The sequence below is a fragment of the Oenanthe melanoleuca genome, chromosome 2, assembly GCF_029582105.1.
Source record: "Oenanthe melanoleuca isolate GR-GAL-2019-014 chromosome 2, OMel1.0, whole genome shotgun sequence".
Taxonomy (NCBI): Eukaryota; Metazoa; Chordata; class Aves; order Passeriformes; family Muscicapidae; genus Oenanthe; species Oenanthe melanoleuca.
Genome location: NC_079335.1, coordinates 114,287,749 through 114,781,586, shown reverse-complemented (window position 1 = coordinate 114,781,586; position 493,838 = coordinate 114,287,749). Strand labels below are relative to the sequence as shown.

Below are 493,838 nucleotides of genomic sequence, written 5' to 3'. Positions count from 1 at the left end.
TGTACACCCTCACAGCAACTGGGGTGAGACAACTTCCTTCCATAAAGCAGAAGTGTTTTAGCCACAATCAGTGAAATATTACATCAAAGTTATGTTAGTGGTTTGTAAGGTTGTAGCTTTCCAGAGTGCCATGGAACAGTTGAAATCTCTCCTTTATACTCATCTTTATGAGACTCATTGCTGTCAGGTTTAAGTGTTTGGAAACCACCAAGGAACTGATAAAGGAATTGTTTTTTGACACCACCACACTGGAGACAAAGCAGCATGCTCTGTCTCTGTCAAAGCATACACATTCTGAGAGCACACTGGACAGGGAACTGTCAAAGGGTTTCCTCAAATGAGACACCAGTTCTGGGCTCCTCCACCCAGACACCAGTTGCTGAGAAATTTATCTCTCTCCTGCTGTCAAATATTCTATTGGAATTCGACAATTTATATAGAGGTTGCTGAGGAAGAGTTTGTGGCGGGGGGGAGGGGGGGGGGAGGGAGGAAAGGGAAACAAAGTGCATAGTAAGGAAAACTTTTTTTAACATGAAGTTACAAAGTACAAAGAAGACAGAGCTTTGTTCTCAACTCTCTGCTTTGCAAGCTGAGGTCAGTTTAAGCTACAAAACAGGTCTAACAGAGCACAAAGCTGGGTGAATTGGAACCACATTCATTGTATTTCTAAAGAAGAGGTAAGACTACACTTTTCACCACACATAACATTCTCAAAACTTACACAACATTTGAGTCTTATTGACAGAGAGTGCTGCAGGGGCACTTAGCCTGAGACTCTGGGAAGGAATGAATCAGGTTTGGGGTTTCTTCTGAAGGTTTTCAACAGACCTGGGCTGTGTATTACTGGGAAATGTAGTACACAGAAGGGAGAAGGGATTGCAGGTGTGGTATTGGGCTAAACTCTGGGCTTAGTGAGACCTTGGAGAAGTGCTGGGAATACCTGGAGTAATAAATAGCTGGACTGAATTACAGAATCATAGAATAGTTTGGGTTGGAAGGGACCTTTAAAGGCTATCTAGTCCAACTCCTCTGCAACCTCCCTGCAGAAGCCTGTCTGACCATCTACTTATCTCTTTTATTGACAAGTACAGAGTGAATTTCTGCAGAAAAGAAAGGGAAAATATTGCAGTGCCAATAAACCCCCTACCCATAACCTGGGACTGAAAGCACAAAAGCTCTTTGAGGAGGAAGGTAGTTCACAAACACTTAGGCAAGAAGAATGCCATCTAACTGGATCTTCAAAGCAGAATTACATTGCTATCCCTACAGCTATCTAAAGGGAATGAAGAGACTATAGGGCTAATAGAGATAAGGGAGAGAGCATCAATGTGCTTTATGTTCTTTAGCTGTAGAGATTAATTCCTTGATTAAAGATAATGGTTAAGATGCAGAAATCTGAACCTTAGGGAATTAAGATTATTGCTGAATGCTCCAGGGCCTGCAGATTCAGGACATCAGTGGATCTTATAGGGGGGCCATACTTTACATTATCTTTCTCCAAAGGTGTGGTGTTCTGAATATAACTATGCTGATGCTACTGGTAGTGCCAGGACTGGGCATTCACAGCCTGAAGGACATGGATTATTGCAGGATGCTTTAAGGACTCCAGTTAGGAAGAAAGCTTGTCTCAGATGGAGCAAGTGCTTTGTAAGCTACAGTAGGAATGAACTGCTTATAAGTAGAGAAACTGTCAGGGTTCAGTTTGCAGCAGATTTGGGGATGGCACAAACCAACGTTGCCACTGGAAGCTGCTTTCATTGCAGGGCTTGACAAGATGCCAGTCTAAATATTCTCTCTTTTTTTGAAAGTATGAGAAATTTGTTACCACTAAAAGGAATATTAGAATGAGGAGTAGGGTGAGCTATAAGATTTGGAACTGCAGATCTTGAAGAGCATAAACTGCTGCCAACCATATTTGAAGATACCTTAATTTCGGTTCTACTGTAGGGCACATATGATCAATGTGCATAAAAACCATATTAATTACCACATGCTGCTGCCCAAGAACTTCAGGAGATTGGCCTCCATAGGTATCCATAACATCCATAGCTAACAGTTAGGATTAGGTTAGTAATCCAAATATTGAGGAACCAGTATTGTCACTGCAAACTACACAGCCCTCAGTATTAGGAATAGGGATTATGTCAATAAGGGGCTGTTGTTCATGGTGGGTTTTTTTTTGTTTCAGACATGAGTGTCACAGTTACAATTAAAGTAGGAATTAGGGACAGACCTTGGAAATCTAAAGCCTTAAAGACTGAGTGGTTCCCAAAGTTATGAAAACTGCAGCATCTTGGTATCACTAATGATCAGCTCCATCTCTCCACACAATGTGTGGATTCTCTGGTTAAAAATAGGGATATTGGATGAACAGATGACTTTGCAAGGCCTTCAGAGCTAGGAAGGGCACTGGTGTCAATAGTCACCATATATAACCATATTTTTCTGATCTGCTGAATCAATATGACCTTAGTTTTATCTTCAGATACTATAAGGGTGAAAGAGAAGACAAATTTTAAGAGTTTGGGATTCAAATTATCAGACTGAGTTTGCTGCTGGACATACAAATGTTAGAATAGGGCTGGTGTCAGAGGCTGGCTGGGAAACAAAACTTTGAGGAGCTGTGTTTATGGTCTGTTTATGGAAGTTTTGGGTCTTCCTTGTAGTTATGGGTGTTTTAGGTAAAGTTTCAGAATCTGCTGAGTTCTGAGACAGATTTATTCATGCAGTTGAACTACCCATTGAATGAGAATGAGCACTAGCACAAAGCTAACACCTTGCATTCTTCTACAGCACTAGCACCCTTCACAGAGCTACCTCAGGGCCCATGTAAATAAGCATATTGTCTGCCCTAGTATTGGAGGTAAGATCAGAAAACTTAAGACTACAACTGTGTCAGTCAATAAAATGGAGTCAAGGCAATCATGCCGTATTCATATTACATTGTATTTAAATGAGGTCTTCTCAAGGGCCTACAATGTCACCTGTGGCCTTTGAGACTCATTTTTTTTCTAGAGGCACTGATTCAAAAATTGTGCAAGGGCCCATTATAAAAGGGTTGGAGTCCTCCCTGTGGTTATTATGGTAAACACTAAGATTGGAGATGCTGCTAGCACATGGAAATCTAAATCTATGAGAAGCTAAGTTACTGGCTAAGTTACTGCTGGCTTCTTCTGAATTGGCAGCTTGACACAGTTGTTTGTGTGGTCTTTTCCTATACACAGAGGTCCATTAGTTTACATTAACATAACATTTAGGCTCTGAGATTTAGGAGTTCCAAGAACTTTTTTATTTTTTTTTTTTTTAATGCTGAATATGCCAGCAGGTATCATTGCAGCCTTTTTCAGTTGTATATCAAGGCAGGGTTAAGAGTTTAATTGAAACTTGAAGATACAAACATTGAATATTGCTAGGAATATGGAGAGCTCTGCTCTGCTCTTTTCAGTTAGAGTGAACATGTCCTTGGCTTTAACATTAGTATTTGAAAAACCCAAGTTTCAATCATCCAGTATATTTCCTGGATGGTCTGGGGTTTCAGGGTAAATGAGAGCTCTGATAGCAACATTCACTAGTGTGTGTTATGCTTCTGGTGGGTCTTGGTAGAGTTGTAATTGCATTTAATACCAGCTTTGGAAGCCAAAGGGTTCCATGGTGTTGGGAAGGCTGATGCCTGCAGTGGACCACACCTCTCTCGTCCTGCCAGTAGACATGGATCCCCTCAACACAATTAGATAAGGGTGTGGTTTAGCAATCCAAGTTTTCCAGAGCTCAGTTTCAACATGAGCACAGTAGGGTCTTCAAAGTGTGGAAAAAGGACAGTGGGAACTGCTAGAAACACTATATATTTTTTTCGTTCATTGCAGTAACAGTTAGGGGCTGTAAATAAAATTAGTTTGAGGACTGACATTAAAATCAGTCTTTGAGAATCTGAGTCTTGAAAATACCTGGATATTTCTGAATTTTGGATGGCCTGCAGGATTATGAAGAAACTTATGTCAATATGGTCCAACTGTACCCAAAAGGAGCATGTTATAATGTAAAAAAAGGCCATACCCTTTTATTTTGCAATGTACTGGGGCATCTGCTAGAATCCTGCACAGACACTCTAGCTGGGACTACAAAATCCAGCCTCCTGCAAAGACAGGACAGAATTTAACTGCAACAGTCTTATTAAACGAATGTGCTATCCAACTTCCAAGCACTGAAATAGCCAATATGTTATTTACTTTTCTGTTTAAATAAACACTGCAAATACATGTATACTGAAAGAATGCAACAAGTACTGTTGCAGCAAGAAAAGGAGAGAGTGTGCATTTTCACTGTCAGAGTTGTTTTTGTATAAACACTAACCTTAGTGACAGTCTTGTGGAACAGCATGTTGTGACTTTCAAAAGCAGAGCAGGTTTTGCTCTCCTCCTGCACCACCACAGACTCATGCAGGCAGCATCCTCCCACTCCCATGTCTCTTACAACCTGCTTTTCTCTTTTCAGTAGACTCTGCTTTTAGTACGCTGTCAAAAAGGAAAAATCTCTTGCTCTAAGTCTCTTTGAAATGGGTTTATCAAAAAAACACACTGATTTGATGTAAATTTGTCATTTTGTGAGCTAAGAGGTCAGCTGTATGGTAATCAAAATAAAATAAATACTAAATGTTTTGTATGAGCCTTTTTGCAGAGTGAAAGTTACAAAAGACAACCAATTTGGGGGTTTTTGTGTGTGTGTGTTTTCTTTTGTGAAAGAGGCATTTAAAAATAAAAACTACCTTTATTTCTACATAAATTCCCTTTTTCCCAGGCACTCCTCTGGGACACAAGATGGGGAGAGACGCTGGTGTTCTCTTTCTCTACAGATACAAGTGAGCAGCAAAGCAGTAGGTCATAGTCACAAGGAGAAACTCGACCCTGTGGTCTGCTGCTGTCCTTGGCCCAAGAGAGCCTGATGCCCTCGTGCTCTCTGTCTTGGAAAATGTTAGTTGCTTACTTGTTAGAAGGGAATGTAAAGGCCATCCTTTATCACTGGAAGTTAGTACTTTTTTCCATAGAAGAATTTTTTGCTGTTGATTTTAGTTAGTATGATAGTTTGAAGTACTTTCAAGTGTATGCTTCCCTATCCAAAAGCCTTTACCTTTGAAGAGGGCAATCTACAAGAGTAAGGTAAGTGCCTGCCCCAGGCTCCTCTCCCTCAGCAATCTGCATTCACCAATTTCCATAGCTCTTATCTTTATGGACTATTCAGCAAAGCTGCAAGTAGCAGAAGTTGATCTGCAAAAGAAGATGAGGCTGAAACATCTTGAGGCTTTCACAACACTTTGGCATCATCATAGGCATCCTTGAGTGGCTGACTGTGTAGTTGATGGGTAGGGCGTTAGGAATCAAAAGTGTATTAGTGGCATAGTTCTCCATAGAATAAATCATCACTTTTAACATACAGTGTGGCACAAGCAAATATTTTTTCTCCTTTCCTGGTGAATAAAAAAAAACCACGAAGTCGTTTGTATGGCCGTATATCCATCACCACACAGAAAGTCTAAGTCCCAATACTAAGTCAATTTAAATACAAGTGTCCGACTACACCGTGTGACCCACAGCGCCATTCAGTTTTTTAAGGAAGGGCAGTTAACCACAATTCTATTTTCTTTAAGGCTATAAAATACCGACCCACGCACATCCATCACGTGCACAAACAAAAAGCAGTGATATTTTGTGCTGGCAACACCGCATCCATCCACCGGATCTCACAGCGCTCCCTGCTCCTCTTCCTCTTCCTCCTGTCTCTGCACGGCCGTGTTTCCCTGCAGGTGACACCGACCCCTCCCTGGGCTGGGGCGGGGCAGGACGGGGCCGGGCAGGTGAGCGGGAGCCGCCGGGCCGGGGCTGGCCGGGCCGCCGCTCCGCCCAGGGGGCGAGCCCGGGGCCGGCCGGCACCTGCCGCAGCCCCGCACAGCCCTGGACAGCCCTACACAGCCCCGCACCGCCCGGCACAGCCCAGCACAGCCCTACACAGCCCCGCACCGCCCGGCCCGGCCCTCCCCCGGGCGGCAGCGCGCTCCCGCAGCGCCGCGGGTCAGCGTCGCCTCCCGTACCTGTTGCGCAGGGAGCCGGCGGGGCGGGGCGGGGAGAGGAGGGAAGGAGGAGGGTGGAGCGAGAGGAGCCCCATCGCAGCAGCCCCATCGCAGCAGCCCCAGGACGCGCCGGGCTCCCGGCCCCGTCTGGCGGGGAGGCGATAGCCTCAAGGTACCGGAGCTCGGGTCTGCTTCTGGGTGCTGGGGTGGTGAGAGCGGGAGCGGTGCCGCGGCCCGGCTGCGGGGCGTCCTTCACCTGAGGCGGTGCGAGCGGCGCTCCCGGGCCGCTGGACGGGGCGCAGGGCGCTCCCCCCGTCCTCACCGCCCCGGCAGCGCTGGGCTCCCCCGGGGAAGCGGCGGGGCGCCGTGCCCGGCTGCCAACCCGCCCTGCTGCCAACCTGCCCTCGCCCTCTTCCCCCCGCAGGAGCCCGAGATGGCGGACAGCGCCGCGGCCACCGCCGCTCCTCGGCCCGGCGTCAAGGGCTCGGCCGGGCCCTGGTGGAAATCGCTGACCAGCAAGAAGAAGCTGAAGGAAGCGGCGGTGGCCCCGCCGCACCCCGCGGCCAGCGAGAGCCCCGCCGACACCCCCGGCCCCGACGGGCGGGAGGAGCAGCCGCCGCCCCTGGGCAGCGCGGACGCCGCGGGGAGCGGGGCCGGCAGCCGGCGGAGCCTCCGCGTGTCCCACTCGGGCCGCTTCAAGGAGCGGCGGAAGGTGCGCACCTCGCTGCTGGCCGACAGCCCCGAGGTGTTCGACGGCGGCGGCGCCCCGGGCCAGGCCGCGCAAGGGGCCGAGTAGCCCAGCAGGACCCTGCCGAGGAGCTGCCGCTGGATGGGTGACAGCCCCACAGCTGGGCTTTCTCCCGAATTTGCCCTAAACCAGGACGAACCCGCGGGTGGCATGTGGGCAGCGCTCCCGATCCCTGGCTGGACAAGCGGGGAGCCCGGCACCGCTGCCAGGCCCGGCAGTCGCGGGCTGCGTTACGTGAACACCGCCAATACCAATACGGGACCGTGTGATTGTCTTTTTTAAAAACCACCAATAAACACCCCACTCCCTGTGCTGTGGTGAGCGGACTCAAAGGTGCTATCCCAAGGCCGATGGTGGGTCTGTGAACCTTCCTGCAGCCCTTGCCAGGAGCCGACGTGCTGACTCAGGCCTGCGACCCAGCTCCTTCTGGCTCTCCAGCCGAGGAGGAGCTCTGCTGCTTTCATCTCACTCTGTCTTATCCAAGGAGGGGGGGGAACAAAGTGCTCTTATCTAATTTCAGGGCTGGTATTCTGTGGAAAAGGCTGGTATTCTCCCTCTGCTTACTGGGTAATACTGAGCAGGTGTTTCAGAGACTGGTCCCTCATAGCTCTGTTACAGAGGGAGGCCCATGTTCTCTAGCAATTCTTTACCCAGGGGCTATGTGATTTTTGCATAATGGGTGATAACTGGTATAATGAAGCGCCAATGAAGAAATTGTGGGGTAACATTCTTCTAGGAGATGAGACCAGGCCTGGAGAGCACAAGCAGGGTGACAGTTCTGATGTAGAAATAGGCTCAGGTACCACTGGAAGTGTTTACTGTTTACTGTGTCTGAGGCTTCTGAAGCAAGGTTAAGTGTCCCAGGATTTCTTCTGATGGTGAGATAATGTGCTTTCACTAGAGTGAAAAATCTGCTCCCTCTAAGAGCTCTTGGGTTTTTGGACTAATAAATATAAGCCAGAATTGTACTGGTGTTGTGCCTTACAGAGCAAAATCAATTAGAAATACTTGGCAATTACACATTTCTTGATAGTAGATGACATACAACAAGTGACTTATTTATTTTAAATGCATTTGCAATATACTTTATATTGTTAAAATGGTTTTAGATTTTTTCTGGATACAAGATACTACGTAGTGGCAAGCACTGAGAATGATTTCCTAACAGTCAAGTATTATGCAGTTATGATTTTATTTGGTTGTAACTAATCATTTGAGGTCAATTAAAAAATGAAAAGTGACTGGAAAGGAAATAAGAACTGAGTTCCAGTTAAAAATATGGATTAAACCAGCCGCTGACAATCACTGAAATGTTGCACTAGATGCTGGGCAAGTGCCCCATGGTTCAATGTGCACAATAATATGTAATGAACCTTGAAAGCTCCTGTGCAATAAACTCAGACAAGGTAGCTGCTGAGGTGCTCTCTGGTCATTCACTCCTTCAGACTCTGGAACCCAAGGACAAAGGGACTGTAGCATCAAATCTATTTTCATGAATTTTTTTTTTTTCCCCACACAGTGTGTAGATACATGCTTTTTAAATTTAATTTAGCAAAGCTACACGGTACTGGATTTGGACTGCCTTTTTATGTTTCTAACTCCATGCTGACCAAGCAAAGATCTGGGGTGGGGTGAGGGGAGCTCTTTAAGCTTTCTCCTCAGAGGTGCTTTTCTTATGGGAGCTCTTTTCAGTCAAGGGATATCTAAAATCCTTTTCTTAAAAAGAAGCAATCCGAGCAAACTAGTCATGGAAAAAGGGGGGTGAGAGAGACAGGGGCAGGTTTAAAAGCTGGAAACAGAGAGGTGAATGAAGAAAAACCATATTCCAGCTACAGTTAAGCCAGGATGGGAGTGGGGGAAAGCAGGCAGAAAGGGGTGGCTGTGCTGCCAGGGTTGTCATGCTACCTTTGGAGGGCAAACTGCTCATGTTTATTACAGGCAGAAATCGTCTGCCTCTGTTTATGTATGCTAAGGTCCAAAGAAATGTTTTTGTATGTGTGTGTGCCCAAAATGGAAGAACAAGTAAGCAGAAATTGCACTGATGCACTTCTTAACTCCTGGTTTGGTGTGAGTTCTGCGAGGGTCAGATCCTCAGAACTATCCAGAGGCCGAAGAATGAATGCAGACTAATGTTTCATATATCTCATGTAAATGCTTTTCTGCATTTTTAATCATTAAACTGTTGTGAAAATGCAGCTTCCTTCTCTCTTCTGTGCCTCAAAGCTGCCTTACTCTGCAGTGAACCTCTGTTTGCTCTTTGGAAATGCCTCAGTTTTGTTTATTGCAAGTCTACTGAGGCACAAGAAACATCCAGGTTGAGTTTCATTTGAGAAGTCTGGTGTGCTGTTCAGATGGCTGCTGCTAAGATTCAGTATCTGGCTAATATGTGACTAAATATTAGCCATGCCTTAATCCTTGCATATGACACTTTCATTTTGGAAATTTGGTTGGAATACAAAGTCGATAAATGCACATAAAATACTCAGCACTCCTCCATCTTTATCCTGACCTTGAGCTGTGGGAAGGAGACGTAATTCTATCTTCCTGCTCAGCCAAATCCTTGCTTCAATGAATATGATAGCAGCCACTGAAAAACTAGATCCATGAGAAAACGGGCTGGCTGCCTCGTCTCACTTTCCCTGCCCTCTGTGCTCAGCAATACCTGCACTTAGTGCTCACCCAGGTACCAGGGCCACGAGGAGGGAGAAGGCTCTTGGCCATAACCTGTAGCACAGAAACAGCCCTCTTGTTTCTCAGCCAGAGCACCAAATAAAGCTTAAGTAGTCTGTACACATGTAAATTAATGAAGTTGATACAGAAAAAAAAAAAAAAAAAAACAAAAACCCTGGCATTTTATGGAGCACCAGAATTACTGATTTTTACCCTTGAAGTGGAAATTCTTATATAATTAACAATACTTGTTCTGTTATAACAATAGTGCATTTCTGAGCATTGGATTATTAAAAGGCAGTTTGCACTCTTAGTATGGGTATTTTTCTCATCTTTATAAAGATCATGGAACAGAAAGTAAGTTGAGGAAATAGGGTGACTGAGAAAGTACTTGCTGTATATTTTTAGAAGTAAACACTGACATATTGACAAAATAAATGGAAATAAGCACATGAGGTGAACCTCAGCTATGTCAGTTATAGTGCAATTTTCTTAATATTATCCCAGATACTAAGGTTTGCTGGTTTGGGGCAAAAAAATAAATATTTAGCAAATAGAATGAACTTTTCAAATAAACCTGCAAAGTATAGGCTTGCTTATTCCTACCCTTGCCAAAACTAAAAATAAATCTCTGAGTGGTTGCCTGGTGAATCATTCCCTGCTATTGTAGGTTGTTCAGTCTGGACCTCAACAAAGATTATAGGGAGCACCTGCAGAAAATGGTCCTAAATTGGAAACGCTGGAATAAATGTCTTGAAAGCCTTAAGACTTCTAACCTCAGATGTTATGTCAGGGTATGACTTAAACTGAACTGGAAGATTGGAAAGGGAACCTTATTGTTTGGAGGAATAGAGGAGTCTTCACTATTTGGAGGGTTGTTTTTTTTCTCTTTTGTGAGGGGAAGGGGTTGTAGGGTTTTTTTGTTTGGTTTGGTTTTGATTTTTTGTTGGTATTTTTGGTTTGTTTGGTTTTGGGTTTTTTGGGGGTTTTTATGCTGGTGATGGTGTATTTTTTGTTGGTTTTTTTAGTTCTCTCTTTACTCTAAGAGCACCAGCAAATATATAATTTTATATTTAAAATATCAAGTTCCTTGTCCCTGAGCAAGATAACCTCATATGAAGGCTAAAATCTGAAGGACAGAACTCCTGGCCTTGGCCTGGTCAGGGCAGCTGGATGCTAGACCTTAAAGTCCATGTTTAATTTGGCTCATTTAAACAGCTGATATCAGAAGAAAAGCTGTTTCAAATGCAGGCACAAACTGGAAGCTCATTTTGCTGCCTTTTGGGATTCTATCTGGTAGGAAAAAACAAAGAAACCCAAACCTGGCATTTTCTAAGATGTCTTTTAAAAGCTGGGGCAAGGGAGATTTGGTTATAGAATGATATTTGAGACCATATAATTACACTATTTTGAAAAGCCAACCTTTCCCCTTCATCTCTAATTTATTGTAAATAAGATCAGAAACCTGCTGGCTCTGATTTTTCATTTCAGGATACAACAAAAGAGAGAAAGTTGCTCAATTTTATAGATGCCAGAAGTAGTGGTTTATCAGTTTTATCCTTAATGACACATCTGAAATTCACAAGTAGCTGTAAGAAACAGTATTTGAATGTAGTCTTCAACTAAAGTGTATTGATTAACAGCTGCAATTTATGAATTTGATTTACTGCCCATTTTGTCTAGATAAAGCACTCTAATATCAGATAATACATGTTTTGGGGATAGCAAGTGGCTTTCCATGGTAGCTATAAGGCATGATTTTAACAAAAAATCTATCCTGGTGAGTAATCCTCATCAGATCTAAACACCATGTTTCTTGTGAGTAAAATGAGGTCAAATGGTTCTTTTCAGATGTTTTGTGATGTGGGAAATAAGCTTGATTCACAGACACAAACCTGTGCATGCTGTGAATCTCCTGCTGCCTGTTTGCAATGTCTCAGGTCTTTCCCCTCATCCAAAGTTGTTGTTCTTCCTGGTAGTTCCTTTTACATAAGGAGGTAAAGAGAATTACTCTCCCCATTACTGAAAATGAGAACCATACCTTTGTATGCCTGTTGAAGTGAAGAATTAGAGGTAGTGTGCACTTGAACTTTGGTGACTCACCTTTTTCCCACTGCTGACTTAAGTTGATTTTGCTTTCTGGGTCTTTGTTTTATCCTTAGTCTGTAAATGTTTGAGCAGATAAACCATCCACTGATCTCTCAAGAGCTCTCAGTGACAGGAGAGTGGGCAGCACTTCAGTGGCCAAGGGAAAAGTTAAAATAGATCTGTTTCTGGGCTCTTTCCCACTGAATTTTATGAACAGGAGCAGAACTGAGCCTTAGTCTTGATTCTGGAACTATGACTACCTGGGAAACAGAAGGAGCCTCATAGTCTGTGCATTCTTAGTTGTGTTTATCTTGGCATGTGCTTTCAGTGACAAGTTTCCAAAAAAAAAAAAAAGAATTGGTTCACATCATTGGGTTAAACATCACTGTTTAACATCTTTGGGTTCAGGACTAGGAGCATAGTGTAAACTTCAAAGAGAAATCCTGCCAACAGTACTTCTAGAAATGCTGTAGCTCAAACCTCTTCAAAAAGGGGAGGAAGAGGAGAAAAAGTATAGTCTCTGACTTCTCTCTTCTTATGTTCTTTTCTTGTTATACCAGTGCTATAATAATCTCCTTGCTAGACCCTAAAACAGCTAGAGAAGTAGAATTTATGAAATAGGCAGATGTACAGAATATACAAGAACAGCATTTTACACTGGCATACATTTAAGGAAGAGACAAGCCCACGGCTAGATACTGCACTGAGCATTTAGAGAGGTAGTTTAATTCTTCCTGCAAGGCTGGCAAGTTATGGTTTGTTCCTGGCTCAATTCTCCACTGGCTAACAATAGATAGGAAAGTGCCTCTAGGTAATATATTATCTATCACTGGTGTTAATTAACATCTGCTGAATTGCCTCTGAAATGGCAAAGAGTGAGAAAGTGAAGAATCACATCAGAACAGAAGACATTGCTGAGCATGACTGAAATCACATAAGCTTTAGAAAGCTAAGGCCCCACTTTAAATGATAAGTTGAAACACTTAAAATATTACCTGTTTTTGTTGATGACAGCTATTTTTTCTTAATCCATATATTTTTATTTTTCTGCTGTATTAGTTTACCATACAGATACCTTTTTAATGAGTGTCCTTACACACTATGTATTACCTCTGTAGTTTTATTGATTGCTTTTTTACTTTTTTTCTGCTGAAGCAAGAATTTGGCTGAGCTTGTCACCTGCAAAAGGTTTCCACAAAGTTAGAAGATAAATCTATGACTTATGCATAAACCTGAACTCAAATTCGTAACCTTACAGTTGTGGAGTGCTCTGGAGAAGTGAGCTCACCTGAAGACTTATCCTTTCATCTTCCTGAAGAAAGGCATGTATCATCCCTACTTTAAAGAAAGAAAGTGCAGGAAATAGGGCTAAAGTAAAGCTTCTAAGTACGTGAACAAAATTATGCATCTAGTCTGAGAACAGAAATCAGACTTTGCCAAAAGCACCTAAGAAAACCAAGGTGTAAAAAGTGGAGGCAAGAGTGTGAATGGGCTTTCTAAAGTTTTAGATCTCTGAGAAGAACCTTTGGGTAAGTGGGAGTTATAATATGACTTAAACTTAACACATCACTGCACAGTGACTTCCAGGACATGGCTGAGACATCAACTAGAACCAGAGATGGGCAGAAGTGGAATTGCATTTGTGCCACTGGTGTCCCACTTGTACACATAGGAAAAACAATTTAGTTATACCCTAAGATGTGCAGGTACACTAGTGTGATTGTGTGGGAATGTGTCTCCCCTCTTGCAGCTGCAGATTTCAAGTGTGGTCAAAGGGTCACATTGACAAAAGCATTGAGGTGTCTGGTTCCATCTACTTCAATGGTGTCTCAGTACCCTTGTGTCTCTAATCTTCAGTAAAACCTCATAAAAAAGAGAGTGTAGTTAAGCAAAGCTGTCAAAATTGTACTAAGATGAGACGATAAAAAAAGAAAATTCCTGGTTTATTTACCTATGCAAATGGAGTTAACAATGCAAAAGAGCTGCCTAAAAACACATGTATTTTTATTCTGTTTTATTTTCAGCTGTTTGTGCTGAAGCAGTGTAGCTGCTTTCTCCCCTCCTCCCCGGTATATTCTTGCTCTCCAGCTGCTATTTGATCTTTTCCAGTCAACTTGAAATTATTCCTTACAGAACCTCAGCCCCGTGTAGCATTTCGGCAGGGCCATTGTTCTTTTGTCCACTGCCTGTAGATCAGCTTTTGCTGCTAAACAGCTTCTTTATAAAGCCCAATGAAACCTTCTCTCGTGCTTTTGTTTGCATTGAGAACCAGACCAAAGCTTGAAGAGGGTTATAAGTCCTGAGGTGTGCAGAGCCCCCCCATCCCTCCCTGTGTTTTGGTGTTAGTTACTGCTTTGACCTTTACCTGTTTTGCTTTGCCAGGCAGGATGGGACACACCCTCACACAGCACAATGCAAACCCATTTAATTAAGAGCTATTCAAGTTCTTTTTTTTTTAAATATTTGCTTCAACAAATGCCCATGTCAAGCAGCAGTCATACGACACCTTTTGAAACCCTTTAAACCAGAGTAGAAACCAGCAGCACAATTTTAACTTGGTTTTGGGTCTGAACCATCACTGTAAAGGTTCTCAGGGATTGTTCCCAAGGCTGGGGAAAAGTCAGTTTCAAAGGCTTTGCTGCTCCTTTATGACATTTGTGTGTTCTGTAAGTTTCTACAAGTGATACCAAAAAGTGCCTGCTATTAGGGAAGAGGCAAAAATGGCAGCACGAATTTGGCTTGAGATTGGCAACTTCTGCCTGCAAATGCCCAGTGAGCACTAGCACGTGGGATATTTTCAGGATATACACCCAGCCTTTGATATCTGTGTAAGATGCCAGCTGCCAGAGTGTGTGAAGGATTTGCTTTTGGACATGTACCTGTGCAAATCAGCATGCAGGAAACATTTTGAAAATGTCCTTCCTGTCTTGTTTGGGATCTGGGGCATCCCTGCACATCACCTGTGACTCCTCAGTGGCACTGGGTCTGAGGAGGCTGAGTCTACCCCATGTCTCCTAGAGCACCTTGGCAGTCCCTCAAGAGGAAAGAGAACTTGCTCAACCAACAAAATTGGAAGTACCTGAAGCTACTACCTGAGGTGTTAATGCCACAGGCATCCTGGAGAAATAACTCTTCATCTTCTTTGCCAAATCAAAGCTGCTTGTGGGAGCTGTGTTTCTGCTGCCTATTGCTGTGACAGCTTTACCTCCTTCTTTCATCTGTCATTAAGTAGCATGGCAATATCATTTGGAAATGTTTGACAGATTTGAGAAGGGGTGTGGTTCTCTGAAGGCTCGACTAAGGAGAGAACTTGGAGAAAAGTCATTTTTATGTGATAAAACAGAGATGATTTATGGGAAGGGATTCCCTTAACTAAGGCCTGTATGTCTTGATGAACATAACCATTAAATTCTTGTGAATATCAGTGGCAGGATCTTATCTGAAGGTGTAGCTGACTATGGGGGATGGATCTATGTGCCCTTACACTCTGGTAGGAAGTGATGTATGCTCTGAAGGACTTTGAACCTGAGGTTCTTCATCCTTTCCAATGGATGAAATCTCAACATGTAGAGAATGGGAAGACACATCACAAATTGGTTTTTAAGACAGTCACGTTGGCAGTCCTCTTTTTATGCTTATGGCAATGTATCACCCATGTGTCATTGTAATCAGTCTTCCTTATGGCTGCTCTGTTAGCCTGTGCTGTTAATCTTCACCCTGAACCTGCCCAGAGGCTATTAGAAATATGCCAGAAGATGAAGATGCCTTGTGGTATCAGGTAGTTAGAGAAACCTGCCCATCCAATAGACAGGGAGGATTTATGGCCCCAGGGATCTCTTGTGACAGAGGTAGGTCTGAGTCCCCTCAGTCATGAGGGAGACATAATTGAGGGAGCCACTTTCTTTGTAAGTGCTCTAAATGTCAGGTTAGGTATCTCTGTGCTCTTGATGGGGCTCAAAAACTATTAGGCAAATTCCAGTACAAAGACTGGGCTATAACCCTGCAAAGGGAATTTCTCAAACAGTGTTGATGTCTTGTCAGAAGTGGGAGAGCATAGCAGAAGAGTTATCCCATGTTCACCCTGTTCAGAAGATGAGAGGGGAATATTTCCTATCAATTACTGTCAGAGGACCTGGATTAGATGGATGTTCAGTCTGACCTGGTAAAAACCTGTATCTGGTTAAAGAAAAAATGCAAATAAGCTCTATGTCTTTGTGGAAGAAATGGTGCTGGCACGTGAGCTCAAGAGGCAATCCTAGGCTCTGGAGATGGCCTTGGTGAAAGCATGATCCAGCAGAAAGGCATTACACAAAGTACCCATGGCTGTTCTTAGAACTTTCACCTGAACCCAGCACCTAAGCTTTCAGTTTGGAGTGGAGTCCAAAACTGAAACTCTTGAGGGAACATGGCTTTGCTATCATACCAGAAGTAATTTGCACCAGAACAATGACTCTTTCTGAAGGACTACAGGAAAGGTGCATTTGTCAGTGCTGGTTTCCTTCTGGTTCAAACCTACCTTTTGCAACTCCTACAATGAGCTCTAACTTTGCCATATTTTATCTAATTGTGGCTGTGCTTTTTCACATCATGTACTTGTTCACATGCAGATAGTATTTCCTAAATGCTATTGAATTGCTCTGCATGGGAGCTGCATGAACAGAAGGGATGGCTTTCTGATCCTAAGGGTGAACAAGTTCCTGGCAGGAGCTCCTGTGCCTGCACTAGAACATGAAGTTTCTTTAAAATGCTTTGTCATGTTCAACATTTTAAAAAAACCAAAACAAACCAACAATAAACACAAAAGACAGCTCCAGGCATATGCAGGGTGAAATGGCATGCAGGTGTTTATGGCAATTAAACTGTCCAATGTTCAAACAATAAAATATTCAGAATTACACAGTAATAGACAATGTCCTGCCTGCTACAGGGAGGGGCTGATATGGGAGGCTTTTCACCCACATCCTTTGGGAGGTTTCATCTCCTTCCCAATGGAGACACCCAGGTCTGTCATCTCCAGCATTCGCTTTGCAGTGGAAGGTAGCTTTTACACTCATCTATTCTTTCTGATGACTCCATATTTTCAACTTGTATACCAACAGAAATATTTTTTTAAATCAGTTATGTTGTAACCTTGAGATGATCTAGAGTGCACCCTGGTAAAAGTTTAATCTGCAAGAAGAGTGAGAATTTTACCTGTACAATTCCAGCCATGTGAAACTGACTCTTTCATGTGTACATAAAATTGCTTAACTCAATTAAACATAAATTGATCATTTCCTGAGTTGGCACATGGTAGCTTCTTGTAGTTTATTGTCATAGTTTATGTTTTTAGGTCTTAGCTGTTAGAGCGTGGTGACAATAATGCCGAATTTGTGAATTTAACCCCCTATGAGCCATGCATTTAGGACCTGGAGGTTTTTTTTAAGGAACTCCTCTGCAGCCAGGGCTATTGTAAATTGCATCACCAAGTCGAGGCAAGGAAATCAACTGATCGACTAATCAACTTATTAGTAACTTGTAGTAGCTAATTAGTAACAATTCTAGTAACTACTGAGATTTTAACCTGTAGGAATCGTGAATCACAGATTCAATCTGCCACTCATAATTTTTTTTTTCTCACCCTCCTATGAGTTTGAAAACATGCAGTTTACAAGCTTTATTTGTTGGGCACTGACAATAACTGCTGCTATTGATTCTGGTTCTCTGTCAGCAGTGATCCTGTTGGGAGGATTTAAGCTTTCCATAACACTTAAACCTTTTGCTCTTTGCTGTATCAGTCTTCACACTCACTCTGCCCTCTGAGGTCTCGAGAGGCGTGCTGAAATTGCAGACTGGTATGTCAAGGGAAAACACAACCAGGAGGTTCCAAGAGGTTTTAATCAGGCTTTTAATTATGTTAGACATAAATATCCTAAAGCTTTGATGGTGCAAATGTTAATTTTCATGTGTGCAGGCCTTCCTCTTGACAGTGATGACCCAGCTATGGACACAACTTTCACAGATTTTCTACAGCTGTCTGCTATTCACAACTAATAACACACTGTAGGATTAGATTAATTTGGCTTAAATTTAAGAGTACTGTGTATAACTAAATCAGAAGTAAGTCAGGTCTATAATTTTATTAGATTCCTTGGGGAAGAAGACTTAATCTGATGTTCTTAATACTTGAGGAAAAGTATGTCTGGGTGCTTAAGGCATTACAAAGGATGAATGGTTCACTCTTGCCAGAAGTGGTGGAGGGCTTTAAAAAATAGCACATAGGCCTCTCACCAGTCCAGTGTATTGACATGGTTTTGTCTTGGGCCTGGAGCAATCTCAGTGGGCACCAAAATAGTTTTTAGTCTCTCTCTGCCACCTTCCCTAGTAGCTCCATTCACAAAGTGGGGTTGCTGCTGTCCTCTGCTCAGCTGCTGTGGGATAGATGAAAGGTCCTTGACCCTGTATTCTCTATGTAAGGCTTTTTAATTTTCCATTTGCATGTGCTGAGTAGCTCTGCTTTTTGCTGGCTTAGGAAAGTTGATCAAGGGATGTTTCCCACCTTACATTCATGCACCCTGCCAGCTGGGCTGGCACAAGACCCATAACCCATTGACAATATGCTCCTGAAAATGTCCAGGAAGGCACCTGGAGGGGGAAGCCAGAAATCTGCAGGTCAAAATGTGTGTCTCCCCAGCCAGAGCATGGGGAATACAGTTCATTCCCTGTGATTTTGCCATGAGCCCTAGAAATGCTGCTGGTTTGAACTGTAAATTGTGCCAGAGCTAGAAGGCTGAAGGAGCAGGAAGACCAGCAGCTGAGGATCAGGACATCATGTGCTCTGTGTTGGCCACAGATGCAGCAGGGTAACCTGCCAGAAAGGAACAAGGCATGACAGTATACTGTCTTGAGAAGTGACATCCATCATGAAACAGGTTTGGATGTAAACATTTGCACAAGTTGTGTTCTGTTTGAAGGGAAAGCAGTCTGCTTTGGTGTGGTAAGAAGAGCTCACTAACAAGCTGGGGGCAGGGTTGACTCTCATTCTGTCTTTTATTGTTATTTGCATTATTAGCATGACACAATGTCTATTAACAAATCCTTTATTGGCATTTTAAGTAGTAATGTACTAAAGCTAATCCTGATCCGTGGCTAGTGGATGAAAGGACATTCAATTTCCCAATTGAAAAAAGCTGCTAAGGACAGAAAAGCTTTCCTATTGTACTGGTGATACCTGATACACAGTGGAGTATAGCAACAGTCCCTTCTGGCCTCAGAGACAAGAGAACTATTATGAGTTTTTTCTGCTTTTATTGTCCAAGATTTATATGCAGAGACATCTTGATTTCCTGCTGCTTTGGAAAACAAATAATTACTGGTAGATACATGGGGAGCTTTACTGGACCATAGGACTATATGGCTAAAGCAATGTTTTAACTTCAGTGTGCAGCAATCACCATATGTATTTTAAAATTATACATACTTGACTGCAGCATCCAGAGCTGCTGAGTGTAAAGAAAGACATTTCTTTTAATTCTGATGTGTGAAGACTGAAGCTGTAAGTATGACATGGATTTGAAAAGTTGTCTTCCACAACAATCAAAACTGAGTGGAATGATTCCCTTGTTACTTGGGCAATAAATTATTTAATTGCAAAAGGAATAGTCCTCTAATGAATCAATAATATTTTAAAAAACAGAACTTTTAAAGAGTAATAAACATTGAAGTGCTGGAAGTGGCTCTTGGTGAAAAGGCACTGGAGAGCAAGGTGACAAGACTATTGATTATTCAGAAAAGTCAGAGTTTAAACTACAGTCTCAAGAGCTGATAAATAGAGTGACAGATAAAAGCCAGTCAGTACAGTAATGGGTCCAAGGAAAATAACCCTTGCAATGGTAAATTCTCCAGAATTATTACTGTGCAATAAAGAGAGGCTGAAATCGTTGTGTTGGCTTTTTCAGAAAGAACACCAGTTCAGTACCCTGTGACAGTCCAGAAAGGTAAAGCAAATGTTAAGATTTATCAGTAAAGGAACAGAGAGCAAACATGAAAACTGCAAGTTCATCATGTGACCACAGTGTGACTGTCAAAGGCAGTTCTGGTCCTTATTCTAGTGAAAAGATGGCAGGACTACAACAGATGTATAGAAAGGTGAAGAGGCTTTGGAAAAGTTTGGAAAGGTTTTTGTTCGAGATGAGATTAGACAGATTTGCTAATAGTAACATAACAGACATAACACACCTATACAAAATCAAAAACAGCAAAGAAAGGTGAGCAGAGCACCATTATTTTCTCTCTATGCAAAATCTTGGGAAAGCTGGTTTAAAGCAGTTGGGAATTATTTTTCACAGCCAATGGATTAAGATGTGCAACTCCTCACCATAGGGCATTGTGGAGACAAATGTGTAAGTTGAGGAATATGTTATGAATAAATTTGCAGATTAAACAAAAAGCCTTCAGAACTATTAAATACAAAGATATGGATTAAATCCCTCTCCTAAGTAGACCCTAACTAGTCTGGTAAGATCTGTGAGGATATACCAGAGGAAGTATAATTGTGCATTTGCTTTATTCTTGCACTCTTTTCCTAAACATTTACTGCTGGCTGCCACAGAGCCTGGACAGGCTGCCACCAGCCTGGACAGACCTTTGCTCAGATCCAGTGTAGCTGCACTTGGGTGCCATAAATCTGTCTGTTTGAGAGGCAAATACTGAAATTAAGTTTGTACATCAGATAGTGCTGGAAGATACATGCTCCCTTGTGAGTCTATAAAAAGTATACAAGCCATCTATCATTCCCTTGTAAATATATGGCAGGGAGCTATTTTAAAGCACCATGATGTGCTTGTTATCTATGCTCTGTCAGACTACTGATACCAACTCAGTACTGTTATATTGCCACAGATTATGTTATTTTCATAACACAGGTCATGGCAGAGTCTTGGCGCCAGAACTTTGGATAGTTTAAAAGGTTAATTCTCTGTTACAGTCAAATAGTTGCTTTGAGATCAGGGTCTTGCTACCAATGAGTCTGGTTTAACAAATTCTTGTGCAGGATCTTAAAAATTAGACTGCAGATCTGAGGTGCATTGGAGTTCACAGTTTTAGATTAATCTCTGAAAATAAATCAGACTTCAAACAACTAAGAGTTTACCAAATATTACCAACCTCAATGAATTAACAACCCTAACCCTTGTGTTAGAGAGGGCTGAGAAAAAGATTTTTTCTGTGATTAGAGAGAGATCCAGACTAAAGAGTGATTTATCTTTAACAGAGATCTACCACATTTTCCCATTTATGTAGTAACATTCATTATATGAGGAACTCAAAGTGCTTTACAAACATGAGTTACCTGATGGCTGTGAGTACACTGGAGTAGCCTCATTTTTTAGAATGAGAAGACTTCCGTGAGGAAAATTTAAATGGTTTTCAAAAATTTCCCCAGGAAAAAGGCACCAATAAAGTTATTTTTGTGAGGACAGCTTTCCATGTCTCTGCTGTGCTGTATTTTCACACTGCTTTTATATGTTGCACTTTGAATTAAGGAAAGATTAAATACTTACTGAAGGAATACCTGAGAGTCCAGTAGTTATTAAAAAAAAAAAAACAACACCACCTTCCTGTAGCTGTGGTTGAGTTCAACTGAACTTCACTTTCTATAATCCTGTTCCTGTTGGCAAACTTCACTTCTGCAACTGCATTTCCCATGAGCTCATTACTCACAACAATGCCACCCTCTGAAATCCTAAGCACTAACTAAGAAATCACTCCTTTCTCTGGCATATTCCCTGCAGGTTAAGTTCACATACTTTCAATAGCAAAGGCATTATTCACTGATCAGCATGCATTCCCTCTCTGAAAGGGGAGACAGAGTACAGCATTTTGGGGAAGCTGGAAGCTGGCAATTCAGGTGGAGCAAAGCTGGTGTCTGCTGTTGCCCTTTGCTATAGGAATGGATGTTTTAGTTCAGCTGGAGGATCAGTAACTGGAGATGTTTTAGCAAACAGGCTTTAGGGTTGAAAACAATGAATTATTCACATTAAACAAAACAAAACTAAACAAACAAAAACCAACAAAACCCCACAAAACCCAACAAAACAACCCCATGACCAGAGTTTCAGTGGAAGCCATCTGTGCCCCTGTGAAATGGCTTTGTGAATGCAAACAGTGAATGCAGAAGAAGGGCAAGAAGGGAAAGCTGGAGGAGAGCATGGAGGTAAAACTGGTCCTGATGAGCCACATAACTTCACTTGTCATCTTCACAAAAGTGGGTGGGAAATGTGGCCTCCTGGTAAATGGATGGGATATTTCCAAGAGAAATTCAAAGGCAAGTAAAAACAATCCTGGAACAGCCACGTTCTGAGCTGGTGGCCCTGGCAAAAATTCTAAATTCTGCCTCTCTGTTGGCAGTTCTTTTTCTCAGGAAAAGCTGGGCTCCTCTTTGAAAATACTTTAAATTACTTTTCAAGCTGTGTACCCAAACCATGAGTCACTTCTTTTTGCACTAGTGATCAACTCATGCTCATGTATCTGTTTAAATGCCTTGGTGTTTTCTGTGGAATATTCTCCACAAAGTACCAAGATATGTTTCAATATCTTCTATTTTAATTAAGAACATTTCAATGAAAAGAAGAAAGAAGGCTCTCTCAGAGAGAGACAGAGCAAAGTGTGGAACTATTCCGCTTTAAAGTCCTTTTTCTTCCATGGTGTGACTGCTGTATGATCTCTGTAAAATTAAACATGGAATGACTCCTGTGAGTAGACAAAATGTTTAGAAATTAGTCACAGTATTTTCAAGGAGTTACAAACAGCACCCTTTAGGATTAAAAATCCTTTATTAAAAACAATGGACCACTTATCTTAAAACCTTTCACATAATCCAGAGGCCAAGCAATGTTTCACAAATGAGCTTTATAGAATTCTTATTTAATTTTTTTAGAAGTTAATATGTTTTAGACATCCAACTTCTGCTGTCATCAGTGGGAAAAAAGTATGGAATTCCCCTAGCTGTTCTTGAAATCTTTCTAGGTTTCAGCTGACCTCAAATGAAGCAACCTGCTGTTTTTAAGGAACTGAAGGAAGACAGGGAGGAGGTTAATCATTAGTTTAGGGGAAATTGTCATTAGGCACCATGGGAATATGGCTGTTAGGAAGATTTGCTCTAGTATGGCATTTAGCAGGAAGGTAGTGCAAAGACTGCATACAAATGACAGGCTGTGGTAGCAGAACAACCAGGGCAGCAAGAATTGCTGCAGTCTGGATGAGCTGCATCACAGAAGCAGCTCAATGAAATGAAGAATGACAGTAATTTACCAAAGAGTCTATATCCTTAATGAGCATGAGATCCCTGTAATTTTACTGACAAGGCATTGGATGTACTGTTCTCCAGTTTATTGCAGAAACAGCAGGAAGGCTCTTTGAAAGCAAAACATCAACAACAAAAAAAACTGTAGAAAAGTAATGATTGTTTCATGTGTCCAGGCTTCTGAGTCCTTTTCTTCCTGAAGGTACATTCTGACCCCTGTGACCAGGAATGCCATGCTGATACTTGAAGTGCCTTAAACACCCCATGACTTGTTTTATACCCACCAACAATGCTACTAAACTGTTGCAGAGAAGGTATTGAATCAAGGACAGTGTGGCCTGGGAAACAATGCTTCAAATCTGTTCTGCACTGATGAGATTGCAGTTGGAGTATTCATCCAAGTTTGAATCCTTCAGGCATTAACAAATAGGGAGGGTAAGTAAAAAGAGTTTATGAGAGGTACTTAATATGCATGAGCAGAAGCCTAGAAAGCATGATTTATGTGGACAGACAAGAGAAATTAGAGGGTTTTAATCTAGAAAGGAGAAGAAAGAACAGGAAACATAATGGTCTTGAAACACCTATAAAATTGCTGTAAGAAAGAATAATCTGCTTCCTGTGTCCTTGGTAGCTAATGCAAGGAGTAATAGGTCTTGACTTCAAAGTGGAAGCTTAGGCTTGACATTTGAAAAAGCAGAGGTTGGAAGGCTTGCCTTTGCTGTACACAGCTTTAAGATAAGGGCCTCTTAGAAATATAGCTAACATTGCCTTGGGGCAGGAGGCTGGAGCCAGGGATCTCTTCCAGCCTTCCAAGCAGTTGGTTGTAAAGGGAGAAATAGTGGCTGTCTGTCTCTGATGGCTGTTTTATGGACACAAAAGGAGCATTCCCACCAAGGAAAGAAATTTATATGAAGCTGATCATGCATAAAACATTTGTTTGGTCCTGGGAAACATGCTGAATAACTGCAATCCCTGTATGGACCTAGGATATTTTTGACACCAGCAAAGGCCATAACACCTTCATGATACCTGGCATGTACTATGGGAAGGTAGAGTAATATAAAGGAAAGCCTCTTATTGGGAATGATGTTGGGTCTTTCTCAGCAGTAAGATTTGTAAGGGGTTGTAAATGCCAAAACTCAGCCCTTTCCACAATGACTCTGAGGATTGCAGCCATCTGGCCTTGGAGAAGCTGAAGCCATAAATGACTTCTGCAAAGAGCATGTTAAGAGGAACAACCAGTCGTTCTGATGAAGAAGCAGGAGATAAAATCTCAGCAAGAACCAGTGAGCACTGGTGTTTCCAGGGTCCAGAGCAAAGCAGCGTGGGAGGATTCTGAGTTTCATGTGTTTTACTCTCCCAGTACTTCTCACACTGTGCCCACACAAACATTTACCTTTTCTTGCCTCAGCTGGAGCAACTCATTTCCTAACCAAGTAAAAATGTTGTTTAGAAAGTTTGGCCTGCATCTAGAGAGCCCTAAAACAGGCATGAATCAACACCAGGGAATGTTTCAGTTCAGCCCCTTGCAGCAGTCCCTGGATGTTTCATTTAAACAGCAGGAAACACAGTGCCCACCCTGGAGCTGCACAAATCCAAGGAGACAGCAAATATTCACATTCCCATCTGTCAGCAGCAAGCACAGCCTCGGAGCAGTAAATCTGCCAACTTAGGTTAGCAATTTGCAATAAAAATCCAATTATTAAATAGCAGCAAAAGTCTTTGGCTGAGGAGTTTCAGAGCATGGAGCAAGAGCTGGCATTTGCTGGCCACCCATTTGGTTCTTCAGGAGATTCATTTGTTCATCTAATGTGGCTGGGTCTCCTTATAGCAAGATGAAGACAAGCTTTCACTGCTTCCTCATAAACAGATTTCACAGACTTTGGTTTTTGTGGGAGATGGACTGCAGGTTAAAAGTTGTCTGGCTAAACCTGTGCCAAAACTGTCAAGCAGGAGGGAGACTGCAGAAGAGCATGTTTCTGGAGCAGGAAGACATGGGTGCAGGTGGGTGCTCCTTAGAGAGCACAACCTCTGCAAGAAGAACTTGCACCCTGCTGCCCTCACTGTTGCTGATCAGGACTTTGTCCATCTTCCTCCTAGACAGAAGGATTTGGCCATGTCCTGGTGCTCATTGACCTTATAATCCTCCAGAGCTCCCTGAAAGGAGTTTGTAGCCAGATGGGAGTCAGTAGTCAGGTGGGATTTAGTCTCTTCTCCCAGGCAACCAGCAATAGGACAAGAGGGCACAGTCTTAAGCTGCACCAGGGGATGTTTAGGTTGAGTATCAGAAAAAAAAGTTCTTCACAGAAAGGGTGATTAGACATTGGAGTGGGCTGCCCAGTGAGTTGGTGGAGTCACTGTCCCTGGAGGTGTTTAAGGAAAGACTGGATGTGGCACTCAGTGCCATGGTTTAGTGTACATGACAAGGTGGTGTTGGTTCATGGGCTGAACTCAGTGATCTCAGAGGTCTTTTCCAATCTAATTGGTTCTGGGATTCTCTGATTGTGAGGTAAACTCATGCCTATATCCTCCCTGCCCCTTGACAGGACAATGGAGATGGCACAGTGGAGATGGGACTAGTCTTCCCCTTTCAAAGTTGTTTAGATTTCAGTTTTAAAGCCTGGATGGAGAAATTGCAAGGAGAAGAAATTGATCCCTAAATATCTTGATTATAAAATATGACCAGTAAGGTACAGAAACTGTTATGTGCAGAAATATTAATGGAAAAAACCTAGGTATTTTATCAATAATCAATACCAACAAAAAATAAAAAATTTTAATAGTTAATACTTGACGTGTCCAAAATCTCACTGCTAGTAGGAAATTACCATGGTTGCATTGCCAGTAAAATCTAACATGAATTGGCTCTTATTTCCATGTATTTTAACATTTTTCATCAGTGACATGGAAGAAAAAAGTAATTCCCAGTCTTAACAATTACTGAAATCTCGAACTTACACAAGGAGATAGTGGGTAAAAAATGAAGATGTGTCATGCACAAAGACCAGTCTTTGGGACTTCTGGTCACATCAAACAATACGTAGAAACAAAAACAAATTCCTACAGAAACCATAGGGTGATCAGACCATGAAAGGCAAGCCCCCTTTGCAAGCTTTCAGTGGCCAAAGTATGTACCATAAACCTTGATGTGTGAGCAGGAGAATGGTGAGAATGAGAGGGGAAGGCACACTGCCTCCATCATCCCACTGGTGTAGCCACTTCTAAAGGAACATCTAGTTCATTTGTCTGCGAATGATTAGAGAGAAGACTGATCATGTAAGATCATACAAGAATGATTAAAGCACTGGAAAATAGACCTCAGTGTGAGACAAGAAGAGTTCAATCTATTTAGCTTAACAAAGGAGCCACAGCATGACAAAACCTTGATCTCAGTCTCCTTCATCTCGCAGACAAAGATATAACAAGATCTGGGACAGGATGGCAGCAAACCCAGATTATAAATAAGACATAATTTTTTATAAAATCGTTGCAATTTTAAGGTAGTAATAAAATTATTTATAGGTAAAAGGCTTTAATTCAAGCAAGAAAATATTTGTCAAAACCTCCAAATTCATGGTGTATGTGAAGTCAGATCCATTAACCAAAGTAATCCCTCAACCCAGATAATCTATGGGTTACTAAGAAAATTTCCCATGACTATTTTATTATTTCATTATATGTTACAAGTATGTGAAGAGGCTTTCAATAAAATCCACATTTCTTTGTAGTCAATAGTATGTACCTATATTTCAGAGAGTAAGTGTCTACCCCAAAGAGGTTGTAAAAGAATTTGTTTTATGCCCTATTTTGCAGATAAAGTAATTTGACCAAAATCAGACAGAGATTCAAATAGATTTGAATCTATGTAGTCCTTAGTGCTACCTTAAGCAAAATGTCATCCACACCTCACTGGGACATCTGCCAGTGTTTTGTGCTTACAGAGTGAGTGCTCTTCCTGAGGTCTCTGCAGTGCCTACGTGCTGGTGGCTCACCCTCTGTGCCACACAATGGTGATGGAGGAGTGCAGGAGGAAAGGGAATGTCCACATAGTTCTTAGGGGAGGCACCTCGACCATTGCTGATGGAACAATACTGATGGGATTTCTGGATCAGTTTTCTTTCTTTTTATTAGAGCCTGCAGAGGACAATAAAGTCAGGCTCACATAATGTGAATCAGCTATTAACCTGTCGGTGCCAGAAGCAGAGATATAGAGCGCTGTGCATGGGAAGTGCAGGTCTGCCTTCCTGGTGTGCACAGAGCTGAGGACACTGCAAGATTTGTGCTGCTCTGAAAGCGTTTGAAATGCAGCCTAGCAGCTGCATGTCAGCCCACTCTAACCACAGCCACACTCTGCTCGTGGGAAGCCATTGCCCCTGAAGGATTGTGTCCTGGCTTTGGATTGCACTGCAGGCTGCCCAGGTCCTATTCCTACTGTCTCCCCCAGCTCTCCCTGTGTCCTGTTCTTCTCCCCCTTTAGAGAAGGGAAGTAAATTATTCTTCTCTGCTTTTGTTTTAATTTTCTTTTTTTTTTTTCATCCTGCATTTTCAGACTGCATTTCTGATGAAGCTCAGCACTTTGAGAGGAGTGCTTCTGAGTGGGGGTGGAAACAAAAAATCCAGGAGTTCCATTTGAAAGATGGAAGCCCATTGTCAGAGAACTCTGGGGACTTAAAGTCTGTAGGAAAGAAGCACCCAGACTCAGTGGCTATTCCTTTGGTGGTGACATCCCTATTTCTCTTGGCTATGTATCATGCAGAGTGAGGAAGAGAAGCCTTTCCCTGTCCAGTGCCTCCAAACATGCTCATGAATTCACGTGGTCAAACAGTGCCTTTCCCTTCATCCTGAAGAGCCAGCTGATGCTTTCAGGTGTTTATGCAACACTGCCATTGCTAGCTAATACAATGGAAATTCTGAGCAGCAATTAAATAGCAATTAGTAAGCTGTATGCTTCATTATGGTCATAATTCCTTTCCATTTTGCTAAGTGACAGCAAGAATGTCTTGGCCAAAAGCCAAGTAATTGCTCAGAAGGGTGATTCTGCATTTCCACAGCACCCAGAGAGTTAAACTTCCTGGAGAAATTCACAAGCCAGCAATGAAGATGTAACTCTGTGAGATACATGGCAGGAATGACTGCTGTAATAATGTTACATAAGGACAAACATTTTGGAAACAGTTTGGCAAAGGAGCCACACTCCTCTGTCTGGTAGCTACACTGAGGGCTTTTCACGCCTTTTTTATTGTTTCATACTTTAAACACTTCTTATGAACTTGAAAAACTATGACCCTCATTTTCTTATCTCATTAGGATAAGCAAGAGATGAAAGTTGTGGAGATCCAAAGACCCTTGTCCATTTGGTCCTGTTGATCTCCCCAGCATGTCCTGTGACTGAAGAAGGCGTATCTCGAGCTGCTCAGCTGTAACTAAGCTGACTAAATGAAAACAAGAGAGCTAAGGGTAGTCAGGTGTGGTGCCAACCTTTGCTCATGTGCTTTTGTTTGCAGTTGGCAGAGTCCAGGCTCAACTTATCTCATTCCCTGAAATCCATATCTCTATACGTAATTGTTGTCAAAAGGAAATGGGCATGTCTTGTGGCTTCTGATTGAGTTAGGAAAAGGTGATGGTCACCTTATATCTTTTGTTTTTTTGTTTTTTTTTTCCTGCAGGACTGCAGTGCTATACAGTTTGTTGTGATTGGAGTTTTAAAATGCTTGTTAAAAACCTCCACAGAAGAATTGATGTAAATAAGAGACTTCTATCATATCTCTGCATCAATCAGAATAATCCTCAAACTACAAAAACTTTTCAAATAGATGCAGTAAAATAATGCACCCATCTACGAGGTGTCACTTTAGTAAACTTTCTCAAACCTGGGAGATTTGTCAGGGGATGCTAGTTTTGTAGCCAAATTCTGGTTTTGTATCTAACCCATAGCTCCTTAGAAAAGCTCATCTAAACTTCAACTAATTAAAAGAAATTGGAGTATACAGCTATGTTTCTATACAGACTGTGGCATTTTAAGGCTATTAGATAAAACCATTTAGAAATATTGTTTTTGGACAATACAAACCCTCAGTATATCGAAAAGGCTAATTACTAGGTTTCTCAAAAACATTTCTCTATTTTTATTTGTCCTGTTGCTCACTGTGCCTCCTCCTTTTTTGCTTCTGAGGGCATGATAAAGGAATTGGTGTATCTGCAGATCCACAGTTGGTAGGTCTTCATTAAATGGTCACTTCCTAATCTGGACAATAATCAGAGAATGAGATGAAATGTATTTTGGGCAGGTGCTCCACTCTTACTGATAAATGCAGAGAAGGATAATAAAGAACATGCACATCAGCCCTGCATGTACTGAAAGTATGGCAAAAAACAGAAGAGTTTTGAATTTAGGAAGCAGCACTGTTTGGCAAGACCAGTACAGTATTTCAAACTCTATAAAAGAAAAGACGTTCACAGGTAGATTAGCTAATGTAACATTGCATTCCTAGAGAGCTAGGTGAGTCTAAATCTTCATTTATTCTTATAATAAATAGGCAATATTTGGGATTTGCTGACATGACAAAGTCACTTCAGAGTGCAAGCAGAAAAGTTTTGCTTATGTGTGTGTGACAGGGACAACAGAACCCTCAGCAGTGGTTGAAATTCACTTTGGAATACATGCCAGTCAGAAAGGATTTACACCTAAAACATTTCCTCAAAGTTGTGAGTTACATCTCTTTCTATATCTGTAGAAAGACCTTTGTTTCTTCTGAGAAGTCATAATAAACTCTGTAATACTTGAATTCTTTGGCACAGGTGACATTGCAAAATGATGGTATTGTTTTCAGCACGGCCTGATCTTCTGAGACGTCTTATGCCTAAAAAACAGACTCTAGAATATTGTTTTCCTCTAGATAGACTTTATGACTCCTATTCTGATGTATTAAAGTCTTATCTCTGAGTTTTCCTTTACTTATATCAAAACTAAAAGAACGAAGAAGACACTTCTAGTTTCCATAATTTTTAAGAGATCGCCACCAAGTGGTAAAAGGGAATTATTACCATTTTCCAGCCCCCGTAGGCAGCAGGTGTATGGCACCGCTTAGAAATGATTGTGCCGATCAAAATATCGCCATAATAACACATGCAAAGTAAATATTAAGGATCATGCAATCAAAGGTAGTTCTTATTTTAGAGTGAATTAATCAAGGAGGTAAACCATTTAAATGTAGATGACATAGCTTTCACTACCATGCCCTGCTCTAAAAGAAAGAGCCCTAAGTGGGTAACTTTTTATTTGAGCCACTGACATTGGTTATTACAAAGACAAGAACCACCTGAACTGCACAACTCTGACTTATCACCATTCAGAAAACTCAATAGAGATGATTGCATTAACACATCTACCTTTTTAGCTGGCTGGGTTTCAAGCAGCTAGGTCTCTTAAAAATTAGCACGCTATTATTTAGTCACAATTTTTGTGGCCTAATAAATGTTAATTGTAAACTCTGTGATTGCAGGGAGAACAGGATCACTCATAGGGGATCCTGGACAAGAAGCTGGACATGAGCTAGCAGTTTGCCTTTGTAGCAGGAGTCCAACAGTATCCCAGGCTGCAGAGAGAGTATCCCAGGAGAGGCTGAGAGAGCTGGGACTGTTCAGCCTGGAGAAGAGAAGCCCCAGCAGGGGTTTCTCTTCAATGTGTCCAAATAACTGAGCAAAGGGTACATGAAATATGGATCTCTTTGCAGTGTTGTCAAGTGACAAGACAATGGGCATAGACTGAACCACAGGAGGCCCTGTCTGAACATCAGGAAACACTTCTCATATCATAGAATGGTTTGGGTTGGAAGGGAGCTCTGAAAGATCAGCTGGTGAGGCGTGAATCATCACTGTGAGGATGACCTGCATTGGCACAGGCTGCTCAGAGAGGTTGTGGAGTCACCATTCTTGGTGGCATCCAAAGTTATCTGGGCATGAGCTCTGCTTCCATTTACCACACCACATTTACCAGAGTATTGCTTGAAGTTGAATTTCTTGATTCACAGCAGGAAACTGTTGACTTGAAAGCACTGAAAGAAGGGAGAACAGGAACTTGATGTGCTACATCTGCATAGAGGTCAAAATATAATTTTGCAATTACTTTACCTATTCTTATTTGTTTGCCATTTCAAAAGTATTTTCTGTATTCTATGACAGAAGCCAGAAAAGCACACAAAATAATTACCATCATTGATTCTTCTGCAAAATCAACACATTTTTATATCACTTTGAGGTACCTAAATTCTTGGGATCACAGCTAGCAATTTTTTTAAAGTGAAGTCATTTTCAAATAGTATTTTCAGACCACCTCCATTCTGTGTTTCACAGTACTGTTGGAGGGCTCTGCAGTAATAAGGCCTTCAGTGGTCCAACATTATTTGCAATTTATAAAAGCCGACCAGCTATGCAGAAAAAAAATATAATCTTCAAGAAATTTGTATTTAGGTGCAGCTACAGACCCTATAACCAGAGGTGGCCAGCTCCTAGTCCATGGAGTTCCCCTCCCATGTTCCTGGACTTCATGAGAAACCATTTCATCCAGAACTTCTGCAGGATAGGTTCTGCTATCTAACAAAAGCAAGGGCATTTAGGATCCTGTCCTTTGCAAAATTCAGTTCTTGCATAATCACTAATCCTCTCCTGCATACCCCAGGTTTTTTAAATGGCACTTACAATGTGGGGGATAAGTCTCTAGTTCCACGTGATTTACTAAATAAAAATAAATTTTAAAAAAGCCAGACTGACTCCTTTCTGGGCTCTTAAACAAAGCAAGTGTTCTATGTCTCCAGTGATCCATGAGCCATCATGAAATGTTCCTGTTGGTGATTCATTGCACTGTGACCAAACACATCACCAAATGCAACCAGCTCCAAAGACAAAAATACACACACACACACAAGACAACTTTTCACTCATTCTCTGGAATAAAGAGCCTCCTACCAACTATATTATACTCTGTTTTGAGCCAGTGATCCAACACAGACAACCTTGTCTTGGGAGCCTTGGCTTGTGTTTCATCAAACCACCAATACTGCTTAAAGGCTCCCTGTTGAGCGAGAAGGACCAAGTCCCTCTCAAGAGAAGACTCAAAAGAAATTTTACTGAAAGATTGTTTCATTTTAAAATGACTTTATCTTTCAAGACTAATTGTATTCTTAAGTCTAATTTATGGCAGTGGCATTGAAAATCAGACCTGTAAAGGAGGTTTAGGTCCAGTCACTCCATGGATATTGGAGACTGTTCTCAGGATGTGGCCACTACAGCACAGTCACACTGTTACAACATGTACAATTCATGTCCTGAAAATAGTGTGGCAAAACTCACATACCCAATGTTTTATCATGCGTGTAGTTATACAAACATTACTCAGGTTTGAAATATGTTCATAAGACCATGTAGCTAGGTATGTGTTTGTTTAAAACCTGGGAGGAATGCCAGACCTATATTTTCCTGCTTCCTGTTGATTAAAGGAGCAGGGTGCAGTTGAAATTTGTTGTGCAGTGAGCAGCATGGAGTGTGGGAAATGACGGCTCCACCACTCACAGGAGCCCCATTCTTCCTTTGTGCATACAAATCTGTGAGAATTATATTGGATTATGACAACAGCCTTGGTCAGGTCATGAATACTGGTTGGGAATAAATTCTAAATTCAAGGGACTGGGTCAGCCTTGTTTTAGCAGGATGATGGTTAGCATGTTAATTATATTTGGTTTTAAGCTCATACAGCTTTAGCAATGTGAATACTAGAGGTCAACTGGGCAACAGTAAGGAATAAAGATGCAAAGCACCTCAATATCAGTGTGTTATCTATTCTCTACTCACGTAGCTGTTGCTGGATTAAAATACCTGATTTATGCACCTTGTAATAATTACATCTTCAAATTGATCACACAATTGCAGTCCCTTGATTAGTGTAAAACTTTACTTGGTGAAGGCACATTCAAAGTTAATGTCCCAGTGTACTGTGTGGACAGCTTTGACATGAAAGGTGCTGATCTTGGCTGCCTGGGATGTGGTGGTGTCTAATCATATTTACTGGCCATCTTCTCAGTCACATCAAGGTCTCACATGCAATTTCTTTTTTGCAATGGAAGCCTGTGTGCAGGCGGCTGCCTTGACTGATACGTTGAAGAATGAGCCTCAGACCTTGGGGAAAACAAACCTCAGGGATCCACGGCTGCTACAGTTTGAGCTGAAGATCCCTGACATGGTAGCTGTGAGCTGTAAAATGCCTCTGTGCATCAGCACAGATGGGATCTGCATCACACACCACCAGGGGCTTGCACTGCACTTCAGCCAAGTCTGGCTACCTCAAGCAGATGAAATTTGGCCGTGGGGCTGAGCAATGAACTGTTGTGTTTAAACTCCTACTGGTTTAATGAATAAACAGCTATGAACACCACTATCAAAATGGTCTCTTAGTCTCTTTGCCTTTGTCTCATTCCTACAGTGATGGCAATAGGAGTAGTGTCAGTTTGTGACTTGTAACCTCTGTGATGTGACAAGGTTATTAATCCTTCTGTCAGCTTAAGCCACACTGAGAGACTGAAGCAGAAAATGGGGATCAGCTCTCTTCAGCAGCACCCTCCTGTGTTTGGGTGCATGTATACTCTGCTACAGCAGTGGCAGTGCTATTTATGCCAAACCAAACCTTTTACCTTTTTACATAATGATATATATTAGTGAAAATTTAACATATTTTGTGTAGACTTTATTTCTCTGTTGCAATAAAAATGGTTACCATTTTGGCAACTGTCTCAGAGTATAGAAATCTGCTCATGGGTCTAAGGAAATGTTTGGTTGTTCACTGTGTGACTCCCTTGATTATAATGTGTTTATACAATTTCATTGATGTTAAGGTAATGAAATAGTGAAGTAGGCCAACTGTCTTCTCTTCACAGACCCAATGCTGCAATGAACAATCTGTTGAAGACATAAAAACTCTTACAGAAAGTAATAACCTGACTGCACACATTCAGAGCAGATTTTGTAGGTGTCCCATGATCACTCTAATCTCCTTTGAACATGTGGCAGCCTCCTGGTGACTTGGCAGGATGATTGTGCTGCACCCAGTTCCACCAGCCTTTGACAGGTGGTCTTGTTCTTCATTTTGGAGGAGGCTACTAAATATCTGCTGCATTTCACTACATAATAAGGGAAAATTATTCCTAGAGTTATTAGCTTCAGGGAAGACCCTAAGATACAAAAATTTTACCCACATTTTCCCCAAATATAGCTCATTTTTGGAAAGAAGGTTGAGTTTGGACATTATTGAGTTATTGAACGTTGGGATTGCTTTAGTTCCACTTATGTGTGTTAGTTGGACTGAAAATGTGGATAAGACAAGGTTTGTTCAAAAGCAGTTCTGTTGATTTGTTTCAGACCTGTTATGTTTCATGACATGAGAACTGAGCACTCTCAAATGAGTTCTTCCCACAGGTCCACCCTGCCCTGGCTGCTCCCCAAGGAATTCTACACTCCAACTCCTGGTTCCCCAGGGTCCAGCTGCCAAGCCACAATTGCCTGCTCCTAAACTGATTTCAAATCCTATTTTTCCCAGGAACCAAATTCATTCCCAGCCTTGCTGAGCCACAGAGCTCAGGCTGACACAAGATTTATGCCTAGCCTTTCTTTATTAAGGCAGGATAACAAACAGAAATGGTTTACTGTCAATCGAGCACTGGTCAGTCGTCCAGCTCCTGGAATCCCATAATCCCCAAGCTGCAAGTGTCTTCCTTATACATTTATTTAATTTCTTGTATCTTGCAGCATATTGTTGGATATTCTCTTTTGCCACTCCCATTCCAAAGGGTTACATACTTTTCCCAAGCCCTAAGAAGGCACACAAACTCCAAGCCTCAGCAATGACAGGTACTCAGGTCAGACTGGTTTTTTTTCAAGGCTGTAGATGGGCTTGTCCCAGTCCCTGGATGGACTACAGACATTCTGCTCGTTTGTCTGGTATTTGAGCCCTTAGCAGTCATGCTCTTCTCTTTACTTCAGTTGCTCAATTGTAATAATTAGACTTGCAGCTTTCCAAGCCCCTGTTGCATTGCATTAACCTCTGCCTGGCTGCAGTCTGCAGCTCCAGCATTTGCAACACAAATGCCCCTACAAGGGGCCTGCAGCTGTGGCAGTGCCTGCCAGAGCTGCCCCATAACCAAGGTAAGACTGCACCAAGGTGACCCCAAGCAGCAGTTGCAGACCCCAGTCCTGCACCTGTTATTCCCTTGGGTGTATCCATTACACTTCTCTCTTCATCCATCACTTTTGACCAGGCCTTTGGAGTCTCGTGCACCAGCAGTCAGGTGAGTGGTCTGTTCTACAGCAGCCATTTATTTAGAAGGGGATTCTCTGCCTTTGTGTACTTGTTTGCATCTACTCTTGTCCTTGCTCTCCTCTGTACCAAAAACCTTCCTCTAACCAGCTTGTAGTGTTTAGTGCAGGCCAAGAGCAAAGTATGATAAGTTATCTGCAGCAACAGCCAATTAAAGTGAAGTAAAACAAAGGAAAGATTTTCAAGGTTAAATATATAGTGGGAGGTGATTTAATTGCTCACAGGGTAGGGGGATTGAGAGCCCAAATAACCAAATCAGTGCAGCTGGAATAATGACACCCAGCAGCCTCCCAGGAAAAAGGAGAGATAAGTCTGTCATGAAAGAGGCTTAAGATAACTCACATTATATCGCATTTGCTCTGGGCTAAGCCTGCACACAGGACAGTTGCCATGGCTTAGCTGATGTGCAGTAACTTCTTAAGCTCTCATACCTCAGTCACATGTGTGAGCCCTAAGATTGTAGAAACACCAGCTAGATCAGATTGGCAGAGTTCCATAAAAACACACAGAACTTAGAAATGCAGGAAAAGAAAACCGAAATTTATTCAGGAAAACAAATCAAGCCACTTCCTTCAGGATCTGGGTTTTTTTGTAGACTCAGTTCAAATTCCTGCAACACCTTAACCCTGCCCTTGTGTGACATATAAGAAAGGAACCACTACAAGAGTGAAAGTAAATGGTGAGGTTGTTAACATAATGTAAAAGTAAACATAAATTTCAGTTGTGCGCTGAACAAACTGGGTGAGAAGCAGAATGAGGAAATGGGTGTTTTGGTGAGAATAAAAAATAAATCTACGCTTTGGGAATTAAGAACAACATCCAGGTTTAGTGACAGTCATGGAAATAACACTTTTTCTCAGCCTTTCCCACAGGGCTTGGTCATAGAAGTCAAATGTCCTTTAGGTCAGAGAGCAGAGAACGGTGCAGCTCCAGGCTCTCGTGTGTGCCTTCCAGGGCCAGCTCCCATGACCTGAGTTAAACAAAGTGGATAGTTTCAAGAGCAGAAGTTCAAATGCTCCCTAAATCAATGACCAAGGCACTCTAGTACAACATCAGACTTAAATACAATTTTTTGCTCCAAATCAGGCAAGGAATGGATCTGAACATCATCTTCCTGTACCTGAAGTGAGAGCTGTGTGTGAACTTAGGTCAACTATAAACAGACTTTAGAGACTATAAGAGCTGTGCTACAGGCAGCAGACATCCATGGTCCTGCTTCTTATTTTGTCAGAGCTGGAGCCTGAAAACCTAATCAGGGCAGGGAATGAGACATTTCAGCATATAATAAGAACAAGCAGCTGTCATCCCCACCCCTTCCTCTGGACGCAGCGAGTCTGTCATTCATGAACTGTCCTCCCACTTTCTCCACTGTCCTATCCTTCCCCTGCCTCCCTTCCTCTCTTCCTGTGGTAGAATGAACCTAGGCTTTAACTGCAGGCAGGAAAATTAATCTTTTCTGATGCTGCTGAGATGCCTTAAGCTGAATCTGGTGTAAGCACAGCACTTTTGCCTAATAAATCTCTTTTTGTTCCAACCTATATATACAAAAGCTAACAAAGAGATGTACCGTTTGCCAAAAAAAAACAAAAACAAAAACAAAAACAAAAACAAAAACAAAAAAAAAAACAAAACAAACAAAACAAAACAAAAAAAAAAAAAAAAAACCAAAAAAAAAAAAAAAAACAAACAAAAAAAAAATTTTGTTTAATTCTCAGGATATTTACAAACTGAAAAATGAAAAAAGTCTTGTTTTCCAGTCCAATCAAAACGATTTTTCTGTCTTTTCTTCAAGAGACAAACTAAAAACCATAAAATCTTAGGAAGGTGTTAAATAAATGAGCAATCTGTTATAAATCAGAATGAAAGAGACATACATGACCTCAGAGATGAGTATTGAAAAAAGATCTATGAAAGAGAGATTACTAAGTACATTAAAGCAGTAGCTGAGGTAGAAGCCACTTGGTGTGAAACCTGTGATTTCAGCAAATTCTGCATCAAAATCCCTTCCTTTTTATTGAGCCTTCCAAAAACTGTCCCCCAGCTGGAGAAAGGGCTGGTATGCAATACACTGGAGAGTCCTAGAAGGCAAAGAAAAGGCAGAAATAGGCTCTTAAGACAAAGTGTTTGCCTGCTGGGTAAAAAGAAAATGGCATAACCGAGGAAGACATGGTGACCTTGTTGCCTGGAAACATTTAAAATGTGTTTTGTTAGTGGCTTTCCAGTTGGCTGGGATAGACTTGGCAGTGCAGGACAAGCCAGAGGTGTTGGCTGATTGCAAACAACCTGCCTGCAGCTCATTTTCTGCGGGGTCATTCTGCCCTTTGTGTCGAGACTAACTTGGCTGTGAAAGGTTCTGCACCACGTTTGCTGCTCCAGAGCACCTGTGGTGTTTAGCACCTGCCCTGCTGCAGGGTTTTCTAAAGGGGAAGGGGACTGCAGGCTATCTGAACAGCTTTAGGGGAAGGCTTTCCCATTCCACAGCCCCCTCATGCTGAACACCAGAATAAGCAGCCTGATTAGTGCTGAGCTGCTCCTCTGCACACTGTCTTTTAGAAATTATTTCATCTGGGCTGGTTCTGTTTATTCATCTAGCTTTTGAGCTGAAGAACATGCTATGCTTATGAGATGAGTTGACTGGGCAGTTCTGGATACTGCAACACTTTCTAAGGGGACAAATATTCTTGTATTCTTTTGCTGTTGTACTATCAAGAATCCTCAGACTGTTTTCTCTGATCCTACCACAAAAATCGTACTGCAGCCTCAGATAAAAAATGTGATATCTGCCTTGGTACATTTAATCTCCTAGTATTTTTAAGAATGTGTTCAGCTTTGACCCATTTTACCTCAAAATTTTCTTTACTTATAAGAGTTTATCTGAGGATGAACATAGTGACTTGATCAATGTGTGATTAAAACCAAAAGACAAAACACAGTAATAGCACTAAATAAAAAGGAGTTCAATGGCAAGTTTCTGATAGAGAAAGTGGAAAAAAATCTTGCCCCAAATTCTGTTCATAGGTTTTCTACTTGTGGGATTTCTGCATTTATATAAATTACCATCTCCTCTGCAAGAAATTATTAATCTTGTTTTTCTGGGGAGTGATGAAATTTGTGGTGTTACTCATGCTGCCTTCTACTGAGGAGCACCAATACTTGTGGTTATTTGGGCTAGGTAACCACAGGTGGGGAAATCAGAGAATGAGAGCTGGGTTGTATCCTTGGTGTTTTGTCACCTTAAAGCTGATGGTAGCAAACTTTGCAACAGCAGTTTTCAGGTGTCAAAGAAAGTAAGGAGTCTTTGTCAGCATCAATAAGAACTGCAATGAGTCTCTCTCAAACTCACACAAACTCGAAGGAACCCTTCCATCCTGTAACATCATTGAGTTCACAGACTAGACAAAGCCCACAATTTTATCTTCATCTCAGTGTCTTGAACAGATGAGTTGGCAATTAAGCCTTTTCTATGCCCTACAGGAGAAGTGGATGCAAACAAGAAGATGAAAAAGAGTGTTTTTGATGCATCATGCCTTTTGTAACTTGCAGGACAGTTACTGCAGGCAATTGAACTATTTCTTTGGAGAGTTTTTTTCTCAGATACTTTTACATCTGGCTTTTAACACAGAATTCATTAGCACTTTAAGTCATAATAATGGAAAGTGCATTGAGATTCTGAAACAAAAACAGTTGTTATTGCAAAGTATTAAACATTGAGCAAAAGAAGCAGCTCCTCAGTGGCATGTAACAGTTACAGCTTTTATTCCACAAATCACTTAAAGCCACTTATAACTACTATTATTAGGTATAAAAGCCCACTTGGGTTTTATGGATGCTGGAGAACTGAGACAAAAAGATTGCTTCAAAGTGAACAGTGTCTTGATCATCATAAATTTTTTGGCTCCTGATCAAACATGGTCATAAGAAAAATGGAGATTCTACCAGTCTAGTTGAGTAGAAAAAAAAAAGTCTGAAGATTTAAATACAATGTATCTACAAAGATTTTATTGTAATTAGAACATAGCAGAATAACAGCAGCAACCTGCAGTGATATCATCAAATCAAGGCTGTTTCTATGGGAACACCACCAACTCCCAGAAATTATCGTGTCAGTTTGCCATAAATAGAAAAAAAAATAAGAAGGGGATAAAAAGGAGGAAAGAAAGAGGGGAAAAATATTAAAGAAGAAACAGAATGAAGAGAGTTAAGTCCTCTTCTTTGATACTTATTGCCAACATATTGTCAAGTTTTTTTCTAAAAAAAATGTAGTGAGACAAAAACATCAGTTTTGCTGCTCCTGCCACCCATTTGAGGCCTTGAACACCTTTTCTGAAGACTTTCTAAAGTGTTTTGTGGAAAGAAAACACATGCAATGCATTTTTCTATACTGATCTCCCTACTTCCTGCATTTTCTACAGCACGAGCAAACTCAAGGTTGGTGTGGGAGAGAGAAATACTTTTGATCATAGATACTTGCTCTGTTTCCTCATTCTGATTCTTCTCCTAGCTCTGTAATTTGAAGGTCTGGCCTGAAAGGGATACAACTACAGAGAAAGAAAAGTAAGCAATGAACACACAAACAGAAATTATTATTTCCTTCCATATGCTTATCTGATTGTCCCCATTTCCCAGCAATCTCCTTTCCAATAGCTACCTCCATCCCAGTCCCTTCAGTAAACAAAGGGAAACCACTTAAGTTCCTCCCAGGAGTACCTAGAGAAGTCCTCCCCTTCAGGACTCCAGTCCAGCAGCATTTCTGCCCTCTGACACTCAGCGAACTTGTTTCTCTGGCTCTCCTCACCATTGACACAGGCTCCCTTCTGTGCAGCTAGTGCCTTTCCAAAGAGCAGCCCAGGCCAGGAGGAACAGATTCCTGGGGCTGTTTTCCCAGCTGTGAAACTCTCTTGCTTATGGTTTGTGACTACTATTTTTTCCCAATTGCAAGATGTCTGTTCTATTCTCAACCCTTCTCATTAATTTCTCCCTCTCCAGCCATTCCTCCTGCAATTATCCATTATAATCTTCTTGTGTTCATGGCCTATTGTTGTTAGTAATATTTCTTGAATGCCACACCATAACCTGTATTATTTTCTTTATATGAGAAGAAATCCTCCACTTAGAAGTAGCCCATGATAATAAATTATTATTGAATTTTACTTCATTGAATGACTGAAATAATAATATCACTTTGAGCAAAATTAGACAGGGATAGTAACTGCTGCTGAGAATATTGATAGTGAACTTGATGATAGTCCTTCAAGTGCAATCTTTCCTCCTTAACCACTTGATTGAAACTTCTATCTGCATATATCACAGCAGAGGGCACTCCCTTCTTCAGATCCCCACAATGAGTCTAAAGTACTGTAAGTGGGCTGAGAGAGGTAGTAACTACATTTCAAAGAGAAAAATGCTTTTAAACATATATTAAATGCTTGATTCCACCACTTGTAATGAATATGTGTGAGGCCACTTGTTCCTACAGGTATTAATGAATGTTTTCCATCTGCAGCAGAACATAAAATTTCAGCTTTTGTTGTTAAGTGCTGAAATGCTGAATTGGCATCATAGAATGGCTTGGGTTGGAAGGGATCTTAAAGATCATCCTGTTCCAACACCCTGTCATGAGCAGGGACAGCTTTCACTAGACCAGGTTCCTCAGAGCCCCACCCAGTGTGGCCTGGAGCACTCCCAGAGATAAAGTATCCACAGCTTCTCTGGGCAACCTGTTGAAGTGCCACACCACCCTCACAGTAAACAATTTCTCGGTTCCAAAAGAGAAATCTTACTTCCAAGCAAGGCTATACTTTTCTTTAGACACAAAGGGCCAAATTATTACTTCAAAGAAAATCGGAAGGATTTTCAATAATATATCTACATGTCTAAGCTGAAAATTAACTTATGCAAACAAATCATGAGCCCTGCTGGCTGCATGCCTCCTACCATCCAACAGCACAGACTAGCCCCTCTCTATGAGCATGATTTTAAGGACTGAGGAGTTGAACAGTATTTCAGGTTTGTCTGGAAGTGAGCTAGACAGAGAAGAGAGCACTCTAGACAGAGGCAGAGTACAAGGAAGTGCAATAATTTGCTGAGAACAGCCAGTTATGCCCGAGTTACTGTCAGGAGCTGTGAGGACAATCTGGTCACTCGTACTCAAGATGAGCAGGTGTGGACTCTCACCTCACTTTGAGTACGCTGAGTTGCACATGAAGCATTAATAGCCAAGATGTAGGAGACTTCCGTTTGCTGTTCTGGGTAAACTCTGAGCTAAGCCCTCTACTTGACATCAATGCTTAAAAATAAGAAGTGTTCAGAACAATAGGCCCTCGATGTAGAGAAACACTCATGCTGCTTCTCTGCTACAGTGTGAGAGCTGAAGCAAAGGCAATTTCAGGGGGCGGGGTGGCAAGGAGGGGAGGGATAGCCGGGGGAGGGCGGGGGGGAAAGTCTTGCAAAGATCACAAAGTATCTTTCTATTTCAAGAAAATGGCAAAGGAAAGCATCCTCTTCAAACGCTCTATTTGTGCCTCCTAATTATAAACTTCAAGTAGGCTCCCCCTGGTGGGGATGAAAAGGGCACGCTCTGTAAAGTGAGAGCCCGAAATGGTATTCTGATTCTTGCCCTATTTCACTTTTCACCCTAATTGCAGACTAGCACCGGGCATGCTTTCAGCTCATTATTCTCTACAGAGGCCTGCTAATGGTATTTCATCTACTGCCTAATTCTACAGCTTTAACATGGAAAAATTTCTTTCAAATTCAATACCAATGGGAGCAAACTGTAGGTCTGCCTCTCTGCTTTTTGTTTAGCTGTTCAGTAACTGGATAAACATTAACCAGCTGGATAGTGCAATTATAATTTTTTTAAGGTACTGTAAATGCTTGCAACAGCATAGTATCTGGCAGCCTCACAAATATTAATGAATGCATTCTTGTTCCACTTACACTATTAAAAGTGATTAAGGACTTTCACAGAGGTCATGCAGAAAATGAATGGCAGAACCAAGCACCGAGGAAAATGCAAAGTTTTTTCCGGAGAGATACTTTTTAAGACATCCCACGGCACAAACAGAAATAAGCAGAAGATATGCAATTAGAGAAAGAATTGACATTGGGCACTAATTATTTACTAGGAGCCTGTATGTACTCAGACATTTCCAATGAACTCAGCAAACAGCTTGCTCAACAAGATCAGGAGTAAAGGTTTAGGATTTGGATTAAAAACACAGAAAAAAAAGTAAATGCTAATATTCCCCTCTTGGGAAATCATCTCCGCTAATTATTTGTCTACAGCTTTCCTCAATATTGCTGTCTAAACTGCATTTGTAAACATGGCTCCATTGTTCTGTAACAAGAAATTCATGTCCTTTTAGGTATTTCTTGCTGAACTGTATTAGAGAAAATTAAAGTTTTGAGCTATTATTAATTCTCTGTGGAAAACACTTCATTTGTACCAATAATAAGGGAAAAGTAAATATTTGGAGACAAATATATGGGAATTTCTGTGTTCAGACATAGAAAGCCTCCGTTAATTGTGTTAGCTCTTAAGCTAACAAAGTCATCAAACACAATGGCTCAGGCTATTATTGTAACAATTTTCAAATGCTGAAAGCTATCAAGAAGTGTAATCAAATGGCACCCTGAAAGGAAGAAACTTTTTTTTTTTTTTTTTTTTGCTGTTAAGCTTGTAATCTTCATGCATTTTAATGCAAAACTATTTTTTACATCAGTCACAAATGCCTTGACCTCTGGGTATTTTTTCTTATATTTTAGAAGTACATGCATAAACAAAGGCAAATACAAACCAATTTGTATTTTTGACATGTATTTACCCTCGATCAAAGGTTTTTGTTTTTTTTATTTATGTGTTAAAGTTATGTATTTTTTGTTTGTGCTCAGTGGTGACCAGAAAGCTTTACATGAGCTTCTTACTCAAAACACCAAGGCACAAATGCTGTAAGAAGATTTTCAGCTTTTTCTTATATTGTCTGGAGGGGGGAAGAAGTGTAAGTACTTAGGATAAGTATAAGCACTTCTTTGGCAAGTATTTGTGTTGACACATGCCAGCAAAGCCTCACAGATTGTTGTTCTCAAAATCAGCAACCATGCCAAATAGTTCTGGTTCTTTCTCTGTTGAGGACACACTATCTCCTTTTCATTGGTTTCATTTATTTCGGGTATTTTTCATTTTCTTTTATGGAATTCTGAGGAATCTTAAGGTGACAGTGTCATAAACACGCTTTTAATGCAGAAAGGTATTTTGAGCTAAAAAAATGGTCAATTATATATTTGCTAAAAATGATCAGCATCTAGTATTGAACAAGTTATGAACAGGAGGAAACTCCTATGAAGTAATACGTGGGTTTTTGTTCTAATTTGTATTTATTTGTTGTAAGAAATGGTGAATCAAAATGAAATTTCTCTCAGTCTCCATCAGATATTATAGCAGCTCACCACAGGCCATTCACATCTCTCCTGTCTTTAATGGCCATGACTTTTTTGTATAGAAGACAGAGATTCTCCTTCCTCCTGTTTTAGGTTAGGTTTCTCCTGACATTCATTTGTACTCTTGTTAGATGATGCTTTTGTCACATTTTAGAAACTTTAAGCTTGTAATGAATATGGCTTTCAGCGGAAGGGCCAGGATCAGAAATGGAAAGGGTGCAAAATTTCTCATAAGTCTGACAAGGTTGAAGATACCTTCAGCTGGAGTTCAGCTGTGCAGGACACAGCAAAGGAAAGAAATGTAGGAGAAAAGTACCAGGAGTAGCAGGTGCAGGAGAAAAGTACCAGCTGTCTGTTCTGGAATACAAAGATGACAGGCCAGGGCTGTTATGTTGCTCAGCACAGACTCAGAAAATCTTCTCCAGATCGACCTCAGAGACATGTTCCCAACCTGTGACAAAACCCCTAAAAAACCCTAACAGTTGCTTGTGAAAAGGTATCAAGGAACTACAGAGAACCAGTAGCCTAAGACACATACAAAGATTCTCCTTTTCTAAAGAAATTGATGTATTTTTTGATACATGTTAAAAGTGTTTGTCAAGAGTAAATATATAATTGTGATACACAAGATCATTTTTAATAGTTATTCAGGCAAAATATATGGAAATAAAATTGCATTTATGTTTACACATTTAAAACATATCAATGTTAGCTACAAATATGTTTTAGGCACATTTTCAGTATTTGAAATACTTCAAATAATCTTAAATTTGTAGATAATAAAACCCAGGAAAAGCACATCCTATATGATAACATAGAGTCAGTTTTGTCCCTGCTGCATTACCCTTTCTGTGATCTTGGATACAACTGGGAGGAAGACAAGCAGAAGGAGAAGGAGGAGGAGGAGGACTGCACGTGGAGAATCATAAGAAATTAGTGTTTCAGTGCACTGGCCTTCACAGAACTCTTTGAAATTAGTGCAGAAGTCTTTGGCCTCTTCCACTGCCATTTGTGTGCTCCAGAAGAGCCTTCCTTCCAATTCAGCACTGGAAAGAGAGCACTTCTTTCCTTTTTCCTTTTCATCTACATCTCCCAAAGACAAAGCAGAAAGAGGAGACTTTCATAACTCCTAGGCATAAAATCCAGTAGGATTCTCTAAATGAAATATAGTGTGTGACAAGTTTCTGTAACTAGCCAAGAGGTGGTAGTACCTTCTGCAGTGTTTTAAATGTGGGTGAACTGTGTACCACAGGAAAAGCTGATTGTTTCAGATCAGACCAGTGTACAACTTTTGTGTTGGGTCAGTTCAACCCCATAGGTGGAAATGGTTGCTGCTGCACTGGACAAATTCTGTAGTCATTATGTGGACCTTGTTGGGAAGTGAAAGAAATTAAATGAAAGAAAAGTCATAGAAATGGGACAAAACAAATTTTTCCTGCTGCTCTTGCAGCCTGTTCCTCTGAAGCTCCTTTACTATCTAATCCAAAAGATGGACAAAGTTCATTTCAGCATTAACAATCTAAAATCAAGTCTCAGCTGAGACTAATTTGCATGAATGATGAAAGCAGTTTTCAAGTGTGGTATTATATATTTATTTTTTTTTAAGTAAATGCTGACATTTTGATTTTTCTGGAGCACTACTTATGACCCTCATGGCTTTGTTTTGTGCTATGAAGTTCAAACTAATGACCAGCTGTAAATGGGTTTAGAGCTCCCTGACCACTGTGGAAGCAACTGGGGCAGATGCTTAGAACTGAAAATTATTTAGTCTGGCAAGCAATCAGGAGGATATTTTCAGAACAATAAATCAAACTCACACCTCTGGAAAGACAGGACATGAAGATGTAGATCACTGATTTTTGTGCCCCTGCCCTGATGAGCAGAAGTGCCACAACAGCCCTTTGTTGTCTTTCCACCAGTCTCAGGTTGACATTGCCATCATTCAGGTCCAAGTGACATTGATTTGTCTGGATTGTTTATAAGAAAGCAAGGCAATGAAAAACACCATTTTACATTTCTACAGCTAAACAGGTTTTCCAGAGAAATCCAGTAAAGATGGGCCTGCCTCTCAGCCACCTGAAAACATCATCTAAATGCTGCTGGGCAGACCAGAGCCCACATTATTATTTTTAAGTTCCTGAGATGCAAACTCGGGGTGCCCCATTCCCCCAGCTGTCTGGGAAGCTGCTCCCCTGCAACTCCCTTGCCCTGACAGAAACATGGAAGGCTCATTAGGGCAAGACCTTAATGTTCCCATCTATGAGCAGCCTTGGAATTAATCCAGAAGAAAACCAGATGATTTTTTTTTTCTCCAGATGTTTCTAGTACAAAAGCCAAGGGCACCCAGCCATCTCCAAAGCCCTCAGGGCACTGCAGGGCAGAGGTGGTTGGGCTGGGGATGTGTTTGGGCAGGGGGCCGGGGTAGTGCCACCTTTTTCCGTGCCATGGGGCAGCGTTGTGGCATCCACGTGGGCTTTTAAAAATAGCTTTGGCTCTGCCGAGGCAGCAGCATGTGGGAGGGAGGGTGCGCCGGGCTGCAGCTGGACTTCACCCTCGCACCAAAGCGGCCCGCTCCCAGGGGTGGGGATGGAAAGCGGGGCCCGGGGTGGGCGGGCTGTGTATCTGCGTGCCTGTGAGTTAAATTACCACTTTTAAAAATACGGCTTTATTTTTATTCCCTGGTGAAGACCGGGGCGGGCTTTTTCCCCTCAGGATCCTGAGATCGCTGCGCTCCTTTCCCCGCCCCCCGCCAGGGCAGACGGGCGGCCGCCGTACCTGGCGCCCTGGGCCCGGGAGGAGCCGCCCCGGCCCCGACGGCACCGGCGCCGAGCAGGTGGGCGCGGCGGCGGGGCTGGGGGTCCCCGGTGCCACCGGCTCCCCTCACAGCTCCCCTCACAGCCGGGAGCGCCGGTCCGGGGCGCGGCGGCGGGGCTGGGGGTCCCCGGTGCCCCGGGCTCCCCTCACGGCCTCAGCTAGGCGGGAGCGCCGGGCCGGGGCGCGGCCGCCGCCTCCCCTCGGTCCGCGCCGGGGCTGCCCCGGTGCCGCGGGGCAGGAACGACTCGGCGGGCAAAGTTGGTGCCGCGGTTCGGCCCCGGGCCCGGGCTGAGCGGGACACGGCACCCCCGGGATGTGGGGGCTGAGCGGGACACGGCACCCCCGGGATGTGGGCGCTGCCGGCGGCGGGGGAGGAAGCGTGGCCGAGATCAGGCACGGGCGGTGTGTGCGCGGTGCTGCTCCTCTGTTTTGCCTCTGTTTTGTCAAGCAGAGGAGCACGGGTTGTTTTCCGGCCGCCGTGGATAGCAAGAAGTTCTCGTCCTTGAAGTAGATGCGCTGGAATAGGGCAGCCGAGAAAAGGGGACTGAGTGATTGTGAAAAGTACCGTGTACTAAATACTTATGTGCATATTGGAGGGGGAGTGCTGAAGAAATGTTGGAAAGAAACTCTTAAAGGTTTAATAACAATTAACATGGATAAAATTGAGACTAAAATCTAGTGACTTTCGCATCAGCCTGTTGGCGCTAATACAGAGCGACCGGGAATGTGTTGGTAAAGGGTAGCATGCGGATTTTTTATTTCTCTTTGGATGTGCTCGGAGTTTGCCAAGGCATAGAGATGATGGGTTATGTGACAGCCTGCATCTCTGGGGTTGTGGAGGGGGGCTGGGCTTGTGTCGCTGAAGAAATTCAGGAGTTTGAGAATAGGGAGGACACGAGTCCAGCGTGCCTTTGTTTTGTTTGGTCCTGAAAGTGGAATATTACTAAGAGAGATTTCTGAAAGATACAAAAGTAAGTCTGACTTAGGAGAGGAAAAACTGATATAAGATAAAGTTTGATGCTTTCCACACAGAACGGTCTGTGTGCAGTCTGGATTTACGGGCTAAAGTCTGCAAGTGCTCCTGCTGACTCAGACAGTGACATATTGCTGGAATTGCGATAGCAGTGATACCTGTTACAGTGCACGCTGCATGAACCAAGTCGTTGAACTGCTTCCTGATACAATCAGTGCTTTCCGTCTCTCCATCTGTATATGCAGTACAAGTTCCTGTCTGTTTCACAACGTGTGCTTGTATAATCAGTGTTAACATCCTCAGTTCGCGTTCTTTCTACTGAAGGACGAGCCATGGGGCAGATGATCAAGGAAACGAATGCAACTTTACTGCGTGGTGGCTGGGTGGCACTTGTGTGCTGGGGATGGTTCCCGTTCACTGCGTGAACCTGCGACCCAAAACCGTGTCCCCGCTGGAATGCGCGGGCGGTGCAGACGCTGCTGCCACCACCCGCGGCTCGTACGGGACATTGCCCTGCGTGCAGAGGAAGGGTTGAGTCTGCTTTGCTCTCAGGTACCGGCTTCCATGTGCAAGACAACATATGAGGAGCTCAGTGTGGGACCCTTAAAGCAGATTGTGTAAGTGTGGGTTTTTTTAATTGGTAGACTGCTTTGGCTGTTTTGCTGTAGATGATGACAAAATCTGGGTTAGACTCATAACCAGAAAAAATGCTGTGGGAGTTGATGTTTTTCCTGTAGAAGATGCAGGTTAGGGATTGGGACTTGCAATTTAAGTAGAAAACTTTTTTTGTCTTTTTTAATAAAGGATATATATTCTCTAAAGACAAGGGTGTATAAATAGTTTGACCAGCTTTGCATACAGACTTTGGTTGCTTAGGGGCAGATGCAATGTTTAATTCATTAGCTGCAGTGCTCAAGTTATTGCTGGTTTGGATCTATGCCTGAAAATAATTGAGATGCACTTGAAATTCAGATTCTTTGATTGCACTGCACTGGAAAGGGCAAGATATGACTGTATTTATCAAATCATGTAGTATAATACAAAGCAACTTCCTCTTTTTTTTTTCCCTCTTATTCCTTCCACACCTACAAGAGGAAATATAAATAAAGATCCTGTAACATCTCAATTTCTGTTACTGCAGTAGGGGAATGTACAGTCAATGTTTGGAGTCTGTATATAACAACTACTAAATCTGAACTTGCAAACAGTATTTAGATAGTTTGTTTTTTTAAACAGTAAATCAAAACATATCAGTGTCACTTCTCAGCAATCCCACCATAAAACTCAGCACTGTTTGTTGAATGTCCTAACAGGATAGAGCCAGATGCCAATAGATGATCTTTATACTTAATAATTTTATTGCTTGATGAGGTCAGTATTTTGGGAAACTCATCATTCTCTGAAAAGAAGACCTTGAACAGAAAATAATATCTGAGTCATAACAAACAGAAAAATATTTGCACATTTTAAGACAAATGTTGAGAACTTCATAGCAGAATAACACAATTTACCGCTCTACATCTAAAAGAAATATAAACTTGTGTTAAGTATTAAGAAGTTTAATATTAATAGTTTAAAATATTTTAGCTCCAAAGGGAAGCAAAGCAGTGAAAAGTCTGATATCAAATCTCTTTGTTTGTAAGTCATAACTCACCCATAAGAATTGCATTATTTTTTCAGAGGCATTTGCTTTTTTGGATGCTTTTCTGCTCTGTTCTGTGGGTCTGGGACAAGTTCTGTTCAGTCATGCAAAGTAGGTGAGACTGGACAGGCTCAGCTCAGCTTTCTTGCCCTGTAAGTTACTGATCCTGTGTGTGTGGGAGCATCTGCTGCATTATTACTTGGGTATTTTATGCAGTTTATTTAAGTTCTAATAAATGAGATCTCAGATGAAAAGTTGAAGCTCTGGGGAAATAATAGTAGGCTTTGCTGCACCAGAATAAAGATTTCTATCTTCTTCAGAGTTTATATTAAATTAGTATCTAAATAAGCATAATAATCAAGCGAGATACCCAGTAAAGTCTTTTATCTAGAAGTCTTTAGTACTCACATTACACTAAGTTACCAGTGGCTGCTATGCAGTTTTGAGATGCAGATTTCTGGACTGCCTTCAACACAGTTCTTATAGATCTTCCTCAATTAGTCTGTGTTCTTACACAAAGTAGTTACTGTCTTTGAAAGACTGGAGCTTTCTGAAAATGGGCTTATAGTAGCAAAACCTTAATGGTACTTCACAGTTGCTTTTTTATCTGTGGTCATTCTGCATCAGGGTTGTCTAGTGGCTTTGTAGCCAGGATTAACAGAGATATAAAGAGTGCAATATTTGCAAACAGAATAAAACATCCTTGGGACATCCAGATTGGAAAGAAAGAAACTGTATTTTCAGACATTATTGTATTTTTTTTAATACCCCCACCTTAATATGACTTCTGAGTATCATGAAGTGGACTCATTCAGTATTACATACATGACATCTGTAAAGCTGTCTTTTGATTGCTTTGAAAGAATGTGAACAGCTAAAGGGTTTTCACAAGATGTGAAAAGCATGTTTTCATGTCATGGTAATTGAAACAACAGCTGAAACTAATTTCACTAGCAGAAATATATCTGTCTCAAATAAGATCATGCATGGAGAGCCTAATTCTTCATAGCATTGACCCTGTGTCATCTTTCACCGTTATTACAATAGATACATAACTCTCTGTGGTGTGAATGGTGTCACTCTGCAGCCAGCCTAGGCAGAGCAGAGCAACATAGCAGCTATGTTACAGCTGCAGTGCAAGTGCTAAAGTGAAAAGTGGAGGCAAACTGGGCCAAAAGTCCCTACATGATTAAGTTCACTGAGCATAAGAACAGAAAATTCAGCATGAAAGTGCTTGCTCAGTCTTGACCCTGCTCTTACAAGTGTGTCAGAAAACTAAACAAACTGTGTCTGCTCTGCAGCTTCTGTGTAATGGATATTCAATATCCTCCATCTACACTGGTGGCAGCTGCCATGCCTGCCTTGATAAATGGAAGTGTTGGCTAGAAATTACAGTGCTTCTGCTTCATTCATAAGAGAGGGGTAAAATGAGCAAAGTGAATGAATAGGTTTAGAGATAGTGACTCCTTTGTGTTGGTCCCTTTCACGAGCCATACACAGGTCTCTAAATGACTACTGTACCATTTTACTTTTTCTAGTTACTATATCATACTTTCCTCTTTAAAAAAAAAAAAAAAAAAAAAAAAAAAGCAAAAAGAAAAAAAAACCAACAATAACAAAAAAAAAAACACCATAAAAAAGAAAAAAAGAGGAGAACAGAATATGGTACTGCATCACAGAAAGAAGTCTTGGGGTCTTTTGTTCTTCTTTCGTACCCTGTTGTTTTAAAGCTATTATGTTATTGCTTTCCTAACTGGCATAGTTCTGTGTGAGAGAAAAATATGTATGCAGCAACACTACTGATGTGTATAAAATAGTCCTGACAGGTTTTTGGCTTTTGTCCAAATCAGTTACACATTTTTTATATGCTAAAGAAGGAAAAATAAATAATGTTATATCTGTTCAAAATCTATAGATCTGCTGTTAGGTGAGTTGACACATAAAGAAAATCATGAGGCACATAAAAGGCAAGCCAAGCTTACATACCAGGAAAACAGACTGGGGTTTTAGCAACTCACTTTCAGAAGGAATGTTTGCTTCTCTTGGGGATATGTAAATCACTGCAAAAATATGTCAAATTCTGCCTGGGATTTGGACAGAATGTTGCTTTTATTGGTCAGTTGTGTGAGTGTGAACAGCTTAACACGTTAGGGATGTTACTTCTGTCGATGCAGATTGTGTTTCCTGGAGTATTTTCAGAGTTAAACTCTAAAGAACTGATTGTAGTTCTACTGAAAACAAAGGAAAATTTGGCATAAAAATAAAAAAAAGAGTTGGATTAATCCCTAGATTAATAAATTGGCAGAGGGAGTGGAGACTATCTCTGTAATATACTGTGTGAGTGATAGATGTGGGGCCTAGCAGGGCATTTAATGCAGAATGAAAGCCTTTTTTTAGCCTTGAAATGACTAAGTAGCAAGGAAATTATGCAAAAGCGGATTGTAAAAAATATCCTTGGATCAAGTGATCATGAGTTTACATTGATTTAACGGTAGGATAAATGATGCAGTCCCATGTGGGGGTACTTGGGCTTGCTCTGAACAAGCTGTACCAAGAGCTGCAAACGCCTGGAGTAGTTGCAAAATGAGTATGCTGTGGTTACTTTGCTCCTTTCCTCTGCCCAGACTGTTTGACCTGCCCATATTTCTCTAATACTTCAATGTTTTATCCAATCCATCAGGTGGGGCTTTGTACATTTGCACTAATACTTACCAGTTCTAGTCAGGATATACATCCTGATATCACCTAGAATCACATTTTCTATGTTTTCTCAGAGCTGGATTAGCTTAGCTCTGCATTTCTTCTGTTTTTCTCAGTACTGGTAGCCTGTGCTGAACCTTTAGTATCATCATGCAGAGTAACTTACTTTTGCTCCATGTCCATGTTCCCAGGACAGACAGCTCTGCCTTTTAAATGAAGTGCCTCTTTTTCCTTGCCTTGCATCAACAGCAGGCAAAAGGTGCAGTGAATGGGGAAAAGGCAAAGAAAGTGGAGAGTGGGAATGGAGAGGCTGGTAAACCACTAGGAAAGGGGAGAAATATTCACAAAGGGAAATAAAGAAAGAGGATGGGCCAGATCCAGCCTGGTTAATGTGAAAGCTGAAGTCCAAAGCCAGCATAAAACTTTCCAGAATTCATGGAAACAAGTGGTCGTTAACCTGCTTGGTCTGATGGCAGCAGACACTAATTGCTCTGAAAGTATACTTGGGAGCTGCTCAAAGAAAACCACTTTTCTCCTTTGTCCCTATGATAGACACAAATACAAAAAAAAATATTCTATTGCCATTTAATTCCTAGAATCGTTTTCCTTCTCCATCAGGCAGCTAAGTTAGTTGAGTATTTTTGAATCCCTGATGTTCATTGCTTATGCCATGTGTACAGGTAGGTATCAATCACAATTCCCTCTCTAAATATAATGCCTTTCCCAAGGAATTACAAATGAAGACTTTTAATAAGTCAAAGGGCTGAAACTAAAATTTAATAAACTCATATTGGTTTTTTTCTCAGCACTTTTTTTTTTATTAGCAATTCAGAACTAGGCCTACAAATCACAACGACTTTTGTCAGGAAGTTTTTTTGTTGCAATTGCAAATGACTGCAATTTGTTGCTCATTGTACAAAATAAAATCATTGTCCTGAGTAAATGGATGTAAGATTGGAGCTAGATACCTTGTGCACTGCCTTTAAAAACAGCTAACAATTTTCTGTACAAGAAAGCATTTCTGCCTTTGTGCACATAGGAAGTTTGATGTCAGCTTTGACACTTAAGAGAGAATAAGAACATATTGCATATTATTTTTTCAGAGCAGTGAGTTAGTTAAAATAGAAAGATGAGATATTATGGTAGCATAGCAAGGCATTCTTATTAACATAGGGGTTTATAGTTATGTACTTGTAAGCATGGAAGCCTTATCCTGGTGTAAGCAACATCTGAGATGAAGCTATCAATTGTGTCCCTGAAATGGGACAGCAGCTTCAACAGGATTGACAGAAAAGGGCATGAAAATGAGAAGGAATGATTAGAAGTTATAGTTTAATTTGTTAGGCCATTAGGGCTAACATTTTTACCACTGGAATGGAAGTTAAGTAATCACAATTTTATTGAAAACCAGGATCAAAGCTTCCCATTCTTTCTTTGAGGTAAGGATTTCTCTGACAACTTATTGCTGCAAGTGACCAAATCATTGTATTTTACATCCCTTGTGAAAGACCATCTCCTTGGCACATGCAGTGACCACAGTCCATGCTGGGGCCTCAAACTGTATTGTAGGAAAGCATGGTGGATATTGAATTGCAAAATTTATATTTCTTGCATTTACAGTATTAGACTGTTTCTTAAGCTGATAGCTATCAGCCTGACATGGCATGCATACAGGTTTCTATAAATTTATCTTTCAAGATGTAAAGCTGTGAAAATAGGACCTCTGAAAAAATATCATGTGGTTGAAAGTGGAAATTTCAGGATTATTTAAGAACTGGATTTTTAAAGTCCTCTAGTCTTCCAATACCCACATTTGCAAATTCTTTTCACTTGACTGGCATTTTAAAGCAAGGTTTGAGCTGTCTGCAGCAAATATAGAAAAGCAAGATGCTGGATACTGCCTTGTTTGCATTTTCCATTTTATGCCAGCTACTTAATTGGAAAGCAAAACTTTCTTCTGTTAAGGGAATTGGTTAAACAATGTTTGGAATTTTTTTTGTGGAAACTTTTCTGTGTACAGATATATTTTTCAAATAACTCTGCATTATAAAAATGATAGTCAGTAAATATATTAATAACTATAAAGGAATATATCATTAATAATTATGTGAAAACAGACAAGTAGCTTCTTAGCAGAGGCTGCAAAACTTGCATATGTTAACCTGAAATTACCTCTACATAGAGAGATCAAGTGCTGCTCACACTGATACTCTTGAGGAGTACAAGAGTAAACAGCTGTCCTCAGAATCTGGCCATGACCTTGAACATCTACTGAGCTGCACTTTCCTTAGCTTAGGCTAATGATTAACTTTGCTATTGGCTCTATATCAAATTCACCATTGTTTGTATATCTGGCAATGAAACAAGCCATGTCTGTCTTTGTGTGGATGATGAGGTATTCATTTCAAGGAAACGCTTTGTATAAATTGTTTCCTTTGAAAAGTTATGTCTTTGTGCAAGTCCTAATTACTTCTAATTTACCTCATTTGTCTTTTGACTCTCTAACTTCAGGTTAACAGTACTATAGGCACAACATATTTCTTCTTGGTGTGTGTTGTTCTTTTCTCTTGCTCCTTATTTAAAAGAGGATGATGAATTCTCTTATTCTGCTCCCCTACCATCAGTCTTCTATGACAGATCCCCATGGAGCAGAGGAAGCTACACCCTGAAATAGCCATATGCAGGGATGTGAAGTCATCTGTGCAGCTTTGCCTCTGAAGGGAGGTTTGTCAAGGCATAGCAATGTAATTTCTGGCCTCAGCACCATAAGGAACCCAGGAGAGATCTGCCCACAGCACACATGGAATTCAAATTCCTGTAGCCTCTGCTGGGTCAGCACTGGACAGTTTGTGACAATTTTATCAGGTTTCTGACAGAATAAGAGTCATGGTGGGGTTTTTTTCAGGCAGAAAGGGGAAGCAGCCCTTAACTGCATTAAGCCTGGTGGAAATAGTCCAAGCTGAGGGGAACTTACAGTCCTTGGCTTAAATTCAGGATACTGTTATGTGCTGTGAGACAATCCTACAGACCCTGTAGAAGACAAATGCTGCTTAGAAGTCTTTAATGGAGAAAGAGCCCTTCATTAAGGTTTGCATATTCCAATGGAATTGAAAAAGTCAGATTCTGCCTTAAGTTGCAGTAATGTAAATGGTGACTGAGAGCAGAAATTTCTCCCAAGTTGTACACAATTCAGGTGTACAGCTGTTAGGAGATAATGAAAGGCTGGAGATTTCTCAGTCAGCTGGGGGAATATACATGTGAAAGTCTTTATATATTAGTAAGATGGGTATGTATATGGTTATTTGCCTTCCTCCTGTAAATGAAGGTTCTAACAGTTGCACACTTTTGCACAATTCTTAAAAGTTTCAAATGCAGCAGAGACTAACAGTTATTTTGTGAATGGGGTTATTGCAGGGTGAAAAAGAGACAGGATATTCAGAGGCTCTACCTTGATTCTTTCTTGTTGGGTTCTCTAAACACAAAAAGTCATTCACACTCTAAAAAGAATAAAATTATGTAGCATCCAATGCTTAAATATCAAATTGTTTTATTCTCTTAAAATTGAATCTATACAAGCTCATTCCAAGTTTTTCCCAAGTCTTTTCCAGTTGCATGATAGTGACAGCAGGAAAGTTGATCTGTGTAACACACATCTACTGTTCTCTGTTTTTAATCTTCTCTGTAGCTACATGTGTTGTACTGTCTTTAAAAGATCTGTGGAGTTCTCATACCAGTGATTTCAGCTGTCCTTCAGTGATGTTTTGCAGGAACAAATGGGCACAAAATTATGCTGATTTTCTACTTTTGAGATCATGAAAGTTGAGCAGATGCTTATTGATGTTGTTTTTTCACAGATAATTGTGAAATTATTTGACTTTTCTGTTGAAATATAAGGACTTAAAAGCTATAACTCAGAACAGTACAGTTAATGAGGAAATCATATTTGATTATATAAAAGTTGATTAAAAGATAAAACCAGCTTGTGGTCTACTTTTCTCCTTCAGTTTTTCATCAAGAAAGTAAGACCAATATTATAGATAATCTCTCCTGCACACCTTTGAAATATCAACCCCAGCCTTTCCTTTGAAGGAAGAAAACCTGTACATTTCCTCAAAGCTGAATTAATTACTTCGGAGTGTGCAGGTGCAGTGATTGCATGTGCAGTAGTAATGAATCTGTTATTTTGCAGTCCTTTCTCCCATTTGTTTATAAGGGTCAGATTTTCAATTCCAGCTGTGTTGTTTCATGACTATACCACCTAAGGACATTGACCATTTAAAATACACTCCTATTTAGAGTTTAGTGCATTAATGCACATGATGCATATTTAAATAATTGTGATTCTTTTCCCTCTGTGTTTTCCCCTTCTAGACATTGCACTAAATTAAAGGTACAACTCTTTCATGCCCTCCCCTTCCTTGATAGGTGAAGATATTTCAGAACAATTTTTGCAGGCACACATGTGGTGGTTCTGCTGAATGTCAGTGTGGCAGGAGACGTGTGTGAGCTGCTGTCCAAAATCCACTGTTTCTTAGCGTGGCTCTCTGCTCCCAGCAGGATTTAGTTTTAGTCTGAGCCCTGCACTGAGGCTGTGGCAGTGATGCTTCAGGAGGAGACCTTTGGGAAGCACTTGGGTCAGAGTTGGTACATGTCTGGTAGCTGAATAAAATTAGAATAAAGCTCAGGCAGAAAAGCTTAGGCAGAGGTTTTGAGTTTCCCACAGGCAAATCCAGCACAAGGTTGAGAGAGCAGTCCGTGAAGATCTGCACCTCCTCTGTCTTGTCTGACACTTCAAATTAAAGTCTGGGTGAAGACTTTATTTGGGCCTTCAGAAATCTGGAGCTTGAGTTCTTACATTGACGACTGCAGTCTTGTTCTTAAACCCAGCTGCTATTCAAGCACAGGCTGTGAGAACATGCAGAGAACAATCTGTGACACCTGAAATTACCAGGTTCAGAATTATCCTTACCAACAGAACAAAAGAAGACCAATCATTTTGAGATCAGAGAAGAGTAATAATGTTCTCTGACTGATGAGAAGTTCACTGACTTTTTGAGTTGTTTTACTTTTCACAAGGATAACAAGTCCTTGCAAATGTACTTTTGAATTACAGTGCTTATATTCCACAAAGCTGATGTTAAGCAGTAGGAGAAACTATTTTGCTTGGAACAAGGTAGAGTCATCTGCAGTGGAATGCAAATGGGATCAAACTAAGAGAAGGAGAAATTAGGCTGGGTGTCAAGCAATCTGAACTAAGAGCTTCCCAAGGGAAATAATAAAAGCCACATTATTTGGGACACCTAAAATTAGACTTCAGAAAGCACTAAAAAAAAACGTTAAACCTTGCTTTGGTAGGGAGGTGGACTAGAAAAGGCAGGGTTTGGGATTTTCTTCTCTTTTTTTTTGCAATAAATTCTACAATTGTTGGGCTTAATTCTGTTCTGTGATATTTAAGTCAAGGTAAGATTTACATTGCTTATTGCCTTAGGAAACTGAGGTTAAACATATAGGCTTCTCCCTTCCACCTATTGCCAGCCTTTTGAATGGTGTCTTTTTATTTCTGTCCCTTAGGGAGAGTTCAGACCCCTCTCTTCCAGTTATAGGTATGTATATTTAGAGGAGTGGAGAAAGGATCCTTAAGGCACATGTGCCCTTTGTAGCATTTCCCTCTTGCCTGGCTCTTACCAGACTCTAGAACTGATCAATATGATACTCTATTTTTGTTTTGTTATTAATTCAGAATTTATTTAGATTATTATGTGAAATCCATAAACTCACCATGTTCTGAAGCTGTTTTGTGAAATTACTGAGCATGGTTTATATACATAGATATATATGTATGTATATATTTGTGTATATATATATGTTTGTGTGTATATATGTAATATAATGAGGGAGAGGCAAATTAAATACAACCTTTAACCAAGGAACAATGTGTTCCTTGTAATATGTGTTGTTATATTGAAAGTTTTGCAGCCTTCTCCATAATTTTCTTCCAATACAGTGCATGTGATATTGCTGCAGTAATACAAAAGAGGTTATCATAGCCAATCCTACATATTAAAAAGTGAAGATTGTGAAGTTAGCCTCTGAATTTGTAAAATAAGAATTTGTGAGGTAAGAGACTAAAAGAAGGCATGTCAGCAGGATTTTCTGAAAGATGGTTCATTCGTGGAAGGTTTGAAACTGTGTGAGAGGAAAGCTATATGGTGTCTCCAGTATTTCATTCAAGGGCTGTGTGTTATAGCCCCACAGAATGCATTTTTCCCTGATGCCACTGGACAGGAGGATATGGGAGTGGGTTACATGGTGAACCCTTCCTCTGCACTGAGTTTTGGGTTGTAGATGGTCACACAGTTTCTAGTCCTTGAATTAAGGCTGCATCATTTGGAGGAACAGGTGCTGGGGCAGGGACTGGTAGAGAGGCAGATAGAAAAGTCATCTGATGGCATTTCAGATTGTGACTTTTAAATAGCAGGAGCTGATTCCCATTTCCTTTCTCCCACTGCTGCTACCTCCTGCTGCCATTCATGTGGTCTGCCACAGGAGCGTGGGTTGTATTTTTTTTCCTAATTTGACTAAGAGCATATTCCCCATTCTAAATCCTTAATGAAGACAAAAGGCCTGTATTGCAGGGTAGGAAGATACTAACCCGAAACATATTATTAGCTGGGAAGACTCATTCTCCTTATGTCCATGTTTTTGAATGGCTTAATTGAGGAAAAGAGATATCTTCTGAAAATGGGTTTTTGAATAGGGTGGAATGGTGGAGATGTTGTGATGCCAGCTTTCTTGGAAAGCTTCATTAAGAGATTATTAAAGTGATTGGAACCGATTCTGTTACAGATCAGGGTGCTTTGCTATGCCAGCCCTTTGCATAGCAATCTCTCAAGGGAGAGAGTGTTTCAGAGGCTCTGTGTGTTTAATTTTTGAGTGATCTCTCATTAAGTATTTTGCAAGATAGAAAAGGAGGAAAATACTCATCAGGATATTGTTCATGTACACTAGGTAGGAGGTGAACAAGTCTGTATGCATGTTTTAATTTCACTGCCTCTTCCAATCTAACCCTCTAGCAAAACAGCCAGATATTCCCCTCAAGACTGTAACTTGCCCATTTTTGTGTTGTCTTCTCTCCTGAGCTTTCCCAGATTTAACTGTCATGCCTCCTCCCTACACAGATGATTCTGGAAAAGCATGGAGTGCCTGCTTTTAAAAATGAAGGGAGAAGCAAGGGGAATAGGGTCTGGGAATTGTGGTATTTTCAACTTAACATCAATTTCTAGTAAAACATTAAAATGTGAAAAATATTTTTAAGACCTTTCAGGAGTCAGGGAAACAAATTATGACCTAGAGAGATGTATAATGAGTAAATGTGAGAAACCAATGTAATTTCTTGTTAAGACAAAGCCTTGCAGAAAGAAAAGACAAAGCATATGACTTATTTTGTGTTATTGTAGGACTTTTGACACTGTTTCATATGATGTTTTGAAGAGTCTCAGAAAATAATTGTGGCATGATGGATGTAGAGCAAGATGTAAAACTAGATGTGTTCAGAGCATTTATCCAAGTGTCACTAGCAAAAGATTTCAAGTATGGCTTGCAGAGGGCTCTCTTTGGCACTGCCTAGTACTTTCATTTGCAACTTTACTAATGAAATACAGGGGTTTCTTGTTAACTTTAATGATGACTGAGTCATGCTGAGGGCTGGGCTAGGTATGAAAATTAGTGATGCACTGTCATTCTGCAAAAGATTTTCTTTAAAAAAAACATATAGCTTTTGTTGGAAGATATGTGCCTTTTTGTCAGTGTATTACTAAAGAATTGTGAAAATTAACATTTAAAAATGGCAGGAAAACCACTTGATTTTAACATTTGAGATGTCTGAACCTTGATATATCATTTTGTAATAGAATCATTAATTTGTGGAATTATTTCTTTATTTATTATTAAATCATGAGGGGTTTTTTCCCCACTTTTTTTTTCCTTTAAATATTGAGTAAGTCCACTGAACCTTAAAAAGTCCCTTACTCTCTCCTTAGATCAGCAAAGTTCTGGCTTAAAGTCAACAGAATTTTTTGTCCCAGCAGGAGTGTCTGCATGTGGTCAACTGTGATTTGTTCTCTGCAGAGTTGCATTTCAGGGCCATGGGCTAGGTTAAGGCAGGATGTAATAGTTGGACAGGCTAGGATCTATGCATTTGGTACTCATGGCACTGATCCAGATCTGTGAGCTTGCTCTTTAGATGTATGTTGTCATCATAACTGTAATGAGGCTGTTCATACAGTACTTTTGGAAGCAGTGCACTATAAAAGTCTTCAGTCTGCTGAGAGCTCGATATTTGGCCGATCTTCAGCTTGCAGTGTATAAACATATTCATCTCTGTTTTTTCTTTTTATTCTTCCACTTTTCCTTCTCCTCCCTTCTTTCTCCTCAAGGACATAGACTTTGGCTGTATTTTTCACAACTGCTGAAGCTAGAAATCCGAGCGGATGCCTGTGCCACCGCCGCCACCACCTCCTCCTCCACCACCTCCACCACCTTCTGGAGGGCCCCCTCCACCACCACCACCACTGGTAAGACTGACTTTTATTTCTATGGGCAAAAGCTTAGCTTGTAGCAGCCAGCTTAGAGCCCACAGGATTTTGGCATGGATATTCATAGCAAATATCTGGGGCAGATGTTTGTTTTGCTGGCGCTGGTTCTTCTGTTCATTACAGCAGTGGTCTCCAAAGTGGGGTGTGTGGGATGATCCATTGGTGTGTGGGATGAAAATACTGGAACCTTAGTCATACAAGTGTATACTTTATAAAGAAATAAACCTATGTATATTGGCATGCGTGCTCAAAAATTTTATTGCTAGGAGTCCATGATGAAAAAGTTTTAAGATTATTAGAGTGCATATGTTGAGAATATAGCATTTGTGAATACTTTTCCAGCCAAAGGGAATTCATTTTTGTATTGGTAATATACAGATGGTAAGTATTAATTTCTCCATCCTTCTTACAGCTCCTATTAAGACTCACAGTGTTCAGCCGTACATTTTGCCCTTTCTAGCACACTGTGTCTTCCTGGGGATACAGCACAATATTCTTTTGTACATGTGCAGGAACAATTACAGCTTGTACCAGATCATTACTGTATGTGTCATGAAGTAGAACATGTGCCTTGCCAGCATGTTTGCAATAAGAGAAGGATGCTCTGGGTGAACTTTCAGGGTATTAATTTTCATACCTTCACAATCAATTCTTGTACCTATGGTAAAACCTGTTTAAGTAAATCCTTGAATTCTATGATTAGTTGATCATAACCTGTTTCTGCATTGAAATTCTTAGGCTTTTTTTGAAAGAGTGGAACCTGGCACAGTTGTGTTCAAGTCATAAAATCTCTCCTGACTTTTTTTCATGTATTTTTCTGTCACTGCTATGTTTAGTTGCAGAGTATGTCAGTCTCTGTAGCAAAACAGTACATGGTACTTCAAATGTACTTCAAAGTACTTCAAGTTTATTTTTTTTTTAAGAACTACATTCTCCCTTGCATTTCCTGGCACCTCTGCCTGTTTTGTTCCCAGGAAGGTTGGTTGATTTTGTTTAGTATTGCTCATAATGCTCTTATTTTATCTTATCTTTTTTCCAGAAGGAGTTTTCCTTTCAAGTTTCTCTCTGCTACTTTACAGGCTGAACCATTTTGTATAACTCCCCATGAGTTAAGGAGATGAAGAGGAGGAGGATAAAGAAAGCAAATGAAATAAGCAGTGTTTGATTATTTTCAGCATTCAGTTTCAACTTTGGCACCAGTTTCCAATTAGCAATTCTTCTGGGCTGGTACACAACCTATACTTAGATGTTGAAATAAGTGGGCTGCATATTGCGAGCAGCTTAATGCTCACAACTGCAATTAAAGTCAACAGAAGCCACAAATGTTCCTATCCTAATAAATTTAGATCAGTAAAGTATCTAGAGACATTTTTAGATTCCTCTAACATATGCCAATTGTAAATGACTTGAGAAATCTAAAAGGATCGTTACGAACAAGTTTAGGATTTTTTGTTTTGCCTTCCCTTTTCTGATGATAGGGTTTTGATACAAGAAGGCTTGTTTTCCTATTGTAGTTGGATCATTCTCTTTCAAATGGGGTGATCTCTGTAAAAAATATGTAGAATTTAGAGTCAGCTCAATCTTGGTGACATGACACATACTAGATGTGTTTCTAGTTAATATCTGATATTGAAGCCTTGCTTTTAATAAGTCTTGATACTAAAAAGAGTATATGAATCAACACGAATAACTAATAAAATAGCGTGGCAGGACATTGTTTTTTCTGCAACAGCAAAATTACTTTTCCCTGTCAACACTGAATGAAAGACAAGATCAGGAATCTGCTTGGTGAGTTCAGCAGAAGCAGAGAGTAGGAGGCAGCTCTCCAGCTGGTGCCAAGTTACTCAGTTATCTCTGAGTTCAGGAGTCTGCAGAAACTTGCTATAGACCCTATTTTCTTTTACTAGAAAGCCCTTTTCTAGAAATTGGCATTGGTCTTTTACAGTTGCTAAACTGCCCAGCTGTTGTTACAGCTGCCAGATCTACAGTTGGGGGATGGAAGAAGGAAAAATTTTAATAGGCATATAGCTTTAAGGAAAACCTTCAAAGCAAATAAGTTATTATTTGGCCAACAGCTGGAAAAGTTCCAAAGTAAACATCACTGTAATTTTTATTATACTGTTATGATTAAACCAGGGTAAGATTTGCATGTTAGCAATTAAAAGTTAGATTTTAATTTTGCTGTTGATATGCGGGTGAGCCACTAGTTTAACTCATGTGATTTATGTTAAAAGAAAAATATCTGCGTGTAGGTGGGGGTGTTAGAATCCTGTTGTTTTTCAGGGTGCTATTGCAGGGGTACCATAGACTTGTCTTGCTTTTCTAGTCATGGATGAGAGCTGTACTTTCCTCTTGTTTTCACTACCAAGGGATTTTTTAGCAGAAGTAGTCACCACATTATATTTTTCTCTGCACACTTTCTTTGCGAATATTGTGAGCCGTGTTCCCAAATAATTTTAAAGACCTTACTTCACAGCTTTTTTGTCCTGTTAACTCCTTCTCAATGCAGAAGAAAGTTCTTTCCTAGTGTTTTTTGGCCTTCTTCCTACTGTTTTCTATGACTTTTGGACTTGCTGATGTTCTGTAAGTACTTGTAATGAATTTTGTTCACAAAAGTTATTACAAGACAATACAAAGTGATTTGGAGATGGTATTTAACAAATGCTAGAAGCTTCCTGTGCCCAACCAAAAAGCTACTGGCTGTTAGAGCAAACTTAAAAGGAAACAAATTCCTGGCTTTCTCAGGAGGGATGTCTGCTGTAGAAGATGTAGGTGGCTGAGTCAAAATGTAAATATAGCTAATTAGATTAATTGAGCATGTCTTCAAATGCCTGCCTTCTGGGGGTCATAGAGATGACAGGGGTGAGTAGGCAGGATAAAGCTGTGCCCTGATGTATTTTCTGGCACTGAATTACAGAATTCAATTGTCTTCTTGTTGCCTTTTACTCTACACCTTAACTAAGCACACTTAGATAGGAGGTATAGGGTGTTTGTTCTAAAGCTCTTTTAATTTATATACATGTCATGTAAGGTAGAGGTTTTTAATAGAGTTTTTGTTGGTGGTCTTGATGAAGAGGGTGGTAGGTTTGGAATTTTATAAAGCTTTCTGCTCATGAAAAATTTTATTTTATACCCCCTCTATTTCTTTTACCACTCTTGCCTTAAAGTTTGGCATATGAGGCAACCAGGTTAGTTTTGGTATTTTCTAGAGTAGGTGTCACCACTGAGACTTATTAAAATTTTTCTCTACTTAATTTCCCAAGAAAAGGATCAAGAGAGAATTTTGCTTTGATAAACCTTGTTCACTTATTACATGCATTGAAGGCTGCTTACTGCTGTGTACCCTCCATACATATGGATTTGTAATGTCAAAATCAGTCATCACCTATTAAAATGTTAATATTGGAGGAAGTGTGGATGTGTATCAGCCCTGCTGGGTTGTGCCTTACTCAGAGATGTTTGTTTAATGATTCATATGTTTGTGGAATTTAAGAAAATACTTCTGCTCTCTTTAGAATTGTTATGATTAAAGTCTTAGCATAGAAATTAACCCCTAAAATCACAATGGTTCATATGATTAAAGCTTATAAAGTAGTACCAGGTGTTTATTTGCTACCCTGTGGCACAGTAGAAACTAGGATAGCAGGAGGAGAAAGTAATATGCTTACTTTGGTGATAGAAATGTGAAGCTTCAAACAATTATGAATGCTAGATTACATGTAAATTAATCATAATGATTATCTTATTCTTATTTAGTTAAAATTTAAAAACAATTAAAAACAGAATTACTGTTGTAGATAAACCTGTCAATGTTTTCCAAGTTTGTTATTCTCTACTTATTTTCTACTCTTGTAATAGAAAACTCAGAAAAGCAATTCCTCACGATATAATGCTGTGATAAAAGCATAATTTACACAGAAGAAGGATTTCCAAGGTTCAGAAAAACATAACCTGATAATTTTCCTTGGGGGGACTTTTTTTCCCCTCCTTCATGCAGTTGTTAGATTGAAAACCTTGCTGAGCTGTTTCCTTCAGCCTGCACAAGAAATTCAGAGAGCTACAGTGTTCATCTGAAGTTGTGTGGGAGTTGGTTTTGCTCCTATGACATTTAGCACTACTGTTCTTTGGAAGGAGAACAAACAACATACGTAAAACATCTTGGCTGAAGATAATGATGATTTATGGTATTTTGATTTGGTCTTACCCAATATAGTATGAGCGAATATGTGCATATGAGCACTCACATGCATACATTTTTGGTCATGCTTGCTAATTATTTATTGTAAAAATTAAAATAATTTCTCAAGTTTTTATTCAGATTCCCTAAACATGCAAATGTAATACCAGAAGAACAGAATTGTTCATGGTGCCAATTTTGAAGGAATATGTTTATTAAAATTTTATCTGAGCTGTAAGGTCATATTTTGTACTTTGTCATGAGTCTCTAGGCCAGAAGATAGTAAAGGACAATATTTATTGCTGATAAGTAAAGCACACCAGAGTGAGAAAAAGTGCAAACTTGGTAATCTTGTTGGTGACTGACTGATCATATAGACTGTGCTAAGGGCTGAACAAAGCACAGCTGAAATTATTGAGTGCTTTGTTCCAGACAAAATAAAGGATACTGATTTATAGTGTTTTAATAATATATAATATCTCACACCAGTCTGCTTTCATAAAGAAGTGAGAAGCAATCATATAGAAAAAGAATGCTCTTTGTGTTGTTTGACTTAATTTTCAGCTGTTGGAAAATTGGGGTTGCATAGCTATGGCATCTCAAATTGTTGCTGCTGTAGCCTTCTACTCTTGTAGTCAGCAAACGCAGAAAGGGTAAGTGGGAGCTGTGAAAGGTGGGGAAGATGAAGAGAAAACATAAATACTAGGCTAGCATTGCTCTGTCTCATCTGGACAGGTACAGGGGCATGGACTGCATAGTTCCTAGGTGCTAATCTTCTTGAATTCTTCACTTGAGAACTCTTATGTCATCGTTTTAAATGTATTTAGATTATGAGTTCTGTTTTGCAGGTTTCTTCATAATGTCTTGTGTTCTGTGTGTCTGAAAGGAATGGAACACATTTGAAGAGCATTCTCTCTCTTTGTTTTTCCTCTATATAATATACAAGTATGGAAATTGCAGAGTAGAGTTACCACCTGTAAATGATCCAGCCTGAGTACCAGAAGCAGCCTAGCTGCAGACAACTAACAGGTTAATTTACCATTCTAATCACAAAGTAATAATGCACTTAAAAGTCAGTACCCCATCTCTCATGTATGCAGTGGCTACACATTAAATTCCATCTGTCAATTAATATTATACTTTTAGCCTTTTAATTAAAAGATAACTCAAAATTATAGCAACGCTTCTGTAGGACCTCTCTGAATGGCTGGAGGGTGAGTGCAAGAAATGCTACTTTCTCATTATTCTCTCTTGGGTTAACCATAATTTTGTGTGGATGCTCAAAGGCAATTCAGAATGATGAGTAGCTTCTACACAGGTAACTGGGTATGAAAAATAGCCTGGTGTTCTTAGAGAGAGATTTAATTGTGATGTGTATATGTTGTTCCATACTGAAATTGTTGTTGCCACTACTCCTTGTATCCCTTGTCATTCTGGGGACTCTGCTATGGTAGACAGAGAGAATAAACAGTGCTAGTGTCACCAGCTCCCATTGTGATCTTTCCAGCCTTGTGGTGTTTGATGTTTTCATTGCAATGCCAGGCCCTCAGATTTTCTTGTTTATGTAAGAGTTTTCTCTTTCTTTTCATTGATGCAGAGGCTGTCAAGGGACTTTGAATCCCAAAAATTTAGAAATCAAAAAATGAAGTTCAAAATTATTTTGAAGCCAGTCTCAGGGTATTTTTGATATTTGACTTGTGATCTTTCTGGACTGCTGGGAAACACTTTTGAGTAGTTTAAATTTTATACTGCCTCCATTTTGGTGGCTTCTGTTTCTGCATGTTTTCTTTTAGTATAAGAACAGTCAGAATTTGCATTTAAAATGTGGGTGTCAAAGTTAAATACCTACAGAAAAGCTCGGCAGGTATAAATGATCCTACTCATTCTGTTGCATTTTTTTGTATTCAGGTACAGAAATCTAGCAACCCACACTGGAAAACCTTAAGTACACCCTAGTGAATAAGCCCACTGCTCCATTTGAGGCAGGAGCAATTGAACCCTTTAGTATACAAGATTTTTACATTCTCTGATACAGCGTTGCTAGCATAAGGTGCAGAGGGTTTATTGGGTGCGGTGGCATTGATTTCTGGTGGTGTTTGAAATGAGCGCTGGGAACACAGATTTAGAAGAAAGTTGCTCCTGCTATGCTGGTTTTTGTGTTCTGTTCCCTGCCATTGTGTGCTGGTAACTTCAAGCAGGTGCACAGCAGGCACCAGGCTCTGCTGACACTGAAAGGCATCACGATTTGGGACTAAAGCCAGGACTAGAAGGTGGGGGTAGTGCCAGGAAGGGATCTGTAACAACTTTTCCACTACTTCCCTTGCTGGGAGCTGAAAAACAAGGTCAGTGCAGATACAGCCTATCTAAGTACACACATTGCTTGATGACCTTTTCAACCTGGCAGGTTCAGACTGCAGAACTTTGTGCCATGGAGACTGAGATCACGGTTAATCAGTACTGAGCTGGGTGTAGGTGGAATTGTCAAGTGCTGGTCCTGTCATTCTCTTGAAACAATTATTTCATTAGCTGCCAGGAAGCTATTTGGCAGGTCCCCTTGTGTGGGTTCCCTCAGAAATGTTGGCTGGAGAGTGAACCCTCGCATGGGAAGCATTTGAAGCTCAGCTTGCTAGAAGGCTGAGAGAGTGCCATGTTTGCCCGGGCAGACCAGGTGCCAAGAATTAATTAGTTTTGTTCTATGCTACACAGCAGAAACACAAGAAGGGTCTCTGATCTTGCAAATGACTCTGCAGGTGGAGTCTTGCACTGTGGTGGGGTCTCCCATACTTAAAAAGCTTTAAATCAGAGATCAGAGCTCTCTTATGGACAGAACCAAAACTGTCAGGTACCAGATCTCCCAAGCTTCTTTAGCAACAAGAAGTTTAAAATATTTAAAATACAAAAAGACATCTACTTTGCTGTTGACATTTCTTGGATTTTTCCTTAAACTGGAAGGGGGAATTATTTTGATTATTTTGTTTTGTATTTGACAGTGCATGAGTGAAACCACACCTGATGCTTATGTAATGAAAACACAAGAAGGATGACAGTGTTTTTCTCTCTGATACTTCTGCTTGTGATGTTCTGGAAACTGCATTTATTATTTTAAAAAGCTCCTTTTTTATTGCTACTGCTTTTTTGGCACATTCCTGGTGGAGACTTTAGCTGCTGGTTTGAGAATTATTTGTAAAAGCAATGCTCTTGCCTGCTGGGCAAACTGTTTCTGCTGCAAATGTAAAATCATTAATTCCTGGCATAATTCTAAACTAGTAATAGTGGATTGATCTTGGAATCAAGTTCCAAATTTCTCTGGGGTTTCAGATTTCCTGCTGAGCTACAAATGGATAGATGACTTCTATAATCTTGTGCTATGTCAAGGAAGGACATGCTGGTCAATTTACAGTGAGATTTCTGGTCAACTTCCATATTTTACTTTGTCCCAAAACAACTTCATTCTTTTAATAAAAAGTTATTACATTGTAGTTTGTTAGACTGTTCTGGCATCTTACTGGCGATATTACTTTTTTCTGTCAGTTCTGCTTTTGAAAAGGATGCAGTCTTTGGGGAGCTGAATTCATTAGTCCTGATGACTACAGGAATCTCCTTATGGAACCCTTGTTGTCAGCAGCTTGTTGTTAAGTGAAAGGAAGCTAAAGAGTAAGTTGCTTGCAAGCAGGTCTCCCCTGTTCTCCCTCCACTCTTTTTTTATCATCAGTGGTCCCAGAAGGGTATTTTAACAGACTCCTGCCCTTTGAGGCCCCTTGCTCAAGGCCTGTGCCCTTACAGACTGTTGTGAGCACCAACCCAATGCCTGACTTTCCTTCAAAGGAGTAGGAGATTTATGGCTGGATGGGGACCCAGTCATCATCTCACCCTTCATGCTTCCCTGCTTGGAAAGTCTTGTGGCACCATATGGGTGGTAAGAACACTCATCATCCTTCCTCAGATGTTTACTAACCACAAACAAGCTGTGTTTTTCTCTCATACTCTCAGCTATCTCTGACATGACGCACAGACTGCATTAGGCAGCTAGCTTCACCTTTTTTATCCTCTTTCCTGAAAAATCTCTATTTGTTTACACCAGACTTTCAGTTATTGTTAATATAGAAATAATATTTGGAGAATTTTGTTGTATTTCCAGTGGTTTCTGCTTTTTCTTGATGCTTTATGCATCCTTTATTAAGGGTTTAGATGTTTTAGTTGTCTCTCATTATTGACAAACATTTTCTTTGGCCAGACCTGGCACCATCACATGACTGACTGTACTGCCTCCACAGGTCTTGTTTGTTTTTCCCTACCTGCTGTTTTAGATGCTGGTTTTAATTGTCCATCTCCATGTTTGTGGTTTTTTCTCTTGCACTTTTTAAGTTGGGTCTCTGAATCATGACAGATTGGATGCCAGAGAAGGCCAGGATTGGCTCAGGAACTGTTTTTTAAAAATTTTTTTCCCTGTAAATATTTGTCTGTGATCAAATATCCTGTATTCTAGAGCTTTGTCTTTGTCTTGCTGCACTGTGTTTCCTTTCCTTAAAAACCAAACCGGAGGTGTTTCATGCTGCAGTGATGAAAATCACTTGCCTCAGCCTGGATCTGTGCAGGTTTGCTGAGCATGGCAGAGAAAAATAAGAAAGCAAGGGGTGTCCTCAAACTCTTTTGTCACTAAAATAAGTGCTGCTTATGCCTTCTGCCAGTACCTGTGCTTGATCTCTGCATTGAATCTGGGGGATTTTGTCTATGGGGGGAAAAATTGGTAATAGAAGAGAGGAAGGTTAATTTCCACCCGATTCATAGAAATTACTTATATTGTCAGCAAAAGAGAGAGCTCTCCTTCTGCCCACAATAAAATTCTGATGTCAAATGTATTGATTGGTCTTTATCATGATATGTCTCACAAAATAATTAGGAAAAGCTAAATATATTTTTTACTTTTTTTGTTTTAGTTTTTTAACTAGTACAGATAAATAAATGATTTTGTACACAGGTGTCTTTTCCCATAAAACGTGACCAGGAGAAGGAATCTACTGTGATGATACAATTCATTGCATATTAAGAGTGTAAATACACAGTACTAGTAAGTTCTCTGAGTAAATGCATGTAGTGCCTTTGGATGGAATAATGCTTTATTTTATCTTACTTATGGCTCCTATCTAATTTAGAATTTTAGTACTGCATCATCTTTTCACATCACCTGATGAGTTTACTCTGAAAGAAAGGCCCATGACTCCCTGGCTATTGGATTGTCCAGAAGACTAGAGGTACATTTTTCCTGCAGCTGTCCTGTGTATGTAGATCTGTATTACCCTGAAGTACTTGACAAATGCATTAAAGACCATATTTAAAATCAAAGTAAATACTATTAAATACTATAAAAGCTATTTATGGGACAGTATGTAAGAACTGTGACTGAACTACCTGTCCAGAGGATTTCCCCTTTTCTGTGAGCAGGGGTACTATTTAAAATCTGAATGTTATAATTAGTATTAATATAAACTTTTTCAAATGGCTGGTGCCTTCTGCATTTACATCACTTTAGTATCTGAGCACGTCTACCTCTTAAATATTTTAAGTGTTGTAGGAGCCCAGAGGGTAGGTCGATGCTCCCATCTGTCTTGTAGGATGTAATGTGACATTCGAAGGTGATGCAAATATCACAGCAGAGTGTATCCAGAAATGGAGCTCACTGCCATGCATTTCAGTCACTTTTCCCTAGAAAAAGACTCTCCTTAATTTTTCTGGTACAACTCAATTTAGGTTTATTCATGGTCAAACCTGGGGTGGTCCATGTATAGAAAGTGTAAAAATAGAGAGTTGCTCTTCTAAACTAAACAATCCACTTTCACTGAACTTGTAACTGTAAGAAGCTGTTACAAACCATTGGTTGTGTCCTTCCACCACAGCTTACTGCACATCACCAAGTAGCTCTGCACAGGCCCTGGTGACTTGTGCTTCACAAAAAGTACTTCTGTCAGAGAGGATCCAGCCTTGATCTGAAGTATTATCTGGAGACTGATAACCTGGTGCTGTCTGTAGCTTGTCTGTTTGCATCTCACATTAATTCACCAAATGTCTGTCTCTGCCGCCTGAGTCCTCACCACCATTCCCAGTACAGGGTGCCGTGTGCAGGCAGATCACCCCTCAGCTAGACTTAAGAGCTGACAATCCAAACAGAGCTGCTGAAGTCTGAGCTGTTGCCTCCAGTGTTTTGAACATTGCTTTGGTCCAAATGTAATGTTAAATATCAGGAAACCAGAACAGAGCTTGTGATTCCATTTTTGTTCACACTGCTTTTTCTAAAAGGATGAGATATACTGGAGGAGTGTACTATCCCTCCTTGCTATACTTGCTAATTTGGGCTTGCTACTGGAGCCCCCTTCCAGGTTCAGGCTTGTGGGATAGAATGCAGACTTTAGTTCCATAGATATTATTGGTAATCCAGTCACTCTCAGTTTTACATTTGACATTTTTATATGGTGCTTTTTTTCTTTTCTCCTTTCCCCCCTCCACCTCAGCAGTGGGGAAACATGTTTTCATTTGTTGTTCTTTTCAAACAGCCTCAAGCTGCAGTGATTTAGATCTCTTTCTCTCTCTCTATATTCATGCTGTCCTCATTCATATCTCCACTAGTCTTAAGTTGCCAGCTTCAAATTCTGAAAAGTTATTTCCAGCATTGATGATTTACAGCCTGAAACATCAGTCTAAAAAATATTATTTGATGGCATTTTCCTATTTACAGGTATTTTGAAGACCTGACAGATAGCCTAAACATTAGTCCTATACTTTACTGCATATCATAGCTGAGTGTGTAATTTAGGATACTGAAGACAAAACGTGGTGGAGTTGGGTGAGATGAAAAGGAAGTAATCCTTATGTTCAGGCTATTTACATGCATGGTTTGTTCCATTCTGTTTCTAAGTATGTACTAAACGTGACATTCTTTGTGTCTGAAATAGTAGCAGAATAACCTAGTGGTTGCTAAGGTAATGAGAACCCACCATTACCTTTCCAGTTCCTGTAAATAAAGTATGGAATTTAATTTCATTCTGTGTTACCTGAGGCAGATCAGGCATCTGATAAAACAAATGATCTTCACATTCTTCTCCACTTCCCTTCTGATTTTCATTGAAATACCGAGATGTTTCTCTTTTTGTAAATAAATGAGGCTGCCCTGCCGATGGTGGAGTAGAAAGTAGCCTAAGAATTACATCTTTTGTCTTGCAGCTGTTTTCCCTCTGTGACTTAAAATGTATTTGTCTTCCTGCTGAAACATTTCTATTGCATGTGATCAGGGCTGAAGATTTGACAGCCATAAGAGTTCCTCTTTCTGTTTTTTCTCTTGATGCAGAACCTACATGTTTATTATCTGTGCTTGTGCTATGGATTGCAAGCACAGTATGAGTGTGAACCCAAGATTTATTTCTTCATCAAAGAAAGGAAGGTTCTCTCAAAAAACAATATGGTAAATCCAGGAATTTGCAAATGCTAGACACCAACAGATGAGTGGGTGAGATACTTACTTACCTGGCAAAATTATTCTTGGCAAGGATTATCACTGGCCTTAGGAGTGCAGGCAGCAAACAAGAAATCCAAAGGAGCTCTGATTGCTGTGCAACCCGGTAACATTACACCCCAGACCATCTTGACTTTGTAGAAAAAGAGAATCCATATCGAGCTAATCAATCATCCGAGTCCACCAGGCAGGACATGAACGATTGTATCTCTTATGTACATGAGGAGGAAGAAGAAACAGCTGGGGCATGGGATGGAGCTCTGCTTGGAGTAAGGGAATCTGTTGTAAAAGAGAGGCATTATGGAATGGCAGAACAATATTCCTGCTCTTATATGACAAATTTTTGTTATGCTGCTTTATGGAATGGCAGAACAATATTTCTGCTTTCTTATGCGACAAATTTTTGTCATGTTTGTGTTGCATTGATATCAAGCCATGGGTCACTTGCCACAGGTGGGTTATTTTAGCCTAACAGCTGTCTGGATATCAAGACTTTATATTCTAACAGCCTGTCTGCCCAGAGAAGTAGATCTGGAAGGTGAAGTGGACAGCTGGCATAATAAATGGACACTTGAACCCGGAAATGAAAGACAGCTGCTGGATCTAATTTTAAACATAGCTCTTGACCAGATCCCTCTGTATCCTGCTTGTCCTGCTACAGCAAAGTCATTAGTGGGAGTAGAGAGACAAGAAGTTGAAGATACTGATAAAGAGCTTTTGTGAGGAAGGGAATCACCCTTGTTCAAGTTATGGTATTTCCATTTTTCACAGTAAGTACTGTCAGCTTCCAGAGAAGGGGAGTGGAAATGGTTTGTGGCTGGTGCATGGTCTAACACTGCTGACACGGGCCGCTCTTCTGGGACCTCATAATGGCCAGTGGGACTCTCTGCTCTGCACGTACGAGCGCTGTTTCAAATGAGGAAAATGTAATAGAGTGGGTGTTTTCCTAACATTTTAAAATAACACATGGTTACATAGCCAGGTTGTAATTCCGAGTTTTTACATCAGGGCTCGGGAATGCGGCGGCGTTAGAGGCGGTCTGGAGCTCCATCTAGCGGGGCACTGCAAATCCCGCTGGCTGGACTTGGATTTTTTTAGCAAGTACGAAAATAACCACAAGTAATACCGTACTGATAGAATTCTTCACTTGGGATTAGCGAGTTAGGCACATTATTAATCCAGCAGCTGGTTAAGTGTTTTCAAGTTCCTGTTTTGCTTTCAGAATGCCATTATCAAGCTGGGATGGTTTTGGGGGATTTTTCAACTGTGACCGTATTGTTCTGCTTTATTACAACTGTGATACTAAAATTAAGGGCTGTGGAAACATTTCTGGAACTCGTTCTCTTTAGAGAGTTAGCTAACCTCTGGGAATTTTGGAAGCAAGCAGACCATTACTCCTCTGATGTGAAGATTCCCCTCTACCAGGCAGCTCTGTTAATCGCAATAGGTTTAGGAAAAACAGCTTTGCTGTTTATCATCTGCTTTTAAAAAGTAAAACATCAATTTTTAAAAATATATGTTTTTTTAATATATATAGCAAGAAACTTGAAGAAGTAAGAATAAAGAATAAATTTTGTTTGTTTTATTACAAAACTTCAAAATGCAACTTGACTTTATATCTACCAAGCTTAGTTAGGATAGAAATGTTACTAAAATATGAAAGTATTATTCTAAAGGCATCTACTTAAACTGCTGTTAATCTCCAGTACAGAGAGAGATCACATTAATGATCACATTCAAATATATGTGCAGCATGCATTTATCTATCTGTTTTCCTAAGAAAAGTGGATAAAACAGATATTTATTATAATTTGACATATAAAAATTTTGGTGTAAAGCATTGTAAATGGCATGATAAGAGCTGACTGAGGCAGTTGGTGCTGGAGCTATGGGACAGAGGCCACAAAAGGCCAAATGAGGTCAGATTTCATTTAAGCATGCCTCCTAATTTGCTTTCAACCGTATTAGCCCAACTAGTATTAGATTTGTGTTATATTTAAACTTTCAGCTTTCCTTCCTCCTGCACAACCAAATGCTGTTCCTGTTGATTTGAATCAAAGGCTTGGGAGTGACAGCTGCCAAGGAGGGCTTATTTCAAATCTTCTATCCCACGTTTGCCTCTGTATCCTTTCTAAACATGCATTTTTGTCTGCACCACCCATCTAAAGCTCTTCTTGTCAACAGGCAAGCTCAGAGATACCAAAATTGCGAAAGGAAGACCAAAAAGCACGAAGTGCACTCTTGGCTGATATCCAGCAGGGAACTCGCCTGAGGAAAGTGACCCAAATCAACGACCGCAGTGCACCACAGATTGAAAGTGAGCATGTGCTCCTCAGCAAGGCCCTGGGGGAGCTTTGCTGAAGGCTCGGGTGTGGGTGGAGGCCAGTTGGACAGTTTCAAACTGAAGGGCAGCTTTGCAGGTCAGCAAAGGTCTGCATGGCTTTAGGATGCAGAGAGGGGCACTTTCTAAATGTGCATCCTGCTCTGAGATCAATGACTGTTAACACTTCTTAGAATGTCTCCAACCGGTTATCACCTTAACAGGCATTCCTCGTTCCAAAATAAATAATGAATGATGAAATCCTCGAGAGCATTTTTATTAAAAACTGGGAATTCTTTGCTCTAGCAGAAGAATTGTTCTTCCTTAGATTTAAAAGAAAAAAAATGCAGAAAAATTCTGGAAGCATAAATTCAATATTAGGCCTAACACAACTACTTCTTGACATCACAATTTGTGTGAGATTGAAGAGTACCAGAGGGTGCTGTGCTCCAAAGTATGGGTCAGAGAGGGATGGCAGTTCCTGTAGTAACAGTACAGGGAAAAGCTTGGCCTGGGCTGTTTCTTGGTACCAGGCCTTAGCAGTCTCAGGGCAAGGATGAAATGATTTTCTGATATACCCTGGGTTTTACATTCTTTTGAACAGAACCCAAAGGAGCAAACAGAGATGGCGGTAACACAGCTGTTAATAAAGGTGGCTTTCAGCAGCCTCTGGGAGGTTTATTTGCTGGTGGTTTTCCTGTTCTCAGACCAGCAGGCCAGAGGGACATGACAGGTAAGGGCTTCATTTGTATCAAAGCATAGCTGGGTGGGCAGAAATTTGGGATTACTTTACTGATTGATTTTGTTTGTTTTATTTTTCTGAATGCTTAGTTCATCATGTGACCATGAAGGGCTCAATAAATAATGTGATTGAAGTCACCTTTCTAGATCTCAGGTGCCTTAATCCTTTAAAACATAAATAAAAAGCTATCTCTACACTTGTTAAGAAAGATTAAATAGATCTCTTTAACTGAGCTTTTTGTTTCAGTGAAAAGTTTTAATTGAATACAGTATTGAAATCTGAGTTTATCTGTTTCAGCACAAATGGCAAAGTTATATTTCCTTCCCTCCACTAGTGTGTATTTCTGTGATATAGTCTTGTGTATTACTTTAAAGATTCATATTTAATATTTTTGCCCTCTGGATTTTATAGAGCATCACTTTGATGCAGCAAGATAACTTACTGATCTGAAAAAGAAGGGTATTGTTACTTCACAATGGCAGGAGGAAGGCATGTGTGGGAACCCCACTGCTGCTTTCACCTCAAGAAAGTGCCAGAATCAGCGAGGGGTGACTTTTATAGTCACAGTAATGACCTCTGGCACTGCTGGGCAGCTGGTGCCTTCTCAGGCAGCACAGAGCAAAGTCGGTTTTTGCAGGGAAGGACAGAACTTGGCTCTACCTGAAGGTTTTTTGCTCCCAAAAGACAAGCCAAAGATGCATAGCACTATGTGATGGGGCTTTTGATATAGCTTCAGTAACTACTTTGAGTTGTTCTTAAAACTATGGCCATACCTATGAGGCTATGTGAGTGTCAAATGTGATGCCTTTTTTGACATCTTGCTTTGTGATAAATCCTTGACATTTACTCAGGAAAAGACATTTTGTAAGTTCAAGAGTCTTCAGGCATTTGCTGTTAAAAAGGAAATACCAGAACCTGTGCCTTCCAGAAAGCCTTTGAGGCATTGCTTTTAAAAACCTGGCTTTTATCCACGGAGTTGAGGTTTCTGTAACACTTGTGTGAATTTTTTGATACTTCAAGTACTTAACTTGAAGGAAGTGTGTCAAACTCTCGTGTACTTTTCACGGGTACATTTTCTCAATGTCCCGTTGACTGTAGCAAGCAGGACGAGGCCGGTGTGAAGGGCTCCAGACTCTGCAGAAAAGTTCCTTCCCCTTAAACTGTGTCATTCTGCAGAAGCTGAGGAACGGGGAAGGGAGTAGGGTGTCTTCAGACAACTAAGCAGAATCCCTGGTGCCCATTGGAATACATCACCTCCTAAACCCCTCTACAGCGTGGGCAACCAGTTGGATATGAGGTGTTCGGGGTGAATGAGTTTAATCCCTCCGGGTTTAATCCCACTGGGGAGGGGAACACTAAGAATTTGCTCCGTCCGCTGCTCGGTCTGAGGAGTGGGAACGCAATGCCGGTGTGTAACATGTGTTATCTGGTTTCCAGCAGGGAGGCCTGGGCAGCTGTCCGGAGGCCGAGCAGCATCCCCCAGACCGCCGGCACCGCCGAGCGGCGGCGCTGCCAAGGCGGGCAGCAGCCCCTCGCACCCGGCCGAGGGCCCGAGGGCCGCGGCCCCGCCGGAGCCTCCCGGCACCTCCCGAGCCGCGGCGGCAGCGGGCCCCGCTCGGCCCAGCCTGCCCGCGCCCCCTCCACCGCCCCCCGCTTCCAGCAAGCCTTCTCTCATCTTCCCTCCTCCGCCCCCTCTGCCCCCTCCGGCCGATCGCCCCGCCAAGGGGCCGACCCCCGGCGCGGCGCCCCCGCTGCCGCCCCCTCAGGCTGACAAACCCACCAAGCCCCAAGCAGGCCCTTCGCTCCCTCCTCCTCCCCCTCCTCCGCCGCTGCCCCCCGTGTCCCCCTGCGGGCTGCCGGGCAGGGCCGCCGAGCCCCCTGCGGCCGCCGCTCCCGCCGAAGGCCGGGACTGCGCCCTTCCCACACCGCCTCCTCCGCCGCCCCCTCCGCCGCCACACGCGGCCCCCAGCAGGCTCTCCTTTCCCCCCTCGCCGGCCTTCAGCGCCGCCGACCTGCCCCCGCCGCTGCCCCCCAAGGCTCCCCACCCGCTGCCGCAGCTGCACAAGCCAAGCAACATCCAGTCCCTGCCGCTGCCGCCCACCCCCGGGCCGCCCCAGCCCGCAGCCGTGCTGGACACCAGGAAGAAGAGACCCGGCAGAGGCGCAGGTGAGAGCGGCACCTGAAGGAAGGAGGCTTTTCCCTCTCTTCGGCTAGCGGGGAAAATCATTGAATGATTTGGCTTGGAATGGGACCTTGAGGATGACTTAGGTCTTCAAGGCCCCCTTCCAGCCCAAACCATTGTATTGCACTGGTGACTGGAGAGCGTGGAGGGACAGGGGTAAAGAGCACACATGGGAGGAATACCTGTAGGTTTCACGGCTTGTGATGAACACCCAAAACATCCAGCTTTTTGAGATGTCAGGCAGATCTTAAGGGGCACATATGCCTTGTAGTTAAACTGCCACTCTTGGAAGCAACATGCTGATCACTGGAGGCAAAGCCACTGGGCTGCTTCTTGCTTTTGTGTTGGTATTGGTACTATTGGTACTCCAGCAGTGTGGTACCCTGTCAGCTGGAGAGCAGAGTGCACACCACGATGTCTGCCAGGTCAGCAGCTGCTCATGTGCCAGGCTGCCCAGGACATCCCTCTACAGCTCTACCCTTGCAGGGGCAATATTGGCAACAGCTGGGAAACACTACAGGAGATAATGAAACAGTGATGGGGCAGCTACCAGCCATAGGTGAGCAAAAACAAATCTGGCTGCAGTCTTCTGTTCAACAAAGAGAAGCAGCCAGTGCCTCCTGTGATCAAGGTGGCTGGGCCAAAGGTTTCTCCAGCTACTGAGAAAGTGGGGGTTTTATCCAATTTTTATCCAATTTCCTTGAGTAGATGATAGAAGGAAATTTTATTAGACTCCTCTAATGTAATGGAAATAATAAAAAAGATGAGTCTAGACCTGTGTGGGTTTGAGAAATGGAGACAGCTACTTAACAGGAACATCTGAAAGAGAATGTTCTGTACCCTGTATTTTAGCAGCCATATGTCAGGAGAAAGATTACTGGCTCCCTTTGAGAGCCAGGGGAAAGGCCATGTAAGTACAGCAGATCAGATCAGGTGCCTTGTGGTAGTGATTAATGCTGCTCAGAACTCTCTGGTGAACTGTTACTATGTCGAGATGCCCATTTCTCAAGGTAGTTCTATTTGTATGTTTTCCATGAAATTCCCCTGCCTGTCCCTTGTTATGTAGGAGGATAAGCAGTTTTGAGAGGCTGCCAGCTTGGAGGCCTTGAGCTCCTTCCCCCTCACACAGCTCCTGTGGTAGGTCTTCCAGATGTAAATTTTGATGGCAACTCCTTTCTACTCCTCAGGGAAATGCACAAGACTAATGGTAATTGCATTGCATAGCTGCCAAAGTGTCAGGAAGTTTTCTTTTAGATATACCACCTAGTGTGGTTGTTTTGTTGATTTTCTTTTCTTTAAAGAGACTGTTTGTTCTTGTGAAAGTGGAAGGATAATCTTCCCTTCCAGACTGGACAAAACCACACTTCAGAATGTCACATTTTCCTTAGAACTGGAAATGGAAAGCCCCAGCCTATCCCCATAGTGACTTGAATTTAATACTTGATGCTACAAATCTGTGGTCAGGCTTGGCAAACAACAGCTATGGTTATGTTTGCCCCAAATACTGCATTCTTTCTACACCCCTTCCACTTTTGTGTGTAGTTTACTGTTGAGTTTAAGTCATGATGATGTTTATATGCTGGTCTCCTGGTTTTTTTATTAAAGGAACTGGTGCTGGGAAGTTGGTCACACCTCCACAGCCACCAGCAAGATCCCCAACAACTGAACTTACAAGCAAGTCTGGAGTCTCAGCCTGGGCTACAGCTCATGACCCCTACACACCACTTAAAAATGGAAATATGCACATCATTGGTAATATAATTAAATTAAATCTCTTGGCCTTAGTTAATAATGTTAGTACAAAACCCTGTGTGTGTCCCAGACCTCAAAAGCTCACTCAGGACTTTGTCCTAGCAATAGCAGTATAGTTACAGTATAATAGAAACATTTTTGTATAACATTATACAATGATAGAAAATTAAGGCTTTTTCACAAAGGATTTAAATTCAGTCAGTAGAAAAGCAAAGGATGCACTACCTGCAGAGTTACTTAAAAATATGAGAAGTTTCCATAGTGTGCTTATATTACCATTCTTAAAACTAGATCATGGACATTTAGAGGCTCCTATAGGGCAAAGACCACTAAGAATTATTTTTGTGATCTGGTGAATTGACTGTTCATTCTTGTTTACAGCTACATGTCTTGAAAATGACCAAAAAATACCTCTATTACTACAATACCACCAATGCAGAAAACTGAAATGGCAGACAGAAGCTTAATTTCAGTTTTAATAGCAGGCAGTGATTGCAATTAAGGCAAAAAACTTGAATGGCTCACAGGAGTGCTCATCAAAATGATTTATATGGAATGAGCCACTATCAATTCCAGGGGAAAATGAACCAGCATTTTTAACTGGAATTATTTGCAGCAACATTGTTGGGGTTTCTTGATTATTTTTTTTTTTTTTTAAAGATTCTCTCTAGCAGCAACTAATGTTTATTTCCCTGAAACTTCTCAGATGACTTCGAATCGAAATTTACTTTCCATTCTGTGGAAGATTTCCCTCCACCTGATGAATTCAAACCATTTCAGAAAACATATCCCAGCAAGATACCCAGAGGTAAGTGTGTAAACATGAAAAGATCTGATCATTATCAAGAGGTTTAAGAATGGGGATGAAAAATAAAGAACTGAACCAGCGTTAACTGGACTGCTAGCATAGGCACAGAGAGGAATGGGATTTGTCACAATTACAGGGCAACAGGGACCAAAGATATAATGAAAATCACTTAGTTACTTTAGAGTCTTAGCTAACAACAAATTATGTGGCTGGACATGCAGCTTGTGTTTTTAGATTGCTAAATTTGCAAAGCCCGTGATGTTAAAAACAATCATGTTGTAAAAAAGACTTGGGCAGCTGCTGAGTTTGATGTTTTTTGTTCACTAACTTGTGAAATCACAGAGAAAGATTATTTGATCCATGTCTTCCATTATGTATTTTGATTTAAATCCTATCACACACCTGAATTAACAAAGAGACTAATTAGTACCTGAACCTTTTCAGGAAAGTGATAAATGGTTGAACCTTGCTTTATTTTTTTTTCTCCCTTCTTAACTTAGGAACTTAGAATGAGGTCACTCTTGTAAGAGCAGTTCACTTATCCAGTTTTGAAAATGAGTAGTTGAAAATGGAAAAAAATCTCATGCCCATATTCTTCTTTTTTATAAAACCCAATTTTCTGTATTATTATATCTCCAACTTTAATTAACCTTTTGTTCTGTTTCCATGCTAAGGTACTTTGTATGACTTTTCATAGCAGCCTCAGTCAGGCTAAATTGTCTGCTGTATGTTCTGACTTTTTACTGAAGGGCTGCAGAACACAAGCAATATGTGAATGTATGTATGTAAACATATGTATATATATGCATATGTATGTATATACCAGGGGAGCAGATAAATGCAGCATCTCTGCTATATATTTGCATCCAAAATACCTATTTAAAATCTGTCCTATCTATTTACAGATCCCTCTAAAAATCCTCCATTAAGAACACACGTGAGATGAGAAGAGTCTTCTGGTGCTCTCTGGACTAGTATTAAAAAAGAAGATCAAGATAATGTATAAAACAGAAGGGGTTCCTGTTGCAGTGATTGATTGTACTTGAGTCACAAGAACTGCAATATTAACATTTCTATAAACTGTAAAACAATATAAATTATACCTTTTGAACTGGCCTACATACTACAGGAATGTTAGTACAGGCTTTTAAATTACTGTATATAGGTGAATATTTTTTAAGCAAAGCAGCATAAAATTTAAATTCTTTGTAGTGTTGAAAGAATTCTAATTCTTATTGTGCTGGCAATGTTACCTCAGACTGTTTTGTGCTATGTGCCCATAGTTCTTTTTTCCCCTTCCATCATAATTTTTGGAAATTCTCTAGTTATTATTGAGGCATTTTTTCAATGAATTGTCAAACTAATATATTCTCTTTAGTCTGTTTTTATGTTTCTTCACTTCTTTCATTCTGCCTGGCCACAGATTGCAGCAGGATGTCCCTTTCATGAAGAAATGGGCCCACAATCCTTTTCTCATGAAGCATGAAGAGGAGATGACAAGGAGCTGTGGCTGCTAATGAGCCTTCCTCCTAATGATTACATATCCTTATAGGATAGTGTTTGAAGAAGCCCAGCTGTGTAGGGTGGTTATGGACTTGACAAAGATGACAGAACCTTTCCAAAGCGGAAGAAAAGGAAGTTGCTGTATTGTAAGCAAGAAAAAGAAATGGTGTGTGTGAATACAGTGCTGTGATGAGTTTGTGTAAGGACACATGTCCTGTCTTTTCCCGCTGGCAAAGGGGATATTTACCATTTCTGTGATAGATTGCCTTTACCCAGCAATTACAAGGCCTTTGGATGAGGGGTCTACATTTTAAACAGGCAACTGCTATTCACCAGCAGTGAAGGGTCATTGTCCAAAACACACCACGTGGAACACTCAGCCCCCAAAGTTGTTGTTGTCTCAAATGGAGTTGAGAATAAAGTAGAAAATAACAACTTAGTGGACAAGACTTGAACTACTGCTTTTAATATTCAGACCTTGGGTAAGGTCTTCAGATCACAGATGTTCAGATCTGCTCCTAAGATACTTGTTTCTAACAAGAATTACCCTTATTCTTGTGCATTGGGAGGAGTGGTGCCAGGTCAAGGAGGTGAATTCTTCCCCTCTGGGCAGCACTAGTGATGCCACACCTGATATGCAGCCCTGTGTGCTGTGTCCAAATTCTGGGCTCCCCAGTGCAAGGAAGACATGGTTGTGCTGAAGAGAGTCCTACAAAAGGCCACAAAGGTGATGAAGGGGCTGGAGCACCTCTCCCATGAGGAAGGGCTGAGAGAGCTGGGTCTGATCAGCCTAGAAAAGAGAAGGCTTTCCAATGTAAGCAAATATTTGAAGGGAGGGTTTAAAGATGGAGCCAGACTCTTCGGTGGTGTCCAGTGACAGGAGACCAGAGGAAATGGGCACCTGCAACACAGGAGGCACTGTCAGAACATCAGGAAGTGCTTTTTGACTGTGGGGGTGACTGAGCCTTGGAACAGGTTGCCCAGGGACCTTGGAGTCTCACTCCTTAAAGATACTCAAAAGCCATCTGGACTTTGTCCTCAGCACCTGGTACTAGGTGATCCTGTTTGGCCAGGTGTTAGACCACAGAACCTGTAGCCATCCCTTTGAATCCCAACCACCCTCTGATTCCCCTTTTTACAGCTTTTCTGCATTCCCAGACGTCGGTTACAACAACCCAAGGCACTGCTGGGGGCAGAGTGGCTGGAAATCTGTCTGCCACTAAAGGACCTGAGTGTGCTGACTGACAGTAGCTACACATGCTGAACAGGGGCCAGTGTGTGCTCTGGTGGTCCAGAAAGCCAACAACATCCTGGCATGAGGAGGTTCAGAGAGGACCTTACCGCTCTCTATAGCCCCAAAGGATACTGTACCCATGTGGGGGTCAGTCACTTCTCTCAAGTAACAAGTCAGAGGACAAAAGGAAATGTCCTCAAACTGTGCTAGAGGAGGTTTAAATCAATATTAGGAAAAACATCTTCACCAATAGGGTGGTCAGGCATTGGAACAGGCTCCTCAGGGAAGTGGTGAAGTCACCATTTAATACCTACAGGTATTTAAAAGACTTGTAGATGTGGCACTCAGGGTCATGGTTGAGTGGTGAATGTGGCAGTGCTGGGTTAACAGTTCCATTACATGATCTCCAATATAAATGATTTCGTGATTCACCAGCCTGAAAAAGAATACTGCAGTTCCAGGATGAGTCTGGTGCTAACAGCCAGGCTATTTCAGTTATGGCAATAATTTATATAATTGCCATCAATTCCCCTCAGTTAGAGGTGTAATAATATTATAGATCACTGATGATCTTGCCCCATGGTGTTGCCTTTAAACAAAACTATTTGGAAAAGACAGGTAACTGCATCTTTACATCCTTGCTTTTCTCTTTGTTCTTACAGCAGCTCAGTTATGCTGCAAATATTCCCATACACATGCAGTTTCATGGTGTGAGATTGTGTAGGGGTAAGAAGCTCTTCACCCACAGGACTCCAAGAAAGCAACATTTGTCTTTTCCTAGCCTATTATAACTTGCTGTACATTATGTGAAAAGAAAGAAGAAAAAAAAATGGTGATACTTTGACCAATACTTGTCAGTAGTTATTTGATAAATATGCATGAATATAGTAACAAGCAAGAATCTACATTGCTACTTAAACAACTGGAAAAGTTGAATACTGTTTTTAAAACTATTTTGTTATAGTACAATTAAAAGTGGCATATTGTTGGCTCTCATTTATTCTGAAATTTGTGTACTGCTCTGTAACAAGTACCTTCCTAAGGATTTTAAAACTACCTAATGCTGGACTACCTGCCAGCAGATATATAAAGAAGAGGAAAATTTTACTCTATTTTTTATTAATGGTTTGGGTATTTTAGAAATAAACAACATCTTTCAGGGATGAAATTAGAAATCCTCTATTTGCTAGCATTTCTGAAATGTTTCCATACATTTGTCATTCAAGATCCATTGAAGCTTCTGGAGATACAGAGCATCACAGTGGCTGTCATGCTGAGGCAGCTGATCCCACAGGTCCCACTGTGTCCTTCCACTGAGACACCTGTGTTCAAGACCACTGCAAATATCAAGACCATGCAGTTGCTCTGGTTTCTACTAACTGCACCCAACCATGTTGCTGTACCACAGCTGATTTTTAAAATGCACTATACAACTGAAACAACATCAACATACTATTAGAAAATTACTACCTGGATCACTGTGCTCAAAACAATTTATTCATTCTGTCATATAAGCAGTTGCACATAAGGATATAAACGCCCATGAGATAATTGCAAGTGTTGCTTTCTTCTTTCTTAAGAAAAAGGCAAATAAAATATATGATGTTTTTAACAGGAACACCCACTTCTTTCATCTTGCCTCCCTCCCAACTCTCAAAGATTAGAGATCCAAGTTGTGCAAAATAGCTGTGAGAAGTGGTATTTCCCAATTTTTCCAGTCCTCTGGCTGGGGCAATCATTTTTTTATCTCTGATCCCTGGTTGTTCAGAAATACCCATCTACTCCTATCAGGAGTTGTGATATTGTGGGAGATCCATTTACTTCAGTCATAGGCAGCTGGAAAAAGCACATTCCACTTTCAGTGGCCTTCATCCCCCACAAGGTTCTCTGAAATCAAATGTGCTTCTTGCAGTCAGCCCCTCCTCTGGTTACCATACAGAGCAGCTAAATTTCAGGGTTTACTTAAATATTTTCTTCTCCTATTGTCTACGCTTTAAAATACTTAGATACAGGAGTTGGTCCTATGATGGACAGTGTGGGAGGATTTTATTGTGAATGAGATATTATTAGGTAGGCCATAAGGGAAAATGTATTCTTCCTGTTTTCTGTAAGTGAAAATGCCCCATGTTTTCTTGTCCAATTACCATTTGTCATATAAGGCAATACCAAAGTAATGAGTCTAAACGGAACAATTTCATTTAAAAAATCCTGAGAATGCAGTGTGCCAATATGGCAATGACTATTTCCCTGATGCACAACTCTTACAGTTTCAACTTGAGGTGTTTCTGCTTTCTAAGGAGCTTTTACTTCCTCAATACAAAAGCACGTAGTTCTTCACCACCCACTTTCCCAGAAGTGAAGGATTTTAACTCCATAAGTTAATTTCCACTTATTAAAGACATGGACATCTTTCATCCCTCTGTATGGAAAAAATCCACCAACCCTCTTCACTGGACACAGTGTTTACTGGTTTAATTCTCAGTGTTTGCCCTATCCCACTTCCACAAGAAGAGAAGGCAATGAAAAGCAGGCCTGCCTGTAGGGCTGTGGAGGAAGGGAAGCATGCTGCAGCACTGCACTGAAAGTAAGGAAGCACAGGACAGCCATTCCTAAGCCTAGCCAGTTGGATTGCCACACCCACCAGCAACTCGCTGGTGCTTAAAGGATTCATCAGCCATGTATGTCACAACAGAGATTACTAGGAGCTGTTCAGCACTACAAAGGCAGAAAGCTGATGAATAACCAGGCATTTATTAATGTCCAGCACCTATTTCTTTAAAAAATTCTGAATCTGTAGCTTTTATATAAATCAGACACTTATTAATTGCATCTTAAGAGCCAATATGTGTAGATCTCTACAGCATCCAGGCTGGCTCTGCACTTCAGTACTCAGTTCTGGAGCAGCAGCCAGGTGCACTACAAACATAAGCTGGCTGAGGGCAAAGGCAGAACTTAAACTGGGGACTTAATTCTGATAATTTGTACAGGCATAATGTCAGGTGCTGAGTTACTGCAACCAGATACAGCCTATGAGGCCAGCACAACAAGGTCAAGAACCAGGACTTACCTTCCTGGCCGTCTCAAACCGTGATTTCAACTCTACCATTTCAACTCTGTATGAATTAGCGAGAAGAGAAAAATGCAAGTCAGCTTTGCTGCAAGCCTAGTCCTGAGCAACAGAGGGAAAACCAGATTGCTTTCAATGACAATATGGCAATTAGCCTGATGAAGTTAAATCTTTACTTTAATTGGTTGCCCAACATACATGTTTTAACATTCTGTACTAAATTAGCCAGCATGCACACAGTAATTGGACCAGTCAGTGACTTTCTCCTTTCACTATATACATACACAAACGGGAACACCACAAGATTGGACGAAGGAAAGCAATTTGTTAACCGGATACAGCTAGCAAGTAACATTTTATCCTCTAGAAATGTTTTTTCCTGCAAAGTCACAAGTGTGAAGACTTTCTTTCAAGGCTTGAAGAAAATTGCAGTCTTCCAGTGAAAAGGCTAACAATAGCCATTGTAGCTGAAATGAGATAAAATTTGTTGAAAATCCATTCCAAGCAAGAGTGAAATTGAAAAAAAATCACCTGCAATGCAGCAGAGGGAAAAGGGACTTTGGAGACAAGCTGAGCAGGTGGAAAGTGAGTGTGAACCCAATTCTTAACATCCTCAGCTTAGTGTAAAAGAGGAGGAGGTTCAGAATTGGATCCAACATTTCACATTCACTGGTAGAGTAATACCTAAAAATTGTTTGCTTACTTTATTTGAAGAACTTTAGTTCTGTGTCAACACAGTCATAGAAAAGATCCACTACTTCAGCTGGATCCAGAATCTCTGTACGAGAAAGGATATCTTCCATTGCTTCTAAACCTTGTTTTTCAAGGTCTAACATAATCCTCATCAGTTTCTGGCCTTTATCCTAAAGGTATGAAACAACCAAACTCAGTTAACCAGCAAACAGGCTCATTAAAGCATTTTACTGTTTCTCTTTGTTATAGAGATATTTTCAAATATTTTTTAAAATTAAAAAGCCTTTTTTAAGTACTAACTATTTCTTTTATTAGTTATTTTGGATGGCCAAAGGCTTAAAGTACCAGTCCTAGACACTTTGTACATAAAGAAAAAGAACCAAAAAGGAGTTGCCAAGTTTAAAGCAAAGAAGGAAAAGGGTGAAAGATGGATAGAGGAAAATTATATAAGGCTTGTACATATAATAGAGGTAAAGCAAGCTCTTAATTTTGCAATCCCATTAACAGAACTATATGAGAAGACTAGAAGCCCTAAGAATTGTGCAGGTTGTCATATTTGCATATGCATTCCTCAAATCAACACCTGCAAGATGATGAAGAGATCTGAAATGATGTGTCATGTAACAGTATTAAGACTCCAGAGCCCAGGGAGGTTTTGCATGCCATTCTGTCTTACTGCTCTTTGTGTTTCCAGAAAATTTTTTCCTGGAAAAGGTGTGATTTCATTTTATCCAAATGTTACTTAAACTCTACCCTTTTTTTTTTTTTTTTTTTTTTTTTTTTGTTATGGAGAAGTGCTGCTTGTTTGGCTTGCAGCTTTCAAAACTGAGTTTCAGGAGGGAAAAAAGTCATTTAGAATGAGTGGTGGTCCTGAGTTTTTCAGGATTTTTCTCAGCATTTTGTCCAGAAAGAGCAGAGCAACTCATCTAAGGTTTAGGCTCTTGGATGGGCAACTTTTACAGCATGAAGCCTGACTAGAAACTGCATCTCCTGTTCTACCACAACTATGGGTGTCACATTGTGGGGACTTTAACAGGCAAGAGTCCACAAGATGCTAAGATGCCTCTTCTAGGTCTTCCCTAAATCAACATTTTGCAAAATGATATGAGAGCCAGCTGCACATTAAAACTATGTTACCAGAGGCCACGGATTTTAAATTACTCAATTCCAAGAAATAAAAAATCTAGCCCAAACTGCATTTAAATAATGTTTGTACTAGCAAATGTTATCACAGCTTCCTTAATCAATAATGGGTAGGTCTGAATGTTGTTATGGTCGTAGCAAGATTCTGACTCATGCAAATACACACAGAGGTAAATTGTAGAAAAGGAATTCCTTTTGAGGAAATTCAACACAACTATGTGAGGGTCTTCCACAAATTGCCTGATTACCAATAAAAGCCTGACAGGTGTGCCTTGGTGATCTTTCTGCTTCACTTCCTCAAAAACACTTATCCAGTTTACTGTTGTAGTTGTAATTGCAGATGTTGAAAAGTTAATGAACTACCTGCCAAAAGTTGTATCTCAAGCATTTGGAAAAGCTATACAGAATAATCCCCTTCCTGACTTTACTTACTCCAAAATTATTTGCATAAGAGATCCTCAACACTAAGTTTATACAATGGAAGGTTTTCAGCCCTCAGGTATGTACTGCATGGCACTGCAAAGTGTTGTTCCTTCTCATATGGCATTTTCAGTTAAATCTTAAAAAATATCAGAAATGCATTGAATTGCAAAATGCAAGGTTTCCAAAACTGTCATGTGAAAATTATTCCTTCAAGAAAAATACTGTGTAGCTCTTAATCCAGCACATAATTTAAATTACAACACTCCTGCCCTCATCCTAGCACATAATTCTAATACTATGTTGTACTAGTATCCAGTGTTCTAATCACTAAAAAGACTACATGCACAGTGGGGATTGAACAAGATAATCAGCTTAACAGTTTGACTTTTCATTTTGTAAAAGTAATGGAACAGAGCAACACTCTCAGGATAACAAAAACTATGTAGAATAGTTTGTCCTTCAGAGGGCATCATTATTCCAGCTAAACTCGCAAGGATTTTAAGAATATTCAGAGAATGTTTTCCAGTGAGGGACTATGAACTAAGTTCTGGAGTTAGGAACCTACATTGACTTCAATTCTTTGATCCCAGATCCCACAGCTCTTACCTGATCGTTCTCCAGGAGAGATCGGGCCCATTCATGCGCCTTGTACAATTCATGCCTACGATCAGGTTTCTCCTGGAATCGAGGTATCTTTTTAGCAGGATCTTCATTGCCAAAAGAAGGAGACTGTACTTTTGGTACTAATTTTACATCATCGACAAAAATAAAGGGTTTAAATATGGACCTGAAAGAAATGAGAATTACTGCTTGGAGTAATAAGAGAGATCTCATGTGTTACTGAGATGTCCACCAGGCTGTTTTGAAGCAACACATACAGAGCAGTGCAGGTAGTTCATCTACACTGGCATGGGTGAGGTTAGAGACTTGGTACTGGTCACAAGCAAAACAAATCTGGGTTTGACAATTATTGTAAAAGTTTATTACCCTTTTTTTTTTTTTCAGATTCTCTGGTGTCCTCATGCCAGTTCTGCCACTTCTTTAGAAAAGTAGCACTGATTTCCTCCTCCCAAGTTTTTTGTAACAAACCTCAACATTTGGCCTCACATCAGTTTTTCTCCTGCGTTCCCACTGGCATCTCTCCTCCTCCTTCACAGGAAAGATTACATATCTTGCTCAATATCAGTGGATTTTTCATATAAAGAGCAGCACTTTAGAATTTTACATCATGAGTTGGGGGAAGACACGGCTACCAATATTGTGACATTTCTTAAACAACTTTAACACTGAGTTTGGACCTAAACTCCAAACCGAGACAACAAACAAACAAACAAACAAACAAAAAAAAAAAAAAAAAAACAAAACAAAAAAAAAAAAAAAAAAAAAAAACAAAAAAAAAAAACCAAAAAAAAAAAAAAAAAAAAAAACCCAAAAAAAAAAAAAAAAAAAAAAAAAAAACAGTCAATACAGTATCTTCATTCCTAAGAAGCTGAAAGTAGGTTTTAGCAAGTTCATGGAACAACTGCATTCCTTCTCTTTAGATACAGAACAACAAAAGCACCCTTCATTCTGCAGTGAAGGACCTGCCAAAAGTGCAAGACTTCTGCAACACACAACGAATAACCACTGCCTGTGAACAGTCAGCAGGTTCAGTGCTGCTACCCTTTCCATCACTGTCACAAAGCCTTGCTGACTAAGAATTTATGTGACTCACTAGCCACATTTAAATAATTCTTACTTAATGCATTACACTGTAGAATAAAGCAAGAAATGTCTCTAAACAAGGCTTTTAAACCAGGTTTTCCACCTTCAAAAGGACAGAAATCCCAACTAAATAATTTGAAGTCTTGCTCCTTGTTATCACAAAAGATTTGCATCAAGTCAAAGAAGGGTTTGCGTTACCAAGTTTAAAATGGACAGTTAACCCTGAAAGTCTGACCTGCATAATGCAAGGTGGGTGGAAAGTCCCTTTGGCATGGATGACTTCCATAGCCCTCAGTAAAACCTAATGATTACTGCTGGTCTTTCTACAGGAATGACTGTCAGCTATTCAAGGGCATCATTTTCTTCTCCCCAAAACCTCTTTACCTCAATGCAAGTGGCTGATCTCCTGAATAACTGCAAGTGGTTTAGTTTAATTTCTGTGAATCCCAGGTGGATTCTGTTTAAAACACAAGATAATTCATTAGTTCTTTGATGATCTGGCCCATGAGTTCTCTAATCTCCTCAGCTACATTCAGCTAGAGAGGACACCATGTAAACCAACTGGAAACTGTCCCTCCAATATAAAACATGCGTGGGATCCCAGCAACTTGCTGATATTTTGCTGTGGTAATGTTTTCATATCATATGAAGCTACCTAGAGTACACAACCCCTCTTTGATAGGCAAAACACTTCATTTGTTTGAGTGAGTTTTGCACCCACCTGTTCAAGAGAGATGACTTGGGAAGTCCTCAATTTTATCATCTCAACAACTTTCCAACTGGAAAGCAGCTACACTGGAATTCCTGTCTCCTAACTAAACTGCATTTCCCCTAGAAGCTTGGTAACACAGGACTGTCAGATTGCACATCACAGAGCACTGACTGCATTTCTGGTTAGAACATGCTCTTGAAGTGTGTTCCCAGTTTGGGTGGCAGGGTTTGTTTATCACCTTCAACCCATCCCCTGCTCTGCACCCCAGGGACCCCAGGGCTGTGGCTTACCTTGAAGGGTCTGGCGTGCCAGTGAAGTAATGAATACAGGGAAAACTAGGGTCCTGAGGCAGAACAGACACTATGCTAGCTGTGGTAAGGAAAGATTCAGAGTCCACACAGACACCACTGTCCTTGTCACGCAGGACATCAATCATAGCTTGTGCAGAAACGTCACCTGTATGGAGGGGGGAAAAGATTCCTGAGTGTTCAATGGCTTGGAGCCCAAGTAAGGATTTTAGTCTGAACAAGCTTTGGCCTAAAGTGGCCACTGACACTTGACATAGGCATGTCACAAATCCCAGTTAATAGCTTCTACTTAAACAATGAACATTCAGAAGGAACGTGTCTAGCTAGTAAATTAGAAGGTAAGAAGCATTAATTAGGCATGGCAATTGCCAGGTAGGGAGAAATGCTATTTAAAAAGGTAGTTTTTCTGGAAGAAGACTGTAAAACTGCTTTAGCAGGCACTATGAACAGACTACTTACATAAAACATCCATTTTCCTCTACTCAAGCAGGGCAGAATGAGAGCACCCTCTTCTTCCACTTCTCAATTTTGATTCTCTCTCAGTCAAAATTTTGAAACATCATCTTGCAGTCAGAGAATGTTACAGCAGCAGACCCAGACACCAGGATTTTTCTCCCAACTCCTGTCTTCAAGAATCCTCTATTCTCACTGTGTTTCCTGCCTGTGTTCATCGCAGCTTTCCCCCCACAGCCCCTCCATGTTTTCTCACATGCTCCTTTGGCAGGTCAGCCTTCTTCCCCTGCACCTTCTCAGACTCTGCAGTGACTCAAACCTCCATGCACAGGTGCCCCAACACACCAGGAGACACAGAATGACTCAGCAGCCTGCAAGATTTTCAGCCATAGCCTTCTGTCTGTAGGGGCCCTCTGGGTTTTTAGTGCCATAATCCAGATTTATTAAGATCTTTTACCTGTGGTCCTTCACAGTTCCTGTATGTGCCTCAGACACAAACCACACTCCCTGCAATTCTCCAAGAGCAAGAACTCTGCAGTGCAACAAATAATGTCACCTCTACACTCTTCAGAACATTCACCCACATGTGAAAATGCCAACAGTCTAGTCAATTCACATCTGTAGTAAAGGGCTTTTTAGGAAATGATAATTTGTGCTACTTTTCATGCATGAAAGAGCAGATATATGTCAGCCATGCACTGCTGCAGGCTGGCCATTTCAGAGGGATTTTGGCCAGCTGCAGTGAACTGAAGTCATTAATAAATTTGGATCTTGAAATAAACCTTTCCTTTGATTGCAGAGAATAGGCACAAGGTCTGTTCCAGGACCTTTGTTCTGTTCAACAAAGAAAAAGGGACTTCAGTTTGCAACTACTCTTCCTTAAACTATGCTCTTGAAACTTTTCCCAAAAGGTTAAATCTACATTTTTCCCCAAAATGCAGACTCCACTGAGCTCAATCTTTGATATGTAAGGCCATTTTTTATTTTAATATTATAATTTTAGTATTAGGTAGGGCCACTAAAATTAAGGAAAGCACAAATGCAATGGCACATCAAGCACATAAGAACACTGAAGGAAGTTATTTAGCAATTGCAATCCTGTTTTGAAAGCTTGAGGGTGACATTAAGAGCTTCATCCTAAATTGTGGCAAGTTTAGGGTCAGTCTTTAGTACTGGTCTTCCTTCCTACACAGTTTCTATGTACAGGTGTTCTCAACCACATGTAGTTCTGGACAGAATGCCTGAAAAGGAGGCAGCAGTGACTAAAAAACCCAGTGTGCCCACAGAAAGATAGTTCAACACTTACCACCTTGCTTTTCTAGGCTCTCCCTGCCAGAGCAACAGGCTAAATGGTCATCAGCAAGAGAAAACACTTCAGAAAAATTGAAGTCTGAGTCTCCATTCCACCAGCCTTGACTTTTCACATAATTCCTTAGTTCAGGATGCTCAGCATCAATTTTTGTAGTTAATGAAAGCTGATTGCAAATGCATTTCACTCCCTCTAGAAAGAGACACATATTAAAAGAGAGCATTAACACAGTTTTTCTGGGAGAAGCTGAGAGGAAAATGTCATATCAATTAGGAAACAAATTAAACCATTGGTTAGTAAGTACATTTGGCATGACTGTGTAACTATACAATTACACATACACAGAATTACCAATCACTGCAGGTTCAGAGCTCAATCCTCTGTGCCCTACTGAGACACTGACACTTGTGATTAACAGTGGGATTTAGACAGAGTGCCAGTTTCACCTCACACAAAGCAATAGTGGTATCCAAATGCCAAAGGCACATGCCTGATCTTTTCTCCAATGGCATATTCCACAGACACAAGAAGGTTTGAGATCTGACTTGATTTCAAAATATATTCCAGCATAGAGCTGCATTTAATGAACCTGCCTTGCCCTTCAACATGAGGAATTGGAAAATGTTTTTAAAATCTTAGCAATTGCTTTAGGCTTCCCAGTTCAGAAGCAGTTTCACTGTAACTGCAAGATAGGTTTAAATTAAATTTTTTTATCCTAAATTTTAAAATGGCATGAAGTAAAAAGAATGTGAAAGTAGCCTTCAAAGAACACTAAACAATTTTTAAAGTTCCTTTTATCTAAAATAGTGCAGTGCTTACAACCATATATCCACAGCATGGCAGTGGTTCCTGCAGATATTCCTCAGAGAGAATAAAGCAAATGTATTGGAAGCCAGAGAAAGAGCTGATAAAGTAAAACTATAAACTAAAATAAACACAGATTCTGGAATTTGGCACAAATCATTTCCTAGACAGAAGCAAAATCAGTAGTTGTGCAAGTTTTTAATACTGCTTTCCAAAAAAGTAAGCTTGCTTTTGTAATGCCTCATGCATGCAATTTAAATTATGGGTAACAACTTCAAGAAATTCTGTGCATCATTCTGCAAAAAAGTCCCTGTCATCCAGTTCTGACTTACACTAGAGACCCTGACAGCTTATTCTGACTCACACTTTCAAGCAGCATACTTTGCAGGGAATTTTCTTAACTAGAGTAATGAGGATATTTGTATTCATGTCCAGCTAGGCAAGCCACTCTTTAAGAGCTCTTTAAATATTACATTTATTAACTCATGCAAAATAATATTTCATGGGTTTGATCCACCACAAAAAAAAAAAAAAATCATCAATCAAATAATTTTTTCCACTTAGGAACATAAATAGAAAGGATTTTGAAGTGCTTATTCTCAAATGTATTGTCAGAGAATTGCTTGACAAATACCCACTATAAGCTTTACAGTCGTGCAGCAGTAATATTAAAACACTGAGGATAGTCAGGAAAAAGTATGTCTTCACACTGGGGAATGACACATTTTCCCCATTTTAACAGCATTTGTGCATTCATTTGAAAGCTTAAGAGGCACACTTATGGTTGCAAAAAAGAACCCCCTGAAAAAAATATGAAATATAGAGTTCTTACAGCCAGCAGCCTTTCCTTCTGGCAGGCTGCAGGAGATGGAAACTACTTATCTGCAGCTCACAGGGACCTCCTGAAGAGCAAAGTGCTGGTAAAAACCAGGACAGAGCTGCAGATTCATTTCAAAAAGCTGCAAGCAGCAGATGAAGGCAACAGTTTATTTGCTGGGAAGAAGGACGTGAAGGTTGTGTGTTGCTGATGCAGCTAAAACTGATAAATAAAACCCACTGCTCTTCAAATATCAGGCAGGCAGGCCAAGAGAAGAAGGCAGGCTGTCACTGCATAATCCCAGGAGTCAGCTGCTTTCCAGGATTGGAGATTTATCAGGACAGCATTTTCAGCCTGCCCTCCTCTCTCTCTGTTTGGTGTCTGTTCGTGCCAGATAACCTGCAGGTATCCTTAAATCACAGGCTTTTCTTGGGAAACCACCACCCTGTGAAGGTCACTGATTCCTGTTTGGTGGCAGGGGTGACAGGAGGCCATCACACAGCACTGCACAGCCTGGCGTTATTTCTGTGCTCCTTCCCATATCTGCTGTCTCCTACCTTTCATTTAGGGGGAAATGAGGAGAGAATTGCATGGATCTGTCATAGCTCTGAATTTTCACTTCATTCAAACATGAGTACATTTTAAAAAGTTCTACTCTTATGGAAATAAAAATCCCTTCAAAATCAAAATGAGAATAAGTTAAATACAGGCCTTAAACAATCATATTACATTAAGGCAGTCCATATATGCTGGAAAAGTTTTAAATTAATTCATCCATTGAGCCAGTAAATTCCAGAAGTTAGTTTTGCAGCTCTGGCTTTGCACATACAGGAAAATAAACAGTTTACAAATTTAAAGAGCAGAAAATTATTGTTTTGCACTATCATTTAAAAAACAGGGATATGAAGGGAGTATATCTATTTCAGTAAAGGAACCACCACCAGCAACCCATTCAATTTATCACCTAAAAAAAGCCCTTTTGCCAAAACTATCAATGTTTATCCTTTCCTCACAATATTTTAGATTTTCAAGTAATAATTTGGGCATTAACTCCATCCAAAAAACCATCTGACATGTTCCAAACAGAAAATAAATATTGGAAAATACACCTATCAAATATAAAAATTATGATTATTACATAGTTTATGCATAATGCTAAGTTACATCAGCCAATGCAAATCAACACATTAAAAAAGTCGGAGTAGTACAAATATAGAAAACTAAAATTGGTGGTTTAATCAAACACTTGCATTCATTAGTCACTTATTTAAAGTTGATTACTTTAAGACCAATTCTTCCAAGACAGCTCTTTACAGCTATTTTTAATAGGATTTGCTGTATGTTCTAAACTAACCTGTGATTTTTTCAGCTGCCCAATACTTTCCAGAAGTCTCCAGAATCCAGGCTTCATTTCTGTCCACAATCAAAAATGCACTTTGGAAAGTATGGCATGAACTCCCATCTTCATAATAATTTCCACCTTGTCCATGCTCTTCCAACAGAGCAACTATTACATCCAACGCTTCTTTAGCTGTTGCACCTCTTTCTAGACCAAGTCTATAAGAGAAGGGTGAAACAGATTCAGAGAGGAATGAAACAGTGAGATCTCCTTAAGTTATTACTTTTAAACATCAGCACCCCTCTGGGTTTAAAATATTGAAATGTCTGGTATGCCTAGCATGAGAGTTCTTGCTTTAATTAGTTACTAGAATTAAAGGATGGGATATTGAGTTATTTGTTTCTTGTCTTGATTTTCTATACTGCTTCTTTACTCTCAAGCCTATCATAGCTGGCTTTTAGTTTTTTTAAAAAGAGTCTAATTACCAACCAATGATCTCAGGTGCACTATTTACATGCAATGTTCTATTTATCTCCTCCTCAGGCAGAATGCATTTGAAGGACAATTTGCAAGTTTGTTTTTTTAAGTAACAGCTGTACCAAGTTAACTTTTCTGTACAAGGGTGGGAAATTGTAAATTAATATGACCAGCTATCAAAAAAGGGGAGGAGTATTCAATATTACAACCTTTCTGCAACCTTTTTTTCTCAATGCTCTGGTTGGCCATGGAAATTAGGAGTTATCCTTAGATGCAAACTGTATGCTGTAAAGACAAGCATTTGAGCACAGTCATACTTCAGAGTTCCTGCAGAGGCTTCCCCAAAAAACTATCTGAATACCAGGTATGGCTTTTGTCAGAAGTAAGGGCAACCATGTGTCTGAAAGAAGAGAATTTTAAAAGGAGGTTCAAGCAAAGCAAGAGTTTATGGAAAAGTAAACTGAGGTGTGGTAACAAATTTTACAAAGCCATAGGGAAGGATTGTATCCTGCCTTGAATGAGTGGCATTAAATAATCCCTTGATATAATTTACAGCCCTAATTGAATCAGCCACAAAAGCAGTAATCAGAAGTTGAAATCAGACCTGCAAACAATTTCACTGGTTCCAAAATCCAATTACTGGTAATGAGAAAATGCAGTGTTTCAAACAACAGCATATCCATGCCTCTGTCCTTTGGGAGAATTACCTGGATCAGTCCAAAATTTCTCTCTGTTGTTTTGTCACCTTGATATTTTTCTTCTGTATTTGTCTTTTCTCTAACCACTCTATGGACAAAATATTTGTGACAGATGAATAACTCCAAGAAAATCACTTTTTTAGATATGAGTACTATCTATGCTAGCTCTCTCCATTTCTCTTGAAATCACATGACAAGAAAACACTACTCTGTTTCGTTCCTAAAAACTACAGTAGACAAACCAGGTCCTGATAATTTGCATACAGGTTTTTTGATCTCAGTACTTCTCAATCTGATCTCTGCACTGGCTCTGCTTTGTTAAAATACCTGGCCAGCATTTGCCTTGACTTAGGCTGAATTATTGAAAGCAGTGTTTTCATCTCACTCAGCAGCATCTATTTATCACTTACTGACAAAGAAGAGCCAAGAATGATAAGGCTTAACCTAAAGTGACAGTTCCTCCACCATCATCTTCTTACTTTGCATTCATAGGGTCTTTCCTCTCATCTTTTCTTGTTAGCTGAACTTGTTTTGTACTGGTGACCCCAGTTTTAGTCCCCCTGCATTTATGCTTTTCCTTCATTCTTTTTATCACTGGTGCAATTGATTTTTCAGACCAGAACAGCTATGCCAGTCTTGGCACATACCACAGTTTAAAAGCCAGTCCAAAAGCATGTCTTATTTATTCCCTAGGAGCAGCCCCTGCCACAGGTAAGGGAATGGGCTGAAAACTACCTTGGTGACCATACAGCCACTAGATTCAGTGATAATCTGCTCCCTTCTCCCCAGTTAATAACCAAAACCATTAGGTTATAATTAGATCTAACCTGCCAAGAGACATAACATCCCACTAAAACTTTAACAATGTCTCCCTGAAATTTTCCATTTAAGGTGGTTACAGTCTAGCTTTCACTCTCAAAACCACAGCAGGGATTCAGGCTGAAGAAGTATTCTTATGTATTTTTTTTTTTTATAAATGGCTCCAATGTTACATTTATTTTATTTCCATTAAGTAAAGGTCTAGGCTCTGCTTTTGTTTGGCTGCTGCTATCTGTCAGTCACAAGGGACAGGGAAAAAAAAAAAAAAAAACAAACAAAAAAAACCCACCAAAACAAACTAAACCCAAGGGAAAAAAACCAGCATCCTACAAAATGACCACATAACTCATTTCTACAAAATTAAGTCTTGTCAGTTATCTCAGCATCAGTGGCCTTGGCAACCACAGCATAACTCTCTCCCTAACACACTTCAGAGTACTCTTCAAGGTGAGCTGGAAGAACAGTTAGAAGCAATTTCAACCCCAGATGACAGCTTGAATTAGTTGTTAATAAAATTTCAGTGATTTAGTACAATCCACTGCCTAAGTACCTCCAATATGCTATCATACTGTCAAAACAATATTATCTTAAGCTTTTCAGCTTCACCTATCAATTACATTATGCAGGCTTTCCAAATTAACATACTTGATGACATTCTACCTTATTCAGTTTTGAGGTCTCTAAGGAAAGAAATTGGTAAACAAATTAATACCATTTTAAAGAGCATTCTTGACTCCCTGCCAAGACTGGCATCTCTGTGTGGCTCTGAAAAACTTATTGCACCTGTGATGAAAAGAAGAAATTAACAATACAAACACATAGGGATTAAAACTAAGACAAAAAATGCAAAAATTAGGATGTAATTTACAGGTTTCTCCATATTTACCTTTTGTATGATAATGCTGTCCTAACTTTAGTTTAGATTCCTTAGTAATTTGTGCTGGAGCATATTTTCTCCCAGTTTTTCTGTATGTTTGTGACCAGGTCCATGTTCTCCATTTAGATTAACTGGGATGGGGACCAGCCTTAATGGAACAGGACCAACTTCCAACCCTGAAGTCCTTTACACAAACTTTCTTCTGCAGGTGAGAAGGAGGAGAGGGAGGGGAGCATCTACAGCTGATGATTACTTGTAATTTATGGCCACTGCCTCCTCACTTTGGTATGTCCTGATTTGATAGTGTGGGTAAATCTAAGCTGTTGGATAACAAACACATTTGAAAGGTAAACAGTCCTTTGAGACTGCAATAACTGAGTAAGAAATAAGAACTTGACATTTAAACCAATGGTTTGTTAAAGTTTCAAAAGGACTGTAGTAGGATGGAAAAGTCATCTAAGTCCTTTTCTTCACAAAAGGTTGTTCTATACTTTCTTAAACAACCCCTCACATCTACTCAACCTCCCTTGATGCAATTAAATTTTCTAGTTCCCTCAGGTATAGCTCCTCCACAGACTCCTTCAGTATACACAGGGCTTAGATAAAATACCAAAGAGAAATATAACCCAAATTCCCTCATGATTTTCTCATTGGTCAGATTCTTCAGCTCTCTGATCACATTCCCAATTTCCACTGCATTCTCTCCAATTGGCCCATTTTTCTCCTGATTTATGGTAGCTGGAAGCAGACACTATTTGTGCAGAGACATCTTAGAGAACAGGCACCTAACAACAACTTCCTCTAACTCATGCTTCCCAGCTTGTTCATGAAAATAACTTCTAAGGTTTTAACATCCTCTTAAAAGTCAAGGTGTCTATTCCTATCCTTTTATATGTTAAAAATATGTTAACTCATTGCAGGAGTAAACTAGAATGGTTTGACAGGATTTTTCTTGACTACCAGTTACTATTGTGCATTTATCAACTCCTTGATATTTGAGGTTTTCCCTTTCAGGAGCTGAGGTTAAGGTGGTTTGCAACAATTCTTTTTAACTATATTAAGCATAGCCACAACATTTAACTTTTTCCAGTCATCTGACCCTCTCCCATTTTTCACTTGGCCTCAGGAAAAATGAGAATTCACCTGTAACAGCTTCAGTCAGCTCATTAAGTATCCTAGGGCAAAGTCTAGTAGGACTATTTTGTCTAAGATTGATTTACTTAAATATGCAGCTGTTGTCCTCTTCAGTCTTTAAATCAAGTTCATTTGCTTCGTTTCACTTTGTAATAAGTTTGCACGTCCTCTCTTCTTTCATTTTCAGCTCTCATCCCCCACCCAAGCCTCCTTTAAATTCTCCTCACTGCAGGATCAGCATGCAGGCTGAGCCTTGCAGTGCAGCACGAGCCTTTTGGGCAGACAGCCATCAGTGAACAGACTCACAGGAGCTGGTGTGCCAGCATTTGGATAAGGGCAATGGTTTCCATTGGAATGCATGGGCTGAAGGAAGGCATGGTAGTTTTCTTATGCCTACAGTTGGCTACAAGCCCAGAATAAGCTTTTTGGGTCAGAGTAGATTGTTAGTGGGGGAGAACGAAGGGCACATCAGCAATCTGATATTACAAATTAGTTAGCAGTTCCTGACTAACAATGTAATCACATCTCTTACCCTGTCAGAACAGCCACTGCTGGACTGTAGGGTGGGTAGACAAGGTAGACTGAGTGAACCCACAACAGACTGGTACATTCTTGGGAGCTAAATTCAGATTGCAAGTGTTTTAACTCTTCACTCAGCTGTACCTAGCCTGCTTATATAGTTTTAAAATCTCCTTGTGCCAACACCAAAGAGCTGTTACCTGGGACCAGCATCATCTAAGGCTGCCGGTGACGGGCTGGTCACAGCTCAGCAGGACACCCACCTGACAAGATCCATGCCAAGCAGGGCTTCAGACTCAGAAGCTGGCTCCCTGGTCAGGACAGCCTCGTTGGCCACACACACCCCGTGCTCGTTGGCCCCCATTTCTGCCCCCCAGAGCCAGGAGGGTCTGCTCAGCACCACGGCGTGAGTCCTGGGCACCTGCTGGATCTCGATGTACGTGCACTGCAGGGAGGGGGAGGGACAGGGTTAAACTTCAGCTGCTGCTGGACTCAGCACAAGACTTCAGAGTTCAGAAAGGACACACGTTATTTAAAAGATCCATGTTTTGTCAATGAACAAGGAACTTTTATAAACAATGTTTCAGTGTCACGTTTGAACCTTCACATCCTTATATTGCATAAGCCTGAGAAAATACATGTGCTGGTGCTTGCAGGAGAAAAGCAGGACCCAAATGCTAGAATCAGAAGACAGCAGGAGACAGACTGTACTGTTATATCAATAAAACACAGATCATACCTGTACACAGTAACAACATCAAACCATTCTACCACCTCCCCTAAGCACCATCTCCAGTACTTTATTACATACATAACATACATTAGAAAGCTTCCTCCTCTCCTGCAGCTGCCCCCAACACAGAGACAACTGGCAGAAAGAGGAAAAAAAAGCCTTGAAAAGATTGAGTGGCATAATAAACCACTTTGATAAAGTCACAGAAATAAAACATGGGCATTACTGTGTCTTAAATGACTGTTTTTACTATTTCAAATGGTCTTCTTTAATTAGACATCCGTGAATGTACTCTGACAAGTCAAAAATACAAAGGAAGGCTGGAGAGAAGTCATTGTAACTGCAAGGAAGAAAGAAATTATGTTACCTTTCAAAGATATTTACTTGCCTTCAAAACAAGCGCTGTTTTCCCAGGCAGCATGGATGAGGGCAGGATTCACCTTTGGTTTGTCAAACCAAAGAAATGGACTTTACATTTTGCTGTTGAGCTCACATCAAGCTTTTAATGGATCAAACTTGGCAGAATTTGCTTTTGAGAAACCTAAAGTTGTCTGGATTTCTGACAGGTCCAGCATTCCTGTTGTAACATCTTCCTTACAGGAAGTAATCTGCTACAGTTTTTTGGAGGAATATCTGATCAGGTATATCAAAGTAAATAGGATCATCAGAATGGACTTGTGGACTAAAAGTTATTTGCCTTGTTTTCCTGGCTGTGTCTATATTAAAATCTAAAGCCAAAAAAATTAGTCCAAAATTATTAGAGCATCAAGAAGCTTTGTTTTTTTCTATCCTTTGTTCCTGCCTTTAAAGATTATACAGCATGATCACCTTCAGCCTCCAATCCTGAGCAATGATTTTTACAGTAATAGCTCCTCTAGCATGCAATTAAAACATATAATAGACTATCTTTGCTCAGAAATGGGATTTTCAGAGTGCTTCATTTTGACCATGCAAGAGGATACAAGAAACAAGCTTGCCACCTTTATTAGGTAGTGTGTGCAAATAGGTCAAAACTAAACAAAACAAAAAACCAAAACACCACAAAGCAGAGGGGCAGTGAACTCTTTCAGTCTAAGGACAGACTTAGGTAAGAAGATGCAGTCAGGAACAAATACATGCTGTATTTGTAGAACATCCCTAATATTTGACCAGGCTGTTTGACCAAATTGCTTTTATAGTAATACACTGTGATCTTTTAGAGGCAAATTCCTCATCTATCAAGGTGCAACAACATTTGGCACTGGCCAGGAGCTAAGATCTGACTAATAAAAACTCTTTATACAGCTCACCCTTTGCTTCATTGCATAACCAAGCCATGCCACAATTGACATTTCTTATTAAAACTCCCCCTTCTCCTTTTGAGCTGTCAGCAAACAAATCTCATTTCTGACCTCCTGCACAGTCTCATTTCAGAGCCTCAGGTCAGTGCTGTTTGGATAAGCATGTGTGTGAACAGAGAATAACTGTATTTGCTGGATGTGCAAAGGGGCAGCTGGAGCAGCAAGAGAAGGGAGATTATATGTGAAGACAACACCAGAGCAGCAATCAGACCCCAGTCTGCAGCCTCAGCCTTGTCCTAGGTGGTCAGCTGGCTGCAGCCATCCTGCAGAGCCATGCATGAACCTTCTCAATTCTACAGCAGAAAGCAAAAACCCAGACACAGCATGGAGACTTCGGTACTCCATACACCCACACTTGCACAGCATTTTCTGGTTGAATAGCCCTATTATACAAGCTTGCTTACACTGACTCTTTGATTTTTTCTAAGGAAAAATGATAACACTCTGAAAAGTGATAGTTAAGCTGAAAAGATGCTGAATGCCTTTCCTCTGCAAAACATATTTGCAAGGCTATCCTTGCTGCCTACCACTTATTTATTGGTGCCTCATTCCAAAAGCAAGCACTACCAAAGCTGCTATTCATTGCTAAGATCTTATTGTCAATGGTAGCAGTTGAGAAAAGGGAAAGGGAAATTGATTGTTCCTGCTGGATGAATCCAGAGTATTCTGAAAAAAATCTGGGGTTTTTTGTAATTATGTAATCAAAGCAAGCATCCATAGGTGACACTACACACCTCAAAATACAGCTGCCACCTTCAATATTGCTTCTTTGTGACCCCTATCCCTTAGAAAAATGAACATGGAGCATATTTCATGCTGTATTCATTTTCCATACAATAACTCGGGTATATAGATGATATTCAAGCCTTGCTTTATTTATATAAATTGTCTCAGAAGACCTAAATAACAGAAAAACCATTTCAATCTGACAGTTGCTGACAGGTCTTGTAAAACTACTATTGACTTGATTCTTATTCGTTTCTCATGGTTATTGACACTGCTGAATAAGTCTTGATGACATTTTACCTTCCCACTACAATTATTTACTCCAGTAAGCAGAAAGGTAAGCACTCAAAGGGATTGATATATTAAGGCAGGAGCATAGTTCAGATTTATAACAGTAAGTATGAGCTTATCAAAAATCTAGGGTCCAGAGGTGACAGTAGATAATTAATTTTCAACATAAAACTCTCACTTCATAACTTCACCATCCCCTCCTTAAAATAACATCAGAAAACTCTTTCCCAAGAAACATGAGGAACTGGGCTATCCACTTTAGCCAAGACACATCAGTTGTAAAGGTAGGTCAGCTAGAGCCAGACACAGGATTTGCAACACAGCAAACCTCTGCTTCTTGCTCCACAGAAACCGGGACATAGCCTTGCAACAGCTAAAGCACAGAAGGAAATAGAGGGGGGAAAGACAACACTATCCATTGATAAAAACCTCACTGGCCACTAGATCCCTAGAAACAGGAGCTCGGATGATGACAGGATCTCAAAAGCAGGAAAAAATTCCAACATCCCTGTCTCCCTCTCCTGCCCCCCACAGACCTGGCAAATCCCTCCAGCACAACAGCAGAGCAGCCTGTTCCACTGAGCACTGTGCCAAACTAGGCAATGGCAAATAAAAGAGACATCAGGTGCTGCTGTGATCCTGCTGGCCACTAACCCTGTCTTCAAAATTCCTGAAATATCCAGTCTCAGCTGGACTAACATTTTTCTTTGAGTATGAATGCTAAAAACAGAAGAAAACTGACAAATTTGGTGGCAAAGGCTGAGAGTGTGTGGTGTCAGGCTCCATTGATTTTCTAGAATTCAAGCCCTGAAAGTGGCATAGCTGGCATCTTGCCCTGTGACAGTCAATTCCCATTAGAAAATATAAAACTGAAGAAGAGAGACCTCACACACAAGAGATGCAGCCAACAACTTTAAAGAGAATTGTGCAGGCTGGGAACTAATGATACTTCTTTTATTTCATTTACAGTATCAAGAAGAGAATCTTATCAAGGGAGTTCTAAGAATAGCACAAGGCACAAATGTATCCACCAGCCTAGCTAGGGCATGCAGATAAGTTGGAGGTATTCCAAAACCAGACACCACAGTTATAAGCACAAGAGATTTCTTCTTCCATTAATGAAAAGAAACTATTGTGCACTTTCTACTGTACTAAGGCTGCAGAGGCCCAATTCCTAGCACTGTCAGTCAGGTCATTATGAAATATCAATGAAATCACACGGGCTTCAGCCCTGGATAACAAAGGCAATAGTCAGGGAATGCTTTGGAAAGAAATGATCTTTGAAAAGGGGCATTAAGATTTCAGATTACAAAAGAGATCCCACCCCAACCCCCTTCCCTGCCATCACATCCAGGCTCAAACTTGGCATTAACTCTTTGCTTCACTACTTCAAGCACTGACATACCATTGCACATATCTGAAAACAGGTAAAATATTTGTATGAATGCAGCAACTCAGTAAATTGCACCATGGCTGGTTTTTTAACCCCTTCCAAAAGAGGGATGCAGAATATGTGCTGAGGTAGTCTCACAGCCTGCTGCCTCCCTGGCCATCATTGAGACTGACAGCCTGGCTGGAAATGTACAGACAGGTGATCCCATAGGTGACATGGGCTGCCTGGGCTTTCCCACCATGGTGAAGTGGAAAACTAGAACAGAGATGTTCAAGGAAGCCCCTCAGACTGTCTAATGCAGATGTGCCTAGGAATGAGTTTACAGACAATTCTTTTGCTGCTTATTTACAGAAGCAAATTTAGTGGAGCTGAAAGAAGTGGGAATAACCTCTACTTGGAAGGAGAAACACACAAGCAGTAGTACACAATACAAAAGAGGTGGTTAGCCAATGCTACTACCACTGCTTGCTGGCACAGTAAGCAGAACTAAGTACAGAGTGGAAGACACCTGGATGACTTCACCACACCCATTAAACATGGCCATGGCATCTCCCCCAGCAGCAAAACTTGTGCCACAGTGGAGGGGACAGCCAAACACCAGGACAAACCCTGGGTACCTCTCAAGTAGTCAGCCCCAATTCCAGAGGTCACACAGTCAAACCAGAGCAGAGAGCAGAAGTCTCTCCAGCAGCAGGATGAATCCTCAGGTAGCCAGCTCTAGAAACACACACTGTGCTACTACTTGTATCCTCACACTGTAGCCAGATATAAAAACATTTACTAACTGTGCAAACAGAGAAAAAAGCCATTTTCTGCCACAGTAAAGTGTCTCTTCTTATTAAGAAGTTTTTTTTTCTCTTTATGAAGATCCTCATGCACTTTACATATGCTTTGTATTTGCATATTGTTCCCAGCTGTTTGTATTCCTTGCAACCAATAACTATAAAATTTGAATCTTATCTCTAGCAGTGTGTAAGGATTATAGATTTTATTCTAGGGGGAAAAAAATAATTAGAGAAGCTAGAAAAAGCCAAACATTTCCCCTGACAAAAAGCAAAACTATCTGCACCCTCTGACTGACTCTAACCTGCTCTATCAAGCCATGAAGGAGCCTCAGGCATGTGAGCCATGGAAAAGTGCACAAAATGAAATTTAAACATCTTTAAACAGATCAAATACCACAGAGTGCAGCAAGGCACCCAAGGCTGGGAACACTCTCTGGAGACACTATATGTCAGAGAAGATTTAGCAGTCAAGAATTCACCTCTTGCTTTTCAAGATACAAATTTAGCAGTCTCCCGGGTGATAGGCAAAAGTAAAACTGAAATGTGGATGAAGTTTATTAACTTAATGTTTTAAAACAGCAAGAAACAGATTTCAAAGAAGTCACAAAGAGCCCATCACTTGGAACTCTTGGATATCCTGGGCATTTGAAATGCTTGCTCACTCATAGATTTTGACACAATTTTGGGTCGAGATGGAAGACTTGGTAGCTTTTTGCCCCATACAATTCTAATACTCTCCCCTCCTCTTCCTATCTTCTACAATAAAAAAGGAAAATTAAAAATATAAGAACAAAAAAGAATAGTTCAAGCTAACCAGTTTTGCTCTGGTAGCAGAAAAGAACAAACAAGCAGCACTCCTACAGTAAAAACAGGCTTTGAGAGGGCAGAAACATCCAAGAGATTATGGCTTCTACCTCTGAACTGCTGCTGGGCTGTGCACTGTGCTACAAAGCAAAGTCAAACACATTTGTTTAAAGGCCAGTGGCCTGCAATGGAGCAGAAGAGAGAAAATGCTCACCTTAGCCAAGCCAAAGACTGCTGAAGGCAGCAACCAGTTTCTTTTCTTAGCTGCTGTCTGCCTGCATAGTGCCTGTCCTTTATCTGTGTGTGAAGTCTCAGGGTGAGCCCCAGGAAGATGGCTTGGGCAAAGAAAACCCTCTGTGTGTGTGCAGGAGCTCTGTGCCCACCAGCCAGCACAGAGGCAACAATGCAGCTTCCTAAGCCACCTCTGAACTGCAGATCTCCAGACTACAACCTCATTTATCTACAGAGAGCAAGCTAAATGCTCCATCATAGGCACAAACTCTGCTGTGTTTGTCCTGTCTGACTAGGAATGGTGAATAATGCAGCAACACACACACACACAAACACACACAGAACTTCTTCCAAAGCAGGAAGAAAAGTTTGTTGAAAAGCCATTGCACTTATATAGGATAGATTGTGCAATGCAGAACAGAAAAGGCTCATTGGCCCAAGAAGGCAACACCTCTTTGAAAACATGCTTTGTGCAGGTAGCACACAGCTCTGTGATCAACAACAGGTGTCAATCTGTGTTATTCATTCTTCCTTTTCTTGTTTATCTCTGAGAAAAATCCCCAGGCTGGGAAAGATCCAAGCTGGAGCTGAGAAAGCCAACAGCCTGGGAAAAATCTGAGTTGGATTTTTCCTCAAGTCTTCAGCAGTGTGCACAGTGTTTCATCAAGGTTTCCTGCCAGGCACCACTTTCCCATGGAAGTGTCATTGGGGGTGCTCAGGTTTACATCCACACCTGCAGCAATGTGAGCTAGCAGTGACCTGGAGGATTCCTGAGCAAATTCTCAGTAGACCCTGCTGCTGGTTGACCTCTGTTACCAGATTCTGAGCACCTTGCCCATGACACACAGCAGATAACCCAAACAGCTGGCAAAAAAGGGAACCAAAGTACCCCAGAACTGAACTGCAGCACTGGTGTGATGACTCCTGATTAAGTTACAAACACCAGGATTAAGATCACTGGGTGATAAAAAGCCAACTTTAATACAGTCAAAGTCTGCTTTCCAAGCTTTGTACTGCCAAGCAACACCAGGCAGGGACCCACCAGTTTCCTTTATGTGAGATTTTATGTCTGCAGTCCTCAGACCAATGTATAGAAAAAATCTTACTGCTCCTCTGAAAACTCAGAGCAAGGGGAGATAGAATAATATCCCTTTAAAAAACCCAAAAAAACAACAGAGAAAACAAAAGAGTAACTAAGGCATAACTATGGCATAATGTTTTAGAGAACAAAAAAATTCCTCCTACCCCACAGAGGGCTGGCTTTTAGCCCAGATCTGTGTTTAATACCAACATACTAGAAAAATTTTGCATAATCCACAGTTCTATGGACTTCTTTGCTAGTCTACCTTTTCTACTTTCCCCTCCCCATTCCTCCATATGAAATTGCATGGTGTTAGGATAAAAGAGCTTTTACAACTCTATAGTGAAGCAAGAAACCATGACTATCTTGAAATCATGAATATAAGGTTAAGTTAGAGGAGAAGAAGGTAGATCTAAAAGTGAAAAGAAAATCCACATGGGAAATTCATCCACAAAAAGTCATTCAGCCAAGACTTCTTCAGAAGAAGGAAAACCACAGCAAGTAATAGGTTAATAGAAAATAAATCTAGTAAGTACAATCTACCTTAAAAACAAGATAGAGGGGTTAATTTTAAAGAGCATGTGGAAAGAATTCTCACAAAGGTGACAGATTTTTAAAATCCACATCTGAGAAAAAAAAGAATACACTTACTTTTAGCAGAGGAATTTTAAAAAGGACCTTATTTATGCTTAGGGAAGCAATACTTCACCTGCACACACAAATTCACTAGGCTGATCATAACAAGAAGGAAGAGGGCTGATCAGCATCTGCCACTGCAAAATTGCAATGCAAGGGAAGAACAAACTTTTGAGAAAGTTGTCACACACATGCACAGAAGGGACCTTTAATGAAAAGCCCCATTGTTCAGGGTCTTGGGAACCTGCTGACATGGAGGGAAGGAATTATGTTGATGAGCTAGCTGCAGGGTTACTTGGACACAAAGACCAGGCTGAAAATGACTTGTAGTATTCACTGAGTTCCCCTGAGCCCCTGCCACCAACCAGCTGAGAGCTGTACAGCACAGCCTGCCTGATCCCTTTATGGCAAGGCTCTCACTGAACTACTGTGCCACTTTTGGTTACACTGTGCATTGTCACAGCTACAAACAGGAGCAGCACAGAACAGAAATAGGAAATAAACAGGATACAAACTCCCTGATGGAGTTCTGTAGAGCAACCCATGTCATTGCAACCTCTTAACAGAAATTCAGGACATGAGTGACAGTCACAAACAGGTAATCACAATTTGATACACAATATGTGCAAAAAATAGAACATGATGAAAACCAAATCCACTATCATTGTCCAGTGAAGGTAAAGAAGCCAAAGCAAATATACAATATGGAATGGAGAGGAAAGCTGCTCATTTGGAAAAAAGAAACCCAAAACATTAGGATGTAAGAGAAGAAAAATCTTGTCAGGGGTACAAAGGATTACTGACTTAGAAAAGCTGTAGTGGGAAATTGATCAACTACATTTTTCCATTTGTAAATATCGTACATTTAGTTTCTTAGTGCCATTTAATTAGTTTGCCAAAGTGCAAGGGAAGGAAAGCTGTAGTAAAAAAGAAAACCTACACCAACAATAATTGAAGTGTTGGCAGCTTTCACGAGCTTTAAAGAACAATGTATTAACCCTGACTATGTCAAAGCTACCTACAGAAGCCTTGACACTCCTCTCCACTCTCCCAGCAGTTAATTACCTCTGACAAGTTTGCTTAAAAGGTAGTGTTACATGCCTAGTACTTAGCTAGGCAAAGCAGCTGAATTCAAGCCTCTCCTTAAAGCTTTTCTTGACTTTGAGGTACCACTCATTACCAATACACAACAGCCCTTAGACCTAACAAAACAATTAAAATCAGTTCTGTGTTTTCACCAGCTTACTCAAAATATGCATGAGTAAAAAAAGAGGAAAATGCCTTAACAATACTTAGTGCTGAGTGTGATGAAGCTGCAGTGATAAGCAATTACCTGCACTATTTCAGAGAAAATGAGGTTTTTATCCTGTTCTAGGACAAAACAGGAAGAATTTTGGCAAACATCTGGAGGCTGTATGTTGCTGTACACAGCTTTACTTGAAAATCTGCAGGCTAGCTAATCAAGAATTATGTAGCAGCATAGACCACCAGAAACCAAAGTATCCATTAATTAGGCCTTAAGCCCCTACTTCAGAAAAAAAAAATGGCCCTCTCCAGTTTGTCATCTAAAAGTGCATCTTCACCACACTGCAAGAAACTTTACCTTGATTTAAAACAAAGAATTCAGCATTTAAGGAGAATGCTTGCATTGTCCAAGGCTTGCAATGCCTTGTTGGCAGACTAAATGTACAAACTGTGTTGTGCAATGAAAAGGAATTATGCTTCCTGCTTCTAAAAGGTCAGGCCAAAGAGTTGAGTTTGTGACTGAATTCTAAAAAAAGGCATTAAGCTGGTTAATCATGGTATGAAAGAGGAATCATAATAGATTTTATATGGTTTAATTGTATGCTTTAGCAAATTACGATGGTTTCATCAGAGAGTAAAATATGGGGCAAAGAGACCAAAAGAATTAAGAACTCTTATAGTGAATTCATACAAATTATTCTCCATTAAGGGTACAAAACAAAGAAGCTTTCCAAAGTTCTTCTTCCCCAGTAACAGAATATTTATTTTTTTTTTCATTTCCAGTTCTATGAAGAGGTGTTTTAAAACAAACTGCTCTGAAGATTTCTTCTTGTCTTATTGTCACATTCGTGTTACATATGCCAGCACATGTCTACAAGGTGCTACAGCACTTAACTGCACATAGTGCTCCTGGGGGAGGGGATTTCTTTATACCCAAAATTAAACCATTTAATAATGCATAACTTGTACTAGATGTTGGCAGCAAAAAGAATTAAGAGAACATTAACTGCTAGAAAGAAAAGCACCAAAACCTCTGAAATCTGGAAATCATCCCATTCGAAAAACAGAATTAAAACTAGCCCTGGCCTTTGGATATCTTCTGGGTAAGTGATAACTAGATCTGTTTGGAGGAGAGACATCATCCTGGTGCAGAACAGCTCCTGTCCTCAGCCCTCTGCAGAGCCACAGGGGCAGGAGGGAGCTGAATGCAGGGAACCCCACAGATTCTGCTTTCCCAGCTGCAGCCAGAGCAAGAACATCTGGACTCTGAAAGTCCTGGCAGTGCAGCATCAGTGCCCAGCTTCAGGACTCCACACCAGCCTGGATTCAGAGGAAAGCCACAGCACTGAAAACTGCCCATGATGCAGGTGCCCAGCTGCAGATCATGCCAGCAGAGCCAGAGGCATGAACAAGAGTTAAGTCTGGCTTACAAAGCTTGCACACATTCTCCTCCTCTCACATTCCCTTATTAGAGCACAAGCTCCTCAAGTCCCAGATTTCTGGCTACCTGTTTTTCAACCTGTGTAGCATAGTCAGGCCCCATCACTGCCAAACAACAAACATGAATGAGAATAATTCATTTGGCATGTGACAAACTCTGAAAATTTGCTTCTAGTTCCAGTTAGCCAGGATATTTTTCCCTTGAAAGGAAATCAGTTGACTACATGGTGCAGGAATCTGAGATGTGAACACTTGTGCCTGACTGCTGGAAAGAGTGGAGGTCATGGATTTTTCCCCAATTAAAAAAGTTACATTGTTTCATTTTCAGACTTTTAAAAAATCTTGTCTTTGTCTTCTCAAGAGATTTGAGGACTTTTAAAAAATCTTGTCTTTGTCTTCTCAAGAGATTTGAGCAAAGCAAGCAAGGACTCACCAAGCTGATGAGGAAACAAGGCAGTATTCATTTCTTCCAATAACAGTGATTTCTCACAGTTTGAATGCCACAATCCAGCCTTACCTCAACTTTGCTCCCTGGCTCATGCTCTGCAGCAGCAAAGTAAACCACCTCCTGGACTTCATCCCTGGGCCGTGCTGAGTTCTTCCCAAATACCACCAGCCCATCTTTAGAACACGGGGGGAAGGCTACAAAACAGTAACTTGGAGGAGCTGCAGCCATCCTAGAAAGGAAAGAAAGCATAAACAAAGAAATCCAGTGGGTTTTTTAATTTATAACTGCATACATTAGAGAATCATTCAGGCTACTGGTACTAACTGTAGCTAAGAGGGAATGCATTCCCTCTGCCAGCTGATGGTCCAGTGGTAAGGGAAGAACAGGCCAGCTCAATGGAAACTTATCTCAATTTAATTTTAAAAATATAATAATTTCCATCATTTTTCACCCAAGCTCTGTGAAGGCATAAATAGGAAGAAAGGCAAGAGAACTGTGCCTTAATGAGTCTGCTGAGTCCCCACTGAAAGAAGATACTCTGCACTGGAGCTGCCTGGGAATGGATGACCTAGATGTATTCTGCTGACTCAGACAAGTGCAGAGACACGGAATAACTTTAAATAATTCATTCCCTCTGCTCACATGCACTTTAATATTTTTAAAAAGGGAAGATAAAACGTGTTTGAGGGATTCCTGAGAGAGGACAATAGCATAACTGGAAACAGAACAAAAGTACAGCACAATTACATCAAAAACTGTCAGTCAATTTATCTACTCAGATGGGAGAGAGACTGAAGCACTAATTGCACTTTATTTTCTCTGTGGTTTGTCTGCATTGCTGCTTTTACCTGAAGTTAATTGATTGTTGTTTGCTTGTTTATGTAGGCTAATATGAAATGCTTATAGAATAATTTTAAGTGTTTGCAATGACAATATATTAAGCAAAAAATACAAACTATTCAGGACTATTGCACTACTGTAGCTGGTCTTGTGTACATTGCTACATCTGACATTTTTTTACACCATTCAGGAAAACTTGTGGTACATATGCCTACAAAAGAAAAGTGTAGGATGTTTATCACTTGTTAAAAAGGTACTCAACACAGATATCTGAGATTTCTTCACAGTTATCACCACAGCAATAGAAACTCAGCTCCCAAATAAACCAACAAGTTCCTTTGTCTTCTACAATATCCTGAAGAAGTAAATACACTTGCACAGATTCACACTCCTTAGAAACAACCAGCACACGAGTTTCTCCCCCAAATTCATCTGCAAGACAATGCTGGACATGGGGGAGTGTGCAAAGCTGCTTTTTTACCATTAGCTTGCCATGCTTCAAACCATACAAATTTTGCTTTTTCTTTTTTTTTTATTTTTTTTTTTTAAGCAGTGCCACTTGAATACATACTTCTCACTGAATAGCAGAAAATAAAAGAGAGGAAAAATTCCTTTTGTATAAAGACTGTAATCCATGAAATGGTAATTGTTTGCCTGTGGACTATGAACAGATCATACAGATGTTCAACCTTGCAAAAAAAGGTCAAATAGATCCATGTTAGAAGTGCCCTCTACCAACACAATGCAAGGCAATGAATTGTCCAGGGAACTCACACAATCTTTCCATTTAGGTAAAATTATATTCATCCACTTGAGCTGAAAATGCATTAGGAAACAAACAGAAGATAAATTTGGTGTGCTAAAAGATGAGTTACCTGGGGCAGATGGGAACTCTCAGAGTGCTGGAAAGCAGTTTCATTGAAATCACAAACACAGAAATGCTCATACTTGGAGCAATTCATAGCAAAGTACATATACAAATGTACATACATATAAAAGTATTTTATATAATACTAATTTTTATTAAATTAATACCTAAACATATTGGCATATAGGCTTAAAAGGATGGGAAAAGTTGCAGCATTCTGTTACTGAGCAAATATGAAGGTATGCAAGGCAGATATTTATATATCTACAGTCTGAGTAGATAGGGAAAAGAATTAAAAGCTTGTAGTATATAATGCCCTTCAGAATTCTGAAACCTCCCTGAAATAAACAGTCCCAACTATACGTGTGAGGTTTTTTTTCCTCTTAAATATGCCACAGTTACTGAACCTAAAACAAATTGCCATTTTGGTAATGCTTTTTAAGTATGAAAGTATGAGTAAGTGTATTTGTGGGATTTTTTTTTCCTTAAATATACCAACAGTTACTGAACCTAAAACAAATTGCTATTTTGGTAATTCTTTTTAAGCATGAAAGTATGAGTAAGTTCCTCTATAACTAGAGTTCCCTTCAACATACAATGTATTTCATAAGCATGAGCAAGCTGCCCAGTAACTAGAGGTCATTTCAACACAGTGTATTTCTCACAGGGGAGTAAATAACAGTCAAACTATGTCAAATGTTTCAGCCTTATCCTGAAAACACGACTGTCAGTGGAGGAGTTTGCACTAGGATCTCAGATCACATTTTAGAGAAGGAAGCCATCTAGCAGTCTACTGCAGTTTAAATCTACTCAGTTTGCTAGGTAGCACTTTTTCCTGAACCTCATTTGGTTCATTTTGAATATGACAAGGATGGCCATTTCTCAGATATACTCACAACCTCTACTTGTTCAGAACTCTACTGTACTGTATCTTCCTCCATCATGTAGCTCAGTCTGTTAGCAGGAATTTCTACTTGCCTACTTCATATTCTTATTTTCTTTATTCAGCTTCAGGTTGTCCTCATGCTCTTTTTCACATATTTTCCACATCTGTGCCCTCTTACATGGCTCAATACCAAACAAACATCTTTCACCCACAGGGGGAAAAGAACACTCCTTCATAGCATCTCTGATAAATCAGCCTGACTTATAAAACCACCTACTGTTATAATTCCTGCACATTTTTCACAGAGAGCTTGTTCCTCCAGTGAAAGGTAATCCTGAAACCTTAGAAAACACAGAGAATGACTGCAAATAGATCTCAAAGAACAGCTTGCTGCCCATTCACACAGCTCTTTCCCACAGAGCATGTTCAGCATGCTGGCCTGATTTTCTCAGCAGATCATAGCTCAGACCTACATTCTGGTGTAGATAGATCATGTCTCAATTGCAAACCACTACACTCATAGCTGGGCCCCTGTAACTCAGGGAACAGGGACTGTACACACCACTTCAGCTATATCCAGCATCCCCCTGCATATGGAAGCCCTGGAAGCAGAGCTCTACATTATGCTGTGCCACTACATCATCACTGCTGCACTTGCAGGGAGTGATCAGCCATCAAGCTTGGCCAACCTCAAATCACTGCAGGCACAAAGGCTGAAAAAAAGACTTCTGAGCAGCAGCCACAAGCTAATATACTCCTCTTGCTATCTTTTTATTTACAAAAACATGCTACAGCAGGGATGCAATATTCCACCTGGTCATTTTTTTCCCAGTCTCCTGACACTATAAGGAAGGCTTGCTTAACAAGTTCCTTTATTAAGATCTTTTCTCATTGTGATAAGTCCCATTTAACACCTGACAAGCCAAATTAATTGTGTGAATGTATCACCACTACTGCCAGTGGTAAAACAGACAGTACTGAGTTCATAAGCATTTTAGTGCAGAAAGAAAGGAGCAACAACCTTTGGGCAATCATAGAATCACAGCTCTAAGTGCCATATCCAGGGGTTTCTTGAGCACCTCCAGGGATGGTGAATCCATCTTACAGATGCTGACACATTAAAGCTCACGAATTCCAATTAGAACAACTTGTACTATTAGATATCTACCCACAATTAGAAATTTGAAGTGCTCAACACAGAATAAAATTGCTATTAAATCTGTACATAGAGGTTGTGACAATCTAATGGAAACATTGTTTAGGTGTCATTTTTTTCACTTACAAAAAAAAATGAAGAGATAAATAACGCTGGAAGAGAGATTAACACATGGAATAGAGATTGCAGTATCCCATCCTCCACCTCATGAACATGAGTGTCAGAGGCTGAAGCCATAGAGACAGACATAAATAATTCAGTGTGCTTTGGAGCCTTCCTTCCCCCAGCCCAAGAAAACTGAAATAGCTATGCACTCACAATAAAGCATGGTCAGCTTAGCATGACAGAGTCCAAACTAAAGGAAGGAAGATTTTCATAGTAGCTCACTCTAGATTCCTTGGAGTTTTATTCTGCTATTTTTCCAGAATAACTCTGTGTACTTCTCTGAAAACTGTAATTTGGTACTGCAATAATCTTTTATAAAGCTCAAGAATCTGACTGCTACAATAAAATTACTTCTCAGAAAAATAACTTTATCATTCCACATCAAATAGATGTTGACTTTTAAAGTCAGCTGATTTTCCTTGTTTGTCAAAATAACCTGAAGACATTAAGCACAAAGTAATTACTAGTTTTACAAAGTTATAAATTATGTGAAAACTGGCTCACCACCAGCAGCTTTCAATTTCTGTCATAGTAAGAAAAAAAGTTACCAAAAATAAACATTCAATTTTATGAACTATTATGATCTTGAAGCTCTCATAACAAGCTATTGTTCAAGTAATTCCAAAACTTAAAACAGTACAACTGGATTTGCTCTTTTCTCTGTCTTTTCTGTCAATTGAAAAACAAAACAATAGGTTTATAGCAGTGGATGATAAAAGGGATTGGTGTGAGAAAGAAAAGGTAAAAGTATGGGTCTGTCTTGATATTTAACTCATGTTTATAGAACTAAATCAATATTTGCTCTTTACACTCCTTTTAATTGCTGTTCACTTAATGCCCTGCAGCTTTTTCTCAGGAAAAGCTAGAGACACCACTAACATCACATATAAAAACCCTTTGGGCTTAATATAATTTTCTGAAATGTTAATTAGTAGCTGTCATTAATCTCAAGTAAGATTTATACCAGATACCAAAGTTCTGAAGCAGCTATTCCTGTGTAGAGCAAGTCCTTTCCCAGCAACACACCATTTAAGACATTGTAAGTGATGTACATCTACAAACAGTTCTGTCCCTAACACACTATGCAGTATAGTCTCCTGCTCAAAAATTAAATAATATCTAGTCATTATCATGTATAAAGTAAAAGGTGCTACATGAGAAGTCAGCTGTCACCAATACAGGCCCTCTTCACAAGAAATTGAACAACCCTCAAGCAGATTTTAAGGATATTAAACTTCAGTGAGGCCAAGCAGTCAGCCTGACACCAGAAGAACACTCACCTCGTGCTGTGATGAGTAGCAATCAGCTCTAAAATTTGCCTTGTATTGATTTGGCTCAGAAGATGGCAAAACTTCAGATTGATCAAGCCAAACCTTCACCCAGGAGCATAATTGCTGTGTTCATTACTCAGCATAGCTATGCTAGCAAGCATGGATGGAGCAAGGGTCAGCACACCTTGCTTTCATTCACCCTAGGGAGGTTGCAGAGATACATCACACAGACCCATCTTTCAAACATTTTCTATTTGTCTTCAACAGCTTTGTTGGTTTAGCTGTCAAGCTCTCTGAAGCTCAGACATGATCAAAGTGTTGTACAGGATGAAGACTAAACCTCTCCTAATTCCCAGTTTTTCAAGCACACTTGTGGTTGTCCTAGATAACCCAATATTAATGCTGGTGGTAATCAACATAATGCTTTCCAGAAAGTACAGATGTCCACAAAAACAAGTGTGGTAGCACTAGATTTCATCTCAGACCTCCACACAGAATATCAGTTTTATTGATCATATAGCCTGATCTTTCCACCCTCACTTGTTTGGTTTCTTCAGTTTAAAGCTGGTCTTTAACAGGTGCTTTAGGCAGCAGAAATACAGAAGCTGCTAAACTCCTTGCTGCTAAGTTTGGACTACATTCTCGTGATGACAGCATTTTCTTTAATATTTATCTTACAAAAGAGATTTGAGCTGCTTTTAAGGTCCAGAGAGCACATTAAACCTTTTATGAAGACATATAATGTGGTTTTGTGTACTAAAGGATGACTATTCCTCACTACACTTTGTGCTTTTATAAAACAGAAACCCAGCTGTGCTAATACTGCTGAACTATTTCAGCAACATTTAAAGATTTCAATAAACCTGTTTTCATTGCAACCAGAAAGAGTAAGTGATCTAATCTGCAAGAAACATTTACAATAAAAAACAGAGAAGAGCATATGAACAAGGGTCCTCAGATTTGGATCAAGGCTGTCTCATCAGGAAAGGAAGAATATATGGAGGGGGCCATGCATCATTTATTCTCAACTCTTCTTTATTTTAAATGGGATGGCAAAAGAAAGGATAGTTACAATTGTGAAAACTTTGTTCAGAGCTTCATTGCTGGTTTTCAACCTCAATTTTAACTTTCAAATTAAGACGTTTCTTGTGCCTGAGACAAGCTTGTATTTCCATTTAGAAATCCAGCCCAGCATCTTATGCACATAGAGGCATGTGATCTCTGCACCCTGCAGAAAAGCAGTGCTTCCAAAAACAGAAATGAAAAGCAAAATTCATTCAGCTGCAGGCACAGAACAAAGACAGCAAACTGAAAGGCACAATAATAATACTGTTCCCATCTAAGGAAACACTGAAATGTTATTTTTTTTTTATTGACAATTTGGACAGTTTTAATGCATGACTTATCAAGAGAGAGGAAGGTTGCATGTACTAAGAAATTAGAAAGCAGAGACTGTTCCTGAATATAAAGCACAAAACTATGCCAGATCCCTGTGTCCCTATGGTTTGGACATTTCATTATCAGACCTAAGTGAAATTGTTTGACTCTTTCCTAACTGGAAATGGATGATGAAGCCAATTTACTGCTTGAAGGTGCAACATCCCACTGTGATTGTTTCTGTCTCTCCAAGCTGTGCCTGACAAGATATCCAAGAGGAGTTTAATCAGCTGCTGAAATTTAGCAAGCCATTCTCAACACTTTTTTATCTTTTTTTACATTAACTACATGCTGAAAATTTCTCAAGAATTTAGTCAAAATAGGCAACACCTCAAACTTTGAGTCAGGGTTTTGGGATGGCCTTTTTCTGCAGCAAATTTACTTTTATTTTTGAATTATGAGAAATAGCAATCCCATAGACAGGCATAAAATCAAGTTGCACTTCAAAGCTTTGCTAAGCTGTATGCTCCCTTCAGTCATTTAACTGAACAAAGGCATAATAGGCCTGGAAGGAATTGAAAATATTTATCTTGCTGTATGTAGGAAAATTTGGAATATTCCTGGCAACAGCTGCCAGATTGCTTTAGACTGTCTTAAAAATATCAGGTAGTGGCCATGAAATGAGCATTCTAAAACTCTTCAGCACTTTAGATCCTAACAAATGGTGAGACTTCAGCTGTTATAAAAGTTTACAATCCATTGACCAACCAGTTCTATTTTAATTCTGTAACACACCCTTGTTCAAAGTATGTCCTTGTTTCCAAAGCAGGCATCTTTCAAAATAAGACAGGATCTTATTTTTTGCCCCGAGTAATCTGAATTATGTTAATGAAAACATAGTGCTATTTAAAAACAAATCAGGGTCAGTCATCCAGAAGACAACAGATTTCAGACTCATTTCCATCACAGGCAGCACATACAGGGAAAATTCATTATTTACACAGACTTTTCACTGAGTGGGTGTCAGTGCCCTTAATTGAGTCTCCAAGCAGTCACAGAACTCTATCCCTTTTGTGGCTCTTATCCAGCCTGCAGTTTAAGGTCATTTTTGTAACACTCCCCATTTTGTAGAGAAGCACCTGTTTTCTTGCTGCTGGCACTGGGGCAGAGACCCTTGTTAGGGGCTGCAGGCATCTAAAGCATCTTTGTACAATACCCAAGTTCATACCACGAGAAGTTGCTAACTGCTGCATGACTCTTGGCCATGCTGCTTTTGCTGGATTTTTTTTTTTTTTTTTTTTTTTTTTTTTTTTTTTTTTTTTTTTTTGTGAAGAGGCGGCGCAATCGCGTTTCAGGTTCAGCCGGGTCCCCATCCCTTCCCTGCCCACCTCCTCACACCAGCAGCTGCCTAATGCACGCTGACTGCTCGTCCTTTCCAATTAGCAACACTGTTCTGTTAACAAGGAGCAAAATAAAAGGCATCAAAGTAGCTCGCGGGAAGCCTGCCTTTAGTTTTAAATATAAAAAACCCAAAAAGTGTCTTTGCAGATGTTAGGATGTAACGCAGGGCTCTGTAGGAAACCCGGCGTTTGGGGACTTTGCACAGAGGCAGGTCTGGGTAGCAATTCTGAGAAACAAATCTGCTTCTCAATCTGCTGGATTTACAGCAAAGAGAAAAACGCACTATGGGGACAACGTCCATCTTCACAACTCTTCAAGTTCACAATAAAGAAATTCTCACTAAAAGCTTCGAACACCTTGCAGACTTTCTGACATGCAAACATAAAGCATTCACAGTTGATTTCTGAAGGAGAGGATGGAGAGCAAAATTCAACACCCTTTCCCAAAGATACCAATTTTGGCACAAGTAAATAAATGGAGCTTAAATCATGTCAGACTTTACCAGAATAAAACCAACCAAGAGTTCCACATGTCTTTCAAAACTGAAAGAGACCTTTAAGAATCTCAAGCTATAAGCATCAAAATTACTTTTCTGGAGAGGACAAAATGGACTGATACCAATAAAGGATTTTCATCCACCACATTTGCCTCAATACAACACCTGCCTTTTTAAACTGTTTATGTAAGCTCTGGGAAATAAGCTACTTGCAAAAGTCCACAGCATTATAAATGGTTTAAGTTAATTTCAGTGTTGGTTCACCTCAAAAAGCTGATAGTCCTGTGTTCACAGAGATCTACTTCCTAAGTAGAATATGATTGGACAGTTTTCAAGGTTTTGTTTTGCCTGGCTGGAAGATTTAGAGTGCAAACAAAACAGCATGTTTGGGGGGACCTTAAATCACTAATTCTAAAACAGCTTTTAGAGAATTGTTGAAATAAGCCAGTCTCTCCACTTCTTACATCTTATTATCTTTTCAGCTAGTTAACATAGACATATAGTTTACTGCAGCACAATCATTTCTCTGGGTTTATTAAAGTTTCATACCTTACAGGTATGGATGGCTTTTCTCAGTTCTGTGTCACTTTTTCATGGGGATAGATTTACAAGCATGTGTGTTCACAGGACCAAGGCCCTAAGCTGTCTTCTGCTTGAGAATCTGGTTAAATATGATTATGATTTATTTCTCCTTTAAGTATCAGCACTGGAGAAATTTTCTTTTTAAGGCAGATTAATCATAGGCTGTAGAATTACTGCAGCAGCACAAATAGAGATGTCAGTTTTGCAGGCTCCTGCGGGAAGGTATATCTGCTCATCAGTGCCTGAAACCAGCACATGCCTACCTGAGCATAACAATATGCTTGGAAAGGCACATGAAGGCATCTAGGTTTCAAGGTGACCATATGAAAAGGCACCTTCAAGAAAAAGATGGGAGGAGAACAACCCTCGCCTGGTCCTTAGATAGCAGAAGGGAAAACAGCAGCGACTGGAGAGTGCAGCCAGCGAAGACGGGAGGTGGGAGAGCCTTGCTTCAAACGGGAAGGCAGAGGACAGCCGGGGACAGCATCTGCTGATGCCAGCTCCCATCCCCGAGCGCTCCCGCAGCGGTTCGGGCAGAGCCCGCGTTCCGCCAGCGCGGAGCAGGAGCGCGGAGCGGCGGGGACACCGCCCGGCCCCGGGAGAGCGGCTCTGCGCCATCCTCCCGCCACATCCCCCACGGGCTGTCCCCTCCCGCCACATCCCCCACGGCTCCCTCCTTCTCTGCCTCCCTGCATCCCTCCCTGCCTCCCCGCTCCCTGCCTCCCTCCCGGTGCTGCCGGGGCGAGCCCGGCCGGGAAGGTCGCTGCTCGCAGATCCCGGCACTTTCCCCCGCGCAGAAAAGTAACACAGCAGCCCGGCTGCGCCGCTCCGAGCAGGGAGGGGACGGGGACAGGACGGGGAGGTGATGGAGGGGTGATGGGGGGTGTGATGGGGGGTGATGGAGGGGTGATGGGGGGTGATGGGGGGTGATGGGGGGGTGATAGGGGGGTGATGGAGGGGTGATGGAGGGGTGATGGAGGGGTGATAGGGGGGTGATGGGGGGTGATGGAGAGGTGATGGAGAGGTGCTGGGGGGCGATGGGGAGCTGCCGCCCTGCCCCGCGGCGCTGCCGGCGCCGCTCCCGTACCTGAGCGCCGCTCCCGCTCCTCCCGCTCCGCTCGGCCCCGCGGCGCCCCGGCCCCGCCCCCTGCGCGCGCAGCCGCCGCCGCACGCCCCGCACCGGAGCCCCGGCCGGCGGCGGGCGCGCTCCCGATCCCGGCAGCGGGCGCGCTCCCGATCCCGGAGGAGGGCGCGCTCCCGGCGGAGGAGGGCGCGGCACCCACCGCGCTGCGGCCACTCCCGCACCGGAGACGCTCTATGTAATATATGCTATAAAATAATTCGTGTTGGTTTGTAATTAATGTGAAATAAAGCATGTCTGTATAAATAAAGAAAATAATAAGGAAACTTTAGAACGTAAAGCTGCAGAGGGAGGAATAGGGATTGTCTCATTGCAACACCTCAGCTGCCAATAAAAGCTGAAGAACCTAAACTAGCAAGTTAATAGAAGTGGCTCTGGCGGAGATGGCCCTTTCAGAAACTGTCCAGGGAACACCCAAGCGATGAACACTTGAGAAGTATCGCTAATCAAGATAAACGGAGTCGGAGTCAGGAAAAACTACATCTCAATATCTGGTTCCCTAGTCCAAAAATCTGCATTCACCGAAATTCATCGCTTCCCAGAAATGGTTTTGTCCAGCCCAAGGAAGAGAAAGAAAGCTACGTGAATATGCGAAACTGCTAAAAGAAAGGAGGATCTCTGCTCCAGGCTAGGAAAAAAACTGTATAAAAACAGGACTGAGCAAGACATTTGGCATTTGTGAACATTGGGGGATCCTATGTGCTAGAGGTCGGATCAGAGCGTGCTCACCCGGCGCCGATCCCGGGCTCGGCGTTGTCCTTTGTGATTGTGGCTATCGAGGACTGTATTTCGGTCGCAAAATAAAAATCGCTTTTTGGTCATACTTAATTTGGCTTGATCTTTTTATTATTTATAACACTCTAGAACCATCTGCATGACACAAGCCCGTGGTTTGGGATGACCCCGGACCAGATGCTCTATTGTGGTCCCTTCCCACTGACCCGTTCAGCGATGCTGTCATCAGTGTTTGGCGTGTTATCCTCAGCCCATCTTGAGGATCAAGAGCTTGTTGGGGGCTTTTTGAATCAGTTTTAGTCTTACAGCTAACTTGTGTTCCTCTGTCTCACACAGAGGGTAAGTCTGGGAAGTGAAGCAGGTGTTTTAAAATATGGCTGCTGCCTCATCAACCATCAAACCACTGTGCAAGGAGTTCTCCAAACTTTGCAAAGCTCAGGGGATGATCTCATCAGAAGTATCCTCAAGGAAAGGGTTATTAAGAATTGGAACAGGTGAAGTCACCGTCCCTGGAAGTGTTCAAGAAACAACTGGGTTGGCATTTAGTGCCATGCTCTGGTTGACAAGGAGGTGATCAGTCAAATGTTGGGCTCAATGATCTTGGAGATCTTTTCCAACCTAATTAATTCCATGATTCTGTGCTTCATGACTGAGGAATTCCCTGCTGCTGCATGAAAAGTGTCACAGTGGGCTCCTGCCCTTCCAGCCGCTGAACCTCCTGGGACCTCTCAGCTCTCTGGATGCAGCAGCACCAGCAGCACCAGCAGCACCAGACCCAAAGCAAAGCAGTACCCACTGTCCCTCTGAGGCCCCATCCACAGCAGAGCATCCCTCAGCCATGGCATGTGGAGCAGCCAAACCTGGCCAAATGGGGCTGTCCTCTGTGCTCCATCCTCAGCACACACCCTGTGCCCCCATAAAGAGGTGAAAATAGTTTAACTGCTACATATAATCATGCAGGTCCCTGCATAAATAGTTAACCTACTAAATATGGTCTAACACATAGTTATATGGTGCTGGTATAAGGCAGCACCTTTATGTTTCCATCTCCATCTTCAAGAAGAACATTGCTGCACATTACACTAATTCATGCCTTAAACCAGGCATGTAATGTGCAGAAGAGACTGCCAAGTATGTTTGATGGGAAGATAGGAAGGTTAAAATGAAGCAGGGGAAAAGGTCAGAGAGGCAAAGATGGGCCAGTAGAGATATTTAAGAGCATTACAAACTAGGGTATTTCACCATGAGAGCAGAAATAAGCAAGCATATTAGGTTGGTACAGCAGTACCACTTAAATATGGATAAATATCTAAATTCTGTTAGATCAGAAGATCTGGTTTAGTAACCTGGCTAAGAGAAAACAAAAAGCCAGATAGAATCTGCATATGGGACCCTACACTTAAAGAAAATATGGAAGGAAGAATTCTGAAACTGTATGTGCCAAAAGAATTTCCTCTCATCATCACAAACAGCACCATGGGTCTGCCTCTGTTCAGAAATTGTGGATAAGCTTTGGAGACTGTTGCTGTCAAACTTAAATGCAGACCAAAAGTTGCAGCTTCATTATATAACTAAGAGAGAAAACAGTTTGGGAACAAAACAGTTTGCTGTTCCCAGTCTCAGTGAATGTGAAATACTGTGACATTGCCCCTTACAGGGGTATGTCAGTAGCCTGAATAGGGACTACTTAGGATCAATGCTTTTGTTTGAAAAGCAGGGCTGAGCATTAGCAACATGGAGCCCTTCATACTCTAAGGGTTTCCATTATAAATTTTAAGCAAGACCTTTGTTTTCCTTTGCTATCAGTTTTGCTGTCATCAGAATTACATTTCAATGTGTTTTACAACAGGAAAAGGCTGTGTATCTCCTGCTTAAGATATATAGTTGAAAGGCAATCTGAATCACTGAAAAACTGAGACTTTATACCAATTTAATTGTAACAAGTTTAGTTGAACATAACGACCCAAATTCTTGCTCTGGAGTTACATCAAGGAAGAACTGCGTCACAGGCAGCTTGCTTCTTAGAATCAGAAAGACAGCTGATGAAAAGAGCAGGTGCAATTTAGAAATGGGTTTAGATTATATCCTATAACACACCTCTTATATTACCTATATTATGCTCACTTAGATGACTAAGTCTCTTCCCTAATTACACTGGAGGTGATTATGGCTGACTATAATCCACCTAAGAATTATTAGACTTTCTACAGAATGATTACATACTGTCACCACAGAAATCCTTGATGCTTCCTTTCTGTGTAAGCTGTCATGGTCTGTGTAAAGCAGCAAGGATGAGTGGTTAGAGCACAGCACTGGGAATCAAGAGAGCCTGGGGTGTATGTTGTTCTGCCATAAGCTTGCTGCTTGGCTTTGGATAAATCTTGTAGCTTCACAGTAATTAGATTACCTCACACAAGGAATGGGGAGAGAATTTACTCAGAGCTGCATCTTTAAAATCTCTGAATGGAGATTGCTGTGTAAACAGAAAATAAAAAATTATAATAGTTAGGAGAAAGCCACAAATGCTTATTTATTATTTTTCCTCTTTAAAAACATAACAGCAGAATGTATGGATTTTATGAATGGTTTTTTTTCCCTGTAAAAGATTGGTTTCCAATGGGTTGCAAAATCAAAGAAGGGCATCTCTTTAGAAAAGAGAATTTCAAAGAATATTTGATACATGTTTCATGTGTGAAAGGAAGAGAACAAAAGGCAGACACTGCAATATACAGCTTAAGTTACAGTGGGTTTTTGGTTTTCTTTAACCATCTCCTTAGCTGGAGATCAAAGCTGATTCACTAGAACTAATACCTCAAAATCATCAAGATAATGCAGTACTCATCATTTCCAAAATACTTTCCTCTGCAAGTTCAAGACAGCATCTGTGCAGGCATACAATGGATGGGATTAATTTCCTCAGTAAACTATGTTTAGGAGAGAAATTGACTTCATGTAAATGGTAGAAAAGACCATTTAAGTGTTGAAATTATATTAAGAGGCTTAAAATTTTATATTTTGGTGAAAGGTAGTACAGCCAAAAAAAATCATTTTGTTGGTATTCGTTTTTGTCATTTCAGGGCACCATCTTAGTCATGTTCTTTCTGATGGAACACTGGTTAGGAGGACCTAAAAATCAGATGAACTCAGGTTGTTCAGAAGAAATGTACTTGCTAAGTACATTGCTAAGGCAATATAAGCCTATACCCATGAAGGCTTCCCACTAAACTTAAATGATTCCTCTTACACTGAGTTACAGGAAGTAAAGAGCTCATTATAAACAGAAGAGTAAGTAATGTTGAAAGTGCCTAGATGATAGTTACATCATAGTGAATTCAACTGATGTCATAGAATGAACCTAAAGAGCAATAAGCATCAATGGCACTTGGGTGTTTTGGGGTATTTTTGAATAGTCAGAAGACTGGACCAGAGAATTGAGAGTAATTCTCCCACACTAAAGGTGGCTCCCATCCATAACAAAGAAAAAGGACAGCAAGTGCTGGATTATGATGTAAAATAAAGATGTCACTTGCTGAGCTCAGTGAATGTTCAAAATTAAAAAGATAGGACAAATCCTGGCTGCAGCTTCTTTATCCAATTATACCATTGAAAATTAATCTATGGAAATGGCTGCAGCTGTACATAAAATGTGACTGTATGCACAATGGCAGGCTTAGATGCTGAGCTCTTACTCATGCACCACAGAAGGTGATTCATATCCCCATTACACAAGTGACATAACAGAACACCACTCCTCAGTGTGACAGGGACAGAGTGCTCAAGGACTCCAGGCATGCTGCAGTTACTCTCAGTGTCCAGAAACCTGTCAGGTACAACAGCACTGAACCACACAACCAAGCTGCTCCATCAGCCAGTCAAAAAGGTTAGCTACTTCTGGAGTAATGTTGTATCAAAAAGTCATCAGTCTCTTGCTTTGCTTTCATAAATTTTGTCATTTTCCTTATTTTAATACCCAGAAATCTGGGGCAGGATATCTATATTTGTAACTCTAAAATGTATTATGAGACACATTTATTATTATTGGCTTTTTAAATGCATTACAACTCCACTTGTAACAATGAGGATAAAGCACTTGACAGTAGCTAAGGACTCATAATAATAAATAGGCCAGGCAGGTGGATTGTCATCCTGAGAGGGTAAGACAGGAATGACAACAAAGCAGCAGAAAATATAGAGGAAACAGCATTATTTTCTTATGCAATGAGCCTGTTTAATCTTCATCTATTGTTGGAACCCTGGAAACTGAGAAGAACTCAATAATCCATGCTTCATGGTTTTTGATGCTGCCTGTACAGAAATGCTTTGTGGCAGGATGATGAACTGCAAAAGGCATCTCACTTCCCTCTGCAATAAATGTGCTACTGTAACTATGTTATTAAAATTATATTAAAATTCAGGCATAGGTTTTTATCTCAGCTTAGCATTTTTCATCAAATTGCAACAATGTGAACATTGATACATAAGACAAAATATATTTTTGGTATGATCATTTTGGGTGATACAGGAGTTCATTAAAGTGACTGCACACCTGCAGTAGTTTCATGTCTTATATTAGTGTGCCATGACTAAATAATCTATGTGTGAATTGCTGCAAATTAAATCATAGCACTTGGAGAAAAGATGGGACAGTAACACAAGGGACAGCAAATTCCCCTTTGTGATTTATCAGCCATCTGGTGCAGTGCAAACAGCATTCAGGGGGGTTCTGGTTAGTAACCACAGCAACAGGTCTGCTGAGTACTCCTAAAAATTATGCATGTGTCAGCAGTCTTTTCTCTCCTCCCATGCACATCATTCACTGGGGACTGTGAGCATGGCGTGTCCTTCCTGAGCTACAGATGTTTTTGCTGCAGCATTATCCACTATTCCATTTTTCAAGAGACTTAAAACTTGGAGAGTTCTGTTTTGTTTTTTTGTAATATGACTTCAAGGAGTTCTGACTCCAAAGATCTCTCTCCATGATTAAGCCATTTTTTTTATTCACAGAAGGGGTAGATAGCTGCAAGGTGGGAAGAGATCACTGATAACAGAAATATTTCTAACTAAAATAAATGCAGTGCTTTGGGGTCATGTACTTCCAAAAGGATAGGAAATGTGTTTCCTAAAATGCTTACAACTGAGTATCTCTGTCATAAAAGAGATATAAAAGGCCTTAACCACAAGGTACAACTGGAGATATTAGTTAATAGATGGGAAAAACTACAAAGTTCACACTGTATTGTAAGTTTCATGCTGATTGCATGTTATTCCTCATGTACATATTTTAACAGAGAAATGTAAATAATAAATTACCCAGGAGTTTTTAAACTTCTTCATATTTGCTGTGGATATCAGCCAAGAAAAAACTGGATGGTATGGAGAGATATTCCCCTGCTTATCTTCTCTGCTACTCCCTGCTAGCCCAAGGACCCTGGTGTTTTCTCCAAGCCTGTCTGTAGCATTACTGGTGTGAAGGAGTAGTGTGACAGCAGCCTGGTGCCACTCCAGTCTGTCCTGAGGCTCTGACACACCCCACTGACAGCTGCCTGCTCAGGAAACAAGGTGTGAAGGTCCAAAGGCAGCAGAGGTCTGGCAGAGCAGAACTGGTGCCCTGGAGCCCACCCCACACAGCCCATACTGGGTGGGTGAAGGTGGTGGCTGTTTCAGGTGATGTGGTGAGCTGGGCTTGGCTCAGGTTGGCAGGAACAGAATCTGGTACCAAACACAGGGAACACAGGGAACATTGGCTGCTTCTGCTCCACACATGCTCCCACTGCAGTTTGTGCCTATTTGTCAGCTGCAGAGGGAGCACCACAAGTCAGGAGCTTTGCTTCAGACTGCTTTGCAGAGATGGAGTGCTGGATTACATCAGGGTGTGCTGCACTTCACAATGTCCAGGTGAACACATGAAGCCCAGGTTTTAACCCAGCTGCTGGCAGTGACAACAGCAGTACAGACATAATGGCACATAAGGGCTGAAATACTGGATACTGCAAAGTTAAATTCTCACCTTCTGTAAAAATGAAGGAACACCACCAGTCTTGTCTCTCTTAAGTACTGTGGTCAGTATTGCTAAGAGTAAAATCCAGTAGGTCATGAAAACCTATTCTCTAAAGGTATATCCCAACAGATTAGAGAGAGCAGAGCTAAACTCTGCTATTTACTCCCAGAGAGAGAGCAGGCCAAGCTCATAAAAGAAATAGGTATTATCTAGTTCACTACTCAGGGAAAGTGGCAGAAGAGGAAACATGTCTGCTTTGGCTATAACATGAAAGAGGACAGGATTGATTTAATACTTCCAGTCTGACTCCCAGATGAGGAATCAATTATCCTGCATCATTTAATCTCCTTATGCAGGTCATGACACAAAGTAGAAATTAGAAGCATCGTGTCTAAAATGAAGAACAGCTCTTAATGGTAGTTAGCATCAGCCTCAGATTTTTAGAGGAAAATATATCTAGGATTTGGGGAGCTCTGAAGAGTTGGCTCCACTGGATTTGTGCAGTAAGACCCTAATATTTTAAAAGTGGGTTCATCTTTGTTTATCCAATGGAGATGCAAAGCAGTTATAAGAAAAGAAAAGAAGAAAAAAAAAAAAAAAAAAAAAAAAAAAAAAAAATATTATCCCTTTGGACAAACTCAAGTCTACAAGGAACATGACCTTCAGAAAATTTGCAAAAATTATTTACCTGTGATGTTTGAAACTATCCTCTGTCACAGCAACTTTTTCAGATAAACCCAGCTCCTACTTTTTTTTATATCATTCAACAGAAAAACCACATGGTCTCTGACCAGACACAACCCCTAGCTAAACCAACCATTTTTGGAACAAAAATTCCCAGGAGGAAGAAATGTGATGCAGTAGGAGCCTCCATCTGAATTCCCTCCAGGCTGGAAGAGATGATAACCAAGTTTTTGTCCCTATACAGCCTCCCACTGAGATTGTCAATTATATTTCTTGTGTGAAACTGTTGACATAATCAAGCACAGGCATGAAAACAGAAGCAGTATAGCTAAAGAAAGATCCTTATTTTGTCAGGGAGTTGCTTTTCCTATGAACCAGGAGAAAACTAGGACACAGAATGCAAGCATTACGATTAACTTTCAAGAGAAGCTAAAATTATCCAGGATTATACAAATATAAGCAGTTTTGATTTATTTCCTTTGACTGAAAACAATTCAGCATTGAAGACAAATTAAGGGGTTTGGAACAGTGTGTTTTGGGCTGTGTTTTGGGGGTTTTTGCAAAAACTCTATGATGAGGCCAATGTATTTTCAAGAAGTAAACTCAACATACCTATTCTGAAAACTCTTTAACAAACCTTGGAATTGTGAATTTAAATTTTGCTTTAAACTCCATATAAGAACTGTCCAAAGCAGTGGTTTCTAATCAAAGTCAAAAATCAGGAGCTAGCCTTACTACTTGCAGTCCCTGCATCAGTGGTTGCCAGTGCTCTTTCTTCCAAGTAAGCAGATGCTAAAGGATCTAGGAAATAAAATCTTTTGCGTTTCTCACATAGATAGAACACCTTGCATTTAACAGCATAAACTATGGGATGTGGGGAACACGTACTACAAAGATCATTTAAGGGCTGACCTGTACAACCTATTTTTTACACCAAAGTGCTCAGTAAACCAGCCATGTATGACTTTCATTCAAGAGATCAGGAAGAAGAAATTATGGCAGCAATTTGTTCAATATGTACTTAACACTGCAATTCTATGACTCTATAACATACCATACTCACCAAAATACCAAAACACACCCTATACTTGGGATGTTCCTGGCAGCACAAGGACATGCTCTACAGAGGGAACTGGACAGGCTGGATCAGCAGTGCTACAGGCTGGGGTAGAGTGGCTGGAAAGCTGTTTAGCAGAAAAGGACCTTGGGGTGCTGGTCAACAGCAGCTGAACATGTGCCAGAAGAGAGCCCAGGTGGACAAAAAGGCCAATGGCAGCCTAGCTTGGGTCAGCAGCAGCGTGGCCAGCAGGACCAGGGCAGGGATTGTCCCCCTGCACGCAGCACTGACAGGGCTGCAGCTCAAATCTTGTGTTCAATTTTGGGCCTCCCACTGGAAGACAGTGAAGTGCTGGAATGCATCCAGAAAAGGTAATGAAGCTGCTTAAGGGTCTGGAGCACAAGTCTAACGAGGAGTAGCTGAGGGAACTGGGAGTATTGAGCCCAGAGAAAAGGAGGGTGAGGGAGAAAAACCTTTTGGCTCTTTACAGCTGCCTGACAAGAGGTTGTAGTGAGATGAGGGTAGGTCTTTTCTCCCAAGTAAAAAGGCACAGAGCAAAAGGAAACATCCTCAAGTTGTGCCAGGGGAGGTATCGTTTGCATGTTAGGAAAAATTCCTTTTCTCTAAAGGGTTGTCAAGCACTGGGAAAGGTTGCCCAGGAATGGGGTGGAGGAACCACTGAAACACCTGCAAGTATTCATAAGACATGTAGACGTGGCACTTGGTGGACTTGGCAGTGCTGGATTAACACTTGGATTAGATATCTAAAGGGTCTTTTCCAACATAAATGATTCTGTAATTCTATGACATAAGTTACTGAAAAGATTTAAGACCAAATAAAGTGATTCGTACTGCTTGCCTTGTCAGTTTATCTCAAAAAAGAAAACTTAAAAAAACATTTCAGACTAAAGCACCATTCCTGAAGCTTTGCCAAAAGCTTTCTTGTGTCATTGCATTACATATCAAGAATTTCCAAATAAAATGTGCTCTGAAGGCTGCTTCTGTACCTACAGAAGACAGCAACTCCCACTGTAATTGTTAGGTACTGGCTGCGAATGACAGGCTGTAGTTCTAAAAAACATCACTATATATTTTCCCAAATAACCACAAATCAACAAGAAATGTTTGAAGAAGACTATAAGATGCAGAAGTGCTCCGTTTTGAACCCTCTCCACTTTTTCATGTTTTGCAGATATGCAGTGAGGGCTGGTTTCTTCAGGGGAAATACACTGCACACTTCACACACAAGCCAGCCAAAATGTTCCTGAGTGCCACTGAAGTTCCAGTATTCCTCCCCACTTTGGAGGACAGGCAGGAGATTGACTGCCTCTGGTGTCCTGCAGGTTGCTGGCTGGCTCCTGCTGGTACTGCAGCAGCTTGCCCTGTGGATTAACAAGCAAATGCAATTGAGATTAAAACAAGCAGTGCTATTTCTATCTAAGAAAGCCTTTCATCTTCACAGGAGGATTTTTAATGGTAGCAAATGATAATCAAGTTGAAGTGACTTCTCAAATCTGCTGCTGATTCTGCACTTTTAAAAAAACCTTTTCAGTTAAATTTCAGAATTTAACACAGCTCTCAAGAAAATTACTAAGAAAAACTATACTCTCGTTTGGCATAAACCTATACACAACACCAAATAAGGCATCTTGGTCACGCAGCTTTAACACTGCTGGCATTAACTATATATTAATTGAAAATTGTTTTTATGAAATGTTTTAAAAATCCAAGCAGAAGATTATGCCTGTGGACATTTCACAGCAGTCACTAACTATAAACTCCTTTTTAATACAAAATAAACAATTGGCCCTTACTGGTGTCACATAGGTCATAGTTATTAGGTCAATAACTTGGGCAAATTTTATCCCATGTTTTTATGCTTTCATTCCCCAGCCAGATGTTTTGAGAAGATGCTAAACACTGCAAACAATGACCTAAAACCCTCTCAGACCCAAGGAAAGTCTCAGTTCTGCTCTTCCTAGCAGCACACACATCCCTTCTGTTGGTTGGGTACCTGCCAGTTTCTACATCTAGGCAAGACTGGCTTAAAGATCAGATTCATATCCTATTATCCTTCTAGCCTAGGCTATACTAATTGTCTAGGCTCCCCATAGTCAACAGAGAAAGACTTTGTTTGGTAAGGCAGATATCTCAATACAAGATAAACACCACATGTGCAAAGAGTTGCCCCCAGATGCCCAGTGCTCTGAAGAGATTCTTGTAGGGGAAATCAAGACTGCCAGCACAGAGCATGCAACTAGCCTTGGGCAAGCTGAAGTCAGGCAAACTTGATTTTTTGTTAGTGATGAGAAAAAAATATCAATATGCAAAACCAGTAAGAATAGCTAAACAGGTATTGATTATTCATTATTAATCATAGAATAAGGGCAGGCAATGAGCCTAGAACAGAAGGAAACATTTTTCTACACTGTTTTACTGGAACTCACAGCCATAGAAGCAAAAGTTTAATTGGGTTCAAGAAAAGCAGATGGCATCACTGAAGAAAAAGACCTCAGGTTACTGAAAACAAAATACATGGTTGCAATTTCCTGTCACTTAGAACATCACCCACAAAATGTCAGATGCTGGAAGAAAACCAAAACAGAACAGCCCAGCTCTGCTGTACAATTTTCCTTTTCCCCCAGGCATCTCTATTGTCAGGCATCTCTAAATGCCCTCTGCAGCTGAACTCAGTTCAATGAAGCAGTCCTCTAATCCTCAGTTGCAACACTAGGTGGCAGGGAAACATCTAACACACTAGCACTGAGAACCTTGAATGCAGAGTCTGAGTTCGTGGTAGTTAAGGGTTAGTGCAATGCAGCAATCTCATACAACTGGATTTGCTTTGCATCCTTACATAACTTTGGGCATCAGTTTCAAGTACAATGCTGTGTTCATAGACCCATAGGTTAGTCATGTCAGAATAAATTCTGTCCCTGAGATACCTAGCCCTCTCATTTAAGAAACCATGGACAATTGCAAAATGTTTCTTCCTCTCCAGAGTTCTTTGAACTCCAGTTTTATGTTTGAAATCCTAATGATCTCCACCTCTGTAAAGACACAGCACCATAACACTTACCTCACCTCTATTTTTCTAAAAATTCACTTTTTTATTTAAAATTCATATCACTTGTGTGCTACTTGTGAAAAAATGCTGCAAAGGGGCAATGAAATGAGTTCTGCAACTCATGCAGCTGCAAAAGCAGACAAGCCCGTGGAAATTGTTCTCCAGACCATACTGATCCTCCTGTCAGTACACTCTCTTCCTTCTGCAAAGAGGAAAAACTTGAAACTTGTAACATTCTGCTCAAGATTCCCTCCCCAAAACTGTGAGAAATGTATGAGCTTTTCTGATGAAAGCCAAGGCCGAGTTTCAAAACAAACGTGTGTACATTTAAAGGACATCACCACTGCACTGCAGCACAACTTGCTGCTTTCCAAATTACAGATGTCTTCTGTATTGTTGCTGGCAGTAGAAGTGAAAAGCTGAAATTTAACTCCTGCCTCATTCACAAAATTTAAGGAAAAATGCAGACAATTATTGGCATGGGTGGTAACAGTCTCCCTGTAGGAGGGCAAAATCAGCACATGATAATCATTCTTCTCATTCAGCTTTGTATCAGTTTCTCAGCTGTATAGAGAGATGCTGATGCCTTCTACTACATCCTTTAAAAATCTGCAGGCAAGAAAACCCAAGGTCAGCACACTGCTTTTTAAGCAGTGACACTCAAGAAGGAAGGTCAAGTAATTAAGCCACAGACTGCAAGTAATACATAAGGCAGCTGCTGAAAGTGATCTTGGCATACAAAAAAATCACAGAAGGTCACTGAACTGGATTTTGATTTTCATAATGAATGACAGCTGGAGAGTCTGTTACATTTCTGAAAAATAATTTAATACAAAATTTTAAAAACACTGATGTGCAAGTCTTCATTGTATAAGAGGAGGTACATTTTCACACTTCAAAATAGTTTAAAACACTTGTACATAATGAATAGAAATTCTCTTTTATATAAAAAAAGTGTTTCTTTGCCAACAGCAATTGTCAATTCTGAAACACAGAATGAAGATGACACGAGAACCAGACAGTCTAAGTCACTGCTATTTGTGTCAAAAAACATTATGCCACCCTTTTCTTTCTACAGCTCATCATGCTTGTATGTGAATTCCCTTGCAGATATAAACCCATCACTGTCTTCATCCTCTTTATCAAATATGTCTTCAACCAAAGCATCATGCTGGGTGTCATTTACCACTGCTCCATGCTTTTCAAATTCTTTCTTCAGGTAAATTTTCACCTGTTAGACAAAAGGGGAGAGTGAACATTTTCAGACTTTCAAAAGAAGTGATTACTGCAGCATAACAGAGGGACACTGTGCTCAGGATGGTGGTGTTAGATAATAGATACCTCCCCTCCTATGCCACTGCCAGAAGAATACTTGACTAACTGATTCTGCAGTCCCTTTGAGTGAAGGGTCTTTAGTGATAGAAGTGACAGTAGCAAAGCTGTTGCCATACCTTTATGGTATCTGACTCAAAAAATGAGTCAGGACAGCCTCTCTTCTGATGTCTATACAGTGAAGCACAAATAGCTGGGCAGAAGTTACTAGCTACCAGTTGGTCAGAGACAGCTTTTCCACATTCTAGCACCTCCAGTACATGTAAACAGCCACTCCAGATATATACAGAAACCTGTCCCCAGTCTCAGTGTCTGCTGTTCCAATGGGAAATACCTTAAAAGATTTCTAGATAACTCAAAAATTTTAAGGACAAAGACTCAAGGCAGGTTTTAAACAGACCACTAGAACACTTACATTAAGCTAGATACTAATGGTAAGCATTGTTTTCAAAAACATCAGATTGGTTTTAATAAGTTTTTAAGGTTTAACTATGAAGATCCCAAGTGTTCTGAATTGCAGAGCCTTCTACAAAAATCACAATACCAACATACACATCTATTAAACAGATACCACTTGTATAAGACTCATGGACCATGTTTCAAGTCTGTTTTAGTCACTTCAGTCTCTGGGATTTGTTAGGGTTATTGCTTATATTCCTAATATGCAGACATAAAGAACTCAGTGGTTTGTACTAGCTTCTCATGGATCACTTGCTGAAAAAGCACAAGTTTGAAAATGAGAGGCAAACAGATGGTGAATGATGCTGAATACACATCCTTCACAGAATGAATGCTGTGAAATAGGACTGCCCTACAGCAGAAGAAATCCCATTTTATTAATAAATCAGCAATTAAATCCAAAAAGCCCTGAAGTTTGGTTTTATTTCTAAGATGCTTTACTTTATCCAAATCTTCCATAAGCATGCAGCACAAGTCACATGCCTATCCTCAGCTTACCAAGGATCCTCTGGAACCTCCAGTCTAGAATTTTCACTATGCAAGGCTCAGAGCATTGCAGCATAGATGTGCATTCTTTTCCACTCTCCCATCCTGCTAGATTTGCTCACAAGAGAAGGGTAGCCCACTCACCTCTTGCTTGGATAGTTTCCAGTCATCATTAAGATCCATCTCTTGGAATGACTCATGAGACCTTGGTCCATTTCTAATTTCTAGAAGGTCAATGTTGAAAATCAATGTGCTCTCAGGTGGAATTTTTCCTGCCCAAAATGGAGAAAAGTTAAAACCAACTATTTATAAGATGCCATACAAAAGCCATATGCATCAGACCAATGTTCCACCAAGCCTAGTCATTTCAAAGCATCCTGAAGTTTGAACTAGTAAGGATAAGTATCTGTAACAGGGATGACCACAACCATTTCAGCCTGTAGCCTAGACTCTGAGCAGCCCTTACAGCATAAAAAAGACTTTAGATGCAATTAGTTTTGTTGGAGACTAGTAGGTGTTGATGCAAGCTCTTATTCAGCAACTACCATCACAAGTTTCTCAAACAATGTCCTTGAATCTTTTTTTTTTTTTCATAGCCAGAGCCAGATAAACTAGGAAACCATAAAGAAGAATGTATAGTCAGACAGGCTACAGCCAAGACTAATGTACAGGGGAGTAGGAAGGGAGAATTTAGTCCTCTGGACACCCCATCAGTCCCCAAATTCCTCTCTACCGCCAGCTGATACCTTGTATCTGCTGTTCTTCCACTGGGATGTTTTGCGGAGAAAGACAGAAGGGCAGGGACTATGTTGGTCTCCCACAGCAGTCTCTGGACTCAGGGCACAAAGCACTGAGTTATTTTCAAACACACAGCAGAAATTAAGTACCCAAAACTGATTACAAGGCATGTGTTACCACATCATCATTTTTGATGAAGGTGAACAGACTGGTAACTTCCTAATAGTGCCACAGAGCACTCCCCCATGCCACCACATCTCAAGGATTTCAGTTTATCAGGCACTGGTTTCACAGAGATGTGATATACCAACCATCATGTTGATGGTTGAAGCTACTGACAAAGACCTTTTAGCTCATCACTTTGCTTCTTTATATAGAGAGAGGTTGAATAGGACCAAATAAACCTCTGTATTAGATGGCAGCACCCCAAAAAATATTTCTGTGCCTTGAGAAGACAGGGAAAAATAATCCACATCTACCACTTTGGAGCTATGGTGGTAAATACATCCTGAGCTGCAGTGAGAAACAAGCTTGTAGATATCTGGGATGAATAAATGTGCAGAATCTTCTGGAAATACAGGGCACAGTGCCCTGTTTAGGGTTTGGAATACAGGTAAATTTTTTGAGTGTTACAGAAAAAAGGCATCTGACTCAAATGATGAGTCAGACAGCAACCAAGGTGGGAGGCTAGTGAAATTATGTGCATTTGGAGGAAAGCATGAAGAAAATGAAATCATTCTGTCATCAAGGGCATCACTTGAAAACAGCAACATAATTGTGCTCAAATACTTCTAAGTCTTCCTAAAGTAAGTAATTTCTTACAGCAGTTAGTGTTTAGCTGTTTAACCTTCTTGCACTAAACACAGAGGTGAGGCTTGCAAGTCTTTGAAGAACAACTATAGTGCTTTACATATTAATCAAACAATTAGGCCTGTGATGACTACATGAGCACTGCAGCATTTCTTATCATTTTGTGGAAAAATTTACAGCTGAGCCCTGCACAAAGACAACTAAATGACGACCACAAGATTCCCGTTGTCTACTAGAAACATTATAACTTCTAATACTGTGTCTTGAACCCTAAACCAGAGCTTCTAGAAAAATATGTGTAAAACAGGTACATTTAATATAGGAGAGTATGAAGTATGCTGTAGGTATGAATACTAGCTGGCATGAGGTAATATGGAGTCCTAAGCCTGTGTGCAGCCCTACTTGCCAGAAAATACAAACATGCAAACAGTCCTCATTCCCTAAACAGTCTAATAGTGATGGGAGAGAACATCAGCAGGATGGACTGTATGTTCCTAGATATTCATCCTTTCTGCTTTGGAACCTTGCACTACTGTAGGTCATTTGTTGCAACTCTTGTCATGACATAAATATTCACAATAATTGCTAAAAAAAAAAGAGTTAACTAAAACTAATCCCATAAAACAGAAATAGAACCATTCAAGCTGTCACTTGCTTAACGGCATATTCCAAATCTGGCCCTCCTGTTAAAGGAATCTGGAAATATTTGAAAGGAAAAGCCCCAAACACCCTCAGTAGCAGACAGGTTGAGAAAATCCTGCAAACAACGTTTATATCAGTCTGCACAGCAGTCAGTGCATTTTCAGTAGGTGACAAGGTGACTGCCCATGCATATCTTATTGTGGATAACACGGACCACTGCCCAAAATGAAAATAGCTGTAAGAGGAAAAGAATTAATGTCCCTATATGGAGAAACAAACAGTGACTTTTTACTGTATCATCTAAGAACTGGTTGGGCAGCAGTACAGAGATTTTCTTAGGGTTCTAAAAGAAACCTGAAAGCAAGAATAAGGCTTGCACATGCACATTCATGAAGTATCACCACAAGAACAGATCCAACAGCCAAAAAGCCAACTGTTACCTAAGCAACCACCTCCACTTGACTGCAAAGGAAGGGAGGAAAAAAAAAACAAACTAGAAAAAAAAAAAAAAAACAAACAAACAAAAACAGGGCACTGTTGAGCACAGCACTAACAGAAAAGAATCTTAGAACATACAGCACAGCATCTACCTTCAGTTTCTGAGGTCTTTTTTTCCTGCATTCACCACATAGCCACTTAATGGATATTACTGCAGCAAACACAATTATGAGAAAGAACACCTAACTCCCTCAACTTTTCTTCTTTACTGGAATCAACCAGGAAAGCTCAAAAGCCTGCTAACCTCTTAGACCAAGAATAACAGTAAAATACAGAGATTAGATACAATTAGAGCAAGGAGAGTGTTTCACGTTTTACCTTTCCCTTCTTTTCCATAAGCAAGGGCTGGTGGAATAGTTAGCTTCCGTTTCTCTCCCACACACATGTCCTTCAACCCTCTGTCCCAGCCTTTGAGAGCTTCCCTTATGCCAAGTGTAAACCACATAGGTTGACCATTGTTATGCTTGTGACTGGAAAAGGAATAAAACAACATTTACCTGGTGTGTTTATGACAACACTAACCAATCCAGCTCAGCACCTTCACTTCCCTGATCACTTGCGTCCACTTGGAAACTGATCAGACTAGAAGGGCATTTTTCTTAAAAATCTACACTCAAGGCCATTGTAAATTGCAAATATCAGCCCAGCATGGTCACGACAGCAACATACACTTTAACATGCTTAGAAGAATCAGACTCATCTCTTTCAAAAGAAGACATTAGGGGAAATAAAACAAAAACAAACAACAAAATAACTACATAAAAGTCTAGGGGAAAAAAAAAAAACAAAAACAGAAACAAATGCATGCAAAACACTCAATTTTAGGTTTGGGAGACAAGATCCTTTTCTGATTTAAGAAGGTGGTACAACCCGAACTACTTTCACTCTACTAACAGACAAGGAATTTGTAAGCTCTATTCACTAGTCATGCAGGAAAGGTGTTTAAGAAGAAAATAGAACACTTACAGGAGTTAGTCAGCAGTAAAAACTTTAGTGTGTCACTAGAAGTCCTTTTAAAGAGGCAGGTTAACTACAAGAGAAAATTAGTGAGATTTTAGTTGAATCGTCTGCAAGAGCATAAACATGCAAAACGGTTTTATTTTTTTTTTTTTAATATACAAAGTAGCTTTCAGGCAGCCTGCAGAGACTTTAGTATTTTGCTGTCTTCCACTATTAACACTTCGTTGATGTTCTACAGGACATTCAGCATTAGCAAGTCGTTGCAGGCTCTTAGCAGACTCCCTCGAATTTCTGGCTCTTCCTCCTATTTGCATTTCTGTGGCTCTGGTATGTTGACTTGTCTGGTCAGGGGCAGGTAAAGAATGATGAAAAGCTGTGATTGTGCTGCCACTAGGAAGGGCATATATAACTTTTTTTTTTTTTTTTTTTAATAATGGTTTGCTTTAGAAACCAAACAGAAATTAATGCGTAGCACAAGACCTATTAAACCGCTGAGATCATATACCAAAACCTGCACCTAAATCACAGAATCATAGAAAGGTTTGGGTTGGAAGGGACCTTAAAGATTATTCAGCTCCAACCCCCTGTGCCATGGGCTAGGACACCTTAAACTAGACCAGGTTCTCAGAGCCCCAGCCAAGCTGGCCTTGAACACCTCCACAAATGGGTTTTCAACAGTTTCACTGGGCAAGCTGTCCCAGTGTCTCACCATCTTCAGAGTAAAAAACCTCGTTCTGCTAACCTAAACCTGCTCTAAGTTTAAAGCCATTCCCCTTTCTTCTGTCACTACATGCCCTTGCAGAAAGTCTCTCTCCATCTTTCTTCAGGTAGTGGAAGGCCACAATTAGGTCACCTCAAAGCCTTCTCCTTTCCAGGCTGAACAATGCCAGTTCTCTCAGCCATTCCACATAGGTGCACCATGCACAACATCCCCATTTTTACAAAACACCACATGGCTTTACTTCCTACAGACTGAAAACAAACGCTAAGTAAGATTTATTTTATAACCTTGGAAAAGGAGATTAGCCTTACTGCTGGTGTTTATCTCGAACAGCATTGTGAGACACTGCCTCGCACCAAACTTTCTGAGAACAAGTGGCAGTGGGAGGGGTCCCAATGACAAGTTTATGCAGTGCTTTTTGAGCCCTTTTATCCCAAAACAAATAAGACATTCATGCATTGCTTTTGTTTCCTTGCACACAAGTAAACTCAAGTTTTGGGTGTCTGGGGAGGGAGAAGTAAAAAACAAACAAAATGCTCCTCACAGCTACTTGCAGATGGATCGCGGGCTTCTGTGAGAGGTCTGGATTCAGAAAAGCATGACCAGAAGAGATCGTCTATATTAAAATAAATAAATAAATATACATAAAGGAGCAAGTCCAGAGAAAGTGCACCGAGATTGTTAGAGGGATGGAGCAGCCCCTCTCCTACGAGGAAAAGCTGAGAGAACTGAGATTGTTCAGCTTGGTAAAGAGAAAGCTCCGGGGTGACTTAACTGCACCTTTCCTCAAGGTACCTCAAAGGAGCCTACAAGAAAGATGGAGAGAGACAATCTAAAAGGGTGTATAGTGACAGGACAAGAGGTGATGGCTTTAAACTGAGAGGATTCTCAGATTATATATTAGATTTCTTTACTGAGAGGGTGGTAAATCAGAGAAGCTATTGACAAACCATTCCAGGCCAGGCTGGATGGGGCCCTGAGCAACCTGGACGCTCCGAGCAACTTGATCTTGTGGAAAGCTCAAGGAGTCGTTAAGGCCACTTCCAATTCAAGCCATTCTATGATTCTATTACCTTTATATATATATATATATGTATATATACGTACACATATATGTACATTTCCCCTATATTTCCCCACGCAAGCTCAGCCAGCAGCTCGCTCGGAGAAGACGCGCCGCTCACTTACGTCGAGTGAAACATGGAGCCGTCCCTCTCCAAGAAGCCCTCGTAGTGAACCAGCATCATGTCCCCCCACTTGGTCTTCCTGTGGCAGAGGAAAGGCTTGTGCAGCACCTCCACCTTCACGTCCGCGGGGGGGATCAGCGCCGCGCCCGCGCAGCCCAGCGCCGCGCACAGCAGGGCGGAGCGCAGCAGCAGCGCCGCCGCCATCGCCGCCGCCTCGCTGCCCTCACGGTGCCGCCATCCCGAGCGCGGCCGCTCCGTCCGACGTGGCAGCGGCGCGCACCGCCGCCACCCCCGGCTCCCGACGGCCCGGCACCGGCATCGCGCGCTGATTGGCTCCCCGCAGGGCGAGCTCAGGAGGAGCTGTCGCCCATTGGGGCGCGCCTCTGTCCGTCACTCAGTCTGTCCAATCGGCAGCCCGAACAGCCGGGGAGGTGGGCGGGCCGGGCGCTCCGGGAAGTCGCAGCGCCGGCGAGCGGGGCAGGCCCGCGGAGCGCGCGCACAATAGAGCCGGCCGCTGCCGGCCGTTGATTGGGCGGCGGCGGCAGCGACGGCGCGTTCCGATTGGCCGCGAGGGGCCACCTGCTCTGGGCATTCCGCGTCTGCTCCCCGCCCCTCGCCGGTCACGCGGGCCGCGATTCACAGCGCGGGTTGCGCTGGCGTAGCGCCGCGGGGCCGTGCCGCGGCTGCGCGGCTGCGGCGCTCCCTGCGCCGGGAGCGTGGCGGTGGCGGCGGCAGCGGCGGGGGGCGGGCGCGGCGCGGGCCGGGCGGGGCGCGCGCCCCCCCGCGATGGCGCTGTGTGGCGGCGGCGCGGCGGAGCGCGGGCGGCGGCGGCGGGCGGCGTGACCCCGCCGGGGGGCGGCCGCGCTGCATGGGGCCGGGGGCCGGCCGGCATGGAGGGGGTCCTGTACAAGTGGACCAACTATCTGAGCGGTGAGTTCCTGCCAGCGCTCAGCCTTTGCGGGACGGGCGCCGTCATCTTCTCGTACATGTATTTCTACAAGTACATACATGTCTGTATTCACCGTGTTTGCTGCGTGCGGGTCAGCGCTGCCGCTTGACCCGCCACGCCGGGGACCAGCCCCGGTGTGCCTCATTGTCACTGCCCGGCGTTTATCCCGGTGCCAGTGCCCGTCCGGGGCGCTGCTCGCCCTCCCCGGGTCCTGGGTTGGGATTTGGGATAGTTTGGATGCTCTGGGTCACAGCTGGAACAGCGAACTTTCCCGTTCTCCTCACGCCCCCGTGGAACTTTTATTGAGGCGAGTCTGGGATTCGGGGCATTCCCAGAGCTAGGAGGAAAAGGTGCTGCCTTCAGTCCCACTTGGGGGATTCAGATGAAAGGCATAAAAAAAAAAAAAAGAGGGGACAAGAAAAAAGGTGTAGGGGGATTGTCCTGCCAGCTCTAGGCCCGAATTTTAATTTTTCTGGTGTTCCCGTGCTGCGGAAGGGTTGATTTCCACGGCAGGTTGGAAGCTGCCATGCGTGGCCAGAGTTTGCTGAGGAGAGGAGAGGTTAAAGCTGGTGGGGTCAGAAGCTCCCCGTGTTCCCATAGGATTCGGGTCAGATAGGCAGAGGTGTGGGATTTGGGGGTGTGGATGGGGTCTTGCCAGGTGCAGACCTCTCTTGTGGTTTGTGGGAGCACTTTGGGAACTTGAAGGTCAGAGAAAAGTAACCAGGACCACCTTGACATTGCCAGGTGCGAGCTTTGCTCAGTGGGGTATGTGCAAGGGCTGCCGCCTTGCTTGAATTTTTTCTGAGAGGCTGGAACAGCTGCATCTCTCTGGTTAGCTGGGAAAGTGTAGGAAATCAAAATTAAACAAAGAAAAAGCTGAAGCACAAGCCAGTGTTGAATTCGTGTGATAGGGATTGGGGGGGGGGCAGGAGTGGTACATGAGGCTGGGTTTTTTGTCACGCTAGAAGATTGCTGTGACTTTTCCCCTTTAGGCAATAGGTATTCTGAGATGAGAATCAAAATTTGTCAGGTCTCAGTGAACAGACAGGGATTTCTTTTTGTTGTTAATTATTTGTGAATGCTCTTGAATTATGAAGTGGCAGTAGGAGAAGCCGTGCTTGCATTTTTCATTTGAATTGCAGAACTGTGGTAGTGATATTAGTCCTTTCCCCATACTAAAAACACTTATGGTTCAGCTGATTGAAAGTTGTGCATGTTTTTCCTTGCATTGCTGAGATGCTGGGGTGTGTCTGGAACCCTTGTGCTTGGTTTTGTGCCATGAGACACCTGGGTATGTGTGTCTAGGAATCAATGCATGTTGTAGATAACTGACTGGCATTTGACATTTTAGTGCCTGAGTGTGCCTGTGGTAGGATCAGCTGGGCTTCTGTTTTGATGGTAAGATGAAGAGTAAGAAGTATTCTGTTTTCATCAAAATTAAGTTTTCTTTTGCTAGCCACATTGATAAGCACTTCCAGTCAAATGACCCTTCATGAAGAAGGATGACACTTTGCAAACCTCAGTCTAAGTGAGTGCAGACCGAAGGAAACTTTTCCCTGAATATGTAAGATTTGTACTGGCTGAAAACTAGAAGAGGTTTTGCTGTCAACTGAGAGAAAGCCTGTGATGGAAGATTGAAGCATCCTTCTGATTTCTTGGTTGAAACTTGACTCTTCTAATAAGTGTGGTGGTCAAGGTCACTCTGTGCCTTTTCCTTAGGTTGTAGAGGGCCCATGGTGTGTTTGAGAACAGTAAATTTGCTGTTCTGCAAGCTGTCTGTACATACTAGTGCTTTCTTTTGTCATAAAATGAAGACTTCCCGCCCTGAAGCCATTAAGTTATAAAATTTATGCAGAGATGCAAAAAAAATTAATTCATTCTGGAATGTGGTGCTCATTGTAGCAATTACAAGGAGCTGGAGAGTGAGAGACGGGAAAGCCTCCTTTCAGGGATTAAGGGAAGTAAGAAGGTTCAACAGGTCATCCAGAGCAGTATTTCTGCCAGTATTCTGCCCCCAGTATGCTTTTCCTGTTGCTCAGGGTTGATGAATCAGGTGCTGTAGAGGGTAAATGATGCACACAACAAGTAGGGAAATTGTGTGTTATCTCTCTGTGTTGGTGTGTACTGTGCTAATAACATTGTGCTGATGTACCTCAGAATGAGGAGGACCCCTCACAGTCAGAGAAGATAAGACATTCAAAAACGAACAAGCATAAAAGAACTGCTTTTCTTTCTTGCTGTGAGAGAGGAGCTGATTGAAGTTTGTTGGTAATTGAGTCTTTTCTGGGAATTTTGATTTCATAATGTCTTGTGTCATTGCCATCATAAGAGGTCAAGTCCACATCAACCCATTTCCTCCCAGTTCTTGGACCGGGAGCTAGATGTGTGTTGCAAATTACATAGTTATTGGCAGCAAGAACGTTTCAGAAATAGGAAACAGGTTTGGTTTTCTGTGGGCAAAGGGCAAAGAAAGCACACCATGATTGCCACCAATTGAAAGATAGATCAGTTTGCCTTACTGCTTAAACAGGTTATCTTGTTTGTAGTAAATGCACTTGTTTGCTTTATATAGATTAGAATAAATCAAATCAGTATTACCTGGTTTCTGCTTGGAGGTAAGGTTTTTCCTCTGGTGTTGATCCTGCTTTCACATTGTGGTTTCTGTATTCAGGGTTTCCAGTGCTACTTTGGAAATCTGTTGAGTTTAGAAAACTGAGATTTTTAGGGGTTTTCTGTCCCCTAATGCAATGGCCATCAGATAGCAATTTCTCAATGTGTTACTTTTGTTTAAGTTCAAGTGAAGTGTGCCAACTTTAAATCAGATATACATTCACAAAGTTCTAGCCTATGAAAATCCAGTGGGATCTTGTGTTTGCTTTGTGTGTCATCTTGTGTGTCCTTTGATTGTTCTTGTCTGTGCTTCCCCCACTAAATTTGTTAAAACCTTAAGAGAGCAGGGAACTTTGTAAGCAGAATTATCATCATATAAAGTGAGACAGCACTTTTTCTTTTGGGCACATATATAATGAATCTGCAAACTTCGAATTATTAATCCTCAAAATCCAGAGCAGGGTGGCTTAAATCATGCAGGCATGTAAATTGGCCTCAGTTGAGCTTATAGTCAAAGCATGTAAGATGATCTTAAAAAATTCCTAGATTTCATCCTTTGCCAAAAGTCTCTCTGATGCTAGCTTTGTTTGGTGGGGGCTGGGTGTGTAACTATTGCTTCAGTGCCGCTTACTGTAGTAAGCAGTTGGAATGATGAAAGTGTCACCATGTGCCTTCCCTGTAGCTCCTCGGTTTGTTGGGCTGCCAGTGCCTGCAGTCCTGGCTGAGCACAAACACTCTGGTGTGGGCAGCATCAGAGGCAGATCCTGGCTGCAGTGTCATAGCGTGACTGATCTCCAGCTGGGGAGTGCTGCTTGCAGGATAGAGGAAGGAGAGAGTGGAGCTGAGCTGCACGTGAAGGCTGCTCTTTGCTGCTTGGAAACTGCTTCCCATGGGACTCTCCAACTGAATTTAACCTGCAATGCGTGCTCTTTGTTGAGCATAACTTCTGATTAATGAAATAAACTGATTTAGTCTTTGGAGTTTGCCTTGTAAAAGGCATTGTGATTTTTTTTTTTTTCTCATTAGGTTTATAGAATGAGTAAGCTATTGCTTGGGAAACAGCGTGGAGTTGGGGAATACCTCTCTTGAGTGGTGTGTGTGAGAGCCTGGCACTTTCATGTTGATTTTTTTCCTTTCTGCTGAAATTCAGTTCAGTTCAGATCTTGGGTGTAGGCACATACCCTACCTGGGATTGCTGGCCACAAGCAGGATTGCTGCTAGCTCTGGAAGAGATGGTATGGATTAGCTCTTGGCTGTGGGGTTCAAAAGCAGCTTCATCATTAGACAAAAAATGATGACTGTTTCCACTGGCTTGCCTGGTATTTGTTATGTGCTCCATGAAAGGTCTTTGATCGCTTTCCTTTATGAAGCTAAGCTTTTCTTGATATTTGAATATTCATTTCCTTATTTATGCTGAGTAATTCTAACTCTAAGTAATTAATCTTCCTCAAAGCATGATAGACTCACCTTCACGCCATCACCAGTGACACTGCGTCATACCACATACTCCAATTATCTCTCCCCATCTACCTGTATGTAGTCATCCCCTCTGTTTATTGTTGTACTTTGGATTCTTTTCAGTTTATCCCATGATATCAAGAGCTAGCACCAAGCAATGCATTTCAACTTTTGCATAAAACTTTTAATTACTCTTGTCTCTAATGATTCAGAATTCCTTAATAAACTTGGGGTAGAGCTCAAGAAAATGTGAAAAAACATTAGTTGTTGTATCTTGGATCTGGATGCATGTGATATTGCTTAGAGCAAGTCTTTGTTTTGGGAGTTTAAGAAATCTGACCTTTTTTGGGACGAGAGACACGTTTCCTTCCAGCTCCTATCGAGCTCTGGAAATAAGCTCATCTGTTTCCAGACATGGAGGAATTAATCAAAAACTTCACACTTACATAAAGATTTGGTTCTAAAAAGCCTTTTATAATTTCCCTGTTCATTTTAGCCTCTGGGTATAGTCCAAGTTCTGATTGTATAAAATTAGAAGTCTGGCTTTTGTGGAGGTGGACCTAGACAGTGGAGGTTTCTGTTGCCTTCAGGGCAATGGTCTGCCTTCTATTACTGGCTGTAGCAGCTCTCAGGATCCAGGTGTTGGTTTAGATGAATGCCTGACTCTCAGCTAGTTTTGGCTGGATGAGGCTTTTCATGCAGGATACTTAGAGACTGATTACTTAATTCTCTTTGGATTTTGCTAAATTGTCTTTGTGTGATTTGACCTTTATCATGATTTTCTTCCCTTTCCTTCTGTATTTCTTCATGCAGCAGTCTTGCTTTTGTCCAACCTTTTCGGAACTGTGTAATGTGCTCACAGTAGAGAAGTTTGATGAGGCTGCAGGAATGGAAATCGGTGTCCCCTCTCTCCTCTGTGAGTGTTAGAGCAGTGCTGCAGAGCCTCCATGGTGCAGCATTCCCTGCCAGGTATCCTGCAGTACCGGTGCCTCTGCATTCAGTCCCTCTGCACCGAAGTGAGTAAGTGCTCACAGGGAATGGCTGGGTAGGGCAGAAACCAAAGGTGTGGTAGACTGATGGTGAAGAGATACCATCATGGGGTATCTGTATGTGCTTTCATAAATTCAGTGTGTTGACAGTCTGGCCTGCTAGCAAACCACCCCAGGGGTCAGGGAGAGTAGCAGCTTGATTGCTGGGGCTGGAAAGTGTAAACAGAGGAAAGCTCCCAGGAGCATTGTATGACTTGAATTAGTGTGTCTGAGCAGTGGGACTGTGTTATTGAACTTCTGCCTCCACTACAGTCCCCTCTCTGCCCTTCATCCTTTCACTGCATCCCCTTCGAAAGTACCTGACGGCTGGTACATTGTGCTCTCTGTACCTTGGCTGGGCACTGCCGTAAAATCGTTTGCAAACAAACCCAGTTGCCCTGTGATGACAGGATGCTTTTCCAGTGCTGCTAATTGCTCATGTCAAGATAATCTTTTACTTCTGTTCCTTGAATGAGAAAAAGGGGAAAAGTTTCAAGTTTGATCTGTGTAAGATACTTTCTTGCTAATTGCTTTTTCTGACTAGAAACCTGGTTGACTGACAGTGTCTTTGCCCTGCTAGAGCTGAGTTTTCAGCACTTCTTGTGCAGTTATCAGTCACTGACACAGCACTGGTGGTGCTTTTGCCCTTGGGAGATAAAGCTGGAGATGGTGGGACAGCGAGCACATGGCACAGTTTACATTTGCTCAGGGTGGGAGGAGATGATGGATATTGCTCATTCTCACTGTGAGATGGCTCTGACTGTCAGGGCTCCCACTATGGGACTTTTCTGTGACCCTGCACAGAAAAACAGGGATCTGTCCTGCTGTGCTGCCTGCAGCTAAGTATTGGATCTTGCCCTTGTTATAAACAGCAGGGAGGTGAATGGTGGCTTTAACTCCTCCTATTAGACAGATGTTGTAACATGGAAAGTTCATAATTATCTCCTATCTGCAGTTAAAGTCTGGATTAGGGTCAAAGAAGTCCAAGGACTGTCTATTGCAAAAGTTTTACAGAAATGTACTCTAACACTCAAGAAATTAATAAGCCTGAAGTGTTACATAATTCTGATGGAAAGCATGGGTGTCTGGCCTTTATGCATTTTGGAAATGCAGGAGGAACTGGCGTCTCTTAATTGCAGCTTGTTTTCCAGGTCATCAATTTGACTTCTTGGGTATGTAATTCTCCCAGATGGCTTGGCTTTGTAGATGTCTGACATGATCTACATATCTTCAAATGTTTGGGTTTGTTGTTTTATTTTTTTCTTCAGGCTTGGCACTTCGGGAGGAATGCTGTCTGGAGTCTGAGTTGTATAACATTAAAGTTTGAATTATGTCCAAATTTCAACTGTGTTATCAAGAAATGTCAAGTATGCTCAGTGATAGCTACATCCAGATTTCCTAAAGTGTAATGGTGGAAGTAGGCAGATCTTTCTTTCTGTGGAAACTTCTCAAGAAGTAATGAAGCCTTAGCAGGCACAGTCTGTACCTAACAAACTAAATATCTGTTTTAGTAGTGGACAATATCAGATCTTCCAGGTACTGCAGGCACTAACTGTAGGTTTCATACAGGAGTGTGATATGTACTTTAACCAGTGCCTGTGAAGTTGTGTGGAATATCCTCACTCTTTTCTATGGCTGACACCTTAAACTACTAAACTTTTTATTGTGCTTTGTGCTTCATTGGGGATTTTTTGTACACACCTTTATACTGTCCCTCTGAAATGAGATGTTGGAAGTTCAGGCTGTATTTTTTCCCGCCTGTGCAGCACCAGGGTAATGGACTAAAATTCTTCTTCAAAGTCATGTTAGTGCTGGCACCAGTAAGACTTTAAAGGTTCAGCTTTACTTTTCCATATCAGGTGAAATCTGAATATTTGGTTCCAAAATACTCCATTTACAATTTATGGGAGGAAAATAACACTGAATAAACCCAAGACTTGTGTTCTTGGAAGTGCCTAAGTATCTTTTTGCTGCTTTGGTTTTTGTTTTTGTATTTTCTTTCCTCTGTTCTTCACTTATCTGCAAAAGTGAAACTCCTGTAGTTAAAGCCTGTATCCCTGTGCAGTGCCCATGATTTGTCAGCCAAATGCTATTTTTAACTGGTTGTTTAGGATAACCTTCCCATGGCTGCTGACTCAGTGTCAGTGAGTACCAGGTGGTTAGTGCATCTTCTGACAGAACCTTGCTGTGAGTTTAATTGTTTTCCTTTTACAAAAATGTGTTTTTATTAGTGTAACAATTCTGTTATGAAAATAGTATATTGTCTTAGGTAAAAATTGTCTATCACAGTCTTTTTAATATATATCTAATAATTAAAGAAGAGTTGGCTTCTGCAGAGGAATACAGATAGTTGCTCTGTTCCCCACAAAAAAACCCATGACCCAGAACCAAAAAACCAACCAAATAAAAGTCTCAAAAAATATATTGATTCATAACATATTTTTAACCAGCCTCCCAAGTGATGGAGGCAGAGTGATTTGTAGGTTGGCTAATTGATTGCACAGCCCTTGATTGATGGGATGCAATTTGGTTGAGCATCAGCTGCAATTGTAAGCTGTAGGACCATGGCTGAAATGATTCATGCGCAGCAGCAGGAGCTCCAGACTGAATTAGAGGCTTGTATTGACTGTGGCGCTGTGCATTATTTAAAGAATTGGTTCTGTGCCACTGAGTGTCTGAAGCAATTAACTGCTTCTCTCTGCTGAACAATCAGTTCCTTTTTTTGTGAGTTCCCACATATCAATAGTGACTTTTGGGATAGTTTCTTTATTTTGGAGGCAAGACAAATAGAAACAAGTCTTGCTGATTTTTTTTATTTTTTTTTTTTTTTTAATTCTCATTCTTGTGATTTTTTTCCCCCCTTCATTTAAAGTAAAGAAGAGTTGAGAGTACTTCAGATTTTTGATATTTTATATTCTTCTAGGAAATAATGGAAGGGATCTGGAAAGGAATGAAATAATATTTATGTTTGTTTTCCAGCCACCACACAGGGTTCAGCAATCTATAAACTGGGTTGAACTGGATGGAGTGGTATTGATTTAAATTAAAAAAAAAGGAAGGGGAAAGCCAGACCATACTGCTGCTGTTAGCCTGAGGCTTTAGGCCTTTCTAATCTTAAACTGTGTTGTGCTTGGTTTCAGCAGTAGTCTAAGGAGCCAATTTCTAGCTGGAAAGGAGCTGTCATTCCTCTGATGTGATATTAGTCCAAGCCCAGCCTGGGCTCCTGCAGCACATGCTGGTTGGCAGAGCCCTGGTGCAGGGGACAGCAGAAGTGAGGACCCTCTGCCAAAATATCTAAGAGCCATGTGGCCCACACAGTCTTGTCCAAGGGTTCCTTCCTGAGATGGTTTGCTGGCACAATGTGGGAGTGTCAGGATCTCAATCCATTGGGCCTGGCCAGGGAAGCTTGCTGCAGCTCAGTAATGAAAGCTGCTTTCCTCCAGTGACGTTGCTGCCTCATTTCTTCTTAAGTTAATGAGCTTGTAGTTTTTAATTAGACATAAATGGTGGCTGTCAGGTCATGTTTGGTTTTATCTTTTCATACTGCTGTAGTGCTTCCAAGAGTAGACAGAAAAGGATAATTTACTTGGGCAGCAGGGTGGGCAAAAGCGTACCCAGAACTACTGGTGTGGGTTTAGTCTTGTGTTTGGGTTTTTCTCTTGGAAGGTATCCAGAAGTGCAGGTCAGTAATTCACAACTATGTTTTATGTAGGCAGTACAAGGAATTTCAAGAGCTGTTGAAAACTGCTTCACTGAAAGATGATGTTCAGAAATCAGCGGATCCGCCTCTGCTCCCTCTTGATTTTTAAGAGATTCTTATGTATTCAAGATAACTTGGCTAGCCCTTCCTTCAAGGGAGGAAGACTTGTAAGGCAAGACAGCAGGGGGTGGCTTTTGGGAAGAGTGAAGAGGTGGGTTGAGGGGTGGTGGAAGGAATTGAGGGGTGCTGAACTGTGAAGGTGGTTTTGAAAGAGAGAGTGAGTCAGTGATGCTGTGTTAGCAAAACTACTGAAAATGACATATGGCATCTCAAGACACCTGCTGCTGAGATCCAGCTGTGTGCAGAACAGATGTGTAGGTGCCAGCAAGCTGGGGTTATGGTGTATGACATCCAGATCTGTCCACAAATCTTAATACTTCAAAGGGTTTTGTGAATTTCCAGGGAGACTGAGAATCTTTGGGGCCGTATTTGCAGCAAGCCTCAAGTGAGAGAGATGGTGTAATTGCAGGGAGAAGTGTAATTGAGAAATGCAGTTTTGTTTTTCAGGCTGGCAGCCTCGGTGGTTCCTTCTCTGTGGTGGCATCCTGTCCTATTATGACTCTCAGGAAGATGCCTGGAAGGGTTGTAAGGGAAGCATCCAAATGGCTGTTTGTGAAATTCAAGGTAACTAAGATACAGTAACACTCAGCTTCATGAAGTTTGTCCTATAATGTTGCACTCAAGATGAGATTTCAGGTGACAAGAGCTATTTGGCAGCTTGATTTCTCTGATATATATTTGCAGTAACTTGATGTATATGCAGATTTTTATACCATAGTATTTTGAAAATTTTGAGAGAACTGCAAGCGTCTAATATCATGGGTATTCTACTTTCAGGGGGGTCACTTTTTCATGACCTGTTGTGGAACATCACACAGTTTCAAATGACTCCCCATGAGCACAGAGCTGAAGCTAGAAACATGAAAAATAAACTTCAGTCTTAGGTCTGCTCAGTTGTATTGCCACATTTTTGAGGTTCAGTTAAGAGCTAGAAGCTTGAAAGAAAGGCTTGCCAGAAAAGGATGCCCTTTCCATAATGACTCTCAGATTATAGCAATCACAAAACCATCTTTCATAGCTGTACACATGTGTGTCCTGGCCATTCCCTAACTCAGAAGAGAAGTCATAAAATGGGGGAAGTGGGGACTATATATTCCTCCTCTTCCATGTCTGTTTACCTGCCACCTGACGCATCTATTGGCATGTTTGGTTGGGCTGGGAAGGGTCCAAGGGCTGGTCTGAAATCTGTATTGTTTTCAGTTCATCCTGCAGATAACACACGAATGGACCTGATTATCCCAGGGGAGCAGTACTTCTATCTGAAGGCAAGAAATGCAGTTGAAAGGCAAAAGTGGCTGGTTGCACTAGGAACTGCCAAAGCCTGTCTGACTGACAGCAGGACACAGAAGGAAAAAGGCAAGAACACCCTTTTGCTGTCATATAATGTTTGCTTTATATTTCCCCATGCTTTCCCTAGTGCATGTATATACAACTTCAGTGTCCAGCGTGTGCTTCAGGTCTTTGGTGCTGCTAAAAGCTAAGATATGTGTTAACTAGAAACCTCAGGTATTAATTCTCGAGGCAGGGATTTGAAAACTCTTTTTTTTCTTAAAATACAGTGTATAAAAATGATTTGAAAACCATGTGGTGTTGGGTTCTGTAAGTACAGTAAATAGGCCCTGACTAGGGGTCACTGTGATGCAGACTGTACAAGAATGTAAGACCCCCACCTAGTACAGCTGTCTAAATACGATGACCCAGACTCTCACACCAGTGTCTCTTCAGCTTCGGAGCTCCTCACACCCTTTCTTTCCATCTTCTAATTGGGCTGTCTTCTGCCCTCTGAGAATGCCTCAGCAATTAAGAAGAGGTTTGCACTGGGTTCCAAATCTATTAGTATTCAGAAACTTAAATCTGACCATGGTCAGGCTATGAAAATTAATTCACTTACAACTTTGCTTTCACCAGCAATCTCACTTCCCCTGCCCCCAGTGAAAACCCTTCTTGCTTACAAGTGTGGCATTAGTCACAGAACACTGTGAGGCCTCATGCCTTAACCTTGTGTAACCTCAGCACAGTGACTATACAGAAGATGGGAAAACAGCAAAATATTAATGTCCTGAGCAAATGCAGGGGGTGGTGAGTACTTCCTTGCCCTGAGGTGAAGATTTGCTTTTCCTCTTAGCCTTTTGTTTGTTATCACCAGGCTTTGCATGTACTGGTTCAAACTGATTCAGAACTGGGCAGAAGATACTACTGTAGAGTCCTTCACCAGGTGGGGATCTGATGTGCAGTGCCTAGAGAACAGAACAAAATTATATCTGTAAAGTGACATACAGTAGCAGAGGGTGAAAAGCTAGTGATGAATTTGCAGTTAGCCTTACTAACAGACAATTTGTTTCCTAATTCAGGGACTCTAATATCAAAAACATTACTTCTGAAAAATCTCAGAATGGCTGTTAATCTTATCTGGATTAGTCTTCTCAGTTCTGCACTCTGTTTCTCAGAACAAGAAACATATGGACACACTGGAGTGAGTCCAGCAAAGGGCTGCTAAGATAATTAAAGGATATATCTAGTGAAAGAGCATAAGAATATGAGCCAGAGTCCTAATGAACAAAAGAAAATACGCATGAATTTTAATACAAATCACTCAGTTGAAACATAAGCGAAAATGCTTACGTGGTGAAGATAAGGGAACACTGAAAGGCTGCACAGGAGAGGCTGTGTAGTCTCCATCCTTGGCATTGTTCAAAGCCTGAGTAATTCACTCTAACTCTTCTTGAACATGAGTAGGACTAGCTGGTCTCCAGTGGTGTCTTCCAGCCTCATCCATCCCATGATTCAAGGATATCTATATTAAATTAATCCCTTTCTGTTGGACAGAATACATCTTTTAGGTCCGGCGTTTTCTTCAACCCTATCTAAACAATGCTATTGTGTGCACCTTAAACTGCTTTGTGAAAACAAAGAATATTGTATGTAAGGCTTTTGTCCTATTTAAAAGGCCTGCTGAGACCAAATATTGTGTACTTGCCTTGCATTGAATACGGTAAGTTTAACTTTTTTTTGTTTAACTTTTAGAGTTCACTGAAAACACAGAAGCCTTGAAGACTAAAATGTCTGAACTTAGACTGTACTGTAACCTCCTTGTTCAGCAAGTGCATAAAACAAAGGAAGCCAGCATTTCTGGTGTGTCAGAACCAGAGGTATAGCTCTATTTTTGCTATAGACCATATCTGTAAAATCTTGGGCACATGAGCTTTTCTGGGTATCCAATTCACTCACAGTTACTTAATGTTACTTAATGTTGCAACCTCCTTCTGCAGGTAACCTGAGGGAAATAAAGTGCTCTCACAACAGTTCATGTTTAAACGGAGTATTACTATATTGTTGCAAATTACTTGCCTAGCAAGTAATGAGGTGAGATCTGATATCCATGATCTAGACAGTAACACCTCTGTAAGTGATCATGTGTTTACAGTAGATCAAAAAAAGCAAAAGGTCTTTTATAAAAAGATAATCTGCACAAAGTGCACATTTTTCTCCCTGAGTCATTATATTCTGCTCAGCAAAACACATCAAAATCCTTAAAAGGTCAAGAGATGTTGCAGACCACAAAAAAAGAGCAAAAGTGATATAAAGAACGGCTTGATTAGCCTCACTCAAGTTAAAGTTTCAAACCTTGCAAATTTTTCTGACCAAAAAAGCCTCATCTAAGAGGAAAGAGAGAAATGTGTGAAGAAGGATGCACTTCCCTTGCTAGAGAAGCTGGTGTGGAGTTCCAGGATGCCTCCCACTGGAGAGATGGGTCCTCAGGTGCAGAACAAGCAAGCAAACCACCTGAAGGTTGATAATTTTTATGACCATCTCTGTAAAGATACCTGATAAACTGTTTAAGATGCAGAAGCATGATGTAGTGTACAAATGGCTAAAAGGCACTGTTAGAACTTGCAGCTCACAGGTGTTGACCCATGATGTGGTGTTTATCCTGCTCATATTTCATGCATCTGGAGGAAGACTCTTTGTCTGATCTTACTGGCATTTAACTGCAAAGATTTATTGCTAAAAGCATTTCAGCAACAATAACTGACTTTGCAGAGATGAAGAGGCAATGTGATATCTCATTCTGTATTTTTGCCATTTGCAATAATTTTTTGTTTGTGAGATTTTGAAATGATTATCTGCAGATCATTCTACATCTCTTTAATTTGTTTACTTTTCATATCTCCTGTCAGTGGTGTTTCCTGGAATGCCATTCAGGTTTAGTATTTCATGCAGTTCTAACACCAATAAGTAACTAAAGAGGCATTGATTTCAAAACACAGGTGTACTAAGCTTCTTGTACTGAGAGGCTGACAAGAGTTGTAATATTGCGAGGGAACATAGCCACAGTAATATGTGATGCCAGTTCTCTGAGCACTGAGTTTTAATTCTTGTTAACCAGAAATCACATCTGTAGCAGCTGTGGGCTTTTCAGACATTAGTTGCTGCAAATTGATCTTCTGTAGTGAGTCCATTTCTTCCAATTGGTTTCTTTCCACAGAGTGAGATTGATATGGGAGCTCTGTTGAAATCAACCTGTGACACTTTCCTGAAGACTCTTGAAGAATGTATGCAGATTGCAAATACTGCCTTCACTTCTGAGTTACTGCATCAGACCCCACCTGGATCCCCAAATTTAGCAGTTCTCAGAACAAGCAAGGTAATGGCCAGTATCTTCTCTCAGCCTCGGCAGGGATGCTAATGGGACCTTTTGTCAAAAGTGGGGTTGTAGCAATAGGGAATGTCTTTTTACCCATATTATAGCTACTGGTCCTACACTGGACATACTCTTCTATTTCTTGTGGTTGCAAGTGAGGTAAGGCTACTTTTTTGATAAGCAGTGACCAATCTCTTAACCTTTAAAGACAGGTGAAAGTTATTAAATATCATCTTTCATGGGCCTGAAAGTTATGCCATGCTGTTTCACAGAAAGTCATTCAGTGATGTTTCAAAATACCTTGGTTCTAAAGCAAGTTTTTCCATGTGAGAACTCACAGCAATTATTACTCTGTTAAGCTACAGCAGTATTGGATATGTGCTAATATGGCATTGGGAGCTGATGAGTTTAGCTTTCTAAGGAGAAGGGCACTTTCTTGAATCCTGGATCCATAACTACATGTGAAAAACTGGAACATCTCTGGCAAACAGGAAGTTCAAGATCCATGTAGGAAGATAGATGCATGACTGAATCTGAGAAATGAGATTGCTTCACCATACCTGATATCTAACCTGATATCTAGCCTTATGTTTCTTCTGGTTTTTTTCAAAACTTTTTTATTAAGTAAAGAAAACATTGCAAAGGAAACTCACTGCTTTGGTTCTATTCCATATGCTGTGTGGTGTCTCACTTGACACTTGCTAACTAGCTTCTGAAAGAAATCTTCTGATTGTCTTTCTTTTCCTTTTTCTTTTTTTCTTTGCAATATTGTAATGGTATAATAATGTAGCACCATTTCACATTTGTCTGTCTACTGCCTCCAGGTCAGAGAATTAGGGAGGGGTTTTTTTGCTGACTCCAACTTGTGTTTAATAAAATGTGAATTTTGAGAAGCATGATACAGTCTTCTTGCTTAAAACAATATTCTCCCCCCTCCATATCTTTCAGGTAAAGCACTCTGTCTTGTCCAGTCACACCTCAACAGAAAGGTATAACAGAAGTCTTTACTGTCAGTGTCTTTCTAATCTGTGTTTGGTAATGCCTGTTCTTTCCTTATTGCTACTTCATTCTTACTGGATGCAGGCAGAATTGTATCACTCTGAGCTGCCTACATGGAAGCAGGTGAAACAAAAGAGATCTGGCTCATCCCACTTCATGTCTCTTCTGTATCAGTCCTTTCCCTTTCATTTTTTTCTGCAGTCCACTTGGTGTCTTACTGCTCAATCACCAGCCAACTCTCTCCCACTTCAGTGCTCCTTCCTGCATTTTAGGTTACACTACATAAGTTCATAAAAATCATTAATGGTGAGCAGACTGATTCCTGGAGTAGGTGGGAAGGATGTATATTTTAAAGTACTAATGAGAGGATATTCTAGAAGTTAGAATACCTGCCTGCAATTTTCTTTTCTCTAATAATATTTTTTTGATTATGTACCTTTTTAATGAAGATCATTGTAAATATACTTAAACTCTGCAAGCTGAGGTTGAGTCTTTAATCCTATTTGCTGCAAAAAGCTGCCGTATTCTTGTTATTATTTTAGACAAGCTCTTTGCTCAGAGCAACCTGTGGCAGCCTGTAACTTCTGTCAACTATTTTTCTCTTGTTATTTGCATGTTCACAGGAAGAATGCTTTATGCACTGAAGCAATCCTTTATGCACTAAATATTATTCTTTCCCGTTCTTCAGGCAGATGGAATTGAACCCCTGTGAAAATGGCTGTGTAAAAGCAGAAATGAACCATCAAGAGCAAGCAGTTGTTAAAAGTATGGAATGTTTAAACTTGGAAACAAATCAGAGAACTGGTAATGTCTGGGTTGAAGATCATGCAGCAAAGTGTTTGGCAGGTAAGTATCAGTCTTTTGTCCAGGATAATTATTCTATAGGTGTAAATTAATGAAGATACAGGCTCCTTGTGCGACTGCTGATCCCTGACTCCCAGGAGAGGGAATATCAGTCTTTTAGTCTGATACTGCCCCTTGCAAGTTTTCTCAGCATACCTCCTGCTGCCTTTGTTGATGGCTAACTTGGGGCTGAAGGGAGAAGGAAATTAAAAAATTTGTTTTTGGACAAGTTGAGGACCTCCAGATGCAGACTGACGTGGGTGTAATAAAACAGCCTGGCAGAGCTTGGGTTCTCCATGCACTGTGGGCAGACACATTATTCCCTGCTAGTATGTGGGCTGCAGTGTCAGAAGGGGCCTTGGAGCTTTGTGTGCCTGTCTGAGGCTTGAACTTTTAGTCATTCTTGATTGCTCTTACAAATGTTTACAGAAAATTAACCCTTTTTCTGCAATTGAGAGTATTCTAGAAAGTGTCTTATTTCTTCCTTTATCTTAGCAATAGCATAAAACTTAGATTTGTGTGTGACTTCAGTGAAATACTGTTAACTAATTCAGTATAAAATTCCCTCCTATATGGTTATATTGTTAAGGACTGCTGAACTTTATTTGGATAATGGTTCATATAACATGATTTTTGCACATCCTATTGAAAGGACTGTGTTCTTGAACAGCGGCTTTCTCTGCCTGGCTGTTAACCCTAAATATGCAGTTAGTGAATCTGCAGAAATTTTTGAGTCCAAGTTAATGATGATAGTGATTTTTGCCCTTATGGGTTCTTTTTAGAGTTTTTCCTATTTTTGGGGTTGGTACTATGTCATGTGCCAAGTCACTGCAGAATAACACACACGACACCATTTAGCATAATATCAATAAAACAGCCCTAAAGTAAGGACACCAAACTAATTCAAGTTGTTGGTGTCATTTAGCTACTGTGGTTCATGTGCACAAAAGAGAAAAGGCTATCCCCTGTTGGGTACACACATTTGGGCTGCAGAGTTTTGCTGTCAGTGTGGGGTGGAGTTAGGATGTGCAGGGTCATCCATAGAGAGTGGGCTGACCCAGCCAGCCCATGGGCTTTGTCTCACTGGTGGCTGTAGCTGAGTGCTCCCTTTGACCCCAATAGCTCTGTCCTGTCTCAGATAATTTTCCTTCCCTCTCCCTTTTTTTAAGGGCAGTCAGTCTTTAAAATTCTTGAGTACTTAAGTCCCATAGCGAGTTTCTCTGTCATTTAGGGCTTACAGTGTTTGAGTTAGAAATTTCAGAGGACCCAAGGTTTTTGCACAGTCCTCCTGCAGAGTCACTGCAGACTTGGGCTGTTTCTCTTCTCCCCAGCCTATGTGACTTGATGATGGGCAGATCAGTGGCATCACCCAAACCTCTGTCTTTTCTTGGCAGAGGCTGTTTGCTTGTGAATGTCAGTGAGAAGTGAGAATAGCTGGTCTGGGTATGAGGGGTTTTCTTTTCACCCAGCACCAGGTTGGCTCAGTGGTTCTGCAACTAATAGGGACTGTTGTAAGCCTGCTTTCAATTGTCACTTGGAGGAAGAGAGTTCCTTGCAGCTTGGTCCCTTCAGCCAGAAGCTCAGTTCTGCTTCAGGTCTCTCTGTAATTCTCACTGACACTTGAAAGTATTCCTTTCCTGGAAAGACAGGTTCCCTGAGAAATCCTGGATGCTAGTTTGACAGTCTGGCAGCAAGATGTGCTTAGCTATAGCTTGTATAATGCAGATGCTGTGAATCATTTTTGCTTCTTTACTTGTTCTCTGAAGTTCCCCATGAGGTCAGAAGGTCTTACCATGTATGGGATATATGTGAAAAATTCTGTCTTTCCTTTGTCTTCCTTGTGCTGTGTGTGAAACAGATGTACTTGATACCATAGAAGAAATAAAATAGACCACATTGGGGAAGATGTACCTGGATCTTTTTCTGGGAAAGTGTGAAGATATTTATAGAAATCAGGGAGAACATAGCAGCCTTTGATAAATGTCCATCTAAGCAGCCACTTTGCTTACCTATCAGAAGGAGTAAACATGTTGCTGTTATTCTTTTGCTTTTGAAAGTGCATTGTGGCACTTCAACAAAGTTACAACCGTGTGAGAAGTAATCTTCCTTTCAAGGAAATGAGTCAGCTCCCTGCTGCACTAAATTGCTTCTTCAGTGCTCTTCTTTCTCACAGGACTGTCCTTGCTTGTGTGGGCTCCCCTATACTGCAGCCTGGTGCTTGGTCTGTCTAATTAAAAGAATTGGGGGGTGACTGAAATGTTGTCTGAGCACCTACCAAATCTGCAGTGAGAGTAGGGTGCTGGCAGGGATTCTTTTAAACTTGCAATATCCAGGTATCCAAGTGCCTTCCTTCAAATAGAAAGAAATATTGATGAAAAGGAATAACAATTTGTGTATGTAACTGTTTTCTTTGTTGTTGTTTTTCTTTTGTTTCCTATAAATGTTAGACATTAAAGATGATGGAGGGGACAATATGCAAGCTGTAGAAAGCTGTAATGCCCACAAGTTGCTGCAGTCAGAAACAAACTCTTTAAGTGGATTGACTCTGTGTGAGGAAGAAAGAAATGAAAATGATTCTCCTACCTTCTTCAGTGTCATGAGCAATAGGTAGTACACATTTCAGTTAAAAGGATTATTGCAACTTAATGTTAAGCTTTTAATTGACTTATTTTTAAGACTTTTCTGTCTGTAAAACTGTATTTACTGAGATTATTTAGCAAGACTGCCTACAGCACAGTAATTGGAAGAGGATATCTTCTGTAAAATTATCTGTACAGAGTGAAGTGGGAGGTTTTTCCTTGTTTGTAATTGCAGGCCTTGCTTGTGCACCACCCAGTGTGTGTTCTCTGCAGTCAGTTACTTTAACATAGTAAAATAAAAGCCATGTTGGTAGTTTCATATCTATAAATTTTACCTCTATGCAAATGACTTGGAGAGGAAATCTAATTTTGCTTTTGGATGTTACATAAAAAAAAGAACTGTTACAGTAACAATACTTTCTGCTTGTCCTTGTCACTGCCAGGTTCAGTGATATTGAGCTTCGGGAGGAGGAGGGCATACCAACAGAGGAGTTCCTGGAGTCATGTTATGCAATTGTGCCAGTTCTGGGTAAGCAGCTTCTTTTCTTCTGACTCCTTGTGACTGCTGCTAGCAGCAAGCAAAGGTGGAGCAGTTGGGTTGGAAAATTTGTTTCTTCACTAAAATGATATAGTAGAACCAGCATCAGGAAAATCAGTTTGACTGGTACCAGAACATGTTTCTTACCCCTTTCCTTTAAAGAGGATCCACTCTCATTTAGAGGGGACCCACATATAAGCTATTTGGCAATCTAGGTATCTGTATGGAGCAACAATTTCTCCCCCTCCAGAAAACAGCATAGATGCCTTACAGTCTAGTACAGCTGACAGCAGACCATCAGCTGTGCTCTGATTTTTCCCAAAGATTGATCTTCACCTAGCACAGCTTGACCCCTGCATCTATTGGATGTGGTGGCCCTGTGAGCATGCAGCCTTTTGAAGACTTCTGAACTGTTGGTCGGAGTATTTTAACACTTGTAGCAACTGGGATGGATTGGTTCTATACCAGAGAAAAATATCAGTTTGTTGTTTATTTAGTATTTTCCTGCCATTTAGAAGGATTGTTAAATGAGTAAATTAAATTTTTATAAAACATGAAAACTGTAAAAAGACACCATTTTAACATACAGCTTTTTTTTGTTTTCCTAGACAAGCTGGGACCAACTGTTTTTGCTCCAGTTAAGATGGATTTTGTAGGCAACATCAAGGTAACAACTTATTTCTAGCACTGATTTTTGTTTTCTAAACGAAATATCTACTTTAGACACTAGCACTTAAGAATCTTTGTGGTAGGAGTCAATACTGAAAGGTTATTTAATATTTGATAATGTTACCATCTGTCAGATTAAAGCACTGAAATGCCCCTAATTCTGTTCTGACAGTACATGCTGTGTTTAATAAATCCAGTTGGGAAATATGAAATACTTGATTGACTGCCAAGTAAAACATCTGTTGCACCTAATGAATATGACTTTGATTCTGAGCTGTATAGGTTGTAAGTCATGATGTGATGTTAGCAATGTTGACTTTAACCTGTAAAACAAATTGAGGGGGTGGGGGAAAAACCCCTTTGCTCAATGAAGTAGGAGGAAGTTAATGCTTGAAGAAGCAGTTTCTCAGCAGACTGAGGCAGAACTTGCAGACTTAGTTCTTGTTCTGGATGTTCTTCAAGCTTCAGGTACCTTCTGAAGAACCTTTGAAATACTGGTTAGGAGACAAAATATGTTCACAGTGAGACTTTTTGTGGCATTTTCTTTCAAGAAAAAAATTATAAAAGCAAAACATATCTTCTGATTGTATGCTAAGGAATACTGTGTACAATCAGATTTGTTTTGTTGCTTACCTTATAGAAGGTAACCACTGGAAGACTGAAAATAGCAAGAGAAAAGAATGCTATTTAAAAACCTAAAACATAAAATATTTATTGTCAAGTGATAGACAGCTACTCCTTTAATTTAAGAAAAATCTGTTTGTCTGGCCCTTATATATTGTCTCTTTTGTTTGTGTGAGGAGTTGTGTATAGAAACTTGGGAATAAATTGAAACCGTAGGCGTGCTGAGCACTGATAAGTGAATATTGAGAGCTTGTAGTGGTCAGAAGTTAAATTTTGCTTGTAGTTGAAGCTCTGGGCAAATGGCACTTTGCTTGAAGAGCAGTTTGAATTAACTCCTTTCCTCCAGTGGGGAGGATGTCATGGGAACCTCAAGCATTTTGTTGGACAGAAGTGGTAGGTCCCAGGTAAATTTTTGACTGAGATGTTTTATTTTGGTTTTGTTAACTAGATGTATGCCCTGGGATGGCATGCCCAGCATGTCAGAGCAGCCATCCCATGGGGAGTGTGGGTCATCCTTGGGAATCTGTAGCATTTCTTAGCAGGGAAGAGTCCTGGTAAATAGGTGGTATTTATTAGCCCCTGTTGGGTCTTAAAGCTTTGGCTATTATATTTTTTCCAGAAAATAAACCAGAAATTTATAACCAACAAAGAAGAGTTTGATACCCTTCAGAAGATTGTGCTCCATGAAGTGAATGAAGGTGTAGCACAAGTTAGAAACTCTGCTACAGAGGCTCTCCTGTGGCTGAAAAGGTAATGGCCTTGTATCTGCCTTCTCTGTGAGCTGCTGGTGCAGTGAGGGGCCTTTCACCAGTGCAGGCTTATGTACATGGAGCAGGCTGGTTACTTGCCACAGGCTCCATCAATCCAAACTGGCCAGCTGCAAGATTAATCTGCTGTCTGTGGTTGTATCACTGCACCTTCACCAAAAGGCCTGAAAAAAACATTGCAAGCAAACTTCTTTCCCATAAAAGTGAAGTTACAGTGAATGCCCTACTTGGCTAGGGCATGAAGCAGATGATTTCAAGCTGCAGCTCAAATGTTTAGCAAAGTGTTTTTCCCTTGGACTGGGAGAGAGGCTGGAGGAGGTGGCTGCAATTTTGCTCAGATTGAAATTGACTCCTTAATTCTGAGTTTTATTGCACTTCGGAGTTGTATTGCAACTTTGGGTTACTTTCTTATAAAGATGGTTTCTTTTTATTTCATGGGTTCATCCTGGCAGAGGTTTAAAGTTCTTGAAAGGATTTTTGACGGAAGTGAAGAATGGGGAAAAGAATATCCAAACAGCTCTGAGTAAGTGCCAATTGCTTCATTCTTCATGTGCTTCTAAATTTACATACTTGGCTACTTTCCTCCTTGTTTAGAACCTGTCTTCTTTTCTTCAGTGACTGATGAGGCAAGTGATCTCTAAGACATAACATTTTTGAAAACTGGAGTTTTTTTAAATGGATGCCTTGAGATGGGTTACTAGATAACTGGTAAATGTTGATTCATTAGCAAATAAAGATTCTTTTAATTGGCATACTTTTGGCAGAGGAGACAGTCATATCTTAGGGAAACAAGTGCTTTGACTCATTCAAATTTCTCTACTGGTTTGCAGTGGGAGCACTCCCAAATGTATAATTGCTGTTTTGTTAGTTTTCTAATTCCTTGTATGATTGGCCATCATTCTTTGAAATCACCTTTTTGCCAACATGGCTCTGAATTGCCTGCATCAATTAGAAGGGAGGTTGTAACAAAGAAGGATTTTTTTCCAAGTACACAATTTCTGACACTTTCTTTGTCAGGCCACTGGTCACAGCAAGTACAAAACAAAATATGACCCCCCCCACTTAGACTTGACTTGGTTACTCCTGGGCAAGACCCTCTCTATATGCATGCAGTATAATGTTGTAATAATCCTTTAAACCAACTTTGAAACAGCTTGTTTTTAAAGCTTTTTATTTTGTCCTCTTTTACACAGAAAAGCAGTTCCCTTTTAGGATTAGTAGAAAGAACTACTACACTGAAGTATGTTGCAGCTCTTGGAAATGAGCTGTAAATACATTGCTACCAGATATGGGTGTTAAACACCATGGAAAGTGTTTAGGCACTTATTTGACCTTCTGAGTCTGGAGGCTTCAGCACTGAATCATTGTGTCTGCATCAGTCATGCTGCTGTTTTTGTCTACTTTTTCATTCCCTTTCTTCCCCTGAAAAGCTCTTCTATATCTGTACCATCACTGCAGCTTTGGTTTACAGAGTTTCACTCCACACAGTATTTTCTTAGACTTTACATTAGCCTTCCTGTCTGTTAGAAGACTTACTGGCTGTGGACGAGTTGAAGGAGATTTGACAGCAGAGCTGAGACCCCGGTGCGGAAACCCCAAATCTGTCATCTCCATTCAGTCGTAACTTCGGTACTCAGAAACAGCCACTATTTACATTGACTGGCAAGAATATATCCTTGAATAGTCATTGCTAAGCTCTGAGTTCTCTTTGTGATGCAAACTTAAAACTGCCATACTCCTATTTCTTGATTTATTTTTTTTTCCCTTTAAGACAATGCCTATGGAAAGACATTACGGCAGCACCACGGTTGGGTTGTCCGCGGGGTCTTTGCAGTAAGTATTTGTCTTGGCTGCTGATAGAGCTTGGGTCTTGTTCAGGTGATCTTTTGTTGTGTGTAATTAATGAACTGTGTTAAAATTCTAAGTATTGAAATTAATAGATTCCTTTGCCAGACCTTATTTTCAAAGTGAGGATTGTGTTTTTCATGATGCTCAGTACTGGACTTTAAGGGTGGAGCCTGCTTTCTAGAGATGAAACAGATCGCATTCATGCACTATTTTTTAATTATGTGCTTTTGAGTACAGTCTTGCAGGGCTATTAAATGAAGAAAAGAGGATTTGAGGTTGCTTTTTTGAAGATTGATCTCTCTTTGAATATGAGGGCATTCAGACAGGATTAGCACAGTGTGTGTGGGGAGTTGAAGTAGAATATATTGGCTAGAGGAAATTTTTCGTCCAGTCTGGCAGCTCCCCCTTGTGTCTGTCACTGGAAAATTATCACTGAATTACAGAAGGAAAGAGGAAAACATCTAGGCAATTGTGACTTTGACTGAGAGAAGCAGAATTGTTGGAGAGAGCTTTCTAAAGAGCACGTTGAGAATTTGGTGATGATGTGTAACACTGGGTTGGGAGCTCCCATAACAAACTAGACTTTATTTGGGGTTTGTATTTAATTAATTTCTGATGTGCTCAATTTATTTATACAAAATATGATACTTTCTAAAAGTCAGGCATCTCTGAAGATATCTTAAACTGAGGATCTACACAAAAATAATAAAAAAAATTTTAAAGTAATTTTATTTAAAAATATTTTTAGCCTCCCTTCTAGTTGAAATTCTCAATATATGCATGTACATGTGATTAAATTGAAGCTGTGTTGTCTAAGTCCAAAGAGGGAAGTCTTAGAATTTTTTCATTGTTTAGTTGTATTTCTTTTCCCATTCTGTCTTGCAAATCTAAAAGCTTTGTTTTCTCTCTCAGTTAGCTTTAAGGGCAGCTCCAACATATGAAGATTTTGTGGCAGCTCTGTCTGTAGATGAGTGCGATCCTCAGGAAGAAACATTTTACAAAGGAATGCAGAGGGACCTCAACATTTACTTACCAGCCATGGAGAAGCAGCTAAATATCTTGGACACTCTCTATGAAGTCCATGGTTTGGAGTCAGATGAGGTGGTATGACTACAGCAAGACCACATCTTAAAAATTCAGGGACTGTGTCTGTTAACAAAGATTTCTTTCTTTTTGGTTTTGGGATGTCGTTTCTGTTCATTGTATCTTTTCAGGTGGGAGGGGTGTTGAGTGTTTTGGGGGAAGGGTATTTGTGATTTTTATCTTTTCATTGCTTGTGGTGCATTTAAATGCAGAGGTACTGTCTCTCTTTGGATCATAACTATGTCCATGATGAATGTTTTTGATTGTTTCTCTTCTGCCTGTACACCTCCTCTTCTCTTCACCTCATGAAAGTAACAGAACAGAATTTGGCCTTTGCTGCTGTACCTGAGGAGAGACTTGCTTATGCAGCAGAGCTGTTGGGTCACCAGCATGGCACCCAGGCATGTGCTGCTGCCTCTGACTCTCCCATTCCCTGTGCCCACTCCCTGCCATGGCGTAGGATAGTGAGAGTTATTGTTACTCTGGTAGCAGCTATAGGACAGCTAAACACCAGCTTATAATGTGGTGAGTTTGTCCCTCAATTTGGGTTGAAGCTCTTTAATGCAAATAATATATTTGCATGACATAAGTATTTACTAAGTTAAATAAACATTTTGACCCAAATATTACGAAGATCTTCACCACAGGTGTATGTGGCTGGTGGTCTGAGTGGCCCCAAGGTCTAGCCTTTGAAACAGGATGTTGTGTTCCCTGAGCAGCTCCCAGTACATGCTATGGCTTCCCTGCCAGCTCCTGCTAGTGGGCCACAGATTTGCTGGCACAGACTCAGCCCAGCTAATTTCAACAGTACTTTATACAAGCATTTGAAGATCACATCCATCATCCTAGTTTATTAAGGTTTAGGATGTTTTTGCTGTTTTAGGTTTTAGGGGTTTCTTGAATCAAATTAATGCAAAATTGTAGTACTTGCTTTTAAGTTGGAAATAGCTAGCAGTTTGAAAAGCAGATATCATTAAAATCCTTTCTAGACTGTCATTATGGGCAGAAGCTTCATGAAAGTGAACATGAAATGGGTAAAGTATAGGGGAAGCTAAAATTTTTAATGGAACTATTAAACACAAATCTTGAATTTTGAAATTATTTAGAAGTGACTCAAAATTAAGAAAGATTTCTCCTTTTTCCCATTTTGCTGATGCAGATAAAAGCATGTTCCTTAGCATTGCTGCTATTAAAAATAATGAATAAGTCCTTTAGCTAGTGATATGGTTAGGGACAAAATTTCTAGTTGTGTTGATGGCCAACCAGAAGGCTGTCTGTGAATTACTGACTCCAATTCAAGGCATAAGCAGGTCTCACTGTGTTGACCTAGGGCTTCAGGGCTTTGTACAAAGAGCTGAGTTTAACTCCTGTGCAGGGGAGGAGAAGACTGTGCTAGTGAGGGACATAGAATTTATAAGTTTTCATAAATACAGAAGGCAGTGTTGCCATACTCACAGAAGGAGTGCTGGCTTTTGCTGGGCATTTTATTAGTGAAATGAATGTATTGCAGACCTGCTGCCCTGCACACTGAATATTTGATCCTCTCTAAAGAGCCTAGCATTGTGAGCTTTAAGAAAAGCATGTGATACATGAAGAAAAGGCCAACATCAAACTTACTATATAAAGATAGATACCAGGACTCCAATTAGACATTCACAGAGTCATAGAATATGCTGTGTTGGAAGAGACCCAAGGGATCAGGATCATCTAGCCCATCATCCTGGCCCTACACAGGAGCCCCAAAAATCCCACCATGTGCCTGAGAGCATTGTCCAAAAGCTACTTGAACTCAGCTGGACTTGGTGACCATTTTCCTGGGGAGCCTGTTCCAGTGTCCAGTCACCCTCTGGGTGAACAAATTTTACCTGTTTCCAACCTAGCACCCAACATAAAATCCAATCTAAACCTCCTCTGACTCAGCTTCACATAATTTCCTTGAGTCCTGTCACTGGTCATGAGAGTGAAGAGATGGGTATCTGTTCCTCTGCTTCCCTTCCTGGGGATGTTGAAGACCACAGTGAGGTTTCCCCTCAGTCTCCTCCAGGATGAACAGACCAAGTGACCTCCTCATAAGGCTTCCCTCCAGATACTTCATCCTTGTGGCCCTCCTTTGGACACTCTCTGACAGCTTAGTGGGTTTTTTTATAAAAAAAAGATGCCCCCAGCACTCGAGGTGAGGCTACCCCAGCTCAGAGCAGAGCAGGACAATCCCCTCCCTTGCCTGGCTGTGATGCTGTGCCTGATGCCCCCCAGGACAGGGTTGGCCCTCCTGGCTGCCAGGGCACTGCTGACTCACGTTCAACTTGCCATCAACCAGGACCCCCTGAGCTCTCCACAGTGCTGCTCTCCAGCATCTCATTCCTGTCTGTGCACAAAACCAGGACTGTCCTGTCCCAGGTGCAGAATCTGGCACTTGCACTTACTGAACTTCGTGCATTTGATGATTGCCCATCTCTGTTTTGTCAGGGTCTCTCTGCAGCGCCTCCCTGCCCTCAAGGGAATGCCAGTTTAGCTCCTCCCAATTTGGTGTTGTTGGCAAACTTACATCCCTTCCAGACCTGTGTCCAAGTCATTTATGAAGATGTTGAAAAGCCAAGGGCCAAGGATGGAGCCATGTGGAACTCCACTAGTGACAGAACACCATCCTGATGAGTCACTACAACCCTTACAACCCTTTGTGCCCAGCCCATGAGCCAGTTGCTCACTAATCATGGAACGTGGTTTTTGGGCTGTGTGCTGGACATCTTGTCCAGAAGGATACTGTGAGAGACAGTGTTGAAAGCTTTGCTGGAGTCCAAAAAGATTAAATGAGCTGGCTTTCCTAGATCAACTAAGTGGGTTACCCTGTCGTAGAAGGAAATCAGTTTTGACAAGCAGGACTTGTCTCTCATGAAGCTGTGCTGGCTGTGACCAATGACTACGTTATCATTTGGATATTTTTCATTATCTCCCAGAATAATCCTTTTCATGATTTTACCTGGCACTGAAGTGAGACTGACAGGCCTGTGGTTTCCAGGGTCCTTCTTCCTCCCCTTCTTGAAAACCAGGACAATGCTTGCCAGCTTCCAGTCAGCTAGGACCTCTACAGATTCCCAAGAGACTTCAGGTTCAAACAGTGTAGCTTCTTGCTCTGTCATCTTCTCTGAATTTTACTTATCTGTAGTTCCTAGGTACTCAAGAGGGGTCAGAAAGAATCAGGTTTTAGTTCTGTGGGTTTTCTTAAAGTAGTATTTGTGTGAGTATAAAGTCAAAACTTTTGACCAAAGCCCTATTCAATTATGTCACTACTCACAGTGCTAAAAATGAAGCTGAGAGCCTTTGGGATTCAGTTGTCTGCTGCTTCTAAGCATGAATCCAAAACTCCTGTAGGGGAACAACAAAGTTTCCACCCTATGTGGTTTCCTCATGGTTTTCAGCTGTTCTGTGGGAAACTTTACTGTAACAGTTGTAGCACTGTACAGCTTCACTGTAGCTGAATGATCTGGAAAGATAATGGGGACCACATTTCCACAAAATATCAGCTAGGCTATGGGAAGACCAGGAAAGAGATTCCTCTTCTCTAGAAATTAACTGTCAGATCATGAAAAGAATTTAATTCCTTTTTGCTCTTAAATTTTTCTGGTAGTTGGAGACCATATTCAGCTTGGAGTATTTATAGGTATTTTTGGACCCTCTGTTTTGTTTTAGTTTGTTTTTTAACTAGCAGGAGAACCACTAGTTTGTCAGGTGTGGATTAGATGCAAAATTTGTTTCAAAAAGTCAGGAGGCTTTTTTTTGTAGGCAGAGAAGAGCTTCATTGGGCCACCAGCTCCAGTTACTAACTTCTACCATCCTTCTGTCATCCAACAAGCAGGGAGAGCATTCCACATTACATATTCTCTAATCAGCATGGCGTCCTGCCTCAGAGCAGGCTTTCTTGTCTTGCTTTTCTATGTAAAGTGTTTTTTTTTCTGAACTCTGGAATTGGTGCTTGAGAGCATTTCTAGGAGACTGTGGCTTCAGGAGGCCCCTCTGTGCTTGTTGTTAAACAGGGGCCTTGCAGAGAAAGAATTGAGCAAGGTCTCCTTGCCTTTAAAACTTGCACTTCACCATGCACTGCTCTTGCAGGGCATTGAGCACTTCTAAGACTTCTGAATGCTATCTTTGCAGTCAAACCACCACTGAGAAAGAAACCCATGCAGCATGTTGCAGAGCTGAGCTCCAAGTTGCATCTCTCAGGATGTAGTAGACCAGATGACCAAGTGGAAGCAGATGCACTGATAGACAACTCACTGCCTTTTACTGTGGTGTCAGTTTGGCATGCAGAAAGGATGGCATTTTGTTAGAATAATTGTAGAGAACAAGCAACTCATTTTTGGCCTTCAAATTTGGAATTGGAGAGAAGGTCAGTGTTTTCAGTTTTATTTGTTTGGTTTGTTGATTAGTTAGGGTTGTTTTCTTTGTTGTGTTTTTTTTTTTTTTTAATGGCTGATATTTGTGAACAACTGACCTGCACACTGATAGAGATCCACCTGACTCTCAGATAACAGCACCCTGGCTCTGTATACTTCACATGAACTGCTTTGGTTTCTTAAGTTGTGCTAGTCTGAAGTTTTGCATCTCTTTCCTTTAAAACTGCTTTTGGCTGTTTCCTTCAATGTCTAGCAGTTGCATATTCTCAGGGATTTTACTTACCCAAGGTGAAATAAGAATAATCACAGCCTTTCCCTAGGGGGGAGTAAGGCTGCTTTTTGTGTAGTATAGTGTAGAACTCAGATACAGCTTATGAGGCAGGCAGTGTCCATACAGTGTGCATCCTTGCTGAGACATGGTAAATCCCAAAGCAATCTGATAGATTAGTACTATCAGTACTATAGATAGTACTATCTAGTACTGAATAATTGCAGTCAGCATATTTGAGTAGAGATCATGAACACATCTTTGTTATATGTCATTGGAGCAGAGCTCTCAGTTTCAGTCGAGTTCTGCTTAGCAATCAGACACTTTTATTTATTTTATTTATTTTGTGGCTTTTCGGGTTTTTTTTAAACAAGCTATATTCTGGATCCTTCTCTGCTATTTAAAGACACCATACTCAGTTCCATATTGAAGTTCTGTGACATTACAATTGTAGAACATGAACTGCATACTCAAATGCTTTAGTGTAAAACATAATGAGTCATTGGAATTGACACTGTTGTGCCGTGGATCTCCCTTTAACAGATGTATTTAAAGTTAAGGGCCCTGTACCTCCACTTACAAGCTTTTTGTAAAGTATCATCAGGATTTAAGATACAGCTGTTTGCTTTTAAAATCTTTCCTAGTTTGAGAAGTGTTGCTTGGTTGGTTGGGCACTAAGAAGTATGCCCAAAATCTGCCCCAGGTGTTTGCAGACTGCTTTGGCAAAGGGATGTGGGCCATGATAGAAAAAAGTGCTAGCTATGTCCATATGCTGGACCTTATAACCCTTTCTTTTCATTGTCACTTCAGCTTTTGTAAAAACTTTTAGGGAAGCTTAAGCTGCCTTTCAGACACCAGGGAAGATCATTAACACGTTCCTACCTGGCTGTCTTGACCTTTTTCCCTGCTTGATCCTTCTTTTCTATCCATTGTCATCTGCTTTGCCATCAAAGCTGTTGCTGTCAGAGCAAAGCAGATGTTTTGAAAGGCATGCAAATATAAACTTGGATTTTCAGAAATTAATTCTTTGGCAGGCTTTGTAAATTGGGACATTTCAGACTTGGGTGTTCTGCCTCACAGGAATGAAAGCACAAAGATTTTTTGGTTTTGTTTTATTTTGTTGTTTTTAGTTTTCTTATTTCTCTTCTCCTGCCTGCATAGCACAGATAACAAAACCAAAAAAAAGCAGTGTGGAAATAACTGAATTCATGTCTCATTGCTACCTTCTGTAGCCCCCCTGGTGAACAAACCCTGCAAACTTTTGCTTGCTCCAAGCCATATAAAACTTCCTTCATGCAGGAGGGGTGTCATAGTGCACTTACTGGCTCTGAGCAAACCCAGCTGATCCTGCTCACAGTTGACACAAGGATTTAAGCACTTGCTTTGAAGTTTTGCCACAGGCATATGCTTCACTTACACACACGTGCACCATCCCACTGGCATGCAGTTCTTCAAAATGCAGTCTTAGATTGACATTTTTAATATCCTTTTTTTGGTGTAAGATTTCTCTCCCACATACTGCAGATGTGCTAAAGCTGGATTTTTTAAATATGAAACTTCCTTGTTTTCATTTCCTTATTTCTGCTTAACACTAACTATGTCAACTTTCTTTTGCATTTCAGCATTCAAGGGGTCCAAAAAGTTATTGATTCCTTTATTTAAAGCCATGTTGAAAGTTTGAGATTTATGTCTACTTGAAACTACATGAGTAAATTGCATTCCAGAATACAGTAATTAACTGAAAACCAAGGCAGCTTGCTTTTATGGTTTCCTTTCCTATTTTCTTTTGTTCAAGCCAGTTTTGGGCATACATTTTTATTAATGTCAAGCTAAGCTTAATGTAAGCCTTACTTTGCATACTAAAATATATTCGTACTGAAATACACTTAAAGACAAAGAGAAGATATGTTGCCTCACACTATAAATCTACTGAATTCTAAGGGCTTGTTCATGCCCCCTAAATCACCTCTTTCAGTGTAAGCTTTGCACAAATTGTGCTGTCAGTTCAGTCTGAAATACTCTGAAGTTTCCAGTTTGCATCATTTCTCAAATCATATGGCGTCTGTCTCTTGGAGCATTGTTAAAACTTTGACAGACTTTTATATTATTTCATTATAATAAACTTATTTTAAATAAGCATGTTTTTAAATCTCGTTTTCTCCTTGCATGGATTTTGTTTCTTTTATTACAGTATAAGGCCTAAAGTGCTCTTCAGGCCTCCATTTGTTATGGGTACTGTGTGAACAGTCAGAAGCAGTATGTTTCTGGTTGACAGAAACTGTCTGTATGTATCTTTGTATGAAGAATGTTGACACACATGAAGCCTGTTTAGAGAATAAAAGCTGTGTCTGGCACATGGTTGTGGTCCTTGGCCAGTGTAAATATGTGAAGATTATAGTTACAAAGCCCATCTGGGCAGTGTGAGAGGAATTTGTATTTTCAAATTACATGTATTACTTGTTCTTGGATTTGAATCTCTCCCATAGAGATTTAAAAGACTTCAGAAACTCCTGTGTGGTCATCTCAAGATGTGGATAAGAGCTGGTGCTCCTTAATGTGGGTGGAACATATCCCTTTCCTCTCCCTTCTCTTCCTGCATCTGAAGACAGCAGAGCTGTGATACCCAGTCCTGTCTCTCCAGGAAGGGCTTCTGTTAAATGGCAACAACCTGGCAGAGAAGCATTTTCTCAGCTGCAGAAGAGCCCTTGCCTGTGCCTAACCAGCCCTGTGGCAGGGGCGGCATGGGGTGCATGTATCCCATAGCAGCAGCACTGCTCAGTCAGAGCTGCTGTCTCCCATGGGATACAGGAGATTCTGAACCCTTCTAATTGCAGTTGGCCTCAGAGCATCATCCTTGCAAAGGCCAGGAGTTGTATTTGCTTCAGCAAGGACTGAACATGATCCTCAGTCCCCTCTGCAAACTACCTCGTTCTAAACAGCCAAACACACACCAGCAGCACTGCACAGACAGGTTCTGGTAGAAAGTCCATGCACAAAAAGATACCTCCCAGGAAAGTGTCACCTCACTGCAACTTCAGCTGATTAGAAAAGCAAATCTGTTGCCATTACAGGATCCCAGATGAACTGCAGAAAGAGCCCCAGCTTTGACAGTTTGCCATGTTTGTTAGTAAAGGTCAGGGGATGTGATACTGGCTGCTAAATTCCTGTCCCTGCAGGAATCTAGATCCATGGTTCAAAATAAGAAATTGGTGTGCTGAGCATGTAGGGTTTGTAGGAACACACAGGTGCTGCTGTTAAAATGGCAAGGTCAAGGAGGACACATTGGATTCTGTAATAACCAAAATATCCTTAAATATTCTTTTTCTGTAGGGTTCATCTGTATGCATAAAAACCATGTTTTCTGATTTTTAGAGGGAAAGACTGTGCAAGCTCAGGGCACTGAAGCCATGAGCTGTGCACTGAGGCAGATTGCAACCTTCAGTAGACTGGTTTCCTTTTGGCCCAGCTGGAAACCCTGCCTACTCTGCAGGCAGCATGGGGCTGGCTTGCAGTTTTCCTGACCTCTAGGAAATAAAGAGCTATTGAAATGCACAATATGGGACCATAATTCAGAAAACCTGGAGTACAGGCATTAGACATCAGTTTAATACATTTATGCAAAGTTGTTCTCTGAAGTTTAGCCATGAGGAGAAAAGTTCTATTAGAGAACTGGTAGAGTAAGAATCAAGCACAAGTACGAGGACTGAGAAGAGGAATTGCAGGAGATGCTGCAGTACACCAGACATTTCCAGACCTTAGTCCAACCAAGTTAAGTGTCTGTCTGTCCATTTGAATGCTTTTGTCCAAGATGTCACCATGTGTTTTTTCCCAATATTTCAATACATTGACCCAAATATATTTCTTAATGAGCAGATATTTATTCCACTCTTCCTTTGTCTAACACAGGTTTTAGATTTGTTTCTTGTGTGTTGCCAAAAAAAAAAAAAAATCAGCCTTACAAAGCTTCTGGCTATCCCTGCCCTGCCCCTGTGAGGGGATGGTTCTCAGAGAAGCTGCACTGATGGCACTACAGGCTCCATCCCCAACTTTGAGGATTAGGGAAAAAGATTTTTCCAGCTTTTGTTGTGTTCTAGCATTCCCCTAGCCTTCACCTTTTACCAGCCTGTAATTCTTCACTGGTGTGCTGGCTTGCAAGGTCTGGTAAAATTTCTCTAGGGTCTTTCATTGTTTACCCATGACTCTAGGGATGTGTCACCATGAGTTCTGCCTGCAGCAGGAGGAGCTGAAATTGGTGATACTCGTATCTTTCCAGAGCTGTCAGCCAAGGAGCTTCACTAAGATGCTGCTTCCCCAGTGAGTAGTGGTGTGAACCAGCAGCATTTGGCTGCTTTCTCTGCCTGTACCTCACTGCTTTCAGCTAGATGCATTGGTGTATGGCTTATGCAAAGCTCTACATCAATGCCAAAGAGAGAACAGCTCACAGTTCTCCCAAAATCAAACCAATCTGAGACTTTGAAATGCATTTTGCACCAATTTGTTTGTACTAGGGCTCCTGCTCCAGCTATGGCTTTCTGCCAAAATAATTTCCAATCAGTTTAGCATCTGTTTCCAGTGTTGGTATTGCCAGCTCATCTGTAGTCTTCAGAGACCAGACGTGCCTCACATAGTTTCCTATAGGTCACGGTTTTCCGTTTGGTTTCTTGCATAGCAGCTGGTACCCAACCTCTTCTGCAAGTGGGAGGAACTGGGCAGAGCAGCCTCTGCTGTGCTGCCACCCCTCACCCACCTTGCTCTCCCAAATGTGACATGGGATCTGTGGCCTCAGGTGCTCCATGTAGCACACAAGGGAGCAGCAGCCAGCTTTCCCAAGCCAACCAAGCAGCTCTGCCCCACGAGCAGGACATGGCTGGCTGCAGCAGGGTGCTCTGGGTGTCTGATACCTGTGCCCCTCCGAGCCACGGGGGGCCTGGGAGAGGCTTTCTTGCCAAAACCCCCTCATCAAGAGCAAGAGCCCTGCTCTCCAGCACAGCTTCCTTCTGTGCCCCTGGCTGTGGTGTCAGGCACTGACAGTTCTGCCTCAGCAGACGTGCCAGCTGGGGAGAGGGACCTTCTTGCACATGCTTCTCTCCTTGTCAGGATGTACTGAACATCCCGGTCACTCAGTGAACCATGCCAGGACATTTCATTATTTATTTTCTTCAGTCCAGCTTACTAAATTCCCTTTCCTTCCCCACAAGTCTTTTCTCCACTTTCCATTTACAGTGCACCCTCAGTGTATAAATAGTCACTGTTACTTATCCCCAGTCACTCACACTTCACCTTGAGCAGGCTGCTCTCCCCTGGGCAGAATCTGGGGAAAACCTTGGGCTATTTCAAAACCCTTGGACATGCTTCTTGTCAGCCAGCCCAGAGGTTTCTTCATATAGCACTTTGTTTACTTATGTAAGTCTTGTGTGGAGAGTTCATATATCCAGACTAGCTCCTTCTGAAATATGACTCCCTCCTGTCCAAGCTCTTCCGCTTCGGATAAAGTAATTAAATATTAATTTACATTTTCTTAACCCTGTATCATCAGGAAATGTTCCCAGCCTATGAGTATATAGTTGTTATCTATGCAGGGAGAGGATTTATCTGTCCACATGAATATCTTTTATGTCTACTGATCATCTCAAATAAAGTTCTGCTTTCTGCTATATTGATGGAGATGCCTAAGAACACAAAAATCCAGGATATTCCTGCACCAATTGAACTTTTCAAAAACAGCTATTTGTTATCACCTTTTTGTTAGAACAGAGACAAAAAAAAAATCTGCTGAGGAAGTCTTGCCTTAAAGAAGTTTCTTATAAGCTTCAAAATTTGGTGGAACAAAGAGAGAGTCTGGAAAGCTCTGTTTATATCTCTAAATAAATAAAAGACATATGTAACCACATTGGTAAATTACAGCTGATGGGTGTGTGTTGAGCCACAGGTGCTGAGGGTGCCTGGGGAACTCCTTCCACTCCCAAATCCCCATGCAATTCTTCTGCCTTTTATTGTCACAACAGAAATGAAGGAGTCGTCACCCTTCACATACAGATGTGCTCACCAAGCAGACCACCCTGCTGGGAAATGTGGATGTAAGTGTTGCAAGCAAAGGGAGAAACTGGAACCACCAGGTATCACCCCCACAGTGCTGCAGAAACCCCCTGACCACCTTTTGGGGGGTTTGGCAGGAAGCTTTAGCTCTCTTTACCCTGCGGCTGGAGCCCCTTCATCCTCAGGACTGTAAAATACAGGGGCAGTACTGGTACAGAGAGCAGGGCATTCCCCTTGCAAATGGCCTGACAGATACTTGACTGCTGAATGCAGGAGGAATAAACACATTATTTGCATTGCCTTAGGGCTCGCTTCTTCCTTGCCAATACGCAGTACAAACTCCCTAATGCCAAGCTGTCCTATCGGCAGTTTAATCGTCCCTGTCCCATGGTTACTCCCTGACAAACCTACAGGACATAATTGCTCATCAAATAACGTGATAGTGTGGAGCAGAGGGCAAATATTTGGCGTCTTTAAGTCAGCATAACAGCTCAGGCTCAGGCAGCATGAGGCAGAGCTTGCTGACCCCAGGCAGCAACAGGTACAGCCCTCGGAGCTTTATTTAGAAGCTGTAATCCTGCAGCCTCTCACACCAGATATTGTCTTGCTCAGAAAGTCCTGGCACAGAGCAAGCCTCTCTGTCCTTCACTGGGCCCCCAAGACCAGTGAGATTGCCAGCTTTTCCCCACTGGTCCCATGCTTCTGCTTTGGGGCTGCTGCTGGGTTTGGAGCCAACCTCTGCTCAAATGGCAGCAGAACAGTAACTTGTCACTATGGCCACCACGTGGCTTATGATGGTTTATCTGAATGGACTGGGGCATCAAAGTTTAAACTCTCTAAGCATTTCATTGTATTTCACAACCAGTCCCCCTGTGGATCTTGGTCCATAATGTACACATTTCAACCAGCTAATTCTGTACAGTTTGGTTGCCTGAACTGCTGCTTCTCACCTCTCATCAGTCATCCTCCCCTGTAAATCTGCTAACAGCTCAAAACCTGAGCAGTCCTCGATGTTCTCTTCCTTGGCACATCCTGTCCTCAGAGCAGTAGTGTCAAGCAGGTAAAATGTCAAACCCAGCAGAAATGTGTAAAATAAATTTACACTGCTCTGAAGCATCAGGGCTGCCAAGCTCCTCTATATCCCCATTTGCCCATCAAATAATCTCTGAGAGGAAAGCATGGGAAGCACTAAATACCCTGCCCCAAATGTCTGACTGGCTCAGCACAGCCTCTCCCAACTCTTGCATGATGAGTTGATGAGTTTTACCGGGGTATGTGGTTAATCGAAATGAGCAAGGCAGGGAGCAAATTCTCTTCCAAACAAAATTAGTCTCTAAAGGTTTTCCCACAAAGGGTTCAGGGAACAGATGGGGTTCTTAAACAGTTCTCTCCTTGCTCCACCAAACTGGGCATGTTCTGATTAGGAAGGCAAAGGAAAGTAAGTGTTACATGCCTGCATTTTCACGGTGTAAGTCAGCACTCCATAGTGGCTCAGTGGGTGTCTCTTCCTCCCAGGAGGGTGACCGTGAATAACCATCCCTATTTACCCTACAAAGGACATTACCGACCCTGACCAGCAGGGTTCTGACTGCTCTTCAAGATGAATTCTGAAAGCTTCCTCCACACCTGGCACAAGGGTCAAAGACACCTTGCCACGGGCTTAAATTTAATGCTGATGTCAGTTTATTCACTCATTGAATGGTGACACTTTAGACCGGCTGAGAGAGGGTCATCAGTTGCCAGGTTTCTAAATATACTAAACATGCTGCTGTGTGAGTAGGTTAATGTTACCTCCTCTTCCTCCTGCCTGATTTATTGTGCCATTAACTCAGATTCCTGCTCTGTCGAACCTCTGTGTTTGGGTTTTCACAGACCAGGCAGGCAGGCTCCCACCTGCACCTGCAAAACAGCTCAGGGAGCGCTTTGTCCTTCCCTGTGTCCTGCAGGAGATCCCACCAGCAGCATTACCCCTGGGGGCAGCACCACAGACAGCTTTTCCTGAAGAACATGAGTTGCTCTGCTGCACATGTGGCACGCTGGCCAGAGTGGCTCCTGCTGCATGCAATGCCCTGCTGCATCACTTGGCTTTGCTATCAGTGGCTTTGAGGGGTTCAGCTCCATCATTCTCCTTCCCACTCCTTTCCAAAGAAAATCCTGAGCAGCACTCCATGCAGGAGGGCTACTTGTTCAGTGGTGTGTGGGAAGGCTGCAGTGAAATATGTCTGTTTAAACCCTCTTCTCTGTCACTGGAGATGATTATGCATCCTAACTGGACCCTCCCTCAGATGCTCGGGGAAACTGTCAGAGTGAATTAAAAGCTGTAAAAGGCCAGGGCTATAACTCAGTGCCTTTTAAGTGCCAAGATTTTGTCTGGGACAGAGGGAGGGAAGTAGCCACTAATGCAATTTCCATCAGGAGTACACTCCTCTAATATAATTTGGCCTGGCCATCCTTTCAAATGCAGCCTTCCCTGGCTGGGCTGGTTCAGGGCCATCCTCCTAAATGCCCCAGTAATTACTGATGCATTGAAAGCATGTGTCCAGGCTTTGCTCTGGCCTTTCCAGGAGTGATACCAGCTTTCTGCATAGAGCACATTGCTGTGCATGTAACTAATATGGACATATTAACATTGTGGGGGTTTTTCACTGACTGTGTTCATTAAAGACACAAATAGCTCATTTGCTTTGGCTTTGTTGCTTTTCTCTCTTTGGTTAAGGCCTGGCAGTGCTCTAATGGTCTACAAGGTGTATGGTCTCTTACCAGATAAATAAGCAACAGTTACTCTGATCCAAATTCCCATTCCAAATTTTGCATTCACCAGTTGTCTGTCCTTTTGCCTGTTCCTTATACTACCTGTAGCAGAGTTCAATAGCCCATTATTCTGTGCTTTCCTTGCAAGGGAATGGTTTCCAGGGAAGGAACCCTTGCTTTGCCATATCCATCTCCTTAGGCAAAAGCTATCAGAGAAGGAACTTGAAAGTGTTTTAGATAGTGCTCTCATTGCCTCACCCTTTGTGAATTAAAACATCATTTTTATAACAGCTCTTAAACATCTACTTGCAGCACTGTGTGTGATAGATTTAAATATCATCAAAGAACCACAGCACAGCACTGATTTCCTTCTCTTGGGTTTATCTTTGTCACCTGTTTAAAATACATCTCCTGCTTGTATGTGGCAGCCAAGTGTATTGAATTGCCCCCAAGTGCAGCTAATTGGGGACTTATTATTGTTATTTCTCATAAACAGCTGGTGCTCAAGGACAGTTCTTGGGGACTCACAGTTTAATGATAGCCACCAATCCCCTCTCTCCTTGTACAAATTTGTGGGGCTGAAGTGGGAAATGCATCCTACAATTTTTAGAAGGTAAGGGCCACGATCAAGGGGCTTTGCTGTGACATACGGCAGGGCTGTCACAAGCAGGAGATGCTAGAAAAGGAATGGTGTGAGAGACTGAAAGAGAAGCTGATGAAACACAGCAGAGCAGCAAGGGCATTGCAGGGTTTTCAAGAGGCTACAAAGGGTATGAGCTTTGGTGTCTTTAGAAGTAGTAAGAAGAAAGGAAGAAGGAGATGAGGTGCATGGCTAGATTTGTGGGCAAGGATAGCCTTGACAGCTATGATTTTGAACAATTTGAAGGGAAGGGAGAAATGGCATAAGGATTTGTGTGCTGGAGAGGTGAGTGTCACAGAAACTGAGTTTTTAGAGAGGACAGACAGAAAATAGACTCACTTATTCTCTGTCTGTCAATACACTTCCTTTTCCCCTGGGGACAGGCAGGGTTCCCCTCTCTGGAACTCCCTGTTATACACAAAAGCATTGGGACAACAGACTCACAGATTCCTACTGCAAGGCAGGAGTCTCTCCTCAAAGCCTGGGTGCCAGTTTCCAGGAGTGTCCAAATCCTGGGTGCCAACATCACCATTCCCATTATCCATCAGCACCCGAGGCTGTTTCTTTCTGTTTCACAGCTCTCATCTCAGCCTCTTACACAGAGTCACAAAGCAGCCAGTAAATACATTATCAGGTAGCAGGAGGAGGCAATCCTCCAAACCACAGCCTTATTAAAACCAAATACATTACATATTCCAATTAGAAATGGGTGTAAGTGGAGCTGTTCTGGCCATGGCATGTTGCAGGGGTCAGTCTGGGGATGAGGCAGCAGCAAGCCCAGGAGCAGGGATGTACAGTCACACTCCCAGGCTGTGCACACATCCCTGAGCCCACACAGAACCAGATCCCACACCAGGCAGGGAGAGGCAGCAGGCATGGGAAAAGAGGTGTTTTCTCCCTCCCCAGCATCTTAAACTAGGAAATTATATTTAAAAACCAAGCTGTTAAATCTAAAATTAAATAAGTGAAACTAAGGACGTAGGGGAACTAAGGTAGCATGTTTTATTGACATGAGCTGTTAATATAGGCTGCAGGTAATTACATATATCTCATCATACATTAAGTGCAAGCTGGATTTTTTGTGTACATTAATACAGTGCATGGCACAATGCTTTGTACTTGCCTAGAGTTGCATACTAATCATTAGAAAACTCTCCCACAAGCATATGCTGCTACAAAAGTCCAATGAACTGAAATATTCCAATTAACTTTTGAACCAGTCTCGGCACAATGTGCTGACTTCCCAAACTCAGAGAAGGAGGGAAGACAATTTGCAGCAGACCAGGCATCACCTAGCTGAAAGTGACCTAATTAATGATAAATCAGGTATGTCAGAAATGAGGGAAAAGGATTTCTTTTGCAGCATCTTAAATCACATATACTTTACACATTCCCAGGTGTCTTTCTCATGCTCTGTCTTCTGGGGGGTACAAGACAGTAATGGTAGTATGAAACTTTTTTTTTGTTTCCTTATATTTTACATTGCTTTGTCCATTTAAAATCCATGCTTTGCAGGTGTTCCCAGACTGGTCAGACTGACAGGCCCCTTTCTGAACATGTAGTTTCACCTGGGTGATCACATCTCCTGTTTATGTATTCTGTGATCCATGCACGTAGCTTTGTTATCCCAATGTCTTTGGAGGTAGGAGCTTTTAATGAAAAACAATCCAACTGAAAACTGAAGGTGAAAGGCCACTGGAATTACCAAGTTTCTCAGAGACTGCAGCCTTTTGGGGGGTTGAGATGAGCTCTTTGAGAAGGTGAGTAGTTCAGATCTCCAAGCCCAGGATGGTAACACCAGCAGATGCTGCCAGAGGTTCAGCAGGAGGGATGTCCAGCAGGATGAGCTGCTGGGAGCAGATCTGTCCTCAAGAGCCCCCCAACAGCCCAAGACCTGCTCCTTGTGGTGTGATGCTGCTGGAACCTGCTGCTCACACAAACACAGGAAATTAAAAATGCAGCTGTGCTAGTAACCACATTTCCAGAGTTTGTGTTCTTGTCCCAGTGGCTCCTGGACCTTTTATTAAGACCTCAGTTAAGGAAAAAAAAAAAAAATAAAAATTATCAGTTGAACTGGGCTACAAATGCTGGTGACTTGGCTTCATAGCAACATAAATAGCCCAGGTAAGTGATAGCCATGAAGACTACATGAATTTTCTTTCTATTTTTGTTGCTAATTGATGATTTCCAATATCACTTTATACATGCATAGTTTAAGTCTTCTAGACAGGTGGTAAAAGTTGCATGTGTTTCTTGATTGCTTTAATGCATTACCATTATAACAACTCCACCTTTATATAACCTCTGCAGAAGTGCCAATGTCAGTGCAGCCCTTGCAGTGCTGTCACTGGCACAGATAACTCACACATTTCACACAGTCCTGTACAGCACTTACCACAAAGCAGGAGAGAGTGGCTTGTATGAAAATAATGCCTAGTTTTAAGGCTTTTAGTCCTGAATTCTGCACATTCTTGGCTTCATTTTCTATTATAGACTCTTATAATATGCTTTCCATGTGAAATTTGCTCTTTACTACTTGCTAATAAATAAGTGTATAATAACCCTGACTCCAACAAGAGCTGATATTTTGAGAGAACATCCCAAAAATCAAAACCCATGTGCATTGCACAGCCTGACAGAGCATCCAGGAACACATTACTATGTGAGCACACACACTGGGGTATACAGGGTGGTGGAAACAGCCAGAGGGAGAGGCAGCACAGGGGATAACTGGGAATTGAATGACCATGGTGGGGTGGACAAGGGGCTGCAAATGCAAAGACCTTCCAGTGTGGACACCAGTGAGAAGACAACGTGTCCGTGGCCATGGTTTCAGTCAGGGAAACGATGCTGTCCCAGCCCCTTGGGGTCAGGCAGAGCCCAGCCAGCTCAGCACAGAGGTGGAAAACGCAGAAACATGTTCCTTCTTTATCTTCCCTCCTTGTCTGATTTTCTCCTGGAAGAGAACTTCTCGGCTATTTCACAGTTTATTCGTCCAGTTTGTCCTTTGTGGTGTGTTTTGCAGGCCTGCTGTGACTGCTTGTAGTGCACAGACACGCACAGACAGCACCTTTGCCTGAAGGTGATGTTAACCAGCTTATCTGGCCGGTTTGCTGATTCTGAAAGAACTTCAGCTCCTTTGACCAACGAAGGAGCTTTGGTAACCTTGCAGTTGCTGAAGTCATCTCTTGTGGATGCAACACTTGCTAAGTTCACATTGTAATAAAAGAGAGTCCCTCTAAACACCGCATCCAAGACATGCTTAGTGTTTATGCAGAGAAGGGTTAAAGACAAAACCCCTGAAGAGATTATATTTGGGTTTAACAGTGCTAAGTCGAGGTAATGGCTACACCACATTCCTGATAATGAAACAGTTTCCAGTAGTTTAATGTTGCTTTTGTGATGGAGAGCAAGTTGCCATCCACATCCACAGCATGGAAGTCACACTGGCACACACCGTTTGACATTTATTTCTCAATTAAGACAGGATGCAGTGGTCCTATTTGTCCCTATCTGAAAAATTCATATTAAAAAAAAAAAAAAAAAAATCTCAAAATGGCCATCAGCAGCACGATGTGTCTTTGTTTGTTTTCCCAGAGGTGGGTGGGGTGTTTTTCTGTCCCAGTCCTTCTCGATAGGTGATAGTGTAGCACCTAGCACCCGCTCCACGTGGGATGCTACCACCTCCGCGCCCCTCATGTGAAGTACCGACACTGTGTGGAGTCAATGTAGCAGTAAGAAGTGCATCGCAATTTTCCGTAAGACCTAGAAACAAGGATAATATCTCAGTTTTCAAAGCATGGGATATTCATTTAAGCGGTTCCTGGGTGTAACTCTCCGTAGGAGTGAAAAACCTCAGATTATGAATATGCAGCAACATATGGGAAACAAAATAGGAGGGCAATTTTCATCAGCGCTCGACTGTGTTCTCCTCTGTCAGCAAAACAGGACTCCAGGACAAACTATGAGTGAAGACTTAACTCCCAGTAATGTCAATTAAAAAAAATAAAATCCCTATTGGCATCAGGGCTAGAGCACTTCATGGGGGTGGATGTAAAAGGTCCTGGCACTCACCCACGGGAGCTGTGCAGTGAAATATCTGAGGCTCTAAGTTAAGTGTTTTTCCAGTAATTCCCAATAGCTTCAGCAGGGCTGTGCCTGTCCTTTAACTTATTTTTCATGTACTTGAAATAATGAGTGACACATTCCCACATTTGAAATATTTTTTTTTTAAAGCAAATTGAAGAGTCCTTGCAAAACAAGGAAAAACAGAGATTTTGTCTTTTTACTGACTTAAACTGGGCAGTGGCTCTACCTACTGGAGACCTGACCAGAATTGCTAATAAGAATTTAAATGGGTTTTAATTGCTATGAATGTCTAAGTGAATATCTAAGTGAATAACCCATCCACAACATCGAGCTGTGGACTAAGCAGCTTTAAAACTGCGTCCTAGAATAACCCACATTCTCAGACTAACATAAAATCCGAAGAGGTGTGTGAAACAGGAGGAGGGATCTGTGGGCTGGAAAGAGTAAAAAAATGGGAAAATCAATTGCAGCAGAGTTCTTGGAGGAAAGGTTACTTGGGGGTAAAACTCCCATGGTGGTGCCGTACTCACATACTCAGCCCACTTCCTCATGATTCACAGCTTTTTCTTCAGTTTGGCAGATAATTTGCAGACTATACACAAAAATAAAATATCACAGTTGCTCTTCACAACTTGAATATACGTGCAAAGTGAAATTTATAAAATTTTCCTCAAGCTTTTGTGGTGCTATCTTGGGCACCAAATTTCAGACTCTTAGAAGGGAATAGTTTTCACAGTAGAAAACAACTCCACACTGTCTGAAGATGAAGTCTCTGTAAAATGTTTCAGTTTTGTCTGGATTTTGGTAATTTCTTATACCAGAAGGGCTCCAACAATTACAGTGGAAGGATTAGCACATCACTAGATTTACAAAGACATCCTGTGGTTTCTTATTCCTGTCAATTAGCACATTATTGTTCCCTGAATGATGAGGGCTCTGCGCATAATTTAATTTGCAAATTAAATGTTTCCTGTTAGCCAGTAACAATACCTGACAGCTAAATAGAGGTGCTGCTGTTGGAGGCACAACGCTGACCAGAGGAAGCTGCCTGAACCAAGGCAGGGAAGGCAACTCAACAGTAAGCAGATGTTTTAAATTAGGGCTTTGCTATGCAGATGTATGGCTTTGCATCTGCTGGTGAATGAATTCCCTGGGCCTTGGAAAAGCTGACAGATGACTGCTTGATTCGGAAGCAAATACTCCCCTGGAGTACCCATTGATGGGAAGGGCAGCAGGAGGTCAGTAGGAGCCTGTGCTTTGGGTGTTGTGGCTTTTTCCCTGCAGTGTGATCTTCTTCTCTTGGTCTATCCTACTCCTCTTATGTTATAGCTGCACATTAATGTGACCAGATGAGGAAATCTTGGCAAGAAATGGGCAAACATAGGTCTTTGTGACCTTCATTCATTTTGTATAGTAGGAGGCATGTACTGTGAAATGAGATTTAGCCCTAAAGTCAATGATATACAGAAAAAAATTGATAGACTCTTTCTTCCCTGCTACTTGTAGTGGTCCCAGTGGAACAAGGCTAAAGTGGGTGAGACTCCTCTGTTTTAAAGCTGGCAAAGAGAAAAAAAAAAAAAAAAAAAAGGAAAAAACACACACACAAAAAACCCCAATAAACAAACCAACCAAAAACCCACCAAAACAAAGTGAAGACCTCCTCTTACATACCCAGGAAGGTATGTTCTACATGTCAGATATCCAAAATCCATCCCGTCACAGTCTTCAACCCCCTCGTGCTTGTAGCCATCTCCGCAGTAGGCACGGCGGCACCCTAGTGAGAAACAAAGAAACACCTTCCAGGCACCTCATTTGCAAAAGAAACAGTACAGTCAAACTAGATTTTTAAGGGTTTATTATAAAGCAAGATATTTTGGGGAAAGAATTCTGTAAGAGCAATACTCTTCACTACAAAGAATGTGCTTTTTTAAGCCTAATTTCAGTGACCAAGGGTAATAATGGATTAATACTAAAAATAATTACTACAGGATCAATCAAACAGCACTTATTCAAAACTTATTATTGCTATAGATAATTGCCATCAAAACAAGTTAAGGGTAATATAAAATACAGTTAACATAAATGATTTGGGGAAGTCATAATCTCAAAAAAAATTATCTTAGGTGGTTAATTGGTTTGAAATTCCCAACCTAAACCTTTACCCAATTCTGCATAATATCTGTGTTTGCCTGCTGTGAGTCTCCATGCCAAAACCATGTTTTTCCCACTGCTGACTCATACTGACTTGAGTGTGAGTGGGACTTGTCACATTTTTTTCATGGTGACTGACATGTAGGCTGCAGTAATTTGTGGGATTGTTTGTCATTTTAGCAACTGGACTTTGATTTTGATATCTTCAGCATCTTGAGAAGGACTTTCTAAAGTGAACAAATTGGTTTAGTTAAAATGCCTTTGACATCTTCTGGGAGAATGCATCGGTGTTAAGCAAAGGATTAAACAGACACTCAGGAACAGTTTATAAGAGGCTAAAGTTGCTTATTTACAAATAGAAATTATTAATTAATTGCACCAAGGATGTGTTTGTCACAAATTGATGCTTCTGAGACCAACAAGCTTTTTTACAATACAATCCATTTAACATTCTGTTAGAATTTTCCAGGAGAAGAATGATGACAAAGTGGTCATTTCCAAATTTTCAATGATGGGTCACATCAGTGTCAGAAAACTGTATTGCAAGGCCTCCATTGAGGCTTTGCCAAATGCATAGCACAGAGTGCACAGTTTTGCAGGCACTAGAACTAATGAACACTATCTTTCCAAATGGTTGCTCCCCACTGTTGATTGCAAATTCTAATTTAATTGTTTTCTCATATCTGGAAACAGGAGAGATCCTGCTGGCTCTCTGGAGCACTCTGCAGTCAGGCAAGCTTAGAGGGGCTTTTATTTAAATGTCTCCCTACACCTGTTGTGGCTAATTGCCTCTGAAATCTCTTTCTGTTGTCATTGAGAAGTTGGCTGAGATTCCTAAATTATAAGGGGAATGGTGGTGATGAACAGGTGGATGCAGAAACTTGCATAGGGCATGGCTGCATACACCCCATTTTCAAAGTCAGGCTGAAAAATGGAGGGATAAATGAACTAAAAATTGCATCTTCCAGTGATCCCATTCTGAAATGTGAAGAGGCATCCCTTTGCTGGGAACAACAGAGCACCAAACCTACTATTTGGAGATGGTATAGGGCTGTGCTCTGGGGAAGGATTAAAGCTGTAAAAGTAACTGAGAGGGAGAAGTGAAGGTTGCCACAGCTGTTTGAATGCTTATATGCTCTTTGCTATCCACAATCAGCAAAATGGAGAGAAGATGGAATAGACATGAATGAAATGTTATCTAAACCTAATAGAGAAGGTAGTGGGTAGATACCTTCCCTAGCAAGTGAATAACAAAATCCAAAGGGCTGTTTCTGGATTCAGGATCTATTTTACCCTGAGAAACAGCAAGCTTCAGTGTCTATCCCAAGGGCTGCACTGCTGAAAAGGTGTGCTGCAGCAGGAAAGGTGTGTGTAAACCAGCTGCTGGATGTGGCCCCCTAATGAGTGGTTGGCTCAGCAAGAGAAGTGCTGCTGTCACCTCTGTCCTGTGCAGGTGTGTGCCATCCACATGCGCCAAAACCTCCGTTTCCACCCTGTGCCCACCGTGCCTCCCTTTCCCTGTGCACTTGACCCACAAACCACACAACTCCCCTTGATTCAGAGCAGTGTGCCCTGTGGCACAGCCAGTGCAATGAGGAGAAGCCCCTCCTGCTGTGCTGTCACTCACTGATGCAGTCATCAGTCACCACTGCGTTGCCGTCGTCGCACTCCTCCCCATCCTGCACGATCCCGTCTCCGCAGGTGCCCCCATCCTCCAGGCGGTAATCCATGGCATACAGAGGGCTGAGCTGGCCAGGCAAACACACAGAGCTTATGAACCAGACCAGCAGCAGCCTGCAGAGCAAGCAGGGTGAAGGGCTCTGGGGGGCAGACCCCACAAACAGGTTTTTATATCTTTGTTGGTCAGAGGTTTTATACAGTAGACACAAAAAGGATCCTGCTGTTAATTTCAGCAGGACTTATCTTAGCTCCTTGAAGCAATGAGGAAATATATAAGTTTAGTTTGGGTTTTAGTTCTGCCGCTTTGTACCCAGGTGAGTTTTGCCTTATTTTGTATTAAATAAAACTCTCTTTACTACTGTAATTCCCTGAACTCTGCTGCAGTTTGTTCACCAGTGGAACCTGGTTCACAGGGAGGTTAGCCACACCTGAGTTAATTCCCCATTAATTAAAATTCGCAGAGTTATGTACAGTTGTAGCAGTGCTCAAAAATCAACGTCCCCCATTTGCTTAATTGCTTCTGTATGACACCTGAAGTGTGTTCTATATTTCAAAATGAAACATACACTCACAAGTTTTCTGAGACCACAGTCATATTTTCACCTGGACTGGGAGCCATCCAAAGGTATCCTTGAAATACAAAGATCTCTGATCTCTTCTAAAAGCTAATGCATTTTCAGTGTTTAACCGGTCCAATTCTTCTTGGTTATTCACCACAAAAATCTGGGGCACAGAAAAAGAGGTGGTTGGTAACTTTCTCAGGAAGATTTTTGGATTGTCACAGAATCTAGTTTGGCATATGTCTCTTCAAATAGGTAAATAATACACAGAAAAATGTTTCAGTTATTTTCAGAAAGAGAGGAGGTGAGAACCTACACTCACTGAAAGAATGGTGTTTCCTGGGCCCCTATTTTGAAATCCACATCCTTTTTGTATGTAAAAATCATACAAATACTGGTGCACAATCACTGCTGAGAAGAACTTTCTGATGCTCAAATGGTTTGGTGCTGAAACAATAGCAAAATCTGAATGGGCATAAGTGCTTTTTGTAGATTCACTATAACATTTCAGGAATGTTTGTGGCTACAAAATAAATAATGCATGGCTCAATACAACATTCACCTAACTTTTACCAATTTGTGCTTTCTTTAGATTTAACTGGCACTAAAATACATGTTTCTTTATATGTATATACAATGGTCTAAAGCCAAGTCTTCAATTACACTGAAAAAAAATAGTTCAAAATGGAAAAATTAGGACAAGCTGCTCTCTTACCCACTTTTTTAATGCCTTGGTCATTGGAATTGGATGTAAGAGGCATTAGGAAATAATCTCTTCCTTCAGCAGCTTAATCAATTTAATTTTTTCAAGATTCCAGTAATTTTTAAATTAAGAAAAAGCAAATGGAGTGCTTCTGAGCAAAATGGATTTAGGGCTGAGTCTGATTCTCACCAGCATAAACAGAATTGGCTCTTTCAAAAACAAGTTACCTTGAAATTTTTACTTAGCAGAATATTCCCATAACCCTGGACAAAGGCCAATTTCATTAAAGAAGCATTGAATAAAAATGCCTTGAGCTTGAATGAAAGAAAGCAAAGAAATGGGAAGCCAGCACAGAGCTGATTCTGTAATTGTGTTCAGGAGCTCAGGGCCCAGCCCCAGAGCTCCAGTTTCTCTTGAAATCAATAACAGAACTGTGCTGTCTCAAACCATCACAGATATGAGCCTTTAAAATTGCACAAGATTTAAAAATGGAATGAATCTAAGCCAGTGGCAGAAAACCAGCACTTTGTTTCCCAGCCCCTGCCCTCCTCTGGAGGAGCTGCTGGGTGCATGGGTGATGGCACTGGGGATGTGCTGCTTTGGCAAACACAGGGCCAGGGCACAGAGCACCACTCTGCATCTTACCCATGTTCAGCTACAGAACTCTAGCAAGAGCTTTCAAGTGGCCCAATGCAGGCTTCAAAGCTGCTAGTTGGGGATCTGAATAGGATTAACAATACTGATGTTTAAGTTAAAATTTACACTCTTTTTTATTATTTACGCTCTAAGGAGTAAAACAAATGGGACAGGCAGGAATACAGGAGCTGCTGCCCTGGAAGTGCCTCATTTCCAGAGCTAAGCCTTGCCTTTTTGCCATCCTACATTCCTGGCAACAAAATGGCACTTGGGGGCTCATAGTGAAGGTGTATGCAATTTTAGATATTTACACTCTCATTGGTTTCTTTTAAGATCTCATATGAGACTGTGCCTGGAGGAGAAGGAAGGCAATAAGACACATACATTAAGTAGTGGGCCTTAAAGCTTCTCCTGTGAGTTCTCCAGGCTGCAAAGTACATGATGGGTTTTTTGCACACAGTGTGGTGTGGTATGCACCTTTATTTCAATACATTCATCTCTCACCTTATGTTTTCAAAACAACAGGAGGGTTTTTTCTAATGCACCACAGCCAGGGATGAGCGAGCAGCTGACAAGACCTGAAATTCACTTGTGCAAAAGGCTGAGCTCAATAACCCAGTTTGGTGGTGTTGTGTGCCCCTTCCACACACTGTGACAGCTTTCTGACAGTGTGACAGGTGTAGCTTTAACAAAGCTAAGTGATGCTCACTGGCATTCACAGAAAACCAGACACCAGACCATTTCCACTTGCACAGGTGGAGTGGCTGAGCAGCAGCAGCAAGGGAGCATCTTCATTACTAAGTGCTAAACTGCACAGAATGATAAGGCAGGGCCCAGCAGAAGGAGAAGCACATAAACAGTACAAAGCCCTAAGAAATCTGTGATTAAAAATTGCTTGGTCACGTTTCATCAATGCCTTGTCCTTTATTTTGTCCAATTTGCTCATAAAAGTGCTTTCAAGGCTGGAGATGGGAATTAGCTATAGAAGGTGTATGTCTGCAGACTGGAGCCCAGACACCTGATTGCCATGGTTTGTGGGAACTCCTGTTGAGGGTCTGTGCTTTGGGAGAAAGCTCCATTGCATATGTGAAATGCTTGATCCTGATATTCAATTCTGAAATCACTGTCTTAAAAGAACCACAAACAAACAAGGGATACTTACTTTACCAACCAATCTGAAATAAAATTTATCTTCACTAAAGATTATATATGCAGTAGATGAAAGAGAGCAATAGGCTTGAAAAACATTTCCAAACCTGTGCTACCTTACTGATGTTTAGGAACAGCTGCATTTCAGCACATCAATCACACAACAAGTTATAAGACTGAACTTTTTTGCACCAGCTGGATCTCAGAGGTTTTTTGGTACTAGAAATCACACATTGCCCATATATATTCCTACTAAATAAAAAAATAACAATGAGTACAACATTTCTCATAACTAAAGCACTTAAGAGCTGCTCTCAACCCCTCCCAGAAAACCTACTTACTGCAGGAACTTTTGGGTAGCCTTGTCCAAACACAGATTCCTCATATGATGGGTTACTCATATGCTGTGGGGTTCTGCAGAGGCATCTCCCTGGAGGCCCTGGAAGTCCTCTTTCTCCCTTTGGTCCTATTGCAAACTGCCCTAGGAAGCAGAGGACCAGCTTTCCTTGTTATGAAGTTACCACACAACACACAAACACAGCCTTAGTGGGAAAAGAACAGGTCAGGTGGATATTTGTATTTACCCAAGTGTTTAGATAGGCACAACTCCCACCAAATGGGAAATGGAGGCTTCCAGTAGTTCAGGAGAAAGATGTCAGTTTTTTACCACAGTCTTATTATTTCAGATTGCCTTTTGAAATTTTTTACCAGTTTTACAGAGGAAGAGAGAGACCATTTGCTTAGAACAAATGTCAGCTTGTTTGAAGCTACAGAAATTCAGGACAGGATGAATACACAGATCACTCTACAGCACCAAGTTTTGTGGAGTCAGTCTCTATATATGTCCAACACCTTGGACTTGTGCCTCTGCACAACCACTTGAGCAATACTGTTTCACAGGTTTCTATACAGCAAAAACCCAACTAAAAATACAGGAGCTTTCTAATGTTTTAAATAAACATTAAAAATCCCATAATCCTGCTTTTTGACTTTCAGACTTTGGCAAGGATGCACTGCTCTGCAGATTTGGGTTATGAGCCACTGTGGTCATGCTGCAAGCAGAGGCATTGTTACAGAAATGTCTTTTAGGACCAGAATTTATATTCTAGAGGAAAAAGATTAATGACCCTGACACATAAACTTTCTGTGGATGGAATAAAGCCTTGAAAAAGTAATCTCAAGGTCCTGGCTGCCTTCCCATCAGCATGGTGACAATTCTGCCTTCTGAAATCTTACAGCTAATTTACTCAAACAAAGGTGCTTCTTAATGGGAGACATGAGATTTATGGGGATTCTGAAGCTGTGCCCAGCTTCACAGATGTTCCATTTCCACACCACCACAAGAAGACACCTCCTGTCTGCTAATGCAAGCAAGGGAAGGAAAAGGGAAAGCAGAAAGGAAGGGGACACTGTGTACTGTGGCTCATGTATTGCCTTCATGTCCATGTCCAAGCTGACCAGGGTTCGTGTGCATGCACAGCTCTGAGGATGTACAATTATGTTATTATGATGTTTTTCTCATAATTTCTGCAGCACACAGTTACAGTAAGCATAGATCTCAAGTACTTAACTAGACAGAGAGTTTTTCTCCACTGCTCTTTTTTCCCCGACTCCTATTCCTTTCCATTCTCTTCCCTTCTTTCCTTAAAGACACTATAACTTGAATCTCATCTGTTTTTCTCTTGCAGAGCTCCACAGGGTGAACATGTCCTGGCTGATTAGAAATCACAGTTTTTCACTGTAAGCCAGGATATCTGGAGAAGCAGACCTTTGATGATGGAGATTCCCTAGTCTCTCCAAGACTGCCAGATGGCTTTTCATTGTCCCCATCTACAAAAAGCCCTCAGGGACCACATAGACTTTAGTTCTGGTTTTATCTGAAACATCAGAAGCCATAAAGAAGGCTTTAAAGCAAAGTATAGAGTCCTTATAATGGAGAGGACAGCATGACCTGCCTGCAGGAGGAATCCTCTCCTTGCCATCGATGGAGAAGCAAACAAAGCCCTGCAGCACTTTGTGCAGAGGGGCTGATGAGCCAGGAGGGGCTGGGGAGCAGGGACACTTTTGGGGAGGTCACCTCATTCTTGGCTTACCTAATCCTGAGGGTCCAGGGGGGCCAGGCTGGCCAACAGGACCAGGTCTGCCAGGGGGGCCCATGACACCTGCAGGTCCAATGTCTCCCTTGAGTCCCTAGAAGAGAAGTGACATCCATTCCTTGGCCAAGCTGTCAGTAACAAACAACCTCTCCCAGCCAGCACTGGCTTCCCATTTAAGAAGGAAGCCAGAAGAAGCATGAGCTTCATGGACACCACCTCAGGGAGCAAGGGTTCTCCTCTCCTACATGGAGACAGAAAGGCATGCCATGGCAGGACTTCTGATCCCAAATGGGAATGGCCACAGGCACCTGTCCTGTGAGGAGTCAGGAATCACTCTGCTCTGACTTCAATCATTTGATAGCCTTTCTATAATGATGCCTTTTTAACCCTTGTAACTCTCTAGGAGTGAGTTCTGCTGGGAAAGAAAGGGGAAAATCACTGAAGAACTGTCAAGGGCTTCCACAGTGACATTTCCCAGTCCCAGCCTTCCAGGAGCTCACTAATGACTTTGACACTCACACTATTTTCAGAATGTTTGGGGTACCTGGATTCCTGTATCTCTCTGACTTTCACCATGGGTATAGCTATGATAACAGTGGGTATATTACAATAACAAATGATCACAAGCCAGACAAGGGCTCAGCCTGGCAAGTACAGGTTAATGTTTAGCAGCACCATGCTGAGAAATGCTGTCCCTCTGGCAGCCAAACAAATAGTAAATGCTGCAAAATTACCTGTGGGAGAGGGGCTTACACACAGTTATCACACAATAACTAATATTCTCAAAAATCAGCCCTAATTTGCCTCATGGGAGCTTGTTTGTGCAGCCATACCCTTAGGCATTTGGAAGTTTCAACCTAGAACTGTTTGGCACCTTCTCATTTTTTGCTCCTGAATTTAATACGGTGACACTTATTAAAATAACTATATTTACCTTCCTGCTCATACACTCTCCAAGGCTTGGATTTCTCAGCTTTATATTTCAAAAGTTTATTACATAGCTTGAAGTTGAAATATCTGACTTGATTTTTATGTAACAGCAAAGATTATTTAGCATAATAAAAATGATGTATACAATGTAAGCTTTCTTTTAATGACAAAGGAGATTATTTCCTTGAAGATGGTGTAATTTCAGGTTAATGTGCATTCAGAATCATACAATGAATGGTTGCATGTCTGATTTAGGAGTAGCAAAGCATATATAGTAATATATGCTGAAATAATTGTTGTTATATAATATATTACATCCCATTGATATGTTTGAATGTCATTTGCACCACTGCAGCAGAGGAAGGCTGATTTTGCCATGGCCTATAAAGAACTAATTGAATATTTGTTTTGCTTAATCCTATTAGGTAAGCTCTGAGCCATAAAAATACTTCAAGATTTATGTGAATGTCAGTGATGCTGATCTCTAATTGCTTCTTACATAATGCAACACAGAACTAGCAGACCAGGATTTTGGAGCCCCAAAGAAGACTGTGGGAAATCTCTTTCCCCCACAACAGCAATTTGACAGAGGCAAGATGGTGCCAGTTGGATGTGTGCTGGCTGAAAACAAGCTGTTTTCTGTGTCCCCTGCTTTGGAGGGATGACTGCTTAATGCTGTCCTGCTTAGCACTGATGGATTAAATAATAACGGCAAGGGTTGATCTTCAGTTTTTTTGCCTTGTTTACCTCTCTCATGTGCCCACAACATTCAGAGAAGCTTTTCTTATTGACAATATTTGTGTTTCTTTCAAAGTAGCATTACCTAAAGCCCTAAGTCATTCCTCCTTCTCAAGACTGAAACTCTAGAGCTGGGTTTGCTTGGGGTCAGTTCCCAAGTTATAAAGCCTTGGGTGTTTTATCTCAGTCAGCAGCCTAAGGCTGTGACTTGTGACTCCCAGCTCCTGGCCACCTTTCAGGAAAAGCTTGTCCCAGAGGCAAGGAGAGTTAAAGATGTCAGTGAGATAATCAAGACATATCTCAAAATGCAAGTGGAAGTGACACCTGCTTAATTTAGCTGCTTTTATCTAGGCATGGATCAGGAGACAGGAAATGGCCCCATGCTGGTGGAAATTATCCTCTCAGCTGAGCAAACAGCCAGACAGCTACAGCACTTCAAGGTGGCAGCCAGACCCACAGCCTTCAAATGCCACTCCCAATTTTTTCAAAGGATTAGAAAAGAAGAAAGGAAATAGCAAGTTCACAAGTTACAGAGAAGGAAACCTCTCTTTTCATGCTGAATCAATGTCAAGATTGCCTCCAAAGCACCAGAAAGGGGTTTGTGTGCTGAGCCTTGGGACTGGAAACACCAGTCTAGGGCCAGGCTACAGTTCTTTTAGTCACACTGAGTGTTGCTTTAAATTATGACATGGTTATGTCACCACGTTTTTATTAAGCTATTGTGTAAGGTGACAAAATGTCTAAGGTCAAATAGGGATGGTGATCAAGTTGATCTGCAGGCACTGCATCTTCTCTTGCCACATGCTGTGGAAAGATATTCCACAGCACATAGGCAGGACAGATGAACTGAGTTAAAAAAAAAAATAAGTAAAGCAAACTGCTCAAAACCAGCGAAGAGCACTCACCAACTTTTCAAACCTGACAAGTGTAGGATTGAAAAATGTTTATTGTGGGTCACCTAGCAGACTTACATTGCACATACCTTCCTTACTTGGGGACCTATTATTTCCTCACTAACACCCAAATTTTCTTTTTACCCCACACTGGCTGTTTTATCACCTCAGATGCTCTCATTAGAACAGGAGTGAAACAGGGATGTGTCTTTTCTTGCCCTGCTGGCATCACAAGATTGCAAATTAACTACTTCCAGCTAAGCTTCTACATTGAAATGCTGTATTGGTAGAGTCAGTATCCAATTTACACACAATTCCAAGTCTCTACAATTCATTTGAAACTCTGAAAATATAGCTCTGCTAGCACAATTTTGAGCTGCCTAGCTGTCAGGTGGGGCTGGGACCATAGCTCTGTGTTGCTTAGGATTCAAAGGAAGCCTTCAAGATCTGCTCAAATTATATTAAAAGAGTTCATAACCAATCCAGGATAAAAACAACTTTTCCCATGCTACATGGGCTGAGAGCTGGATGCTGCAGACAAGACCCCAGCCCTAAAGCTGAGGCTGTAACTCTTTGCAGCCTGTGAAGTGTTCCATGGCTTCTCTCCACTCCCTGTGCATGGTACAAGAGCTTAGACCACACAATCACACAGATGCCATGAGTCACAAGAAGAGGAAACACCATGGTCCTACTTGTTTGCCTCGTTTTCCAGGTCTTCCTATGGGTCCTCTGTGTCCTGGCACTCCAGACTGTCCCTTGGGGCCCATCTCTCCCTTGGTGGTTGCAGAGGGAAGGAAGCAGGAGGTGAGTACATGGTTATACCTGCCTATATAAATATATATATGTGTATATATATATATCTGCTATACAGCAGATGCACATTGCTTTCATTCACATGATCCCTCTAGATAATGCTGGCACCATTTCTTTAGTAGAAATCCAAAATTGTAATACAATATTTTAAAACAAATATTTTAAAACAAAATGTAAAGTGAAAAAAAGCTCATACAATTTACACACATACCCATGAAAAATCCTTTCCTAAGGAAAAGGCCAAATGAGATCAGAAACACACACAGATTTGGAGAGGTCAAGGCTGGGAAAGCTCTCTGACCCCTTTGCAATATCTTGCTTTGCTGTTAAGATGCACATGTGATGAAAACACTTAGGGAAAGGAAGGTGAATTCACTCATCTTCTAATCTCCCTAGAAGCAACTTCCTATTCTCATTTCAGACACTTGATTTGATTATGTCAGAAAATTATCCACCTTTAGGTTTTCTATAAGCCAGTACCTGAATTTGGATTGTTTTTTGAGTACAGAATAATGATGACATAAAAACTGGCCAGGGTTATCAGTGCTATATACTCTAGTGCCATTTTGTTTCAGAGTATCAAGAAGGAAATATTTATTAGTTTCAAGTGTATAAAACTCTAGCAATAAGGACAGTTAAGCAGGAGGAAGATTATGACTAAACAAGCAGTCTGGAGAAAAAAAAGAGAAACAACACCAAAGAACTAAATCTGAGTTTTTCTATTCAGCTAAAAAGCCTAAAGAATTTGATCAAGTCCAGGCAGTGCTGGTCACTGAGTCAAGCAAGACCTTCAATGTCTTACACTGTCTGGGAAGTCCCTGAATCCACTAATTGACCCTGTCTCAGCATTTAACACAGCTGCCCAACATATCACACCCACTTACTTTTTGTCCCAGCATTCCAGGGAAGCCTATTTCTCCCTACAAAGTCAAAGGAGAAAAATAATCAGAAAATATGTAGTGATCTTTGACAAAGCAGCACCTTCCTTGGAAGGAAAAAAACCAAGTGCCATGTGTGGCTATTTGGTTGAAAACCCCTGCACTCAGCACTGCAGGGAATGCAGCAGGTGGAGATTTATAAGCAAAATTTTACTATGAGGCTCCTTGTATGGTGCCATGACTCCTCTGTCTGATCCTTGCTGCCAGTTTCTCTTTCTCTGGCAAAATCATCCCAATTGCTCTCTTGTCTGCAGGCAGCTCTGCTACCTGGACAGCTCCCAAAGCCTGCATTTGGGAATAACATTTCTCCATTTGCAGCAAAAGCAGTTTATTTTCTCTTTCTTAGTTGAAAGAGCTCCCAAGCCACTGGTATTATCACATCACCAGCTGGAAGCATTTTGGGGAGCTGCCGTTGTTCTGGGCTGCAGAGCCCAGGAGGGGCAGGATGCTCTCCAGGGAAATGCTCCTGTGGCTGATCAATGCCTGCACACTGGGCTGGGGCACACAGACATGGAGCTGCCCCACCACCCTCACAGCAGGAGGAGCCACTGCTCTCCCTCAGCACTCCTGCCCTCCCTGGAAGATGCTTGCAGGCTCTTTCCCCCATGCCCCTCCTGTTTTCCCCTGTCAGAAGCACATTGATCCCCAGATGCACATTCACAGCCATCTGGAAAAGAGAATTACCGGGTCTCCTTTGACTCCTTTGTCACCTCTGTCGCCTCTGGATCCCTGAAGAGAGATAACAGGGGAACAACAGCCTAATTACTACCATTTCATGAAGAAGAAAAAATATTTTTCCTATACAATAAGTTATTGAAGTCAACAGAATACAGCAATATCTTCAGAGTGATATGCTTCATTACTGATATCATAACAGAACTGATGCTGAGGACTGTAGGGACTCATTCTCCCCAGATAATTACATTAAAATACATGTTTTCCTTGACATAATACTTTCAAATTTGATTTTTTTTTCCCTCCAATTGGCTTCTTTCCCCAGTTCAGGTCCCACTGTAAGACCTTAGAGTACAAAGTGTCTCAGTGCCACAGCATGTGCCACCTAACTGAACCAGACCAACAATTAAGGATTATTTTACCCATGATGGGGAACCTGTAGTGAGTTTCCCTGCAGCAACTTGATCATGAGGATACAGGGTGTAAAACTCACTTCTTCAGCACCCCAGCACAAGCCCTTCTGTGCTCCTTCTCAACACGTGTTTTCATTTCTCAGCGGGACTTTTAGACTTCATCAAAATTCAACCTCATTTCTACAGTTACTTTTCTTTTTTTAACATGTTTCCAAATGTTAAATTATGTATTATTCTGTTGTCACACTGACCTTTTCTCCTCTAGTTCCAGGAAAACCCTAAAGGGAATGACAGATATTTTAATGCTTCTCGCTTTCAAGATCACCCAAGAAGCCGGACTTTGAAACTTTGAAGTGAAGAAAAAGAACGAAGCACAAACAATTAATTGCATCAACATGTAAAGGCAAATGAATATTTATAGCTCCTAAAATTGCACTGAAACAGAACTGTGAAATTTGAATTAAAGGCAAGACAACTCAGCCCAAAAAGCCATTATGAAAAAGCCAGGTTAAAGCCAGCAGCTTTGATTATGCTTTGAAATTGAAATAAGTGAAATAAAATGTAACTGATAGTAAATAATGCATTAGATGCCACAATTATTAATCTAAAATAATTTAAACAATAATCTTCCTCTTCAGTTTTAGTTTTTGGTTATTGTTTTTTTCCCCAGGAAATATACTAAAGTTATACTTAAGTAATCTAGTGTGATCATTAATATAAAACTGGGTTTCTCTTAAAGAAACAGAATAAACAAAGGTGTTCAGTTCTTTTTTTCCAATCTTTTATTTGAATAAACTGATTACATAATTATTTCAGCTGTCAGTGCATATGCCTATTTCCAGTAGGAGACCAAAATGATCTCCACAGTCTTATAAGGCAAGTGGAAAACATTGCAGACATGATTTAATGCTGCAGATATGCTTAAGAACTCCATTTCTCTAGTGGGATACAGTTACATCTGAGCTTGCTTTTAAAAATTTATACCAAAGCATTTTTGTGAAAAGCCAAAAACACAGCCAAGCCCAAACAGACAACACAACCTTGCTTCATGTAGAACATATTTTTTTATCTCTAGTAGAAACATATATCTTGACAAATGCTTTCCAGAAAATTTGTGAGGGAAGCAGCTGTCAGCAGAGCGTTAGAAACCAGTGTCTGAAAAAGCAGTGTTTGGTTAACAAACCTTGGAGCCCATTGGTCCTCTTGTACCTGGCAATCCCATCACACCCAACTCTCCCTTTTCACCCTAAAGGGGTCAATAAAGAGAGTTATTGAATGTGGCTCTCTGATGAGGTCACACTTGAATGCCTGACAGTTCAGTGGTTCAGGTTTTATGTCAAATAGTTAAGCCTCACCTTGGTGTAGGGTTGTGGACAGGGATCTATGCTGCAATTATATTCTGCCTGAGCCCTCACCTGTTATCCTACTCTTCTGTTTGCATTTTCTGATGTGGGTAACTTTTGTTTCAGACTTCCCAGATGTTATTAAAGGACATGCAAGCAAGCCACCATCTGCAGTGCATTCTTTTCAGCATGAAAGTGCATTGTCTCTACCCAGCATCACCTCCACTGAGCTGCAGAAAAGAAAGGCATTTTGCTGCATGCCTCATGGCTTGTGAAGGCACAGTGACTGCTGTTATTGTGATTCTGAGGCACCCTGTCATTTGGAGCCAGTAAACCATGAAAAAGTTTTACAACCACTTCTCTGGCTGCCATCAGCTAATTATATCTGGTGAGAAATACAGAGTAGACCCCCAGACATGCAGCAGTGCCACCAGCAGAATACATTTAGCTCTTACTCTCCTTTGGCTTTCACTGTCTGAGAAATGGAGAGGATTTTCCCATTGGCTGCTGCCCCTGCAGAAGGTCAGAAAAGACTTGAAGGAATGAAGAAGATGAAATAAGGATTAAAGTAAGGCTGTGTCAAAGTGACAGAAGACAAGACACAGCTGAAGAAATAGCAAATATCCACAGAGGAGTTTAAAAACCAGAAACAGCAGCTTACTGGAGATTTACAGCAAGATGGGGATGCAGCAAATATCTATGGTGAAGAAGAGTATTGGAAGTTGGTGAAGATCAGAGGTGGGGAGAAAGGAAAGAGAGACACAACTAATTGAAGTGACCACAGAGATATGCACTGTGTTCAACTGGAGCCTTCACTGACAGGCAGGAAAATGAAATTTATAAAGACCAGAAGAAATGAAATTGTGAACCCAGCTAAAGAACAGAGGAGACCAGTATCAGAAGAGACAATAAAAGCAGAAGAATCATAATCAAACAGCAAGTAGGACTTGCAGTTAAAGTATAGGGAGAAGTATTACTACTGAATATAAGGGATGCTTCTAGAAGTGGGATGAAAAAGCAAAGTAATAGACTAATCTAGACTAATGAGACAAAGGAGATTAATCAAAATTAGGAAGATTACATAAATGAAACTAATGCCTATACAAGGAGAAGACTGAGTGTGTGAGTTTTCTGTCTGCTTTGCTCTCTTTCTTCACTAAGACTATGAAGGAAGGGGTTGATTGAACCTTTCCTCTACCCTCACTGCTCCTGCTGTGGGAAATCATAGCACACAATGTGTTTGTGGGGGGAACCATTTCCCATCTCACAGTTCAAAGTGAACATTGATTTCTTTTAAGTACATACTATTTTGCTGCTTGCCTACATCCCCACCTACAATAAAACAATATTCTTCATCTAACATGTTTGTGGAGATCTTGAGAGTCTGCTTCCCAGATGTGGCTTGAATTCACAAGGCACCTCCTATTATTTTGCAGTATCAAGAGTTAATGCATCACATCCTCTGGGGTGGGGGCATCAACCCTCACAGAGCAAATGAAGAGTCAAGGATTTACAGAAAACAGTTTCAAACTAGGTGTTGTGTGCAGTCCTGTAGCCTCCTGCATTCTGGATTGAAGAAAAGCAAGTTGTCTCAAAAGCCCCAGTAGAAGCTCCATAAACCTCAGCTCCTGAGAAGAGCTGTTACACCTTTTGCATAAGCCACTACTTAGCAAAGGACTATTCTGAAGTTTTTTGTAACAAATGCAGGTGAAGAAGCCACTTTGCAGTAGCAAAGTGTGTTGTGTCATTTCTTCTGCTGTTGGTTAATAAAAATAAAAATTGTTTGTACGGGAATGAACTTCAGAGATGTGATCAGCCATTCTCAGGGTTTGTCATCTCTTTCCCTTGATATCAGCCTGGTATTTTCCCTCTGATCACATACACAGTACACCTTCAGGCAAAGGGATCCTCACAAGGAATATTCATAATGATAGCAATCAGTTTAGAAACACTGTTTGTGTGATTGTGAGACACCAGTGAGACATCAGCCTTCACTGTATTAATTTTCAATTTCCCTTTGACATGTTTAATCCACATAAGAAGTGCTACAGGGTCTGGATGAAGGTGGAGTAACCTAACCCTAGACTTTGCAGAGCAGTGTAAGGGGACAAGCACAGAGTGTCCTTGCACTGCTACAACTTCCCAGCCTCCTGCAAGCAGCTCTTTAGAGATTTCCCAAGACAACTCTTGTGTTCTGATTGTGATGTGGAACAGTTTATTCCATGATTTTAGCCTTACCTTGGGTCCCACAGGTCCAGGCCATCCTATGGGTCCTGGCATCCCAGGGACACCCGGGGGTCCTGGTCTGCCCTTGAAGGGAAAACATTGATTACAATGATTCATTAAACACCATTCCTGCACAGGTCACTGCTGCAGACAGGGGGGAAAATATAAAAATACCAACATATACTTATATCCATACAAATCCAATTTATGTTGAGAGCACAACCAAACCTTACTCTGAACAGTCCTACATTGCTGGTATAATTTCTCTTTATTAAATACTATATGACTGGCAATAACTACATATGTAAATACAGTTATTTATCTGTTTTAGTTGCTGCCTGTAAATCACTCTTTGAATATCTCCTAAAATGCTGCAGATAAATGCTATTCTTCATTACACTGCTTGGCAATATGATGTCAGAAATGCCATCATGACATTCAAGGCCAAAAGTGAACTCTCAGGGCCAGACAGCTTTTAATAAGGGTTGTACAGTTTTATTTCCAAGCTGAGTGACTTCCCTTTCAGAACCTACTTGTTTTTGTCAGAAGACTAAGTGTTGATGTACTGTACTTAAAGTTTAGCACTTTTTTGTAGGTTTGTATATTACTCTTTCAAACACCTTGCTGTTTTGAACCCTTTAATTTATATTAATAATATTTTTGTTTACTGTAGGACATTTGAAAATAGATTAAAGAAAATTACCTATTCTGTTTATGTGTTTTATATTTATTTGAATTACTGATTGGTAGTTGGTGTCAAAGTCCTTGGTATATTATTAGAAAGGTGTCAAAATCCTTGGTATATTATTAGAAGGGTACTTCTTTTCCTAGTTAGTGACCACCCCCTGCATATCTCTGATTTCATCCTGCATTTCTGTCTTCTTTAAAGTTAATTACATTAAATGGATGTACTTAGTGACTGAGATAACATATTCTGTTTCATCACATGTAGGGGCACATATTTTTGACAATATATCAGGGCTCATATGTCACCAAGCATAGGATTGTAGTCAGCATATTGCATTGGTGCCAGAGCTCTGGGAGGGTAATCATTAATGGTTGTTTCTCCTTCGGGGTAGCTGGCTGAGCCTTGTTTAGACTTTGGAGGATAAAAAGTTTGATTTTGTTTTGGGATTTTTTGGTAGATCTTTTATAATAGCTCCCTTAGTCTGCTTCCCCTGTCCACACAGACACTTCAGGTGATCTCCCACTCTTTGGCTTCTCTCTGTGCTTTTACTCAGGGAATTTGTCAAATTCAAGCCAGCTGGGGCAGCTCTCCAGCCCTGCACCTGGAGATCCTACATCCACTCTGTGTGCCAGTGACAAAAGCACAAACAGGCTAAACTTCCACATTAGCTAATTTTCCTGAACTCTTGTCTGCATCCCTGTCTGGCAGCTGCTATTAAATATTAGATGAATTTCTCAGACAGCACCTTTGCTCATACCTTTCTTCCAGGCCTGCCAATCTCCCCCTGCCAGAGAAAGGAATATATCAGTATTGTAGGCACCACATGAAGCACAGTGGCTCTTAAGGCAATGCATAAATGCATTTTCATTAAAAAACAAACAAGCAATCCCACAACATCCCCATCCCCAAACAAACAAACAAATAAACAAATACAACCAAACAAAATACTGAATATCTTCATGCTCAAGACTGTGTTTACAGAGGTAAAATGAGAAAAAATATTGTATCAGAGCTCCTTGGTTTTTCCTGTGTACTCAGCCCTAAATCTACAGTCAACTGCTTGTATAACAAATCACACAATTGGGTGCTCAGCTCCAGCTATAAGGCTCTTTAAGCATCATTATGGAACAAACCTTTGCACATCTGAAAACATATTTTAACATACAGGCCATCTTCAATACCTGAGCTGTCCCATACAATTCACACTGCATGGGAGAGCTCTGCTCCTCACATCCTCCCAGAGGGACAGGGAGCTCAAAGGCCTCTGGGTCAGGAACATTGCTGACTCTTGTACCTGAGATGCTTTCTCAAAGCTTACCCTAAACAGAGGTCACAAGAAGACATAAAATGTATTTCAAGACAGAAAATGACCACAGGAAGGCCAAGTTTCAAATTATAGCTTCAAGCCAATTCATAGCTTTACATTCAAATTAAAGCTAAACCCTCCATTCATAAGGTTCACCATTCACTAAACAGACAAAGAAAAAACTGAACACCCTCCCCTGCTTCTTTGCTCCTCAAAACCACAACAAGCTCCATAACAACAGACACTTACCTTCTCCCCTTTTGGTCCCATTATACCAGGAATTCCTTGTGGACCCTAGGGAGGAACATGAACATGATTATCAAACTGCATTAGTGAGGTGCTTGTCTTACATCAGTGTTTATTTGGGCAATAGGAGAGTGGCAAAAAGGACAATGTAACATAGTTTTTAGTGTAATGGAGAAGTAAAAGAGAGCTTTTATTTAAAGAAATACTACACTTATAGATAGGGTAGTTCATGCAATACAAAAGAGAAAAGACTCATTGGTCCAAGAAGGTAACACTTCTTTGAAAACATGCATTTTGCAAAACATCACATCTCCAGCAGGGGTTTAATCATTGTTATAATTTCTTGTTCTTGTGCAGCCTGAGAAACCCAAGGCTTCAAGGCTGCTTTTCCCTGGTTCCCAGCAGTATCCAGTGACACATCAGCCCTTGGCCACCCTGTGTGTGTCTCCTGGCACCTGAGGTGCTGGGTTGTGTTTGAATGTGGCCTCCAAACACCAGGTCTGTGCCACTGCTGAACAGCAGGATGGAGAGTTGGACTGACATGGGAGGGCAGGGGGATTCCAAAAATGAGGAGAAACTATGAGAAAAACAAGCCTGGGGCAAATAAAAGATGAGAAGTCACCAGAGTCCTGAAGATTTAGCAACCAGGACATGGAGACAGCACATCAGCTGGAAAAAGAGGTCAGCCCAAGGGGAGGTAAGGGAAGTGGCATAAAACATGTGGGATGGGCTCTGCAGTGGGATGGACAAGGAAGATTGCCACCATTTCTGAATTCTGAAAATATTTCTCTCTGTCAAACAAGGCTGAGTGTCCTTTCAGGAGACTTCTTAATCCAGGGAGACCTTGAACACCTTTCCCAGAAAAAAAACCACCAGAAAATAGCTTTGTTTCTAGAAGGCATTGGTCCACAGATGACCTTTTCCTTTTAAATGACTAAGGAAAAGAATCCCATGAGCCTGTATCAGAGAAGCATTGGATTCACTGTAAAAACCACTCACTCCAGGTTTGGATCCTGCCTGTCTTACACTGTCCAAAATGGGATCAAATTGTACATGAATAGGAGCAAAATCTACCCTCAGACACAAATTATTCCACCTACTTTAGTCAGTAGAGTTATTTAAGGTTTTCAGTAGTGAAAATTAATGCACCCTGTTAGAGTCAGAACCAAATTTTATCTTATTTATTTCTTTTTACCTTGGGATACACATGGGACGAATTATACTTGAAATTATACCATTACAGATCTAATTCTCCTTGTTATGAAAACTTCTTAAAATTCAGCTATGAGTCAACAGTATGAGCTTTTGTAACTCCTCTGAAAGCCATGAAGAAGAACTCAGAAGTAATTACTAGATATCTCTTTGTAATGATAGTATTTTGTTGCAGGTGGCCATTGTCACAGAAGTATTTCCCAATAGACTGCTGGTTCTGACATTGTCCTTGTATAATGCACAGTCCTGTAATTTGTAATTAAAAATTCCAAAGCCATGTTATACCCATCCTACTGTCTGCTATTATAATAAAACCTGCCAGCCTGCCCTATTTAAAAATGTTCTTGGAGTCATCATAGGTCATTTGGTTGCAAGATTAATACTATTCATAGCAATGGACTTTGTAGAACAATAGAATTAAAATTACTTTCTTGCAATTAAAGTCAGAGAGACTATCAAGAGGATTTTTTTTAAAGACAGTCTAGCAAAGACTGAAATAACAAGTGTGTTTTTCATATGAACAGCAGCTCTGGATCATGGCCAATCCCACTGCAAGGCTGTTTCATAATGCAGAGCAGACTATCCTCAATACAGAGCTAGGCAAACACTGGGCATCACTTCTGACCAGGCTTTTTCACTCTCATGAACTAAATGAATCTTCCTCATCCTGCATCTCAGCAAAGACAAAATGGCAAAACAATAAAGACAAAGTTCATTGGGAGTTGGAACTAGATGATCTCTAAGGTCTCTTCCAACCCAAACCATCCTATGATTCTATAAAATGAAGACTTTATGGCTTTCACCTTGAAACTTCCAGACTCTCCAATTTTCTTATTAATATCTTATTCAATATTAATAAGTACTGACTTATGGGAACTGGAAAGGAAAGGCAAATGGATGATCCTCTCGACAATACAGAGAGGTTAATAAAAAACTTCTCTCTATAGTTGGTTCATTTCCTCAGGAGAAGAAGGCCAAATTTGGTGGAGCAACCTGGTATTGTCTCTGGTTGTATTGTCTCTGTTCATTTTAGGGAAGTTGTACTTGTTGACATTTAAAGGTCCCTTCCAACTCAAACTGTTATATGATTCTAAGATTCCTGAAAGATTCTGTTATGTGATTCTAAGATTTCCTCTGAAGATTTCTGAGAGAATATAATTGTAGAAAATGAGATGTGAGACAAAGACTGGTCTGAGGCTATCCAGCAAGTCAGAGGCAGAGATGTTGCAGGTCAATCTATGGATTCACCTCCTGAATCCCACCCCACTGCCCTGCTAAGCCCCTCCTTGTCCCTGATTTTACTGTAGATGTTTGCCTTCTCAGGGGTGTACTTCACTAACATCCCAGTCCATTTCACCCCTTGTGCATCCACTCCACAGGCTCTTGTCCTCACAAAAAAAGAGAACAGAGTCTAAAGCAAAGAAAAAACTGACAAGGAGCCTCTGAAGGAAGGATGACACATCTGTGGGTTTTGATGGGTGCTACCCACTGTAAAACTCCACAAAAATGAAGGGTGAACTTGAAACAGAATGAAGTGTGTAAGGCAGGGATGAGAACATAGGGTAAGAAGCCTACATGATTTATGCAAAGTCATATCAGAATGAAATTAAACCTGGCATGCTTATTGAGTGGTAAAATGTGGTTTCACATATTTCACAGCTTTGTAAGGACTTTGGAGCAAGTGAGAGGATGGTGTGGTTTCATCACACATGCATCACTCACCTGGGGGCCAGGAGGCCCTGCAGAACAGTGTGATTCAGGCAGAGAGGAAGCCTGTATTATCTGGAGCTCATGGCACAACTCTTCCATATCCAGCTTCTATGAAACATCAAACATATGAGTGAACATGGAGCCACACATAGCCTGCTGGAGAAATGCATAGAAATCCAGCCACCTTGCACTGCAGCCTCAAAAGAGTTTATTTGCTCCCTTTGGGAGAAGTCTGGGGCTTGTCATAAGGTTATCTTCATGTATGATTCGACATCAGCACTTCAGCACAGACTCCTGCTCCTTCCTTCCCCTCCTCCTCCTCCTCTCACAGTCACATCACAGCCAGGCTGCCCCTCTGAGCCAGGGTTGGACCCTGGCCTATTCTTAGGCCTGACCCTGCCCTCTCTGTCCCACTTTGCCAGCAGCAGCTCCTCTCCAGGAATAGCATCTTTGCTCTAATAATAGAGACTTCACTCAGGGAGGGCACAGGCAGCATGAGCTTCACTCCAGGAGATACTAACCCAGAGGCATTCATTGACTGCAGAGCAGAGCCAGTGCCTTCCATGATCTATGGATGTCTGATCTTCTGGCTTCAGTATAAAGCTTTCATGAGTGAAATGCCTTATTCATGTCCTGTGACAAAAGTGATCTCCCTGGAAGCACAGATGAACACTGAGCCAGAAACACTGGATTAAAACAACTGATCTTCACCTTCCAAGAGAAAGGCCATTTTCCAGTAAAGCTTTGGCTACAGGTTCCAAAGAACAAACTGCTCATAGTTTAATTCACATTGCTCCACCCTGCTTGTAACTGCTTATTTTCATATCATGTTTTTATGGGGAGATGGTGTGAAGGGTGATTTTAGGCTCAGATTTCTCTCTAAGCTGCTTGCAGGAATCTCAGGGACCCTGGTCCCAGTCTCATTCTTACTGAACACAATATTCCTAAAGAGATCTTGTTTTTGGAAATCTTGTTGTGGAAATCAAGGCACAGGCAGGGGAGGTGATGAGGAAGGTGAAGGCAAGTGTATTTTGGTCTGGAGAGAACAGCACCCTGAGTTCAATCCTGATCAGTCAGAAGGAAATGCAGGATTTTATACTGTACTTTTTCTTGGGTTGTTTCCTGCCTGACATCTTACTAATCATTATTTACAGAACATTAGCAATAATTACAATGTTTGTATATGGTAAATGAATATTAAAATTAGGAAATAGGAATTATTGAATAGGCAGAAAAATTCTTTAAGCTGGGATGGAGAATAAGTAGTAGTTAGCAGAACCTGCAGTAAGAATACTTGGGCAAATTGCTATGTCACATTCCCATTGTATCCTGCACATGCACATGTCATCATGTGTGTATGGACATAAATCACACATGGCAGGGTTGAGCAGAGGTGGATGTGTGAAAACTGCATAGCAGCATCTCAGACACATATGTGTTTCTGCAAAATGAAATGGTGGGGAATAGATGCCACAGGGGGATTTCAGGACCTTCATTTCCTCTGCAAGGTAAGGCAAATGCAATGCAGAATAGGATACATAGTCTGAAATCATTGTGCAGGATGGAAAATTGCCTTTCTGTCCTCACTGGTTTACTGCATTGCCATTTCCTCTGGTTCAGCATTGCCTTACTCTAAGAAGATTTCAAAACAGAGCAAGGAAAATACTTTAAGTTAACTGAATTAACTGCAGGAACAATTCCAGCCTCATTTAATTCCTTGATTTATTTGATATTTACTTCTAGCCCCAGTCTGGGATGCTCTGTGATTGTCCTCACAGAGCCATATCAGCACAGCCAGGCAGGTTTGCTGAGTGACACCATGAAGTAGTGCCTGAGAGGATGCTCCATTCTTTGTCATTAAAGCCCATGTAGAAGAAGAAAAAGCCACACTTACAGTGCTCCAGCTGTGCCTGAAGTACGGTGGTGGGAACAGGGGCGGAGGAGGAGGAGGGCCGGGGAGGCAGCATGCTCTGCAGCTGAGCTGCTTCTTCTGCTCCAGGCAGGGGAGATCTGTTCAATACAAACACCCATCTGTTGTCTTGAACAGCACAACCATTCCTACAGACTAGGAGATGTTGCCATTTCCCAGTATTGTCCTACATCCTGTATGTATTGATCACAATGCTGTAACCCAAGCAGGGATTTAAGAAATCTGGTGGATCCTTAAGTCTCTGAGTTCCTTCCTGTGCCAAAGGCTATGCAGAGTTTTAAGCTCTAAATGTGGCTCTGACACAGGCAGAATCTTGAAAATTCCAGATAAGTGACATTAGAAAATGAATCAAACATTTATTGTTTTCTCTATCCTCAGTCTGTTACAAATGGCATCTTCTGGTCCCTGTTCCAGCCCACTTGCCACCAGCAAAGCTCTCAGTGCTGTTGGCCACCACCTTCCCTGTGAACTGTATCACTCCAGGCACTTCTGTGACAAGTGGGAAGTGCAAAGCTGTTCCACAACACACTTGTATTTCCTCTGGAACTGCAACCAGGTTGCCATATTTCTGGTTTGTGCATCATCCCTGAGAATAAATACCCCACAGCCCAAATGTAGCTGACAGCTTTGTCACCGACTGACTGGTAAGACAGGACCTCAGCTGTGTTTTGGCAGTGTATTTAATATTTTCTAAGAGGTAAACCTCCATCAAAATATAAGAAACTGTGACCAAAATTCACAAAGGAAGATATTAAGATGGTGCATTTATGCATTGTAATTTTTCCCCCTGAATCTTATTTACTTCTTGGGAAATACACCTCTAATCAGAGTGAGAGCCTTCTTCAGAGGCTTTGCCAAGGATAGCAAATATTTATTTATGTTGGTTTCCTCCTCTGGCTAGTGGCAGCTGGAATGGGTGTCTGTGAGCTGAAGGGTGGCAGGGAGCCAAGAAGAAAAGCCTATGGTGAAGTATCTGGTATTAATAGAAAATATCTAAATTAAGTTTCTGGGAAGACAAACCTGATAAAATTGCTAGATTTGTGTGCAAATCAATTGCAGGCTGGGTATTAGTCACATCTCAAGGTAAGGGAAGAACAGAGTTACTTCTCATTTTTCAAATGCCTCAGAAAATGTATTACCTCAGTTCTACCATCCCACTTTAATGGAGATGGCATTTTCTCAGTTCTGATGCACAGAAAAGAGATGCCCAGAGGAGTGGGATTCAGCTGCATTCAGGGGTTGTTCATGTCATCCAGATTTTTTTCCTCTATTAAAACACTATTTGTGATGATACCTTTGAGACCTGAGTCAACTGAATTCTAGAAGGGTCCATAATTAAAACTCTTTCTCAGCTTTTCCTCACAAGTTTGAAACTCAGTCAAAAAACTTCAATTGAAGAGAAAGGCAGAAGATTTATTTAAAAATAGATATATTGTTTAATTTAAAGCTTTAAATACATACTGAAAATGCCAATGTCCTTTAAAAAGTATCAGAGGTATGAGTCACCTGTCTCCAGAACTTACAAATAATAAAATACAAAGATATAAAGATTTAGGTTTTATATTGGCTTAGCCTGAACTCAGTCAGTCTTATGCAGCTGTAAACAAGTTTTTCAATTTTTAACAAACAACTTCTGTGGTTGTCTGAATTTCAGGATTTTATTTGAACACATTGCATTGGAAGAAAATAGTGCAGTATTAAGGTAATGGACAGCTTGTAATTTAACAGGGTATAAAAATGTGATCATTATTTCAGGCCACATTCCAATATAATCTTTCTTAGTATCACCTCATTTCACAGTCTGGATAAAATTTCAGTAGGATTATTATCATTCAACAAGAATAAGAATATCAAAACTAGCCTGATGTGGCTCAGTTGCTAAGAGATCACTACCAGCAACTCTTTTTCTGCAGAAAAAGGTTTACATTACTGCAGTTGTACTACTAAAAAAAAAAAAAAAAAAAAAAAAAAAGTATTGTTATTTTTGCAAATATAAGATTAAATATAGATGTATGGCTATAGTTCTAATATGATACTTATCACATCCTCATGAGTAAATTCCAGTTATAAAAAAATTTGGATTCTCCTTTTTAGAAGAAAAGCCTGAAAATTTGTGAAACAGCTGTATTGTGGAAAAACACTATACCTTACAAAGAGGGTAAAAAAATAGCCCCTGATTTCAGTCTTTATCACCTTGTGCTAGTGTAACACAAGCTAGGCTGAAGCCCACTCTGGGTTTGCTGGTATGAACAGTGACAGCATGTACTGATCTCAATGTGCAGAAAAGCAAAATCTAACAACCAGTAACAGTAATAGATACCAGCACTACAGATATTATTAGACACTATCACTAATAGATGCTATTACTATAGATAGATACTAAATTCTGGTAGACACTATTATTATATACCAAGTAATTATATACCATTAATAGTAAAGATATTGCTATATAGGACAGGTATCAATTATGTAATGACTTGGGTAGTTAATATTTCAGGAGCTCCATCAAGAACCCTGGCTATGCTCTGGAAGGTGCATTTGTCAAGAAAATATTTAAGAAAAGACTGATTTTAGACCCTTTAGAACCTTCCCCACTCAGGTATGACAGGTGATATGACAGCAGAGGGAGCAAAAAATGAATGATTCACCAAGGGACTGCAGGTAGGACTGCTATAATCTGATCTTCCAGAAAGCACCACATTTCTTTGGTATGGATTGTGTCAGTAACTGCCATAGGTCCAAGATGTACAACCATTACAGTATTGCCTTGATTTATATCACAAAAAGGTTACCTTGGCAGCCTTGCAGGCTCTCTGCAAATGCAATGCATATTTTTAGGCTCCAGGTTAGCTTTGTTTGCTAAACACAGCTTCAGAATACTCCAGTCCCCATCAGTGGAAAAAATCTCAGCCCCAGAATAGGCTGTCATAGTTTTCTGTGAAACATGAAGACCCTGCCTACACAGAGCATGCGTTCACATATCTCACACAGAAGCTGCTCTTTCAACAACTTCAATGCCAAAGAACATAGTCAATAAGAAAAAAGACAGAATTAAAAAATCCTATTAGGACTTGTCCAAAAGGCAGTTGTTTTCAGAGAACATAAAAAATTAAAATAGTCATCTTTGAAATAGAACATATTTATTTTATTTATTTTATTTATTTTATGGTCAGGGCTATAAGTTAATCCAATTCAAGAAAGTGACTTTATAAGTCTATGTGTATACTGCCAATGGTAGCTTCAGAAAACAGAATACTTTAGGTAAAGTGTGATGTTTCCTTTTGTTCCTGCAGGTTTCTTGTGACCATAGCTGGAATTTGGGAACTCTTATTCAAGATGGTACCACACAGATCCAGAGAGGAGCCTTCACCCAGGCTGAGTCCCCTGGAGTGGGGCTCATACGAGGTCTATGAGGCCTCCTAGGGCAGATCCTGGAGGAATCTTCAACCCCACAGCTGCAATATAAATATCAGAAATATTCTGCCCTGGATTCAAGTCAGATTTACAGGATTTATTTGGGAAAAAAAATCATAAATAAACCATGAAAATGACTTTCATCCTAAGAATCACAAAGCTGTAGGCTGAATGCCAGGAGGAAAGGACAAGAAAGGAAAAGGATACTCAGCATGTGTTTCCCTTCCTATTTATGACCACATGGATCCAGCAAGCCCTGATGGGAAGCCAAGCTGTTATCCAAAGCCTTCTCACCCTGATAGCAGGGCTGGTGGTTTGCCCAGCTTGTGACAGGCAGGGCTCTGCTGGTGGAGCCCTCTGAAGGCTGACACCCTTCACAAAGGCTTCTCCCCCTCGGGTGGCACTCAGAATTAACAACAAATGAGCTGGGCAGACCAGCCAGCTTGTCCAGCTGAAACTGAGCCTTTCATCTGCTCTGGGGTCATTCATTCAGGCTCCTCTCAGCCTCCTTGCAAGGACAGCAGGGTGCCACAGCCACCCAGCTCCAGTCTGTACATCCACTGCAAACCACTTGGGCACATTTTCCTCTTAAATTAGGAAAAGAGCTTGTTAAAGGCACCTCTATTTACAGAGTAGATGCAGGTATTAAGCTCTCCTTCAAAATCCCAAAGATAAGTGCCAGCATTACCAATATATCCTTCTTTAAAGTGTGTTTTATGAAACTTTTTGACCCAAAGTGTGCTTTAAAACAGAGATAAGAATACAGCTTGTGTTTGGAGCTGGGTTGAACAGTCAAGTTAGCTAATTGTCTGCATTTCTCAGCACAGTTTTGAACTTGGACCTTATAGTTGGTGGCCTAAATAAATTCTTTCCTGCAAACCAGATTAAATATGCCAAAGGAATATATCAAGCTTAGGTAATGGTGTCTGTGTGGAGGAGATGGTGACCCATGAAATTCCCATGGGAGTTACAAGACGAGACACAGAGCTGCAGCTCTCCCCTGCTACTAAGCTCAAGATGGGCTTCAGACTCCTTTAGAAACAGAACAAAGCAGATCAGAAATTATTTCAATTAATTTCATAAAATAAAGAAATCCAGATGAAACCTTGCAAGTTTCTTTTAATGGATTCATAGCATTCTTTAGGCTGAAAAAGACCACTAAATTCTAAAGGTTAAACTAGCACAGTCAAGAAAATCTCATAAAAATTTGAAAGTGCTTTATTTTTAATCTCTGAAGAGCCACTGAAGGCTGTGGCAGCAGTACTTTACCAGCTGATGCACACTCAGAAACAGCAATAAATAAATAAATAAATAAATAAATAAATAAATAAATAAATGTATTTAAAAAATCAGTCAGTGTTCCCAAAGCTTGACAGCAGCATGATCCCTGGCAGGCTGCCTGGATGACAGGTCTGGATATTCACCTGGCCACAGGAGCCAGGACACTCTGTCCTCCATCCCCACCCAGCATTCAGCCCACGTCCCTCAGCAGCTCTGGCAGCCTGGCTGCATCTCTGAGGTCAGCCCTGGAAAACACTGCAGACACAGCAAGATGTGGGAAAGCAAAGGGGATTTTTAAGCAAAGGAAAGGCTTTTTACTCCCTGTATGTAAACATTTTGGACACTTTTTCTGTGTCTATGTGCATGTATGGGGATAACACCTATGCCAGAAGATTATACACTGTTCTCTCAGACTGATTGTGGAAGGAAAATTCTGAGATCAGTGCAGGGAGAGGGAGAGGAGGGTTTGCTTGTGTTGGCTCTGCAGTCTGTTTCACAAAACAATGAAAAATCCCAGTAAAATGTGATGGGTATAACACTTTAGTGGGTTATAAAACGGGTTTGTAAAATAAACCCCTGTCTTATAAATCCCAATAACCATGACAGGGCTATTCAGTGCAATCTTCCTTCTGTTGCCTTTCACTGGCAGAGCTCCAGAGCTCTAGACACTGCTAAAAAGTGTTGACAATTCCATGCACTCCCCATCAGTGGATGAGAAACTCAGGCACAGAGGAGTTAAGCAAGTCCCCCAAATCCAGGGATAACTCAATTACAGTATCAGAAACAGACTTCCAGTCAATCTGGTGAACTTCAGCATCTCATCTCAACCCAGATCATAAAACTCAACTGCTCATCACACCAGAGCAATGACATAAATACTCTGAGTATTAAAGCCTAACAATTTACCATGATCTGTAGAAGAGCCTGAAGCCCTAAAGATTAAAGCAGGATGGCTGCTGCATCAGCCCTCAAAGAGTTCTGCATGTCATTCACTGCCACACAGCCCTCTCCCACTCTGTGTAAGATCAGTAGCAACAAAGCTGAGAGACACCAGTTCCACCCTTCTGCAACTGCAAGATCATAATCTGTCAGTGCTGGCACAGATCAAACATGTACTTGACTTTGATGTTGCTCCACCATATGCTCAGACAGTCCCAGACAATCCCCATGAGACTGTGGGTGTTGCTGTGTGATCAAAATTACTTTAGAGAAAAGCCTCCCAATTCTTCTTTGAAAGTTTGTTGCCATCAACTAGATTAATTCCTCGTCTCTCCCTTGCTGCAGCAGATTCCCAGGCCAGCCGACTTTATTCTTCTGCCTTTGACCAAAAAACCCAAATTTATAATGACTTTGTATTGTAAAAAACTGTTAACTTTCCAGTTTTAAGAAGCTGATAAAAATACTCCCTAATCAGAAGAAGAAAGCTGAAATTGTAGCACTGCCTTGCTTGTGTGCATTCCCCAGAAGCCTACATCTATCCATACCCTCTGGGTAGCTCCTGAGGAAAATGGTTAACTTCTTTGCCCTACAATGTCTCAGTCCTCCTCTGTGGTTTTCCTACACCCATCCTGTCTTCCCAAATGCTCTTTCACAGCTCTGTGACTATAGAAAGAGTCCCCACAATTTCCCTTCCATCAAAGGGGTGATTCCTTGGAGAGGAGAAGGGAAGAAATAGAACACCTAGGTTGGGGTCTGTTAATTTTCTAGTTTTCCTTCTTTTGTTTATTTATGATCTTCCTCAAACAATTCCCTCTGGATTTGAAGGTCTTGTCCTGTTTTTTTCTACCTTCTAAGCTGCAGCATGAGACAGATCTCCCACCATGTCCTGGCTGAGTGCCGTGCTGCACCTCAGCTGATTCTGCAGCCACACACCTTCCTGGCACCAGGGGTTAAAGACTGCAGGGTCTATTGTGACAGCAAATGTCCTGTCTAAAACAACTGATGCTTTTCTATACTTTTAACTAAGATTAGCAGTTTCTTTTGCTGCAGTCACACTGCTGGTGCTTCTGTGCTAATAGCCCACCCAAGGGAAGCCTCAGTGTCTGATAAGAAACAGATTTAGCAAGGAGGCTAAAATGTGAGGCCACAGACTGTTCCCCTCCTGTGCAGGGGTTTGGAAATATTGACAGACCCACAAATGAACTGTCTGTACTAAAGGCAGAGGCCTGCAAGCACCATCTGTTTACAAATACATAGGGACTGAGCTGATTTTGCAGTGTTTTGGGTTGCTTGTTGGTGGAGCTTCTATCCTTTCAGTGAAAACAGCTGATTTTTAAACAGCTTGCTATGCTGTGCTGGAATTTAAGCCTTGACCTTTCAGTCAGCTCATGACAAAAATCCAGTATTCCCCAGCATGTCCAATACCCATGGACTACAGGCAGTGCTCTCCTCATTCATGGCAATGGTACAGCATGGACAAGCTTGGACCAGCTGGATCACCATGTCAGCTGCAGATCACTTTCAGCTGAGGTTCCCATTTGGGAAATGCTGTCAGAAGCATTCATAGGCTATAGGAAAACCCCCAGATCATTTACTGCTTCCTTTGCTGGAAAGCCAACCATGCACAACTTCAGCTCCAACCAACCTCTGTCCCTGGCAGCTGGAGGACTTCTTCAGAACCCAACAAGTGAATGTCATGATATTCAACTTCAACAGCATTTCACTGACCCCTTTCCCTTCATCTGCATTATTCCTGAACCTCTTTTGACAAGACAAGCACCGTGTGAACCAGTAATGCCATGAACACATCAGAAGCCTCTTTCTTCCCCTGCACACAAGACCAGGGCTGTACTTGTTGCAAAAGCTCCAGCTTCCTCACTAGAGGCTGTGTCCTCTTCTGATTTTTATTTACTGCTGCACAGCAAGTGCCCAACCTCCTGAACTGCCTCTGATATCCTTTCCTTGTCCCTTACCCACAAGTAAGGATCAAGTGGGCTCCTCACTGTTCACTGTGAATTTCAGAGCATCCCTGGGGCACCTTGGCTGCTGTGGATGACATCAGTGCTCCCTTTGCCCTTGCTGTCGAGAAGGTGGATGCAGGCACAGAGACACAGACAGGCTGTGCACCAGTGTGGCTGCTCTGCTCTCACCTTAGCACAGGGGTTGCAGCATACACCACCAGAGAGGTCTGTGAGTCCTAAGGTGATTTCTTTCCTGAGAACATCTACATTGACCTGAGCAGGACACCCAGTTTGGGATTTTCACAGATCATATCTGCCAGGGAGAACATACAAATAAAGTAAAATCAGGTGGTTTTTTCAACTCTGCTTGTTTAAAGACTCATTAACTTGAAGCAACAGTAACCACACCATACTAGGCTGTTAATTTGCTACCAGTCCAACCCTTTCCCCAGAGGCTGCCAGGAACTGTCTTCTTTATCAGCTGAGAAGGGCACCACTCTGCCTTCCTTTTGGCTTATCTTTTCAACTACCCATTTGGGCTATCAAGTTAAAACAGTCAATCCCAAGGGTATTTTCTTCTCTGGAGTTGAACAGAAAATCTACTGAAATGATATTTTGGGTCCCTTTCAGGCTTGTATAAGTCACAAACAAGACAGAAAGCTCTCAAACATGCTGTCCCAAGACCTTGGCTACTCAGCTCCAAGCTAGGTAATTGCCCTCTCATGGCCAAAGATAACTTTGCTTTCCTTCTTCTGATGAAGCTGTAGCCTTTGCCAGTGGCTCATTTTCATCAGGAATTTTAATCTAAACACAGCTTTTCTGCTCATGTTGTTCCATCAGAAACCCACTAACCAGTGGTACCAGGATGATCAGCATCTCCTGGGCCCATGCTGACTTTACAGAGCAGAGCCAGGCTTCCTTCCCTGATCTGGTATTTTTGCCTGCTAGTCACCCTAGTCACCCTGGACTATTTTCCCAGCAGGCTCTGGCTGCTGCCTTTTGAGAGTCTTCAAGCTTTTACTTTTCATCTTGTTTTAATTCCTTCTGCAACTTTCTTTGTCCTGCAAACATCTCTTGCGATTTTACATAAATAAATATTTACAATTACTCCCTTTAGAAACAAAATACATCCACCTGACATCTTTGCTGTCCATTATGACAATAGCTAGGGTTCCTGAAGGGAAAAGAAAACAAAACCCTGATGATGGGGGTCAGATATTCCTTTTATAGAAAGACAGCCCTGATCACAAGTCCCTCAATGTCAGGAATCATCCCTTGTTGCTGTGTCCTTTCTCTGCTGCTGTTTCTCTCACAAATGCCCTCCCCCCACAGCACAGCACCACAGAGGCTCCCAAGGTCCCTTCTCTGTGCTGCCCATGGCTGTCACCCCACACAACCCACCTTGCCCATCACCACAGCTCTGCCACATGAAGTCTGGTGGCAAATATTACACCTTCCTGACTCAAAGAGGATGGACCTAATGCCCAGCAAGATATAATGTTCCTTTTCTTCAGGAAAATAATAAGACAAAGACAAAGAAAGTATGAGGAATACTGCCAATAGTGCTCTGTTATCTTATTGAGTTATTTTAAACTGATCCATCATAACATTTCCAAAGGACTATGAATCAGTATTGACTGAATCAAGGGATGCACTTGTGGCATGCATAAAAGGCCAGAAGAAGCTCTGAGATGCAGTTCTTACTCTTCAGATGCTTCTGGTAATTTAAATCTCTCTGTGAAACCTCAGGCCTGGATAAGCAGTAAAGGGAAGGAGAAGGAATGAGGAGGAGAGGAACAGAGTCATTCTACTACTGAATTTGGAAGGTGGCTTCCTTCAGGCTGGTTCTTACAAGGTGCAGACTGGTTCATGTAGCCCTGCTAAAAATGACTACAGAACTCATGCCTTCATTATGTGAGTGCAGCAGCTCAGGAGCCTCAGTAGGGCAGAACTCTAAAAAATAGATGTGAATGACACCACAAACACAAGTGGTGTAAGGGTGGGATATGAAGGTACCCTGAAAATAACCTGCTGTCTTCAGGGGCTGAGCTACCCACCCTGGGGCTCTGCACCAGCATGTGGAACCACAGCCACATGCTGTTATAAGGGTTTATAATATTATTCCCTGGAACATTTCCCCCAGAAATGACACTTCAGCACCATGAGACTCAACTCTTTGGAGCTGACATGACACCCAAAATACTTCTAGAAACAAGGATGCACTGCTGCTTGAGGCTAATGGGACTCTAAGGTGGAGCTGGCAGAAGACAAAGATCCAGATTATTCTTTTCCCCCATTATTGTACAAACACTTTTCCACCCTACAGGCTGTTGCTTCCCCATTGCTTTCTAGTTACTGCTTTGTGACCTGTAAGCCTTTTTAATTGTTGCTATGCAAAGATGTGTGAAGACAAAAATAAAAGTACTTGTAGGCCAGAGGTTTTCAGACACACCTGGAAGATACTGAAATGTTTTTTCCCAACTACAGGAAAGAAAAGTCATTCCTTAAGAACGTCCTGTCTGCTAAATGGGATTAGTTTCAGAATTTGAAAGTGCACCGCTGAAATTCATTCTTTAAATGTGGAATTGCATCCTGGTGCCAAATGCAAATAATTGACTCAGCTGACAGTCAAAGAACATTTGAGAAATCACTAAAATGACTGAGAATGTAAGTGGAATTAATTCACCTTCAGTGTAAATGGAATTAATTCATCTTCCATGCCCACTCTCAGATTTCTACCAGAAAAATTGGAACTTACTGTTTTTTTCATAGAAGTTTCTTAAAATGCAGATGCAACCAAAGCACTAAAGGAATCCCTTATTATATATTTTTTAACACCAAATAGCCCTGATTAGCAAGTAATAATGACACACAGGTATGTCTCAACCCAGCCCTGTGGCTGTGGGATTATGACAGAATCTTTGGCCCACTGCTATTTTTTCCACATATTATCAAGCAAACATTGACAATACATACATGGCAGGAGCCTCTCTAAGAGCTAGCTGGGTATAGAGGTGATTTTCAGTGTCTTGGCCAGAAGAACAGAGACTTTGCCATGGAGCAGACTGTAGGGTGGGGATCTGCCTAAAAGGTCTTTGCAGACAAGACCCCAACTGCTCTGTGGAAAATGCTCCACTACAAACAGCAGGCTCTGGCACTTCCTTTCATGTTTACCTTGTCTGCTATGGTTTCAGCAGAGATGGCAAATCTTCCCTCTTCTTTGGGGCAGGTTATTTGTTGAACTGTTAGGTCTCAACAGGCCAGCTCAAATGTCTTCTCTAGACACACAAGTGTGTGCCACAGGAGAAGGCAATGGAAACATCACATTCTTGTTTGCCTGTGTGGCATCTACAAGCATCAAAGCAACACAAATTTTGAGGTCTGATGTTATTGCAAGGCAATTTGGGGTGTACCAGGGAAAATAAATCCTGGAGATTCCTGTACCTCACCATTAACTACCCTCAACATGATAGGAAAAGCACATCCCAATCGAAAAGAAATGACAACAATTTAAAGGCTTTTTAGCATCTGAGAGAGCTTGAATGTAAACCATCTGGCTCCATGGGTGTACAGCAGAGGGATTTGAGAGCAAGAAAGGCCATGTGGCTTTAAGTCCAGTCTAGGGTTGATTTTATGTACAGACTTAAAATAAACATCCCTTTGATCACTGTGAAAGCCATGGGAGGATCTATAGGTGTAGCAGGCCCTGACCTGCCAACCTCAGTTGAATTATCTCAAATCTGACACTGAAGGAGCACAGGACATTAGTTAGAAGCATCTGTATTGATACAGAATAGCAGAGAGAAGGTGGGAGACAGCAATTTGCCATAAATTGGTGAAAGTTCCTCAAAGAAGATGCAGTCAGAGCTCTTGTGGCTTTCCCCTTCCTTCGCATAGAGTGTGACTGAAGGAAAGGCTCGCTGCTGAAACTGTAAAATCTACTAAGAGGGATTTCCAGTGCCCTGGCTCAGCTGGCAACTAATTTGTTTTGTCTTTGCCTAGCAGGGATTTTCCATGCAGCGGACCCTTGTTTGCTATGTAAGCCATCCGAGTGTTTGTTAGTGTCGTAGCCAGAGCCAGATGATGTTTATTCTGCTAACATCCAGTCGGGCTCCAGCAGCACTCATTGAGGTCAGGGCTTTATTTATAGAAGCAGATATACATTGAGATTCATTTTCTTCCCCTTGCTGCATTCTACCTAAACTCATCCAAAGTAGAAAGAAACATGCAGACATGCAAGTAATAAACTAATTGGGCCAGATCCACGCATTAGCACGGCACCACAGAGGCCAATGGAAAAAAAGCGTTTTTGAACAGCTGAGGATCTCGCCCATTATTTCTCATGGGGAAGGGAAGGGAGGGGTTTAAAACCAGAAATTATAAAGCAAAAAGCAAAACTGACCAAGCAACAAAATGTTCTGGTGTGTGGCAGAGCAGGTCTGCAATGCAAAATCCCTCAGCCAAGATCTGCAATTTGAAGGTTTTTTTTTTTATTTCCCAATCACCAGAAAGTGCAAGAATCAGAGTGCTCCAAGCAAGGAAAAGTAATGACTTAAAGCAATTTACCTGCTGAAAGTGAGAAGACATTGTCAGCGTAGGCGGTCTGAGACAAAGCAAAGCAGGAGAAAAGCAGCAGGTAAGATCCCTGGACAAGCAGGCTGAGGAGCAGCATGCTGGCTCTGCCCTGGAGATCCCAGCTCAGAGGCACAGGGCTGCTCTGGGGCTCTCTCTGCCCTCTCTGCCTTGCCTGCTCTCTGCCTCTGCCCTCACTATGGGATGCGTGTGTGTGTCTCTGTGTGTACGTCTCTCTCTCTCTCTCTCTTCCCCCTCCCTCTCCGTGCCTTTAGGAAGAAAGAATGCCAACCATTTCCCATTAAATCTTCTCCTTACACTAGACACAGTTATATTTAACTCCTGTGCTGGATCAGTTGCCCCTATTGTGGACATTAGCTGCTAAAACTGAGGCACGGGGGATTCTGGTTTTGCTAACAGAAGCAAAAAGGCACTTTGGATAATAATAATGATGAGCAGGAATGGGAGAGATTAAGAACTGGACTGTAAACAGAATCCTTCAGTACAGGCAACCAGACACTGGCATCAAGATGGATAAAATCCCTGATTGATCATCTTCTACAGGTCACTAATTGCCTTAATGAGAGAGATGAGCAGTGACCTAACATCTGCTTATCCCTGGCAGCTACCAGCGTTACATTCGTGCATAGAGTACAGCCCAAGGTGAAGGATGTCACAAAGGCTTCACAAACAGACAAACACATTATTGTTATTTTGGATTTAAGTGAAAATGGCAGCATCACTGACAGTGCCAGACATTGCAGGATTGCAGAGTTCACTGATGGAGTGCAACAGGGGGAAGAAACAATACATGTGCCATGATGGAGTGAATGAAACGCTATCAGCTCTGGGGGGGTAGAAGGTCAACACACTACACAGTGCTATGTGAAGAAAACAAACCTCCCACTCTCTGAAAAACAGCAAGTGCCCTTGCTACCTGTACACAAGTTTGGGCTTTCTGTGCCTTACTGCAACATGCAGGGCTTTACAGATTAATTTGTGCCCTCAGCATAAGTAGCAGGGAGATCTTCCTCTCTGCCTGGAATCCGACAGTGGTTTCCATGAAAATCAGAGGAACATCCTTTGCTGTAGAAAACATTACTTTCTCCCAGATGGAGATGGTTTTCTTTGCCCACTCTTTATAGTTTTCCCCAAGAAAAATGTGAAAATATTTTGGATTAATTATAGAATTGATTTTTTTCCCATTTGAGAAGAGTTCTCATGGACAGAAATGGTGACACATTCCGTGGGCATTAATTCCACTGAAGAGCAAAGTGAGATACTTCCACAATTCTGGTCAAACAGTCTTGGCTGCTACTTTCAAGGCACTGCAAATATATTGACAAAATCTTTCTAAATGTAATGGCTAGATGGGAAGAATTACATCTGCCTTATACATTTTTGTCCCTATAGGACATGGTTAATATAACTATAATGCTTTCTAAAATCTCTTTCCAGTACTGCAATATTTTGGATAACATATTTCCTACTTTAATTTAATCTTATCTACTTTATTCCACTGTCTATTACTTTTCAGTGTTTGGCTTTTCTTAGTGAAGATAGTAACTGGGCTTCTTTCTTCTTTGACCAATATAACCATGGATTAAGTGAGTACCATTAGTTCTCTTGGCATGCTACATCTCAGAGGGAAAGGAATAGCTCTTGGGAAGTTCTTCATGACAAGCCCTAAGCACACAAGATAAATGTCCAGCTGCAATCCTCATGTTAGAAGCCTGCATGGAGGCTGGAAAAAATTTGCTCAAAAAAAATTAAAATGTCAAGATTGTATTAAAAGATTCACCTCTGAAAATATGTGACCAACAAAATAGTTAGTCAAAGGAACAAGTGAATAATTTCAAATCCTGCTGAAATCTCCCTGCAGCCTTTTATCAATTGAAAATTTGGTAGAAATATCTAGTACAAAACAAGTTCCATTTGATAAGGAAATAATCAAATCATACTAGAAAGAACTAAGATCATGCAGTAGGACCAACATCTTTCCCCGCCTTCTATACCAGAGATAGGCAGAAGTGATACAGAAAGCCAGGGCTGATTCAGAGTTGTGAAAAACACAAAGTTAACTTTGCAGTCAATTCTTAAATAGAGACTTGTAAATGCAGTTATTGCAGTGGAGAACCCCAATTAAAAGGGGAGTTTTGTCAATGTTGTCCTTTTTTTCAGTATAGCATCTCCATCACTCTGAGCCTGTTTGACCTGAAATAGCTCTCAGCCAATGTGAGAAGAAAGCTCCTCTTCCTCTTACATACCATCTTCCACAAAAACTCAAGAGGACACATTTGGACTTACATTCGTTTGAAGCAACCTCTTCATGATGCAGTTGTATTCCTCTTTAGATTTTAGTGGAAAGCTCTCATTACAGGGCCTTGTCAGAGTGCAAGTCCTGTGTTCTGTTTCCTCTAATTTTGAGGTGTTGGCCTTACCAGCTGAAGTTGCTGGCAAGGTTGGCAATGGTTTCATGAGAGAAGAATAAAGTCCATTGGAAATCAGATGGACAATAGCTGTGGCCTTATTGATTTGATTTAGCAGCAGACTGCCATTCCCTGCTCCAGGCTGGATACCAGGTCACACAGTTTCTTTCTGACCTCCATGTCATTAGTGCCTATGGCAGAGAGAATCCTGAGGAGGGGAAGTGTTACATAGTGGGGGAGTCTGGCATGAGGGACTTGACAAACACATGCTTTCCAGGCCCTGAGCCCCATGAACTTGCTCAGACAAACAATGCATTTCTCCAGCTATTCCTCATTCTTTTTTTTCATTTGTGGTAGATGCCACAGCAACTAAAAATGCCAAAAGCCAACTAACACATAATGAAAAAAATAGTCTCAAGAGTTTGTCTCTTCAAGGAGCTGCTGCTTGACCTTTTCAGCCCAAACTTGAGCTCTTAGAAGCACATGGAGGAATCTGCTGATGGACAGTACCATGTAAACAGAATTTAGAAGCCTTTTTCTATGCAAGAATTAATGAACACTTGTTTAAAAGGCTTCTTCCCAGCCCTGTTCGCTTTTGGTTGGCAGGTACTGCATCAATGAGACAAGGTAAAATGAATATAGTTAAAATACCATCAATCTCAAATTCTTCCATTAACACCATTCTAACTAGAAGGACAAAGATAATTATGGAATAATTTGGGACAGATAGGTCATCAATCCCCTGCAATAAGCAGAGACATTTCAACTAGACCAGGTTGCCCAGAGCCCCACACAACCTGAACTTGAATGTTTATAGGGAAGGGGTATCCATTATTTCATGGGACAAACTATTCCAGTCTCACCATCCTGACCACAAAAAATTCTTCCTTTTATCTAGTCTATATCTACCCTCTTTTAGTTTAAAACCATTCCCCCTTCTCCTGTTGAGATACTCAGTATATAATAGAGACTTTCTATTCAAAAGTCTGAAAGGTCTTTTGCTGAGTGGGGCAAAGGTAAAACAGCAACCCCAAGTTAATGTGGTAATTCAATAACAGCTTGTGTCTGCAAAGTAGCACATATGAATCCTGTTCATTCAATTAGAGCAGAAGCTGGAAAAGAATCTCTATAATTACATTATCCTTGTGAGATAGTTATTTAGCAACAATTGTTTTTCACAATAAAAATGCGTGTTCAGTTTTGCACACTTGAATCGGTTGTGTCCAACACTTAGATTTAGTGCTATGACAACATAGCTGACATCACCTTGGAAGATGGTGGTACCTAAAGTACAAAGGCAGCTGCTGAAGCAAAATGATAATAAGTGCAGAAAGCCAGTGAGTGGCTTCACCATTTCTTCGCTGCTGTATTTAAATTTAATTCAGGAGCCCATATAGGAACAGACCCACTAACCGTGCAATGAAGCAAATCCAAGCACATTCACATTTGATGAAGCTCTGGCTTGCCCCACAGCCATGCCAGTCACCCAGCTGCATATCAGGGCAGGAGCAAGTGGCTGGCTAAAGGCAAGCCAGCACTAGTCAGTCCTCAGATTGCCACCCTCTGCATGAACAGGGTGAAGGAGGGCATTGATGGCAGGACATTAATGACTAGCAATTTCCTAAAGCAACTCCTGTTTGCAAATTAGTCACTTAATGGATGTTATACATTCCACAACAAGCAGCAGCCTTCTGGCCTCCTCTTTTCTCTCTACTCTATGGTTCACAGAAATGCAAACTCACTAGGGAAGCCAACATTTCTTTACACTCTTCAGAGAATATTTGTTTACAGAGCAGCCCAGCTCTCATCCCATGTTTAGAAAATTCATCTTTAAACATTAATGTTGCACTTTAATTCCAAAGCTCAATCCTTTACTTTTTTTTTTTTCCCCCACTCCTATGAGTAATCCCCATGCACACATTTCTTTTTCTATCAAAGACTGCAGAACAAGGGTTAAGGACATGATTAAAGTTTATGGGATAATTCAAAGTGACTTCTATCAAAGCTACCAAAGCAATCCCACTTTTGGCCTTGTATTGTTGAGGGCACAACTAAGTAGAACAACTTTTAAACAATAATTCAGGTGCTGACCTCTATAAAAGCACTCTTATTCCTCTTTTTCACCTCTTTTTTCTTTTAAACCTTGCCTTTCAAACTGCAGAACACACAATGCTCCTGCTGGATGAGATGCACTCATCATACATGCTCACACATTCGCAGAGAATAAAGATATATGTCCAGGAGGGCCAGGTTTTGAAAATCTAGGACAAACATGCAAAATCTCAGAAAGATTCATAGAAAAATGTCCTACAATGATGAAGAAGATGGTCTTGACTGCTGTAGTCCCAGCCAACTGAGTTCTACCATCACCAGCATCTAAGTAAATAAATTGTCTTCAATATCCTGGGACAGTGAATCACAAACAAGTCACAGCTGTAAGACCAGTCTGATCTTGGTACTTGCAACTAGAGGAGATACAAATAGTGTGCAGGGTGATTTTTTTCATTTTCTTTTCATTTGGATTTTCTACTGCTATTTACTTCTATAAGTAAATGTCTGCAGAACTCCCAGCCTGTACCAGTATTGCTGCTGTGCTGCTAGAGGCACAAAACACAGCAATATCTGGCAGTAATTGGCTCCCACAACTTCTAATTTAAGTGATTTATCATCTAGCTTGCCAAAGAGCCCAATGAATTAAACACCACAAAGAACACTCTTCTTTTTTCTCTGTCAACAGAAAAAATTTAGTGATTTTTTTTCAGAAAAAAGTTATTAATGTCATTATTTTAATGCTTACACTAGACTCAGGACTTTTAATTCCAGCAGAAGATCTGCTAAACCCACTTGGGGAGTGGTGTTAGAGGACAACTTCCAAGGGTTTACCCAAAGGCTTGACAGAAGAACCACATTATAAAGTTGGGGAAAGGTAAAGAAATAGGTCACAGTAGAACAGCAAGAAGAAATAGCAGAACGTTTTTGTTTTTTAAGGTATTTTAAGCAAACAGATGATTACAAGTGCTGACCATGACACTACAGCAGGATTCAGTGAAAGTCTTCAAGCACCATAGCTGTTGGGCAAGCCACATCCATGTTGGAAAAATGCCCAGTTTTTGTAAGCTGATAATGAATTTCAGGCTGATTTTAAAAGATGCTGGTTCAGGTTAAAGGTGGAGAAGATAGGCTTATGTGAGTCTGTCACTGTCTTCCTCATGTGGTAACAGTATCAGCATTAAGTACTAGAGGAAATCTCCCATCACTTATGTGCAAAGATGCTCTAAGCTGCTTACATTTATGTGATCATGGCCATCTATACAATGATAAGATGCTAATCCATTTCTCCAACTCTCAAGTAAGCAATTCATATCCTATCTTCAAAAGCATCCCTTCTCTGCATCCAGTCTAGAATTTGATCCAAGGTATTATACAAATAATTGCTAGTTAGATTGCTCAGACATTCTAGAGCTGACAAAAATAATTCCAGATTAAAATATGCAACATTTTCAGTAGCATCCTTCCTAGCTTTTTCTATCACCTACTCAAAAAGACTGATGAAACCCAAAATTTCTAAAGCATGTTGACTCAAGCAAGCAGACTGTCATTTTATTAACTTTTCTTACTTATTTCATCACTACTTCAGGCATCTTAGAGATTCCTGGAAAGAAGACACTGAAATAACTCATTTATATTAGTGTGCCCCATAATTTGCTGGAAGGGTCTGCTTTACTGAGGGCCTCTTTAAAGCTTGTCCATCTGGTTTCAATCACCTCATCAAAAGAAACAGCAAATGCCTCCTTCAGAATAGCTGTTTCTTACTGATTTCAATATTCAGTTATAACTAAATCAATCAACAGAAGTCACATTGCCAGTTTGCCATACAGAGGAGCAGTTCTGACACCTGGTCTGACATCACAACATTACTAAGTAGAGGAGTGCCAAGCATTCTTCTCTAAGCACAGCCATCAAGTTCTTTAAACAGCCTAAAAAGAGCTTTTGATTTTGATTACAACATATAAAATAAGAGGTAGTCAGTGCAGAAGACATTGCTCTGAATAAGATTCTACTACAGCTTCCAGCCAGTGTGTGCTGGCTGCTTGTGGGTCCAGAGTGGCTGACCTGAAGATGCATTGCTGCTTGTTTTATGTGTACTTGGGCTTCTGAAGGAGTACTTAAAATCAAATCTGGCCAGACCAAACCTACACCTGATTCCCATTTAAATGGGTATGTGCTATGTGGCCATAACAACTGAAGGCAACACCCAAATGCTGACAGGGCAGAGCCTATGGAATTAACTGCAGACTAAAGGTGGAACACAATTACTGAGCAGTTTGGAATTACTGCAAACTAAACCTGTTAGCAAGCTGTACACATAAGGGGCTGCAGGAACACATACATACTCAACACCTAATGCTATTTTGTGAAGTGCTGAGACAGTAACAAACCTGACCTCTTACCTCAGGTGGTTGGAGCATGGTACTAATAATGCCACGGTTGGGAGGTTGATCCCTTTGGGGACCCACTTAAAGAGTTGAACTTGATGATCCTTCTGGGTCCTTTCCAACTCAGAATATTCTGTGATTCCATGGTTCTTATTTCTCATACCAGGCCATTTTTTTGTGGTTTCTAATGGTTTCACCTCTGTTCCCACAATGAAATCACCTGTTGGGTTTTGGATATTTCTGTAATACTTTTCCTGTACCCCTTGTTGGTCCCATGTTTCAACCCCTTTCATGTCTCTTTGAAGAGGACAAGTGCTGCTGCTGGACTGAACTTTGGGCTTCCTAACCCCAAGAACTGAGTGGGCCCTTGTTAGAAAACTTTCCACAGGCATGGGACTAATGATTCATGGAGGACACCCATAACACGTACAGCAAGTATTTCAAGTATTCTTGATTTACCTGAAAACCATAAGAAAGAGTCAGAACTGCATGTTATTTAAACACAAACTTCTCCTGGAATGTCCCAGTAAATTACACTCACTATCTCTTTCACAGCATTGTCCCTCAGCAGAGACCCAGACATTTTCTTCCTCTTGAATCTGTTCAATATCTTTAGTTCCAAGTTCTGGTATTGAAGTAAAACTTCCAGTTGTGTAAAGCCACATGGGTCATAGCATTCTCCAAGCTTACATCTGTAATTTTTGTCTCCTTATAATACAATTAGGACATTTCAGAGACAGTTTCCTTCTGTGTCATCTTTGAAACTATTCTCTTTCATGCAATTTCATCCATCTAACATTCCTCTTAGATTAACTCCATGATTTAAAACAATACCATGCAGGTAAGCTCTACAAACAAAGCAGCAGATTCCACTCTCCTTGGTTTTACAACCTAAGAAATTCTATTATATCATGGTATTTATATCTATTTTAAAGCACTAAGAAATGCAGTGTTAATTCTTTCGTAAGCTTTTTTAAAGCTTAATGAATTCCAAACTGATATTATCAATTATGTTATCACCTCCCCATAGTTTCAAATTCTTTGCTTTCCATTTTTCCACATCTTGACTTATTAAAATAAATTGTGCATGTTATTGTAGTTATTCAACATTTTAGGAAATCAAATGTAAGCTGAATTCCAACAGCTGACACCAAATGCTGACATAATTCAAATACTCTCATTAAAGGAGAAACAGCATGAAAATCACTTTTTATTGATTTTCAAGTATAAAACAGTAATTTCTACATTTGCTTATCCAATGCAAATTATCTCCGCTGAGGTCAGTTCCAGCATTAACTCTTACAGATATCTTACACCATCATAACAGATTGTGTTTAATCACTGAAACATATAAAAATTAATTTGTGACACAAGAATGAAACAAATGTCAAGATTCAAAATTTTCCACCCTCCTTGCAGAGTACCCCAGAGAACACAGCAACTCAGCAGCCTTACATTTTTTTGTGAACTGCATCTATTCTAGGATTTTATCCTTTTACACTTCAGATTATTTCAAATATTATTTCTTTCAGATATTATCTCCCTGTACTAGTGTGCAGAGAAATTCCTACATTCCTCTGCCTAACAGTAACCCATGGCCTTGGGCCAGACCCAAACTAAAGTGCCAGACCCAGTAAGCCAAGCCTTTAGCAACAAACCTGACTGTAGGCCACAATCCCTTGCCAGCCCAGTCCTTTCTCTCCTTAGGTCATCAAGTGCCTTCTACTAGATAACTAACACTTACTGACAATGGAATTATAGAACATAAAGCAAGTAAAAGCCAAATCAGAGACAAAATATTCCCTTTTGTGAATGCAACAAAGAACTTGTGCATTTAAGAACAGATGCGAATATAAAGTAATCTATTTACAGTATCCTGCATAGTAGCTGCTGTAGGTCATGACAGAAGCATAGACAAAGATTTTTAAAGTCTGAACTCTAAGTCAGATTGTCAGATGCAGCAACAAATGAAAACACAGTAGACAGAATGCTAGGCAGGCCAAATATCTGCATCACAGCACGGGTGGGACTCCAGGTTCCTATACAGTTATATGAAGAATCTTTGTTGTATAATTAGCCAGTCACAGCACAGACACTGGTGGTTGCTCTGTGATGCCAGCCAAAATGAATATTATGTTTCAGCCTAACTGTTTTTACCATTGTTGCTCTGGTGAGATATTTTTAAAATTTTGCTTACATTTGGGGGTTTTTTTGTGGTCTTTTTTGGTGTCACTGTTGATATTTCAGTGATGGTGGTGGTAATTTTTTATTTAAAATGCTTCTGATTATAAAGATTTACCATCTATTCATACTGGAAATCTCACTAATAAATATGGCCACATTTTCAGCCTACAGACATGGTGGTGTCTGTGAAGAGCTAAGCTTCAAACAAAAATCCAGGATTTTCTTTCCTACAAACACCACAAGTTCCAGTTAGTAAAAACAAATTCAGTAGGCAGAAGCTTAGCCCTTGAGTAAGTCTGTATTTTTAATACATTATTTCTCCATTCAGAAGAGCTCAAAAATCAATCTGTAAAATCAGGAAGCTACTACCAATGCAACGGGCTTTGATGCATAATGGGGCCAATCAGGAATTATTCACAACAAGATGCTTTGGTTTGATCCTTGGAGGATAAAATTTTTAACAAGTAGAAGAGTAGTGTGGTTGGTTAAGAATCAAGCTACTATAACTGCAGACTGTCAAACACTTCTATGTTTCAGAAAGCATAAAACCCCCATCTTATTCTGTTCATCCAGAACCATTCAAGATTAATTCACAACTAATGGGTATTACTCTGAGTAAAAGAAAAAGTACATAATTTTATCATCAGTGTTTGTGTAGAACCTGCCAGAAGGCCTGGTATAGCTATGTGTGTTTCTCATTTTACAATTACCTAATTTCAGCATTTAAAGATTCCTCTAACAGCAGTTCTAAAACCTCACTTTGTTCCAATATCCATGCAAAATACAGTTGTATCAGTTCCACTTGCAGAAAACAATTCAGTTTTGTTTAACGTGCTGCCTTGCACCACCATCATCTTCCTTTTCTACTACAGGTTAGAACGAGTCAGCCAGGGAAATTCCTGGAAGCAAAAAAACAAACCAACACAGAATAAAAACCACATCAGAATGGGCAAACAGTTAAGAGGAACAGTTAACTACTAGAGGGAATCCACAGGATATAAAGATTGCTCAAAAATCTCATCTCCTTTGGTCTAGAATGAAAAGGATTAACTTTAAAATTCTGGAAACAGTCATTAAGGACACTATACATTAACAAGAGCCAGTGGGGGAAAATCCCAAACTAGCAGATAGCAAGGTAAGCAGATGGCATGCTGTAAAAGGACCTGTTTTCTCCATCTCCCAAATCTAACAACAACTTTTCTGCCTTGCAACCACCTCTGCCTCCTCTGTGCTTTAAGTGATAGTCCCTAAGGTTTTCAGAAGCTCACCACCATGCTTGCAGAAAAAGGAAGGAAAATATATACATACCTGTTTCTTTCTCTCAGACTGTGGATCAATCATTACATTTATAAGAGAAGGTGTTTGCTTGTCAGTCACACTTGCTTTCAGAGCATTCTGCAACTCTTCTGGTGTTTTAACAAAGTATCCTTTACCTCCAAAGGCAGACATAATTTTCTCATAGTGTGCATTTGGCAGGAGAGAAACAGGAGGTACACTATAACAGAATGGAAAATATGATTAACGGCACGGGAAAATTGCCAGGCTGACTAATTCAATTACTTTAGCACCAATTTTAAAGTGCAAGATGATTCTGCTGGCCTGATGAATTCTTCTGGGCTGAAAGAACTACGGCTCCTGCATCACCTAAGATGTGTTTATAGGGTAACAATCTCATCTTTATGTTGTGGAGACATGCCTCAGCAAAGCTTTAGCCTAGTTCTCCCCGTGCAGAGATCACAGCTCAGAAGCAGAAGTCCTGTGTACTCAAGTCTCAGGTAATTTTGGACAGTATCAGGACTTAGAAAGTTAGCCCACTGTGAACTCTGCACTGTGTGGGCTGAACTGCTGCAGGAACCTGAGAAAACTAATAGAAAATCATCTCTCTTCTGCACTGTTGAGCAAACAGCAGGCTGGAATTAGATTGGCTGTTTGCTTTTGGTAACTGGTTCTTACGTGAACTCAGCCCAGGACTACATTGATTTTATAAAAGTAATTTTAACCTGGATCACAAAGCATTAAAAATTAAGAGAATTACCATTTTGGTCACTTCTTCCATAGTTAACAGGACATACTTTGAAGATGCTTACCATGTAGCAGGGTCACCAAACTTTAACATCTCCTCCCAGGAATTTGCATCCAGACCAGTGTAAATCCCATTATTGTTTACTACGATAATCACAATTGGCAGGTTGTATCTATAAAAAGACATATTTGGAAGAATTCTGAAATACTTGTCCTCATCTGTAAGATGTTAAGAGTGTAATCTTCCTTACAAGTAAAAAAAAAAAAAACATCACTTCCACCTGAAATATGATTTAATCATCACTGGTAATGCACTATATCACAATATTAAAAATGAGCATGTATGTTTTTTGACTTGTTTTCATGTGTTTTATGGATACCCCACCTACCAGCAGTTAAAGTCTTCTAATTAGAATGACCCTGAAGAGCATCTTGAACTAAAAAATCAGTTACCTGCAGATAGTCTCCACCTCCATTCCAGAAAATCCAAAAGCACTATCCCCTTCTATGCAGACGACTCGCCTTCCAGGTGTGTGGTCTCTGGCTACCATTGCAGCTGCTATGGCAAAACCAAGCCCCACTCCCATGGTTCCAAAAGTACCTGCATCAAGCCTAAAGGAGGAATACAGAATTACTATCCCTTTATTTCTATTCAATCTCTTCAATTAATCCATGGTACCTTACTTTTACTTTCAATACTTTGCCATACAGTATTCAAATACTGTTTTATAAATAGCTGGTTTAAAGAGATACCACATGTAGGAATTATTTTATATTCAGCCAAACATTTGATAAAACTGTAAGTGTTTTAAATATATATGATGATATGATATAAACATACAGGAACTCAAATTAAAATGAAAAACTCTTGTACACTAGTGCTACAACAAAGAACTATTCTCATATGCTTTTAGCTTTCATAGTAACAGTATTTCAAAAACATTCAATTACTGCAGAGACAGACAACATGAAATATTTCTATATTTAATTCCTTGAAAATATTAGTCTGAAAGCCATTGATTAAATACTGCTGCCCAAATTTTAGTCTTCTGTTGAACCATTTGAAATCAAATTGAAAGCTATAATTTAGTTAGATCATTTCAATCAGAAGCACATAATGGATACAAAAGTACATAAAGCACTAGATTATTCTAGGGTTAACTGCTCAAATTTGCTTTCAGATATGTGCAGTGCAGTCTGAAGAGACAACCAGCAACATTACTGTGTCCCCCAACTCTACTGGAAGTACATGGGTTTTCTTGGATGTTGGTTGTTTTGTTCACAAAGCAATATTCTGAGCACTCACATCTTAGGCATGCAAATTTACATGAAAGCATGCCCAATATATAATAGAATTTTAAAGTTTGCCCCAATTTTAAGTGTTCCACAGAAAAACTCTTCATATAAATTCTTTTCAACATGAGAATCCCAATGATTGTTTTGATTTTTCATCAATATTTCATCAATAACAAACATCTAGGTCAGGCAATTTAACACAATGCTCATCACTGACTTTCCACAAGAGAGAGAAACTATCACCATTCTGCTGCAGAGCAGGCAGAGAATTGTTAAAACCTATGACAAGATACCAGTATGTGAGTGGAAAACCTTCCTTAATCCCTCTCTCAACCTATTATATTTCTGTTTTCCAGACCATTATACCTCTTAGCTAATTTATGCAGAAATGTATGCAGCCTGTTGAGTCAGAACAAGATACCACACCTTTGACGGGGATAGAAATTTGGAAGCATAGTTCGTCCAATGTCCATGGTGTTTGCTCCCTCACTTACTAAAATGCAGTCCTTGGGTATCAGTTCTCTGATGTGATGAAAGACTGTATAATAATTCATAGGCAGAGATTTCTGTAATGCTAATCCCTTAAAAAGAAAAGATATTAGTAATTCCCATTAACAGATTTAAGATGTAAAACAGAGAAACAAAAATAATAATGATGGAAATAAAAATACACTCTGATAGTAAGACTGGAGTATTTCGTTTTCCACGCACTACATCAAGGTCACTTCTTCTGTATCTATCCTGGTGACACAACATATTTATCAGAGACTCAGCAAGCTCAGCCACCCTTCAATGGCCTATCATTAGCAGAAGCTATAAAAACTCTGTTTAGCCCAAGAGGCACATTAAACTTTTCTGCACCCAGGTTTGACTACTGACAACCCTAAGAGAGCTGTCATCTGTATGCTGGGAGGTAATTCAAAAGAGCAATCTGCTAGAATGAATTTATTTTGGATCCCAGTCTAGGGAATATGCATCTGAAGTTGCAGAATGTGAGTTACAGTAAGTTAGGTATATACCAAGCATCTCTGGTCTTTTGGTTTTAACAGCTAGATGCTTTTAGCATAGATTAAACCTAGACCAGCATTGCTAAACTGCACAATTACAAACAATAATTACAATCAGAAGAAATCTAAGAATGTGTCCACTTGAAGTATCTGTCTATTGCTTAGATGTCAGTGCCTATAATACAGCAGCTCTGGCTGTGGTCTTCTATTAATGGCTTTAAGAATCCAATCCCAAAGTGTAATGATTTCTACACAGTTTGAATTTATACAAAATCATAGAATGCTTAACCTATAATGCTTACAGTTCCTAAACATAAGAAGAGTAAGCCTGTACCAGAATGGTACAAATTTTCAAGGTCTGGGTGACTTAACTGATAAATAATTGATAGATCAGTTACAAAACTGACAATGCATACGTGCCTGTTACAGCATAAAAGAAACCTTTTAATTTCTTTAATGTCATACTACCTTTGATCTTTCCTCATTGTTCTTTATTTTCCCTCTTAGCTTCTGCCACCACTCTGAATTAGAAGGGTATTTCCATGATCTTTTGTTGAATTCTTCTAAGAGCTGGAACAATATTGAAATGTTGTAGAGGGGGTCTTTCAACATGTTTAAAAGACAAAAAAATCATCAATAATAACATAATCAAGAATGATCCCAGCACAATGGCAGTAACACTAATCATAATCTTTAACGTATAATTTGAGAATAGACTGGATATACAACATGGATATACTGCCTGAAAAATGGTTTTCCCTGAACAGCTGTTTTTGTTTTTCTTTTAACTGGCAATATACTTCACATGAATCAGAGGAAATTGAGGTCAAAACCAGAGGACACGGGACATTACGCACCTGCTCAGTCACAGCGTTTATGTCACCTAATAAAGTTGCAGCTGGCCTTACATTATTCCCCAGCTCTTCTGCACAAATATCAATCTATATTTCAAAAACAAGGACAATCATTAGCTCAAGGATATTAAGGGCAACTTTTCCTTCAGTTCAAGTGAGGAACATGGCCTAATATACATGGATGTCTAACAGTGTCTTCATACCTTGTTTAGGCTGTACAGGTAACTTCCTTTGCCTTTCCTTGACGTGACATCAGGAAATGCTTTATACAAAGTAAAACCCTCTGGTACATACCTATTTTAATAAAATGTCATATATATCCTTAAAGTTGACTGCTTGCTTCTTCAAGTCGTGCAGACGCTGTAGAACTTTATTGCAACATTCTATGAGAGCTAAAAATCTAGGCTTAGGTATACCCATAAAGTCTATACAAAGCAGCACTTTTTCACTGAGAAAACAGTGTATGCTACTTGACAGTAAGAATTTAGTTAGCATGAAGAAACTGAAAAGTAAGTTGCAACTACTGAAGCAAATCTTTCAGTGATGCATGAGCCCTCTAAGGTTACATAAACTGTTACTTTTGACCAGGTCACACAGACTAAAAATAGACTTAGTATTTTAATACAAATCTCTGACAGTGAAAAAAATTAAGTGAGATGAAAAAATATTTTCTTTAATTTCTTTGGGAAGAGGAAACATAAAATATGTATTTTATACATAAAATATGTATTTATTTGTAAAAATAATATTTGCAAAAATAATGTCTATTTTTAAAAATTTAGCTTAAAAATTAATGCTATTGCAAAGTTTGGAACCTTAGACTATGTTCCAGGTCAGTGTAAGCAGGAGAGCCAACATGTTGGATCAACTACTACCATTTGATCACAGACTCTTGGGAATGAGATTTTAAGGACACAATTTAAAGACTTCTCTTTCTAAGAGCTGGCAGATTGTCAAATGCATTAATTAGTTAAATAGCCTTTCTTCCTCTTATTTCATTTCCAAGTGACTGAGCTCTTACATTATGACAGGATCTGAAAGCATTTCTTTTTCAGAAGAATTCAACTAAGAGAGCAGTATGAAAGATTACACAATTTTAAAGACAGTTTTCTTTCAATCATACAAATTTCGACACTCCAAATATCTTAACAGTATTGTGAGTCTAAGCCTGTATTAGTCAGCTGCATAGAAGTGTCTGTCCTCCTCATCATAGCAGCACCAAGCTCTTGATACTAGGAACAATATTGTAATCATTCTTTGAAAAAAATTAAGAAGTAAAAACAATACTTAAAGAGATCATAAGTATTTCTGGAGAATTACCATAACTATATACACCATCCTGCACTGTCCATATGGCAGTACTTGCCCCATGAAATACATTACCAAAATAATTTACAGTAATTGCTCTGGGCAATGCTACAACACAGAAGACTTCCATTGATAATAATTTTCCTGCTTACCTGAATAACCTTTACATCCTGTCGATACCTTGGTGGAAGACCAAAATGCAAAATCCAATTCAACCTTGCACCAAGCAAGATGATTACATCAGCATGCTGTAATGCCCTAATAAAAGGAAATGACAGAACCAGATAAGGAATCACTATTACATTTAACAGTCCTTGAAAAATTAGAAGCAGTCCCAATCACCACAGCAAACCCCACAATATACATATAGCTCATCCTTCCTCTAAGCTGCTTGTTTAGGCCCAAAACCCTGTATAATTTTATACAGCCAATCACCAAGTCATTCTTGAGTTAAGGAACTTAAGAAAATTAATTACTATTTTCCTATTACACTGTATATAGGAAAGGCATCATTACATTAGGAGACCAACAAGATGCTAGAATGATGCTGAGGTTAAAGCAAAAGACTCACTGTGGTGACATTGACAACAGTAGGTGCCAAATTAAGATTGTATGGGCCTCCTAGTTTAGTCTCCCATTAATTTACCTTTCAGATAGGCAGACAATATTTGGTATACTCTTTTATTCTCCATTCTTCCTAGCAGCATGCTTAACAGTGATAAAACTAAGATGCTCAGCAATGGACAGCATTGTACTTTCAGGGTATATAAATGCTCCATCTGTGAAATTGACTCTGTGCATATTCATACATAGTAGAGTTCTTAGAGTCCATTCACATAAATTTTGCCAAAAGGAAAAAAAAGAAACCTGTTAAAAATTACTTTAAACATAGCCTTTCAGTGTAGTTTGAAATATCTTCTTTTCCTTTATAAATAAAGTGCAATTTAGTGATAGGGTATTGCAAACACCAGAGACAACAGCTGGCAAAACTTCTACTGCAACACGGGCAGTTCAAGCTTCTGTTTATGGTGTTAAAACAAAAAGTAGTTTGTCTAGGGCACAAAGTTAAATGTTTAAAATAAACTTTTGCTGGCTTTGTTTTATATTACAAAATACACACTAGCAACACTGATACATCTACTTGCCATAGGTTTCATAGCTACAGAATACAATATATCTCAAAGTATCTTCCTGGTCAGCATTCTAAAGTGATCCACTTAAATCTGTTCCTTTCCCAGCAAGATCTTCAGCGCTCTACAGTGAGGTGCAAAACACAGTTGAAAAAATTTTAGTAGTATGAATTTTCTCTTCCCTGGAATCTGCAGACCATCAAAATTCCTACTTGTTTCTCAGCTGTTAGGATTAGAAGCCTTGCTTTATATTTACGTTGATCTTGCTGCAGCTACACAATTTGGATGGTTATCAGGAACTACTCCTTTTGCCATTGGTGTAGGCAGAAAAGGCAGTCCACAAAGGTCCACCAACTTTCTGATGTTGTTTTCAGCATGTGAATAAGCAGCACCTGAATGAAAGGAAAGAGACTGCTTAATACTACAGAAGCCAACTGTATTTGCTTGAACTTCAATTTAGCTGATTACATTATGGCAGAAAGAGTGCTGTTTCCCATTATGAAAGCTGCCTGCTATTTTTCATTCTGAAGAACTCAAAACAAACATGCCAAATCACACATATCCACAGTTAAAATTTCACATATTTTTGACATGAAGTTTTGCTTCCTTGGTGTTTTTGTAAGACTTCAGCTGAACTACTTTATCACTTCTTATGAAGCAGGGCAGGGAAAAACAGGAGATCTTGTTTATTTAAAATGACAGTTTTTTAGTGGGTGAAGTTTGGTATTATGGGACAGAGACTTCTGCAGCAGCAACACGAGATGACCTTTATGCTGTGTCATGTCATTTCTTGCTTACCCCCTGCATGCTGCTGTACCACATGCTCCATAACAATCCGCCCAAAGATTCAACTGTAAGTCTTTAGTGAAAAGAGAGAAGCACAAACAAGCCCTTGCAAAAATATGTGTTTGTGCATTCATTTCCTGTGACAGCAGTACATGGCTACTAAATTAAGCTTGCCCAGGCAACCTGGAATAACTGACTGGTCCATGTACAATGGCTTGAATCTGTGAGTCTTAAATCCTGAAGAATATACTTTTGTAAATCTTTCAAAAATACTGCTAACAACAATATATAGCACAAAGTCCAGGTACAGTTGAATAGGTTCTCAATTGCTGACATCAACAAAGCAATTGTGAGTTTTCCATCTTTCCCTTTCAAAGAACACCCTTTTCTTCAGCTAGAGAGAAAAAAACCACCATAATCTCTTCTATCTACCTTCTGTTTTCAATTTCATTACCTAATCAATCATAAGATCCATCTCATTTCAATCACTGCATCTCCTAATTAAACATACATAGAGATCATTCCTCCCATCTGCAGGAAAACAGCCTGGGTTAAATGAGCTGGTTATTTTAATTCTGTTCCTAGCTGACCTGTATCCTTAACAGAAACACCACTGCACTGGCTAACACTCCACAAGGAGGCACAAAATAAGTGAACCAGCACAGTGAATAATAACCCTCCATCTCCAGGAATTGATTACACTGGCATAGTACAATGAACAACAACACAGCAGGTGCTGTGTTGCTGTATTTCCCCGCACAGGTAGACTTGCACTTTCAGTAAGAACCAAAAGAAAGATGACCTTTGGTTACTCTTGATTCTTGCTATATATGCCAGAGCATCAGACAGAGAATAAAATTTCTTTAATAGAATTTAAATTATTTGGAATTTTGAAAGTGACACCCTGGTATTGGCTCTAGAATTAAAGACAACAGTTATCTAATTTTTTCCTACATAAACTTGAATTTTATCATTGATTTTTCTTTAAACTAGATGAAAAATAAATTATTATAGAATACGAAAAAAATTCTAAAACCAAAAAGCAAATTTTGACATTAAATTCCAAAGAATTTGTGTTTTTACTACTGTCTGGTTTGTTTGTTTGACTAAAAAGAAGACGAGTAACACTTCTAGGGAAAAGCAATCACTGTACTTGTCCTGAACGTGGACAGTTCAAAGCTACGTCAAAGCACTATACCTTTGCCAATGATGAGCAGAGGCTGCTTGGAAAGAGCAATGACAGAGGCTGCTTTGGATACAGCAGAGTGTTCAGCCATGCTGATGGGAGGTGGCAGGCAGCATTCCACGTACCTGAAGCCAAGCAAAACAAGAGAGGCTCTTTATTAAAAAATTCAAAACAAGAAATGCTGAAAGACATAACCTATTGTTTAGCATAAAATTGCAGTTGCTACACACCATGTTACAGCATTTATTATAACAGGAAATATTTTTTTCAAAACAGGCTTTGAAGTTTTCCCTTCTTGTTTCTTTAATCTTGTAGGTGGTGCTGCTTCAGAGATTTACAGAGTAACATCATTATTTTACCATATTATCTCATTCTTTTCTGCACATTTCATTACAAACTGTAATCTGTACCATGTTATGATGGAATGCAACATTTAGAGGCTGGATTTTCTTGTTTTAGAAAAATAAAATATGAAATTAGCCTATAAATGAATTATCTTTTGTTCAGTGACTTGAAAAATAATGAATGTAATCTTTACGCACTTGACAGAGCTCTTATTCACCTGAAGATTCACAAAATCCCCGGGTATGTCAATATAGCAGGAACCTGGACGACCATACATACTGGTTCTTACAGCCTAAAAAACACATAGTCACAGTTTTAATCACTGACAGGATTTTAAGAATGTTTATATTCAAAAAAGCAAGAAAACTCTTCTGTAGGCAGATAAGGTGCACATTTTTATTTTGCTGATTCATGACAGTGGAAGCTTTCTTATACTAACAAAATAAAGTTTTGGCAGCTATTTATGCTTTCTCTTATATACCAGCTGGAGCCTTTCAGCAGATGTACAGTATTAGACTTTAAATTCTTTGTTTAATTTGCAATGAAATAACTGCATTTATTAGCTATTGTTTGGAGATACAAAATTAAATATAATTCATACATATTCAAAATAAAATGTCATTCATGCTGAATTCTGATTAAAGTAGCACAAATAGAGACAACCAATGCCTCCATTTTCTATTACTTTTGATCCCAGTTCTTCTATTGCAGGTAGATGCTGCGCTGAATTTGCACTTCTGGAAACAGTATGACCGTATGCAGAATTTAGGCTGACATGGCTGAAGGGCTGTGACAGCAGTACCAAGAGACTTTTCTAATCCTCTCTGAAGCACTGAGATAAGGATGTGTTTTTTCTCACTCTCCCCCCAAAAAAATCAACAAAGCAATTACCAAACTCATACCTCAAACACAACTATCTCCACTGCTCCCCTCCAAATCTCCTTCACATGACAGTGGAAAAACAGCTGAAGCATTATATTTCTAGTTATTGCATCTCTCCCTGAAAGCATTTATTTCATAAAAATTTTCCAACTCTATCTGAAGCTAACAAAAACTACTGCAGGGATCAGTAAGCATCAGACTGGACTAGGATCTATTTCTAACCTATTCCATAGCATTGTTCACATGGCAGAACCTCCTCAATTGTTAATTTATTCAACCAACCATCACCTCCTATCTGCCATAGCAAATTACTCAGAGTAAGAACTATACAAAAATAAACCCTTAAAATTTCAACAGGAGACTGTTAACTCATGTTCTGTTGTTAATTCTGTATTTTTTCATACCTTTTCAATAACTGCAGGAATAACTTCCAGGCAGCTTGGGCGAACAGACAGCTTGTTGTACAGTCTGCCAGCTTCAACCTGAAAAAAGGCAAATAACCATTGTATTGATTTACCAAAGTGATTTGTTCATTTCCATCTCAATTCAACATTAATAAAATGAAAGAAATGCCAGATGAAAAGCAACCAGGTGGAAACCTACCCACAGAAAAATGCAGCAGCACCTGGTGAAAACTGTCAAAACCATACTCAATCGTCTGAGTGCTTAAGTTTTTTAGCTATTTTTTTCCCTCCCCCATAAACTGGTTTATTTTCTTGGACATTTTGCTTTATCTCAGAACAAACAAAGGCAATTTATACTGGCTGAAAACCTAAAACAGAGTATGAATTTCAACATGAGTAGGAATTCCAGGCAATCTGCTGTATTTACACAATGTCCATTCTAAACCAGTAGATGGAGCAAATCAACAGCATTATAAGATCTACTAGGAAATGTTAGTGTTTGGGATTGTTTTTCCTACAATAATGAAGAAACAAGAACCATTTAACTAAAATCTTCCTGTAGAAATTTGTATGTCTGTGTACCTGTGGGAATTCTTGGAAAGCTCCCATGGTTTCCTGATTTCTGTCAGAAGAACCTCCAATAACAATCAAAGGCCTAGAAAAGTATATTAAAAACAAAAAAAAAAGCCTGTGTGTATATATATATATATATATATATATATATATACACAGTATCCACAGATCTCTACAGGAATAGACACAGAATACAGAAAAGGATTCTAAATATCAGAGTGTCAGCCAGTAGCCTTCCCAGCAGCTTTTGGGTCACCAGTTTTGAGACAATTTGGTCATATTAAGTGACTTGCATCACAGAAGCTCTAAAGCCAAATCCCATTGCAGGCAATTTTCATTCAAGTCTGATAATAGGGGTGACACAGTGGTTTGAGGGAATGACAGCACGTAATAAGAAGCTAAAAAGTATTGATTGGTCCAAAAAAGTATTAAGTGTGTGTTTATAAAGGGTATTGTAACATGCACAAGCACTAGAACTAAGAAACAAGCTAGGATACAATTAAAAAAAAAAAAAAAGTTTTCTTTGTATACAATTTGGAACATAGCAGAAGTTTGCTGAGAACACAACTCCCTGCACTTTGTTTTTAGTAAAAAACCTCCAAAACTGAAAGAACCAGACAAAAAGTTAACACACCTGCAAGCAATCCTGAACTTAAATTAGCTCACAGCTATGCAAGAAAGACAGTGTTACTTGACAATGAGGGTTATATATTCCACAGGAGCACATTTTTATTGTAATCTCCACAAAATATAATAATTTTCCTACAGTGAATGAAAACCTGTCTTTTATTAAAATTGTAGCTCAAACTCCTTAAAATGCTAAGTGTTAAATTAACAGAAGGAAGATGTCTTATTAATCTCCTTATGCATCCACACTATATTGAAATGTTAGGTCTGTAGCTTTCTAGGCTTTTTCTCTTAAACAATTTCTCTTCAGATACAGCCTTTCCTTTGACTACATTTATCTATACAAATGTATCAAGCTGAAACATTTGCAGTGTATTCCATGCATAATCCTAAATTTAATCACCCATAAGACTTGGGGATATATGTATCTAGATCCGAGCTTCATAACCAGGCCATTTCTCTGCCATAAATCAAAAATCTCAGTTCAAATCCCCTTGGGCAGTGAAATGACAACTTCAGGCTGTATCTTGCCTCTATGAAAAATCATTATGGAAAAATGCACTTGGTGGCTGCTCTATACATTTTATTCTCCTTATTCTCTCCCCTCAGCAAAATGATTGTTACTATCCAAGACTGACAGTAAAAAATCCTATGTTCCTCTCACTTGCTTTTTCCAAATTTATTTTAACAGTTTAATGAGCAAAGTAACTACTACTTTTTTACAATTATACAACACAGTTACAAAGCTGGTCTACTATTTAGAAAGTCAACTCCAACAGCTATATCTTGAAAAGATTTAGTTTTGCCCTCAAAGTTTTAAATAATTCTAACTAGAAAGAATTTTTCCCTCAAGGACATCATTGTCCTACTGTCATAATATTGTAGACATTTTGAAGAGCAGTGCTTATAAAGCAAGGCAAAAATAACAGTGAGGCAGAAAGAACATTTGACTATAATGAAATTAATAATGGTAAATCTTATGGACTTGCAGAAGAACTTCAGTAAACTGAAAAAAAATTTAACTGCAACTTCAGGGAAAGAGCATGGTACTTCAGCATGCTTGTGTTTACTCCAAATCTTACAAACTATCACACACTTGTCTTTGGAGTTTATTGTCATAGCCAGACTGAGGTACAAAATCTTGCTCAGAATGAGACAGGACAGGAGGTAGCAGCCTGGCAGGTAATTTTCAGTGTGAAGGTTTTACCCTTGAAAATGCAGCTTACCCTCAAAAAATGTCTCCTGCAAATCCATAAGTAAATTATATGCACACTTCTTTCTCATAACCAAACTCCTGACTGTTCAAAAGCAAGGTTTATATATAATATTCCTTTTTTAGTCTAAGGTCAAATAGTGACAGCAAAACTTCAGTGGATAACTGATTTTTTTAAAAAGAATTTGAAGACAAGAGGACTTTTTCAAAATGTCAGACTTGATTTATTAGTGTTCCCATTAATGAGCTTCCCTTTTCCATCAGCCACAGCTAATTCAGCATTCCAGATCACACTGTTCTGGATTACATTCTGTTCTGTGAACACATCTGCTTGGTTTTGCCACAGCTTCTTCCCAAAATACCTCAGTACAGCTTTCAGTGGCAGACCAGACAAAGCTGTCACATCTCAGTGAAGGTTTATAGGAGTAAAGACTATCCCTCTGTACATCATTTAATTCAATACTTAATTACTGCTCTAAATGTCTGCATGAGGACCAAATAGGGATTTTAACAATGCAGCTGTCAATTTGTTCACATATGAAATACAGTAATTCACAGGCAGTATGAATTTAAATTTAGGAAATGCCTTTAAGATGCTCTCCATGATCAAGAAAGCATTACAGCCTAATATGACTTCATTTTCAAACACATCCATACAACCAGCTATACTGATAAATTTTCCAATATGCACACAGTGGAGTAGGACAAAACCAAGAATTTTATCCATGAGAATACAAAAAAATGTATCTAAATTAATTTTAAGGTTGATAAAGAAAGAATTACTTTCTCATTATCCATAAGAAAGGGGAAAAAAAGTAAAATGCTACATACTGTGTAGCTCAACATCTGAAACAAGTAACAACACAGAATTACTGGAATTTTAAAGGAAAAAATGCAGTCAAATTACCAGCAGTTAATAGTTGCATTTGCCATCCCACCAAGGGTGTGTAAGAAACCTGGACCAGACACTGCAAGACATACTCCTGGTCTACACAGAGAATACAAAAAGAAAAAAAGAAGAAGAGAGAAAAGGAAAGTGAGTACAAGGAACACCAAATAAATAATCAACAAAAATTAGTAATATAGAATATTAAAGTTTCTATATTAGAAATATAGAATATTGAAGTTTTACTCATGTCACCAAAACTCATGAATGGCTAGGAATTTGTATGAATGGCTAAAAGTAGACATGGAAATCAGAAAGATTTTCTAAAAGAACTATGAAGCTGTATTAATCCAATTAGAAAAGCAAGTGAACAATTGCATGCCATCCACACACAGGTGGGCAATGTACACAGGCTTATCCTAACACAGCTCCTAACTTCTATCACATTTGCTCTGCCATCTAATGTTTATATGCAATTTGGTAAACTTATGTCTGCAGTTTTCTCAAATGCACTTTTATCAGCAATTATCATTTACCAATGAAGAAAGCTCACACTGGATGAAGTGCATCTGATTCAACACAAATTTTACTGAAATTTAATTCAGGTAGAGACACTTGTTATTCCAGGTGATAAGATAAAAAATGGTAATTCTTAACTAGTGAGCATTTCTTAATAGATTTGCACACTCTTTACATACCTGCCAGTCAAATATCCAATAGCAGACGCAGCATAACAGGCCTATGGAAAATATTTGAATTAATTATACTAGTATTATTATTATGTATACCTTTAATGATATTTTATACATAATTTTCAACAAAAATACTGAAAATAAGCAGGTACAGATTTTTCCCTGACTATAAGAGCTTAAATGTAAGTAAAAGCTCCATTTCGCCCTTTCCATTATGTGTCCATGAAGATTAATGTGAAAAATCTCAAGACTCTTCTTCACTTCTCTCCACATTTCAGGCTCCTGTTGTTACAAGATATTACATTAGGATTATCTAGGATTTGAAAAAGAAAAAAATCAACCAGATTAAAAAAAAAAAAAAAAAAACAACAAAAAACCAGGGAAGAAAATTAAATACAACAAAACATTAAACTTCTGCTTTCCACTACCTTCTGGATGAACATAGAAGAGGGACATGCAAGACAAAGACAACAAGCAGAAATGCAGCCATTCTGAACAGTATTTCAGAAATCAAGCAAAAGGTTGAAATCTCACATTGAAGAGAATAATTAGATGATTTGAGATCGTCTTTTACAAGGTGAGCTGCTGAAATACTTCTCACTCCTCTTCGGTACCACACATTTAAAGAAAAATTGCATTTTCAATAAATTTCAATTTTGAATAAAAATCACAAAAGTAACATCTACAACATGTGTTGGCATAGTTGTTCAGCAGTGCTATTGCAGAGTATGTTTTTAAGCTATTCCTTTAGTGATATTAAACATTTAGATATAAATTTCACTGGTAAAAAGACAGTATGTGATGTTTACAGGTGACAACAGAACTCAAGAATTCACATGTACATTGCCCATTCTCTCATATTTTCATACTTCTGCCTTGAAATCAGCAAGTTATTTTTCCATTAAGTGTTTGAACTAATTTTGCAATATTTTGTAATTTTTCTAAGTAAGTTTCTGGCCTTAGAACCTGCCTCTTCCATTTCTAAATAGAGTGGAGATTTGATTTTTGTTATAATTGAGTACTCTGGTGACAAGATGCCCATTTTGGTTCCACCTGCCATTATTAGAGGGCTCTCAAATTCCCTTGACAGCTGCACCTACTCCAGCATACTGTATGCTCACAACTAACTCAGGGTACAAATATCAAGAGATTGCTTTGAATATGTAGTGCTAGTTATTATTAAAGATTAAGAACTAACATAAACAATGTGTGTTGTTAACAAATACAGTTGTGAAGTTCAGAACTGATCTGGCTTGTCAGTCTTCTAAACAATCACTGCAATCTCTAATTATCCAAGGACAGATACACAAAACACGCCCCTGTGAAGTTGCAACACAGTTTTCACTGTTCAAAGGGCATAGGGAGGCAGGTCAAATGCTTCTGGCAAACTTATGCCATGTTACAGGCCACAGGAGAGCAGCTCATGGGTACTGGTAGTGCTACTTTCAGCTTCATGCTTTCATCAGGTATTTCTGTTCTGAATTTTTATGAGCTTTTCACACAATCATTAAGGTTGGAAAAGACCTCCAAGATCACTGAGTCCAACCTGTGACCAATCACCAATCTTGTCAACTGGACCATGGCACTAAGTACCATATCCAGTCATGTTTTAACACCTCCAGGGATGGTGACTCCACCACCATCCTGGTGAGGTTTTATTGTATTTTAGCTTGTTTATGGGCCCTATTTCCTCTGAACACTACTAATTAACATTTTACCACTTTTGCAGGAAAATCCTTTTGCTACATCTGACCTAGAAATAAAGCAAAACCTCAACCCCTGGAAAAAAAACCCAAACCCTTAATTTTGCATATACAGCTGCCTTCACCAATAAAGCTGTATACACATCCTCCACACCCAGGCCACACAACTGAGCCATTTAAAACTATGACATGTATATACTGAGTATATCTTAAATATACTATATATAACCTTTCACCCTTTGCCAAGAAATTACTTTATTATTCAGGATAAAGAACTAACCAAAACTCTTTACAAAATGCAGCTTCATTCATTCTTTTTGACTCCCCAAAGAAGAGAAATCCTGACATTTTGACATTAAAACCAGTCTTTGTGCTAGTTTTATTCCACTAAGCAAAAGCAGTTCATCGTTTATCAGTAGAATGTTTTTTGTCTCCTTCATCCAGTAAAAAGCAATAAATAGAACAGCATCTTATTTGGCAGTGCAAAGCAATCTTCTCTGTTAATTACAGGCACACATGAGGAAATTAATTTCAATCATGTTAGTAACCACAGCTAAAACTAGAATATTTGCTAAGTGGCCTACAGGAATATAAAGATTGTGCCAAATTCCTAGTTCTTCAAAAACTCAAATACACCTTTTAAACATGTTTGTATATATTTGCCTCTTTCATATGTTACAGATTTTCCACAGAGGCACACATTCATCTAAATTCTCACATTCCAATATAACAATGTAAGGATTAGACAGCAAAAACACACAGCTCACAATTTAGAAGAACTACTGCAACAACACTTTGTTGAAGACTGGGACCATTCAAAAGGTTATTAACTACATAAATTAAGAAAAACTAGCAACAGCTGTAGATCAGGTATGAAAACCTGCTGGTCTCTCTGCCACCAGTTCAGCAGCCAGCTCCCCATCTTGTGCAGCAAACCTTGACATATAAACCCGAGGTTATCATCTGCAACCTCAGACAACCCAAGAAGCTACTGAGATTAAAGAGTTACTACTGTGGGAAACCAAACAAATACAGAACTAGCTGCATAACACCAAAATGCTGAGGAGCTTGGCTCCTGATTTCTGACACCTACACAATAAAGTTGAAATATACATAAATAACAGAGTCTATGTTCATGGTTGGTTTTGAGCACTTAGAAGCATTATTACTTTCTATGGTTTGCTGTTCTGTGAGCTTTTAAAACATAGTTAGGAAAAAACCCTACAATTATTTAAATTGTTGAACAAGTTTATCAATCAACAGGAATACTTTCCTCTTTGGGCACTTACGAGTAACACATAGGGGAGAAAAAAGCAAAGAGGTAGGTAATAAATTCCTAAAACCAACTAAAATACTACCAGTTGGAGTGAGAATGATAACACTGGAAAGTGTGTAGAAAGCTACAGAAAAACAAAAAGCCCTGGATGAGCATCTCAAAACCTGGCAGATAATACCTGACAATATGTCACTTGCAGCAGATAGCCCGCAATAGAGAACAAAAAATTATCAAAGTTATCTTTAAATTATTCTTTTTTTTTTTCCCCTATCTTTGCTCCTTATTGGAGAATGGCATTTTTAAATGAAAGAAGATGAAATTCCCTTAACAGAAAAGGAGGGGCCACTTTAAAATGGAAGTGGAGAAAGAAGGGCACAAAGAAACACTCAAACAAATGCACCAATGTTGTCCATTATTCCAAAAATAAGTGGCTGCTCCTGTATATGTTCTCTAAAGGAAAATTCAGAGACCACATTCTTTCTAGAAAGAAAACATAAACTGGATTTTGTTCCATTGTAAAACAGTTAAGGAAAGGGCTAGTCCCACTATGATATATACTTACTGCTTGTTCATTTCTCATTCCCACATATTTTATTCCAACTGCCTGGGCTGCAATTGCGATTTCAGTGACAGGAATACCAACAATGCCAAACATGTATTCGATATTCTATAAAGAAAAATGTAAGGAAAAGTCAGACAGTTTTTTCCCAGAAGACAGCTTTAATAATCACATGATGAACACAGACATGCCAACTACACAGGCAGTCTAAAACTAAAATGCAACATATATAGTCACAGAGAAGCTGACAGGTTACTGTGGACACAGAGCTGGCATCAGCTGGTGTTTGCAGCTCAGCCCTCTGTGGCTATGAAAACGCTGGATTTTGGGAGTCTACAAGCAGTGGGACAAGGGTTCATCCCTCAGGCAAGGTGCGTTTAGTGCTTTCTACTGAGCAATCCCTACCTGGGACATCTCTGCTATGTCACTTTCCTGATTTCTCAGTATGTCAGCTTCCTTTACTCTGAAAATGCCTCATGGCACCTTGTTTGGCACATGTGTTTGCACAGTTCCACAGAAAATTAACGGCAAAACCCCAAATAAATGGTTAGTGCCCACAGAAACACAGAGATACAGAAGACTACGTGTATCTGGATTACAACTGAACTACTTTTCTACGTTTTACAGGCCAAATGCAAAGTCTTCTCCCAAGCCCCCTGCCAGGCCTGCAGCATCTCGAGTTTAGAGACAACACAGAGCTTTCCTCACTGTAAAGGAGGCGCAGGAGGCGCATCCAGCTGTGCCGGGGAGAGCCGCAGAGGAACCTCGGCACTGCCTGATGGTAACGGGGGGAGCGCCTGAGCTCGGGAAGGGACAGGCAAGGGAACGTGACGGCAAAGAGAGCGGGGCCGGCAAAGGGAATGGGGCTGGCTCTCCAGAGGAAGGGAATCAGTGTCGCCCTGGGGAACGCCGCCCCGGGGTCAGCAGCTCACGGCGGCACCGGGGCTGTGCGGCGGAACCTCCCTCTCTTTCCCTTTCCGTCCGGCCCCGGGAGAGCGGCAGCACCGGTCGGGGTGAGTGCGGCCGCCCACGTTCACTCGCTGCAGGCTGTCCCGGCGCGCAGGCTGCCGCTCCCCGCCCCGCGCCCTTACTTGTGCCCTGAGCGCCTGGGCGATGAGCTGCGCCCCGCTGACCGCCTCGCCCTCCATGTCGGCCCGGCCGCCCGCCTGCACCGGGCCGCACCGGGCCGGCACCCCGGGCGAAGGGCGCGCGCAGTGACTGACAGGCGGCTCGGCCAATCAGGCAGCGGAGGGGGCGGGCCCGAGGAACCACCCCTGACCCTGCTGGCGGGCGGAGACCGGAACAGCTCCCTATTGGTCAGAGCGGGCAGCCAATCAGAGGCCGCGAGGCGCCGGCCGTGCAGCGTGAGGCTCGCGGGGCGCGGGGGGCGGGAGCGGGAGCGGGATCAGGATCAGGATCAGGATCAGGATCAGGATCAGGATCGGGACCGGGTCCGGCCGGGAGCGGGGCCGAGCGGGCAGGGCGGGGTCGCTGCAGGCCCGGCCGCGGCTCCGGTGATTCGTGAGCCGCGCGGTACCCGGGGCAGCCGGCCCCGAGCGCTCGGCTGTGTGGGGCTGGTCGGAGGTGGCGAGCACGGGGCGGGACAAAGTGCGGGGGTTGTGTGAGGTGCCGGCGCTCGCCGGGAGAAGCGCCAGAGCAGCGCGAGACACCCTCCCAAAATCCCGGCTGAAGGATGGCGCACGCCCCTTCCTCCGGCTCGGCCCATCCCGGCACTTGTCCCTGTCACCACTCTCGCGTTGCCCTGCCAAACCACTAACGATAGCCGCGCTCCGTTCGCCCTCGCTCGCCAAACAACAAAAAAACCCCCATAGATAACAAAAAACAGGTAATATAGATAACAAAAAACGTTCACAAAACCAACGTTCTAAAATACCGTAATATAATGCAGCAAGTAAAATCAGTAGACAGGCGGTATCAGTGGAAAATCCCTTGAATTTCACTGTATTTTATGTATTTTTAAAATATGTTGTATAATAGATAGTAGAATGGCAGCAACATCACAATCCATGGTTATTATTCAACCTAAAAAAACACGTTATTTTTTCATAGCAAATTGAATATGTGCCTAGTAATCATTACTGTTTATGTCACTATTATTACTGTTTATGTTGCTATTTATGTTGCTATACGTTGGGCATAGTTTAAAGTGCCATTTGCTATTAACCATTCAGGAGGACCCAGAGTAGTGTTGTGCTACCTCTGTTATTTCAAGATCTGTTGAATTCTTCTGAGTGTAGAAGTATGAAGAGGGAGGGCACATGCTGCTTTTCCCTGTGTATACATCCAGGTGTGGTGACAGGTGACAGACTTCTAAGTTTCCACAGCTGTTGAAAAGCGAGTGACAGGATGCTTTACTTCACAGTACACTGAGATCAGATGGTTCTCAAAAGGTGAATAGGAAAACAGCCTGCAGTGTGAGTGGGGGGAAAACTTGGCATCCAAACTTGGACACCAGTCTTCTTACCCTTTGTGTGGAACTATAACTGGAATATTTTGACTGCAAGACAGTAATACTGCTATGAAATATTTATGTTTATATTTAGGCAACATGATCCTGCTGAAGCCTATCTGTCAGGCAAAAGACCACATAAATCACAGGAAAGGGACATAAAAGGAGATAAAATTATGAAGCATTTCAGATAATGAAAATTTAAAGCCAAGGCTCAGGTGAGGTGACAGCTCTGTAGGTCCTAAGCAAATCAACTTCTCTTCAAGGAAAGGATTTATGAGATGGTGTGGTACTTTACAGTGGTAAAAAAATCCAGAGTGTGGCAGAGACATATTTGGAATCTCAACAGCCTAAGGGCTGAGTAATCCCTGTTGGTGTCCTTATTTTGGCTGGGAAGTTTAATACACCCAAGCCTGGCCTTGGGGCTTGTCATGGCTCTGCCTGTTAGAAACAATCCCTGAAAGAGCAGAGTCCTGTTGTATAAGCTGTCAGACAGGGAAAAGGCTTTAGGGAGCACTCACACAAGTGCTCAGCTATCATCTGTAGGACTAGCAGTAATCACAACCCAGGGCTGGACTCAGAGGAATTATTTCTGTTATTTCAGTTGCCCCAGGTTCAGCCAGATGGGGTTATGTAGTTGCAATTTCAGTGCTAAACCTCTTGTGCATCTGAATGAGTAAAAGATTCAGATTAGTACTTTTGAGTGTTTCTGACCACCAGGAAATGAAACTTGGTAGAAAAATAAGACCTCTCCAAGCGTGTTTGTAAAATACAGCATTTTGTAGAGGATTATTACGTGTTATTTTTTTTTTCTATTGGTGTGTTTTGCTTTTTTAAAAAGGCACTTTTTCTAATGCATAGCAATTCCACCTCATGATCTGAAACTCTCCAACTTTTTCCATCACTATTAATGATGAATTCTAATTACATTTTAGTTGACAACTTTATTAAGGAGCAGCTGACTAGAACCCATTCCTGTCCTAAACAGGCATTTGAAGGGGTGACAAGAAATAAAAACCAGAGTTTTGTCAGAGAAGTGCAACACAGCTTGTTTATTTTCAGTATGCTCCTTAACTGTGAGAGGTTTCTCACCCCTGAATTCCCTCCTCCTGCTGCTGCTTTACATCTTCACATGTGCTTTGGTATTTTAATTGCAAAGCTGAGCTGCACAGGACAAGGAGGCCCTTCCATTATTGATATGCATTGCCAAATCACCCTCCCAAAAGTACCAAATGTTTTCCTCAACATGCAGAATAGCAAGGATAGCCTATCATACATCACTTTTCAAAACCGTTTATATAAACATTTTATGCAGTTTTCATCACACTTTAAATAAATTTACACTTGAAGGCATGTATGTATGGACACATTGGCTAATTAAAGCTCAGGGAATTAGGAATATGTAGTTCATCTTAGCAGCATTGAACAGCTAAGTTATTCCTGTACCCTTAGAAGTGTTACTATTACATATTAAGGCCTTTTGGTTGAGCAAACAATTCTTCTCCTACCATGGGCACCAAGGTTATAATTTTGCTGTCCTACATAATGCTTTTTCCATTTACTCATTGTTAGGTACTAAGCAGTTGGTGTTTAGAGAAAAAGAACAGTTTTGAGGATTGTTATTAGCTGCTTTTCATCCTGGAATTCAAGCAAAGAGATATTTTCAGTTAACTTGCCATAGACTTTCTTTTTTTAGGTACAAAACTACATTTAATATAACATGAATAAAAATAAGACAGTGATTAGTTTAGAGCTGGTTTTTTTTTCCTGCTGGGCTTTAAGAAGTGTCTCCATGCATGTGTCTGTCAGTTTTTATTTGCTTTGGAAAAATTCTGGGAGCTGTAGATCACAACGACTGAAGGGCACTAAGAGTGTTTTAGACAATTTATTTTTCTTGGATAGTTCCCAGAGAGCAAATACAATTAAAAAGTCAGTAACTGAATTTAGAGCTATCAATACAGAGCACCAGTAGGTCGCTCCTGCATGCTCTTTCAACTTCACTGATATTAGAGATTTAATTTCTTAATGATACGAGTGACAGTGGTGACAAATACAGAATTCTCATGTTGTGAGAATAATTCTGAATAAAATGGCATTTCTGTAGGCTTTCTGAAGTGTTGCACAACCATTGATTGTATCAGTCCTTGTTCTAAGTCCTTTCCTAACTTGGGAAGTCAAAAGGTTACATGGGGAGCCCATATTGCAGAGAATGCCCCAGCCTTCCAGACACAATAATTCTTCATTTTTTTTCTGAGAAAAGCTAACTAGTGCAAATTTTCTCCAATTTGTATAGATTTTTGATCTTTTTTTTTATTACTATGAAAGTTTTTTTAACCTTACCTATCTGCATTGCATGAAAGGAATGTGGATCTGAATTGCACTCAACATTTTATAAATGCTTAAAAAAGCTGCACTGTAGGAGAAATATTTGCCTATTTCATATGTGAAGTTGAAATACAGTGAATTCATAATCCATTAGGAGAGGCATTTTTATGCTAGATAGATGCAGAAGTGGTGTCTAGTGTAATTCTCTTGGCAATTATCTGTTTCAGTATTGATATGTCCTATTTCTGCTTGACTGCTATATCAGTCTCCAAGTAATTTTAGGAAATGCTACTTTTAAATACATCTCCTGTTACTGAATGGAGGAGAAACTGCAAATTTGTGAGCTGCTTTAAACTTTTCTCAAAGACGTTCTGATATACAGTGAAACAATCGCTACATGAATGTTAATTATTAAGGGAAACCAAGCAAGGAAATCAGTAGAACTATATATGAAGCTTAAATGCTTTTGGACACAGTTGTTTAAAGCACCAGTGTAGATGGATTTGTTTAGAAACAGCATGCATATGGTCATTCAGTAACTTAAAAACACCACAGTGCTGAGAGCCTCGGTGTCCTGGTTTGAAGGACAGGTGTCTGCCAATAAAGGCAGAGGCTTCTCTTTGAAATGGAGAATGTAAACTCCTGCCTTCCAAATTATTATAATTTTGAAATTAAGAGGCTTTCAGGCAAAGATATGGGAATTAGGAATAACAGTTCTTTATTAGGAAAATTAAAATAGAAATACAGTATTACAAAGAACAACCCCAAAACACCAACAGAGTCAGAACACAACCTGACACCCTCTAGCAGTCCCATTAAATGGTGGCAGTCCTCCTGCAGTGGCAGATGTGGTTCAGTGATCCTGAAGCAGTTCTCCTGTTGAAGGGTGCAGTTTTCCTCTGAAGGTCCAGGGATGATGTGGAAACGTCCGAATTTCCTCTGGAATCCAGTGGAAAGAAGGTGTCTTTCTGTCCAAAATCTCAGTTTTTTATCCAAGTAGGAAAGGCTTGGCTCCTCCCCCTGGCTGGAGCATCTCCCCAGTGGGATGATGCAATTTTATCAGTCATACATTGGGATTCAATGGATCATCAGCAGATGATATGTTCCTGGAGGGGGGATGGGATGTGGAAAAGATAAAAGATTATTGCCCCACCTGGTCTTAAAGATGGCCCATTAGCAGATAGTATTTGCCACAAAGATAAGGGATCACTACCCCACCCAGCTTCAAAGCTGGTGATAGAATACACATTTCTAGCCACATCAACCCAACACACTCGGTTACCATCCACACTTAATTGTAAATTTAAATTCCTGGCATGATATTTTGCTCCACCTCCCCACCCCACCTGTCTGTGTTTCTTTTCTCTAGATTTATGGCATTCAGCATGGTGGCTGTGTGCTGGAAGCTGCACATCTGCTTTCTCCTCTATCAAGTGGTCTCAGGAGTGAGGAGGGAGGGGCACTACGTGGCGGCCGTGTACGAGCACGAGTCCATCCTGAGCCCGGCCCCGGCGGCGCTGGTGGAGCGGCGCTCCGCGCTGGAGCTCATGGGCAGGAACCTCGACATCTATGAGCAGCAAGTGCAGGCTGCTGCCAGGCAGGTACGGCCCAGCATGTGCCCTGGGTATATATAGAGGAAGTGCTCTTTGAAGATAATCTTTCACATTTGTGTTCCAGGCAACTAAAGCTGTATTTATATCCATAACTATGGTCTGGGTTCTCAGACAATCTGACCTGCCAGCAGCTCTGAAAAAGAATCAGGCCAATTAGCATCCCGCCTGACTCAGGCTATTCCAAGCTTGGAAAAACACGCCCATCGTTATTTAGTATGGGGAAATTAATTTTCTATTCTGGTCTGAATACCTAGCTCCTGTCTGTTTTCTTAAATGGAAGGGTTTCCTTGAAAGTTTGTATTGCTGGCAGCTATCTTGAGTTTGGTTTTATTCCAATGTTCTCAATGGAAATTCCTGAATGTTTCTAAAAACTAAGGAAGTCAGATGCTTTGGAAATTAATGTTCCGCCTTTAACAACTTTGTGGAACTAAAGTTTTCCATTCCTTTCTCCTACCCCACCATGGAATGGTTCTCAGTCTAAATATATTTAGAGAAACTATTGCCAGCTGTTCCTATGCACAGCCCCCTTTCCTCCCCTCCCAAGAAAACCCAAGCTGGTTCTAGTGACGGGAAGCAAGTGTTACTGGCCCTACACAGAGAAGAATTGACTTGCAATTTTCAGAGATCTGTTGTTATGGGAGAGAATAATTACTATTTTTATATAATTTGAAAACATGATGGGGTTTTTTTGGAGAAGTTCAGGTGATTGGGCAGAAGCATAATAGCAATTTTTATGCAGCCCTGCACCCAAGACATAAATTATCCCAAAGCTGTCGCATAGATAACACGTTTAAGCTGACTTTTGAAAACTAACAGGAATTTGAGTGAGTGGTGCTGTGTCTGATTTAAGAAAAATCCACCTCATTTTTAGGAACAATTCAGATTTCCCTGAACTTCAGGCATGGCAACATTTCTACCAGACTGTGCACTGCTTCTACAGTGATGCTATTTCTAAAATCAACACTCCCAGTACTCTGTCCAACCCTATATTATAATGAGATTTAGAGAAGTCTCTTCATGCATGTGTCTGTCAGTCGGTATTTACTTTGGAACAATTCAGGGAGTTGTAGGTTACCCAATACTAATTAATTAAATGATGGTGCAACTTTGACAAAGTGTATCTGCAAACAGCATAATTCTGATAAAAAAATTAAGACAAGTTTTAACATCATCAGTCTTTAACCTGAATGATGACATTCTCATGACTTGTGTGAAGGGAGAATACCTTTGGTAAGAAATTGGATGCAATATGCTCTTACTTGCATGCCCTTAAAATAATGTCAAATGCCTTATTTTTCAAGATAAAGGCATGTTTCAGGTTAAATAAGTTTTTTTTTAAATACACATTATTACACACCTACTACATAGTTATACCTACTTATGAAGCTACATTATTGGCAAAACATAATTAGGTTACCCTTAACTTTCTTTAGCTCTTTTTACCCATGAGATCCCCCCTTTTCCTTTGCTTTGCTTTGCTTACAAGACATGTCTTTGTTTTACATACAGGGGGCACAGATCATTGTTTTTCCTGAAGATGGAATCCATGGCTTCAACTTCACCAGAAGCTCCATTTACCCTTACTTGGATTTCATTCCACATTCACACTCTGGAAAGTGGAATCCCTGCAGAGAGCCCTATTTGTTCAATGACACAGAGGTAAATATAGGGGTGATGCCTGCAGAAGTGGGATAACTGAATGCTCCAAGTGGGAAGTAGTTCAAGTTGGTTTGCTTAGGGAAGTAAGCAAGAAGCTTAACCGCTCCTAGTGCCAGATTCCGTTTTCATGGATGCTCGAGCTATGTCAGTTTCATTCTTAATGACATCACAGCATTCTGACTCAGCAATCATTGCCAAATGATTAGCACAAGTAACAGGACTTAGCTGCTACAATTTACCTGCTACAGCTTGACACGGACCTAGCGTGATTTCATTAGATATGACCTGAATGTTACAGAAATAGTATTGCCATCGACTGTTCTGGACCTGAACTGAATATAACCATGCTCAGTAAATACAGTCTGCTAATTCTTCCAGTACTCAATCAAATGAATCAATGAAAGAAATCATGCCTGTACCTACTGAGCAAGATTTGTGTGCGAACATGAATTGTAAACATTGTAAACAATGATCTGTTTTGGCCTATGAATCTTTGTTACCAATGATTGTGGCCAAGCAAGCAAGAACTTAGTTTGCTATTCAGATGCTGTTCGGAGATTCCAAAAATGTCAGTCTTTGGTACAGCATTCTGTGTTATGGAAGAAATATCCCAGTAATACTGTGCTCTGCAACATTTTCCATTTCTTTGCTGTAATATGCAAGGTCTATCCCTTTCCATGTCTGCTTCTCTAAGTCCTAGGATGTAACTGCTTTTTAAAAATTTATAGCAAAAACACCCAGGTACGGATGATCATTATTAGACATTTGCTGTTCTAAAAGCACACAGATTAGTTGTGCTGCATTGGCAAAGCTTTCAGCTGATATACAGTGTTTTAAAGCAATTGGTGCTTCTACAAGTCACAAGTTTCTAAAAACTAACACCCTTGGAATAGATTAATTTTCTTACTTCCTTCTGAGGAAATAAAACAGACAATTTTTTCAGAGCTGTTTTAAAATAAACAACTGAAATACCCTTCTGCCTACCAAGCTACTGGTTTTAATAGCTCTTGTCACAAAATCATCAGTGCTTTTAAATTTTACAGCTAAGGTTAAATGTGTTCAATTTAGAATTTCCAAAACAGTAATTTGGCAAGTATTAAATAAGTCATGGGTGCTTAAGTAAACTGGAGCACTCCCATTTCTCCACGCCGTTTTGCAGGTCGTTCAGCGCCTGAGCTGCATGGCTCTGAAGAACAAGATATTCCTTGTGGCCAACCTGGGGAGCAAGCAGCCGTGCGAGCGCTGGGATCCGCGGTGCCCGTCGGACGGGCGCTACCAGTTCAACACCGACGTGGCGCTGGCCGCGGACGGGACGCTGCTGGCCACCTACCGCAAGCACAACCTGTACTTCGAGCTCGCCTTCGACACCCCTCCAGAGCCAGACCATGCATTCTTTGACACCCCTTTTGCTGGCAAGTTTGGCATGTTCACTTGCTTTGATATACTCTTTTTTGAGCCTGCAGTGAGCCTCATCAGACGATACAATTTGAAGCAAATTGTTTATCCAACTGCCTGGATGAACCAGCTCCCGCTTTTGTCTGCTGTAGAGTTTCAGCAAGCTTTTGCAACAGCTTTCAATGTCAATATTTTAGCAGCCAACATCCACCACCCTACCTTGGGCATGACAGGGAGTGGCATATACACTCCAGTCAAATCATTCATCTACCACAACATGGAAAGTTATGGTGGCAAGCTCATAGTGGCAGAAATTCCTGTGATTACTGCAGATTATAAAACCAATTCAGAGAGCAATGAAAGATTTAGAGAGAACTTACATGACGCATGCAGGACTTCTATGAGCACCTCACTGGGTGATGAAGTTTGCTTTAAGGAGCAAGAAGAGATTCCTGGCAGCGTACCTGAAAAAGGAAAGGAACAGTCACCTCCTTCCTTTTATGCAGAAATGATGTATGACAACTTCACTTTTGTTCCTGTATGGGGGGAAAAAGGAGAGCTCCAGGTTTGTGCCAATACCCTTTGTTGCTACTTAAACTATCGGAGAGCTGTTTTAACTGATGAATTATATGCTTTGGGAGTTTTTGATGGGCTCCATACAGTGCATGGCACATACTATGTCCAGACCTGTGCCTTGGTGAAGTGTGGTGGTCTCAGCTTTAGCACTTGTGGACAGGAGGTCACAGATGCCACTGCTCTGATAGATTTCCAGCTATGGGGAAATATGAGCACCCCTTACATCTTTCCTTTGCTGCTGACATCTGGTATTGCCTTGGACTTTGCTGATCACATGGGCTGGAAAAACAACCACTATTTCCTCAGCAAAAATAGAACATCTTCTGGCCTCCTGACAGCTGCTATCTATGGACGATGGTATGAAAAGGACTAACACAGGTATTTGACTGAGTCAGAAAACAACTGCCTGTATGTTTAGAGTAAGCATCTTAACAGAAATTGTTGAACATCCATATTTCTGAGAGGTTCAGGTGTGTTTGTCCCATCACTGCCTGATTAGGTCCCACATCTGAAATAATGTCTGTAAGCACAGTCTGTACCATTGTCGTACCAGGAGTGAAAGAACTACCTTGCAAAGTAAAGGCTTGCTGTGATCTGGTGAGATATTTTATACCAGAAAATAACACTTCTCATTTCAACTGAATTTGTTTCTTTTAATTTAATCCTTTGGTTTTTAGGGGTCCTGGCTGGGAATATGGAAATGAATGGAATGAAAACTATCACAAGAAGAAAAAAAAAAGCAAAAGAAAAGGAAGGAAGACACAAATACTGTGCATAACATGCACAAAACCATGTAGGTATACATACATATAGCTTTTATGTGCTGAGGTTCTGATTTCTGGTTAGAGTGCCATTTTTGGAACTCTTTGATTTTTGTTTTTTTTCTTAGTCAAAAACTCCCAGCTGAAATCATTGCCCATTGACTGGCCACTCGGGTATGTGTAATCCTGTTACACATTTAACTGAGTGTTACAGTTGTAAACATCTACAGAATAGCTAGTCTGGGGAACAGGATATTAATGACTGTGAAAACTTAGACTGCAGCAAGACACAATTCACAAGAAATTATGTTTAAGGAAAACATCAGCATAGAATATCAGTGGCCATGTTATGTACTGTTTGAGTATTTACCATTCCCTGTTTAAGAGAAGTAATTTTAAGACTATTTCAACTTTAAGACATCTTACATGCTGTTTATTAATTTATTCGAGAGGAGTTATGAAAAGCACATAATGAGCTGTGGGACAGCAAGGATTTTGCATCAGTACTTCATGTCCCAGATGGCAGGTATGTGTGCTGAGTAAAACACACCATTCTTTCCAGAGAATAACTAGAATTAAGTGCTATAACTGTTCTACTGCAGTGAAGAAGTTGGGAAGAGAATATTCAAAGGCTATTAATTTGGGGTTAAATTCAGACAAGTTAATATATTCTCAAGCATTATAATTTTATGGGGTCTAATTGGCTATTATGACTTCATCTGTGTAATGGCTGTTGAGTAATGGAATAAAAACATCTATATAATTTTATATATATTAAATATATAATAAAAATATAAAAATATATATATAATAAAACAACTGTTCCTTTGATGAGTCCTTGTGTTCCAGCTGCTCTGTCAGTCAGGCTGAAAGGAGCAGAGCACAGGAGAATGGACAGCTGGGAGTCTCCCTTTGTTTTGGTGGTCTGAGTTGGTCCAAACTCAAACCACCACAGCTACAAGGATGAGTCCTGAGAGGTGCTCAATCAGCTCCTGCTTTGAATGAACTCACTTTCTGGTTTCAGAAAACAAAACAACCAAAAAAATTGCTGAATTTCTACCTTAGGGTTTCTTAGAAATTTACACAGAATTAGTGTGTAATTATGGGAGATCTTGGGCTCTATCAAAACTTCCTTCTCAGTCTGTATCCCTGTGAGTCAGGCCCTCCTTGAACACTGCTCTGATACAGCAGCACACCAGGTTTGTTTATCCTGCAGCATATATTGGACAGAAACATGGAGAGGGAAATGTCTGTATCTCATTAGGCATAAACTTGCTGCTATAAAAGTAGGCCATTCCACCACAGGGTTATTAAAGATCACTAATGCTTTGGCACCCATACCATGTTCTTACTGCGTGCTGCACGATTCCAGGACATACAGGGTAAAACAGAAAAGCATTTGCAGTGCTTGTTGGTGCTTCTGCTTCTAGTACCACATGACCAAGTCTGAAAGAATGGAACAATGAACAACTGGAGATTTCAGCTCTCAGGACCTTCCACTTTGGAGGCTGAAAAACATGCAGCTTCATGCACTAAAATACTCTTTGGGATTTAGTTCCAGAGCAACTATTCACAGTAAGTCAGGCTAAACAAATAGCATTACATATATTTGCTATGCTAAGGAAAGAAGAGGTATTTTTCTGTGAAATACTTGCAAAGCGTGCCCCAAAGAGCTATTCTAACTCTGGGTATGTTAAAATTGTTAGAACAAGACCTTCTAGCCCTGGAAATTTGCATAGAGTTTGCACATTCCTGTCTCCTCCCTGAGATGAGCAGGCATTAAGTACCAGAGAGTGTTCTCATACCTTGTCCCTTTTACCCAAATCAGCTGCCTCTAGCAAAGGGACACTGGGAAAGGTTCAACAGGCTAGACACAATGGATTAGCCTCCCACCCTGATCTTTGAGTAGCAGCAGATTTATCTAAGCTGGGGTGACCAGCTGTAACCTCCAACACCCACCACACATTGGTGGCTTCTGGAAGTGTGTGCTGGAGCAGCAATCCCAGCACTGCTCTGTTCCCAAACAAGTCTGCAGTCTTGGGAGTGAAGCTACTTACCACATGCTGAGGAGGTGTGAGAAGCCTTCAGCAAGGCTGATGCTCACTAGTAACACACTGTAATGCAGCCCATCATCTAATGGATATGAACAGATTTATTAAAGCTTCCTGAGCCATTCCTGTCTGAGAGTGGAACAAAACTAACCAGGACACAAGGATTATTGACATAGAGGAAGCAGAGCTGAAATCTAGAGCAGCTTTAAACCTCTCAGTCTGTGGACCAAAGTGACACTAGGATTTAGGAATTTGTACTGACACTAAAGAAACTTCCTTTAAACTGAGAAACTGAGACAGCAGGGGATGGTGTCTTTAAAGGACACTGCTCCTTTAGGAGGATGCAGAGAAAGGTAACAGCCATAGAAACTCTCTGTTCAAGTCCATCAGTCAGAGGGGTTGGAAGGTTCCTCCTACAGGATCTGCTGCTTCAGGATTCACAGTCATTTTTCCAGGTGAATGTCGGGATACTCTCCTTACCATGAGAGAAACACCAGAAAGCACATCAAAGGAACAGCTGCAAAACAGGACCTTGGAGCTGAGCAATCAAGAGGCACGGGAAGAGGCTGAGGTGACACAGTCTGTTCAAATCAGAGACCTTCACAATGCCCAACTGGAAATAAACTCCTTTAGGCAGATCTCAGCCAGTGAAATGAAAACCCCAAATATTCACAGGCTGAACTGAATTATCACTCCATCAAGCTTTTAAAAGTCAACAATGAAAATACTTGAGACAGTCACTGTGCTCTCCTTTTTCCATGCCCTGGGAGAGCATGTGTGGGCAACACAGGTCAGAAACAGAGATAGTAGTGGGATCCACAGCAAATGAAACAAACTCGTGGTAGAAGAGATTAGAAAGGTTGAATTCATTAAGACTTTAATGGGGAAGAATTTAAAGATTTTTAGAAAATTATGCAGACAGTTTGAGTAACAAAGTTTGGCAAGGGACAGAAAATATCTGACAGAATACATGAATGACTAGATTTTGCTTTAAAACTATTTAAGCTGTCTAATCTATTCTTTTAACATACAACACCTGAGATGTCAGACATGTCAGATCCCAGGTGTAGAGAAGAAAACCAGCAAATCTGTCCTTTGATAAGGCTTCAAAGCAGGTTTTGTTTTGTTCTGTTGTAAACCTCAATAGCAAGAGCTCTGGCTTCATCTATTGCAATTTTAATTTAAAAAGAAAGATTGTAAGGTGTTTTTTTCCTCTTTAAATATTTAGTGACACCATCAATGTGAAGACAGTTTGAAAGGCTCTTTGGGTTCTCTATTATTCAACCATGTTTACAATTATGTGGGGGAAAACCGCAAGATCTCTTTCCCAACCTCAGCTTGAAAATTGCCAAAACAAAGCATAGAATGGAGCGAGCTAAATTTATCCTAATGTAAAATAACACACAGCACACCAGGGAAGCATGGATAATTTAAATACTGCTTTATTTGAAGACAAAAAGTGTGCTAAAGAGACTGAGATACCAGGTTGGAAAGAGCAGCAAGAAATCTTGGAGTCCTGTAAGCAGGGACAGTCATCTTTCCCTGCTGGGAAAGTTCAGAGATGAGTCAAGAATTTGAAAATTTTAGTCACATCTATAACCTAATCTTCAGGCTTACAGAGTCTCATAAGTACAGTAATAGGACAGATTCTTAAGAATAGCCAGTTGTTTCATCATTAAAATGAATGCACAGTGATACCTTTGCACTTAACATTTGAAAACATACAGATATCACTGTGAAAGAAGTGAGAGAAGGACTCCAGAAAAAAAACAAAAACCCAATGCTATCAGCTAACAAAGAGGCCTGTGCTGTGTCTCTTCTCATTTCATAGAATGTGTCTGGAAAGAACCCACAAAGATCATTGAAGCCCAACTCCTGGCCCTGCACATGATCACCCCAAGGCTCACACCACATTCCCAGGAGCATTTACCACCTCAGGACTGTAAAGTTTGGAGCTTCATGGTTTGTAAATTCTTATCTTGTCCAATTCAGAGTCACAGCTACACATTTATATACAAAAAGTGTTTTCCAACCCAATCAGAATTCTACTCCAATTGTCCTGCCAGCTTCTGCAGCATATTAAAGAGGATTATAAGGAAATCATCACAAATCACTGAGAATACTGCAAGAGGCAATAACTATTGATCTTGGATTTAAGGATTTGTATGAATTGGCTTGAGGCTTTAAGAATTTAAATACTTACTTTTTCGTGATATTAATATCAATTTCACCAAGTTTGAATTCAGACCTATGGAAGTTGTGTCAGAATTTTAAACTACTTATTATTAAGAGATCAAAAAGGCCCTTCTCTCCAAAGTCTAGTTAGTCTGATTCCAACAGGACTGGATTATCAGAAATTACTGTCAGCAGGAATCAATGCTTTTTAACCAAAAGTGTGATGGCATTTCTTCTGTGAATACATACCATCAGCAGAAGCCCAGTGCAAAGCTGTGGGAGATGAGGAAGATCCTCCTGCTGCTCCTGCAGCTGTAGCCAGGGAAGCCCATGGAGCTCCCTGGCCTGCCCTGTGGTACACAGAGCCAAAGAGCACGACTCCAGTTCTGCAGAACTGCTGTTTCCATATTCATTTACCCTTTTTATTTAGGTTTCAGTTTTTTAGGATGTCCTGCAGACATCTAGGACTGTTAAAAATGTTCACTGATTGTAACAAACTTTTCCCAAGTAATGCTAACCAGTTCTTTGGGCAGTATTCACTGACACTTCCCATCTTTGTACATGCTGATCCTCTCACCCAGTATCAAAGGATCAACAACATAAAGGTCACCACACTTCTTTTTTTATTTACAAAAGAGAATATGAGTTACCCAAACACTTGTGTTATCCCCAACCAACTGCATTTAATGAACATTCTCTCGGTTTTTTTCACAGCAGATATAAATAGAGCATGTTATTCTGGGTTACTACAGTAGTTGTTGTCTTTAAATGGGTACAGTCTGGGCAAGATAGGAAGGCCAATTCTTCTCTAAACCAGAATTAATTGGGTTGGAGAATCTGTAAACATTATCTCATGCTCTTTTTTAGTCATCTTTTCTACAGTTTAGGTAACAGCTTTGGGATCATCTGCGTACATGTTAAAAGGAGCAAAACTTTGAAGTAATAATTTTTGCAAATGAACTTCTTTTTCAACCAAACATTTGCTAATTCTTTAGCCTGGCAGCCAAAACCAGAATACAGACAAGTCAGAATTTTAAACAAATTACCAGAAAAAACCCCCAAACAATTGCAATCAATCAAAGTTTAAAAAGGGCCTAGAATAAAAGTTCTGACTGTTCCACATATAATTTATTGGAGACTTCTAAGCATAGGAAGACAATAAAAACTTACAGGAGAAAATACAAAGCAGGACACAGAAGTCAAGATTTTATATGGAATTACACGAAAAATCTCCTCAGCTGCAGTAGGGTCACTCTTGGGGAGAGACAGACTGATTCATCATCTTATCAGCATCCAGCATTTATCCTGCAACATGACACTCTAAAAGTAACAGTTCAACCTATGAGGTTAATACTGACTTGGCATCTTCTGCAGAACATTTATCCTGAGAACGGAAAACCCATAAAACATCCCAGAAGTCAGAGTACAGAGAAAGACGAGCAGAGCCAGCTGTCCTCATTCCTTAAGTCCATTTGGTTTTTTTTCTTCCTCAGGACAAAAAAGGGCCTCTTTTATTCTAATACATTGCTTCAGTAGTCCAGCCAAGGCTCACTGCTCTCTCTTGGTGAAAATCCAAGAGATTGTTTGGATAAAGGCTGTAAGAATAGCTGTGCAATATTCATCTGTAGAAAATCAGGAGGATTTCTTTTAGAAAAATGGAGGTTCCAACATAATTTTCTGGAAGTGAATAGACCTCCAGCTGAGGTATGAACATTTTTCTTTAAACCCCACCAGACACCAACATCATTATTTGCTTTTCAGAAACAAGGGACCTGTTGTTCCTTGACCTCTCATTAAGGAAGTGGTTTCTGAGCACAGTAGCATGGTCTTCAAACAAATCACGTTCCATTTTTGGAATTAGACCATATTAAAATAATAATCTTAATTATCACTTACAAGACACAATTACTGTCCTACCCATACCTCCAGGTAGTAATAGGGTTTTGGATTAGTTTTATTTTTAACAGATCCATGCAGATTGCAAGGTACAGGCTCACTGAATAAACTGCAGTGATGAGATAGATGAGATACACAAATCATGTAACTATGAATTCCTGAGTGGATTTAAGAATTCATTATTAGAAAAGACAAATATTTAGCTCAAAAAAGTTCACAAAACCTAAATTAAAATAATGCAGTGAGAAACTTCTCCTCAAGAGGTGAGTAGCGATGAAATGAAAAGCACAATTTCTGATTGACATAAAGAAACAAACACATTCAACAGCACTGTTGTCTGCATGTCCCTGTATTCCATATCCAAATCTTTGACTTTTAAACAAACCAAGGCCATCTGAGCTTTCCCTCCTCTGTCACCCAGGCACACAGTGGTCATGAACAGCTCAGCCTCTACTGCACTGCAATTTTTCCCAGCAGGACAGGAGTGTCCCCTGCTATAGTTTGTGCCCTATGGCTACAGACACCCTGCAGAGGTAACAGGTCATCTCCAAGTCAGACAGAGGTCAGCATAGATAATAAAGGCCTATTAATAACATCCTTTCACAGTGCTTTTGAATTAACATCAAACAGTTTCATGAACAGAAACATGCAGCTGTTACCTTTTAAATAACAGACGCAGCACTTGGCGTTCCCATCAGGTTTTCCACAAGCATTTGAGGAGAAAATGGGTCCACGTTGCTTCAGCCTTCAAATTTAAATGGTTGCAGTGAATGCCAAGACAGGCCAATGTGGATCTTGTGAGTATTGCCTGTGGCAGAAACATCACTGCACAGAGCCACACACGTGAGAGATTCAGAGGGAAGAGAGCACAGGAATCACGACCTCCCGGAAGTCCTCCGACTCTGCTCAGAGATAAACAATGAACACAGGCACAAACACAGAAAGCAGTGTTGGTAAGCAAGCCTAAAGGAATGATGAAATAATGTAATATTAAAAATTACTTTAAGTAGCTCACCTTCATTTTAGACCTAAAATGCTGGCAAAGCCATCGTGAAGATTTTATAAACTCCAACAGTTTGACAAGAGACTTTGTCATTAATTCTTAGTACATACAAATAAATTATTCATTAGTAGAACTCACATTTGGGTTTTATTATACTCTGTAAAATATACAGGAATCTTGAAGTACTGAAAGAGTGCAGGTAAATACAGTATTCAAGCAGTCACTATTTCTATGTACATGCTCATTAATTCTTCAAAAACCCCACAAAATTATCAAATAGATCAAAATATTGTCCCATGTTTCCACACTATGTTCAGAAAAGCAGCTGTTAATTTACAGTATCAAAGATTTCCAGTTTCACAATACAAAAAAAGGATAAAAATGAAATTGGAATCAGTTTGTAGTAATTTATTTGTACTTTGCCAGGACACGTGAGGATTCCTTGCATGTACATAAACAAATTCACTTGAAAATTAACAGTTATAGTTAAAGCAGAGCCAAATAAAGTAAATTCATATTTAACAGACAAAACTTCAGCTTACTTATGTCAGTTTTTCATTCATCAGGCAATTAAAAAAAACACAGTAGTCTGTTATAAATTAAAAAAAAAAAAAAATTGGGCAAGTCTGAACTACGTTACAGGGACCTGTTTCTGCTGTTTATTTTCTAAATGGAGCACAACAAAGATACACAGCTCTTCCCACAGACCAGACACTGTACTTTCTTCTCTAATAGGGAATTATACTTTTAAATTCACCTCCCCTCCTCCCTCCCCCCTCTGTAAATCTGGGATTAGAAAAAAAAAAAAAAGTGACAGGGATATACAATTTTAATCTTACATACAAATTTATGATGTAAGGAAGCAGATAAATTACTGAACTCTTAGTCACAACAGAGTTATCAAGACATATCAATTCAATTTTTTATGCAGTTTCATAGCTTCCAAGTTACTTATGTACTTTTAAATTAAGAAAAATTCCATCCAAAACCCAAAAGTTAAAAAAAAAAATCTGTAACTGTGCAACAATTACTTCTTCCCTCCCACATCTCCCACCCCTTCCTTCCCTTATTACACTGTACATTTTTCACCCTGACTTCACCTTGTTAGCTGGTTTAATTTTAGCATTATAAAAGTATGACAGATAATTTTCATTTCACCTAAAAGAAAAAGAAAATAAAACTTAAAAGCACATCTGCTTTCTGTCATGGTACATTTAATAGTGTCGGAAGGCTTTCAGATGATTAAAAAAAAATAAAATTCAACATCTAAACCCAAATTTAAGCTTCTTTTCCAGAAGTAATTAAGGTTTGGTTGAAATAACTTCTCAAATAACCTATTCCAGTTTTCACAAAAACGTAATTAAAAAAATCTTTAAGTTATTTGGTCCTTTGGCAATTTGCAGCACAAACAATGCCTACTGTACCAAACTCATTTATTGCCTTCAAAATGGTTTTAGGTTTATTGAGAGCATTTGAATCTAGCATCCTTTGTCTTGTACAATAGTGTTGTTCATTTACACCAAGTTGGGTGCCCAGTCTGCAGGAATTACTCCTGGCACCAAAAACAGAATGATGGAATACAGTTAAATAAAACAGTTTTGACATTCTTTATTTTTTTTTTTTTTTTTTTTTTTTGCCATGGATTCCAAGTACTTATTCAAGAATTTATGCTTCTTCTGTAAAATATGCTCTTAAAAATCTTCCTAGAGTCTCACAGATTTTTTTTTTATATGCAACCACAATAAAAAACATCTTCTCAAAGGTGTGTCCTCCTTCTGTATTCAAACAGCAACAGCTTTCTGATAGCATGAGTCTGACCTTCCAGCGTGAGGGTTCACTCAGACCTACAAAAAGTATCTTCTAATAGGTCTCAGAATCTGAGTCATTGAGCTCGTCTTCTTCTGTGTAGGGGTAGCCACCTTCCCTGCCAATGTTGTTGAAAGTACAGTAGGAGCTGTGGTCACTCCTCATGATTGGCAAGGAGTCGAAGGTGACAGTTTTTGAGGTGTTGGTGTAATGATTAATGGCATTGAAGGTGAGGGAGGGCACTGTGCTGCTCGATGACACAGGCATCATGGTGGCCAGGATGAGAGCCAGGCAATCGGCCACGTCCTTGTTGGGCGCGCAGGCCAGCGCCGGCGTGTAACCTACAAACAGAAAACAAAACCTTCCTTTAAAATAGAGACAATGGACACATTTCTCCAAGTTCATACAATCTGTCAGCTGCAAAAATATTTTACATTGCTTAGTTCCACACTGTTTAAAAAACAAAACAAAAAAAAAAATTAAATTAACGCATTATCAATTAGTATTTTTAAACTTCTGGTTACAAAAACAATCTTGAAATTAATGGGGTTTGCCAAAAAGATAGAATTGCTTTGTTAAGCACAGCCAAACACTCTAGGCCAGTGAGAAAAGCCTCGATCTGAAAATAGTGAGGAAGTCACCTGGCTGAGGAGAGACAACTAAAAGCAGCCAACAGGGAGAGGTGATAGCATTCACTAAAGAGCTACTGCACAAACTACAGCTCAAATGTTTCTTCATCCAGAATCTCCATCACAGACTTACTTTAATGACATTGTGCCATCTCAGTAACAAGCTGGCTAAAGGATCAAGGCCAGTCAACTGAAAAGGCAGATTATAATTAACCTATACTTTATTACAATATTCAATAATATAAAGCCAATGTCTAATTTTTATTTGCATGGTATCAATTAAAAAATCCAGAGAAGTTTGAGGAAATGCCAGCTGGGTTAGCAGGCTAGAACTTGCAGGGAGACCTCTTGGTTGCCCAACTGGCTCAACCAAACTTCTGCCAGGCATTGGTGCTGTGACAATGCCCAAATGCAGGAGGTCTTAGGCTATGGAATGATTTGCAGTCAGGTCAAGTAGCTGTGACATCTCTTCTGGGTTTCTGTGGCTCTAATAATCCTCCACCATTGTTCCTTCTGCGGCTTCCCCTTCTCTGTGTACTTGCCTCTATTCATTCAATGTCAAGAAAAATGCTTCAAATTCTCCTCAGCAGAGATCCGTGCATTGCTCCTGTCTCAGGCTTAGCCACTTAGAGGGTGAGTTCTGGCACAGGTCTCGGTGCATCTACAGCACCAAGGGACTGCACTTGATGGTGCCACTGGCAGCTCTAAAAGCAGGGCAGTCTCCTAAGTACAGCCACAGACCACAGCTAATTCTGCTGCCAGGAGCAGGACAAGTTCCCCTCCCTGGTTCCACCCGGCAGCATGTGCCCAGGTCACCCTGCAGCATCTCTCAGTGTGTGGGACAGAAATGCCCACAATGAGCTCAAAAGAAAGACTCATATTCAGGTACATTTGGGAGTCTGAAGTCCTGCACTACCCCAACACTACCCACAACTTTAAGGTGTACAACATCCAAGTAAAAAGCAAACAAGTAATTTTAAATAATAGATGGCTTTAATGCAAAGTGCATGACAGACCTCTATCCAGACTTTAGGAAGGCAGGGAAAATAAGGCAATGCTCATTCTACCAGCAAGTGTTTCAACTACTTCAAAGGAATCATCTTTACTTTAGAAGTAAGTTTTAGGATAGAGCTCAGGAGCAGTTACTGTATTGTACAATTGCACATAAGTATTAAACCAGTAAGCACATTATGGAAAATAACTGTAGCTAGAAATTAAGGAAACAGCAAGCAGGAGACAGTCTTGCAGTTGAACTATTTATTATTTGCTCAGGACAGACCTTGTGCTTGATGCTTTGATGCTTTGAACAGAGCAAGACAAGAGTCCCTGCCCAAAGGAGCACACAATCCAAGGAAACACAGATAAGTCAAGCACAGAACGCACCAGCTGACCATGCGATAGGGCCGGACAGAAGTGCAGCACAGCAGCGGATGTTTTCATTGTTAGTAAGGTACCACAGCACTTAAACAGCTCAGAGTTAACAGTGACAGTCTGCAGAAGAGATACATTTTGAGAGGATTCAGAAGCAAGGGCCAGAGCTCGCCACACCTGGATCATGTCTGCATTTCAGGCAAGTAAGGCAGAATAGAAGGCTCAGAACTGATACTCAGATGCACACCACTTAATATCTACAGTTGCTGGAGGTTGTATGAAGGTAACATGACACACAAAATAAGTTTATTCAGGTTGGTCATATTCCTCACCATTCTTTTCACCAATGTGACTTGATAACAAGTTAAAAAAAACCAAAAACAAACAAGCAGCCACCTTCTATTTTTAAGAGTTTTGTTTATTTGTTTGTTTGCCCCCTTCCCCCCTTTTAAAGACTTCTTTAAATACTCATGTTCCTTCTGAAGCAGAGAATCCCAGTTCATCATAGAAGGTCTATCTAAGGATTAAATTAAATACTTGCTTCTGTTATAAGTTCTCTGTTCTCTAAATACTGTGTTTATAATTAATATACAATTGTAGGTCTCGAGCTCCTGGCTTTCATAAGCAGGAATGAAATACCCCAGTTTTATTCTTGCCTTAGACATAGCAAGATGAAGTAACTGCTTACACCACAGAAGACTGACATCTGTGTCCTCCATTATATTAACTTACATTAACTCCACTATATTGAATTCAAATTTATAAGAACAAACTCTAATTTTATGTCACTTAACTGCAGAGTGATAACTTGTAAGTCAGGGAAACAGCAGATATAAATACTTTATATTTCCTTGAAGATGATGTTGGCAAATGAACTGACTCACTGAAATACGCTTAACTCAGCTCTCCTGTAATGGCCCCATAATCTGCACTTGCATAAGGCTTCATAGAACAACAACAACAAAATATTTACTATCTTCATTTGTAGATGGGGAAATAGAAGTAGAGTGAGTTGGGGCAGCATCCTTGCATATCAAAAAATGAAGTCTGCATGATGGACATTGACTTAAGGCTGGGGCTCCCCCTGCCCAAATACAGAGCTGCTCCCTCCCCTGGGGTTTGAAAGTTGCTAGAAAGGTGAAAATCAGAGGGTTGTTAATGTGGTCAGTGCAATGAGAGTTCTCAAGATCAACTGAACGAGTTATTAACACTGGGAAAGAGATGACAGTCTGAGGCAGAAGTCATCTTATAAGCACTTACAGAAAAATTCCTTCCAGAAAATAAGACATCTCCAATATAAACTAAAGCACAAGTTAAATAGTCAGCAAAAAAAACCACTACAAAACAAAAAAACCCCTGAAAAGTTGGTTGAGTGACAAAATAAAACCTTATATGGTGTCAAATGAAAGAAAAACCCAACAATTTCTTTTAAGACAGGCAAAATTGCATTAATAATGTCCAAGTCAAAAGAATTTTTGTAGATAAAGGTGATGGCAGTTTCATCATGACTGGTGAAGAAATGGGGAAAAAAAAGAAATTTGAGTGAGAACTGATACAGAGCTGAGAATGAACCCTCGACACACTGCTTTAGGGAAGTATATTGGACAGTTAATTTGCTGGTTTAGCTGCATTTAATCTCTTATTTATACAGCTATAGATACAAATAGAGACTGCTTGCAAAAAGTCAATGTAGTTTTTACAGAAAGGGACAAATTCAAAGACAAAAAGTGGATCATCACTCCGTAACAGCTGAGGCTCTGCTGGTTACATGTTCCATATATCAAGACAGGCTTCCATGTAAAACACTAAAACTTTCAAAACTAAAACTAAACTCCCATATCATCTAATTCTGTATAAAATGTCAATCTTGTTTGGCAGATCACTGAACTAACTCATCTGAACTATGCCAGAACATCAGTGTTGTGATCCAAAATATTCCACTGCCTATTTCTTCAGTCAAAAAAGAATTCATCAAGGCTGCTTGATATACACTCAAGGCTACTTAAAATTTTATAAACATAGCAATTGCTATTAGAAAGAACTACAGGGAGGAAAAATATTAGATAATGCTCAGACTTACTTTAAAATTTAAAACGTGAGCAGAATTAGAAAGAAGATTTTTAGATCCCCAGGCTGCCAGGGCACTTTGACACAAATGTTTTTCCTCTGTCATGTCAAAGATCTATCCTAACAAGGTACTGGCTGGCTGTATATGAGAAGCCCACAAAAATGCAAGTGTTCCCAGTCAGCATACATGTGATGAGAAACAAAAATAAAATAGATATCTTTTTCAATCTTTTCATTTGAGGGAGTTTCTTTTAGTGCTTACTCTTGTGACCTATTTTAGGCAAGGAATGATCTTTAAGTCACCCATGTCACTTTAAGGAGTGCAATTTGAGAAACACACAGAGAAAGTCACAGGGAGCATTAAAAGAGGAGAAACTTTCTGAACTGGAAATATAATTAGAACTATTAATGAGGCACATAGCTTTTGTAAAAAAAACCAACAAACAAATCCAAACAAAGCCAAAAAGCAAACAATCCATTGCCTCACCCCTCCCCAAATCCCAGCTACTGCTTTCATGGCATAAGAGACAGAGCCTTACACATTTAAAAGCACAGCTTCAAAGGTCACAGATATCTTACATAAAAATATGTGAATTAGTCAGTAGATCTAACTTTCTTCTGTTCTTACAAGATGAAGGATTTATTCTTGTGATAAAGCAGTTACTTCTTACTTCTATGTGCCAAAAAACTCTGAAGAGCCAGAAGCTTGAGAACAGTAACTGAGTTGTAAATCATACTAGCTTTTAAAAGCTAACACTGATATACCTACTGTGACAAAACAAATAGCAATTCAATCCAGCTTCTTAACAGCTGAAAGTCGTATTTTACTTGGAGTATTATGTTTTTCTGACCATTTTTGGTATGCCAAAGCTAGTGCATTTATAGGTGCATCATAAAACTACTTTATAGTGCATCATAAAACTACAAATGCAAACCAAACATTTCTGTGCCATGGCCTGCATAATTCTGAAAGTTTTCACTCTCCCTACACTTCTGCTGCTTTGTAAAAATGGTCCACCACCAACGCATTTTTTTCTGTGAGGGCAACCTACTGCAAGGCTCATCTGAAGTTTCCAGAGTTACTGCTTTTCAGGGAGTTTAGAACCACAGTTCCTTACAGGGAAACAAAGTTAGATTTTTCTTACCATTTTCATCTACAGCAAGTACACTTGCTCCCTTCCCTAAAAGCTCTTGAACTACAACCGTTAGTCCATTTCGAGCAGCAACATGCAGAGGTCTGTGAAGACAAGCAAACTCATATATAAACCTTAGAACAAGTCATTAAGTAAGATAGCTAGCTTGCATCTAGTTAAATGTAATACTTATACTTCTATGTTATTTACACATTATATAAATATTGTAAATGTAATGACTGAGATGGGAAACTCAGCAAACCTATTTTCATATTGAAACTCTACAATACCAATTGTGAACGTTCTTCTTTCCATGGCAGCACGCAGTGAGGAAGCAGCTGCTAGTAAATATGTGCCTGCTTACAGACTTTATCATGTTAAAAAGTCAGAAACACTTGGCACCCTACTGTTGATAAATCCCCCACTCAACTGCTGTAACAGATACTGTCACATCTGAGAGTTACTGCATATCACTGCCATGGGTCACTGGAGTTCTAACAGCAGAGTGACAGTCATTTGTGCTACATGTAAATGCTCATATGAGATGCAGAAGCACTTCATCAATCTGCCTTCTAGAAACCAATATATTCCATTGTGATTAGAGATGAAAAAACATTTCACAGTATAATGCATGAAACAAGAAAAGCAGATTACTTTTCAAAACCTCAAACTACTAACCATAAATCAATTTTGTGTTGACTTGCTCTATAAAGGAAAGTGTAGCTTTATCTCAAATATTCTAATTATATCTTTTTCAAATGCAACAGTTTTTCAAAATTGGTTCCCACTGGATTAAATAAAACCTTACTATCACTCAGCAGGAAACAGAATAATCAGCTTACTTCCCTTCTGCTTTATATTGCTCTTCATTCATTCTAAGATTCCTGAAGTTGTTTGAATTAACTATAAGCTCTATTTTGAGTTGGAAACAAATGCCTTAGATATCAGAAATGCAAAAGATACAAACAACAGGAGCAGATGTATCTATGGTGCTTACATTAAAGTATTAAAAATTCAAGAACAACCACACTCCACAGATATACTGAAAAATGTACTGTAATTAAAATAATTTTAATGTAGAGACCAACAATTTTAATGCTTATCTTGCCACAAAGAAGGAGATTGTTTAAGCTGTTGAGAAAGTCAATTTAGCTATTAAACATTTACTAAAGCAGTAATATTTTAAACAACTGTTAAAACCTTGCAATTTATATGAACTCTCCATAGAGGTGCAAACATGTAGCTATTTTATCCCCTGACATCTTTTGATCAAACTATTTGAGCCAAGGCATGTGGGTGGAATTACATGAGCCTGTGGTTGCATACTTTCCCACATCTGTTCCCATCTCCTTTTTGCTTTTCCTTCTCCCAAGACATCCTTGCTTAAAGCCAGAAATGAGGCAATCAATCCTTTCCTACTTTCCGGTTATTTAATGCTGCCTAAGGTGCACCATTAATCACTAAGGTGAGCAGCAAAAGCAAAGGAAGAATTCTCACTATTTTAACTCCTTAATTCAAGCTGGGAATACTTGGAAGCACTGCATGAGCTTGAATATGTCAAGATTCCAGAAGGGATGTAAGGCCACAATAATATAAGAGCTGCTTACAAGTTCCAATGTAAGGTGTTTTTTGGTGGTTTTTTTTTTTTTTTTTCCCAAATGGACTGTGATAGCATTACTGAAGCAGTCTAATAATTCACATGCATAACTCAGCTACACATCGTGTAACACAAATGAATTCTCTAAAAGGAAAAAATTAGAATTATCCTGATTGGTATGATATACCATATATTTCTAAGGCTCCCTTCTGATTTAGGCTAACCACATAGGTATAATTCTGGGTAATTTTTAAAATAGAAAAGTGTCAGTTCACAGGTAATCTCAGTGAATTGCAGTAACTCCATACATGAACCTCAATAATAAAAGTTTTATTTATCAGCCTGTTCACCCACAAGAAAAAAAACCATCTAGAGCTTTAAGTACGAGCAAAACACCATTTCCATTCCAAGCTAGTTCAACTCTTGGTACCTATTAACAGTTAAAATTCAATGAATTTGAAAAATGAATTCTGAAAAATACTCCTCTTTATGAGCAAGATACACACTAAGAATTTTTCAAACGCCCTCCCTGCTAATACGTACGTTTGCAAGGCTGCATTGGTGGCGTTGATGAGGTTTCTATCCGTAATCTTCTCCAGGATTAACAAGGCACTAGTTTCATGACCCTTAACACAGAACAAACATCTGTTACATAACAAATATTCTTCATAAATTGCTTTGATGTTTTTTCAAAGTAACAATACTTTCAAACAGTGCCTGATAACACAGAGCTCAGCACTGGTAAGTCAGACCGTGCACACACCTTGCTGCAAGCCAAATGGAGTGCTGTGTTCTTAGAACTGTCTTGCAAAGTCAGATCAGCCTTAGCACTGCTAACCAGCACCTCTGGGGAAATAAAGACTTGCATTAACTAAAAGCATATTCCTTAAAATCTAAACAGCAAAATGGAAACAGAATTTTGACAAAATATATTCACAGGAATGTTAACTGTAAGGCTACTTCACCCACCGTAAGATTAACAAAGCTAAGAGCAGAAATATATAAAGCTTTCTCTTTACCAACTGTATTCGTCTGTCCATTTTCTGCAGCCATCATTAAAGGTGTTTTCCCAGAAGAATCTACAGCATTTACTTGAGCACTGTGACCAAGCAGAAGCTGTAGACACTCAACGTGATCTGTAAAAGCTGCTGCATGCAGAGGAGTTCTACAACAGATCAAAAGACAATATGGCCATGTTCAGCCATGCTTTCTACTGTATTCAAAGGGGCATCCCTGGCTGTGATCCTACAAATCCAAAAGACTGCAGCCTCTCCCACTGATCCTTTGCAATCAGTATTGCTGGAGTTGTGACTGCTGCCTTTAAAAAGTCCCTTTCTAGTTTCAACTAACGCCACCCACGCAATTTATAATAGAGCTACAATTTGATTCAGCAAAAATAAAAGATGCATCATAAAGTTCTATCCTCAAAGTAATAAAATTTAAAACATGCTCTAAGTTGCCTATACAATAAAAAGCCAATTCAACTTTACTGAATCAGAACAGGATTTTAAAAATCTAAAATAAAACAAAAACCTTCAAAGAACAAATCCAGGGCAATGAGGAATTAATGTTAAGTAGCAAACACAAAACCCCCAAACAACTGAAGAATTTAGCACAGCCACTTTATGACATTACAAACATTCTTTCTGCATTTACACTCTTACCTTCCTTTTGAATCTGTTGAATTTACAATACCAACACCTAGTGTATCAATTAACATTTCTGCAGCGCCTTCATTGTCATTTATCCTATAATGAATTAAACAGACTGTTATTTACAGAATGAAAAATCTTTTATTAAATACAGCAGTGAAATTTATGAATAATAATTTTGCACTTCCTTACACAGCACAATGCAAGGGACTGAAAGAATTTCCTTCCATTTTCTGAAAAACTTCCTGTTCCAGGAGCAGCTCTACACAACTGTCGTGACCTAAAGCAAATGTAAGAGTTAGGTATGAAAAGAAGGGAAAAGGTCTAACTATAGCTTGCAATGAAAAATATGTATCTAAATTAGACTAAGCAGCAGAAACTTGAAAGTTTCAAAGCAAGACTGGTTATATTCAACAGGACTACATTTAGGAACCAATACATTCTTAGAATCCTGAAAATCAAACTGACATGTAATACTGTAAATTTTATGAGATTTATAAGGTATCTCATGTTTCCAGGCATCTGGAAAAACATCCAGAACACGTAATTTAATTCTGTACACCTCTGCATTTCAAACTCTTCTGTACATTCATCACTTTGTCTCCATGAAAACAACTCCACCATTTGAGGTTTATTTTTGTTCCACATTTAGTTGAAATTATCACCCAGCTGCAACAGCTCAGTAGTTATTCACTTAACATTAATTGGTGAAATGCAGGTTTAATCTCTTCTTGATTTTTCTCTATCATGTTGTTCAGAGATGAAATAAAAAACAACCTCTACTGTGTTCTAAATGAACACACAGAACAAAGTCTTTAGCAAAGGAGCTGAAAGATACTCCTGCATTTTAAGGAATCGTTCTCAAATCCATGAAAAGTATCAGTGAAGAAAAGACTAAATTCTTATTGAATCACTTTCATATACTCAAGTTTCTTATGCCTACCATAGTTGATATGAAGCAAAGTTAAAAACAGATTTGATCTGAAATCATTCCTCCCATGAAATGTATTTTTTGGGATGTGTGGCACATTCCTATTCAAAGGTATTAAGCTGAATTTCTTAAAGGACTCCTTGAGGCATAAAACTAAGATAGTATATGACAAAAATGAAGGACAAAAGTAAACATCTCTTATGTATTAGATGTTAATACACTCCTCTTCAAGGTCTCACGTCTGTCATTTTCTCTCATTCACTGAAAGGAACTGAAAGAGGACAGTCTTTACATGTAGCTTTTGTAAGTATTAGTAACTTCTACCCCAGCATCAACAAACAGCTTTAGAGCTGTATTTTAACATGCTACCATTATAGCAGGCCCAGTGCAGCGATGTATAGCCGTGATTGTCTGCCAGTGCAGGTGCTGCATCCACAGAAGAGGCTGACTGCAGGAGAGCTCCCAGCACACCTATGTGGCCACAGGCAGCTGACAAGTGGATGGGGGTCCGTCCCCTACAGTCTCGTAGCAAGGACTTAGCACCATGTTGGAGCAATGCTTCCACACATTCCTCATGCCCAGTAACTGCCTGTGAGAGGGAGATAGGAAAGGGCCAGTTCAAAGATATCAATGTGTATAAGGCAAGGTGTAGAACTAAAGTGAGCAAACCTCAGGCAAATTCTTGCATTTTTAAGGCATGGGAAAATAAGTTGTTATTTTTATTCCTGAAAACAGCCATTCTGTTGGGAAAATAGCAATGTTTTATAATACTTAGGACAGAATATTTTCTTGGAATAGCACTGAATGAACTACTAATCTCTAGAGCTCATTCAATTGTCTTATTTGGCAGACACTATAAAAACAAAATATTTGGCATGTGGCATGCATAATGCTTTCCCTCCTCCCATTAACACTACATTCCCTCCAACAAAAAACTGTACTCTAGGACCTCTCCAGTCAACACTTTACAGCAAGATTAGGAGGGAATTTTGTAGGTAGTAAACAGAATCATCTTTTGAATGCAACTAAATACAAGTAAAACTTAAAATGGCAAGATAAGAAAAATGAGAAATTCATTAACACTATATATTAAGTCTTTATTTGAAATTAGCATGTAGGAAACTGGAAATTAAAGAAAGGGAATATTCTCTTACCCCTCTATGTAATGCTGTCCTTCCCCACTTATCTTTGGCATCTACATTGGCTCCTTTGTTAAGGAGTGAATAAACACAGTCGGTGTGCCCATTGAGAACTGACAACATCAGAGGAGTCCTAAGCAGAGACAGAAGTAAAGTGGAAATTTACACTTGGAAATTTAACAGACTAACATTCAGCTCAAGTATAACAACTGTTATCCTTCCAATCAACACTGTTAAAGATTTACATCATCACTGACCTTCCACTCATTTGCTTTTTAGATTTGAGAAAATAAAGTAACATGCCCCAGTTCAGAAGTCCTGATTAAGTAACTAGAATCCATTTTCTTAGCATCTGGGCAGTAAGACACATTTTAAGTTTCCTCCCAACTGAACATTTTTCACTCCCAAGTTTATGTTTAATGCAATAATTTCCTTTTAAAATAAGTTAAAAATAACTACTGTAAAATATTTTGTTTTTTCTTTTACGAAATGTGTGTAGAACAGAATGTCCATCATTTAAACTCACTGTCCATTTCCATCTTGAATGTCCACTGCATTCTGTGGTTCTGCATTTCCTATCAATAGCCGCAAACATTCTGAATGACCATTTGTAGCTGTAAAACATTATAAAAATATGGGGTTTACATTAATTGCCTTTGAGTAGAGAGCTCAAACAGAATGGCAACCTACCTGCTCAGAATAAAGCCCATTAGCTTGAAAACCCACTGTACATCTTTACCATTGTTATAACTTAAATTAAAGTATCAATACTAGAAAATAATTTCAGAAATCAGGTATTCTCAACTGTACAGTGTTAGAAAGAACTGATTCCAACTATCATCAATTGCCAACAGATTTTTTAAATATTTACATATAAATGAGGTTGCACATATTAAAAGTAACTGGAATATATGCTTATACAACATACACAAGAAGGAACATTAAAATATAGGAATTAGCATAATTTTTGCTTGCTTTAAGGCACCAGTAAACACATACTTAGCAAATCAGAGTCAGACTTTGTTAGCAAGTGTAGCGTGTGCATAGTTATAAAATAATAATGGAAATCACATTTAGAAAGGGGAAGGAAATGGAATGCATAGATGTAATAAACCAAGCAGTTAAAAAAAAATGGAAAAAGAGCAAACAGAAAATTGAGAAATCTCATTTAAATGCAGCTCATGAAAGATAAATGATTGCTTCATGGAAGGGAAATTATTTCTGACCTACAGCTGCAGTATTCAGTCCACACAACCACTGTGACAGTTCATGTTTCTGTAGCTGACTGACATGCTTAACACAAGCTCAATCAAATAGAAGAATGCAGCTTGTGCTCATGGACAGCAAATTAAGTGGTTAAAAGAATGATGTTTTGTACATAATGCTCTTTTTAACTGCAACACTTCTGTAACACCATTACTATAAATGTCAAATTTAATAACCCTATTTTTAATGCAGGGAAAAAAATAAGACTATAGTGTGGATTCTAGACTCTGAGAAAGGCAGGCCTAGAGATGTTTTCCAGGAAAGTCAGCAAGAAAATACTGCAAAGGATTGCTGTTATTTTAAAAATGCTCAGGAGTCATTTAAATCCTTGGAAAAAAATCAAAGCAAGTTTTCGTGTCTCTTCTCAAACTGCCAAAATTCTCCAAGACTCTAGTCATTTTTAGAAGCATTTCACTGCCAAGACAGGCAATGCAATTTGCCTATCTAAATTTGGGACTGCAGTTCAGGCTGTGTGAAAGATAAGGACAGAAGCAGGGACATGTCACTGACAGCTGTCAGCACAGCCAGGTGAATGGACAAGGACAATGCACCCTTCCAGAGGGAAGTGTGGGACAGCACTCCTTGGACTCAACTGGTTTATTGGATAACACTGGCTCCTCCCTGCAGCTCTTTTGCTACATGTTTCTAAACACAGTATATAAAAGTTATCCTTTGTTCCTAAACATTATTTCTTAGAACATTAATGGCAGAGACTTCTAAACAGATTATCCACTTCAAAAGCCAAAATTTTAGAGGTTAGTGGCTAGCACATACCTGCAGCATGAATTGGGGTCCTCTTTACAACATAATCTTTTACCAAGATTGATGCTCCCTGATTAATGAGCACATCTACACATTCCACGTGTCCCTTAAAGGCAGCAAGATCCAGTGGTGTCCTTCCATTGTTATTCCTCACATCTAGGTCCAGCAGTGACTGTACCAGTACTTCCAGAGCTTGATGGTGGCCATGATAGGCCTACAACAATAAGAAAATTCTTCAATTTTCCCATCCTTGACATTTTTCCCTTTCTTGCCACAACTACATAAATGAAACTGTAAAGAGACTATTCTTATTTTAGCATGCAGTAGAGCAACTGATGCAGCACATAAGTAGTTACGACAGTTACGACTAATTTAAAAAATCCCACAATTTCAGCAAAAAGGTTGGTGGGTTTTTTCTGTTTCATCCTTTCAGTCAGCAACTGCAACTACTCTCAGAAAATAATCTGTCTTCAATCTGCATAAATAACAGTATTTTGACTACTGCAAATTTCATTGCTTTATGTTGTAGTTACATCATCCTCAGATTATTTCAAGTGAGGAACATAAGCAAACTTAAGTAATTCCTTTTAGATTTTATATAAGTTACTAAAAAAAAGCACCTATAATAAGTATGCAGTACAAATAGCTTTCATTTACCACTATCAAAGATTATTTTTTACTTTGGAGATATATATATATGTATTGCATGAGAGAGTCTATTTGCACAAAGTACAGTGTGGTTTTTCAATTGCTTTAAATTCAGTGAAAAGATCAAAGCTACACATTGAGCTGGTTACTCTGTATTTTGAATATTTTTGGATAGACAGAATTTCATCACTGTCCTACATTGCTCCTTGAGCAAATCTTTCTTAAAGTATTGGGGAAAAACATTTCTCATATTAAACAATTAAGAGAGTAAAACAATGTAATGATTAAAAAAGCCATAATTACTTATAGAACAAGTCTTATAAAAGTTTCATTAGCATAAATTTTAATTAGAAGATTCCACATGAAAGCTGTTCCATGAAGCAAATTTCAAGTGGCATGCAAAAATCTCATCTAGGAATATTAGTACATTTTGTTTATTAGACTATTTTGAAAAAATCCATAATGAATAAACCTGTGTAAAAATTGTTTGCTACCAGATGAGCTGTCATCACCAAAGAACTGAGAACTTACAGCTAAATGCAGTGGACTTATAGGCGCTCTGTTGTCTGAGTCATTCAGCATGTCAGTACCTGATGTTTCCATCAGCTGAGAGAGAGAAAGTCAGAGTGAGTGCAAAAACCCCTCACCTTTGAAAACACTCAGCAATAATTGCTACAGTTTCCCATATACACAGATGGAAAAAGAAAAAGTAGGAATAACATTATAGAACCTTTTAGAGATTGAATCAACTGCAACACCTACCCCATATTCATGTTCCAACCCAAGTAGTTTAATTTTGCATAATAATACAATAATTCAATCAGAAACTAAATTAAAATTAATACTTTTTCTGAAGTAGCAATATGAAAGATGAATACAAAGGGAACACAAGGACAGGTGACAGCAGCAGCAGGAAATAAAACCCCAAACATCAGCCAAGTAAGCATTTTGATTAGGTGAAAAGTCAGCAATAAAACAACACGAAAGGCCAGAAGGCAGGATGGATTTCTCAGAACAGGAAAACATTTATCAGAGAGAAAAAAATGGGCTCACAAAAAGCAAAAGCATTATAGGATTAAAATATCTATGTATATACATTTCTATGTGTGACTTTCAGATGTGTTCTAAAGTTTTACTTCTGGGTCTTTTTCAAGACCATATTTAATTAAGTACATTAGCAGAATTAAAACATTCAAAGTATTTGAAGAACACCAAATACATCCAAATGACATTTTCATTATCACACTTCTATATCATGGTCATCCAACTGTTTAAGTAAAAAACCACATAGCTTAAAGATAATTTCCCATTTTAAAATTATAAAGCCCAATTAAATCTAAATTGTAGATGAAATTAATATATTCATGTATTGAAGAAATGGTTTAATAAGTCTTAAAAATAAGCAGTATTTTTAAAACTACATATTCCCTTTTCCTCTACAGTAGTACTTAAAAAATGAGAAATAATACACTTACAACATCTAGAGGTGTTTCGCTTGCAATCTGTAATTAAAAACATTCAAAATTCATGTTTGAATAAGTTTTTATATAAAAGTGCAATTTTAATAAAAAAACTGAAGTTGTATAACACAGCATATCAAATAACATACATATTTTTGTAAAGGGAGCAATAAAAACTAACTGCGACTTGATTATCTGAAATTCTATTATGTGGTCATTAAAGAATAATAATGTGGTCATAGTTACTGTAACTGCATGAACTATTTTATAAGGTATCCTTTCTTTACAGGTTTTCCCCACATTTTCATTTCTTTGTTTCAAATGACATTCATGAAATTTCCTACAATTTCTCAATGGGATAACTTGTGCTTATTTTATTTCAGCCACCAGAAAAAAAAAAAATAAAAATTATTACTGTAGTCTAAATTAAGAAACAAACTAAATATCCCACATCCTCAACCAGTTATCTCTTCCTCTGAGAATTTTTCATCTTTTTAAGCCAATATCCTAGCTCCTCACCTTCTATTTTAGGAACACCAAATGCTTAAATTTATCTGCACAGAGGCTGAAAACCAGTATTGACCCAGCTGACAGCCAAGGTGGAGGAATCCCCTGGCCCCTCCATCACACCCTGTAAGAGCAGCTGTTACACCTTTCATCTAGGATATGTTCTCTTACCAGTTCAAGACATAAGCGATGACCATAGGCAGCTGAATAATGAACTGCATTGTATCCTTGTTTGTCTCGGATCCCAGGGTTGGCATCGTTTCTTAGCAAGTATTCCAGGCACCTATTCAAATTGACATATGCAACCATGTATCTAAATGCTGAATTTCAACTTAATGCTAAGTGATAAATTGTTCCAATTCAACTGGAAAATAGAATACAGCACACAGGGACACTGATTTAATGTACAATATTGGCTAGGACTAGAGAAAGCTACCTCATTACATCAAACATAAAGGTCAATCACTAAGCTTCAAAATTTGAAATAATCTGCAGATGTCCTGCATCCTTTGAGTTATCTGCCTTGGTTAAACCTACTATTTCATGGTTACTTTCCTCCTAGCTAACACAGCTGCAGTAACCTTTGCTAATATCAATGATTACTATTCTGTATTCTTTTCTGCATTAATCCTTTCTTCTGTATGTTATATGGAAAGAAGAGAAGCTGTTCTTCATAGTAGCATACAAGACTAACACACACACACACTTTCACTATCAGACACTATTTTACAAATTTATTTCTACAGTAAATATTCAGTTGTTGTCATACTTATATCTTCTCATTCCTTACTTTCACTAGACAAATTTATAAGGCATAACATGATCAGCCCAGTTTCAACCACACTCAGCCAGGAGGATGGGAAACAGGGCATTCAACTCAGCTCACTCTTTTCTGTTTCCCTCTTTTCTCACAACTAATTTTCTGTTTTTAAGAGACTCCCTGTGTGCACACTAAATGATTGCAAGCAATAACCCTGCTGTTTCATATTTTCATGTTGTCTATCATTTCAGCAACATTTTCCAAAGTTATTCTCATGACCTTGAACTTGCTGGTGGAGCCATTCATTATTCTGAAGTGTACAACAGGTCAACATTCCTTCTTTTCTCCAGGATCACCAAATACTTCTTTATAAGAAGTGCACTCTCACTTCCTTCATTTTTGGCCAGCATAAACAAGGACTTAGTATGTAGTGAAAAAGGTAAAAATCCTTGAGTTTTAAAGAATAATGTATGTAACATAAGATGCAAGTAACTTTAAAACCAGTTCAGTATAGTTAATAAAGAGCTACTTGTAAAGCATACCTATGTTTTTAACCAATCAATTCAGGGTTTACTTGTCCAGCAAACAAATGCCTGGATTTCATTAAAGACAACTGTTGCTTGCATGTTTTCGTTTCAATTAAAATGAGATTAGATTTATGAAAATCCAAAGACAAATCAATTTGTTTCATTTGTTTCAAGTAAGAATTAAAGTTCTTACATTTCATTTGTCCAATCATCTAACTTTTTTTAAAATTTGGATCAGTAATTTTGTGTTAGCATTCATGGCTCATTAATAAATGTTACATGTCACTGGCTTTGGCTACCTAAATTTCTACAATACACTCAAAATGCTTCATGGAGCCAAGTCTACTAAAAATCCTCAAGTACCCAGTCCTTCCAGTGCAAGCCAGGTAATTATTTTTGATGGTTTTTTGCATCCAAGAGAGAGATTACCTTTGCATATTTTGCATACTTAACTGCCTGTCCTCAACAGGTCTCTTAAAGAGGAGATTAATCAAACTTTCTGAAAGTCCAAGTAAATTAAATTTATTTCCCATATATTTACTAGTATACTGTCCATTAGAAAATTATAAATACAAACAACATTTTTTTCTCCTCTAAGATGCTGCTTATTCTACCTCAGTCTGAAATCATGCTTTTCTCTCTAGTCTTGGCAAAATGAGGCTTCCTGGTGTTTGTTCCAGATCAAAAGCATTTGTTAAAGATACAAAACACTTTCAAACAGGAATAAAGTGGAAAATAATTTTCAACAACAACATCTCTGTCTCTAAAATCCGTCTTTAAAGATGTCTGAAATAAAATTGCATATAATATCTTTTGAATCTTATCTAGATGGTTTCCTGACATGTTTTTTCCCCAGGCTTTATGTTCCAACTCCAGTAATCATTTTTAACTTCATTCCTGTTTTGAATGAGTTGAGCAGTACTGGTTTTCCAGCTGTTACTACTCATCTTCGTGCATCAATATAAAAAGCTTCCCCTCAGGCCATTCAGCTTTTCAGCCTGTCTTCCAGAGACCCAAATGTTAATCAGAAGGGCAACAGCCTGTGGGTTCCAGAGATGATGCTTTGAGTTACCTCACAAAGCTCTGCAGTATTGTCATCACCATTCCTGCTCATGCCTTTTGTAAGACAGATGGCAAAACTAAGTCATCTGAAAAACCATTATAGTTTGGAGGTTTTCAGAGCAACTGCAAAGCTAAAATTAATCCTAGCTCAACTTGTAAGAGGGCAATTAAAGTAAAATTATCTCAGCAAGCTGCAGCAGGAATTGAAATTACTTCTAAAAAGCAATGACAATTTAATTTTGAAATTTGGCTTTACATAAAAAAGGCACATTCTTCATATATAAGTTAAATGGCCATGCAGGTGTTCTTTATTTAGCCTTCAAAACCCAATCTGTAAGTTCTATGTCACCTAATTCCTATTGCTGCCTCACCCTTTAAAAGGTGCTTTATTAAAAACAGATGATTTGGCATGAAGCAGCACTTTCCCCAGGGAAGGTGCCACAGTGTGAATGTGGAATATCCTGCTGCACACCATGACCTGCACATGTAAGTGTGTGTACAAAAAGTAATGCTCTTCTTGTCTCCCCAATATATCCAATGTCTGGAGCTTAAGTAAACTCATCACTTTGATGCTACCTATATACACTTTGCATGTAAGCATTTAAGTCATTAACAAATATGTCAAATATGACCTTTGATTAGAAAATTAATAGATGTAAGAGATCAGTGGATTTATGAAAGATTCTGGATGCATTTCATTAAGAAAAGTGTAACTGCATCATAAAAATTTACACTATCAAGAAATAGTAATGTTTGGCATTACAATTCTGGTTTACTCCAACATCAAATAGATAAAGCATCTTATATTGAAATACCTAGATAATATCCATCCTTCATCAGAATTTGATTTTAAGGCAAGATGACCCTACTGCCCACAACTAGCTTAATAACCCCCATAAAGGATACTTCTTCAACACTACATAGCAGATGGGATTAAGAACTCTATTCCCAATTAATTCCTGATTTTGGAAATCTGCATTATAGGATATACAATTTTTACAATACGTTTCCCTGTTGTTAATTTTTTTCCTCTGAACATTTTTTTTTACATAAAATCTTTTATATACAACACACACACCACTGTCAAGTTATATGCTTAAACATACAAGAAATGGATTTGGCAAATCTGAAGGCAGAACACACATGAAATTCACAGCTCAAATGTTCCTAATGAGAAAGGCTTTAGTATAAAGCATGCCACTTACTTCCCATCTGTGTCTGATGCAGCTGCATAGTGCAGAGGTGTACAACCCCTCTCATCAAGGTCATTCACACTAGCTCCAGATCCCACAAGGGCAAACAGGCACTGATAATTACAATTGGCAGCAGCATAATGGAGTGGAGTTCTTTAGTACACATTTAAATAAAAAGTACAATGGTAAATAACAGCAAAATAATATTATAGAGACAGAAAAAGCAAAATAAAGTGAAACTTAAATCCTCCTTACATTTTTAAAAAAGTATTTGTGGTGAAGAATACATCATTACAGTACTAAGAATGGGGCTATTTTCTAGGGACCACTTAACAATGCTGAACAATACAAAGCAGATTTATTTGCCAGCCAAAATATGCAAAAACTTCATATTAAAGGAAGCTTAAAGTGAATTTTCTTGTGTAAACTTAGAGGGAAATCCAGTTTATGTAAGAAATACTATTTTCTCTTACATAATTTTAAGCCACGTGGAAAAATATAGACAAATAAAAAACTGCACAACAACTAAATATTGCACAAATAAAATATGACAATTGCACAAACAGACATTTTGTTAAACAAATCACAATTTTGTCTAAGAGAGAAAAACATTATTATTTATTTTTATCTATACTGATATAGAAGAGGCACTAATATACCTTGACTTCTTGAAACAAAACTGAAATATTAGTATTGATGTATAATCTCAGAGAAAACTCATCCCACCTTCAAATACATAAAAAATCTCTAAATATGCCAGTTTAGCTAAAATTTTAAAAAGACCAATATGACTCAGAATTCCATTTTCTATTTTTAAAAAGAGACTGCTGCTATAAATATCTTGACTTTGAGGAGACAGGCTCTTTCCTCTCCCTTAAAATGTCTTTTTCCCATTTCTCTCCATTTTAAACTAATATTTTCCATCTGCTGAAAAAATTGTTCTATACAACATGGATGTTAAACCAAAATCCAAACCAAACCAAAAGGAAACCCCAACTTTCAATGACAAAAGTTGTGACAGAGAGTTGTTCCTTTCTCAGGAAATAATGGAAGTGGAATTTAAAGCAAAGAAAAAGTTATGGGTCCAAAGTTGTATTTAAGTCCTGCTCCTGCTTTTCACACCCCAGAAAATAATATTTTCCATTGTGTGATGTGAGATTATACATGAGTACTGATCCTGCCATCTAAACTTAAATAATCCTATACTAAAAATAGAAATTGTCATTCCAAAAGAATTCAGAGCTCAAACAGGGAAACAGAAAGGGATGGATATCAAGAAAGGAAAAAGGTGAAGCAGTTATAATAAAATACTGGGTATTTTAATAAAAGAGCTTAGAAATAGCCACAGATTTATAGATTTGACTAATACATTATTTGGAAAACATTAGTAATGTCCTTTGATGACAGCAATTTAAACACATTAGATCCATGTTAAAAGAAAAAAAGGTCCACAAAATTACAGTTGAATGGAAAATTCAGTCTTTAAAAACAAGACTAAACACCTACCTAACAAAACAGGATTACAAAATATGTTTGTGACTTTTGAGAACATATGCTGAAACATAGTTTATTAGAGACATCATATCATTAAAAAAACATTTAAACTGGAACACAGACTTGGACACATATCAATAAGCTGCCACTGCAATACTTTTAACAGACCTTTCCAATATAAAAATTTGGAATATCTTACCTTCCAAATCTGTCCTTTTTGTTGAAGTCTGCACCAGTATTTAGCAGAAGATTTAGGCACTCCAAATTCCTATTAAATTAATACACTATTACTTGTGATTGCAAAAGTTATTTCCTAATATTGGCCTCTACAAATATCAGAACTGCTACACAGGTACATCTCATATGTTAGTTTTAATGGAACTGAACTATAATGTGGAATTTTTGGTATATACATTTCTGTATGTAAAATAGATTCCATAATTTCTGGACCAAACCAATAAAGAATATAAATTATTTCAAGATCAGATATTTAAATTTAATTGATACCAAATGGCATGCATAAAGCACATAAACATGAACCTAATTCAATTAAAAATTCAATCTTATAAACAAACAAACAATAACATCTGCATGTCACATGCTTTTGCTACCAGGATTCCAGCACAGAGGCAAGATTTTACTGCATATTTTTAAGACCAAATGTAAGTTAAAAATATATATTTTACTTTTTAGTGTAATCAATTTTCAATAAAATATGATCATCATAATAGATGTACTGTATTGTTCATTGTTTAAACACTATTTTTGGTAACTTTCCTAAACTGGAGATGAGTGAGGGAATGTGTCACAAATTACTTGGCTTTTATATGAAAAGATAGCATTTTTTAACCTTTATCACTTGCAACAAGGATGTATCTAGCAAGTACTTTCGACTTAGAATGATTACTTAACAGTATTACTTAAAACAACATTCAAACAGAAAAATGAAAATATCAATATCATGGAGTTCTTGTGTCCCACAAAGTGTATCATGAAATTTATTACCCAATTCTTCCAGGCAATTTTGAGTAGCTGCTATAGAAAACCTACAATACAATAACAATAATCAATATGGATCACAACTCAAGTGATGAGCAAGTAGTTCTGACTACTTCATCCACCTATACTCTGGAATTTAATTATTGCTTTTAGTTTATTTAGACTGACCTTTTATTTATGGATTTGGTAAAAACAAATTTCCCAAAGTTGCTGTTATCTATCTCATGTCCCACAGTGATCTGAGGTGGGCATACCATCATGAATGCTGAAAATTCTTAAAATTTTATCCTCATCCATGGGAATTTAAAAACAAAAGGAATCAGTTCATCCCCAAACATAAAGCTAAGGTAAGACTGATGATACTTGGACACTGTACTCCAGCAACGACTTATTAAGCTGAACAGTTAATTAATTTATTGTTTGCAGATGGAATTCATCTTGAAATTATTTTCATGTTTACAGAAGTTCCAAGGGGAGAGAGCAGGAAAAATAGAGAGGAGATAATAGAAAAAAAAGAACAAGAATGATCAGCAATTGAAAAAGGAACACTGAATATGAAAGCATGAGTGTTTTTTTACACACCCTCCAGCTGCAGCTGCATGAAGACAAGTCCTGCCAAAGTCATCTGGTGTGTCAATGTCAAAACCTACAAAGCAAATATTTTGTAAAATCAGTATGTAGCATCACCTTTCACAAAACTGCTGTCATCTGCTGTTAAGAGAAATGCTTGCTAAGCAAACTTAACAGCTATTTGCAAAAGAGCACTCAAGCATTAAAAATTACTTAATTTGAAACATGCCCTTGCTATTTACAATGTTTTGAAAAACAGGCATTTAAATAAAACTGAAAGGGGTAAGGTAAAAGAAAAATAGCTGCACTGAGGCTGTGTTCTTATTCTATTTACCTGCTAATATTTCAGTGCCATTTACTACTGAATATAAGTTATATGAAAATTTAAGAATAGGCTAGAATTTCGTTGTGGAGAGATTATTAATTTTTGGGGATGTCAGGATTATAAAATATAGGAGCTACTTAAATTTTATCCCTGAGTTTAGTGACTTAGTCTCAAAGAAAGAAATTTATTGAGTTGGAGTGATGGCTGCAAATAGCAGTTAATTACAAAGGAGCTCTTTATAGAACACTGTAGTTTTCTCCTTCTGAAAAGGCTTAGCTGTGGAACTTCAAATCCAAGATCACAAGCTTTTACAGTGTAATTCCATATCTAACCATATATTTTGACAGAAAGATTACTATCTAAATCAGGTTTCAAAGCTACGTTTTTGGTTTGAGAAAATTACTATGCCCTCATAAGAGTTTTGCTCTTGTGTAATGTAACTTATTTACTAGATCTGCAGCTGAGGTACCTGGGAATGCTGGCTTTTCTTTTTTCCTTTTAAGAACTGTTCAACAACAATAGATAATGAGCAATACAAGACCTGTTATTCAAGAACACTATTATTTCAAGACTGTTTTCCTACTCAATATCCCCTAAAACAGGTTTTGTATTCACCACCATGCTCTTACCCCATTTCAATAGTGAATGCTCTATAGCAAATAATTTAGGAGAGTTTACTAGTTTGGTTTAAAGAATAGCCTTTGATGCCTTTCCACATCCCTAAGTTGTTTGTCTACCATCACTAACTACTTGAAAGTCATTCAGTACTGGAACAAGGCAGATTGGTGACATTTTGTTAAGATTTGCACATGAATATTAACAAATTTAAAAACCAGAGATCTTTAATTTACATGAAAGAGACATCTCCCAGTCCCAAAAGGACACATACTCTGCATGTACCAATCCCCACACCAAGAGCACATCCTAAAAGCTCTAAGCAGTATCTAGTCTTTCTAGCCTGAAGGCTGACTCTTCAAGTCCTTATCTGCTCCAGGCTAGATTTGCATCCAAGTTTCCTCAGTTTGTGTAAAAGCCACAGAAACCACTTGCAAGTCCTCCACATGATTTCCTTTGCCATACTGAACCTCCAGTAATAGCACAGCCAGCTCCACAGCATGTGCAGGAAGGAGAAAGAGCCACTATCCCTCATTTTGCACACATCTAATTTAAATATCACCAAGCACTGGACAGTTCTTTCCTGAAGTCAATCCTTGTTAGTTTGCCCATGGCAGGACAGTAAATAAAAAGCCTTACCAGTACGTAACTTTAGTTATAATCCTCCAGTTCTTCTCCCAGGCTTCCCTAACAAACAGCATAAAGCTGGAGAAACACCTTCTTACTCTTTTCCCTAACTCTCTCCTCCCCACTTATCTGTTTTCAAAAAACATTAAATGTCTCTTCAGATCAATACAGAACCATTTAGTTTATTCTTATTCCTCTTCTGTTCCAGAAGCTTCATTTGGATAAATTAACTTTCTCAGAATTGCAATGGTTCAAAGAGCTCATAATTCACGTACGATTCTGGCCAATAAGAGAAGTAATGACCTTCCAACATCCACATCTTCAGGGAAAAGTCAAACATCAAAAGGAAAGTGCAGTTTGCATTGCATTTGATGAACAACACAATACCAATGCAACAGTTTCTTAATATATCAGTCCACAGAGTCGTCAGAGCTATTAGGTGCCCAGTACAGGAATAGACAGGAAAAGACTGATCTGTTTTAAGCTAAAGACATCATGGATTAGAAACTGGATGCTCCATGAAGCAATAAAAAAGATTATCAGTCTTTCTCCTAAGGTTTCATTATGGTCTAAACCAGTCATCCCACCTCTATGGCCAACTTGAAATGCACAAACACAATATTAAAGAAATGATAAATGTATCATTAAAATTTGGATGAATTTTTTAAACTTATGTCTGCGAAAGTTCACATTCACTTTAACTATGGACTGTCCATTAAAAAACAAGCATTGGCCCCAAGGTACTAGTAAACTAGAAGGATTTTTATGTATCACTAAGATAAGATTTAATTAAAAGCTATTCTGTGAAATAAAAAATGAAGTAAAAAGTACCTTGTAAGAATTTAAGAGAGTATCCTACCTGATGAGAGGAGCTTTCTGCAGCAGTCTGAAAATCCACTTAATGCTGCCAAATGGAGAGGAAACATCCCATGTATACCCCGCCTAAGATACACCATAATCAGGTATCACAGTTTCATTACAATTAAAATAAAACAAACATGATTGTGTGCCAAAGTGCACATGCATGGCTTCAGCAAATCACCTAATTAGAATACTGAGCTAACTTCACATCTTAAACACTTCCTTCCAAGCTATCAGCATGCATTATCAGTGCAACAGCCTATTAAAACTTTCAGAGCTTTTACTTCAAATACATTACAGAAAACTCCATTTCTCTTTGTTTTGGTACAAATTGTGATATACTGACTAGCTACTTACAAGTACAATACAAGATAATAAAGTATTTCCTATTGCAAGTTGATGATAGTAAAAATTGTACGAGTTCTGTTAACCTAATAAATACACTTCTAAACTATGTCAGCTTTCATTCACGTCAGTAAAGTTACCTACTTTGCAGTGTCAGCACCACTCGTAATCAGAGTGTTGATTAATAGCTCATGGCCATATCTAGCTGCTATGTGCAAAGGGGTATTTCCATTCTTATCTTCACAGTCTATTTCAGCTCCTATAATAAAGAGGATTACTTAGTAAGGGTATATGTAGGCACACAAATACTTTATTAGAAAAATAGCACTGATGGTCATTCAAGCAATGTTATTGTCAGTGATTGACTAGTTTGGATTTAAAACCTATATATATTTCAGTAGTTGGGAAAAACATTTTATTATGTAACAAACACTCTACAACTTGGGTTATGGAAAACAAATATATATATATATTTTCCTGCATTCTGAAAAATAAATGATTCACCAGTGTAACTTATCAAACTTTATAAACAGATATGCCAGACTCCACCATTATTACTGGACACTGGATGGACATGTACCCAGTATGTCTGACTCAGCATGTTATTACCAATACAAGAGGATGAAAACAACCAAACTGGAAAGCTGATGAAAAAAATACTCCCTCTCCCTTATTACCATTTTGAATGATGGTTTGGGATCTTGAAAATCTACCATGGATTGCTGTCATGTGCAAAGGTGTTTTCCCATCTTTACTCTGGAAAAGAAAAAAATAAATCCCATGTTTACTAATGGCCAGTAACAGCAATTAATCAGAACTGACAAAAAAAAACCCCCAAAAACCAAAAAGGACATTTCTTCTTTTCTGTCTATATTCCATCCTTTAAATCATTTCTATGTCCTTTTGCCAGACAGATTCTGGCAATGACAAGTCAGCATGACATGGCAAGCTTTTCACAAGAGCTTCCCTTAGTCACTCTTCCAGCTGCAAGTGACAACTCAGGGATACCCACTCACTCACACTTATGTCCTTAAGATAAAAACTCTCAAGAGGATGATGACAGCACACAATTTCAGAAACAAGCCTAGGTTAAACTCCTTCCCTTCCCAAGGCTGAAACAAAACAATGATTTACATTTTTTTTCTTGAAAGAAAGTAGCTGTATTTACTAGAAAGGTTTACACATTGTAATAGAAGACAACACATTACAAAGCTTATGCGTTTCCTGGGAATTTTTGTAAAGTGATGGTTGTAAGCAATTTATCATAAACCACAAGTAATCCTAGGATAGAACTATTAAACCCTACTAGGTACTATACATTACTCTATATTTGAAATGCACATCTTAAATGTGCACTTAGTCATTCACCCAGTAAAGACACTCTCGAAGCAGGCCAACAGTAACGCATAAGGAAGCTCCAGTTTTTAACAGCTCAGTCTCAATGCACTTACAAACCTACTTTTTCTGTTGCTATTACTTTGGAACAATTTTCCACTTGTACTTATTAGAGGTAATGGGAAAGTTTTATTGAAGAAAAATGTTCTTACACATGCACTCAAAAAATTGCAAACAAAACACAGAAAATCAAAGGATCTTTTGATAAATGCACATGCATCCCACATGTATGTTCTCAACAATGGCTTTGAAGAGTATGAGATGTTCACAAAATACAAAGTTAAATTAGACAAAGATTGCAGAGGAATATATGATATGAACATATGTACTGAAACATCACAAACTGCTGGTGACATGCAAAAGTGTCTTCCCATCTTTACTCTCCCTTTGGCTCCAAATAGACATGGTTCTATGGACATGATACTGAAAGTCTGCTGGAGACCCTTTGAGGGATGTATATGGAATTTTTCATTGTGTCACTGCCCTGAGCAGCATAACAACGCAATTATGTGAAATAGTGTCTTCTCAGACCTAGACTGAAAGAAATAAAATACTTGATAAGGAAAGCCAAGTTATCTCCAGATCTTCCAGATTTCTTTGACCATAAATAATCAAAAAGACAACATCCACATATCCATAGCAGATGTAAAAAACCAAGAAAATTGGGTTGGAATCCTCTTGACGAATTAGACAATCAATTTTAACTGTCATTGGAGTTCTTAAGAAAAAGCAAAATAAGCACACCATAAGTGACAACTTCCACAGGCAGCCTCTATGCTCCAGTTCTCTTTCATCTTTCTCCCTACAGTTTAGTTCTCACCTCTTTATCCAATCATTAACAGCCTCTGTCCAATTGCTTTCAAACAACTGTTAGACATCTGGTGACTTTTTCCCCCTCACTTTTATCCTTTTTTAACCTGAAGAATCTATAGAATCTATTAATTTAAAGAAAAAATAACATGTAAAATAGGCTTACTGAAGTAACAGAGGGAAGAATTTCAGGGCTCAGATAAAAGTAGACTACAGTCTTGCTGGTTTAGACAAGATAAATCAAAGGAAGGCTAATGAAGAGGAAAAAATTGAGCTGAAAAACAATAGATCTAATAATACACTTTACAAAAACAGAGGAATAACCTAAGGTGACAAAATTAGAAACAAAAGAAGACTGTAGTTAACTGAGAACCCTGAGAAAAATTCAGTAAGATCTTGTAAAAAATAGCAAAATAATCTACAGAATAGTTTTCCACTTACAACTGAAAAAGCATAGTACAATCAGTAAGAGATGTTTAGATTTACTTTGTTCAAATTTACTTAAAAATGCACTTAACATAGATTTCTAAGAAAATTGATTTTATGGGAGTGCCTCTCTCATGTCTTAACAGTCTCAGGCTCCTTTCCAGCCCAGGAATAACACAACATGCAATTGTCTATCAACATATAAACATAGAATAGGTAAAACATTAAATGAAGACAATTCCTACCTTGAAGCTGAACTGCATTCAGAATTCCCTTCTAAGACACTATCACTAAAAAAGGATATATAGGACTAGAACCAGTAGCAGTGAAATATGAAGGCCCTATTAGCAAATCACAGTATTTCTTGAGATGCCAGGAGACTGGACTACAGAAGCAGGGAGATATCTTCTAAACTTTGCTTCCATTTCCCTTTCTTTATGTCTTTAAGGTCTTCTCTCTAAATATCAAGCTAACTACAGCTGTGTGATTTAATGAGACCAGGCAGAATCACAGCACATGACAAGACAGATATGGGCTAATGATAACTTTTGTTGTCTTCACTGAAACTCAGCTAAATGTGGTAACAGGAAAGAAATCACCCAAATCTTCCCTATCATTAGAGTAAATACATCCACAAAATACAAAGATCATAGCAAATTTGCTATGAACAGTAATTGCTATATAATATACAGCACAAGGTGTCTTATTGAGTGATTACTCACATATTAACTGTAGTCAGACTACTGAGCTTCACTGAGGGAGAGGAAATGTGGGTCTATCACGTCACAGCATTCCTCTGAATGAAATCTCCCCCCTAGCGAAAATTCTCATGTTCTTGTACCATCAATGGAAGTAAAAAACTTTTTCTATTTAGGTCACTGAATTTTCAAGCAGCAATGGGGTCCATAAAACAATTAATACTGTCCCATTACATGCTCATTTCAATGTGTTCTTCCATGCATGGAAATCCTGAATATTGAGGAGGGAGTGCTGCAGTAATGAGCAATACTTAATAAGATTCACTGTTCTACAGTGGATACTGACAAGGCTATGAAAACAAATAGGAAGTTATGTCCAGAGGTGATAAAAAGCATATAACATATTTCTACTGTTCTATTATCTTCTGCTACATAATCCCTTCTTGAGATGAGGCCAGCACTCACAGATGCATAAGAACTTCCCCTCTATCTGCCATCAAGAATAAGAGTGCTTCCCCCTTGCTCTCCCCACTAAGTCATCCACAGCAGGAAGCGAGTTAATAGGACTGTCAAGTCTGCATCTAGATTACCATCCATATACACTCTCTTACCTCTAACATCACAGGAACAGTTGCACATGGCAGGATGATTGAATCAGCCTACACAAGCAATATAATTATGATGAAAGATAGATCTTGTAGCCATTTAAAAAAATACTTTGAACTCCAGCCTCACTATTTGGAAAATGAACAGGCTTGGTTTCAATAAATATTTAGTAAGAACACCCTAATCTCATCTCATTTTAAATCCACAATTCATTCTTTGTTACACAACATATTCTGGGGTTTTTTTAGGGATCACTCTCATGATTAAATCCAAGATTTATCTTTATAGGCCTTTCCAGGGAAGTAGAAGTTGACTTAGAAATTATTTTCTTTTGTCTCAGTTCTTGCAGTTTTCCACAGTGCAAGTGCTAAGTTTTCATACCCAAAGTAAGGCTGTTCACGCCTTCAGGTACAAATTCAGTCATACTGGTATAAATCCACAGAAATGCTACTAACAGAATTACAATAGAAACACCTGGATGAGGAAACCAGGGATAAATGATTTTCAAGCTATAATTGCTTAAAATCCCTACGCAGCCCTACCTGCTTAATTTTGCCCTTAAGAATTTTGATACATACAGAATCAACACATTTTATTTACAACCAGCCCATTGCTAAAGCTAATGCTGTTTCTGAAATGGAGCCCTTCCCACTTCTTTATTCTACATCAGAAATATGCACAAAATCACAAAACCTTGCAGCCCTGCATTTAGAAGAACAGTAATTCTTGTTGTGTTAATATTTGTCACAGCATCACAGAAGAGTTTGGGTTCAAAGGGACCTTAAAGATCACCTAGTTCCAACCCTTCTAGCATGAGTAGATTCCACTTGACTAAGTAGCTCAAAGCCCCATCCAACCTGGCATTGAACACTTTCAGGGATGGGCCACCCACAGCTTCTCTGGATAACCTGTTCCAGTGCCTCACCACCCTTACAGTAAAGAATTTCTTACTAATACCTAATCTAACCCTACCCTCAAAGTCTGAAGCCTTTTCCTCCATATCCTATCACTCCATGCCCTTGCACTAAGTCCCTCTCCAGCTCTTCTGTAGGCCCCCTTCAGGTACTGGAAGGTGCTATAAGCTCTCCTTCATTCTTATTTGTGTGAGTAATATACAAATATAATCATTAGTGTATTTAACATTGTGGGATTATTTACATGGCAGACCACACTCTACTGAAAAATTATGTTTCAAAAATGTAGGACAAAAGTCAGCCAGCCCTGCAACACTGAACACTCAGTCATATGCACCCTGGGACATTATGCAGAGCAGAAAGCTGGCAACAAAAATAAATGGACTGTGACCTGGATATTTTAGGACAAGTTGGCAATAAACGCTGTAACACAGCTCCTTACTTCTGCAGGGCACTTTGGTGATGATTTTTTCCACAACTGAGTTATGTACATTTTCATTAAACGAGCTGCACATCTAAATATATGTAACAGTGAGTAGGAACATACGTTTAGCATTTTTCCACATCAAAGAGCTTATTTTTAAACTACTCCCAAATTTTCAGTTGGCTATGAGCTTTGTACTAACCATAGATATAAAATTGTATTTTGGAATTAGTTAGCTGACAATCAGCTTGAATCACTGTAAAAAAATCACTGCCTTACGTGAAGTGAACCACAAATCCCAAGGTTTTTAACAGAAATGTCAGCTACTTTAACATTCACCTCCTGCACAGATTGTGCTGAAATTCAAGCATGAACCCATTAAGCAGATTTCTTTTTCATTTATTTTTTCAAGAAATTAAGCAACAGGTAATTCTCTTCATACTACAGTTCAGGCAACCAGATATTTTGTCATAAGGAACCTTGGACTCTTCATTCCATACAACCATTTCCCACTACCCTCAGCTAAAACCTGGCAAGACACCAGACACTGCCTCTAAATATTTCTGAACACAGTTAAGTTTTCATTACTAGAGTAAAAACCAACATAATACAAACCAGAAAGAAACTAGAAGGTATAGGTTATAGTTTCCTTTGAAGCTTGCTTGTTTTAACTTCTACCTTCAATAAGGCTGGATTCTAAGGAATATTCTGTAGTCCAAGACTTATGATGAAATAGAGATATAAAATGTATATTGACTCTACTCACACAATTTTGCAGGAGTAATTAATACACCAGCTGTTTAAGACTCTCCATTGGCCTGATCTATCTAAATTTGTATTTTTAACACACTCTTCCCAAATCTTCCTGACTGATTAGATCCTAAGATCACACATTATCACCTCTTCAACTGCTCCAGCAATTATCCAGGTCATATATATTTCCCTGAAATATCCTTGATTTTCCTCATATTACTTATTTGTAAGAAAAACATGTACTTTTGCATTTTTTTTTCAAATTATTTGCTCTTACTTATATGGCTAGACTATGGAAAACAAAGCATACAGAATTCTGACATTTAAATGTAATTGAGATTGACCAGACAATACTGTCATTTTTCTTCATCCTTTTGGGCTATGTAATATATCCCATTGAGATTTCCAGATTCAGATCAAGTTTCTTGAGGTGACATACTGGCTCACTTTTACTGTAGCACTTTCCAAACAAATACCCCATCTATCAGTGGGAACCTCTCCATGTTATCAAAACAAGTATTTTTGAAAACACTACCTCTGATAAAGATGCACAGCATTTTCAAGGGTGAATGGATGGCTTTGGATACACTTACCTTTATATTTACATCTGCTCCATTGCAGACCAAGAGCTCTAAACACAATGCTCCATGTGTCGATGCAGCAGCAAAGTGCAAAGGTGTAAACCCCTTCTCATTCACTTGATTGACATTAGCACCACAGTCTATGAGTTCATTCACTACAACATCTTGCCCATTGTAACAAGCTACATGGAGAGGAGTATTTCCATAGGCATTTGGCTCATTCATCTAGAAGAGAAAAAAACTCCAAGATTATTTAGTAGGCAAAAAGCTGTACTTAATGTAGCATTTAATTCTAACAAAATAAAAATTTCATGTCATGAGATTATATTTTGGAACTCTTCAAAAGCAGAAATTAAAAGTAAGTTTTGGATATAGCATTTTGATTGAGATCTATGTCCTGGGGAAGAGTATGATTGCTTTACAAGCAAGTCAACCTCCTCCAATTGTCTCCCCAGCAGTTTCCTGTATGCAACTTAAAGAGAACCCACACATGTCAAAAATATCAACTGTGGCAATTTGCACAGATGCTACACACAAAGCATAGCACAGATCTCTATAAAACAGCATTGCAAGTTTTCATTAAAAACAGAGGTCAAAAAGTCTTTGTGTGTGTGTGTGCACATACAGAAACAGGATTTCTTGTACACAACATGACACTGAATTCTGATCTACTTCTCAATATAGAGCTTGAATTGCAATCTCCAGCCTTGCAAGACTGAGATTGTGATTCACAATGTAGATACCTTACACAGTTTCACAGTTTACTGTTAACACATTTTCTACAGGCAGATACTGTAGAACCTTTTAATTTATTTTGCATTTCAGTATTAATATGGCCTCACTGCACTATTGAAGTTTGTCACAATTTTTACTATTATCTAAAATTTATGTCATGTAGGAATTCAGTTCCATGTATATTTTACCAAGTGAGGCAAAAGCATTTAATTTCCTGCACTTCAAAAATTATTGTGTGGCAAAGCTAGGATCGGAATTCCCATTTCCTGACTTCCAGTCCAATGAATTAAAAGCAAGAAATATCAAATAAACAAAAAGACTTACTAAATACACATTTCTTTTCAAATTATTGTGCAAAATCTGCAATGCTTTTAAGGTTTTCTTTTAATGCAGAAATGTGGATTTAGAAAAGACAAAGTAGCATTTCCAGAGATCTCACTTTACATACTTTCACTATATCCTAACCTGTTCCTAAATAAACAGTGGGCTACAGTACTAACAAGAGCATTTTAAACAATCAAAAAAATATTTCCTATTTAATTGTACTTTTCCTTACATCAACTCCAAGATCCAGAAGATATTTGACTACACTAATCATCCCACTAGATGCTGCAGCATGTAAGGGTGTATATGATTTCTTGTCTTTGCATGTCACTTCAGCTGTATGGGTCACGAGTAATTTCACAACTTCAATATGACCTAAAATAATAAAGAAAAATAAAATGAAGCTTCATATTTTATTAATCAGTACAGGCTTTCAAACTTAATTCTACAATTGTTGTAACATGATCAAGACATTATTCCTTTGTACCTAACAAGGAAAACAAAGAATTGTTCTTGTTTCTCTAATCTTATTATGAACTATAAAAGCAACATAAAATAATCATCTCCAAAAACCCCACCCAACAATCATAACATTTACACTGTAAAAATAAATTTGTTTACTCAATACACAATCCTGCTTAAAAAGAAAGGGTTTTTTTGAAGACTTGAGAACTAGAAGCAAGTAACTTCGTGATTATTAAATATTTACCACAAATTTGTGTTAACAACTTGAGAGACAATGAGACTATCAATCTTCCACCGTCACCCAATTCCATTAATACTTTTAAATCCCAGGCAGAAACGTTGAAAAATTGATGCACACATGAAAAGAATATTCTACTTTTACACAAAAATATATCCCCCCAATGCAACTCCCTTTACCCACAAAGCATTTAAAATGTTAAGCCATATCATACAGGATTTAGTAAAACTGCATTTTCAAGACTGACTCAGATGGTCTTTGAGGAACTGCAGTAATTTAAAAGCATCAACTGCTCTCCTAAGACAATGGAAGGAGAGTTGGGATAATGAGGAAGGCAGGACATGGGGGAAGGTCCAGGTGGAAAAGAGAAGAGAGGGCAGGGAGCCCACCCTGAAGTGGTGGGCAGTACTCTCACTGCCAGCTTTAGGCCAGGGACCCCAACACCAACATCCACCCCTGCTGCTAAGGGCAATAAGTTTCCCCTTCCATGCTCCTCCTCTGCTTGTAGTCACTTGTGACACTGTCTGCTAAGAAGCCATGAAAGTGGGGTAACCAAATATCTGTTATTCTTGCTCTGTTGTTAATTTAACTGCCAAACAACTCATCACTGAAAGCATGTGGATAGTCATGACAAAGACTGCAGAATAAAGAAATACATGACTTTAACAGACCACAATATACTCTTTACTGCTATACTACTTATACTGCTTTACCTTTTTAAATGACCCATACAGACACATGTGAGACTCTTTATTTTACCTTTCAAGTGACACCCTTTCCTTAGTTAAAAGAAGTGGTGAGGGGCACACTGAATACTTAAGTTTATACTTATCCAGTCAGACATCTAAGTAAAAAATATCAAATCCAGCTTTCAGTTTAGGTGCTTCACAAAGAGTGTGTTTTTTAAGCAGTTAAGAGAACTTGCAAAAGTTTGAATAGGAAGTACCTACCCAAAGGAGTACAGACAAAGCTATTTTTATAAACATTCAGACACTGTGATACTTATTTTATGCTGTGTGCCCAACAGCACACAAAACACCATTTCATCTAGCTATACCAACCAAAACCCTAAGTCTTTACCAGTGTGATGTGAAGTGCTGCAATAATATTTCACTTCTTAATTGCCTCATATATAGTATAGCAGGAATATAGTAAGAATGAAGGAAAAGGGAAATGCAAACACAATACTCATCTATTGACCCAAATGCAATGGGGATAAGAATTAAAATAAGCCCTACAAGAGAGACAGAAGTACAGAAGATATAGAAAGTAGTGAAAGGAGTAGAGACAGTGAACAGAGCAGTGGCGGAAAAAACTTCAAAGAGAAGATAAAAAGCCAAAAAAAAACCCCTGACCTGCATTGAAAAGGCAAACAGCAATCAGTGGAAGATTCTCAAACAGAAGAGCAAGGTACTCGATGTGAGAAGTGCTGCAGAGACATCCCTGTGCACCAGTGAGGGCAACACCAGCACACAGGATTGAAAACCCATTTCAGCTGCAGCTTTGCAGCTGGACAGCAATGGAGCCGGGGGAAAAGCAGGAAGGAAGCAAAACAATGGATATAACCCTAGAAAGTTATTTATAGTAGAGTGACGAAAAGCATGACTTCTTTATTTTATGGTCAGTTTTACACAGTGGAAAAGTTTTTAAGGTTTTCTCCAAACAATTGGAGCAATGTACAATGGCTCTAAATTGTGAGAGAGAACGCCATAATTATTTTTACTTTAATTGAAGACTTTCAAAAGCTTTTTCTTCACTATTGTCTACAAGGAAATTTAGGTAGATTGACATCAGTTAAATTACTTTTTTTTCTGCCCAAACACTGTTCATTGAGACAGTTCCCTGTAAAAAGCCTACAAAATAGCACTGATTAAAATTGCAATAAATGCAGCTTATCTGCAAAACAAAAGAATTCTCTCATGTAGGCAAGCACAAGACAGAAGGTGTCTTTGGCCTCTCATTGACACTTGTCAGTTCTCTGAAATTTCATGTACAAGTTTCATTCAACAAAATTTTGCAAATAACCGCATTCAATAAGGTGGCTGGACAGACTGTCACAGACATTGCTTTGCAGATATAAGCACATTAAAAACACTAATGCAAAATATTGACAGAACATTAGATCAATAATGAAGATTTTTCTTAACTTCCAGGGTTTTTAAGTACTGATATAAGTGCAATCTCACCCAGCTTCAAATATTAAATTAAGAGTATTACTGCTGTGATGATCACTTTGTAATTGAATGGCACATTCCATTCTTTTCAAGTCTGATAAAAGGCAAGGAAGAACACTACTGTTTCAGTATTGCCAGGGCACTGATCAAGACCATGAGGACAATAATTATCCACTCCTGGCATAAGAATGGTGAGGCAAGAATTTTTAGTTTCAGAGATGAAATATTCTTTGAAAATACAATCCCCAAGGATGATGTTATGATCCTCTGTTTCAGGTGCCCCTTTTATTAACTGCTTACTTTTTATTTAGCATTTCTGCAAAATTTTTCACCTGTAACTAGACTGGCTGACTGAAGAACACAGCTCCTCCTTTTTAAAGAACAAAACTACTTACCTTACTTTTCTTTTTCCAACAATTTGACTTTCCTCACCACAAATACACATTTACAAGGCAATTTGAGCTATACTATTAATGTTTTTTGGCAGACACAGATGACCTCAAGCTTACAATGAAAATACTTTTTCCTAGAAATATGTCAAACCACTAAACATGAGACATTTTTTTATTACTACAGTATTAACCAACTGAAATATGTACATACCCATATATGCTGCCCAATGTATAGCTCGTCTGTCTTTCTTGTCAAATGCATTAATATTGGCCCCTCTAGACAACAGTAAGCTGACCATCTGAGATAAAGAAAAACAACAGAAATCTTCTATTCATAATTGAAAAAACTTTGCTTCAACAGAGAAAGCCATGGAAGAAAATGAACACTTATGCCTTTTCAAAGGATTTAAATGTGTTGGGTTTTGAATATTCCATAAGTTTGAAAAAACTAGCTGTCACAATGAAGTGACTGTAAGGAACACAAAACTTGATGTCAACAAAAACACTTCTTAGTTAAATATTGCAAAGCCATGAAATCTCTTAAATCTTCAGGTTATTACTAAGGGACTAATGAGTCAGAGCTTATTGCATATATTTCTTCTAAATTTCATTGACAACATACTCCCTATGTTCACTATTTACTGAACAGAAAGATAACCTGGCTTTTCCATTTTGAATTTACTAATTTAACTCCACTTAATTTGACAAATTTGCTTCTGTCACAAGAAAAGTGAACACTTTTAGTGTATAAACTTTCAATTAAACGATGTAACATTTATTTTCCACAACTTTTCTGCGTAGAGTTGCATATGGAAAACAAATTCAAATACAAAATAGGGGTTGAGGATTTTTGAGGGAATGGAAGAGAAATGGTTTTAAACTCAAAAATGAAACATCAAAAACATCTGCAAGGGAGAGAATGACGAGTGGAAGACAAGAAAATTAACTTTTACCTCAACATGTCCACTGAAGGCTGCATGATGCAATGCAGTTCTGCCTGCTCGATCAGACACATTTACATTGCTTAGGAGAGGCACCAAAGCTTCAGCACACTTCACAGCTTTGTTTGCAGCTGCTATGTGGAGGGGTGTCTGCCAGTTTTTATCACGAGCATTGACATCTGCTGAATGCTTTAACAACACCTGAACAGCATCCTGGAAGAGTTAACAAAAAAACCAAGCCTCTTAGTAAAGATCAGAAATGACAGCTTTGGATTTAAGGACAGCAGAGTGCAAAAAAACTCTTTACAATTTATTCATTTGCAAACATAATCATTGGGACACTTTAGGATTTGTACTTTGTTGTAAATCCAAACTTGTGGATTTTCTCAAGGAATTGAATAATTTAACCAAATCCACCATTTCCAGGTCTTTTATCCAGTTCCTTAAGCCACAAGGAAAATTATTTTGTCATTCCAACTGATTTCCAAAGTTTAATAACCTTCCTAGGATTTCTTCCATTAGTGGAATCCTCAGCCAAGGATTAGTGAAGTACTATGAACTGATAATGAATTTCCATCAATCTGCCGAGCAAAATTTTTCAACTGTCTAAGTCTACGAATGGCAAAGTTGAGATTATTAAATGTACATTTAGAGAATCACAAATGCACGGTCACAAAACAGTTTCAACATACACTATTGCAAAACTCCTGAAAACTGTTTTAAAAGATTGCACTGAATCCCACCTCTCAAAAGATTATTCATTTCCTTTTGTTAGAAGTACAAGCTGTGAAAATTTGACAAATAAGATTGTAATTCTTACAGCAAGATAAACAAATCCCATTAAAATATGCGCACACAATGGAATGCATAAAAAAATAAACGTGTTGGCAGTATCAACACGATGATGAATATTGCATTTTGCATCAGCTGTGTGACCTTCCCACGATTCACTAATTGCTTTTGGTGACTGCCAACTCAGTCACTGAGCACACAAATAATTGATTACCACTTTGAACTTCAAACATGTTACCACAAATTGTTACTAGAGATTCTGAATTACACTGTGGTACGATAGCAAGGTCTATGGGCAGAATGCTAAGTCACTATTGATCCTATTTATATTAGAATAAATCATATTTAAAATGCTGAAATTTTTCACACTGTCAATAAAAAAAGAAGATAGGAACAAACACAAAAGTGAAAATACTGCATTGCAGGCTTGTAATTTAATGAGAAAATTGAGTAGGTCTTCTCTGAGAAACTGAAGCAGATGTAGTACTTTAAAAAGCTAATTATCTAATTGTCTTTTTTAACCAAAATATAAGAAATACCATATCAGAACAAGGAAATTTCAGAATAGCTGTTACCCCTTTTGCAGAAAGAAGCATCACAATATTAGTATAAAAATAATGAATCTCATTTTTATGTGCATTTGCATTAATGAATTTCATGACTGAATCTACTTGGGGTTTCTTTTTTTTTATTATTTTTTTTTTTTATTTGCAACATACAGCAGGCACACACAAATAAAAATGTTCTGCCTTGACATGAAACTGCCTGAACTTATGCAGCTGACAGCTAAATCCATAATTCCAGCTATTTTTTAGGTTTCAATGTCCTTGTTTAATGGCAGCTTTCCTTACTTCAAGAGTCCAGATGTTTTACTGAAATCATTATCCAGTATTTCATTAGAGCTTTTCATCCAATACCCTAAACCCATACAGGTCTGTCAGCTAGCAAACAGTGCCTGTATCAGCCCTGTATTTGGGCTCCCATGACTCAGTGTGTTTATAAATAGAGAATTCTGACAAGTGTCTATCAAGCATCTGATTGGTTTACTTGTCTTGTTTGCTTCTGATTAATATTTTGTTTAAAACCTCCCATATTTAAAAAAAAAAAACTATGACCATGGTTGCATTTCTTGAAGTTATCATTTAAACCCAGTGTGTTTGCAGCACTCCTCTGCAAGCATTACTGATATGTTGAGAGCTTTTATTGTTTCTCAGCTCTGAAGAATGCAGCATTTGGTGCTTTGGTCAGCTCCCAAAGGGGCAGCCTAAAAATATCTCAAGAACAAATAGCATTTGGGAATAAGGCGCCCTTGAAGATTCATTTTCAAACACTGTTTTTTTGAATAACATGATCTCAACATAACTTTGCTATTAATGCTAGTGACAAAATACTGCAATTTATCCAGGGAATTCAAAAGAAAAAACTGAAACAAGGCTTGTTTAGATAGCTCGTGGATCAAACACTTGAAGTTCAATGCTTGTCAAAACTAAAATATTCAATTCTATCTTCCCAAACAAAAATTTACTAATAAAAACCTTTATTTGAAACTTACTGAAATGAGCATCAATTTGATGCAGGATCTCAAAGGAGATAGTTTTGCATAAACTCTTCCACATAACAAGCTCAGCATTTCTCTGTTTGTTTTGATCTTTCACAGGCATTTAAATTTTTTATTAGGACAAACACCACAGAGAAAAAATAACCAAGTAATTTCTTGCATTATCATACTCTCACAACTGTATAACTGGCAGACTTCAAGAAACAGTCTACATTCCACTTAAAAATTTTAAAGTGATATTCAATACTAATAGTTAATGACTTAAAAAAAAAAGACACTGGCAGGCCTTTAATAAAACCATTTATTTCTTCAATGCCTGAACACATAAGCATGTAAAAAAATGAAGTAATGCAAAGACTGTGCTGTAAAAAATCTTAATTCATCTGTACTTGCCTCATGCTGAACCATTCTGGTTACCTTAGGAGAAGTAAAATGGACTTGAAAACACTGCATGCAGAGTCCTCTGCTAGGGAAGTCAGACAGCAAAGCTGAGAACTCTAAGTTTTAGTTTTCCTCCTTCCCTACTGCTTAAGCAATAGATGCACATATATACATACCCTCAAAAGGCCAGAAAAAACCATTGCAAAAATGTTCTGCAATTCCAAACGTTCAGAGTAGCTTCACTTTTTAAAAAATGAACAACAGCCAGAAGATAATTTGAGATGTCTTATTTTAACATGAAATAGTCAAATGAGCAACATACCTCACTACAAGATGCTACAGCTCTGTGTAAAGGAGTCAACCATTTGCTGTCTTTGGCATTAACTCTAGCTCCTGTAACACAAAAAAAAAAAAAAAAAAAAAAAGCAACAGAAATTAAAAAGATATTTACAGAATGACTGAAATATTTACAAGAACAGAGACAGAACTATTTATTTATTCCAGTAAAATAAATTTACTTATTCTTGGTACTTCTTCACATTTTTCATGCAAAAAATGAAAACAAATCTTTTCTCCAGCTGAAGTCAACCCTTTGAGGAAATTCTTTTAACACTGTACCAACAAGATCCTTCCACACCAAAATATACTCATATTTTTACACTAGGTCATCCTCTATAATCTTTTGCCCTTCCAAAGCCACATAAAAGGCTACTGTGTAGGAAAGATGAACTCCTTGCCTTCACACAGCAACAAAAATCTCAGTTTCTCATTATAGTTGAAATTCTCTATGAAAATACAGAAAGAGTTTCCTTGTGGTTGCCATGTCTGATGGACAGGTATATAGAATGAGGATGATTATTCTACTGGGACTTCCTTTGGGAACAAATCTTCACTACTCCACATCTAGCCCACCCCAGGACCCACTGGTCCTCCCTTCTGAGAGAGACTAACAGCCACACCTCTCTACTTCTGAAAGCACACTCAAGGAACAGCTGTCCCTGCCCCAGGAAATAAAGCTGCACAAACATCTCTAAGGGATTCAAGCCTGGGTTTGGATCTTCATGTCTTTCTTAATAATAAAAGTAAAGAAGAATTCGGGAAATTCTTTCCCCTGAAGGAAGCAGCTGAACTACAACTTAACTTCCAGTGAAAACCAACAAGAAAACCTAATGATTAAATTTAATAATTTCATCTCTTACTGTTACATACACATATAGAACCTTGTAGGATATTTATACCCTGATTGGAAACTTACCCAAAAACTTATCTTTATTTCGAAACTTCTGAGATTCTACAGAGATAGCTTAGACAAAGTCTTACATTTTTGAAAAAAAGATGTCAGAAATACTGTTGGAAAGAATCACACAGTAACATTAATGCTACATGACCAGAGCTGATTAACATCTCAAGCTAAAAATAATACTGGTATGTCAGAACCAACTGCAGTTTTCTCTGTGCAAAGAACAGAACAGGATGAAAGGCCAGTAAGACACAAGATGCCAAAAAAGTGGCTGGTCAAGTTAGGATATTCAACTGACAGACTGGGTAGTTCGATCCAAGATCTGCACCAGCCAAGAAGTCTCTCCCAGCCCACATGAACAAGAAAAACAGCAGTGTGTACAAAATCATGGCTGTATATACTAAGCAACCCAAATATCTGAAGTCTATTCTCTTGTTTCTAATCAATCCATGCCTTTCAGTTATAAGAACAGAACACAGAAGCTGATGCAGGATTCAAACTTCCAGTTTGATTCTAGATCCTCCATGCACTGGACAGAGACTGAGGTCTAACTGCTGGCTAGAATTTTAGAGATTTCCATCTTTCCTTATCTAAATTTCAGAACAGGATGTCATTCAATATTCCTAAGTGCAAAAGTTTTTGAAAAATAAGACTAGTAAAGAGGAAAGAAAGTCCTAGCCCATTTGAAGAAAACCTCCACAGTCTAATAAAAGTTTAGGAGATACCACAAGTATCTGGTTTTGTCACACATCGTAAGGACCCAGGGGAGCACTGCAACACACCATGTGCCCCTGTACTATGTCAAGTCTGGCACAGAACTCAAGCAAAGTAAGAATCTGAGTATTCTAGAAGTCATTAGAAATGCCTAAAGATTTTTGGCAATCCTTCCCAAAAGGCAGTAAGTGATGAATAGCATCACAAATATAATGAAATAACAACTGGTAAGTGAGAATATAATCAATATATTTCAAAAGTATCTGTAATTCTTGATTATTTTCCAAGTAATTTTTGGCCACATCTTGTTCTTGATGAGACAAAAACAAGAGCCAAAATTGTACTCCAAGATCTACCTGACTTCACATCCAGTCAGCAACCAAGGAATAGACTTTCATATTCTGATTTCTATGTCTAACTTTAGGATACAAACATCTTTTAAGCATTTGAAAGAACTTGAGTTACTAAGTCATTAATTCCTATCCTGATTTTCCTGAGGAAAATGCATTTGCAAGACTTGGGCTCAAGTCAGATCCATCCAGGTAATGAAGCCCAAGATAGGAAAAGCAACGTGACCATCAGAAGAGAAGAAATGCACATTTCCATTCCAAAAAAGCAGCAGTTACCTAAGCTCTAGCTCAAAGAGAAAATGTGCTTAAAGTCCAAGCAGTATTTTTGTGTTCAGATTTTACTGATATTTCTGGCACTTCTAACACACAACCCAAAAACTACACCAGAAGAGAGAAGGAAGAAATAAATACAAAAAGATACTGTACAAAAGGTTTTCACAATGATAAATTAATCACAGTTGCTAAGACTAAAAGAAAAGAATATGTGAAAGTAAGAAAGAAAATCAGCATTAGCCAGAGAAATGTCTAAGGAAATTTGAAGTGATGTCTAAAAGTAACATGGTCCTCTTAAAAGAACAAAAGTCAACATAGCAAATGGACCCCATTCCGTAAGTGATCTTCCACCTAAAGAAACAAGGATGCCTAGGTCTAGCACATTAGAACAGTGTGAAATACAGATACTAAAATAAGCTAACTTTTCAAATACACAAAAAATTGCACATTCTCTGACACAGGAAAAGCCAATGTTGACTTTTGATAACAAATCTGAATCTCTGATGGACTTACTTAAGAAAGAACCACCAAGCTTGTTTTTCCCTTCCACAACTAAAACTCTTAAAGAAGTTGCAAAATTGTTATATTGAAAGTTTTTTAGCAATAATCAGAATAAATGTACTACCAAAAAACACATATGCATTATTAATTGGGGATTGGGAGATCTACAGCTTTAGATACATTAAACAAAATAGCATTTTTAAATTAATAGGAGATACTTTGTCCTTAAATTTCTCCAAGAAGCCATGCTGCAGAGAATCATTTAAATTTCATAAAGGAGCTTTTCCAAACAGCCTTGTATCTAAGGATATAATCCTCCTCTAGGCTGTTCTTTACTGCTGATGATTTGGGGAAAATGTCACTGTTGTCCCTGACCCTTCATGGGCTCCCTCCAACACCTCACAGTCCTACCATGCAACAGTGAGAGAGTTTACAGCCTTGATCATGTGAGGTAAAGCTCTACTCCAGACCACTGCAAATAAATGTTACAAAAATGTATTACACTCCTACTGAATAACTTTTGCTTTAAGTTATTGCTTCACAGAGAGTCTGAACACGTGTACGTGTAAGACTGCACAGCACTGCCAGTGCAATGCTATCCCTGTGAAGCTCAACCTGCTGACATGTTAACCAGGGCATTTCTCACATTTCAAATGCCAGCTATGAGCAGTTTGCTCTTTCAAAGCACACTACAGTGTATCTTAATTCCCTGTGTGCAAAACCAAAAGAACAAAACAAAAAACAACCCTAACAAATCACTGTTCTCTCCTCTCCCTGCTTCTGTCCCTTGGATCTTTCAGACTTCAAAGGCCTGGTCTTGACATGTTTATTAAAACTTCTCATTTGTTTACTGTAAAATTTCTTATATTTAAATTCTTTTAATGTCATAGAGTTTGCAGGAAAAGGATTAGGGTGCTTGTCAGAGCAATCACAATGTTGGAACTCAAATATTCAACTTGAACTTAAGAACCAATCATATAAATAACCCTCCCCTAAACAGCACCTTCCAAACAAAGCAAATTATTCTTCCATGCTGGTGCACTAAGCCAAACCATTAAAACAAGATCACCCCTTTCATCACTAATATTGCTAGTGTAGCCCAGTAAGTTCACACATCTAGGCAAATACAAAAGCAGGACTGTTGCTCTGCAAAGGTGGAGTAAGGGGAGGGAATGAGAGAGAAGAATTACATAATTTTCTTCCCTTGTCCCTGAATCTTGCATCTCGTCTTGCCAAGTTGTATTCACAAGACTGACAATTAGAAAGACATGTTTTATTTAATAAATAAAGTACTAAAGAAGCCACTGAAAAGCTCTGTGATGCTTACTTCTAGCAAATTTATGTTTCAAGAGGCACATCTTCTAATTGAATACATGCACTGACTTACAGAATGATCCTGGAGGGTTTAATTCTATCAGTTCACATGTGGCATTTGCACATTTAAATGTGTTATTAGCCACCAATTTCTGGACATATGTTTCTGCATACTTCTTGGTGTCCATACCATCTCAACCATCTCTCAGAAAGACAGACAAGGAACGACTGGGCAGGAAATGCTGCAAGGAACAACCACACATCTCTTCCTTCACTCATACACTGCCCTGTCTCACACCACCTCTGTGTTCCACTCACAAAAACTCTGGCTGTGACACTCCTCCACAGCTCCTCTGCACCAGAACTCTTCCAATTTGGAAATGTCCTCAGAAGACTAATGAATGCAGTGGCTGAATTACTTATGCGTCACTAGTTGGAAATAGATTAAGAAATACAACAGAACTGACAAGACATTTTCATCTCTGTTCACAGTACTGACTTAAGTACTCAATTGCCTTCCACTGTTCTGCTTGCAGTCTGTATTTTTAGACTCTCCAGGATGGTATTTTCCTTTGTTATTGTACAAAATGTGCTAGTGACTGAGCAATATCATAACATAAGCAAAGAAAGCAAAAGTGTTTTCATTCAATTATGCAATACAGACACCCAATGTTCAGTATTTGAAGCTCTGAAATGTCTATTTAGGAGTAAAATATGTAAACAAGGTCTTTATAGAGTGCATTTAAGAAAGTAACAAACCTTGCCTTAAAAACTAGTATACTGAAATAATTTTAGATATTATCTTTGGAGAAATTAGGAAGATCTCAGGTATAAATCACTGAGAGTAACCACTAGTCCTCCTGTAATTAGATCCTGCTTAATTATTTTCCTAACAGCTAATAATAGGTTCAGAAGTTCTTCCTTTTGAATGATCCACTTTTTTATCTAGAGACAATGACCTTGGAAATTCTCAGACAATACTGAGGAATAAACAGATAGAGATGAAAACTTTTCCTTAGATAGAAAAATATGCAAACAGTCAGGAGGAGATACAGAAGTTTTTAAAAAAGATTTGAGATATGAATTGGAATAATCAATAATAAAAATTGAGTATAATAGCCTGTTGAAAACTTTGATACTTGGAAAATCATTGCTGCAAAAATAATGAGTAAGGCCTTATGGAGAGAAAGCTTTTTGCTATTTAGAAGCTAAATGCATAGCAGAAGATCTATTGATTAGTGAAAAAAATCCACAAGGAACAGGGGTGGAATCTTTTGCCCAGACAGAATGAGACTTCAAGAACAGTTTTTATTTTTGTTCCTTAAGAAACAAACAAAACCAATCCTAAACCCCAAAACAACCCCACAAATAAAAAATACACGTGGAGACACACTAGCCAGAAAAGAGAGGAAAAGCACAATCAAGTGAAAGCCATCCTTCCAGGACTTCACTGATTTGCCAATATAAGCCAATTTCCTTGAGAATTTCAGTTTCTGTCACATCTCAGCCACCACCCCCTTGAGAGTCAGTGAGCAACACGAGGTTCTCCCACTCAAGCTACTGAACTGTTCTATCTTTTCCTGAGTCAGCTTAACTTTTTCTCTCAGAGAACAGCAGAGCTACTTTCTTCACAGCCACTGACTTTCACTGCTGCCAGGGGGAAGTTAGGCCAGCTTGGGAAAGAAAAACATCAGCCAACATCACTGTCAAAAGAAGAGGAAGTGGCTGAGAGATGCAGTCAGTGTCAAAGGGGCCCCTGTGAAACACCCTCAGTGTGTGGGTACATCTGCAATCCAAACAAAGGGAGCTTCATTTGCCTGGGACTGGGCAGCAAGAGCCTTCCAACAGCTGAGCTTTGTGACTGCGTGGCATGGATTTCTAACACTCACAGAGATTCATAACTAGATGAGAGAAATACAGGTAGAGTGGTGTAACACTGAAGAGTCTTTACTATCTTCCAAAATCTGTTATTACTACAGTGGCAGTTTTCCAGCATCAGCACAGTTCTTAGGTTTTCCAGCTGACCCAGAGGAAACAAAAACTCCTGGGCTGCCAAACCTTAATGAGATTGAGTTTGACCACACTCATGTAACACTGAGCTTCATGCAGAGAAAATGTTGGGTTAAGCAAACAGCAATGTGTTGTGTTAGTATTTAAGCATCAATGCAATATAGTAACTAAATCTATTCAGAAGAAAGTAACATACAATTCTGATGTTGATTTTTGTGAATTACACTGATTTCTGTGAAAGCAATAATCATCTCCACAGTATTTTTAAAAAATAAATGGAAAAAGTTAGTAATCAAAATAATACATTCGGTGATCACACTAATCTGTTCTGCTTTTCACATGACACTTCCTGGCACAGTAGACTCTGATGGTATTAAAAATTATAGAACAGCTGGAAAGAATGATTTTTTTATAAAGCAAGAAGTATCTCCAGAGCAGTTCATATTTCAGACTTAAATAAGGGTTTGATTTTTTTTTAATTAGGACGTCTTGGAAAGCACAAAAAGCCGGACATTCGGTTAATTAAACTTGACTATTATACTTTTCTACTTTGCAGTAGTTTGCCATCATTTACACTCTTAAAGTCAGTGCAATTATGCAAAGTAGACAGATGTATTTGTGCACCAGGATGCACAAAGCTGTACAAAGGTCATAAAAATACAACTGTGATGAGTGTTACTACTCTTTCCAGAGTAATACAAAAAGGGAAATGTTTCCAAAATTACAATTCTCAAGTAACTAAAATATAATTTTCTGTTGTATTCTTTCTGGATGCTATAGATAATCTTCATCCCTCCTCTTGGTCACCTCCCTACACAACAAATCTAGGAATGCTAGACCCTTATCAAGCTACAATCCAAAAGCAAGATATTATTTGAAAATTTAGACTTCCACAACCCACAGTGGTATGAAAAAACTGTTGGCGAGACATTGACATCCTCAGGGGACAAGTTTATTAGTGTTCAGTGTCTCAAAATAAAAACCAAAAGGCAATTTAATGTCCAGACCCAAAATGGAGTCAGTAAAGCAATTTCCTTTGATGTTTGGAGCCTGTATCCAAACACCACCTTCAGATTCCTTCTCCAGGTAAAAGACAATAGGAAAGGTTAAAGACCAACCTCAAGATTTAGTAAAAAAATATCTCAAGAATTCAACAACTAAGTAAGAATGCTCTTGAGACTGAAAACTTACTCTAAAAAAGTCTGCAAAAAGGCTGAATCAGTTATATCTTCAGGATGTGCAATCTGGGTTACTTGGGTCTGTAGCAAAGTAATATAAGGACATTGTGACTGCAATTTGTGATCCACAACACATATTTGAAAGCAGTGTGGATCCCCTGGAGCAGGATGAAAAAGACATTCCAATCAAATTTAAAAACCTATACGTAAGTAGTATATAATAACACTTTAAGAACAGAGAATAATGAGAAAGAATCAAGTAAGAGCCACTGAATAATGGAAAGATTAATACTGACTTCAGTAGTGTTGAGATCCATTTTGAAGAAAGAATAAAAACATCAAAGCAAACGTTTGTTTTTTTTATTTGTAGAATAGTTTTCACAGCAGGAAAACTGTAAAGTGGTTCCTAGTAACATTCCAACAAAGCTGTGTTAGAGGACATTACAAGTTGCAAAGACAAGCTTTCAAAAGGTGAGAAATGTTAGGATGAAAGCAGTCTACACTTAATTCAATCCCTTGTGCAGGTATGTTACAATGGATCAGTTAAAGTCACATACCCAATTTTTACATGCAAATTTACTGCACAGAGGAGATAGTTGCACAGAAATGCTATTCAATCAACAAACCACTTTCATCAATTTTAAAAAAGAGCTCTTGCAACACAACAGTTTTCAAGCCTTGCTGTGGTAACAGATGTTCTTTATTTTCTCCCTAATGCTCATCTATTATGACAAAATGTAACATTATACATCTGTCTCAAAGGAGAGATTTTATTTCCAGCTGAAACACAACAGATGAATTTTCCTTATCTTTATGAAATGGAGAGGACAAATACACTTAACCTCTGTCCCCCACCTTTCAATTAGCAGCTAAATCATAGCCTGTGCATTTTGAGACATCTAGACCTGATTTCTCTGAGAAGCAGCTGGCTCAGCATTTCTGATACAGCCGAGTGCTCATACTTCACCAACCACAAAGATTTCAAATCCAGCATTCATAAATGAGGAAGACTAAATTAGTGAGTACTTCTTAAAGATTTAAGGGGCTCACCTAAAACTACTGCTTGCAGGCATGTAATACACAGATTTGTGCCCAAGTACAGCACAGCCTTGCAAACTGAACAGCCTGAACAACACTTTCAGACATCACTTTCACCCTGCAATTGATGCCTCTCTTCACTCATTCACAAACATATCAACAACTCCCACCTACCTGTGCACCCCTCACTGCACCAGCCCCATTCACTCCCAGGGCAGCCTCTCTCTGGGACTTTTAGGAGGCTGTGCCTCTGCAGCAAGGCACAACATGGTACTGCAGTCCACAGCACAGCACATGAGCACAGCAAGGCTGGACTGACATCATCACAACTTCCAAAGCTGTTGATTTGCAACTATCTAATGCATTATTTTGTTGCAAGCAAATACTGACTTTCATTAAATAAATGTTATCTGGGACATATCAATGCCTCACCTGAACAATTTGCAGACACAGCGGCACCCACAACCTCCCCGCCATGCAACTGCTCAGCTTTGGACTATTTGTACAGTCCTAATTCTTACCTCCCTTCTTTGTTCTCCATTTTTCCTTATGCTTAACCCCAGGCTATGTGCCCAAACATCAGGACTAATAATTCTTCTCCTACCACTTCCCCCAGTCAGGATCTTGTTTCATTCCCATCTGAACTAGAATTCCCCTCCTTCCATAAGCCCTTTGCCCAAGAAAGTGGTATTTCATGGTTCTAGTAAACCAGACAGAAGATTCCCTCTCAGAAGCAGCTGACTACAACTTTGCAAAGTTTGTAACATTGTTAGTCAATTAAAGGGGTCACTACATATTTTCAAGAGCCATCAGAACTTGCCTTTCTTCTTGATAGGGAAAAACAGCCCCTCTTCAGATTTTCAAACCTTGCACCTTTTCAAAAGTGAACTTTTCAGGACAAAATGTCATTATAGAGTATGTCCATAGAATAAATATACTAATTAATACCACATCACATACATTTATGATGTGTATATGTACTTCTATAGAGAAGTACAAATAATATATGTAATGAAAATATTACATCATACTAAAATTATAGCAAACTAAATTATGCCTAGCAAATTCAGTTGAAGTCTGGAAGTGACTCCTATAATCCTAGAAGTGGCATTTCCTTAAAGCAGAATTTGTTAGAAAGGGTTGATGGGGTTGGTGGTGGTGGAAGTAGCCAGCTTTGCATAGGTAAGGTGTGCAATTAAGCAGACTGAAGATTAAAGTAGTTCTGTGGGACTGCTACAAGTTTTCATCTATGTAAGCTTGAAGCCCTGTATTATGAATTCAGCCTCAAGCTACTTGATGGGTAGGTCTCTCTAAGATCAAAGACAGTCAATTCAGTCTTCACTCATGATGTTGTCCAGGTTTTTGGTTTAGTTTCTTGGTTTTCTATCATTTAAAAAAAAAAAAAAAACCACAAAAAAAAAAAAAAAAAAAAAAACCAACCAAAACAAAAAACCACAAAACAAAAAAACTCCCAACAACCCAAAGTATATTATTTTACAGATTTTTTTCTTAGTACAAATAACTAGGAAAAAAAAAAAAAGAGATTTTAACATTTTCAGCTGGTTCTAATTATATTCTGTGCATTTAAGTCAACAGGCAAAGATACTTAAAATAGTACAACCAACTCTGGATGGCATCTTTATGTTCAAATATAATTGCTTTTCTGTAGGGCATTTCAGAATGAAAGCAATGCTGCTAACACCTACCTGTACCATATACACTTTTACTTCTTTAAACTAGTGTTGAACTACTAAAAGCTGATCAAGCTACAAATAAAAATAGCTAAAAGCAAGAAAGCTCTCTACAAAGAAGTATTTTAGAGCAGAACTATGGAACTACATAGTACTGTAACACTAATAATTTTGGAAACTAAAATTTCAGTACAAGCATCTTTAATTTCTAGTACATTAAATATCTCAATAAAAGCTACACAGACTAAGACGTACATAAATACTTCTTTGGATGTGCATAGAGTTGTTTTCCATTAGCAGGAACAGAACATACCAGATAAAATAAGTAGTTCAATAATTTCTGCATCTCCCAGATAGGCAGCAGCATGTAAAGGGGTCCTTTTTTCATTATCCTGTGGTAAGAGGGGGGAGAAAAGGTTTTATTTAAAAGGAAAAAAGTATCATTTAGCAATTTGTATGTTATGAAAAAACACTGCATAAAAGTTCATCTTCCAAATATTGTATATTATATATTTAAATAAACCATAATTACTCTAAAGGCATCAGTCACATTTACTAAGACAAGCATGCTTCTCCCTATGGAGTTCTTAACACCTACATAGTCAACTGTTGTTTTCCTGACACACACAGGATGCTCATCCTGTCTTTAGATTAACCTACCAGTTATAAATCACCATTCACTTGTCTCCAGACAAGAGCTTGAGTCTGTCCTACACAGTTAAAAACAGTGTGTTACTGTCATATGCAACGATTAGCAACAAACATTTTCTTTGTGAAGTTTAAAGCATTTTCAGAAGTTATCATTTTAATAAAAAATTGGAAAGAACCTAGAGTGTGTAAAGTCAGAAATAGTGGATTCCAATTTCAACTGTCTCATTTAGGGTAAATAAGCAAAGAGAAGATAGAGGTGAAATTAATTTTGCGAAATCCCACTGTGTACTTTTCATTAGTTCAAGATGATCTAGGTCCTTCTGAAGGTACCAGTATTTATTCATGCACAATATATAGCAATGAAGATTCTCTTTTGAAAGATTAACACAAAATATCTCATAACTCTTTCAGGATCAGTGCCAACTTCCCTGCACCAGTTTGTAGCATAATCAGAAAAAGACCACATCACAGTGGGTGATAAAAATGAACAAGAACCAATCAGTTTGCTCTCTGAGGGAAGGCTGGTGAGAAATCAGAAAAGAGACAGATAATCAGTCAGCATCCTGGTTCTGGCCTAAGCACTGCTTGGATATCTAGCTCCTTTTAGTAGAGTTTCAAATACACTGGGGGTGAGGGATCAAGATTATGCAGCAAGAAATTTTAAGCGACAAGAGATTTCTATTAATTCAACTCTTGTGTCACGACTATCATAAAATTAACACACTATTTTTTTTTGACATTTTATTGTGAAAAGCATTCTTCTCCCTTGCTAGAATAACCTTATTTACTGAATCCTGACTTGAGAGCTAGCATCACATAAAATTAGAGTTCATGGCAGGAATGATCTTATAGCAAAACTGGAGCTGCAATCCAAGAAGTTCTTCTGAAATATAAAAGACAACTTCAGAATTCAGAGCATTCAAACCACCCCCTCTAAAAAAAATATCACCTACTCCCTGCCTAGTCCCTGCTCAGAAAACATCAAAGCTACACAGTTCACCATATTAGCAATGTTTCCTAACAAAATTTCTGAATTAGACACAAGAAATTCCAAATTGAGCAGTGCAAATCTGACACTGATGCACCCTAAGGAATCAATGCTACACTTATCACTAACCCCACATAGTACCTCACCAATTTCTTGCCAGGGTGTCTCAAATGCAGCTTACACATTCAGGATAAAAAAAGACCCCTGGCACTAAGGACTTGCTATCTTGAAAAAAAAAATTAAAAAAAGGAGGAAAACCAAACACCATCTCCCAAAAAACAAAAACAAAATACAAACAAAAACAAAAACTAAATAAAACAAACAAAAAAATCCCACAGAACCAAAAACAAACAGAAAGGAATGGAAAAATACTAGATGCACAAAGGAAAAAAAAAAAAAAAGCAATACAAATAATAAACTTGCTTTCCCAGCCAGCAATGAAAATCTGCTTTCATTTCTCCAGTATGGAGAACAGAGCTCCTATAGGTAGCTACCATTGAAGCCTTGTTTATAATGCTAGAGAGCCTATAAACTAGAGATTAGGGAACACATATGATAGTACACTGTCTGTAATTTCATCATAGAGGAAGTAAGATGGGCCATGAGCACATTCTTCTGTAGACACAGCATTTACAAAGGAACATGAAACTTAACTGCATTCTCCACTCAAATGGCAAAACTCATTATTATAAAAATGTTCATCACACTTGCGCTGTTGTTGTCTTTGTTTTGAGGTTTTTTTTAACATCTCAATTACAGAAGTCGTACCAGTAACCAATGTGACAGAATGAATCACAAATCTTCCAATAAAATGATGGACAGAAGGGAGTTGTTTATCTAGAAATACAGTAATCACCAAGTCACAAATACATTTTCCTGAAACATCCATGGTCTAAACTACTGATGAATTTCAGACATGCTTCTCAAATAAATCCAACCTCTATTAAAGAAAACGCATCCTGAAACCACCAAGATACAAACATAAAAGCAGCTTGAACACAAGCAACATTTCCTCTCCACCACTCCTGTTTCCAAGTTGTGAGTTTCCAGCCATGCAAATATTTCAGTTTTGCTGCTCTTAAACTGACAAACTGAAAACACTCCAAGTCCAACTCCCAGTTCTGCAGCAGGGAGCACAAACTGGAAGCATACCTAGGCAGGAGGCTGGAGATGTCCCTGCTCTCTGCAGCACCAGGGCAGCACTGCTGGGATGCTCAGAGCTTGTCACTTTCTGGGTCAACTCCAGAGATTGGAATTTCAACAATCCCTAGCCCCAGGGTATCTACTGACCACAAATATTCCACATGCTGGGGGTGCTTTGACAGCCCTGCCCTTTCTTTCCTCTCTAGTTTCACAGCTGGCTTTTTTTTTTTTTTTGATGCTTCCAAACTGGTTTTTCTAAATTTAACGTCTCTGTGCCAAAGTTTTTTGTTTAGTATTTAAAAACCTGGTTTTCAGAACCTGTTAAAAAAAGCAGAAATGCTGCATTCAGCAATGTCTTGTGAAGTTTTTACTTCCACCAAAGGAAAATTCTCATTTTGCTCCATCTGAAGACTTACATTGAATGAATGAATTTCAATAAATGAAATCTGAATAAATTTTTAAATGCTACTAAAGTACTGCTGACCACATCCACTACTTTTTATTTTAAAAGTAATAATTTAATGAGCAAATTTCATTTGCAAATACAAACCCTGCATACAAAGGACTACTTTAAATAACACTAAGAAAGCTTTCAGCCTTAATAAGGAACTTTGGAAGCCACCATCTTGCAGCAATAGTTTTGTCATACTAATATAAATACTGGCCCTAATATTCTTCATTTAATTTCATAAACTCAAATGACACTAAAAATTTTTTTCACTAGAGAACGGATTTTGTACATAACAGTCACTGCTATACAGAATGTAAAATCTAACACTGTTAGTACTATTTAATTCCAAGTATTGCAGTGTTGCAGCAGTATTTGACAACACAGAAAAGCAAGTGTTGTTGCACCTTGATTTTCAAATTAAAAAATCTGCACAGCAAATGGGACTATTACAAATCTAAATCAGCTGTAATCACACTGATTGTACTAACCAGGCTTTACAAGAGAACTTTCAACCTTTTAAGACTTGTTTCCAATAGAAACAACAAACAAATTTATATTCTCAATAAGAAACTCTCAAGTTTAATTCCAGATATTAGCCAGTACTATCATTAAACTAAAAAGTAATAAAAGGGCTCAGTTCTTTAGGAAACAGTTTTCAGAATGATAGCTCTGCATACAAAAGCCCCAGTATCATATCTACATTTGCCTTTGGGATGCATTACATGAAAAATGTATAATTCTGCCATTCCCAGTACTTCTATTTATCAAGTTTCCTAAGCATTTCATCTACACAGGAGTTGTATAAGATGGCAACATGAGAAATGCATAGAAGGTCTTATAATCCTGTCAAAACCAAATTAAGTGACATTGATGGTGGCACTGTGAGCTTCTTCATAAACTCTAACCTAGAACAATGGTAATGCCACCTTTGTTTCTTTTGACCTAAACCAGAAGCTTTAATTGCTTCATTGCCTATTTCACGGATCAAAACTTCTACAATGGACAATTCTCTGCTAACTTAAAGACACAGGTTTCAAACCTACCTCTTTTTAAAGTATCCTTTGATTAAGTACCCTTTGAGATATAACAATTTACTCCTGGTTTGGGTTCTATCTCAGCAATTGATTTCGAGTAACCACATACAGCTACAGGCAAATCTCTTATCCTATGCATTTCCAATAAGACTGCCTTAACCAGTCTATGATTCCCCCAAGAGTACATTAGAATATAACTTCAATTTGCCCTTCAAATAGTTTCAACATCTACTGATCTGAATGTAACTTTCGCCTTCATGAAAACTCTTTAGCTATCTGCTCTTCAAAACCAAATTCTGCACTAACACTTTAATATATTCTCATTATTTTATGGTCACGCTTACAAAATATAATTTAATATGTGTTTTGTAGTGTATGACTTGTCATCTGTCTGCATGTAGTGCCATCTGTTCCTGGTAGAAATCAACCTTAAATACACAATCACAAACCTTGAACGAGTTTCAATTCCAACATACCCTGCAGTAGCTTCAACTAACATTCCTTTCAAGTGAAACTGAGTTGAAATATAACTTAGTGGATTTTTCAGTAAGTTTAGAGAGATACAACTTTTCAACCAGGATGATGTGTAACTCCTGAGTTCATGGAAAATGTCTATGAAGTGATTACAAAGTATTTCCAATTCTTTCATAGTGTCCCATATCACAGTGTGAAGTCCCAGTGCTATTCTTGGGAGTCATGAGAACAACAAATTTTAGTTACGAATTTTGCTACAAGTTTTAGAATAATCATTTCTTCAGGTGGAATAACTATCTACTCTCACTAAATTTCTTGTTCCTATATATTATAAAAGAAGCACATGTAAATATTTGGCCTTTACAGTTCAACTTTAAACTTCTTAGAAGTTTACTTTAGGTACTTGGTTCCATAAATGAGGACTAACTTCTCAGAAGCATGTTCAATCTCAACAGTGTCTTAAAAACAGATAGCTAGCATTTGAAAATTAGTTAATTGAAACAAGAAGGTACTAGAATTTCAAGACTTATAAATATGTGAGGAATTAATCCTGTATCCCTATCCTACCTTAACTGTAATTCATCTGCTATTTATTTGGATTTTTTTTTCTTGCATTTTTAAGTCAATCCTCAGAACTTCGCATTGCCAAAAATCAACAAATTTCTAACTAATTGTGTTTGACATAATTTTGAAAAGTAAATCTCTGTTTTCTCCCCATATTCGAAAATTAAGATACATATCCAACATAGAGAGTGAGCTAATGTTATATTAATGGTCTCCTGCATGCTTAAAATACGAAGAAAGCATGACAGTAAGCCACAAAAACAATGCATACTACATGGCTAACAACAAAGCATCCTTTGAAGCCAGACAATAGGTACATTCTAGTTGAAATTATTAGTTTTGCCATACTGACTGCATTAATTTCTTGAACTAATTGTCATGCTCCTATTTGTATGAACACTTGTACTGCTCTTGCAAGAAACATTTTTGAAAGCCCTGTATTAAACTTTCACTGGTAAGATCTTTTCACTTCTCATTACATTTCAGAACATGCCCTTTTCATGCTATCTATTAGGAGGGCAGACCTCTAAACAATCACAAAAATACAGGGAGGAATCTTTGCCCTCTTGCTCATTAATACAGAGTGACCATTGACTCGAGAGACCTTACCTTGTAGGAGAAAATAAGTGGTTTTAGCAGTAAGGGTCATAATCTGCCAAACCCCACTGCTATTTCTAGTTAAGATCTGCAGTACCAGTTTAACAGTGCATGCTCTTTACTTGTTTCTAGCTGATAATAATGATAATGATAATAGTAACAACAACAATAACAAAAACTGGCACAACATGGAACAAACCACAAAATCATTTACTCATGATTGCTATTTGTGGCATTGTGAGCTTGTGGAGGTCTTAAAAAAACTGGATAGCAGCTGTAGGTTGCAATAAAAAAATAAAAGATACATCAGAAGAGAACTACAAAGTAGCCTGCAAAAATGTCACCAGAGCACCATTTTATGACAAACCAGGAGTTTACCTGAACATAAGTAATTTTAAACACCTGCATTCCTCAAGAGTATAGGCTCAAATTTTCTAAATTGTAACAAGGAACAATAATAAAAAATAAAATCCCATTATATGATAATTTTGAGTAGATCTACACTGACCCACAGAATAACCATGAAGCACCACACTTGTAGGATGTTAGAAGAAATGACTGCTAGCCATATAATTGCAAAGGAAACATTTACTTTCTACTCCAAAATCTGATCTTCCAAACATCAAAATCCCTCAGCAACTGCTAATGGTCAGATCTTGCATATGGGTATATTTCAGAAACAAGACAGAAGTTTAACTTGAGTATGGGTGAACAGAATGAGCAAAAGGGGGGGAACCTACACTGAGTGGAATTAAAACTATAGCAGTGAAAAAGTTTGATCTATTCTGATTTCATTCCTTATAGCAGTCATAATTGGGTAAGAAATTTGGCTATAAAAACTATCAAGATATTCACACTTCCACCATGAGAAATGAATGAATTAGAGCAACACAGTGAACCCTGGTCTGAAATCTCCTTCTCCTGGACAATAGGTTATCTGTCATGGTGAAAACCTAAGGGAGGAAAAAAAGTATCACTTATGCCAAATTGGAGCTTTAGAGTCTATTAAAAAAATGACCAACTGACCAACTACAGTGCATTTCATAACCAAACAACTGTCCTTTCTTTTCCTGACTGTTGAAATATCCCAGGCAATCAAGTTTCTTTCCTAACATGAAACCTGGGGAATATTTAAAGTTTTACAGAAAAAAGTCAAACATCTGAGTTTTACTTTTATCTAGAGGAAAGCAGAATTACATTATCTGTTTGCACACCATTCTAAATTGCATGCACACAAATGAGAATCCCCACTAAGGAGGCAGGGAAGAATTCACATTGCATGGCTTTGCTGTATGGACATACTTGGAAGTTCCAAAAGCATCCTTGTTTGGCATGATGCCTCTGGGCATTTTTAAAATTGAATTTTTGTGACTGAATTTAAGTTCAAGTTCACAGAACCGCACTAAAATCCCTGGAAAATAATTTACTTCCAATTCAGCTAATGATTCTAGTCAAGTAATAAACATAAAATTGATAAAAATCTCTATCCCTACTGAATCACTGCATACAATTCATACACAATATAAAAACTTATAAACAAAAGGCACATTGAAGGTTTGCACAGAAAAAACATAATTTTATACATATATATGTATATGTAAGTGTGTATATATATGATAAAAACATGTTGTATTGGAACATTCACTTACATTCAACCACTTATTAAAAATTCCTTTTTTAGAAACAAATAAGATAGCTCTTGTATCTTTCTAGCAATTTTAAACAACAAGAAATATCTTTTATAAAAATTGTACAAAAAACGTTGGATACCAAACTACTCTCATCTAAAAGACAATCAAGTCTTCAAGTTTGGCACAGAGTAGAACAACTTGACAGGAAGAGGACAGGAGAAAATTTACTGGCTTAAATTACTGAATCCCAAACTTTAACATCCATAGAAACTCAATGAAGTGAGATTTTAAATGTATGTTGATACTACACTACCAAAAAAGATTGATAAAAAAGGAACTCGAAGTTCAGAACAATTCATTTTTTTCAATAACACTGTTCCAGTCATCTTTCATTAAATGAGTTAACTTCAAATGCTGTCTTACATGACAAAAATTGGGTACAAAACACCATTCAGGTACAATTGTTTGAAGCCCTGTTCCTCTTATAAGAGTGGCCCCAAAAGAAAGCCACACAAAAGAGAGTGAGTCACACTTAAAGCAAGGAACAGCTATTAAGCTTCAAACTCCATCCAAGATTATGATTGCCAGCAATCATCTTACAGCCAGCTAATGTCTCATTCAGAACATGAGGGTAAAAAATTTTCATTTAAATATGAACAGTAAAAAAAAGCCAATAAGTTATTTTGATGTGGTTAAGATATTTAAAAAGTGAAATTCAGTACTTGAACATGTCTTGTTCACATATGACAACAGGAGTTCTTGAGGTGTTTTGATAGACATTGCACCTTTGTCTCAACTATAAAGGTCCACAGCAAGAAGGCTTGTTGGCTTGCTGTCAAGTATTTCAAGAAGTTGATTTTGAAACAACTAAATATCTCTGTACTTTTCCACTTCCAAGTAATTCAGTTCAAAACCATTTATCTTCAGTTATTCATTTTTGAAAGTACTGTGTCAGAGTGTTTTTTTTTAAATACTCATCTTCTCATACCCTTTAACCTTGATGTTCCATGCAGGTTTTTGTAATATTGCTATCATAATTCTGCTCCTCAAGTTTTAGAACTTGTATACAAGCACAGCTTCTAAGAAAAGCTAACCCCAGGTTTTTACATGCTTCTACATTTTTACATGCTTTGTAGACATTTTTACACAACATATAAATGTTTCTGGCTGAATAATAAAGGCCAGAATTTCTCGTGAGCAAACTCAAGCATTCATTTGGATATTGGATAAGGACCTGAATAACTAAGCAAGTTTTGTGAGCTGCTGCTCCCTTTCACAGAAAAGTTCCAACATCAAGAACTAGTCCCATTTATCACTAATAAAGGTTACTGAATTCTTGCCCAATACATAGAATGAATAAAGAGCTATTCTGTACCCTTTGGTAAGAGCAACTTGATCTCACAGTGCAGCAGAGGCATTTTGGATGTATTTTCCTTCCTTTAACTTGGGAATAAAAAAAAGCAACTTTCAGGGCCAAGAGTATTTGTTAGCATGCTAGATCCCTGTGGGGGACAGAGCAAAAAAATTCACAAAAATTAAAAAACACCCATCCATCAACCTCTGGAGCATTCAGAACTCTGCTAACTAAGAAGAAGAAAAAAAGCAAACAAACAAAAACCAAAAAACCCCAAAAAACAAAAACCCAAACAAAACAAACCCCACAAAACCCCAACAACAACAACCACAAAAAAAAAACCAAACACAAAACCCCCAAACCAATAATGTATCATTGAAAACACTTGCCCTTGGCTTTATCCTTCCCAAATGCCAGTTATATGATTTATAAACATTTATCTGGTATGCATGGCAGAAGAAAAACCCCAATTTTTAATCAGAATGCAATTGCTGGTAAGAAAAATGATAAATAATTCTGAAACTGTTTCTGGAACAAATAAAAAAAGCAGTATGAGAAAACAATGGATTTTCCATAATGAGAGTACAGTACTGTGGAGCACATTATGTAATCCAGCCTGTGCTCACAGAGTGGGCTGGAATAGGGGCACTGCCTTGCCTTACAGTGTCATCATCTGCAATGTTTGAGGACACAAATAAGAAAATATGCCAAGAGAGAAAACAGTACAATACAGGCTCTGTTTATGCTCCAGTGAAAGATCACACACCACACTAGGTAAGGTATGCACATCTCCACCACAGTTTAAATCCAGCACATTACGTTCAGGCCACTGACACTTTTGTTCAGAAAAGCTGGGGTTTCTGCCCTTTTCATTGCAAAGGCAAGTGCTCAAATGACAACCACCAATGTAAAACAGACACTTGTCCCACTAACTGCATTGTCTTACTGACAGGAAAAGATGGGCTTTTCAGGTTCTATGTTTAATGCTAGCTCCTCTTCTTGGAGCAAGCCAAAACATTTTCCTGGTGTATGTTAAGTTAAACAGCTTCATGCGGTAAGGTCATCTAGCTGGAATACGCACTGAACTCAAAACAGCATGCAACATAATCTATGCTAATTCAAAGGCTAATTCTTGAGCAAGAAAAATCCACGTCTATTCTGAGAAACACAAATAAAATGAGAGTTAAAAAAACTTCCACCCAATAGCAGTCTGCAATGGAAAATGAGAAGTCCCTACACTGATCACAAAAGAAACCCAACCAAATGCCTCTGATAGTGAGATATTCTTATTAGTGAGATAAAAACTCATGTAAACCTGCTGGTTACCTTAGGATCAAAGTATTTTATATGCACTATTTCTTAGGCTAAGTGAACACAGGAAAAGCTTAAAAGATAACTGTCATTATAGAAAAAGCTTGCAACAACTAAGGCAAGATATTTGCACTCCTTTGAGACAGCAAGTCAGCATCATGTAATTTATTTATTAGTTACCATAATTATACATATACATATGTATATAACTAGTATAATTCAAACAGAAATTAAATTAATGATCAGGAAGGATGATAATAACAAAGTAGGACTTTAGAAGTTTGAAAGAGATCAGAATTTCACTGGTTTTGGAAACAGAAATGTACAGGCTGATATCATTACCTGAGAAAATCAAGACATTGTATCTGAACCTTTGGAGCATACTCTTCACCAAGAGCTCATTGCAATGATCCTGACACCAATGAGCCTTTTCAGGTCCTACTGACAATAGACAAGAGTCCTCTTCTTGGGTATTTATGGGACAGCCCTCCCTACATCATGTAGCAAAAAAAAGAGAAACACTTTCTTTTCACTGTTTTTTATGAACATCCATCCTTTATTAAACAAGATTAAAGGTTCTTAAAAGAGGCATCTACCTCACGTAGAGGCTGTGTAAGGGCCACACCACACAATGGAAATTATGTTTACTGATAGCATATTGGATATCCCACAGAAAGATAGCTTCAATAACTTGCACAGCAGGGAAAATCATCTTGTTCAAAGGTATGTTGAATATGCATAAAGGGTTTTCATCCAGAAAATGACTACAAATGATCAGTAAATGCAAATTCTGGACTGTGTCTATGTTGGAAGCTAATGCACATTAAGACTATTGAACTTTTTTCTTCTCTCTGCTCTTTCAGTGGGGATGTTCTGTTCTAAAATGCCAATCCTTTGCATGTCAGGCACAGCAACTGCCAAGAATAACTCCAGTAAGCTCTAACTATTCAAGACCTTGCCTCTAGCTTATTTTGTAAAAGCAGCAAGAAATGCAGAACTTCAACTCTGCTTTGAAGGTTACAATCTTAAGCAATAATCACTAAAAGTAAAATGGCAAATTAGACATGATCTACAAAATCATTATCACTAAGAATCATACTGGAGACTCAAACACAAAACCCTTGAAACTTTAAAAACTCTACAAACTTTTAAAACTGAAGTAATTATTCATGGCTCTCTACACCAATGAGAAATTTTCAATGTTAAAGAAATCACAGTGACTGAAACAAAAGCTGTCTGTCAAATTCCCAATTACTGCAAAAGAAATTCAGTGTTTGGCCAATACTGTAAACCTCTGCCATGCAGACATCCAGGCTTGTTTGCCCAGTTTAGCAAACAGTAAATCCACATTAGCATAGTACTGGGCAAGCTTACTGGGCCTGATGAGAAGGAGGATATGTTTGCCTGAGTAACACACTAATATTAATTCATACTAAATTCTCTAAAGAATAACTCTCATTTCCTGTTCAAGGCAGTAGCACTGCCATGTAATACTTTTCTCAGTTCTACCCTTTGCAATGGTAACTTTTTAAGAGCTACTGCCCATAAGACTGCTGTACTGAGTACCAATTTGATGATGTTGGTTCAGATTATCCTACAACTCTGCTGAAGGTTTGTTTGTAGCACTTTAGTAAGAATAATAACTTCATACATCTGAAAATCTCATTTGCACAGATTAAAAATAGTGCTATTGACACAAAGCAAAAAATTATTCCTCTCTGGACTGGCAAGTTTCTCTCATTAAACATTTCAGTTCTGAAGGAAAATGCCTAATTATACAGATTTGTATTTAAAACATCTTGAATCTATTTCTAAACCTGAAGAGGAACTCAACACCATTTGGACAGACTTTATATTGAGTCTGAAAAACATGATTCATTCTAAACCACTACAGAGGAACTAAGATATCTGATTAATCATTACAGATGACATGCTTGAAAAACATCCCACACTAATGAACAGTTAAAGTTAAGTTACAGTAAATAACTTCTGTATGAAGAATTTAAATAATCTTTTGAGTAGCTAGTGCTTACTGTTTGCAATATGCAACTGGCAGCAATTTTCCACTACACCTGGGAGAATTGGTCTCCAAAGTTCTCAGTTTCTGGAATCAGTCAGGCTTCAGATCAATGGATCAAACAACCTAATATCCAGTCCTTTAGAAGTAGAATCAGTTTTTGTGTAGAGAGAGCTTCCCTACATTTCCTGCAGTGAAGTTTCTTCTTATCTATTCAGACATAAATATAAATATTCATGTACTTCAGAAAGTACTTAATTCTTTACCAAAAGAACTCCTGGACATTCCCATATGGTAGTGCTGCACTCAGTTTCCTCCTTTAAAAACACCTCACTAAAAATTGATCAGACTTAGTGTTTCACAAGCTTTGTCTATTGTTAATACACCACCACACATATTGGCCGGTGCTATTCACAAACTGTCCTTCTAAAAACCAATTCCTGGACTTTCTTACATGCAAGACACTTCAGATCCACATTAAAAGCTGATGCATAGATGCAAGTTCTGAGCAGCCACAACCTGCTCCTGTTTGTTCATTACAAACATTCCCCTCAAAACCAGAATTGTTCGGAATCTTCTTGCCATTTTTCTGATGTAAAAAAATTTCAATTAACTGAACACATTATAAAGCAAGAGTCTCATATGACACATCATTTCATCAGGCTGGTCACACAGGAAATGGGGGTTTCTGTTTGTGGTAAAAACATTTAGAAAGTTTAGTACAGAGGCTATCTAGAAGCAGAAAGCAACACAGTACACTGAGATGCACATTGGACGAAAATCCAAACACAGGTTTAAGGAGAAATAAACATCTTGCTCCCATTAGAAAGCTGTATTTTATTAGAAGTACATGGGCAAACAAATAGAGAAGATAAGAATTACCATCAATCTCTGAGGTTACACACTGTATTTTTCTCATCCATACATTCAAAAAATATATTTACGCATACTTTGAACAAAATGAAAACATACAAATTAAAACCATTAACAATCTTACATGCCTCTATCTAATTACAAAAGCTCTCAGTTCTTAGTAAAGATAAGTATAATTATTGTTATTTAATTGGGTAATAAAAATTCTTTTATTAGAAGTTATCAGTAGAAGGGTCTGAAGGCACACACAGCTTGTTTTGTGATTTATGTCCAGCCTGAGTTCACCTGTGCTTTGTGAAATCTCACTGCCCCTCACTTGCCCAATACAAGATCTCTTGGCCTCTGTTCAAGCACCTGAAGCTGGGTTCCAGGAAGAGGCTGCCAGGCAGCAGCTGCTGCCTGAGTTTCTCAGCAGTGTATTTTACTGCAGGAATTCTCTTTATTAGTGTTTGTTTGTACAGGAATGTTTTATTTCCTCTCCAACCTCCTGCAGTTATTTCAGAGGACTGTTCTCACTGTCATTTCATTATATGCCTACTGTTGTTAACATTAAGTAAGCTACCATTAAAAAAAAAAAAACAAAAAAGCTCACATTTTATATATAACTTGCATGCATTTATATACAGACATACAGATATATGTATTCTTTTAATATACAGTTCTTATCTGCAGGAAAACTGAGGGGGAATTACTGCTTAAAAATCCAAAGGATGAAACTGAATTAAAATAACTAGCACCAAGCTCTAAGTTATAACATATCCTATGTTCTCATCATAGTAAAAAGTCTTTCAAACTCACAAATACCTGTAATTTTATCCCCCCAAATTTGCTACACTCTAAGCTGAAGATAAAAACATATTACAAAGAATGTTCAACCAAGCAGAAACCTTCCTAGTGGAGAAAGGAACAGGTTCAAGGTTGAACAGACTTTTAAATAGATAAATAATAGGGGAAATTGGCAAGCAGTTTTAAAACAATTTTTCCTCTAGACTTGATCGCTATAATGTGAAGATATAAATATTAAGATATGCACCAGCTATAAAAAACACATTACAAAGATAGGAAACTAAATTTATCCTTATTCTAACTATGTTTGAGAGGAAAAAAAAGTGTTCTCAATATAGCAGAAAAAATGCAAATATTTCTATGTACTTTATTGATACCTCAAAAGTCACCATTTTAAACTAAATACTTCTTTGTTATGATAAGCTCAAGACATTACAACAGTTTTGGAAAGAAGGCCTTAAATTCAAGTTTTATTTTAATAGGTCTAAACTGTGCACTTCTCCAAAATACTACTGAAGCTACACTTCCACAATGTCAGTCTAGATGGTTCATGTTACACTAACTACACTGTCTCTTTATTAAAAGCTTGCCTGCATTTGGAAATTAGCAAAAGACCCATAAAAAAACAGTGACTGACACTTTTAGAGAAGAAAAATGCACTACAGATTGAAACTCTTAAGCAATGGAAACAATTAAGAAACAAAATCTGTAATAACCTGACCTATTAAAATAGGAACCAAAAAAATAAATAAACTGTGTTCTTCAGAATATTTTACAATTTTCTGGGCATCTTTTTAATAACTCTCTCAAATTCAAATGAGCAAACCAGACGTTATATCTGCCCTGCCAAGGAACACAGTAAGATGCTGCTCCACAGTAACAAATACTTTAGTGCAAGTTTTTGTTGCCAGCTCCAGTTGCCAGTCCTTCCTGTAAATCATGTGATTTGCCTGCAGGAGCCTGACAAAATAGTTACCAACACCGGGTGTGAGGCATGTCTGGGACAAACAGACTGGTTAGTAAACCCAGTAAACTCTTCAGAAATACAATTTGAAGAGTTAAAAGTTTTCCACAACTCGTGCTTAGCTTTTGCTACATTACACTCATTTTTAACAGCTGCTTGTCTCACCCTTTTAGGTACAAAAACCAGAGGGTAGCTTTGCTGTGATTGCCAGAAGCTTTCTCTGGAACCAAGAGATGCTACAGCTGAACTGGTCTGGAAAATTATTTCCCTGGAAGCATACTTTGAGTGCACCAAATCACAAACCACTATGAACCCCTCTTCCCAATCAGTAGTGTCAGTGCTCCTGAAGTGGAAAGGAGTGCTGTTTGGACATGCCTGTCTTCCCATTGCTTTTATCTGGCCCATACAAATCTCTGCAAAACTCAGTCTTCTTCCCCATTCTCAAAACTGTTTCCACTCCCATTAAAACCAGCCTGTCTGAGTCTTGCCCTCACCAAAAGCACAGAAACACAGCACTGCACATCAACCACCACTGTTTAAAGAGCATCACATATTAGCCTGCTTTGAAAACTTCTGCCAGTTGTCCTAACCAGCAAATTCACTAACAGTGACTTCAAGTCACAAAGGCACTGATAATAAAAGGCATAACTCAAACACTTTATGCATATCAATTAATGCAGGAAAGTTTCTAGAAGCACAGATAAGTCAAACTAAAGTGGATTTACACTTGTAGTCTGCATGTATACTTTTTCTAAAAAACAAATGAGAAAATCCACATTAGTAATTGGTAAAATAATTGGCTACAGAAAGATTGTGAACACAAAGGTAAGAAAATACCAAATGATTATTTTTACCTCATTACAGATTATGTAATTCTCATTCATTTGTTTTCAAGCAAGTCCATGATATTTGCTCCTGTAAGGTTCTATGCACTGAGAAATATTTCAATGCAATTGCTGAATTAGAGAGCAAATACAATTTCCCACAAAACAACATACATACATAAAAATTCTTTACTGCATGAAATAGGTAGAGGATTCATTTGTATGATCAGAACATCAAACTTTATTAAATCTTGTAGAATGTTCCATAATGCAGCCAAGTAATTCAGGCTTTCCTGTTCTACACTGCACTCTCAAGTGTACAGAAAAACACCTGTTACTCCAGTAGTTCAAGCAACAAGATAGTATAAAGATGAAAGCCAGGTGACCATACATCGATTACCTATTTTTATTATTTAACCTCTTTTAGGGCTTTGCTGACCGTAACCATAATCTCAAAGAATCCATCTTGTTATTTAAACTGTACTGAAATTTTCATTAGTCATTCTTAAATTACTAATATATTTGAGACCCTCAATAATCTAATTCTCCTGGTACTCAGACCTGATGCTGTATAAGGAGTCCTAGACTTGTCACTAGACTAAAAAGCCAATTTTCTTCCTCTTTCAGTATATACAGTGACCTGCAGAGTAGGATAACCTAATGTTTTGTCTTACCCTAGAACAACATCCAGCAGCATTCTCCCACTATGCAAAAAACACAAAGAAATTATTCAAATCCACATTTGGTAGGACTGGGAATGAAGCTCACATGTCTACTGGAACAGTCATCCATGGAGCCACCCTACCACTCAAAATACCAGTCAGACACAACTTTAGCCATCCTGTTTGTAGACAGCACTTTGGTGCTATAGGATCATGCCCCTTGTCAGCCCCCCCAACAAAATATGGGATTTATGGGCAACACTTCATTGCTATCTAATATAGGTGTGGGTTAGGGAGCACAGACAAAAGATCATTCGTTCCATGGTTTTGTTTTGTTTTTCCCTTCTTCCCAAATTAGCAGCACAGGTGAATTTTTACTTACTATACAGAAAAGACATTAAATTAAGAGTCATGTTGGATCTATAATTCAGAATAGAAATCATACAGAGAACCCTGACTGTTACAGGGTAACAATGGCTGCAATGGTACAGTATGAGGAATTTCACTTCCCATTATTACATTTTTTGTTGGGAAAAAATATAAACTCACACATAAAGTAGCCTCAGAAAATTTAATAATTTAAATCTATTTTAATCTCACAAAGTACAATATACAGTAAGATCCGGTTTCATGTTTATGTCCCTTATCACATATGTCAATATTATTATTTTATATGGCAACAACAGTGAGCACTTTAGAGCACTGTGAAAGATCTGTGTGATTTTGGGAATCCACCCAAAAAATAGCTTGTTTGGCTTTAGTATGAGAAGAGCAAGGGGCACACTGACACCAGTTCCAGAGAGGATCAGATGTTTGTCCCCTTGGCTAAGATCAAGAGCAGTGGGGTTATAAAAAAATGCATATTGGGTTACCTGAAGTATCAATTTTCATGGCAAGAAATACTACTCTAATAGGTCTAGGAGGAGGAAAAATTGTTCTGATTTTGAACAATCACTTCAGTAGTCAATTTGCAACCTTTAAATCATTTTTGACAGTGAGCTGGCATTCCCTTGAGAGCATTACATTCTTAAATAATAGCTGACATTAAATATTCCATTTTCATGAGCTTTTAAATTAAACATATATCATACAAGTTTTGATTACAAACAGCAATGGCAGAGTTTACAGCAGTAACAGGTCCCCAAATCTTAAAAAAAAAAAAAAAAAGTCCAAACCAATACTAATTTATAAATACAGTGTTGAAATCATTCAGTTAGCTAAAACCAATTGCTGAAAAGTAGAATTCAAACCAGCCACACTAATCTAATCAGCAACAGCAGGAAATGTGGAAGATCTCTATTAACTAATAGATATTAAATGTGGCCATTATCACGCATGATTTTCCTTTCTGTCAAGTCTCAAAATAATAATTTTTTAACAAACACACACGCACAGCATAGCAAAAGCCATGCTTGTAACAGAAACACTATGCTGTTTGACATATGTGATGTGTGTGATTTAAGCCTGATTCATGAAAAAAGCAGCTACAGTTACTCAAGCTTTCTTGAGGAAAGAGGAGTGAGAAGCAACCCCTTTCCCTCCGTTTGCTTTCTTTTTTTTTCACCATTAACTGGAACCTCAGGAAACTACACCTTTCAAACAATTTGTTGAACAAAGTTCCTATAAATCAGTTTTGTCTATAAAGAGCTGCACATTTCCAGCTTGCAGAGAGGCTAAGCCTTTTTGAACCTCAGTTTAAGCAGCTAGGGCTACACTCAATTTATTCTTTCTTCACAAAAGATTGCAACAGCAGACAGAATGCAATATATACTTTCTAAATCTAAACTGAGACTATGACTCAAGAGGCTGGTGTGGCATGAACAGAGAACAATCTTCTTCCTGAAAAAAACCCATTTGCTATTTGTGCATCATCTTACAGTCACACACAGCAACTCAAAATCTGAAAGATTCGTAAAAGTAAGGTAAATGAAGCTGGATGAAACACAAGGAAAAAATACCTACATTTGAATGTCACTGTCACAACAAAGATGTACAATAGCCCTATCTTCAGTTCACTTTTGGGCAAAATAACTCACAGAATGCTGCTGGGTCTCCAGTTACAGAGTCCAGTCCATGCACAGGGGAAGGGAGGATGGAAGGAATCTCAACTATTAGAATACAAACTGCAAAATAATTAGTTGCTCTTGAGAGAGGGAAATGTCTCTGCAGAGGCACTGGAGGGAATGACTCTGGAATTCAAATAACTGTACTGAAATACTTGGATAGCAAAGTGGAAAAAAATCCAGTGTATACACTGGTCTGATACAATCCACAATGCTCAAAACAGTTTATCCTGATCCTTCTCTTTTTTAGGAATATAAATAACTACTTCATTTTCTTCACTTTTTTCCTCCTTTTGTCCACATCAATTTGTAACACATAACTCAGGGAGCAACTCTGGATCTAGGCTTATGTAGAGATATATTACCTCCAGTCAAGGACATCTTCAACACAAAAACCAAGGAAAGGAACAAAATGCACACAGACACAGAAAAATGTTCTAGGCAGTCTATGTCATTTCTACCAGACAATGGGAGAATTTACATGCTCATTTAGTCCTAACAAACTGCACTTAAGGGATAATGTAAATCTAATATTAAATACTGCAGTAGGACTAGGATTGCCATGATAATAACCAGAGGTCATGTGTGATAAGCATCTCCCTAAGCTGTGGTTGTGAAAAAATGGCATATTTGTCCTGTGTGGACTCTAACCACACCTTGGGTGCTACTAGGCTAACACCTAGTGCACACATGTTCTATTAAAGAGAGATGTATCCACAGAAAGGAATAAAATAAAAAAAAGAATTAATATACAAATGTATAAGGCTCTAGATTTTGACAATTCTACCTACAATATAAGTACTTGGCAGTCTGAAGTGATTCTCTTTAAAGACTGCAAAAAGTTATGAACCTTCCTATTTAAGCACATCAGTTGACTTCCCATCTTTCTATTTACTTGCAAGTGTTTGACAAAACTTAAGAACAAAACCCAATATTAAACCACTCCCACATACATACTGAAATACAGCAGAGGCTTTGCTAATACATAATTTTAAAAAAAGCAGAAATATAGTAAACCTAACTTTGTTTACAAGCTCTATAGCTATGAATGCTAAACCTGACTTTAACACATGAAAGAATACAAAGTAACAACACAAACTAATTATTTTCTAAAAATCAAATGGCAGTGTGGCCAGAGCATATAGATGTAGACATGAGAAGGATACAAAACTAATGCTCTCATAACTAAAAAGAATATTAAGTCTTTTTGATACAATTTATCATAAAATCTTGCTTAAGGGCATACTAAACTCCCAAAAGAGGTAAAAAAGTCCAATCTTATCAAACAAAGTTTCAGATTTGATAGAAAATTTCTTCATATAGGGTCCTACTCAAGCTCTTCAAGACAATAGGAGGACTCCCTTACCCTGGGACTTCTCAGCCGGTATTTCTCAGCTGTAAATTCTGCAGAATGCTTTTAAATGTCAAAAGAGACATACCAAACTAAATATTTGCTTTTGGTTTACATCTCTCTGGAAGAAAGTGTAAACAATCATCATGGTCTTAAATGGGCCCCAAGGTAGCAACTACATCTTAGCCTTTGCCTTTCAGCATCACTCTTGTTCTGAGGCATCTGGAGGAGAAACAGCTATATACATTCCTGTAGCATAAGCCCTAAAAGGTTTGTGAAAATATACTGCAATAATCAAAGCAATTTCTAATCCATGTAAAGAGTTTATGCTGTATTATCTTTCATAGTGCCAAACACACATATTAGAATTTTAATAGAAATACAGTAACTGCATGCTGTTCAAATATTGAATTTCACCCAATGGAACAAACTTAGTACCATTTCAGTATAATTTTTATGTCTGCAGTGCCTGAGTTTGCAGCAATGCAAAATAAAAACCCAGTTTCTCATTCTTATTAATATAATCACTAGGCTTCCCTTTTTAAAATCCACTATTAAATGTACCTACTGAAACCCCAGACTATGTTCTTATAATTGTCTAATGTATAATATCTGCTATACTCAATTTAAAAAACAATTCAAGTCTACATAGCATCACACTCAACCAGTCTAGCTTTCTGTAAATTAGTTTGATGCAACTGCATAAACAAACTTTGCAGCTGCCCAAGCACTACAGAACTAGCATTTACAAGGAATATAAAATTAGGTCTTTACTATTCACACAAATCTGCAAAGCTATACACCTCATTCCCAGTATTAAGTGTATGTACAGGCTTTACTCAGCCTAGAATTTAAAACGTACAGCTGAAGAATTAGCAAAGTTTTAAAGAGATTAGTACAGCAGAAAGGTATAACAAACAAAATTAAAATATATTCAAAGATAATGATATTTGATTTTACCTGAAAATTAACATCTTCTTTCTTAAATATTAGTGCTCGAACTTCATCAGGATCTCCATTAAATATAGCTTGAACCAATGGTGGCTAAAATGAAGAAAAAACACATCTTAAAATAAAGCCCTATTTTAGGTTTTAATGATACGCATACAGGTTTTTGATACATAACAGAAACATAAGGAAATGACAAAAAACCCATTCCAGGCAGTAAAACAAAGAAACCAGCACCAGTACTTAGAATCAAAGAAACTGCAAGATTTAAAAACCTCAAACACATGGACATCCTCTAAGTCAATTAAATATATACGTGAAAGAAAAAAAAAAAAAGGAGCTGAGAAGACAAGCTTATAACAGCTGAAAAGAGAACGCTTTAGAACAAAATTAGGGTTGTCATTACATGCTGCAAATTCTATACAGCATAAGCAAACAATCCCCTTTTACATTAGCAAGTGACTCAAGTTACTGAAAGTCTTTCACCTGTTTAGACAGAGTGGGTAAGCAAAGTGCATCAGATAAGTATGGTAACAAATTCACACTCACACACATCTATTACTAAATATAGCAGGATTTCTTAGTAAGTAAGAAAAGCTGCTGAGGTATGCTAGCAAGATTTAAGTCACTTGAGAGAATAAAATAATTTAAAGCAATAAAAGCACAGTCCCTAGTGTTCATCATTTTCAGAAAGTGCTAACTTGAGTCTAACAGTATTACCAGGACTGTGATTTATGTTAATTTTTATTTTAGCTTAGAATTGCTCTTGTTTGATATAACTATATACTATATCAGTTCTCAAAATAAAGAATTATTATAATAGAATGATCACATCAGCTTCTAAAGTGGTACTGCATAAATGTACTAGTGAAGAGTGAGAAGTGGAGCAGGGAAAACCCATTTACTTCAAATACATTTCCCCAAGCCTTCTAAAACCCCACTGCTATTACACAAGAATCAAGACCTGTTCTTGCTGCACCATAAATAAGGTTACATGAAATAGAATAAGAAAAAGAACCCTTGCAAGAATAAATGCTGCCACTAAGTTTCAGCTTTTTCCATCTTTGTTGCATGCAGAGTTTAACACCTTGTCTTGTTTCAGTGCTGTACATATTAATCCTAATCTTAGGAATATAGCTATTGGTATTTGAGACAGCACTATAAGCAGGAAATATGCCAACAAACAGCATGCCTTACCAGCACATTTTCAGAGGGCGATGGATGTACAGATATATTTTCCTGAGGTAAACTGGAAATAAATGTGGGAGAATCATCTTCCTCCTCCTCCAAAACAACAATACAGACTCGACTCATTCGATCCGTTTGAGGAAGCAAAAGCAAACAAGAAAATGCCAGCAATGGTATTTTTGGAAGCGGACTGCAGGTATGGCAATAGTGACCATAGAGGAAACACTTTCACCTGTTTCACATGCCCTCACAAACTTGTGAATGCCACTGCTGGTGTCTTAGCATCTAGAAAGGGACATTCCAATCCCCCTTCACACTTCATTTCCCAGACTTAAACACCACGAGATGTTCAAGACGCTGCTGAAAAAAAGTTGTTCCTTATAAAAGAAAAAATCCCTAAGCATCGAAACCACAAAAACAAAACCGTGGAACAGCTGAGAAAAATATCCCAAGATCCGATTCCATTCGAACTGTGGCACACAGCTGTCCTTTCAGGAGCAAATTAGTCTTTGTTAATGTCACAACTCGCACAGCGTCCTCCTACCCCCACAGTGAAGTCATTGTTGCAGAGACGACTCCGTCCTGCAGAGGACGGAACAAGGAACAATTGCCCCGAGAGAGACGGCCGCAGCTATTCCCACTCCCGCAAGGTCAGCTTCAATCAGCCCTCACAGGCTCTCTGGGCACTGAAAATAAACGCGCCTCCCGATCATCCTGCCGTTCTACAGCTTCCTTTCCCAATGCCAAAAACAGTGCGGACAGAAAAACACATCTCGGCTCCGCAGTTGTTCAGGACCTGCTCAGAGGAAAAGAATTCTTTCCCATGCAAGAAAAGAGCTGCAACGTGCAGCCCGGCTGCAGCACAGTTACATGCGATGAGTCAGAGCGCAGGGACAATGAACTCCTTGAAGAATATTGCCGGCTGAATCCAGCAGAAGCAAAGCAGCCGGCGCTACTCCGTCAGGGACACGGGCAATGCGGAGCGTTCATCTCTCTCCAGTAGGAATGCGTAAGGCAGGAACGCTGTTAAGGAGGAATGCTTCAGCAAAACAAGCTACTGCACACAAAAGCTCAAATTACTGCCTTAGATGATCTCTGCAAAAGCAGTTCACCATTCAAGTGTTTCTTTTGATCACCATGTGAATGCAGTTCCCATGATAGTCTTCATTCAGATTGAGAGAGAGGAAAAAAAAAGGAGGAGGGGAAATCAGACTCCGTACATCTTCTCTGAGCCAACTTCTTTATCCGAACATCTGTCACTGCGCCAACCTGGTTCTCCTCTTCAGTTAGAGCTTCTGCTTATCAGGTTTTTTCCCTTGACGAATTAAGTGACACAATCAGCAGACCGCCCCGCAAAGCCCGGAGAGCAGCCGGGTGTCCGAGGCGGCAGGAGCGGCGCACCGAGCCCTGCCACGGCAGCGCTCCGAGCAGCAGCCACTGCAGCTGCCAGCCTGAAATGCCTCGTAATGCTCACATGTCACACTTAGAGACCAGCCACCGCTCCCAGGGCAACTTCCTCCGGCACCAAAAAAACCCGCCTTTTGCTTTTTTGGGGGCAGTCTTTGCAGTCTGCGCCAGTTCGGTGACTAACGCAGCTGAAAACGTAAAAATCCTATAACTGAAGAAAGAGCCACTGTTTAATATTTTCCACGAAAAGCCGCAAAGAAATGTGGTGTACTGGCTCTGCTGACTAACTACACTTCAGGCAGTAAACAATTCCAGCACTTTTAACTGCTTTCATATGGCATTGGGCAGAGCACAGTGCTCACTTAACTCATTGAAGACAACAAACACAACACATTAACCCTCTGAAAATTAAATGAAAAGTAAAATATTAAAGCAATAGCTGACTATTAAAAAGCCAGCTATTAATGACCAAACCCGTGGGTATTTTGCAATTAGTACAGAAAAACATCACCTCAACTTGAAAAAAAAATTACATCAAGTGTAATTTAAATGTAATATTATTAAAATATACCATAATAATGAAGTATAATCTGAAGCCCTACAACTTGCTGAATAAATACTTCAGCTTGAATCTGCCTAAATGGTGCTGGCTCGTGGGTGTATTATGTAAATGGCTTCTGTCAAAAGTTGCTGGATAAGCTTCAGTGTTACAGGAACAGAGGGAGGGTTTTTGCAGCAGGAAGGCAGTTCTGATGTCCTTCAGTGGCAGCTAAGAGCAGAATTTGTCAATGGTGAGCAAGTTTATAGCTCTTCAATAAAGTATTTGCACTCAGGTTTCACACAGGAACCCAGGAAGAGAGAAAGACAAGTTTAAATGGTGTGTAAATGGTTTGGTTATAAATAGACATACTGAATTCCCACCTTTGGGGGCCACAGGCAGGAAAAGCTTACATGAACTCTTTTGCAAAAATGTCTACAGTAGCTTCATTGCAACATAATAAATTGCTTAAACACGTCCTTTTCCCCCTGACACTTTATGCAGGTGAAAGTTTTCTAAGTGCAAAAGAGCACCTTGGCCAAGGTTCCCTGACCTTAAGAGTCCTGGCCTGGCAGAATATAGCACCAGATTCTGATTCATTGTGACATTTCAGACTAAAATTTCTCAAGACTAACAAATACCTTAAATATATTCTGTTCATTACATAGAATCTAGTTGTTTTGAAATCTCATACTTTTGGTCTTAATTACAAAAAAGCAATGATTTCTATACCACATTGCTTTGTTCTAGCATTTCAGACTTTTATTAAAAAGCAACAACACAGATTCACACGAGTACATATGACAACTTGTGTTCTTCTTGGCCACAGCAGAACTAGTTCTAATATACTGTGGACATCCTCAAAGCTCAGTTATTGCAACACCCTACTATCTGCTATGGAACACAACAACCACAACATACAAAATAGCTTGCCTTCTATTTGTGAAAAATGCCCTAAGGAACAGACACTGTAGCTTGTTTGCATAACAAAACATGCATTAAAAAAATAAATCAGACTTTATGTGTAAAAGCAAAATATTGAAAAAATGCATACTCAAGCTTCATGAGACACACACACACTTGCTCCATAATGGTTTTGCAGCTAAGCCCATATGTTCAGTGTAAATGAACACCTTTCAGGACTCAGTACATTTATATTGCAAGCAAATGCCAAGGGTTCCATATGCTTTCTTTGGAATTACCAACTAGACACATTGCTAGATAGAGATAATACCTAGTTCAATTCAAATTATCTGAACCTGGTCCATTTTTTTACCTTTGTAATTAATACTTCAGTTAGCTAGAAATTCAAGAGTTACCTTAAAAAGTATGCTTTTGCACTCAGTTAATTGCAAAAATTCAGAACATTTTAATTTACTTATAATTATGCTAGTGATCTTAGATATAATTGTAATACAATTAATAGAAACTCTTTCCAAAAGTTAGTTAACATATCTCACCTAACATTGTACATTTTTGAATTGTGACATTACTACAGAGAGTTAAAAGGCAGCATGTCACAGTTTGCATTACAAAGAGAACTAACACAACTGAGTCAATATTATATTGATTTCTATAGCAATCTAAACCATGTAAGTAAGCAAAAACACCCCACTCACTATAGGACTGTGTAAGTAATTGCTTCCATAACCAAAGGAAAACCCAGTTTTCCTTTCCTTTCCCAGTTTTATTTAATTTTTGCTCACAATTAACCAGCATTTCCCCCTTACATCCCCTTCAACCAAAAGCTGGGCCTTCACCTCAATGCAAACAGCATCTCTTATCACCTCTTCTTTCCACTTCAAAAAAGCCATCCAAATTATCTTCTGGTGTACAAAATGCAGCTTCTAATGTTACCTACGAGGTCTTCTAAAAACCAAAAGCTGTTTAGAATTCTACTGTGAGAAACTAAACTAAGGTTTCAATATTTCAGCAGCTTATCTAGACTAACAACTTTCTGTGTAGAAGAGTTAATAGTACCAGAGAATGAAAGCAGAGGAAATTCAAGATGATTAATTTAAGCTTCTGTTCCTGAGACTAATTTAGGAATCATAACAGAACTTTGAGAAGGTATAAAGAACATTGCATCTCAGTTTGTATTAATTAAACTTAAAATAACTGAAGACAGCAGGTCATCACCATCCATCTTCTCCAAATGTCATCTATTTCAATTAAAAAGCTTATGAAATGAGATGTAGGAAAGAAGGCTCAAAAATGGCCTAACTTTTTAAAAGAATGCCATGTCTACGGGGTTTGAGTGGTGATCTGATGACCTCCACAAGATTTGTTAGCAAAGTAAGATCTCCACACTTAATTACCAAATTTTAAGAAGTGCAGTGATGATATGCATTTTTGTGAAAATAAAGGCTTTTTCTGTTGACATGATAGCTGTAAGAAAAAAAGGCGTTGTAATTTTCAAACTATACTTGTCTTTAAGTAAATTAAGTTTTAAGAGTCTTTAATGGGTGCATATGAAGAGAATATTTTTTTATAACCTGCAGGTTAAAACACAGATGTCTGCCATCAACACTAGACAGAAAAAGACATGAACTCTGAATCACCTAAAAATAGTAACCTTTTCTATAGATCTGCCCTCTTCTCTAGGAACAAATGAGCAGAAGACAGTAGCAGCACTGCTGATGACACCAAAACCCAAACAAAGTACATTCAGTATCAAAGAATCTACTCAAATAAAGATTTCTCTCTTGCCAATCAGCATTTACCAAATTTTTTTTTCTAGGCTGAGATTAATCCAGCTGGTTTCAGGTAATGTTTTGTATGATCAAAAGGAGCTAGGAAAGGAAGAAAATTGTTCTCTCAGGTTCCAGTAAAAATGAAAAAACTTAGAAGCAAGTCATGTATCAACTCTGCAAGGCAAACACCTAATCTGTGTATTTCTTCAGAAAACAAAGATTGCTTTTAACAGCTACAGCTCTAAGTAAACAGGCATGCCCCTGTATCAGTATAAGCTGATTTTATCACATTCAGACATGGATGAGTGTTCAGCATCACTATGAATATAAGTTACAATACTTCTAGAATACTTCTCATGAGTCACTCATCTGAACTCCTCTGCTGTTTCCTCCCCACTCCTGAGGGAATGAGGTGGAGTCAGGAAAGAGAACAGTCTAATGCAAGAAATTAGTACCTTTTTTCCCAGTTTTGTTCTGTTTATTCCAGAGCATCTGCAGAATAGCTTTAACCCCTGCACTCCACAGTTCTTCTTCTAAGAACTAATAAAATTGCTCTGCTTGTACCTCGCGATACCATAGGCAATTCCTACTTTTTCTCATGCAATTATACAGGCTCTGTTAATCTAAAGAACTATTTCACATAGTCACATTTTATCTTTGAACACTAAAAATTAATAAAACCCAGTATCTGAAAAGCCATTTCAGCTGAAACTGAAACACAAACACAAAGAAGAAAAATAACCCAGCATTAATTCTAACTTTTCTCAATTGGAGCAACATAAGAAAAATTAATAATAAAAAAGTCTGTGATTTAGACATAAACTTCAGCTGTATACTTAAACACCCTGTAACATGTTAAAAATATCATCTGATCAAAGAGCAATAAAGCACCTTGAAAATGTTAAAAGTCTAACAAGCAATTTTCTGTTTAAAAATTCTCTTTTATATGTCTGATCAATACACCTGCAGACAAACTTTAGGCTGAAGGATCATACAGCCATCATAGAACAAGATTTCTGTCTGAATTCATGGTGTCAAGGTACTTTGTAGAAAATGTGTGTGCTCAGATTTATTACCTGCACCCAACAGCAGCCACCTCTCTGTCTTTTGAGAAGCAGAAGGCAGCTACTACATCCAACAGTTTTTCTAAATAACAGCCACACAAGTCTGATGGTGGTATTGTCAGTCTTGTAAAATTGACTAGAAGTCAAAGCAGCTACTGTTTCTGTGAAGAGGGACCACAAAAAGGTGCACCTATCCACATACATTGTTATGAATAGTTAAGGTACGTTTGCATCCATGAAGACAAGCAAAGATCATGACAAACTACTTTAGCTACTGTGGTGTGGATTTTGGACAGAAGACAGGTTGTCTTTTTGGGAGAAGGTAAGTGAGAGAAGACGACTTCTGTTGGAAAATGGAGAAGAAATTCTACTAAAATATCAGCTTAGTCAAAGAGAGAAGAAGGCAAAACACTTCAGCATTTGTTAAACCCACACACAAACACAAAATTATTAGCTGTACACTTAAGGTTTTTACAAGCATGACAGCTTTTAAAAATGTTTTCATAATACAAAAAGCAAAGCCCACAGCATTTTTAAAAGTATTTCCACCTGTTGGAACAGCAATGGCAGAAAAGAAACTGATAGGAGCAATTGTTCTGGCCTCCTTAGCTCCTTCCAGCTCAGATCATGTCCACGGCCAATTTTAGGTTTTGGCACTGAAAATGGCATCAATTCCAATAACCACCATGATGTCCTTCCAGGAATAATTACTGAGGGCAGCAATTTCAGCTGTGCACACCAGCTCTAAAAGCAGAGTTGACAAAAACAAACCAAGAATCAAAGGTTCAGTCTCAGCAGTCCCCGTTTGCTCTTTCACATGTCAACCACGCTCTCCCAGCACACCCAGCCCGTTGCTGGGAGGTGAGGCTGGACAGGAACGCCAAGAGCAGAGCAAAAATAACAAACCAGACACACTGGAAGACCATCCCACTGTCACAGCTGGCACTGACAGCCTGATGCTTCAGGGAACAATGCTATTACATTTCCCCAAGGAGAAGAAACAGGTAGCTTGGCTGGAGCAAATGAACAACTGCAGAATTCCTAATCATAGTTTTATATCATCTATCCCCTTGCTTTGAAAGTGTTTATACCAATACTGTATACACTCCTATAAATGAAATAAAATATGATCCTACTAAATTATATTAGGGCAGCTGGTAAAGCAACTAAGAGAATTCCCTTTGGGCCTGTGGGTGCACGCATACACTGAGAAGAATTAGCACATCTCCTTTGATCTACTTTTCTACTGATCTATAGTCATGCTCAAGATGAACAGAGGAAGTGCTGATTTAACATATTTCCTCTTTGAAAATTTCTTCCTGCAATACTGTTCCTGCAGAGAAAAAAAAGAATCAAACTCATTATTCATTACAGAAAAACTAGCCTTCATTGCAGAAGGTCAACATAACATTGCCTTATTTTTCACCATGCAATAGATTTGCTCTTCCCTCTTCAGTAGGAATTAAGGTATTTGTGAATAGCATATGGGATTCAAGGACAGACACTATAACACACAAGAGCACCACAAGTCTCTCAGAGACTGCATCCTTGAATAGAAGAAATTCCTTGGGACTTTCTAACGTATGGAATAACAGGCTTCTTCTGTCTCTGATGCACTGAAACCAATTCTCTATGTTTATATCCCAAGGAAAAGAAGCAATTCTCACCTGGCAGCTGCTTACTCAAAAAAAAACCTGAGTGTGATCTTGCATTGCTATATGGGAAAAGAACAAGTCCCAATTTCCCTGGATTTGAATGCTTTCCTGGTTGAACAAACTGCTGTTTCTCCAGCAGATGATTAGGAACAGATTACAATTGGTCTGTAGGACTTAGCTTTACCAGAGAGGCTCATTTGGCTGGATGGAGTGTATACCAATAACCTTTATCCTTTGCTCTTTTTCTAACTTTGGTTCTTTAGCTGGAAGGCTGGAAACCCCCTTAAAGGAAAGGCAGCACAATGGAAAACACCCAGATTCAGCACTGGACAGTGCTGTGTTGAGTTTGAAAATGAGGAGGTTCTCACTGGAGCCAAGAAATCTGGCATGAAGTTTATCATTTCCTCATTAAAACTCTGCTGGGCTGCCATGCTGCTGATCTGAAGAAGAAAATGGTAGTCAGATAGATTTCTAGAAATGAGAATTGCTCTGCTGCCTATGGTGAGTAACCACTCTGATTCAATCCCAATCTCCACTATATTGATGACATATAAAACCTTTCATTGCAATGTGTTTGATGAGCTTGGGATGAGAAACAAATCAGTTAGTCCTTTCCAAGTCACATCCAGGTCATCCTCTTAATACCATTCTTTAACACATATGTGCCCATTCTTTTCTTTCCTCTGTAAAATTCATTAGCTAACTTTTTTCAGCACCATTTCAGTTAACACTGGAGTATGCATATTTTTTGATGCTCTAAGTTATGTAGAAAGAACAAGGAAACCTGAAATTGGCTAAGAACATAAGAAAGTAGAGAGGAGATATGGGTGCATAAAAAACACCTCAATTTTGGAAGATAGGAACAGTAGCAGGCAGCCATATAAAAATGTAACACAAATTCTAGTGTTCTACAAGACATTCTAAACACTTGAAGTGATTCTCATGACTGAATTTTTATCCTATACCACTTAACACATTTTAGACAGAAAAGTCAAATCAGATGTGCCAGTCAGAAGAGGACGTTCAAAGTTTTATGTCACCAACCACATCAATCCTTGTGGGTAAGTTGCCATCGTTACAAAATGTTTGTTTTTATACATTTGTCAGAAGTTCCTATGGAATTCCCAAATGACCAAAATCAGCAGTGGTTGGGAGTGCTCCACCAACATTTAGGAACTTGAGTCAGAAACGCATACCACTTCCACTCAGACTATTATCTGGGAAACACTAAAAAAAATGATTCATACCATTTTGAGCCATGGAAGGGAGGAAACAAACATCATATTCAACTATTTAAATCCTTCAGTGATGACTCACATCAGTTTAGAACATTTCCAGAAGCAGTTGCTTTTTTCAAGTAACAAACAGCAGTTGCCTATTCAAAAAAATAAACAACAGTGACAGACCCGCTTTCCACAGAACCATTCAACAATTAGAGACTTAGTAAAAAGGAAGGAGTTGGGGTGTTTTGTTTTTTTTATTTTGCCCCCCTACCTCCTCCCCAAACACAAAACCCAAGAAGCTCAGTGAGTCTATCTCTTCTGGCCAAGGTCAGAAAGCTCACCAACTTCCACCTGCTAATTATGCTTATTTAAGTTTGATTTCAGCAGTATTTGCAAGAATCAGCTTTGATATGCTGCTACAGCAAACAGTTCATTACCTGTCTCATTTCAGCAATATTAGCAGGATTTTATCTTAGTCCATGGTTTGCTTGGACTCATAGTTATGTTATTTTAGCAGCAAATACTAACAAAATGTAAATCCAGTTACAGAAGCAAGAAGACATAACCAATTCAGAGTGAGAAGTAATGAACACCCTGTGAAAAACTGAGAACCAGAGCAGAGCAATGCATCCAAAGAAGTGTTAAACAGCACTCACTGGCTTCCAGTGGTTAGATGACCAAAAGGGGAAATAACATAGGTTGGACTGAGGAACAAAGATAAAACCTAAATAGGAGCAACTATACAGTACAGGCTGCTTTACCTCTACTAGAAGGGCAGCATCAGGAAGAGAACACTTCCAAATCTGACCATCTTAGGGAAGGAAAGTTCACCCAGCTTCAAATGTATGCCTGCTATTCACTCAGTCTGATAAGTAAAAGAACTAAAATGCAATATCTAGAGGAAACTATTTAGAATGACAGAGTGATAGCAGCACATATTTTCTAAGAGGACCATACAATTTCTGCTATTCAAAACAAAGTTCTGATTTTGTCAAGAAGAAAAGGACTACAAAATCTACTCCTTCAAAATACCTATTCAATACTTTTGTCACTACAGAAAATCTCCTAGTAGAAAGTTGAAGGAGTCATTAATACTGAGGGGACGAAGAGGTTGAATTATTTCACAGCTCTAAAAGAAAACAGAAAAACCATGGCCTTTAAAAGTTTCTGTTCAGATTTTCCTACTCATTAGTCATGTGATGGTACAATCTGCCTGACCCCCTCCCTGTTCCACCCAGGGATGAGTGTTGTTGCAGGCACAGGAGGCGAAAAGGGGGTACACTTTAATGGTGAGGGCTTTTTTTCCCAGGATTGAGTTTGGGAGGGAAAGGTCCTGAATACATTAATTTTTTCAGAAGATATAAGTTTTCTTTTAATGAAAACTTTTTTTAAAATCAGTTCTCTCTTGCAGAAGAATTATAAGAGTTGGAAGAAAGTTTTAAATAAATATTTAACTATTTTAATATTAAAAGTGCATATAACATTCCTACTAGTGCAATACTTTTAATTAGTAGACAGGAATAGACTGTGACCACAGAAGCCACAGTTCAGCTGGCTTGCTCACACGTAAAATTTTGGTTTCCATACATACCAGGAACTCAAAATACTGTACTTAAGTGAGCAAAATGATTCCCAGTTGCTATGGCTACCACTTTTTTTCCTCTCTTCAGTATGTAAACAGTCAGTGTCACTGTACACAAATGATTTTGATCATCTTTAAAATAGCGTGCGTCAATAGCTGCCTCAAGCATCAGAATTTGCTGCTTGGGGAAAGCTAAACTTCCTAGAAGTTTTTAGGAACCCCTTACAACTCTCCCATGTCCAAGAAAAAGCTCCTTTCTGGCAACTGAAAACACTATAAAACACAGCTGGATAAAATCCACATATTCACACACACACACACAGGCACTACTACAGGACGAGAGAGCTCATCTAAAACTTCTGCAGCTGCCAAAATAGATGTGGCTTTTCCCAAATCGAGCAAGGAGAAACACAGCTGCAGACAAAAATCTTCCCTGCCTGCTTCAAACCTTCCAAGGAGCCCTCCCCACAATGCCCACAAGGGAAGCAGCTCCCAGGAGGGCTCTTAGACATCACTACAGGATAAGAGCATGTACACTACACAGCCTTCACTCCTTGGTTACTTTTCCCATCAAGATTAAAAACCACTTTGCAAAAAAAGCCTATTACCAAATGAAATTGCATAAAATGTAGCAAAGTATTACTTTAGAGTGCTAATTAAATTCTGACCACCTTAGAAATCTGTTATTTATCAGTTGGACTGTTATTTTTTTAATGTGACATTTGAAAAAGTGTATTAGTCTGATTTTAACTGCTGGTCACCAGACAGACTCTTCACTTCTCCGTTCTCTACATGATCCTTGCACATTCACATCCCTTTCCTGAGCCAGCACAGGCAACTTGTATGACCCAACTGCCCCTGTTTACTTTTTTTGCTGGTGAACTGTGTGAGCCAGCTCACTGTGGGCCTGCAGCTGCCACAGAGCAGTGGGAGCGTTCAAACTGCTCACTGCAACAGACAGTGATGAGATGGCTTTGCAAACCCACACCCACCAACCACATATCAGAACTATTCCATTCCTTGTATTTTCCTTAAAATATCTCAAAACAGTTTTCATGACACCTGAACTTTTCCAAACTTGGACAGTACTACAACCAAGTATATCACTCCTTAAATTCTTTCCAATTACACAAAGGCATAGTTATGTAAAGAATTCTAAGTTTCTCCTCCCATGATCCAATATGTAAATTGCTCCTAGAAAATTTCCTTTAAAAAAAAAAAAAAAAAAGCATCTTGCAACACAGAAATTTCACAGATTGTGTTAACCAAATTGTCCCTACAGTATTAACAGTATTTATAAAGCATATGGCTTTGTAAAGAAAATACTAGAGAATTTTAGGGCCCAGACTTAAAAAAAAAAAAAAAAAAAAAAAAAGACAAAACCAATTATGTAACCAGAATCCACAAACAATAAATTTATGCATTAAACACAAGCACAACAAGATAGTTACAACTTTTACACAATTATCCATACATGATCTAAAACTTGCAAGTTTGAGGGGGGTATTTTTTCAAACAGGATTATTTTGGGCTTCATGTCTTCCAAAATCTTCCTAACACTGGCTTCAATCAGGGATTTATTCAATTAAGACGACACCTAGAGGAGAACTTGTAAAGTAAATTTTGGCATTCCTAAGAGCCAATAAATTGCATTATAAAGGAATATTATCATACAGAATCAGAAAGATGGTATCAAAACACAATACATAATACACAAGACACATTAGCTGAATATTACTTACTCAGAATATTAAGAATATTAACTTCTATACACCTTTGCCTCTAAAACTCCTTTAGGATTAGGTATTTTAGAATCTACAAATAACCAAACCTCACTCAGCAAATAAGTGGGTATAAAATAGGAGAGTATTTGGTCAAGTTTTTTGGCAAAAAACAAGGCCACAGGGCATCTTGTGTGTGGTAAGACAACTTTTATTTTATAATAGCATTACAAAAAACAAATCGCAGATTTCTATAAAATATGATAGGAAGACTTCAATATTTAGTAGCAAGAAGTCAGTAATATGGTTTGGAACAGTCCTATTTGATTTCATCTTACATACCAAGCTGTGGAGTGTCTTCCCCAGAAAAAACCTCATGCAACCAGCATCCTCATAATGCAGGGCAATGAAGAAACAACACCACTGAACTCATGAACTGGTTTGCAAACTAAGCTAGAGTTGAGAAATACATCAATAAATGTACACATCTTGGTTAAAAAACACCACATAACTATGAAAATGTAACTTTTAAGTAATGCAGATATGAATTTTTATAGCCTTGACTCAGCTGTTGTAACCTTCTCTCCTAGAGATTAATTCAGGCCCTATAAAATAAAGACAACTGACTATTTTTTCAGAAGTTTTGATCACTCAAGTCTCTTATTGGATGTACACTGACACCTCATGGCCATTCAAAAAATACTTAAGGTCTGTGCTCTCTTAGTTCTGTTTTTCTTTCTTTTTAAAAAAAACTCCAATTAATTTCTTTTTCTTTTAATGAAATGTCATCTTTAGAAATGTCAATCTTTAGATGGCATTATTTGGTCTATTGCTCCTTTTCTTTCAGTAAGAAACAGAGAGACCAGGAAGATAAATAGGAGTGCTGCCATATGAAGAATGAGACTGGAAATGTTCCTCCCCAAATGACAGAAATAGCCACTGGATAAATTTCTGGACTATGCAAAAGCCTTTTACTCTTTGAAGTACATGGAAACCTTTAAAGTCACACACATGATTACCAAAGAATATTAATAAAATTCACTACTCCCTCTAGATATTTCCTCCATACTCGAAGTAGAAGTCTGTTACTTTTCACTCTTTCCAGCAGGGTGACATGTATGAAAAAAAAGCCCCAAACCTCTGCCATTTCTTCCTTCTTGATTGAGAACTCTGTGGCATATCTATATAACTAATCAAGTCACATCCTACATATCTCAAGACTGTGACTATCTCAAGATAATGTGACAAACTAGTCCTTACTAACTAAAATTATAAAGTCTTCAACTGCAAAAAATAAAGAGTAATATATATGTAATAGGTTTGTAATCTTACTTGCTAGGGGTATTACCAACTCTTTAAAAACACTGTAGAGCTGACTGAATTAACATTATCCAAGAAACATTAATATCCACAGAAATAAAGACTCATTCTTTTGAAATATTTATCTTTACCTAAATATGCAAGACAAAGCCATTTAGAGGATACTGTCAGTTCTTAAAAATGAAAAGCAGCTGCATTATATTTTTTCTTTAGAGATGCTCCTTCAAATTTTTTTACCTTCTAAGAAAGAATGCTTGAATTCTATTCTCTGAAGTATTTATAATATTAATGAATACAATATTAATGTTTTGGCAAAATCTGCAAAACCTTCAGTTTTTAAAAAAATCAAATTATTAAAAGCAAATGTAAAAATAAGCCTTTAGTACATCTCTTTACCAAGCATAAGGGAAGCAGAAAAGATTCTCAAGCATTTACTCTTTACTTAACACAAGCTTTGTTTTACATATTTTGAAGTGGAATTCCCATAGCATTAAAACGTGATCAAGAAAGACAAAAAGATTCACTTTCTGTATCAGAGAAAAATCCAACCAACTTCTTGTCCCACAGCACTCCTGTCTTTAACAGAGATGGAAGAAGCAAACTGCCAGTCAGCATATTTTTACAACACATTCCCTCCCACCCCTGCCAAAAAGCAGCAGCTGATAAATTCCATTCATCATGGAAGGGAGTTTATTTTTCAGTCATTACGATCACCATCTGGTCAGCAGCAAGGGAAATATCACAAGCAGTCACACTTATAAAAGATTGAAATGAGGTCATCTTGAAGTGCACACTGGAGAAAGAATCCAAGGTAACAGGCTTAAAAATAAAACTTATTCTGCTCCCCATTATTTGCATTAAAGAGCTACCACAACACCTGCACAAATGCTAGACCATACATACTAAGTGGAAAAGGCATCCAGCTTATAAACTCAGCCAAAATTCAGACTCAAATTTTCTGTGCCAGAAATCACTAAATCAGGTGCCACAATCACTAAAAAAATATAAAGAAAAATTTAAAGATCCAAACAAACAAACAAACCCAAACCAACAACGAACCTCCACCCACCCAGTATTACTAAGATTAGGAGAAAAATAAATTCTATCTTCATCTGTTTAATCCACGCAGTAATTTAAGTTCTAGCACCCAAAGTGTGATATAGCAGCACAGTATTTTATAGTTGGTACTGAAATTTTGAAAGGTCAAAGAAACAAACATGCACCATTCTGGTACCCATTACATACAAATAATGGATATGTTAAAGTCTCTTATCTGTACATGAAACCAATGTGTTTGGATAGCTTGTAGCTGTCTGGTGACCCAGTTTCCTGAATAATTTACCCCGAAAGAACAATTTACAGGCATAAACAGCTCCCATATCATGTATGAAGTGGACTGTGTGCTCCACCCAAAAAACCAATCACCCATCTTTCAGCAAGTGCATTTTAGAAATATTGTTGCTAGCAATGTGTTTCCAGTATTTCTAAATAAGGATGTGCATCACTTTTGTATTGGCACAAGAGCAAAACAAAGTTTATCAACGGCCATGGTTTTCAGTTTTTAAAGTAAATCACTATAACCCATCTTCTTCACAGTCACTTCAACACCAGGAAAGACACAAGCATGAGAGGGGGACACCAACACTGCTCCCACGACATCTGTCAGGGCACTTTCCTCTAATACTATGATTTGTATTAAAGTTTCTCTAGTTTGATTCCACAACAGGTCAGCCAAGAAAAGCAACCACTAGACATATAAAACTGTAAAAGATCAGAGAGGACTGATCTTCATACAGGTCCCAGATTATAGGAGGACATCTACACCACAAAGCAGCTTCCAGATTTCTAGCATGTGATGTTGAGGAACTAAGAGAAAATGCAGCTCTTCAAAACTGAAAAACTGCAACTGGTACCAGCAGGACAAAACAGAAACCACTTTTTAATTACTATTATTATTATTACCAAAAGACATTTAACAGGATGATTAAAGAGGCATAAAATTCACTTGATCTTCAGTTCAAGATCCTTAGGGCAGCCAGGAGGGTGCACAGCAAGCTCACTGCCTCAGATATGAGGTGGGCAGACCCTGGTCTCTTCAAGGGTCCCCTTGGTAGAGTGCCATGGGATAGAGCCTAGAGAAAAGAGGGGCCCAAGAGAGCTGGATGATATTCAAAGACTGTCTGCTCCAAGCTCAAGAGCAATGTATCCCTACAAAGTTCAGGAAATAGTGAAGAATGCCAGAAGGCCTGCATGGATGAACAAGGAGCTCCTGGACAAACAAACACAAACAGCTTACAGAGGGTGAAAGCAAGGACAGATAGCCTGAGAGGAATACAGACAAATTGTCTGAACACCCAGGGATCTGGCAGGAAAGCTGAAGTACTGGCAGGGGTAAATCTATCCAAGGGCATTAAATCCTTTAGTTACATCATTAATAAAAGAAAGACTGGGAAAAACAGGGCCTCTCAGGATAGATATGGGAGATCTGGTTACCCAGGACGTGTAGAAGGCTGAGGGACTGTGACTATTTTGCCTTGGTCTTTACCAGCAAGTGCTCCAGCCACACTGCCCAATTTGAAACTGGGAAAAAGAACCTTCCTCTACAGGAAAAGATCAAATTTGAGACCATCTAAGGAACCCATACGTGCACAAGTCCATGGAAGCTAGTAAGATACATCCAAGGGTCCTGAGGTAACTGCCTGAGGAAGTGGCTAAACTAATCCATCATATTTGAGAAGTCATGGCAATCTAGTGAAGTTCTCACTGACTGGAAAAGGGGGAATAGAATTCCCATTTTAACAAAAGGAAATAAGGAAGCCCCAGGCAACTACAGGTTGGTCAATCTCACCTTAGTGCCTGGCACAATAATGGAACAGATCCTTCTTTAAATTATGCTAAGGCACATAGAAAATAAGGTGGTGACTGGTGACGGCACTGGCTTCAGTGATGGCAAATCATGCCTGAGAAACTTATTGGCTTTCTATGATGGGGTTGCAGCAGAGGTCGATGAGAGAAGAGCAACAAACATCACCTACCTGAACTTGTGGAAAGCATTGACCACCACGATATTCTTGGCTCTAAACTGGACAGATATGCATTTGATGGATGGACCACTTAGTGGATAAAATAGTGGCTGGATAGCCTCACTCAAAGAGGTGCAGTCAGCAGCTCAGTGTCCAAGTGGAGAACAGCAAGGAGTGATGCCCCTCAGGGGTCAGTATTGGGGCTGGTCCTTTTTAACATTTTTGTCAGTGACATGGACAGTATTAAGTGGGGTCAAGTGCATCCTCAGCAAGTTTGCCAGCAATACCAAGATTGTGGTGTGGTGTGGTGTGGTGTGGTGTGGTGTGGTGTGGTGTGGTGTGGTGTGGTGTGGTGTGGTGTGGTGTGGTGTGGTGTGGTGTGGTGTGGTGAACACACTGCAGTCAGGGATGCCATCCAGAGGGAGCTTCACAAGTTTGAGAGGTGGGACTGTGTGAACCTCATGGGTTCAACAAGGCCAAGTGCAAAGTCCTGCATGTGGGTTAGGGCAATCCCAAACACAAATACAGACTGGGCTGAGAATGGACTGAGAGTAGCCCTGGGGAGAAGGACCTGGGTGTGTGGGTGGACAAGAAGCTCATTGTAACCCTGTGCAGCACAGAGAGCCAAATGTGTCCTGGGCTGCATCAAAAGCTGCATGGCCAGCAGGCCAAGGGAGGTGATTCTCCCTCTCTGCTCTGCTCTAGTGAGACCCCACCTGGAGTGCTGTGTCCTGTTCTGGGACCCTCAGCACAACAAAGACTTTGACCTGTTGGAAGGAGACCTGGGGAGAGCCATTAGGTTGATCACACAGGACAGCAGCACCTCTCCTACAAGCACAGGCTGAGAGAGCTGGTGCTGCTCAGGCTGGAGAAGAAAAAGCTCCAGGGAGACCGTAGAGCAGCCTTCCAGGACCTAAAGGGGGCTTAGAAGAAAGTTGGAAAGAAGCTTTTCCAAAGGGTATGGAATGATAGGACAAGGAGGAATGGCCTTAAACTAAAGAAGGGCAGGTTCAGATTAGATACTAGGAAAAAATTCTTTTCTATAAGGGTGGTGAGGTACAGGTTTCCCAGAGAGGCTGTGGACTCCCCATCCCTGGAGGTGTTCAAGACCTGCCTGGCTGGAGCTCTGAGCAAACTGCTCTCGTGGCAGGTGCCCTGCCCATGGAAGGGGCATTGGAACTGGATGAACTTTTAGATCCCTTCCAACTCAAACCATTCTATACAAGAGAAGAGACCAATGGATTCCTTTCCCCTTGGGGAAAATAAGAAAGGTTCTTTAGACCACTTTGACAACACAATTCCATGAACAATTTTACTCCTGGCAACCAGTGAAAATAGAGCCACTTTTCTCCCTGTGAGGACTAACTTAAAGCATACCCCTAAGAAAGGTACAATGTCACAGGTCCCTGCTGGGCTTCACCATACAGTACCAAATCAGGATGCAAAGGCTGACTGCACAGACTGATGGGAGCAGGCACAGGTTCTGCAAACCTCAGCATCCCCCTGCTAAGGGATGCCTTTTTTTGCATGTATCTTTTTTTGTATGTATTTTCTGTTGGATTTTTTTAAGGTTTCTACCAGTTGCAGGGTTTTCTAAGTATCAACAAAATTGTTCTAATTAAAGGAAAAAAAAAAATTACTCGTGCCTGCTGGAAGTTAGGAACTTTTATATTCAAATGTATATAGTTACAGCAGTTGCATGGCTTCTCAGTGAAAATTAAGGTTTATGAGGGTAGGGCAGGAGAGGCAGACAAGAACAAAAAACCAGTACAATGATAATACCCAGCACCTATGCAGATCTTGATGCTTCTTAATCATTAGGCTACTTGACCTGACTTTATATGTAAAGTTTACAACTGTCTGGGGCAAGGAGATGCAAAAAGATGCACCTTCTTTTCTAACCTGGTGGTAGCAACACAGAAAAAAACATGTAGGTGCTAATTCTTTCAAAATACAGATCTTCTTCAAAACAGAACCACCACAGTAAAAAAACCCATATTCATTAGAAATCATGAACATGCAGCCTCTGTTGGTCAAAACTGGCCTTCTCAGCTTTTATTCAGCAGTAACAATCTGAAATTATGTACACTAGCTTCTCAGGTAAATTTACTTTAGAAGTCAAGCAATAACAACTGCAATGCTTTTCCAAAAATCTAGAATACTCTACAAATAACCAGTTCTTCAACAGACAAGAAAAAGATGGAATTTACATCTTCTCTAAGCTCTTATGATTTTTTCACTATGCCATCTTTACATATCTTTCTCTCCATAAGTATTTCATCTTAGCAAGAGGAATAAAAAAAAAAAAAAAAAAAAAGAGTATAACAGCTCAAAAGTGTTTTGGCCCCCATCAAGAGCAAAGCAACTACTTCTTTGAGACCTATATAAAAATAAATTGCAGAAAGCCTGTGTGAATTGGAGAGAACAATGGTTTTATACCACTAAAGCAATTATGCAAGTAAACTCTAATTAAGACTTTTGTCAACAGGGACTACTTTGTTCAGAGAATCCATAGATACTACACTGCCAATAGTAGCATAGGATAATCTCCTCTATGGAGATTTTAGCCCTAGGGGAGAGCTTGACACTAATGCTCTTTTTACAGTTTCAGAACTACACTTTTAAGTGTAAAGAGTCTTGATCTGTTTTCCCATGTTAGGAGGAAGAAAGGAAGTATCTGAACTAATCTAAACCAGAAGGCAATAGACCAGTCAAGACTCACTATCATGGTTAAACAGGAAAATATGCTTCAGTTAAAAAAAAAAAAAAAAAAAAAAAAAAAAATCTGACATTTCAAATGAAACAATGATGTTTAGTATTGAAACTGGGACATACAAAACAGAGTTCAGAATCTGAACCAAAAAACCCCCCAGAAAATAAGAAATAACAGTGAATACAACTTCAGGTAACAAAGCTAAAACACACCCATGGCCAAAGCAGTAATGAAAGTCTACTTGTGTTCTCCTAAAGGCTTCCATCACCTGCTCTACCAACCTAAACCAATTTTTCTCATGGCCTTCTACAATCCAAACACAATTAAAATAAATACAGTTAACAAAAAACTGCTGTCACAAACCAGATACTTGTCACATACAGTTTACTTGTTAAATTACATCCTGAAAAGTTTCACTTTTTTTTTTTTTGCTCATCCATTTTATTTATATGCCAAAATGGTAGTTACAGTAGTTACCTTTGTGCAAACACGTGAAGGACAGAAACACTGCACACAAAAGACTAACTCAAGGTACTCAGTGCACCAGTATTGGCTGGGTCAGAGGTTAATTTTCTTCACAGCAGCTGTAATGGGGCTGTTTTGTATTTGTGATGAAAACAATATTAAAAACACAGGATAGTTTTATCTATTGCTGAGCTGTGCTTGCACAGCACCAAGGCCTTTTCTGCTTCCCCACCAGCCAGCAGGCTGGTGATCTGAAAGCTGGAAGGGACAGAGCTGGGACAACTGATCCCAAGTGACCCAAGAGATATCCCATGCTATATGAGATCACAGTCAGCATATAAAGATGAGGGAAGGTGGATGAAGAGAAGAGTGATGCAGCGATGGCATTTGTCTTCCCAAGTCATCGTTATGCATGGTGGGGCCCTGCTTTCCTGGAGATGGCTCAACATCTGCCTGCCCATGGGAAGTGGTGAATGAATTCCTTGTTTTGTTTTGTTTTGCTTGCATGCAGTTTTTTGCTTTCCCTATTGATCTGCCTTTATCTCAACCCACGACTCTTCTCATGTTAATGTTTCTGATTTTCTCCCCCATTGCACTGGTGGAGAATGAGCACGTGCATGTATGGGGCTGAGCTGCCCACCAGGATCAAACCAAGCTAGAATATGGCAGAATTAAGGTAACATACAACCTTGATATATACACCTTAAACAGAATAAAGACAGTGCTTAATTACACATCACTACTACTTGGAAAGTTAAATGTTTCTTAATTGAGAAGTCTATCCACAATACTAGTTCTAAACACTTTGGATATTCCTTTATAGATCAGTTCTGTAAAGAGGGACCAACGAAACTTATGTCATAGAACACACAGTGGATTTAATTAAATAAGGAAATACACAACAGGAAACAGAGCATTTAATGAAATTATATGGAAGTGTCTTACCCTGTAAAATGCCATGTTATTGTTGTAGCCTTTATGGATCATGAGACAGGAACACTTACACTGGAGTTGAAATGGCCACAGGTAAAATTAATTCCTAATTTGCAGGAAAAAATTTCAGAATTTAAATCCTCTTTCACTAGGTTTAAATATAACCTAATATATCACATGCTGGACATATTTTGCAGGAGTACTAAGAAGTAAACCTCTGAAGTATGCTGAAACTGTTGCAATAGTTTACTGAGGCAAACAAAACTGTACCTTTGGTAATTAATCTTTTTTTTTTTTTTTTTTTTTTTTTTTTTTTTTTTTTTTTGCAAAATAAGAAGCACAGCTGGCATATTGATAGGCCAATACTTCAGGACAGAACTGGCAGCAGAGTCAGCAACACGTGACTATTTCCTGTTCCAGAGAGGAGATCTCTGGAAGCTTCTGTGTATTTATATAAACAGTTTTAGTCTCTACTGCTATTAGGTTTTACTGCCGGATTTCCTCTCTGACCAAAACAAGTGAATCACTATTTTCCCCTCCTCCTTTACACATGATATTTACAAAGAAACCCTAGCTTTCACAGATGCCTCCCTTCACCTGAGGAGGGGCAAAAGGGGAGAGCAGGGAAAAAACCTCAACAGATTCAGCTTTCATAATTAAGAGGAGGTATAGAATGCAAATGAGAAAGTAACAGCTGTGGCAAGCAGGTACAGAACAATTCAAAATAACTACAGAATTACAACATTGTTTAGATGACTCTTAATGATAAATTAATTAGTCAGGTCAAAAAACAATCCTCAGTCACCTTTCCAAACTGGGCAGAGTAGCCCAGGGACATATTCAGCCCCAGCAGAAACAAGAACAAAGAGGGACTACTGCTGTAGTTACATGTTCCCAGTGTTTTCTTTGTGCTGTCACTGCATTTACCTTACTGTCCCATAAGCTGACCTACAGAGAACAACTGGTAGAAAGCTAAAACTGTTTTTTGCTAATTCAGCCCTCAAACTTGCCTGCTGTAAGATCTACTGAACAACAGTGCAAGAGGACAGGCAGGAAAATCCCAAGGGAGGGATATAAAGGGAGACTACCTTTTCCAGTAAAAGGTTGAAGTTTTAAGTCTTTTTAAACAGCACTTAGGATGAGTTTGTTAATCTGTGCAGAAGTACCTGGGCTACTGGTCTCATCTACAAATCAGACCTTTAATCATATTCCCAAATAATGCTATAAATGAAGTATTTAATGTCTTAACTTTCTTAGAAAGAAAGTGTAATTTCACTACTCAGCAATTATTACAGTGCTCAAGTCTGTAAGAATCAGAAGAGTATCAGTGGCAATGCATCATCTTTTCTCTAATTTCTGCACCATCATTCCTGTCCACACAGTGTGGACCAGCAGGTCAAGCAGACAGCACACCTCAGATGTGTGAGCCACACAACCACCCAACTCCACCTGCAACATTCTCCCTGTAGATGCACTAACATCCTTTATCTTACCAAACAAAGCAATTCTAGCATAGATTAGCACACGGAAGTATTTTGAGCACTTTTGAGTATTGCTCAGAACATTAGTTTAATATACTGATTATTTTTATAAGATTGTTCATCAAAAGATACCCTGAAATGTCTAAATGTAGGATTCAAACATTACTTCTATAATACATTTTGATTTGCCAGATACTGTTTTTTGATCTCAGCATTTTTATACTTGATGTTTATGTTCAGATGTGTGTTTACATTGTATTGTTTTGGATTGAAGATTACTTCCAATCATGGAATCACAGCATGGGTGAGGTTGGAAGAGGCAGCAATGGGTCATCTGGTCCAACCTCCCTGCTCAAGCAGGGTCATCCTAGAGCATATGGCACAGGACTGCATCCAGATGATTCTTGAATATCTCCAGTGACAGAGACTGCACAATTTACCGAATCCAGAATATCTAAACTGAACAGCAGAATGATGGTGGGGGAGGGAAAAAAGCTTGGTTTTGATAGTTCTTTTATCCTAGAAATTTTCACACAGACTTCTCAAGCAGTCATGTTATTCTGAATAATAATTTGGAATATTGTATGCGAAAGTACCAGGAGTGTGAAGTAATATTCTGTTTTTCAGTTTGAAAGAAAGAAAAGAGAGCAATTAGTGGAAATCACTCTTTAAAAAGCCAAACCAAAAAAACACAAGAGCAGCAATATCAAGCCTTGTCACTTGGTGGCAGCACACCAAAGAAAACCAAAACATTTGAGCAGGACCACAAAATTCCTTCCCAGCCAACACATAGTACTTTAATACCTCTCCTACAAGTGCCAGAATTCCTGGAAGGCTCTAGTCACTTCACATATTTAAGGTAGGCACCTAAATTTTTAAGGCTACTGACTTCACATTCAAGGAGACACTAAAGGCTCAAAATTGAAAGCGCTTTATTTCAGTCTTTTTGACATGTTTAGAGGTTCACCTATCTCCACTAAAATTGCCAGAAACATACTAAACACAATTCGAAAACAGGTGCAAGGCTGAACAAGCAAACAGAAGCAATACTCGAAAGCCTGACATCCCAACAGTTCCTACAAACTGAACAAACAGGGGACTCTGAGTCAGATGCATCAATCTGGATTTCATGCCATCAGAAAAGGCCTGACAACACACCAGAAAACTCATACAGTCCTACATCTCTTCCACCAGCTGTAACTCTTGCCAGCATCACACATGAAAGGCAACACCACACACAGTAAGTACCCAACAGTGCTATTGTAGTCAGTGACAATGAACGAGAACTGATAGTCTTTACCCACTTAAATAATTGATGTTAAGCAAAGGTTAGATTTAATTAAATTAGTAATATTTAATAACAATTAAATAATTTAGCAAATGCTTTCAAGAAATATTTGAAACTACTACTACTGAAGCAGGAAAGAGATGCAATGAGAGCACAAAGATTTGCTGACTTCCTTCTTCTCTGAGTAATGTAGAAAAGGGTCATTTATCAAAGGGGCAACAGGATCATTATCTTTTCTCCCAAACTGGTCTTCTACACACAGATGTACAATGACATACAAACTATACAATGTCTTATTTCTGTAACCACATGATAAACAGCTTTGTTTTGCACTATTTATAATCTACATGCCAAATTTACTAATAAAAGCTTAACATATGCTATCACATCATTAACACACAAGTTGCAATGACAGTTCTATTCTGTCTATATTAGATGTTTATTAGTATAACTACAAGATCTAAAAGACAGTAATTTCTTAATAATGACCCCATACAAAAGCAACTAACAAAGTCTTTATAGCACTGAGGGCTGTTTGTACCAAATATAAGATGATATTATCTAAACAACTGATTTCTGGAATAAAGAATTTGAGCTTAAAAGAGCAGACTACTCACATGCAAGCCTCAGGGAGATAAAGCCATCAGTTTAAGCCAAGCATTAGGAATTAAGTATGACTTGAACTACAGAAGAGTGACTGCAGTAGTTAAAAATACTGAACAAATTCAACTTGAGAGGAAAAGCTCTCCCTCCTTTCCCCCTTCCTAACCAAATAGCTTACTGCTCTCTAGTACACATGCAATCTGGTAGGGCCCTTCCATTTTATCAGCTTCATTAAAGCAGCACTTTCAGTGGGACACACATGAAACAACAGCCTAATCCAGCATCACAGCAAGGAGATAAAATGGAGACCAAGGGAGAGAGATGAAAGTGAACACAGAAAGCAAGAGAAGCACAGTAGTAGTTTGCCATCAGAGGGAGTACGAGCCTTAAACAAGAGTGTTCAGCTTCCAGGTGGCAGCAGACACACAGTTCTGTGATTGTGAACACCTACACAGGATTAAGGGAGGGCTGGTCCTCCAAATTCTCATTGAAAAACAGCATGCATGTGGAAGAGCTGCAAGAAAAACTTTTTGTTGAGAAACAGAGCTGCTATACTATTTTTACAAACAGAAAGACAAAGCCATGGGACAATGAAAAACAACTTCAAAGGTCTGCCCATCTAAACTACTGATATTAAAAAAAAGTGTGCTTCCAGTCCTTTTTTTCAGTAAACTTACTGCCTTCAAAAGGAAAAAAACAACATTCTATATCACAACATGGAACTTGATTTTGGGCCTGACTAAAATGAAAAGAGAAATACTAAACAAATAAGCCACATGACCATATATCAACCCGCACTTTATCCCAAACTCTCAGCTCCACTTCAGTGCTGTTCAGTGCCAAGCATGCCTTCAACCCTCAACGTTACCTGTAAGAGCAGATCTTCAGCTGAGGCACCGAGAAAAGAGAGGTGAATGATTCTGTGTAAAAAGAAATAATAATCCACCACTTCCACCACCACACACAAGTTTCTAAGATTTCTTTTTATCTCTTTTCCTAAAGAGGCAAGATAAACCATTCAGCATATTTAAGACTGCCAGACAAGGTCTAGACAACAATGAAGTGCTATCAGACCCACTCTGTTTCAGAAAGGAAAATGTTTGCCCATTTATCCATGTCCCATACACTAGGAAAAAACAGTTCTCTATATTCCAGAGGTACTGAAAAAGTAGCAGAGTACCTCAGTGTATTTTCTACATCCAAACAATGGAGCCATTCATTTCCTCATCCATTTTTCCTATTTAAAAGTGGTCTCAGCAAAATCAGCAGAGGTCTGGCATCCTTTAAAAATAGTGTCAACTGCATTTTAGATAAGGAAAACAAAAAAGGAGACTGCTTCCCTAATTTTAAAAGGAAAGTGAACTAAAATCTGAATCATAGAAAAATAACTCCTGTTGGGGTGGGGAGAGGGAAACACTCTTTTTCTCAGGAGTCAAAAGCTGGAGGCACATACTTGGTGTTAAGTACGTTGCCTGCTTAGGACAAGTGTAAATGAGTCATACCATCTGTACTCACATTCAAATGATAGTCTGGCAAGATAGCAGGGATAACACAAAGCAATATGAAGCTCTGCTCTTAATGCTATGGATGCAGTTAAGCTGGGAAATAGAGGGAATCTTAGCAGTTAAACTAAGAACTACCTACAGTGACAGACACTGCACACCTTATTCTCTGAATTTAAAATTTGTTGTCGAATGCTACACGGAAATCTATAGTATAGAGGTTCCTACAAACTCACATATTACAATACTGCAGAGGCTGATTAATGCAGTATTTCACATGAATACTTCTATCTCACAGAATAATGCAGAGATGCTCAAAGTATAAATAGACTGGAGCAAGAAGTCATTGTGGAGCATCAATAATTCAGAGAGAAGCTATTTAAGATAACCATTTGTTATAGAGACAAGAACAAATGCATTGCCTAAAAAAATAACAACATGAAAACAACAGAATCAACACCGGCAAGCAGATTTCTGAAGCAAGTTATGCTGAGCAGAGTAAAAGCAATAACCACATTGGAAAAAGCAAGGAGCTCACAAAGATGCAGTGTGAGACTAATCTCAGCAAAGGTGGGGGAAGGCTCATCCAAAAGGATGACTCAGGGCAGTGTCTGAGAGGGCAGACAAAGCCATCACCATCGTCTGGGGCAACAAGCCACAGAAAGCTGCTATTCCCAAAACAGCTGGGTGGGTGGGGGACCCAAACTCATGGAAGTCATAACCAAGACTTATCATGAAACAAATTACTAATATTGGAAAAATGTGCCAAGTTCAGGTTTCTTCAGTATTCTTTTAAAAAGTCAAACTACATGGAAAGCTGAGATTACCAACGTTATTTTACTTGTAATAGAAGCAGTATCTTTTAAAGTACAAAACTTAGTTTTACTTTGGATCTCAGGATATGTAATTTAACATATGTGGCACTGAACCCTCCATCTTTTACATCTGATGAGAGCCAGCGGTACTAAATGATGCTAAAGACTGTTTCAATGTAGTACAAAGTTTATTTATCATGGTTACATATAAACTAGAGTATTTACAGGAAGGACAAGTCCTTCCCAAGATACTCCTGGATATCTCGGGGGCTGAAAGGAGGAGAATAGACATCTATCTGCTGTTCCAAAATCCTTGTGGTTACTTGTTTATGTTTATACCAAGCTTTGAGGAGCACAAAATGTACAAATAATTTTAAATGGTATCTCACTTTCTCCTCGTTTTCATGCCTTCACCTTTTAATTATATTATTATATTTATGATCTTAAAAAAATACCACTGATGCACTTACATTGGTTTGCTTACTTGATCCTCTAATTCTTTTGTTGGTTAAAACCAGGCATATTATTTCAGAGTGTTCTGGAGGTTATAGTAACAGCATTTACAACTCCCAGCAGGTTTAGCAGCAGCAGATATTCGCAAGGATGTCTGCCCCCAATAATCACCGTTCACAAGTAGGCACACTACCATAAAATCAATACCATTAACATACATAAGCAGCTGTGAGCTGAGTTGATTTGAGGGGAAGGAGGATTTGAGGGGGTAGAGGATGCTATCCCTTACTATTTCCTCAGTGACTACTATTTACCAAGGACAGCCACACAGAGGAGCCTCACAAGCAAACAAAGCAGTAATTCACACAGCTCCATTATGAATCAGCAGAACTGTCAGAGATCATGGCAAAAGTATTAGACCATTTTTAAATAAAAATAAATTAAAAAACAGATTTAATAGTTCTCCTGATGTTGAATCTGACTGTGATTTGCTATTCAGATAAAAGCTTTGAGCTTGAACAGCTCCCTGGCATAAAACAGGAGGTGAAATAATGAACTGACAAGCCTGAAGACTTGTGAACCTATGAAGCATCCCAAATGACATAAGTGAAAACACGTGTTGATCCTCTGATGTTCACACCACTGTTATAAATGAAAAATGATGAAAGCAGAAGAGGAGTAAGATCCTCTAACAAATCCAGAAAACTTTACCTACATGTTATTTCAGCATGTGCACATGTATAATTTCAAACAATAACTACTTATACAAAAAGCTGTATCAACACAGAAAATTTTTATGATATACTTGGAAATGACACACCTTAAAAAAACCACAAACTACTGCAGCTCAGATGCCACTATGCCCTTCACCTCCTCCACTTTTACCATTCTTTAAGCACTTCAGAGATAATTTCCATTTAAAAATTTGGGAAGAAGGCAAAGCAAGCAGAAGATGAATTCTGATCAAACTTAACATCAAAAGGACAGATAGACAATAGCATTGCTCCTCTCATTGCTTCCTCAGCTTTCAAGCTGAGGGAAGAAATCTTTACATTTCACACATCTTTTAGCAAGGTAATTATCTGGATAAAAATAAGGTAGAGTGCTATGAGTCACAGCAGTTCATACATCAATCAACCCATTAAGAAACTTCACAACCAGGACAGACTTCTTTAGAACCTACAGCTACTCTCCAAAAACACTGTACATAAGACCAGAAAAGAGTAATGCTTTCCAGTCTGAACAGATGCCTGTCACATTCAAAAAGAAATACAAATCAAGAAGTGATGCTCATAGACATTAAAATCAGAAGAAAGCACAGGTTTGGAGCTCTTTGAGTCTATGTTTGTCCATAGCAGGTCACCTCTCAAAGTCTACAGTCTGGCTTCAGAGAAACCTCAGTGCTTAAAACACACAAGACGACCAAAGAGTTAAAACCCTCAGATCATATCTGTGGAACAGAAACTTTCTAATATACAGCTGTGACTTATTTCAGAACATCCATGGGAAGACAGCAGTTAAAAATGGATATTAGGTAGAGGGAGGAGAGAATTGCATACTTTAGGTATCTGCCAAGGCACAAAGATTAGACTTGATCAATAGTATTTATAGGATAGCAGGGTGGCAGTTTGTGATAAAATCTTTTACCAGCACACCACCTTTAAGAAATTGTTTCTTGGTTCATGGGTTTTAATAATCATTATTTAATTTTCATGTGTCTGAATTTTAACATTTCCACTCTACCTAATACAAGCATAGGAAAAACAGCAAGAAGGAATAGGAATATTTTAGAAAATACACATCCATCAGACAGAATGATAAAACCTGAATGCTATTTTCAAACAAAAAAGTATGCATTTCCAAAATTAAGTTACAGGCATAAAAAAGAATGCCTACTGAAAACATTCTGTTCATGCACTAACAGGAACAAATCATCATAAGTAAAAACTTCCTTGGAGTTTTTTCTCCCTCCCTGAAAGAAAAACAGTACCTTTAAAAAGAATATTTTTAGATTAATTTTTGAAAGCAAAAATAGAAGTGCATCCAAATGGCCTCACTGGATTTTTAATGAGGAAGTGCAATTATACACAGGGAATAACAGTGCATGCAGTCATTTCTCTATTCCCTGGGCCAGCAATGCAAACAGCAACTGTCTTCTTAATCCTATTGATTAGGCCTTTTAAGAAAAAGATTGGAAAATATAGCAAAATATATGGAATAATCTTTGAATAGATTTAAGAGTCTGCAATTTCATATAAACACAAGCACATGGAGTGGTGTTGTCTTATCAGCCTTGAGGCTATTGTAACAGGACAAAAGCATGTTTTTAAAATGGGACAGAAGAAGAGTCAGAATTCACTTGGAACAGAGGCATTCCACACAGGTGTGTCCAAACAAAGTTTTGAGATTTTAACACAGCTCAATGATACACAGCTTTCATTCCCCAAAATGCAAAACAGTTAAAGAGAACTGCCCAGTAGACTCAGAGACACATTTCCACATACAGATGTAGCAGCACTTCACCTTGCAAGAGGCACAAATCAGTCAAGTGCAGTCCAATATCCACATCTTCCAGTTCACTGTAATTCCACAGGAAACACAGAGGGTACTACCACGCACTTCAGGGAAAAATCCACTTGCTTGGACCTGTTTGGCCTGTTTGCCATATGGCCAAACATCTCCTCTATGTTCACTCTGTAAATTGCTTAAAGCTTAAATCGTGACTGCCACTTCCACATAAATGCACTGGGAAAATTGGCAATCTTACCTGCCATGCACAAGTGACACGGCAGATTCCACTACATCAATACAGCCTGCAAAGGGAAGAAAATCAGATGCCTCTGACTGCTAGAAGTTAGTCACCTTCTCTATCTGACCTGAGTACTGCTGTACATAAATAAGAGCACAATTTTGAAGTCCAGCAAGATCTGGTCACTACAGGAAAAAAAAAAAAAAAGTTTTTAAAAAATATTATTATATTTCACAGCTAGTGGAACACTTCAAGGGACGAGAAAAAAGATATTACCTGTTACTAAGTCCACTTGCACAGTGGACACAGACATCCCCAGGAAAATTAATCCCAGCCAAGTAATGCCCTCAATCTAAAGCAGATGACATAAAACAAACTAAGATCTTGCTCAGTTAAAGAGCCATTATACTGACTAAATAGAATTCACTTCCAAAGTACATTTGCCTACCTACAATTATCTAGGTGCAATGCTCTTAAAAACAAATAAACAAGTCAGATTTTTTCTTGACAGACAGGAACCCAAGAATTGTGCCACATGAAAATATCAAGTTTTTCACTTCTTCAGAGTGACTATAGGGGCCAGATGGGAAAAGATTGTGAGAATACATCTCCTTTTACAAGGAGAGACAGTGGGAGCTGGACCTGTTAGGTTAGAGAAGACAGAGAGAGGATCTCATCAATAATTATAAATATCTTAAAGGTGGGTGCCAAGAGGATGGTGCCAGACTCTTTTCAGCAGTGCCCAGTTGACAGGACAAGGAGCAGTGTCCATAAACCAAACCACAAAAAGTTTCACCTCAACACAAGGAACACCTTTTCATTGAGGTGGCAGAGCACTGGAACAGGCTGCCCAGACAGGTCATGGAGCCCCCCTCTTCAGAGACACTTAAAACTCACCTGAGTGTGTTTCTATGTCACCTGCTCTATTGACTCTGCCTTGGGAGGGGTTGGACTGATCATCTCCAGAGGTCATTTCCAACCCTAGTGATATGAAGATAACCTCCAAACACAGAACAGCAAAATGATGTGCTCTAAACAGGGAGTAATCCAGCACACCAAAACCAGACACAAAAGAAACCCCTTATTATTCTAGCATCTCTCCACAATATCAGTGCAATGTTATTTGGTCCTGACTAGTTAAATCCCTCCATAGGGAGGAGACAAGCAAGCTACCACTAAATAAGATCACCAGGTGTAACACTCTTCAGAACACACAGTTGATTGCTTTACTAACACTTTTTCAACTAATCCATACCTGTGTTCAGAAGAAAGGCAGACCTGGGCAAACCAAAGTGAGTTATCCTGGGTTCTATTTTTGTTTTTTGGATGCACTAAAATAGCACAACCTTTAAATAGCAGTAACCTTTACACCTCATTAATTACTTCAATGCACTAATTACTTTACTTTTATTACTTTTGCTATACTTTTTAATTTGTGATTTTATCAGAGCAGCTAACAAAGACATAAAAAAAAAATTTAAGTTGTTTCAATTACAAGTGCCACTAATTAAAATCTTCCAAAAATGTCTTGAGTTAAGTAGTCCACAGTATTTCCTTCATACAACAACAGTTAATGAGTTGAATCAATGACTTGGGATTGGCCATAAAGTCTGTAAAAATTTTAGGATTAGCACAGTTCTGTCAGACTTCAGTTCATACAAAAAGCTTCTCTTTTTTCCCAGCTTCTTCTGGTTTTCAACACTGAACAAACCAATTAAGAGGAGTAATTGTAAAGAAAATACCATTTGTTCCAGAAGAGGCTACTGTCTAATGCAGCTTTCAAACACTGAGCTTACACAAACTCGTTCCAAGTGCTTAGCTCATGACTTCCGTCCGTGAAGCAGTTTGAATTCAATCTTCTGGCAACAAATATGTACTACTTAAAGAGTTATTTTTTATAATTCTTTGAAAGCAAGCAGATGCTATACTTAAATCTTAGCAAGTTATATTCATATCTTTTCCTAATGTAATTTTTAAATAAAAAATTTCCCTGTCCTGTTCTCTTCGTACTCAAGCTTGAACATTCCCTCGAAGTTCCCACAATCCATGCCAATAAACCACACTGAAAATAGATTAACCTTTTGTCTAGTCTTATCACTGAGAACCTTTGTACAACATAATACAAAAAGCACAACAAAAAGTACTCTCTATCTCCTATAAAACAAGGAACATAAAGTACAGAATAACGAGAAATTTGTCATAAATATTATTTAACTTGCAGTACTGTCTGATTTTTAAACACTAATAGCTACATAACAGGTATTCTCAAAACTTTTCATACTTTTAGTAATTTGATTTATTTCAGCATAGCAAAGAAGATTCTGCTATCCTCTCATATTCTGTCCTCTTACCAAGAAAATCTATAATCTTATACTTAGGTAAGCCTTTTAAAATATCAAACTATGTTTCTTATTAACATTGTGCAAAATAGTTATTTATTTAATGTTTGTCATTCTCATTTTCACTCCCCACCCTTCCCCCATTCCTATGGTCATTTGCTTATGTTTTACATTTTTATGTCAACCATCTGGGTTTTGACACCTACGAGAAGCAGCATAATATCACCCTTCAGCCCACAGCAGAGACAGCTGACCTACTCAGAAAGCAGTCCCTGAACAGCTACCCAAGACTTTCAGGCTAAAATAAAAAAAAAATTAAATTGTGCTGATGACCAGCTTCAAGAACCACCCTTAAGTAGGGGCTGTAATCTAAGACCTCACAAACATACAGGTGATATGTAGGCAACTGTTTGTTTGGAAACTGTTCAGAATCATTTTATTATACCCTTATTTGCCAAAGTAATTATTCCCAGTGCATTCTCACAATCAAAAGACATGCCTAATTTGTTTCTTTTTTCTTGTAAACAAAGCTTTGTAGCTTTACCATTGCTTATTCCAGAAAATAAAACCACTCAAATGAATGAATAGCTGCATCCATAACTCACTGAATTAAACATTTTTGCAGCACAATCAAACTGAGAAACAGAGGAACAGTCTAAAGGAAGGAATAATCCACCTTGATAAGGTTTTCATTAATGGCAATTCAAAATGTTATCTTCTCTTGTTGCTGATAAAAATATTTGCACAACCAGTGTGCTTATGTTGTGGTATTCATACAACTACACAAGGTGATATGTGGAATATAAAACACTAACTACTATTTTATGTTTCCACTTCCTATTGAGCTGAGCTGAAAAATTTTCTTTTGTTCCAGAAGGCTGCAGTTTAATCTCAGACTGACATGTTTCATTGAATTACTATTTGTAGAGTTTATTGCAACTTAGGCATTTTTATATGAGCATGTTTTCTTACTAGGTACTTCCCCACCCCAAGCATATATCTCTGTGCAGGGAGAAAGAAGGATCACTAGTCATAGCATGCATGACTCCAAGCCATCACTGGATGGTGTCTAAGAATTAAAGATGCATGCATAAGAAGCATAAATGTTGAAGGGCCTTCCATCCATACATGTTTCTATGAGGAAAGAAAGGCTACAGCAAGTTCAGACTGCTTTTGGCATATCGTTTTCAGGTAACTGGATTATCTGAATGTGGTCTTATACTTTCACTGTAACCTCCTGAGAAGAGATGGAAGGCAATGGTGTCATTTTCAGAGCTCCAGTTGTAAAACTGACTGGTAAAGCATGTAATCACCCCAAGCGGAGGAAAAAGCAACTTTAAAATGCTGCAGGAAAACTGACACATTGTGGTCAGATTGGAGACGGGGAAAAGCAGAGGATCCTGACAGGCAGCACATGTAACTTTTCTTCTTTCAAAGTTTTCAGTCAAGGTAAGTCAACTTGGTGTGTTATAATGAGAAGCAGACTTCTAAAGACCCTAGGTTCTTACACATTTAAAGAGGAATTCACAACCACACTCAAACCCCAGAACAATCAAGAACCAGATAAGAAAATCAATCCTGTTATTGAGCTTCAAAAACACATTCTAAGAAGTTTAAGACCAACAGCATGAAAAGTACTCAGAGAGAAAGGTCCAAGGTAGACCATACACAAGTTTCTCCACTCATCTCCAGCCCCCAGACCAAAGGACACACACAAGACACATCACCTGTGATTACAGGACTTCTGACACAAAGACAGACAGTAGAGTAAGTTTATCTGATCCAAAACACTCCTTTCTACTTCCTGCTTAGGAAAACTGTCAACGAACAAATTCACAGTCCTAAGCTAATCTAAATAATTTGCCTCTCCCCTCGCTTTTCACTACTTTGCAGAAGAAAACAATGAGAGACTGCTTAAGCTCAGCTACCACGTAATACCAAACTATGGCCTTAGGCAGGAGATTAGAAGCCAGTGAGTTTCAACCATTATTGTTAGAAACCTTGCAAATGAAAAAATAAAACAAAAAGCCCAAGAAGAAGCACATCATTAAACTCCATCCTAAAGTTACTGAACTCTAACCTTTCATGAAAATTTACCTACTCCACTGGCTTAAAAGAACAGGGTTGATTCGGGCAAGGTACTCCATTTCTCACACACACAGTCCTACCCTATACCAGAAATACATTTGCATTTAGTAGTTCATGTACCTGTATTTCCTTCTCCTGTCTGTCAGCTGAAAATGTTGGTAGATAATTTCCAAGTCATATAAGTAGCATAGTTTTGGCTATTAATTAACCTCTTACAAGAAAAACAGAATTACAAAAAAACCACATATCCTAATCTTGCTTGTTACAGGCCATTTTCGTTGTTTCTTATCTAGTGAAAAAATCAAGGCAGTGCAAATATACACCAAAGAAGTTGCCACCTCACTTCTGCAGCCATGCCACTCAGTGAAAAGTAAGAACCTGGCATTCTGAACAGGCATCCCGTGACAACACAGCACTTCCCAGCCAGGCTGCATGTCACTGCACTCCACACAAGAGCAGGTCATGAAACCTCGAGGTCAAATGATGTCATTCCAACAATTCCTCCTCGTTTCTTCAATTATCCTACTTTTACAAGTTACTGTTCCCAAAAACAAGGCATCAGTGTCAGGCATCATAAAAGAAGCACTAGTGTGTAAGACAATCATATATGTATGACTACATATATGTTAAAAAACCCCAAAAACAAACACCAGGCTTTCTGGAAACAACTAAAGCACCTGTATGTCAGTAGAGGTAATAAGGGTTGCCACAACATGGAAGGCTGAGCTGCAGCAGACACTTCTGAGATCTTTTCTGCAGGCACATTCATCCTCTCTTTAGGTTCAGTTCACTGTGTCTGACTGCTGCTACCAGATCAAGCTTCCAGCCCACAGGTTTTATTTGTGCTTGTGGCCATTATGGAAGCAAAGAGCTAATTTTCTAAAGAACTTACTCCAGAATGACAGCTCCCAAACGACTCTGCAACCCCTCCAATCAACAGGAGGAAAGCACTGCTAATACTGGTGTGGCAAACTTCCAGGGACGGGGAGCTGAACTTCCCTGCCAGCCTCCACAGCACCGCTGGCATTGCTGTCCCTCCCCTCCTTCTAACAGATACTGTTTCTGTGGCTTATGTAAGCTCCAGCCCAGAGCTTTATAGAAGGAAACATATCTGGCTGCTCCCCCATGGAAGGGGTGGGATGTCCAGACAGGAAACCACAGTGATACCTCAAATGTGTAGGGCATTTTATACAGCCAGACGACAACAAGGCTAAAATGCAAAGATACAGTCAACAGCTTTTTAACAGTCATGGCAATTTTTCTGCAAAATTCTTCTAATATTTGTGGGCGCAGACTCATGAACCATGGCACTTCTAGTAATTATTCTTGAATTACGTATGCAGTAAGTTTAATACTTAAATGATTATGAAAGCAGTTTTAACACAGAGTATTGCAGAAATTTTATCAACCTCCAGGTATGAAAACCCCATAAATAATCTGTTCAAATGCATGCTATAAAAAATATCATATTTTTAAACAATTATAGCTTGTTAGATGTTGAGAGTTTAAAAAAAAAAGGAAGCAAATTCAAGATGTGCAGAGTCAAAGTCCTTTCAGAGATAAAAGATATGGCTGCATGTAGCTATATTTGCCATTCCAAAATAGCAAATTTGATATACTTGATCCAAAAACACTTTTTACATCTCTGGGTGTAGAAAAACAGCAGGAGGCATCCTCGTCCGTGTATTATTCACCATGTTAGTTTGAGATTATAGATGCTGTGAAAGTCCCCTTCCTGTGCTGTAAAAAGGTGCAGTAGGTAGAAAAATGAATCAATATCTTCAAGTCACTGCAAACACAGCTCTACAGGGTAGCTGGATACCTGTTGGTTTTTGGATGATCCTTGACTATAAAACTGTAAGTTGATCAGAAGAGCATTGCTGTCCACTGATGCTGACAAAGTGTGATATCCCAACCATTTCTAACCCCTGGTTCCCTCTGGTGTTTTATAAATTCTCTCTTCACAATTCTTTTTCACTCTCATCATGAAAACATTCAAAGAACTCTCCTGAGCTCTGTTTCTTATGGACAAGATTAACTTGACTATTTACATCCCTGACTGCAGTAATTATAATTTGCTAAACTTACAGTAAAAAATAGAGAAGTGTCTATGGACAAGTCATAAAATATTCTTTACCTGAAAGGTTTTATGTTAATAGATTTACCATTCCATAATCTAAATAGTGTTAGATAATAAACTTTAAATGTTCCTGTGCTTGTGGATGGAAAGAAACCACAAACAATGTCAGTGGGTGGGAGTGGAAGAAATAAATGAGCTGGTTGGTTACTACAGGATCAGTACTGTTGTAGGTCAATAATCGCCTTTGCATTCTTGCAGGTGACAGAAATAAGAAGAGAAAGTGTTCTTCTACAAGTACTCCTTAATACTGAAAATTATCCTCCAGAATGAAAGAGCACTGTTTAAAAAAAAAAAATAGGTAATAGACAGCAGAGCTATAAAACAAAATATGGCTCCTGGAACTGAGACAAGGAGCAAAGGAAATAAAAGCCATCAGGCAGTACCATTACAGGGTTCTAATCTGGCAGACTGCACAGCAACACAGCATTAAGCATAAGACCTCTTTCTATCAATCCTCATGTTTTAGCAAACACAGCAAGAATGGAACAAAACTCTGCAGTTAGAAAGGGACAGAGGACAGGGGTGGGGAATGCCATTACCATGCTGTTTCTGAAGCTTCCTTCTACCATGACTTGGGACATTGCACTGATTTGAAACAATGAGTAATAATGTAACCAGAAAAACAATATAAGCATTTTGTTTTTCTTTCTCCCCTGATTTTGTATCCTTCATTTTAACCTACCAACAATACTTTGTGGGGACATTGTGAGTGAATGAAATGTCAGCAGACACTACACAGAGATCTGAGGCAGGAAAGACACATCAAGTGCTTGAGATGAAAAAAAAGGACTTAAATAGATTACCTGCCCACTCTCACGAGCAAGTGACAAAAGAAGCAGATGACCTGAAGATGGGACAGGGAAGGAGAGAATACCAATTCCCCCAAACAAGGTACAAAACTTAGTCATCAGCAATGGATTAAAATTACTTAATTATTTATTAGTTATAGATTATGTTATATAAATAACTACAGAACTTCCTGAAAACGTTTTTCACTGCCCCCAAGTGAGCTGTCTATGACAGAAGCAGCTACTTCATCTATGAGCTGGGTAAATCCTTGGTCTGTTATGCTGCTTGCTGCTTGATGACCAGGTTCCTGATGGAAGGTTCAACTTCCTCCTTTGTCAAGGGGACCAGCATAGATGGAGCTATCAAAATAAAATAGGATGACATACAACAAAATCTTGAAACAGAACATGGATTCTTCATGATTGCTAGAAGTTCTGTAAGCTCTAAAAAAGGCTTATTTTGGTCTCAATGCTTTAACTGTAATTTAATTTTAATTTTGTCCTGACTGTTCTTGCTTCTGCTCCCCTCTCTTCATTAAGGCAGCGCTGTAAAAAAAATCTAGATGCATCCATGCTTTCTTTTCTGCACCAGATTGAAGCAGGAGATACAGGACTTCAGCACAAAGTGAGAAAGTGAGAGTGGACCTTAAGTATAATTGCAGGACTTCAAAATGACCGATAATTACTTATAGGCAAATGCTCATCATCTTGAATTAGAAAGGCCATTAAGTGAAGTTCATTGTCTAAGAATATGGAAATATCAAACATTTAGGATGATTCCACAACAGTTCAAAACACCATCAGAATTAGACTTAGGTCATGTAAACAGGCAATTACCTAAAACACCTGAACATTCAGGAAGGTCTAATATGAGTCAATTACAATAACTTGTAAACACTTTCACCCTCATCCCTGTAAATTTAGTTCTGAAGTTCAACAACATAAGCTTAAGTTGGTTTTTTCTTTTTTTTTTTTTTTCCCAGACCTCAAGCATTAGAATAGGCAGACCTCTGCTTCATACTTCTCAAATCTATATACCATTCCAGTAATTTGCTGAGAAAAATATTTGTTCTCAGGCTGTCCTAAACAGGTAGACTCTATTCATGTAGAAAACAATCTACTTACATAGTACTGTTCACTCAATTCACATACATACTTTACTGTAGAGATATACAATGAAAATCTCAGATTATATTCAATTCATAGTAAAGAGCATCTCATTCTTTAAACACAGAAGTCATCAGCTAAATCATTAGCTTCAGCTAACAAGCAGTTTTTTAACCTACAAGAATGCTACAAACCAACTCTTTTGTCCCTCTTTTATTTGCATATCACTTCCTCTTTATCTCTCTGCACCCACACAGCTGGCTACAAGTCTCATCTTCCCTTCTCTCTCAACTACTCAAGTCCCACCACTCTTACATTCACTCTGGTTTCTGCGCTGAAATGGGTCAGTGCTGTATAATTCATCAACAGCAGGATCACAACTGAATTAACAGAGTTAAACCGCTATATTGCCACCCCCTGGGGAGAGTGCTAATGTCTACTAAGGAAAGAGTAACATTCCCTGATACTTGCTTAAACGTTAGGATTCTTTTCTCATTTGTGGAAAGGATAACACCAAGACACCTTATTTCAGATGCATCTTCAAATGGCAGATAAGAACTTGTCCTCCACCCCCAACAATGAAAGGAAAACAAACCTCCCAAAAATCAGCACAGAAAGCATGCTCCCAGTGATGTGCTGCTTTGTTTACTTTTTTATTGATGTGAAATGTTCTGTGATTAGCACTGTGATATAGGTTATTTAAACACAAACATTATAAATAACTTTGAAACAGTTAGTCACTGTAACTAAGGCAACAAGTCTCCCACTCAATTTCCAGAAATAGGAGTAAGGAATAGAGGTAAGAACAAAGTAAAAAGTTGGAAGAAGCAAGAAAACAAATCAGATACTAGTTTGACCTCAGGATGGCTCAGCTGATTAGAAAAAAATATCAGGTATGGCACATGAGAAACAAATTTGCTGACAAAAGAAGCGGAGAATATGAAGTATATAATAGCAAATACACTTAATTTCAATAATCTTATTTCACAACCCATTTCAGTTGGTTGCAACAACCATAGGAATCTGGGAAAATAACAGTCCATGTCAGCAGATTGCTAGTTCAGAGTCGCAACAACTACTAGTTTCCTACAGGAATCATCTTTTTTTGTAGGTGCTAGAGAGTCACTTCTTCATAGAGAAGTGCACATTTGCCTCATTCTTCCCCTGATACTTCCCTCCAAATAATGGTCAGAAACCTTCGATGCTATCTACATGAATAGACCTTTATATGCTCACAGAAGGCTGCTGAGTTAACAGGATCCGCCTTAAGGATCTGACTGCAGAATCAAGGCTTGCTTTGTTTCCCCCCACCTTTTTTTTTTTCCTTCTTCTTTTAAAAGGTTTATTTTCTTGAGTGAGGAGAACTGCTTGTTCACAAGTCAAAAGTTCCCAAGTTATCATGGGGCAATCTGATCCCCCCAAACGAACACGTGGTAGAACCAGGTTCCCTCAACACTTCTAATGGAAGGGCTGGTAATTACTGCATATAACAAGATAAACAGAGTTCAGGTTACTCAGAGTTGTCCATCAGCTAAAGAAACTTATCTTCTCAGCACATGTAAGTTCTTAGCCTGGGAATAGAGAACTAACAGTAGGACTTCAGGTCTCTTGGTAAGAACTTCACTTTCTTAATTTAATTATCTTGTATACAGTTTGAAAAGACTTGACAAATTTTAGGAAGAACATATGATGGACAACAGAGCATAAAGAGCTGGTTCTTAGCCATTACAAGACTCATTAAAGAAATTATTTTTAAAAGAAGAGTACCTTTAAAGTAACTTCTATCAAAAAAGTCAAAAAAACACACATCTCATTAGTCTAGATCTGAACAGAATTTGTAGAGCAATACCACATAATTCCATTCCCACCAGATCCCTCCCTCATCGAACAGCAGCAGCTCCTTTTCATCACCACAGGAGACCATTCCTCCTCTTAGTGTAACAAGGAACTAGTTGGGACATTTATTCTTGGCATGAATTCTAAAAGAATGAAGTCTAACGCTGGCAGTAATGAAAATAGCAACCATAGTGGCATTCAGAGCGTTCACTATGACACTGCAAACATTTGTTTAACTGCCAATTGAACAAGATCCATCTTAGCTAAGAGAAAGATATAAATGGGCAATAAAGAAGTCAGTGCTCTCACTGTTCAAGGACTTTAAAGATAAGTGGTCATTCTAATATCCCCATGCAGTTATTCCTACTTAGATCCTTACCACTCATATCTGACTTCTGGAAATAAATGCACTGCCCCAAGCACAGCCTAGCAGTCATACAGGAAAATCCCATACAAAATCTTTTCAAATGCCCATCATTATTAGCCCTAAGACATCTTCCCATTACAGATTTAAGATTCTGAGAAAATGGGAAATGCATAATATTAAAACTATGATGCACTGAAAGAAAAAAAAAATAAAGCTTTCCCAAATACAATGACACTGCATCCAATGAGTTTTGACAGAAATAGTTCTATAGCTGCAAAACTAAAGAAAATAAAACAAGCCAGTTTTGATTAGTTTCATGCCTTTCAACAAAACTGTGCTGAGATGTAGGCTTATGTGAGCCTAAAAGATGACCTGTAAGCACATATGCAGGTCAGGCTTGTAACACAAAAGGAAAAAATCCCTGGGCTGTTGGGCAATCCACATTTCACCTACACACTAAGAAAAACCAAGCTGTCAATTACCTCTTAGGTGTAAGAGAGACTAATTCACAACCCCTTAAAGAGTGAGAATTTATCTGCTCTGGGAAACAGCTAATGTACCTAGAAACTGTGATTGCATAACAAAAACCCCAGAAGACACTTAGCCTTTCACAGTTAGCTGTATAGATGTGAGAGGGCTTTGACACAGGAGACCAAGGCATACCACTATGGACACCCACAAGCAAGTTAATACTTTTTCTTTTTTTCCCCTCCCTATACCTTCCCTTCCACCCACTCCCTCAAATAGGGGAAAGAAAAAAAAAAAAAAAAAAAAAAAAAGAAAAACATTTTGTGATAAAACATTAGTGACCCTTGATCTAAACTGGACTGTCAGTGCAGTTTCTTACAGCAGTGTAACACAACATTTCAGGGAGAAAAAAACTTTTCTAGGCTTCATCTCACTCAGCATTTTTGTAGTTGAACCAGCACATCATCTAGAACCTGGTATACAAGGACCAATATATGAAGACAATACAAAAGCAAACAAACTTAAGAGCCAATACCTCAATTATAATGTACATTTAACATATTTTTCATCTCTACATTGAACAGTCTAACATTCAGAATTTGCAATTTGCTTCCTTCATTATTAAGCAACAGCTGCACAACACTGCACAAAAACCCAAGAGCAAAGAGAACAATCCACGGCTTCTAATTTGACACTTGAATGTTTATTTTTCTATACCTGAGTTACAGTTCACTATTGAGCATTACAGGTATCAGCTTTGCCCAACAGAGTTCAACTTAGCTTTAAATGCAATTTTTACAAACATGACTTACAAGTTTTTTTGATACCTGATATGTTTTGAAAGCAAACATAAGTAATTTTTGAAAGTGGAGTATATACCCTCAATTATGTCAAAACTTTGAAATATATTCTTACCTGGTAGGATGGCAAAGCAATAAAGCCCAAGTAGTAACACAAATTCATAGATAATGTACTGGCTGGCTGGTTATTGAACCCAAGGAAAGGCCTACTTTTCTCAGTGCATGGAAAACCTGTGTTCTGAAGGTTAAACGTGTCAAATCAGCCTCCATAGACAAACAAATATTTGAGCTTCACAAACACATTAAGCATCTGCAGGATCAAAGTTTTGTTTATCAGGCACTAAGTAAATTAAATCAAGCAAGTGGAACTGGGATTTCACCCTCTGAGCTCAACTAAGAGCCTCAGAACAGAATTTCTCACCTCATTGTAACTTCCCAAGCACTGCTTTTACAGTAGCTTGCAGCAATTTGAAAAACTAAGCAAGTGCAAGAAACACTAAGCTTCTTGTATGGCATAAGTCTGCCTGTCCCCAGCATAATTCTGACATTTAACATAGAGCCCTCCTACATTTTCAAAGAATAAAATCAACAGGTTAATGCTGAATTTGGAAAAACAATCTTGATAATTACACTTAAGTAATACTTTATTTAGTAAAATATTTGTTTCAGAAAGTTATTAATCTGACAGTTGGAGAAAGAAACTAGCAAATCACTTCCCTTCTTCATACCAGCTGAACAGTACAAACAACAGAGCAGCCTTTGCACCTCCCTGTGAAACACAGCCACCACTGAAGACAGAGTCACTATGAGGACTACAAATACACAAGGCAGCTTTATTCTAACCAAACACTATGGAGCAAAGCATATGGTTCAAGCAAACAAGAAGCATGTTTCATGAACTCCTGAAGAGGAACACCTCTGACTCCCATACAGTACCACAGGTTGGTTTTCATAGAGAGCAGGTGGTGCCACACTCTCAGCACAGCATCCTGTCCTCAAGTCAAGACATCCTGCAGCACACTGCAACACTGACCTGCAGGAATGCTCTGTAACTACCAAAGCTGAGGGATTTCACTTTAACATCACTCCTCATGACTTTCTGGCATTCTTACACAGTTATAACAGAATTCAGTTTGAAATAACTGATTTGTCAAGCAACTGACACTATAGCAGCAGCAATGCAGCTGCTGCTAAAAATCACTCCTCTACAAAAGACTGTCCAAAACCAGTATTCACTTCCTTCCCTCCTTCCCTAGCACCCTCTACTTTATGTGAAAGAATACTTCAATTCCCAATGTATCAATTCACATTTACAAATCTGTGAAGCCTCTAAAAAATCCACCTTGTACTTCTTCTGGATTAAAACTTGCATTATGACAGAAGCTGAAAGCTTCATACGCATTACTTTGTCAAACCAATGGTCCCACACAGTCCAATACTTCACTTCAACATCTGTCAATAGCATGATTCTTCCCAGCAGAAAAGTTCTGAAGCACAGTACTTTCAAGTTAACATATTGATAATGAGGTTTTTGCTAACTATTTCACAATGATTACTTGCAGAAGGGTTGTAGTCCTTGGTTTTAACAGAAAAGAATTTTAATATCTCTTATTTAATAGAAGAGACGAACAAGTGCTTATTTCTGTGGGAAGTCTCCCATAGAAGAACAGCAACAAATCCTGAAAGGAAACCTAACTCAAAGGACACTAAGTGTATTTCAGATCCACAGCTGCTGCTGGTTCATAGATGAGGTTCTGAAACAACATGAGACTTCACAAAGTTTACATACAACACAGCAGGACATAAGAGATCCCAGCCCCATGTCACCCAACATGCCTTAGAACAAAATCCCGAGGGATCATGCAACCTTAGGTGTGAAAACACAGATGTGTAAGTAACTAATGAAAGGGCTCGCAGGTAAGGATGGGCTGATACTGATCAGCATAACAAACAGACACAGGATACCAGCTGCCTAACCACCCCCAAGTTTCTACAGGCTTTTTTTATGCGGGGCTTTTTTTTTGTTTTTTGGAAGGGGTGGGGTCTTCAAGTGTTACAGTTGCTTATTTTTAAGGAAGAGTAACAAGGAGACCCACAGCAGGATGTACGAGTTTTTTAGACGGAATTTGGCCTCACACACACGAAAACACGAGAAAACACCATTCCTACGAAACATCTTTTCATAGGCGGCAAACTGGCATTGCAGACCCTCCCACCTTTGTATCCTGATACCGCACAGGAGACAATAGGTAGGACAGGGGAGACACCAGGGAAGGACAGAGCAGCGAAGACAAGTATTTTTCACCAGCTGGGATGGAAACCGGAGAGGCTGGCAGACAAAGAAGGGTGTGATGCGACGAGAGCAACAAGCCACTGAGGGCACCAAGAACCTCCTTCGCCTTCAGGAGGGGAGCGCGGGCTCGGCGCAGGTCTGTCAAAACCGCGGGAGGCGAAACCCACGGCGGCCGAACAAAAGATTTTACAGGCCTGGAAGGGAAAGCTGGAGGGACAGCAGGCGGCTCCCAGGCACGTGAAAGTGCGCAGGGCCGGGTCCGGGTCCGGGTCCGGGGAGCGCCGCCAGCTCCAGCTGCAGCTGCAGCTCCCGGGCAGGCTCCAGGTCGATCCTCACACCGGCCGGTCCCTCAGGCCCGGGCACCCCCGTGCAGACACCCCAGTCAGGCGCGGGGCAGGGCTGGAGCCTCAGAGCCACCCCCATCACCCCTCCCGGGCTCCCCTTCGCTCCGGGGCGGGGGCTCGGCAGGGACCCGCCGGCGGAGCGAGGCGAGGGGCGGGCGGGCTGCGGCGGCCACCTGTTCGGCCCGGTACCTGCAGGGACGGCGGCCCCGCCCGCCCCGCGGGGGCTCCGGCGCCGCACCGGGCGCACATGGCGCCTCCCACCCAGCCCGGACCCCGGCGGCGGCAGCAGCCATGCTGCCTCCCGCTGCCTCCCGCCTGTCACCCGCGCACGCACGGCACCCCGCGGCGGCGGAGGGCGCGCCCGGCGGCAGCGGGACGGGAGGAGAAGGGAAGGGAAGGGAAGCTCGGGAATCCCCACCTGCTCGCGGAGTTTCAGGAACACCATGGCGAGCGCGCGCCGCCGCCTCCGCCCGCCGCCAACGACTCCCGGCTCCGCGCGCCGCGCGGCCACGCCCCCCCGCCGCCACCGCCCGCGCGCCGGCCGCGCCCCCGGACACGCCCCCCGCGCCCGCCGCCGCGCGCCGGGGCCGCGCGCCCTGCCCCTTCGGGGGCGGGGCCTCACCGAGCCCCGCCCCTAATCCCGCCCCGCCGCTCGCGATCCCCGGCAGCTTCCTGAATGAACCCGCCCGCCCGCCCGCACCACCAAGGGCCTCGCTGATTGGCCCTCGGGAGGCGGGGCAGAGTAAGGGCGGCGCTGATTGGCGGGTGCGGCGCGGCGGGCCCGGCACGGGGCGATAGCGTGGGGTGGGCACGTGGGAGCGGAGCGGGAGCGAGCGCGGGCTGGGAGCAGCGCGGCCCTGGGGAATAACCCTGCTATCCCCTGGCACGGGCTGGGAGCAGCGCGGCCCTCGGGAATAACCCTGCTATCCCCTGGCACGGGCTGGGAGCAGCGCGGCCCTCGGGAATAGCCCTGCTATCCCCTGGCACGGGCTGGGAGCACCGCGGCCCTCGGGAATAGCCCTGCTATCCCCTGGCACGGGCTGGGAGAAGCACGGCCCTCGGGAATAGCCCTGCTGTCCCCTGGCACGGGCTGGGAGAAGCACGGCCCTCGGGAATAGCCCTGCTATCCCCTGGCACGGGCTGGGAGCAGCGCGGCCCTCGGGAATAACCCTGCTGTCCCCTGGCACGGGCTGGGAGAAGCACGGCCCTCGGGAATAACCCTGCTGTCCCCTGGCACGGGCTGGGAGCAGCACGGCCCTCGGGAATAGCCCTGCTATCCCCTGGCACGGGCTGGGAGAAGCACGGCCCTCGGGAATAGCCCTGCTATCCCCTGGCACGGGCTGGGAGAAGCGCGGCCCTTTGGAATAACCCTGCTGTCCCCTGGCACGGGCTGGGAGAAGCGCGGCCCTCGGGAATAGCCCTGCTGTCCCCTGGCACGGGCTGGGAGAAGCACGGCCCTCGGGAATAACCCTGCTGTCCCCTGGCACGGGCTGGGAGAAGCACGGCCCTCGGGAATAGCCCTGCTATCCCCTGGCACGGGCTGGGAGCAGCGCGGCCCTCGGGAATAGCCCTGCTATCCCCTGGCACGGGCTGGGAGAAGCGCGGCCCTTTGGAATAACCCTGCTGTCCCCTGGCACGGGCTGGGAGAAGCGCGGCCCTCGGGAATAGCCCTGCTATCCCCTGGCACGGGCTGGGAGCAGCGCGGCCCTCGGGAATAGCCCTGCTACCGGCACATGCGGGATTCCTCCGGCACCAGAGGAAAATGAGTTCCTGATCCAAGGGGAAGGGTCTGGGAGGGAAGGAAGGAGAGCTGGAGGAGCATCGTGCTGAGGACTGTCAACAGGCCGGATAAACACATTGAGAGGGGCTCTGACAAAATGCCAGACGGAGCAGACATGTACAAATAGAATACAAAAGATAGTTTATTCGGAAAAGAGAATGCAGAAGATAAATTCGGAAAAGAGAAAGATGGTGTTGCAATATATTTATTCAGTGTTCACCTCTTTTGGCAGAGGACCAGCGGAGATGTCACCTGCAACGCTTTGATACTGTGTTTTGACATAATTTACAGGCTTACTGTATGCTGTACATCAAGCACAAAGTGGATATTAGGATAGGTAATTCATAGGTGGGTCTTGGAAAACCTTGTGAAAGGAATGAGAAGTGATAGATGTAACCCTGAAATTAGACTGTGCTGCTCTTCCATAAAATAATGCTGCAGCCAGCCCAGCCCAGCCTGGTAACTATGATTGGGAAGAGTTGTTTTCCTCCTGAATTTTCATCTCCCCTCCAAAAAAAGAGATAGCAGACTGGAGAGACTGAGGGTTTTTGGAATTGCATATTGCTACAGACAATGTTGATATGAATGTTTCAAGTTCCTTGATTTTCTTGTAGCTTCAAAATAGACTGTGACTTCTTAATGCTCCACATACAGTTAAATCTACTTAGACTTTATTATTAACCTAAGAAAAATGAATGTTTAATAAAGCAACAGTATATTCTGTGTGAACACTCATTTGTGTTGCTCTGCCCTTGCTCACGTGCTTGTCTCTGATTCCAGCAGGAGCCTGGCATGTAGACATGTTCTTTTGGAGACTGGCAATATGAGAACAGAAGGGTTTTCTATAGATGCTAGCTGAGGCAGATATGTTAGTTAGCTTTGAATACCAGTAATCTGATAGAATTGGTTTATTTTATTTAACCAGTTAAGAACTGTAGTCCGATTTTACCAGGCAAAGGAAAAAAAAATCAGTATTGCCACACTTTCTAAATGAATGATTTTGACATTTGAGTATGCCCAGAAATGCTGATTATGTAATGTAAATGTTTTAATGAATTTGAAATAGGCCTCTAATTTATTATTTGTGTACCTATGAGGTTTTATTGTCGTTGTTTGTTTGCGAATAGAAGTATTTTGGAAATGGAAAATATGAAACAGGTAGGTTTTGACACTATGCAAAACAGTTGAGGACTGTGACAACAATGTGGTAGAGAGACCAATGTTGTGGCAAATAGAGATAATTTTATCACTGCAGTCAGTGAAGGAGAAAATGACATCAGGAAGCATTGCCTTTGTCTGTCCCCAAATTAGACTGCTCCTTTTCAAAGTGAAAAGAATGTCTGAGAGCTGATAAAGTTCTTCTTCCCTCTGTGAAGCTTATCAGTTTATGGAGTTATTCAGAAAAATATCTACTTTCAGCTCACCTGCTATTTTGAGCAATTTACATAGACAGTTTATCCTGCATGAAAATGTCTCACCTGTCTCAGGAGAACCTCGTGCAGGTTGGAGCCAGGTATGATTCAGTGGGGGAAGGCAAATCTTTATGTTACTGGTTTTCCAGGTCCTTGCTCCAGTACTGAGGATGCAGCCAGGGACTAGCCTGTTTGCTGTACCATCTGCACTGAAATGTGTCATCAACCAATGGATCTCTGACCACTGATCTTTTCTGTTTTCCCCCTCTGGGTTATAAGATAATATAGCATGAAAAAGTTTAAGTGGTCAAATGCAGAAGTAAAAATTCGGATCTTGCAGATACCTGTCTGTTTTAGTTTAAGCATGAGAGGTTGTTGAGATGTCTTGCATACATGAAGATGGATAACACAGAAGTGGGGGGTTTTCTGAGTGTTATTTCCCTGATACCAATCAGTTGTATGTGGATACTTTTACTTGTGTCACTATATCAATTACTGCCTTGTTCTGCGAAAAACAGCCCAAAATGTCATTAGAACTGAAACAAAACAAAAAAAAGAGACTATTACCAGTATCAGTATTGTCTGATCTGCTAGTGTCCCACAAAATACAGTATTTGACTGCAGAGCGATAGAAAAAGAACAGAAATGCAGCCTCAGAAGTTAGATGTAACAGTGCTGCAAGGAAACGAGCACTTTTAAATGTTTTGTTAAAGGGTAAGTCACTGTCCAAGCATCCCTTAGGAACATTCTCAGAATATTTCACACAAGTCTGAGTACTGACATACAAACACACTGAAAGTCACAGCATAGTGTTCAGAAGATATGTCTGCAGAAGTCAGAAATTTCCACAACACTTTTTAATTGGACAATTTGTAAATTATTAGCAGCCTGGCTCTCCTGAGGGCACACTTTCAGCAGAGAGCCATAGGCTTTAACTGCACAGCTCCCATTAATGTTAATATTAAATCTTCATGCTGTAACTTATCCCACAGCACGTAACACTACCCAGTGTTTTAAAGATAGGACCGTGTGCACTGCACTGAAATACATAACGGGATCAAATTGAAGAGACCATAGAAACCTCATACAGGAGATGTTTTTTGAGCTCATCTGAAACATCCTCATGATTTATTTACTTTGCCAGGAAGGCCTGTGTACTTGGCTCTTTCTGACTGAGGGCTTCAACCCCAGAGAAGTAGGTATTCATTCTTTTTTCATTGTTCAGTGTGGGTAAACAGGCGCAGAGGTCAACAGGCTTACACAAGGTCATGGCATGAGTCACTGCTGTGGCTAGGAATAGAATCCAGGAGTCCTCATTGCCACTGCTCTCCTCCAAACACTGCCCTGTACTCCTAAATTAAAGCACAGCTAATTTTATTTCTGCACAGAATACAAGGTGTCTGAAATCAATATAAATGTTATAGTTTCCAACAGAGGGATGCATTTCTTTTTATGGTCCTGAATCAGCACTACTGGGAGCTAGATGGAAGCCATACTCATTTTATAATGGTATTCTAGGAGCATCATCATAAAGATTTTTACACATTCTGTGACACATTTTATCCATCAAAATCTGAAACAGTTAGGGTTTTGTAGTTCTGTCCCAGAGATTCCATTTTGAATTGTTGGCTGTCCATAGTTACTGATTGTAGTGGAAACATATTAAGTATCATAATGTCTTCATCAATCAAATACCATCGATTGGCACTTCTAAAGCACCATTAGGCTTATGGTGGCTCATTTGACCAATTTTGTTCCTATCTGGTGCAGAAAGGAGAGAGAACTCCTGTGCCTTGTTTTTTAAAGAACAAATTTAATATCTAGAGGAGGGTAGGGCAAATATGAGTGTCCTTTGAACAATCAGCAAGAGACAGGGGCCAGCAAAACAGTTATAAGTTCCTATCAGTCCTGTATTCTAAGGAAAATTCAAACAGAAAATTAAGAATATATAGAATGAGGCAGCAATGGCAAGAAATTATATCACTGGTTGCAGGAAGTTTGCAAGATGTTTGGGGTGTCCTAATGTTGCCTATTTTACATATTACTGGTAAAAAAATACACAGTAATACTGGTAAAAAAGGGATACAAAGGAGGCTTTACAAAGGTAGTAATTTTACCTGGAATTGCATATTAGAAATCTTGTTCACATTTCTTCTTGTTTGAATGACATGCAACTTTTTTTCACCATAAATTAAGTTTATCTTCTTCAGCAGGATAGGGTCTCAAAGAGGCATAAGAAAGATACAAGGACTCTGGCATCTGACACAGAGGAGAATTTTATCCGAAATCTTCTTATGATTTTTTTTTTAAGTCTCCAAACTGTCTAAGCACAGTGAAAAGAAGTTGTATGCTTTTGGGAATCTTAAAAAACTTTGGGAGATCTTAAAAAACTATTAGTTCTGAATAACTGTGAAGCCAAAATGAATATAATAAACATTAAAGAAATAAATTGTATCTGAGACATGGAAAGAGAAAAAAAAACATAATTAACATATTTCCTCTATTAGCCCACCCCAAGGTGACTCCTCCTTAAAACACAGTGAATATCAGCACCCTTACACATTCTCACATCAACCTACCTTGAATTAGTGTTTATAGACTAGAATATTTTGTTACTTATTTCTTTATATAAACAAAATAAAATATTTTACTTACATTTTATTTATTCAACAAAATACTCTGCTTTGTTTATATAAATAACCAAATGCCTCAGAATATTTTGGTGTTTTTTTCAGGCCCATTGTATGTAAGAGTGGACAGTATTGACTAACTGGAAACTCCAGTGGGATGTGATTTTGCAGATTACTTTTTCTGGCTTGGCCAGTTCTTCAAAGACTAACATCCAACATGAAGCACCTAAGTCCAATGAAAGGGAATTAGTTCTGGTCAGTCACCTTGGCTAGCTGAAAGCTTTATGCACCATGAAAGTCTTGTTGGGAGGTTTCACCTGCTACACAGGGATATTTTGTTGAAATGCAACAAGTTCTGCAGCAAAGTATTAAATGGAAGTAGTGATAGTATTAAAATGGAAATGTTGATGTTCATGTGAGAAGCAAAACCGAGGATCTGACTTCTGAATGAGACATTTCCAAATCCCCTACTTTTTGATGCTGGATGTTGTAATTCTAATATTGCAACCAGCTGCCTTTTTAGAGAAGAGGATTTCTGCACACATAAATTTCCTTTCCTGATAAGATGAAGATCCCTTATTGGCTATGTCCTCTGGTTTTTGCTTTCAGACTGGTTTGGTTTCAATTGTGGGAAAGTGTTTCTAGTGAATAGTTTACGTATTTGGCTATAAAGCACTGAAGTGGTCACCAGGGTGGGGGTGGGGAAACAAGAGAAAAGACATTTTTCCACTAGCTAATTTCTAGTGGAAATAAGATGTCTGAAAATTAGCAACATCTAGCACAATGTGAGCTCAGAAAGAAGGACAAGTTGGTTCTGCTTTCACAAGTTCCCCTTTCACACCCAATACTGTGGGAGTAGGTGCCATTAAAAAGGGGGCAGTGTGTATAAGGAAAAGTGAAGATGAAGAAAATATTATTTTTCCAATACCACAATTGCTGCAGTAATGGTCAACTTTCTCAGCTCTCATTCCCCTCAGGACAGCTATATAAACCAAAATGCAGTAGCAATTCTTACCTAGTAATAATGTGTTGTCTGATGCCATCTTATGTAAATGGCTATTACACATCCAAATGTAGTCATGTAGCTGCATTGCCACACACTGAGAACCTCCAATGAAACTTTAAAGTTCATAAAATACACTTGCATGCTCCTTAATTGCTACAGCAGAAAGCATTTCACTGTCCAAACACAGTGGAAGGATGATCACTGCACAGCCATTGTGGAAATAAGATCCTGTCATAAAGAATATCTGTCCTTAAAGCTGATTTTTTGCTTGGAAGTACGATTTTTTGGAACACTTTGATGATGTGCGTGAGCCTACAGCCACATAGATATGTATGTAAACTCTTCTCAGAAAAATACTTTTATCATCTAAAGGAATAAAGTGCTTGAGGCAGAAGACAGGAATCTCTGGGAAATACACTACTGTGATGAATACATTTGTCAACCCAGTGCCACAGTGATGAATTTCAGGAAAGATGAAAAGGTTTTTCATGACAGCAAGAAATTTGTAACTCAAAGAAGAGAAAATGAAGCAAACAGTTTGCATTTATCTTTGCATCTTAATAGACAACTTTATTCCTGTTTTCATGATGTTGTCTTCATTCTCATGCTAAAGGATTTCCATTTGTATAAAATATTAAAACGAAATGGAGTCGTACAGGTACAGGTTAGTACTGTTGTCAGTCACAGCATTTAGAGAACTTAATACATGGATATTTTAGTCTGAGATTTTTCATTAGTACTGATTTTGGAGCTGCTTTGGACCTGACAGTTGACATGCACAGAGGAAACACATTAAAATACCTCCAACTTTATTATTAATTAGGATTTGATAACTTGCTCCTCCTGCCCTCCCCTAGAACATATGCCACAACGAAATCAGAAAGGAGTTTCAGCTCTTTGATAGTTGGGTCTGCCACTGTAGCACCGGAATCAGTGGGGATTTCTTTCTTTAGTAGGTGCAAAGATTGAGCCCTGAGCTCTAGCAAGCTGCATATGGTGTGTTTTCTTCTCAGAATCTATACTGGTGATCTGCTCTCCTTCCTTACCTGGCTCAGCTGAGTTTCTTGATTTGTAGGGCATGCAGAATAACCTGTGTTTTCATTTTCTAAATAGCAAAGTATGATACTTTTCTTGGAAAAGTGAAGAGAATAACCTCCACATCAACCAGCACTGGGGTGAAGGTAATTAAAGCTCTTTTACTGAAGACATTAACACCAAATATTCCCTAAAGTACCCACTGTAGAGTATTACATTGCCATGAGATGAATTTGCTAAATTTAAATTTGCATACACTGAAATAGTAAAATTTAAGAGAAATACTGGAATAATTCCAGGTAACATATTTGGCAATGGTTCTGTACAGGCGTCTGGTCTGTGCAACACAGTGTTGATTTAGAGAAAGATTTTGCATTTGCCCACATACCCATTAGTAAGAGAACTGGAATGTGAGCATGTATTGAAAATGCTGCACACATTGTGTAGTTATGTTTCTAAACTGCAGGTTTTCCTGTAAATATTCTGTAAAATAATCTGAAATTTATTTGTTATGTTTCTGAGAACTATGTCCTGCAGTCATACTGTGGAATTGTGTTACCATCACAGTTGGTTTTAAGTTGAGCACCCTCCAAAATAGGAATTGAGGACGAGAATCGCTGTTAGACCTGCCATGGGTCCAAGGATAAGCAGTATTGTCCCTGCACTATAGCTCAGACACGCCCACCCACACATAACTGCATGTTATACCCATATAAATGTATACATTTCCTTACTGCTGTCATTTAGAGCAGCCATTTGGCTGAATGTGGAAGTTTTCTTTTTATTGGTATTATTACTATTTACATTACTGTTCCAGCTAAGATTTCCTGCTGTTCATTTCTTTCACCACTTTCTGTAAGCATCAGAGAAACACCCTTTCAGCTCCAAAGACACTGTTTTGGTGGAAAAAATGCAGTTTCTGTCCCAGAGGTCATGCCCTGCAAGCCTGGGGCAGGTGGTGCAGGATGCAGGGAGGAGGCAGCAGTGGTGGCTGTGTCAGCTCCCCAGTAACCTGACCTGTGCCTGGCACTCACAGCAGTGGTGATGGGCTGAGGCCATGGCTGGATTGGTTTTCAAAGGACTCCTGCCATGGCAGGGCTGCACAACTGCTGACAGCCGTGGCAAAGGGGCAGGAGTGCCTGGATGGGTGCAGAGGAGGCTTCTGAGGGTCCCTCCTGCTGGGGGTTTGTATGGAAGAGGTTCAGGCTACAGCAGTGCCCAGCCAAAGGTCAGAGCTGCTGAGCACAAGGTGGATTTCAGGGGTCTGAGACATTTTTGCTGGGGGCAAAACAGTGAAGTCGAGCTGAATGGATCTGGCTATACTTTCCACACTTCCAGAAAATAGTATGTCCCTCAGAGCATCATAGGACAAAAAGAGTCCTGAATCCATGGATCTCTGGCAGCTTTTTGGAGGGAAAAGGAAGCCAGGTTGCTGCAGCCTTCATTGCACCTTCCTCAGCCACCCAGAACGACCATATGCCTTGCACTGCATCTGGTGAGAGCAATGGATCAACCCCACTGCATGGTCATATCTGCTGCTAGACATTAGTAATAGTTTCACTTGTGGAGACTGTCCAGAATTGTGCTTCTCTTTGTGCCAAACAAATACAAATAATATGTAGCTCAAAAGTCTTTTTAGTGCCTGATACCTTTGCTTCTCCCCTATGGAAAAATCCAGCACAAACTCCTTCACCTCACACCTGGTACAGACATTTACACCTTTGGGGTTGAGGTCACTGCACCACTTCCCTCCCACCATGGGAACCCAGTGATTCCCTCTGCACTCACGTGGCCAGATCCTGCTTAAAACAGGCTGTGACTGCTTCACCCATTGTTCACAGGTACATGTAATGACTCACAATGCAAAACAGAAATACTGTGCAAGGCAAAGTGGTTTTGGCTAGGAATCACGTATTCATCCACCTGAAATCAATGTTTGTTTTCTTTTATCAGGCTTTTGGACAGGCCTGCATGAGGCCAAGCAGTGTGGGGACACACTGCAGGGGAGGGAAGAAGAAAGTTGGCACATAAATTATGGTAGTAAAACACTGCATATCTCAATGTAAGATATAGATCTGTGTGTATGTATTGGCAGGTCTGCATGTGCTGATCTGCGGATTTTCACCCAATGTAATAATTCTTGTGATTTCTCTTGGATCATCAGCAGTGCTGAGCTGGAACTGTCTCCTGATTTTCCAACTCTGTCAAAACACTTCAGCTGCATAATAAATAATTCATATGGGCATTCTCTGATCACCCATAAACCCAAGAGAAGATATACATAATCTGAAACTTTTACTGGTTCATGGGAGGTTTTGATCTTCAGAGGATTTGCCAAATTAAATCAGCAGAGTGCAGGGGGAAAGTATTTCCTGATGACAACTTACTTGGCAGGCTCTGGAGCAGGATGTGACCCAAAATAGTGTGTGTGGCACACCAGCAGGTCAGTGACCCAGGAGCCACCAGCACTGGGTGCCTGCAGCTCAGGGACCTCACTGCTCACCCAGAGCTGGCAGCAAAGAATCGTGGCCAGCCCCAGGCAGCACGTGCCCACCACAGCAGCCTGGTAAATTTTGATTAAGTAATCAGGGTCAGATTCAGTTTTCTGATACATAAGTGTCAGGTATGCTGGGTAGATAAAGAGCCACCAAAAAAAGGCTGTTTATATTTTCTGAGCAGTATGCAAATCCTGGTTTGTGATTGTATCAATCTAGTCCCTCTGAAAAGTAAGATGTGCATTCAGTATCTCATGTACCCAAAAGGTTAAGACTGCAGCAAGAATTAAAATAAATGTTATCTTTCTAATTTTTAAAGACCTTATGACTTCTGCTAGCCCAACTCAGGATTTCTGAATGCTTGGGGCTGGCACTACCATAATTTCCATTATCACACAATCCCTTTTCCAGCTCCCCTGAACCAGCTTGATGCTCTTCCTTATCAAGAAACACTGGGGTGGATAAAATGAGCTAATAGCAGGCCCCTCAATTTTTTCCTGTTCCTCAGCAGAGGAGTTTTGCAGTGAGGCTGTGGTTTCACAGGAGCTGCTGCAAGCACCTGGGCATGTGAGCATCCCTGGATGCACTGCCAAGAACCTGCTTCTGCCACCTGGGCAGCCAGACTGAAAATTTTTTTCTTTCTATTTTTTCTTTTTTTCTTTTTTTTTTAATGACCTTTAACTAAGACTTGTCCACGGAACCAGCTCATTGCACAGTCACAGAAATAATCCTGCTAAGCATGGTCAAGGACAGCACAGGGCTGGGATAGAGGGGTGGGAGTTGTGGAACTGCTTCCACTGGCTGCTGCCAAATGTATGTGTGAAAGCACATCCTGTTAGCAAGGCTGGGGTGTCTCTGAACATTCACAGTTTGACCTAGAGCCCTTTGTTCCTTGTTAAATGTGATTTCTAATGACCATTATAGATAGAAACTGTAAATCTTTATCCTGCTGAAACCATGTAAAGAAGCTATGGAATAGGTGGTGACTGTTCACATTGAAACAGACACTTCTGTGCAGGGCACAACAGATTTTCTTTGAAATGTACAGGAAAGTGATATTAATCACCTCATCAGTTCCATATGTATCCAGTTCCTCATTTGCAATCCACAGCTACCCTGTTTCTGTTCAACTCATTGATTCAAAATATCAGGCTTAAGAAAACTCTGGAGAGCAAACAGGGAAATCCTCACTGTCCCTTTTGTAATGTAAACCTAGTTTTTCTTTCCTTTCTTCTAAAAGAAAAAAAAAAAATAAATGTCGGTACTTATATCAGTTTAATTTAAAAATAACAGAACTATTCTATTTGTATTCCCACTGACATATTTAGCGCTGTTTTTAAATACTCTTATTAAATCTAATCATCCTTCCCAAAATACATTTGCATTTAACAGTGCTTTACAGCACCCCACAGCTTACCCTCTATGATATATCAAAAGAAATATGTGATGCTTTCTTTGCTGTCTCCCACAGCAGTCTAAGGAAAAAAATTGAGAAAACAATTTTCTTCTCTGTGTCCTAAAGACAGTTTAAGGGCACCTGTGGTCTTTTCTGTGATTATATTTAACATTTACACTCGTGTTCTAATCCCCTTTGGCTAATAAAAAAACCACAAACCCATTAATTTGAAAACACAGTCTTCAAATCATTTAATAGCATGGTCAAGGTATGAGAAGGGGTAAATTAACTTGGGATGGTAAGAGAGACAGGACTAGCTGAAAGACTACTGGCTATCCATTACTATCATCTCTCTCTTCATCTGTAGCACATGACAAATCTAGACGGGGTCCTGTAGCCACTAAGCCCTGAGGCTTCAGGACAGATCCCTGAAATTCTTGGGTAATTGAATGGCAGGGACCTGCCATTGGAGACCTTTCTGCAGAAAGATGTCACAGCTGCCCTCCAGAATGAGAACCTGAGCTCCTACCTGTGAAAGCAGAAGTCAGCACTGGATTAGCTTCTGTCCTTGTAAGCTGTCAGTAGGTTGTCAGTGTCCCTCGCTGGGCAGGGGAGCTGGCAGCCATCAGGTCTCACAGGTTGTGCACAGCTGCAGGTACACATACTGTAACACAAGCAGAAACATAATTTTTCATAATTTTGCTATTCCTTATTGCATAATACATGCATTTTTATGATGTTAAATCTGCATAGCCCATATATAAGGATATATAATGTATATATAAAAATATAGATAGGTTTAAATATTTTGTTATATTTATCTAACAACTGAAATGGCTTCCAAAAAAAAACAACCTACAAGTCAGGTTTGTCAACCCTCTTCAGCATCCTTGCACTAGCCTTCCAGTGCCAAATCATCCTGGAGGACTACACCCATTTTTTGGCACATCTAGGGTAAAAGAAAAAAAAGAAAGAAGTGTGGAATCCTGGCAAGTTTATTTTGCACTGCAAGACTGGCTGGAGTAAGAGCTGTGAGGTTGCTGGGACATCCTTGAAACTTGAGCAAGATCCAAGTACAGGTTGGAGCTCTCAGCAGGTGTTGCCATAGTCAGAAATTTTTTGGCTATTCTAGTCTGTATCCTCAGACCTGGGGACAAGCAATTGCATGATGCTGTACCCTGCCTGCTGATTTTGCCCTGCTGGCCAAGCAGTTGCATTTGGGCATTTGCTTCAAAAAGGAAAAGAAAAAGCTCTGAGCACACTCTGATGCTAGCAGAAACATGTAGTTAGATGCTGTTAGAATGCTGCTACACCTTATTTTCTAGATCACAAAGTCAGTGACTGCATTTTGCATGCAAGTAACAGAAGACACTGAAGTTCATTTTCTAGGGAAAGAGCAAACCTATTAGATGATCAAGGGAAGCTATAATAGAGAACTGATCAAGATAAATCTAAAAGAACAATGTAAATCCATTAAGCTGGTAATTGCCTATGTGTGACAAATTTCTTTTAGTTACTATACTTTTCTTGGGTAGTAGTACTGACACAGCACTATAAAATTTAGGGCTCTTTTTCATGTCTGCTCCATCCCAGTGGGATCTCTGGCTGAAATACTGCTCCAAGGAATACAGCACATAATCAGTCCCTTTGAAACTGCTTCAGTAATGCTGAATCCATATAAGTGTGGATGCCAATTATGCTAATGAAACTGCAATGGGCCCATGGCTCTTGCCATCCTCAAACAGTGCTGTAAAACTACTGTCACACTCAGCAACTAATTTTTTGTAGCATATGACCACACAGAATACTGAAATTTGCTGCTGGTGTAGGTGATGCCTCATGTTCTCCAAACCCAATCCTGCTAAGAACACAAAGAAAGCAACAGGTAACTGTAGAAAATCTGGGATTTTTTTTTTTGTTCCCTTTTCTACTTGTCCTATATTCATATCTCCAGATGATGCAAGGCTAATGCAAATAATATTTATATTGCCCTCCTTTCTTGCTCCCTGTTTCCCTCCAAGGCAATACTGCATCCTGAGGAGCAAGCACTGGGAAACATAGTGGGCTAGCAAAATTTCAAGGTGCCCCTGAGAAAACTCAAAACAGATCCTTAAGATTTTTTCTCCATTTCCTCTTTTGGGCTGATAGGATCTCTCTTAGAAATACTCACTGATGCCTTGGCAGGGCATTTCTTTGGGCTCAGGCAGGACCAGTCACATGTGGTTTCTGTTTTTTTCTCTAGTGTTCTCTCACACAGCTCTACTGTGGCAAGGATAACTCTTCTCAGGCAACAAGTGGGGGGTTCAAAGTCTATATGTTAAAATGTCTACTTCCCCTCCCCTTTGTCTTTACAGCCTGGCAATGTTATAATCATCTCTGCAATCTGGCACAGGCCAAGGTACCAATCAGCCTGTGTGAGCAATGGCATTAAGGCTACTATAAAATCCCACTGAGGACACTTTCTGGGTGTGGTGGGAGTAGTTAATACAGATCATGAGAAGACACAGACAGGAATATGGATTCATCAGGAGTAATAGCTTTCACACATGATTAGTCAGGATATAAAAAATGGCAATGCAAGGCTGACCAGTCTACATTATTGGGCTATTACTTCTTGCATCAGTGGAAAGATCTGCCTTACTGTTTTTTTTTCCACATTATATCCTATCACACCATTATGGTTCCAGTACTGCTGTGTTTCAGCAGTGCTTCATCCCTTCTTCATGCACGCTTATTACAAATGCTGCAGTTTCAGGGAAACAGCTTTGAAATCACTGTTGCTCTGAGTGCATCTGCCTTCAATTCTCCCATCACTTTTTGGACCATGACAATTGCAGTCCATAATGTTTTTAGAAAAGCAGTGAAAACCTACAAATGTTAACTTTTTGCCTATTGTTTATAAAACAATAATGTGCTGTCATGTTTTCCCATCCTCTCATTTGCCTTTGAAGGGACATCTCACTAATGACACGAATTCCATGATAGCTGAGGGATGCTTGGAATTACTGTTGTAGTTAATGGCCAGCAGCTTTTCTGAGGACACATTTCATTCCTTGGTGTGCCTACAAATCCACGCTGATGTTCCTCCCTAACTTCCCAGGGCACTGGTTGAAGAGCAAAGGCAGCTTATATTGGGGAGCTCCTTCAGCTGACAGGAGTCACCTACTCCACCCCTGCTCCACAGGCTGCAGATGAGTTCATGAAGCAGCTCCTAAACCATTTGCAGCCTGTCATTGAAAATGTAGCTTCACAGATCCCAACATGAGGTAGAAATACTAATCTCATGTTTCCTGACACTTACTGTGCCTTTTCTTGAGTCAGAGCCCAGAGATGTGCTATGATACTTGATCTTTAGGCTGCTCAGATGTAACACCAAGTAACAGTCACTTCCAAAATTAAGTCTCCTGACATTGACATAGAGCTGACGATGTTCAGATCACTAGTATTTCTTTTTCTCCAAGGAAGATTATGAAAATATTAAACATAGTTGTTATTTGCTTAACTGATTCTATATTATTATTTATTTCTTACATACAGCTATATTTTAATTATGTTTGCCTTCTTCTCAGTACTCTAGGAGAAGAGGAGCAAGGACATGACACCCCAACATAACAAGGCACACCCTTCTCTCTGCATCTCACTGTTGGCTTCAGCATCCTATCCACAGCCCTGAGCTGGCATTGGATATTATAAGAGCAGTTGCTGCAGCCTAGGCTTAGGGACCAGGCTAAGCAGCAACAGCTAAGAAGGGTTAGATTGCTCTTGTGTTTGTGAGGATCATCTGGTCAGAGCTGCTCATTAGAAGCATTCAGATACACACACACAGTGGGATAAAAAGCCCTCAGAAAACACTCATACTCATACCTGGACTTGCAAAGATATGCATAAAGAATGCAGAAATATACACGTGGGCACGTGGAAAGCTCAACAGTTCTATGGAATTTGCCTGTATCTTATGCTGATTGAAGTTTGAGTATCGATTTCATCACTCCTTCCTTGCTACTCACTGCTGCCACCAGGTGTTAACCACAATTTTGGGGTTTTTTTTTCTGAAATAATAATGCCTCTTGAAATAGAAACATGTTCTGCCATGGGTGAGAAGGACCTGGAATTTGGCAGTACTCAGGAGAAAAGATGTGACATGGCAAGCCATTCCTTGGCAGACTGGAAACAGTATAACAAGCTGCTGAAGAGCCCCTTATAAGCAAAATTTCAAATTCTGAATTGAGGATTCATGCTATTTATTACCAGTACAATTTATGGATGTGTGGTAGGAAGTGACAGGCTAGTGCTTGTAAGCTCAAGTTCATACACTGACAGTTTCTCTCTCTCTCTTCTTCGCCTTCCTCTTGCACTTGGATCTCTTGTCATGCTTTCTGAGGATGAAAAATGCATTAATAATGAACAAAAGTGGAATGCAATCAGGAAAGCACTTTCTTCCTAATTCCCATGATCTGGTAGTGTTCCTATTCCCTTGGGAATGAAAGGCAGTCTTCCAGTTTGGACTTCATAAGAGTAATTGTGGATATTTTTACTGTTGGTACAAATGACTAATTAAATCATTATTAACATTCACCGTGTCTCCATCATACAAAATATGGGTAAGTTTTTACCCATGTCATTTACACACTACCAAAAATGAATGTGGCTCAGAGCTAGTAGGACAGCAAATTTCTACAAGATGAACTTCCCCCAGTGTGGCTTGATTCTCGGCTAAATTTATTTCATCTTAAATAACTCGTGAAGGATGACATTTAAGTGACAATCTGTTGATAGCTAATCACAAGCCTACAGAGTATCATTTCAATGGGATGTCTCGATATGCAAGTTAAGGTTAGTGTAACAATTTGCTGGTTTATGGTTGTGTTGAGGGAAACAGGCAGCATATGCAAGGCTTAGCTGTTCTCTCTTCCCTCTGTCTGGCAAGGTCTGAAAACACATGCCTAGGTATAGATGCAGTGTTACCAGTTCTCACGTTGGTTAATGTGTTACCAGCACATACTCCCAGGCCAAGGAATGATTTCAGAATATCAGTTTGCATTTAAAACATAAATTCAAGCTTGGTTTCCAGCTTTTGTGACTGAGACATAATGGATGGTTAATCTTACCTCCGAGCCAAGGATGATACTGAAGATGGGTATGAAGATGTGACATTGTAGCCACTCATGTTTCTGAGAGTCTGTTTATGCATGTGAAAGTGAAGTGTGAAATCAGTTGTGCTCTACACAGGTGTCCTTACAGCTGAGCCCATGTTTGTCACACCTTGCTGGATCAGAATGCTGGGGAAGGATGGGGAGCTAATGCTCGGTCAGGACTGGGAAGGAGAGGAAATGGGAGACACCCATACAAAGGTCTGAGTTTCTATTGGCAAATCATAGCCTATTTAGGATTTACTTCTGCTTTTGCACATCATTTATTTCCAGTGCCTATAAGGAGGTTTTGAGGAAACAGAACCACAGTTTTCATGGCAGTGCATGGTAAGGGCACATGAATAAACAGGTGTAACTTGAAAGAGGAGATGCTCTGGCTGGATACAAAGAAACATCATGAGGCAAATTGAGCATGGGAAAGCATTGAGAGGTTGTACAGTCTGTGTCCTTGTAGGTTTTAAAGAGCCTCACTGTTTAGAGCCCTGAGGACAGGAGCCCTCCAGAGACGCCCTTCCACTTGGATTACCTCATAAGCCAGTAGATGTAATCTTTTTGGACTTCAGCAAAGCTTTTGAAACTCTTACAATATCCTTCTGGACAAAATGTCCAGCACAGAGCTGGATAAGTGTTATGCAAGGGGTGGGCAACTGGCTCATGGGTCAGGCATGAAGAGTTTTAGGGAATGGGGTGACCTCAGACTGGTGTCCTGTCCCTGGGGGGGTTCCCCAGGGCTCCATCCTTGTCCCAGGCTATGCTTGTATCCCCAATAGCCTGTTCTGTTTATGCTGGATATGAAGTTCTGCACCTTTCAGACTGGTTCTGAGAGCAAAGGTGGGAGAAGAAGCACTCAGTTTGTTTTCAGAAACTGCACTCGCTCCCCGCATTCCCTGCTCTCTCAGTGCATATTGTCTGCAGCACAGACAGCAGGAGAGAGCTCTCCTTTACTTCCAGTTAGTGTTTTTACCTAGCTGAGGCAGAGAAGTTCCTTGAATCGTGGTGTTTCTTTTTCTTGGAACTGATCAGCCTGCTCTGGACTGAAAACCCAGAAGAACACTGGTAGCTCACACCTGTGGCCCACTGGGGCCAGGACTGATAAGAGACTGAGCTGAGCTACACCCCATGACAAGGACTTTCTGAATTTGCCATTTCTTCAGGACAGCAAAAAGTTTTATTGTTTAATATTATCCATTTTTTATGCTTGTGAATACTTTGCTTTATACAGGTTTTTTCCCCTTTTCTCCAAGGAAATCTTTTCCTGAACCAGCTGGGGGAGGGGCCACTTGAATCTGCTTTCTAGAGGGATCCCTTTGGAAGTTTCCTCCCAAATTTGCCCTAAACCAGGACCATCCTCTACCCACTTCTCTTTAACATCTTCTTTAATGACTTGGACACAGAACCCAAAGTTTGCCAATGACATTGAACTGGGAGAAGCTGTAGACTCCCTCAAAGGCAGAGAGGCCCTGCAGAGAGACCTTGACAAATTAGGGACGTGGGAAATCACCAATCAAATGAAGTTCAAAGAGGTAAACTGCTGGATTTGGCACCTGGGACAGGACAATCCTGGTTGTGTGTATAGACCAGAGAACGATAGGCCAGAGAGCAGCACTGTGGAGAGCTCAGGGGGTCCTGGTTGATGGCAAGTTGAATGTGAGTCAGCAGTGCCCTGGCAGCCAGGAGGGACAACCCTGTCCTGGGGGCATCAGGCACAGCATCACAGCCAGGCAAGGGAGGGGATTGTCCTGCTCTGCTCTGAGATGGGGCAGCCTCACCTCCAGTGCTGGGGGCAGTTTTGGGTGCCACAACATAAAAAAGACATTAAACTATTAGAGAGTGTCCAAAGGAGGGCCATGAGAATGGTGAATCATATAGTCATGGAATATGCAGATTTTTGAAGGATCAGTGAGTGGGGAGGCCTTATGAGGTTACTTGGTCTATTTGACCTGGAGAAGACTGAGGGGAGACTTCAACATCCTCACAATGGGAAGAGGAGGGGCAGACATTGATCTCTTCACTCTCATGACCAGTGACAGGACTTGAGGAAATGGCACAAAGCAGAGTCAGGGAGGTTTAGGTTGGATATTGGAAAAAAGTTCTTCACCCAGAGGGTGGTTGGGCACTGGAACAGCTCCCCAAGGAAGTGGTCACAGCACCAAGCTGGACAGAGTTGAAGAAACATTTGGACAGCACTTTCAGGTACATAGTGTGATTCTTGGTGTGTCCTGTGCAGGGCCAGGAGTTGGACTCAATGATCTTGATGGGTCTCTTCCAACACTGCATATTCTATGGTTGCTGCTATGGATTTAAATGACAGCAAGGGCAGTCTCCAGCAGTGTTGAAGAGTAACCATCATGCTCCAAACATCAAACACTGTGTTTTAATCATCAAGACAGACTGAAGCAGTTAATCTGTTTTTTCAGTGATCAGTTTTCAAAGAAATATTAAAAAATATGTGACTCCTATTTATTCCCCGGGGCAGGAGCAGCTTTATTGATGGGAAAAGAGAACAGAAGGAAACTCTGAACTGATTTAGTATCCGTGTAATGCTGGGATAGGCATCATCTCTGTGATCACCCTCTGTCCTTCTGAGATATTTTTGAAAATACAGAAGGTACAGGATCACTTTTGTAATAGGACCTAGGTCCTTCTGATGGAATGAAATTCATAATCTTGAGCCCCAATGCTTTCCACTGCCAGCCCTCCTCAACATGGCACGTGTGCCCCAGTTTTGGGACCAATGGGAGAACCTAACAGTCTGTCTCAGACTGTCCTTGATATTATGAAATTAATATTCTATTTTCTTTTATTCTTGCTTCTGTTTTCACCTCACCATGAAGTGCTTTGTTACAACATACTTTCCTTTTATTGTCTGCCCAACTACTGGCCCATAATAAAGCAAGAAGAGAAGGGTGTGCAAATACCAGGAGTGTCCTGTCATTAAAAAATAATGAGATTGTATTGGATTTCACTTTCTAGACCAGAGATGGTAAACCACTACTTCTAAGTGATGGAACCATGACATTTTCTACTTGAAGGACAAGATGAAGAAAATTTAGGTCCTCAGTTTTTTGCTGTTGTGTCTGACTCATGGTTAAGGTCATGTCATTATAATGATGCTATGATGCCATATATTCTTTTTTTGTTTGGCAGAGGATTATGGCTTCAAAAATTTACTTCAAAGGTGATGTGGATGTCCTGAGTGCTCTATAATCTTGAAACAAACAGTATTGCCTTGTTTGAGCTGTCACTACAGTATTTGACATGAAACAGAAAATAAAAAGTGTGCATTTTGGAGGATGTGAAGGGATTTAAATCAGATTAGAAGGATAATGTTTCTTTAACAGGGTAATCCATATGAGACTTTCCTACCAGGTACAAAAGGATCCACATCAGCCACCTCTAGGGCAAGTCTAAAAAATATTGCAAACGATTTAGGCAGTCATTAAATATGACCTTTGTTCTTGGCAGCAGCACAAGGAAAGCAAGAAACAATTAAGCAAGTGACTGTTGAAAGTACTACTGACCAATTTCAACACTGAGTTTGTTTTCTGCTGTGAGATGTTTTTGCCTCTTGTAGTTTCATTTTCCCATATTGGAAGACAGACAAAGATGTCGTTTTACTGTCTACAAATCTAGTTATGTTGATTAGCAGTATACATTTAGAATTTGCATTCATTATTTTCATGGATAGTGCAGCATCCAGCATTACTGTTTACATTTTTATGTTTCTAGGTTATGAATTTTTTAGTAATTCTCTGGAATCTGCCAAGTAAGGTATAGTGTATTGCAGAGTTTTGGAAAAAATAAAAAGCAGTACTGGGCCAAATGCTCCCTCAAGGCATAAGAAATTATTAAGAAGTCTTTTGGTCCTTTGCCTTTCATCTCACTAAGCTAAACCAAAACTGTCTAATTTCTCAAAGAATGGCATTGGACATCTGCCTTGACCACTGACAGGTGCTAAAGACGCTTTCCAAAATGCCTAAGTATTAAGCTACAAGCTCATCTTGATTCTCATGAAATTAGGCAGTTCAGTGCTTGGAAATATCTCACTAGGGTCCAGATTCTTTAACATTTCTAAGAAGTTGCAGGAAGATTCAGAATCTTTTAACATTAAGCCAAATGCATTTTATTTTTAGATGTCTACTGAAAAAAATTGTCTGGTTTTCTCTTACATTAAACACTTGCAGTAGAATGCAATACAAAAAAAACAATCTAAGGGATGTAGATTCTGTGAGAATACACATGGGAAACCTCTTTCAAGGTTAATAACAGACTAGTTTACCTTAAATATCTTATTTCTTATCTCAGTTTTTGTGAGTGAGACAAAATATTTTTTGACATTAGAAGAATTATAAATTTGAATAGGTTTTGAGTCTTCAGATCTGTTTCAGCGGATCTTTATGGGCTATTACCCTTGGAGGATGATGGCACTATCTGCCCTGATATAAGCAGAGGAAACTAAAATTTACAGTCATCAGAAGCTCCAGGAATTCAAGCACTGAAGTAATAACATATTCTTTCTGTGCAAATGGTAAAAATGGGACAGCAAGGGGTAGGTTCAACTACAAAGTTAACCAAAAATAGAGGTGTTTTGCATATAATCACTTCTATTTCATCATTTACATTGTTTACATATTACAAGAATTGCCATCAACTAATTAACATGCATCATTTCTAATTAAAATATCTCATGAATTTAGTAGAAAAGTCAAACTTACTCTTGAGTAGTGGGAGAAAAGGTTGAGGAGAGGATGGATCTGGTGGGTGAGAGCAACATATAACCCTCTGGTATCAGACACTGTGCTTTACAGGCACAGGTTAAAAGAATTGGAATTATCTTCTCAGGCAAGGAGAAGAATTAGAGGGGGAATGTGATGCCTCTTGAAATGTGTAAGTGGTTGGGGAAGTGGGATGAAGTACTATTTATCAGAATATTCCCTGTGGAGAGGATGAGACCTAAAGGGCTTCAAATGCAACAAGGAAGACTTAGGTTAAATGTTAGGGGAAAAAGAGTTTAACTGTAAAGGCTAGTTGGAGACAGGATGAGGAGGCCTGGAGGGGCTGTGCACTTATGATCTGAAAGTGGCCTTAATAACATCTGCTGGATGTGGGAAAGGTCTGGCTGGCTCTGCCACAAGGCAAAAGGATGAACTAGATGAGCTCTCGGACTCCTTTCCAGTCCTCATTGCTGTGATTCTGAGATTCATCTTATTGGAAAGTTTTTCTGTAGTTACATTGTCCAGCAGCAGTAATTTCCCTATCAAAACCATGCTATTCATGGGACACATGAGCACGTGGGAATACAAGTTTTCTGAGGAGTGGAACACTGCATCCATCATTTTATTCTCACTTGTTTCTTAGTTATAAAACAGTGGTCCAGTTCAAGAAATTTGGGAGTTATCAAGAACCCTATTATTAGGAACCATCTGTTTTGTTTCAATGCTTCAAAGGTAAAAGACTAGATGCCCAGCAGTAGTTTCATTTCTGTAGCCTAAACAGTCACTGAGAGGCTTGTTTATGAAAGGAAAAAAAAAAAAAAAAAAAAAAAAAAAAAAGTAGAAAGTGTTTCTTAGATTAATAGAGCTATTTTTCTCAAATCTTTAAATAATGTATGAACTTCCTTCTATAATTTCATAATGCATACTCTTAAATAACATGCTGTTATGCTAGTCACATCACGAAATTAAACCAATTGGAAACAAATTAAGTACCAGATATAGTTTGTCAATGTAAGTAAAATACAAATGGTAAGCAAATATCTTTAATAGTAATAAAAAAGTCTAATACTGACATTGCATCATAATGAAGCTAATTTTTAGCACAGATGATTATTTGCTTAAAGAAGAAGCAGTTTAACTTTGACAGTATATACAGCTTTCAAGCCATGCAGAGGAGATAGAGTATGAAATTATATTCCCAGATACCTATGTTATTGTGCAAAATAGTTTCTTATGTGCAAGGGAACATTTCCCCTGCATTAAAGCATGAATACAGACCAGTGGCATGCACAAGGGAATGCCTTGCATATGAACATACATGCTTTCTTTGGTCTCTCAGATACAAGAACCTCAGATGAAATCTAGGCTTAGGAAGAGCTGATGTTGCTGATCCTTGAACTCCAAGAACAAGCTGCTTTATCTGAATTCTCATCTTCATGTATTTTCCTTGAAGTACTCTGCCCCTCTTAATGGGAGTTCAATTTCTTATGCCTCCACCTGCATGAAAGTATGTCAGTTTAAATATCAAAACTGCTGTGTGCATTTCCATATAATTGAAAATAAAGATCTCTCATCTTCCTTCCTACAGAGCACTTTAAATGCCACATCCTAGCCTGTAATTTATTGACAGAAAGAAAGGCTACTACCATAGTTTATCAACCTTCCCCCTGCTCCTGGAGGAGGCTGAGGATGCAATGCAGCCACCTGAGCAGCCCCTTGCTGTCACTGCATGCAATCCTTGCAGAGAACTCAGCTGGTGTCAGACATCAGTGCACAAAGAGCCCTTCTCAATGCTCCCAAAAACTTGCCAGCCCCCTACTCTCCTGCCTGCAGACACATTTCTGGGCTGTCCTTTCTAAGAGGTCTGGCCCTCTGCTTCCATTCTGTCTCTTGTAATGAACTGGATTTGGATAATGGCTGCCCCTCCCTCCTCCTACCTACCCAGGCAGCTCGAGTCATTATATCCTGTCTTCCTGCATTTTTTTATTTCTACACCTCATCAACACTCGTTTTTTGTCAGTGGTTGGTCTTTGCAGATTGGACTTCCCTCAGCATGTTGAGAGAGCTTGCCAGCCTTGTGGAAAGGACCAGCTTGGAACATAAAAACATATGATAAATTGCATTATGAAGTCCATTAAACTCTCATCATGGGTTGTCCTTTATCATTAACAAAATGTTACAGCCTCTCTTGTTTATCATCACATCCTCCTCTTGAAAGTCCTGTCTGAAAGCATTTAATGTCTTTACATCCCATCTCTCAATTTTTTTTACCTTATTCACCAGCTCCTCATTTCTGTTATGCACTGTAGCACAAGAAAAAGGTCCCTATCATGATTTCCCAAAGAAAGAGTGTAAGAATCAGTTAGATGTCCAAGTGCATTCACTAATAGCTGTTTAAGGGAGTAAGCAGCTTTTATTCATCTACTAACCAGTGCTTTTTGATTCTTGGGTTAATGACAGTCCATCAGATTCTGTTGCTCAGCAAAAGCTATAATCAGAAACAAAATCTAGCTGAGACCATTTCTATTATTTCACAGTGTGTGAGTTTAATGTCCTGTAGTTTGAAACAACTCTCATTTAATTTCTATAGAACTTTCATAGTGTAAATCATTGTATTCACTGGGTAGATCAGTACTTACGTTCTTATAGCTTGAAGAATCACCCAGTTCTCAGAAAAAAACCCCATCAAATCAAAGCTATAATAATGAATAAGGAAGGATAATTCAAGCTATGTTTTTTGTTTCTTACTGCTCTGGCATCCTTCCTTCTATGCTTTTCTGTTCAGCTTAAGTGATTTGACTTCCTGAGCCAATTTTTAGACAAACTAGTGCTCTAATTTTAGGTTTATCAGATGGCTCACAAGACATTTTCCCTGTGTGATTCTGCAGTGTCCATTTCCATACAGTCATTACTGTGTTGGGGGTCAGAAGAAGAAAGAACATTTAGACTCTATTTCTAATTCATCCTGTGTATATTTACAAGGAATTTAGTTCCAAGAAAGCTCTAAATAATAAAATGTATGGCCTCACAACATGCTGCAAAGTGCTCATTATCTGAATACACTCTGACTGCTTTTGCAAACAGATGCTCCAAATACTGTTCTTAATTAAATATCAGGGGTTGGATTCAAATGTTGGTCCATGCCAGCAGAAGATAGCACAAATCCTGTCACTGGGACCCAGTCCAACAAAAGGATGGTTGTGAATGCCTGAAACATTGCAAGTGTCCCTCTCTTGTGGGCAGACTTGCCAGACATTGAGATATAATGCAGAGTCTGGGTTTTGGGGTGTTCCTCAGGTGTCAGGGTGGGAGTGCAGTCCAGATGGCTGCTTTACAGCAGACTTGTGTATGGATTGGGCATGATGCCTTCCAGTCAGGGTGGAGAGAGCTGCTTCCTCAACAACCATCACTACAAATTCCTTGAATCTTTGAGGAAGATACGGAAGTCAAAGTTGATTCAGGAGTTGAAGGAAAAACTATGAGCTGAGCTTTCATTTTAAACAATTCCTCTTTTTTACTTACCACCATATGGGATTTTTTTTTTCTTCTTAGTAATGGCTGTGAAATATTTTTTAGATAGTGATGGAGATGGTAAAAGATTTATTTTCAGAGTGTGGAGTGAGTCTTGATACTCAGGGTTTTGGTGCTTTGTTTTGACAAGGAGAAGAGAGGCAAAGAAAAGAAAAATGCAGGTAGCAAAGGGATCTTTTCTTTGAGCTGATGATTTTTGTGCCACATCAAGATTACATAGTGTAACCTGTCTAAAGAAAACTAACTAACCTTGGAAAGCACCATGCCTGTATAACCTTCCTGATCTGGTACCAGAGATTTCAAATATTTCAAAGACAGTATTTCAGATTTTCAAAGATCTAGCATTTACCTGCAGAGAAGGGCTGAAGAAAGGCAAAGACATAGCACAGTCAGATCAGCAATTGCATAATATATACTAATCCCACTGAAGCCAAGCTTTGGTGTTGCTTTTTGGCTTTTTTTTTAAGATAATTTCTTCTCATGGATTCACAGCTTTTTTGAAAAAAGAATTAATCTTGGACAGCAAAGCTAAACATTTTCCTTAAGAGGCACACAAAAAATAAGGAGAACAGAAAAGGAGCAAGAAGCAAAAATTAAAATGGACAAAGAGGCAGAAACATGATGGGTTGCCAGCTGGGTTCCTTTTTGGTCCCCTTCTCTAATAACTGGTCAAGTTATTTCTTTGGCTCAACAGGCTACCTTGAGCTCAAAGTCATGGGTATCCTGAGGCAAAGGAGCTCATAGAGCTCGACAGCTTTCCTGGCTGCCTCTTCTCCCAGCCTCTGTGTCAGGTTATCAACCTCCTCAAAGGTCTATTACCTACTTTCCAATAGAAATTTTAGTCAATTGATCAATATCCAATAGTTTGTGTTATTTTTATTTAAAAGCCATAGTATTAACACTGTGCTTTCATGTATGAAATAGTATTTATTCTTAACTGTTTTTTTATAAACAAGTTTGCAGAGCAAACTGATTCAAGCTTTTCTATGATTTATAGGTCTATATACCCTCATCCACAACTAAGGCATCTCAGTCTACCATCTCAGTCTACCATCTGTCTTTCCTCAGTACACACAGACATAATTTTAGGGCAAGAAGACCTGGGTGGTGGTCTTCTTCTTTTACCACTGTTACAGAAAAACTGCAGGAAGAAGCCAGCCTGAGAGTCCAGCTGATGAGAAAAACCAAAGCTTTATGGATTCTTGGAAAATGTTTTACTTTTATATCACTCTCTCTCTCTGCCTCTGTAATGTGTGTTGCCTCTGTAATGATTGCTTTACCTCTTTATCACTCATCTGTTGATCTGTTATTTTCCTTTTTTTCACCTTTCCTATTTAGTCATCCTCATTTCACAATTTGCTTTTTGTTGATCTGATTTCCTTCTAAAAGATGGGAACACCTGTGAAGCAAACATCCTAACTTCTGCCATCATTTCAGTGAACCTCATTGCTTATGCTTTATATCTCTTTCCTCACCCCATTTATATCTGACCTACCTCTATTTCAAGCTGTGTAGTACAGACACTGCTTACAACCTTTTGTTTGTACAAGGATGCCTCGTTCATATTTTGTTCCTACCTAGCATTGAAACATCTTGTTAATGCTTAACATTGATGCATAGAGGAAAACTAAGCAGGGCCAGCACTGTAGGACTTCATGACATTCTTAAGAAAAAGCACTTGTATTCTAATCCCAGTTTTACTTTATAAGATCCTTAGTTTCAGGCATTGGGAAAAATCTTCAGGGACTGCATCTTATCAATCTGTTTGCTTCCATGCTTAAGTGAGGTTTAAGGCTTATGACCCTCATGAAAAAAAATGCCCCTTTTTGGTGGAGAATTGGATGCTTAGCACAGCAGCAGCAATAAAACTCAGCAAATTGGAATGCACACTCAGGTACTCCTGTAACACTTGCATCTTTCTTGTCTCCTTGAATGGGAATGGTCACAAAAAACTTGTTGGCAGTTCTCTGCCTTTTCCTCAACAGATCTATTGTATAGAAATCCCTGAAGACAGTGAAAGGCACAGCGCTTTCCCCTGCATCTCCACTGGCATTTTTAAGCATTATCTCAGGCTTTTACCATGCCCATCTGTTCTACTTTATGCCACTTTGCAATGTAAGAGGAGTTTTTTGGGGAGGGAAAGCAAAGTACAGTTATCCTCTTACTGTATCCTCTCAATATCTTTCTCTGGGTGCAGTTGACTGCTTGGCAACCTAGAGGGGTTTCACCCTGGGTGTGTATCCAGCAGCCTGCAGGGCTAACACACTGTCCATTAATAACTCCTGATCAGCAAACCCTAATTGTGAGTCAGGAATGGAAGTGACCCATGCTTGGAAGGGTTTTGGCAGCAAATATACAAACACATGTAGAACTGGCAGATGCTATAGAGGTGAGAGCTCCAGGAGAGGCTGGGGGCAGTGCTGTCAGTGCATGGTACTGCTCAAGGTGGGCTTGGAACCGCAGACTGAAAGAGCCTCCGAGGTCTGAGATAGTCCAGCAGTCAGTATCTTGTATGTCTTCATCAAGGTGCAAATGCTGAGGAAAGCAATATGAAGAGGAGGGAAAAAGCATGGACTCCAACATGTGATTATGCAAAATGCAAGGTGTGTCTGGATGTATGTGCTTTCTCATTAAGATGACTTTCACATGATTACAAGAAGTCAACAAGAGATAAATCTTGTCATGCAGACAATTTGTCATGTTTTCCTGTTTTGGTTTTGTGCATGTGTATACCTACAGGAAAATCAAGTGAGGAAAAGGGAGCATATAAACATTATCTATAAAAACTGACTGTATGCACTCTAACAAAATTGCCCTTTAACATTAAAAAAAAACAACTTTAGTGTTTGCCTGCAGCTTATTTCCACCACAGCCAGGTAAGAAATCACATTCTTGCCAAGCATTACAAGACTATTCCAGTCACAAAACTTGTACATGTCCAGCTTCATGGTGTCTTTTCAGGAATAAATTGCATTCCCAGCAGGTCAATAAAAAGTTTTCAACGTGCCAGAATCATGAGTCAACTCAGTGAACAAGTGAAACAAAGACATTCAGTGCAAGTTGCTTTGAAGGATCAACAATATAATGGTGAGTTTTAAAATTGTGAGGGGTTGTTGTACTCACCTCTACAATGATAAAGCTGTTGCTTTGTATGCCAGTTACTTCTGACTGTACTTTTCTCTTTCCCTACAATTAGAGTGCATGTCTGGCAGAGTGCAACTAATCACCTTTTTGAGTATGTAGAAGGAAATTAACAATTTTTTTTCTTTCTACGCAGAAATGAAGGAAAATATTTATTTTCTCAATTTGGAGTTATGAGAACAAATAACATGACTTGCAGAAAGTTTTTAAAGAATTATAATTCTTTGGGCATCAAAGAGGTAAAGCAATCACAGAATTTGAGCATAGAGGAAGCATTATAGGAACTTTGGAAAGACTGAGCCCTTTTGACTCAACCTTGCAGTGCCTGTCCAGAAATGTTGAAACCCTGCTAAATGGACTCTTGTTTATCTGCAAAAATACGATGCAGGTGAGGGTGACAGTACCAAGACAGTATTGCAGTCTTAAGCAGTATTTTCTGCAAGCCTTTTTGTATTAGAAAAGTAAGATGTGATTAATTTAGTGTGCCTCTTTCCCCAAAAATATATGGTGCCATTCAGTTGATTTTTTACAGTATAACATACAGAAGGCCAAATCCCAGTGAGGTAGTTTCAGGAATTTATTACTTATGGCAACATCCATGGTATATTGTAGCAATTAGCAGTGTGCAAGAATAGAATATCTCTCCTTCAGAGCACCATGTTCATGACAATGCATCAACTATATGGGGACGTTACACACTTTTATAGGCACAATTAAAAGGATTGAGTGAGTTTGCTGAATATATTCTCCATGTGGGGCAATGCTTAATAGTAATCATTGTATAATGAATGTAGGATGCAAGTTATCTTGTGTGACCTGATTAGTTAGAAATAATGTTTCCACTCTTTGGAAAGAGATTGTTATCAGTTTCAATAAAAACAAGCAAGACTACCCTTGATGTGAACTGTAGGCTTCTAGTGTAGTCAAATCTGTACATAAAACATTTGAGAGACAATCTGTGAGGAAATGAAATGGAGGTAAAGCAGACAGCTTCACAACTTGATGGCAACAGCAATGAAGGTATGAGATAAGTCATTCTGGGAGTGCCACCAGCAAAACTTCTTCTTCAATTGCTTCTCCAAAAAGTGAGAAGTCCTGATTTTATCTGTACCCTAAATGAGGCCAGCTTCAGCCTGGTTTCTTTGTCCCCTGTCTAAACAGATCTCTGTAAAGTAAACAACAAGTTCTTCTATCAGGAATTTGTTAGACTCAAATATGCTTGACCTTCTGACTGTTCACCACAGTGGTGAACACACCTGCCAAACTCTGATCTCAGCTTATGCTTTACTTGGAGTCATCCATGCAGGACAGTTGCCAGAAGTTGGAACCTCCCTCCTGCTGAGATTGTGGTGGGATCTCTCCCCCATCTCTCTCCCTGCACCTGGAGGCCCCACACTTCTCCTCTCACCTGGACTGTGCTTCCTTCTATTTCCCTATTCTCTAATTCCAGAGAAATGCTTATTTGTGGGAAAAGGCATGAACTTCAAGGGCTGTTCCTTCCTCTTGGGAGGGGAGCAGGGTGATAGCAATCACAGCAAAGCACTTACTCTGACTCCTCACATCTGCCTCTTTGCTTTTTGTTTGAGGCCCTTCTGCTGAGCTTCTAAGGAAATACTTCATCATGAACTTGGTTCCTTCTAGGACTAAATATCTTTCCCAACATTGGAATGCATTATTTTGGTGCTGTGTCTCTGATTCTCAAATATGAATGCAGAGGTCTCTGGGTCCAGGATCTGGCTGCCTTATCCCCTTCCTTATTTCTCAGTCACTCCTGACCAATGGTGTTCAAGTACCTTCTCATCTCAAAGGCTTTATCTAACATTAGTTATTTCTCAGTTTCACAACTTTTCATCCAGTTCTCCTGCCACCTCCACATATTTTTGGGACTATCCCCCCAACCACAGTAGTCTAAGCACACATATCTACGATACTGGTTCTCGCCTACATCACTATAACCAAAACCTTCCTTGTCCTTGATGTAAGGCAGTTCTTTAAACATTTTGAACAGTGAGTGCTTCCAGGCCACTTTGCTGCCATTTTACTCCTTGTTGTCTTCACTCTTAGAAATCCCTGCTTCTGTTGCTGTGTCTGCAGGCTACACAGACAACATCACAGCTTCTCTGCTGTATTTCCTCCTGCTGCTTCTGTAATGCCATTTATGTCTCCACATATCTTTTGGGGGGAAGGCCAGCTGCAATACCACTCTCTAGAGCTCTTTCTTGAAAGCAGCAGTGCATTACTCGAGTGCAACGGCCTCTGATATTTCAATGTTTTGGTGAATCAACAGTTCAACAGTTTCAAGAAAGCAAATCAAGTTCTACCATCATAAGTCCATTTTATGCAGGATCCCATTTCTGCAGATTGCCACATCTCTCATGTTGTCAGGATAGTGAGTCCCAAGATACCACATTGTGCCTATCTGCTTTTCCCACCCTTGTCAATCTTTGTCTTTTATCTCCCAAGTTCTCTTTCCTGACTGGCTTTCAAGTATTGCCTTACAATTTCTGGCATCTGGCTTCTGCCAGGTGTTCATACACCACTGCTTTCCTGAGCCTAAGTCCCACATTCACATACTTTTTACTTTTACCCAATTCCTGATCATTTGCTGCTTGAAGGTGACATCAGAGTCAGGCCACCTTTCAAGGGTTCAGGTCTCTAGTGCAGTCCCTTCTGGTCCTCCTGTAAGTGTTAATAAACTGCTAAAGGAAGAGTCCTCTTTAAAGATGTAACTGAATTAAAAACATGCTTTCACACGTATGTGCCACAAACAAGACTAAATTCTCTGCCACATGACAACAGGACACTAATATTTGTTCACTAAATACACAGGGAACTGAATAAATGCAGAAAACAGCCATCAAGAGCTAGTCTTTGAAAAGCCACTGTCCGTCAGTCAGGAAATCCCTCTGCAGCACACTGCTGGTGCCTATGCAAGTATTTCAGGGAAGCATTTTTGTATGGTTTGCATTACTGCCAAAAGTCAGAAATAAGACACTGAGCCAGCTGGATCTCTGCCTGATCACCTTAGAGTATTTTAATTTTCTGTGTTCTAAGGCTGTATTTACAAGCGTTAAATACTTCCAGGAAGTTCTTGGATGTGCTGACAGCAAAGATGAAATTTCAAAGGTGTCTCTAATTTAAAAGCTTGAACGACAGAGCTGTTGATTACACATGAATAGCAACAAAAGGGGAAGGACCAGAGAGGATTTTAAAAGAAAAACCTGTTAATTTTTGGTCATTGTAAGGTGGAAGATCATGTGGGGTCATTCACTAGAAGGAGTTTCTCTAGTTTTCACTTTCTGTCTGATCTTGAGAGCTGAAAATTTTGAGAGTTGCTGTTATTTAAAAGCCTGAGCTGATACCAAAATAAACCCTGGGAATTACACTGGGAATTTACAGACTTTGCAACTGCTCCTTGCTTGTTTATATTCCTGAGACAAATTCAGGCAGAAATGATAGAAACCTGTTTACTGAACAGGCAAAGCTGTGGAGTTGAGCACATCCTGAGCGCAAAGGAGCATTTTGTTCATTGTTACCTGGCTGAGGCCCGACAGTGCCGAGACATCCTTTGTTGGGAGGATCTGAAGAGGCAGTTTGTATGTGCCTGACAGCCTAGCTTGCACAGCTTTGCCAGCTTAATTAACACATTTCTTCCAATGGGGAGGAGAGAGCTTCTGAACTGATGGAAAGTGCCCCACACTGTTTGTAAAGTCACCCGAGTGCCACCAGCTCTGAGACTTTACCAGAGGGCTAGCTAGAAGCACAGGCTGCAGCTTTCCCTTTTTTCACCAATGAGTACCTTGGAGTGGAAAGCAAATCTGTTTCCTGACAAAGAATGACTCACTCAGGCTGCTTGGCTTTCCTTGCTAGGTTGGTGATAGGGCATTTGGCTGTGTCTTCCAGGGTACCTTTTATATACAAAATACCTGATATACATCTGTGATGTGGCTTTGCTTTTGCACAGATGTGTTCGAGAGCAAACACAGCAGGCCCAGGTGACTCATGGGGTGTTGCTAGAGCTAACTAAAAGAAACAAGCTGGACAAATATGTTCAGGTCTGAGTTCATGTCTAAGTGTGACTGTGGCATAGCAGCTAAGGAGGGAAACTGGAACTCAATTCCCAAACCTGAGCTCCTAGCAGAGGGCAGAGCAGCAGAGCTGGCCAGAGAGCCTGATTAACCCCCTCTGCCCCCTGGTGTATATCAGCTCTCCTGCCAAGAGCCCACAGTGCTGGGAAGGGAGAAAGCAATAGGTCTGGGGCTGCCCTACAAACTGGAGAGAGGACTGCTGATGCTGTTTCCTCAGTGCTGGTACATGTGTCAACATGCTGCCTGCTGTCAACTGTGGTTCTTGAATGAAAGTAATTTTTTTAAAATTGGGTCAGTTTGTTTTTCTGCACAGAGGATGCAAGTGTTCAGTGCTTTACCTAGGGGTAATACAAACAATCCCTGTATCCCTCTGTGACAAAACTTGTTCTGAACAAACTTGCTTTATCGCTTTGGTGTGCTCGAGGCTGTTGTTTTGTTTTTAATTGTTCTTATTTCAGCAGCACCTCAAAGGCCCTACCAAAAGCAGGGCATCATCTTCCTAGCAATACAGAATGTAAAACAGTGCCCTCTCCAAACAGGTGGTGATCTCAGTATGTCTTGGAGGCTAAAGGGAGGATGCAATGGAGCAAAGGTGTGATGCAGCAAGGCTCTTCCTCAGGGGCATCCATCAGTTTGATAGACAAGTGGAGACTGGAGGTCGGGTTTCCTGGCACTGTGGCATGCACCCACTTTTCCAGTCACCCCAAGCATCACATCTACACATTTGGAATTTGTCCTCTTGCCCATGGCAAACTGTGTGTCTGGGGAGGCTGCCTGAGTACTTTTTTCTAAACACGTCACATCAGCCCTTCTCACTGTCAGGATATCACCTCACAAACATTCATATAAGAACCAGTCCAGCACAACCATCAAAGAGGAGGAGCAACTTAAAGCCAGGTCTGACTATATAACTCTCCCCAGATAAACAAGCCCTGATTTATGACCCTTACAAATCCCAGGAATGAGTGAATAAAACTAAAAAGATGATGGCTATATGTTCAGAAGAATTCGGGATAACTCTGCAGTGAAAATTTCCTTCTACAAATAAAAAAGTGAGAGAAAAGAGGAAATGTGTGGTACAGACAACAGCTATCACTAGCAACCTCTTCTGCAAAATTTCAACCTCAAAGGGAAGAAGTGACAGACGCTCAGAAAATACTCCTTATATTGTGATTTGTAAAGGAAGTGCTCAAAACACAGTGGTGAGGTACAGCATGATAGGATACCCATTAGGAAATTAAATACTTTAAAATGAGGAACCACCATGTGAACTAGCAATTGCATCTCAATCAGGATGATGTTATTTATCTATCACCAGAAGCACCCATGGTTGTTAGCAGACAAAAGAAAAATAAAAGCCCTCCAGCATGAGTTTGCTAATTATAATTAGGCATAATCAGATTGGAAGATACTTTGTCAATTATTTTTGGTTTGTTGTGTTATATTTTTTGGAAGGGTCAATTTACTAAAAGGGAAAGATTTTGCAGAGAGAGACTTAGATAAATAAATTTCCTATGCAACTTTGCTGAAAGAAAACATTCACATAAGGAAATGCTTTAGACATTTCAAAATGCAAACATTTGCATGTGAAATTAACTTAAGATTGTGATGATTTCTCCTGTTGCAAACTGTAAGGATCTTTGTCTTTCACTCTGCTTTGTTGCACAACACATCCTATAAACTGCTTATTGATAGAATTTTTTTGACTGTGTGGTGCAATGAAGTGTGAAATTTCATTATATCAAGAATAGGGGTCACGATAGTGCCAGGCATCAGAGACCCACTGAAAGTATCACACAGGCTTAGAAACACAGACAGGTTACAGACTGCATGGGCTGAGAGCAATCCAAGCAGAGCAGTACTGAAAGAAACGTCACAGAATTTCTCCTGGAAAGGGGCCAAAGGAGCGTCAAGGGCAGCAGAATTGACAGGGCTTAGGGGGAGAGGGGCAGCAGGGGAGCACAGTATGATACAGAGCTATTGCTAAGGAAATGGCTGATCCAGGAAAGGATGTGCTATAAGGAAATGTCAGCCTGAATATTTCATATGTTGACCCTTTTTGTAGATTTAACATCATAAAAGACAGTGACTGTAATTGACGTTAAACTCGGGGAAGAGAATGCAATTCCTGTCCCAGGAGACTGACATATATTACCCCAAAAATGCAGCTCCAGGCTATGTTCTCCAAGGTGACATGCACTGCTACATGTATTCACTGAAGGAGCATCATCATTATCTTCCTGAACCTTAATTTCCCATGGAATATCACCCTTGTGCTTTTTTCTTTCTAGCTAATGTTGCAGTTTCATATATAAGGGCTCTTGTGGAACAGAAAGGTATAATAAGACTCAGTGGATGCAGGTTGAAACCAGATGAGTTCAGACTACAAATTAGCTGAGGCATTTTTGCTTATCACTGAAGGTAAGTAAACATTAACGAGGGCTGTAGTGGATTTTCCACAATTGGAAAGCTTAACTTTGTAATTGGTTGTTTTTCTAGCACCAAACACTGCGAATGATTTTTGCACAGGAATTAAGAGAGGGGCACTCTTTGGTCTGTGTTATGTGCAAGACCAGACTAGTCCCTTCTGGCCTAAGTTGTTGATTACTCTAAAGCAAACTCTCGTGCCCTCAATAAGAACAAATTTGTGAACTGAAAGCTAACTACAGATGCCTCAGGTTTTAGCAAAACCCTTTTATTGTGAAAGCTATTTCTCTGGCTCTAGTCTGTATACAACAGCATCCTGTGTATGGTGTATGCATTGGAGCCCTTTAAATGATCTATTCTGGTAGCTGGTGCAGCATCTAATGAACACATCTAGTGTGGGAGTGAAAACAATATGTGATGTGAAAAGCTTTATGCACTGACACTAGTATTGCCTAGCATGGCTTCTTTTCCATGTTTTGACATCACAGTCCCTGCTGTCCTTACCAATGAAATCTTTCAAGCAGAGCTCCCATCTGCCTGCTCCCCAGGCTCCAGGGAGGTGCCAGGACCTTGCATTTTTGGAGTGCAGGACTGGAGGTCTTGCTGCTCTTTGGGCTATCTGGGCTGTCTCACTGTTAGAGAAGCCTTCCAGTGAGGAACTATTTCCAAGACTGTCCTTCTGCTCCGTAGCAACAGGGTTTCACTACCAGACACACTCCTCATGCCATCCCTATAGCACACAAGGACTGCAGGCAGGAACTAGCTGGCCTATGGACACACAGCCACCATGGGAGCCAAGAAACCTTCATCAATCACCCCATTTGTCCAAGCAATCCAAACCGTGTAATTCCTAAGCCAAAGGCTTGGAAACTGAGCTCTGCCTGCACTGAGAGCACTGACCTCTCTTTGAAGGGGCTGGGCAGAGCTCCTTCCAGGTGACCTTGGAGAGCGGGGTTTGCCAGGCAGTCTGTGCCATGAAGATGTGCCTTGTTGACCATGAGCAAGGTTATGTGCTCTTCTGACCCACGCAGCCACCCTGGGAGCAGTGAGTGCAGAACAGGAACAGAGCACTGAAGGACCTGGAGCCTACTCCTGGTGCTGGAAGTTAGGTACCTACTGAAGTGCTTTGCTGATCAAAGCCTTTGCACAAGAGACTTTTTCACCGAACAGTGCAATGCCATTGTCTCATGGCACTTCACGCCAACTCGTACAGTAGTTTCTCTCTGGGAGATGAAGTAAGAAAGTCAATATGTGTCAAGTAGAAGATGAAAAAATAAACCCCAAAGTTGGCCTTTGCTTTAGTTCCAGCAAAACATCTTTGTTGTCATCAAAGGGACTTTTTTGTTGCAAGTCTATTTAAATATTAATGTAGGCTAAAACACAGGATAAATCAAAATAAGGAAAACATTTTAGTAATCAATAAACTAGACAGAACAAGCTGCCAGGTAGGAATAATACTAAATGGTCCCTTTAAGCTACTCTGTGGAATGTGAGTTTGATCAATTTAATCCAAGCTACATTAGTATCATAAAAGCTGAGAGAAGTGTTTTCCCCCAAGGGTTTCCTTTGAGGAATATTCCTCTCAGAGGACAGTATCACAGAAACAATTAAGGATGATACCATTTTTTGCATCCAAGCAACTGATGAATCAACACTAATCAAGACATACTTTCATAATTATTTTTTTAAACTGCACTTCCAAGTTCACAGTATAGTCACCAAGCTGAATGACTAGTGAAAATTATTGTACCATGACCCTGTGAACTATTTTTGACAAGCAAATACTTTCCAAGAAGCTGATAGGGGGAAAAAAAAAGGTGTTCTCATTAGCAGTCTGTGCACTTACTCAGGTGGAAGACAAGGTGGGCATGTTATGAGTCTTTCTAGCATCGTTGGCACATTCTTACTCTTCCCTCTCAGATTAATGGGCATTAAGGTTCCCAGGTCTCAGTGATGGTTGCAAGCTCATTACAGGTGCTGCTTTGCTTGTATATCACCACTGTCCCACAAGCCTATAATTTATTGCTTAGAAAGGATTTCTGGATATTTTCCCAGATGTAAAATCACAGAGGGTTGTATTTAGTGCTCCAGCTGATGACAGCCCTACCTGCATACATTCTCTCTCTCTCTTTCACACACATACATACTTGGCTTTGAACTCTGACATTTATTTTATGTCATAAATTCCTTCTATTAAGCAACACAGTACATTAGTATAATTGTTAGTCCCAGCCTGCATTGTCTTTTGGAATAGCTAAGTAGAATTCTAGTGATGCTGTTGCAGTTCGTATCGTACACAGTCTGCTAATAGGCATTTAAGGAGGTATTGGTGAAGCTCTTGCTATGGTAATGCTCTTACTTCAAGGTTATTTATATAAAAAGGTGTCTAGTCTTTGTAAGGAAAAGCTCAGCATACCTCTGTGCTTCCTGTACAATAACATGATATACAATAACTTTCCTTCTGAAGTTATTATCTTGACTTATCTATATACATTTTCAGCCCATTATGAAAATTTAGGCAGGCCTTAAAACAAATTGGAAAGATTAATTCAAAGCTGCCCTTGAAAATTCAGGGCCATAAAATGGGAACCGAAAAAGCCAGCATGATAAAAACTAGTCCAGTTGTGGACTCATTTGTTTAAGTCAGACTCCTCTGTCCTTTAGAACAGCAAGATGATCCAATGTTAACAAAAATCTGGGAAAACCCATGGCATCACTCACAAACATGCAGTTCAGAGAAGTGTGAAACTCTCATCCTTTTTTTTTACTGTGCAGTCCAACTTTGCAGAGGGAATTTTTTCCCCTTGTGAAATACAAGGGGTCACAGAAGGATCTGGGAATGCCAACAAGCACCACTGGATCATCACAAGGTAGCACTTCCATCAATAACATAGCGTGTCTGTCAGTCCTAAATGGTTTCCTTAAAGTAATATGACAACTCCCAGGGCCAGAGCATCCTCACAACTCATGGATGATGGTAGGGACAAAGTGTGTACCAATCTTTTTGCTTTTCCAACAGGGAACCAAGAAATTGTTTTTCACAAAGTGAAGGCTTTTACAGCAGGGTTCACATGTCTCCTGTCCCAACACATTGCTAGGAGAGCCTTAGAGCTCTGCAGGACTTCCTGCCTTCACTGTATTGATCCCTGCTGCAGCAAGCACAGCAGGGAAACACTTTTAATTAAATAATCACCCACTCTCAAGACCATCAGTTATTGCTGAATCACAGCTTTCTGACCACTAAAATCATGTTTTGTCAGATGTTTTCAGCAGTCTTTTCTACACAATTCAGCATTGTTTTGCATGAAAAGGGCAGTGAACTTGCTTGTTTAGAGTGACTTATTACAGACATGGAGTATTCACACCCAGAGCAATAATTAACATACAAGATGGCATGGAAAGAGGGAGGTGGGGGTGCTGTGAGGCTCTCCATTGCTCTGGGATAAAAGTCTTTGTCACACTTTCCAGTGCCATGCCATTTCCACAAATTTACCCGTAGCGAATCATTTGTTTCTGGGGTGATTCACAGCCACGGCTGTTTCCCATCTTCCTGGGGGCTTTCTGCAGCATGAGGCTTCTCACAGTCTCAGCAAGACTCATGCTTGAAGAGGGCTGTCACCAGCATCCAGCCTGGGCTTCTTTTCTGTCGAGAATGGGTGATAAGGATGGCAGGCTAAACAATGGACTCTCCTCCACAAGCAGATTAGCCTGGCCCTGCAGCACATCATGTATCTTTTAAGGGATGCTGTCAGGGAGAAAACGGCAGGTCAAATCCTTGGTGGGAGCAAATTAGCCCGGCTGCGTCAGCTGCACTGCGGTTGGTGGAGCAGTGCCAGCTGATAGGAGCTGAGGATGTGACCCTGTCTGTCTAGGAAAAGCAGTGTGCATCTGGGGCTTGAACAATGCTGGAGAAGGGATTACTGGGCTCCAAAGCAGCGTTAGCTCTTTGCTCACTTTTCACCACGTGTGCTGTTTCTCACTGTCTGCTAGAGTGCCAACAGGGCTGGGCAGCTCTGGTCTCTGTGATGCATTTCTGGCTTTTGTGGGATTGCAAAACAACTGTTGTAATGAGACTTTCTCACTAAGATTAGAAAACGCTGCAAAAGGTTCTCAAGCATACTGAATTTCTATTACATGGAAGGCTGCATCCCACTCCTTCTCTCTTCAAGTGAAGGGGACCTGATACTGTGGAATAGCAGCAGCAGCATTTGCCCTCTGTGCCACCTCAGGCTGCTGGCACCCACTAGGGACCCTCAAAGGATGTGAATCTGCTGCAGCTCTGCTGCAGGAGCCGCAGAGAGGGTGGGGACAGACCCTCCCATCCCCCTGCCAGGCACAAACATGATGTTCTCTGCAGGAACATCAGGTGCATTTTGAGGACTGACAGAAATGTCATAGCACATCACAAGTGCTTTCATCCCCCAGAAATAAAGCACATGTCAGGTCACAGAAGGCTGTTTCCACTCTTACCAACAGTGCCGGCTGTTGTCTGGCTGTGAAGGACCTTCCAGCCTATCCAAAGGCATTTTTATGCCAAGGAAGCAAGCATCAACCTAAATGATTCTATGATTTTATGAAAGTGTTTTCCTCTCTTTCCTTCTCAGTGGTTTGGTTATTTTTTGGTCACTCAAGCCTGAAATAAAAAGTCCGGCTCACTGGAGCCTGTTGGTCCAGGTACAGCTTCATTTGCTGAGGTTTTGATATCACTCAAACCAGGATTTATCTAGCTTTCATGGATTGTGGCTAAACTTTTTGAACAGTTTGTCCTTCAGGATTTCCCAGATGTCTCAGCTGACACTTTTCTGGCATATATTTCAGGGGAAGAAAGTTGTAAAGAAACCCTGTCACTCATCTAACTGGAATTTTTTTTTTTCTTGCTACAGTGCTATAATAGTGTTGATAAATACTGAGAAAAATTGGCTTCAGCTCTACTTTTCTTTCTGTCTGCCAGGACATGTCCAGCTTCAGTTTGCTGGGTGATCTGCAAACTTTGTTGGCAGGTGGCCTGTACAGTATTGTCCACAGTTTTGGCCTGCTCTTTTCACACTCATTTTACATCCAGGATTTAGAGGGTTTCCCAGAAGTTATCTCTGATTCCCTGATGCTGCGCAGGCGGCATACTAACAATCAAGTTTAATGGTAGGTTTTCAATTAACGCTTCTTATTCAGTGATCCAGTTGCCAGAGGCTGTTTGTTTTATTAATTCTGGGGAAAATCTGCCCCAATCATTTGCCTGAATCTATTCAGTACCTAAACCGTGAAATCAATTTTAATAGGCCTTAAGGGATGTGCATACAACCCATCGTATAACCCTGAGTGTGTCTGATTCCCAAATGAGGTAAATCACGCTCATTAGTTTGTAGCTAATATTTTTCTTGATGAAGTAGGTATCATGCATTTATGACTCAGAAAAGCAAAGTGTCTTAAGTTTCTATGGGTTCAGTTAACACACAAACTGTTGAGGGCTAAAACAGATCCATGCTTTTGGCAGATCAGCTGGAGGCATCTGTATCACACTGATTCTGGTTTCTATCAGCCTTCTGACTCCAGTTCTGTTTGAACCTAGAGGTATTTGAAGGTTTCCATCTTTCCAGGACAAACAAAGTGGTTTCTCTGGGCCGCACCATGCATAAACATTGAGGAGACAGCCCAAGAAATGGAGTACCTGACACCTCTAAACTCACTGAAAACCCTACAGTATTGCTTACAGATGGAGAGGCTTGTTCCATTGCATTTGCCAAACATTCTTCTCTAAAGCATGCAAATGCTTGGGCCTTTAGTTACTGGGATTAGTGACCAATTTGCTCCACTTACAACACTGCCCAGCACAACCAAGTGTAGGAAGTTTACATGCTGGTACTTGGACACTTCCCTAGATGCAATGGCCTTCCCAGAGAAGGGCTACATATCCTTTCTGCCTGACTGAGAAGCTGAAACTGCCCTTTAAGATAATTCAGGTCAGTAGGAAGGGGTGGCAAATTAAGATCGCGCATATTAGACATCACAGCTGAGAGAGCTTAGTCAGAGGAAGACACACCTGTAATGTGAACTATTTTCTCATAATGGTAACTATTTTCCTGTTATATCTGCAGTCTTTGTGTCTGCAGGCTCTCCTGGGTTGCACACAGATCCTGCAGTTCCCACGTTTCCTCCTCACACGTGGCCAGAAATAACATGTCTCTGTGTAACCAGGACTCTGGTCACTGCAAGAAGGCAGGATAATTCATGTGGATTTTCTTTTATCAATAGCTTTTGTAGCAATCAGCCACAGTTTTCTACAAACTGCCTCAAGTGAGAATCAGTTCTGCTATTAGTAATTTGATTTCAAGGTGAGCTCATGGTCATGGCAAGTTCCCAGCACAGTAATTACTTGGGGTGCTTAAGAGCAATGAGAACTCCTGGAGAATTTGATAGAGTACTAATTATATCAGAAAGGTTTTTAATGATTACTTTCTGTATAAAGATGGAGGAACAAAATAAGGCACATATATTCTGCATATATCCTGAGTGTTGGCAAATAATTTTTCCTTGCATAAGGGGCCTCACGGTTGCTCTAACAAGAAATATCTCAGTGTTCACAGGGGCTCTGACTTACTCAGAGTCAACAAGCAGCTGCAGCTGCACATCTGTTATGGCTCTATCCAAATTCTGTACCTTTCCACACTATGTACTTTTTTATAAAAATATCCTCTGGAATCTGTGAAGTTTAACACACTCTTGTATTATAAACACATTTTTTATAAATTATTTCACTTATGAGTTTGACACTCCATAAAGTAAAATTTCTGGAAAGATGAATACTTTTGAGAGAATCTTCTCTTTGAGGAGAACGGCAAATAGTCATATCTTGATATTACAATACTGAGCCTTTCATTAAAGTAGAATTAGCTGGAATCCAAACACACTTGGCCTGAATTTGCTTGATTCTTCAAAAGGATAAGGAATATATCCCTTGCACAGCAAATAACACAAAGTCCAGTTCCTAAGCCTCTTTTTATAGTTAATTGACTTCTTCCCTGGCCTGAGGACATTTGGTGATGGGTGATAATATAAGTAGTGCAGATCTTCATTCGTTAAAAAAACCCTCCTAACTTTGATGTACTTACTGGTTTGGGGTTTTTTCATGGTATTTGGTAAACACTAAGACTGGAGAGGTCCATGCTTGGTGTTTGGTAACTGGGCACCTCAGCCAGTATGAGGTGCTTCATCTACATCAAAGCTGAGTTCTTTTTCCTGCTGCCAAAGAAGATTGCAGCAGCTCAATTTACTTCAAGAGGACTTAGAAATATGGAGTATCTACTGAAAGACCAGGCTGCCAATATCCAATGCATATAGATAGGCTTGGAAATTTTGGACAGAGTGCCTTACTTTTTTTTTTTTTGTCATCCGCACCTGATCTCATTCAACTGGTGAGACTGCGCCTTAAGGAAGAGGTGCCATTGCACAAACTGACACACATTTGTGCAAGAACAACCATGGGAGGAAACACCTGCATTCCACCACTCTCAGAGAGCCATCTTAATACTATCTGTGGAGTTTTTTAGACTACAGATGGTCTGTGATTTTTAAGAGAGCTCCTTCTTCCCAGGACACGGTGTTTGAAACATTGCCCGTAGCAGCACTTGCTTGTTCACCGTTGCCATGCAATACACTGACATGGTCCTTGGTTTCCACAGCAATTTCATGTGTATGGACAATTCTGTCCCATAGTCATTCAGCAAATTTATTGATGGCAGTTCTAGAAACCCTCCAAAGTGAAGGGAGTGGCATGAGCTGCATGTCACAACCACATGAAGCCTGTTCACCACAAAGCAGAGGGGTCTGGCAAGTAGCACAGAGCAGACCCCAGCAAGGAGCCCTTTCAGACACTGGAAAGGAAGGCCAGTAGGTTTGAGACTATCCTGGTAATTTACTCAGGTAATATACATTGCTCTTCCTTAGTTTAAGACACTGTGATGTCATTCAGTGCTTAAGCAGTACATCCATTGTCTCTTCTTTCCTCACCTTCAATTATCCTCCCAAAAACTACAGCATTGAAGGCTACTCTTTTGCCAAGAAGTAAAATCTAACATCCATTTAAATATGTTACATACAGTCTTACCCAAGAAACTAAGAAAAGTCTCCAGCATCATCCTTGATGAAATGAACATGTTTAGCATGCTAGTCTACATTAATAGCTTCAGCAGTTTTCAGAAGTGATAAAATCAAATTCCTACAAAAATAAAATACTGGCTGTCATTTTTTAGTGACTGGTTTTTCTGATTTAGGAACTAGATTATGTGGAACAGATGGGGCCAAATTTTGCTCTCATTTGCATCAGCATAAGTCAATTTATTTAAATGACAGCAGTTCCTAGCACAGTTATAAGACACATCTCTTTTTGGAGCTCCTGGAACATCACAGCTCAACAGCAAAAAAAGCAAAGGAAAACTTTCAAAAATCTTTGGTTAAACAACCAGCAAAATGAGATTATTTAAGAAGTATACAGTGCTGTCACTTAAAACATGTTATCACTAGCACTCTGTGAAGATGGGATAATATATAAACCCAGGGAAATACAGTAAATAATGCAGAGGGTAGTGCACAGGAAAAAAGAATCAAGCCACCAAACAGAAGCAGAAATATCATAGAGTGCAGACAAGGAAGCTTCTTGCTCAGCTTGAATATATGTTCTAGTTTTATACAGAGAGCAGTTTCTTTTACCTCTTTAATATTAACGCAGAATTTATACCAATGTGTGTATATGTATGTAGGTGTATATATATATGGGAAGCTAGTACCACATCTTAAAAATGTAACTGGGGTTTTAATATAAATATTGCTTGGTGACTATGTCATGAAACAAATCTCTTCCTCCTATCAATGTTTATGTGGCTGATCTCCAGAACACAACCTGCACACAGCTGAACAGATGCATTTCCTTCATGTTTCATATTTGCTGTTGGCTGTTTCAGGCCTCTCTGTTTCTAAGGACGGTCTATCTGAGGAAATCGAAAGCACGGGGTCAGAGGAGGAGCACAATGGATTTTAGAGGCTTGGCACAGGAAAGCTGGGGAAATCTGCTTGATTGAGGATATCTACTGTTCTGGCCTGAAAAGATACACGTTTCATGCCCATATGTACATCACATGGCTGCAGTGCAGCTGAGCTCTGCCGCACAGGACTCCTAGAGTGTGTAACACCAACCCACACCCTTCAGGCATGCATGGTAAGTAGTTTCCTAGGGTGCAAACCAGAATCACTGAAAAAAAGCAGCTAGTTGCAGCAAAAATAGAGGAAATGTCCAATGATATCCCTTGGAGCAGATCTGAGCCTTCCAGTATGGAAAGCTCTCTCACATTGCAGGATGGCCAACATCATGGCCTGGGTGGTGGCTCATGGGGGCACCAGCATAGGGGCTCACAGCACCACATCAAGGCAGTGCTGGTGGGAGCTGTGTGTCCCTGCAGCATAGTGGGAAGGATTAACCATCTGGAACAGAAGAAGCCTTCTCCATTTTCAGCTGAATGAAGCTATTTGGAGAACTGTTTCTAAGGAGAATACACTTCTGTCCAGCCAGTATTCCATGTGTGCTGGATTTCACACACAATTTACCAGACTCAGGCAGGTATCTTAGTTTGGTCCTGCCAGTGCTGCCGACATCTGCCTTACCTCCAGCCCAAACCCCCTTATTTCCTGCACTCACCTGCCTAGTGAAAAAGGTGGTTCCCCTCAGGAATCTGCCTCACCAGCACAGCCCTGTCACTGGCATGTCCCCCTCCACCCAGCCCAAGCTGACAATCAGATGACCTGGTTCAGTGGGTGTGGGATGGGATTCAGCAGAAACAAGCTTCCTCTATTACTCTTGGTTCCCCTTTGCCAGCCACAGAGGTTTTGAGTTATTCCTGTCTACTGCACCAAAGCACAGATTATTAGCGGATGTGTCAGCCTGTAATTTGTTTCACAATGTGAGCCCACATGCCTGAGTGGCTCTGTCCCCCTTTCTTTCAACAAAGCCAGTCCATCCTTTAATTCAATTACAGCCCTTTATAGCTGGCTTCCTCACAGATCCCCAGCAAACCATCCTCTTTGCTTTGCAGCTGATAAAGGTACTAGCATCCTGGATTCTTGATCTCAATTTTTATGCAAGCTACAAAGACAAGGGGACTGTGTTTTTTCAATCAACACACCCTGATCCTCTGAGATGAAGAACTCTTGTCCTGCTCCAGAAAGCCCCTGTTGCTTTAGAGGAAAGAAATGCTCCTCAGTGTGTTCTCAGCACTTGCAAGACCCCACAATTAAGTCATTTCCTGAAGACCACTAAGTGAATCAGAAACAGTGCCAAGAACCTAATACAGCTTCCTGAATCCATCCCCTGCTAACCATGAGAACAAAACCATGCTCTGTTTACACAGAAATTAAATGTCACTGAAATTTTACTACTACACAATTGCATTCCATTTGTAATTAATTTTTCTCTCAGCTCTCTTTTCCACACTTTTCATATGGAGCATTAATTTTCCTGTTGAAGCTGCATGTTTTCTAAAGGTCCCAATGGGAGAATTGTAGCTGCTGGCCAGATTTGGGCCCTGAAGGGCTTTGTGTGCCAGCATCCCCCTCTCCTCCAAAGGAGATATCACCTTCTCCAGTCTCTTTTCCCAGCCGCTGCACTGGATTTGTCTGGGGTCCTACTTCAGGAGACTGAAAAGGAAAGAGAACATCCTTCTCCTCACCTCTCTTTGCAATAAGGGTTGTCTAAAGACAGGGTCCATAGCCAAGACTAGGGGCTGCTCTCAGGAGAAGTCTCTCCTCTGTCAAAACAATGGAAGAGCGACATTCTCAACCCAGTGTTCCCTTTGGAGACCCTGCTTCCTAGAGAAGGGCTTAGATTCAGGGTTGGGGAAAGACTCAACATCTTGCAGTCCAGGAATTGAACTGGACTGACCTCAGCTATAGTGGTCTAGACCCAAGCAACATAAGGGAATACTGCTGAGCTGCTGTTTATGTCATTTGCACCCCCATCTCTCTAGCATATGGCCTTTTCCTCTTCTATTTGCTATCAGAACTGATACTGACTATAGTAGAGGGACTTTTCCTGTTCCTGTACTAATTATCTCTTCCCACCTATGATTCCTTATCCAGTACTGTAAGACCCCTGCTTCTGAAACCATTAAAGTCTGCATGTTCCCATCCAACTGAAAATGAATTCATATCCCATCTGCTGGCATTTGTTCCACACACTGCTGTGCTGAGACTCCTTAGTCACCCATGGCACTGCTATCACCCCCTTGGGCTTGTTGTCTCTTCCAAGGGACCACAAGCCATGGCAGTACTGGTCCCCAAATGCACAGTGTTGGCTGGGGGTGGGAGTTTGCTCAGACTGTGCAGCTCATGTTTTGTATATAGTCTGCCAGAGATTCACATCACTTTCTGCCTCGGGTCTGCTGCCCGCTTCTGTGCTTCACCACAGCTGGGGACTTTCCTCTCAGGCTATGTTTTGATAATCTTGTCAAGCATTTAGCCTTTACAGAGTACTTTGCTGTACAAACTCATTCTAGTCTCCTAAGAAGAGTTCAACATTTTCCCAAAATGACTACAGTGGCTCATTGGGCCAATCACTTACTTGTCTGTGCTCTTGCCATCCTTTTGGTTTGCCACGTACAAATATATTGCTCGTGTTTCATGGGCTGCCACTGCCACTCAAATGCCCACAATACAGTTTCATATCTGGCTGCATTCTCTTAAATTAAGTGGAAACTTTCACAATCATCAACTGCTTTAGAAAAACAATGATCAGAAATTAGACTAGTTTGACTCAACTATCTTTATTTTGGAACCCATTGCATGCAGTTAGAGAATTGAGTCACTGTTTAAACTCTCTCCATTAGAACTTTCTCTTCCAGAGAATTTTAGCCCTGGGAGGCAGAAAGCTTTCACGCTTCCTTTCAGGGAATATTCTCACTTTCTTTTAATCCTGGTTCCCTGTATTGCTCAGCAATTACTCCAAACCCTGAATTATGAGCTCCTGGACTGCTTTCCTCCCAGACCTAGTTATAATCAGATGCAACCTCGAGCCTGGCCCAAGGGGAATCTCTTCACTGTTTGGGCATCAGCTCTGACTGACTCTTGCACAGACCTCTCCAGGGTGCCATCCCCTCACAAAGGCAAGCCCACAAAAAAAAACTCCTTGAAAAGCAGATATAGTCTCAAGGAAAGAACATGGGACGTTTCACACAGATTAAATACAGAACAGTGAGTAGAAATTAGAAGATTCTGTACAAACAGTGATTTTCTGCTCTCACAAGATGGGAGGGGGGAGTAATTTCCAAGGCAATTATGTCAGTATGCACAATATCATCTCTATTTCAGAGATCTTCCTAGTTAAGAAATGCATTGATAAGATGAAACTCAAAGCCAAATGTGACAGCCCCAAATCCATAGATTCTCCCCTCCTCCCCCAAGAAAATAAAAAATAGTACACACTGTACACCAATCTGTTTCTTGGAAAACTGGCATATTGCAACACCCAGGGTTGGCTCAGATGCTTCCATAGCAGCCAGACTCTTGCAAACTCGAGCAGTGATTGCTGAGGATAGCACCAGGCTTTTCTCCATGGCAATGCAGACCACTTCTGCTCAGCCATCTGTCTTATCCATCACCTTTTAAATTTCACTGCTGTCCTTGTCCATGCAATTTTAACATTTCATATGCAAGCATGCTGCATACAAATCCCCAGTGCAGGATTTCTCTGTAAAACTCCAGGTGCTGTTCAGAGATTTTATTCAAATGAAGTAATACATGTATTATCATCACAGTGAAGATTATTAGAACTTGCTTTTTTTTTCTTTTTTTTTTTTTTTTTACACTGACTAAGCCAGTTCAATTTTATTTAAGGTTACTTAAGAGATAAAAAATGACAGGCTTGCTTATTGAAACGCTTTCTGTTTTTCTTATAGGCACCACTCAGGCTGTTAATTCTGCTCCTGGATGCCAAGGAGTTACATAATGATGATAATTACCTTGCATTTCTATGGTATTTTCATGTCATGAGTGTGTTCTGTGAGCTGAACATGGAAATAAATGGAAATGCTGCATTCCTAGGGATTTTACAGCCACTGTGAGTGCTAGATAGATAATAAGGAATGATAACCTATCTAAATGAAATCCTTTGGGCAGGCTTGTTTGGAATGCAGGCAGCTACAGAACTGCTATTTTCACAAGGAAAATTTGGGATTTCCTTAAAGCTTCTGCTCTTGAAATCATGGGATTACAAAGATTTTACTGGAAATATCTTTCTTTTGATCTGCCATTAAAAAAGCTTGAACATAGGAAACTCAGAAATTTGAAAATGAATGGAGGCAACCCCTGCTGTATTCAGGTTGAGGCAGTGTTATGATTTGAGAAGGAAGGGGAAGCTGCACCCCTGTTTTCAGTACATGCAGTCAGCAGGCACAGTTTTTGACATGCTGACTGCAACTTGTCACAAAGACAAGATGCAGCCTATGTTAATTAATAGAGCTCTGGCAATCTCTACTCACAGGGCTTCCAGCCATCTATTTTCAAACAACAGATTTGACTCTGATCTTTGCTCTGAGTAACAAATCATGGAACACCAGAAACCTGGGAGTGTAAAATACATGGCTCCATTTGTTATAGCCTGGGGCCATATTGTTAAAAATTCTTTGCTTTTACTGATTGTTCACATTAAACTTCTCTTTTACTAAATATATTGGAGAGTCTTTCTGGGCCCTCAAGAAGCAAAATGTTCCCTAGATCTGCCATAGCAGGGGTTTTGGGATATCAGATTATATGGGAAAATCCATCCAAATCGACCAAAGATGTGAAATTGTGGAGGATTCATTTATAGAATCATAGAATAGTTTAGGTGGGAAAAAACCTTTAAGGTCAAGTCCAGTTGTTAACCCAGCACTGCCAAGTCCACCACAAAGCCAGGTCTCTATGTGACACATCTACACATACACGTGGCTAATGTTTAACCACATTAAGCTCCCATACAGATGCTCCTACCTAAACTAGTGCCATTTGATTAAGTTAATTTTCTTTTGGAAAGATTTAAATAGAGTCACAGTGCAACCACTTTAATTTAGAATGGGATTAGAACAGGCACAAATCGGCTTCTTCCTCTCTCTCTCTGAAGCATGGCCCTCAGTGTAATGATTCACACACAGATATCCGTGTTCTTCCACAGCTCTTCCTGCAATTTCTGCTCATCTTTTTTCCCCTCCATTCTGGAAAAAGTAGTGAATGGACCAGGTAGCCAGATAAGACACAGCATTGAAGACAGAAAGCTGACATCTCGCCTGCCTGCACGTCGCCCTCTGACTCAGCAGCCAGCAGAGGAGACCTTTCAGTTCACAGTATTTATTTGTTCACATCTGCAATGTCCTGCATTTCATGAGGGAATGTCAGGCCTTTTGCAACCTTTACAGGTGGGCAGAGTCCAAATGCCTTCACATCTTTTACAGCCCTCCCAAAGGGGTTTAACCCAGAGGATGTCTCAACCTTTTACATCTGAGTCCCCTCGAATTTATTGGCGTCGCCCCTGGCTAAACAGGACAAAGTGAAAGGAAGCCAGGAATTGCAGAAATGCTGGCCCATTATGCAGAACTTGCAAATGCTAATCAGGCTTTAGAAAAATGCAGTAAGTTATGGCTGACCCAGCAAAAAGAGAGAAGAAAAATGAAGATATCAAGCCATGTCTGACTTCTCTCCAAGCTGTGTGTTTTGTTTACTCATATGAGGGCCACTGAGCAAAAGAGGTGGAGATTTTGCTTGTTTCTTTCTTTTTTACACTTAGAGGATGATTTGGCAGCAGGGTTTGATTTGAAGAAAGAAATCCAAGTCAATACAATCTGGATGATTAATTCTATTATAAGCAATGATTACTTAAACTGGCAGGCTTAAAAATTCGGAGAGTGTCACTTTATCATTTATAATTATCTAATGTTGCAGTGCCTTTTCCTTTACTCTGCTTGCCACTTGAATTAAACTGGAATCCAAAATTTCAAAGCTAAAGCATTTGAAAAGATTTTTTAGGGGGAAAGGGAAGAAGAGATACATCTGATTTCTTTTATTTGAAGTCAAATCAAACCTTTAAAGGCCCTACTCTGAGATTCCCATTTAAAAGGATCTGGCATTCTGAGAAAGCAAGATGTGCTAATGTTAATATTTTAAATATGAACTTGAACCACAGTACTCATTTGACCTTGACTCAAAACATTTAAAGCTCCTTTGCCTCAGCCCATTTCTGCACACTGCACATTTAGCCAGTATCTCCCCTGGCACAAGTTTTGGTTCTGTGTCCCACTTATTTTGCTTTTCCAGCGAATCATCCTTCTTCTTCCCTATCTATAAAAAAGGTCAGAAGGGAAGATTACTTCCTTTTGCATTTGCAGCCAGCTGCCAAGCACAATAACACACCCAGTGCTAGCTCAGCTCCCTTTCCCTCCATACCCCTCCCATACCTGGCCAAAGAAAGAAGAAAAAGAGCTAAAGAGAAAATATTCCCGGGTTTGGGGGAGGATGCCCGGCTGGGAGCATGCTGTTTCCATGCTGAACAGCAGAGGGGAGCAGCAGAACGGAGTCTGTCTGCCTGCACAGGGGCTGCCAGGACCAGCACCAGGGTTGGCCCCAGTACCACTGGCTCCCCAAACTGGGGAGATCCAAAATTCTCTCATGCATTAAAATGTAGCGTTAAGTATGTCTCCTTAATGGCAGTGAGATGAATGAACCTCTTTGGCAACAGAGCACACACCTTCAAGAAGGGGCTCTAGGTTTTTCCCCACTCTTAACTCTGTATTGCACCCTTAATGGTCCAGAACCAAAGAGGTGTCCAGTACCTAACTCTCACTATTTTGGAGTGATTTGAGCCATTTGAAAATGTATCAGCTGGTATTTCCTTATATGTATGAGCAAATGATACAGCCAACTACATTCAATCAAATCCAAGCTGGCATATAAGACACCCTGAAAATAAGTTCAGATTGAGGAAAAACATGCAGTATTTTTGTAGTTTTGTATAGGAAATGTGGGAGTTAACCCACAAAAGAGAGCAGAAGCTACTGGAACTGGCTCATATTAGGGCTGGGAGCCGGGCATGCAGAGTATTAGTAAACACTCAGCCTGGGAAAAACTCATGACAAGGGCTTAAATTCATGAAACAATGATGGGAAGGCCTTTTAAGAAGGCTGAAGACTGCAAATATCAGCCTCCTCCTGGGTTATATACAAAGCCTAGAAAAGATGTTGCCTTGAAAGTCAACTGGTATTCATAAGGATCAGCTCCCAGGTGCTTTAGCTATCTCCTTAACACCCTTGGTATGACACCAAGCTGTGTACGACTTGTAAGAAGATAGTCTGGAAAGTGCCATAGCCTTGCAGGTTACCTCAGGACTGGGGCTTGATATAGTAAAGGCAGGGTTTGCCACATGATCACATGCACTGCACATTGTGGTACATCCAGATTTGCAATACAGCATGTGCCTGGAATTTTAGGGAGCCATGAACACAGAGAAGGCGGTGCCAGCAGTGTCCTGGAGTGGCACATCAGAGAAGTGGGCTCCTTAAGACACAAGTATTGCGCAGGATATGGGGGTGTGTGCCTAAATGAAGCCATCTCTGAAGTTTGTCTGAGAAAGCAGTCAAAGCCCCTGCAGGTGTAGTAACAGATATGCATTTGTAGAAGCCCCTAAACCTAAAGCCTAATTTTAGGCAGAACTGAAAGAAAAGGGACTCTGGTAAACGGCTTTTCCTGGAACAACAACAAAAAAACAGGATCTCAGGGTTGTCCTTCTGAAATTAAACCATGTTCCTGAAGGCACGGAAAATTTGGAGGTCTAGGGAACCTGTAGGATGACAGGAACTGAAAGGCTGTTCTGAGTTTCACAGCAAGGCACAATCCATAAGCTGAACTGCTGCTAGGGATGCACATGGAGATGTGAGGGCCAAGTCACAGGCATTGGATCACATATTCCAAACTACTGTTGCACACTTAAATGTGTGTGTGCATCTGCACACATATATACATTGTGTATCTAACTCAACCAGAAGCTGAGATGATGACCAGCCTCAAAGTTTGAGAAGCCTTAGGATAACAAACTGTAGAAGTTCTCATCTCTGTGGTGAGTCTGTGAATTCAAATACAGAAGTTACTTGGAGGGTCATCTTACCCAAAATAACCCTTTAGTACTTCAACTCCTTCAAATATGCCATTCTAGCAACAATGGCACAACATTTTACTAAGAAAAAAAATAGGCAGATAAAAAACTCCAAACAAACAAGCACTGCACTGGTCTTCATTTTCTTACCAAAATTATCTGTAAGATAATTTGTATAACTGAGGTCCCTACACCAAAATTCCAGCCTGATTTCATTCATTCAAGACTTCCCATATTTCCCCTGCAGTCTTGCCGGCCTGGCTTCCCACACAATGACAATATTAATGTTGAATGAAAATTTTACATGCATGAATCCAAAACACACTTGTGGACATTGAAAGAAACAAATGCATCTTGCAAGAGTGAAGTGTCATGTCAGCAAACACTAATAGAACCAGAGCTGCTAGTAAATGTAGTAAAAAGTAGCTGTGAAATAAAAGCAGTGCAAGCCATCTGAGCACTAAGACTGTGGCTTTTGTTGTGGATAGGCAGAGCCAAAGAGGATTGCATCAACTAAGCAAACTGAAGAAATTTATAGAACAAAGAAATTATGCAGTTAATTAGTGAAATTAATAGTTCACTGCCTATTTTTCCCCACAGTAATTATCAGAATTTAATTCATGTTATAAGGATAAATGTATAGGAGCTGTCAAGTGAAATGGTCACATCTAGGAAGAGGGAAGGAAGAAGAGGAAGCACTGATGGCCAAACTGGTGGGCATGCACACTGGGCAGAAAGATGTTTCAAAGGCGCTCAAAACAGCTACAACACAGGGAGGGATTCGGTCATGAAATGGTCCTAAAACATGTGTCTGTGATGCAAGAGAAAGTAAGACAATACAGAACCCCTGCAACCTGTGCAAGGATCCTCATGGGTGTCCCTCAGCCCAGGGAATGTGAGGCACAGACCAAGACAACTGCTAGAGGTGTTTCAGCCTCTTGGTCCTGCAGAGGGAGAGAGAAGAAGTCTGCAGCACCCAACACCTGCATGGACTTCATGTAGGGGTGTAAGGAGATGTTGCTCAGATCCTGAGAATGAAATCAATTTGTCAGAGCTGGATAAACCAAGCTTATTGTTACAGGGAATTCACAGACTTGTAGGTCAGGGCACAGGTAACTGAGGTGCCAGTCAACATGAATGGATAAAAAGAGGATCAGGGAGCAGACACACTGAAAGCAGGGCACGTAGTAAAAGCAGTGAATGGTCCCAAAGCCCCTTTATGAAGCTGGGCTGATGAAGAAATGCAAATGGCAGAAAAAGTCATTCACTTCATTTATGCCTGTTGCTAGCCACTACATCTTCCTACCACACAAGTACATTTGCTGGAGAGTTGCTAATGCAGACAAGGGTGGCATAGAATTGTTTTTCAAACAGAAATATTGGATGTACTGTGTATTTTTCACCTGCCATTGCAATGATGGCATTTTTAAAGTCAAAAGTAATTTATAATACTCTCATATTATCTGTATGCAATGACTGAAAATAAGATCCTTGAAAACAAGTATTGACATTTGATCATAGGTACATTTTAAGGACCCTAAATAGACACAAGCTCTGTTTCATAGCTTAGCTAAAAAATCCTTATGAAACCAAAGAGCTCATAATTAACTTTACAACATCTAGAAATGCATGCATATTGCTCAGCTTGCTCCCTAATCACTCCCAGCAGAACCCCAACTGTTACAGTGAATCAAACAAAAACATTTGCCTTCTTCCCAGACAGAAAATAAAATTAACCTGAAAGAGATAAAAAGCTAAAAAGAAAAAGGAAAATTGTGAGGTTCAAGGAGAGAAGACAGACAGAAGGGGAGAGAAAAATGACTGCTGTGGTGTATTTGTCTCACTTTCTACTATTTCTGTGTGTTAATGGCCCTATTTTGGGCAGCACTGTAACACAAGTTTCCTAGCCTTTTCCTACCTACTGTAACACTGATGGAACCTGATGGATTTTGTCATAAAGAAGCTCCTGTTTTGACTTTTGCATTCAGCAGAGGTACACAGTTGCTTTTTCCCTTAGCAGATCTTCAGCATGGGTGCATTTTGGCATCACTCATCCCAGCAAAGAGAATGCCCAATATCCATAACCACACAATAACATCAGGGTGAGGCTTAGCCAGCTACAGATTTGGGAATTGATTTCAAACACAGCTATAGGTTTTCTTTTCTATTTGTTTTTACATTTCCAAATCTTAGAAACAGCTCAGCAGAAAGTCATACAAATAAAACAGTAAGCCTACATGGAGCCCAGAACATACATGAAAAGGGCTGAGATTTTTTAGAATTTGTAATGTAAGAAAAACATTTTCATTACTCATATGTAGGAAGTGGGTGGGGGAGCTTAGTGGGGCTCTGACTTGGGTGATACAGATGGAAAATTTCCAGCGGTTTCCCTGCATGAGTTTCTCAGAAGGAAGCAGCATGTAGGACTTCAGCATAAGATGAAGAATATGACTCAGTTCATATTCTCTGTGGGCTGTCTTCATGCAAAGGCACAGCACACAACAGCCATGGCTGCTTGCAGTGAAACAATTCAGCTAGCAGTGGGGATTTTGAAAGAAGAGCAGCTATTATGGCTCATGGCTTTTCCTCTAAACACTCCCTGTAAAATTCTGCCTGTGCAGGTGGCAGTGGAGCACACACCAATAACTTCTGTATTTCCACAGCACAGTCAAGGCTGATTACTTCAAAGCATTTTGTTAGGGTAGTCTCCCACATAGCCACCCTTCCAGGTTCCTCCTTTGGTTGCTGTCAGTGACATGACCAAGCAATCTCATGCCATCCCTGTGAAGCTGGGTGCCATCACATCAGGAATTTACCAGCACCCTCCTGTCTGCCTCAAAGGACTAAACCCCTGGAAACGGGCTACAGTCACTGGAAATATCAGGCCAAGCTCAGGTATGCTATATGCAGGCAGAAATAGAGGTTTAGAGGATGGTGTTCCCTCTACACAAAGGCTGGTTTTGCCCTGGGGCCTGAAAACTAAATGAAGCATTAAATGAAGCAATGCACGATGGCAGATTGAACACATACTATGCTTGTGTCAGGGATTAATGGAAGAGATTGACTTTTAGGGCTGTCTAGTCTTTTCTTGGTAGCTGAACCATGTAAACTTGAAAATTCAAACCAGCCAAAAAAATCAGATCCTGTGACTAAAGGATTTTTGGAATGTCATTTCACTCAATATTGTCCTCCACAAATTAAGTCTCATTAGATGCCAACAGAGCACTGTCAAAAATATAAGAAATGCCTGCTTTTCCTGGTCCCTTCCTAGATGGCTGTGATACCACAGGGATACTGCAGTCACAGTGTGCCATGAGAAATGCACTACATCTTGCTTTTAGGAGACAACTAACTTGACTGCCATGGAGAACACAGGAGAGCTCAGGCAACTGCACTTCAGATAAGCACTGCAACCAAAAAACCTCCTTATGCTGGAAAAATATTTGACAGAAGAACCTTTTTTATTGAATTTATCTTCTGTACTTCAGTATTGTTTGGGCATTTTTAGTACCAAGAGGCACAATAAAGAGCTCTAGCAGGCTCAAGGAGAAGCACAGCCATCTAGTACCCTTATGAATGCCCTTTGAATAGTTAATGGGCCTTACCATGGGTACAAAACCAACATAGAGTGGCTCTGTCTTTGAATGCATGGGCACCCAGAGATAAATTAGCACAGAACCACAATGAGACGTGTATGAAGACAGTTGTGCTTGTCTTTTGAGGCCTGTGAATTTTTCAAGACTGATTCCAGCAAGTAGTTTTAAAAAACCAAGTCAGAATTTAAAAGGATTTCTCTTCATTTCATTGGCTTCCAAGCAAAAACCTTCATGTCTTCCCTGTACTGCAAGCACTTAAGTAATCCACCCCACATCTGGACAATTAAACTGCCTGGAAATGCTCCAGCCCTGAGCTTTGAAGAAAACACTTTAAATGTTGAAAGAAAACATTGATAAGCCAAAAATAGTCAGATGGGTGGATTCTATCAACTTTCATAAATCCAAGATCATGTACATATGTATTTAATTGCAGAGACAGTTTCTGTTCTGCTTTGAATTGTATTAATCTGAAACATTTCTATTGCTCCTCACATTTACACTTTGAGATTCTGCCGTGATGTGCCTTTTTAATTTTTTTAATTAATAGGATTTCAAATTGCTGAGATAACTTTCAAGCAAGATAATTGTTGGCCTGTGCCACTACATACCATATTCTGTCAGCATATCTTTGAAAAACCTTAATAAGTAGCATGACATTTCATTCCCCATGGGAAATGACTATGCCCTGTATTCCCTTCCTGTCCCCTTTTAAAATTGCTCTTTTTGGCTTCTTGGATTTGCTGGAGGGTTTGGAGCCCAGTTGTGAGTGCTTGCTGTGGTGAGAATTGAGAATGTTTTTCTACTCTCCTTAGTGTGAAATTCCAGGTACAGTATTATGTCACATAAGATCTCTGTGAAAAAATGTATCTTGGCTCCAAAAGGAAAGATTAATGGAAAAATCATTCTCAACCTGCCAGGAAAATATTTTTTCCCTTTCAGCATGAAAACAAAATGTAGAGTTAGCTGCAAGATCTAAAGATTAAAGGGAAAGTAATGTTCCAAGCTTTTCTTAACCTCCGTCCCCAAATTATACAAAAGCTCATGCAGAAAGAGGAACAAAATAAAGAAAACCAACTTTGTTTATTCCTGTATAACAAAGTCCCTTACTAGAGTAAACATTCAGGGCTTTTTTTTTTTTTTTCCTTTTACCAGCAGTGCTATTTTCAGCAATCATTTTTAGCAAAATTGGTTAAAAAACAACTGAATAATACAGAGCAGCATCTTTGGCTCTGGAGTAGCTCTGTCCTTTATCTGTCTAGCAGCCACAGGAATCTTTCAGTGCTAAGTAACAGCAAGGAATTGTAACATATGCAAGCCTGAACCTGTATTGTCATATGCTATTAAACCTGCTACAGTGCATTAAACTTCAGAAAAGACAAATAAATGTGGAGGAGAATGAGGTAAAAAGAAGGACTGACACAGCAAATTTCAAGTCCTTGCACACTTGGCTAGAAGGGTGTATTCAGCTGAGGGACACAAAGAACAAATTTGAGTAATGCCTGCTCTTCCTGTCAAACTCCTGATGGCCCCAAGGAGAGGAATGTTGTGTCCCAAGGTGAGCACTGCCCTGCAAGGTGATGAGCAGTGACTGGGTTTGCCCCAGTCTGGCAGAGAAGAGATGCTGTGCCCTCATTCCACAGCCAAGCTCTGACCAGTTTAGTGGAGAGCAGCTATCCCAGGCTGGAGACAAAATTTCATTAGCTTTCCTTAGTATCTGATTCACTGGGATCCTAAGGTAGCTAACTGCTCTTCTGGCCTGTCATGCCAAGATGTGGTTTCATATTGGTAAACAAAAAATTTCCTGGTGCCTCCAACAATTCTCCCCAAGGAGCTCAGTGGCCCTTGTGTGTTCTGGTTCCTTCTCTGCTACACACCCAGAAAGGCAGGGGAGCAATGCCCCCTGTCACTGAGCAATGGTTTGGGTACATTTTTGAGACCTTTCTGTGCCAAAGGGACCCAAGGAGAAGTAGGGAGAACAGGCACCAAGAGAGGGGCAGGCATCTTTTGAAATTCTTCAGAGAGAGAAAAGTGCAAGGCCCCAGAATAACCTGCCACCACAAAACAAACAGGATAATACAGCACTAAAATCTGCTCCAGTGCTTACTGAAATCAACAGGAACCTTAACACTGCCTTGAAGAGGAATTTGATAAATGCCCAGTGGGAAGCTGACCAAGGAGAAACGAAGTGTGGCAGCCAGGGTTTTTTCAGTGAAAATGCATTCTACAAAGTGTGGTGCAGAAGCAGCAGACAGTAAGGAGTCAGAAGACCAAATACACCGGTGGATTTAGGAAATAACCCTGCACCCAACTCTTCTCTTTCAAAATGTCCTGATGCTGAGTAGCAGCAATCTGGAGGGCAAGTAGAAGTCAGAAACAAGAAACATTATCCCAAACCTAGCAAAGATTCCCATCTTAGCCTTATGCTCTTGTCAAATCCAGCACACACACATACACACGTAAAAATCTTGGCAAAAGGCCTAGCATTTCATTTGGATAAATTACTTCCACATTTAATCAGCCAACACTGAGCTGTATTTGTTAGAGAGTGCAAAACTTCTGGCAGTTTAAGGCAGCTGCCTATGTCATTGTCTTCTCTAGTGCTATTAAAACATTGCTACATTATCACTTATGGAGCCTGGCAAAACATTTGTTGTGTGGAACAAGATTCAAAGGACATGATTTTTAACTAAATTTAGACGTAAGGAAGACATTTTTGAGAATGGAATGCTTTCCCCAATTGGTCAGGCCAGTTCCAGGCTTACCATGGTCTCTTCTCAAAGGCCAGACTCATAACAGAGACTTGGGGCTGATATGTGAACCTTCAAGTCAAAGGTGCTGTTCTAGAGCAATCTGAAATTAAACACAACAAGTTATGACACAGAAATCAACAGCCAAAGGTGGTGCTGTCAGTCAAACAGACTGTTTTGGTCAATGTCACATGATATGATTCATTTTGGGAGTACAGGAAGTAGTAGGCTCTTCAAAACATTCTTCAGGTGTAAAAGCTAAATTTTGTTTCAAAAGACCAATGGATTTCAGAAGAAAATACTGATACTAAACATTTGGATTTCTTTTTATGCCAGCTTAAAACCTGCTTCTATAAATTGACAAATTAGAAGATAATTTTCTTTGCCTTGAATCTGTATTTTTCATCAGAAAATACAAAAACATCACCAAGATCCACCCTTGAATAAACTCCCCAAATACAATTTAGGTGAAAGGAATCCATCCTCAATGTGGGAGAAAAATTCCAGACTTCATTCTCAATTCAGGCATTTGCTTCCATTTTATTTGAACTAGTAACAGAGTACTTTAACAAATTTTCAAGCTAAATTAAACCTCAGTAATTCAGAAGTTCTACTATGTAGTGAAGCAATGCTGTAATTGACAGATCAGTCTCCATTTACATTAGCTCCTGGGAGGATTAACTATGTGGGGATTAAATCCTTTCATATCTGACCCAAATCCCACCCCAAATTAATATTAACTCCCGAAGTCAGCTGGTTTAAAATGTACTTTGATCACCTGGGAAACTTGTCTCTCCTTCTCACTGATAGGATTTCTGTGGTGAAAACAAACTCATTGCTCTTCTCTTTGACCTGATCCTGAAAACATGATTTGAGCCTTGTAACTCCACACAAACATAGAGATGTATGCTGCAAATCCACATATTCCATATCATCTGCAAATGAATTCTTATAGTCTTTCATTTTTTCTTTACTTATATGGAAGCCAAAATACAGGGGTTTTGTTTAAAAGAAAGGAAAAAAGGAAGAAAAAAAAAAAGAAAGCAGAAATTCCAGGGTGGTCCTAATCTTCTCATCTTGAATTTATATTTTTATATGTCAGGGATGGAACATGTGGGCAGAGTGGAATGTCAGACAGGCAGAGTATTAGGAACAGAGTAGCATAAAGCAAGCAACGTTCACATAACTAATTTACTATGTGTTAAACTGGATCAAATTCCTACAAATGTGATGTTAAACACTTACGTATGGCAGTATATTTTTATGGAACAGATTAAGAAATTATGTAAATTTCCAAGCATAAAATTTTGGTTAATCAAAATCTTTTGGCAAGTTAGCTGTTTTCATTTTGAATGAACCCTTCACATTACCACTTTGCCTCCAGAAAAGACTGGATCTGTATCTTCATATAGATTCCTTAATAATTGAATAGATAATTTATTTTCCTGGCTCAAAGAATTTCCCTGCACCATCATCATCATCCTTATTTATTTCCATATATTTTATTATGTACAAATAAAGTATTTTTTAGTAGGAACAGACCTTCTTTGTGAAATATAAGTACTTAACCAAGTTTCCTTAACTTCTGACCTATTAGCAGTGAAAACTTGTAAAAAAATTCTGTTATAAAGGTCCCACCAAGCTATTCCATCTCTCAAGTGTGAAATACAGGAAGAGTGGGACAATACTGCTTTCTGGAAGTAGGCAGTACACCTGGAAAAGGTTCTGGGGGCAAAATGAGGGAAGTTTCTTTGTTTTAGAGGAAGAGGAGGAGAAGGAGTAGGATAGTAGATAAAAGTGATCTAAGAAGAACCATATGGGCAAGAAGGAAGGGATCATTTAGTTTTCTTTGCCATCTAATTAAAATATCATGTTACAGAACATTTGGGCTATGAAAAGGTCTGTGTCTCTAGGACTCTATTTTGACTTCTGGGATGCACTTGAGCGTGAAAAATGTACTCAAGCAAAAGAGTCAGTGACTTAGAGCCCCACTCACCATGTGACCTTCACCAAAATGTCTGAACACATAGGACACAGATACTTTGTCAATAAAGCCATCTTGATGGGAAGAGACTGCCTGAGAGGGAGATACTGCACTGACAACTCTTTCATATGAGCCCAGCAACTGGGAATATGGAAGTGGGTGGATGTCCAGGGGAAAGCTTCTGTTGTGCAGCAGATGTTTTCAGCCTGCTTGGGTGGAGGCTTCTTCCAGCTTACATTCAGGGAGGCCAAGCTGAGGGGACACAGATCAGTTTGGGAGTTCATAGTCCTGTTGACTACTTTTTCTACTGGGGAAATGTCAGGGTGTGTTTTCTTGCACTTTGGGATATCATGATTCCCTCCTCTGATGATGATTCCTGTCCTGTAAATGTTTTTACTGTTGCTGGTTAATGAATTCGGTTCAGCCTGGCAACTTAAGGCAGTCTGAACAGCAGATAGTTGATATTTACCAGGCTGGAGATAAAAATAATTCACGCGTTACATTTGAATGTTGAATCTGAGGTAACCAGTCAACACAAGAGCATAGTCCATAAGTAAGAACAGATGCAAAATTAATCAGATACATTTTTTTCTGTTTCTTTCTCTGTGAATATTCTATTTTTCTGCTCAACTCTGAGTGTTCCCATCTTTTCCCTGTTGCAGGGAATAAAACCTGCATGCCAAGCTCACAAACAAAACTGCCTTCGACTGTCTTTGTGCTGATAAACACAGCAAAGCGTCCATCCATTCTTGCAATCCCAGGAGTCGCTGTAATGACAATGTTATGCACAACCAAAGCAGTGCCAGGAGGTGCAGACTGGAGTGTGATGGAACAGAATGTCCCTGAGCAGCAGCTGGTGGCCAGGAAGCTGGAAGCACATACCCAAGAAATGCCTCTCAGTATCTTTGCTTTGCTTACAATGGAAAGATTTTCATCTGACCTACTGTGGTGGTTTCTACGGCTTGCTTGATGCTTTTCTGTTTTCTTAACCATCTATTCACACAGCAATACTGACAAGGGGGAAAGCCCAGAGATTTATATTAGCTGGATTAAAAATTCCTTCCAGCACAATGCTGCCCAAAGGCTCATGGCTGTGCTGCACTGGGAAAATAGCACAGCAAAGCATCTAGAAACAAATCCAGAGACACACACCCCCCACAGGTTCCCCAGACTGGGAGCCTCAGTCATCAGGTGTGGTCTTCACAAGTGGCTCCAAGGACTGAGTGCAGGGGTGAATAGGGTTGATCCTGCCCTCAAAAGGCCTCTGTCCCAAAAAGACCACCAGGCTTGACTGGTGATATTGGAGATGTTGCACTCTACAACTCAGAGTCCAACAGCTGTTGATGCAGTTCCTACAACCATTGCTTTTCTAGCCACACTGTCTCTATTAGGAAGGATTTAAAAGGTTTTAGGGCCAGGCTATGAATAGGCTGTATTTCTTGCCCTGTAGGGATATTGTAAAGGCAAGTGAGAGACGTGCATTTTGGCAAGTTGACTGTGCTTATGTCTGTTCTTATTAGCATACTGGGAGCAGGCCTGCCATTTTGACACCAGAAGACTAGGATTTCACAGGGGAAGGACATAAATCAGCATTAGTTACCTCAGAGACTGTAAATTAACTGTAAAATACACAATGTGTTTTGCTACCAAAGATAAGCAACAGGCCACCATCTATACCACATAAATTTTGGTGGATCATTATTAGTGGCTGAGGAGACAGAAAGCTTTGTAGGTCACCCTTAGTTTTGGCAGTGAGGAGCTGAGCTAGTGCCTGGGGCAGCAAACAGTACTACTGGTGAAGAATTTAACATCCATGTGAATTAATGTATTGGCCATCCCTGAGTAGGTAACCAGACAGAGATTTCCTGGGACGGGCCAGTGATCCCTTCAGTGCATTCCTGCAGTGACACCACTAATCTCACACACCTGTGTCACCCCACTTCCTCTTCTTTGTGACCCACAGAGACAGGAAGTAGTGGCTCCTGGTCTAATCCTGAACTGAAGAATAGGACAAGTGAGGAAAACACACTCTTGCAGACCAGCCTTTTTCTCTGGTATTTACAAGAAAATATCAATAGCAAAACCTGGTACATCTCCAAGGTGCCATGGAGAGGATGTGTTCTGGAAGACCCCAGAGCAGACCCTCCATCCTCATAGCTGTGCTGTCACTTCCACTCTCCTTGTGGAACAGCCCCTTCCCCTCACTCCTGCTCCTGGGACTAGTGGAATATTTACAACACACTTGTTTTGAAGCTCAGTTCCTTCTCCATTGCACTGAGTATGAGTATGAATACAAGTATGGAATTTTTAAGAATTAACTTAAAAGTTGCATCAATACAAAAGAAGGATGTAAGTGACAGGATTTATATGTTGCAATCCAGAATTTTAGAGGTTCCCCCCCATAATTACCAAGGTCTCATCTCATCTCATTTGATGTCACACTACTGTCTCTCTTCTTTTCCCTCTGTCCTCCCAGAGACCAAGAGCAGAGCAGCCCTAAGAACCGTCTCTCTGAAAAAGACATTGTGGACCAGGAGCTTAAGAGTCTCCTTGAGGACTTGTACAGGCTGCACCTGAAGTGGCCTGTCCTGGCATCAGGCACAATTTCTGACAACAGTCCTACAAACTTGGCCAGAATCATGAGGGACGAACCAAGAACTTCCTGTCACATGCATCACTTCTGCACAGGTCCTCAGGGAAAGTGCTGCATCTTCTTACAGTCAATCAACTCCAGGATAATTCACTTCTCTCAATAATATGCAAAGGAAGACTTCTTTCTTCTTTTTTGGGAGCAGCATCTAGTTAAAACACCTTCCTAGCTCAAACAAAAGTGCAGGGCAGCTACAGGAAGATTTCTTAGCCCTGTTGCTCTAGCCTATCGCTCGTTGTAGGGGTGCAAACACTGCCATATCCTTCTTCCTTACCAAAACGATCGCTGAGAGAAAAGAGAGAGCCAGCAGGGATGCAAAGGCAATGTGGAAGGATGGAGCTGGGAAGGTGGTGAGAGCTGCCAGCATCAGAGCTGCCTTGACCCCGGGTAGGATGATAGCTGTGTCTGCCACAGCAAGGATGGGGTAACCTTTTGCCTGGGGAGAACCTTGTCTCTGCCTTGCTATACTGCCACTTCACCTGCAGTGTTCTTCAGGAACAGAGCTCATTTTGGTCCACAGATGTCCCTTCACTTCCAGTCTTGTACTCAATTCTCTGTCCTCAGCTAGGTTTCTGCAGTCCAGAAGAGTGCTTGACCTGCTTTTTGTGTCTTGCAACTGCTGTCATTCAGGAGAGGATAAGAGGAGGTGGCTCCATAATGTCCACAGACTGTTCCAGCAAGTGCTTGCAGGAATGTTTGCCTCGTTTGCTAGGACATGAATCTGAATAACACTCACTGGATATTAAAAACAATAAACATTTGTTAGATAATAAATCCCAGACTATGCTTCTTTGATAAACTGGATGATTTTATAAGGAGTCCCCTGTGACTGAAGGCAGATTCTTCCACAGTGTTGTAATTTGTTTTGAGCTTTGCTCTTCATTACCTGGTTTTGCCTACACCCTGCTCTATGAATGAGGAAAACACCTCCAAATGCCCTTTGTGCAATCTTAAGGGAGAAATTCAAGTAACCGGTAAAGTAATAAATCCTTATTACAGATCATCACTCATTTTTCTTATTAATTTATTTAGGACTTTTACCACTGGTTGCAGGAGGAGAAAGCAAAAGGTAGAGCAATTTCTCTCCTTTGTTACCACAACAGACTGCAAAAATAAAAATAAAAATAAAAATTTCTCTCTATCCAGCTATTGCACTAGTCCAAGTCTATTCAGTGGGACCATGAGTCATGTCACCAACAGCTCTGCAAGTAGAGTTATTTCTACATCCTAACAAAAGCAATTCTGTAGCTCAGGATGACAAATTCATGAAACATCTGTGAAAGGTCAAGAAACAACATGCCACTTTGGGACAAACAGCCTTTCTTCTGACATCCCACATTTCAGAGAAAATCTCTGCTTCTCAGCACATGCTGCCAAAAGTTATATTAAAATACTATACTATAAAAAATGTTAATATAACAGAGTGCTGTTTTATTTATGTTTTTTAGCAAACTCAGAAGGGCAGTTATAATATTTTAAGAAAACAGCAAGCCAGCAGCTAGGTACTAGCATTCTTCACTCTGTGCAGATCCTTCCCTTCCAGCCAAATCTGTTTTTTACCCACCTCTGCTGTTCCTTTCCCTCTCTGTATAACCTGTGCAGCCAGGGGCCAAAGGCTGCATAGTTTCCAGCTCTCCCTTTTCCATTGCAGAGACTGCTCCCAACAAACCAAGACAGCTATAAGGGTGCTTCCAAAGAAAATAGGCTAACTGGGGGTAGGGGTAAGGTAAGGAGTGAGAAAGATCATCAGGGCAGGAGCTGAAATAAGATAGCCCAGGCATCTGTGTGCCTACTTGGAATAGAAAATCTGCCCCCTCTGGAGAGCAGAAAAAGAGATTCTGACTCTGGGATGAGTTTGGGACAGGTCTGCAGGTCGGTGTGTAGCAGCTTCCAAAAATCCCTTTCTGTGGGTTTTAACATGGAAGGGGACAAATTAGCCCATGTTAAAAAAACAAAAAACGAAAAACAAAAAACAAAAAACAACAACAACAACCAAAAAAAAAAAAAAAAAAAAACAAAACCAAAAAACCAACCCAAACTCTTAAATCCCTTGGAATGTACTTTTCCTTTCTGTTTCATCACTTACAATCATAATTATAGGTGCTGCTATTGCTCCATTCATTGTTACCCCAGGCTAATATTTTCCATCATATTCACTCTTTCCAGTTGCTGGCAACTTTGTCAGACCTTCAGCTTTCAAGATCTAAAATCTTCCATGCACTTTTTCTGACTGAAGTCAATCAGGAAATATCCATTTTCAGATGCTTTCTTTAACAAAAATTACTGACAAAGGCAGGTTTCCCCACCAGCTCTTGAGATGGTTGTGAAAGTTCAGTACAGAAAGTTGAAATTTGGCCAAAAGACAACAGCAGAGTTAGGAGGCTGTGTGACACCACCTCACAGATAGTTATTTTTGGATAAATTGATGTGGACTCAACAAGCAAGGTAGCAATGCCTGTTCCTCCTGCATGCACAGGGTTTGATCAGTTCTCTGTTATACTCTGGCTAAAGCAGAGTGTAGCTGGTGGGAGATCAAGCTCCTGTTGAACACGCCACACTGGCAAGCTTGGTACAGTTCAGAAGGGACAGTGTGGGCTTCTTAAGCCATACAGGAGAGAGAGAATGTGGCATGCACTGCCCCAAAATCTCATTTAGACTGATGTCATGTTCAGTGCTGCAGTAGAAGAGCAGCCTTGTACTCCCAAATCCCCAGGCAGACATGCCTGAGCCATCCAACCTGTGCTACTGCCACAACCCTGGCTGTAGAACAGGGGAGGAGGCACACCTCAGTAACCTTCTCAGCTGTGGCATGGGCACAATATGCTGGTATTTTAAACTGCATTTATGCCAACCCAGCCCTGGTCTGCCCTGGAGCACTGCAGGGCCACAGGCCTTTCACACAGTGGGAATATTAGTGACTGGCTCCCCCAGAGGAACAGCCTTTAGCATGGCCTTCCAGGCCTGGCTCCCCTCCCACAAAAAGAGTATTGCCACACTCTGGGTGCACTTTGCAAACCAAGTCATGCAGTACTGAACGGGCTTCCATGCTATTTTTCCCAAATGAACATGGTTATTAGTGGATGATCTGTTAAGGGACTCGGTACCCATATTTTCTAAACCTTGTGTCTAACATTTCTCACAGCAGTCAAGTATGGGTTATACCTTTCATACCTATCCACTGGAAGTAAATGGAAACTACAAGCAGGGCATAGTGCAGTTTGGAATAGAAATAGAAAACATCAGGCATCCCCATTCCACAGACTTGCTCTTTGAGGAGCTCTCAGCAAAGCCACAGGAGCAGAAACAAGCCATCTCTGGCAATGTCCCTCCATAACACTGACTGAATCACTTTGACCTGATAAAGAACAAAGTCTGCCAGCACAGGTATCACTACTACAGCATTTCCACCAGGTTCCAGATCTGTGGCTGCTAGCATCTAATCTGCCTACAGCCAAAGGGATGGACCCTAGAGATGATTCCTCTTGATCTCTGCTGCATTCAAACTGCTTTGTGCCACTGATACCTGGAAGAGGCAGCAAGGCAGAAAAAAATGCTCGGATGACCGACACTCAGTGCTGCTTCTTCATGTATATTCATTTTTATACCTTATTAATTTTTAAATTGCATATAAACAAGCACAAATAAGAATTCCCATTGTAAATGTAAAAGCTCCAAAGACCTGGGACTACATGGCTCAACTAACTTAAGGAAATAAAAGCTCATGAGTGCCAATATTATTGCTGAAAACAAGATCTAAGTCACTTATATCTTCCAAAGTCTTAAACACAGCTTTCAGTTACATGCTTGAATCACTAAAGCATGCACAACAATAATATCATAAATGTGTATAAGTATCCACTTAATGAACACACATGTTCACATGTATTTAATTTAATTGAATTTTATAGTAGCTTTTACACACTATATGCTTTCTCTGTTTGTGTCTGGGACTGAGCTACGACATTTATTTATTTATTTATTTATTTATTTATTTATTTATTTTTCTTCAGCATTTTGTAATTTTCTTAGGATAAATTCTCCTCTTTGCTCACACCTCAAAAATATACTCTTACTATATCTAGAAAAAAATGCAGTTTCAGCTATTTTCTAATATAATCCAAACACTTTTAAAAATATTCTGATAAAATAAAATGTTATTCAAAAAAACTTGTTTTCAAAACTAGAATACTTTTTAAGAGGAAGAGTAATTCATTATGCTACTTTTAAAGAGAATTGATTTTAAGGTTTTTGGAGCAAGAAGCCTTTTTGACTAGTACCAAAAGCATTACAATCTAGCTCAAAGACTTGGCCTTTATTTTGCAGCTATGCTACAAACAAGCAATAGGATAAACCAAGATATACTTGAGATTCAGGTATTTGAACAACAAAGAAAAATGTGATTTTCCAAGGAAGATTCAAATCTCTACACATTTTAAGCCTCCACTTGAATCAATAGCTAATAGGCCACACCACTGACCTACACTTCAAATATTACTCCTGCTTGTGCATTAGACAATTATCATACCAAGAGAATATTTTGCTTTCATTTTTATTCCTGGCTCTGGACTTGTTTCTGCAGATTGAATTGATTCAAAAGTCAGTGACCTTGGCTAATTTGTGGAGGACAATTAACGCTCAAGCAAGAGTGTTTCAAAATCCAACTACCTAATAAGTTGCCAAAAGAAAGGACAAAGTCATAAATTGCACATTACAATTGAAAAAAAGAAAAGGAAAAAAAAAAAGAAAGAAAGGAAATGGAGCAGTAGGAGGCAAGAGCTGACTTCAAACCTGTTAGAGGAGAAAAGACCTAGATAAGTTGAAGCAGATATCAAATATACTGAATGCCTAAGCAGTAAACTTACATGGGAATCTGGGAACCAAAAAATATTTGTGGTTGCTTAAAGAATAAAAAAGGCCATGTATGCAGCAGATGAGACCTGGTAAAATATGTTACTATTTAGCACTATGATCAATGTATTCAAAGTATAGGTGGCACAAGCATTTTCTCCCTGTTTAAGCTGCAGCAAAACACAAAAAAAGGGAACAAGAGATTCCCCAAATCCACCTCTATTTCTTCTAAGACTTTAATAAAAGGAAGAATTCTTCAACAGAACCATAGCCTAAGCACACCTTCCCACCTCTTTTGGAAATCTAACTTTGAACTTTACTATCTTCATGTTTGGTAAAATTATTCTACATGCTGGTTTTGTTGGAACTACTTTATTAGAAATTGCTAAATAAATTTAGCTGCTTTATAAAGTACTTAAACCACTTGCATATCCTCTCCTTTATATGGGTCTTACATATCATCTCAGTGGTGAACAGGTTAAACTCAAGTTTCAGGTCAAACTCAACATCAAGGGGATGGGCCAGGGAGCAAAGGACCATCATTTCAATAATGACTTGGAAGACACTCATCTCACAAACAAATCACCCTGGATGACAAATCCTTCACATAAGTACATTATAGCTAGACAAAAGCACACCCACTTTGAGAGTATAAAAATATTCTGAGACTGGTTAGGGCTACCCACATACTAACACTGTATATTACAGTTGTTTCAAATGAAGATTTTCAAATTACACCAACAAATTACACCTTTTTATGGGTAGCTGTATTGTGCTGGAGACAGACCTTGGAGAGCAGACACTTCAGTGGAGAAGGCTGCTGTGAAGGATGACTTCCCTCTACCTTTCTTTCTTCTTTTCATTTTTTTCTTAGTCAGCAGAACTCTTTAAGCTCATCACATTACACAAGGCAAAACAGAAAATCTGTTCATTCAGGATGCTCATACAGAAACCAAAATCTGGGGTTTTCAATGCATCCCCAAATGAAGATGGAACCCAGCAGTCCCACTTCATAAACAATAAGAGGGCAGAGCAGAGAGCAGAGTGACTTTCTCAAAACTGTGCAATGGTCTGTTGACAGATGGAAGCAGAATCCATGTCTCTTTGCAGTGCTCTAATGCCTTTATCCCTGCCTGAACAAGTGGCCAAACTGAAATGCCATGGAGAGCACCTGCCAGTGATCACTACTCCTGATTATCCTGTTCCCTCATATTCATTCATTTAATTTGGAACCCAGAAATGGCAGCAATGGGAAGGGTAAGAACTGCCCTGCAGTTTAGGGACTTTGTGTTGATAGAAAGTAGAAAAGATGTGGAGGCTGATCTCAAGCCTCCTTGTGTGGAGTTGCAATACAATCTGGGACTTTGGCAAAAACCTCAGATTCCAATGAATTATCATGGACTACAGCTTTATAACCCTGAAAAGTCACCAACAGCTTTTTGACAAACCTCAAAGCCACTGTCTGACCATGACTTATATAACCCTGTTGAGTTCCAAACCTGGTCTGCAGCAATGTTTAAATCACGCAGGTCTGAACAGTAAGAATGGGGGAACAACAGAATTAAACATTTTTAGGAGAAAAAAAAAAGAGAGAATATGAGAAAATGTACATGTTTTTCTCACACTGCACACTTGCCTCCTCACTTTGCCCTCTTTGGCAGTCCAGCTGAAAGGCTTGAAGTTGTTCTTTTGGCCCAGTTGAACTGCTAATTAAATTTCTTCACAGCAAACCTGGCAATATCTGAATTTTGAAAGATAAAAATAAACCAGCAAACTGAGATTTTGTATAATCCCAGTATGGAAAAAATACAGGGAGTATTAACATTCTTTTCATTTGAACACCTGGGAAAAGCAATTCCTAATTTTAATTCAGCCTTATGGTAACAATTGCAGACACAGTAACTGAAATTGAAATTATTCTTATTCTGAATGCTTTCTTATTGTTCAAACTAACCTTGTTTTACCAAGCAGATGAGCTAAGAACCTATCTTTTATAAAACTAGACACAATGCAGTTGACTTCTCTTCCAGTGGGTTGGGATATTCACTCATCAATTTAATAACAAATACAGGCCTAAAGTCCATTTTGAGGCTTTAAGCTTTATCCATGGCTTTCTCTGGAAAAATTCTCCATTTCAGTCTCACAGTTGTGGGTTACAAAGAACTGAACAAGTTGCTAAAGTGTTTGCTAAAGCTAACAAACCAGTTGGCTAGCATAATTCAAGAATAAAGTCTTGCATTTCTATGCAGCATCTTTAAAACTTGATCACAAGGACAAGAGCAGTCACAATGCAGTAACTTAGCCCAAAATAGGTATGCAAATGTTGGCTGTACTGGATCACTAAGCCACCTGCTAGAGGGTCATTTACATCTACTTAAACAGAACAGGCTTTACTGGAATGCAGACTGATTTCTTAAATATCTATCAGAACCTAGGCAGGACAATTCTCATTTCTTAATGGAAAAGGTCAAATTCTTCAATCCACACACTAATGAGAATTTTGAAGAGCTAAGAAGAGAGCAGCAATGAGAACACCTGTATTCACATATTCAAATGAGTCTCCAAAATAAATGCCACTATCACTGTAAAGGCAGATGAGTTATCCAATGTGCTTGTATGTGGGAATGCAGCTCTCCCTGCACTGGCAAGTTAACAGCCAAGCATGCAGCAGTCAATCCAGCTGAACAAGCTTTCTGCACAACTGGAATCAGAAAGCTTTATCAAAGCAAAGTTTTTTTTTAATTCCTGCAAAGAAGACACCACCCTGAAGTGCCAAGCATGGCAGTTTCTGTAATGCAATACATCTGCCTGCCTGTGATCACCACTCCAGGATCTGAAGTCTACATGCTGCCAACAAACAGCCCCACCACAGAAAAAGCTTGATTGAAGTATTTTCACTAGACAGGGTTGTGTCTGGCCCTGAATCTTCTGCCAGCTCTGGTTCATGCCAGTATTGAAATGAATCCATTAAAAATAGAGGGGTTGAAGCAACATAAGCCTATAGTCTGCCTGCCTTTGGTGGAGTCATCTGTTAAAACAGAGGTCACCATCCTTTGCTGGTCACTACTGAGACCAGCAGAAATCCATACATGCCACAGAAATGGAGCCAGTGCCATTACTGCTGAATTTTTAATCAGAAAATTACAGGTGTGCATAAGACAGCTACAGAAGACAGACCAGGCACCAACAGTTTTGTACCTCTTTATATAAAGATTTTCCATGGAGTTATCTTTCTTAAATTTCCCAGTGGGTCTTGTGATGGGCCATTCTGTGTAAATACTTCAGCAGGGTCTTTCTTCAGCATGGTGATATGTGATGAGGTGGAAGGGGTATGGCAGAAGGGGGAGATCCTGGACACAACCAAAGCAATCTGAGACTTTGCTTTTCATTGTTGATTGGGAGCTGACCATGAGAATACTTCTGTAGCTAAATAACCAAAGTGCTAAGAAACTGTAAAGTAAATGCCAGTATACTTCAGTCTTAAAAAGAAACACTTTAAAGAATTAGGTAATTAAAATATTGACAGAGTCTTTTTACATATCAGTATGTTTTTGCTTCTCTAACAGTATGTTTTCTTCAGCAAATATGTATCTATATGAAATATATTCAGCATGTAAAACCTAAAGGTGGAACATATGTGTTTGATAAATAGCCTGTTATAAACTTATTGTATTTCAGGATTGTTCCACTTCAGTTTACAATTTGTTTTATGTTCTTTTGAAACTGTTTTGGTAAAACTGGGATTAATTTAGCACACATTTTATTAAAATTGTTTGCAGTAGGGTAAGACAAAATTATGAAGTACAGCAGACATTGAAGCACTCCGCTGCCTAAAATTTTTAGGACAACTAAAAAAAAAAAGCATGTCAAACTGCACGTTCCACAAATTTCCTGGCACCAGTCATTCTGCCTCAGATGCATACTAGAGTGAAAGGTCTTTTATACAATTTCGTTTTTCCTTAGAAAATATGATAGGTATATCATTGAATTATATATGCAGCCACTGTGTACGAACAATAAAATTCTCAGTCCAACTCATTTTGTAAATATGCTAGAGCTGCTCAAGGGTTTTCTGAGCTCATGTGATGGGAGTGATGGCCCTCAATGGTCAAAAGAAAGGAAAATTCTCTGCTGGGATTTTTCCATCTGGTTTACATTGCAGTCCAAACTTTACGGATCAAAGAAAAAGCATTTTCTCTCTCACCATGTTATCTACCATGAGCCAAAGTATTTTTGGGTCTGTTCAGTGGAAAAGAAAGAGAGCACCACTTTATGGAAACTATCCCTATTTTTATTAGTTTCAAGTCACTTTTTAAAGTCATAATGTGTATTAATAGACACGGGCATCAACCACGTGAATGCTGGTACAGAGAGCTGAACAATGAAATCTCTGCTCCATTTTTATTTGGTTCTTAGAAAAGCTGTGACTACCATTCCTAGAAAGATAATCACATGGCTGTGAGCTTAGAGGCAGACAAGCAAGTTTCTGGCTTTTTGCATCCACAAATCAATAGCAGAGGTACCAAATTCTTTTAGCTGTAAGGCTATCTAGCCTTTAAGGCTTGGGCTGAAATACAGGAGTCTAGGAGGAGTTTAGTCAAACAGAGCTTTGACTTGGAGCCTTCAAAGCCAGATATGCTCTGCTTTCTTTCCATTCCAGACACTTTCTTCTAATGTTTCTTAGTTATCTCAACAATCCCCCTAAGTCATAAGTTGTGATGCTCACTTCTAGTTATCTGACACCTAACCTTGCTGCCTAGTTAGCAGAGTTGGGGTAGGATAGAAAAAAGACTTCTAGAAGAGAGAAATAAAAACAAAAAAAAACAAAAACAAAAAAAAAAAAAAAAAAAAAAAAAAAAAAAAAAAAAAAACCAAAAAAAAAACAAAACAAAAAAAAAAAAAAAAACCAGTAAGCAAGAAACACGGACTACTCTGAACTTTCCAGGAATGTAACAAATGAAATTATAGAATCATTTAGGTTGGAAAAGACCAAGCAGTAGGACTAGAGGAATGGGAAAGAGACTGATGCACAGGAAATTCCACCTGAATATGAGGAAGAGCTTCTGTACTCTGTGAGTGACCAGGAACTGGAACAGGTTGGCCAGAGAGGCTGTGGAGTCTCCTTCACTAGAGACATTCCAGGATGTAATCCTGTGCCATGTGCTCCAGGATGACCCTGCTTGAGCAGGGAGGTTGGATCAGATGACCCACTGTGGTCCCTTCCAACCTAATCCATTCTGTGATCACAAAATTCAACCATAAACCTAAAACTTCCAAGTCCACGACTAAACCATGTCCTTAAGTGCCACATCTACAAGCCTTTTAAATACTTCCAGGGATGGTGACTCCACTCTTCCCTGGACAGCCTGTTCCAGCACTTCACAACTCCTTCAGTGAAGAAATTTTTCCTAATATCCAATCTAAACATTCCCTGGTACAACCTGAGTCTTATTTCTCTTATTTCTGTTTCTTATTACCTGGCAGACCAACCCCCATCTCTCTATGACCTCCTTTCAGGTAGAGACTGATAAGGCCCCCCTACAGCCTCCTTTTCTCCAGGCTGAATAATCCCAGCTCCTTCATCACTTCCCATATGATTCTTCACCAATATTTTTGTCCTCTGAATGCACTCCAGAGCCTCAATGTCTTTTGTGCAGTTACATAGTTTTTTTGTGACAGGGTACAGAGTTTAAAAAAAAAAAAAAAACACTGCCAAACAAAACACCTCAAAACCACATAAAAAAAGCATAAAGGACACATAGTTTTTGTATTTTTTTTTTTTTCCTTAGGCATTATAGATACTTTAGTAGCTATAACTTTCCAGAGAATCAAAGTATGTCAGCTGTGCAGTCAAGCACTTTCTTCTGGACTGCTTACATCTTTTAGTCACAGAAGTATTTTAATGGGGGTCCCAAACTTTTTAAAACTTGCTGGATTTAAACTTGGAAGAAACAAAGATTTACTAGATGTACTAACTGTACCTATCAGATCTTGGTGGGAAGAATCTCAGACAGCAAGCAGCACAGGCAACAGTGTGCTTATTCCACAAAGTCTGAAGCAGCCCAACCTTGCTGGTTGGGAGGTAAGGAGGTAAGCAGCACACGTGGGAGGAATGCAGTGTCCAACTGTTGGGATAATCTTGTATGTCTGCAGAAAAACCAGACATTTTTACACCAGTCTGTGAGAAGGAAAAAATTATACCCTAAACTAGTCCAAAGTGCATATATTGCAAATAAAGGAAATTTCAGCTAAGGAAAGGAAAAAATATCTGAATTCAAGAGCTAGATACTTCCACTGATTGGAATATTATGTTGGATTTAGATGAGATGATTATTACAAACAGGACATGACTGCATTGATTAATGTGACATCTGAATCTAAAATATTTTGCAGAAAGTTGACTCATGTGGAATACAGATGGGTGAAACTTCAGGCCCTGTAAGGGGAAATAAAGTCGTAAGAAACAGAAAAGTTTGCAACTGCCTATGGAAATGGAATAACCGTTCTTGTGTTGAAAATATATCAAAGTGTATATTTCACTTAAAGACATGATAGTGCAGAGGATAAGAAAACCTTTAAAACAGGAACCATTTCTGTAGGAGGGAGAAAATAGAGCACAGCTGTGCATTAAAACTGATGTGCTGTAACAATGGGCTGCCACCAAGACAAGAAGGCCATCCTTCCCCATCTTCCTTTGGGGCTGCAGCATCTGGTGTCCTCCCATGCATCATTCCAGCTCCACCAGCTCAGCTTGCTGACCTCCAATCCAACAGAACTAGCTGCTGTTGTGGGGGATTTAGTGTGGTGTGGAATTGTTCACTGAATCAGTTCTTGCCTTGACCAGATATTTAGCAGCTCTTTACTGTAACTAGAACAAGGGGGGGAAAGAACCCATCTCTTGGTGGCAGCCAGCAGTTACACCAAGTTCTGCACAATGTAAAACTTGGTGTAAGCAAGAGGACACCAAAGGAAGAGAAATTGCCAGCAGGTAAAGAAGACCCTCCATTACTGTCTGCTTTTAGTGTTAGAAAACTTCTTTAAATAAATCCATTGTTGAAAACTTTGTTTAAAACAGAAGAGGCATAGTGAAAGCAGTCTGAAATTACACACACTGGTATGTGCAAACAAATGTTAAATCCATGCTACAAGTCTGGCCTGGGACATCTTGGTGATGTTGACCCTGGGTAGTGGTTCTGTATTACTCTTGTCACTATCCAGATCTAAAGAATAGGTATTAAATAAGAATTTATGTATCACATATGACAAACCAGCTGAGCATAATGTCACACATTGGATCACAATTTGATTGCTATGTTTTGTGACAGCTGTGATTTGAATGATATTACTTCATAAGCAGGGGAATTATAATTGAGCGGTCTTACGAAAAAGAGTGTCAATATTGTTCAAATAACATTTTAAAAACCTGATAAGCTAAGTTTGCATAGGTAGGGAGTATTTACCTGCAGGACAACACAACTGGGACTATCACCTGCTGAAGTCCTGTATAATAAAAGTCTTAGAAATAGGCCACTATCACTAAAAATAAGAGTAAGTTCTTGCAAATACAATGAGAAAAAGTGAGACAAAGGAAAGCAATACAGGCACAGGTCTATGCACATATATAGTATCAAAAACATAGTCCTCATCCTAGAGGCCTCTGTATCTTAGGAAGCTGCTTCTGTGAGTTCACTGTTCTGGTCCTGGATATAACACAGGCCTCTGTATTTTAACTCCTGCATGGCACGGGATTTTAGCTTCCAAAAAGCTAGAGCAGCTTTTCAGAGCAAATGAAACAATGACTTGAGACAAAGAAGTGTTTCAGAAAAAAACCCCACACCTAAACCAGATGAGACTGAGGTGAAAGTCAATGTAGTATTGAAGGCTGCATAAGAGTTAAAAACATATAGCCAGCATTTAAATTCTGTGCACCTGTGACAGGAGCAGGGGAACATATAATGAGAGGCTTCAGGTTTTTGTGAGTCCCCAGGCATGCACATATTATTACATGCTGAAAAAATAGCAAACCATGAATCTAGAAAGAATGAGCATTTCTCTGGCAATTGCAGCACAGGCTAATTTCTAAAGGAGCTCTATAATCCTCAGTGGAGAGGCAGAGTGAGTCAAAAGAGGAGAAAAATTATATCTGAGAATGGCAGTGAATGTAGGTGGAACTAAGAAAATCTAGGACACTCTTTTAGTATTACTTCCTGATAGAGCCCAACCATGATCATCTTGGGGTGTGATGTTTCGTTCAGGTCTTGAAAGAGCAGAATACAGGAAATAAAAGAAAATGGAGTTCTTCACTAACCCCAGGATTAGAAGATTTAGAATAACTCATAGTGAATGTTAGCTCCTCTGCTGCTTATGGAACTGCAGAAGAGACTTTAATGTATTCACCTGTTTAATGAAACTGCAGATTAAAGTTTAATATATTCTTTTGTCATGCATACAATTAAACCAAAAATTTGTAACTGATTGTGAATTGTTTACTAATGAGACTAATAATTGCCTGCCATATCCATTTGAGACAGGCCAGCAACTACATAGTCTGTCTTCTGGGTAGATATGCAAGAATAATTTACAATCGGAAAGGATGTCTTAGGAAGCGTGATTCTCTCGGAGAAAGTTGGCAGTGGATAGAGAGGCAGAAGTTTAAAAAGGCATTAGACATTTCAGACATGTAAACTTTCCTTTTGAGGGCAGTTTACATTGCCTGATATGTCCTTTTGTAAAATATTATCTTTATTGGCCAGAGGCCCAATTCTCTGGTCACATTCACAGACAGCTCTCATGTGAGAACAGACTCAGACACAGAGGATGAGAATCAGTTCTTGATGTGTGTATCTTGGATGATACAAAGAGGAATAATAAAACAAATCCAACTTCATTCTATGAAATAAATATCACTGCCAGCTTATTGCAGATACTTGTGGACAAGATGCTCAGCAGATGTGCAAGTGTATAGTGTTACTGACTTCAGTAGCACAAACACAACTTATCCTGTGCAGAGCAAAGCCTTGAAACTTCATAGTTAGCAAGTTTCTGTGGAGGTTTGCATGAATAATGCTCAGATTGCTGAGCCTTTTCCAGAAAGCAAAACATGGAGCTAAACTAAATATTTTTAAATTATGTGAATGATTGCCCTCCAAAAATAAATGCCTTTCAAAGGGTAGAAGTTTGCCTCCTGTTTCAGCTAAAAGAAAACGTCATAACTCCAAAACTTCTTTCCAATGGCCCTACATGAGGCTGACAAAGGACATATTCCTGTATATCTGTATATATACCTGGCCCACTTGTGTTTTCTGTTGCTGAGGAATTTTCTTTGGCATGTGAAGTTGTTGCTAGAAACCACATATGGTATCCCTGCCCCATAGGAAGGGCTTTGTGCAGAGCTGTGTTGCCCCATCCTCATGGCCCCAAGCCTGCAGGGATGTGGGAAAATGGCCCTGGCAGTGCTTACCACGTTTTCATGCAGGTGGGCTCTGGGCAGCCACAGGGACTCACCACAGGTGAGCAAACCAAGGAGCAGCCCAGCCTGCAAGACTGTCCTAAGGGAGCCCCAGGGAGTGCAGAGGGTCCTTCCCTCTACCAGCCATTGGACTGGGCAGTGCAACCTGGCACCAACTGCCAGGGAATTTATGCCTTGGAAGAGTTAAAGGCGCTGATAGAATTTCAACCATCCAGGGCAAGACACAAAGCCAGTTTTGTGAACTGTGAAAAGGCTCACATGGGTTGAAGTCTGCAGTTTCTGATGGTACCTGGCTGCCCAGCACAGGGAGGTAACACACCTCCTCACTAGGTCATGCACAATCCTACAAACTGTGGAGCAGTTCTGGCAGCAGAGTTGCTCCATGTCTACCTAGGCAGGCCAGATGTTTGTGCTTTTACAGCCTACAACAGCAAAGACATGAGGCCAGCTGACTGCAGTCAAAAACACCTCAGCATCCCAGACCACATTTGGGTTTTGTCTTCAGTAGACATTCAAGGTGCTTGTGGCAGTTTTCTGTTGGCTTTGAAGACAAAAGCTTTTTCCCAAAGGATTGGTTGATCAAGCTGAATTACCTGCTTTGGGCTTCATCCTTAAGATGACCTTCATAGCTTGATGAAGCAAAAGGGATAATTTTTTCCTTTGGAAAATTTAAAAGAGGCAGTTAACCTCATCCATGTGTATCTACATTACAAATATATTTTTACTGCATTATTGAAGTCTGCTGCATAAATTACACTTTGCAATCCTATGCCAGAAGCTCAGGGGTAGACTAATTTTAACAAATCATCATCATCCTCCTCCTCCCATCTCTTCCTTATGGGCTGCACTAATTTTAAGGGGATAAATTCACCACAGCAGTCAGGGTTCTATTTTCAAGCTTTAAAAAAAAACAAAAAACAAAAAAAACCCCAGCAAACCAACACAGAATTATATAATTATATAATGCAGAAACACTTTCAACTCACTACTATACTGAAAAAGCAAATAAAAAGCTCAAGTTTAATGTGCTCAGAGTTCTTGCTTCAGAAAATTGCTTAGTACACAAAATAGTGATGTAAGAAAACCCCTTTGGGCTTTAAGCCATGAGATATTGCTCCCTCTGCAAACTGACACAGGCTGCCCCTTCCCTTTATGGTGGTGCAGGTGAGACTGGCAGCAGGTTAAGGATCACTCCAGAGAACAGAGCTAACCATGGAAACCACAGCAAAGAAGGATTCCATCAAAAACCCTGGCATTAATGAACCATGCAGCAGCACCTTGAGACTCTCATTTCATTCCAATGAATGCTTGTAATTGGGAATTAAAACCACCAGCAAAGCTAAAACCATGAAAGAAGGAAGAGATTTACACTTACCTGCATGGGGAGTTTTGAACCCCTCATTCCTTCAAGACAGACTCTTAACTCACCCAGCAGGAACTGTGGTTTGCCAGAATGCTTTAACCATACAGATTTTCCACATGAATGCTCTCTGCACATAATTTGTACTCCATGAGCTGTATGTGTTACCATGGGTGGGATCTGCAGACAGAAAAAAAGCAAAGGTGAACCCATATTTAAGTAGTTTTTATTTACTTCTGCTTTTAACATGACCTTGGAGAGCATACTTATTTTTTCCATATTATACATACTCATGCACGCCTATGGGTAGGATTTTTTTTTTTAATTCTGAAGTTTGTGTGGTTATTTTTGTTATAAGGTTTATAAAATAAAGATTTCAGGAATTTGGTACTTTTTGAAGTTTTTCCTAAGATCACAAAAAAAAAAAAAAAAAAAAAAAAATCAGAGTCAGCTTCTTTTTTTTTTTTTTTCACTTTTATCTTTGAGAAAATGAAAAAAAAAATCAACAGGTAAGATGAATTAAAGCATACATCTTGGAGTTTTTGAATTTAACTGTTTGGTCTTTCTGACTTTGGAGGCTTGGGGACCTGCAATTTGAAGTACTAGCTCCCATTTTATTCCAAAGCATTTTACCAGAAACTGTGGTCAGATCAATGCTGCCTTTCATGGGAATTTTGATTATAGGTTAGCACAAGAAATGCAGGTCATCTGGGGAGCAATGCTGTACAGAGTTGAAGCATGAAAGTGTCAAACTGTAAATGTCATGAGGCTCTGCCAGAGGAGAGGGACACAGGCTCATTCTGCCCTGAGCTAGAAGGAAATATTCCTATTCTGTACAACAAACTATTCCAAAATATTTTGATAAGCACCATAAAACAATCTGATTTGATGCTTTCCTTCACTTGTCATTCTGTGAAACACACCTTCAGGCTTTTCACCCTAACTTGACATTTTGCTTTTGAAATAATCTGGGTTTTCCAACAGACAGCTAGTTCACTTCTCCATGAACTCTTAGAAGGCCAGCTCATCTCTTTCTCCTTGGCAGAGGTGGTAGGATGATGGACTCAGCATTCCAGCTAGGAAACTGATCTCTAGAGCAGCTGGAGACCCTGGTGCATGTAATTTGAAAAGGTAAATAATGAGCTTTTCTTAATACATGTCTTTGAGAAAAACATACCTCTAATCCCCATAGTCACATCACACAGTGAACACTAGCAATGTGTCATTTAAAAGCATGTTTGAAAGGAACAGATCAAAAAAGCAGAGCCAAGAAGTATAGAAATGTGTAACTATAAACCAGTTACATCAGTAAAAGGTTGAATTCCCATGACTAGGAGAAGGGGAGATTTCTACCAAGGCTAAAAACAAGTTCCTTGTGACAGCATCTGGGAACAACATGACACTGCAGGGAATCACAGTTCCCACATCCCCAACATGGCTGAGCAGCCACCCAAGCAATGGAGCATCACACACCTAATTCCACGAGGAAAAAGCCCACAGTGTAGAGGTGTGCAATAACCACTAAAGGGCAGGGTGGGAAAGAGCTCTGTTAGTGCTCTGGCAGCACAAAACTGGAGGTTGTTCATTCCCAGCTATTTAGGCCTTTATGAACCAGGAGGCTGAGTTTGACCTCAGATCTCCCCTGGCAGCAGCACAGGGACCAGAGCACTAGAAGGGCTGACCACCTTGATGTGTCTGGCCTGCAGAAAGAATTTCCCTGTCTGAAGTTCCAGATCAGTGGAATGTCCAGGATTGTTCAGGTCAGGAAGATGTTTCTTTCCCTTCTTTACCCCAATTTCAATATAAAGTAAGTGCAGAAGCTTCCAGCTTGGAGACACTTTGAGTATATAACATGTAAAGGTCTGTCTGGGACAACAGAATAATTGAACACAGGGATAAGAAAAGAGAGATGAGCAACCTGACCAGCTACAGGTATCAGAAAGGGGAGAAGGGTTACTGACCTTTTTTTTTTTTTTTTTTTTTTTTTGTGAGAATATGAACAGGCACAACCCACAAAGATTTCTGGTCTTTGATTACTTTCTGAAGAGAGTAATAAAACCCCACGAAGAAGTGTGATACAGTATTTCCTTATTTATGGAGAAATTGAGGCAGATGTGGATATTCACACAGCCTAATTGCTGATGCCTACAATAAGTCTTTCAGGTTCTCTGTAGGTAATAGTGAGAGTCAGATGCACCTCTTAAGATTCAGCCAGTTAATCTAAATTACACTCTTGCTCTAAGTCCCCTTCTCAATAAAGGAAACATCTCTGTCTCCATTAATAATGCTTGACTTAGGAGTGTAATCAGTGCCAGAAGTTTGATTCTGTTTGTACTACCAGATTGTCTTTTCTCTTTGTAGTGTCAGAGCTGTAGAGCAGGCTGTTCTCTGATCTTTGCTAATGGTTTCTGTCTGCTTTCAAGCAAAAAAAAAGCACAGGTTGCATCTAGTTTGTGATTAAATATCAACACACTGGTACCAGATATGCACATTGCAAACAGTAGTTTTACAAACAAAGACAAGCTAAATATTAATAAGCATGACAAAATCTTCTTCATAGGGGCCTACTTGCAGAAAACAGAGGGATGTGCCATCACTGGGTGTTGATGGTAGAAACCAGCAAGGCAGCAACTTTCAAGCCTAAAATAAAGATAAAAGCCAAGTGGAACATAGTCCATAAAACTTCTCCTTTAATCTGCCTTCCTCCTAAGGAAAATTGAGGTATTATCCTGACAAATTTTATCATGAAAAGTTCTGTAGAAAAATTGTAAAAACCAATTTTTCTTGTTAAGGTTTCTTATGTTAGAAAAACAGTTAAATTTTTTCTCCTAGTTTAGTTTACCTAACACAAAAATATTTAAATATAGGAGAAGTAAAAGGGAAAACAAATGAATAAGAAAGGACTTTAGGCTCTAGAAACATTTTTTTCTGCAGTGAACTCAGAGTGACCGAAGTTCGTAACATAAGTTGAGCATGCAATATTTTCCACTGCTTACAGTTCCCTTCTGAACTTCCATTTTGTGGGAATACACTTGGATCATTGCTGACCTGTCTTTGGAAAAGGCTCACTGTGTATTTTGGCTTGGCTTCCTTCCATTTCTACTCCTCTAAGTCTGTTCCCCATTTCAACATCTCTTATTGCCACATTGCCAAACACGTTACACAACCCCAGAGAAGCAATTTATAGGAATATTAGTAATTCAGCTGTGACAAAACAAGCACTTTCTCCTTTTAACAGATCATTCTCTCCTGGGAATCATAGTTATGTAGCTGTTTGCTCCCTTGTTTACAACATTGCACTGGATGTGGTATTTAAACAGGCAAACGACCCAAAGTATTATAGACCTGTGAAAGCCAGAGCTCAGCAGCAGCTTTCAAAGCAAAACCTGCCTGGAAATATCCTGTGAAGATTTTTTCAACAGAGCCTGGAAGAGTCTCATATATGAATGTGTAACCTTCCTATATCAAACCAAATGCACAATGTAACAGAGAGATCCTGAGTTGATGTCTATAGCCTCAGGCAGCCCCATCCTGATGAGTCTCCTCAGCACTTTGGGAATGTAATCCATTAGCAAGTACTCTTGAAGAGCACTCTTAAAATGCCAGCAGATATACGGGTATGAAGCTGAATAACTTAGTCCAGGACTGGAATTACCCGTAAACTATAAAAAGCTTAAAAAACAATCTTGATCAAAGTACTGAAATTCACAACTGTTGCCTGAACTTGTAAGCTCTGTTTACTAGAACACTGGCTCCCATGAGATACTCCAACAGGCCATCAGTTTGCTGGGTCAAAGACCTTAGTTTTCAGTATCTTATTGGAAAATTACACCAAGTTAAATGTCAGCTTCTCTGGAAAAAGATGACCCCTTTTATGTGAGCTTAAAAATTGAGCCACATCAAGACCTTTTCATCCATCTCTCTCACAAAACAAAAGCTTCTGATTCATAACATGAAGTGAGTTTTCTGACCCTCAGTTGTTGTTTTTAGCCTGTTTCAAATATTGCCACTCCTGCAGAAGAGCTTGCCAGATGGAGTATCTACCTGCCAGAGTTTACAGTCTGACACATTAATGTGAAATAAGATTACTGATTTTGAATTTATGCATTGTTTACAAGTTGTAGCTTATGGTCACATTTATTTCTGCTTGGCACTGATAAAGACGTCTAAAAAAATTGGTGGTGTAAATTAAAGGCAGTAATTGCTCAAGCCGTCTCAATTAATTCAATCTTCAAGCCAACCCAAAGAAAGCCCTGTGAAAACTCTGCTCTACCATGATCATATTCAGCCTCCATCGTGCACTTTGTATAACCTAACACCAAACTTCAGCAGAAAACTGTAGTCAAGAGATACTCAGACTCCTCCAAGAATGAGAAAGAAGTCTAACAAGACCCTCTGAGCCAAGAAGCACAGCCAGGGACAGAGCAGTGAGCTGCTGGGGCTGATGGCTTTCTGACACCTAGGCAGTGGCAAAGCAGGTCTACTAAAAGCAGCATGCCCACCCTCAGCTGTGACCACAGAAGGAGATGGTCTCACAGACACAAAATGACATTTTTCTATGTAAGGCTACCCAAGCAATCCAGCACAGTTTTCACTTGGTTCAGTACCAGATTTTATGTTTTCCTGAGCCAAACTGGTGAGCTCTACAATCTGCCAAACATTGAACCCACATGTCACCACAGAGAGGACTTCATCAGAAAGACTTACTCAGATGCAAGCAAAAATAAATATCTCCATCACTGGTGCCGTACAGTTACCAACAACATCCTCAGCCTGGGAACATGCATGCAGAATAACACCCACACACCTATGCCTGGAGTGACAGATAGCATTCTCACCATGTGTTGCTTCCTTTTGAAATTCTTGAGATATCACTGATGTCTTTTCTGGCTTCAACTAGTGCCTACACCTCTAGGAGAACACCATCAACATCACTGCATGCACAGTGGGTTGTTTAGCTACTGGGTGGTAGGCAGTCAGCATGCAGTGCTGTCCAGCCAGCTTACCTGGACATTTCACCCACCACCTCCTCATCTGAGAGCATGCTGTCCTTGGTTATGAGTAGTTGCTGCATGCATTTTAATCAGGGATCAGCAGGAATGTGCGTGTAGGGACAGTGTATGGCATGATAGACCCTGAATAGCTCAGGGGATCTAGTCCAGCCTGGAGCAGAGAAAGAAGTTTGTTACTGCACCACTGGATCCCTGCCCTTCAGCTTGTTTGGCCTGGGAGATACAAACTTCTCCTTACTTGCCATCTGTTGCAGAGGTGAAGCATAAAAAAAAATATTTTTTAACAATCTTATCAGTAAAACTCAGGAGAAATGATGAAGCACAGGGCAGGGATGGGAGTGAGGGGCAGAGGGAAGCAGAAATGTCATAAACTGCTCCCCACAAGGCAGCCAAATTGTGTAATACACCCCCAGTTTCTAAATGTCAGCACTAATGAGTAGGTTTTCTCCTGCCTCTGTGAGTTTTCCATCTTTCCAGGGCAGAACTGAAGGCTATGTAGGCAGTAACAAGGGAATGAGTAGGCAAACCAAATGACAGATATTTGTACAAAAAAAAAAAAAAAAAAAAAAAAAAAGACAGAAAATTCCCACATCCTCTTCAAGAATTTTAGTTGCTATAGAATCACAAAAATAGTTATAGGCTATAAAAGCAGTGTAAACTCTAAACCAATAACTTTCACTGTCCAAACTGTAACAGGCATAAACAGGAGAAAAACACGACTAAGGCCAGATCCACAAGCTATTGGGAGCTTTTGGGACAGAAGAAAATAGATTTGAGCTCTCCTGTGTGAACTTTCTGGGAAATAATAAAGTTAATGAAAAACTGTCATGTTCAAGCTCAATACTGAGATTTACTGATGGCTGTGCCAGCACAGTATGATCTGTCAATTTGCTGGCTACCCCTAGCAACGAATACTTGGATTTTCTCTAGCAAGGACATTATAACTACATTCAGGATGAAATACAGTACATCTTAACATAACAGGACCTTATTAGATGTGTCATTGAGAAACAGGGATGATTTTTGGTTTCACCTTTGATAAAGGGTGATGGTATAGCAAGGGTGTTTGCAGCATTTTGTTCTGCTTAAGACACTTCCTCATAATTAGTGCTCTTGTACTGTGAAACTATTCAATTTATACCTTCCCTAGTGAGCAATGCCATGTAACCACAGCATTCAAGTAGCAAATAACAGTTTGATTGTCCATGCTTATATTTTCCATATTCAGCAGAGCAGATATTTTATTTCCATTAAATTTTCCAACCATTCTTTGTTCATCCATGAGTGACATAAAAGAGGACAGTTAACTGATACATTTCTGCCACATTGCAAAGCTCATTATTGAGATTCTAAAGAAACTTTCTCTTTACTCTGAAAAGTGAGGAAGAAAAAGTACTAAATGAACAACTATTTATTGTGCCATCTATGAACTTGTGATAACAATAATGCAATTCTGTCCCCAAATTATGAGTTGTTCTTCCTGAGATGACTGATTTGAGAATGAATACTCCTACTCAACAGTTTCTTTTCTTCCAAATAAATTCATAGCTTTTAGGTATGTTTGTCTTTCTCCAATATCTCAATATCCTTAAGCAGTTACTAAAGACAAGAAGATTGCTGCTTTTCAAAGAAGCAAATCCGGTGAGAGTTCACCTCTCTACTCCTTTAAGTGCATTAATAGAAATAGAAGAAAGATGGAAGGTTCCCCCAAATATATGGATAATATGAACCCCCAATAGCAGACACTGGCCCTCGTGGTGCCAGGGACTGAATGCATCTGTTTACTGCTGCGGAGCTCTGATCTCAGGTGAGGATCACTGACTTCATTCTGCCATTAAATCTCTGCCCCACCACATTTCTACCAGCATTATCCAACAAAAATATTGAAGAATTGTGATAAAAAATAAGTATTTTAACTTGGTTTTGTACTTATTTGTGGCCTATATGACAACCTACTCTAATATGGATTTTAACTTCCTCTGAAAAAATATTTCTAACTCATTAAAATTATCCACACTCAAAAAATCCCAAAACAACCCAAAATACTATCCAAAGATCCCATCCCCAAAACAGAAAAACAAACCAGGGAGGAGAGGTTGGGCTTGCTGTCCTTTATGCTTATGAATATTTGGTGAACATAGGGCCACTTCCTAACTGATTGCCTTGCACATTGTCTGTTTACAGCAGAGAAAGGGAATCAGATGACACCAGAGAGCATTTGGTTTACAATTTTTCCCAAGAACTTCTGTCAATTAGTCCAAGCAAAACCCACATTAAAAAAAAAAACCCACATTAGCTTCTTGATAATACCTTATTGACAACCTAGCAGTAATATCTTCATTTGGCATTTGGACTCTAAGATATGTTTGCTGTTTGAAAGAAATTATGGTCACTATACAAACCCACACAAGATGGAATTTTAATCAGAAGTGGATTCATAATTTCTATTTTTGTTTTGTAGCAAGTCAGAAATTGTAGAATTTTATGCCAACCCACAAAGGCATCATAAATGGAAGAATTGGAGGGTCAGAACCAGAAATGGAGAAAAATTTATTTCAAAATATACTGTCTGAAGTTAAGAGCTGATAGCAAGGTTAACATTGTGAGGATTATGAATCACACAGTGCAGAAATTAAAAAAAAAAAAAAAAAAGAGGGTTTATCTCTATCCACCCCTGCCCCCCGCTTTTGTAAATCTATATAATCAGGGAGTATTTCTCTCAGCTGGGTTATTTGAGCTTATTTGAGCTCCAAATAAGGTCTAAAAGACATTCTTCTATTTCCTTAACTTCTGGATGAAGAGCTCACTTTCACACTAAGTGAAAACACAAGTAGCTCAAGAGATCAATAGAAGATGGATAGACTGAAGCTTTTCAGAGAAAAAGGTGAAACATATTAGTAGATAAGAAATAGGATTAATATCCTGTACTGCTTGTATTGCTTGCAGTCTCACAGGTTTGCAGAATGGAAAACTGGGACACTGCTGATTGAAGCTTAATTCACTTCCAGATGTAAGTTATTGTTTTTATCACCTGTATCTCAGGGGAGCTGTTGAATCAAATAGGCACTTCTCTCACAGGGAAAAAAGATGCTAGAAAAGTAAGAACAGCTATACTAGGCCAGATTGCTGCATCCTCCAGCTCACTATCCTTTCTTGCCCAGAGACCAGTAAGAGCTGCTGAAGTCAGACTATCAGAACAGGCTAAGCACACAGTAGTGCTTTGCCAGAATGCACTCCTAGCAATCAACAGCTTCAGGACTTCCCAAAGGAGAAGTGTATCTTGTGTCCTAAGAGCTAATGGACTTTGCTTCTATGAGTTCCTTTGGTTGCTTTTGAACCTGGGTAGAGTTTCAGTCCCTACAACACCCTGTAGAAAAGGCTGCCAGAGCTTAGCTAGAGATCATGGAAGATAATTCCCCTGCCTATTCTGAACTTTTCAACCTGTTTCTTCACTTGGCAGCATATAACAGCAGTGGAGAAAAAGGTGAATTACTTTTCCCTGTCTACCTTCTCTGCTACTCTTTATTTGATTCCTCTCTGTCATATTCTTTCCTCCTAGGAATTGTTTTTTCATGATGAAGACCTGAAACCTATTAAGTCATGCCTTGGAAAGAAGCCACTCTGTGTCTCTGATCACTGGTGTCTTCATTTTTTGTATCCTTTCTCTTTACTTGTCCCTTTTAGGAATGGAGGATTCATGAGATGGGCATACCATTGACTCACAGCAGCACCATTACTTCTCCCATTTTTCTGCTCTATTCCATCCTTAACACTACCTAACACACATTTTTTCCTCTTTAATCCTCAGTGAGCACTCAACAGACATTTTGACAGAACTGTCCAAAATTACTCCAAGGTCTTCTGCGATTGCCAATAGCTACTTCACAGCCTATCACTGTATATGTGAAACTGGGGCTGTTCTCCAAAGTGCACTACAAAGTTGCTTTTATCAACAGTGAGTGTCAGATGGCATTTTATCACCTAGTTATTAAATGTGATCTTTTTACACCATTTTGTGGCAAGCTCTGTTTCTTCCCTGAAACTTCCTTTCATCATTGTCTATCCCCCTTTATCAGGTCATTCATGAACAAGCTGGGCAGCACTGACTCTAACACTGATATCCAGGAGACTGCAGTGTTCTCCTTCCCTGCAAACTCCATTGTCTATACAGCTCAAGTGAGATCCAGTGTATTGAGAAAAACAGTGTATGTAATTTTGTGTATTGCAGAGCTTGTACAGTGCCAACGAGCACATTTCCCTTAAATCCCAGGTCATGTCTGAGAGCTTCATGCAGATGTCTTGGACATCATGGAGCTTCCCAGGTGACATAAAATGTTTATTTTTAGGCCATGGAATCAAACTCTTTTTTCCTGTTTCTTAATGAATTGCAGACTCATATAAGAACAATCACATTGCTTAGTAGTTTTGTTCACTTTCAAGTGTTTGGCAAAAGCTATTTTGGAAATTCAGACCTGCTATAAAAGCTTTTCACACATGCTAGTAACTACTCTACAGAAATCTCTAAAAAATTTCCACAAGATGAGATCCCTCTGGAAAAGCAATGATAATTCTGTATCATACCTTATTTGTCCATGTGCTTCCTTGTGTGTCTACTTTTGACCACATTTCCTACAGTTTCCCTGATACAGATTTATTGGTTGCCAATTCCCAAACCCTCCTGAAAATCTGTTTAATATATTGAAGTCACACTTGCCACTTTTTAATCATGTGGTACCAAAGCAGTTTTATGTGCTGTATATAAACTAAAACAATTCAAAATGTTGGTGCAAAGATGCTGAACTAATCTGAGTAATGTCTTAACAAAAATTAAATCATTAATTAATCTGTAAGTCACCCACATGCCAGGATCAGACCTGGACAAAAATGAGACGTGCTTGTAATTCTTACTCTATGGCCCTTTTGCATTTAAAAGATACAGCCATACCAGCTATTCCTCCTAAGGTAAGCACAAGCAGGAGCTGGCCAAAAATAAAAATCTTTTCCTCCTCTGTCTTGTATTTAGTACTTAAGCAGAACATGCTATGGCAGCAAAGGGATTTTTTGGACAGCCCTTGCATTGGGACTGTACTGCTATTGTCACATAAGGAAAAGGCTCTCACTTCTCACTGACATTTCTATAACAGCAACACTACTATAGTATAGGCTGGACCTATGTTTTAGTACTTTGCCATGGCTGTACCAAGGAACACAGCAACATCTCAGCTCTCTACATCTCTGTGGCCCTGCCCCCAGTGTCAGTCCTCTTCCTGCATCTTTCCCTTTACCTGTGCTTTCAAGGAAAACCAGCCCCAGCTGCTCAAATATCTGCCACTGTGCCCACACTGGATACATACCATCAGCAAACAGAGGAAAGGCAATGTGAAATGGATCATATATCTGGATTTTCACTGGTGAGACAGAGGTGAAAGCTTCTCAGGGATGTTTAATTCATGAGTCATCATCATCATCATTAAGAATTCAAATCTTCCTGTAAATGCAAAATGTGAATAACTATTGGAATTAATTAAACAACATCTCCTTTTGTGAAATGAGCAGTAAAAAAAATCATATGTAAGGAATGAAATTTTACTAATGTGCAAAGCTGTTTTAGAGGAATCGTTTCTTTTGTCCATGAGAAAAATCTATATCCAGATGTAATTTACTCCTTTATAGAGATCTTATTCCTCTTTAACATCAAAGACAAAATCTCTTTCTTCTGTACATATGAAAATATTTATTCATAGCCACTCTTCTGGTAAGATACTTCAATCTTGTGGTAATATTTAGACAAGGTCAGTTTCTGGCTAAACCTAATGTGTTGCTGTAGATTATTCCTATCCTTAGCCAATATCATATCATATAAATGTATTAGGACATTTTCCTGGACTACAACATCTTTATAAATACTGGAACAACTACAGAATAAACAAATAGAAAGGCATTGCCTGTGGCTGACCTGTGATTTGGAGCTCTCTCTCAATCCCTTGACCTTCATTTTCAGTGTATAAAAACAAAGCCAAGCACCAAAACCATACGCCTGTCACTTCCTCTAACATTCTAACTCTAACATAATAGGAAAGGAATAGAGCATGTAACGGGCTTCACAAGCACCCCTGCATCAATACATTCATATTTGTATTTCATAGCTGTGTTGCACAGATCTCCATCAGCTCCAATGCTATTTATTTTCAGCTTCCAGCCTTTGCTCCTTGCCTTCTTCTTCACCTTCCCCAACAGAAGGAAAATCTAAGATGAAAGTCAAGCCATGCTGACTATTCAGTAGGCTTCTGTGGCTCACCTCTGCCTGGAAGATCTCTGTGCACAGGGATTAGTTTGGATTCAGCACAGCAGATCTCAACAGTGTGAGAGAGAGTGGTACCAAAAAACCCATCATTTAATGCAATGACCTACTTTCCCCCTTCAGCATTCCTCACTGGGACTGAGGTTACTTCTGTGCCATGAGAAGTGGCAAGCAGCAGGGAGGGTGGAAAGAAATCAGACTGAATTTTTTAAGACTACAACACGCAGAAGACTTCAGAGTCAGATTGATGAAGATCAGCAAGTTTACCAGAGACCATTTGTGTCTTACTCTGCTCCTGCAGCACATTTTCAGGGACACACACAATCTTCCAAGGTTCACCCAGAGAGCAAGGCCTAGAGTGGGTGGGCAATGCCAAGTGAGTGGACAGCACTCCAGAGAGGGCTGAGGATGAGGTGGGAGATTCCAGCTAGGTGGATGCCTAAGCCTAAACATTACGAAGAAACTTGCAGATGTTTCAAGGTCCATTTCAATATGCAGAGCTTAAGCTATGAGTCTATATAACAGATGGCAGTTTCTGAGTCACTAAATATTATTATTTGCCAACAAAGTTATGCTGTCTCAACCATTTCTCATGAGGCTCTTGCCACAAACTGCTGTGAAAGCGATGTGTGTTCTGTAACATTCAATTGCAGACTTTCTAAATTGTTGAGCAGAGTTCCATATAACAGTAGACACAGGCATTTATATAAATAAAAGATCTAAAGTAAACTTGGCATATATCAGCCTAAGTCAGAGAAATCAACACTGGAGTCCAGAGGCCCACCATTTTCTGTTTATTTCTGAATTATTTACCCTTGCACTTCATTACCTCCTACCATATTAAATAATCAATTTTTAAAGGAAGATTTTGTAGAGAATTTTAGTAAATATCACAGGGGAATTATATCTTAACACTAAAGTCTGGCATTAAAGCAGCTTTAAGATATTTACATAAATAACAATCACACTCTATTTATAGATTGATTCCAATAGTGCTACTATATTATATGTATATTATTATGTACAATGTATTTGAGTATTATATGTCCTATTCAACAAGTAGATAAAAGCTCAGAAGGCCAGATACACAAATGTTTTTAGGTGCCTAAATGCTTCCTGATTTAATTTAGTCTGAGTTTGGTGGGACTGGTGGGACTTAGGTACTGGCCCTTTGTATCTTTGTAAGGCTGTTGGAGGTATTAGTCTCATGGACAAGATTAAGAAGCCCCAGCTCCAGTCTCATCCTCAGTTTATTAGGCTACAGCCTTTTCTCAGTTGCATCAAAAGAGTTAATAGAAATAGCACATGACCTTTCTGTGATAAGGCTTTTTATCACAGCAGCCTCCCAGAGAGTCAGTGTCTACTTTGCAGAGCTATTAATAGACAACATTCCTACAGGAACATAATTCACAGAGCTACATGTACAAGATACGCACCAAAACCTCATAAAGCACCAAATGGATTATGCTCTGAATAAAAATAAATGAACTGCACACACTGCACAGTGGAATGTTCAATACAAGCTCTCTACATAACAGCTACATACCTAAAACCCTAAAGGAGAGGGGAATGGTAGAGGGCAGGCAACAGCCTAATGATATGGTATCACATCTTGGGCAATGAGATTGTCATTTTCAACCCCTGGTAACTCCCTTCTACCTTTTATGCATGTTATTTCTATCGTGTAAAGACTGTCGACTAAGAATTATTAGAACAATTAGAGCAGAGACTCTTTAGAAGAGATCAGTATTGTCTTCTTAAATCTGGGAAGAGGAAATAAAGAGAAGAGGAAAGGATGGCTTCTATTAAAGTAAAACAAACCTTTAGAGTTAAAGCACCTCCCTTTCAGAAAGTACATCTCTTTCCTCCTTCTCCCATACAATGCCATGCAATTTATTGAGTTAAAAGTCCACTGAATTATATACTTCTTTCTCAGCAATATGCCAATGATATCTTGAGTTGCTCATAACAGAAAGCAAAGCCTGCAAATACATTTTGTAAGCAAAGCCATTGCATGTAAGCACTTATGTATCTAGAAAGCGTTAACTCCTTACAGTGCTGCCCTTTAAATTGTCATTTTTTGCAAAAACCTGCATTTTTGAAAAACAGAACCAGGGCACCATGTTACATAGAAAAAAAATACATTTTGGTCCAAGCTGGAACAAACAATCTCCCTTTCCTCCAGGCTTTATCTATCAAAACAGGGCAACAGAGTTATGCAACCTTGACATTGTAGACTGATGTCAAGGTGGCTGCTATTATATCCTGTTCAGTGTGCTAGATATCTGCTACACATATCTATACACCATCACTACAGATAGTAGTAGTAGTTTAAGAAATTTAACAGTCAAAAAACATTTAGCTAAACTACAGCCATAAATAAAGAGATGATGACACTTGTGGACAATTAAAGTATAGAAAACTTCTGGATTTCGTTTTTCAAGTTTATGGTTTTCCTTCCTATTTGCTTTATGCATACACCATTTAAAAATTGATCTGGTGATAATTCATAGAAAAGAAAATGTTCTGGCTAATTCATGGAACAAAAAAGCTGACTCATGAAACAAAAAAGCAATTATATGGACAGCATCACAGCTTAATCTCTATTGCAAAAGTATATGGAGTGAAATCCTGTTCCTTCTGAAATGCTCAGGAGTCTAGTACTGAGTTCAATAGAGACAGCCATCAGCTGAAGGTATTTCTAAGCTGTAAGAGACAGCCAGCACAAAATCTTATTAGCTAACATCAAACAGTGCTTAGACAAAAGAATTTTCATATTCATATAGTTTTGCTGTTGGAGGGCCTTGCAGTTAAGGCACATTAAATGCATTTCCAAAGTAAAGCTTTGTGAGCTCTGCTTCTGTAACTGTGTACATGTGCAGAATTAGATGTTCTTAGAGCTGGACCTTTGTGATCTTTTCTTCTCCTGTAATGTTTATAACGTACCTGATTAGCAGTGTCCAACAATCCTAGAGTTTTCAAACATTTTTTTATTTAATTTTGTAGAGAAGCAGACACTAACATGCTCCCTAAGGATTTTATTTGCCCAAGCCTTCTTCGCTTCCATATTTTGTGCTCCAGTAGTGATGTCCATGAAACTCTGTTGGTATCCCACCTTGCACCTGAGCTTTGGCTAGAAGGAATATCAGCAATAGCTCTGTTTGTAGAGAACTCCCTTTTTTTTTTCAAACTGGTTTTTTTTCCCAGCAATTATAATGCAGGACAAAATATCAATGCACAGGCTCCAATAAATTCCTGAAGTCTAATGAAATCTCTTAAAGGGATGGGTGTTTTCCTCCCATAAGGTAGACTACATAATCTGGAGCAATTCTTTGGCCAAGTAACATGCTCTGTCTCACTTTAAGAGAAGTAGTGCAAAACCATCTCACCTTGTTTCATCACTACATGTTTTTACAGTTGTTCTGTTGCTGCTTCAGATGTTGTAAAATGCACCAGCTCAGTCAAGTGCTGCTTCAGCCTGCATGAAAACAGGCATAGGAAATTCAATACCCTTCTAAGACTTTTTTCCTTCCAAGCTCCCATCAGCCACCATTCCATCTCTTCACAAAGAGCATCCAGATGTTCAAACAAACATACCAAACTTACTGGCTTACTGGCACAGTCTTTTTCTGTTTAGCTGTTTCTATCATTTATTTTGTCCACCCTGCATCCTTCGGTGATTGTTTGTATTTCCAGCTTACCACAAAATATGTTGCATGAACATCAATAGAAGAATTCTTTTAATATGAACCAAAACAATATTATTTGCTTCCAATCCAGAGAATTCATTTAAATTTATGTTCATTGGAGCGTTCGCTAATATTTTTCTGGATGGGAAGTCAATGTGGAGCATCACTGAATGTTCCAGTTGGATTCCAGTAGTGAACTTCTATTTTCAGAGTTCCAAACAACTCAGTTCCAAAGAGACTGAGGATCTTTTAAATACTTTTTGAAATGTGCTTCATTTGGTAGAAAATAAGTCTTCATGCCGTGAACTATAGCCTTTAAGATCAATACAGGTCTGATAAGGTTGAGAAGTGACAAGAGTAGAATATACTATGCCTTCCACAGGCTTTGCAGTATCACTGAACACATTAATGCTTCTACACTATAAAAACCTTTCTGATTTAAACTTATAGGCATGCTGATTTGAACAAAGTTCTTTAGGGTCTTTGCAAATGACAGTGAGAAAAATTCAAAGGAAATGCAATTATTTAGATAATGAAAATAATCATTACAGTCAGCCTTTAGAGACACCTGTAAATTCTGAGACCTCTGGGCTAGATTTTTCATCAATATTGTCCTTGGTCAAAGGAGCTCCATTCCGGGTAAATGAGAGAGAAAAATAAGAAAGAAAAACAGGACAAAGAAAGTTAAAGCAAAGCAGTGACAGTGCTGTCTTTGAGCATAAGCCCTGGGCTCTGCTCCAGAGCAGCAAGCTAGGAGAGGAAAAATCCAAAGCAAATGTCTTGGTTATACTCCCCTGCTCATGCCACAATTTCAGGGTTCCTACCTATTTTCCTATGAGAGCATCTCACTTCCCCAGAAAATTATTTTTCCCCCTACAATCTAGAAAAAAAACCTTACCAGCCACATGAAATGAGATTGCAACTCAAATGCAGTAGATGCTCTGACAACCTAGATAAAGTCAGTTGTGACACAAGTATGATTATGGGAAAGGTCTCCCTTATTTTGGTTTGTTTTTACACAACCTGTGCTCTGCTGTTGAATATCTACTTAAAGAAATATAAAGTGATAGCTGACTGTATGCAGCAAAGGACCAGACTCTACGAGTTATACTTCCCTGGACAGGCAGCACTAAAAGTTTGAACAGTATTGCCTCAATAAAAACACAAAAAGTTAAAAACAACTCTAGGCTGTAACAGTGCAGTCACTGCTTATATTCCTACCCTCATTATGTAACAGTGTTTACTACTTTTTCTCCCCAGGAGTAAAATTTCAAATAATTACTCTTTTAACTTGCAGTCTCAAAACTCTGTTCCTTTCTTTTATAGAAAGACTCCATAAAGTCTGATTCTGTTCACTTCCTTTCCAATTACAAGTTCTTCTGCAAACTTGGTCATTTATACCCAAGAAACAGCTTCAAAGGAACCCCCATGAGAAAAAGTGTTTAGAAATGATTAGCAAAGCCCATGAAAGCCATTTATACCCAAGAAACAGCTTCAAAGGAACCCCCATGAGAAAAAGTGTTTAGAAATGATTAGCAAAGCCCATGAAGATACTCAGGGGCAAGGTCTAGGTTTAACTTCAGGTACAAGGAAACATTAAGCTTTTATTGTCAAATTAGAATCAGAAACATGGAGAAACCACAGAGAAAACCAGCAATGTTCAGAAAATACTCTCTCTATGCCCATCGAGTCATGGCTACAAACAGGGAAATCTCATAGGCAAAACTAGATTTTACTTCCTGGAATAAGGAGTTTGAGCTGGAAGTTGAACTGTTCCTACCACAGGAAGAATGAAAGAAAAAGTGGGCACAAGTGGGATGCAAAGCCAAAGAGCTGGGAACCTTTGACATCAGCCTGTTGCTGTCCTAAGGAGAGAAGGGGAAAGTTGTTGGTCCACAACTATGAGTTGTACCTCAGATGCCCTCCCTATTGCTCTTCTTCAGCACGAGCACCCTGGCCTTTGAGCTCCCAAGGAAACAAACCAAGATTATGGCACTTTTGTTTACTTTGGTTTCAGCTTGGTTTTTCTCCCCAGGGCAACTCTGACATTCAAAGGGAAGATTCTGGCTACAGAATGCATTGAGTCTGTGTGCAGAAAGGTTTTGGTAGCAGGAGGGGCTACAGGAGTGGCTTCTGTGAGAAGCTGCCAGAAACTTTCCCTGTGTCTGATGGATTCCAGGACAGCTGACTGCAAGGTGGACCCACCACTAGTCAAGGCCAAGCCCATCAGCAATGGTGGTAATGCCTATGGGATTACAGATTTAAGAAGGGGGGAAATCCCCTTTAACTGCAGACAGAGAGGAGAGTGAGAATATGTGAGAAAAAGACCTTTAGAGGTGACACTTGGTGTAACTCCTTTGTTGCTTTTTTGGTGCTTGCTGAGCACTAGTTGAATCTTGTTTATGGTAGAAGTAGTATTCTACCCTAGCAGAGAAAGTCACTTTTCAATAAATCTAAAGTTGGCCTGCTGTGTTCTGTACGTGAAATTGTTAAGTCAGTTCCTTTCCCATTCTGTGTTATCTATTTTACATAAATGATTCATGAGCCTTGATTTGTTGGTTTGCTTTTTGTAAGAGTATGCAGTTATTCTACAAAGGATTATATAAAATATTCATGAGGTACAGATATAATACACCTGCAGTGTGGTTGCATTACCTACCAAGTCTTACCTCAGTTAGACTGATTTATTTATTTTGGCTCTGTTTTCCTGATGTTTCACTCTTTCAAGCCACATAACTTCTTAACCAGGGAAGTTAAGAAGCTAAAGCCAATGAAGTCTATTAAAAGCTTTCACTTATACTGATTTTACCCCTTCAGATATTCACAGATCACAAATCCTGATCTGATCAGAGCCAGATGGTATGAGTATGCCTAATCCATTATACTAAAGGTTTTGGAAGGGATTACAGAGACAGCAAAGAGCACATATCAAAGAAGAAAAGTTTTCCTCTTGTTTGCACTTAAAATGCACACAAAATTAAATAATTTAATGTAACAAATTCCTCTTTATAGGAATGCCAATGTTAAAAGAATAAACAAGCTAATATATATATAAGAAGACCATGAGATGATGACACAAATGAGCTTTGCCAGACCCAGGTTTCATCTCTGCCTATCACTGCCCGCAAAGGGAACCAATTGTGCAGTTTTCATTCCATTATGTTGATGTATTGCTTTTGCTCCTTCTAGAAAGGGGAAAAGCTAGAAGCCTCACCAATTGAAAATGGTTCTGTTCTTAAAAAGTGATCACTTGGTTTGTCTACTTCTTATTAGAATGAAGAAATTCCGCTAGCCAGAGGCTTAAGCAGTATTTTGATGAATTGAACTGCATAATGATGCTAAATAACACTAAATAAATATTTCTAACAATGTTTTTGAAATAAACCCTGAAAAAGTTGTTATAGAGTGACCTGCAATTATGAGGAGCTGAGGGAGCAGACTCACAATAGTTCTTTATCTTAGGAGATGGAAGGATCAGGAAAACAAAAGACAGCTTTGAACAATCAATGCATCACTACCCATGGCTGCACAGAACCACAAATATAGCAATTTCCCAGCAGTGGGAAGAAGATGGAAATGCTGCTGAGTATATTGTAGCCCACCAATGCCCAATCCTCCCCAGCCTGGCAGGATTTGTGGCTTATTCTGAGGTGGGCAGGGCTGTATGGTGCAATCGGTCCTCAAATTCCCTGCACAGCCATTAACCCCATACATACCAGTGAACCCAATGCCATTCTCTGGAAAGAGAGAATGGCTTGGTTCAGTTTACAGACCAGAAATCTTCATGCACCATTCATAGACTATTTGGTCTGAGTGGCCAAACTTTTGATGCCTTACACACATGTAAGATGAAAGAATAAAACCCTCTGTGCACTAGCTGCCTGTTCCTGAGTTTTAAACTTATGAACAGATTTCAAATTATAAACGCTGTCTTACGTACTAATTCTGGGAAAGACTTTTTGGAACACCGATCTGCAGCTGGGGTGGGAAAAGTACAGATGAGTCACACACTTTTTATCAGTTACATAAGCTTTCATTTCTGTTAAACCATTTTCTGAATACGCATTTCTCTTTCGTTTTTTTTTTTTTTTTCCCTACTTCCTGATGTTGATTTGGAATTTTTTTTATCTACACCCAAATAACAGTGGTTCCTATTTTCATGGCAAATTTTGCTTTCATATTTTTGCTAACAACAACGACAAAAAAACCCATACTGTTTTCCTGGCACTAATCAATCCAATTTAACATGACTCCAGAGCTGACAAGTTGTGGCTTTGTTATGGGTACAGTTAAGCACATGCTTTTCAGTTAAGCATAATATTCATCCTGTCTCTCAGCTGGATTTCACTTTCAATATACACCACCTAAATCTAGAACAGCTTCTTGTAACTGCAACCAGAATCCAGCTCAGCCAGCTAATTCAGGAAAGGAACACAAAAATACCACGTTCAATGTGACAGCATTGTTATAACACATTACATGCTAAAATGTTGTGGGAAAGAACCTGCAAGTAAGTTAAGACTTTGTGCTGCTTTGGTGGGTCTTGATGTGCACAAGCAGAGAGGTCTCTCACACCAAGTGGGTGGTTGGAAGGTCAACCCTCATATGAGGCTGGGCACATTCAATAAAACCAAATTCCTTCCATGGGCACAGCCTGGAATGTACGTGCGGGCACAGGGATTGACAGCGCAGTTGTCCTAAAAACCTCCTCCACAGTTACAGGCAGCAATTCTCACAGCAGCCCACACAGCTGACGTGGGACAGAGGCCACAGCCTGACCAGTTCCAACCCTCCACTCACACTTCTCAAGTGCCAACACACAAACCAAGGTGATGTTCAGCCAGCAAAAGCTTGAGGCCATTTCTTATGCCTCTGACAAATCCTGCTACTCAAAATCCCATGGGCAAGTGTGAAAAGTGACAGCGATAAAGACAATGAAGAAAGGCATCCTTATGGTAAACAGCCTGGCCTACACCCACACTGTGAAGGATCTGTCAGTTTTCTTGGGGCAATGAGAACTGGAGCCATTTCAACTGATTTTTGTATATTTTATGCTCCACATTAACAAAGAGTTCTGTTCTACTTTCTTTACTGGAACCTAACTCTAAGTGCTGCTGCAGCACTTGCTTTCCAGCTCTGGCACAAAGCGTTTAAACCTCCAGGTATCATCTGCTCCTCACTGTGCCTTGAAAACATGCTACTGGTGTGCACATCTTCCCTTGTCTCACTGCATAGTTTGAGGTTACTTTTGAAACTCCTGTCCTTTACCTCAGCCAGAAGGCCAACTTATCTCACATCTTGTATCAGAAATGGGGGCCAAATACAACTGCTGACACTCTAGAACTACTTCTATAATTTTCTAATACGGAGCCCTTAGGACTCCACTAAGCTGGAAATTGCTTGTGCTACTTATACTACTTTGAAGGTTTTCCAAAATAGCTGAAAAGAAAAATTAAATTAATCCTAGATGCAAGATAGTGAGTTCACATTCACGAACTGTAAGATTTCATAACAACTCTAGAAGGAATCACCCCAGTTTGAAGCAAAACAAAGGTGACTCGTCCTCTCCATGCTTGATCAGCTGGGGCCACTCTGATTACTGTTGGGGAACTAGTAGGGAAGGAAAACCAGAGAAATCTCAGTGTTATCACAGCAATGACCAGTAAGGGAACCAAATTCCTTTATCCTTCAACTTTAAGCAATTACACCCCATTCCCCCTTTTATTCTCTCTAACTAGTAATCAGTCATGTCTTGCCACCCAAGAATGAAACTGCCCTACAAATATGTTACACACTAAGAAAGGAATTCATTTTTTTTCCATCATCTCTATCATCCTATTTTGGGACGTTGGGTTTGGCTTTATTCCCCTGCCCTCCTTGCCAGCAAAATTTGTTCTTTTCCCTGCCCAATCAATTCCTTGAGTACATTTCAATTTCTTGCCATACTTCTCCCCCTTGCTTATTGCACACTTACAATTTTGCACTTGCTTCTCTAATTATGGTTTCTATACTTTTCCCTAAAACAGACTGCCATGAACTAAGTAACAAACAGCATTGCCTTAAATGCAAAAACAGTGTTTAATGAAGTAAGTGAACAAGGAGACAAACTCCAAGGAGACAAAATTGCAGCTACACAGCCCACACTGAGGAATGTCTCTAAATACTCATGAATAAACAAGATGTAAGGGAAGTAAGTGCATTCAGTCATGGAAGATGGATGAAGTAACAGTTTCTTGGTCTCTACTGCTTGGCATTCAATATATCAGTGAGATGGCAGCATGCCTTGCCTTTAGCACAGCTTGAGCCTGCAAGGTTAACAGTTTGTACCTCTGCCTTTAAGGTGCCACAGCTACTCCTGGTCAGATAGCAGCGTGGGAATGTTTGCAGGGTTTTGCCTTCAGAATGAAGAAACAAATTACAGCATGCAATTGTCAGACACATTACAAGGTTATGCAAGTAAAGTCACATAATTGTAATATTTATTGTTCTTTTTTTCTCTAAATGGACACCAAGTAGCCTTGCACTCGTCTGACCAAACCTTCATCTTCTGCTCAAAAGAGGATCTTTGAACATTTTGTTCAGTAATACAACACCTCAACATATTGTAATGTGCCTCATATGAATCACAACAGCTGAGTAAGAGGTAAGGACCCTATACTGGCATGTTATCTTCTGTTAGAGTTAGGCAGTTTTAAATATGGACAAAGCAAAAACTACAAAATTAGGCAATGAACTTGTCACCCCGCCAGCATCCAACTGGAAGAAGCTTTCTTCTTGGAATACAATTTAAATAGATGTATGGATTCAATTAGCGCCCGCCCAATATGAATGGTGCATAATTTACATTTACGTCAAGCTGCCCTATAAATCTGATAGCTTTACAGTCATCTGCAAGTACCTTACCCGCCATTCTGACTGACTGCCAACATGTTTTCGGCTATTTATGCAGTGAGAAACAAAGGGAGCTCTTTTTTTTTTGGTTCCTATGTCCTTTAATTTTGGATTTGGAAAGAAAGCTCATGATTTTTCCCATCCTTCTTCCCCTGCAATCTCTTTTAGAGAGAAGAGGAGGAAGGGGAGAAAGAATATGAGAAGAACAGCAGAAGGAGGAAAAAATGTGAATGTTTCAAGCATGTCTTCATGTCTTTAAAATGCTAGGAAAGAAGAATCACTATTTCCATTTCACTTCTCCAGTTTCAAGCACTCTATGGGAGAGGAGATGATGAAATTAAGAAATGTATCACAAACAGCTGAAGCAGGAATATTGTGTCTGAAACATCAGGTAGGTTTTCTCTCTCAGTGCATTAGGAGTTGTGATGTAAAGCCCAACCATTTCCTTCTCCCACTTCACTGCTTATAGGGAGCATTATTTATTCCTAATACACTGTACAACAAGCTTTGGGGGAAGTGTTTCTCTCCCCTGATTCTCTTACAGCCATATTTAAGTACCACCCATGTAATTTATGCACCTCTAGCATTAGTTGCTCTCCTTTCTTTTGTTCCCTAATTGATCCAAGGAAAGCAAATGAGATAGAGGCATATTGCAAACAACAGGTGTTCACTGAGTGACAAGAACTTTGGCAAACTCAAGTAGAACATGAAACTGGCAGGGCAAAATTTCGTACGAAGATTCACTGCTGGGACACTCACAAGAAGACATGGAAATGGATTTCAGAACATCTAAAAGATTTTACAGTAAGTAACCACCAAATAAATAACAACTGAGAACTGTTCCTATTAGTGAAGAGCCAGGAAAAATATGCACTATGGCATTCTTGGCATGGTAATGCTGGTAGTTGAAAAGGTAGTCATAGGAAAGGGTAGGGGCTTTTACCTCCTTTTGTTCTATACTCTTATAAAAAGAAAAAAGAAAATCCAGGGGATATTCAGAGCCCCTTTTTTTTATTTTTTAGCTGCCCTCTACAGTTCATTTAAAAGTGGCTTATATACTCCAGGGAAAAAAATTTTGGGTGGAAAAGTCACAGCTGTAAGTCAGTAAATCTTCTCATTACAAACCATCACTTCTGATATGAATTAGAGCTCAGATCTTGCAAACGGTCTGTCCTATAATGAGAGGAAGCCATGAGTCTCCTGCTCCAGAAAAATACTCTGCGGTAAGGTTTTATTTCTGAGCAGCAGTTGTCTGGATATCCAGAGGATACAAGTACACTCAAGGCAAAGCACCAGGCAGGAGTTCTGGCACCCCACACCAAATAGTGTGGTGTGTTCTGTACCATACCTAGGACAGCAGCAGGACCTCACAGGGTCACCACTACCACTTCTGTTCTCTTGCACAGAGACTTTGCCACTCTCTACCCACAGCGCCTGCTGGTTGTCCCTTGTCAGATCCTCTTCTCAGCCCTGAACTCAGAGCACAGAGGCTGTCAGACAAAGCATAAAATCACCCCCTCACCTGAAGCTGCAAGTCTCGACCCTATCACGAGGCAAGCATTTGAGCACTGGCTTCAGCTGAGAGGCCACTACAGTAGCAATCAAATAATGTCAGCTTGTTCAGCCTAGAGCTTGGCAAAACCACATCTCTTGTTCCTTGTGTGCCACAGGGTATCTTCTGATGTTCAAGGCTGCCTGCAAGGGGGCTTGATTCCACAGTCTGACAAAGCTGGCTGTTAAAATTACTATCTGGGCATTTAGCCTACATTTTCTATTTATATTTTTCATGTTTATACTAATTTATGCATATAAATAAGCTATATGTATCCATTAGCTTCTCTACACTTTAACAGCCAAGTATTTCTGAGTGAATATTAAAGAGATGTTAATAACATGGCAAAGCTAATTAAACATTGAGCATGTTGCTATGTAGCTAGCATTTTAAGGAGAACTACAGCTGCTGTGATGGGATTTCATTTATGTGCAAGAAAACATCCTCTTAAAATAATCAGAAATACATTATTCAGAAAAATACAATATCAAACTATTTCAGCTGTCAAAATAATAAAAAATCTGATGGGAGAAAATCAAGCCATTTAACATTTGTATAAGAAAGCTTCAATTTATACAAGGAGGTAAGGCTTTTTCCTCTTATGCCCTAGATGATTGTGGTTGCAATAATGCTATCTATTTATGATGGATCTGGATGAATTAATCCAGTCTTAAACAGAACAAAAAGAGATAAACACATATTAATAAAAGCACAGACAAAGCATATCATAAAATATGCCAAGGATTTCTCAGTCATCAAATACAGAGACACCAAGTATCTTTAGAGTTCAGCATTTAGCTACTCTGAATGTTAGCAGCAAGCATAGGCAGGCAATTTAAACAAAGATTAAACAGGAGGCAAGTCATACTGCACTGCCTCAGTTGCCTCTCCTCTTAAGGATCCTGTAACATCATGTAAAGTCTTATTTTCCTATTCTTGCTTTATAGGGTAGATCAAAACCTGAAATACAATTTTCCATATGAAATGTGATTGCCAACTCTACTTTAACTCTGTTAATGTAGCACTGAAAATTTCTATTTCTTTTTGTCATATCCATGTCAACCATTAACTCTAAGCCTTTCCTTTTTTAGATTATATTGTCTATAAACACTGAAATGTGAAAATAAACCTAACTTATGATATCTTGAAGTTCTGCTCAAGTATCATAACAGTTATACTGCAGCTGTAATGACCCTGGCATCTCATATTGTGCCTTCCAACAGCTGTGCAAACTTCAGTGGGTTTACACAACTTAAAACACCTACATTTTATGCAGCTCAGTAGACAAGATCAATACACAGTTGAATGCCCCCAAGCATCATTTAATCTAGGAAGAAACAGTTAGTAAAATTAATTATGAGAACCAGATATAGCTGTATCCATAGAGGAGTCAGATCTGAAAAATGGCATAGTGGCTACATTAAAATGGAGAAAAGTCATAATTTAAAGTCATACTGGTTTTGAAAGAGAAGCCAAAACTTGCCTCTGTTATAGCAATGGCATATTAAAGGATAGAAACAGATCCCATGATCTCAGTGTTACTGAGACGTTCTGAATTTTTGGTTGATTAAAAAAAAGAAGGAATATATTCAATCAGGCTGACACACAGCACTCCCAGATTCTGCAAAACTGCCCTTGAAATAAGATGCTGGCACACTACATTTGAGCAAAAGCAGACTTTCAGAATGGGATAAAGCACTGTGCCATTTAGAAAGGAAGCAATGAAGATTAGATGCAGCTAACTATGATGTCTTATATAGAGTCAAGAAGGTTATATCCCAGCCTTTCAACAGCCTTCCCTCTCCCAGACAGTCTGTCACCCCTGTGACATAATAGGGAAACCTCCAGATGGGAGACACATTTTCCTATGATGATTTTTACTATAGTCTAAAGATTCATTGCAGGGTTATTTCCACTGATTGCCTCCCACAGGTCAAAACCATCCAGTTAAGATGTGCATCTAAAATAAGCATCCCTGTCATATTCCCCAAGGCAGAAAAACATAGTGAAGATTTTGCCAAGATTAAAAACAAACAAAAAACCCCAACTAAGACTAAATGTCAATATGCCAAATCTGTTAAATGGTAGCCCTGCATAAAAAGACTGACATGAACACTGCATCTCAAGATTTATGCCTCTAAATTTGGGTCTTTGATTCCAGAGTGAAAGATTTTCTTAATTAAAGTTTTTAAGGAATAGACAATAGAAATAGTGGCCAGAGATTATGGTTTGCTTAAGCACAGCACCTTTTGCTAGAGAAAGCCACCATCTATAGCTATTTGAGAAGAGAGTGCAGCTGCTGAGATGATGCCTTGAGTGAATTGCAAGGATGCTATTTTCCACAGGCAAACAGGAGACATAACAAGAAAACAAGAGACAACAAATGAGGTCCCACCATTGTGACCTGCAGCCTTATGAGATGACAGATAATGGGTGCTCAAATGCTAATTTTGTACAGAATATTTGTCTTGAACATACACAGAACAGAACCTAAAGACTTTGACCTGAACAGTCATCTTTATAATCCTCCCTTGCCACATACTTGGTGGTGGATCTTCAGGCCCTCTAGCTTGAACCTCTGCCTAAGAGCTAGAAAGCTCCCTGGCATGATATGTAGGAGTGCAGAGGAGCCAGATTTGATTTTTCTCATCTCCCTTCCTGAAGCTTCCAGAAGAAGCAAGGCAAATAAATCCAGATCCAAAGAGCAAGCATCTCTCTTAAACGAGGTTAGAAATGAGGCAGTTTGTTTCATCTAGAAAGTAGAAATAGCATAGATGTCCCTAAGCCTAGGTGAGGCGCTAGGAAAATAAGTGTAAAAAATCATGCTGTTAGAACCAGTTGATGTACTGTACCCACTCTCTCATTACAGAGTTAATCAGCCAGAGCCCAGACCATGAGAAACAGACTAATTTTGGACTTAAAGAGACACAGAGGGAATCTCAACTTCTTTCAGAAGCATAGAGTGCCACTCAGGTGAGCAAGCTCATCTTTGATTCAAAGGCAACATGAGCGAAGATTTTTTTGTATTAGGAGAGAAAAAAATTATGTACTTGCCTTATGCTTTTTGGAAAACATTAACAAAATGACCACACTGTAGCAGTGAGCCTAAATATCATTTTCATTAGAAATGTCACAACTGAGACTATGTCTGACAGTAGGCTACAGCTTAGGAAGTGTGGGTCTGAATCATTTGCAATAAATGTAGATATGTAACAAGCAATTCCCATTTGCCCCAATTAAGGACTTGGAGAAAAACAGTGTTAAAATAAAACACCTACTGTGAAAGCTATAGAATGAGACTGTGATCCATATTTAACAGCCTTAAATTAAAAGACGCCAGAGGAGAATGAATGGGTGCCTGATGCAACTTTGCTACAAGGCTGAAAGCAACAGTATCTGCACTGTTACAAATTTATGTTTAAGTTGGTGAGGATTTAAGAGAACTGTAAACAGCCAAGATGAAACCCTGTATCTGACTAGGAACCCCAAGAGCTCTCAGCGTCCTGGGAATGATTTTGTGCATATGACTCATAAGACACAAATATCTGGTTTTTCACAAGATATATAGAACATTAAAAACCCACTGCAACTGAACTTGATGAGTGGAAAAATTTCTTGTTCCAGAAAAGGTGTGAGATAATCAGGTACAAGGCCATTCTACATGAGGGGCAGTAAGGTGCCAGGCCATGTCAGCTACCTACTCAGGCATGACAGGGCAGAAATGGACTTACTTGATTCAGCAGCAAGATGGCAAATGTTCCTAGGGAGACCAAAAGATCATACAACAAATAGCAGAGCATATCCGAGAGGCTGAGTGTAACAGACCCTTAGGTTGTTCTTACACATCTGGAATTCAGCATCACATCAATGCAGATATGACATTACTATCATTTATGTTTGTTTCAAGAAGCACCATGTAAGCATATTTGCAGTCTTAAGAGGAAGATCTGGTGGGAACCAATCTCCTGTCAGGCAGCATTTATTATTTGGGACTGTGGTGCAGGGTATAGCCCCAGCATGGGAGTAATTTTCAAGCTGTACAAGAGCTGCTGCTCTGCCCCGAGGGAGAGCCCCATTGAGCAGTAAGTGATGGGAGACAATTATCCCTGTCCATTTCCACATGGCAAAGCACACAGGGACATTCTGCTATATTAATTTCTGACAAACTCTGTACAACAGAAAATAGAGCAGAATATAAGAAATCGGTTGTTTTGTTGTTAGGATAAAGTCATTCACAGAGCAGTCAAAAATCAACTTGGAGACATGTTTGTGGTCTCCTGTCTTAGGAAAAGCATAAGGGCAGTAGAGATTTATATTTCAGAAAAAAAAACAAAAAAACAAAAAAAACCAAAACCAAACAAAAACCCAACAAATAAAAAGAAACAGAAAAGCCAAAACAAAAACCACACCCCAGTGTAACACTGAGATGAGCTTGGCAGAAGAAATGAAGGTATATTTTGCCTGGCACAAGAACAGACTAGCCCAAGGTGATGTACAGAGCATGATTTAGCTGGCACCTTGGAGCTTCCAGTTGGAAACCCAATCTCACATCCACTGGAAACCATGGAAAGACTTCCAGACACAAAATTAGGTGAGATGCAGACCGAATCCTTAACCAACACAAATGGGGAACGAGTTGGTAGATAGTATTTGTTTGCAAAAAGGATTTCCAGGAAAAGTTCCCTAAAAGAAGAAAATCCTGTCACAGGAAAATATTTTTCTTTACCATTATAATTTTATTTTGCCTTAATTTGCTATTAGATTAACTTTAAAAGCACTACATCTCTGTGCAAACAGGATGTACACCATGAAGCATACACTCCTGTAGCTAGTTGTTAATTTCTAGATGAAAGCTTCAAAAGTGTTTTCCTTACCATCCTTTTCTCTTGTTAAAATTAGTGACTTTACACAGTTGCACTGCTTGTAGTAAGCATCATTTTAAAGAGCACTTGACTGAATAAATCTGAACTTCTCATTAGTTTTGTAGATTGGGTACAGTTTAGTTGTGCTTGTCTGAGTCTTTGCTGTTTTCTCCAGAGAGATAACAAAGGAGCTGCCACTTTGACAAGTCTTTGCCAAGCAGGAAAACTTCAAAACATATTTGACTAAACTTACCACATGAAATCAATATATTAACAACTTGGAAGAGAATAACTCTTACTCATACACAACTTAGATACTGTTGCAACATGATCTGTTTGGGCAGAAATACATGAAAGGCTGTTAAACTATGTTAAAAGAAGCTCTTGGCCCAGGACTCTCCATCAGCACTGCTGTACTGAACAGCTGTCTGGAGATATGTGGACACACAGCAAGTGCTCAAAATGTGTGTCCCGAACCCCCAGCAGAAACCCTTTGGCACCAGAAAGGAAGCACCCTCCAAACTGCCAACTCACCACCTCTGTCCTGTACATTAGCATTCATCCTCATCTGACAGTAACACAGCTCCATCCAGGTTTTGGAGAAGCCACCCTTTGCAGACCACCCTCTTTCCACATTGCTACAAGCACTCATGCATACACTTGCTTTGAACACAACAAGCCTGGCCAATGCTGGGTCTGAGGAGGAATATACCAAACACTGTTGCTGCCTAGCACACCAAGCCACACCTTGGACAGCACTAGCAGAGGCCATCCCAGCAGTTTCAACTTCCCCTTTCCATATTTAGTAGGTTAGGAAAAGAGGGAAGCCCACTTCTGCACAAGACGGGGGATGTTCAGCTGTGCAGGCAACACTTGACTCTTTAGCTTTCAGATTTCAACTACAACCAGCCATGCCTCAGCATGGGACAGACAGGAATCATCTCTTCAGCTGGCTACCTGATAAGCCAGCACCACTGGCACGTAAGTGCTGATGTTTCACACCAGCTGCTGCCTAGGTTGCCACACTGCTACACAGCACCTGCATGGATAGAGCATGGATAGTAAGAATAAGGTGTGAGCATTATTGAGCATTGGGAGGGACAGTCCTCAATAGGATTCAAACAGTTTGCCCCTCACTTCATATATCGCCCAATTCCAAATGATCACAAGTATCCTTCTGTAAGCCTAAAGGGTTACCACCACAAAAACTAACAATATTTTCTGTTTTCACAGCTGTAGGCCTCAGACACATGGCTTGGCACCCTATCATTAAACACACCCCTCACATCAATTGAGGCAACAGGTGCAAATAAGTTTACTGCTACTTTTTCCTTTGTTTGTAACTCATTCTTCTGCCTCAGTCCTTCGTGTCACGAAATAGAGATTGAGCAATAGCACATGCATCTCATATTTCTGTTGCCACAGGTTCAACAAAGAGCATAAATCAGGGAGACAGATGTATCATGGGTGCAAATCTCTGCAAGCCTGGGCTGCAATTCCTCAGTCTATGAACAGCTGCCTCTCTGACTTACAGATAGCCCCTGCATCAAGAAATACAAAGTATGCAGCATTTTTTGGTAACACTCATCAACACCCTTCTGGTTTGAAGGCTGCCCTCTTAGCCACGGCAGGCATTTTTTCCTCACAAAAGATTGAGGGAGGCAATGGCAAGATCCTCACAATACCACAGGTTCCTCATCTACACCACTCTACACCATGCCACAGGAGTGGACCAGCTGAAGTAGCCTGGGAATCTGTGGATTTGCTTTAAGCTCAGTGGAAACAGAAGATAACATGGGACAGTCATTTTAGCACACTTACATAAAAATACATCAGGAAATAGAGGAGTTGACAGAGTCCTGTAGTAGTGATTGCCATCTGCAAGGGAGAAGAACAAACTACACAGTCCTCTGATCATTTGCAGGAATAATGCTTGTGACAATATAGACCTAGGAATTTTTATTACAATCGCTGTATAAATTATGGGATTTCATGATATATTATCTAGTACTGTACTGTTAGAAGGAAACATCGTAAGCAATAGTATAGACTATCCTGTTTTAAGAAGTGAACAAGTTTATCAGCAAGTTTGAAGGATTTAAACTCTTTGTGAACATCCCTTTTATCTATGTAAAAAGCTTAAAAACTACAGTGAACAGCAAGGAAATAATTACATATTGCAGGAGAACAAGTAAGATTTCATAGATGTTAACAGCCACACTGAGCTGTGTGGCTCTTTCCACAGCACTCTGAAAGTCCTGGTTAGACTCCACATCTGGAAGAACCAGTGGAGGATTAGTAAACAAATCCCTGCTATTGAGACACCCTAGACATTTTGAGCTTCTTTGTAAAAACATCTTCTGCCTGCAAACCCATTCCACGAGTAAATTTTCCTTTTGGAGGAATTTGTCATTCCCAGCTACAGGAAGTTCAGACCAATCAGTTCCATCTACATCTGGCTCTTAGGTCACTTTCGTGTACAACTTTGTAAAAGGGCCTCATTCTGGCTATTACTATGTTTGATGCTACACTACTCTAAGTGGGGACTCAAGGCATGATATCCTGATCCAAGCTGGAAGCACCTACCCCTGAACATAAGCATCTCCTCAATTTGCTGTCCACGGTAACTCCAGCCTTTACACAACTACTTTACACAACTACTGTTAAGGTAAGATTAGCATTGCAGAGATGCTGTGTGAACATTTGACATAACACAGGTCCTGTCTGGAGAAGGCAGAAATCTAAACAGATGGAAATGTAGGAAATCCACAAGTAAGTGATCCACCAGCAAAGGCTAAATGGGAGGAGTAGGGAAGAGTCCACTTCTCCTCATATCCCGCTTTTGTGCATTTTCCAGGGCACTGTCACCATTCACTAGATCTTTCTGAAGCAACTTTCAAAGAGTTTGCTAATTCTCTCTACCTTCCTCCATGTAGAGAGCATACCACAAGGCATATGCTCTAGTGTTGTTTGCAAAGTAACAAGTAACAGAGCAGTCTGTGCAGCTTCCAAAGGAATTCCTGGTCGCTTACTCTGTGGTTACCATTAATACCAATATGTGTTTCCTGGTTACCACTCCTTGCAATGTTTATACACCAAGAACAGACGACCATTTCACAGAGACCAAAGAGCCTAAATGAGTGCAGAGACAAATTACGATACAACAAAAAACTTGGTGCATTATATTACCAGAATAGGTTAAATTCTCAAAGCATTTTAAGTATTTAAGAAATGCTCAGAAAATGTTACTTATATGTAGGTATATAATTTTTTCCATGTTGACGATGCCCACCCATTAATTTCTAAAATTAAACTCTAAGAAGGTAATCTGAAAGCTAAGGCTGGAATCTGCCCCTCTTGCATGATTCTATAACTAAGATAAAATTTTGTGAAGTATTTGCAAGAAGTCCCACACTAACCAGCTACTTTTACATGGACAATAGCTCTCCCACCAAGAATTCGTATAAGTCAACTTAAATGAGTTCTTGCCTAAAGAATCCCATCCACAAACTATTAAAATACTGGTAGGAGTGAGACAGTTTCATACCCACCTTGTTAGGTTTTGGGGTTGTGTATTGTAAACCATTACCTAATGTAAAGTTTATTCTTTACTTTGCTAGTGTTTCTGAGGGTTTTTTCTCCTCCCCCACTTCCTAAAATATCAGAGGTGAAACACAGATTACTCATATCTGAGACATTCCAGCATATTAGTTTGCCAGCCATTAGTAATCTGAATTCTGTGTAAAGTTCCCACTATAAAAGCAAAATGCAGACAGATTTTGCCAAAGCTTGCTCAGATAAAGAGGGGATCCTTGAACTTCTTTGC

The 493,838-nt window shown here is 39.9% G+C and overlaps 9 protein-coding genes across 22 annotated transcripts; 4 read left to right on the top strand and 5 right to left on the bottom strand.

The window, feature by feature from the left end:
* The first annotated feature begins 5,918 nt into the window (after positions 1–5,918).
* Positions 5,919–7,302, top strand: PRR15 (proline rich 15). Its single transcript, XM_056485410.1, has 2 exons — positions 5,919–6,233; positions 6,486–7,302. The coding sequence occupies exon 2, from the start codon at positions 6,495–6,497 to the stop codon at positions 6,855–6,857; it is 363 nt and encodes a 120-aa protein (XP_056341385.1). The 5' UTR covers positions 5,919–6,233; positions 6,486–6,494; the 3' UTR covers positions 6,858–7,302.
* A 38,888-nt stretch (positions 7,303–46,190) lies between these two features.
* Positions 46,191–83,589, top strand: WIPF3 (WAS/WASL interacting protein family member 3). 8 transcript variants are annotated; one of them, XM_056482998.1, is made up of 9 exons: positions 46,316–46,481; positions 47,760–48,052; positions 60,213–60,350; positions 74,237–74,369; positions 74,977–75,105; positions 76,552–77,280; positions 78,902–79,048; positions 79,755–79,856; positions 80,762–83,589. In XM_056482998.1, the coding sequence occupies exons 3-9, from the start codon at positions 60,267–60,269 to the stop codon at positions 80,800–80,802; spliced, it is 1,365 nt and encodes a 454-aa protein (XP_056338973.1). In that variant the 5' UTR covers positions 46,316–46,481; positions 47,760–48,052; positions 60,213–60,266; the 3' UTR covers positions 80,803–83,589. The 8 variants fall into 8 exon arrangements, with proteins under 8 accessions (XP_056338977.1, XP_056338973.1, XP_056338974.1 ...); XM_056483000.1 differs by lacking the exon at positions 46,316–46,481 and adding an exon at positions 57,349–57,380 and having other exon boundaries at positions 47,020–48,052; XM_056483002.1 differs by lacking the exons at positions 46,316–46,481; positions 47,760–48,052 and adding an exon at positions 46,191–46,280.
* A 2,230-nt stretch (positions 83,590–85,819) lies between these two features.
* On the bottom strand, positions 85,820–121,235 carry SCRN1 (secernin 1). Of its 2 annotated transcripts, XM_056483005.1 has the most exons (9): positions 121,172–121,235; positions 111,112–111,271; positions 100,153–100,334; positions 95,381–95,583; positions 92,403–92,597; positions 90,626–90,791; positions 88,526–88,706; positions 86,364–86,523; positions 85,820–86,127 (listed from the first exon to the last, which is right to left on the bottom strand). In XM_056483005.1, the coding sequence occupies exons 2-8, from the start codon at positions 111,268–111,270 to the stop codon at positions 86,365–86,367; spliced, it is 1,245 nt and encodes a 414-aa protein (XP_056338980.1). In that variant the 5' UTR covers position 111,271; positions 121,172–121,235; the 3' UTR covers positions 85,820–86,127; position 86,364. The 2 variants fall into 2 exon arrangements, with proteins under 2 accessions (XP_056338980.1, XP_056338981.1); XM_056483006.1 differs by lacking the exons at positions 85,820–86,127; positions 86,364–86,523; positions 88,526–88,706 and adding an exon at positions 89,389–90,080 and having other exon boundaries at positions 121,172–121,223.
* Positions 121,236–133,572: 12,337 nt separating this feature from the next.
* Positions 133,573–140,958, bottom strand: FKBP14 (FKBP prolyl isomerase 14). The gene is made up of 4 exons (XM_056482995.1): positions 140,601–140,958; positions 138,050–138,201; positions 135,188–135,315; positions 133,573–133,997 (listed from the first exon to the last, which is right to left on the bottom strand). Exons 1-4 carry the CDS (start codon positions 140,801–140,803, stop codon positions 133,839–133,841), a joined length of 642 nt encoding a protein of 213 aa, XP_056338970.1. The 5' UTR covers positions 140,804–140,958; the 3' UTR covers positions 133,573–133,838.
* A 426-nt stretch (positions 140,959–141,384) lies between these two features.
* PLEKHA8 (pleckstrin homology domain containing A8) lies at positions 141,385–169,191 on the top strand. Its single transcript, XM_056483402.1, has 14 exons — positions 141,385–141,529; positions 150,912–151,028; positions 151,665–151,820; positions 153,489–153,613; positions 154,951–155,109; positions 156,055–156,095; positions 156,794–156,951; positions 159,396–159,555; positions 159,971–160,056; positions 160,674–160,732; positions 161,978–162,108; positions 162,578–162,648; positions 163,897–163,958; positions 164,886–169,191. The coding sequence occupies exons 1-14, from the start codon at positions 141,490–141,492 to the stop codon at positions 165,081–165,083; spliced, it is 1,563 nt and encodes a 520-aa protein (XP_056339377.1). The 5' UTR covers positions 141,385–141,489; the 3' UTR covers positions 165,084–169,191.
* Positions 169,192–175,057: 5,866 nt separating this feature from the next.
* On the bottom strand, positions 175,058–220,601 carry COLQ (collagen like tail subunit of asymmetric acetylcholinesterase). Its single transcript, XM_056483401.1, has 17 exons — positions 220,429–220,601; positions 208,232–208,347; positions 206,350–206,445; positions 203,419–203,463; positions 202,621–202,647; positions 201,188–201,259; positions 198,790–198,852; positions 197,858–197,884; positions 197,203–197,247; positions 196,465–196,500; positions 195,460–195,540; positions 192,204–192,300; positions 190,452–190,591; positions 187,666–187,785; positions 187,010–187,130; positions 184,903–185,005; positions 175,058–182,907 (listed from the first exon to the last, which is right to left on the bottom strand). Exons 1-17 carry the CDS (start codon positions 220,532–220,534, stop codon positions 182,838–182,840), a joined length of 1,365 nt encoding a protein of 454 aa, XP_056339376.1. The 5' UTR covers positions 220,535–220,601; the 3' UTR covers positions 175,058–182,837.
* Positions 220,602–228,479: 7,878 nt separating this feature from the next.
* HACL1 (2-hydroxyacyl-CoA lyase 1) lies at positions 228,480–249,467 on the bottom strand. The gene is made up of 17 exons (XM_056483395.1): positions 249,324–249,467; positions 248,236–248,340; positions 244,701–244,741; positions 244,024–244,104; positions 241,286–241,358; positions 240,704–240,781; positions 239,615–239,709; positions 239,085–239,197; positions 237,357–237,492; positions 236,123–236,228; positions 234,666–234,749; positions 234,277–234,378; positions 233,228–233,382; positions 231,959–232,117; positions 231,571–231,678; positions 230,792–230,978; positions 228,480–230,382 (listed from the first exon to the last, which is right to left on the bottom strand). The coding sequence occupies exons 1-17, from the start codon at positions 249,378–249,380 to the stop codon at positions 230,350–230,352; spliced, it is 1,713 nt and encodes a 570-aa protein (XP_056339370.1). The 5' UTR covers positions 249,381–249,467; the 3' UTR covers positions 228,480–230,349.
* Positions 248,944–361,714, top strand: BTD (biotinidase). Of its 5 annotated transcripts, none has more exons than XM_056483400.1 (4): positions 248,944–249,245; positions 254,397–254,628; positions 256,150–256,299; positions 257,459–258,913. In XM_056483400.1, the coding sequence occupies exons 2-4, from the start codon at positions 254,401–254,403 to the stop codon at positions 258,641–258,643; spliced, it is 1,563 nt and encodes a 520-aa protein (XP_056339375.1). In that variant the 5' UTR covers positions 248,944–249,245; positions 254,397–254,400; the 3' UTR covers positions 258,644–258,913. The 5 variants fall into 5 exon arrangements, 4 of the variants coding, with proteins under 4 accessions (XP_056339375.1, XP_056339374.1, XP_056339372.1 ...); XM_056483399.1 differs by lacking the exon at positions 248,944–249,245 and adding an exon at positions 249,513–249,596; XM_056483397.1 differs by lacking the exon at positions 248,944–249,245 and adding an exon at positions 249,627–250,078.
* Positions 266,550–383,601, bottom strand: ANKRD28 (ankyrin repeat domain 28). Of its 2 annotated transcripts, none has more exons than XM_056483394.1 (28): positions 383,509–383,601; positions 338,117–338,200; positions 317,732–317,810; positions 307,432–307,502; positions 304,391–304,591; positions 303,649–303,736; positions 300,401–300,543; positions 299,122–299,334; positions 293,180–293,258; positions 292,647–292,761; positions 292,156–292,238; positions 289,742–289,805; positions 288,360–288,428; positions 286,679–286,819; positions 283,296–283,407; positions 282,633–282,659; positions 281,689–281,763; positions 280,522–280,723; positions 279,008–279,095; positions 278,497–278,614; positions 277,712–277,931; positions 276,604–276,691; positions 276,424–276,507; positions 275,779–275,924; positions 275,523–275,605; positions 275,303–275,385; positions 273,175–273,266; positions 266,550–268,303 (listed from the first exon to the last, which is right to left on the bottom strand). In XM_056483394.1, exons 1-28 carry the CDS (start codon positions 383,533–383,535, stop codon positions 268,017–268,019), a joined length of 3,162 nt encoding a protein of 1,053 aa, XP_056339369.1. In that variant the 5' UTR covers positions 383,536–383,601; the 3' UTR covers positions 266,550–268,016. The 2 variants fall into 2 exon arrangements, with proteins under 2 accessions (XP_056339369.1, XP_056339368.1); XM_056483393.1 differs by lacking the exon at positions 383,509–383,601 and adding an exon at positions 339,302–341,329.
* Positions 383,602–493,838: the final 110,237 nt, after the last annotated feature.

What these genes read in the sequence shown, in the direction of transcription:
- PLEKHA8 (XM_056483402.1), top strand. Translation starts at nt 141,490, where the DNA reads ATGGAGGGGGTCCTGTACAAGTGGACCAACTATCTGAGCG. An exon ending in CAGGACACAGAAGGAAAAAG is followed by an intron (nt 151,821 to 153,488) that starts GCAAGAACACCC and finishes TTTAACTTTTAG; the next exon opens with AGTTCACTGAAAACACAGAA. An exon ending in TTGTCCGCGGGGTCTTTGCA is followed by an intron (nt 163,959 to 164,885) that starts GTAAGTATTTGT and finishes TTTCTCTCTCAG; the next exon opens with TTAGCTTTAAGGGCAGCTCC.
- WIPF3 (XM_056483002.1), top strand. Translation starts at nt 60,267, where the DNA reads ATGCCTGTGCCACCGCCGCCACCACCTCCTCCTCCACCACCTCCACCA. An exon ending in CTCCACCACCACCACCACTG is followed by an intron (nt 60,351 to 74,236) that starts GTAAGACTGACT and finishes TCTTGTCAACAG; the next exon opens with GCAAGCTCAGAGATACCAAA. An exon ending in GAGACCCGGCAGAGGCGCAG is followed by an intron (nt 77,281 to 78,901) that starts GTGAGAGCGGCA and finishes TTTTTATTAAAG; the next exon opens with GAACTGGTGCTGGGAAGTTG.
- HACL1 (XM_056483395.1), bottom strand. Translation starts at nt 249,380, where the DNA reads ATGGAGGGCGAGGCGGTCAGCGGGGCGCAGCTCATCGCCCAGGCGCTC. An exon ending in GAATGAGAAATGAACAAGCA is followed by an intron (nt 244,742 to 248,235) that starts GTAAGTATATAT and finishes TATTTTCCATAG; the next exon opens with GCCTGTTATGCTGCGTCTGC. An exon ending in GAGGTGGAGACTATCTGCAG is followed by an intron (nt 231,679 to 231,958) that starts GTAACTGATTTT and finishes GTCTTTTTATAG; the next exon opens with ATACAACCTGCCAATTGTGA.
- FKBP14 (XM_056482995.1), bottom strand. Translation starts at nt 140,803, where the DNA reads ATGGCGGCGGCGCTGCTGCTGCGCTCCGCCCTGCTGTGCGCGGCGCTG. An exon ending in GGCTCCATGTTTCACTCGAC is followed by an intron (nt 138,202 to 140,600) that starts GTAAGTGAGCGG and finishes TTCCTTTTCCAG; the next exon opens with TCACAAGCATAACAATGGTC. An exon ending in GGAAACTATCCAAGCAAGAG is followed by an intron (nt 133,998 to 135,187) that starts GTGAGTGGGCTA and finishes TTTGTCTAACAG; the next exon opens with GTGAAAATTTACCTGAAGAA.
- BTD (XM_056483396.1), top strand. Translation starts at nt 254,344, where the DNA reads ATGATATTTTGCTCCACCTCCCCACCCCACCTGTCTGTGTTTCTTTTC. An exon ending in TGCAGGCTGCTGCCAGGCAG is followed by an intron (nt 254,629 to 256,149) that starts GTACGGCCCAGC and finishes TTTTACATACAG; the next exon opens with GGGGCACAGATCATTGTTTT. An exon ending in ATTTGTTCAATGACACAGAG is followed by an intron (nt 256,300 to 257,458) that starts GTAAATATAGGG and finishes GCCGTTTTGCAG; the next exon opens with GTCGTTCAGCGCCTGAGCTG.
- PRR15 (XM_056485410.1), top strand. Translation starts at nt 6,495, where the DNA reads ATGGCGGACAGCGCCGCGGCCACCGCCGCTCCTCGGCCCGGCGTCAAG.
- COLQ (XM_056483401.1), bottom strand. Translation starts at nt 220,534, where the DNA reads ATGCTGCTCCTCAGCCTGCTTGTCCAGGGATCTTACCTGCTGCTTTTC. An exon ending in AAGGAGTCAAAGGAGACCCG is followed by an intron (nt 196,501 to 197,202) that starts GTAATTCTCTTT and finishes TTGACTTTGTAG; the next exon opens with GGAGAAATAGGCTTCCCTGG. An exon ending in TGTAGAACATACCTTCCTGG is followed by an intron (nt 182,908 to 184,902) that starts GTATGTAAGAGG and finishes CCTTGTTTCTAG; the next exon opens with GTCTTACGGAAAATTGCGAT.
- ANKRD28 (XM_056483393.1), bottom strand. Translation starts at nt 339,418, where the DNA reads ATGAGTCGAGTCTGTATTGTTGTTTTGGAGGAGGAGGAAGATGATTCT. An exon ending in AAGAAGATGTTAATTTTCAG is followed by an intron (nt 317,811 to 338,116) that starts GTAAAATCAAAT and finishes CTCTTACCACAG; the next exon opens with GATAATGAAAAAAGGACCCC. An exon ending in GCACTGGGCCTGCTATAATG is followed by an intron (nt 276,692 to 277,711) that starts GTAGCATGTTAA and finishes CATTTGCTTTAG; the next exon opens with GTCACGACAGTTGTGTAGAG.
- SCRN1 (XM_056483005.1), bottom strand. Translation starts at nt 111,270, where the DNA reads ATGGCTGCAGCTCCTCCAAGTTACTGTTTTGTAGCCTTCCCCCCGTGT. An exon ending in AGCCAGGGAGCAAAGTTGAG is followed by an intron (nt 100,335 to 111,111) that starts GTAAGGCTGGAT and finishes CCCTCCCTGCAG; the next exon opens with TGCACGTACATCGAGATCCA. An exon ending in GGCAGCTGAAAAAATCACAG is followed by an intron (nt 92,598 to 95,380) that starts GTTAGTTTAGAA and finishes GTCTCTTTCTAG; the next exon opens with AGGGAGTGAAATGCATTTGC.